Genomic DNA, 495310 nt, shown 5'->3' with positions numbered 1-495310 from the left:
AAAGCAGTATATAACATGCACTGGATAGCTAAACTTGGAGAAGCTTGTTGGCAAATATTTAACTATCTGCCCTCTGGCTTTTCCTGTCTCTCATCTGTGTTTCATAATGCAAAACTAAGGAGGGTTTTCACTTTAGTGAAATCTCGTTACTAAATGACGCTTGCAAATAACACGTTCATCAATTAGCATTTGGTATTTTGATTAAACCATTTTGCAAGAAAATTCACTTCAGTGGCTGTTAAAAGAGTATATTTTGAAAGGAAAATATGTTTTGGCATTGAGGACTTTGAGGTTCTTCTTCAGTTTATCAAAATCTATGCAAATTGTAAAGTGGCTTTTTAATGTGTAGGTGAACTGCTTTTATGCCAGCAGTTACCACCATAGGTTACATAAAATAATGCCTATGTTGAACATTGACAATAAAATGTCAAAGTGAGACTGACACTGTTGAGTTTATCACTTTTATTGGCCTACTAGCCCTAATTGGATAATTGTCTCCCTTTTTCCATTTCTCCTTAAAACCATTTACCCCATTGATTTATTCATGCTTTTGTCACGTCTTTGTCAGTAGTTACATTTATCTGATTACTCATCTTCTGTGGTGGTTGTTCATCTTTTTTTTTCATTTAGCCTCCTTACTTTGGAAATCCCTGCATCTCATCATAAAAAAATGATTTCATATTTTGCCACTTATGTTTTCTAATGTTGTACTTGAGTCATACTGCCTTAGTCACAGTTTAATAGGTTGTTGGAAATTGTTTTAAACTGAAAAAAGAAAATCCAACTCCACTTAGGTTGTCTTTCTTTTGTAAATATTATTTGAAATTTGGGTTAAAAATCATATACCTTGGAATGAAACAGTCTTAATAAAATGAAGTCATTGGTATATTAAAAACTTCCTACTTCTGGAGGATAGTTTATTTTAAGTATAGTTTATGAAAAATACCATAGTCAATGACTCTAAGGTAACCATGAAAGTGTTTTCATTCATTTTATTCCACTGGAAAAAAGCAGTTAAAATAATTGTATAGATTTTTACCTTATGCTTTTGTGTCCTGTGTAACTAATTCTTTGCTCTATGTACAAATGCCCTGGTTCCTAAAGGCTGTTAATTTTCTTCTGGAATAAAATACCTTTTGAATTTAGTAACAAACTTCAGATCAACATCTATTTATTTGAGAGAGAAAGTAAGTATTAGTAATTTAATTCATTATGGATAGTTTTTTTTCCTCTAAGCTGCTTTATTCATTTATAGATATCATGTCTTTAATCACTTTCACTAGAAAAGATCTCTTCTCCTGATAGTCTTTTCTTAAGTAAATCCTGGCTATTCCTTAAGGTACTTTAGCTTAGAATTTTTTTTTTTTTTTAAGGAACATTTTTCTCAAATAAGAAGTCCCGACATTATTGGATGGCAGAGTTGGTTCAATGATTCAATGATATCAGGTCTGACATTTTTGCAAATCTCTGAGCTTTTTCCATGCAGTCACAAGATGCTTGCCATCAATTCAGCCATCATATGTATCTACCTTCAAGGCAGGAAGAAAGCGAAAGGACCTGCTTTTAGCTTATAATTTAAGAAGTAGTTACAAAACTATTCTCAAGGGGGGGGGGGTCTGTAACCTGAAAATGGAAATGTAACTTTTCTATTTAGAATAATAGTTTACCTTTCAAACTGGTTATGTGAAAGACTTTAACTTGTATCTTTATTACATTATTATGCAGCATATATTCATTTAAGAAATCCTGAGCAGCAACTATATGCCGGGCAGTATTTTAAAAGTTAAGACTACAAACTCTAATAATAAATCAGAGATCTTGCCTTCAAGTACCTTCTGGACTCATCAGGAAGAAATGCAAGAAAACTGACTCCCATAATAAAAAGAAAAGCGATGATCAGTGTACTTCACTCATTTTAATGATAAACAAGGAGCTTCTCAGAGGGACAAAGTGACGAATTAGTATCAGAGAAAAGACATGAAACACTAGCTGCCTAGACTCTCAACCCAATGACCCTTCCATTATGCCCGTGGTGTCACCTCGGAGACAATGTTTGGCGCTCTCGTGGGTTTTCCTGAAAAGCTGTTTGTTTTGCTGTTTTTAAAGGAAGCTAGAGAAAACCCCTTTCTCCTGTGTCCTTTAACGCTTATTTACCTTGTGGGTCAAATAGGGAAATGTCAGTAAGTTGTCATCTTGGATGGGTTAGGGGGTCAATAGGAATTCTGGTGAGATTTGGTTTTTCAGTGGTTGGAGGAAACAGGAGCAGTATTGCTTTATTGCCTCAAATATTCTGGAAAGCAAAATCCCGAGCATGTCTCTTGCTCTTTTGGCTGTTGACAATATAGGTCTTCAATCTTCCAAAAGGATCTTCACAACTGACAATCTGGCATGATTTTCACCCTAACACTACTGGAAGTGAGTAAGATTGTGTATTACCTCTAAGAAATGTTTTCTGTCTAAAAATTTTTGGTAGCATGTCTATGAACAATAGGTTCACATTTGAAATTTTAAAAATGATAATTCAAAACAACATTGTTAGTTTAATATGTTCTTGTTAGAAACAATACACTTTGCTGTAAGAGGAAAAGGGGCCCCCTAATATGTTGGCTTTAAATCCTTTGATAATGCGAGAATTGCACTGTTATTATACTTTTATAAATTATTGCTATAAATTATAACATTTATAAGTAATTATATTTCTATTGTCAGCTCATGTTAACTCTAAAATGAATTCCTTATATTTGTTTAGTGAATTGCCAAGTCTTCATATTTTTTTTTTCTGTCTTCTCACTTTTTTTCCCTCTTCAACAGACATATCTTTCATGGACTTCTACAATATAGCTTCTTAACTGATTGTCCTGTAATCACTCTTTGCTTTGAACTGTGCCTGTTGATGGTCTGGTTAAGCCTGGAATGTTGGTCAAGAGAGGAACGAGTGGAAATACAGAAATGGAAGCCTACCAGATTCAGAGACAAACAGACGCAGAAGAATGAATAGATGTCTGGTGGGTGCCAGCTTGGCCTCACTGTCCTCACGTGGTGGCCCTCTCATCTTTCTGGCCACTGGACCTGCTGACCAGCTGTGGCCCCTGGCCCACCATCAGATATTTGGCTCCAGACATGCAGGGCAGTGACTGCCAGAGGCCACTGCGCTCCTAAGACCCCACGGTTCCTCTCACAGCCCTGCTTCAGGGGCTGGCTGTGCTTGACCTCTCAGGTGTTTCTGCAAGCTTTGCCTTTTCCACTGGAGTCAGTGCTTCCTGAGAGCTGGTTAATGGCTCTGTTGTCCTCAGACTGTCTCTCCTAGACCTTTCCTTTCCCTAATTCCTGCACAATTATGTAAACTCCAATTCCTATTGTACACCCTTATTCCCATTACATGCATAATGGCTCTGCTTCTCCAACTAAAGCCAGCCTGATACACTCCTGGGCTCATCCCTTTCCCAGGACAAAATTCTTATAGTGAAGATGATCATGTAGTGACTGAGCCCTCCCTTTCCCTGTTAATCCTTGATCCTCATCAACTCTCGTTCAAAACTTCCACTTTGCACAATTTTGGACTCTCTCTGGGTCCTGTCTGCTGTGGGCCTGGTTTGGCCACACCTGTATACACACCTGTATACTTCTGAGTGTGAGGCCTCTGCCCTGACACACTCTAACACAGCAGACTAGAGTTGAGGGTAGAGCAGATCTTAATTCAAATTTTTGTTTTGCCCCTTTCTGTCTGAGACCTTGGGCAAGTCATTGACATTTGCAGGTACAGATTCCTCACTGGCGAAAGCTGCCTTATGGAAGGAGCTGGTGTGAGAAGTCAATGCAAAGCCGTCCACAAGTTCACTTGCATCCTCCTCCTCTTCTTTGTTTTGTCACCAGCCCTCTGCTGCCCTCCAAGAAGAAGAAGGATGTGGCCTCAGGGTCTAGGCATTTCATTGCCTCTAGCCCCGTAATCCCAGTGGGAAGGGCCATGTGTGAACCGTGGGCTGAAGCACTGAGCGCCGGACATAGGGGCATCTCGATTCAGAGGCAGAGGAATGCTCGACTGTTCAATGTGGGTTATTTTTCCTTGGAGTGATGATATGAAGCCACATTTATAAACATTGTTGACATTGATGCTGATTACAGATTTGAAGAATGGGCGAAATGAGAGACGTTTTAAGAAGGACTTGACAATAAAAGCAATACTAATTATAGATGCTTATATCCATGGCTTATTATTGATGCCTAATAATTAGCATGCCACACAATGGCAATGATGTGAGTTGTTAAATAGAACACACCACTAGCTCGTTCCGTTCAGTTGCAACAAAGTTCTCTCCATGAATACTTGGCTATTAAAATTTGTTGTTGAGGTGGCATTACTGTTCTGTAGTGATCCTTTTTTACATTTTATCCCATAAACAGTACTATGGGACAGTTGTTTCCATTTTTCTGGTAAGAAACTAATGCCCAGGGACTATAAATAAATGCTGACATCGTAAAGATATAAAGTGGACTGAAATAATACTCCATTCCAAGCCCTTACTTGCACCTATGCGGCAAAGCTGATCTGTTTGAAGAAGTTTAGTGACACACAAATATGCCTTAATTAACAGCATGAAAATGCGAAGAGAGATGGATTTGCCTCGTTAGTATTTGCAGTCTAAGTGACTGCTCACTTGCCACTGGGGTCTGATTTCCTCAGATGTCTTTGTCTTTTGACATTTATGTACACCTGCACTTTGAAATCTGTAGGCTTCCTAAGAGCTCCAAAATTTTAAAAGCAATTCTTTGGTCTCCCCAGCATGTTCTAGCCTCTTCGAGCTACCTGAATGGTATGGCACTGTGTTTTTAATATTTCACAGATCCCGTACTCTGTTCCAAACAAACAGCAGTGCCCCCTGTCTAGTGTGATTCTCTGTCCAGGTGGACGTGAGGGTTCTTATACTTGATAGCGCTAGAGAAGAGGAGGATACAATTGGTTAGAATTCTTGAATTAGACTAATAAGTACTCCATGTTAATCAGCCTGATGGTTTTGAAGTTCCTCTGAAAGCTATGGCAGAGAATGGAAGTCCATTTGTCACGTTTGAAGAAATGGAAAATGGAATCAAAGAGACTTTTACAGTGTTTGGCAATCTTGAGAAAGCAGGATTTTATTCATTATAAAGGTGTTTAAGTCACACCCTTTACTTCCAGGTTTGGCAGTTATTTTATGTCCCCTAAAAAACAATGTATCAATTATCTAGTGAAGAGTGTACCAATTAATTTATGGACATGTAGATTAACATGCAATCCACTAATGTGTTAATGAGTTTAAGATTTTCATGAAATACATAGACCAGTTTTGAGTTTTGTCAACCTCAGTGGTTGAAATTAAAATGGAAATCGCAACATTTGTTTTTTGTTCTCACTATAAAGCAACTAATTATTTTTCTCTTGGTAATGATAATTAACACAATTCCTCTCCCGTTCCTGATCAGTGCACAGCTGGTACTCGGATAATCACAAAGACTTGGTTTTATGTGGTGACATTAAAGCCCTGTCTAACTTGGGAAGTGAATTAATTGTGTACTGTTGCCTCAGTTTATTAATTCTACATTATGCCTCAGTGAACTTCTCAAATTGGGAGCAGCATTTATAGTAAAATTGTAGTCAGGGAAAAAGAGAGCTCCTGTTAGCATGAGCACCTATTATTGACTGTAGATTTTGTCTGCTTCAGATGACATAGTTTGCTCACAATTTTGATACGTCTGAATAAGGCCCAAAGAAACATTTCATCCATGCATATTTTGAGGCATTCTTCTTTCAGTTAGGTAGGGGTGTGCTTGGTAGCTTAGGTTTTGGGCTGGAATGTGTTCAGAGCGCTACTCATGGCCATTCCATGGGCTTTCCTGGAGGACGGGTTTGGACCAGAGCTGACCACTGGTCCCATCGTCTGTGTATCACTGTGGCGTCCCCGAGCATGGTGGGGCAGCCCTGAAGAATACAGTGGTTCTCTGTGTCCACTCTGCGAGGACTGTTACCCTTCTCATCCTTTGTGTAACAATCCCTTAGGGACAGTGATCCAAAATATTTTTCATTCAAGTATAGATGATATACAGTATTGGTTTCAGAAGTACAACATAGTGAATCAACAATTATATTCATTAGCAATGCTCACCATGCCACATGTAATTATTAACTGTCACCATACAAAGATATTACAATATTATTGACTATATTCCCTATGATGTACTTTTCATTCCTGTGAATTATTTATTTTATAACTGGTTTATTCTATAACATCTCTATCCCCTTCTCTTATTTTGTCCACCCAGTCCCTACCAGGCCCTTATGGCAGCCACCATTTTGTTCTCTGCATTTATGAGTGTATTTCTGTTTTTTTTGTTTGTTCATTTGTTTTTTATTTTTTTATTTTTAGATTCCACATGTAAGTGAAATCATATGGTATTTGTCTGTCTTTGTCTTATTTCACTTATCATAATATCCTCTAGGTCCATCCATGTTGTAAATGGCAAGAATTCAGTGCTTAAAAGCTAAGAGGTGCTCAGTCAGTGTTTGATGGGTGAATGAAGGGTGGTCAAAAGAAGAATGGCAGGTTTGAGCCCAGCTACCAGATGAGGCTTGATGCTAATTGGCTAGTGCATGGTAATGGTGTCCCAGTAATCATATAGAAGGCATGTTCACACTTACACTGCCCCAAGAACACCAGTAAATATTATGCCTATCCTAAGTTTCCATTATGGCAGATTTGAAAATATGATAATACTTTGTGCTGGTGAAGTGAAGGTATGTTAAAGGTACACTTGTGCAGCCCTTTAGGAAGGGAATCTAGCAATATCTGTCAAGAGCTTGGATAATGTTTGTTTTCTTTAGTCTGGCAACATTTAGCATCTGGAATTCAATTTTAATGAAACAATTCAAAATAGGGAAATAGCTTTCTGCACACTGGGATGTTCATCTAAGATTTGTTTGAATCATGGAAAACCAGAAACAACCTAAGTTTCCAGCAATAGGGGGGGTGGTTAGTCAAATGTGGCACATTCACTAATGGAGCTTTATTTGCTGTTACAAATGTTTTCCAAGATTTCACAGTAAGATAAAAAATTCTTATACAGAGGGATAAAACTTACACGTCATTATCACAACTAAAATACACCGTATGTAGAAAAAGCCCGGAAGGGTTTTATTTTAAATTTAGATTTATTTAAAATTTAGACTTATTTTAAATCTAAAAATTGAAAAAAGACTGGGAAGAAATCCACCAAAATATTAACATTGGTTGTATTTTTAAAATTTGTTTTTGTTTTCCCAATTTTGAGTAGGCCCTTTTGAGTGTGTCTCCTCTACTCTTTTGTGTGGAAAGCAGATACACAAAGAAAGAAGACAAGCGATCTTAGAACCTCAAAGAAGAACTGGTTTCTTATGACCCCCTAGTTCCTGGTTCTAGCCCTCAGGAGTCCTAGCTGAGTGCACTGAAATATTCTTTCATCCGTATTACTCTTACTCTTATTAGTAGTAATTATTATTATTTTCTTGAATCAGTTTTTGTTACCTGTACTCAAGTATAAGTAAATAATGCTCATCTACTTTTGGATATTTAAAAAATACTATAGTAAACATAGTAATTGATGTATTCTTAAGAAACAGCAGTTATACTATCAAGAGCTCTTGTTAATATATTGTTTATAGTAAGTAAGAGGCGTAGCATTTATGGCCAAAGAATTAAAGTGTTTTCTTCTAGTCTTGTTTTTCTGATTTTGGGGAGGTTTGATAATTTAATTTGACCCTAACATATAGTTACTTGCTATTTTAAGCAAACTTAATATGACTAATTTCAATTTTAAAATGATAAAGAGGGACCTATCCATTTAGGTTACATCCAGTCTGTCCTTCAGATGACATAGTCTGACCTCTGTCCCGACTCTCGGCCAGGCCACCCAAAAATTGTTTGCCATCACCCCCCATTAAAGATGCTCATGGATAAAAGATGCTAATAACAGGAGACAATGTTCATAATGTATTATTCAATAAAAAATGCAGGTTACAATCCTAATTGCATTAACAATGACAAATGTATGAAAAAACTGGAAAGAAACATACCTTCATGTTGACTATGGTTAATCTGAGTTGTGATTTTACAGAGATTTTAAATTCTCCTTTTTGTACTTTTTTATATCTTCCAAACTTTCTGCAATGTGTATGAATTTAGTTGGTAATAACATTTTTCCAAAGTTACATTTTTTTCTTTTTATTGGCAAATAAAATATACATGTTTAATGTATACAACAAAGTTACATTTTTAATGAAGAAATAATTACCTTAGTCACCAAAACAATCTTTTCTCCTGATTCTATCAGGTACAAGAGTTGGAGAAAGAAGGTAGCAAGGAGCAGCGGTTCGGCTGCCTTGGATGGACGCTCCTCCTGTGGGAATTCCGGCCCTCTGATTGCCTTCCCGGGAGCGTTTACCAGGAGGAAGGCCTGGGATTTGTTTCCAGTCCAGAGAATCCAGGGCTTACAGCAGGTGGTGGCTGAGAGCTCTGGCTTAGGAGGAAGCCTGGTCTTGCTGTTTTCTATCTGTGTGGACTTGAAAAGGCACCTAACCTCCGTAAGGCTCAGCTTTCTCATGTGGGTGCAACATCGGCATGAAATCTCTTCCAGGGTCCTCAGCCAGAGAGGTCCTGTCAAAGCACATCATTTATATTCCTAATTTGGCACTTACTACATCCAGCCGGCTTTTGTGTATTATTGAATGTGATTCTATTCGTTCCTAAGCTCTTGATGGTAGGGTGCGTATCGTTCAACCTTGAGAGCTGCCAGCATCGGCACAGTGATGTGTGTGTGGTATGCAACCAGGACGTGTATGATTGAACTGGATAAAAAAAGAAGGAGTATTTACTTATTGTCAATGTAAATCAATTTAGTTAGTGCCCCGAGTGGCAGAGAGGAGTGATGTGAGTAATTCCTAATGGGAGATATATGATTGTGGTATTTTTTTTTCTTTTTAAAATACATTAAGCATTATAAAATTCATGGCGGGATGATATACTGGATGGGATGACAAAGCCAACTTGGGATGATATATTTTCCACAGATAATCAAATAATGGTTAATAATTTGTTTTTCAAATTCTGTGTCTCTTGGGCCGTGGTTTAAAAGCAGCCTCCAAATGGGCCAGGGGCCAAAGTTGGGTAACCCTGCGTATAGGCTAGATGTGTCTTTGGTGGTCTTTGGGGTAATAAGGACTTACTTCTATTGAAAGTAATTAGGAAAGAAAATTTATGGGAAATGAGGATAGTGCCTTTGGAGGTCTGTGTTGGAGGAGGTCATCGAGAGGTCATGACCAGTTGACCTGTGAGGGGCAACTGGGATTTTAGAGACTCCTCGCCCCTGCCCCCATCCTTGGAATGTACATTCCACCCACTGTTCCCACAGTGGGAGCCATTTCAAGGGTGCAGCCTGGAGCGAGAAAGGTGTTGTTGAGACCATCAGGATAGTGTACATGACTGACCCAGTTAAAACCTCTATGTAAACTTTGAAGATTCTGGCATCTGGGTGCAAAGATCTCATCTTGCAGCTGCCCAAGACAGGCCTTGCGTGTAAGTCCCCTTACTTATTAAACCACTGACCAGTTCGGAGTCATCTGCCCCTTTCTTCAGTCTCCCTTGCCCTCTGTACATGGGGCCACTTTGTGAACTGACAGTCTGCCCTCTCTGGGTATCCCTGCTGGCTGGGTAGCCAGTTCCCCTGACCGTGGAGTTTGCTCAGCAGTGCCATGGGCCACCGATTACAAATCTGATTTTCCTTCTCAGGTAATTGACATTTCATTCAGGAAGACTTCCAATTTTATTAAAAAAATCCAATCAATATAAAAAGAAGAGAAACTCCATTTTCAGTAACTTTTTACTCATCTCCCACTTATACCCTTAAGGAAGCTTAAAGAACTTCCATCAGTTCACCAAAAAATAAATAGTTGGATATATTACAAAATTTTTTCGACACTTGACTCAAATCCCCACTTCAGCCAAGACATTCTTACAAAGAAATCATTTTGGGAAATTAAGAAACTACTGTTTTCATGAGGTCCCTGTGGGGGTGAGTTTATGCCTAACCCTTTTAATTTAGGTTCTGTATCTTGTGCCTGGTATCCAGCGTTAGTTACAGAGTAAACAGTATTTCCCAAAGACTGACAGGGTCAGCTGCTCCAGGAATGTGACCGGTGACGTCCCTGATGGATTACCGTCCTGCAGGCTGCTTCCAAGTCAGTTGAAAGGTAGGCATTCTTTCTGTATAAGGGCAGACTGCTATGGAGCATGTTTCAATTGCAACTGATAAAACTGAAAGCGTATCTTGGGCATGCTGTCTCCAAGGGCACCGAGCTGTTACTTTGCGGCAGAGTGATTTGTCATGTCAACACTGCCACTACAGCTCAACTGCTGGGTTTAGGGGGTTGTGAACCACAGTGTTGAATCTGTTGCCTTGATTAAGCTGTAAAGACACAGGGAAACTTAAATCCAGAACTCCTTTCTGAATAGAAACACACACTGTAATTCCAGTATTCAAATGGTAGAACCTTCCATCTCTGAGTTTTGTTAGCTGAAAAAGTTCCATCCTTTTTCCTGAAGTTTTGTTAGCTGAAGCTAGCTGTTGTCTTCCCTTCTGAAACAGCAATGGTATATATGTGTGTGTGTGCATGTGTGCGTGCATGCATGTGTGTGAGAAAAAGAGAGAGAGACTGACAGACTATTAGGAAGTGGATTTACCATTCAAAGGGCCTGGAAATACATTGACTGTTGCCAATACAAGAGCAAAAACCTGTTTACCCCAGCATCTGTGTGACTGTCACCATGAACAGGAGAAAATACATCCTAAGTCGCTTGAAAGCTGTACATGTGGAGTATAGAATAGTTGAGAAAATGGAATATGCTTCACTTGGATCCCCGACTGGTTTTAATCATCTTGTATATTATGGCTCTGGAGGTATGGATTTAGTTTCATATCAAAATCAGTTATTTATAAATGATCATCAATGTTGATACTATTTGTTCTATTAAAAACTTCACATTTAATTTTTCATTTTGATAGAATTACATTTTTCAGATGCACACATTCAAAAAGATAACATTAGTTCTCACAGTCCTCCCTTGATCGAAGTATTTTCTAGTGCTCCAAAACAAATGCTCTGCCATCAAAAAAGTGATTTTCTGAAGAAAATGTCCCTTTCCTTGCATTATTTTCTACAATTGTTTAAAAAATATGGCCCAGGATCAAAATAAGGTGATAAATAGTATCAGAAGAAGGATAAAAATATCATATTCCAGTAGAAAAGGTCTATATTTCATTGAAAAATGGTAATACAAAGGTACAAATTTATTAAGCTGTCATTATCGTAATTATCATATAACTGATATTTTGGAGTTTCTTTTGTGTCCACTTAGCTTCAGCTTTACAACAAATGTTTATTATATAGAGACAAATTCAGCTTTAAGAAATTGTTTTGAACTTGATCTTTTTACAAGCTGTGGTCATGTACAACTCTTAGCACCCTGTACCTCTGCCCTGCAGAAGCCACAGGAATGCTTCAGAACGGTGGTGGTGGGAAGTTAGAAACTTTTCTGTATTTGCCTATTTGCCAGATGTAAAGACAGACAAGAAGGTAAAAGAGGGAATTTCCAGAAGAGTCCATGGCTGCCGCTTGAGAGTTTACAGTTGCCAAAGCTGATGTACAGACTCAGGTAGGGATACTGGGAAAACCAGAACATTCTGGGAATCATTCTCTGCATTTTGTTCTTCCCTGCCACCCTCCCCTCTCCCCACCCGACTTGACGATATATTAAACAGAGTCTTCCAGAGACATAGGCGTACATTTTGAATGAAGAGCCACACCAGCAGGTCAAAAGTTTGCTTTTTGAGGGAGGTCAGTTCGTAAGGTCAGCGAGGTCTGAACTAGGTTTGCACTTGGTTCTCGGGTATCACAGGAAATGTTCCTGGTGTGGTTCTTGGGACAGACTGTGTACCTGGAAGCATGTGCTGAGTGCAGTGTCCTGGTCACTACTGAATGGATTCGGGGTTATCTGGGCTCTGACTTAACTGTGGAGAACATACAGGGCCCAGGCCCTGCAGTCGCTATGTGGAATGACAAGAAACCCATATAAAAGGCATTCATTGTCTCTGAAGAGGATCCTGGTCTTAATAAAAAGATACTTATCCTTGGAGCATACAGTGTGGAAAATCTTTAGTTGGTTGGTTGCACCAAGCTTTGCAGACTATCTTTGTTTCAAAAGAAAATAGTTTTGTTTTTCCTGTCTTGTGGGTGTCTGTCTACCTTATTTGAGGTTTCAGCAGTAGAGCGTTTATCTGTACTTTTGTGGTAGAGATGAAAGTTCTTTAAATGGCGGGTGTGGGGTAATTACCCCCTATTACAAACAAAACGAAACAACTATTTTTAACTCTCTGACCCAGTAGATAAACAAGTAATTTTAATAGTTGTAAACTCCACTTTCCCCCAGTTTTTGAATATAGGCACAAAATCTGAGGAGCTGAGATTTTACCATTTGCACAAGGTATTTGGTAATGATTCAAAGGAATGGATTGAGGTGGCTCTCTCAGAGCAAATAACATTTGCTGAGGGTCATTTGTTTCACTTGTAAGTGGAATTCTTGCTTGCCTACTGTAGCGTAGATTTTAATTTCCTGTTTGGAGTGACCTGTTGCTCAGATATTCCTGGAAAAAAAAATCATACACTTCCATCTTACAAAGGAATTACAGATCTTCCTGTTTTTAAAAAATAACAGCTTTGCTGAGATGTAATTCATGTACCATAACATTCACTCTTTTAAAGTGTACACGCAATTCAGTGGTTTTTACCTTGTTCAGAGTTATGCAGTCATCATTATTATCTAATTTCAGAATATTTTCCTCATCCCAAAGAGAGAGCCCATTCCCATAAAAAATCACTCCTCTTTCTGCCCACCCCATCAACTCCTGGCAACTATCGATTATCTTTCTGTTTCTGTGGATTTGCATATCTATTCCGGACATTTCATATAAATGGGTCATACAGTCTGTGGCTTTTTGTGATCAGTTTCTTTCCCTTATTCTGTTTCCACAGTTCATCCCTATTGTATGGATTAATACTTCATTCATTTTTATTTCTGAATAATATGCCAATTTATGATATATCAAGTTGTTTCACCATTCATGTGTTGATAGGCATTTATATTTCCAGTCTTTGACTATTATGAATAATGCTATCATGAACATTTGTATACAAGTTTTTGTGTGGACATATGTTTCACGTCTCATGTGTATATACCTAGAAGTGGAATTGTTGGATCACACGGTAATTCTACATATAAAATTTTGAGGAACAGCCACACTGGTGTCAAAAGTGGTTTTTCTACTTTATAATCCTACCAGGTATGTGTAGGGGTTTTTCCACATCCTTCTCAATCCTTGTTATTATTGTCTGTTTTTTTTTAATATTTTAATTTTTGGCATTCTGGTGGGTGTGAAGTGTTATCTCATTGTGGTTTTGATTTGCAGTCCCTAATCACAATTTTGTTGAACATCTTTCCTTCTGCTTCTTGGCCATTTTTGGAAAAATGTCTATTCAATCCTTTGCCCATTTTTAATTGGGTTAGTTGTCTTTCTCATTGTTGAGTTGTAAGAATTGTTCATATATTCTGTGTACAAGTACCTTATAAGATAAATGATTTGCAAATATTTTCTCTCATTTCCTCTGTTAACTTTTGTGGCACATTTGTTAGGACTTTGATTCCATCTTTTAAAAAAAAGTATTTATTTATTTATTTTTATTTCAGTATCATTAATATACACTTACATGAGCAACATTGTGGTTACTAGATGCCCCCCATTATCAAGTCCCCGCCACATACCCCATTGCAGTCACTGTGGTATTATAGAATCACTACTTGTCTTCTCTGTGCTATCCTGCCTTCCTGATTCTATCTTTGAAGTCACTTTTTTTCTAGATAACTTCACAAAGCCGAGGGAAATAATGACACTATTATTGAGAATCTGCTTGATCCGGACACTTTGAACACATCACATTTAATTTTTGTAATAACCTTAAGAGGTTGATGTCATCCTTTTTTTAAGGGAAAGGGAACTGAAACTAAGAATTAATTTGCTCGAAGTGACCCACCAGAACTGTGGCAGAATCTGCAGACGAATCCAGTTCTTCCTGCTTTGTAGGTCTATTTATTTTTCTTCTACCCTAATAGTTCATTGTTTGAGTAAGATCACCGAACAGTCAATATTGTATTCATCTGTAGAATGACTTGTACTAGATAAATAGGCATTTTATTCCTCAGTGTCCTATCAAAATTCTTACAAGTTATAATGTATTAAATGTCTTCAGTCACATCCATTGAATACATGTCCTTCCTTTCCTACCTTCCCTCCCTTTCTCTTTCCTTCCTCTCCCTCTTGCCCTCTTTTTGTCCCAAGAATTTGCTAGTCCTTACTATGTTCTAAGTGCCTAGAAAAAGTGAGTGAAGCAACGTCTGGTGCTCACACTCTAGTAGGAAAGACAAACTGCAAATAAATAGGGGTAGACGAAGAACTCTGAAGAAGCAGAAAGCAAAGGAGTGGACAGAGGGTTTACTATTTCAGACGAGGTCATTGGGGAAGACCTGGATGAAGTGAGGGAGCCATGTGACTCTTTAGGGGGTGCGCATTCCTTGCAGAGGAGGTTAATATATTTGCTGTGATCGACTGTCAGAAAGGATCCCAGTGTGGCCCAGTCTTCTGTTTGCCAGCAAGTGGATGAAGTCTCTCATTTGCATGGGCATAATTTTACTGACGAAAAGCTCCTGCCCCTGAAACTTTTCCAACATACGTTTCAGCGTATGTCTGTAAGTAGATAGGATGGAGTAGATAGTATTCAGCGTAGAGTGCTGGCACCATTTACCCACTCTCCCACTTATGTCTATGAGATTATTCAGAGGTACTAAAGTGCACAGTGGTTAGGAGCTTGGGCTGGGGGACTTGAGTGCCATCTATTAATTGTGTCCTTGTGTTTTATTTTTTCAGCTCTAAAATGAGCATATTGATTTGCCAGGGCTGTGGTAACAAATACTACAGATGAACTTAAACAGCAGAAATTTGTTTCCTCACAGTTCTGAAGGCTGGAAGTCCAAGTGCAAGTGTCAGCACGGTTGGTTTCCTCTGAGGGCTTCTCTCCATAGCTTTTACGTGGCCACCTTCTCCCTGGGTTCCCATGGTCTTCCCCTCTGCGTGTATCTCATCCTAATTTCCTTTTCTTATAAAGACACCAGCACATTGGATTAGGGCCCCCCAATGACCTCAAGTTGCCTTAATTACCTCTTTAAAGACCCTATCTCCAAATACAGTCTTCTTCTGAGATACTGGGGGGTTAGAACTTCGAATATGAATTTTGGGGGAGCACAATTCAGCCCAAAGCAGTGGAGAAAATAGTATTATCTACCTTCTAGAGTGCTTTTGAGAATTAATTGAGATAATAACATATGAACACCTTAAAGCAGTTCCTGGCACCTGCTGAATGCTACTGACCTGTGCTATATAGAGTGTTATTACCTACTTATATCCAGTCATACCTGCATTGGGAGTTTGCTGAGGGAAGAAATGTAGAGATTGTATCTTTTAATTTTATTATTCTTTAAAAAAATCTGCCTGCACCTAGGAAAAGCTTCACCCATTATAGGTACTCAGTATATGTTTGTTGAATTAAGACTTTTCATCCCTCCCATTATCACTTCAACTTCTTCCCCACTCGCTGTATTACCCACCAGTCCTCTACTCCTGACTGGACCCTGAATTTCATCTTCAGGCACTAAATTAGCAGTAATCCATTTCCTTTTTGCAGCCATGGCAGGCATTCTTTTCTTTTTCCTAGAGAGATTTTGGAATTGCCGTTCACATAAAATTTCAACTATTGGCTTGCTTTTGACACATACCAATTTTGCATGATAATGAACCTGTAAGCCTTCAATTTTCAAACTTTTTAGGGCAACAGCTAGCATCCCTTTCTGTAAAAGGAGTTGATGAGCCAAAGAGGGAAGCCCCTTTTGCCCATGAGTCTAATGTAGTGTTCCTGCATTCATCATTCTGAAGCAGGGCTAGCTAGGTTTATTTCCTACTTAAATGTTTCCCTTCTGAAATGCCCGGCTTTCCGTCATGATGCAGAATAAGCTCTAGAGCAATCCTGTCTCTACCAGAGAACCAGCTATAATTGCTCAAAAGGACAGAGCCTCACAACGTGTTTTCTAAAATGTTTTCTTAAGAAGTGATGGAAACACTAATAGGAAATTTGAGTTAAGGTCAGAAACAGGTGTTTAAAAGGATGCTTTAAACAGGCTGAGGGATTAGACCACCACAGAGATCAGTTTTATCTTACTCTGAGAACCTTTTTATTTCCATTCACCATTCACATATCTGGTTTGCTGCCAAAAAAAAAAAAAAAAAAAACTCAAGAAAACCAGGGAGAGCTCATTACCAATGAGCTACACAACTTATTTTCTTTAAGGGATGTAACAATTTCTAAAGAATTCTGAAAACATTTACTTCGCTGGGAAAAATAAATTTCATCCCTTATTTCATAACTTTGTTCCCAGTAGAAAAGCCAGGTTAATGAAGGACGAAGTCAGCTTTTCTGAAGGGAAACACCACGTTTATTTCATGGTGTTTGCAAACATCACTTGCCAACTTTTCATGGACTACAACTGACAATATTCCTTGAATATATGTGTTCTGTCTCTTAACAGTTTTAATTAGTTATCCTTTGCTCTTTTCCTTCAAGTAACTTAAAAAATTTTTGAGCTCTACAAAATAATGCAAAAATATCTGGACTACCAGGACACAAATTGGATTTTGGAAGAATTAGACTAGCTGATTCATATTTGCCATATGATTATCACATTTGTTCCTTTAAAACTGATTTATTAGGTCTATATTCTACAGTATATTTTATTCTGCTCCAAAGGCTATTAATGAATTCTTTGACAGTGTTTTTTTTGTCACATATATCTTTCTTGGTTCAGGGAACCTAACCTGTTGGAATAGTCTCCTTGTTGAAGAGTTTGCTTTTATATCTAGTGACATTTATCATTATCTGAGGCCAGCTGCCTGACTTCTCTTCAGAGCTCTGTTTATGGGGTTTGAACATCTATAAATGGAAACACTAGCTAACCAGAAATTATCGCCAGGGCTTTCTGATAGTGTCCTGGGCTCTCACAACTTGGAACATCCTGCAACATCTAACATGTAAGCACGTCAACTCATTTTCTAGACGGAATCTAGAAGACTGAGTCTTTCTTTTTCTGTTTTTCTCTTTCTCTGTCTCTCATTCTCTTTCAACATGGAACTTGAAAAGCATGAAAAAGGAAGCTTATTACATGAGAATTTAGAGAAGCTGACGGTAAGACTTGTCAGATTTGGCATACACAGATTTATCATGTAATTGACAGAGTAAAAATGTAGCTGTCATAGACTGGAAAACTTGTACTAGCCAGCTTATATTTCCATGCTCTTCTGGTCAGTGACCTTGAAATTAATGAGTTCCATGGGCTTTCCTGACAGCAATGTTTTTGTTTTGAATTATAATAAAATAATAAAATTTCAAACAATAAAATTTTATTATTAGAATGTGAGCTAATTTGATTTAGTTAAATGATAGTTAAATGTATTTCCATTTTAAAAACCAGAATCTGTTTATTTTGAGCCCTTGTTGTGATTGCCTCAATATTGGGTAATAACTTAATTGATTGATATGAAGCTTAACAGTTGTTCAAAGTACAGTTTCTCTTAGAGATATCAGGAGTATGTGTGGAGGGAAATATATAAGAATATTTTAATGTTTTATGGAGTAAGTTAATGAACTTCTGGTGTAAGAATATAGTTTACTATTAAGAAAGTTTTATTTATTTTTTTCTATAAAAGGTGCGATGAAATTAAGTTGTTAGTGAATAATAGTGATCACCTCTATTTGCTCAAACATAATACATACTATACCCTTAAGTAGAATGTGCTGTCCAGGGTTCACCTGACAGATATAGGAGGCTAATTATGTTTCTAACTGTGGCTACAGACAACATTAGAACAGGGCATGGGTAATTTTAATAGCAGCTAAAAGTAAAACTGTACCAGTTATAAGACTGTGACTTCTTAAACTCATAAGAGTGCATTGTTCCGGATAGCTGAAGTTGAGATTTATGTACTATCATGATATAAAAACTTGAAAGATTTAAAAAGACCCATATTGGGCTGAAAACTCCTTAAGCATTATTATAATTTCAAGGTCTTGGAGAAGTATATCGGATCAAATATAACCTTTTCTTAGATGATTCCAGTCTTTATGTTGAATACCAACTGTGGGCCCCTGTTTTAGGTGGTTTCCAGAACATGTACAGGCCATGGACTATTTTGCTTTTTGATTGTGAAAAGCTATGTATTATTGTAGAACTAACCAGGGGCTTTGGGTCAGAAAGGCCTGGGTAAGAATTCTTGCTCCACGGCTTCTAAATGTAGGACTAAGGGGTTTTGTTTAAACTTTCTGAGTCTCTGATAACTCACTTGTAAGATGGGGAACAGTAATATGAATTTGAAAGCTGTCGTGAGGATTAAAAACTGTATGTATGTATGAAGCCCTGGCTGAGCTTGCATATTTCAAACTATGGTTAGAAAGTACATAACCAAAGTTTATTAATATAGAAAGAGAAAGCCAAAATGCATTTCAAAGTAAAAGGAAAACTCAGATATGCTAATCATAGGGCTTAGTTATAAAACCTTTGTGGAACTAAATAGGGAATAACTAAATACATGGATATAGAGTTGCTATGAATTAGTGTGAAATTGGACCCCAAGCTTCCAGCCAATCTTTTATAGGAAGTTTTGCAAATAAGCATAGTGGACAAGGGGCAAGTGAGCAAAAGGGAAAATTGTCTCTTATTATTTAAAATGATTTGATGTATAAACATTTAACTTTCTGGAAGGTCAGCCATTCTGCATGCCCAGCCCTTCCTTGAACACAGCTGTAAATCTAGAATTGAGCAAAAACCTCTCCTTCGAAGAGGTAGCTGTTATAAAATTCAAGAACAGTACTTTTGAGGAGAAAGGCTTAAATCTAGCCTCTGATTAAATTCTAAAAGATTAGAGGAAAATATGGGACAGATCAGAAGGCATGAGTACATCTAATCTACTGAGAAGAGATGGTTCTCAGGGAGGGAGGAAATACATTAAAGTTGAGTATGGAGGGCAATTGCCTGTATAGGTAAATGGAGTCATGTACCACACTGAAGCACCTTTCAGATATAAGAATTCTGATGACACTGTGTTATCAAAGAAAGGTTAACTTTATTTTAGAGAGCTGGAATATGTATATCTTTAAGAGTTTCTAATAGAAATTATTTTAGTTAAATACTTAGGCTGCTTCTGTGGGTAGACATCCAAAAATTCTGACTCATGGAGCATTATGTTCTTTGATAATACCAAGGTAATACAGTATGACTTGCTAGGTTGCTGAATATAATTTAAAATGTATTTTTGTGGAGTTTACTAAGTTCTGAAAATTATACTTAGTACAGTTTGTAAAAATACAGTTTTTAAAAGGAAAGAATATTTTGCAATTAAAATATTTAAATATGTGTATATTATAATACTGTTGAGTTATAGTATATATCTTGCTTAAAATTAAAGATGTACTCATAAAGATCTTTCTCATGGACAGTGTTATAGCATAATATATCACACAAGAAATAGGCATGGTCAGCTTTATTTGGAAAAAGTCTCTAAGGTCACATCTATAGCAAATAAGTAACAAAATCAACAGTCTACAGATTTTTAAAATTCATCAGTTCATTCTAACCAAACAGATAGACAAAAGTAAAATAGAATTCATTACTACGCATACAATACAAATCTTACCAAACATGGGAGAGCGAATCACTACATTTAGCTATTGACATTTTTGCCCTGAATTTGTTGTTCTTTGGTGATTTAAAGTAAATATTCCTGGGTGCTTGACAATAGAAGATGCCTCTTTTAAACCCATTTATCAATAGATGATGAAAAAAAAAAGAGTGATACTGGAATCCTTCACAATGTCTTCAGTTTACCAATGCCAATCAGAATTTCTTGCAAATCTGTTGCTATTACCCCAATTTTTCAAACACGAAAAAAAATCAATTAGCTTGGACTAGGAAGGATATTTCTACCCTTCGGAAAACCAGCATGTTAAAGCTGTGTTGAATATTTTAGTCATTCCTGATCCTTCATAATTAGATTGCAACTAAAGGTAATTTTTGTGGAGGGTGGAGGAAGGGAGAGAACTATTTGGTAACAATACAGTTCAGTTTGGTTGGTTCCACAATAACTGGTGTTGGGACTGAATTGATCTTTTGTTTTTTCTGGTCAGGCTTGAATAACCACTGTATTGTATGTTTCCCAAAATAATATTCCTTAGAACTCTGATTTTTGAAACTGCTCTCCATGAAAAGAGCATTTTGGTCTATGCTCAAGAGTATCTCAGAAATGTTATGTAGGGAATGCACGTTGTATATTTTGTCTCGGAGACTCATGTTATATTTTAACTCACTAATAGCTATGAGACTCTCTGGAGGTTAATCTACTATTTCTTAAACTCCCTGCCAATGGGACACATTTTAATGTGTGTTTGCGAAGACAGTGAATATTCTAAATAGTGTTCTTTGAAACACACTTCAGGAAGAGGTGTGTCAATATATTAAATTGTCTGATTGTATTTATGAGCTGCATTTTCAGAATGATACACGAAACAATAAATTCAAACTGGGTGCCATTCATATTCTATAACATGAAGTTATTTCTGGGATAGTTTTAAAAACAAGTACATTTCTATTTAGTATGTTTTTATAAGTAAGTAGATTAAGGCACGACATCCTGACTATGCTACAAACTTTCTTTTAGATTATTAAACGCTTCAACAAAAAATTTCATGTATCTTCAGCTGAAATTTCCTAATGAAAAGGAACAATTCATGTATAAACATAGTAAAATTAAAAATGGTCATGCACCTCAGGGCATTCTGACATAATAATAAGGGTTTCTTTCTCCAAGAGATGATAAGAACAAACAAGTACTTTGCATAAATCGGGTAACTTCTATCACATTAGTGTAATAGGTCTCAAGAGATATTTCTATCTTCCCAAGTAATAAATATTCAATGAATATCACACAAATAATGTTAATGAGGACAGTATATCATCAAACTCCTTTTATAGGAGCCTCCTTGTAGCAAATCAACATAGTATTAAATTTCTGAATATCATAAATATTGCTTCTTTGAGTAAAAGTAACTCTGAGACTGAAAAGGAAATTTTTTCATCTGACAGTTTTTAAACAGGGTGTATCTAATATAAGGAGCTGAAAACTTGCATTTTAAATAATTGAAATTTTACTTTTTATATTTAAAATTGTTTGACTTATTTTGAATATAAGGGTGAAAGGATATGTGAATTATGATCTCACCCAAAAAGTTAATCATTTTCAGGAAAAAAGGGATCATACCACTTCTTTTTTAATATAATGAAAGAGAAAAGAATGGAAGATAAAGGTGAGGGCAAAATATAAAAATACAGAAAAACTGCATTTTAAAATTCTGTGATAATTCAGTTAAGGGTAGTTTTTAAATAAGGCTAAATTAGTTGTTAATTCATAGCTTCATTCATACAAACAAAATTAATTGCTTTCTAAGAACAAATCTGTTAGCAAACAAAAAATATGGGACTAGAACTTTTGTTATAATTCCTGGAGTTATTATCAGAGGTATAACCTAGTATTTATTAGGTAGAAATGTCCTAAGGAAAAACAAAAATAATTATTTCAAATTAATACACACTTTGAATGCTTATTTTGAACAAGACAGGGTAGTGAGGGCTACAGTGGAAGTACACATGATAGAGAAATTCTTGGCCATCAGGAAGATTATTGTGTTTTGATTATTTTTTAGTAGATTATGAAATAATACAACTAAATAATACTACCAGATGTATTATTTACTAATGGTAATCTACTAATAATGGTAGATTAATAATGAAATAATTATGGTAATTTTTAGTGGCTTAGAAATATTCTAAGTGTACAAACATAAACACCCCAAATTCTTTTCAAACCGAGTCTTACATTGATGGTGACAGCCAAGTCTATAATTATTTATGAGGGTGTCTTAACAATGGGAGCCACTGTAAAGTATTTTTTGCAATAACGTATTTTATTCCAATATAAAATCTACTATTGAAAGAGGTCGTTGAAGAGATGTGACCGCTGGTTGTCTTGCGAGCTGGACGCAGGCAATGGGAAGCTCCTCATCCCCTCCTTGTCGTCCTTGGAATGTTATGTTCTGCCCGCCATTCCCACAGTAGGAGGTATTCCAGGGGCCACCTTGGAGAGTAAGGTATTATTGAGACCATCAGGACTGTATAATGTGACTGCACTCTGTTAAGGCCTCTGTATAAACTTTAAAGATTCTGGAAGGTGGGTGCAGAGATCTCTTGCGACCACCTAAGACAAGCCTTATATGTAAGTTCCCTTGCTGATTAAACCTACCGCCTACGAATCTGGGGTAATCTGCCTGTTTGGTCTCTCCTCACCTTTTATATATGGGAACCAATTTCAAATTTCACCTGGGAAGCTCCCAAGTTTTCAAACCGGCATCTAAAAATGTATTTATTTTTCTAACTGTCTTTAACTAGAATCATTGGTAACAGGCACTCAGTAGGGGTTGACATACCTGAAAAAAAAGCTTACACTGCTGATGTTTCTGATATATCATCTAGAAGTTATTTGCATGGCTTGAGTGTTGTTTCTGATTCACACGTAATTCCTGACAAAACAACATCACGTAATAAAATAAGTGGTTGTAAATCTAAAATAAAAGTAGGACTATAAATCTCTGGGGGTAAGGTGCTGGACCTATGCATCTTTGTATCATAAATGACTGGTCTGGATCTTTAATAAACTACTTTTGGTGATGACTTAAATGAAGGCAAGATGAAAGCAAATGAATGGTGATAGTTCCTTTTTGGCATTTGAAGATTTGTTTTGCAAACGTCCTTCTATTGTCTGCTACTTCTAAGAGGGGGCCAATGACTCTTGCTATGTTCTGGATTTAAAGTTGCCTTGGATGGCTGTTTTATCAGAGTGATCATTTTGATGGTAGAGGATGTGAGTTAATTTGTCCCTAGACCTTAACTTCCCTGTGTTGTGGGTTCATACTTGTTTTTATGAGTGACACCATCACGGAGAATGGGAGACATTTGGGTGTCTCTAAGAATGCCACTGGGCCCTCTAACATGTGTGGTGCCTACCATGCATTCTACATCTCTGTTTGTCCCATCTCCCAGAATGACCCATTCCTCATCAGTATATTTTGAATTCATTATTCCTTTTTCTCCAGAGAGGTCCAGAGCTCTGTAATAAGTTGACATCCACAATATTCTTGGAAATAATTATTTTCAAAAAAACAGATGGGCAGTAACACATTTTTATGGTTAAGTGCATCACTAAATGTCTCTCAACTGGAAGGCAAATGGAGGAAATTCAGAACCAAGAGTCTCTGAATTTCTGAATTCAGTGTTGCTTCTGAATTTTTAGTAAGATCAATTAATGTATTCCTCTTTCTTAGGGGGATAAGAACTCTCTGGGAAGTCAACAAAGGGGTTATAGGATTGATCAGCCTGCACTGGGTTTCAGAGAGTTCATTGATTAAAATAATGTTCTCCAAAGAACTAAGACAACCCTTAAGCATTATGAGTAATAAGAAATGTCTGATTTTAACCCAGGTGAAGATGTATAGTGTCCAAGAGTAATCATGAACCCTGGTCATTTGGCAGATTAAAGTCAAAAGCAAAATAATTGCTCCTAAATCTCTTTTGTGTAAGAAATAATCCCACCCTAACCTCTGTCTGGCCTCCTTTCCAAAGAGCCAGTGACAAATTTTTAAAAATAGCTGAAGAATCTACAGCGTGAAATAAAAAAAAAGTCAGGGGGTCGGGGAGGAGATGAGACTCCAGAATAGTGGTGGCCCATGGGGATAAATAGAAAATTACGTGGGAACTGAAGTCTTAATGAGCATAACTGCAGAATGAGGTGAGACTGGAAAAATGGTGAGTTAGGGTAGGTCAGTGCATGCAGATGTTCTGAAAATCATCTAACCTAACCTATGAATACGGAAACAAAGAACCTGTGCCTTTGGGGTAAGGTGCGTGCACTTACGTGCATGTGTGAGTGCGTGCATGTGTGTGTGTATGTGTGTGTATGATGATGAATTCTTATTCCAAAAAAGAGGCCTTGTCTCTCTTCCTCAGTGCCGTCTAGTGTAGTGAAAAGCATATTGCATCTGAGTCTGGGAGACCAGTATTGGTGATTGTGTACCACTGACAAATCACTTAACCTTTGGTTTCCTTCCCCACAAAGTGAGAAGTTGGGTCAAATTTGCAAGGATTACTATGCTCTCTGGCATTTTGTAAGTCTGTAGCAAATGTCCTTTGGCTGTGTACTTATTAAATCCTTTCTATACCAAACATTTCCAGTTTATACAAACATTAGAAACCTTGAGGTAGTTTATATTTTTATGTCTTTGTTGACCAAATATAAAAGAGAAGTCCTTGTTACTAGATTAAACCTTTGTTGTATAGAAAATTCACCCTTCACTACTCATGAATGAATTGTATATATTTTCTCTTTTTGCTGAGAAACAGAAGATTTGAGAACTGGATCATGGGTGAGAATTATGGAACACATGAAGAAAGTAACGTGTCAAGACCTCAATATTAATGTTGAAATAATATCAAAAATCAAACATTCTATTTTCTCAAAATATTACATAAAACAAAGTAGATACTGTGACTTCACCAGGACTAAAAGTTTAGAAAATATAAGGTCTGTGTTTCAAATGTTATTTCTAAAATGGTTAATTTAGCTTACTCATTCTCTTTTGCAGTTCTTTCTGCTCTCTGCCCTGTACTTGACACAGATATCTTAGTCCCTGTGCAACTCTAATTTTAGTCCCTTTGCATTGCTGGAGGTTGAGGAAAATGTGGATTGCACACAAGTAGCAAAATCCTAGCCACCATTTCCATTTTTCTTTTTTCTTTGAGAAAAATCAGGACTGTGTCTATTAGAACTCAGGGAGGGGAGAGGAAAGTAAAGTGAAACTTATAAGGATCCAGATTTCTACTTACGGTTCCAATGAAGTTCTTGAAGCCCTCCAGTCCTTTGAAAACCACTGCTAATTAAAGCAGTGTCTGCTGATAATGTAAGTCTGAGATGTACTGTTTGAATGATCTTTTGATACAGCTCTGTGTGATGGTGAATAACAAGGTTGATGGATTGCCGGCTTTAGCCAAGCTGTGCTTTCACAGTGACATTTATAACACACTGTATGTGCAGTGAACTATTTTCTAAGGTTCTCATTGTGGGAATTACAATTACTTACATATCTAGTTGTTCTGTCCCAAGTATGGCTCCCCTCAGGGAATGGCAAATAGACTGTAGTATTCGTTATGTAATTGCATCAGAGAGTCACGGGCTGTATTTTGCTGTGATCTTCATAAAAACAAGGATATGATTTTTTTAAATGGTGAGGTGATGTCTGTGGTTTAACTGCTGGTCTTTCTCTTTTATTTACAACCTAAAAATTTCTCAAATGTGCTTCCGTCAATTTTCTTCTCAGTTAATGGGCATTTTCTTGCATGTGTAGCCCCTGGGGAAGATGTCACCCCCAGCTTGTTCTCTAAAATAGGCCTGGTGCCCTTATGAATGTCAGAAGGTAGCAATTCAGAGACCACCTTGTGCTTTTAAATACTAACTTGATGACATTCGTCTCAGGAGCAAATGAGGGAGCTCATAGAATTGCTTTCCTGAACCTGCTATAATTTCTCTGGGATATCATGTCGTCATGGGAGACTGAAGGAGAAAAATGTCAGCATGAATTAATAAGCTAATCAGAGGGAGTGAGGAGTTCTTTTAGAATGTGTGCAAGAAATATGAGAAAGAAAACCTTTTCATACCTATTTTGTTTTTCTAGCTGAGCTCAGCTTTCAATCTGGGAATGTCTACATATTCCATGCTCTTCTTCTTCCTTCCTTCCTTCCTTCCTTCCTTCCTTCCTTCCTTCCTTCCTTCCTTCCTTCCTTCCTTCCTTCCTTCCTTCCTTCCTTCCTTCCTTCCTTCCTTCCTTCCTTCCTTCCTTCCTTCCTTCCTTCCTTCCTTCCTTCCTTCCTTCCTTCCTTCCTTCCTTCCTTCCTTCCTTCCTTCCTTCCTTCCTTCCTTCCTTCCTTCCTTCCTTCCTTCCTTCCTTCCTTCCTTCCTTCCTTCCTTCCTTCCTTCCTTCCTTCCTTCCTTCCTTCCTTCCTTCCTTCCTTCCTTCCTTCCTTCCTTCCTTCCTTCCTTCCTTCCTTCCTTCCTTCCTTCCTTCCTTCCTTCCTTCCTTCCTTCCTTCCTTCCTTCCTTCCTTCCTCCATCCTCCTTTGTGTGGGTTTCAGAAGAAGAAGGGGGTGTTGGTCGTAGAGATTTGCAATGAATATCTTCTTTGCAACTGCACTGTAGTCACACCCCCATGGCATTCGCCTTCCTTGACTCTTGCATGCCCTCCAGGGTTTGGGAAAGGCATTTGTTAGGGTCCCTTTCTGGCTGTAGCTCTGATTCACCCAGCAATAGACCTCCATATCCTCTTCATCCTCCAGAAATTCACAAGAGGTCTTTTTCATGCTGTTTCCCCTCCCCTGCTAGACGTTTTACTGTTGTGGGTTTATTTTTAAAACTTCCTTTACTTTCATTTTAATGAGGTCAGAAGAAGGATGCAAGAAAAATGTATGTGTGTTCCATCCACCATCTTAAACCAGAAGCCCCTCAATTTATTTTTAAAACACTTCAAGACTTTGTATTTACAGTAGGTGATACTGTAGTGTATACAGTAGGTGATACTGATGTGGTGAAACATCCTAATTCTTAACTGAGATAAATGGCATTATGTGAAGCTGTTGCACAGGCTATGTTAAATGGCATGCCAAAAATTCTAAGCATGTAAAAAAAATTTAATGCCATTTTCAAAAGTTTAAAACTGAACATTAACGGTTACAGATTTTACTCTACTTCTTTGTGCCATAGTGACTTTGGTGGTTAAATGCAAAGACTCCAGGGTGAGGGTTCAAATCTGAACTCTTGTTTGATCAAACTATGTAAGCTACAGTTTCCTCATCTGTAAAGTGGGATATGACTTGCCTCCCAGGGCTGTTATATGGACTGAAAGTGAAGAAATATTAAAAAGTGCCTGTGTATAATAAGCACTCAGTAAATAGTGGTCATTAGAGAAATGAGCATCACAGTGGTGTAAAGATAATTTCTTGTGTCTGGAGAAACCCTGGACTTGTGAGTGGGGTTTGTTCTCTTCAGACAGACCACATGTGGTTCCAGACTGTTAGACCAGAGGCCATACTTTCCCACTAGGAAGTCTGCCCTCACCAAACTTTGTTAGGTTTTAATTTTATGTCTGTCCTCTGAAGACTGACGAAGATTAAAAAATAACAGTCTTTAAACATGGTGCCTATTTTGAAAGATATCATGGTCTTGTCTGAGGGGAGAATGTATGACACGAATGTGAGTACTATATAGAGGTAGGAATGAATGGCTGAATTGTGAGGTATAAGTTAGGACCATACCTAATATGTGGCTCATACAGTTAATAAAATGTATAGCAATAACTGCTAGATTGATCAAAGCAGAATGTTTGTAGGAGGGGAACTAGAAAGAGAGTTAAGGAGGGTGTTCTGGGGCATGTGTATAAAATGTTCAAAAGAAGACTGTAAATATGGTTAACAGCACTGTCTGATTCAAAACGTTTTAAATACAGAAACTGTTTATTCTGTTCAGGATATCATAATTTATGTCTCTTACTTTCATCTGACATTTTTCTCCCCTGCACATATTTTCCTGGGAAAGCAATACTTCCAATAGTTAATTTTTTCATTTAAGAATTTTTCTATAAAACAGATAGTTTCATGTGCTTGTTTTTTTATGTTGTTTTATGTGTATATATATATATACATAAAATTTTATATTGTATTTATAATTTATAATTTATATATTGTATATATATATATAAATCCACATGTATTTGTTTATATTGTTTATAAAAGTAAAAATAATGGCACAGTAGGGGAATTAATTACTAATCTATGATAACATATAAGGATATTTAAGGGCACTGGTATAGTGGACAGTATATCCATTTTTTTCTACAAAAATACAGATGTTACGCAAAGTGAAACAACTCTTTCATGAACCCTGCATCTTAGTAGACCATGAACATGCAAATCAGTGAATACATTTGTGTGGCACATCTCTCGTGGTTAAATCAAAGCATATGAATAGTCCAAATAAAGGCAATAATACCATGGATTGAATTGTATTTTTTAGTTTTACTAAAATTTCAAAGAGCGCACAGTGATTTTTTTTTTATAACAACCTCACATTTTTATGATCCTGCTGAATGATGAGATTGTATCAGATAAGAATGCAAGGGAAACTGATATTTAGAGCTCTATTCTTCATCAGAAAGCAGATTTATAGAAACCTTGAATGCTTTCATTCTTTTGTCCAAACAGCCTTGGCCACCAGCAGACTGCAAATTCCCCAAGGTGAGGATTTTTATCTTCCAGCTCCCGGGGCTGTGTGGGATACATGCAAGTGGTACTCAATAGTTTGTGGATGAGCTGCACAGGCATGACTTTGATATTGTGTGTGTGCAGTGCACTTTATCTGATTTGATAAATGATAAGGATCCCACACTGATCAATCAAATCAAACCCTTCTGATGGCTTCTAACAGCTTTTGATTTTGCATAAAAATGGAAAGAGTTGTCTTCCACAAAATCTTTGTGCGATGTTAAGGGTACTAAATACTGGCATGTTTAGAGCTGGTGGCTTCAGCAGGGCGTCAGCATCCTTTACTCAGAGGCCTGGCCACCTTGGTGCAGCCATCAGCAGGCAGCCATGGGCTTGGTGGCAGAATTTTAGATTTTGGCAATGGCCACGGCATTGCTACAGTGTGACAATAAGCCAGAATGCAGGAGGAAATGCCCAACTCCATATAGTAGTGAAAGCAATTGTTCCCAGAGCAAGTACAAAGGTGTGGAACTTTCTTAGACTGGGTAGAAGTACAGCCATTGAAAGATGAGTTTTAATACCATTTTTCATGATTAATTTGACCTCATTTTTGCCCCACAAGTAGGTTATATTTACAATTCCCTTGTGAAAGTTAAGTACTATGGGAACAACAGTATTCAGTATTAGCTCTTTTCAGGTAACCTGGAAACTGTAGCCCCTGGCAGTTGCGATTAAGGAAATACTTAGGAAATCAGTAAACTTTGCATTGTCCTTTGAGGATTTTCATGTTTATTTTTGAGGAGTTTATATTTTGGCTAAATTCTTTTTCTTATCCTGCCAAATTTCAGTGCTGACAGGCAGAATCTCCTCGATCATGCTCCGCAATACCAACTATACAGTACGGATGAGGGAGGGCAGAGTACTGCCAGATAACCGGAACATCTGTGCATTTGGTTTTGGTTTATTTTTATAATACTCGAGACATAAAAGGGCCAATTTTTTGGTTCCCGTGTATTTTAAGTCCTAGTTACAATTTAAGTTGCTATTTATCCATAACTGTAGGAAGGGATGAGTCTGTTGTCATTCTAAAGGCACCAAACATGCTGACATTTTTTCTCATTTCTCTGTTTTTGGTGTTTTACCATTAGCAATGGGACAGCGTTTGGTGTTTTAATCCATTAGTCTAACTATTTTAGGACATTATTCCTACAAAACATTTTTTAATTGAAATTGTAATGTAGCAGCAGGACTGAAAACTAAATTTCTACTGATCAATTGTTTAAGATAAAGCTGAATAATTTTGCCTAGGTGATGATGATATTGATAATAATAACTAGAGCATGTTTCATGGCCTGAGATGTAGGTAAAGCACTTCATTGGTAATCCTCACCACAATCTAAGAATTAGATGATCCTAATCCCATTTTACAGTCAAAATTACCAAGTGTTAGGCTAGTTGCCCAGGATACATAGCAAGTAAGTGGAAGAGTTTTGAGCTCAGGAAAATCTGAGTATAGAAACTGCTCCCCCAACAACACATACCCTTCTCATGACAGGCCCAGAACGTCAGCTCCCCCTTTGTGGTGGTGTCCTGTTTTCTGCAGAGCAAATACGTAGTTTGTGTTTACTCCAGTATATGACAGTAAAATAATCAAAGTTGATATTTACCTTTAAGGGACTTTATTATTCTTTGTTCTTAAAAGATTAGTATGGAATGGAGTAAAATGTTATTATACAGAGTCTAAATAAGTAACATTATCTCAACATTTCTTCTTCTAAATTCATTTAACATCCTTTAAAGCAATTTCCCTTTAAATAGGGAAGGATATTTTGATGACATACTGGATTTTCACTGAAAGTATAGTTAGATGACTGATAAGGAGCTATCTTTCAAAGTCTTGACTGCTATTTGGGGACTTTAATTTGTCAATCCGCTATTATTGTTTGGTCTTAAGATGCTAAAGATTCTAATTCCAATATGAGGGTGGGGGATAGTTTCCCCCACTACCAAGCAAATTTTAGACACCACTGGGTATCCTATAGTTCAACTCAATTCTGACACTACTGGAGAAAGCATCAGACTCCACAGGTTAAGGGCTGAGTCCCACAAGACTGCCCTTCACTTGAGATGCCATTCACAGGCTCAAGCGCTTCTGTACCAGTGCCTCTGCCTGACTGGGTAAAATCAGAGGTTCCCATGACCCTCTCCTTGGGTTTTTTAATTTGTTCCAGTAGCTCAAAGAACTCAGGAAACTTGTTTATGCACTAGATTATCAGTTTATTACGAAGGGCATTAAACAGCCAGATAAAGAAATGCATAGGGCAAGGCATGGGGAAAGGGCACGGAGCTTCCATGCCCTCTCTAGTCAAGCCCCTCTTCCGCATGTTCACTGACCTGGAAACTCTTAGAGCTCCGTCCTTTGGGTTCTTATGAAGGCTTTGTTACATAGGCAGGATCGACTAAATCATTAACCATTGGCGACTGAACTCCATCTTCAGCCCTTCTGTCCCCAGAAGTCTTGGGGTTGGGAGTGAAAATTCTAACTGTCGAATCACATGGTCCTCCTGGCGAGTAACCTTCATCCTTAGGTTACCTGGGGGCTTTCTAAAAAGTCACCTTGTTAACATAACGAAAGAAATCTTTATTGCTGCTCTCATCACTTAGGAAATTCCAATGGTTTAGGAGCTTTGTGCCAAAATGGGATGAAGACCAAATAATTATTTTTTATTATAAATTGCTGTATCACAATATCAATCAAAAACAAAAGAAAGAATATATTTAATATAATTTTTCTTCAACTAATGTAAAATTATGCCTCCAGATTTCTATTCATATGTAAGCTTAGAGAATTATTTTTAAGTTTCTTTAAAACACAAAATCCCTGGCAATCACTAATCTTCACCTCTCTTTAATTTCACTACTGTGAAACAAATGGATTTTGCCAATATGTAATCTTTTGAGGTTGGTTTTTTTCACTAAGCATAACTTCCTTGAGGCTCATTCAAATTATTCATGTCCATTATTTGTTACTTTTTATTGCTTAGTAGTATTCCATAGTATGGATATACCCAGTTGAACCATTCACATGTGGGTGGCTTCCAATTTCTTCCAATTTTTAGCTACTGTAAATCTGCTGTGAATATTTGTATACATGTGTCTGTGTAAAAATAGGCTTTAATTTCTCTGGGATAAGTCCTGAAGAGTGTAATTGCTGGGTCATATGGTAAGTCAAATTTTTGTTTTGAAAAGAAATGCCAAACTGTTTTCCAGAGTGGCTGTATCATTTCACATACCCACCAGGAATGTATGAAAGTTCCATATTCTCCAAATCCTTGCCAGCATTTCGTGGTAAAATTGTATTTTATTTTAGTTATTCTAATGGGTATATAGTGGTATCTCATTGTAGTTTTAATTTGCATTTTCTTGATAGCTAATGATGTTGAACATCTTTTCATGTGCTTATTTGCCATCTATATATCTTTTGGTGAAGTGTCTGGTTAGATCTTTTACCCATGTGTTAACTGGGTTGTTTTCTTATTGCTGAGTTTGAGAGTTCTTTATATATTCTAGATACATGTCCTTTGTTGGCTACATGGTTTGCAGATATTTTCTGTCAGTTTGTAGCTTGTCTTTTCATTCTATTAGCAGGGTCTTTTGCAGAGCAAACACTTTTAACTTGGTGATGTCCAATTTATTGTTTTTCCTTTTATGAGACATATTCTTGGTATCAAGTATAACAGCTCTTTCCCTAGTCCTAGGTCTTAAAGATATTCTACTTTTTAAAGTTTTATTGTCATTATATATTTAAGTTTATGATCCATTTTGAGTTAATTTTTGCATAAGGTTTAGGTCAAGGTTCTTCTCCTCTTCCTCTCCCCTCTTCCTTTTTGTCTATGGATGTTAGCATGTTCTGGCCCCATTTGTTGGAAAGGCATATGTACTATGTTCATCAACAAGAGAAAGAATTCCATGTATTAAAGATTTGTTTTAACACCATAGTTTCATCATCTCAGTAAGAGCCACCCAGACTACTAAAACTTATGTGATTATGTCCCAGGCAGTAGTCTAATTTCTTTATTTACATAAAATGATTGGCACAATAATCCCCAAAGTTGATATTATTTATGTTCTAGTTTTTATTTGGGGAAACCAAGGTAAAAGAAATTAAATAACTTGTCCAAAGTTACACAATTTATAAATGGTAGAGCTGGTTTCAAATCCAGGCCAATAAGTCTCGAGAGTCCATGCTCTTAACCACCACACATACCACATGGCTTCTAAGCTCAGTTTTCTTTATGGTTAAATTTACACAAGAGTATATTTTGGGATACATTTTATATGACAACTTATCTGCCTTCTCATTAGTATTTGGGTCCAAATAACAAATAATGCTCATAGAGAAACACTGACTGAAGCAGTAGGTTTATTTAAGATTTAGATGGACAAGATTACTATCACAGAAGGAATACAGCAAATGTTTCCTGAATGAGGAATTTGTGATATTTTACAAACCTGAACTTTATAAGAACTTAGTTGGAGATACCTTCGAGCTAAAATTTTGTAACTTTAAAGAATGAAAAAATAGTATTGGAATAGTTTCAGAGGAATTTATCTTGTTTTTGTGCCCAATCATTTAAATTTTCTCTATAGTACTATTGACATTTATTTGTAAGTGTCAGAATTCTTTACATGGTCAGCAGATATTTTATTCTTATTTAACCAAGTTATTATGTAACTTAGTGTTCAAACATGGCCACTTTTTATAGTGAAAGGGCACCCTACTAAAATTTATTCAGGACAACAGGCATTAAACAAGATTAGCCTTGACAAGTCATAGCACATGGGCACCCACTATTTTAATTTACCCATGAATGGAGACCAGGGAATAATCAATGATCCCAGGGGTCATGGATGGCTTCTGGACTCTCTAAAAGGTAAAAGAATTCTATCGCGGATGTCATTTGCTTCTGTTCATAGCAAAAGGGATGGAGGATATTAAAAGGCAACTTGAATCTACTTACATTCTTTTTATGAGCTTAAACTTAATTTCCCTTTGTGTATCATGTTATATATTATGATAGAGAGAGGGATACTCTTGCACATCATTTCTTCAGCGGTGCAGCCAGTGCCCTTGACCACGAAGAGAGAGGGAAAACTCAGCCGTTTTCCTAAATGTTGGTTAATTTCACTTGCGGAATGTGGAAGAGAAAGAGAAGGGCATAGACAATAGCTGCATTTCTGTCACTTCCCAGAGGACAGAATATTTTATTACTTTGTTCAAAGGTATGGGAATATTTTGTTGAAAGGTATAAATGGTATTCTTCCCTCCCCCGCCCCCGTGACCTCAGGAATCCTGTCACCAGGTTACTAGGGAATATTAAATGTTGCTCTTATCCTTGGCTCATCAAGGTTGTCATTCTCTGAGTGAAGCAGTGTGCTACTGTGGAAACAACAAGGAAATCTGGGCTATCAGTTTAAATGTGGCTCAGACAAGTCCCTTAATCTCCCTGGGTCTTGATTTCCCCATTGATAAAAAGAAAATAATAAATGATAATATGAGATTCCTCCCAGTTTCAATTTATATAATTCTATAACCTAGGAGGGTGGAACTTAGATTCTGATGGGCGATCTCAGGCCTAGATTTCATGCTTAATTTATGAAAGAGGCAAATCTAAATCACTTCTGGAGTTTCCAAACCCTTGAACAAGGGCATTTAGTCATTGAAGGTGTACCTTTCAGAGTATAGGTGTGTACGTAGTAAGGGAGCCATTATCACGGAGGCCCCGAAATTGAGGTTCACAAAAAAAGACAATACAGAATAAGTACTAAGCAAATATTTTAAATTTAAAAAGGAACAACTTGTTAATGTAAAGAATGCCAGTTTCTCTGTTTGAGTTGGCTTAGCCCAGCATACCTAAGGACACAGGAATTATACAGCGGTGAAGAACACTGGCGTTACAGTCACGCTGTGCACGATTCCTGGTTCTCTTCATTCACCAGCTATGGAGCCTTGGCAAATTTAACTTCTCTAAATATCAGAATCTTTGTCTATGAAATAAAAATAATAGTACCCATATCAAAAGGTTATTTTGGGAAAGAACCCATATGAAAATCTTGACAATTTATTTCCCTGTAATTCCAGCCAGTCACCAAAGTTTCAATGGGAAAATTGATAGTCTAATTCACTTGTATTTGTAGGGAAATCTAAACAGCTGTCACAAATGAACCCACATATTTGATTTAACATAATAAAATTTTATTTTTCTCTCATCTAGTAGCTCTGGGAGGTTCCAGGCCAGCCCTGGAAGGAGGGGTGAAAGAAGTATATTCTCAAGTATGTTGTACTCAGTGACTATAGGGTAGAAATCAATACTTTGTTATTGGGGTGTTTGAAATGGAGGAGAAACACATAGACATTCTTGGGAACTTGTGGACAATGCCAGGACTTAAAAATTGTTCTTTTTTTAAAAAATTTTTTTATTAAGGTATGATTGATAAACACTCTTATGAAGGTTTCACATGAAGAAACAATGTGGTTACTACATTTACCCATATTATCAAGTCCCCACCCATACCCCAATGCAGTCACTGTCCATCAGTGCAGCAAGATGCTACAGATTCACTATGCCTTCTCTGTAAAAACTGTTCTTTTAAGAGAGTAGAAAAAGTAGTTACCAGGGGCTGGAGAGCAGGTGAAATAGAGACAGGTTGGTGGAAGGGTATAAACTTTCAGAATGAGATGAGTAAGTTCTGAGGATCTAATGTATAACATAGTGGCTATAGTTGATAACCCTGTATTATACTGAAATTTACAAAGAGAGTAGAACTGAAATGTTCTCACCAAAACAAAAGGTAAATATGTGAGATGATGGGTGTGTTAACTTGATGGGGGAAATCCTTCCATAGGGTATACGTATATCAAATTAGAGATTTGATACGTAGACTTTAAATATCTTACAATATTATTTGTCAATCATACATCAATAAAGCTAAAAAGATATTCCTTTACTACTACCTTTGAGAGTCACAGGGCCATAGTAAGTGCTTGTAGTATTATGGATCTTGTTGGTTGATACATGGAACTATGAGTAATCAAAGGGTTTGGACAGCCAAAGGGGGTCACTATTGGATTGCATTTTCCCCCCAATTCATATTCTGCTTTTGTTCTTATTTGATAATTCAGTGTGTGCTCGCCAAAGAACTACATATATTTTATTAATATATGATAACATTTTTAAGATTCAGTGTTTCTATGATCCTAAAAGTCAGGGGCATGTCATATAGCTGTAGTTCCACCAGCATCAATTCCATGCGTTTGGTGTGTCTGGAATCTTGCCAATCTTCCATAGCTTTCCTGGATTAACTATGTAACCCCAAACAAGTAAGCAAGTCCGTATAGGGGATTCTTCTCAGAGGACACTTGTAAGCCACTAAAACTGAGTAGATGATTTTACGTGGTGTGTGTGTGTGTGTGTGTGTGTGTGTATGTGTGTGTGTGAGAGAGAGAAATGGATTTAAAAAACAGTGGAAGAGGTCTGGATAAATGTCACCAAAGAGTAATATTGTTCTCCATCATGATTTTGGATAAAAGCCATGCTATGAAGTGGAGACATCTGTTGAAAGGGAAGGAAGAGTCTGATGGTCTTCGGATGTTTCAGAAATGGAATCACAGTTCTCATGCCTTCTAGTTGCGGAGTTGTTTTTGTCAACTTGCCTTCAGTGGACCTCAGTTCACTCTTCTTGAATGTTTTTATTAATATATGGTAACATTTTTAAGATTTAGTGTGAGATTAAATAATGTTGCCACTTAGATCCACACATACGGTGCTCACAGAGTGCTTGTTCACACTTCGCCCCGCTCTTCCGTTCCCTCCGAGTACTATCAGGGTCAGCTCGCATCTTTTATCCATGAGTTGGGAACACCCATAAAATGAGCCGGAGTAAAAGAACCCCCTAGACTATTGAATATACTCTCTGATAACTCCTGAGTAGACAGTTTTTTTCTCTTTCTTATGTGACTCCAGTCTAACTTTAGGTTATTTGCTTCATCATGAGGTTTTCTCGTAGGCGTGGTCTGAATAGTAGATGCTCCTTGAAAAGAGGAGGGGGGGCATGCCGATCTCAGAAGTGCCTCATTCAGACGTCGTGTTCCCTGGAAGACTGAATGCAAACATTATTTGTGGAATAGTGCTTCTAGAGTAGGTTTTACCTAGTCTGGAGTAAGTAAAGTAACCCTTACCTTACAAGTAAATGAGGAAAACAAGAACAATGTAAGCTCCATGAAATAACTTTTTGCTAAATATATTTAATGGAGTGTCCTATTTTGGGGGAAATTAAACCTTCATTTTTATGGTTTTTAATTTTTCTTTATATTTATGAAATGATGATGAATGCTTAAAAACAATTACTGATCCATGAAATCCAAAATCTTGGAAAACCACTCTTTCTGACATTTTGGTCTCTGCTTTCAGATGTGCTTATAAAGGTCTACTGGATTTAAAAAAATTTTTTGTCATTACCAAATGGTAACTTTTTAGCATGTATCATATCCCATTTTCTTTAGCTTCTTTTAGAATCCTAATTTTCTCATCTAGCAAACATAAATGTCTTTGCCTATATACAAACACTACAATGAATTTTTTTTCTATTTTACCATTCTTATGCTTACATGCTAACACTAAAATTAACTTTTTTCCATTTTATCATTGTATTAAATGTGTAAATAGGCAAATTTACTTTTCACACCAGGAAGTTAAATTCAAAGCTAACAAAGGTTTTGAGCACATATCATGAAGTATATATATATATATATATGTATCTGACCATATGTATAGTGACCATATATAGTGAGTTCTGTGTTGATGGTATATGTTCCATGTTATAGTGAGCTATATGCTTGAGATTTTTATAAGCTTTGTCTCATTTTTACCTTATCACAACCTTGCTTTATTTTCCCAAGGAAATAATACTTCTCTTTTTCTTATAGAGCTGGATGTTGTGTGGGTGGTAACTGAGAAGTTGTAATATATTAGGTGTTCAGAATATTCTTTTGGAGGGATTTTTATTAATGAAACCCCTGGTTAAAGTTAAAATGGGTGTTTTATCAGAACTCAACTCAGAGAGAATCTTAACACCATATAGTCCTGTCATTTATGTTAATAGATGTAGAATTACTATTTGAAAATTTATATCTGGTTGGATTGGAAGATGCATACTAATCATAAAAACCTATAAAACTAATTTAAATAATTTTCTAAGATTGATATGCTTTTGATATTTGAATGACGAAAGTTTCACTAATAAAGGCTGTGAGGGAAATTGTGTGAGATCTTTGGAAACTGGTGTTTCTAGTAAGTTTAGATCATGTTATGTAAAAAGTTTAAGTGGTTTAAGGTTGACTTTTATCTTAGTTTCTGAGTAATTTGTTAGAGAAAGTGGTACTGTGTGATGACATTTTATGAACTTTAAATCATTCTCCTCTGAAAATCATACTGGGAGCTGCCATTTAAAAACAAACACACAAATAAAATAACTCAAGAGGAATAAATATGTTGGATCTAAAATAGGTGAATGCTATTGAAGTGTGTTAATGGCTAAGACTTATCTTAAAGCCAGGGCTTACCTAGCTTTCAAAATGCGAAGTCCTTTGGCATGGTGGAGGGTAGGAAATTGTGTCTCTCAGGCTTAAAGAAAGAAAGAAATGAATATTCATAATGAAAATACAAATTAGAAAATTTTCTTGGGCATGGTGTTGAACTGTGTGTCTTTGGTTTCAAATGAATGAATGGATGCTTGGCCCATGTGTGAAAATGCATGATGTTGGTTTACTTAGTGACCTGAACAAGCAAGATACGATAATTAAGAGCACTGTATTTTAATTCTGCTGTTAAATCTTCCAGTCTCTTTTGTTTTTTAATAGTCACCATGCTGTATATCACCTCCTCTGGACTTACTAATCTTTTAACTGGAAGTTTCTATCTTTGACTGTCTTCACTCATTTCCCCCAACCCTACTCTATAAAATGAATTATAAAATAAAGTTGAAAAGAGTAGAGGTAATGTAAGATAGATAGTATGTGTTCTGGGTTTTAGTGAGTTATATGCTAAACTGGTCAGCCATGCTAAAATGTTAACTATTGTTAGACCAAAACCAAATAACTACAGAGCCCCTCACTTTAAGATAGAACATATCAATGTGAGAAAGTACCTGTTCAGGAGATGGTAACTATGACCCAGCAAGCACAGTACACTTGACCTGAAGGAGGATTTGACAGCACAGGAACTTGCTAACAAGTTACATTTTTGTGTTAAGCATAGTATGTTTTAAAAGATCAACTGAGGCATGTTAAAAATGTTAAACATTTATTTGAGCAGACATCAATTTGAAATGGGTGGTGCTAAGCCAGAAGTGGTTAGTAGTGCTCCAAAGACGGGAACCAGGGGACAGACTTTGACAGAGAAGGGGCAGAAGCAAGCAAGGGAATCACTTGATTGGCTGTAGCTTAAGCAGTTGCCTTATTTGGGGAAGTTCAGTTGGCTGTTTGTGATTGGTTGTCCTTAGATTTTGATTTCTTCCCCCACGCATTGTAGGCTCAGATTTGGGTTTGCTTACATGGGTTCCTAAGGCACTGAAGCTACCCCAGTTTGATGGCTTCCTTGTGAATTACTTTAATTATAATTTTTATAATTATGTTTTTTTGTCATTTTTGAGCATTTACTCTGTATCAGGCTACTTACTTTCATTTGCTAGTAATTCATTCACCTATTTAAAAATATCTTTTGAGCATTTGCTATGTATCAGGCATCATGTAGGTGCTGAGGATATAAGGTGTGGACGTGACCGCTAGAGCATAGCGTTCATGGGACCAGCATTACTGTGGAGGGTGGTGAGAGAGCTGGCGGCAATTGGTTAAGCAAATAAATAAAGTAATTTCAAGTAACAATATATGAAAAGGGCAAATAAAGAGAGATGAAGGAGTAGAGATTGAGGGAGATGAAAGCATAGATGATGGCTGCTCAGGAATTTTTAGGAAAGCTTCTCAGAAGCTGACTTGAAGGACATTCTCACAGAAATAGAGGTGCAAATGGTTTTCAGCATCTTATTTTTATATATTTCTCATTTTGCAAATGAGGAAACGAATTGTGTAAGGTCGAGTTGTCCAAAGTAGCACAGTGAGGATCTTGGCACATTTCTTTCTTGAAGGCATAGTTGACTCAAGCCTATGTTTTTAGCTGTTATGTATTACTGCTTAGTGGAGATGAGCCACTGGTTAGAGCCCTGATGGAGCAGAACAACAAAGCCACCCAATGAACTAACCAACAAACCTCAGTTCTGGTGACTAGAAGTCTGCTGTGGGGTCCCACAGTGGGCAGCCATAGCTCCTCACCCAAAGTCCAGGCCTAAATTGTCCACACTTGGCCTCCAGAAGGAAGGAGAAGCCAATTTTAGAAATACTCACTTCCTGGGGGCAGAGGGCAAATATATTCACTTCTTTCTATTTCTATGTCTAAGTCCTGTCACGTAAGAACAGTTGCAAATCAATGATAAAAATGAGTAAAACTGAAGAAAGAATCACACCAAAGAAATAAACAAAGGGCATGAACCAGATGAAGAAACAGAAAATGCCATTGAGGATATTTAATTAATTCTCATTAATTCTCAAAGAAGTAAAAATGAGAACAAGGCACCATTTTAACCTTTTTTTATTAGCAAAGATGAAAGAGACCTATAATATCCAGACTTCGTGAAGTATCTGTCAGTTTGGCTATAAACACCTTAGAGTCTAGTTAGCCTACTTTTAACACAATCTTACAGATTCCTTGTTGATACGTTGTGAGGGGCAGTGAGTTCAGTATCGCCTCATATTCCCAAAAGATCTGACCAGCCAGAAGCTGTGAATGTGACCTTTTGGGGGTGTGATGAAGTTAAGACTCTTAAGATAAGATCTTAAGATGGGTTAGGTTGGACTCTATGTCCAAAGAGGTGTCCTAAGAGAAAAGGAGAGAAAGCAGTTACTGGAGAAAGCTTTCTTTCTTGCCTGAAAGTGGAGGCAGGGACTGGGTCTATGCTGCCACCTGGAGCCACCAGAAGCCATAAGAGGCAGTTTCTCCCCCCAAGAGCCTTCACAGGATCCTGGCTTGCCAACAGCTTGATTTTGGACTTCCTGGCCTCCACTGTGAGGGAATATATTCCTGTGGTTTTAAGCCACAAGTTTGTGGTAATTTATCAGAGCAGCCCTAGGAAACTAATACACAAGATATATAAACCTATCATGTAACAATATATGTTTTTAAATATAAAGTTTATTTCCATTTATATTGAAAAACATTAAAAACAACATGCAATGAATCTGGCCTTCCTTACTAAATGGGTTACAAGAGCTTACTTGGGGAAAAGGGCCAAGGAGAAAAATTAATTAATTACCCTGTGTTATCACCTTTGAAACAATGTATTTTTTTTTTGCTTATTTTTTTAAATTGAAATATCATTGGTATACAATCATATATTGGTTTCAGAGGCACAACACTTATGTATCAATGTTTTGTAATGGTAGAAACAGGAAACACTTGTGACAAAAAACACAAATGGCAAACACACTTGTCAACTGCTGGTTAACTCAATTGTAAGTCATTAAAGAAATAAGACAGATATAGTTACACTGACAAGGAAAAGATGTCAAAAAACCCCAGATCTTGTGAATATTCCAGTTTTATTAAAAAAATAAAACTCCAAACACACATTTAAATATATATTTAACATAAAGTAATATTGATAGGAAGTGATTCTCCATTTTTCTGATAGGACACCAAAAGGTTTTTTTAAGGCTAATTTGAATATGTTAATTTTAGGACCATAGATAAAATAATCAGAATCTAGTACTCATAAATGATTAATTTAGCTAAACATGAATATTTGACATCACTTACTTAAGATAATATTAACCTAGACAGATTGTCTTTTTTCCTACTCCTGTATTTTTCATAATTTTATTCAAATTCTTGGCATGTTAGGTATTACTTGAGATCATTTCAGGCTAATACTTCTCCCCCCAAAGAACCATACTGCACTCAATAAACTTAGTTTTACTGGCTGACGGGCACCACAAAGCTATGGAACCTTCTCACATTGTTTCTAAGGGGTGATATGGAGAAATGTGAAAGAGCACAGTTACAGACATTGGAGAACAATAATTTCACTTCTGTAAAATAAATAAAATAACTTCCACAGAGTACAGCCTAGTCAATACATTGTATATATCCTGCATTTGTAGATACATAGAAAAATATTTAGGAGGATATAAACCAAGCTCTGAGTTAGCAGTGGTTACCCTGGGGAGTGGGATTAGTAGTGATCGGGGTGTGTGTGTGTACATGGCTTTCACCATTTAGTTTTATACTTCTCTATTGTAGGACTGTGTTACATGGGCAAGTATTACTTTTTTAGTACAAATGTTAATTAAAAATACTTAAAAAAATCTTTGAATCTACCAATCCTTGAAGATCCAAGCTACATTTTACCTGTGTCCTTATTCTTATCCAGAAATTATTACACCCCCCTCACATTTCCCAGTGGATTTTTCTCTCTCTTTTCTGCTCTATTGCTTTCTAATGTATGCATTTATTCTTTACTACATAATGTTAGTTGTTCCTGAGAACCCTTTTGCTATGTGAAAAAGCTATTGAATGAATACATCTGATAATTATTTTTATTTTCAATTTCATTTTGAATTAGCATACAGTATAATTTTTTTTTGTTCAGTTCAATAGATTTTAACACATGCATAGATTCATATAATCTACCATCAGAATGTAGAATAGTTCAATCACCTTAAATAACTTCCTTGTGTGGCCTATTAACAAGAGAAATGACAAGTCCAGATGGAGTCTGGGCGTCAGACCCTGTTTGTCAATTTGCTTCTTCAAACCAAGAGTTTATTACAGTTTTAGCCTATTACAGGAATGTAATCATTTAATAGTCAATCAGGAATTTTCTGGTCAGCACCAATGAGGTAATCTGTCACATGACCCTTCTCCATCTTCCCCTTTCCCCCCCAAAAATAAGGTGAGGTCATCTGCATCAGACTTCCTGCTCTTACCCCTCAAGGGAGGGTGACCTTGCCTGAAACAATCCCTTCTTTTCTTTTGCTAATAACTTCTTGCCCTACCCTTCTTCCTAATAAAAACCTTCCATTTTTATACAGTTTCTCAGAACTTCTCTCAACTTGCTAGATGGGGTGCTGTCTGATACATGAATTGCTTAATAAAGCCAGTTAGATCTCAGATTTACTTGACTGAATTTTGTTTTTTAGCAGGACACAATATGAAATTTGAAAATTTCCCTTCCATAGTTACTATCTTTCTATTCCTCTTAACCCCTGGCCACCACTGATCCATTCTCCAAAACTACAGTTATGACTTTCTGAGATTGTCATATCAATAGAATCATATAATATGTAAACTTTTGAGATTGGCTTCTTTCACTCAAAATAATGCCTTTGAGGTCTGTCCAAGTTGTTGCATGTTTCAGTAGAACAATACTTTTGTCCTTTATTGTTGAGTAAGAGTCCATTATGCAGGTGTTTCATGGTGTTTGACCATTCACCTCCTGAGCATTTGGGTTATTTCCAGTTTTGGACTATTACGAATAAAGCTATTGTAAACAATAGTGTACCATTTTTGTGTGAACATAAGCCCTCAGTTCTCTATATTAAATAACTCTGTGGTCATGTAAGTGTATGTTCACATTTATAAGAAGTTGCCAAAGTGTTTCCTCATAGTGGAAGAACCATTTGCATTCCCACCAGCAGTGTGCGAGAGTTCCAGTTGCTCTGTGTCCTTACTTGCACATGATATTTTCAGTATTTTTTTTGATAGTCATTCTAGTAAGTTGTGGGCTGGTATCTCATCCTGGTTCTAACTTGCATCCCTAATAGCTAATGATGTTGGCCATCTTCTCATGTGCAGATATGAATCTGTGTGTCATCAGTGAAGGGTCTATTCAAGTATTTTTGCCATTGCTGAAGTATTTGGTCATTGATTAGTTTAGACTAGTGAATTTCAAAAGGCCCACTGTTGACATTTTGGATGGTATAATAATTCTTGGTTTTATGGGCTATCCTGTTCACTGGAGCTCATTTATATTCCTTGGATTTCAGGCACAAAATGTCTAAAGCATTTGCCACTGTGATGACCAAAAAATGCTCACATACATACCCAAAACACTAAGAGAATGGTGCCACTTCACGAAAAGTACTGAATTAGAAATTAAGATTTTTTTTCTCCTGTTTTTGGAATCAGGTCAATTTTCTTCTGTTCACATAGGGATTGTGGAGAAATAGTGGGTTCCTTAAAAATATTAGGGTTCTTTTAGGGTAGAAAGTGAATGAATGTTGATCAAACAACTAACAGTGTCCACTGAAATTCAGCCCACCTTTTTTCTCAATAGTTTGTGTGTTTTTAGTCCTAGGCTTTCCTTGAGTGAAGAACTGACAACAGCCTCCCCAGATATAAAATACAGTGTCTGGACCAAACCTTCCATTGCCTAAGGCTTTCCTGATGATTTTCTGGTTAGGTGAGATAATGAGAAGGAGGATCAGCCCCTATCTGCCTCCCCCTCCTTTTTTTCTTGATTTCAATAAATAGAGTTATAGATATGTGTCTGAATTTTTAGCTTGTTTTCCTAGCAACTAATTTAAGGATCCCAAGCAAATTATTTTTTTAAGTCATTACGATAACAGTAGCCAGAAAATTGAACAATATAATAACTGAGATTATCATCAGCAAGTCACAATTTAGTTGGGTACAAAATGTGTAATTACATAAGAACATTTACAAAATATCTACAAACTAGTGCTCTGTGGTATAAGGAAAACATGTTGAAACAAAAAACAGAGGAGTCGTAGACAATTCTTAGAGTGCAAAGACAGCCAATCTAGTCACAGGACTCCTGACCAGGGACCGCTTACCAAGCCTCTCCCTCCCTCAGTTTCCTCATTTATAAGTTAGGAATAAAATTCCTTCTCTATAAACCTGACATGGCATTTTCTAAGATATCATAGTAATATATATGTAATGTATGACTATAGGTCATGTATGTATATTTTTGTGCATGTGTGTGTAATAAGGTATATATGTATATAGTATTTGAATGCATATATATATGTATAATGTAATATATTGCCTATGTATAAATAGATATATACCTATATATAAATAGGTAATGTATATCACAATGCCTTGAAATCTGGAAAGGTAGGAATCTCTCCATTACCATCATAATCATAATAATTATATTAGAGTCCTATAGAGAAATAGAACCAATAGGATTATCTATCTATCTATCTATCTATCTATCTATCTATCTATCTATCTATCTATCTATCTATCTATCTGTCTGTCTGTCTGTCTATCCATCCATCCATCCAGATTTAGATATATAAAAGGAGATTTATATTGGCTCACGTGATTATGGAGGCTGAGGTATGCCACAACATGCTGTTTACAAGCTGGAGAATGAGGAAAGCCCACTGTATAATTCAGCCCATGTCTGAAGGCCCAAGAACTAGGAGCTTGAGTGTCTAAGGGCAGGAGAAGGTGGGTGTCCTAGCCATCCTCTACCTTTTAGTCCTGTTTGGGCCCTCACGGGATTTAGTGATGACCACCGCGCTGCTCAGGGCACATCTTCGTCCTTCAGGCTCCTGATTCAAATGCTAACCTCCTCCAGAAACACTCTCACAGACACCCTAAGAGATAATGTTTTATCATCTACCTGGGCGTTGGTAAGCCCAGCTAAGCTGATACATAATTAACCATTACAATCATCCTTGATTCCATCCTCCATTAGGAAAGAATTTTTAGCTGGCTTGGGAGGTAGTGAAGCAGCCATGACTAGGAGAGGAGACATAAAACATAATGGAGAACAAGGTTTCATCTGGAAAGACTGAAAGCCAGCTATGTGTGTTCTCTGTAAACTGTAGGCAAAGTCTCAAGACCTCAAGAGATTTCCCAGCAGTGTGCTCTGAGATGTCTGCCGGGGTAGCACCTTGCCTCACTCCTTTTCCTACACACCCCAAAACCTTTATTAGACCCAATGCTGCTTCCTTTGAGGTAGCCTCAAGTCAGAGCACTTGGGGGGAACAAGTACCCCCAAATATACCCTATAGTCTAATGCTGTCTCCTATAAGTTGGACATTTGTACAAAATGTTTTAATTTTACCTTAAAGAAGGAATGTGAATTTTGCATTTTACTCCATGATATGTATTTGTTTTAAAGTAAAAATTATGTTTTAAATTAATTGGAAGAGTTTTTACCTAGTTCTCTTGTGGTTAAACTGTAATGAATTGAGTAGATCAATTTTGAAAAACTGAGCTGAATTGAAAGAGCTTAGCGCAGCATGCCAGGGTCAACATCTACATAATATCTCTCCTTGGTGTTTGGGTTTATTTCAGATAGGTTTTTTTCTTGTCTACCCTCAACTGTCTCAAAGAAAACCTGCTGCCCCCACAGTCCTATGACTTTAATGTTTCATGCTAAGCTATATTCTCCACCAATCTCTATGTAAAGCTGACTGCGCCAGGGGACCCAGCCAACTCAGAGCCAGGACAGAGAAAACGGTATTTGGCACAAAGATGGGCTGTGATCCCTCTTAGAATTAGAGACTAGGATGCCAGTTAGTGATAAGTTATGATGTAGAAAGAAGTGAAGGACTTACATGGGGAGCCAACCTTGAGTACACAGGGGAAATCCACTTTTAACTAATTTAAGGGAAAGTTAAGTGACCAAATGCTGAAGATGTCATTACAGGAAACTTAGTTTGGCAGCAGTGTGTAAAATAGACGAGAATGAAGAGAAGTTAGAAGCAGGGAGCAAGGCAGAGCCTCACTTAGCTCAAAATCGTGAAGTGAAGGTGGACTGGAATGGGGTATTGGCTGTAGAATCAAGGAGATTCAGATCTTTGAGAAGTTGTGTGTTTTGCCACTTTATTTTGAAGAAATTACCAAAGAGATGATGACTTTAGTGTTTCTTTCTTCCTTTGCAAGTAGAGTAGAAGCCATATTTCTGGGACTTTTAATAAGGAACACTTACATTATCATTCCATTGCTAGTACAAATTCAGTGATTCACAGAAACGCACTAAATAGTCTGGTCGCTTTAAGTGTTTAGTCCTTAAATTTGACAAATATGCCAATTACCTTGGTCTGTGGTTCCTGGTTCAAAAAGCCACAATCAATTTAAAAAGCTGCCGCAATTCTTTAGGAGTGATGAAAACAGAATGCCAAGCAGCCATCCTCCACTGCGTCACCTTCAGTCGTTGTCTGTAGACAAGCTGTGTGCTACTGGTGCAATGAGGAATTATGCTCTTTTCCCTGGTAAGTCTGATCACTTTGGTCCAAATGGGATACTGTGTATTCCAGGGTCTCTTAATATAGTTTAAAATATATACCTCGTTTTTTTTCTGATAAAAAAGTGCAATGTTTAGGAAATATGTCAACCACTTGGGTCCTTGTTCACTTTTGCACAAATATATAGGTCAAACACACAGTTGCTTTTGCCAATTTTTCAGTGCTTGAAAGTAGTCTTTTCCATTAGTGGCAGGCTTTTCTTCCAAATAACATCTTTTCAAAATACGGCATTAAGTTTCATTTAAAAATTGTTCATTTTACTTCATTTTGATGCCTTTAAGGGCTACTGAGCCAATTAAATTAATGCCACATGTATTAGAGAGAGATTGCCAGAGCCAACCAACAGAGAGGATTCAAGGAACGAAGTATTCCTATTTGAAAAGGACCTTTTAAAGTTCTTCTTTAGCCCTGCTTAGGTGCAGCAGTGTTCTTTCAAACTTTAACAGGCTGCTCTTGCAAAAAATAGAAAGTAGCATAAAATTTCATAGTGAGGCTGTGTAACAGGAAATAGTTTGTGGGATTATACACAGTGTTTGACAGGTAGGGAATTCAAGATTTTATTGTAAAATGTTTTATTATTTGAAATAGAGTTATTTGAAAGTTGGCTTCAGATTGTTGAATTATATTTCCCTCATCGGTAATTCATGAGGCACGATGGCACATTGAGTATGACCAAATTTTCAAAGCTTTAAATGTCTCGAGGAATATGCTGGTGGCAACAATATAGATTTGATTTCTGTGTGAATCATCATGACCTATTTTATGCAGGTAGAGTTGCCATGGCTTTTGAGAGAATAAGGGCATATTTGGCAGAGACCTCTGATTTTGCATTTCTTTAAGGTCATCTGTTTTTGGTGGCAAGCTCTCTCTAGGCAAGATTATTAAGTGGGAAAGCTGATATTTTTTTTTTTTTTTTTTTTTTTTTGAGAGGGCATCTCTCATATTTATTGATCAAATGGTTGTTAACAACAATAAAATTCAGTATAGGGGGGTCAATGCTCAATGTACAATCATTAATCCATCTCAAGCCTAATTCTCGTCAGTCTCCAATCTTCTGAAGCATAATGAACAAGTTCTTACATGGTGAACGAATTCTTACAGAGTGAATAAATTCTTACATGGTGAACAGTACAAGGGCAGTCATCACAGAAACTTTCGGTTTTGATCATGCAATATGACCTATAAACCATCAGGTCAAATATGAATATTCATTTGATTTTTGTACTTGATTTATATGTTGATCCCACATTTCTCCTATTATTATTATTATTTTTATTTTTAATAAAATGCTGAAGTGGTAGGTAGATGCAAGATAAAGGTAGAAAACATAGTTTAGTGCTGTAAGAAGGCAAATGTAGATGATCAGATGATCAGGTGTGTGCCTATGGACTAAGTATTAATCCAGGCTAGACAAGGGCAGCAAAACATCCACGGATGCAGAAGATTTCTCTCAAAGCAGGGGGGGTGAGGTTCTGAGCCTCACCTCTGTTGATCCCCAAATTCTCACCTGATGGCCCCCCTGCGACTGTGCCTGTCTTAGGTTGTTCCTCCCTTGAGGAATCTTACCCGTCTCTGGCTAACCAGTCATCTTCCGGGGCCATACAGGGAAATGTAAAGTTGGTAAGTGAGAGAGAAGCCATATTGTTTGCAAAGGTTAGCTTTTTACTTCTTTGCAGATTTATGCCCTGTGGCTTCTATGCCCAGCACTTGTCTCGAGGTATCTTTACCACCTGGAGGAATTATGATACTCGGTAAATTCGATATGAGGCACGAATTCTATTTAAAGTTTGTAATTAGGAAGGAAGAAGAAAAGCTATAGATGTAGCATATGAAGGAAACTTGGGAGGATTGATTATTTCTTTGACATATCTTCTTGTATAGTACCTTAAGTATGTATAGGTTTTAAACTACTAACTAATTTGCACACACATATTGACATAATAGGAATACGGTGACCTAAACAAAGCAAATCTATAATTACCATCCATCTCCAGTGAAGCCAAGAAAACCATTTAGGCACCCTAGGCATTTGTGAAAATTTATCTATGATATGATGGATATTTTCCAACTGTACTTGAACCATCAGACAAATTAAAGCAGCCCATTTCTGGGATCTGTTCACATCCCATATGTTCTTTTAACCATAGATAGTCTATAGTCATGAGATTTTGGGGTGCTACAACTTGCACCCCTCCCAACTCCTGGTTGAGTTCCAACAGTACAGATCCAGTCAAATTCGTTGTCTCACTGTATGCACATGCCAGCCTAGACATCTCCCTCCTCCTTCTCATGGCAAGTCCAGGAGATGGTGGGCTGGATGCAGCCACAACCGCAGCATCGTCCGGATCCCTGTGGAGGCTTTTTGATGATCATCCCCCGGCACGAGTCCTCCAGAGAGTGCTGATGCCGGAAGCTCCTCCTCATATCGTATCTTAGTTCATTTTCTGGGTATCCAAGCTAGGCCTTGATCTTCTGCGTAGAAACAAACAGACCCTTTGCCCACACTTTGACATGCCCTCTATACCACTGTGCAGAACTCATTGGAGGTCAGCACACAGTAACTGCTTTTTTTTTTTTTTTTTTTTAATTAAGAGAAAGGAATATTATCAGAAAAGAGTACCTCCATAGCTGATCATCTGACACCCTTTAAGTGATCAACATTAAGGATATTTAAAGCATGCGTTGATCTTTGATTTACCAATAGTTTTATCCTGTTAAGGAGTAATCCCCCTTTTCTTTCTTTCTTTCTTTTTTTTTTTTTTAAATTTTTAATCTACACTTACCTGAAGAATACTATGTTTACTATGCTCTCCCCTATATCAGGTCCCCCCTAACAACCACATTACGGTTACTGTCCATCAGCTTAGCAAAATGTTGTAGAGTCACTACTTGTCCTCTCTGTGTTGTGCAGCCCACCCTCCCCTGTCTCCCTCCCCCCCATGCATGCTAATCTTAATACCCCCCTTCTTCTTCCCCCCCCTTATCCCTCCCTGCCCACCCATCCTCCCCAGTTCCTTTCCCTTTGGTACCTGTTAGTCCATTTTTGGGTTCTGTAATTCTGCTGCTGTTTTGTTCCTTCAGTTTTTCCTTTGTTCCTATACTCCTCAGATGAGTGAAATCATTTGGTATTTCTCTTTCTCCGCTTGGCTTATTTCACTGAGCATAATACTCTCCAGCTCCATCCATGTTGCTGCAAATGGTTGGATTTTTCCACTTCTTATGGCTGAGTAGTATTCCATTGTGTATATGTACCACATCTTCTTTATCCATTCATCTACAGATGGACATTTAGGTTGCTTCCAATTCTTGGCTATTGTAAATAGTGCTGCGATAAACATAGGAGTGCATCTGTCTTTCTCAAACTTGATTGCTGCGTTCTTAGGGTAAATTCCTAGGAGTGGAATTCCTGGGTCAAATGGTAGGTCTGTTTTGAGCATTTTGATGCACCTCCATACTGCTTTCCACAATGGTTGAACTAATTTACATTCCCACCAGCAGTGTAGGAGGGTTCCCCTTTCTCCACAGCCTCGCCAACATTTGTTGTTGTTTGTCTTTTGGATGGCAGCTATCCTTACTGGTGTGAGGTGATACCTCATTGTAGTTTTAATTTGCATTTCTCTGATAATTAGCGATGTGGAGCATCTTTTCATGTGTCTCTTGGCCATCTGTATTTCTTTTTTGGAGAACTGTCTGTTCAGTTCCTCTGCCCATTTTTTAATTGGGTTATTTGTTTTTTGTTTGTTGAGGCGTGTGAGCTCTTTATATATTCTGGACGTCAAGCCTTTATCAGATCTGTCATTTTCAAATATATTCTCCCATACTGTAGGGTTCCTTTTTGTTCTATTGATGGTGTCTTTCGCTGTACAGAAGCTTTTCAGCTTAATGTAGTCCCACTTGCTCATTTTTGCTGTTGTTTTCCTTGCCCGGGGAGATATGTTCAAGAAGAGATCACTCATGTTTATGTCTAAGAGGTTTTTGCCTATGTTTTTTTCCAAGAGTTTAATGGTTTCGTGACTTACATTCAGGTCTTTGATCCATTTTGAGTTTACCTTTGTATATGGGGTTAGACAATGGTCCAGTTTCATTCTCCTACATGTAGCTGTCCAGTTTTGCCAGCACCATCTGTTGAAGAGACTGTCATTTTGCCATTGTATGTCCATGGCTCCTTTATCAAATATTAATTGACCATATATGTTTGGGTTAATTTCTGGGGTCTCTAATCTGTTCCACTGGTCTGTGGCTCTGTTCTTGTGCCAGTACCAAATTGTCTTGATTACTATGGCTTTGTAGTAGAGCTTGAAGTTGGGGAGTGAGATCCCCCCTACTTTATTCTTCTTTTTCAGGATTGCTTTGGCTATTCGGGGTCTTTGGTGTTTCCATATGAATTTTTGAATTATTTGTTCCAATTCATTGAAGAATGTTGCTGGTAATTTGAGAGGGATTGCATCAAATTTGTATATTGCTTTCGGCAGGATGGCCATTTTGACGATATTAATTCTTCCTAGCCATGAGCATGGGATGAGTTTCCATTTATTAGTGTCCCCTTTAATTTCTCTTAAGAGTGACTTGTAGTTTTCAGAGTATAAGTCTTTCACTTCCTTGGTTAGGTTTATTCCTAGGTATTTTATTCTTTTTGATGCAATGGTGAATGGAATTGTTTTCCTGATTTCTCTTTCTATTGATTCGTTGTTAGTGTATAGGAAAGCTACAGATTTCTGTGTGTTGATTTTGTATCCTGCAACTTTGCTGTATTCCGATATCAGTTCTAGTAGTTTTGGAGTGGAGTCTTTAGGGTTTTTTATGTACAGTATCATATCATCTGCAAATAGTGACAGTTTAACTTCTTCTTTACCAATCTGGATTCCTTGTATTTCTTTGTTTTGTCTGATTGCCGTGGCTAGGACCTCCAGTACTATGTTAAATAACAGTGGGGAGAGTGGGCATCCCTGTCTGGTTCCCGATCTCAGTGGAAATGCTTTCAGCTTCTCGCTGTTCAGTAAAATGCTGGCTGTGGGTTTATCATATATGGCCTTTATTATGTTGAGGTACTTGCCCTCTATTCCCATTTTGCTGAGAGTTTTTATCATGAATGGATGTTGAATTTTGTCAAATGCTTTTTCAGCATCTATGGAGATGATCATGTGGTTTTTGTCTTTCTTTTTGTTGATGTGGTGGATGATGTTGATGGATTTTCGAATGTTGTACCATCCTTGCATCCCTGGGATGAACCCCACTTGGTCATGGTGTATGATCCTTTTGATATACTGTTGAATTCTGTTTGCTAATATTTTATTGAGTATTTTTGCATCTACGTTCATCAGGGATATTGGTCTGTAATTTTCTTTTTTGGTGGGGTCTTTGCCTGGTTTTGGTATTAGGGTGATGTTGGCTTCATAGAATGAGTTTGGGAGTATTCCCTCTTCTTCTATTTTGTGGAACACTTTAAGGAGAATGGGTATTATGTCTTCTCTGTGTGTCTGATAAAATTCCGAGGTAAATCCGTCCGGCCCCGGGGTTTTGTTCTTGGGTAGTTTTTTGATTACTGTTTCAATTTCTTTGCTTGTAATTGGTTTGTTTAACTTTTGTGTTTCTTCCTTGGTCAGTCTTGGGAGGTTGTATTTTTCTAGGAAGTTGTCCATTTCTTCTAGGTTTTCCAGCTTGTTGGCATATAGGTTTTCATAGTAGTCTTTAATAATTCTTTGTATTTCTGTGGAGTCTGTCGTGATTTTTCCATTCTCATTTCTGATTATGTTGATTTGTGTTGACTCTCTTTTTCTCTTAATAAGTTGGGCTAGAGGCTTATCTATTTTGTTTATTTTCTCAAAGAACCAGCTCTTGGTTTCGTTGATTTTTGCTATTGTTTTATTCTTCTCAATTTTGTTTATTTCTTCTCTGATCTTTATTATGTCCCTCCTTCTGCTGACTTTAGGCCTCATTTGTTCTTCTTTTTCCAGTTTTAATAATTGTGATGTTAGACTATTCATTTGGGATTGTTCTTCCTTCTTCAAGTGTGCCTGGATTGCTATATACTTTCCTCTTAAGACTGCTTTCGCTGCATCCCACAGAAGTTGGGGCTTAGTGTTGTTGTTGTCATTTGTTTCTATATATTCCTTGATCTCTATTTTGATTTGTTCATTGATCCATTGATTATTTAGTAGCATGTTGTTAAGCCTCCATGTGTTTGTGAGCCTTTTTGTTTTCTTTGTAGAATTTATTTCTACTTTCATACCTTTGTGGTCTGAAAAATTGGTTGGTAGAATTTCAATATTGTGGAATTTACTGAGGCTCTTTTTGTGAGCTAGTATGTGGTCTATTCTAGAGAATGTTCCATGTGCACTTGAGAAGAATGTATATCCTGTTGCTTTTGGATGTAAAGTTCTATAGATGTCTATTAGGTCCATCTGTTCTAGTGTGTTGTTCAGTGCCTGTGTGTCTTTACTTATTTTCTGCCCGGTGGATCTATCCTTTGGGGTGAGTGGTGTGTTGAAGTCTCCTACAATGAATGCATTGCAGTCTATTTCCCTCTTTAGTTCTGTTAGTATTTGCTTCACATATGCTGGTGCTCCTGTATTGGGTGCATATATATTTAGAATGGTTATATCCTCTTGTTGGACTAAGCCCTTTATCATTATGTAGTGGCCTTCTTTATCTCTTGTTACTTTCTTTGTTTTGAAGTCTATTTTGTCTGATATTAGTACTGCAACCCCTGCTTTCTTCTCACTGTTGTTTGCCTGAAATATGTTTTTCCATCCCTTGACTTTTAGTCTATGCTTATCTTTGGGTTTAAGGTGAGTTTCTTGTAAGCAGCATATAGATGGGTCTTGCTTTTTTATCCATTCTATTACTCTATGTCTTTTGATTGGTGCATTAAGTCCATTTACATTTAGGGTGACTATTGAAAGATATGTACTTATTGCCATTGCAGGCTTTAGATTCGTGGTTACCAAAGGTTCAAGGTTAGCTTCTTTAGTATCTTACTGCCTAACTTAGCTCGCTTATTGAGCTGTTATATACACTGTCTGGAGAGTCTTTTCTTCTCTCCCTTCTTATTCCTCCTCCTCCCTTCTTCATATGTTGTGTGTTTTGTTCTGTGCTCTTTTTAGGGGTGCTCCCATCTAGAGCAGTCCCTGTAGGATGCCCTGTAGAGGTGGTTTGTGGGAAGCAAATTCCCTCAGCTTTTGCTTGTCTGGGAATTGTTTAATCCCACCATCATATTTAAATGATAGTCGTGCTGGATACAGTATCCTTGGTTCAAGGCCCTTCTGTTTCATTGCATTAAGTATATCATGCCATTCTCTTCTGGCCTGTAGGGTTTCTGTTGAGAAGTCTGATGTTAGCCTGATTGGTTTTCCTTTATAGGTGACCTTTTTCTCTCTAGCTGCCTTTAAAACTCTTTCCTTGTCCTTGATCCTTGCCATTTTAATTATTATGTGTCTTGGTGTTGTCCTCCTTGGATCCTTTCTGTTGGGGGTTCTGTATAATTCCATGGTCTGTTCGATTATTTCCTCCCCCAGTTTGGGGAAGTTTTCAGCAATTATTTCTTCAAAGACCCTTTCTATCCCTTTTCCTCTTTCTTCCTCTTCTGGTATCCCTATAATACGAATGTTTTTCCTTTTGTATTGGTCACATATTTCTCTTAGTGTTGTTTCATTCCTGGAGATCCTTTTATCTCTCTCTATGTCAGCTTCTATACGTTCCTGTTCTCTGGCTTCTATTCCTTCAATGGCCTCTTGCATCTTATCCATTCTGCTTATAAATCCTTCCAGGGATTGTTTCACTTCTGTGATCTCTTTCCTGACATCTGTGATCTCCTTCCGGACTTCATCCCACTGCTCTTGCATTTTTCTCTGCATCTCATCCCACTGCTCTTGCATTTTTCTCTGCATCTCATCCCATTGCTCTTGCATTTTTTTCTGCATCTCTGTCAGCATGTTCATGATTTTTATTTTGAATTCTTTTTCAGGAGGACTAGTTAGGTCTGTCTCCTTCTCAGGTGTTGTCTCTGTGATCTTTGTCTGCCTGTAGTTTTGCCTTTTCATGGTGATAGAGATAGTCTGCAGAGCTGGTACAAGTGACCGCTGGAAGAGCTTCCCTTCTTGTTGGTTTGTAGCCTTTTCCTGGGAGAATAGCGACCTCTAGTGGCTTGTGCTGGGCAGCTGTGCGCAGACAGGGCTTCTGCTTCCTGCCCAGTTGCTTTGGGGTTTATCTCCACTGTTGCTGTGGGCTTGGCCTGGCTGGGGCTGTTCCTCCAAAATGGTGGAGCCCCGTTAGAGGGGGAGCAGCCAGGAGACTATTTATCTCCGTAAGGGGCCTCTGTGCTCCCTGCTGCCCAGGGGGTTAGAGTGCCCAGAGATCCCCAGATTCCCTGCTTCTGGTCTAAGTGACCTGTCCTGCCCCTTTAAGATTTCCAAAAAGCACTCTCCAAACCAAAACAACAACAGCAACAATGAGAGAGGGAACAGAAAGGAAAAAAAAAAGAAAAAACACGCGATTTTTTTTTTTTTTTCCTCAGGTGCCGGTCCCAGGCACCCGCGCACTGGTCCTGCTGCCCTGTCTCCCTAGCACCAGGGTCCCTGTCCTTTCAAGGCTTCCAAAAAGCACCCACCCACCGGTCCCGCAGGGAAGGAACGCTCAATATTCTTGGTCCTCAGGCACTGGTCCCACGCACCCGCTCACCAGTCCCGCCGCCCTGCCTCCCTAGCACCGGGGTCCCTGTCCCTTCAAGGCTTCCAAAAAGCACTTGGCAAAAAGAGAGAAAAAAAAGGGGAAAAACGCGCGATTTCTTCCGTCCTCAGGTGCTGGTCTCAGGCACCCACCCACCGGTCCCACAGGGAAAAATGCGGGATATTCTTTGTCCTCAGGTGCCGGTCCCAGGCACCCGCTCACCAGTCCCGCCGCCCTGCCTCCCTAGCACCGGGGTCCCTGTCCCTTTTAGGCTTCCAAAAAGCACTCGCAGAAAAGAGAAAAAAAAAAGGGGAAAAACGCGCGATTTCCTCTGTCCTCAAGTGCCGGTCTCAGGCACCCGCCCACCGGTCCCGCAGGGAAAAACGGGGGATATTCTTTGTCCTCAGGCGCCGGTCCCAGCCACCCGCTCACCAGTCCCGCCACCGTGCCTCCCTAGCACTGGGGTCCCCGTCCCTTCAAGGCTTCCAAAAAGCGCTTGCCAAAAAGAGAAAAAAAAAAAGGGGAAAAACGCGCGACCTCCTCCGTCCTCAGGCACCGGTCTCAGGCACCCGCCCCCAGGTCTCGCAGGGAGAAACGCGGGATATTCTTTGTCCTCCGGCGCTGTTCCCAGGCACCTCCTCACCGGTCCCGCCACCCTGCCTCCCCAGCAACGGGGGCCCGTCCCTCTAAGGCTTCCAAAAAGCGCTCGCCAAAAAAAAAAACTGCTCCGGTTTCTCTCCACCCGCCGGGAGCCGGGGGGAGGGGCGCTCGGGTCCCGCCGGGCTGGGGCTTGTATCTTACCCCCTTCACAAGGCGCTGGGTTCTTGCAGGTGTGGATGTGGTCTGGATGTTGTCCTGTGTCCTGTGGTCTCTATTTTAGGAAGATTTTTCTTTGTTATATTTTCATAGCTCTATGTGTTTTTGGGAGGAGATTTCCACTGCTCTACTCACGCCGCCATCTTGGCTCCCGCCCCGGAAAGCTGATATTTTTATCCTCCTCTTTCTTTGACCGTCCTAGTCATTGGTGGCTATATTTCCCTTACTCCTAGTGTCTTCAGAAACTCCTATCATCTTTTTCTCAAGAGTGCATCAAAGTATGCTTTCCACAAACATTGGATAACCAAATTTATATTACCTTTAAATGCTGTTATTTTTAATAAAAAGACTCTTGGTTTTTCCACCCTATAATTTAATACATTTTCACTGAGGAACACACAGAAAATACAGTCAAACAAAAAGAGAAAAATTCCCAGGATCCCATCTGTCTGAGACTACCTCAGCTAATGTTATATGTTCTTCGTATAAGAAGTTGGAATCATCTTATGTGAAAGTTTTAAACTGTGCCTTTTCTCTTAATTTGTGATATTAGTTTCTGTATCTTTAAATATGTTGATAACTATATTTAATATTTCAGTGGATTTGTATTACAGGACTGTACCCTTAGTTATTTAGACAATCCACTATTATTTGACATGAAGATTGTGCCCATTATTTCACTATTGAAATTAATATTCTTTTGTCTATTTCTTCCAATACAATCATGATCATATGGGGAAAAACCTTGGATATGATGCCTCACTGACAATGGGTCAAGAACAGAGAAATGTCTTGCCCCTTGAAATCGTATCTAGTTACTCAGTCATTTTCTCTGCTTCCTGCTGAGAATAGCTTTGTTTTTCCGCTCTCGAACACTAAAACTGAGCTAATTTGGCACTCATTGAGGGAGAAAAATAATAGCAAATACTTGAAAGTTTGGAAGTGCCTACTGTTAAGGTGAAAACAAAAAAGTGAATTATCTGACCCACGTTCAACTCAGATAAGTATGATGTTCAGAAATACTGTAATAAAACTGAGTTGACACAATATGGAATTAGTCATTATGTGAAATTTACTCATGGTTGAAATACTTATGATTCTAGAGTGGTTTCTTTGACGTTATAATTTCTGGTCAGTGTCAAAGTTACATGGTAGGCGGATCAAAAGCTTTACTTGAGATAGGTGCTAGGGAACAAGAGAAATGGTCGGTGAATAGAAAGGGAATGGGGGTTACAGAGGCAAGACTTGTGGGCTTTGACACCTCCTTGGCTACTGGGGGAAGCCTAGTTGAGGATGGATGATACGAGCATGGATGTAGGAGGCTAGTTCTGTTTGCTGAGGGGAGTGCATTGTGTGGAGATGGCACAAATTCTGTCGTAAAGCCTGAGCTTCTGCCAAATTAACCATGTGAAGATATCCCATCAGGGAGTTGGAAATGCAAAATTAGAGCTAGAACAATAAGTGCATACAAGCAGTAGTTTAAGCCAATAGAGGGAATTAGTACTCCTACCAAATAAGAATGTCTACACTTGAAGGTTGATGTGAAGAATATGATGGCAGAGTTAGTAGGGAGGACGTAAGAGTGTGCATTGTCAGGAGGAGCCCGAGTAGGAAGGCGTTTTGGAGATGGATGAAGATTGAAACCTGCTGACTGTTGACTAGTTGTCACTGTTGGCCTTCACCTAGGACGCTCCTAGTGAATGTGGGTACAGAAGTGAGGGACTAATGGAAAAATAATACCAACAACAAGAAGAAAATGTAACGTGTTAAGAGTTTACTGTGTGGCAGTTATTATGCTGAGCATGTTAATTGCATTAGATGATAGAATCCTCTCAGCAATAGCTGTGAATACAGATTTTCATTGTTCCCCTTTTTATAGAGGGAAGCCAAAGTCTACAGAAGTGACATATTTTTCCCAAGATCACACCATGTGCCATATATAGGACACAAACTCAGGAATATGCTCTTAAATTCTCTACCAACTGTTTCAATGACTATACAGCTTCCAAGGGATTGTGTAGTACATAGTTGGTGGAGAAGATTGGACTTCTTTTGAAGAAGCTTAGCTCATTATTGAAGAAAAGCATGAGGTCTCTGTAGGAAGAAGGGGACATAGAAAAGCCTGGATTGAAGACACTAAAATCATCAAGGATGATGGCAATGGCCCTGCAGTCAGAATGTGACAGACCTCTATCATCTGTCATGGGCTGGGAAGAGGTGGTGCCTGTGAATGTGGATTTTGAGTGAACAGAGGTTATCAGCAGATGGCAGAGAGCAATGATTGGAAATCAGGAACGGAGGAGTGTCTTGACATGTTTCCAGTTTCTAGGAGGTGTGTGCTCATGAAGGAGGGCGATGGCAAAAAGTGAGAGCCACTCTCTTCCACCCCTCTGTTAGAAAGATGTTGGGGGAAAGGGGGCCTTGAGGGAAGTGGCAGGTTCTGGTTTCTCAGGAGGGAATAAGAGGAATGATCAAGTCACAAGCTGACTTGTGTTTCCCCTCAAGAGATGAGTGTTTCCACAGGACACAGGTGAAGATGCCAGGCCGAGCCTCTGGTGGCACTGGTATGCGTCAAGCATTTGTGTTAGGAAGCTGAGACTAGACTGGTGATACAGTAAGTCCCCCCTTGGGTGCGGTTTCACTTTCTGTGGTTTGAGTTACTCGCAGTCAGCTGCAGGCCAGATGCAGGTGATTTGTCAGAAAAGGTCGATAGTTGACACAAATGCTGGATTATGCTGATGGTATTTGTTTTACAATCAATATTACTCTACGCCTCATCTCCCACAAAGATAAATAGTGGGTGAAGGGAGCAAATTGGGAAACACCCTATTTACTGTGGGGAGAAGCTAAGGCATCATTAAGATACAGGCTTAGCAAGTGGAGAAGCCTTCTTGCCTACGAGACAGAGGCTGTAGTGCTCAGCTAAATACCACCACCCACTCCCAACCCTGATTATTTTAAATTATTATGCAAAAGTGTATAAATGTATCTCTTATGTCAGTTATATCTTGCATACAATTAGTAACCTGATGTAAATTAGTTGTAGTTTCAATAAAGTAATCATTAAACAGTTCTGAAGTATTACCTTCTGAGGTGATGTCCAAAGGTAATTAGTTTATTCCCTTTCTTCCAGTTATTTCAAATACACATTATGTGAAATTTTATTACACTAAAGTTCATTTCATGTATTCTGACTGAAATGTTGATGATAGCTCAAAAATTGTCCCAGAATTAAACAAATGAATTTGACTATTGGTTTGTGAAGGATTTGACTAAATTGTATAGTAGTTTTAGAAATGGGAGCTCTCGTTTCAGAGAAGGATAGTTTTTATTCATTAATTTACTCGTTTTCTTCCTGAATAAACACCTGGATCCCAGTGTCTAATTTAAATTCACTTTCTCCTGGGTAAAGAATTAAGCCTTGCACATTCTTAAGTATATACATATATTTTTACTTTACAAAAGTAATATATATTCTCTGCACTAAAGGTTTAAAGCACAAATAAGCAAAAGGAAGAAAATAAAAACACTTATAAATATTTTTTTTTACCTCACCATCTGGCTATAACTATTGTTAATATCTTGTAGTATAATCTTGTTTTATACACATGCATACAGAGATTAATTCTCTACATAGTTTTTAGTAACCTTTTTTCCCACTTAACAATGTATTTGAACATCATTTTCCTCATTAAGTATTCTTCTATAATGTGAATTTGTCTTTGTATTCCATGCTTTGGATATTATAATTAATTTGACAATGTGCTGCTTGACATTTAGATTGTTTATAACTTTGCTTGTTTTGATTTTTGCTGATGTAAACTATGCTGGATTGAATGTCTTTATAATTGAGTTCAAAGTTTTAGATGTGAAAACACAACATGATGGAAGCTGTGTTTTGACCCAAATGGTCACATGGACAATAGAGTGCATTTTTATATTCTGATGTGTTGTATGGGAGTCATTGTATTAATCCCCTAAACTCCTTGAGATTTTGAGAAATCTGAGAGCATATTGAAGACAGTAAGATCTTCTCTTGGTATCCTTCACCTAGCACTATTTTTATCCACTTGTTCTTCATGTGAACTTTCAATGGATCCATGACCGCTGTGTTTATGAACATGAACTTTTGAGTTTCTGTAGTCATACCGTTGATTACATCTGCAAGTTTTTGTTCTACCATGTTTCCAACTCAGGCTTTTGAAATTCAACCTTCAGTAAAGCCAGCTCAAAGGCCTCTTTTTCAGGAAAGCCTCCCCAGGTACTTCAGAGTTATTTATCTTCATCTCCTTTGTGCTCCCTGCCCCACACCTCTTTCCCCCACACTCATACCGAGCTCCTTCTTGGACCTAGCCCGGTCCAGTATTAATATGCAGTGTTAACATTTGAAGAGCTAGGTCCTCCAGTTCCTATGGTTTAGTCATCTTTCTTCTGTTTGTGATATATTGTATAGTTCTTTCTGGGTGCTTGGGGTCAATGCACATTCTTTGTATTCAGTTATTGAATAATTTAAATTTAAATAAGCCACTTCAAATATTAAGTCTTTTCTTTTTCACTATAACACAAAAGGAGGGAATGGGTAGTAATAACAGGAATGGAAAAAATTCTGATTTTCTGATTATCTTAATGTTGTCTAAGAAAAGTACAAAAAATAAAACATACAAAACACCCCATACTCAATTTGAAAGCAGGTCGTTCATTTCTTTTTTTCTGTTTACCTTTCCCTGAAACCTTCTAATGTTCCTTTTAGGCCTTAATGATTCCTGATAGTGTCACTTATATTGTAGATAACTTTTTTGGGAATATAACATGTAGGAGGAAGAAAATCCGGATTTTGTTTTCAGATATGCAAATGAAGAACAGTTTGACTGTGAGAAACACATTACCCTGAGACTCAGTTTTTTCAGAAAGTGAAGGAACAAGAATAGATCTTTATGTTCTCATCTTACTATACCAGTCTATATTTAAAAATGGTTGTTGATATATATACAGCTAAAATTTAATGAGCACTTATTATGGACTCATTATGCCAAGAATTTTACATTTTTTTTCATTGCTGGTAACAGAAATCCAACCCAGCATGCTTTTGATAAAAAGGAATTTATTGGTTAGTATAATGGCAAGACCACAGGCATGTGGACTTCAGGCACAGCTGAATCCAGGATTTCAAATGGTGTGTTCAGTGTTCCGACTCTCTGCATCTCATTGCTGTTCTGACCTTCTTTCTCATCATCTTCCAGCTTCTCTGTGTTGACTTTGCTCTTAGTGGGCTCATGGGTTATGGTGCAAAAGATGGTGATGTCTCAAGCTAGAAAATTATAGCTTTTATAGTAAAGTGAAAACTCTAACTTATCTTGGTAAGTTACCTTTAGATCATAGGCATAGCCCTTTGCCCAAACACTGGGTCCTGGGAAAGAAATATATGTTCATCCTATATTAGGCTGTGATGAATGTCAAACTGAGTGGTCATGTGACAACTGTGATAAATAACATACCTAAGCCAAAAAGTGGAATAAGAGGTAAGGTAGCAATGGAGTCAGGGAAGTATATTAAGCTCCTTTCAAAATCATGACATTCCCAAGGCAGAAGAAAACTTAAAGTTCACCCATCTATTTTTCAACCATTCATTAAAACATTTATATTCTTTCTGCAACTCTGGCTAAAAAAAGGACTTAGGCTATGTTTAATAACACTGATTTTAGAGAATTAATTAGCTTTTTGTTTTTAAAAAACACAGATATCTATTTTTCTTTTACAGAAAATAACTGAAACCGTAAATAATTACATAAAATGGATAAACATTGTCAGAAATGTTTATGTAATGTGTTAAAAATCCCTTGAGCTGTAATCGCTAGTCTTACCACACATTCAAAGATGTTCCTCTCTTGCTGTTTTACAGAGAAATTATAAGGAAAAAAATTATTCTTCTTGAAAAGGGGACAGTGATGGTTCAAGGTAGATAAATGAGAAAACATTGTGACTAATTTTAAGTATATAATTCTAGAATGAGAAGAGTGCACAAACGAATCTTTATTGGGTTCTAAAGTGAATCTGACATTTATTTCACAGACAAAGGGATAGAGTTGCCAATGAGAGCTCATATAAATATGTGGATGTACTTTGACTCAAGAGATCATTTAAGAGGAAGGGATGTGGGCTGGGGGCTTGTTGGCTTAGTTAGAAAGTAAATGAATGCCTATGCAATGGTCAGAGCGTGGTGGACTGCTGACTGTGGCATGGGTGGTTAGCTTCTCACAAAGGTGGGCACTTTCATTAGCCCCATTTTACATCGAAAGGACCTATGAGCCAGAGCAGAGTAATAATAATGGTGTGCCAAGGTCCCAAAGCTAGAAAGGGGCTGTACTAGGACTTGAACATAGGTCTGCCTGGCTCTACTGTGTTGTCTAGTGGGTTGAATCATGCACAATTCCCACTTTTGTGGTTCAAAACTGTCATGTGTCAAGCTATTTCATAAGATGAAAGAATACATATGGCACTGTACCTTTTGAATGTTGAAGAGACGATCTTTATATTTTTCTGCCTGTTGCGCCTCATGTGAGAGCGGTGAGCATTCATGATGCTCTTCTTTCATGGTTTAGACAAAAAAAAAATCTTTCCTCCTAATTCTCATTCTAGATCAGTGCAATAAAAAAGTTTGAATTAATAGTCTCTTTTTACCATTAGCAGGGACTTGCACAAAATCTCATTAAAAAGTTCAAGTGACATGACATTAATTTCTTGATTTACCATAGCAGGTGGTCGTGAAATTAAAATGCAAAAAGGTAATGCCAAATTGCAGGATGCTCTCATGATGCCTAGTTTTCTAACTGTGGGCAAGTTACTGAGCTTAATTCCATCCTAACAACCTAATATACTTTATAGAGTTATTATGAAAATTAAATTAGAAAAATGCCAGTAAAGGGCTTAGCAGAGTACCTACATTTTCCCTATGATTATTATTATTTTCATTTTATTTCCAGATTTTTAAGTGTGTATTTGAGAATTGTATCCATCTGGGATATCCTGAGATGGCTTGCCGATACAAGTGTCTGAGTGACTAATATAATAAATAATACAGGGATGGCTTGAGATGAAGGCTGTGCAAACCGTCCCAGGCTGGTTAAGCCTTGGCTCTGCTTAAGCCTGTGGTGCTGTTTATGACCAAAGCTTATTTCAGAATTTAAATTTTATTTAATGGAAAGCATACAGCTCTGTAAGAGAGAAATTTCACTCTGTGCCATTTACTGATGCTCTGGAGTGTTGCCTGTCTACAAGTTTGCTCTTTCTCACAAAAATACCAAAGTAGTGGAAGCTCTTAGCAGTCATAGTGACTTGTTAAGCAGCCCTCTCTCCTTCCCTTGCTGAAAGGCTCTTTATCAGCGTTCTCACAAGAATTTACATCGGCAGTGAGTCACGCAGGGGTTCAGGGCTTCCCGGCAAACAGCTTAGAGTCAAGTTCTGTAGCTATACTTAGCTGTGCCCCACCCTGTAAGGGAAGATACGAGATGAACTGGCAAATGACAACTTTGTGCTGCTGACAGATGGGGTGAATTATGTCTGATTGAGTTTCTAAGTCTCTGTTTTCTTTGGTGTACGAAGGACATGGAGAAAAAAGACAAAAAAAAAAAATGTCTTGAGATTTCAGTACAGTAGCAGATAGAGCACCATGTAAGGGAGTATGCACCGGAAGCAGAGAACACACTTCTTTGCAATTCTCTGGCTTTCCACCCTGCAGTCAGGGTTCCCCATCTGCAGTCAGGACTGAATTTAAGATACCAATGCAGTTCCACTAAAAAGTCAGTGTGCATGCCTTTTCTTGCAGGAGATAACTGTTCCTACTTTCTCTACTTATTTTCTCAAGACTCCAGACATCTCCTAAAGTAGACGGAATGCACATATATTCGTTACTTGTCAAATAGTGGCATCATTATCCTTTTATATGTGTATTTTCTGAGTACATTGTTTTCATCTATGTGGCCCGAGAATGTAACATGATGCCAGACATAGAGCAGGTATCATGTATCAACATGAATATACAAATATGTGCATGAATATTGAAATGGGATCATATTATATATATTCTTTCATAATCTGACTTCCAAAATCTAATAAACTTATTACATGCTATTAAATACAGAGATACATATTTTTAGCTTATTTTATAGAGGAATCATAATTTATTTACTGAGTTATTGGCCAGATTTATGTTTATTAGAAAAAGGTACATTGCAGTGTGTTTTTATTTAATCCCTCTTTTCTCATTAATTCAGTCAGCAAATATTTACTGGTTGGCTTTTTTCTCTGGGTCAGGCACTATTTAAAATCTGGCAATATCATAGCAAACCTGTGAGAATAGATTATAAATATAAAATAAATAAAAAATATGTCATATGGAATCAGTCTAATCACTTATGATCTGAGACACATGAATAAATATGATTAGTAAGTAAAGATATAATATGTTCAAACATGATCAGTACTACAGAGAAAAGTTGAATAGGAAGTGCTGGCGGGAAATTTAGAGTGATTAGGGACTGAGTAAAGACCTGAAGGAGCGCAGCCCCCCCTAAGCTCCTTACCTGCGTGGGTCATGTCTCTTTGCTCCTCATGTGGAGAGCCCTGCCCTCGTGGAGCTTAGAGTCTAAGGTCTAATGTTATCTGGGTTATTTCCAAGTTTTGAGACTTATTGTGTGTGTGTGTGTGTGTGTGTGTTTGTGTGTGTGTTATGTGTATGTATATAATATATACAATGTGAATATGCATGATGTATATAATATATGTGTATATTTCTCTACATATATATGTAGAGAAAAATATATATGAAATATATATATTTTCAAATTTTTCAACAACTATATGCCACTTTTACGATGAGAAAAATGACAATTTAAAAAAGGCTTGCTTAAATAATTTTATCAGTGTATTACAATGTGGACACACTGCATGGCTGTAAGCCGCCTGCCTCATTAGCCTTATCACTTGAACTGCTCTTGAGCTAAGACTTATCTGTCATGCACATAGACAATCCTTTCTTTGCTCTAGAAGGGCAAAGAATTTGTATTTAAAGTTTTGGCCCTACGTTGACCAAGTGTGGGAAATTGTAAAGATTTTATTGAAAAGTCCAAAGAGGAAGCGCGTAAAGCAGCTTGAACATTGAAGGTCAAGCCGACCTTCGGGAGCAATTTGGCGTGGCTTTGCTCATCTCTTCTATGTTTTCTCCCCCATCTTGGGAAGATGCTGCTCTCTGCTATTGTCGGAGGTCATTCTGCTCTCTGCATCTTTGATAGACTGCTCTATCAATTGATGCCCTAGAGAGTACTTGCAGAAGTAAAAAGTAGGGGACCCAGGAGTAAGAGACCTGCTCTGCTTCTGAGAGAAGGCTTTTATATACATGTAGCATGTTTTTAGTTCATTCTCTGATACTGAAAAAGCCTCAGTCTTCCATATGTAGAAAAATGCTAACTATCTCTGGAAGCTTACCAGCAAGAACGCCTTTATTTCTACAGCTATTATCTAATTTGATATAAAATTCCTAGCTCTTTTTTAGTGACATGTTTTTCTTACAGAGTGAAGACAAAAGTTCAGAAAAGTACTTTCAAACTGAAAGAAGGAAGGAAAGAATTTGCTTAACAGTTCATGATATGTATTAGTTTTATTCACTCCTGGCATTTGCATGTAAGCTGATAGATTCTGAGATTTTCACAAGAGTCTAAAGCTGTAGTGTTATTTTTATACATGCTTTATAAATGAGAAAACTAAGGCACAGGAAAGGTAAGATAATTACCCAAGGCTATCAGGTTAGCATTTAGTGAGTGCATACCTGTACCCGACAGGATTCTAAGTGGTTTGCATGTATTCATTCATTTACTCCTCACATTAGCCCAGATGACTTTGGTATTATTTCTATCCTAATTTTTCAGATCAGGACATGAAACACTGAGAAACTCAATGACTTGCTCAAATCCATGTATAGCTCGTAAGTGACAGGGATGGCATTTCACCCCTGCAGAACTTTGATTCTAACCTGTACACAGAAAACACTATTCAGTACGGTTGTTCCATACTGAATTATTGAGTACGATGGGAGAGTAGATGGGAGTGAGTAGATGGGAGACTGGGGCTGGGATCATGGTAGCTGAGTCCTGGAAGGTTTCTAAGGTCAGAAGCTGCAACCCTGTATGATATTGCCTTAGGATACAGAAGGAAGCCAAACTAATCTCGAGGTTTTCATAACTATTCTAGTCAAGTCACAACAAAATGCATTCTTAGCAATTCTATTATATGATGTTGCCCATAAAGGACAATAAATTAGTAAACCCCACAAATTTGCATTCCTGGAGACAGTAGTCCTTTTTTGGTAGCAGGACCTAAGTTCTTAAGAAATATTGAGAATACAAAACTACTCAAAGTTTCCTCCTTCCTGCAGAAATCTCTTTCTCACATCCGTGATAAATACTAACCTATTTCTAGCTGATCATGCCTGGGCATGACAAGTTCCTTAATGTTTTTTTAATTGAGGTATAGTTGATAGACAATCTTATATTAGCTTCAAGAATATAACACATTGGTTCAACAGTTACCCATATTATTAACTGCTCCCCGCCACCCCCCACAATAGTACAGCTACTATTTGTGAGCATAGGAAGATGTCCCAGGATCACTGACTTCTCCACATTGTACTACTCTCCCCATGACAAGACCTGCAATTTTTTGAGGCAGTTTGTTCTCTTTGGTGATAACTATTTGCTGGGAATTTCTTTTTTCATATGTATATATTTGGGTCCAATATCTATGTCCTGAATGCAGTAAAATATTTTACTTTAAGGATTACAGGGTATAGGTGAAATCTCTGCAGTTAAATAAAACCCAAGTTTTACAAAGAGAATACAGGTGATCTTTACAAACTGTTCGGGAAAGGGAGGTAAAAATAGAGACTAAATGTTCAAAAAATATATTAATGATTATTAACAGGAGAGAAAAATCTGACCTGTATTAATATACTGTTCATATCCATTGTTTCTTCCACTTTCTCTCTACTAGTTCCAATGTAAGGCTAGGTTTTAGTAGGCAAATAATTTTCCATTATAGGCTTGGAACAAAAAAGACTTTACACTGTATGTGAAGATGTGTGTGTGTATTTTAAGGGGGATGGAAAGAGAAAGATGTGGGGAAATTAATTGGGCAAATTAACTGAAAGGTTATAGTTATGATTAGATCTTTCCTTTCAAGTATTAAACTTCCAAGTATTAAAATTCAATCTGATAAGTAATTATCAAACATCTTCTAGATGCTGGACTTCATGTTAGGTACTGGGGATGCCATGGTGAAAACACAGATATTTCCCTGTCTTTGGGGCATTGTGTGTGTTTGTGCGTTTTCCTGCCAACGGTGTCAGTGGGACTGAATGCAGGCAGCTTTCCACTCGACAGGCCTGTGCCTTGGCACGGGGCTGCATCTGCCTGGGGAAAGCGGGACCTTTATCTAACCAGCACAGATGTGCGGCGTGGGCTTATGGCCATCTGCCTGCCTTTATAGGGCTTACATTCTAGCAAGACAGGCAGTCTTTCAATAAATAACTCTGTGATTAATAGTACAAAAGGGAAGCATAAGACACAAAGCTATTTAATTTAGGTCAAAAGACCAGGAAGAGCCTCCTTGAGAAAGTGACATTTAAGATGAACACTATAAAGAATATGAACTAGGATTTGAAGCCACATTGGCTTAGATGAAAAAAATGAGCTTCCTCCTCTGAGCCTCAGACAAAAGTTGTTGGTGACATTGGCTGCTCAAACAAATATCGAATATTGGCTCAAAGACTATTGTAATTCACAGTTAGTTGGGATTGGAATCAAATAGCTAGGGGAGGGTAGAGACAGAAAGAGAAAAATCAGGGTATATGGAGAAAGTTACATGGGGATTGACTTCCTTCTTCCACTGCAATGAATCAGAGCTTCAAGCTCTGTAGTTGAACCTGGATGATTTCAACAACAAAGCGAAGTCCTACAAGTTGAAAATAATAATAATGATACATTATCATTCAGAGACTGATGCATTGGTTGGGTATAGTTTTTCAAGGCAGAGAGAAATGAAAGAGACAGAGAGAGGCAGGAACTGTACTGAGTACTGTATCTTCAAAGAGATGCATCAGTGTATTCAGACAACTTTCTCTAGGAACCCAGCTTGCTGTCTCTCCTTCCATCCCTCTGTTCCTTTCAACCTGAATGTGCTGGTGCTCCTTTTTTGGACAGAGTAACATTATGTTTAGGTCTCAAATCAGTTCAGACTTTTAATAGAAGCCTTTCACAGAGAAATCTTGGACTTTGACAGGTTTTAATGAGATGTTATTTTGGTCTGTCTTTTTGCATGTGACTCCCTTGGAGTGGAGGTGACTGACAGAACTCGGGCATCTCTGTGTGTCTTGCCAAATTACTGTTAAAATACTGCTCCTAATTCCCATGAGCATCTCTCTTTATACTAAAAATTGAAATGAGACTAATATTTGAGGAGGGAAAATGAGCAAATAGGAAAGTAATTACAATGTGATGGAAATTAATACAATTTTGGAATATGAGTGTAGAGAAATAATCACTTGCAAATTTCTCATTTTCTGGAAATGATATAGAGTTAAAGGATAAAGTTTGCATAATTAGTGAGTGAATGACCCTGGATTCACCAGTGACTATTGTTTGAAATATCTTGCTGACCATAAATAACTGATTGGTATTAGGGGCATGTTTAAAGGCTAGCATTTCTTTATAGTGATTGGTTATGTTATTTAGAGAGAAAAAAAGAGTAGATTCTAACTTTGCTATCTATTACTTTGGTTTATGAATGAAATAATCACACAATTAGACTGGTCAAATTTATGTTATTCTCTCCAGAGGGTATTTCCTTGTCTAGTTCTCAATATTTTGAACCTTTATTGAATTTGGAATCTATTTCTTTCATAATGTGTGTGTATTGAATTCTCCCCCAAAATTAACTTTCCTTGAAAGAGATTTGAAATAGTATTTTTAATGCTCTTGTATAATGCTGATAGACTCTATAAATGTACAGAATTAGTGAAAATGTTTAAATGACATATTTAATTGCAATGTGTCTGGAAAAATGTAATGTAGTTTCAAATATTCTCCTAGAAATGCCCAAATACCTCCAGAGTCACTGAAAGCTATAGTTATCTATTCTACTTTTTAAAGATGACAATATTATATCTTAAATGCATGGCATTTTGCCAAAATTCTAAAGTGCTTCACACTAAAATGACATTTTCCTGAATTGTAGTTATTTTAGCAACTCTTTCTTCTTAACAAGTTCAGCTGAGATATAAGAAATCTTTGGAGAGAAGTTATTTACTTGTGTTGTAATTTGACCTTTCGTTATTAAAACTAATTCCTAAATGTCTCCAAAGGGCCAGGTCAGATGGGTGAGAATGTTTGTTGATTATGTGTTTAGTGTTTATGTGTGGTGGTCAAAATTGTGAGATGTGACTCCTACTTAGTATTCTGACCTAAGGCAGGCTATCTCATTCATGATGCCTTCAGTCATTCAACTAATGCATATTTTAAAACCACTTAGGTATCTTTACCTGGAAATGGAATCTTTTGAACAGGGGTAGGAACCATTTCTACTATCCAGGGCTATACATTAGTCAAGGGCTGTATAAGTACCAATTGTTCAAACTTCTTATATTTGGAACTAGATAGCTGCAAAAGAGAATAGAGAACAAAAAATGATAATTAGTAAGGAAACTAAATTAGCAGGAAGGGAGTTAGTAAAGAGGAAAGGAAAAAAGGGAGGATAGATCACAGCATGAGAATAGATATAGACAAATAGAGAAAAAATACATATGCTTGCTGGAGAAAGAAGACACACAACCCAATGCATATTAGTATTGATGCTCTGGGGAAGAAATAGGATGGGAGCAAAGAGGCGACAGGTCTAGGGATGTTCATGGTCTGAAGCTCTAGGAACATGGACTGAGATTTAGACTTTTATCAGTTCTTTCGGTTGAGATTAGATCTGTGTTGCATTTTGCAACTATAGCCATAGTTGATGAGGACAGTGGTGGAAAGTTTACGAAAGATCCAATGGATTTGAGATGTCTGGGACAAGTTTCTGGGACATTTGAAGTAGTCACTTACAATGTGTTAATTTCATTCACCTAGGCAGTTTCCCCAGCTTGCCTTTGTTTTGCAAATATCTCACCTTATTAGTAAAAAAAAAAAACAGCTGGTTCAGGAAGAAGTTGGAGGCAAGAAAATGGAGATGGTCCAGTTAATTGACTTGTCTTGAAGAGAAGACCAGATCAGCGGTCGACAAACTGTATCAGGAAAGAGCTGAGTTCTGGATTAAACCCGTCAGCTCTGTAGTTCTGAGATGATTATTTAAATTGTGAGCTTGTTTCCTTATCCATAAATGGAAATAAAACCTTCACTTATTGGGTTGCCTTGAACGTCCAGTGCAGTAGCATATGTTTTTTCTTAACTGTAAAGTGGAGAAAATAAGAAAGTAACCGTTGTCACTATTATCCCATGTGCTCAAGTCCTTATACAGGGGCACCAGGCTCCAACCTTTAAAGAATGTATGTAATTCCAGAGCAAGACATACAAACTGAATTTAAATGGCAATGAATAAATGAGACCTTTTATATATTAAACGGTGTAATAGTGTCACTGTACAAAATGAATAAGATATCACCCCGGCTCACAGAGAGTGTACACTGGGGAATTCATGTGAAACATGATTGCAAATTGTATTATAATAATATTAACAACACAGATGTGAAAGATGAAAGAGAAGTCATCAGATTGTTACTGGGTTAATTGGGAAAATGTTAAAAGGGGTGGGAAGATAAAGCAAAGGCCAGCTGAGAAGTGCTTGGTGGGTTGAAGCACAAGGATTGCCTAGGGATTTGTGACAATCTCATTACTTTTTTAAGTTGGTTATATCTGTTGTTCCGACCACTGTCTTTTAAAAATCTTTGCTTTGAAACATACTTACTTTGGCTCTACACATTTTAAACATTACATTTTAGGAGATTTCTGAAATCTTTTCCAGCTGACCTGCTTTTACATTAGACACCTTTGTGATAAAAAAGGTAATAGCATCTGGAGACATTCATTCCAGTCCTTCCGCAGCTGAATGACAGAAGCAAATGAACCAAAGCAGAGAACAAATTACTTTCAATATGAGAACCGGGTAGACTTTTTGCTTATGTTCCTTCCTTGCAATCCAAATACTCTCCTAGTGTGTTAGCTCTCCCCAGCAAGCTCTTCTTCCTCACTCTCTTTTTCTAGTAATGATACTCTTTTATACCCAATCCCAATTTTCCCTTTTCCCTACCCCTCACTCCCCTTTGTTGTCAACTGCTGACAAAGCTTTCTATATAATGTTGTTTGATGCAATCACCTATTCACCACAGCTAATATCTTGGGATATTTTAAGGGACTTGTGCAAGTCTCTCTGTCCATTCCACTGTGCATGTCACCACCAGGTCAGGAGCTGCAAAAGCACCTTTACAATAAATCAGGCTATTTCCTTATTTTAAAACTTCATGGTCCTCCCTCCAGTGATTAAATCAAAACTGCTTTAGACTCTTAAGACATTCTGTGGTCTAGGCTGGTTTCTAATTGCTCACCTTTCTGAAGCCTTTATTGTAATCTGATTTATACACCTTTTCCTGAAACTAGAGGCCCTTTCATTTTCTGTCCCCAGGAATGTCATAGGATGAAGGGGAAAGAAGAGAGAAGTGAGGGATGGAAATATTGAGGTGGTGTTTACTCATCCCTCAACAGAATTCTGCTCTAAGCCTCTGTGAATTCTGGTATAGCTTTAATATCTATTTCTCAAATTTTTGAAGTGGAAAGAATAAAGGGAATTATCCATGGCCATTGGAAAACAAATGAAAATAAGGAAAAAGTCAAGTTTAAAATAGCTTCCTCATATATCCTTGTACAGAGGTCAGCTCTTGTGCCTGCCACATAGTAGGTGCTCAGCAATGTTTATTGAGTGAATAAATGAATGCTCAGGGTCAGAATTAAAATAGGTCAAATTGTGAAGCCTTTTTTCCATCACCTTGTTTCTCTTTTAACCTGAGGACTCCTAGTAGTCTATTGTCAATGTGTATGCACATGTGATTATGTGCATTTAAAAAGTAATTGAAGAAAAAAATTACATTTGAAGCTTATTGTATAATATAGGAAATATTTTTCATATGATAAAGATATTATGACTGGCATATTTAATAATGGTGTATTAACTATGTCTATATGTGAGTTTTTATAATTTAATGGTCAGTGTACTGCAAATAAGTATTAAGCAGTTTCAACTATTTGGGTTTCTCTAATCAAATATTGTTATGGTATAAATTTGCTCAAGATAGATTTACCCTGAAAAGTCAAAGCTTTTTAAAAATAGACATGATCAGATAGGCAGGGGGAGGCAAAGCTAGGGTAGATAGATGTGTGTGCATGTAGGTGTGTGTCTGTGTGAGCTTACTTAGCACAGAGAATGAAAATATTGTTGCAAAATGTATTGCAGATATTTGTAATTTAGAGAATCCATTGTATACTTTTAGAATTCTACACTGAACTGAACTGGCACACAGTTAGAAAGGACACTTAGAGATTTAAATTAAGTAACTTGTTTAATCAGAACTTCCAACAGTGTTTCATTGGAAAAAAAGTTAAGCCTACTTTAGAAATTGTCCCTAGTTTGGACTTCCCTTGCTTGAGATGACAATATTGATAAATTCTGGTTTTTTTCTACTAAAAACTACTGGCTTTATGTTGGAAATAATTGATATACAGGGGGGTAAGTTTGACTTCAAAGAAAGTCATATAAACAAGCGACAGAACTGTGGTGGACCCTGCCTAATTTTTGCTCATATTTTTTTGTGTGTTAGCTCTGGTCAGTCTCTAAGGTCGAGAATTAATAACAAAATATTTATTTATTTATAGTCTAGTGCATATGATTAAATTTATTCACTTCTGGGGAAAGTAGCATGAAGTTTGAAGATTTTCCATAGTGCCAGGCCACAGGCTGCTGGTGGCTACAGTATAGCAGCCGAGAGGTTTGCCCCCTTTTAGCTTGTTTCCCTGTACCATCCATGCCCAGCATCCTATGGATACTTAATTTATCAGCATCATAAGAAACTGTGATATAAGAATCTTGAGACTCAAAGTTTCTTTCAAAAGCCTCTCAAGCTTCAGTAACTACAACATTTCATTCTCCCCTTGTGTGAGTCAGAATCAGTTTGTAGGTTTGGGGGACTATAAAGAAAGAAATCCCCAGAGACAAAGGTATTAATTTACACTAAACCAAATAACTCATGTTCAGCAAGTGATCCTTTTTGAAGCATTCTGGAGCCTAACTGTATATACACTATGCTGTTGTAATCACCTCTGAGTTCAGGTTTGGGAGAATCTGGAATTAGACGCAGCTGCCTAGCAGAGGATCTCCACTACTATAGTTTTTCCATGCTGCTAAGACTTGTGATTTCTATCAGGAGAGAGTTAATGGCTGAAAAGAGGTAGTTTTGAAAGTGATGGAGGGGCTCTTCATTAGATGCTTGGTATATAAATCCTAGTTCCGCTCAAACTAGTGCTAAAATCTTGGAAAATGAACTACTTTGTCTTTTGGTTTTCCTATCTGGAGGATAGAAATGTACTCACATCATATGATTGTTGTGTAGCTAAAATGAATTGATCCATATACTAAACACCCAGAATGGTGCCCTATAAATACTCATTGTGTGTTTACTATTTTATGAGGACTAAATTGTAGCGAATCATTTTGTATTACATCAGAACTACTTCTAGTTCAAAACAATCAAGGATGGAGTTCTCCTGTTCTGTTAAAGAAGATTTAGATGCCTATTCAGAGGTAACTACTAAACGTATAAAGGGAATTGCACGAAGGATGAATGCTAACTAAATCATTTTTTCATGCCAGGAAAAAACAATCATAGACGTCTTAAACTAGAGCACACAGGCATTGGAGAAACTGTCAGGAAGAATATTCAGTGAGATTCATGATTAATTCTAAGTGAGGTTATAAATCTAGGGTGCTTCAGGCAGGTCAATCTTAGACAGCTTCTTGAAAGAGTTGAGTTAGATCTCGGTGCCCTCCCTCCTCATGGACTTGCAGCATTCTTCCTAGATGGCCCAGATGCTCCCTACGACTTCCGGTGTGGACCACCTCTGCTTTGCCTAATCAGTATAATTTTTTCACCCCTTCTCATCCTCATGTCAAACTTTTGAAGATCTAATCTCTTTACTTACTGAAATAATCTTTTCAATAGTAACAAAATGGATTTCTGACTCTGATAACTGTATATGTAATCATTGATGATCTCTTCCAATTTTCATACAAATGAAATCTATATAGTTTTATGCAAATGGTATATATCATTTTGTATTTTATTTTGTCTACTCAACATCATTTCTATATTTATCTTAGCTTTAGAATAAGTCATCAAATTTCTATGTAAATCTCAATCTTATTATTGTTGATTTGGGTAGCTTTTAAAAATTTCCTCTTTAAATGCTCATTATAAATATCTTTGCTCATTTATTTCCTGTTTAAATTATGTACTTAGCACACATTCCAAAAGTTGGATTATTAGGTCAAAGGCATAAACATTTTTATGTATCAGGTTGAAGGCCTAAACATTTTTATATATCAGCATACATGTACACACACAAAGCCAGGTGTCCCTCTAAAAGTAATAAGTATATTACTATTTCTATCAGCATTAAATATGTGCAATATATTTGGTTCATAAACCCTTGTTATCCTGATACCTGAGGTTTTAGGAAATAAATAATTTACTAACTCGAATCGATGAATGAATGATGAATGAACTTTTCTTTCCTCATTTTAGAAAGAAATTCTAATAAGTATGAGTGTATGTGCGTGCATGTGTATGTGCAACCTTTTGAATATTTGGAGACAAGAGGGCTTTTCCTGGTATTTAGAATACACCATATAACAGAGTGCCAAATTTGCTTACTTTAGGGAGGCCAGCTTAAGTAGAGTTTAGGTAGGTACAGACTGAAGGTAAGGCAACAGATGATTCTTCTGGCATTATATTATTGCAATTTAATGAGAAATAGATTGGTTTTGCAGGTGATTCATTACTTCAGCAAACACTTACAGAGCCTCTTCTACGTCCAAAGCACTAAGTCAGGTGCTATGATAGCTACAAAGATGTAAAAGCCACACTTGCAGCCGTCAACCACTTTTCCTTCAATTTAGGGAGATAACACATGACCACAGATCAATATAATACTAATTGGAAAGTGGTGTCTCATCCAAAAAACAATGTGGGAGTAAGTGGAGAAGGTGATTACTTTGATGAAGTGGTGATTGATCTTAAATCGAAATAATCAACATGGTGATACTCAGAGCGAAAAATTCTATTTTCATTTCTACTTTAAGACCAATGAGACTTATTTTCCAAACTACTTATGCAGGCGTTTTTGTCTTTATCAGTGGCATTGACACATGAAAATATTTGGGAGATCTTGCAAGATTCCAACATCCTCGTGGAAAGCAAACACACTGTAATTTTCCAAAGGCATTTATTTATCAAGGCATAATCTCTTCTAGGGAAGAGGGAGGTTGAGATTAATGGGAGAACCACTGGGGTATTTTAAAATTCATGAGTTGGCATTTGATCTTTAGCATGACATTTAGATTAATTTAGTATATAGTATGTATTTGTAGATGAATTAATCAAATATAATGAAATTGATAAGAAGAAAGGGATTGATTGTGACATATTATTTGATAGTTGTCAATACATTAAATGTCCAGCAAGTCCAATAAAGACACAGTTAGTTCAGAAATAAACAAAGAGGAGAATCTGAAATTGGTACTTTAATTCTTTTAGAACTGTACCCAATTAACCTTCAACATCTGCAGAATCCTTCCAAGAACAGATTATTTAGAAAAAGGCATAAAAACTTCCCTTCTTTAAAATCACCTGCTCATTCCAATTTACTTTGTAGAATTAAATTTGATTACTTTTTCCAAGTTAAAGCTAAATGTAACTATTCTTTTGTAAATAGGCAATGAGTTTGTTGAGATTCTCTTAAGTAACAGGGCTCATTGCTTTATGTGAATTCTGTATCTTAATATTCAAGACACAAAGTTAAAAGCTGTCCTACACATAAACTATACCTTGAAACTTGTAGGTGGAGACGGAGCAAACCTAGGGTGCCACAAAACCTGGAATAATTTCACTGTAGTAATTAGGACTGTCGTAAATGATAGGAATCAAATTTTATATAGGTTAGGCCAAAACAGTATCTTTTTTTAATTCTTTACAAAATGTTTATTTTTATTATTTATTTATTTAAAATTTTTTTACTTTAATTTTTTTTGAAAATATAGTTGATATTCAATATTATACTGGTTTCAGAAGTACAACGTAGTTATTTGACAATTATATACATTACTAAATGCTTACTGTGTAAGAGTAGTTATCATCTGTCACCATAGAAAGATATTATAATAATATTGGCTACATTCCCTATGCTGTACTTCCATCCCTGTGACTAAGTTATTTTATAATTTAGAGTTTGTACTTCTTTATCCCCTTCACCTATTTCACCCATCCCCTCCCCTCTTCCCCTTCGTTCTCTGTCAAAACAGTATTTGTTGACTTACATACCCAAGGCAAGTTTGAAAACCCAGATTTCAGCTGAAATTATGATACACAAGACCCCTGGGATTCGAGGCTGGGATTTATAGCTGCTAGGTTACTCCCTGGGCATCCGTCTCTGCTTCTTTCTTCCTGTCAACTTTTTTTTTTTTTACCACTGTTACCGGGGTTACCGTTTGGCTGGCAAACGTCACCAGGGTCTCTTGTATTTTGTGTCGTAAAACTGCCATCCAAGTGGGTGATGGGTTTCAACAATCTATTCCTCAGTTTTAAAAATACAGAACAAAGTTCTTCTTGATGTAGTTCAGTTCAGATGTTAATACTGAACATACTGTAATAATTAATGGAGCACTTTCTCTGAGAAGCATCCTAAACACTAAACACATTAAATGAATTTTTAATTTTGTTTCTCCCAACAACTTTATGCAATGGAATTATTAAAAATTTTATTTGATATGTGATATAACTGAGGCTTGAAGAGTTAGGTAACTTGCCTAAATTTGCCAATTAGTAAATTGCACAGCCAGGATTTGGGCCCAGGATTTACTTTGGGGTCTGTCTTCTTCCAGAGCCCAAACTGTCCTTCACTGTCTGTCTCTGTGATTAAGAGTGTCAGGTGTGCTCCTCCGAGTCCATTAGCAGGTGGAAGGGTCATGAATGAACAAAAAACTTCCAGCATAGTCAAGGTGGAAGTGGAGGTTGGAGGTGAAGAAACACCCTAGAGAAGAACATAATATTAAGATATCCACCGTCTTTCTATGATCACTCATGGAGATTTTGGTGATGTTTGTTACCTCAGCTAGTGTACATTGTCCTGACTAATACAGACACAACTGATAAGTCACTGCATATTCAACAGTGTTCCAAGTGTGCTAAGAATCCTTACTATGTTTCCAAGTCTGTAGCCCTTAGGTAAGAATTTCACTTAAGGTTTATTTTGTTTTTTCATGATTCTTTTTATTTACTCATTAGAACTAGGAGATATATTTGTTTCTTCTTGAGATAATTTCAAGATTACTCAGTGAATGCTCTTCTTTCCTTCCCAATGAAGTAGATTAATCTTTCTTATTAGGATGTTTACAGATAACAAGTAGAACAAATATATTTATATATACATGTTCAGGTAGAGACCTTTACAACTGACTGATAATAAAAATAATGCTTTATATTTCAGAATTTATTAAAATATTCAAAAATTTCAGAAAGTATGTCTTTTTGAAAAAAGACTCAAACCCACTGCATTCTTATTTCAAACATAATAGACTGGACCACAGAGCTAGCTTAAGCTGTATCTTATTATTCTTTGGTACTGTGATGTTTCATCAATAAAATTCTTTGGAAAATTATTATTAAAAAATCACTGGCAAAATGTAAAGTGGTTGTGTTCAAGGTTTTGGCCTACTCAAAAATCTTTTTTTTGCTAAGTTTTTTTTTTTTTTAATCTTTGTCACAATATGTCCACTACATAGTTCTACATTTTATTCCATTTTTTCCCCCCTTTCTCTTCCTTTTGGAGATTATTAAACCATGCCAAATGGGCTGTTCTTGACACATACGCACATATGCTTTACTGTTTTACCAAAGACAGTTATCCAATTTATCCCCCCAATCAGTCTCGCTGCCTCATTCATCATTTTTTGTTTGTTTGTTTCTCCTTCAGTTTTCTCAGTTACTTAGTATCATGTTGGGACTAGCTTGGCCTGATAATGTCAGATTTGCCATTTCTTTCTTTCTCCACCTTCTCCACAGCTAATCCTAGATAATGGTAAGCTTAAGCTGCAGTGCTGTAGCAGAGATTCTCTGCTAACGTTTTGGTCACAGAGACATAGGAGGTTGTATCCAGCCAATGATCTCCAAACTGACAGCTCATGTTATGTGCCTCTAGGATCGTGTTGCTGCTGTTGCTCCTGGAAGAGGTCGGGCACATCAGATTTATTACATGCAAAATTTGCCCTGTATCTTTTGTTGCCTGGTCGAAGAGAAAATAATAATATAATAAATGAACTCATTATATAAGGGAGGGATTCCAAAACTTTTTTGAGCCATGCATGCTTCTGTCAGTTTGAGGAATCTGATGATCCCCTTTTTAATATTTTGCTTTTACATGCATACTATAAAATACATGCAATGAAGGAAACCACTTATATTGAAATATGGGCATAAACTTATTTTTAAAAATTGTTATATAGTAATATGTGCCTTATTCATTGCACAATAAGATTTGGAGGTAGGTCTAAAGTAACTTTTGTAATTTTTAAAGTAGTAATCAGTGATATTTTACTGTATCTGTAAAACTAGTAATATATAAAATACCTATTTTTATCGATATTGAAGTCACAGTGCTAAGTGTACAGTGGTTGATTGATCATGTTTGTAATTGAAGGAAATGTAAAATTCCACTTAGAAATTAATGGTAACAAAATGTAGTATTTTCCCCATAATGGATTCATTGAATTCTAACCATGGACCTCTTGGATAGAATTAAGATGAGGACTTTGGATAATGTTAAGAACCAATGCTATAAATCACAGGTGATCTAATATATTATTTCTTTCCTAGATATTTACATTTAAAAATAAGAACTTCAGGGAGAGAGAAATGGTTTGCAAAAAATAAGTTTATAATAACTGGCTTTCAAGCCCTGTATGGTCCTCTTTTATGGGGAGGTATATACTTTGCTGTAATAGTGACATGTTTTGACAAACATGACAAGCTTAGACATGCATGAATGCTGTCTCTGTCAAAGTTGTTACCTCCATACATATAATCACATTTGCATAATATTTCTAATTCCAGAAACTTCCTGGGAAACAATTCTTCCTCAATTTTCTTCATAGGTACAGTCCTAATCTTTTGAGACCATGAGATAAAACATTATCTTTCAATAGCAGATTTTATTCTTAGAGTCAAATGAAAGTCATGTGATGAGATAAACTGTTTAAGATTTTTTAAAAAGGTGTAACTTTAAGGCAGTAAAATCTGTTTTTTTTTGTTTTACAAATTAGTTTTTAAATTAATTCTAAGAGAGATGTCAAAATTTTTGAGGGATGTCAGAAACATTAAATAAACATATGGACTCCTGGGGGCAGCTTCTTTGTAGATAACATTCATACAGAGATACATAGTTAAAGATCAGACTTCATGAGCTACTTGTTCTAACTTGAGAGAAGAGACTGCGCATTGAACTTTAAATTCCATGATTCAGGCATGCGTCTTTTCTGCTTTAGCAGGAAACTAGTTCTGGCTGCTTAGGCTCTGCCATGTTCCAAATGAAGTGTGCTGCTTCTGGTACTGTCCAATATTAGTGATCATGTGCCAGAGTTTCCTAGGAGTCTGCTGTCTGAAGCATCCTGTGGTTTACATTGACACACCCCCGTGATACTTTCTGAGAAGTCTTAAGCAGAACAGAAACAAAGTTTTGTCTGAATCTGTCCCCAGAAGTAATTGTGTTCTCTTTCCCTCTGGGAATATTTTGTGTTAGCGTATTCAGTGATTGATTTCATTGTCTCTGCTTGCAAATGCCTGAGTCACAAATAGCCGTAGATGCAAACAGATGCTTTCCGAGCATTCCTCCTTTCCTTCTGCCTCAGGGGTTGCTGTTGACTTTGTCAGCTTCCTGTGGGCACCAGTAGCCTTGAAACCTCTGGAGATTTTTGCCATCCCTCCCTCAACCTGGCTGCACATCAGCGGAGGTCCAGTGGCGGAAGTGATCACTCACTCTCTTCACCTGCCGGGGGGAACTCAAGTCTCTGCAACTGCTTTCCTGTGACCTTGCCTGACTTCCAAACTCTGTCTTCTTCTTCCAGTGGGGTTGGCGCAGGAGCGGGGGTAGGAGGGCTATGGGATACTTATTCAATTATATTTTTTAGTATAATAGCTATAAATTGTGGAAGTTAAATTGGCTTTGTGGTTTGACCAAGCATTTTAGTACATTTTACTGTGTTCTTACAGAAAAACAACCACAAAGCAAGTTCATAAGTAAACTTTTAGTTTCTGCAAGTTAAACATTGCTGTAATTCACTTTTCCTTTGGTTAGTCTTAAAAGCACATAGTTTAAACAATTCTTATAAACCAAAACACTGAACTCATGGACCTGAGAAGACTGATTCTCAAATTTTAGGATTTCCTAAAGATTAGTTAAATCATGGATTGCTGGGCTCCATGCCTAGAGTTTCTGATTTAGCAACTCAGGGGTGGGGTCTAAGGATTTGCTTTTCTAACCGATTCCCAGGTGATGCCAAGCTGCTGGTCCCCAAGCAGACTTTGAGAACTGTTGGCCTAGAGGACAGGCCATGGATCTAAAATTACTGTTAATCTCTGTTGTTCTTAGTATAACTTGAATCTCAAGTTTTCATGAGAGTGTGAATTTCAAATTCCTCTAGAAGAGACGAGACCAAATGAAGGTGCACCCAGGTTGACTTACCTCCTATATTTAATTGCTTATTCTCGGGCTTGCTATCAGATATTAACCCCACGAGTTATAATGAAAAGTATTTAGAAGCTGGCAGTAAATGGGCTAGTATTCCTGAATTCACATTTTTAACCTGGGCCAAGCTAACCTAAGTTTACTTTTTTGTCATCAATTATCCTCCCTGACATTTCTTTCGCTTTTGAGGCACATCTTCTTAGGTAATGCTTTTCAAGGGTTTGAAAAACTAAATTTCCACCAAGTGTGTGATCTTGTGAGTCTGAAGTTCAGAAGTTTTATTTATTTATTTATTTAGTAAATTGCCCCCAGGGTGTACCTGCTGTGATAGCCGGATAAATGTAATTGATTTTAGATTAGCGCTGAGCGCTCAGCTTTGGGACCTGCCTACGTCCCTCCGCAGACGTGTGAATTGAATCCAAACGGGTGAATTCTGTTGCTAATCACCACAAGCCACCACACTTAGTTAGGGAGGTGAATGGGCATGGGATTGCTTTTCTTTTCTTGAAGAAAAAGTGAAATCAAAGCCATAACGTGTTTTTTTTTTCTCACCTGTTGGTTCTCATGTTCTCACGTTAGAAAACAAATACCTTTTGATCACAGTGCAGGTTTCTTAGTTCAGTTGTCTTCCTGAAAGATGAATAGTTTTGGTATTTTGGGCTGAGGAAAGTTATACATAAGTGAAAGTAGCCTGGGTTTGTCCTAATTTATGCAAACTAATGGGTGTACCTCTCTGTGCCAGTGTTCAGGCTGGGAACTCCTGCCTACTGGTAAAGCATTTGTGTAGCTGGGGGGCGGGGGGTAAAATGACATCAAAGAATGAGAGCAAACTTGGGGACATCAGTCCTGAGTCAGAGCCCAACTGTGTCATTTGTTAGTTGTCTTACATTGGTCAAGCATTCAGTTTCCTTGTCTGTAAAATAATAGAGACCTCTCAGCGCTTTGAAGGATTAGAAACATTAGATGCAAAACACCTGGTGTGCAGTAAACGGACAATAATGGAAGTTATTATTATAGTCAGAAATTCTTAAATTTGCTCAGAAATTTCAAATTTTCTAATTCATTTGCAAAAGCACAGCTGCTGTATTCATTTGAGAAAAAATAGTTTCTAAGTTCCTGAATAATAATCAGAGAAATGCCTATGTGCGTCTTACTGAATTTTTTCTCAAAGTGATTGACTCTTATTTGTCCTCCCTTTTGTCTACCATGTGGAGGTGGATTTCTGATTGGTTTGTTGAATTTTAATAGCTGCAGTTTGATCAAATTCTTTAAATCAACTTTTAAGTATGCAGTAGTCATAAATAGGATTCCTATTGTGAGTCTGGTAAATGTTGAAAATCCCTACCACGTTGCTTAGCACATACTATTTACTCAATAAATAGTATTGATTACGATTAGTAACTGTAATATTTATAGAGATTCCATCATACATGCTTCCAGGCTGTAAATGTTTTAAAAAGTGAAAGTCCTGTTTTCTGACCACTACTTATATAGATCCATAGTCAGGATGCAAGTGAAAATCCCACTTCAGAGATATTTCACAAGAGCTGTTTTCTCTCTAATTCCATAGGGCCTCCAGGTCTCTCAGGCCATTAAGTCGGTTTCCCCAGTGACTGAGCACGCAGCACCAAAGGGGCTGCCTTACAGGTACTTCTCCAGCCTGCTGGGTAATATCTCCAGAGGTCAGTCCTTAAAGCCAACCAAGACTTGCCTTGGTCATCCAAGTTGCGCTATACTTAAAAGGGGGGGTTTGAATATGTATATTTCATCATTACAAAGCCATTTCATATGGTTGACAAATGGTACAACGGTCAGGAAGGAATTAAGCTCGATACCAATTAAGAATGTTGTTCAATAATAGGGTGAGTTATTTCACTAGCTTTTAACCTGTACCAAAGCCTCCTGCTCTGGTGAGCATGAGAATGATACATTTCTGACCTCTCTGGAGAAGCATTTACCTTTCTGCCACCACCCATTGTTTCCTCCCTCCAAGAGCTTGAAATGAGTGGATGCACCACGGAGTGGCTTGGGCTAGAGAAACCCAAGGCCCCTCATTATCTCTGTTAGCCTTCCTAAAGCCACTCTGACAAGCATGAAGGTAACTGAAAATCATGACCTGAATGTGCAGTCATCAGCAATGTGTGGACAATGGTTTCTTCCACCAAATCCAAATCAGGTTGGTGCCTCTGGGCTTTGCCTAACCAACATTTGGTGCCTTTCCCAGTTCCTTCTTCCACGAGTATAGTGGAGAGAGTGTGAACCTACTTGGAAAGGCCACTGGGCCAGGTTTCTGGAGGAAGGCATCTTAGGGTTCTGCAAGTAGGATTTAATTAGTAGAAATTCAATGTAACACATACATTTTCTGAAATGAAGCATGTCTATGGCCAACGTTTGCAAGATTTCCTATAGGAAACCCAGAAGAGCCCAGTAGATTATCTGGGTGGCTTTTTCCAGGTTTCAAAGAATACATTTTGCACAGCGTCCTAGAGGCACTGCCAAGATTGAAGTCGGAGTGTAATTTCATCCCTGCATGAAAAATATGTATCTCCTCTATTCCCCAAATGAAAGTATACAAACAGAGCATGGGGATGGTTGGTATTGTTTCCAAGCTTGATTCAGGCCAGTGTCTTCTGGGGGTGAGGGTGGGATTTGCCAGAGGCTAGAACTTTAATAGCTTTTTTTAGTTTTAAAAAGATAAAAGGAGAAGAAAATCAAACAATCATTAACGTGGTTCTTGATGCCACTGGGTGACTATTTCCTAACTCTAATATCTGCCAGGAGCAAAGGACTAAGATGAATAATCGCTGGGACTGCTTTTCACATTAGACGAGTGAGAAGAGGGCCCCTTTCATCAGATTTACTCCTCATGTTGCTTTGGTGGCATTTGTACATTAACAGTCATTTAGGCTTTGTGTCCCTCTGCTCTGCAAAACCTGAGTTATCAAAGCTGCTGTACTAGCTTGAATATATCCAACTCAGCCCCAGGGGAAGATCGTTCCTCTGGACCGTTGGTAAATGTCTGTTTAGACCAAGGTTGGCATATCTTTTGTGTGAAGGGCCAGATAGTATTTTAGGCTTTGTAGGTTGTAACCACTCAACACGATGGTTGTAGTAAAAGAATATGTAAATAATGTGTATGGCTGACTTCCAATAAAACTTCATTTTCTGAAGTAGGCAGCAAGCTGGGATTGGTCTGTGGACCTTGTATAGGCACCTTTGATTTGGACCTTTATGAGGGAGTGAATCTATATGAAGTAGACCATGTTAAAAACTTCAATATTCAAAATAACTATTAGGTGTGATCTTGCTTGAGAAACATACCAAACTCAACTTTTCCTTAAAGAACTATAAAGTGCAAAGAGGCTTTTCAAACCACACTGACTGTAGCAGTCAGCGACTGTGTGTCTTACTAATGTTAGGAAAAGGCAAACGCTGGATGAAACAGGTGGGACTGATAGTTGCCTAAACTTAGAACACTGAGCTTGGCACAGCATTTATAAAGTTTGCAAGCAAGCAAATGCTTTAAAAACCAGATGGATAAGCTCAGTCAAGAGCATTTTTCTTCAAAATATATGGCTCAGGACATGTGTTTTCTTGCTAGACATGCAATTAGATTATTTAAACTATTATGGAGACTCATAGAACATTTTTTCATGAATGAGAAAATAGCTTTATGTGCAGGTCAAAATTGAGTTTCTATATCTAGAATCCACTTTGCTGTGGTCCTGGTTGCTCTCATTTTCGTGCAGCAGTTTAACAGAAAAATGGAATAATGACCTGAATAGGTTGTATGCCCACATGATCTACTGTCATTTTGGCAGAACTGCTTCTCCAGTCTCCACTTACTGCAGTTCTTTTTTTTGTATCAAAGCTGCTGCCTTTGAGACACCCACTCTTTCTGACTTTCACAGATGAGGCTAACAGTGTTTGAAAATGGATTTGTAATCAATTCATTTTCTCAATTTTCTCCCTAGAAACTTGTGGTCATAAAATACCACCCAGGTAGTAAGCAGTCCAAGTAGTTTTCTAGCACTTGCTACAGCTTTGGCACAAGGCATGGATATAGTCTTGCCAGGCTTTGCAAATAGAAATACAGGGAAATTCAGATAAGTGGCAAATAATTTTTTTAGTATAAGTATGTTGCATGAAATATTTGGGACATATGCTAAAAAATTATCCATTCTGCATATTTGTTGGCTTATAATTTATGAAAAACTTATTTGGTGTTGATCTGAAATTCAAATTTAATTGGGCATCCTAACATACTGAAGCATATTCTAATAAACAGAGTTTGAGCTCCATTCTCTGTGTTATATTGGGTACTACTAAAACCGGGAACACAAATGCTTCTAGCAGACAATTTTAATGTCTTGTTGGTGGACCTATCTTGCTGGAGTGTTCTTTAATGCAAATATAGGAAGAATGCTTTCACTGCGGGGAGGCTGTGGGGAGGTATGTTTTCCTCAATTTGTGATGGGCAAGGAAAGTTTAAAATGATTGTTGGAGTTTACTCCCATTTTATTCATATATTTGTATTTGTTGTTTCATTCTAAGCTTTATGACATATTATTTGGAAATTAGAGATAAGCAGAGAAGAAAACAGAAAGAAAGAAAATAGAAAGATACTAATACTCACTCGTACACACTCATTATCCAGAGAAAACTACTGTAAGCATTTTGGCGTTGATCCATCTAACCTTTTATACACACACACACACACACACATTATAAAAAGGAGAACAAGTAAGATACCTTGAAGATTCAAAAGCATTTCAACTCTGACATGTTACCTTTATCTTTAATTTCCAAACAAACTGGCTTGATTCCCTGTTCCCCGCACTGTGGGAAGTCAGGGAGCCCAGAATATGTGAAGAGATTCACCAGAAGCGTGTGGCCACCGGCTCACATGGCCTCTGGCTCTCCATTCCCCTTTCTGTGGATTCTCGGCCATCCCTCTACCTGTTACACTTCCTCTTTTCATGTTGTTTAATCTCATATTAGAAATTGTCCCCCTTACTGCATTCCTCCAAATGCCAATAGCACAAAGCTGTGAATGGAGATGACTTTTACTGAAGATCAGAAAGCTAGTGGGGGTGGATGATACAGCATAACGCAGGATGGAAGTAACCGCCTATTGAGTACCAGACATCCTGTTCTTAGACGTTTCTCTGCCATCACCAGCTGTGGGGCTTTGTCCCAGGGCTCTGGCACCTGCCTTGTTGTGATTCCTAACCCAGCACCCCTTCCCCAAGGCTACTGCTTGGTCCCTCTCCTTCTCATTCTAGAACCCTGACTTCCCCTTCCCCTAATCGTCTGCTTCCTTCAGCTTCTTCGGACTCTAACCTTAAGACTTCTCAAGTCACTTCATCACGCGGAGCATGTACTAGACTCACTGCTTAACCCTCTCTCCGCCCTGGCCTTTCCCAGGGCTGTTAGACTTTCTCACATAAAAATTTATGGGTTTTTTTTACATATTTTTATTTTGACTTTTTATTAACCTTTAAAAATCTATCATCTATCTCTCTCTCTAGATAGATATATAAATTTCATCTGAGAAAAAATTATATAAATGTTTATACATTTTATATGATTTTATATATTTAAAAATTTGTATATAAATATGTTTACATATACACATATACAAATGGATTAAAAATACATAAGTGTGTATGCTAACTACTCAAAGAACTGGAAGAAACATTGAAAGTAAACTTTTTCTTTAATTTGAACCAGACCAATTAATATTGAACAAGACTTTCCTTTGGGTGAAAGGACATTTATTTTCCTCCTTTCATGCCTTGATTTCTTCAGTCTTCCTCAGCCTGGCCTCACAGAATTTGTGCACCTCTAAGATCCTGATTTTGTGATTCTGCCTGCTGCATCCTTCAGGACTCAAGAGAAGGGATGTTTAATTTTGTTTTGTTTTTCGGATCAGCCTCCCCACCTCCCTGGTCCCTTCTGGCACTGATTTATCAGCCTGAGGTATATTTGTTTATTCACTAGTCTCTTTGGAAGCCTCCTGCAAGCAATAGATATTTCTAATTCATTTTCCGTCCATTTGCTCACCACAGCACCTAGAACACAGTAGCTGCTCAATAAATGTATTTATGTATAAATATATATATAAATACAAATTATATATACATATGTGTGTGTATTTATTTATAAATACACACAAATATATAAATACAAGTAAATAAGCTCAAAACTACTGCTTGGAGGAGTCAATGGGCAGACAAAAATCTCTTTTTCTTTTAACCTCTCTCCTCGACTCCCTCTGGTGTGATCAGCATTACTTAGTATCACAGAAAAGATTTTACCCTGAAAGTGAACTGCGGTGAAGTAGTTGAATTTTGGCATAGAGCCAGATCTTGGAGGTGCTACCTTTGTAACCCTAAAACACCCCCCGACCTTCACTGGCAGCAGTGAAAAGGAGCTCCTTCAATGCCTGTGCAAATTACATATTTGATATTAGCAACTTTTGATATTAGCAACTGTGTTCAGAGTTTCAGTTGCAAGCAAATGAGCAGAAAGTGATGGAACCTCTAAATTAGGATTTGGGTTGAAATGTTTATATCAGAAAATTTTAAGACACTGACTTTTGCATGGCAGATTTTTCTGATACCCGTGATCATGCACAATTATTTTAGTCATTTCAATTGCAGTGTTATTTATCTTGAAGCAGAACCAATTCTTCTTTTACCTGTGTTTTTGTTGCACTTTGAGCTTATTATTAGTATTTTAATGGAGTTCAGACATATGACAAAGAGAAATAATGAACTTTTTAACTCAAGTGTAGTTGATATACAATATTATCTTAGTTTCAGTTATACAACATAGGGATTTGACAGGTAAGTACATTACGAAATGCTCACCATGGTAAGTATAGCTACCATCTGTCACTGGGAACTTTCAATATTAATTGAAACTTCTTGTCTACCCCTCCCTGTAGATTCTTCTCAGTCTTGCCCAGTTTATTATCCTGGACTTAGTACCTATAATCCTCATGAGCATTTTATACTAATACTGCATATAATCTATATATTACATATAGATGGTTTTGCATTAAAAAATACACAAATATATCATGGTAGTTACTCCTTTGTAATTTGCTTGTTTTCACCATGTTTATAAGATATAGGTATGTTGATATATATAATTCTAGGTAATTAATTTTATTGCTTTGTACTATTTCAGTGGATACATTTATTTGTCTATTGTTAAATTGGTAGGCTTTATATTGTTTTCTTCTTCTTTTCCTCTAAGGTTAAAGCCTTAATCAAATACTCAGGTACATGATTTCTTGGGCCAGGTCCTGGAGTTTTTCTAGGGTATATTCCTAGAGATGGATTACTGGGTTATAAAGTATACCCATCTCCTCCTTTTCTGAGATATTGCCAAATTGTTCTCCAAGAAATTTACCTATATTCTCTCCCTTTAGCTATACGTGACTTTACCTGCTGCTCCACTTCCTTTCTGGCATTTAATGTTGATAATTTGGTGGGTAGGAAATGATATTTCATTATGGTTTTAATTTGCATTTTCTTGACTACTAATAAAATTGAATGTATTTTCATGTTTTCTTTTTGTCATTCACATTTGTTATTATGTGAATTTCCTCCTCCTATAATTTGCTAATCATTCACTTTTTTAAAAAGCCAATTGCAAGAACACTTAAAATGTATTTTGACTTTTAAATCCTTTTTTGGTTTTATGTACTGCCGGTATCTTCTCCTCATCTGTCGATTCGCATAGCATTCTTTCCATTTACAGATTAACATAGCAGTTAACTCATTGTGTAACATTCTGTGTTTTTCTGTCTCTTTCTCTCATAAGCCTATGAATTCAAGAGAGAGCAGGGTGAGACTTTTTAACTGTTTTTATTGTGTCCCTGGCTCATAGATGACACCCAGAGAAATTGCTTCAGTTGGCTTGAGAGTGGCACTTAATTTAATGTAGATGCTATTGTAAATTGGAATTTTTTACTTAAGGCTTTCAATTTGAGGGCATGTCTGTCAGTCTTAGTCATGTGATATATATACATTATGTATGTTCATATATATACACACATATACACACACACACACAGATACATATATACCTATAACTGGAAGGAGTGACAATTTTGCATCAGAGTTATCTTAGGCTCTTTAATTAATCTTTAAAATAGGGCTTCCCTCAATTTCCAGGCAAAGAGTTTCTCACAGAACACTGCTAAGGTGTAGATAGGTTAATATATTCAGATGGGATTGATAGAGCAGATGCATTGCTATTTCTAGTGCAGAGTTGTTGGGGAAGCAAGGAATAAGGAAAGCGTAATTATACAATGCTTTGTCATCTTTGCAGCTCATCCATATCAGCAGCTGACACAGGCAAGTGTTTGTCAATGAGTTCTATTGGCTGACACTGACCTTGTCGTTATAACCACTGCTTTCTTGACATCTGCTAGTTTGACATGTGGCACTAGGCTCCGTGTGCAGCTGGTACCTTGGACGTGAATATACTGTGAGTTCCCTGGCATTGTTAGTATGATTCCTTGTTACTGTCACTGTGTCATATCTTTGACATCAAGGATAGGTGCATACCGTCTTTGTGTTTCTTATTGCAGGAGTTATGTTTTTGTTGATGTGACTATTTATAACAGTGACAGACAACAGATGTTAAATTATCTATGGACTTATGCATGCTCAAGTTTGGAATTGATCTGGGAAAAGTTGGTTTTACTTGTAACTTTATATAATGAGAAATTATTTAAAATTGTGGGTTGGAGTTAGCATCCTGGTTTGAAGAATTGCTTTAAAGCTGTAACTGTTTCTTGAGACTACATTTGAGATTATAAAACTTTTAAAACTTTTAAACATTTTACGTGGAAAGAACTTGAGAGTGTAAAAATGTATCACAATCTGATCTTGAAGTATGTTTCAAAATGCAGCTCTGATGTCTTAATGTATTCTTCATTATGCATCAGAATTGCAAAATACAGAAGCCACAGTTCTTATTTCCCCCCCTTTGTCCTTCCTTGAACTTCCTTCTCTCTCTCCCTTTCCTTCTTTTCTTTCTTTCCTAACCTGGCATCCATACATTCCTACACTCTCAGGTGGAACTTAGCATTTCACTTAGGAAATGTCATTACTTTTTTTTTTTTTTTTTTTTTCACCAATAGTGTCAGTTGAAACTAAGAATTATCCACAGCAGTCACTGGAGATAACATTGTTGCTTATGGTGCTGTACATAATTACAGTTACTGTTGGGTGTGTCAGGCCTATGATGATGGAATAATAAATGGGTACTGAATGTTCCTGCAGCTTTTTTTTTTTTTTGTGAGGCATTGCTCATGCAGTCAGGGTCACATTACCTAGATGTAAGTGAAATAAGACAGGGAGAAGAGGATTTATCTAATCCACCCTGAATGCAGTCCCAAGTGATTTGATTGCTTTTCTCTACCTTGTAGCAGGTAGATATGTGTACAGGTATAAAGCTTTTTTGTTTGGGTTCATAAGGACAGAAAAGTGCTCTTTGCCTTGCAATTCCAGAAACTTTTTTCTTGTAGAATTCTTCAAATTGGGAAGACTAGCACACTTTCATGGTCTTTTCAGTTTTTTGCCCCAGGGCAGCACAGCTATAACTGTTTCAAAATATCCTGGTTCTTCTAAAGTCTGAGATTAACTCTGGTTAATCTCAGAGTCGAGGGAGCAGTTGAATAGTGAATTTTAATTCCAGAAATTCACCTATTGTGAATTTCTACAAAATGTTGTATCTGCCTCATTTATTTTCTGTCTAAAAGATTCTTTGAGATGATGTCAGACGCTACTCTAGAAATGAGTTCAGATTTTGGTAGCAAACACCCATTTCTTGGAAGACCCAACAGCATGGATAGATCTGATTTGAAATCCACTGTGTTTATCCTATAGATAGATATTTTCACTAGGAATTGCATCCATGCATCCACTTTTCATCTTCAATGTATCCTGGGCTTCAAGTGGGAGTTCCTTAAATGGATAGCTGAGGGCGTGACCAGGTTAACTGAGGGACATCAGCCCACTTCTCTCCTGACTCCAAAACCACAAATTTTAACTGGCTGCTGTCTCAAGTGGCACCTCTGAGCGGCATGTCTCTGAGGAGCATTGTAGCATAATGGTTAAGATTGCAGTGCCATGGAGTCAAAAAGACCTGGGTTTGAGTTCTAGAACTATCATTTACTTGATGTATGACCTTGTAAGCGGTTATTCAACCATTTAAAAAATTAACACAGCAAAAGTGAGGGGAAGGTACAGGGTGATTATGATGTCTCTATATAGGTTCATCAACTGCAAAAAATGTACTACTCCGGTGGGGAATGTTGATAATGGGATGGGCTGTGGATGTGTCAGGGCGAAGTGTGTATAGGAATCCCTGTACCTTCCCCTCACTTTTGCTGTGTTAATTTTTTAAATGGTTGAAGGTACAGGGATTCCTATACACACTTCGCCCTGACACATCCACAGCCCATCCCATTATCAACATTCCCCACCGGAGTGGTACATTTTTTGCAGTTGATGAACCTATATAGAGACATCATAATCACCCAAAGTTTATGTAAGGGTCCACTCTTGTGCTGTACATTCTAGGGGGCTGGACAAATATATATTGACATGTACCAATTATTATTGTATCATAAGGAGTATTTCATTGCCCTAAAAAGCCTTTGTGCTCCATCTATTCATCACTTCCACCACACCTCTAATTCTTGGCAACCACCTATCTTTGTACTGTCTTGATAGTTTTACTTTTTCCATAATGTCATATTGTTGGAATCATACAGTATGTAACTTTTTCAGATTGGCTTCTTTCATTTTGTAATATGCATTTAAGTTTCCTCCATATCTTCATGGCTTGACAGCTCATTTCTTTTAAGCACTGAATAATATTGTACTATTTGGATATACCACAGTTTATTCACCTTCTGAAGGACATCTTGGTTGTTTCAAGTTTTGGCAATTATAAATATGCTGCTATAAACATCTATGTGCAGGTTTTTGAGTAGACATAACTTTTCAAATCCTTTGGCCAAATACCAAGGAGCATGACTGCTGGATCAGCTGGTGAGAATATGTTTAGTTTTATAAGAAGCCAGTAGATTGTCTTACAAAGTGGCTATACCATTTTGCATTACCACCAACAACGAATGAGAGTTCCTGTTGCTCCACATCCTTGTCAGCATTTAATGTTGCCAGTGTTCTGAAATTTGGCCATTGTAATAGGTATGTAGTAGTATTTCATTGTTGTCTTAACTTGCATTTCCCTGATGACATAGGGTGTAGAGTATCTTTTCATATGCTTATTTGCCATCTATATATCTTCTTTGGTGAGGAGATGTCTGCTCAGGTGTTTGACCCATTTCTTAATCAAGTTGTTTTCTTATTGTTAAGTTCTAGGTATTCTTTGTATATTTTGAATAACAGCCCTTTATTAGCTGTGTCGTTTGCAAATATTTTCTCACAGTCAGTGGCTTGTCTTCTCATTGTCTTGAAATTGTTATTTGCAAAGCAGTTATTAATTGTAATTGTTAGGATTATAAACTATATGTTTCATGAATCATGCCTGTGGTATTGTATCTAAGTAAGTAAGTGTCCCCTAGGTAGGTAAGTGTCATCACCACACTTGAGTTCATATAGATTTTCCCCTATGTTATCTTCTAGGATTTTATAGTTTTGAGTTTTACATTTAGATCTGTGATCTATTTTTTTTTTATTTTTTTATTTTTTATTTTTTATTTTTATTTTTTTTTTTGAGAGGGCATCTCTCATATTTATTGATCAAATGGTTGTTAACAACAATAAAATTCAGTATAGGGGGGTCAATGCTCAATGTACAATCATTAATCCATCTCAAGCCTAATTCTCGTCAGTCTCCAATCTTCTGAAGCATAACGAACAAGTTCTTACATGGTGAACGAATTCTTACAGAGTGAATAAATTCTTACATGGTGAACAGTACAAGGGCAGTCATCACAGAAACTTTCGGTTTTGATCATGCAATATGACCTATAAACCATCAGGTCAAATATGAATATTCATTTGATTTTTGTACTTGATTTATATGTTGATCCCACATTTCTCCTATTATTATTATTATTTTTATTTTTAATAAAATGCTGAAGTGGTAGGTAGATGCAAGATAAAGGTAGAAAACATAGTTTAGTGCTGTAAGAAGGCAAATGTAGATGATCAGATGATCAGGTGTGTGCCTATGGACTAAGTATTAATCCAGGCTAGACAAGGGCAGCAAGACATCCACGGATGCAGAAGATTTCTCTCAAAGCAGGGGGGGTGAGGTTCTGAGCCTCACCTCTGTTGATCCCCAAATTCTCACCTGATGGCCCCCCTGCGACTGTGCCTGTCTTAGGTTGTTCCTCCCTTGAGGAATCTTACCCGTCTCTGGCTAACCAGTCATCTTCCGGGGCCATACAGGGAAATGTAAAGTTGGTAAGTGAGAGAGAAGCCATATTGTTTGCAAAGGTTAGCTTTTTACTTCTTTGCAGATTTTTGCCCTGTGGCTTCTATGCCCAGCACTTGTCTCGAGGTATCTTTACCACCTGGAGGAATTATGATACTCGGTAAATTCGATATGAGGCACGAATTCTATTTAAAGTTTGTAATTAGGAAGGAAGAAGAAAAGCTATAGATGTAGCATATGAAGGAAACTTGGGAGGATTGATTATTTCTTTGACATATCTTCTTGTATAGTACCTTAAGTATGTATAGGTTTTAAACTACTAACTAATTTGCACACACATATTGACATAATAGGAATACGGTGACATAAACAAAGCAAATCTATAATTACCAGCCATCTCCAGTGAAGCCAAGAAAACCATTTAGGCACCCTAGGCATTTGTGAAAATTTGTCTATGATATGATGGATATTTTCCAACTGTACTTGAACCATCAGACAAATTAAAGCAGCCCATTTCTGGGATCTGTTCACATCCCATATGTTCTTTTAACCATAGATAGTCTATAGTCATGAGATTTTGGGGTGCTACAACTTGCACCCCTCCCAACTCCTGGTTGAGTTCCAACAGTACAGATCCAGTCAAATTCGTTGTCTCACTGTATGCACATGCCAGCCTAGACATCTCCCTCCTCCTTCTTATGGCAAGTCCAGGAGATGGTGGGGTGGATGCAGCCACAACCGCAGCATCGTCCGGATCCCTGTGGAGGCTTTTTGATGATCATCCCCCGGCACGAGTCCTCCAGAGAGTGCTGATGCCGGAAGCTCCTCCTCATATCGTATCTTAGTTCATTTTCTGGGTATCCAAGCTAGGCCTTGATCTTCTGCGTAGAAACAAACAGACCCTTTGCCCACACTTTGACATGCCCTCTATACCACTGTGCAGAACTCATTGGAGGTCAGCACACAGTAACTGCTTTTTTTTTTTTTTTTTTTTAATTAAGAGAAAGGAATATTATCAGAAAAGAGTACCTCCATAGCTGATCATCTGACACCCTTTAAGTGATCAACATTAAGGATATTTAAAGCATGCGTTGATCTTTGATTTACCAATAGTTTTATCCTGTTAAGGAGTAATCCCCCTTTTCTTTCTTTCTTTCTTTTTTTTTTTTTTAAATTTTTAATCTACACTTACCTGAAGAATACTATGTTTACTATGCTCTCCCCTATATCAGGTCCCCCCTAACAACCACATTACGGTTACTGTCCATCAGCTTAGCAAAATGTTGTAGAGTCACTACTTGTCCTCTCTGTGTTGTGCAGCCCACCCTCCCCTTTCTCCCTCCCCTCCTGCCTGCTAATCTTAATCCCCCCCCTCTTCCTCCCCCCCCTTCTCCCTTCCTGCACCTCCATGCTCCCCAGTTCCTTTCCCTTTGGTACCTGTTAGTCCATTTTTGGGTTCTGTAATTCTGCTGCTGTTTTGTTCCTTCAGTTTTTCCTTTGTTCCTATACTCCTCAGATGAGTGAAATCATTTGGTATTTCTCTTTCTCTGCTTGGCTTATTTCACTGAGCATAATACTCTCCAGCTCCATCCATGTTGCTGCAAATGGTTGGATTTTTCCACTTCTTATGGCTGAGTAGTATTCCATTGTGTATATGTACCACATCTTCTTTATCCATTCATCTACAGATGGACATTTAGGTTGCTTCCAATTCTTGGCTATTGTAAATAGTGCTGCGATAAACATAGGAGTGCATCTGTCTTTCTCAAACTTGATTGCTGCGTTCTTAGGGTAAATTCCTAGGAGTGGAATTCCTGGGTCAAATGGTAGGTCTGTTTTGAGCATTTTGATGCACCTCCATACTGCTTTCCACAATGGTTGAACTAATTTACATTCCCACCAGCAGTGTAGGAGAGTTCCCCTTTCTCCACAGCCTCGCCAACATTTGTTGTTGTTTGTCTTTTGGATGGCAGCTATCCTTACTGGTGTGAGGTGATACCTCATTGTAGTTTTAATTTGCATTTCTCTGATAATTAGCGATGTGGAGCATCTTTTCATGTGTCTCTTGGCCATCTGTATTTCTTTTTTGGAGAACTTTCTGTTCAGTTCCTCTGCCCATTTTTTAATTGGGTTATTTGTTTTTTGTTTGTTGAGGCGTGTGAGCTCTTTATATATTCTGGATGTCAAGCCTTTATCAGATCTGTCATTTTCAAATATATTCTCCCATACTGTAGGGTTCCTTTTTGTTCTATTGATGGTGTCTTTCGCTGTACAGAAGCTTTTCAGCTTAATGTAGTCCCACTTGCTCATTTTTGCTGTTGTTTTCCTTGCCCGGGGAGATATGTTCAAGAAGAGATCACTCATGTTTATGTCTAAGAGGTTTTTGCCTATGTTTTTTTCCAAGAGTTTAATGGTTTCGTGACTTACATTCAGGTCTTTGATCCATTTTGAGTTTACCTTTGTATATGGGGTTAGACAATGGTCCAGTTTCATTCTCCTACATGTAGCTGTCCAGTTTTGCCAGCACCATCTGTTGAAGAGACTGTCATTTTGCCATTGTATGTCCATGGCTCCTTTATCAAATATTAATTGACCATATATGTTTGGGTTAATTTCTGGGGTCTCTAATCTGTTCCACTGGTCTGTGGCTCTGTTCTTGTGCCAGTACCAAATTGTCTTGATTACTATGGCTTTGTAGTAGAGCTTGAAGTTGGGGAGTGAGATCCCCCCTACTTTATTCTTCTTTTTCAGGATTGCTTTGGCTATTCGGGGTCTTTGGTGTTTCCATATGAATTTTTGAATTATTTGTTCCAATTCATTGAAGAATGTTGCTGGTAATTTGAGAGGGATTGCATCAAATTTGTATATTGCTTTCGGCAGGATGGCCATTTTGACAATATTAATTCTTCCTAGCCATGAGCATGGGATGAGTTTCCATTTATTAGTGTCCCCTTTAATTTCTCTTAAGAGTGACTTGTAGTTTTCAGAGTATAAGTCTTTCACTTCCTTGGTTAGGTTTATTCCTAGGTATTTTATTCTTTTTGATGCAATGGTGAATGGAATTGTTTTCCTGATTTCTCTTTCTATTGATTCGTTGTTAGTGTATAGGAAAGCTACAGATTTCTGTGTGTTGATTTTGTATCCTGCAACTTTGCTGTATTCCGATATCAGTTCTAGTAGTTTTGGAGTGGAGTCTTTAGGGTTTTTTATGTACAGTATCATATCATCTGCAAATAGTGACAGTTTAACTTCTTCTTTACCAATCTGGATTCCTTGTATTTCTTTGTTTTGTCTGATTGCCGTGGCTAGGACCTCCAGTACTATGTTAAATAACAGTGGGGAGAGTGGGCATCCCTGTCTGGTTCCCGATCTCAGTGGAAATGCTTTCAGCTTCTCGCTGTTCAGTATAATGCTGGCTGTGGGTTTATCATAGATGGCCTTTATTATGTTGAGGTACTTGCCCTCTATTCCCATTTTGCTGAGAGTTTTTATCATGAATGGATGTTGAATTTTGTCAAATGCTTTTTCAGCATCTATGGAGATGATCATGTGGTTTTTGTCTTTCTTTTTGTTGATGTGGTGGATGATGTTGATGGATTTTCGAATGTTGTACCATCCTTGCATCCCTGGGATGAACCCCACTTGGTCATGGTGTATGATCCTTTTGATATACTGTTGAATTCTGTTTGCTAATATTTTATTGAGTATTTTTGCATCTACGTTCATCAGGGATATTGGTCTGTAATTTTCTTTTTTGGTGGGGTCTTTGCCTGGTTTTGGTATTAGGGTGATGTTGGCTTCATAGAATGAGTTTGGGAGTATTCCCTCTTCTTCTATTTTGTGGAACACTTTAAGGAGAATGGGTATTATGTCTTCTCTGTGTGTCTGATAAAATTCCGAGGTAAATCCGTCCGGCCCCGGGGTTTTGTTCTTGGGTAGTTTTTTGATTACTGTTTCAATTTCTTTGCTTGTAATTGGTTTGTTTAACTTTTGTGTTTCTCCCTTGGTCAGTCTTGGGAGGTTGTATTTTTCTAGGAAGTTGTCCATTTCTTCTAGGTTTTCCAGCTTGTTGGCATATAGGTTTTCATAGTAGTCTTTAATAATTCTTTGTATTTCTGTGGAGTCTGTCGTGATTTTTCCATTCTCATTTCTGATTATGTTGATTTGTGTTGACTCTCTTTTTCTCTTAATAAGTTGGGCTAGAGGCTTATCTATTTTGTTTATTTTCTCAAAGAACCAGCTCTTGGTTTCGTTGATTTTTGCTATTGTTTTATTCTTCTCAATTTTGTTTATTTCTTCTCTGATCTTTATTATGTCCCTCCTTCTGCTGACTTTAGGCCTCATTTGTTCTTCTTTTTCCAGTTTTAATAATTGTGATGTTAGACTATTCATTTGGGATTGTTCTTCCTTCTTCAAGTGTGCCTGGATTGCTATATACTTTCCTCTTAAGACTGCTTTCGCTGCATCCCACAGAAGTTGGGGCTTAGTGTTGTTGTTGTCATTTGTTTCTATATATTCCTTGATCTCTATTTTGATTTGTTCATTGATCCATTGATTATTTAGTAGCATGTTGTTAAGCCTCCATGTGTTTGTGAGCCTTTTTGTTTTCTTTGTAGAATTTATTTCTACTTTCATACCTTTGTGGTCTGAAAAATTGGTTGGTAGAATTTCAATATTGTGGAATTTACTGAGGCTCTTTTTGTGAGCTAGTATGTGGTCTATTCTGGAGAATGTTCCATGTGCACTTGAGAAGAATGTATATCCTGTTGCTTTTGGATGTAAAGTTCTATAGATGTCTATTAGGTCCATCTGTTCTAGTGTGTTGTTCAGTGCCTGTGTGTCTTTACTTATTTTCTGCCCGGTGGATCTATCCTTTGGGGTGAGTGGTGTGTTGAAGTCTCCTACAATGAATGCATTGCAGTCTATTTCCCTCTTTAGTTCTGTTAGTATTTGCTTCACATATGCTGGTGCTCCTGTATTGGGTGCATATATATTTAGAATGGTTATATCCTCTTGTTGGACTAAGCCCTTTATCATTATGTAGTGGCCTTCTTTATCTCTTGTTACTTTCTTTGTTTTGAAGTCTATTTTGTCTGATATTAGTACTGCAACCCCTGCTTTCTTCTCACTGTTGTTTGCCTGAAATATGTTTTTCCATCCCTTGACTTTTAGTCTATGCTTATCTTTGGGTTTAAGGTGAGTTTCTTGTAAGCAGCATATAGATGGGTCTTGCTTTTTTTATCCATTCTATTACTCTATGTCTTTTGATTGGTGCATTAAGTCCATTTACATTTAGGGTGACTATTGAAAGATATGTACTTATTGCCATTGCAGGCTTTAGATTCGTGGTTACCAAAGGTTCAAGGTTAGCTTCTTTAGTATCTTACTGCCTAACTTAGCTCGCTTATTGAGCTGTTATATACACTGTCTGGAGAGTCTTTTCTTCTCTCCCTTCTTATTCCTCCTCCTCCCTTCTTCATATGTTGTGTGTTTTGTTCTGTGCTCTTTTTAGGGGTGCTCCCATCTAGAGCAGTCCCTGTAGGATGCCCTGTAGAGGTGGTTTGTGGGAAGCAAATTCCCTCAGCTTTTGCTTATCTGGGAATTGTTTGATCCCACCATCATATTTAAATGATAGTCGTGCTGGATACAGTATCCTTGGTTCAAGGCCCTTCTGTTTCATTGCATTAAGTATATCATGCCATTCTCTTCTGGCCTGTAGGGTTTCTGTTGAGAAGTCTGATGATAGCCTGATGGGTTTTCCTTTATAGGTGACCTTTTTCTCTCTAGCTGCCTTTAAAACTCTTTCCTTGTCCTTGATCCTTGCCATTTTAATTATTATGTGTCTTGGTGTTGTCCTCCTTGGATCCTTTCTGTTGGGGGTTCTGTATAATTCCATGGTCTGTTCGATTATTTCCTCCCCCAGTTTGGGGAAGTTTTCAGCAATTATTTCTTCAAAGACACTTTCTATCCCTTTTCCTCTTTCTTCCTCTTCTGGTATCCCTATAATACGAATGTTTTTCCTTTTGTATTGGTCACATATTTCTCTTAGTGTTGTTTCATTCCTGGAGATCCTTTTATCTCTCTCTATGTCAGCTTCTATACGTTCCTGTTCTCTGGCTTCTATTCCTTCAATGGCCTCTTGCATCTTATCCATTCTGCTTATAAATCCTTCCAGGGATTGTTTCACTTCTGTGATCTCTTTCCTGACATCTGTGATCTCCTTCCGGACTTCATCCCACTGCTCTTGCATTTTTCTCTGCATCTCATCCCACTGCTCTTGCATTTTTCTCTGCATCTCATCCCATTGCTCTTGCATTTTTTTCTGCATCTCTGTCAGCATGTTCATGATTTTTATTTTGAATTCTTTTTCAGGAGGACTAGTTAGGTCTGTCTCCTTCTCAGGTGTTGTCTCTGTGATCTTTGTCTGCCTGTAGTTTTGCCTTTTCATGGTGATAGAAATAGTCTGCAGAGCTGGTACAAGTGACCGCTGGAAGAGCTTCCCTTCTTGTTGGTTTGTAGCCTTTTCCTGGGAGAATAGCGACCTCTAGTGGCTTGTGCTGGGCAGCTGTGCGCAGACAGGGCTTCTGCTTCCTGCCCAGTTGCTTTGGGGTTTATCTCCACTGTTGCTGTGGGCTTGGCCTGGCTGGGGCTGTTCCTCCAAAATGGTGGAGCCCCGTTAGAGGGGGAGCAGCCAGGAGACTATTTATCTCTGTAAGGGGCCTCTGTGCTCCCTGCTGCCCAGGGGGTTAGAGTGCCCAGAGATCCCCAGATTCCCTGCTTCTGGTCTAAGTGACCTGTCCTGCCCCTTTAAGATTTCCAAAAAGCACTCTCCAAACCAAAACAACAACAGCAACAATGAGAGAGGGAACAGAAAGGAAAAAAAAAAGAAAAAACACGCGATTTTTTTTTTTTTTCCTCAGGTGCCGGTCCCAGGCACCCGCGCACTGGTCCTGCTGCCCTGTCTCCCTAGCACCAGGGTCCCTGTCCTTTCAAGGCTTCCAAAAAGCACCCACCCACCGGTCCCGCAGGGAAGGAACGCTCAATATTCTTGGTCCTCAGGCACTGGTCCCACGCACCCGCTCACCAGTCCCGCCGCCCTGCCTCCCTAGCACCGGGGTCCCTGTCCCTTCAAGGCTTCCAAAAAGCACTTGGCAAAAAGAGAGATAAAAAAAGGGGAAAAACGCGCGATTTCTTCCGTCCTCAGGTGCTGGTCTCAGGCACCCACCCACCGGTCCCACAGGGAAAAATGCGGGATATTCTTTGTCCTCAGGTGCCGGTCCCAGGCACCCGCTCACCAGTCCCGCCGCCCTGCCTCCCTAGCACCGGGGTCCCTGTCCCTTTTAGGCTTCCAAAAAGCACTCGCAGAAAAGAGAGAAAAAAAAGGGGAAAAACGCGCGATTTCCTCTGTCCTCAAGTGCCGGTCTCAGGCACCCGCCCACCGGTCCCGCAGGGAAAAACGGGGGATATTCTTTGTCCTCAGGCGCCGGTCCCAGCCACCCGCTCACCAGTCCCGCCACCGTGCCTCCCTAGCACTGGGGTCCCCGTCCCTTCAAGGCTTCCAAAAAGCGCTTGCCAAAAAGAGAAAAAAAAAAAAGGGGAAAAACGCGCGACCTCCTCCGTCCTCAGGCACCGGTCTCAGGCACCCGCCCCCAGGTCTCGCAGGGAGAAACGCGGGATATTCTTTGTCCTCCGGCGCCGTTCCCAGGCACCTCCTCACCGGTCCCGCCACCCTGCCTCCCCAGCAACGGGGGCCCGTCCCTCTAAGGCTTCCAAAAAGCGCTCGCCAAAAAAAAAAACTGCTCCGGTTTCTCTCCACCCGCCGGGAGCCGGGGGGAGGGGCGCTCGGGTCCTGCCGGGCTGGGGCTTGTATCTTACCCCCTTCACAAGGCGCTGGGTTCTTGCAGGTGTGGATGTGGTCTGGATGTTGTCCTGTGTCCTGTGGTCTCTATTTTAGGAAGATTTTTCTTTGTTATATTTTCATAGCTCTATGTGTTTTTGGGAGGAGATTTCCACTGCTCTACTCACGCCGCCATCTTGGCTCCCCGAGATCTGTGATCTATTTTGAGTTCATTTTTGTGAAAAATATAAGGCCTGTGTCCAGATTCATTTTTTTGTATGTGGATGTCCACTTGTTTTAACACCACTTGTTGAAAAGACTATCTGTGCTCTATTACATTGTCTGTATTACTTTGTCAAAGATCATTTGGTTGTATTTGTGTGGGTCTATTTCTAGGCTCTCTATTCTATGAATCTATTTCCTTATTCTTTTGCCAAGACAGACTACCCTGATGACTATACCATTGAAATAAGTTCTTGAAGTCGGTAGTGTCAGTCCTTCCACTGTGTTTTTCTCCTTCAATGTTGTACTGGCCAATTTGGGTCTTTTGACTCTCCATAGGAACTTTACTATAATTTTGACAATGTCCACAAAATAACATGCCGAAATTTTGATTAGGATTGCACTGAATCTGTAGATCAGTTTGGGAAGAACTGATATCTTGACGAAACTGAGTCATCCTATCCATGATCATGGAATGTCTCTCCATTTATTTAGCACTTTGAGTTCATTTATTAGAGATTGTAGTTTTTCTCATATAGATTTCATATACATTTTGTTAGATTTATACCTAATTACTTTATTTTTTGGTGTGCTAACCTAAATGGTATTGTGTTTTCAATGTCAAATTCCACTTGTTCATTGCTGGTACCTAGGAAAGTGATTGACTTTTGTATATTAGTCTCATATCCCGACAGCTTGCTATAATTGCATGAGTTTTTTGGTTGATTCTTTCTGGTTTTCTGTGTAGATAATCATGCTATCTGTGAACAAAGTTCTATTTCTTCCTCTCCAAACTGTATGCTTTTAATTTCCTTTTGTTTTCTGGTTACATTACTAGAACTTGCAGCACAGTGTTGAAAAGATGAGGTGAGAGAGGACACCCTTACTTTGTACCTTGTTCTCTGTGGGAAAGCTTAGGGTTTCTTACCATTAAGTATGATGTTAGTTGTACGACTTTTTTTTTTTTGTAGATACTCTTTATCAAGTGTAGGAAATTCTACTCTATAACTAGTTTACTGAGAGTTTTTGTCATGAGTAGGCATTCAATTTTGTAAAATGCTTTTTTGCTCTTGTTGATACGATCATGTGATTTTTCTTTTACAGTTTATTGATGTGATGGATTAATTGATTTTTGGATATCGAACAAGCCTTGCATACCTGTGATAAATCCCACTTGGTCATGGAATATAAATCATTTTATACACTGTTAGATTCAATTTGCTAATATTTCATTGAGGATTTCTGCATCCATATTCACGCATGATAATGATCTATAGTTTTCTTGTAATGTCTTTGTCTGGTTTTGGTGTTAACATAATACTGGCCTCATAGAATGAGTCGGGAAGTATTTCCTCTGCTTCTATCCTCCAAAAGAGATTGTAGAGCGCTGACATGACTTCTCCCTTAAATGTTTGATAGAATTAATCAGTTAACCAATCTGAACCTGGTACTTTCTATTTTGGAAGTTTATTATTGATTCCATTTTCTAATAGATATAAGCCTATTCAGATTATCTATTTCTTCTTATGTAAGTTTTGGAAAATTGTATCTTTCTAGGAAGTAGTCCATTTCATCTAGATTATAAATTTTGTGAGCATGTAGTTGTTCACAGTATCCTTTTGTTATTCCTTTAAGTCTATAGGATCTATAGGGATGTCACCGTATAACCATCTCCCAGATCAAGAAATAGAACCTCACCAACACCCCAAAAGTCCCTCATCCTTCCTTCCTTTGAGGAGATCATTGGATGTGGAAGTGCCTACTATTGTTTATACTCCACTAAAACATCTATCATGCTTATTTTCTTATTTAGGTCCATAACTTTGGAATGACCACTGACTCTTCTCTATCACTCCACTCCACACCTACTCTATAAGCCTCAGTGTCACTGTACCCTCAAAATATATTCAGAGGCTCCCTATTGCTCACTTCCTCTACAGCTACTACTCTGGTCCCAAACTCATGCTTTCTTGCCTGGATTGGTGCAAAATTAGCACTTCCTTTCCATTTTCCTTGCTTCCACCCACATTCCCTATAATCTATTGTCTTTTTTTTTTTAAGTGTAAACTTTTCTTCTTTTGCAAAGTTTTCAGTCCCCCAACCCCTGCCCCACTTATATTTTCCCAGGACATGTTTTCATAACAAATCAGTTTAAGTAAGCCAATATGATTAGTGTCTTTTGCCAAATAACTACATTCAAAATAAGAAAGTAGTGATGATTATGTTGTATTTTTGCTTCAGGCTCACAAAAAATTCATTACAGCACATTGATAATTGATATTTGTGATTTCTTAGAACTAAGATAAGCATATTCTGTACTAAAACGTTTTAATATACATATTCTTTTTATATTTTTTACCTTTTTAATTAAAAAAATATCAAAGTTACAGAAAAGTCCAAGAAAAATACAATGAACACCCTTCACTTAGATTTACCGATTATTTAACATTTTGCTACATTTGCCTTTATATCTCTATTACCTGTCTATCTATATTATTTTCTTGTGCATTTTTTTGTTGAAGGAATGACAGTAAGCTGTGGACATCATGGTATTTCATCCCTAAATATTTCAGCATGGATGTATTAATGATAAGAAAATTTTCTTATATAGCCCCATTACAGTTATCAAATTTAGGAAATTAGCATAGACACAATACTGTTTTCTAACTTGTATTCTATATTGACTGTCTCCACAACTAGTACCCGGGTCCTCAACTCATCCTTTCTTGCTTGGATTAATGCAGAATTAGTTCACTGTCCTTCATAACATTGTCCTCCATGGTATTGCTTCTTTCCAATTCAGAATGCAATCCAGAGTCCTGTGTTAGATATTGTATCTTCTTGGTTTCCTTTATATAGGATGCTTTCTCAGCTTTTCTTTGTCTTTCCTGACATTGACATTTTGAAGAGTGAAGAATATTTATCTTGTAGCCCTTTAATTTGGGTGTTTTTTTGGCATGTTTCCTCATGATTGCATTCAGGTTACTGTTTTGGGGCAGGATAAAATATAAGTGAAAGCTTGTTCTTATATCAGAAGACACATGATCTGTTTGTTTATTTGTTGTTGATGTTAACATTGATCACTTAGTTAAGGTGGTGTCTATCACGTTTATCTATTGTGAAGGTTTTTTTTTTGTTTCCTTTGCAATTAATATGTAATCTATGGGGAGATACTTCAAGACTGTATATACCCTGTTCCCAAACAAATGTTAGCCTGAAGGCTTTGGCATTCATTGAAGATGCTTTCCTGAATTATTTATTATAGTGTTCATGCCACAACTGATTTTCCAATGTTCATATTTCTTCTATTTTTAGTTGGTACTCTACTGCTAGGAAGAACCTTCTCTTCTACCCAGCTATTTATGTGTGTATGTGTAATTTTTAGTATCATCTTATGCTTCTCTTGATTCAACTTTGGCACCAGTCAGCTCTCTTGCTCTGGTCCATTTTAGCAGGGCATGGCATGTAAGAGTCAGGACTTGGGTGCCTGATGTCCTTATTGCTTCTGGGGTGTCATTGCTTCTGGGTCCCTTCAGCAGACAAAGCTAGGAAAAACAAATGTTTTTATTGTTATCCCTAATATCCAACAGATCTGGGTTCTTCCCTATCTTCCTCCTTCCTCTTTGTATCCCCTCCCTCCCAGAGTGAGGGATCTACAACTGCACCCAGCACTACAAATTAATCTTACAAATATAATACTGAAAGAAACAAGCCAGAGTCAAAAGAATTATTATAGTCTGAGTCAATTTATATAGAGTTAAAGAACCAAACAAAACGGGTGACACTAATCTATGCTGCTAGAAATCAAGATAGCGATTATCCTTGGCAAGGAGATGAGAGTGAATAGAAGGGGGGATGAGGGGTTTCTGGGTGCTGGTGAGGTTCTGTTTTTTGATCTGAGAGATGGTTGTAAGGGTATATTCAATTTTATAAAATCTTTGAGCTTTATAATTTTTTGAGCACTGAGTTTTCATGCTTTTTTCAGTATGTTTTATACACACACACACCCATATAATATATATTGTATACATTAAACCTCAAAAGTTACTTGGATTAATTTATTTCCTTTACTTTTGTGGATTATATTGTTAAATTTATATCTGGTTAGGGTAATTTGTTTTTGTTTATATTCACTTTTAGGTCCTTCCCCCATTCTTTTGTATGTACCTTTATAATTCTGAATATGTAAAAGATTAGCATAGTTTTGAAAGTCAAAACTATACAGCAAAGTATACTTGGAGAAGGTCCTCTTTATCCCTCCTGCTTTTCCCCTCCCTCCCCACTATAAGTAATTGATTTATTCATTTGTGTTTTATCATTTCCCATTTTCTAATTCTAATACAGCAGCCAGAACGATCCTTTCAAAGAACAATGAGGTCATGTTACAGTTTTGTTCCAAATATTCCAATAGTTTCCCATCTCACAGAAGAAAAACCTAGGTCCTTATAGTGGCTGACAAGACCCTAGCAGGCTGGGCCCTTTCTCAGGCTTTCTTGCTTCATCTCCGGTGGCTCTTGCCCGGGACCTGCTCATCCTCAGCCACACCAGCCTGTGTTCCTTAAACTTGCCAGATATCCTGCCCGTCCTTGGGTCTTGGCTTTTGCTGTTCCCTCTCCCTGAAGTATTTCCCTCTGAATAGCTGCATGGCTTGTTTCCTTACTTCCTTGAATCCTCCCCTTAAAAGTCATCTTCAGGGAAGGCTTTTCTGTCCAGTTACTGAAATCTGCTGTGCTCCCAGCTCCACTTCCTGCCATTCTATCCATCTCTCATGATTATGTTTTCTCAGCACTATCACATTCTAATACATAACTACTTTATATTCTTTACTGTCTGTCTCTTTCCTCTAGAGTAGAGGGTCCAAGAAAGCAGGGACTTTTGAGAGTTTTGCTCACGGTTGTGAACAAGGACCTAGAATAATGCTTGGCACCTAGCTAGTGCTCAGATCAGGTTTTATGAACAAACGTGAAATGAATGAACACAATCGAGGAGACGGTGATAGAGAATAGCCTTTGAAAAGTCCATACCGACACAGCACCAAAGCAATATACTGTAGCTGCAGCTCGTAGCCGTGCAGGTGGGCAGGGAGGAGGATATGTTCAAAATCTGCCTTAGGTGCCTAAACCGCTGAGGAGATGTAAATTTCACACTTAAAGCAAATAAATGTGGGCTTTAGATAGTTTATTAGTAAGAATTGAACTGAATGGCTAAATTGAGGTGGGTAGTTTCATGGAGGGAAAGTGTTTCCAGAAAAGGAAGTATTATTTGAAGAAAAAAAGAAATGGGAAAAAGGAAACCAGGAAGAAAAAATAAGGACCAAGGGGAATGAATGCAACAAATTTCAGAGGGGTAAAAGCACCCTTGAAGCTGCGGGTGGCCTGTCCTGAGGGCTCCTTTCGCCATGAGGCACCTGTCTCTGAAGTGTGTAACGGTGAGAAGGGAGAGTCCAAGCCTTCAGCTCATATGGGAATGTTTATTGAGAGAACTTTGCCTAAATAAAAGAAAGCCGATTTGCCCTGGGTAATGCTGTCATTTACTGAACTGATTATGAAAGTTTAATGAAAGCCCAAGATATATACAGATACTTAAGAAGGAAATTCCTTTTTTGGACTTCTTTGCAGCATGAGATCCTTGCCCTTTGCAGGAGAGTCCTTCTGCCGGTCAGCCTGTAAAGCCTGAAGCTCTGCTTGGGGAATGTGTCCAAAGGGAAAACACCTGAGTGGGCTGAACTTACTCTTTATTGAACTGAATGGCTTCCTGAGCTGAGCAGCTCTCTTTGGGAGTCTTCAAAAGGGGCCGCGGTATTATTTTTGCTTTTAGCTCTTGTTCCGAAGAAAGAATGTACATATTCTTATGCTAATGTGTTTTCCAACTTCACACAAACATTTAGTTTAATCCAGGTGGGTTGAGAATTGAGGTGTGGGTAAAATTGCAGTATTTCCAGAATCTCCCGCCTGGCCTTAGTGCATCTCCATACAAGAGGTGTCTAAGGGGTGGAGAGAAGTAGCCCATCTCGGAATCAGTAGGCAATTACAGGGGCCGGTGAGTGCAGATCTGGAGAGGAGAGGTCGGGTGGGGCCCCTTCTTCTGCTGCTGGGTCATAAGAGACCAGGGGAAGCAAAAGTGGACTGCTTGTAAGAAATAAATGGGTTTCTCCCACTTTATTTCTCCCTCTGAGTGATTACGGTTTCAAAGGTATTTTGCCCCCGGATTTCCCCTCAGGAGTTACATGAGGTAAAATACCTTGTCTTTTCTGAAGAATATCTGACTAAAGGAGAAAATTCTGTGACGTGTCTGAGGTATTAAGCTTCCTGAGTGTGTCAAAGGCCAGATGCTGTAAGGAAGACATGAGCATATGACCTACCGGGGAGATCTGAAGGACAGGGCAACGCAAAAAATAGAGGACTGGCCAAGGAATGATTTCTTTTTTACCCTTTTTTGCTTTCCCTGGGCTTTTTTGGCAGATGAGGCCATCTTGAAGCTGGAACTGAGAGGCCAGAGAGTATGACCAGCCATTACTTAACCTTATACATGAAGATAAATGCCACTTACACAACCTCACCATCTCTTTAGCTCCTTCTTTAAATTGCCAGGGCATCACAGAATGCCTCACAAATGTGAAGCACATTTGTCTCTTGCATATTAGGGCAAACTGGCTTCTTAATTTTGGTGGGTATTATTTACCAGTTCCTATTGAGGCAGCTGGTAATGGGAGGCAGGCAGATAGAGCTCAAGACCCCTCTAAGTTTCAAGGCCCCTCAGCCGGTAACACTGTTAAGATCAAAAACCTTTTAGCATGTCATAAAAATAAACTACCATGCTTGAATAGGTTAAATTATACCTATTTCAGATGTTTCAAAGTGGGTAAGCACATCTCAGTGATTGTGCCATGCAGTCCATTAGGGCATCACGAGAAATTATTAATCTGTGTCAATTTTTATTTTCACCATTTTAATATCCATTTAGGTGCATGTGTTACATAATGTATCTGTATAGGAATGCATGCGCAAGATAAATATATGAATCTTCATATAGTGGTAGTGTGTGCTCAGATTATTTCATTGATGGGTCATACTCCAGAAACATTGAAAACCACTGCCTCAGTGTGACCTTTGATGAGCAATCTTTGTGTGCTAACCCCTGAGACAGAGACTTTCTTCATCAGTGTTTAATAAACATGTAAGTGTGTCCTATATACTCAACATAATTGAGGGTACTGGCTTACAGGAAGGGATTTTCTTCATTTTTTTTTTAATAGTCTTGCTCACACTTTTGGATGATAACCCAGTAAATTTTCTTAAAAGATTTTTTAAATTAAAATATTTCCCCACCCAATTAAACACTTTTTGAGGCCAATTAGCAAAGAATTTGAACTGAAAATTCAAATAAAAGAAAAGATAAAATATTTAGACAAAATTATGTTGGCTTTTTAAGAAAAAAAACTGTGTTCCCATAACAAAAGTACATTCAAAAGTACAAAAAGAAAAGCATCTTTCCTTTCAAAGAAACCTAATTTTTCTCTAATGATTTTAGTTGAATTAATAATAAATTAACTCAGGATTTAACAGACATATGTGAATCTGTGGATATTCTCTACACTTTTAGCCATGCTGAGTTACATAACTGTGATTATTGAAAAGAGGAGTTCTCTAACACTAACATTTCAACAGGGCTAAAATATCTATTTTCAGAATGTAAATACTTTTGGGAATTACTTTAGCTGAGCTTGAATTAAGGGCTGCTTGGTATTTTATATTACCTGATTAGTTTTGTATCCCAAGGTCACAAGATAATTTTATTTCCAGGATTCAAAGCCTTACTTTTTTTTTCCTAATGTAGTGCAGAATGTGACTGAATGCATATTTCAGTTCTGGGCAATGAAAGATTAGCCGAAGGACCTGGATTTCAGGACAGCCGGATTTCTGGTGGACAGCTCACAGAACATAGTTCTAATTCTTAGACTGTCCCTCCTGTGAAATGTTCATCCCTGACCATCTGAGCGTTCAGAAGCCAGAGTCAGAATCCCCTCGAAACAGCATCTCAAAAAACAAAACACTATGTCCCATAACACCAAATATACTTGAAGAATTTCCTAAAAACCTGACTGAAACCGAAATAATGGAGTTTATTTTTTAAAGTAAAATTTGTATTGAGCAAACATTTTTTAAGTATTTGGGGTGCACTGCTTGCCAAACTTGAATATTGTCAGAAACTATGGGACTATAACAGAACGAGGCCATCACTATATTCTCTGAGTGAAACTGGACTTGATCCAGCACATTTGTCTTAAGTCTTGGATTGAACCTCCTCACAGCAGTAGGGTCCACATGAGGCCCATACTGCATACAATTTTCTCATCAATCTTTACTGATAGTGCTTTTCCCCCTTTTAAGTAACCTTGTCTCTAGTTTGGAGGCATCATTCATAGAGAGATGAAAAAGAGTTGAATGATCTTAGTTTCTATTTATTTTCTGATTAAAAAAATTTTTTTTGTACTGTTGCATATTAAAATTGTGAAGAAATATGACCAGCAGTTCTCAAATTTCTCCTTTCCTTCATCAGAGGGAATATGATCTTTGAGGGATTTAAATTTTCTCATCAACTCTTCTATAGGTGATAATCCCCACCAGGTAGGTCTCTTCCAGCGGAGAATGCTCAGACAGCTATACAAAGTGTACCAGTCAGTTTACAAAGATATCTTGAGATATAAAAGTTATGCATAATAATTACATTGAAGATATTTATTCTTTGTTAGAATCAACTCGACTTAAAAATTGCTCAATCTCTCTCAAGAAGATGCTCCTACTTCCATATTTAGCACATTTGATAGCTTTAATCTGTTTTCACTTTAATTCATTTTTTTTTAGGATTCTTTTTCATTTCGGTATAGTTGATATAGAATATTATATTGGTTTCAAGTATACAACACAGTGGTTCAACTTTAATTCATTTTTATTTTTTGCTTTCTACCCAGAGGAACTTCCTTTGACCATTAGAATATTAATCCTGACTCCAAGACAGTCATTTAACTCTAGCTGAGCAACTGGTTGGTATGGCAACCAGTCTTCACAATGTAGTAAGCACCAGCTGTGTGCAGACTTTGTCTGTGTTAGACCTGGGTGTATGAGAAAGAAAAAGAGAGAGAGAAGGGAACACACGCATAAGACATTATTGCAGATTTTGGCATGCATGATGTTAAAATTCTTGAGCAGTCTTGAACTTGCTGAGTCATGGAATAATGAAGTGATGTGCAATTTTGCTAAGCATGAATTTGAATCGCATCTATTTGAGGTTAATATAGGGAAGCAAATCACTTGACTAATGATTAAGCCAAAACTAATGATTATAGACCAAAATGCAGTATTGTTTCAATCATTTTTTTTGGTCGGGGGGACAGGGTTGTGGAATATTAAAGAACAGGGTTTCTCAACCTCAGCATCGTTGACATTTTGAGCCAGATGGATCTTTGTTTTTGGGCTGACTTCGGCTTTGTAGGATGTTCAGAAACATTCCAAGCCTTTGGGATAACCAAAAATGTCTCCAGATATGTTTCCAGGGGGACAAAATAACTTAGGGTTGGAAACCACTTCGACATTGATGAGTGAAAGTTGAGCCATTGATATTTTATTCTTGAGAACACATTCCATTCATAAAATTACACAATTGACTTGAGTTTTTCTGTTTTCTTAAGGGCATTAAATATGGAAAAATAAATACTATATAATCTATAGTCCTCTTAAAGAAGATGTCTGAGAGTTCATCCTCTTGAGATATTATTCAGTGAAGTTTGAACTAAATACTGTCCTCTTTTTCTATTATCAACGTATCTAATACAGGCCTTCTTCTTTGACAGTATTTGAAATAAATTATCAATTGAATGTAAGATAAAATGGAGAGTGGGAAAGATTTTATTCAAAACATCTGCCCAGGAGCTTGTCCATAATATAGGCATAATGGTATATTTTCAAGATCTTGTGGGAGAAAATAGTGAGTTCCAAATAAATGGTAATTTTTACTACTGCCAATGAAACCTAACCATTTCTTCACTGCGGGGAGTAACAGGGGATGACTTGGCCCATAGTAGGTGGGTACAACTCAGTGAACTAGGTCAGTGCCCTCTGAATCAGCCTGTGATCCTTCTAAACCCCAGGCCTCCACTTACAGGTCTTTTGAAATTATACCTACGTTTGTTGTTGAGAATGTGTAAATATTCAGCACATTCAAAAATTCTTATTTACTCTTGACTTCTTTGTACTTACCTGATTTCATGATTTCTAACTTTTAATTCTTCAGTTTTCAGTCATCTCTCTATTCAGCAAAACTGACACTAAACTGAGCTTGTATTTTTGAATACTAATCCAGGAAGATCGTTTTTCAGAAGGGAAACTGCAGCTAAGTGAAGCACTGATAATTTGTCAACTTGGATACTTCTTATAACATGACTTGACTGGGATCTGGAATGAAATTCCCCAGGAGAGAGGATTAAAAATAGAATGGGTTTCAATTTCAGAAAGTAAATTCTTGAAGTGTCTTTCCTGCCCTTTTCATTCAATTTATCACACATCCTGGCACTACCATTTCTGCAAATGAGGCGGTGTTTCCTCTGGGGCTTCCAGATTGAAATGGCACCAAAAGGGCTGAATTATTTTGTCTGGATTTTTCTATAGATTAGTGAATTGCCATTTCAATGCAAATCATAACATATTGGCCTTCACTAGTATGCAGTGTACCCTTCAAATGAGAATAAGAGTGGAAAGTTTTGCCCTTTTTATGTATCTTGGTACATGTTTGACTCACTTCCAAATGTTCCCATACTAGACAGGCTATGGAGCATCTTATTTTTTTATATGTAGGCAAATAGTCATGTTTTATTTATATGTTGGCAAATAGTACCACCAAATTCAGGCAGTATTTGGAAATATTGGAAAATCGATCAATAAAGTAAGTTCTGAAAAACTTACTTTATTGATCGATTTTCCAATATTTCCAAATTTTCCATATGTTCCAATCACAGTATTTTTCAATATAGGTATAATTACATTGTGCCTACAATGCAGCAAAAGTGTCATGATTATTAACCTACTAATAATGTTATAATAATATAAATAGCATTATAGTAAAATTCATAATGTAATAGAGCAGAATTCATGATATAATAACAATAGAATGTTTATAAACAGTTTCTCAATACATGCAAGACTTTGAGGTGCTGAGAGGATTTGTGAGAATTGCACTTTTATTGACTTTCTATCACTTCCATGTATAGTTTGAGTGGTTCCATTGGAATGAGAACAGGTTATAGAATTATTGAATCTTCAAACTGCACAAAATTCTCAGATCGTTTGGTCTACTGGCTTTTAAACTGGTGAACCACAAATCCAGTGTGTGTGTGTGTTCATGTAAATCTGAAACAAAGTCTCTGAAATAGCATTTATTGGAATATTTTGTATTACATTAGATTGTTTCATCCTCCTCTTTTCTAATTCATTTAAAAATGCCGACTAGGACTCCTTCATTCTCATAACTTGTGGTTTGAAAAACACTGATCTAGTCCAGCAGCTGTGTTTTTACCCATGAGGAATCTGGATTCCTCAAACATGCAGTGACTTGTCTAAGGTCAAATAACTTGTTAGCAGCTAAAGTGAGTGTTCTTTTGAAAACACATACGGAATTTCAGATTCAAGTCATTTAGCTTTTGGTGCTTACAAAATGATTTATGGCTGATCCAGAAAGGACTTGCAAATGTCTATGGTAGAAATCAGGAGGGAAGCATTACCTGCTACGGCTGCACATGCACCACATATTTGCTAATCTCTGTTACTGGCCCTGTGACATGCCAGGCCCAAGAAACCTGATTCATGTTGGCTTTTAGTCCTTCATACCTGGCATGGTTGTGGGAGAAACAAGAAATTCCCGAGTTTGACTATTTACAACTCTGAGACTTGGTGACCTATCGTGGACCACACCGTAGGAGAAAATTCAGGAGCAGGCACCGAGTGCAATGCATGCCCTGCCCCAGGCCACCATCAAAGGGCATGACTTTGGGCAAGTCGTTTAATTTTTTTACCTTAGTTTTTCTCATATGCAACATGAGGATAATAATATCACACTACCCTTCCTCCCTAGGCTTTTGTGGGGATCAAATGAGAGGAAAGAACAAAAGCTTTGGAAAGCCCAAAGAGATAATGTATGTAAGAGTACTTAAAATTTTCTTGCCAAAAATCAGATGTAATTTTTCCTTTATTTAAAAAAAAATGATAAGGCATAAAGTGAATGTTGGATTTTCTGGCTATATTTTTTCACATATGTTAAAATAAATGGAACTATTAAAATATCTATTTTTTTTTCTTTTTACTTTATTGCAAGCATTGTAAGGCTATTATGAGAGAATGAAGGGGTTGGTAAACTAGTACTAGAAGACCACACCTGGCCCACCATCTGATTTTGTACATAAAATTGGATGGGAACACTAGCTTGACAACTTATTTGCATATTTCTGTGACTGCTTTTATGCAAGAATGGCTGAGTTGAGTAGTTGAGACAGAGACATTATAATCCAAAAAAATATGAGATATTTACTATCTGGTCCTTTACATAAAAAGTATGGCAATTCCTGAGGATTATCTGATAATGTACATAAGACACAATTTCTGGCATATGGTAAATACACAGAAAAGAGTGGCAATTTTCATTATATAGTGGTAATGAAGATTCAGATGACAGGAGTTTTGACAATATTGGTGATGATAATAACATGATAATGTTAATAGTCATGCTGCTGCTGATTAATAATACTAGTAGTCTTCTGTTTGACTACCCAGCTTCAAATTCTTTTATTCCATTTCTCATGTTGCCCAGATGTCTAACGCTGAAGGTTTCTTCCTTTCCCTTGGTATCAAAATTAATTTTCAGGAAAGAATCTGAAGCTTGCAGTAAGGTAAAAAAAAAAAAAAATGAGGCTCCAGATGTTTTAGGTTTAATCAAGCGGGTGTGGGGAAATCCAGGGATGTTCCTTGTCCATTTCGGCAAAAAGTGGCTACTAATCTCTTCATATTGATTGATTTATTTTTGTTCTGGACAACTCCTTTGAAAATACCTGTGGAGAGTTCACGAGGGGTGTTTGTTTTTTCTTGTCACCTTGTCACCGTGTGCCAGAGGCCTTCACTTGTGCCAGGTTCTGTGGTGAACCCTGGTCATTTTCCTGGATATCATGAGTTTCCTGGGAAAAATATGTTTGCCTTGTCTGGACCTTTTTTTGAGGGGAGGGATTTGCAAAGCTAAGAAAAGGAGAAGAAAGAATTTGTTTTTACTCATAATTTGTGGGCTATAATAAGGTTTCCTATAAAGTAGATAATTTTGCTCTGTCTATGATCTAAAAAATGTAACCCATTTTTAGCACGCAGGGACCCCAGATAGATCTCCAAGTAAATTAGACTCCCTCAGAAACTTAGCATCTGTTTCTTCTCCCAGTTATAAATTCACAAATAGGATCTGTTTCCTCTCTTTAAAGCAGTTTCCCTGGCAACTAAACCACCCTTATATGATCAGAGCATTTTGTCACTTTTGAAGTTTGACTTTCTGACAAGGCCTTCTGGCTCAGAGGGACGAAGAAAACAACATCCAAATACAAACCTTTCAAAAACATGCAAGTGGTGAATTACAAATGGAAACTCTAGGTAGGTGACTTCTCTGCAGACTGCATGTCAGTTTCCATCGCCACCTGCCCAAGACAGTGATCTGTAGAAGTAGCTATCTTTGTAACAGAGAACAGACGGAGGGATTCTTAAAGTGGCTAAATTACCATAAAGATAGATTCTGGAAAGCAGCAGGTAGAGAGAGAGAGAGAGAGGAAGATTTGCAGCAGGCAACCACAGAAAGTGAACTCCCCTTGTGGTTGTTCAATCTTGCTTATTTCTAGGCTATAATAAAAGTATTGGTCGCAACTCAGATATATTGTTGGACTACAGACTTTTGCTCCTTCTATTCATAAAGGGCAAAGTGAGAGGATGGTGAGTCTTAGCTAATCTTTAGACTGGCTTTTTATTCTATTATTATTATTATCATTTAGCACTGGCACCTTTCCTCCCTGCTACTGTCCTGTTTTCCGATGACTAGAGTCAGAACCTCACTCAATTCTGGGTCTTCTTTCCCTCCACAGTCCTGTCCAGCTCCTGCTGTAATAAGAGTGCATTGGGGGCAGATAGGGTGTTTGTGGTAGGAAAGAAGGGTAAACAAGAAAGCTGCCTTCTTTCTTATGGCATTTATACACACCCCTTCACAAAGGGGAGAGAGAACTTTATGAGACCTGTAGAGACCCCCAGATGAGCTTTGCATGAAGGAGAATTACAGCACAAGAGAGAAGAGTAGAAACAACCCCAGTGGAAGCTTAGAGCATTCTCCGAATGAATTTGCTTTCATGATCTCAAAATGAATGGCAAGTTTTCTTCTTTGGAAGACTTTCTCCAAGAGCATAGTGCTCCACATAAGAAGCAAGTCAAACGGGCATCTCTCTCCCACTTGCTGGCACCTTAGACTATGTCTGGAGGCCCTGGCAGCATCTAGCATGCTGGTAGGTGTTGTATGGAGTGAAGTGAAAAAAGCATGCTTGACAAAACAAGGGACTTAAATTTTTTGATTTTGCAAAGTCTGTGCTGATTTCAGGAGGCAGAAGGAAAACGTTTTGAAAAGATTTTTTTTATGTAAAGGAAATTTTAAATACCTTTTCTAGGGCATGTGGGGATTCATGTCAGGAACTTCATACAAAGCATATCTCTTAAGCCAGGTATAGAGTTAGTTTTAATACAGTACTCTGTCAATATTTATCGTGCATGTATTATAGGTTTAATATTAAAATGGTGTTTTGCAAAGAGAACCATACCATCTAGCCACAGTGTAGTAGACACAGAGGTGCGGTGCCCACCTCCCTCTTTGAGGACGGTCTTGCTGCCAAGCTGTGGGAAGTGTGGTTGACAGCCTCCAACAATGGCAGAAACCTCCTTCAGAGCCTGCCTCATCTGCAGAGAGATGCTTCAGTGAGGACACACATTCCCAGAGCAGCCCACATCAGGGGGAAGGCCTGGCCATTTTAGCTGGATATGGGGTGCTCTGCTGGTAACATTCATTCCCAAGCTCCCTACACATTTAGCCCAGGCTCTATGGTGTCTGCATTCTATTTCAACTTTTCCCTCTGCTTAGTCCTACATGTGCCTCTTTCCTCTTACCTGTGTGGAACCTTCCTAAATACCTGGCACCCTGAATTTTGTCTAGGGATTTGTTTCTGGACAATCCAACCTGCGTCACCAGCTTATTAATGATATTACAAATAATTCAGGAGATAAGGTTATCCTATAGGGATACTTGATGTGGAACAGACTATAAATTCTTCAACATTTAGATAAGAGTAAGAGAGTTAAGCACTTAAAAAATCTGATACAGCCTCCCAATAGATCAGAAACTTTGTGGTTTAGCAAACCCAAGATGCTGGGTGAGAAGAGAGGACAGGCAGATGAATAATCTGAGCCAAAGCAACTTTGGAGACTGAAGCAGGTAGGCTGTCTAGAATGAAGGGTGCATGTTAGAGAAGAGTTAGAAATCAAAATGCTGTTAATTCACTTAAGATTATATCTAGCTGTAGACAAGAGACCAACCTCTTGATAGATATTTACTTGTCTCTCACATTAAAATAAAGTCCAGAGGTTGTCAGTCCTGACCTGGGGGCATCTTTTGTCAATTCATACATTATTGTATCATCTGCAAAGTGAAGCTTTTGTCATTAGGGTCTAATATGGCTGCTAGAGATCTAGCCATCACATCCACATTCTAGACAGCAGGATAGAGAATTACATAAAGAAGGGCATGCCACACCATTTTAAGGAGACTTACTTCTAATTACATCTCATTGGTCATGGCTTAATCACATGGCCACACTTACCGATAAGGAAGGCTGCAGAATATGACCTTTAATTTAGGCAGCAATGTACATAGCTGAAAATTTTTTTAATTAAAATTGAAGAATATTTAATCTTATTTTATTTCAGATGATGGTAACATCTGCAATGATAGTAGTTAATAATAATCTTCAAACATTGAGTGTTTTTCTATATACCAGGAACTATAAAAATGCTTTATATCTGTTGTATTATTTAATAGAGGATATGAGGTAATGTTTTCTAAATGATCTATTACAGAGGAAGAAATGGAGATTTTGAGAAATTAAGAACACTGATAAGGTCATGCAACTTGTAAACGACTGAGCCAGGTCTCAAATCTGTGTTTGGCCATTTCCCCGATCTAAACACTTTCACCGGGGCGCTTGTAATACAGCCAGTAAATGCTCATCAGACGGGAGCAGCTGGAGCTTGGGGGAGAGGGCAGAGGCGGAGGGGTACTTGGAAAGGCAGCCAACTCTCATGAGTGTTGGAGCCATGCGAGTGGAGGATACCCAGTAGGCAGGGGGAAGAGGAGCTACCAGGTCCTGCGTCCTTGGAGTCTTTCTCTTGGAAGAGGAGAAAAAGCCGAGGAGTGATTCGGGAAGAACCAGGGGGGAGAGTGTTGAGAGAGGACCCGCAGAAAGACTCCCATGCTGATGAAAGGAGACAACAATGTCCATAACACAGACGTTCAGAAAAATAAATGATTTGTGCAGTAAGAGGCTATTCATTTTCTTTAAGAGTGTTGAAAGTGGCATGTGGGTAGAGGAAGATCGGACATAACAGATGAACTATTTAAACATACACGGTCTTCCTGTTGTAACAGCTGATAATAACAGTATTTATTGAATTCTTTATGTCAAATACTGTTCCCATGGCTTATGTGTTCTAATTCACATAAACACAACCTTATGAGGTAGCTACTCTTATAATCCTATTTAGAGATGGGAATATTGAGGAAGTGAGAAGTTAAGTCATCTGTCTGAAACAGCTATTAAGTGGCAGAGTTGGGTTTCAGGTCCATCAGTCTAGCTGCTGAGCTCATGGTTAGTTGGGCAGAAAAGCCAAAGGTTTCTTTAAAAAGTAATGAACTGGCAAAAGTCCACAGAATTTTTTTTTCTATGATTAAAAAAGTCTCATGTACATTTTCATAGGAAATGTTGAGTCCTTTGTAATTATTTATTCCTTTCTCCTAAAAAACTGTTTTTGAAGACAGATTTGTTTTATTTTTTCCTGTCAGTTTTAAAAGGAAAAATATTTAAAAAATAATTTAAATGAAATTTGAAATCTTGAGGGAAAAATATATTGCATGTTTACCAGTAAGCTTATTGAAAGAATTGAAATGATGCATTATGGACCTCAGCAAATGTCTCCAGAAAGAAAGGGGGCATTCTATCTTCACAGCAAAACAGTTTAATAACTATGCACTGGAACAATGATTTGTGTGTGTGTCTCACATTCCTTTATGCCTACAGACTGCTCAGCTGAATGTCATTAGAACCTCTAGAACTTATTTTTGCATAGTTTGAAGGCTCACCCATCTCCTACATAGTCACATGTTGATTTGAAAAAAAAAAGTATATATACATAGCTGCACATGATACAGCAAGGGCAGCAATATCGGAACCTAAGATTTACGGATTGCCAGCCTGCTCAGCGTCCCTAACCCTTTCCAGGTAACCAGATTTATTAATGTCAATACATGCTTTTGAAAGACACAGTTGGTTCTTAAAATATTCCTCCAGGAATATAGTTAGATTTTCAAATAAAATAATACTGTGATACTCAAAAGCAAAGGCTCTTGAAAAGTGTTTCTGTTTAGAATTTGCTAGTAGGTAGAACAGGCTGATTTGAAGGGCATATGTTTTCTTTCCCATGTTGACTTACCAATTAACAAAATCGTAAGTGAGAATGGAGTTTCATTATCTAGAGATGTAAAATGTAAAGGTAAGAAAAAAATAGTAAAAGTTAATCAGGAAAAAAATCAAAATATTTAATTTTTAAATAAAGTACGTTGGTTTATATATTCAGTAATAACATGTTTATGAAATTATAAAGTGATTGTGTAATTGGCATTTATTAGTTTTAAATGTATGCTTAATGTTAACTTGCTAGTTACTTTTGGCAACTCAATATTATACCATAGAGCTACAACGATAACAATGTATCATTTTTGAAAGCTTATTGTCAGGTAGGCATCCTGTTGGGAACGGGCCATGTATAATTTTATTTAATTACCACAATATCCCTGTGAGTTAGATAATATAGTTTCTTTATGGAAATGAGGGAGTCATTCATCATTGTAAAATTTTAATAGACTCTTTATTTTAATCTGTGGGCAATTTGATAAGTAGGTAAAGTGCTTTTTTCAGGTAAGGTGGTTGCTATTTCAGTTACCCTTTCATGATGTACAAAATACCTTTAAATGACCTATTTCACTAACTTGAAAAGTTTCCTTCTTTCGACCTGCACATTACTTCCTAACACAGTATGAGAGGAAAATAAAAATCCTCATCACCTTTTATGTTGCTCCTTTATATGTAACCTTTGAAACAGTAGCCATTTCTGTCCTAGGAAGCTTTCTATCATCTAATGTGATTTAGTCAGAGAAATGCCTGTGGAAGGTTAAATTCCAGTTGCAGCTATTGATTTATCACTAACTAAGGTGAATTGTGGGGAGAAAAGCTTTGTGTTTTACCTTCTATTTCTTTACATTTGGCCCACAGCGCCTTTGCTTCTTACCTGTTATTTTCTCCAGGATAGGCATACATTATTAATTCATTCATTCAATAAATATGCATTTAGTATCTACTAAATGTTAAACACCAGAGATGCAGCAGTGATCTGGAAAGGCATCATTCCTTCCTGGATGTCTGCGTGGTAGTGATCCCAGGACACCACTGCTCATCCTGTGGAAACACACTGCATACTGTAGCCATCAACCAGCTCTTCCCTGCATGCACATTACTAAGTGTCAAACCTAAGATCAAAAGGAAAGACCAGCCCGATGAAATATGGTTCATCTGCAAGTCTTCACCCACTCAGTCTGTTACAAATGCATATGCACCTGTCTTCAAGGCACCACTTCTAGTCCAAGTGGTGGCTGATTCTGGAGTAGATGGAGCAAATGCGGTCTGTTAACTTGCTGCTGGGTTTTGGTGTAACCCCCAGGGGATCTGGTTTTTAGCAGTTGTGGGCAAGGCACCAGGTTTGTAAGGGATCTCCAGCATGATGGTCAACAAGGGTCAAGATGATTAACATCTGACTTTTTGTTTTGTTTTGAAGTGAAACGGAAGAAAAAGGAGGAGACACACGTAAACATGGCAGTATTTTGCTACTTGTATCATTAGAGATTTTCGTGATACCTCAAACATTTCATCTCCTAAAAAGAAAAGGAACAGCATATTTATTGCGTGCCCTCTATGCTTTGGGCCTTATGCTAGGCATCTTATATGTCATGTCATTAAATTTTCACTTTTACACTATGAGATTTGGATGCTTTTATTATGCCCATTTTATCAATGAGGAAACTGAAGCTCATAAAACTTAAGTAGTTACACAATTTTGTCAATTATATGTAGATTTATGATTTGAATCTGATTCTGACTATAAATTCCATGGTTTCCATTAGTGGAATTAATAATTCGATGGCATAAAACAAGAGTTAGAACCCACACATTACTTTAGATGTTTTTGAAGATATATGTTGTATACTGAATATAATGAAATATGTATCATAAACATATTTAGTCACTCAACATTTTTGTGTCTATGTTGTAACATCCATATTGAAATTTATGTAGCTTCAGCATTCATACCAGCATTTTTGGTGACATCTCATTCCCATTTTAAAGTTATATTGCAAAATAACCATTCATTGCTTTCATAGTTAGAACAGACATAGAGACTGTAAGGGAAAAGCAGGAACAGTAGAAAAGTCAGAGTGTGCAGCCACATTTTGAGAAAGAATACTGAGACTTGGGAAAAATCTTCATCAGAGCCCAATACTCCTGGGTAGGAACCATGTTAAAAACAGAATCCTTATTGGCTATTGCATTGTAATGTACCCTGTGCTACCTACCACCTTTCTCATCACTTTCCATAAATGAGCATTTATTTCTAAGGTCAGGCTGGTGGATACAGCCAGCAAATGAGTCAACATTAACCTGGGTTCTAGCCAAGGAGAACTGAGTTCAAATCCAAATTGCATCATGTGCTGGTTAAGCAAGTAGTTTAATGTCCTTGAATCTCATTTTTCTTCACTGTCTAGTAGACATAATTCTTTTGCCAGCTTTTGTGGAATACAAGACATGATGTATATTAAGTATCAAGAGCAGCATCACTTAAAAATTGTCAAATGGGATTTATGTGTAATATATTATATGTAGGATAAAATCTGTTCTTAGGATGAGTGGGTGAAGTGTCTTAGGTAGCCACGGTAACAGGCCATGGCTGCCAAGACTGGGAGGAGAGATCTAGACAAGAGATGCTTTTCCATCTTCATGCACCCCAGCCCCTCTCACACACCCTTTTGATGTTGACTGCTTACATACACTCCTAAAACATTCACAGCTTTAGCAATCAGTGCAAGTTGCTATTTTTATATGTGCTGTATCTTCAAAATAAAAAAACTATACAGTGATTAAATCTCTTATTTCTCTATGGACCCTGATACTGTATGTTCCTTGAAGACAAAAATCTCTCTTGCCATTTCTGAATTTCCATGCAACTATCATGAATGCATGCATTCATCTATTTAATGAAAATTTATTTGCCTCCCATCACCCTCCCCACTATGTGATAGGCACTATACTAGGTGCTGGGGTTACAGCAGGGAAAAGAATAGGAATTTCTTATTGTCCTGGTGCTTATGTTCCAACTGGTGAGCCAGGAACAAGCATATGATACACTCCCAAGGTACTAGGGGAGTGTATAAGAGCACGTTGTATCTACCCTGTGGAGTCAGGGAAGGAGTCTTTGGGGAGTGAGTTTATGAAGTACATCGTGTGTCAGAAACCATGTTACCCTCATGATGCAGATTAAACTGATTCATCCTGGAGTCTCTGAGGTTCCTAGAACCCAGCAGGTGGAGAGGAGTGAACTTGGGAGAGGGTTGCTGGAGCGTGTTCCTAACAGAGTCAGGACCTTGTCAGTCATTGGTCTTGCTCTGCGTTTCAAAAGATAACACAATAAACTGCTTCTGTCATCCCCATCCCGAACTGATATCCAATTTCTATTTATGAGAAGGGAGAAATAACTGTTATTGAATACATGTATCTTCTTCCTACATAGCATATTGTATTATGCCGTTTTAACCTCACAACAGTATTCAGATACTGTTATCTCAATATTGCAAATAAGTAGGCTCATTATGTCTTAGTTTGCTCAAGATAGTCCCACTCTATGCATTTGTCCTAAAGTAATTACTAACAATCCTCCTCTCATCCCTTTCACACTTGGGAGTTTCCAAGTTTGTGTGATAAATTCTATGGTCATAAATAAGTGAGGCTCAGAGAGATCAAGAGTCTGCCTGGGTCCCAGAGCTCACAGTTGGCAGAGAGTGTGGGATTCCGGGACTCACTTACCTAAGGTACTTGCCATGTTCCCTCTACTGTATTGCAAACACCATTCTTTTGTTCTACTCTTATATTACTCTCTATTCTTCCAATCAAGGTTAGCCCAAGACTAAACTGCCAAAAACCTGGCTCTCTAATATTTGCCTTCAGCTATTTGCTAAGAGTCATTTTGCTAAGAGTCTTTCTGTAGAATGTAAGTGAAAAGAAATGATGGATTAATATAAAATATAAAATATGTATAGTAATAGTTATTTTCTTGACATGCATGTCCTGACACACATTAAGCGTATTCTATGAGGAAGTTAATTTAAAATGCTGTTGCTTCTAAAAGTCCAGATGTGACTCTAATGACAAAACATTGGTTATTGATCTTTTCTATGACAAGATGCCCTGTGGGCAGGGGGCATGGTTCATGACTTGCCCTGGCAGGCAGAGCCTGAATGTAAGGAGCTTAGAGCTTTTAGAGCTTTTTAAAATCATCAGTTAAACCCTTTTCTCATTGAGTCATTTTAAGAACACTTTTTGAACACAGCTTTCATCATTGTCAAAACTGAGTAATACAGATACAATTTCTATCTATAGACTATGATGAAGGTGTTTTGAAAGCAATTCTTCATATGTAAATATCTCTGGAATATACAAGAGGGTGCTACTGCCTCCCCTTTTACTATAGAGAAAAATGCATATTCCCATATTATATCAATAGTCACGAGTAGAGGGGAAGTGATATGTCTGACTTCTGTTTTAAAGACTCAGTCTTGCTACTGTGTGGAAAATAACTGTAGGGAGGTGTGACAGGTCAGGTTCCCAGGAAGCAGAGTCTGAGCCGGAGATAGTAATGCGGGAAGGTTGGCCTCATGGAAGTGCTTTCAGGGACAACCCCTGTGGGAGATGGAAAGGAAGCAAGATTGGGCAGAGGGAGAATTGGGCTGCACTAGTATCAACAAGAGCCCAATGACCCCATGAAGAGCTCTGAAACTGGAACTGTCCTTTAGAGTTGTTCCGAATTGAAACGAGAGTAGCAGGCCTTCATATGGGTGCATTGAGTAGCCGCTGGATGCAGGCTGCCCCTGAGTGGGGAGGCGGGACTTCGGGCAAGGAGCTTTGCCCAGCTGAGGGCAGTTCTTTGGAGAGCGGCAGCTGGGGAGTCATCCTTCAGCCTGGAGAGAGAGGGATGCTTTACCAGAGCATCCTCTCCAGAAGGTGAAGTGGAGCAGAGAGCCTAGTTTAGGAGGAAGTGATTCAGAGAGATGGTGGTAGGTCTGTTGGGACATGTGAGCTATCTTCATTTTCTGGATTTATTTTAGAGGGAGATATACTAGTATATTGATGAGGGTTGTAAGAACCAAGAATATCAGTAGACTGATCAATACTGATATATTGATGGGGTTTATGGGAAACAAGGAAAATCCATATGAGCCCATAAGTTTGGGCCTAAGCAAGGAGGAAGAGGTATAGCAACATGCCGAAGTGGGGGAAAATTTAGAGATTGGGGAACAGTTTCAAGAGAAAGACCAATCATTCAGTTTCAGATATATTAAGTTTCAGATGTCTATGAGAAATTCAAGTGAAGATATTGGTTGGGTATATGAGTGTATTATCCAGGAAAGCCATCTGAGCTGGGGAAATAAGTTTGGGTTACATTGGTTTATAAACACTATTTTAAAGGTATTGAACTGGCTGAGATAATCCAAGGAGTGACTTCAAAACTGAAGGGTGAGATGGTACAATGCTAAGAAAGAATGCCCAGGGAGTGGGTAGGGGACCCACTGAAGGAAATGAGCCAGAAGTCAAACCAGGAAAGTGATTCTGCTTTTAAGAGGAGGTTGACCATCAGACACTTATTCCTACTGGGTAAAAGTTTTTTTAAAATCATTGTATCTGTTCCTCTTTCAAATTCTATCCTCTATAAAGCCTGTTCATTTCTTCTGAATATCTAATGTCAAACAGTCTCACTTAGGTGCTAGATTTTCTTCAATACTTGGGAGCCCCTGGTTTATTTGAATTAAAAAGTGTTACTAGTATCCTTTTAACTAGGAGGATTTACCCCATAGAGAAGAAAATCTACCAGCAGTAATAACAGGAGTCCAAGCAATCCAGATGAGGCCAATACAGATGCCCAAGACAGATGAGGCCAAACTTAGGCTGTGTCCCAGTACCCTGGGGACAGGGCTCCAGACTCCCAGGGATTCCCATCTTCAGAGGAAAAATGCCCAGTGCTAAAGCAGTAAGTGTCCCAATTTGGTCACTGGGAACAGGATCTAAGAGTGCAAAAGCTAAGAGTGAAATCCCCCCGGGGATGGCCTGAGCCCACTTCCTCATGTAGCCTGTACTAGGCATGTCACCTTGCGCACTCCCGTAACTTCACTCACTGCAGCTGTAACTTGTGACACTTATGAGAATAGGGTGAGAACAGGGTCCCAGTCTTTATCCTGATGTCTCTCAGAGCTTACAGTAGTGCCTGGCACTCATCAGGTGTTTATTAAGAAAAATAAAGGGGGTCCCTATTACCTTCTTTTATCAAACACAAAGCATTGAGAACAGACAAACAGGTTGTCTGAATAGCCTTGGCTGTTAGATCTGTTTAATCACATGCTTCTGGGCAAACTTTTGTGGACTAATCTATTTTTTTTCCTTAAATTTGTTTCCCATGTCAGAAAGAGAAGCTATTTATTCTACATTATTTATTCTAAAAGCAGTATGTGAAGGGTCTTTCAGCTGGAAGGTATTACAGTAATATCTGTTTAGTAAGAAGGGTGAAGGATGTCCTACTTCAGCCGTTGAAAATGCTAGATTTTAAAGAGTATTTTAGATTGTATTTCTCTGTTGTAAACTTTGACAAACTTTATTTTCTTTTGGAAAAAGATTACACAACAGAGCATTTTGTGTTCCTTTGTGAAGGCAGATCATTAAGTGTTTGTGTTTATAAAATGCCTCAAAGTCTTGGGCAGATCCTATGTGATCTTCTTACCTATAGGGAAAGCATTTTTAATCGAATGATCGGCTCTCTCCACCTCCCTCTCCTGTGTAAGTAACTTACTTTTTCTTTGTCATCCAAGAGTGGAGCTTTTTTTTTTTGACCAGGTGCCATCAGTATCTATTCAAATGAGATTGGTTTCTATAGAAATTGTCCTACATAATATGCTCTTTGAGACTATATATAGTTACTAACCAGATGGCTGAAGCATGCTGTTATAATGCATGGCTATTATGTTTCTTCTTTTCAAGTAAAAATTATGACTTCTATCCATATAAGGAATAGTTTATAACACCAACAATTATTAATAAGAGAAAGGAAATAAAATGGCTAAAGATAAGTTGCCAGTGAGACTACAGAGCAAAATAATGTATTACTTTAATTGGTTCTCATGTTGTAAAATGATACAAGGAAGAATTCAAGTGGGGCAAAAGATAGGAGTGGAAGTATTTCCTCTCCCAAATTTGGGTGTGTCAGCATGGCTAGGTACTGCTTTATGTCTGGGGACAGGCATGAGAGAAATAATGGATCAGAGGGAGAAGGACAGAAGGTGATATAGGAGAAGAGCTACACTGTTTGCATCCACTTAGAATAAACTGATGGAACCATTGACAAAAGGCTGGGCTGTTCCTTCCCTTTGGGGAGTCACACTACAGCTTTGAGATGGGTGTGGCCTTTTGGATTTACTAATGCTACCCTCTGATGTTTGGACGTGTACTTTTATCCCTACTCCCCACCAAATGACACTAATACACCTTAGCTCAAGAGCTTTGATGATGTAGTCCTACTCTGCCTTTCTAGTCTTATTTCTTTTATTCTCTGTTATTTACCAACTTGGATAGTAACAGTCCTCAGAGGAGTGACGTATATTAAGTATTTGCCTAGCACACAGCTAAGGTTTCATGTGCTGGTTTTTGTTGTAATCCTCACAGGAGCCCTGTGAAATAGGTACCATTCTTATCCACACTCATAGGTGAGAGGACTGAGTCCGCAGAGGTTCGGTAACTTCCCCGTGTCCCACAGCCAGGAATGATCTGACTCCAGGGTCCTGTTCTTTCAGATGATATCTGCTGCTTCTGCTGTTCTGGCAGGTGCCTTTGCTCATGCCTTTTTCTGTTTGGAATAGGTGTTATGCTTTTCCACCTTCATGGGTCCCCTGTCCCCTCTCCTTCTCCGTGAAGCCCAAATGCCATGTCCTCTTTGAATTACTCCAGTCGTTGTGATCCAGAAATTCCTCGAAGTTTTTGCTACTCAGGTATCGCAGAGCAGCATCAGGGCATTGACTGGGAGCTCGTTGGAAATGCAGAATCTGAGACCCCACCCCAAACCTCTTCAGTCAGAAGCTGCATTTTCCTGAGATCTCATGGTGGTTTATGGGTAAACTTTCAGATCTGCAGTATGGGCTTTTTTTCTCTTTTGCTTTATATCTGTTATCTGTATACCTGTTTTATGTTCTCTATTGGACTATAAGCTTTTTAAGGGCAGAAGGCTATTATGTTCTCTTCTGTATACATAGCATAGAAAAAAGCACATAATTTGTTTAGTGATATAACTCAGCACTTACATTCAAAAATTGAGATGATTTTCTAGATCAAAAAGTACTGTGTTATTTGGAATAGTTTTTGCCAGTGTACTAATAGCATCACTTTGGACAATTAATTTACTTATAATGTTTCCACAAATTCAGACTTCTGAAAACGTTAAGAGGTATCATCTAGATCCCTAAAATAAAACCTTCATCCCTTTCCTCAGCCTTTGGTCTACAGCCAGTCCTTGGGACACAGCATCTTTTATTGCCAAAGCACAAATGTAGATATTACAGATTTGGAGAAAAATCAATACTTAGAAAATGGAAATAGTGAAAGGTGAAGACTCTGATCAGTTTCATGTGTGAAGTGTTGAGGTTTGTCGTCAGTGGTGAGGGAGCTCACTGTCTTGCAGGAACCTGGGAATGGAATTCTGTTTTGACAAATATTTGATTTCAAGCCTTATTTTAGAGCTAATTTGATTAATAGCCAAACTTCATTCACTACAGATGCTCCTGTGTATCGTTGCTAGCTATTTCTATGCCAAGGGCCGATAAAGTTATTGATTTTTTGCAGTGATGACTGTGTGTTTTCGTGTTCTTTATTTAGACAGTGTCTGCATGTGTTTGTACCTCTAAACGTTCTCAGTGAGCGTGGCCAACTGATAACTGAGATTGGCAGGTGCTCGGGCCCTTCAGTCAGCTTCTTGTTGCTGTACAATCTGGCTTTTCTCTTCCTTTTGCAGAATATGTAATTGGAATACACACATGAAAGGAAAAGAGGGCAAACACATAGAAGTGGCAGGTTTTTTTTTTTACTTCTTTTGGCTCCATTTCAGCAGTCAATATATGATCTCTCACAAAGTTCCAAATGTAAAAATTGTCTCACCATTTATCTACTCTTTGGAGCTGACAAAATTCATCGACCCAGGGAGGGTTCCACTCTACCTTTTTTGAGAATTCTTTTTGCCATGTGAGTGTGTGTGTGTGAGGGAGAGGCTCCGTTCCCACCTCAGTCATTGCTCTGCTCACTCCCTTATGTGATGAATCAATGCTTCCAGGAGAGGGGCGTCGGAGTGACTGCGGGGAACAGTGACTGCCCAGTGAACTCGTGCATCTTAGCAGGGAGCATTCAGACCACACCCCAGGTAAAAGGAGGTCTTTCCTTAATGCTTGCAAGAACTTTTAAAGGCTGTGCTCTGTGGTATTTGTTGAGGGAGAGCTGCCCGGGTGTAGATCAATTCAACTGTATAGCAAAATGAAATGTAATCTACAGTTAGTGGAAAGACTAAGCAGATAAATTAAAACTGTTCACTGGGCAACCCAAGCCACGGCTCAGGCTGCCCTTGGTGTAGTGCTGATGCTAAAACACCCTGTAATGCCTCTTCTCAACAGGAGGCTAGTGGCCATCTGTGAGTGTGGGTGTCAACACTGGAAGAGAAGTTTTAGGGAAGAAGAAGGGAAGGCATTGCAGCCTGAAACTGAGAAAAGAAGCAGTCAGCCTGCAAGGCATGGGAGAAAATAATTTCTTAAATTATTATTCGGCTGTGTGGTGAGAAGGTGAAAGACTCAGAGATTTTGAGCACTTTGAACCCATTTAGGCTTTTAATCTTTCAGATCTAATTTCTATTATTAAAAGAGTTTCCCAAGGATAGGAAGTAAGATGTGCTTTTAAATGGCATCGGCAACTGAAAGTGTTAATTGGCATTTAACCAGTGCAATGGTATTAACATGCATCTGTTTCTGCTTTGTGTAGAAAATGATTTTTCATCACCATAGCAATTCATTTCTGGGCTCCATTGGAACTTGGCCATGGGCTTCAGTAAATAGCAAATATATATGTTTTTCTCTTCTGAGTAAGGGATTCAGCAGTCTACCAGCTAACACATGGCTCTTCATTTAAATGTTACATAATGGAGCCGGTGTAATTTCAAATCCTTTCCAGCTGAAATTCTGTACACACAAAAAAATTTGTACATCCTTGGTAAGATAAGAGGAAGATGCTAGGTAAAGGCACTGAAAAGAGCCCCAGGATAGCATTGTACTCCCAGCTTAAAAGTGAATACTAAACTGTTGTCCTTTCTATGCTTGTTCTTCTGTGGATTTATGTCTGTACAGGAATTTATCTCTGATCTTGTTCTCTAATAGTCACCTAGGAAGATGAATAAATACTTTAGACCTATTAGATTTCCTAATTTTTATGTTATTCTTGAATAACACCATGTATTCAACTAAAATAAAAAAATTGTTCTTCACTGGTAAAGAAATTTTACATAGGATACGGATGTTTCTGTAGGAAAATGAAACAATAAAGTAGAGGGAAATACTTTTACTTCTTTTTGGTGGCCTTCTGTGTCAACATGTGGTTAATGTTCTTGGAATTTCTTTGAGGGCATTGTTATAAAAGCACACCTTATTCATTGAAGCATCAGTTTTCACTGATACTCTCCATTTTATTTGCCAAAACTATAGCTCTTAACTTTTAAAAGGTCTATAGTTTATGATGGATCAGTAGTGGAGATCTATGCATATTTTAGAGATTTACATAGCATTGAATTATACAAACTGCACAAGCCTCCTTAGGTGAAGTAAATTTTTGTCATTGTATGTGCTTTAGAAGGCAAAGCCACTTACTCAGAACCATGCAGCTTATACTGAAGCCTTTCATACATCAGTATTTAAATTTCATTTGAATAGAACCTGATACAGACCTATAGTCATCACGTGAGGAAATGAGGGCATGCCTAAAAAATCTGAAGACAAGGTCATAATTTCACTTCTTCTTTGACTTCTAGAGGACTGTCTTTACTTCCTACATAAATGAAATTCTATGATGAATTATCTGAACTGCCCTCAGTGAGTTTTGTTGCTAAAACCAGTCTCCATTCATCATTATAGTGGTAAAGCTAGTCATGTAAAGAAAACTTTCTAGAAAATAATGTAGCTAGGAAGTGTGTTGTGTTGTTTATTGGTGATAAGACTGGCGGGATTCTCACATCCCACAAGGGATCTAATGTTCTTTTCTATAAAGGAAAGCATTAAGTTATTATTTTCTGGTGATAAGCTGCAACCTGGGAATTGTGACATGACCACAATGAGGGAATAGTGACGAATATCTTTAAAGGCAGAAAATAATATTAAAACATGAAAATCGGCTAGGAAGGATTTGTCTGTGTATTTTACACCCCCTAAAGAACATGTATTTTTTCTAGAAGGCATGGGTGTTTTCATTTTTAGTTACCAGTTTTTTCCTATGATAAGTGGTCCTGAGTTAGTTCGTTAGGCCTGTAAATTGGGTGAAACCTGCAAGAATATCCATTTCTCTGATTGCATGCTCACAAAGAAAATATCCAATTGATAATCTAGTGCCCCAGGTACTTGCCTGTCCCAGGGACCCCCTGTTCCCAGCCTCACCATGCTAACAGTCTCTCTCCAGCCCAGTCTTGCTGTCATCAAGCATGGCTTTCATCTTCACAAGGATGGCCTTGTCAACACTCTTGTCTCATGGTTCCTTGACCTTCACAAGCTCAGTGACTTTTCTGTTTTTTTAATCTTCGATACTCAGCCTCAAGGCCAGAGGCAAGACCATATAATTATCTAGAATTACCATATTTCTAAATCACGAATCCTCAAATACCATACTAAAACCCCAAGACATCTTCCCAAACTCTGACCATGCTCTCAGATCTGTTTTCTGGGCCATGGAGATAATTTAGTTCTTGCATCTGAGGGTCCCTCATCTTTACCTATCTAAACTCAGCTCCACGGTTCATCACTTTATGTCTTCTCATCAGTACCCTCGGTTTCCTTATACTCACAACATCCTTCTGCCCAAACTATCTCCAAACATCAGTTCTGTAAGTGCTGTAATTCACTCTCTCTCTTCCTATGATAGGCACTTGAGGAGAATATCAAACAGCCAAGCAAATTGTTCCGCTGCACATGCATGGATTTACGTTTGAGCTGGGCCCTCAGCATAGCCTGTCAGTCCTTTTGCTTATGGTCAGGCCTCCTCCTATTGCTGTCAATGATGTTTCAAGCTTTTCTATTTCCCTTAAAACATCATATCACCTTTACTAGTTCTTCCTCAGCTGCTGGTTCATGTGGTGTTAGAGTTCTGGAGTGTTCAACCTTGGACCTCTTTTTCTTTTTGTGTTTACTCCCTCCTGGTATCATCTAGTCTCATCATTTGTAAATACCATGTATATGGGTGAACAGCCCTAATAATTTTATCTCTAGTACAGACTTTCCTCTAAACTTGACTTCCATACTCACATTTCAACTTGGATTTATACTTGGCATATTGAATTTGATCTTTGTTTTAGACCAGAATTTTTTATTTTTTTAAATTAAGGTATCATTGGTATATACTCTTATGAAGGTTTTGCATGAAAAACATTGTAGTTACTACATTCACCAATATTATCGAGTTCCCCCCAAACCCCCTTGAAGTCACTGTCCATCAGTGTGGTAAGATGCCACAGAGTCACTACTTGTTTAGACCAGCTTTTACCTGTTGTTTTCTCCATTTCAGGGAATAAAATCTCATTTCTTTTAGTTATTCAGGTTAAAAATTTGTACTTGTCTTAACTCTTGTCTATTTCTTATATCACACAACTAATTTTAAGCAAATTCTACTTTTTCCTTAGAATACAGCCATAGTGTAACACTTTTTATCACTGTTACTACAGCAACGGAAGTTCAGTCTACTGTTTTCTCTCCCATGGGTTATTGCAATAGCCTTACAGTCAGTCTTCATAGCCTGTAACTATTCAAAATACTAAATATGTTATATATATATTTTTGTTTACTTCTTCCTCCACTAGAATATAAATTCCATCGGGGTAGAGATCTTTGTGTACTGTTATATCACAACCCCTAGAGCAGTGCCTAGCATGTAGTAGGCATTTAATAAGACTTTGTTGAAATGTTGAATAAATGAGAGTAAGTATACAGCAAAATGCTCAAGTAATGGTTGGTTTTAGTGGTAGTGTAGTGACAGGACTGAAGTTCCCATAAAAGGATAGCGATGAACGTGGCTGAGTAGATATGGTGATGGGGACCTTGGAAGTTCTTTTCTGATTGCTGTAACTATCTCAGTGAAATGAGAAAGTCATCAGCTCAGAGTAAGACTAGAAAAGAAGATGTTGGGGGTTTGAAAAAAGAGGAAAATATGTGAGTTTTCTAGGGGACTAAGAAAGTGATGGGGTTATAGAAGTATAGTGTGGTTACAGAGTGGCCTTGAAAGGTCTGTTTGAGACACACAGTCATAAATCCGGAGCAAAACCATGAAGCATGGTTGTATGATTTTCCCCAAACACGGACCTGTGTGGTGTAGGAGTAGAGTAGGTGGGGGTTAGGATTGTGATTTACCCAAATGGGGATGATGACGTGAGAGAGGGCAAAGCATTTGAAAGGTATGCACTGGAGCAATTACTGGAAATGCGGCCATTGAGGTTAGTTAAAAAAACAAAAAGAAAGAATGGAAAATAAAATGTTGGAAGGATCAATAGACTGATTCTGGTGGGATCTGAGAAATGTCGGAGTTGGAGTACTAGTGGGAGAGGTATGGGAAGCAAAGACGTGGTGGTCAGAGAATGAAATGAAATTATGGACAGGTTGTGACTGTTTGTCTAGGCTGGGGATGTGAGAGGCAAGGGAAAGAAAAGGTCAAGGCAACACAGTATTAGAAAAATTACCCATGGGATATAATATTGGGTATTATACAAAGCACAGTGTTAAAGAGAGTAGAAATGAGTCCGGAACTACATCTTCCAAGAAATAAGGGTGTGACTTGGTGTGGGCAGATGACTGCAGCATGGGGTGCTGTAGTGAGTGGCGGAGACTGAGGACATGAGGTTTCAGTGCTGGAAGATTTCAGGTAAGAGAAAAGAAGACCCGTGGTGTGGAAACAGTAAAGAGGAGCACGGAGGACACTTATTCTACCTCCAGTCCCAGTGTGACAGGAAACAGCCACCACTGAGAGAAAACTGCTCTGGAGAAAGCAGAGGCCTTCAGAGGGAACCTTGGTTTAGTTAGAGCCAGAATATTGCTTCTCATCCAAACTTCTTGAAAGAGAAATCTACAGGACCATCTTTTCTTTCCCCCTTTCCGTTTAATCCTCAATCTGTCGCTCTTGGCTTTCTGTCCCTGTCACTAAGCCTTGAGTCTTTTAAAACCAGAATTATCTATCTAAACTTCTAATGGGACCATGGTATTTCCCCATCTGCAATACTTCAATGGTTCTCTGTTATCGATGGGACAAAATCCAAGCTTGATCTACGTACCAGTGCTGCTGTTTTCCAGGCTGGCTCTCATCTGGTTTCCTCTGCCTGGGGAATCCTTCTTTTCCTCTTCACTGGAACTTAGAGTTCAGGTGTTGCTGCTGACAGAGCTTCCCAGGCTGGGTAGCAGGTACCCCTTGTCGCTTCTCCCTTAGTATTCTGTGTGTACCCTCTTGCTCCCTGTGAGAGACCTATGGACTATTTCCTTTTTACTGTGTATCTCTAGCTTCAGAGTGCCTGCCACAGAGCAAATACTTAACACAGTGTTTTGAATGAAAGAAGAGTGAATGAAAAAGCAGGCATATCCTCAAGAGCAGGCATTGCTTTTCCAATGCCCAGCAAAACATACTTTCAGTTTTAAATCTATATCAGCTTTCTCATTAATGGTGGCTGTAGGAAGCTTCTTGTATGCTTGGTGATTATTAGTCAAATTGAACCTGATAACCCTGGGTTAAATGGATAAGAGCCAGTTTTGAAACAGACCAGATGCTGTGCTTGTGATGAGTCCACTGACGTCAAGATGCCCTGTAATATTCCAGCAGATCAACTAGCCAATCTATGTTTTATTGCTATCCCTTACAACAGGATCTTTCTGGGGTTGTATTGCTTTCACTGATAAATGGTATCATAAAAAAAGGGTCTGATACACAATGACTATTTTTATAGCTGCTGTCATTGGCAACCACACACACCATCACAGGGCAATAGGCAATTTATCAAAATAAGTGAGATAAATATCATGGTTTGTAGAAAAGAAAGTCAAGATACACTTCCAATAAGACTGAAAATCTAATTTATTACATGTCTCATAGGTCTCTTCTGGTGATTCTGAAGCCAAACCTCTGATCTTCACATTTGTCCCCACTGTCAGAAGACTACCAACCCACTCTCAGTTGGCTGATGCCTCTAAATTCCTTGTTAAAATTCCTGAGGAATCAAGTGATAAGAATCCAGAAACTGTAAATAGGGTAGGATTACTTTTATTCTTTTCTATATTAAGCAATTAACATTAAATTGTCCATAATAATAGCTTAGAAATTTGTATGAATGTTTATTTTCTCTGCTTAAGGTGAGATGACTGTGAAATCTAAGGTTGACTAAAAATATAGCAATGTAATGGGAACCTAAGTGTTACCAAATCCCAGCTTCTCTCTAGTACATTATTCTCAACACTTCTGAGTTGATATTCTGTTATTTGCTATTCACATGACACATTCTACCTTCTGGCACCTCACCTTTCCCAAATGAATCTTAAAATAATAAAAACAAAATTAAAATAAAAGTTTAAATTTACCTTGAATGAAAATACAAGATGAAACAGTAAGGTGTTATTGTTTCACATGTAATAAATTAGTAACATTAAAAAAATGTAATCCCAGTGTCAGGCAGTTGTAAAGATATTGGCATACTCACAATCTGCTGCTAGTTTTGTGAATTTATATGATTTTGGTGGAAAACCTTATTCCCAGTGATAAAACTGTGTACAACCTTTCAATAACCTAACTCTTGGAAATGTATTTCAAGGAAAATGTGTAAATGAAGAAAATTGTTACATAGGGAAAAATAAAAACACCTTAATATCTAACAATCAGAAGTTAAGAATATGATAATCCATCACCTTGACAAAGTTATAATTATAGTGATTATATAATTCCATGGAAAACATTAACTTTATAATATTAAGTGACAAAACAGGTTATAAAATTATATTTAAACCCTGATTATACCTATGTAAGAAAAGACCAAGTTTGGAAATGAAATTAACAAAAAATTTGAAAGTGACTTCTGTCAGAAAATGATATTTTGAGTAAAAAAATATTCTCTTAAAATGCATTTTAATAGTATCTTATTGTAAGTAAAATGGGACTGGGGAGCTTTATGGTATTTTTGAGCCACTGAAAGGGTATAAAATAGTCTTTCACTTTGTATGAAAATGTTTTAACTAGAGAGTAGTAACTGTTTATGGTTTTGGGATTTTCAATACTACAATTTTATTTCAAAGACTATTGAAGCCAAATTATTTCAGAGAAATCCTGAGGACCACAATAGGCATTTCTGGGAAGTTTCTCCCTAACAGTGTTCAACTACACATAATATATTCATGGGGTCCTTTGTTATTAGGTGACTATGTAAGCCTATAGATAGATGAATCAATAATCTTGGTTACAAATTCCCAAAATTTCCTAAGATGTTGATACTCACCTGCTGTTTGCAATGATAAACACACAACTACCTCTTTAAAAGAATTAGGATTTTTTTCCTATTTTTTAAACAGTTCAATATTATAATAGAACAGGGTATACTATCTCTTATTTATTTATATATTTAACAACTATTTACTGAACATACTATGTGCTTGGTGCTGTGGATTCTGAGTCATCTCACGTAAGTTATTATTAGGAAGGCAGACAATAAAAAAGACAGAAGTGTCTAATAGAATCCCAGGTAGTGATAAGTGCTGTAAAGAAACCCACGTCAGACTAAAGGAATAGAGAATGATGGGCTGGGGAGGAAGGGAATTATTTGAGGTCATTAATAATATTTAATAATTATTAACCAGTAATTGCTATATTACAAAGTATATTATTACATATATTATGTGTTAATAATCCTTAATAATTATTTAGTAATTAATAATCATTATAATGATTTAGAAACTAGTTCAATTTTTTGCCAAGTTTTTAGTTATTCTATAACTTTCCAAAACAGTCTCTCTGTCTTTGATTCTTTCTATTTTTAATTTAAATTTCTTTCCAATTTGGGTTTTTGTTCTCTATAGTATTATAATTTAATATGTGAAATGACCATTGTCAGAGAAATCCTAACCAGAGGCAATGGGAATTTCATCTTGACTGTATCATCATCAACTAAAAAATGTGGAATGTTTATATAAAATGAACTCCTCAGTTTAGTTGTATTTAATCAATTATTTGACTTCTATTTTCACACGTATTAGTATGCATTAATTTGATCACCAAAGTTGAAATTTAAATTGGTTTATTTAGTGAATTTTTTAAATTTCAATTTTAAAGGAATTTTAGACCTAAATGAAAGTTGCAAAGAAAAGAATAGTAACCATAGTGTGGTTATCAAAGCCAAGAGGCATTGGGTCTTTCAAACACAATCTTAGTGTATACTGACACTATAATTTTATAAAAAACATGTTTTGGAAACTTGATAAAGCTTACCCCTGGTCTTTTAAACCTTCTATATATTCACAGAAAACTGGATGGGGAAAGATTTAGAATTACAAACCCAATATAAAATAGCAGTGAAAGATACTTTGTACTAAAAATATCAACTTTTTTTTTGGTGTCTTACTGAGTTCTTCCCAATTAGTTTGGATTGTTTTGTCTTAATATGTATGCGTTTTGTTCAGTTTTATTTTTCCTCTCAGATATTTGGGAGATGCATATTATTTTAGAAACTGTCTAAAATGGGATTTCCTTCCTTCTTTGGCTTATATAGAAAGTAAACCCTTGAACAATCCCCATTTGTTTCATGAATGTCTTCATGGAAAACATTGCTGTTGTCTGCTCTTTCAAAAAAAATCATATCATGATTTATTTGAAAACAGGTTAACTTATTGATTTTGATTCTGTGCCCTAAATTGTTTGGGCTTTGACCAAGACAAACAGGTGGGCCAGTAAATGTAAACCCTTAACTCCAATCCAATCTCTTCTACTAGGCTGATTTATATATATATATATATTTTAAAACTCTTATCCTTGGAGATTATGAACAGGTTTAACGTTTAAAAATGCATGCAAAAAAAAGGTGCATTTATCGAACCAATGGCAATGCTTTTATGTCTCTACATATATTGCAGTCTAATTCCAGTGAGTACTTGACCTTGAATGCTGGGAGCCAACGGGAGAGAGACCGAGGGACAGTGATTTATCCTTCAGAGGTCGGTGGAAAGATTTCACAAGGAAGGGGATTTAAAACAAACAAACCTCAAGGGATGCAGCAAAGTGACCTCTTCAAAGCTGAATATGTCTTCATTGTGGACTCAGAGGGGGAGGATGAAGCTACAAGCAGAAAAGTTGAACAAGGCTCCCAAGGGGAAACGGGCACCACCGCTACCCGGCCCAAATCTCTAGCCATCTCCTCCAGCCTGGTGTCCGATGTGGTGCGTCCCAAAACCCGGGCCACAGACCTCCAGGCCCCGCCACATCCTGCAATGCCTCATGGGACGGCCCCTCAGCAAAAGCACGGGCAGGTAGGTTTTTCTTTTTGAAATAAGAAAAACAAACTTGTTCACATACCCCTTGTCCTAAGCTGTCTGCAGAGGCCTTCCTGTTCAAGGCATATAAAACTTTAAGGAAAAAAAACGTTGTTAGATAACCAAATCCTGTGTTCATAAATCACCACAGTGTAAATACAGGTAATAATTCATAAGACAAAAAGGATCATACAATCATACTGCGAACTGGCTGGTGGGAAAATGTAAAACATTTAGCTGGAGTGGATTTGGGGGAATATTATCTCTTCCCTTTGAACAACTCTTAGAGAAGGTTTGATATTGGGAGCTTCTTAGAGGGTGCTTGGTGACTTGGATGCTTCAAGAAGCACACTTCAGATATGAGAAAAATCCAGTGAGAAGATGTCAATTGGATATTAGATGTGGACACATTCCTTTTAAACCACTATAAGAGTAGGAAAGGGATACACTAGGAAATTAGAGTGTGTAGAAAAATAATTCTTCCCTCTGGGTCTAAAGGAAAATATCTTCTGTGGTTTTGGAGGCCACTAAGATGGAGCTGGCTCATTGAAAAGGGGGGAAAGACCCCACCCCAAAACTTAGCAGCAAGATTGAACGGTTCCTTTAAGATAGAGAACCTGTGGTGCACTCGGGGAAGACTCATGTTTGTGGATGGCAGGAAACAAAGGTGGTGCGAAGGGAGGGATTTTGAAGAAGGAAAAATAAGATGTTGCCTTCAAGTGGGGAAAATGACTTTGATGACACATAGGTAGCAGGTCAGGAATGCAGAGGCTGGCTTTGGGCGTAGGAAGCGGAGGTGGAGCTCTTGAGTGAGTCAGTAACAGGACGTTGTGTTTGGGATCTGCCAGGCCAGGCGTTTGCGAACATCCCAAAATAGTTGGGAGAACATTTTTATTGGTGAGTTAGCTGTTTGGTGCTACAAGGACTTACGCAAAACTGTGGAATACGGATCTTATTTTTGGTGCCACCCCATCTTTATTTCGGCAGCCTTCGCTGACTTCCTTATGCTGAATTTATATCACCTTCAAGCATCGAGCATCCTCATGCCTCTTTTGGTGATAGAAGACTCTCCCTGAGCTATCCCCCCTCCCAGGTTTACTGGACTAAAATGTTTATTTCTTCTTGAGGTTTATTCTCATCTAGTTATTCTAATCATATAATTGAATGCATAGGCTTAAACATTTCTCTCTTGCCTCAGGAAAGATGATGGAATAACTAAGTTGGAGACATAGGGTTTCCATAGTCAGGAGAAAGTAGTTTGATGTGGCCGCTTTGAAGAATACCTTGGAGGTGTGATGATACCAAATATTAATGAACAAAGCAAAATATCCTTAACAAAACAAGTTTTGGATTTTTTATTTACTCTTTTACCCAATTCATAGATTTATTCCCTTGAGCTGGCCATTGATTTTGTTTTCATGAGACCAAATATATAGAGGTCAAACTAGAGACTAAACATGCACTTTGGAATCTGTTTTCCAGAATTGGTTATTTAGGAGTAGATTATAGTTTGTGTTATCAAAGCTCCTAATAAGAAGCTGAAGTTCAATCTAATTCATTAGTAATGGCTAAAAATTCTGATTGCTGCTAATGGAGGAATATTGGATCCTGAAATGTCCAGAAATTGCTATTGTTCCTGCTTCATTTTCTATAATAATCCATTTGAGTGCTAAATAGTAGACATCTTGAAATAAAAATAAGAATGGCTGTTATCTGCAAATGTGAACTAAAGAGAAGTGACCAGATCACCAAAGAAGGCACGCTGAGAAGTTTCACATAGTAGTAAAAAGCCTACAGAATATCCCATGATTGGGTTACTTTATGCCAACAACAGTGGTTCAATCAGAAATGCAGTTAATTAAATGAATGTCTGGTCTCTCTGGTAAAAATGAATCCATATATAAAATTGCCTATATATTAGCACCATCAGTTAGTCAGCAATAACTAATTAAGCTATTCCTAATAAGCATCTTTAGTTAGTCTGGCCTTCAACCTTTCAATAAATTAGCCTAGATGTGCTTTTCTACCCACTTCTTGTGCCTCTCTTCTTCAGCTCTTCTGAAGTATTACAGAAGTACACGCTTCACACCTTTAGGTCCCTGAGTCTTGGTTCAAGTGTGTAATGATTCTTTCTTCCCTAGACCCATCTCCATTTTGGCCCAGGCTGCTTGATAATCTAGACTCAGCTCAGCAGTACCTCTTCCTAAAGACATTCCCTTAGAAGAGGAGTTCGTTTTCCTCCTCCTTATTTATCAGTTTCCTTAAAATTTTGTAGCTTTTCTAGACAATCTCCTTTATATTTCCTTTCACTTTGTTGTAATAATCCATTTTATCTTTCTTCCTCACTTGACAGAGAACAACTTGAAGTCAAGGTCTGTCTCTTGTTTATTTCTGTATCCCTAAAACTTAGTACAGAGTCTTGCATATAGGTGAGGTTCAATAAGGTATGTAAAAAGGATAAGTATTTAATAATTCACACCATTGAAGTCCTTGTTCAGATACTGACTCCTTCATAAAGTCAGCTTTGGTTCCCTCAGTCAAAACAAACTCTCCCTCAATCCTGATAGCTTTTTCCTGTGCATCTTTTATAGCAATTATCCTATTTCAGCATGTATTATAATTATTTAGCTTCATGCCACATCTCTGCTAGTGGATTATAAAATCCCTAAAGGTAAAGTTCATGTTAATTCCATTTGTATTAAACATTTGTTCCCTACATTGGTTACTATATTATCTTGAATATAGTCTGTATAAATATTGGGTTGAACATACTTACATTCCAAATGCTTTCTTTAAAGTTGCATGTTTACATAAATGCACATTCGTTAAAAATCACAAAACAATTCTCAATCTTAAAATGTAAGTCAACAGTAAAAATTATATATAAAATAAGCAATTGAACCAAACACCTCTCAAAGAAAATTCTGGGAAAAAGAGAAATGTATTTGAATGTGTAGTAAATACTATCTTGTAGTAGATCTCTTGAATGTTGATGTAAAAGTCTAAGAGTTGTCTGACTTAGGCATAGAGTTAAAAGAGAGGTGAATATATACATATAAACAGAATGGCTTGTCTGAAAGACCTGTTATAGAGCCTGGAGCAGAGGCAGTGAGAGTGGGAATAAAAAGGACTTATGGGGTAGAAATTAACTGGATTTGTTCATTGATAATATATGGAAAAAATCAAGAATGAATGAAATTTATAACCAAGGAAATTGGATGAAATGTTGATATCATTAATTGAGGGATGAATAATAAGTCTTGCGAAGGGATAGGAAGAGATAATATAATAAATGATGCGTTTGAGATGCCTTAGTGGTAGAGTATCATATTATCTAGAAAAGGAGCTGAAAGTATGAAACTGGGACACAGGAGAGATGGGAGACTGGAGATATTTGCCACATAAGATGACGTGATGAGAGTGGTGATATTTACTCCTGGAAAGAATGTAGAACAAGAGGACATAAGATACAAGCCAGGAAACAGCAAAATACAAAGGGCCTGTCAAAGAAGAGGGGCCAGTGAAAGACGCTGAGAGGGAGCCAGAGAAGTTGGAAAGAGGGGTTTCAACTTCTTTCCAGTGGGAGACCCATTTATTGTTTACAAGCAGTCATCTGTTTCTGCTCACCCATGTCTCTTGTGACCAGCTGCAGAAGGGGCTCACCAAACCTCTCCGGTCCAGGTGCGTGCTCACTCTCCACCCCCTTTGTCATCACCTATTGATTCAGAGACAGACTACTTCTTTCCACCCTTGGAAACACCTATTGACATGGAGATGCACTAAGGCCAGGCGAGAGATTCTAGAAATACTTCAGTTTTACCCACAGAAGGCCGCAAGTTGTTTCCGATAAATGGCATGTTTATATTAAGATACCAAGAGGTGATCGGTACATGAGCATCAGCCGGATGGCTTTCTAACTGCATATAGAGCAGAGCGATGGCAAAGAAAACAAAAAGAATCTGCTCTGCAAAAGTAGGTGACAGATGATTCAAGTAGTACCTCAGATTCTGGGTGGGCCTCTTTATGTAACTGCTTGAGGCAGTTGGGATGATTAAAAATTTAGAGGCCCTCATTCTTTTAGTTGATATACATATCTCTGGCCAAGCGATTTTATTTTCTTTAACCACCCTTTTGTAGTGATCTTCCCATTGCCACCTTCTATTTGTCTTCTCACTTAGGGTGAGTATATAACTCATTAACTTTCTTTGTCACCTTCCATGGTAAGTTAGACTGGATACATTTAGAATTTGGGGGGAATCAGTGGGAGGCCCCAGGTTCTGCTCTGATGCTGAAAGAATCCTGTGACCCCTAAATGATGGCCTCTGATTTCCTCTGAGTGAGATCTACTGTACCATTAGCCCAAGGAGCAGAGGAAATACCTTTATGGAAAATCAAGTTGCTTTGACAAATCCAGCAGAAAGATGATGGAGCCTTTTAAAAGGAGGCTCTCCTGATTTGTTGATGTCAGAAGTCAAATTATTTTCTTGCTTGTGAGGTAAAGACTAAATTGGATATCAGAGTCATTGTTCTCCCCTCCCCTGCTCATGCTTACTGCTCAGAGTGGAGACTGGAACAGAATGAAAGAGGACAGTCGCTGAGGGAGGTTAAGAGACTTTCTTTAGGTAGACACCAGGTGACTGCTCCTTGTCCTGTTCCTACATCCACTAGATACTTTATTTCTTCGTTCTGGCATGAAGGTAATATGCCAGGCACCAGGAAGTAAGGGAATGAGCTTTAAAAGATGTAGTACCTGCCTTCAAGGAACTTGAAACCAGATGCACCAAAAAACAGTGACAATGAATGGTGACACGTTCCAGGAACAATGGGAAGTCTAGGGGAAGAATCTAAACCATGTGGATCATCAGCAGGTTTCACACTGTATGAGCTGAATCTGGAAGGTGAGTCAAAGTTCTCTTGGCAGACAACCAGGGCCTGGGCATTTCCGACAGAGGGGCAGCCGGGGAAGTACTGACATACAAGAAGAAGGTGAAAGAAGGAAAGACTATGAAGAGGACTCATCAAAAGACAGGAAGTAACCTAGGAGACAGTGATGAAATAGAGGCCATAGATAAATAAGTTTTGAAACAAAGGAAGAGATTGGAAGTTAGATTCTATAGAGAAATCAGAAAAGAGAAGGGATTCAAGAGCCTGTTGGGCTTAGGCAACAATAAGTCATAGTAGACACTGGTGATAACGGTTTTTATGGAAGAGTGGGGGGTAAAAGCTGTTTAAAAAGTCAGTGGGAAGTGTATTAGTTTTCTGTTGCTGCATAACTAATTACTTTAAGTATAGTGGCTTTAGAAAAACACCTGCTTATTTTCCCTGAGTCTCTGCAGGGCAGAATTTGGGGCACAGCTGAACTGGGTGCTCTGTACAGGGTCTCACAAGATGTCAGGTTGCAGATTCAACTGAGGCTATCTTAGGGAAGAAGGATCTGCTTCCGAGCAATCTCATGTTACTGGCAGAATGCATTTCCTTGAGGCTGTGGAATTCATGGCAGCTTGCTTCTTAAAGCTGAAAATAAAGAGAGAGAGTCTCTGCTACTTTGGTCGCCAATCTTTGACCCTCCTTTAAAGAGCTCACTTGATTAGGTCATGCCTACTCAGGATAATCTTGGGTTTCGTTACTTAAAGTCACATGATTAGGGACTTTAATTACATATGCAAAATCCCTTCATCTTTGCCCCAGGTTCTGTTAGTTGGAAGCAAGTCACACTTTCACTCATACTCAAGAGGTGGGGATTATCAAAGAGTGGGACTCTTTGGGAAGCCACTTTAGGGTGTATTGGCCACAAGAGGTAAGGAAGTCAATACAGTGATTGTAAAGTACACATGAGAAGTAAACAACATGGGCCTGTAACTCTGGGAAATAGCTGAATCCACAAAGATCTTGGTGAACCTTCGTGTGTTAGTTTTTATCAGTTAGCTTTTGCTGCATGTCAAACCATGCCAGATTTAGTTTTTCAAGTGGCAACCATTCATTTAGCTCAAAAATATGCATGTCAACCATTTACTATGTTTAGCTGGTGGTTCTGCAGATCTGGGTCAGGTTCAGCTGATCTTTGCTGTGATTTACTTATGAGTCTGCAGATGGCTCACTGGGTCAGCTGGTGGCTGCTTAGCTGTCTGACAGCTCCCTAGCTGAAATGGGGTCCTGCATCCTCCAGTGGACTCACCTGGGCTCATTTCCATCATGGCGATATTTCGCCCTCCATGAATGGGTGGACTCCAAAGCACAAGGCTTTTCAAGCCACTGCCTCTTCTCTCACATTTGCTAATGTCCCACTGGCCAATATAAGGTGTTTGACGGGCTGAGATTTGAGCCAAAGAAAAGGACTTTGACTTTTCTATGAAAATAGTAGAGAATTGTGGGCATTTTTACAATCTTCTACATAATATTTATTATTATGTTCTGAAGACTGGAAGGATTCTCTGCTCTATATTTATGTTAGGATGAGAGAGCTAGTAAAAAAGAAAAAGGATAGATATGGGTGATAACTGATGAGATGAGATCCCTTGAGAAGGGCTGCGGTGATTTTGAGTACATGGCAAAAATTTACCTTTTAAGAAGTGAAAAGTCATCATTTTTCCTTATAAAAAAGGAAAGGGACTAAAGGTAGATCTAAAAATATTTGATTTTCCTGGCAATCTCAACTTTCCTTGGAGAAAAGGAATCTAGGTCATTTGCTGAGTACAATTAGGAAAGAGGGGGGAAAAGGATTTGTGGAGAGTGTTAACTCTCAGGAAGGTCTGTTGTTCAAAACAGGATAGGCAGTTGAGGCCGAAATAAAAGAAAAAGAAACAACCAACAAAAAAAGTAAGAGATGCATGGCCCAGCTGAGATTATAGACCTCAAATTTATGACGACAGCCATCCGCAGTGCCTTACTCAGCCTGCATGTGGGTTGGAGAAACGGCCTCCTCTGCACAGGTACAGGAAGAGTTCAGCCCCGTCTCAGCTGGTGCCCTTGTCCAGGACAAGTTCATAAACCAAGCAAAGTGGCCCTGCCAATCAACAGAGCTTTGTTAATTTTTTTTTAATAGCGGCTTTAAGTAGACTCGGTCTAGGAGCATAATGGCAGTGGTGGGATTGATGTAAGAATGAAGAATTGCCAAGTGGATTGGTAAGAGGAAAACTAGAATGTTTGTAATACTGACAAGAAGGCTGAGATTGAACAAAGTATTTCTAAAACCCCAAATGCAAAATAGGAGGGATGATGGGGTGGTAAGAGAGGGCTTCTGTCATGAAGGAAAGATTTTTAGTTCATGGCGGACATGGAGAAAGTAATGATGACATCTTGAGCATAGGTGTACTTTTATTTAGATTTTAAAAGGTCAATCTCAGGTTAAATGGGGTACAACTAGAGGTAGGAAAACCAGAAAGGCTATTTGAATTGTTCAGGTAATAAAGGCTGATAATTTGCTTAGTGACATTATGAGTGTTTATTGGTAAGGAGAAGACTGGTTAATAGTAAATTTGGGGCGCCAAACTGCTGTAATGATTGTAAGTGAGGACAAAGGGGGATCTAGAGTTTCTGCCTTGCATGGCTGTATAGATTGAGGAGAAACAGCACAGTTATGTGGAAGAACATCTGGTGCTATCCAATCTGAGGAAATATTCAGAACGTCAAGTAGGCAGATCAATCACTTCGGCTTTTATTCAGATGCTTTGGATTCCCATAGACACATTTGGAAAACTGAATATATTCAGGAGCAGTTAATTTTAGACTGACTAAAATTACAAGGCAGCTTCTACAACAGAGATTGGTTGTTAAAAAACTGATGCCTGCTGTTATATAGGATCCAAGGGTGGATTTATGATTAAGATCATCTACCTGACAAGAGCAGTACCTTGCAAGTATCCTCCATTACTGAGATCATTGTGAAGGTATTGCAGAGTTCAGGACAGTCTTTCTAGAAGTGAGTTTTGAGAATGACTTTGGAGGAAGTGTGGTAAGGAACTCAACGGATCTGAAGAGTGCTGGAGATTAGGGAACAGCTCAGGAGTAGCTCTAGAGAGGTGTTTGAAGCAAAGCAATCAACAGAGATCAGGAGAAATAAATGATGAAGAAGGCAGAGAGCAGGCTCTGGGGAGAGGGAATTAGATCATCAATAACAATCCTAGAAAATGCAACAAGGGGTTATTAATGGGAGAGGATGAGGGGATGGAAATAATTTCTAAAAATCAATAGAGAAGTTTATTTTCACCACCAAGGGATTTACAGGGAAGAGATAAAATGAAGGACCTATTCTGAGCCACTTGACTGGACATTTGAGAGGTATCCATTCTTTCTCTCTACATAAAATTATTCATTATCTTTTCCCCCTCTTCTTTTTAAACTGATTAATGAGAGGAACTCAGGAAAATAAATCTTTTTCATTAAAAAATGCATTCCTTACTTCTGGGAATTTTACAAAAATGTGCAACATTCTTATATTAGTATATTTTAGGATGATATCAGGATGTATTTTCAAATTAGAAACAAATATATTACAAATATATATTCAGATATTGAATAGGAAAATATAAAAAAACTATATTTAGGTTAATATCAACAAAATAAACATTCTTAGACTGTTTTCAGAGTCGTTCTCTTAGAATTCTTCAATGATCACCTATTAAAATCTACACATGTGAATTTACACATGAAAAGAAAGGAAACTTTAAATTAGGGAAAATATTTTTTATAAGCTAAAACTCCTCTATTTGGGACTCTGTTTTCACTCAATAAAATTCTGAGTTCTATTTAATAAAATATAACTTAATGTAGTAAAATGTTTGGTAATTAGAAGCCATAGTCTTGAGGAATTTGGAGGGAGCAGTCTTTTCCTGTGAATGAGAACCATCAAAAATTATGGCCCTTTAATTTTAACATGATAATTTGGTGGCTAGTCAGGATGAGTTAGTAAGTTTGTCATATAAACTGAAGTCTTTGGGAAACATAACTGAAAAGGTGGTAGGATTTTTGTGGCTCTTGGTATAATTTACAAAATTCTTTACTAAAAGCTATGGCATAACATGCAGACACCTATGCACAGTTTTGAATTTTTTTATTTCTTCTGTGAAAAGAGATACTGATTGGAAATAATTAGAGAAGACCCTTCAATCATGGCTAATCTCATGAATCATTATATAAACACTGGCTAAGCAGGAGTGTTTCTAAGTAAAACTTGTGTGAAGGGATTGTTAAATTTTCTTTTGCAAGTTGATTGAATTCTGCTTGATTTTCAGTTATCCATGATTTTTGGATATTCTGGGTTATGCCAATGTATTTAAATACTATTTATGTGGCAGGAATTCTGTGCCAAAAATACACATGTGAAATTTACACATAAAAAGAAAAGAAACTAATTAGGGAAAATATTTTTCATAAGCTGAAACTCCTCTATTTTGGACTCTGTTTTCACTCTCTCAATTTATATTGATATTGGGTGCTACATCTTTTTAATTCTGGGCATTTTTTTCAAGTTCACAATATGTAGTTCAAGTTTTAAGAATTTGAAACTCTTGAAATGTGTAATCTTTTTAAGGATTGTAGTCATTATCATTATATTATGGTTTCTATTCTTACAATGGAAGAAAATCAATTTCATTTTCCAAAGTGAATTTTGAAATTGATATTCATGGTTATTTAAATCTTTTCAAATCACACAATTCCAAATTAAGATAGCTATTTTAGATTTTGTCAGTGAATTATTTTCCCAATGGACACATGCAAATACAATTTTATATTGGATGTTCATGCTGGGGGAATAAATGAGATAATACATAATGCTTCACAGTATTTCTATTTTATTTCAAATTTAAAGCAATGCCTCATTAGCACAACAGAATTTCTTCCATTTTTATGGAGGTTTAAGGTGCCTCCTTCTGTGTAAACTAATAGGACTGTTTGCATAAATATGCAAGTGACAAGAATATTTTGGTAATTTCACACATAACGTCCCATTACAATCTGTCTGTTTCTCTTTCCTCCAGTCAACTTCTTCTCCCACTGCCTCTGAGCAGCTTGCCTGTAAACCACCTGCTTTCTCCTTTGTTTCTCCAACTAATCAGAGAACACCACCTGACCCAGGTAACCTCGAGGGAGCCTCTGTCCTAGAGGAGTTCCACACTAGGAGGCTGGATGTCGGTGGGGCCCTGGTGGAAGAAACAACTACGTATTTTCAAACTGCTGCTCACTCTTCACCCTGTTTTACATCGAAGGGCACCTCATCGACGTTACAGTTTCCCCACCCCACTCAGTTATCAGGTTCTCATTTATCCAGTCCAAGTGCAGCAGATCAAAAACCTGGACTGAGCTCTGAAGTTCTGAAGAAGACGACAGCTTTCACGTCGCATGTCCTTAACCCCAGAGAAAGCCCAAGCGCCACTTCTCCTCCGTCCTCTGGTGCTTCTCTCAAGTCAAATGCATCCTCATACATACCGGTCCGTATCGTCACGCATTCACTCTCTCCAAGTCCCAAACCATTCAGCTCCTCTTTCCACGGCTCGTCTTCCAGTGTGTGTAGCCGAGTGTCCTCTAGCGGAAGCCTCCCCAAGCCCAGGGTGAAATCCCCGGCGCCCTCCCGTCTCTCCCTTCTCACTGCCATCCTCAAGTCAGACCCTTCTCACCGGAGACCCTTCTCCCCGGCGTCCTGTCCCACGTTCTCTCCCAACTCCCTGGCTTCTTCTACACTCACACTTGATCAAAAAGTGAAACAAACCCCACCCACGCCTAAAAAATCTCTCTCCAGTTGCTCGCTTAGAGCAGGGTCCCCAGAGCAAAGGGAACAGCAGGTCTCAGAACTTAGCCAACAATCCTTCCGCTTACCTTCGCCTGTCAAATCTGCCCCCCTTGCTCAGGCATCCCCCCTGTCTCCCACAAAACATGCCAGGGGCAGCCTGGCTTCTTCGAATGTGGAGAGAGCATCACCAGCCACTTCTTTGAAGAGCAATGCGGTGCTCTCCCCGCCGCAGACCAGTACGCTGAGCCCCACGGGTCTTCCTCCTGTTCCACCAAGCTTTTCTCCCCTTTATTCGAAGGGCAAACAGGATGCTGACCTCAGGGGTCCAGAAAAGCCCAGGCACATGCCTACACCTCCTTCGATGTCAGCCTCCTCTGCATTAGCTTCTGCATCTCCTCCCACTAACCAAAAAGCCACACTCTCCTCTCCAGAGAAATGTTTCCGGCCTTCCCCAGCTCTTTCAAAGCTGATAAACCGATCCCACAGAGCCTCACCACAGCCATCTGACCAGGGGCAGAACCCTGCAGCAGCACTTTCACCCCAAGGCTCCACTGCAAGCTCTTCCTCTTTTCCGACATTAGGGTCCTCCTCTCTCCCTCATGCTTACCTGCCCACCCAGGCACTGCCCCTTAGTCCCTCGGCACTGCACCCAAGCGGTGGCCGTGGTGCCTTGCCTTCAAGACTTGGGAAATCTGAAAGCTCAGTGTCCGACCATTGGTCATCTGTTTCCGCCCCATCACCTCCCGTCTCTCTAACAAGAACCAAGGAGCTGATTTCACCTTGTGCATTGTCCATGTCAACAGGCCCTGAAAATAAGAAGCCCAAGGTATTTCTTTTTTTTGTGCACGTTGCATGGTGCATGCTTATTTTAAAATATGAAAGAATTTTCCATGGGAAAAAGTGTGTAATTGTGATATTCATTCTCCTCCTACAAGGAGGTGGAGAAGGTGCAAAGAGGGCTAATATTTGGTATATTTGAATGTGGAGATGAATTATAATCTGTCTAAAATTGTGTGTGGTTCTGAAAACTTTGTGCAAATCCACCTCTTATGGTAACTGCTTATATATGGCTCCATGGGCAAATTTTTAGGCATGATTATTAGTTATATCAATGATCGCAAAGATGGAATTTCAAGCAGCTAGTTGAGATTTGGGGATATGATACATTTCTAATTAAATGGACCCTATCATCCATCAAAATATTCTATACTAATAGAATAGTAGACAGGATTAGTGTAAAGTAGAATATTATCTTAGATCTAGGCCCATAGTGTTACCAAGCCAGTTTGAAAACTTCCTATTTCCTTTGATAGCATTTGTTTATTATTGCCAATTGTCCTTTGCCTTTCACCAAGTTGATTACTTTATTGCTTCCCATACCTCAAACTAAATCAATACGGATTTAGTTGTGTACTTGTAGAGTAAAAGGGAATAGAAATTTTATATGAAAATTATTTGATTTATTATAAACACTAAATACTTAGTGATTATGTAATACAGAAAGGTTGGACATAGAATTGAGAGGATAAACATTGGCTTTTAAATGCTCTGAAGCAATGAAATGAAAAAAAAAACTGGCATTTATTTTAATATGAGAGGGGAAACAGTTGAAGGAGTGGCTCATAGACTTCATTTCTCCTGGTGGAAGGCAGCTTTGCTGTAGAGCATGCCAACTTCCAATCTCTGCTCAAATAATTTAGGACGTGGACCTTGCACATCTGGAATTTGGTCATCATTATCCAAATGAAGTAAAACTGAAAAAGTGCCTATATTAGAAGGAGATTGGGATTTTCAGTTCATGTCATCAAAACAACACAATTTTAGAGTTTGCAGATTCCATAGAGATTCTGTCAAGGTTTGGAAGATGAATTTAAGATGAGAAAGAGAAAAAAAACCCATATGATCTTAATGATGTTACAATACAATTCAATTTAAAAAAAATCCATAAAACAGTTGCTGTACGCCCACCACTATACTAGCTCTTCTATGGTATGTGTGTGTGTATGTGTTTAAGTGTGTTTAAGGAAAGGAAGAGACAATTTTTTTGTCTTAAAAAATAAATTATATCCTGCAGAAAAAATATACAATAATGTAGAGAAATTATGTAGATTTATTTTAGAATTTTTAAATTGAAATATAGTTAATAAGTGATATATTGGTTTCAGATGTGCAATATAGTGATTCAGCAGTTATATACTCTATTAAATGCTCACCACGATAGGTGTAGTTACCATCTGTCACCATATAAAGATGTGACAATATTACTGGCTATATTCCCTGTGCTGTACTCCCATCTCTGTGACCAATTTATTTTATAATTTGAAGTTACTGCTCATTAATCCCCTTAACATATTTCACCCATCCCCCTGTTCCATTCCCCTATGGTAACTACCAGCCTGTTGCCTGTATTTAAGAGTCTATTTCTGTTTTGTTTGTTCTGTTTTTTAGATTCCTCATATGAGTGAAATCATACGGTATTTGTCTTTCTGTCTGACTTATTTCACGTACTATTTAGTTATTAAATCTGCAGTTAAGCTAGAAAATAGGTATGAGGCACTATTAACATAGTGTAATAGAGATACATAGTTGTTCACTGAACTCAATATGTTAGAAATATTATAGGATATGACTAGTGAGGGAAATTATAAATGTCAGGCCCGTCAGAAATGTTTAGGATTTAGCTTAATGAAGAGGAAATGAGTTGGCATTTCAACTGGTTTAAATGGTAAATAACCTGACCAAATATACAGAAAATGGTCCCAGAGGAGTATATGTGATGACATGGAAATTTTTTATCGAATAGTGATAATAGTAATGACAATTATAATAACTGATATCACATGCTTTCTATGAGTCAAGAACTATCATAGTAGCTATATAAAATTGTTAAAAATTAATTAAAACCAGCTGTATCTGTTCATTTTTATGACCCTCTGAGGGTAATATTGTTTTCTCCATGTTATACACCAAAAACTGAAGTTCAGTGAATAAATTGTCCAGGTCACATATCTTGTACTGGCAGAACTGACATTTATATTAATTTGAGTCTACTGATTTTTAAAGCCATATTCTTATTACTATAATTTATTGTTACAAAGCAATAACTCATTAATTATCATTTAAGCCTGATTTGATAATTCTTATGAAGGAAATCATCATTATTATGGAATAATGATCAGAGTTATCAATTCCCATAATATTTTGGTCATTTAAAAATATATTTTTAGAGATTATTAAGTCCTTCTATTTTAAACTTTCAAAGCAAATGGGATGGAAAAATCTTATTTTTTCAATAATTCTAAATTTGAAAAATCTTATTTATCTGAGGTAAAAAATGGCCTGCCTGTTGATTATCTTTTCAGTACATATGTGCGGTTATGGAATTTGTTTGTGGTAGATTTAAAAAAAACCAAGTGATCAAATATTACCATTTCCTGAATTTATTAACACATTTCTTAGCATACTGTTACATACTTAAATTATTCATTACCTCTGTGAAAAGTGCTTTTACTCCAGAAGCTTTTTAAAAGTGTTTCTATCTGTGGTTCACTCTGCTTTGTTCATGTTTTGTCCTGTTTTTGGAGAGCTGGAAGATGAGCTCAGAAGAGCTTTTGAAAAGCCAAGTCCTTTTTTTGTCCTGAAGTCAAATTTGTTGAAGAACTGGTCTCGCCCAGCTCACTTGCTACTCCCGATATTGAAGAATTTTCAGCATTTGCTTTATTTTCCTGTTTTATTTTCTTTATTTCCAGGTTAATACAATTCAAGCTTATAGAAATGCATGACAAATTTGATGAAACTTGAAAATATGAAGGATGATTGTAATTTATCTATTTTTATATATTCCTTTGAATAGAAAAAAATGTTTCTTTTCATGGGTAAAATTTATAACTTCTGCAAAAATAGTTGCTCTGAGACATGCTGTTCTTCGTCATATTTATTTCCTTCTTGCTTCTTGCTTTTATCTCTCCAGGTAAAAAATCAGCCTACATTTTTTTTTATTGCCAACTATTATTTGTAGGAATTGTAACTTGAGTATAAAACATTCATTAAAATGGATGCTGGGAATAGATAAATTTTATCCCTGTTTCTTTTGATGTTTGACTAGTTTTGCTTAAATTGCTAAGATTACTTTATAGATTGATAGGAGGAAATGGACAAAAGCTGTGGGGTATCAAAGAACTTATATGCTTTTTATAGATTGTTTCTTGTCTTACTCCTTCCACTGTGGTGCTAATCCGAGCACAGGGCTCTCTTTGAAGTCAAAGAGCTTCAGATTTAGATCAGCTTCACTCAGTGCCAGATCCCTGAAGGAAAGAGGTCCTGGAATACAGATGGCCATCAAATTAAAACATGAATACTTGAAGGATATTAGTTCAAAGTTTGGGCCCTACTGTCCTTTGATATTAAAATAAATGGAACATCTACAGTATGCTGGGGTTGAATTCAGGTATAGGACATGTTTGATGTTCCTTTTTCATAGGTAAAATCTTAAGGTTCTGAATCTGTTTGCATTAGTATGATTTAATTGACAAATTTTAATTCCAGGTATAGTTTCAAAATATTATTTCATATTACAATCGTGGTCCTAGACAGGATGGGCATTACCCTAAATGTTGTGCAGGGTACTCTTTGATCAACATCTATATTGCCTGAAATGTTTTTTTCCCTTGGGAAAGACTGAATATCAGAAAAACTAATCCACAGTGTTGTATTTGGGCTCCCAATATATGTTGCCTTCACTTGTAAAATAGTTAAAAAATTTTCTCCTAGTCAGGTATCATGGTGTTCTCTATGGGAATTTGGGGTGGCCATTACATCAAAACCTCATATATTTTCACTTACTGAAGGTGGTCTGAAACTCTTTTTTGACTATGAGGCCTCCAGTGACGTGCCTGCTCTGCCCTTAAAGCTATATGGACATATAGCTTGTTTAGGGAATCAGGTGGGAGCTTTTTGATTTCTCATGCACTTTGATAGCTGGCATTTTATTTATAAACTCTCATCCCTTTAAAACTTCCAAGTGTGTCACATTGGAAACTTGATGGCAATAGTCTCTATGTGATTTTCTCCATTTCTGCTGATACACATGTAATCTGGGAAATGAACAGTAAGGGATGTACCTCCATGAGCTAAAATAGTTCATCTGAATACAAGTAAATCACTCATTCATTCACTAAGTATATGTTGAGCACTAATGATGTGCAAGGCACTTCTCAAAGTTGTGTGACTACTGCAACACATGAAATTGTAAAAATGCACAGAGAGAGTTGATATTTTAGGGTGGAAGAGTAACAATACTGACCCCCTCCAAATAAGGAAATTTTCTTGTGTGATTGGAGGTCATAAATGGTATGGAGTGAAGTACTGCAGAGTAAGGGATGGTGTCACAAATGTATTCTGGGCAGTCTAGATAGGTTTCTTTGAGAAAGTGATGTCTCTTTTGATGATCCTTCAGAGAGCATAGTCAGGACATACCTCTGAGTCAGGAGAGTGCCTGGCAGGTACAGAGAACAGACAGGGGAGCTGGGGTGGCCAGAGGAGTGACTGAGGGGAAGCTGAGGTTATCAGAGGGAGATGTTGTGGGAGGTCTTGTTGGCCACTGCTAAGTCTTTGATTTTTAATACGAGTAAGACAGGAAGCCATTGGAGGATTTGAGTAGATACTTGACACAATCTTATCTATCCGGTTGCTGTGTTAAGAATAGTCTGCAAGAGGGTGTGGGGGAAGTAAAGATACCTTAGGAGACCCCTGCAACAATCTAGGCAAGTGGTGAAGGTGGCTCTGCTGAGTGAAGGTGATGATAGTATTTCCATTTATATTTTGTAGATAGTAACAAACATTCAGCAGTCATTGAGACCAGCTGTATGTGAAATGATAAAATAGGTGTGACTAGACACACATCTTCTTGTTTCCTTTTTGTCTTTTACTCCTATGGTCTTTTACTCTACCTCCTCTCCAAGTTCTTGGCATCTTTCTTGGGAGTCTAGATTTTTCTGAGATTCTCCCAACCCTACTATCCATGACTTCCAACTCTGTACTGGCCAATTTTGTGTTCTATCCCCATTGCTTCTCTCCAGCTAGCCTGTCCAAATTATCTTAGTAATGATTGACACTTAAGTGTCAGCAATGGACAAAAGCTTCTTTTTTCCCTTTGGAGAGTATTTGCATTTTCATTGTTGAGCTAGATGGTCCCCCATATCAATTTGGATTCTAAGATTTTATGACATTATGTGTGCAATAATAAGATCTCTCTACAGGCTTCTCCAACTGTATTCTTTAGGGCAGTTGAGAATAGGAGAACAAAGTTTAAAAATAATTATGCATCCCGATATGAAGAGTCAAGAGCATATGGCAGATGACCATACAGTTGTTGAGCTGGAATGCCTGCATCCAAATCCCAGCTGTGACGTACTAGCTAGTGACCTCAGAAAAGTTACTTAATATCTCTGTGCTTTAGTCTCTCTCTATAAAATGGATATAATATGATATTGACCTAATATGGTATCTACCTCAGTTTGTTGTGAAAATTAAATGAGATAATACACAAAAACTTTTAGAGTGGTACCTGGCCCATAGTGATTGGGAGCTCTTGTTACTATTATTGCAACTATTATTAAAATGAAATATTCATAAGACCATCATAGAGTATCAATGATACATTTCATTAAATGTTATTTGTGTGTTTAGATATTCTTTGGGAAGAAATATTATGTTATAGAGAAGGCATGGGTACTGAACTCAGGCAGGTGTATGTTCCAAACCCGTGCCTGCTCTTTATAGGCTGCATAATCTTGGACAAGTCACCTGATCTCACCACATCTCCTTTCCTAATGACTCTTCAGTTATAGGCCTTCTGTGAAATGAAATGAGGCAATGTTTCTAATTTTTCTAGTCATAAGGGTCAGTGCTTTTTCCCCATGAAGATATAGCATTTCATTTTTGAGTCCTTATCCAAATATTGTTGTTGTCTGGGGACCATACCAGTCAGCATAGGGTCAATATAGAAACTCAGAACTTGAAGAGACCTGAGACATCTCCAGGCCTGACATTTTGTTTTCTCTCTACTTCAACCTCTTTCTGAGTAAAATGAATGCTTGCCTTACCTTGTGCACAACAGTTTAACGAAGGTTCCATTGCATCCATAAAATTCAGGGTTTTATTTTATTTGATTACCCTGTCTTCTTCCATAGACCCTTTGGTCTGCTTTCCAGGGGACTAAGATAGCTTGGAGCTCTGTGCCAATTTCCTGCTGGCTCTGGGCCACTGGAAAACCACCTGAAATAGGGGCTTTTGAAGTGAGAAGAGCCTTAAACAGATAGGGATACAGAGCAATATCAAAAGGGAATTTTTGTTCATGCATATATCCTGATTTCTACAACTTTCTCATGCTCAACTTTCTACCCCAAATACTTCACGACACTACTCTGGGTTTTACTTAAAACTCAGAATATTTTATCGCTTGATTCATTAATATCACTGTATTAGAAAGCGCAGGAGATGCTGAAGTTTAAAAAATAAATTCAAGATCAAGAGCTTGGCCTTCTAGTTTTTCCATTATGGAGTTAAGTTGCTGATATTAATTTTATTCAAAATATGCTGCTAAATTTTATGTATTCTGATTTGTTTTTATGAATGATGCAAAAGACTGTATCAAGAGTTCAATTACATTTATTTGTTAATTATGACACTAAAAAAGAACCATTTTCCTTTGAGAATCATGCAAAAAAAATCCTACATTTATAGAATAGTACTCCTAATAGGGAATGCTGTTCAAAGTTATATACAGAAATTTGTATATAACTTTGTGAAAATGGTGTTTTTGAGTTCTGCAATTGGATCGCACATAATTGCCCGTAATCCCTCAGCTGACATTTTACCATGATATTTCTTTGCTTCTCATTCTAATACATTAACATGATGAGCTAATTTTTTCTGCCAAAAACGAGTTGTTCAAGCATAATAGCTGTTTTCTTCATTTGACAACATGTCATTTAACTTGGTAGAACTAGTCTAAAATTATATTATATTCTTTTCCCTTTTCATCTTCACTCTTGCTTTCTGGTTACCCATTCTAGCAATACAAGACCAAGTCAAGCTACAAGGCTTTTGCTGCAATCCCTACAAACACATTGCTTTTGGAACAGAAGGTCAGTGTTGGCTCAAAAGTAGAGGGAATGTTACGTTTCTAATGCCGTTTTGGTTTTGTTTTCTAAAATGTCTGTTTTTAAAGTTCTGCCTTTTCTAAAGTAAAATGATGCTCTTAGTTTAGGATGCATAATGTAAATCTGACGAAAGCATCTTGGTAAATGGATTTGGAGACATTATTGATTTATCACAAGGGCCTAGATAGGAGCTAGGGTTGTCCAGTCCACTCTCAAGCAGCCCTGGGAAACTTGATTCAGGTTTGGGTAGAACCCTGTCCTTTGGAAGTTTAAATGGTTGTTACATGCAGGAGCTTCTACCTCTTCACATTGACCAAAGGAGTAGAGACGAAATGAGTTTACATGTGGGCAGCTGACCACTGTTGGTAAAGACTTGGTGATTAATAGTGGCTTCCATAGGGGTAAAAACCTATTAGCTGGGTTTCCAATTTAGCCCCTTAGATTCCACCATGAACTCAACTTTCTATGCCATTATCTGATCCAGCCACTGGTCCTACCTCCAGAATGGAGGGGAGGATTGACACCAGTTCCAACACCCAGCTGCTTTCACATGAGGTCACTCTTGGTCATTTTTGATTGGCTATTAAGAGTCATTAATTATAAAATGACAGGATTCTGCTTTAGTAGGTGAATTAAATTAAAGCCTCTTGTTTAAAAAGCACATTACATATGCTCAGATGAAGGCCGAGAGGAGGATCATATCAGAATTGAAGTGAAATTAATTACAGTCTATGTAAAGATTCATTTCATATCTTATTTTTAAGATATTTATTTAGGCAATGTATCTCTTAGTGCATTAAGCCCATTTTTTTTCTGTGTAATTATAGTGTTTCAAATACTGTTATTATCATTTGTCAAAATGTCAGTATTTGTCAGCCAGGTGGTATTTTGGCTACCTGTTCATGAATCTACATTCATGTTATTTTAGACTGATCTGGGGTATAAAATCTTTTATGATCTCTTACCTAAAAACTAGACATTGCTTGTGGGAAATGCTGAGGAACCTATAGGCAAACATTAGTGGGCAGTATCTCTTACATCATATATCTCTGATAATTAATTTCATGTTATCTGCATGTGGTCCAGAATTTATGATCTATATGTCTGCGTGTTTTGAACTGGGGGCAGGGAGTGTCATTTGGCTGCATGGAGATCTGCAGCTTTTTCTGTAGGTTCTGTTCTAAATCTCTACCTTTTGTAGCTCGTTAAAAGATGAGATGGACCCAAAACACAGATTTCAGGAACCACTTTTGTCAGTCGCACCTCATGCTGTTGTCTAGGGTTATTCATTGAGTCACAGGGGAATGTTGTCTCCCCATAGACCCTCTGCCTATTTTAGATGGACATTTCTGAAGTCTGGACACAAGTGTCCACCTTTGCAGAAATGGGAAAAACTCCCCTCAGCAGCCAGAGCAGAGATGGGGTGCTTTCTGTGTCATGGCGTCTTTCTGTCATGCGTCTCTCACCTAACCTAGCATATTCTCCTGCACCTGTGTGGCACCACTATATTAATTATCTCTTTATAAAACACAAGTTTTTGAAAGACATTTGTAAGATAAGGCTAGATGCCATTGGTCCCAGAATCTTTGTTTTCCAGCTCTCTTCTTATGCAATTAAATGGATTTTAGAGCTTGAAATCTAGTAGGGATGCAAAATGAAAAAGCAGTAGCTTTATTTCCGGTTTCATCACAAGGCCATTTGATGAGCGTGATGGTGGCATCACTTGTGTTGAGCCCAATGCAAGTTTATATGAGAGAGGTTTTGTGTTTTTAATTTTGGATAAAACATACTCTATAGGAAAATTATCATTTTTATTTTTAGTACAACAAAATGGAAATATGATGATGCAATTCAAAACAATGTTATTCTAGGGAGGATTGAATATTATATAAACACTGGAGTAGGTGTCTCTTGGTTTATCTCTTGGTTAAGATAAGCTGTTTTTAGACTGTAAGTATTCAAATTGTTTGAAGGTCACAAGATACGATGTGATCTTTTTTCTTTTTAGAGCCTTTGTACAATGCACATGTTTTTTTTTGGCTGCCTGTCCCATTATGCATTCCTCAATAAGGAATTTTACTTTGTAAGATTTTTTTAAATAACAAAAGCTGGATCCCAAGATTTTATGAGTTTATTTCCATTTTCACTAATTTTTCTCAAATGGTGATTGCGCTTCTCCTTTCATGGTTGTAGTAAAAAAAAAAAACCAAAAAACCTGATAATTGAGGCCTTCTTATTCATCTGTTTATTCCATAGACCTCATTCTATGCCACTGAAATCACAGGGATTTATTTCTGAAATGAGTGGGAAAATTAAGACTATAATCATCAGAAACTCATCTCTTTTGGGAAGAATTAACATTTTGGAATATTTAACATCAAAGAAGCTTTTCTGAGAACCCTTTCATGTCACACAGAACAGCACAATTGAGGGGTAGGCCGACACATTCTCCTGATAACATCCTTCTGGGGTCTATGCCATGGACTGTGTCACAGACCAAACTGATACATTTAATCCAAATCTTTGTAAACTCAAAGATTAATTCTCTCCCCCATCCAGATTAAACTCATGGTTGATAATGTTTTATACCACATTATGTTTTTTTAGCATATAGTATAATTAATGAGAAAGCAGAATCACTTAAAAAAATAATAGGATTTTTTAAAAGCACGATTTTCTCCACGATTTTTAAAAGGGATTTTCTACAGGCATCCCTTCCAATCAGACATTAAGCTATCATTGAATCACTGGATTGGTTTCAGCCTTAATCACCTCTAGATGAAGCCCATAATTTTCAAAAGAGTACTTTTTTCTGGCAGAGGACTCGAGGTGTCTGGTATTTTGTTCTGTAATTTATTGTCTGCGTCAAAACTTAAATTTATAGTTTATTCTGTATTCTATCATTTCTTCCCCCTATGAATGCTTGAGAGGGAAGCCTTTTTAGCTTTAGTCTTAACTAAGGCTATATAGGAAAAGAGCAATATGAGACATCACATTTTAATGTGTTTCCTTCAGGGTTTTTGGCTTAATCTCCTGCTAATCATCATGTTCCTCAAGATAGAGATGAGGGTGAAATACAAGTGATTATAAAACAGGAACAAAGTAATCAGATCAACTCACATTTGTCACTGCCCATGGACCTTATTACAGTATGTCCAACAATAAGTTGAACTTTGTAGGGGAAATATTTGTGATATGGACATTTTTTCTTATTTTTGATGTGTGTACTGCCGTGCTTTTCAGAGTGTTAAAGGTCTCTTTCTACTTTTTCTTATTATTATCTGAGTCTGATTGCAATAGGTAAAAAGTTAAAATTAAATTGAAGGGTGCATATTAGCATTGTAAATAAATGGATTATTTTTATTGTGCAATTATATTAAGGGAAAGGCAGATGAAGGGAGAAATATTTCCACAAACTCAAACAGTAAGTGTCTTTATTGTCTCTCAAGTGATTACTATTTCTTTCTCCATGAAAGTATACATTTTTTTCCTCTTGGAAGGAATTTCACTTTTCTGTTCCTTTCCTCACAAATACTCCTCAGGATAAAATCAAGGCCAGGGCTAGGTACTGTTTTCCAACAAATGGCATTACACCAAATGGCATTATTATATGCCATTTAAATCACATTTAATTCAGAAGCTATGTGTATTCAAAAGAGGAATTCTAGAGTTGCTCAATTTTATAAATAGCACACATAAATTATAGGATTAATTACTTAAGTGAAAGTTTTGGGATAAAAATTATTTTATTGTTCCTGGTGGAAGATAAAGAATAGCCATTTTGAAGATAATAGTAAAAAGTGTGCTACAAAAATAGAAAGCGGAAGATTTGATGTGTCTTGTCAGTTGTCAAATCAATTTATTCTAAATTGCTAGCTTTATTTTTTAAAACATGAGTTGGTAAACCCCAATCTGATTAAACATATGTCTTTAGGTGAGAATAGTTTAAGATCTCTGCATGTCTCAAAATTTTAACAAAATCTGGTTGCTAACTTAGCATATGGCCTATTCTAGAGAGACATCTCTTAATTTAGATTAGTACAAGAAATGAATGTGTTCCCAATTTCTTTAGCAATGGAAAAGTGCCCAGGACCCAAATCTATAGTAATTGGATCTCAGGGAGCTGTCTACTTGCACATTTCTTTTAAAGGACTTGCCAAACCATATTTAATTATACATATTAATTAAATGTATATAACTATATATAATTAAAAATTATCTTTTTAATCTTACCATGAGAAAAGATATAATCTTTTTGTTCAATGTTCATTAAATGGATTAATTTAGTTTGAAACGGGTAGGTTTCAAGAATTTCCAATTTTATTCCATAGGACTTTATGGCAAATTTTTGTTTATAGGATTATAAAAATAAGGGGCCCTAGCATTTGAAAACTGGGACAATGATAATTAAAAGTCTTCCTTTAGGGTAGAATAAGTCTCCTAATTCTATTTCCATGGAAAGATATAAAGGGCACTGTGGTATAAGAGAAGTAATTTGGTTTTAGACTTGTTACTTTTAATAATTAGAGAATAAAATCACAATGCTGCTGTATTGAGTTCTCCAGTGTATCAGACACAGCTAAATGCTTTACTATCCTTACAACTTTGTGTAGATTGTGGTGCTCAAAGATTCCAAGTAAATTCCCCATAACAGTAGAGATAGTAAATATCCCTAAGTGAGATCTGATTATTCCCCAGCCTTCGCCTGCTTACTACGCAACTATGACATCCGCTAGCTAAAGGTAAATATTGAGCAAGAGATGATTTTGGATCCCTGTAAACAATGCTTTTCTCATTACTTGCTAAAATATTTAAATCCTCATTAAATTAGAGCAATACAAGTATTTTTTCTTAGAAAAAAATAAGGACCAATTAAAGGGTGTTGGAAATGAGTTAGTCTGAGAAGACTTGAGTGAGTGAGGGATTAGAATGGAGAAGGTGCTGGCTGGAAATCATGGACACCCTTCTGACATCCTTGGTTAAATGAAGGAAACATATGGAATCTTCTGTCATTAAGTCCTGATGAATGAGTTTGAAAATATTTGTAATGGGTTGCAAAAACTCCCTTTCTTTGTGTGGGATGAGCAGATGTTTCACCTTCCAGAGACTTGGGGATTAGAAAGACCAAGTAGATTTCCTCAATTCTTGAAAACTTTTAAACCAATGATGTGAAAATAATCTAATGATAAATATTCCTATATCTCTAAAGAAGCTATATTTTAATATATTTGGACTCCCCTTTGACTTAGTGTACATACTCCCTTTTACTTCTGATCTGAATTCTTTTCAAATCTGAATCTCCAACTAGATAATCAAAATGAGATTTATTTTGCTGAGACTATCTCCAATTCTTCATATGGTTTTGTATTAAAGCCTGAAAAACGAGCTAGGTTTTGTAGTCCTCAGAGGATTTATTCTACCAAACAGCTGGTCAGATTAACAAAGTACAGGGACATTTAGGTTTAGCATGAATCATTTGATGGTGGTGATGGGGGGGCGGGGGGAGTGTGTGGTTAATTTGATCATTACTAAAATACAATAGCTCACCCATGACATTTTTGAAATCCAATCGAGTTATATAGTCTAGGCATCACAAAATGTTTACAAGCTCTTGTAGATTATTCTTCCTTTCAAAGCAGTTTAGTTTCTAACTCTAGAGTACGACTAATTCAGTCTGTCTTCAGATTTCTAGAACTTAATCCTTTTTCCAAAGAGAGCAGGTTAGGCCAATTCAGTATATCTGATGTAAAAGTGTTTGCAGTTCCATCAAAGACTTCCTTTTGGATAGAGAGCACCTATTACAATTTATTGGCATATATTCCTGTGAGGATTCGGATTTACAATGCTTGATCATAATCCTTTGATTCTAAACTATAATACAGTGCTGATTTCAGATTTACTCTATCTCTTTTCAAAAACTGGGCTTCAAAATTACCTGTTCTGAGCAAAATACAACCACTTTTGATAATATTGCTGATATATTAGTTAATACTCTTTAAAATGTGGGATTCAAAGCATGTCCCATTTATGCCTCACTTGGCTATAGTCCAGCTTGGTAGAAAATACATTTTTAGTAAAAATCTTTTATTGAAAAATATTCTGAAAGCACTTCACTCAAAATGAGTAAATCTAAAGAAACATCAATACAATCCTGCTGGCTAAATTGTCAAAAAGCAATCTATGGTCAGACTACTTGTTCATGGAGATGTAGTATATTTTCTTTTAATATATTTTTGTACTACAGAGAAAAAACCCCATATTTTTATGGCTGCTAGAAGGACTGGATCAAGATGATACATCTGACAAATAACTAGTCAGTAAAAAAAATAATAATAATTCTATTAAATTTCAAGGCTATTTAAACTCAGAATAATCTCTCTTCCAAATTTAATTTAAATGTAGTCTAAGTATTGCCCCAATTTCACAGTTTCAGCATTACTGACCTAATACCAGTTATCTTCCTTAATTTTCCAAAGGGTTTGAGTAAATAGATTTTTCAGTCTTTGAGCAAATTTCAATATTTAAAATATCCTAATGAAAGTTGTGCTTGCCTGTAATAAACTCCCACAGAGTAACAAAGATATTAACCATATTTGATTTTGGCTGAAAAATATCCATGCTCAGATCTTTGATAGTAAATAAATTTAATTGAAATATGGGAAATAATTTGTTAATTTAAAACATATTCAGAGTTTATATAACTTCTCTATTCTATTGAAGAGTATTAAAATCATATTTCTATAATGCATTTATTCATTTAACTTCATTTATTTATAAATCAACCCTTTCAATTCATCCTAAGACCTTTACTAAGCACACATTATATTCTTTGTCCTGGGGCTACAAAGATTAAAACCATGTTTTTCTGATAATAATAGGACAACTATACAGATGTAGTTGAAACATGATTATGATACAATATGCTCAGTATATACAAAGTAATATGGTGCCCCAGGAAGAAGTGACAGACTGCCTGGTAAGGGCCAAAAAAATTAAACATTATAAGGGAGTTTGGTTATGATCTTTAAGATGAGGAGGAATTCTCTAAGTGAGCTCCAAGTAGTGGAAGGGTCATCTAGGCAGAGTTAATAACATGTAGTTAAGAGGTCACCACAAGTTCAAAAAACTCACATAGTTCTTTGTGGTTGAAGAACAGGTGCACGTACAGAGCAGACAGAAGATATGGTCGGAGAGGTAAAGATGGGCTGGACCAAATGTCTCTCCTCAGGAGGTTGTTCTTAGTCTTGGTCATCAATTTCTGACCTTATTCTTCTCTATAATTATTATTATAGTTAGAGGCCATGTGGTGTAAAGCTTAAAATGAAGGCCCAGTATTTTATGCTGCCTTGAATCTGGTGCAGTTGGATGGGGCTCTAATGGCCTAACTGAGTCCTCCTCCCGCTCTCCTCCCACAAAAACGGTCCCCTTGCCCTCCTTATCAAAGTGACCAGGTGCAGTTCCTGCTTATCCAAAAAGCCAATCACATCCTCCTGTGGAACCAGAGGCTGCCTCATGCTGCATCCCTACACCCCTGGTTCTGCATGCTGGTCCTGGGCACAGCCCTTCGGAGGCCCTGCACGGCACGCAGTGTTCTCTTCCCCTGGGCTGTGACTAATAAACTGGCATTGGTTTCTTCTGCCAAATGTCAGGTGTCGTGTTTTTTGCCATCCCCATAATGGTAGAGTGGGAACCCTCCTGCTTGCCTTCACCAACAGGGTAAAAGGGAGGCAATTAAGACACCATGCCAGGGAGAAAATTAAACTGTCTGAACACCAGGATAACCCGAATTATTTTTATGGAATGTTCTAGTCCTTCCTATCCATTACTCACAATTAATTGTAAGTTTAGAAGATAAAGGAAGAAAGCAAAAGAGATTTTTTTTTTATGGTAAGAAAGAAGCAATCTCAAGTGTTTCTATTAGGCTATCATAGCCAATGTTTTATATTTTGTTACTCAATACACAGAAGTGGATTTTTGGGGCAAAAAATTTCCAGACAATATATTCCTTCGTGAATTATCGAAATTAGAGGATGGTAGAGTTTTGTTTTTTGGACATCACTTTTCTGAATACTTAGGGCTATATCCCATGACAATATGACAACTCCAGCATCCGGACATGGTGCCTGTTGGTGAAAGTTAGTGGTTCTGGAACTTATATATCACAGCTCTGTAAAAGGAGGAAAATTGAGTCTGGTGAACAATCGATTCCATGGTTCCATTGCTGGTGTGACAACTTTGGTCAGTATATAATTATATCACAGTGATAACAAAGAAATGAGGAATAGAAGGTAAATATGAATAAGAGAATAGGGTAGCCTATAATTCTAAAAAGTTATGTATAAGATACGGTAATAGAGAACTGAATCTTTTTTAGTATGTTTGTTTATAAACCTACCGGAACTTATACACTGAAGTGATCATTTTTTCTCCTGAAGTAACTAAATTTAGGGACTAGCCACTTATTCCACTTAGTCTGAAATCATTTGTCCCATGTCTAGGGATCTCTTTTGTAATTGATTTTGGAACTCATGATACACAGTTTGTGAAAACCTTAATGTGGTAGATAGCTAAACTCTGAAATTCGATGGGAATTGGATATCTTGCAACACACCCTGCCTTAAAATGCCTAGAACTGAAGATCTAAATTAAACAAACATGTTTAGGAAAGGTTGAATCACACAGATATGCTATATTTCTAAGTATGTTTTGGTTTCATACAGAAATTGCATGTGGTTCAGCCAAAATATAAAACTGAACTCATAAAAAAGGAGGGGACATCTTCAAGGGCCAAATGCCAAAAGCAAGCTGAAATCCAGAATGCTTGGTTGTTCTGAAGGAATTACACTCACTAATCATGGAGACTTACTGTCAACTTGGTGAAGGGAAGAGAACTGAGTGAGATGAAGAACTAGAATTTCCTCCCCATCATAAAGACAGGAGCTTATAAGGATTACATACTCGATTACAAGATGATAGGGAAAAAATTGTAAAGGGAAAATCACAACCAAATTTTTTTGTGTCAGTCTGGGCTCAGGCAAACAAAAAAGACAAGCTTTAACCAAAAACCTACCCTGAAGTGGGTTTGAGATTTGAATTTACACCATCTTCTGAAATTTTATACTGAAAAATGAAAATGAAATGAGTTTGCATCACTCTGCTTCTAGAAATAGTGGAGTGGCTTTTATTGGGGCAACTCGTTTGCAGATAACAATGATAAACTCTGGGCAAAATGTAAATATTAATCGTCTAAATGTACTGGAGAATGACCAAGAGCAGCTAGAAAATGTTGCAGAGTCGATATTTATAAAAAGAAAGAAAATGACATTGAGTGTTTTTCTAGGTTTTGTGGACTTTTTATCTAAGGGTAACCCCTTGTCTGTTTGCTGTGGAGCAGCTACAACTCAGAAAGGAAACCCTGCAGGTTTACTGGATGAAGAATCAAAGCATAGAATGTAAAGTCACACAGGACCTGGAGAAGGAGAGGAGAATCCAGGAATCCAGGAAAGGAGAGAGTGAGAGCAGGGGAGCCCCAATGCTGCATGTAAACTCTGCCAAATGTCTGGATGACCATCAGATTACACATGTGCCTATTAAGCTCAGCTAAGAATAAAATCACTGAATAGAGATTTCAGCATCTGCTGACCATCAGGGAGACAAAGGAACTGCTGCTAACACTAAACACTAATGACAACAACAACAAAAATACTCTTCAGGGACCATAACAGAATTTGGAGTCTTTAAACATATTCAAAATATCCAGGCTACAATTAAGAATTTCTAGACATACAAAAAAACAGGATACTCTAAACCATAGGTGGAGAGAAAATATAATTCACAGAAATGGACTCAAAGACATTCCAGATATTGTAATTATGTAGGAAGGATTTTAAAGCTGTTGTTATAACTATGCTCAAGACTGTAAAGGAAAATATGCTCATAATGAACTAACAGATAGGAATTCTCAGCACAAAAATAGAAACTATAGCATAAAATCAAATGGAAATTCTAGAGTCCAAAAATAAAATATTGGAGTTAGAACATTCACTGGATTGATTTAAGATAAAATTTAAGATGCAGATGAATCAGTGAACTTGAAGATAGAATGTTAGATATTACCTCATCTGAAAAATAGGAGAAAAATGGCTAAAAAGAACAGAGCTCCAGTGACCTGTGGGATAATGTAAGAATGTAATTGGAGTTTCAGAAGAGGAGGAGGAGAGAGAATGGAGCAGAAAAATATTTGAAGAACTAATAACCAAAAAGTTTTCAGATTTGGTGGAAGTTATAAATGTATACTTTCAAGAAGCTCAGATAGTCCCAAAAATGTTTAATTTATGGAAAATCATGCCTAGGCACATTATAATCAAACTTTTAAAAATCAAACTTGAAGAGAAAATACTGAAAGCAGAGAAAAATCATACATTACATACAGAGGAACAATACCATGATAGCAAGTTCTCATCAGAAACAGTGGGGGCTGGAAGACAATAGATGTTTAAACATGAATGGGATGTTTACAAAAACCGATTATGTCTTGTGCCATAAAACTCCAGCTACATAGGAAATTACTGTTATGATGAAGAAGAGGTTCTCTGCCCATAATATAGCCAAATTAGTAATTAAAAATTGGGAAAAAATCCTCATATTTTTAAAAATTTGAAAGAAAAACTACTTTTAAATAACCCATGGATCTAAGAAAGCTCCATGGAAAATTTTAAAGATGTATTTAGAATTGAGGGACAATGACCTCAAAGTCATAACTTGTAGAACACAATGAAAGGGGTACTTTGAGGAAAAATAGGGTGACACAAATGTAGAAGGAAAGGCAACTGTCAAGCTGTAAACAGAAATTACTGAAATGGAATGTGGATATACCAAAGAAGATCAAATTAAGAGATTGGAAAATGATCATTCTCTAGAGAAATGTACTTTTTAAAAAGTAGTTAGACACAAATAAGTACTAGAAATGATAAAGGAAAGGGACCAAGCTGGTGACAAAGAGACTCCTGAACTTCTGTCTTCCCAGGGACACGCCCAGTGTGCAGCTGTTCCCACTAAGAGAAATCCAGAACTATCCGAGTGACTTCTATACATTGGGTGAATGAGGAAATCAAACTGCGGGGGAGGCTGACACACTCTCCCCATGAACTCTGCCCCTGGCAGAGCACCATGCAATTGGGAGAGAACCCCACATTCCTTCTTCTCCGTAAGGCATGAAAGGTTGAGACCACGTCCAGCACCCAACTTTTAAGACTCCCTAAAATATACCTGAAATACATCATAATCAGTGAGTGTTTCAAAATAGTTAAATGTCGTCTGAGGCTGTCTGATGAATAGATAGCCAAGGGGATGACTTTTTCTTCTTCTTCTTTTTTTTTTTTTAACAACATGATGACTTCTTAGTTTAAGGAAAAATGCTGCAATGAAAACTTCTCTGTGTTATCAGAAGACATCATCATAATCATGAAAAGGGAAGCCAAGACTGGGAGAAATTTGTATCACATGTAATTGACAAGTCCTTGGTATCCACATAATATGAAGATTTCCAACAAGTAAATAAAAACAGACTACTCAATAGAAAAATGAGTGAATACGTGAAAGAAAACATGAATAACCAGTAAATGTATGGAAGATGTCCAACTTCAAAAGTTATTAGGGAAATGTGACCTAAAGCCAAAGTGAGACATTTCAGGATGCTGTATCTGAAAGCGGTGTATCAGGATGTTAACATTTTTTAAAGGCTGGAAAAATAAATTTTCATTTATTGCTATTGTGAGTGTGATATTATACAAGTGTTTTAAAGAACAATATCTGATAAAGTGACTATCCACAATTATACTAGTAGGTAGTTCTTTAATCTCAAAGTATAAATAAGTGTGTATAAAGAACCACATGCAAGGATGATAGCTGTTACAGTTTTTAATAGTGAAAATAAGGGAACCCTAAATATCCACACATAGAAGAAACTATTTTGTTGTGGAATACGCATACTGTGGGATGTAATGTAGAGGCGAAATGACTGAATAAATAGCTATGGAAGAAAATAAAGAGGGCGGGAGGAAACTTTCTGAGATGAACAGATATGCTTATGGCACAGATTGTGGAGGTCGTTTTATGGATATGTACTTATTTCCAAGCTCATGAATTGTATACATTAAATAAGTACAGGTATTTGTACATCAATCATTCCTTGATAAAGTGGTTTAAAACAAACTACAAAAACCAAGTATAGTAAGTTCCAGAATCATACATTATACTTGCATGAAATTAGAAGAACTGTAGAAAATAAATTTACATATTGTTTAGTGATATATATATATATATATATATATAAAATTAAAGATATGGTAATAAACATAAAATTAATCAGAAGGGTTACTTGTCATGTGGAGGGAGAAAAAAGAAGCAAAGGAGGAATAGATATTGGCTTCTATTATTTTGTAATCCTTCTTATTCTCAATAGATTTCAAGGGTGTTATTTTGTTTTCTCCATTTATATACCTGAAATACATCATAATCAATGAGTGTTTCAAAATAGTTAAATGTCGTCTGAGGCTAAGTCTGATGAATAGATAGCCAAGACTTTTTGTATATAAATTATTAAAAGTGAAGCAAGACTTTTTCTTGTGTGTGCATGTTTCTTGTAAACTGATCCTGAAGTATTTCCTCAAAGAGTTTTGTACTGTTTTGAGAAATGGCTATATCATTGTTATTTCTGTGTGTCGCTTCCCAAAGTGACTTCTTTGAAGGGCACAAGGCTCCTCTGGATATGTATGTCCAAGTTCGAGTTTTTGATGTTCAAAAGCTCAATCTCCTTTCTTTATTCCAATACCTTATATTGGAGATACTAATTCCATAGCAGAAACTCGACAAATGTAGAAAATGCCTCCATGTCAGAGACCAGCTCATCAAATCTTTCAAAGACTTTTTTTTTCCCTTCAAAATATTGAGATAGACAGGGCTTCCCTTGAAGAGACTTTTCTAGTACATTTATATTTGACTAACAGCTTTACATGAGAGCTATTTCATTTACCACTTAGGCACTTGATGGACCCGCCAAGACTGAATGTTTCTCCAGGGACAGCACATTAGACCCACCGCTTGAGGTAATGACTTGAGATCACCCCTGCTTTGGAAATGTAATGCCAAAACTCATTGCTAACTCAGTACCTGGTTTCAATTCTTCCAGTTGTGTTTCCCTGCACAGCTCAGGCAGCAAACTGAAGAGCTCTGTGCTACCATTGATAAGGTCTTACAGGATTCCTTGTCTATGGTAATGCCTTAGACTAGAACATGCAATTCAAACATTTGCTTCGCTTCTCTTCATTTCCCTCTGCCTGAGTATGGTGTATCACAGACTTGTCCTTTTTTTTTCCCTCCCCAGCATTCTTCTGATTCTCCTTCAAGTTCCCCACAGACACTGTTGGGTTCTGACACAGTCAAAGTATGTATATATTTAATATAATTTACTGAATCTTAAGAGTTACTCAATCAATGATTTTTAAACTCCAGGTCAAGGCTCAATAGTGAATTAGGAAATTAATTCAGTGATAGCAACCAGCAATATTTTTTTGTTACAAACAACATTTTAAAAATAGAATAGTAAGAATGTAAAATGTTAGGCTCTATTCCAGTTAGGGAGTAAGTATTGCTGACATTTGTGTTCCAGTGTTTGCATGTACATAAACAGGTATGTGTGGACAGGGCTGCAAATAAAATCTATTTCTGTGGGTCAAGTTCAAAACAGTTTGAAAGCCAGTGTATTAGATTATGTTGTTATATGTGGGCATTTTAAGAAGCTATATGGTATTGCATGTAGACTTTATGGCTTAGTCTCATCTCAACACATAGCTTCAGTAGTTAGGTAATTCACAGCCACTTTGAATTGCAGAAGTGGAAAATGAAGTGAACTGAAGTAGCATTAGTCTAAGAGCTTTAGTATAAGTATTAGTTCTGGAAGGTTTTTTTGTTTTTGTTTGGATTGTTTTTCATTGTTCTGTGACTTAGACAGAAACCTGGATATTTTAGATGTTAGGGTACTAATGAAGTATTTATTATTGGCTATATTTAAATATATCCTTCTGATAACATAGCCACTTTCATTTGTTGGGATAAAATACTACATTTCTCCAAATCATTTTTTCTGATGCTTAAGACAGATTTACTCATCAAAATGTCAAAATGTTGTGGTTTTTCCTTTATCTATAACTGTTAGGTATTTTTGTTAGCCTATTTTCTCAGAATCAGTAGGAATACTTTTTGCATGTCCTTTTAAAAAATTGGACATTGTGTGTATGAAGTAGGTTTTAAAATGTGCAGAATCACTTATAACTAGATGAGTAATCCTAATTTTCAGTTGGAGCATTATAGTTTTGTCCATTAAAAATGACACTGGAACCCAGTGACCAATAAGTGTCAATATTAAGAAATATTTTAGAGAGGACATGCAAATGGATAATTGTAGTTTCTATATTTGTTATCTATTTGCATATTCTTTAAGTCTTTTAATTTAAAAATATAAAACTGTTTGATTTGCCAGATACTGTATATATTTTTTAATGTTTTTTTCTTATTTAAATTTTTTGGCATATAAAAATACCATATATTACATTAGATATAATAGGAATAGGACTTAAGTAGTAATATGTGAATAATAATCTATGTTATTGATTTGTTTAACAAATATTTCATGCTAATAGTGCTAAAAAATATTATTCTAGGTCACTAAATTTAAGGTAATTATTTCATTCAACAACTATGTATTTAGTGCCTACTGTGGGCGGGGTCTGTGAGGCAGCAGGGGGATAACTGTGAGCAGACCGAGCAACCTAATGGGCACATCTTGGATGAAGTGACCAGAGAGTAGAATTCAAATGAAGACCAAAGATGGAAAGGCTCAGACTCCAGGAAGATCAGCAGAATAGCTTTCAGACAGAGGAGCAGGCAAATGCGGCTTTGTCTGTAGGAAGACGAGGGTCAGTGTGGTTGCAGTCTGATGAGGCAGGGGTGGAGGGTACAAAGCAAGGTCGAGAAGGTGCACGAAGAGCAATGATTTAGATACTTCTCTGCCATGGCATGAAGCTTGGATTCCAAGGAAAATGGGACGATATCAGAGGGGGGTTGTGATAACAGGAAACTGTCGAAAAGATCGTGATGGTTGAAAAGATCGGGAGGCGGGAGTGCATGCTGTGTCAGAGGGGCCTTCAGGGACGGTGGCCTGTACAGGATGGTTTCAGAGTTGCTCGCCAGAAGCAGGTGAGTTTGAACGAGATTTCAGGCTTGCTGTGGGTATGGATGTAAGTAGTACGGGAGAGAAGAGTCCTGGATGAGCTCCAGATCTCTGCCTTGAGCACAGACAACCGCGAAGGAGGTGCAGTGTGGTGGAGGGAAGAGGGTAATGTTAGCTTTGGACAAAGTATGTGAGTTCTGAATCTGGGGGGCCTTAAGCCTGTTTGTCTGGAGCTAGTAGGAGAGATGTGGGGATGAGCAGCACACTGATGTCATCAGCACCCTGTGCAGAGCTCCAAGGGACAAAACACTGCTGGTCTAACAAAGGAGGTACAAGGGGAGCCGGCAGAGCAGGACGGAAAGCCCACTGAGTGGGGCAACTGTGAGAGCCGTGTAGCAGCGTGGAGGCTCCAAGAAGAGAGAACTCAGGAGAATGCAGTCAGGTGATTGCTGTCAGGAAGAGGAGAAAGAGAAGGTTAGACTATTTATTAGGTTTATTAGGTGTTTTTTATGTTTTGTTTGTTCAATTTTCAAACTATATTGCTGTTGCTTATATACTGGTATTCATTCTAATATTTTTGATTTTTAAAGCTTTTATTAGCCTATATAGTCTTTTGAACCTAAGGTGGTTCTTTTTAGTCCAGTATGAAAATAGTGACCTTAAATAAGTAATATTTATATATAATTCTTAATTCATGTTTTCCTCAGTTTATCTTATATTACCTTTTTCTTTGAACTGATTTTCTATTACTTTCTAATTATTCTTATTACTTTAAAAAATATTTTTGTACCCTTTTGCCTAATTATCTTCAGAACAACATATCTCTGGACATAACTCTTATATTCAAGCAGGGATTCTGTTTATCTGGGGCCTTAAGCCATTTACATTTACTGTAATTCTTGTATTAGGACTGATTTCTGCTATCTTATTTTATATTTTATATTGAAAATGTTTTCTTTTTGGGCTTTCCTGCTTTCCTTTCAGTATTTTTACATATACTGGTTTGAAATTTTTGAAAAGTTTGTAAATTTTACTTTTTTTTGTTACTACTATGGTTACACATAAATTATTAGACAAAATAATTATTTTTATTTTCTATCAATTTTAAAGCTTACAAATACCTTTGTCTAAATTAGGTAAAGATATAGCACTTTATAGCTTTCACTTGTTTTTAATTAATATAGACTTACATATACATAGATATAATTCTTTTACTTTCATATCTGAATATTTATGGTTATATTTTTATTGATCTCTTTTTCACTTAGATATTTGTTCTTTATTTAGATCTTTATTTCTCGTACATTCGTAACTTTCTCCTGGATTTATTTTTCTTCTTGTTGGTATCTTACTGAATATTATATTCAACAAGTTCTTTGTGTATTGATTCTATGGCCTGTGTCCCTGAGACTATCTCTATTTTTCCCTTTCATCCAAATTATAGTTTTGCTGGACATAAAATTATACGTCCTCTCTCTTTAACAAATTTTTCCTCTATGCTTTTTTACTTCAACAATATATTTATGAAGTATTTTGTCTGCATGCTATTTACTCGTCTTCTACACTGATCGTTTATGAAGTGGCTCTGTAACCGTTTAGAATTTTATCTCTATCTTTGGTGTTACTGCTTTTTACTATAATGTGTCAAGTTGTGCATTTTTTTCACGTACATGTCTGGATTGGTACTCTCTGTGACCTTTCATCTGAAGTCTTCAAACTATTTTCCCTTTACATTTAAGATAACTTTTCAGTCATTTTTTCAAACATTTCTTTTCTCCCAGGATTCTTGTAATAGTGATTTTATCACTTTGGCTTCTATATTCCATGTCTTTTGATCTTTATGTCTTTTTTCTATTTATTGCTGCCTATTTCCTTAGAGAGAGCTCCTTAATCTAATATTTCAGTTCGAGACTTTTAGTATCTATTCTCTTCAATATCTATGTTAAGTTCTTTATTGTAGTTTACATAGTTCTTTTTTTTTTGAAAGTCAGATTATTGAAGTATCTGATCATTTTAGTGTATATTTTTTTGGGTTTTGACAAAGCATACATTTGTATCGCCACCACCACACCCAAGATACAAAATTCTTCCCCCAAGTGAAAAAGTTTTCTTGCTCCTTTGTAGCACAGCCTTCCCTCCAACCCCACTGTTGGGCAACTCCTGATATTTTCTCTGTCTCTATACATTTGCCTTTTCAAGAATGTCAAGAATAGGACCATCCAGGGTACAGTCTTTTGAGTCTGACTTTTGTACTTAGTATAGGCTTTTGTGATTTATCCATATTTTTGTATATATATTCAATGGTTCATTTCTTTTTAGTGCTGAGTAGGATTCCATTGTATGGCTGTACCAGATGTCAGCCACTCACCAGTTGGTGGCCAGTTGGGTTATTTCTAATTTGGGACTATTACTAATAGAGCTGCTAAGAATATTTGTAAATAAGACTTTGTATGGACATATGCTTTCATTTCTTTTATGTAGAAATCTAAGAAAGGAATAGCTGAAACAGTGTTTTCTTTTACAGTATTTGCCTTTTCAGATTTCTTATTATTTTTCCATGGAATCTCAAAATTCTCTGGGCCTATCAATGAACTTGGCTGTATGTACGAGGCATGCACGGAGTGGCAGACACCAAAACCTAGTTCCTAGGATTTTCCAGTTCTGGTTAGTTTTGTCATTTTTGTTTGTTTTTTAAGAGTAAGAGGAGCATGTGCCTCGGAATGTAGAAACTCCATAATATCAACCATTTCCCAATTGCTGCTTCCTCCCTACCCGAGGGACAGAGTCCCTCACCTGTCCCTCCCTACACCTCTGCTTGCGACAGTCCATATTCCTCTTTTCCAATAGGTATCTCAGTTGTCATCACTGAGGAAGGGACTGAGAGCTGGCCAGTTGTCCAAACCTAGACTTAACTGTTTCCTTCTCCCCAGCCGGGCTGAAGGAACACCTTCATATCACCCTCACAGGTACTTCTTTTACCATCTTTGGGTTTACTTCCTTGCATGACCCCTTTGCTCTCACCTCTGATGTTGAAAGTGTTGTGAGGTGAGAAAGTAGAGACAGACTATATAAAACAAACAAACACAGCTACTTTGAAATGTGCTGTAGAGAAGGAAATGGGGTCAGTAGTGGGGTCAAGGAAGACTTTTGTCTGTTTTATAAAGATGAAAATGACGGGCAAATTGGTATGCTAGTGGGGATTCAGTAGAGAGGAAGGTACTGATTATTACAAAAGAAAGGGGAATACTAAAAGGCAAAAATCCTTTAGAGAGGCATACAACCAAAAGCCTAACTCAAATAAGTATCCTGAGATAAGAAGCTGAAAATGTCCTCAGGAATGTAGAGATGACAGGTTGTAACTCTGGGAGAAAAATATTTTCCCAGCCCAGGGCAAAGTACCTTTAAAACCAAAATCAGTCAAAGGGAGAAATAAAGTGAGAGATACCTGTTTATTGCCTATAAGCAGTCGTCCACTTATGCTCACCCTTGTGTCTTGCAACCCAGATGCAAAAAGGAACCCCACCCAACCTCTCCCATCCAGATAAGCCTTCTCTCCCCCTTGTAATTACCTATTGATATGGGGATGGACTACTTCTCTCCACCCCTTGGAAAAACCTATTGATATGGAGATGCACTAAGGCCATGCAAGAGATTCTGGAAATATTACAATTTTACCCACAGTGCCCCCCTCCAGAAATCTCACCTCACAATCTACTTGCTCCCGATCTTCTGCAAGGGTCCTTTGTGAGAAAACTGCAGCCCTGTAACCAGACTACAATAGTGACATACAATAGTGACAGCAATAAAATCATGATACCCCTCAAGCTGGAGGATTCAGCTAGGTTCAAAGTCCTATGCAGATTTGGTCCATAGCGCACCTGTTCCACAGGTGGTCAGTAGCTGAATGCATAGGGAGTTCAGAGCAATCACCATACAGCTGCAGCCAGAGGGTGGGTCCAGGCCACAGAGGTTGTAGAAGAAAATAACCTTAAGGGCGATAAGATACATGTTTTAATGATACCAGCACAGGTAAATCTTGTCTATCAGGTAGGGTGCATGCAAGAGAGTGGTCCTGTGATAGGACAGTGGCAGGAATGGAATCTCGTTGTGGTCTAGTATACCAGACTTTCACCCCACTCTCTGTGGGAGTTACAGGTGGGTCAATATATAAGGCTACAGGAGGTACATGCACTGGCCATAAAGATGAAACAAAACTTCCCCACAAGATGCTCTTACCTTCTGGACATTTTGGGTACACTACCATGATCTCTGGGGACCACTCTGCTGTTACTTTAGGAACACACAGGAGGCCAGCTTCCAGGCCTTTTTCCCCAAGGTGCCAGAAGGACCAGCCATCACTGGACCATGTGTTGAAATGTCCAGGACCACGTCCACTCAACAGTGTCTCCAGGGTTTAATGCAGTTGGGGCTGGCAGCAGGATGTCGATCTGCCCACCATATCCTGGCTTCAGTAATTCTTCTTTGGTTTGCACATACAGCTGTGTAGGAGAGACAGTGATGCGTGTTAGCATATCCACAGGGCTCAAGGCTCCTTTTCGGGGCTTCTCATTCAGACCTTGTAGCACTGTCCATAATAAGCAAACTGACCAGCCCCATAGACTACTGGTGTCCAATTTCAGGCCAGATTTCAACAAACCATTGTACAAATCTGTCATGCCTGCCCTGGTAGGGTTATATGGTACATGAAACTTCCACTTTATTCCTAATTGCTGCACTCATTCTTGTAATGCATGTCCAGTAAAGTGGGTGCCTTGATCTCTCTCAATCACCTGCCCCTGGCCAAAGGCTGCAAAGAGATGCTCCAGGCCCCTCTTGGTGGTTTGCTGATCTGCACGACATGCAGGAAAGGCAACCAGTAGTCCAGTACCTGTGTCCACACAAGTCATGGCATACTGGTAACCTTCGGATATGGGCAGAGGCCCAATGTAGTCTATCTGCCACCTGACAAGGGGTATCAGCCCCTCTGCTATTGTCCCATGTTGCTGCAGGACATGATGTAAGTCCCTCTTAGAGCACACAAGGCACTCCTCCCAGGCTCTTCTGACTTCTTCAAAGGTCAGTGGCAACCCCCACCAACAGGCTACAGCCCACATTGTCTTCTGCCCTGCATGCAACAAATGGTGATATAACCATAGGGCAACATCAGAGGCAGACTTTCCTTCCAGCCAACGCACCTGGGCCAATGTGTCTGCTTCATCATTCCCTGGGGATGCCAAAGGCCAGTCACATGATATATGGTAACTGTCTTCGTCTGACGAGAGGCCCATATGTCTTGTCACAACTCTTGCCCTCAAAGGGGCTGGTGACCAGCCATCCAGCTGGCAGGGTACCATGTCGATAGCCACAGGGTCAAGCCCTGATAGATGGCTCAGCTGTCAGTACAGACAACTACAGGGGAGGGCTCCTGGGTGATCATGAGCCATACTGCCTGCAACTCATACCATTGACTTCTATTCGCCTCTCCATCCACCAGCCACATTGTCTCAGTCTGAGGATGGAAAGCCACAGCCCTCCACTTCAGGGGACTGCCCATGACTGGAGCCATCTGTATACCAAGCAACTTCTTGTATAGGGGCTTTTCCCTCCTGATAAAGACTATTGACTACAAGTGGCTCAAAGCAAGTTCTTCCTGATTTCCACTGGTATATGTCACTGACCCCAATAAACATTGTAGTTCTCCACTTAGGGGGCTGTAGGGGGGGGCTATGCTGCTGTAAATGTGCACCCCATTTGGTCAGTGTAGGTGTCTGTGCCATGCCACTCCATGGCCTTTGGGTTCAGTTTTGCACCCACCCTGTGATGGGGTAGGTGCTCATTACCTTCATTGGAGCTGTTCTGGTGATGGGCTCCATAGCCAGCAAAACCAGTTGCTTCTCTGTCAAGGTGTACCGGACCTCTGCTCCTTTCCATATTTGTGACCAGAATCCAATAGGTTGGTGTGTCCATTCAAGCCGCTGCCAAAGACCCCATCCATAACCATCTTCAGTTACATGAACATCTAGCTCAGAGGGCCTTGATGAGTCCATTACACCCAAGACCTGTACGGCCTTGACTGTCCGCTCGGCAGCAGTAAAAGCAGCTGAACGTTTCATCCCAGTCTCACCTGATGCCCTTTCATACTAACCAATAGAAGGTCTTCAGAATTTGTGCCGAGTGTGGGATAAACACTCTCCAGTAGCCTGAAAGACCCAAAAACTCTTGTAGTACTGCCACTGTCATAGGGGTAGGGAAAGCCTGGACCTGTAGATGATGCAGCAGTCTAGGAATTGCCCCTTCTAAATCTGTAAGAGAATCAGGCATGAGCATGATATCATCAGTGTAGTGATACAACCACACTGTTTGCTGTTTCTTCCATGTGGCCAAGTCCTGGGCTACAAGTCTATGACAAATGGTGGGACTGTGGAGGTATCCCTATGGAAGGAGAGTGAACGTCCACTTCTGGCCTTCCCACATGAAAGCAAACTGTTCCTGACTTTCCTGTGCTATGTCAATAGAGAAGAAAGCATTAGCAAGGTCCACAACATAATGATACATCCCTAGTTCATGACTGAGTGTGTCCATAAGGGCTGCTATAGAGGGGACAGCAGCATGTAAAAGGGGTGTGACTTTATTCAATTCCCTGTCATCTACGGTCATACACCAGGAGTCATCTGGCTTCTTCACTGGCCACACTGGGGAATTAAAAGGACCATGAGTGGGTTTTATGATGTCCACCTTCTCCAACTCCTGTAGAGTTTCCGCAATTTCGTTGTGTCCCCCAGGCAATTTAAACTGCTTAGTATTTGTCACCCACTGAGGTACAGGAAGAGCTACAGGTGGGTCCTTAGCATGTCCCCTCAGAGCTGCCTTTACCACACATACCCTCAGTCTGAACTCATCTGTGGTGGTCTGTAACCACAGGCTCTGCAGGATATTGACTCCCAAAATATATTCAGGGATGGGAGAAATGTACACAGTGTACTCCTTTCAGGGTAAATGCCCTAATTCCAGTGGGATTTGGGCTCCCTTCACTCTAACTGCCTTACCCCCATAACCATCTATCACAGCCGGGGTTCCCAGGAAAATGCTCAGGGTTGCCATAATCAGAGAACAATAAGCTCCTGTGTCCACCAGTGCCAAGACATGTTATACATTCACAGGGGACCAATTAATTGCTAATTCTACATGTGGCCTCTGGTCCCTACCATGTGCCCCAAGATAGGGGCCTTGACTTTCCTCTCAGTTGAATTGCAACACCCAATTGTCATCCTGTGGGGGTGAGGGCCCAGGGAGAGCCTGAGTTCTGTCCCCAAGGAAGTCTTGCAGGGACACAGGCTAAGCATGGGGCTTTGCCTCTGGCTTCCGTGTCCTGGACCTCAGCAGCTGGAACTGCTGCTCTGACTTTAATTGGTGCCACAGTTCTAACAAGATCCTATTGGGTTGCCCATGACATTTTTCTTTCACTACCCTGGCCTTTATCAAATCAACCCACATCTGGGTCCTCGAGACCTTCATGGGGGCCCTTTGCACCTCTCCTTTCAGTTACAGCCTTTACTTATTGTTTCAACTTTCCCCAGGTCTGCCAAAGTATGAGTAGCCTCACTTATGGGTTGCCCTATGTGTTGGGCAAGAATAGTCACCAGGGTGCCAAAGAGAGATGGGAGAGCTGTATAAAGCACCAAGTTTCTCATTCCTACAGTGAGCAACTCCTCATCGGAGCCCTGTGGGTCCATATTATAGATGACATTGTTCATGCTCAGGTCCCGTAACAGCTGCTGGAGCTCTGTATATGTTTTCCAGCTAGTGGGTAAGTATGGTAAATCACCCTGATTAGGCCAAACTGCCCTGATGGCCGCGGTCAGCCAATCCAGAAGGGCCTGATTCCCCGAGGTGTGACAGGCACTTTGTAACTGCTGCCGGAGGGCAGGGTGAGTCATCATGGAAGCCAGTCTATCCATTTCAGAACGTGACATAACAGTGTTTTCCACCCCCATATTCCAGACATGCAAAAGCCACATAAGCAGAGGTTCCGACGGCTTCTGCCGAAGCAGTTTGCTCATGTCCACCAGCTCTTCCTGGGTATAGGGGCAGAGCATGGAGTGCTCCTCAACCTGGGGAGGGGGCTGCTCCTCCTCCTGAGGGACCCACTGTTGTTGCATTTTTATTTTCTTAATTAGAACCAGGTGGGCCTTTAATATGGGAGAGGCTGGTGCCTTGGGTGGTGGCCTTGGCAACAGATCGGCCCTTGGCCCTACCCCCTCATCCTCTCCCGGTATCTCCTCTACCCTCTCTTGGACTGAAGGCACCACTCTTTCTTCTCCCTCCTCCATGGCCTCCTGCAATGTGGACTCTCCTGCTGCCTCCCCCTCTTGCTGCTGCCAACTTATGTTCCAGGAGCAGGACCCGTCTTCTCAATAACTGTTTCTTTGGTAAGGGCGTCTCACAGGTCATTGCCCAGCTTCTCCAAGCAATGCTGAAGTGTGTTTCTCTACTGCCAAAGTCTCTCTCTCTCTCTCTCTCCTCTATAACCTTTTCCACTATCTTGAGAAACAGATATCGCACAATCCCAGCTGCTGCATGGACACTCAGGGCCTCTAAGCAGTCTTTTATCATGGAGGGCTAATTCCACAGGTTCTGGTGTCTCCACCCTTCCCCAATTCTGGGGAAGACCCCACCCCTCTAGGAGGTGCTTTACCCTAGAATTCCCCACTAGGGACTCTCCATCTGGAAGCTGCACAGATAGGGGGCTTCAAGGTAAACTGCATCCTGCACTGCTGCAGCTACTGGGCCTCGCCACCATCTACAGTGGGGGTTAAAGGTATTTCCCCGCCATTTCTATGGACAGCCTACCCAATGGTCGCACCCATGAAGACAGTTTTCAGGTTCAGAGGTCCTGCTGACTACTGCCAGATGTATCTCCAGGGGGAAAATATTCTCACAGCCTGGTGCAAAATACCTTTGAAACTGAAATCAGTCAAAGAAGAAATAAAGTGGGAGAAACCTGTTTATTGCCTACAAGCAGTCGTCCACTTATGCTTACCTGTGTCTCTTGCAATCTAGCTGCAAAAAGGGACCCTATGCAACCTCTCTGGTCCGGATAAGCCATCTCTTCCCCTTGTAATTACCTATTGATATGGAGATGCACCAAGGCCAGGTGAGAGTTTTGGAAAATATTGCAGTTTTACCCACACAGATACAGATATAAATATGTTTCTAGGTCAATGTTGGGAAAATGAAGAATTTTATAATTAATAACTCTAGTTATTTCATAACTAAATCTTTCAGTGAAGAAAGTTTTAAGATTATTAACTGAGCCTGAGGAGGGGCAGTGTGATGGGGAAGAGTTTGAAAAGTTGAAGAAATATGTATTTTGCTTTAAATTCTTCTCCCATGTTTTTTAAATCCCTTACATTCAGGCTTTAGCCACTGTGCTGTCCAAACTGCTTTCCACAAGGTTCCTGAACTCTTCCCCTTTGCTATAAGCACAGCTCTGATCTGAATTGACATATTAACAGAATTGGGGACATTTTATCACTCCTTCCTGTTTCCTGTATGTTCCTCTGATGCTTTCCTGGACACCATGTTCTCTGTTTTTCTTCTACCTCATTTGTCATTATTATTTCTTTGTCCCCTTTCCTGATGAATCCTCTTCTTCCCAAACTATTAATCCTGGAGTTTCTAGGGCTCTGTCCTTGAGCTTCTCATTCCTCTTTAAATTCATTCTTTGGTGCTCTCACTACATTTCATGTTTTGAAAACCAAGAATATAGGGACATCTCTTAAATTTACATCTCCAGTCTAGGATTCTCTCTCAAACTCCAATCTCCCAATTACTTACTCTTCATTTACATTTAGATTTCTAAAACATGAAATCTAGATTTCCTCCCACAAAAATCATTTCCATATCCTGCCTTCCCATCTCCTTGGATAGAATTTCAATCTTTTATTTGCTCCAGGCCAGAAACTTTGGTGTCAAGTTTTATTCTTCTCTTTCTCTCTCATTCTACATCTTTTCCACTAAAAATCCTGCTGCTGTAGATTCAAAATACATGTAGAGTGTGATTATTCCATACCATCCATACTACTGAGCCATCCTGTTTTGCTGGAAAGTACAATAGCCTTTTTCCTATATCCTAGCCTCACTGTAATCCATTCTCAACATATCAAGCAGAGAGATCCTTTCAAAGCATAAGTCAGATTATGACTCTCTTCCACTTAAAACCAGCAGTGCCTATGCATCCCTCATGTATAAGCCAAAGTCCCTACAGGACCCTTATGTGGCCTCTCAGATCTGGACTCACAACAGTTCCATAAACTGCTCTCGTTTCTCCTCTTTGGTCTGTTCTGGCCCTGCTCGCTGAGGTTCTGTGCCTCAAATATGCCAGGCATATTCCTGCCTTAACACATTGAGTTTTCTTCAAATCACTTGTATCATTTTTTATAGTTTCTTGTTCCCTGTGAAAATTTGAAAGCTTAACTTTTGTCTCAAAAATATGGTTAAGTATGGTTGTTTTTCAGTCTGGTTCTAAGAAAACAAATTTCTGCATTTTGGGGGAGTCTTTTTGGTGGTTCATTATTTCTGCTTGTTCTTACCCACCTGGTCTTCCCTTCTTGTATATCTGAATCTTACTGTGTGCTTAAAATTTATTTTTGAAAATGTATTTCTAGAATTTATTTGAGGTTTCAGATAATACTATCTTCCTAAAGAGAGTTATTTCTTTGCTTCTGTCAGCCACCATCAGTACTAGCAAAGGATCACTTAATTTAAACTTTTGAGATGATTTTTTCTAAACAGTCATTTTCAGTGACTTGAGGCCAAGCAGATACCATACGACTCCTAGATCAATCTTGTCTGGGCAGGTCCTGGATTCTTACTTCTCTCCCTCTACACCTCTGAGACTGTCAAAAGTTAGGATCAGCTTCTCAAGTGACTCATTTGCAAACATCCTCAGGTCACAAGCAGGTTTCAAATGCTTGACTCCTCTCTTCACATTCACATCTATTCCTGATCTTGTCCACAAATTCTTCAATCGCTTATTTGCGCATCAGTGTTTTTAAGAAAACAATATTTTAACTTTGTTTTCAATATTTCATTCATCTTTTTTATTTTCTATTACGGAAGGATTGCTCTGAGTCCTCTAGACACCATTCACAGACGTGGAAATCTACTTTAAGAACTTCAAGCTTGTTCTATCTTGTTGAAATGCTTTTTATCTAGATACCCACATAGCCAACTCCCTCACTTCCTTCAAATCTTTGCTCAAAGCTCACCTTCTCTAGACTGACCATCCCTTTTAAAATTGGAAGATCTCAGCGTTCCTGACCTCTTTCTTTAACATCTAGGTTGTCCAAAAAAAAGCATAACATATTTGGTAGAAGCAAAGTTTTCTTTGAAAGATTGTATTACTCTGGCTTCAAATTATTTCTTCTCTTCTTTTTCACTGCATTTATCATCTTTTAACATTTGGTGTAATTTACTTATGTATTATTTTATTCTTTATCTTGTCTCCTGCTGTAAGCTCGGCAGGGTATCTTTGTCTGTTTGCTGCTAAGTCTGAAGAATGTACAACAGTTTCTTGCACACAGTAAATGAATGAATCAGATAGCCATCTCATCTGAGAAAGTGGGAAAGTGCACCTACAAGAGAAAACTGGGGCTTACTGGGCAGTATTGAATGCCCATTTGAAGTTGATAATCATTTGTCTATAATGAAATAAATGTGGTTGAGAGAGAGTTTCCTGAGCAATGCTTTGCTCCTCAGCTAAAGAAAATGGATGATTAGGTCCATCCAGGTTCGTTTGTTTGTTTGTTTGTTATTTTTTTGTTTTGTTTGTTTGTGTGTTTAGAGGAGTTTGTTACAAGGAGAAAGAGAGGTAAGTGAAATTAAGGTATTAAAATGACAGAATATGAAATACATGTAAGTGAAGAGGTAATAAAATAAGAATGGAGTTGGTAAGGCTCATTGATTTTGCAGTCTCAACGATGCCAAAGAAATAATGCACTGAGGATGTTTGAGAGAAAAAGATGGTTGATAGGAGGTAGACTTCTGATACTAAGATGTTAAGAATTGAAATTCCAGAAATTTCCCATTTTATTTGTGAAGGCAAAGTGTAGGAATGTTGGAGGGGATGATTGAAATGGAATGGTTAAGAATATCTTTGGAGTTGAGCAGCTCAGATTATTGAGAGGATAGAGATTTCTGTGAGAATTTTGAAATAGCCAAAAATTCTGTGAGGATCTATTGTGATCCATGAATCAACATCATCAATTAATAAGGCAAATATTACCCTAAAAGCCGATAGATAACAGCAAGGGAAAGAATATTAAAGTGATATAGTTTAATGAAATAGTTTTCAAAAGAACAGGGAGTTTTATATAGAAAAAAGGGTATAATGGTTACAAAGTCTTACTAGGAAAAAAGGTGAACACATCCCAGAAATTGAATCTTTTAGTGTTTTCTTGCTTTCTTCAGTAGTATAATTATTTTTTATTTTCATATAGATGCCTACAACTCTTCCAAGAGCAGCTGGTCGAGAAACCAAATATGTAAGTCCCTTCATAATTATCCATCCTGCTTTTTTAATGGGTGCATGTGTATGCTTTGGAGGGAACTCAATTAAACAGTCATTTAAAATGAATTAGTTCATTTTTTCATAAGTGGAAAGGGATAGGGTGGTCTGATTGGTCCAGATGTGGAAAATTAGGTTATACCAGGTAAGTTTATTGAGTAAATTCCTTCTTAAGTGAGGTCTAATTTGATTAGTTTGGCTAAATAAAGTGGAACTCCAGCACCTGCTTTCTGTCTTTCTAATTATCAAAGCTTAGATGACATTTTCATTTTTGTAATGCTGTATTGTGTTTATCATAAAACAGTAACTCACATACTTAAACCATTAAGATTTGTCTATTTCTATAGGATTTCCAGTTTAGTTGATTTTGATTAGTTTGTTGCTTTCCTGCATTTAAATTATTATCAAATTAACCAGTTTCATTTATGAGCAAAAACAGATTAATAAGGGATATGTAGGTACAGACTCACACACTTGATTCAGTTAACTATGGGGCTGGCTCTAACTATCTCAGACGTACATGTACTCCATTCCTACTCTTTTTTCACCCATAATCCATCACGTGGCCAACTTTTGCTTCTGACCAAAGATATTCTAGTAGAAATAAAATTGTCTCCTAAGCCAGCAAACTATTCCTTTCAAATTATCTTATGTTTTCTAATATGTAGTATTCATTGTCATAATCAAAAAATAAATAGTTCTTAGGTGTATATTTTGTGATATCTTCTTTGCAATTTATACATTTCTGTCTTCATCCAAATCTCCCTAAGGCAAAAAATAAGCTGGGTGAAATGACTGAATTTTATCCCATTCAGGAAACAATGTTTAGATGGTACAGGTAGGAACACCGCTTAGAGAATTACCTAGATGCTTTCAGTGCAATTTTTTGTTATTATTGGAAGCCATTTGGAGTAGTTCTTCAAAGAATGGAGGCATTTCATAGGTTTATCCAAGTTTAAATCACAGTTTTGCTGCTTGCTAACTGTCTGATCCTAGAAAATCACTTAATCTTTTTATGCCTGAGTTTTTTCATCTATAAAACCAGGATACTTGCATATGATATATCTGATATGGCACTAATGCCTGAAATATATAAAGAACTCATACAGCTCAACACTAAAAAAAACCAAATAACCCCATTAAAAAAATGGGCAAAGGACCTGAATAGACTTGCTTCCAAAGAAGATTAATGGATGGTCAATAGGTGCATGAAAAGATGTTTCTAATCATCGCTAATTATCAGGGAAATGCAAGTCAAAACCACACTGAGATGTCACCTCACACCAGTAAGAATGGCCACTATCCAAAGACAAAAAATAACAACTGTTGGTGAGGATGTGGAGAAAAGGGAACCCTCCTACACTGTTTTTAGGAATATGAATTGGTCCAGCCACTGTGGAGAGCAGTATGGAGGTTCCTTAAAAAACTGAAAAATAGAAATACTGTATTACCCAACAATTCCACTTCTGGGAATTTTACCGAAGAAAACAAAGTCACTGATTCAAAAAGACATATGCACCCTTATGTTTATTGCTGCCTTATTTACAGTGGTCAAGATATAGAAGCAACTGAAGTGTCCATCGATAAATTAATGTATAAAGAAGATGTGGTACATATATAAAATGGGATATAATTTAGATCATAAAAAGAGAAATCCTGCCATTTGCAACAACATGGATGGACCTAGAGGGCATTATGCTAAGTGAAATAAGCCAGACAGAGAAAAACTACTATATGATTTCACTTATTTGTGGAATCTAAAAAAACAAAACAAAACAAAACACAGCAGAAACAGACTCAGACATAGAGAAGAGACTGGTGGTTGCCATAGGGAAGGGGTTGGGGTGGGTTGGTGAAATAGGTGAAGGGGATAAAGAGGCACATAATTTCCATTATAGTATAAATTAATCACAGAGATGAAAGTACAGCACAGGGAATATAGTCAATAATACTGTAATATCTTTCTATGTTGACAGATAGTCAGTGTATTTATTATGGTGAACAGTTAATGTAGATAACTGTTAAATTGCTATGTTGCATGCTTATAACCAATATAATATTATACATCAACTATACTTCAATTTAAAAAAAATCTGGGATACTAGTATTTGGTTGGCATAGATTTATTTTGGTAAGTGTATGAAAAGCCCTTCCTGCAGTTCTGATACTCAGGAATTGCTCAATAAATAATTGCTCTTCCCTTTTTTCCTTTGCTACTACTCCATCTATGCTTCTCCTCTTTTTTTTCCCTCCTACCTATGTTGGAAATACTAGAAGCACCATGATTTAGCTGAGTTTCCTTAATTTTTTCAGTTAAATACAAGAAAAGAAAATTTGCTAAAGATGTTTTTAGTCTTTCTGTGACTAACACCTTCTACAAGAGCCAGACCAAAGAAAAAGTAGCTGGAGTTTTTTGCTCTCTTATCTTCCTTTCCCATCGATTCCTACCTTTCAACAAAATGCCTCTAAATTTAGACTCACTTTCAATGAGGTGGGGAAGGCTGTTGTTTTTCTCTCCTCTCCCCTCCACTTCTCCTGTACTTCATTTGATAGCAATTGGAGTAATTCTGGAGGGGTTGATTCAATCCCGTAAGTTTATTTCAAGTTATTTTTCAATCAGTTATCAGACTGAATTAAAGTAGGTTAACATTTGCCCCAAACTTTGTGAGAGCATTGAATCCTTCAAAGCTAATATTGAATCATCAGGTAGATTTAGAACAACTAGAACAAATACAAACTCTGATTCACAGAAGATTCTTGACTTTGATTAAATTTGGTTCCTTGGCTAAGAAGCTATTTTTTTTTTTTTTTTACTTTTTCACTCTCTTGCAACATGACATTTGAATTGTTTTTTGTGACACCTCAAAAATGTCCTTGTGTTTTGGAAGACTGTAAGGGAATTTGATGGTGGAATGTAAAAATCAGTTCTTTGGTGCCAAATCATAGGGAAGTCACACTTGTAAATATTTGGCTGCAGTTTGACATTTACCAAGTGATGTCTGATACATTTATTTTGAGGATAAAAAGTGAAATTTTAGAGCAGAAGTCCTCCTTAGCTGTAAGCCTTGATCTTATGTGAACAATGTATCTTAAATACTGTATGTTCTGATTTTCAGAGAAGAATGACATTCTGGTATTTTTTTCTAGGAATTCTGGTATTCCTACTGACTGAGTTATGAGAAGCCTCACATTAAATATGACTTGAATAGCTTTCATTCAATTAATTAATCTCTCACTATATTTCTCTCCTTTTCCCATGGAAACTGAGAATAAAACTGAGAAGTCCATAGACTTGAACAATTTAATATTCCACTATCGCTCTTCAAAACTTTGAAGAAAGGCTTCTCCACAGTCTATACCTGTTGGGACTCTGTGTGTTACTGACTTGGTACATTCTTAGACCCAAAAGTAAGAATCACACCGTTTACCAACTACTGAGCCACAGAGGAAAAAAGGGGAGGCTTAAATTAGAGCCAAGAAAAAGAATTTTCTTTCACTTGAGTGTATCTTCAGAAAATTAGCATAGGCCACTCAAATTCCCTTTTTCTGGGGGGCTCTTTCACATATTATAGTACATAGTCTATGAATCAGGACTAGTAGAAAATGTAGTCAGTATCTTCTAGCTCTATTATTCAATTTTCCACTGTTGTTCATTGGTTCAACAAATATTTATTGAGTGCTCACTGGGGAGTCCCTGGGATGAGACAGATGAACAGAACAGCAGGCTCCTATTTCTGAAGCATGCAAGAGGGGAGATAGTAAACAATCGCAATGGTAAATGAGCAAGATACTTCACTGTAGAAATAAGCGGATTGCTAGCAGGACAACTGGTTGATGTTAAAACAAATATATGAAGTTGCCAGTTTTCAATGTGTCAGTGTGTCCATTGGATTTCCAGTTTTCCTGGCTTGGTCATAATGTTTTTATTAAATAACAAGAAATTGTATAGCTAATTCTTCTTTATGGGGCCTTTAGTAAAAGGCTGACTTTTCTTCATTAAAAAGAAAACAATCAATCCAAAAGAATTAGTTTCCTTTCCTTATTCTTTAGCACGTATTGTCACATTTCACACAGTCCATTTTTTAGGGTGATCCAGATGCAGTAAAAGTACCATCAATTCGGACTGATTTAAGTCAAGGTTTTCTTTAATTCATGGTGTGCTTGATTTGCAGGTTATTTTAAAGTAACTTAATTAAAGTTCCCTTAAGTGTAATAGAATTTAAACTAGGCCAACAACATGTAGAGTAGTGGTGATCTTCATAAGTCACTGGTGAGATTGATTAATTTATCAATATTTCACTTGATCATTTTTAACAGATGCCAAATTCAACAATAATAATAGCTAACGGTTTGAGCTCTTACCTGGCAAATAAGGTGTAACTATCCCATTTAACCTATATCAGTCCTATGAGGTGGGTATTATTATTTCAAAATCTCCATTTGACACAGGAGAAAACTGTCTCAGAAGTCACAGAGTAGGCAAAATCCAGCCCAGGTCTTCCTCAAGTCAAAGGCCCTGCCATTTATATTTATGCAAACTTTAAAGAAACTGGGAATTGTTTGTCTTCCTTGAATATTTTATCCATTAGGATTTATATTTTGGTCCCAATTATTTCTTCATGCCCAATAACCTTCAGTTTAAGCTTTGAATGAATAATTTCGTATTTGGTGACAACATCAAAAATGGCAATGTTTACTATATTTCGAATGTTTTACATCACTTGCTTATATGTATTAACTCACAATTTATCAGATAATGTGTCCTGGTGATTGTTTCTCATGACACTCATTTTTAAAGAGTTTCTTTCTCTGAATGTAAAGGAATGAATTTTCTATTTAAATTTCTATTTCATTCTCTTTTCACTCTGTCGTCATTGGAGGGGGTCACTTTTTTCTTTGCATTATGCTTGTCTTTGTAAATATTTATTACTTTTATTATCTACTACCAGTAAAATTCACTTTATTCATGTTCAAAATCACAGTATACTTTCTTAATAAAGAACAATCTCAGAAAAGATGTCAAGTATTTGAAACTTTTGCTAAGTTATCAAAAAATCCTTATTTGGAATCATATTCTATTGACAGAATATTATTTCATAAGCTGTCTACATTTCACAAGTTACTTTAAGTGCCAGAGAAATAACAGAGACAGGCTTATTGAATATTGTATAGTATACAAGTAAGATCTCTTTTTAATGAGCTTGAGGGACAGAAAAATGTCATTACAATGGAAGCATATTGCTTTCAAAATATCACAATATATTAAAAAATGTGCCAAACTTTATTAAGACTATTCCCCTTTATACATACAGATATTCAAATAAAGGTCACCATCTCCCATTAGGCAGCTCACACCCTCTCCTTGTTGCTCTGCTTGGAGGTGTTGCTATGCGGGCATTTCAGCATGATGTGCGTGGATGTAGTCATAGCTCTTGGGTGAGAGATGACTTCAATCTAATCCACTTAAATGCGAACCTGGCTTCAGATATGCTTCCATAGGATGTGACCAGATGACTTATAGGAAGAGTTTGTGAACAATTTAAGAAATTCCACTCTATTGATCATCCTCATTTATTTCATCTTTCTGTTGTCCAGAAATAGTTCCCAAGTATGTTCGTATGAAAGGGGATGAGGAAGGAATGGAGATAATTATCTGGGTTCGGCTAAATGAGGAGGAAGAGAATAGAGCTAATGAAATGCCTTTATGACCTGTATCTTTATCATCATTATTTTAGACTTTACCAAACACAAAGTTGCCATATTTCAGCCAAGCGTCCCCCTGACTTGATCTTTTATCTCCCCATTTGCACAGATAAACTATGGCTACCAACAGTCACTATGCTCACTTGCTCTGCCTACCAATTATGTTCTTGACAAGATGAAATCATCATTCTATAGCTTAGAGGGTCAACCTTTAAATACCTGCAGATCTACTTTTTATATTTAGTTCGTTTGGAGATACATTGCTAACTTACAAAATGGCTTTTAATAAGATACTCATACAGGGTAAGGTTTAAAGAGTGTAGAGTCAACGGTGTTAAGCAAGAAGCATGAGACCTCATAATGTATCTCTATGGCTTTAGTGCCTAATATTCTTACCTTGGATCAGTTCTTTCAAGTAGTGCCTTAGTGTACAAATAACAAGAATGCTCTTTAGGTTAAGGGTAAGATAGTGTTTTATCATTTTATCATTTTGTATTTCCTCAATGCCAAGCTCAGCAATGATTATTAGGTGCTCGGTTACTATTTTAAGTTTTGTCGTCCTGCCTACCTGAAGATCGGTCTTGTCTGAGAGAAATAAGGTGCTTCAATTAACACTATCACTAATTAGAGTTCTTTGGGGCTTAAGAAAAGGAAACTCAGGGACAATTAGAGTCAACAGAGAAAAGGTGGAAGGGAAACATTTTAGTGATTTTGAACTGAATGTTATGTTCAGGTGGGAGGGAGGTGACTGCTGAGAGGGAAAAATAAAATGCCAGAGTGGAAGTGTGGAGGGCAGAAGGCAGAAGCGATCATTCAACACTTTTTATCTGTACAGTCTGATGTTGTCCCAGTTGCCCAGGAGGGTATCTGCTAGTGTGATACCAGCGAAAAAGACATGCGTCAAAAATGGGGAAAAGCTGCTGATGGCAGGGAAATGTTTTCTCCAAAGCTGGACTGGTGCAAGTGGTGGCCTTATGTAACAATTTATTTCTCCAGTGGACTTCAAATCCTCATTTCTTTCCTTAGTCTTTCACCCTTTTACTTTCTATATAACCTAACCCTTTAATAGAATAAGAAATTTCGACTTTCACAATTTTTGGACTGCTCTGTTTGTTTTTAAGGTTTTTTTTTTCTCCCTATGATAATATACTAGTTAAAATGCCCCCCTCCTGTTCTCTTACTTTCCAGTCTTTTATAAGTAAAATCATGTCCAGGGTTGTAGAATATAGATGATGGGATTTTGTTTCACACGAGCCATTATTACACTCATCTTTAATGCTGTTCTTCAGCAAGAATCAAAAAGCAGAAAACAAACAATGTCAGATACAGCCTGAAAAGGGCTGCAGGGTCCTCACCGTTACGTTTGGTGAGTCACAATCCTATATGCTTGACACCTTAGAACCACCAAATTTTCAGTTTTCAGTCATCTTTCATCTCTCAGAGAGTAAAAACAATACTGACACATCTAAAACAGCCCTGAAGATATTTTCAATTTTAAATATAATAGAATTATCTTAGCAACACAATTTCATCATGTTTTAGCCAAGTGTATTTGTAATCAAGCATCTGTTTGTTGACCACTTTCCCATCAAAATTGAAAGCTGGATGGTGTGGAAGTTCAGCCTCCCATTAAGATGCAGAAATTCTTGATAAAATATAACTATGAAAAATATATATGTAACCCGACCTAAGAATGTAAGAGAAGCGTCTGAGTGACAGAAGTGAAATGGAAGCTCTAAGTAGGGGAGTGTTAAAAAGCTACTGCTCTGGTAGAACACAGATACATGAGAACTTAGGTGCTAGCAGCCAGGAGCTTAGATTTTAACTTTCACTATATAATAAGTCTAAGACCTGTGAATGCATCCTTTGTGTCCATCTGGGACCTAGAAGGCCGCATTGTCCATGAAGCACCGAATAGAAGAAGAAATCCTTCCACCGTCTATACTCATGATGATGAATCCACAAGAAAGTGGGTTCTAAACCTGTGAAACTTGAAGATGTGGAGATCTGCCACCATTTAGGTTAGGAATATCAGGGTGATGAAATAAAATGGAAACTGGTTTGGAACCAGTGAAAGAAACACCTCTGGTCCCCACAAGGGCAAATGTTAAACATATTGTGGGGATGGTTTTCTAACCCGGGGCATCTCAGACCACTGCAGAAATCATCACCAAAGTTACCCTGACTGAAGCTGAGCTCAAAATAAAAAATAAAAGCCATAAAATGAGTAAAGAACATCACAGGGGAGAGGCGTGAGGAAGAGTCAGCAGATAGAGGAAACTGGAGATTTAGCAATGTGGAATTACAGTAAAATCTGGAATGAATTTATAAATATATTAAAAATGTTGAAATAGCCAAATGGGATTTAAGACACCATTAAAAAGATATGAAAGAAAAACAAACAGAATTTCTGAAAGTTAAAATCAAGTCATTAAAATATAAAATTCAATTGTCATGTTAATCATATTAATGTACATTTGAAGAAAATGAAGATAACTGTCAGGCTTATGTGCAGAAACCATCCAGAATGCAACAAAAAGAGATAGAAAATACAAAGGGAATTTTATAGAAATTGAGAATGGATTGAGAAGACCCAACATGTATTTAACAGAAGCTCCATAAAAAGAGATCAGATACAATAGGAGAAAGGCAATATTTGAAGAGCTATTCATGGAGAGGTTTTCAGAGTTGAAGCAAGATACGCATACTCAAAATGAAGGAATATACCAAGCCCCCCAAAAACGATACATAAAAAAACATCCTAGACACATCATAGAGAAATAACAGAATGTCATGGAGAAAACTCTTAAATGCTAATCAAAGGATAGAGAATCCAGTAAGTCATGATGTTTAGACTGACAGCAATAACAGAAGCTAGAGCAATAATATCTTCAAAATGCTTTTTTAAAATTGAAGTATATTTTCTATACAATATTATATTGGTTTCAAGTATACAACACAGTGATTAAATAGTTACACACATTATCAAAATCCTAATGCTGAGAGATAATAACTTACTACTCTAGAATTCTATGCCCAGTTAAGCTTTCATTCAGAAATGAGGAAAAAATATTTTTTTCAGACAAAGTCTAAGACATGAGATCTGGAAAAACTACCAAAGCATTTATTTCAGTAAGAAGGAAGCTAAATCCAGATAAAAGGGGGGGAAATTCAGGAACCAAGCCTGAAGAAACAACATTAGCCTCCCCTTTAATTTAAAACAATTTTAAAAATCAAATCACTTTCCCAAATCATGAAAACTCTGTTATATTTTTCTTTATATAAAGATAGTTTAAGGAAACATTTGTTTGTTTGTTTCAACTTGCTGTAAACAAATATAAAAATCCAACAATACTGGTACATTTAAGTAAAATGTGGAGTATATAGAAAATGAAATATTATATCACCTTGAGGAATTTTTGATGTCTTGTGATACTGCTTATGCTAATATGGTAAGGAAAGGCAACATACAAAAACATATTCGCTATTAGGGGAGCTGAATAAAAATGCATAGGTAAATATTGTAAGGTAATGCCCCTAAAGGTTCAAATCATTTTTTGATGGTATAATGATATTTTTCCTCTTGCTTTATAGTTTAAAAAATCCTGCAATGGACATGTGTTCTTTAATAGTAAAAGAAATTCACAATACTGAAAAACAAAGATACGTTATTTTAGTAAGTTGTGAATTTCATTAAATAACCACCGTCTTCATTATTTTGCAGGCAAACCTCTCCTCACCATCTTCTGCAGTATCTGAGAGTCAGCTGGTACGTATGCTCTTAGTCATAGACCTTCTTTAGAAATTTCTGGTCTAAGACAGCTTTATCTGAGCCAAGTGAACTGCGAATAAGTTTATTCCATATAAGTTTATTTGCTACTTGTCTAATGAAAGTTTGCTAATGCTTTACTACAGCTAATGATGGTTGTTTTGGAGGTTACAAAAATGCAGAAAACCATATATAGATTCTCTTCTCCAGTAACTAGTATCCTAGTAGTGTTGTGAGAATAGAATGAGTGGGGTCAGAAGCAAGAAACTATTGGAATTTAGAGAAAGAGGGTGCTCACTTCCTGATGGAACAGATCAGAAAAGGGTTCAAGGAAACGGTCATGTTTGATAATGTAGAGTAGGTTCTGCACTTTAGGAAATGGGAAGTGAGACATTTCAGACAGGAGGGTTAGGGTTAGCATGTAAATGATCTAGATTAGTGATAAGCAATAGAAACATCATGTGAACTACAATGCAAACCACATATGTAATTTTAAATTTTCTAGGGGCCACATTAAAAGAGTGAAAAGACATAGGTCACATTAACTTCAAGAATATCTAGTATTTAATGATATATAAATATTATCATTTCAACATATAATCATTATAAATGAGATATTTCATATTCCTGTTTTGGGGGAAGTCTTTGAAGTCTGCTGTGCATTTTATGTTTTATATTTAAGTTTCAGTTCAAAGTAGCCACATTTCAGGGACTCAACAGGGAGGCTAGTGGGTACTGTGCTGGACAGCTCAAATCTAAACTCTAGAATAAAAATTTGATTATATATAAATATATAATATGTAAATGTATTACATATAAATATATAAATATATAATAGATTTGATTATATATACATATTAATATATATTATATATAAATATAGAATAGATAAAAATTTGATTAAATAGAATTTCTTTTAGTGTTTTCTATTTCTTATTCTTACAGTGGTTAGCAAACTGAGACCATGAAATAAGTCACCTAGGCAGTACTAGTTAAAATTTTTCTTTATGTCTATATCTTAATTTTTGTCGTTTATAATAATAAACTCCTGAACAATAGGCCCCTTCAGTAAAATTAATAAACATTTCTAGTAAAGCAATTTGAGATGTTAAGAAGACAAAAATCACTGTTTAATGTTGATTTTTTTCTGCTTTTTAAGTAATTGTTTTGGTGTCCTACATCTGTAGCCCACAAGTCATCTTGTCCTTATCATGCTGACAACAATATTTTTATTTATAATTCTAAAAAAGTGTAGGTTGACTCTTAAAATAGCCTGATTCAAGCAAACTGCTTGGGTATGTTGGTGTTTATACAAACAGTATACAAGTGTGTGTCATTCTAGTGTCAATGGCTTTAGAACAGCGGCTGCCGTTTAGTGTAGTTGAAAGAATGCTGGGCTGGGAGCCAGAAGAACCACCTTCTTCCTGCTCTGACACTAACTACTGGGCTGACGATGGCAGATAAGTTACCAGTCTGGGAGTCTGGGCCTCAGTCTCCTAAACGAACAATGAAGGCAAATCCATTACATACTTTCCAGGCCCCTCTAGTGCCTTGAGTCGATGATTCCTAACAGTCAGGTGAAGGAATTCCCGTGGAAACCAACACAGCAGGAACATAATGACGCCGAAAGGTTTACCACTTTAGACATGGAAATATTATTACAACAACTTCTTGAGAGTAACGTGCTAAAATCCAGAATATTTTTGATATCTTCATCTGTAATTTCACTCAGCGTAGTATACAAAATACAGATTTTAGATGTTGAATGTGTGTGGGTATGTATTATCAGACTGACATATGTATATATATATATATATATTCAGTTCTGGGCTTAATAGTTTAAGATGCTGTTTCAAGGAGGCAGATATATACACAATGACTTCATAAAATGAGATATAGTAAAAAGAGCTCATTTGTAAATATAATAAATAAGCCACAATGCCTAATAAAACAATTCTATGAGCTCTGTGTTCTCCCGGGGGGGAAAATAGAAAGCATTACTTTGACTGACCTTGATGATAATTTATTTGCATTTTCTTTAGACTTTTTCTCTAAAGAGTTGAAGGAATTTTTTGACCAAGTTTTAAATTAAGTTTTAATCCAAGAATGCCTCTGAGATACAGGCTAGGTTTGTGCAGGGATTATTATAAAGCAAGCTTATCACCCAAAAAAAGAATATCTCTTAGATTGATTCAATTCAATTCAATCACTTCAACTTCTGTTTCATAACCTTGACCCTGTATTTACATTACCCAGGAATGGAATAGCATGGATATAATTGTATACAAGGGAATGTTTATGGCATTTGCTTCCTTAAGGATTTATTATAAATCCTTAGATTTATTTTATATCCTTATATTTACTTATATATATTATATTAATATATTATTATAATAATATTATTAATTTATTATGAATATTTAAAGAGTAATAGTTTTACTCTTAGGTAATGTAATTTATGAATAAAATTTTATATATTTTTTTCATTTTTATGAATGAATCTCCAATATTCACCATTGCAAACTTTCTTCAGGATTAAGTTCTGAGTAATTTATGTAAATAGGAATGACTTTGAAAAACAAAACTATGTATGTATATATATATATATATATATACACACACACACACATACACATATGCACACACACACATATATATGTGCATGTGTTTATAATAGGTACATATATACATATATAGAAACCATATGACAGGTAATTCCAATATATTGCTTTATATATGTATGTGTGTGTATGTGTATATAGTACATAAAAATCAAAATTATTGGGAACATGATTGATTATAGTTAAATTATGTAAGTAAATATTGTATGTTTTATATAAAATAAGCAGTAAAATTACTTGACTCCTATTTTAGGGGAGAAATATAATAAAGCGATTGAAGTAAAAATATATGATAAAATCACTGTGGTAGCACAAGCTCAATACAGAAGCCAGTTGCTTTTGAGATTTGGCTTTTTAAGGATAGATCACTTTTTCATACCTTTTCTTTCTAACTTGGCTAACCTATTTATTTACATTGCCACTGTGCCAATGCCACATTGGAAGGAAGAAAAGAAACAGGACTGTGTCCCTTACTTTTAAGATATTTCCATTGTTTAAAAACTTTCCATGGTCTAGAAGCCAAATTATTTAGTATTAATAGGTTCAGGGAGACTTTATGAAACTAGTTCACCAATCCAAGCTTCAGTTTCTCTTCTTCTATTAAAGAACATCACAGTACATCAAAACTGCGCAGGAGCTTGCAGATGAGGGCATTGGAAACACCCATCTGTGACATGGAGTTTGGAATAACTCCTTTGTCAGCCTGAGGGGCTTGTCGTATGTGAACTTGTAGCCCTATGTATATGGGAGATGTTATTATTGCACACACAATGTCCAAAACATTATCTCTGAGATAATGTAAGTGGCCATTCTTACAGATAAAGAAACAGAGGCTCACAAAATTTAAACAGATGATCTAAGATCACAGTTAGTGGTCATTCTGTGTGAATTTCAAAAGGAATCCTTCTGGATTTTAGATAATTCAAGGAGAATACGAAAAGACTGGAGAATTTGGAAAGTCTATGCAAGTGTGGTCTTCACTGGGCGCTTCCCATAAGGCCCCCGTGCTGTTGCTGGCGTTTTTTGCATTGCCTGCCAAATACGAAGGGGAGGAGACTGGGTGGAGGTCAGTTAGGGTGTTAAAGTTTTATGTCTGTGAAAATGCTTCCCCTTTGGTAATAAAGGAAGCAAAGGAAAGGAAGGACCTAGGATCTAGGTTGAACCTTCACTGAACTTTCCTAATTCCTAAAATGAGTTATGACAATGTTAACAGAGGATGCTGCCATCTTTTTCTCTGAATAAGAAAACAGGTTGGGCCCCATAAAATAATAAGTGCCAATCTTCCTTGGCAGTATTTGGGGAACCTGGTTTAGAAGACATTTGGCTTTTGCTTTTAAAATTTTCATGCCATTACAAAATGTTCATTGTTGTCTAAGATGGAATACTGAATCTGGAGAGTACAAAACAATAGATTTAAAAAATAATCCACATGGCTGTATATAAGTAAAAGCTGAATGCTGCTTACTGGAATTCTATAAAGAAGAGTACTTAAACTTGCAGATAGATACTTTGTTTCCATTTCTGAAAGGCAGTTGATGTGTCCTGCTTTTGTGGTGTGTGAGTCATCTTTCTGAGGGCCCTTGAGGTCTCCGTTGTTCAGAAAATGCAGCCCTGAAAGCTTTTGTGTAGAACCGAAGTCTCCTTCAACTTTAAAGGTGGTTCGTCCTTGATCAGTTTTTCTTGACTCAACCCTACGTAAGCGCTACAGCATTTGTTATATGCACGTCCTCAGGTTTGAATCATGCCATTATCTTTTCTTTAACCCTTGAAATATTTCAATCCAGCCAATCTGTGTTCTGTACCTTCCACAAAATGTTTCTTGAGTTATGGGTGTGGTTTATAATTATTGAAATCTTACATATATTTATTTTTACACAACTATTATAATAATTATACATTATATTTTGGAAAAAGCACACAAGGTGGGTACCTTTCTGGATAGTCTAGATTATTTAGTCTCAACACTTTGTATTATAAATACAAAAATGCGTAAATGGAAAGGGTTTTCCCTTTTAAGTTCCTTTTATGCTGTTTTTTCTTTCTCAAGTCCTGTCACGCATATTATGTCATTAGATTCTCAGAAGCCCCTTGTGAGTTAGTATGGTAGGAATTGTTATTTCCATTACTCTGATGAAAAAAAAAATGAAGTCCAAATATCTACAATGCTGTATCAACAATCCTATAGTTAATGGGTGGTATAAAAATCTGTGTTTTTTCTTCCAATCTTGGAAGATTTAGTCTACACTCTAGTGTTTGGAAATTTGAGATATTTTTTGAGGTGGAAAAAGTGCTTAAACATTTGCTTCACGCATATAGCATTGTTTATTTAAAAGAGAATTAGAGCTAATAAACATTAATTGAATGAGTGAATTAGCTAAACGAGTTATAGAATATTGCTTTTGTCAAGTCTCGGCTAGTAGAACGTTTTTGAGCTTCTATGTTTTAAATTTGTTGCCATAAAACTCTAGAAAAAGAAGCAAATGGATAAAGGAAACAATGCCATTTTCACCAACTCTTTGGATCCGTTAAATGTGTAGGGTTTCTAGACAGGCTTGCAGAGTTCTCTGTGTGCTGGGTTTTATTACTTTCTTGCTGTTTTATTGCACATCTTACTTCTTCAGAAAGATAAACATAAACTCTTGAAAACTGGGACCCTATCCATCACTTCTTTTGCTCCCCTCACACCTCCCTAGAGCTTGCGACTGTACTCAGAAGCAATTAAAAACATCAATCCACCAGCTGACGTTACTAATTTGAGAAAGATGGTGCTCTAAGAAGCCATTATTTTAAAATACTAAGAATGGATTCTCTAGGTCAGTGCTGGCAGTTTAATTTTCAACTTTGGTCTGTAGCCAGAGGCAGTACCAATTTGTTGTTATAGAATTATGATTAGAAGTTCCAAAGGACAGAAACAATGTCTATTTTTACAGTGCCCCGGAGTAGCAATGTTCAAAGAAAGTGGGTACTTGATGACTTATAAACACAAGTGACTCGCAGCCTCACACCAGGGTCTCAGAGGGCCTTAAAGCCTGCTGTCAGCCTTCAGGACTCCACATACCCTTGGATTTTTTTTTTTTTCTCAAGACTAATAGAGTTAGATAGAGTCTCTTTTTTTCTACCCTTTCCTCAAATTTTCCAAAAAAGGTGACATCATTGTCTTTGGGTGTTAACAGTTTTATTGCTTATCACCATAAGCAAAGAGGGGGATAACAACTATTTCTTTTTAAATGGAGAGGCTTGTTCAGTCCCTAAGGAAGTGATCACTGGCCTTGACTTCTTATATCTGTGAGAGATGATAGTTTTAGATTCTACTTACTTCTGAGGATGTAGTTCACTAACACACTTTCCTACTTCTGATCCCCTGTTGGAGAAAGGCCATGTGGGTCTTCCATCCTACAAAGTTCCCTCTTTCTCTGTGATACTGTAATCAAAAAGTCAATCCAAGAAAAAGAGTGGGATACCCTAAGCTGGCAGTCGGTACCCCTTAAAGCCTCCATATTGGATTATAGCCAGCATATTGTGTTTCTGCCTGTGAGTTAATTTATTCACTCTTCAGATATTTACTTATGTCTACCAGGTTTCAGGCACAGTTCTGGTTGTTGGGGTGCCACAGTGAACAAAATAACAATCTCTGGCCTCAGTGAGCTTACATTCTAAAGAAAGCATAAACTGCTGTCAGATTGCATAAGTGCTATGGAGAAAAACAAGGCAGGTAAGGAGAGGTGGTGATTGATATTTCATGTGGGTCCGTAGGGAAGACCTCGCTGTTAATGTGGCACTGAACAGAGACTTGAGGAGGGGAAAGAGAGAGTCCTGGAAGGGGAGGAAAAGAATTGCAGATGAAGCAAAGAACAAATGCAAACTCCCCGAGGAGGGAGTGCCATAGTGTGTGTGCAAGAATGGAGAGACCGAGCGGGTGAAAGGGACACTAGCAGAAGATAAGCTTGGAAAGGGAGAGGCTGGTTGGACATAGAAAAGATGAGGCCATACAGCACCTTGTAGGGATTACCTTGCAGGCATTGCAAGAGTTTTGGCTTTTACTCTAAGTGAGAAGGCAAAGTACTGGGAGCTCTGAGAGAGGCTGAGTGACGTGACTTACACAGTGACTGTCCTCTGGCTTCCTTAGCTGGATTGCCAGTCCTCTGAGAGCAACGACTCATCTCTGTAGACAGCACAGTTCCTGACATAGGCTAGGTCTGCTTTGGCAAAATGGGTCCAGACAGCATCTGACAGAGGTGTGCCTTAGAGCTCCAAAAAAATTTGTTTTGTCTTGAGGCACATCAAAAATATCAGATGCAACGTAGTTCTCAGTAGGTTCATCCCAGTGAACTGAAATGTGCTGTTTGGAGAACCTTCTCGGTGTTTTTCTGTGTCTTTTGTGCTGACCATGGGAATCATTACCCCTTTTAATATCTCCACTTAGGCTGGGAGGAAAATTATGGAGTTGCTTTTCCTGGCATCATAAGAATAACATTTATTTAACTCACGAATCTAGCTGGATGTATGGATTCTTGAGCAGATAAAAATGGACAAAGGGCCTCTTTGGGCTAGTTTAGTTAAAATATTGCTCACAATGACAATCTTGCCAGCATTAGCTCACATTTACAGGCTCTTCTAATTTGATTAATTCCTTTATTGTTGTTTTGACACACATTTGGCAGAATTAGACTGTTGGAATTAGAGAACCAAAGTGGGCTTGTGCACACTTTGCATCCTATATCTGCAGTCTGAAGATACCAGGAGACCCTGAGCAAGGAATAAAGAACAGTCTGTTCTAACGTGTTTCCTCTGGTCTGGAGGCAGAAGCTTGAGGCTAAATAGATGTCTTTGGGATGGCAGATCAAGGAAGATCTGTCTTTAGGTGAGCAGCATGACATTTTAATGAGATGAGTTCTAACTGAGTACCTTTCAGTTTTTAATGTGTATGTGAATCACCAAGGTATCTGGTTAAAAAGAAGATTCTAATTCAGTTGGTTGAAGGCAGGGTCTGAGATTTGGCATTTATAACAGGTTCCAAAGGATGCTGCTGGTTTACAAACCTTATTTTGATTGGCAAGGTGCTAGCAGGTATCTTCTTACTTGAAAAGAGCTATTTACTTTGTGTTGTGATTTAGTCTTTAGCAAACATACATTACATAACCATTTGGTATCAAGGAACAAGTATTAGGAAGAGCAGAGAGGAGGTGCTAACTAACATGCCGAGAAAGCTTTATATGTGTCTGCAACAGCACCAGTTGCTTCACATGTGCTATTTTATAGATGTTTTAAAAGGCACCTTGAGACTCTTGTTTGAATGATGTATTTGAATATACAAGCCTTATGCAATAATTCTGTGCAGCATAATTCCTGAGGGGGTCAGGAATGTAAATAATAAAATGTGCCATTACCCATTATTAAGGGACCTAATCATAGATTAGAATTATAATCTTTTAGAAGAAGGTCCAGTCAGTTTGACTGGCTTTCTCAAGGTCATACAGTGTTGACCTTATGGCAGAAATGAAAAATTTGTGTGCTTATGCTTTCCTCCCACCAATACCATGCTGCTTCTTGGAGTGGATGTTTAACCAAGTTCAGAGAGACATCAGTATAAATTTTGATGTCTTGGCCGTGCAAATTGCAGAGTCCTTTAGGAGGTGGAGTGGTTGTGTATGTGTGTGTGTGTGTGTGTGTGTAGGTGAAGGGAGAATGTGTGGATGTGGATGGTGAGCAGGAAAACATCAGGTCCTGCAGGATTCCAGGAATGCTTTTTTCACAGGGACATTTGTGCCATACTTAAGGAAAGAAAAACTGGATTTAGTAAGACTAGTGAAGAAAGAAAAGTAAAATGACACAGTATGAGGTGCCAGTGGCCAAAATCAAGGATGTGGCAATTGGCAGTGAAAAAAAAATCCAATTAATTTAAAAGAAATAAAAAATACAAATATATTAGGACTTTTTTATTGACTGGGCAGAGGATTTGATAGAGAGGTAGATGTTTATGAGTTTTAGTTTCTATCTGTGCTGTTTCTCTGTGTCTGTCTGTCTGTCTGTCTCTGCAGTGGTTGTAGGAGTAATTAATAGCGTGGGCTTGATGATCAGACTGGTCCTGGATTTAAATCTTGACTTCTTCACATACTAACTATGTGACTTAAGCATGCGAATTATTCTCTCTAAGCCTCTCAACACAGTTGTTTATAAGGAATTGATGAGATAATCTAACTAAAATATTGAATATGGGGCCTGATCCCACATAGGTAAGATAAGGAATCTGGGTCTATGGGAGAATGCTGGTGTCATTATCTGCAATGAGTCCTCAAGGGTTAAAACTCATTTTGAAGTATGTGGATTGGGACGAACAAGGTGCAGTGGCTTCTACAGACATGATTTGTCAGTGTACCAGGGTTTATGGAGACTGCGTGGGGGTTAGAGCTGGGCTACCACGGTTTAATTTCCAATTTGACCAAACACTGAAAGACAGGGATGGAGGGTATGGTTAAAGGTGATAGGATGCAAAGTGTGCGCACAGTCAGAAGCAAAACTATGTCTAGTTTTCTTTTACCTAGAATTGACTTCCATGTGTATGGAATACTGACTACTGAGTGACAGCAGGTTAAGGTGCAGGAGAAAAAACAGGACTCAGGAAAGAGGTGATGAATATAATGTAAGAATCCGGGCTACTGTACCAAGACCAAGTAAACAAACTAGAAGGAGGAGGTCTCAGAGACTTCAGGTGGACTGAGCCTAGGATACAGAGTCTAAGGTGAGAGTGTAGAAAATCTGCTAGAGTGGAAGAAATAGAGAAAGAATCGTCATCAGATTGACAACCATTAAATCCAGGAAATTCATAGGAACTAAAGAGCATGAAGTCTGCTGGGGAAACAGATAGGAAGCATCAGGGTTTTGATTCTGATACTGAAGCTACTTGATATCCAAGCAACTGGAAGAGCCTTTTTTCTGGTCTTGAGAGAGATGATGTGAGTGAAAGGCCTCCAGACCAGGGAAACCCCAAACACCTGCCTGCTAGCAGTACAGGGACCAGGTAGTCACGTTTCTCTGGCAGAGGGATTCTCTTAGCCTACTAAGTGCTCCTGGCCAGAGTTCTTTTCTCTGCCTTCATCTTTCTGCCTACTGTCACCAAGCTTAGTCCCTGAGCACTGGAGTTGCTGTACTGATTGCCTACCTCACAAAGGAGCAGGAGAGAAAGAAAAAGTACAGTAGTAAGAGCAGAAGGGAGGAGAAATACAACAGGAAGTCAAAGAGAAAAGAGAGACAGGAAATCTGGACAACTTAGGATCAAGACCCAAATATGAGGCATCTCTTTCATTACGAAGCTATAGAAATCAGTCACCACCTGGGCTTTGTTTTTATGTTGAATTTCCTGGAGGCATATGGCTCTCATATGTACGTTCAGCTGTGTAACTTCATGTATCATTTGATGCTACTTGCTCATTTTTCCCCTTGAGAGAAATCAGAACTTCTTAAGTTGGGAGATATTTCCTTAGCCTGGGGAAGATAGAGACTTTTCTCAATCTGTATTTCCCCAGTTGGCATAAATGTGAAAGATAACTGGAAACATATCGATTGAAAAGAGTATTGCAGAGTATCACTTATTCAAGACTCAGAATGAATCAGGTGGTTTACAGAGCCGAGAGAGAGATGTGATCCCTTATGGCTTAACTTGTGAGCAGTGGCACTGACGGAGGAAAGCTAATTCACTTTTTCTGAAAGGAATGGAGTAGAGAAGAATGATTACAGCAAAATGCTTAAACAGGAAAAGTGTCACAACGTTTTATTGAATTCTTGTTTGCGCTGTTTTGGTAAACCTATCAATCATTTTGTGACATTTTACAATGTAACAAGATTTTGGTGTTTGTGAGACATCATTTTGGAACTGCCACAAAGTAGAATGCTCTCTCTCCCGCTCCCATTAAACTGACATTGGGTGTGTGTTTATGAAGCTTGAATGGGCTAGTCTGTTAGCTGAAATTCTTGATTGTAGGTAGCAGAAGTAAACTTGAGTTTGAAAAAAAGGAGAATATTGCATAAAAGCGAAGTCTTGGGGTTCCTCAGGACACAAAATCCAGTTGGGCCCCAGGAGTGTTTTGAAATTCAGTTCTGGAAAGCCCTTAAGTGTCCTTTTTTTCTGGGCTGTCTCTGTGTGAACTTGGCTCTGTCTTTCTTGATCTCATCATACCTGCTTCTATGGCAGAGTAAAGCCTCCCCATACAGCTCCCAAACTGACATATAATTTCAACCCCCTCAAAGTGACTGCAGAGTAATTTAAATTCCTGTTCCACATTCTTGGAAGAAATCCTTTATGCTATCTACCCCTACAGCCTCTTAGGTTGGAAGGCCACCCTTGTTTTCATCATATGTAGTATGAACATGTTTTCTACACAGGCCCAGCCCTGTGGATTTTGGGGCATGGGAGGCAGTTTCCAGAAAAATAAGTGCTTATGGATTTGGTGGCTTGTACCAAATCCATATATCCTACCATATCCAGAAGAAGAATGCTGTCTCCTAGTCAATATTTATTGACTGAAAGCACTGAATGTAAGAATGCATTTGTCTACATAATGCATTTTTTTTTATTTTGAAAGTCATGGTAGTAGAGATCTTGATGAGTTAATTGTTGTAACAGTTAACTTAAAACAAGTTACATTAATTCAAGTCATTTGATTTCTGGACTATTTTTATTTGAAAAACTATTCGAAAATTTTAAAAAGCTATAAATTTTTGTGAGAGCATTGTTAGTGACTTAACAGTACTCACATTCCTTCTGTTTCATGGTATTTCTTTCTTTATCTTTTAAAATATTTATTTGACATTCATGAAGACTAAGCCTGGAGTCATTCGCCCAGTACCTGTAAAATCCAAAATTTTACTGAAAAAAGAGGAGGAAGTCTATGAACCCAATCCTTTCAGTAAATACCTGGAAGATAACAGTGACTTCTCTGAGCAGGTGAGCATGCACATGAGAAAATCTTTGATATTTTGATAAATAACTCTATGAAATGTACAGGTTACTCTGTGAATATATGATGTGCAAGAAAATGTTCATTTGATTAAGGTATGCTTAATAAAAAAACATCCATTTTTTTACATAATATAAAGGAACTCATTATATTTCTAAGGTAATATTTTGAAATATTTCAGTTTTTTCTAAAATTTTTCTACTTAGTTCTGGTATTATTTTGGGGACCAAGACATTCATCTCTATAAAGACATCATGAAGTCATTAGCTGCAGGGGCATATAGGTCTTGCATTCTTATTTTTAAAATCCTGCTTCCTTTTGTAGAGACTCAGTATTTTAGATTTGATATAGTAGCTTTGACAAGAGCTTTGTTGATCAGATTCATATTAACATAGTAGAGATGTGATCCCCCAGATTGGGCAGCACTAGTTAGGTGATAGGGGTTTAAGTTGTTTTAAGGTGTTGTTCATTTGGTTCATGTGTGAAAACAGGTATACCATCATCCCCTTATATAGTCAGTGAAAGGCTGTTGACGGTGCTTTCTATTTGGGAAAAATACCAAAATATACATTCATGCAATGCAAAATTCATAAGTTATTTCAAAGAGAAATTTTATATCATGATTTGCCTTATTAAAAATGCAACAAATATGCATGGGTTATATATTTTATATCTCAAGCCTTATTACATGGATAAGCAATGTAAGCAATCTAGAAACCTTTCTGGATATAACCAGGACACGTGAGATCACCATATTTGGTAATCTATAAAAAAATCAATTTATAAAGGAATGTAAGGGATATGCTTTTTTAAACTTTAAGTTTGAAAATGATAATTAACAATATTCCTCATAATATAAATTACATTTGTATGTATAAAATATAAAGAATGTCTTACCTGCTACATATTAGTTATGTTATACTAAACAAGTCATTTTCTCTCTCTGTGCTTCAGTTTGTTGATGTATAAAATGAGGCCTTCAGATCAGGTACATTTTAAGGATCCTTCAAATTCTAAAATTTGGGTAACTTAAAATCTAAAATTAACTCTGACAAGGTCACAAGTCACTATGTAGCCTTGAAAAGTTCATAAGTACTTTCTCATGATCAGAGTTTTTATTTATAAAATGGGCACTATAATATTTTCTGTTTGTTTATACATGCTGTGTAAGGACTGATATGATTTTGTAAGTTAAAAAATTTTAGTAGGTACTAATATCATTGAAAATGATAGAGATAATTATTTTCATAATTTAGAATAAAATGTAGTCTTAAATTAGAGAAATTTTATTGATATATATATAGAGAGTTGTTTTCACTAATTGTATGTAAAACAGAAATGGAACTTCCTGACAGGAAAGCATATTTCCTTCATCAACAAAAACACTTATTAAATATCTATTGCTTGCATGATGCTAATATTTTAGAGGCTTAATGTGTCATTTTAGGCAGTATGGAATCATTATAAAAATTTAGAAAATTAATAGTCTTCTATGACAAAAATGCCAACAGTTAAAATAAATTTCACGTATTATCCATGTAATTAATTTTATTCAAAATATGATTTAATAATACTGTAAAATAATAATTTTTTTCTTTTGTATAGGTATAATTTAAAATTTATGTATTTTATTTTAAATGATATCCTTCATAGAAAATTAAGTTTATCTATAATTTACCATAACTTACTGTCCTCAGAAATGATAAATTCCACTTTCAAGTGTAGTAGAAGTCATTAAAAAGAATTGCCACTTCCTTACTATCCCCAGATAATTTGTGGAAAATTTGAGCTTGTTTGTAAATATTAAGGTGCTACAGCCATAATCTTATTTATATTTTCTTTCAATCAATTTATTCTTATGTGTATTCCAACTTTCTGTCTGGAACATGGAAAGTGATAGGAATCTGTGGACTGTCAGAGTTGACAGAATTCTAGCATAGCACTTCTAAGTGAATTCCAAATGCTCTCTGGGCTTATTTGTTGACCTTGTATGAGGGGGGAGATATAATAGAACCTCAGAGTTACTGCACAGTGGGACACTGCACATGCTATCAACTGGCCTTTTAATATTGAGCTCTACTTACCATCTCATGGTGTCCAGAATCTATGATGGAAGCAGATACCAAAGACAACTCATAAGTGTAGACGCTTAGCTCCACTTAAAAAGTAAATTGAGTGACAAAAATTTATAATCTCAGCGTTGTTACTTAATCAGAACTTCAATAAAAGAGAGTGTACTCAAATTCAGTTCCAGTCCCTGTTGTAGTCTTTTCTACTGGTGCGACGGACTAAATTGAATGGTTCCAAACTCTGTAGATCTCACCCAGCCATGTAATGGAAAATTCTTTAGCCAGACAGTTGGGCCAAATTGAAGCAGCTCACATTCACTAATCTGCTTGTACCAGGGACAGTTCCACATGACAGGAGATGCTGGATGGGATTGTTAAGTCAATAAATTTCCCTTAGCAGCTTCACTGCCATAAAATATGATTTCAAAACTCTCTGTTACAAAATGTCAGACACAAAGATGATGAGACCAGACAGAAATGTATTTACTGGAGCTTAAGAAGGTACAACCAGGCAGCCTTTTGAACTGATAGTGAACTGAAAATTTGCCTGGAGATAGCCTCTTGAGTACTAAAGTGAAAGTTTGAAGCCAAATGCATGATCAAGTAATTAAGATTATTAATCAGCAAATTTTACAACAAAATGGCACAGGCCAGGAAGTGTAATTCTATATTAGATGGGTTTCTTAACAAAGATTCTTCAGGATGAAGTTTACGCTTTTCTGAAATTACCTTTAAGCCCACATTTTGTATCTATTTGTGATCCTTTTGAGTTATTACAAAATATTCTCACACCCCACAAATGGACTTAAAACTCAAGTGATGTGCTTTGAAACATAGTTCCATTGATAATTTAAAGGCAGAGTTGGAAAATAATTAACAGAATTGATTGGACGAACGAGTAGCCAGAAGACAGAGAAGCTTAACAAATCAATTCACTGATGAGAATGAAGATGCTAACGAGCTGAGCTTAATGTTTTTAGTTTGTCTGACTACTTGTAAGTTTGCAAAATATACTGATTGCTTTCTGGTCAGTTAATGTACCTAATTAAACAAAGGTGATTTTTTTCACTGATGATTCTTAATTGAATATGAAAAGCAATTGCTAACCTAAGTTATATAAAATAGTATGTAATTCTTTTTTGTTCTTTATAAATTAGTAATTAAACCCATGATATTAGATACATCATTTTCTTAGAGAAATGTATAAAAATGTTTTAGACAGAATTAAAGGGGAAATAGCCATTTCATCTGAGTTTCTTGAAATATATATATATTTAATGAGAAATAATGCCTCCCAGCATGTATGCCCCTTAAATTTTATTTTCTTTCTAATTTGCTTCAATAAGGAAAAGAATATGTTTTTGTGTGAAAATGACCATTTAGCGAATTTCCTCCATACCACTTCATAGAGAACATAAAAGGATAATTAAAGTGAATTTTCTTTGTTGAAGTATTTCCATTCTTTCTTTTAGTCTGACTTTTCCTGGATATCTGACTGCTACCAAACTCTCTGTGTCTGACATTCAGCTCTGATGGCTATTTGGGTGACTTTCAGATTTCTCTCTATTCATCAGGTTGTATTTCTACTGCCGCCCTCACCTGCACTTCCCGGGTCACCCACAGTATTAGTATTGTAGAACAAACAGTCATCTTTGCTACAAGGGGAAACTCACAATACTGCCTGTTACTGGGAATGACTTCTGGCTTTGCCACAAACTGCTACTTTTTCAACATTTGTTTCTCGATCAAGATGGCTCACTCTCTTTGTCATAAAGTTATCTTTTGTCACTGCTAACCTTTTATTAAGAAGTATTTTTCAGATCAAAATATTTAGCCTTTTTAGATCTAGAAATGATTACTTGGTTTGTGAATTTTTTAGTGGGAGAGAAATGAAATTCCTTGTATTCCATTTCATTAGAGGTGTTAAGATCAGAGATTTGGCTTCTCCAAGTTTTACCAGGTTTGTTTTTGTTTATCCAAGTAATGAAATTCTTGTGAGATTTTCTCTTCTTTTCCTTTGTCTTCCTTTCTTCCTTCCTTCCTTCCTTCAAGTGTAATGGGTAATATATAATTTCTCATATAATGTTGGGTACTCTATGTTTTTAATAATGTATCAACACAATAAACTATGTTTTTAATATTAAAAAAATGTCCTATACAGATAGATACTTGCTTTTTCCTTCAAAATATAGTCAGACAGGATCACCTCTTCACACTTGAAATTTCATCTCTCTGCTGCCTGTTTTTTTTTTTTGGCTTCAGCTTTCTCTTGACCTTGTATTGGGTGTTCAGGTTGGAAGATTGGAACTGAAGGGTTATGATTTTCAGTTGCAGTTGTCTACATTGCTAAGGGAGACTTCTTTTCCAGTTCTCTCCCCTTGTATGTAAGGTTAAGAATCTTAAAGAGATTTTTATTTGCTTTAAAATAAATACACAAAGAAGACCTATTTGCCACTTCCATCATAATAGATAGAATTATTCTAATAATTCTAATAATTAGTTAAGCAACGGAACTCTGATAGTTAAGCTCTGAAGTATTGGATGTTTCAGAAATACTTGGTGTGTGTCTAGTGTCTGACTGTACCCCAATCTACTGGGGAACAATATAGAAATTTGACAGCTTTATGCAAATGTGTTCTATGTTTTGTTAACCCACGAAGCTCCTGTTTATCTTTATTTAAGAGAACTGGTCATTGCCTTATTTAGAATCTCTTATGTAAAGAATACTCCAGTTTTAAAATAAGGCCTGTTAGTTGGACAATATCCATCATATCATAGACAAATTCTCACAAATGCCTAGGGTGCCTAACTGGTTTTCTTGGCTTCACTGGAGATGGCTGGTAATTATAGATTTGCTTAGTTTATGTCACCGTATTCCTATTATGTTAATAGGTGTGCTCAAGTTAGTTAGTAGTTTAAAACCTATACATGCTTAAGTTACTCTACAAGAAGATATGGCAAAGAAATAATCAATCCTCCCAAGTTTCCTTCATATGCTACATCTATAGCTTTTCTTCTTCCTTCCTAATTACAACACTTAAATAGAATTCGTGCCTCATATCGAATTTATCGAGCATCATAATTCCTCCAGGTGGTAAAGATACCTCGAGACAAGTGCTGATCATAGAAGCCACAGGGCATAAATTTGCAAAGAAGTAAAAAGCTAACCTTTTCAAACAATATGGCTTCTCTCTCACTTACCAACTTTACATCTCGCTGTATGGCCCCGGAAGATGACTGGTTAGCCAGAGACGGGTAAGATTCCTCAAGGGAGGAACAACCTAAGACAGGCACAGTTGCAGGGGGGCCATCAGGTGAGAAATTGGGGATCAACAATGGTGAAGCTTAGAACCTCACCCCCCTGTTTTGAGAGAAATCTGCATCCGTGGATGTTTTAAGGCCCTTGTCTAGCTTGGATTAACACATAGTCTACAGGCACACACCTGATCATCTACAATTGCTCTCTTACAACACTAAACTATGTTTTCTACCTTTATCTTGCATCTACCTACCACTTTAGCATTTTATTAAAAATAAAAATAATAATAATAATAAAGGGAGAAATGTGGGATCCACATATAAATCAAGTATAAAAATCAAACGAATATTCGTATTTGAACTGATTGTTTATAATTCATAATGCGTGATCAAAACCGAAAGTTTCTGTGATGAATGCCCTTGTACTGTTCACCATGTAAGAACTTATTCACTATGTAAGAATTCGTTCACCATGTAAGAACTTGTTCGTTATGCTTCAGAAGATTGGAGACTGACGAGAATTAGGCTTGAGATGGATTAATGATTGTGCATTGAGCATTGACCCCCCTATACAGAATTTTATTGTTGTTAACAACCATTTGATCAATAAATATGAGAGATGCCCTCTCAAAAAAAAATAAGGCCTGTTAAAATAGAATTAAATTGTCTATATTGACTTCATCTGAAGGTATTAAACAACAGAATGTCCAAAGAGAAAAGGTAGCTGTATAAAAATAATTTTAAGTAATATCCAAAGTGATATTCAGAGATTAAGAAGTTAGTTTTGTCGGCAAGATAAAGGATGCATTCTTATGTTTTACTTAACAGGAATCTCTATCCCAAAACTTCTTGAACTTTCAGTCAAGGTCATCCTGTGACTAGCACTATAGATGGTCACAGTACCATGCATACATACTTACATACAAAGAAGTAAAAAGCTAACCTTTTCAAACAATATGGCTTCTCTTTCACTTACCAACTTTACATTTCCCTGTATGGCCCCGGAAGATGACTGGTTAGCCAGAGACGGGTAAGATTCCTCAAGGGAGGAACAACCTAAGACAGGCACAGTTGCAGGGGGGCATGTAAGTATGTAAGTTGGGCATGTAAGACAATTTTGGTAAAATCAGTCTCTCTCTCCTGGGACACAGTCTGCAGTTGTCTCCTCCTTTCCTCCCTACACAGTTTCAGTTCCACAACTGCCTTAGCATGATTTGGGTGATAGTTATTAATAAGGATCCTTAGCAAATGCAATCAGAGTGAGAGGCTTGTCATTTTCTTTTCACTACTGAACATTTTTTTTGACCCATGAGAAGTGAACTCAAGGAAGAATGCATAGAGTAGGACATAGTAAAAATGGGAGATATTATTTTTATATAAATGATAAGATTAATGTGCTTGAAACACATTATAATCTCCAAACCTTGGAGAGATTGTTACATATTTTAAAGCATGGGTGAGATTAGACAGACTTTGAATAACGGCAAATGTAAAGGTCACAGCAAGATATAAAAGTTTAAAGATGAGTTATGTGAAGAAAGTTGGGATCTCTCTCTTCCTCTCTGGGATCCAAGATAAAATAACTTCAAGTGGGTAATTTAGGCAGAGAAAACAATAAATCCGAAAGAGAAAAGCAACCAAAAGAACGCCCAGGAGAGGATGAAGCAGACAGCTGAAATTGGTAAAGAAAACTGTGTTTTTGAATTCCATTAAAAAGCCAAAGACAGCATGAGAAGTCCAGCCGAGGAAAAGCTGAAATCAGGCAGGAGAAGCAGTTCATTTAAGAAATGTATGTGGAAAAAGGAAATGGGATTTAAAAAAGGATTCTTCTGTATTTCAAAGGCTGCATGGGAAGGAAGATTTGTAATCATTTCTAAATTCAAAATTGGCTATTCCATAGGGATGGGAGAGCTGGTAGGTTTTTAGAGTTTTTCATAATAATGTCCTAGTTTCCGCATATGGAGATCTAAAGTAGCCCAGCCATCCGACTGTCAGTTTGTCTCATGGACCTCTAGATCTTTAATGTGTTCTTACTTCACTTTTTCCTTGACAAGAGAAAACTACATTTGGTAAGAAAATAAACAACTCACCAAGAACTGGATTGTCAGTTATGTTTATCTAGTGGAGTTGAGAGGTTTAGCATATTTTACCTGCTCAAAGAAAAGCAAGTACCCTTTATTCCATGGGGTAAGGTCAGAAAAACAGGCATTTTTCTCAAGTCTTTGGCTAAACTGTTTCCAGGTAGCATTAGGCCCTCACGAATTGCATTTGGTTGAAGGACTGGTCCTTTGCAGGGTGGGTTCACCTCCCAGTTTTAGAATCCACACCCAGGCAAGATCTAAGGACCTTATTCATTTTGATGTATTGTTGAACCAATGGGAAATCAAGGCAGCATGGTTTTGTGGGAAGAGCTCTGAAGTGTGGGATCTAGTCGTGACTGTGTGGTTAACCAGTTCTATCCAGTGCGCTTGTGAAACCTGAACCTCACTGATGAAATGTGGGGATTGGACCAGATCAGTGTTTCTCAACTGGGGTGACTTTGCCCCACACGTTAATGGTTGTCACGACTGTAGATGCCACTGGCGTCTTAGTAGGTAGAGGCCATGGGTGTTGATAAACATCTTACAATGTACAGGATAAGCTCCCACCACAAAGAATTAACCTGCCCCAAATGTCAGTAGTTTAGGAGTTAGAACACCTAGACCATCTTGTGGCTCCCTTCTAGCCACAAGAAACTGATGACTAAATGAAGTTCAATAGTACCCCTGCCAAGGGCATTTCAGTTCAACCATTGATTAGGTTTCTTCTTTTCATGTTGTAACTAAGATCTTTTCCCTATTGCATGAAGGAGGTTAGTTAGCCTGTTTATAGAATTTCCCAGATTCCATGTGCCTCTACTCAGAAGGATAGCCCTGTTAGATGAAGGACATACATTTTCATTGGCTCTCAGTATTTTCAGCAAAATTATGACTTCCCCATCTTTCTAGATATTTCTCCTTCCTTGTATTTCTCTAATTGTTAGGTTTCAGGGCAACAGCTAACAGAGACATTTTTGAAAGTCAGGCAGTCTGAATGATAAATGCCTGCTGTTGGTGAGGTCATCCCCAATACCGGACTTGAGTACATACATCTGCAAAACCCAAAATTCTGTGTTTATGTCTTTAAATATTGTTGGAAGCCTCCTGGTACTTCTCATCTTCAGATGATAACCAAAAGGAAAAAAAGAGAGCAAGTTTTACTTATTACTCAGGTTGTGTGTTTAGAGAGATAGAAAGTTTCACAATGTACTGTTTAGGTCCAAAACATAACAAATAGTACTCTTTCCATGGTGAGTGGTCCAAGCCGTGCTGAGGGGTGCTGTGGTTTCCTGAGGGACAGTATCGCCTCTTCTCTCCACGGTCACTCTTTTTCCCTCTGCTCTTAGTGTTCAGCCATTCAGTATTTGTGCCAGGCTCTGCGACAGCTACGGGTGACTCCACAGGAAATAGAGCAGACAGTGTGACTGTGTGGTTAGCCAGCCCTACCCAGTGCGCTGTGAAACCTGAACCTCACAGTGCAGTGGAGCTTAGATTCTAGTGGGTTCTAAATATTCTGAACCTTGGTCTCTCTCTCCTTTCTACTGTTAACCTTTTCTGACACCCTCTGTCCTTCCTCATTCTAAACTGCCCACTTCACACTCAGGCTGCACACTTCATGGCCGGGCCCTCTGGTCCTCTAATCCAGTACGGGAGCCTTTAACTTTCTGCTTCTTAAAGAGGAAAGAACGATTATGACAGAATGCATTGGAAAAAAGGGTTCTGTGTGATCTTGGGAAGATCAGATGACCGTGAACTTCCATTTCATCCTAGAAAAATGGAGCTACTAAACCTATTTCTAATGGTACCCATGTTGATACCCATTCATGATTAAATGAAATAGTCACTATGAAAGGCTCTGGACACAGTATGGGTGATGAATAGTTTAAATGTTTATTGTCATTACTGTTTGCTTTAGAATCACTATAATTTTGGAGTCAAGGGTTGACCTCTTGTTAATCCGTCACCAAATATGTTCTGCTTCTTCCCCCCCCAACATTATGAAAAATCACAGAAACTCTTTTCTGACTTTTTAAATATCAATTGTTTCAAACACATCTAAGTTGGCAATGCGGACCAGAATTAAAGTATATGTGTAGAAAAATGTAACACTTAGCATCTTAACTCTCCAGTGGCCCTGTGATTGATTATGAAGTATCTCCTTTTTTTCCCCTTGAGCACATGCCTGTCAAGTATCTTCACACTTATCTCTATCACCTGGTCTTCTGAGACAACCACACACTTTAAGCCCTAAATAATCCAAAGCCTCTCTTCAAAATTACATTTTAATAAAATGTAAAAACTTTTTTTGTAAAGAGGATTTGAAATAGCTAAGCATATGCTATCTTTTTTCCTACTTCACAAGTTCAAATGTTTTGGTTCAAATCAGGATTTTAAAATAGATAAGTGTTGCTTTAAGTATGTCTGTTTTAAAAATGCATGCGAATGCTTCAAAATTAGGGTTGATAAGCAAGAAGTTATGCCATATGCTCAGAATTAAGAGACCTAATTTATCTTGGCTTAATCTCAGTGAAATGTAGATGATTAGGGTCTCTTATAATTTGGGGCTTCTGCCATAGTATCTGTAAAAGGTTGCTATGTCTTTGGCTGAAGGAGTCACTCTAAGGAATACATTGTAACTGTTCTTGACTTTATGAACAAGGTGTTGCTTAAAACTGAAACTAGAGCAGAAATGCTATGATTCTGATTTTAAATTGTTATCAACTCCAGCCAGGAAAGGAAAGCTGAAAAATAAGTGCTGCATTTAAAAAATAAGTGTTGTTTTACCAAAGAGGTGGGAAGAAAGGAGAGAGGACGGAGTTAGAGGCTCCAGCATATTTCTCTCAGTGCTGCTCAGAGTTCCCGAAGGCACAGACCACTGTGTGTGGTGTGAAGAGGGGACAGACAGAGGAAAAAGGAAGTGGATGTTCACCCTTCACTTCTAAACCACAGGAAAGGAGGTAACTTTAAAATACCAGGGCGGAACAAAAGAGTCTCAGATGTGCTCTTTAATGAAAAGAGCCCATAGTGCCTTAAAACGCTCTTTGGTGTTGCAATGAAAACATTTTTTGAAGTTAAAGCAGTTTGATTTGATGGCCGGGTAGAAAGTGGGCTTTTTCTAGAATGGTGAAAGCAGTCAGTATGGCTATAGGATTAATTTTCTGATATCTCTGTCAACTCTAAATTCTGAAGCATCTATAATTCTCTTAATAAACAGAGCTAAATTAATTTACCCCTTGCCTATTTCTCTGCTACTTTTTCTCTAAAGAACAAGGATATTATTTGTTTCATAAGTTCTTGTGTTCATGAAGTTTTGTAGGATATGAGACTATCATCAACCCAGATAATATATTTCTTTTAAAAAATCCAGCTTCTAAGTAAAGCTTATTTGATTCTGAAAATTTTGTTTTAAGTATTTTTGTATTTCAGAAGACCATTCTCATGTAAGTGGAAAGCAGTTTGAAAGCATTTTACCAGAATTTACAACATCACATAGCTCACTGAAGGAAAGTTTCACACAAGGCAGTGTTATAATCCTTGTCCTTCCCTCAAAAAACCAGAACATTAAAATATTCATCTTTTGAATGAAAAGGCAGGGCAAAATGATCCTTTTTAGGAATCATAGTGATCTCCAAAATAAGATGTTCTATTCTCAAGATAATTTATCAGTGTGGAGGTGGGGCACAGGTCAAATATGATAAAGATTTTATTAATGTGTTTTGTTTAAAACCTAAAACAAGGATCACAAACTATGGAGTGTGGGCCAGATCTGGTTCTCTACTGGGTCCCATAAATAAAGTTTTATTGGGACTCAGTGGCATCTTACTATGCTGATAGACAGTGACTGTAATGGGAATGTGGTGGGAAATAAATAAATAAATCACCAAATGAGGGGAATCTAGCATAATGTGGCTCATGTAATTGTATATTAATGATACCAAAATAAAAAAATAAAATAATAAATAAATAAATAAATAAATCCCCAACTCCAAAAAAACCCCATTTTATTGGCACACAGTGGTGCCTACGCATTTATGTATTTTCCAAAGCTGCTTTCATGCTACTATAGGGCGTAATTGTGACAGGATGTATGGTTCACAAAGCCTACCATGTATACTAACTGAGCCTTTACAGAAAAAGCTAGCCAACTCCTGACCTAAAATAATAGGAAGGGTTGTAAGCTTTGCTGATCAGTTTGGTTTACGCTGGTCTCCTCTGAAGGTTTGGGAGCTATGCAGATGGAACTTGTGTGTGTTCTAAGTGAGATTTCTTGGGAAAGGGTCAGGGCTCTCAACTTAGTGCAATGGACAGGGAGCCCTCAGTTGGCTATTTTTAAGCCTGCTGCCCCTTATTGCAGTTCACATGCCCAGCGAGACATATGGTTTAGCATTTTAACTATTTTTAATTAAAATAATCCCGATAAAATGAGCGAGTGGCTCTATTTTTAAAAATCTAATGCAAAATAATCTAGATTGGCTATACCAGTACTAATATAGACATAAATAACAAGAAAACGCTGAGGTGACTCAGTACCTGTGTCTGGTAAAACTTGTTATCAGCCATAAGTATGAGGTATAAATGCTGGTAATCTACTTGAATTTGAAAAGAAGTAGGCCAATTTTTGGAAATTATTAGAATTATTTTAAATAAGATTTTATATGTACTTTCATTATTAATATACCTAGCCCTAAGTTTATATTTTTGCTTTGAGTTTTAACTAGTAATAGTATTATGGCACCATAATTAGGAGGACATTTACAGAGTGGGCATCCAAGACATGGCGATGCTGTGCAAAGACATGGGCTACTCAATATCAGGATGTTTAAAATTTTTCTGAAGGAAATGAGAAAAGTCTTTTTTGATGAATCTTCATAAAGGACAAATTAAAAACTCAGGTTAATTGAGGATATGCTTATTCTTCCTGCTGCACTAGACATTGTAAAGCAACACATAGAAAACAAAATGAACAGAAATTCTTTCCTTTATATCGAATACCATTAGAAAATGCATAGAAAGCACCTCTGAAGATTTGAAACAGTGAGTAATGAGCAAATTATACTATATCAGACTTTGGTTATGCAATTGGGTTGAGGTATAGATTTAAATATATTCTCAGGTTATAGCATTTGTAGTCTAAATATGAACTATGAAAAGTTACATTTTGGGGGCTTAAAGGGAAAGTAAATCAGAGAAATTTCATCTCTGAAGTAAGTGCCTTCTTTAATAAAAATCACTGTTCTAAAATGGCAGCAGACTCAGGGACTCCAAGAAGGGGCTAGTGGTTACCAAAGGGGAGGGGTGGGGGAGGGTGGGTGGGGAGGGAGGGAGAAGGGGACTGAGGGATATTATGCTTAGTACACATGGTGTGGGGATCACGGGGAAAACAGTGTAGCACAGAGAAGGGACATAGTGAATCTGTGGCATCTTGCTGTACTGATGGACAGTGACTGCACTGGGGTATGGGTGGGAACTTGATGATATGGGTAAATGTAGTAACCACATTGTTTTTTCATGTGAAACCTTCATAAGAGTGTATATCAATCATACTTTAATAAAAAATTTAAAAAAATAACTGTTCCATGCAAAAACTGGGTGGGGGTATAATCAGCAATGGAGTATATGTATAAAAAAGGGTTGTGGTGTGAGGCTGTAGTTATATCAACATGCATACATAAGTATGATGATAAAGATGATGTAGATATACACACGCGCTCCATATAGAAATATATATTACATTTATCTGTAATTATATATATAATAAAAATTCCTATATATATGAATAGGAAAATATGTGTGTGTGTATATATACATATCCTTATTTTATGTATATATAATATGCATGTACATATATATATTTACAATAATGAGATGGAGAAGGACAAAGAAGATCTTCTGGATCATTCAGAAGTTCTCAAGTTATCTCATGGAAAAGCAACATGTTTTAAAAAGTGACAGACTTCAAGATGTGTTATGAATATTTGTTTTTCAAAAATGCAAATGAGGTTCCTGGTTTGAATATAACAAATATAAAGTCGGCAGTGACTTACATTTTATCATCCTGATGTCATCCAAAGCAAAAAGGAGGAAAAACAGAAGCACAAACTCTTCTCAAGCACAAGCACACCACCAGGTGACCCCTGCAGGACGGGAAGCCCAGTGGAGAGAATGAGGAAATGTGCCGTGGGGAGGAAAGGGAGCATGAGTTCAGTGACTGCAGCGTGCAGAGCCAGCAGACACACCTCTGGATGTGTGCGATACACCTTAATAAGCAAACCCAGATCCCTTGTCTTTGCACAGGGCATATGTTTGCAACAGAAGATCCCCTGACCTGGTTTTGTTCCGAGAAGCAGAGGAGCTGAGACTGTACACTGAGTCACACAGCAAATCATATTTGTGGGAGGCTCTTTGTTTTTGTAGCTGTCTGGATACAGACAAGTCATGTAAAGTACTGTACAGCTGACAGTCTTCATTATTTGAGGAATAAACTCTAAACAAACTGTTGCCCCAAAGTCTGTATAACTGGAGCACAAAGACAGTCCCATGTAGTGGTTCCTTCCTTATATGAACCTCTTGCAAAAACATCTGGTCCGGGAAAGATTCATTTACTTGGAGACAAAAAAAAATTTTTTTTTAAAGGGGAAAGGAAAGCTTCCTGGTTTGGACAGCAAACGAAATCAACCTGAGATTGTAAAACAAAGTGACTGTGAACACTTGAAAATAACAAAGTATTCTAGGTCCTACAAACAAAAAGAAAGGAGAAGTTACAATGTTTACAATGGGTAGGTTGAATTCAGTCCAAAATTTTCTTAAGCAAGACAAGTAAGACCTTATATGTTAAAGGACAAATTGTGTAGGGAAAGTTCAATTGTTAAGAGTATCTAACTATCAGAGAGTATAACATCAACACTAATAAGACAAAAGTAAGAGATAGGATGTGATGTGAAAATGTATTAGTGGTAAAATACTTTAACTCATTTTTCAGCTCATGATAGATTATGTGGAAAAATAGGTAAAGATCATCTAAATTGAACTTATACGTAGTTAGATTTTGAAACCTTCAATAAAATAAAACAAAAACCATTTTTTAAAATATCTGTAGAATTCTCACAAAAACCAACCATATATTAGGCCAAAAAGATAAACTCATTAATTGCCAAGATAAAGAATACACAGAAGTGTCTCTGATCACAAAAATTTATAAATTAGTAACAAATTTAAAATACATAAAAAGTCTCTGCCATCTGTATATTGAAAAATTTGCTTTTAAATAAAACTTTGATTAAACTAGAAGTTCAAAATATGATCTCTACTGGGAAAAAAAAGGTAATGAAAATTATTGTCTATTAGAACTTATTAGAACTCTATTAGATACATTAAAATAGTCCTTGGAATAAAATTTATAACTCTAAATACACTTAGTGAGTAAATAAGAAAATAAAAAATCAAATAGCCAATTTGGAAAATTTAAGAACAATAAAATATACTGCGCAGAATAAAAGCAAGAGAAAGGAATTTGTAAGAGTTGACAAAAGATAAATGGAAAGCAGAAAAGCTGTAGGCGTCATAAATATAAAATAAGTTTTTGAAAATTACATCTAAAACAGTAACAGTGTAGTAACACTATTACAGTGTAACAATACTTTCAAAATTCTTTAGGAAATTATTTTGCAACTTAGGGTTCTATATCCTGCACTTCCCAGGGATCAATACAGTCTTGCTTCCTGAGATTCTCACAATGGGTTCCTGAGCCGTCCGCAGAGACCTGAAGCCAGAATATGAACCAGAGGCTCTCTGTTCATGTCCTTTACTTATGTGTGTTTCACTGTCAATAACAATGCTGCCTTTTCCTAACACAGCTAGTCTTGTGCTTGCTACTCAGTTTGAATAGGAATCATGTTTCACACTAAGAAATGTAATTATTTGATAAACCCATGAAATACTTGGTTGAGAAATAAAACAAAATTAGAATGTATTTCAATGGAAAACCATCTTTAGTGAGCAAATACTACAAGCAGTACATTAAAGTTGCATGTTAATATGACTATTATTTAATAATGTTAGAGGTATTAACTGATGGAATTAGACAAAAGAAAGGAATGAACATTATAACAACTGGCAAAGAGGAAGTAAATTTATCACTATGTTAGGTGATTGTATATTTTAGGTGATATATTTAGAGCTTCCAAGAGATTCAACTGAATGACACCTACAGTCAGTGAGATAATCAGTGTCATGGTAGCAAATCCAAAGCTTTCATGTACTGCCAGAATATTCCAAAACTGTTGTCAAGTAAAAAAATAACAAATGAATATGATTTAGAATATTATATGTAGGATGCTCTTTTTAGAATGGTGAATGTTGTGTTGTGGATGTGTGAAATTATTTGTATTTACTTGATGTATAAAATAAACACTTGTAGCTCAAACAAGAAACTAATACAAATACATTTAATCATCCTTTGAAGGTACCGAGGGATAAAACTCATTTCTTCAAACTGAAAAACCCTACAATTATAACTCTCTAACCTTCTTAAAATTTGCCAGATTTTTTAAAGTAACTTTTGACTGTATTGCATAAAAAAGAAAATACTAATAGAGAAAACACACAGCATAAATTTTAGAAAACCAGTGACTTAAAAATACATTGTTTTGACAAGACGAATTCAGCTTACATGAAAAAAATATTAATTTCACAGTTTAAAAGTTGAATTTACCTATTAGATGGATGCAATTTTGAGCAATGCATATTATTTTATACTAAATTTCCATTTCACACCAAGTCAAAGGTATTCATTCATTACTTATGGAGAAGGGCAATAATAAAATATATTATTGAACTCAGAAAATATCATATTCCTTTGAAAATTTAATCATGGATACATTAAGCCTCTATAATATAGGCATTGTGCTCAATTCTGAGGTCTCAAAGGTGAATAAAGCAGAGTTCATTCTATAAGGTTCATGTCCTAAGGGGTTTTACCACAGGATATATCACTGTCGGTGTATTTCTTTGCATGAAAAATTTCAAAAATATGAGAGGTGATTATGATATCTGCAAACAAGTAGCCCTGTGCATTCATTCATAGGTATATGTACATGTAGGCCTGTTTGGCAACATTTTGTAGGCTGAAGAGTCCCACTCCTTTTGTCTCCTTGCTCCATTGACGTAATTCGTGGCCTCATCTGGTATTTCCTCAAAGGCTTGCACATATCATCCCCTTTCCAGATCGAGACCCTCTCTAGGGAAGGCCTCATTCCCTCCTCTTTACAGATGAACTCATCTGTTTGCTCCGTCTCCAGTTTCCCTCTGGAGTAACACACTGCCTGGGGTGGGACACCTCGTTTACTCTTTCCAGAATCACCACTCCTGGATCCTTAGCGGGACGCAGCCCAGCTCCCCAGCTTACTGCACCAGGAACTACACCCATGCTTTCGCCCTGCTGCTCATACGTTGATATCCTCTAGGATGCCCTTCCCTTCCTTCCCCATTTCTTCCAGACCAAACAAGCTCCCTTAAATTAATTTCCACTGTGTCCTCTCTCTTCAGTGAAGCCTTTTCCTATCCCATCGTATTCCCTTTGGGAGGCTCTGTCTCCTTCCTTAAACGTTTCTCCCTTCGATTCGTTAAAAACTAACAAAGTTGGCACCCTTCAAGGGACACTGAGGGCACTTATTTTGTCCTGCAAAGGAGGCTGGAGGTGGGAGACAGGAATTATTGAAAGAAACCAACAATACACGATGAAATCGGGTGTCTTGTGAGAGACCTGAGCCTGAGGAGAGGTTTTCTTCCGACGAGCAAGAGATTCTGACACAACATCTATAATACTTAGACTTACTTCCAAGGGAGCTTGACTTTTGTCCACTAACTTGCTCTTTATACCTTTCTTCTTCCCAGGGAGTGACAGTTCCTCACAAGCCTGTTTCTCTCCACCCTTTATATCAGACTAGACTCTATCCTCCTGCTAAGTCCCCGCTGCATCCACAGACCCTCTCCCATGCTGACTGTCTAACCCCAGGACCCTTCAGTCACGTGTCCTCCCTCTCACTGAGTGACGAGCAGAACTCCCACACCCTGTTCAGTCACAACGCGTTTAACAAGGTGAGCATTGCCTGCTGAACTGCGAAGTGTTCTGTGCTCTGAACCTTCTTTCTGCTCAGTTAAAACTGAAATCTAGAGGGAGCATGTATTAAGAATATTAAAATATTTAGTATTTAAGTATATTAAGAATATTAAATAGTTGTGTTAGAGCAAATGACCTTACGAAAAGATAATGACTAACCGTGAGAATTATTTTACATTTATTGTTGCTGTCAAAGTCATTTCCTGATTTGCATTCTTCATTGTTTTGTGTTCTAACCCTGAGGTGGAAATTGCAAGGAATTTTCTCAAACTTTATTAGATGCCATTATTAATTTATCTTCTAGTGTTGGTTCAGTGTTTTTAAAAAGCTTCTTTGAATTACAGTGCCTTAATGAGGAGGAACTCATTCCAGTCAATGGGCAAAGGAATACTTAGAATTTCTGAATTATCTGTAAAATAATATTAACATTTTATTTTTAAATGTGTCTATCTGCATCATAATGTGTAGTAATGGGATGTGTAAAATATCCTGAGGTGTTCAGTATCTAAATATATATATATATATATATATATATATATATATATATATATATATACACAAACATAATTTTTAAGTGAAAATGTATTTATAGTTGGCTTTGGAATGCAGCCATAAATGTTCTATTAGAAGGAAGAAGTCAATACTACATGAGGCTTATGCCCTTTGCTCTTCTGGGCATTATCATAAGTACATCCTGGTTAGTACAGACTCTCAGACTGAAAATTTCCTTAAAGAATTGACTAGTTAAGCTCAATCTGCAATTAAATCTTCCCGTAAAATTCGAAGTCTTGTTAAAGTCATTTATTTTTCAAATTATCTATGTCTAACGAGATGCAATTGGAAGTCAATAAATCAAGTCATTCAGTCAAATCAATTGGCTCTCAATCAAGGCCACATAATATTCCTTGAACCCTGACATGTTTGTTTGAAAAAAACACTCATAAATTCAGTCTGAAGACCAGTTTCATCTAAAAAGTGAACAGTATTATATGAAAACAATTGCTTTTTTTATTTAAAAGATTCTATCATGACTGATCAACCCTGAATTAAATTTTAAAATATCCACTTTATGCAAACCAGATGTTTTTGGGCAAAGTTCAGGATGTCATTTTTGTGACCTTTGTTTCTTATTCTTGGTCTAGAAAAAAAGAAGTTTTGAAAGTATATTTTTAAATGATTTAAAATTCTCCCCAATGTGAAGCCTGTCAATATCTATGAAATCCACTTAGCTATCAAATAGAATTGAAAATTCTGATAATAACACAACCGTGTTCTTACAAGTCACCTATGATAGGGTTATAATTGTATTTTACAGATATCAATTGCACTAAATAGCTCATTCTGTTGATGTTTTGGTGGTTTTCTGAACCATTCAGCAAGGATAGAATCAGTATGTCATCCATATTTTAGCCTGTGATTGGTCAGGATGTAAAGAAAAACGTGAAAGTTATTTGAAGTTTGTTAACTATTTTCAGTCTGTACAGTCTTCACAATAGATTTTTGTTTTTCAGAGTCTGGGATTTACTGATAATTAAGAAATATTCACATCTGAAATAATAATAATAAATAATATACTTAGACAGTATTTCTTAATGGAAAATTCAATTGCTTAATCTTTTACTTCAATTACTCCTATTGAAATATATGGATTACCCAATTTGATATCTATGTTTACAAAGTTATTTTGTAAATATTAGGCCAATAGCATATTTAGTTATCAAGATTTGACTCTTTTACTTGACATAGTTTCTTGCCTGAAATTGTAAAACATAATCCACTACCTAAACTAACTTCTCCCCAGTATGCAATGTCATTCTCAGGCCTGATTTTATAGCTTCACCTGTTAGGATCATCTCCAAGACTACATCTTTCTACCCTTCCCCCTGGAGAGTCACACTGAACTTGACTTAACTATCTTTGATGGTCTGTCATGAAATGGGGTTATAGCAGGTGTTTAAAAGGTTTTATTCTCCCACTAAATCTATTATGTATTCCTCTTTTCTAAGTCCTCGGCAGGCCCAATATTTCCTAAATCCTACCCTAATCCCTACCCTCTTCTCTTACTTCCAAGGTAGAGGTCTGCCATATGATGTCATGTCATGTATATGGTGGTACTCAGGTACTTTGCTCCTCATCTTGAAACAAACCAATATACCTTCTCTTTGCCCTAGTCTCATGAAGCGGGTCATTACTCTTAATTTGTTTTTTTAATCCTTGAAAGTAATAAAGCCCAGTAGATAAGAGCATAATTTTCTAGGCAGTCTGTCTTAGTTCATTTTTGACTTCACTCCTTCCAGATGGTGATATTGGGTAGAAAAAGTCTCTGCATACCTCCCATTGCTCATCTGTAAAATGAGCATGATAGTAGTTGCCACCTATGAGATTAAGATGTACTAATATGTTCTAGGTACTACTAAGTAACATAACAAGAACCATTTAAGAGTGTCAGATCTTATTATTAACAAACCTTCCTGGAATGTCATTCCCATCGCTCTCCTAAATTTTCATTTAATCTTTTTCCACTGGGCTTCTCCTCTTTGAACCCCCCAAACAAAAACATCCCTTGGTGATGTTGCAAACCTAGTAATTTCCAGACTTGCTTTCTCTCAAGTGATCAAAGGCATTATTTCCATTCTCCTTCTATAAACTCAGTCTTTAACCCATTCTTAGATGCATTCTGTTTTCATTCAACCACTCTCTTGAAATTGCTCTCTCAAGGGTAAACTGCTTGTCAGCAAACGCAGTGGAACTTCCTCAGTCCTCTGTTTTATCCCTTGTAGCGATTGACATGGCTGATCATTCATCTTGAATCTCTCTCTTGACTCTGTTCTTGGGATAATATGTGCATTCCAACTCTCCACTGCTCCTTCTTATCTTTGCGTACACTTCCTTCTCTACGTCTTCTCCCTAATTGCTTCACTCAGATATTCACCCACTCACAGGCTTCAGTGATTATCTTTGTACTGATAATTCACAAATCCACATTTCCGATTCTCCTCTCCTCTGAGATCCAGCTTTATGTGGATGGTCATTCACCAAGTTGAATGGATTCTTCTCTTGTTATGCTATCCAATTCTGCTTTACTTAAACCAATCTACTTATTTTCTGCCGGGCATGCCTTGGGAATTTCTTAGTGTTCAGCTTGCTCACGCATTTTCCCCATATCAAATACCTGTCTGATTTTCACCTTACTTATGCAAACTATTCTCATATTCTCATATTTTTTCACCTAATCAGGTTATCCTCCACCTCTCTGAAGTTTCCTCAGGCATCCACATTCAACGTGACATTTTTCTTTCAATTTCTGTGACTGCCTGTGCCAGGGTATCGATCTTATACATCTTACAGGTTACATTGCATTTATTTGTGGTGATTGGCTTCGGGTCCATCTAGGCCATGACATGCTTAATATATTTTTCACATGACAGGAATATAACAATAAATAAATATTAATGATGAACAAATTCTAAAATTTCCCAACTTATTTACTAGTTTGAATATTTAGGATTCTTTCTATTTTAAACAGAAATGAAATCTGAGCCAATTTATCAATTCATCTGTATATTCAGTAAAATTTCAGTTTACTGAAGATCTCATTTTGTATGAGCTACATCAAAACTCTGGTGAGCTTATGGGGTACCTCAGCATCAGAGCAAAGGTGGGGTAGAGGTGGGGAGGCAAGCGATAGCTGCTCTCCCTTTACTATATGTGGACTCTGGCGTCCACAGGGGTGTCCTTAGTTAGCCCTGTCTGCTGCACCCTCCTTCACCTGCCCAGCAGGCCCTCATTGGCTCTAGCTTAACTGCATCTTAGCTCCCCTAGCAGGACATGCATGGGTATACGTTGTTCCCTGCATTCTGGGAGCAGGTAAATTCTGTGAGGCTATCTCAGAACTATCAGCTTAGATACTCAACAGATCTTGCTCTACTTTTCTCTTCCTGCCCTCTTTGCAGTAGGGAACTCCAAAGAAGTCCATTATTTGTGTATTTGCCTACTCACTGAAATTTCTGCAAAACCCCCAAATCATTATTAGCTCTACTTTTGGGATCATTTGTGGACATGTGAAGAACAGTGAAAACTTTGATTGGCCTGTGCACATGTTCCCAGCCTAGGGAACAAGGGGACACTCTGCTTTTGGGTTTCAGCTCTTGTGCTGAAAGCAAGTGTTCTGTTAATGGTCTACCTACTACCACATGTTTTGAATTTTTATGTTTTGAATTTTGTTGGTGATTTGACCCCGTCAGCACAGCGCTGAGGTGTTGTCTACTGTTCTAAGGACAAGAAGGCTGGGATGTGCCTCAGAGAAAATAGGCATGTCAGGTAAACTTCCTTTAGGCATGAGCGATAGTGCTGTTGACTGTGAGTTCAACGTTACTGAATCAGTAATATATATTAAATAAGGCACTTTTAAACAGAAACACACATGTATGATTGGTTAATGGAAGTAAAATAAAAAACTAACAGGAACTTAATCCTGCATTTAATCTTGGAGCAGTGGTTGAGATTTGCTGATTCCTTGTTTGGAGTGACTTTATAATAAGTAACTACTGCAAATAACAAGAACCCACTGTCTCTTTGGGTTTCCCTGAGAAGAGGATTCATATACAAGTAGTAGTTAATTTGGGAAGTGTCTCCAGACCAGTTAAGGGAGTGGGGAACAGAACCAGGAGGAGAAAACATCTAAGAAAAACACCTAAAGCATTAGGGCAGGGGTTAAAAAAAAAAGGTGCATAATGAAGCATATTACCACTATTGGTAACTGGATCTTGAGTTTCCTAGGGAATTCTGGGAGCCAGTACAGAAAGAACAACTCAGAGTTATGCAATCAGGGATTTGGGGGGTGGAGAATCCTGCTAGTCATTATTTGGGGACCATACCTAGAGAAAGGGAGCATTAATCCCCAGAAAGAGCCCTCAGGAACCAAGAAATAGAGACACTCATTTTTAAGTTCAGAGGCTGGTGCTAAAAATGTCAAGGCCTAAGATGACATAGACAGGTCAGTGAATTATATTATATTTATTCACAAATCTTATTATCTAAATTTGAAGTTCAGGATCCTGTCAATCAAAACTTTGGCTATCAAAACTCAAGAGAATTTTCTTCATTGTAGATATATTATGCATTGAGTTTGTTGACCTTAAAAATAAAACTGCCAGTTATTTTACTAGCAAAAATGGGTTTATTCGGGAATAGCAGCGGATTGCAGTACAGGATGATAAAGCTGTGGCGAAACCATGGACAAGGGCAGAGAACAAAGGAGAGGAACGCTCTTTTATGGAGCAAAGCGGGACGTTGGGAAGGCTCTTAGGAGCACAAAGTAGGTTCCTCTCTTCCAGCTGGGTCTGCAATTGAGGTGTGGTAGGCCTGGGAGGGTCTCCTGCTGGAGCCCAGATTCCATTTTAGTGTGGTTTCCCTTTATTAATTTTCACAGGCTACATATAGCCATTAAAACAATAAAAGGAACACAGGTATTACGGGGTCAGGGTGTGTAAGCTTATTACTATCTTAAAAGTGTGTTTCATTCAGTTATTTTGCCGATTTTTCCTCCATTTTGCAATGCATTTAAAACTTATCAAAACTAATAATGTAGCACATACAGCAGGTCTGTTTATGTCTAGGTCAAAGCCTAGGCGAGTCCGCCTTCTCCTGATGAGAATTCAGTTCGTTTAGAAAGAGGAGTCCTCTCTGCACCGCTAGCACATTGCCACGTGCACTCAGGGGAGAAAACTAATGTGCAATAATGTGCATAAGCAGAAAGTGTATTGCTCTCCATGACTTTATTCCTTTCTCTATCCTCCGCCTCATTTCTTATCTCCTACTCTCCTAATCTCTGAGGCACAGCTGCCTCTGAAGTCACCCCCAAATTCCAGTTCTTCTGGCCTGCTTTCACATTCCAACTGAAGTTTGGATGCACTCAGCTTTATGCACTTTTTCCTCTTTTCTTATCCCAACGACATTTTCTACATTTTGTTGAACACAACCACAGCCATGTGTTATCTCCTACTGTTGTCTCCCCTGAGTCTTTACTCTGCCAAGTCACACCAGTAACGAACAAGAAAACACACGGCCAGCCTCTGAAGAGAGCTGCCTGGCGTGAGAGCTAAGCCTTCACCGTCAGAGTGGCTTTTCTGATCTGCTGGCAGGAGAAAGGCTGGGAGTTCCTCCTCAGGAAGGCTTTATTGGCAGCGAAAGCTTGAGAGGTTTTACAAATAAGAATAGGATCTTTATAGACAGAAAGACAGCTTTGAAACCCCAGGAGAAAAATTCCCAGCCATTCTCACGATATGTTTTCTTTCAGTTTTCAAAAGTTATATTATTTGGGGGCTTAGTTTGTGACTGTGCAGCCATTTTATTTCACTTTCAGTTTTCTAAAAACGCATGATCCCTGTGCCTTGTCTGCGGCCATTAACCGTTCTATTTCTCGTCCGATTCTCTCTCATGGAGGAGCTAAGTATGGCTGGTTTCTTTCCGTAATGTCTCATTGGTTCCACTGCTATTAAATGCTGTTGTATCTTTTCTATACAAGGACAGCTTCCTGCTTGTTCTCTTTCAGTTTGAGTATTTCACTGCTTCTCTCTGGAGTAACCTCTTGAAAAATTCCTTCCACTAGAGCTTTCACTTCAGAGAAGAGAATTAGTTGTTCATATCCCGCCTCTATTCTTCCTGCCCAGAACCTCTCTGAGCCCTGACTGCTTCCAATTGCAGACCCGCAGGCTGCTGCCATCATTGCTTGAAGTCAGGCCAAGACCTTAAGGAATCTCATGAAAGAGAAAAATATATATTCCTATGTAGAATAACCTTCTATCCTGACATGTCCTGGATATATATATATATTTTTAAGTATACCAATATATGTTTTTCTATTTTTTTCAAGTAATTTTATTTTTAAAAATTGTGTTTTTTTTGAAAAAAAAAGTGTTTTATAGGACTACCAATATAACAAACCATTTGGCAATAAATAAATATAAAAAATTACAGTTGACCCTTGAGCAATGCAGGAGCTAGGCATGTCAAACCCTCTCCCCCATAGTTGAACATCTGGTATAACTTTTGACTCCCCCAAGACTTAACTACTAATAACCTACTGTGGACTGGTCGATCAACACCTATGTGGTACATTATATATTATATTCTGAAAATAAAGTAAGCTAGAGAAAAGAAAATGTTTCAAATTATTGGAGCTCGCCAAAATTTTTTCCAGTACAGTTACTGAAAAAAAATCATATGTAACCGGATCTGCACAGTTCAAACCCATGTTGTTCAAGAGTCAAGTGTATAGGATTTCAATTATTTTTATGCCTGATCTTATCAGAAGCATTGGGTTTGTTTGGAAGCATACCTGTACTTATTCTACCTATAGTGAATTGCAACTAAAAGTTCATAGGTAGATTCTATTTCTTTCTTTCTTTTTCTTTTTCTTTTTATTTTGTTATCATCAGTCTACAATTACATGAAGAACATTATGTTTACTAGGCTCCCCCCTTAATCAAGTACCCCCCCACACCCCATTACAGTCACTGTCAATCAGCATAGTAAGATGCTGTAGAATCACTACTTGTCTTCACTGTGTTGCACAGCCTCCCCCATGCCCCCCCACATGCTAATTATACATGTTAATCGTAATACCCCCTTTCTTCCCCCCACCCCCTTATCCCTCCCTTCCCTCCCATCCTCCCCAGTCCCTTTCCCTTTGGTAACTGTTAGTCCATTCTTGAGTTCTGTGATTCTGCTGCTGTTTTGTTCCTTCAGTTTTTCTTTATTCTTATACTCCACATACGAGGGAAATAATTTGATACTTGTCTTTCTCCAACTGGCTTATTTCACTGAGGATAATACCCTCTAGCTCCATCCATGTTGTTGCAAATGGTAGGATTTGTTTTCTTCTTATGACTGAATAATATTCCATTGTGTATATGTACCACATCTTCTTTATCCTGATGGACATTTAGGTTGCTTCCATTTCTTGGCTATTGTAAATAGTGCTCGTTAAACATAGGGGTGCATCTGTCTTTTTCAAATGGCTGCTGCATTCTTAGGGTGAATTCCTAGAAGTGGAATTCCTGGGTCAAATGGTATTTCTATTTCGAGCTTTTTGAGGTACCTCCATACTGCTTTCCACAATGGTTGAACTAATTTACATTCCCACCAGCAGTGTAGGAGGGTTCCCCTTTCTCCACAACCTTGCCAACATTTGTTGTTGTTTTTCTTTTGGATGGTAGCGATCCTTATTTACTGTGAGGTGATATCTCATTGTGGTTTTAATTTGCATTTCTCTGATGACTAGCGATGTGGAGCATCCTTTCATGTGCCTGTTGGCCATCTGAATTTCTTCTTTGGATAACTGTTCAGCTCCTCGCCCTTTTTTAAATTGGATCATTTACTTTTTGTTTGTTGAGGTGCATGAGCTCTTTATATATTTTGGATGTCAAGCCTTTATCAGATCTGTCATTTATGAATATATTCTCCCATACTGTAGGATACCTTTCTGTTCTATTGATGGTATCCTTTGCTGTACAGAAGCTTTTCAGCTTGATATAGTCCCATTTGTTCATTTTTGCTTTTATTTCCCTTGCCCAAGGAGATATGTTCATGAAGAAGTTGCTCATGTTTATGACCAAGAGATTTTTGTCTATGTTTTTTTCTAGGAGTTTTATGGTTTCATGACTTACATTCAGTTCTTTGATCCATTTCGAATTTACTTTTGTGTATGGGGTTAGACAGTGATCCAGTTTCATTCTCTTACATGTAGCTGTCCAGTTTTGCCAACACCAGCTGTTGAAGAGACTGTCATTTCCCCATTGTATGTCCATGGCTCCTTTATCGTATATTAATTGACCATACATACTTGGGTTAATGTCTGGAGTCTCTATTCTGTTTCACTGGTCTGTGGCTCTGTTCTTGTGCCAGTACCAAACTGTCTTGATTACTGTGGCTTTGTAGTAGAGCTTGAAGTTGGGGAGCAAGATCCCCCCCACTTTATTCTTCCTTCTCAGGATTACTTTGGCTATTCAGGGTCTTTGGTGGTTCCATATGAATTTTAGAACTATTTGTTCCAGTTCGTTGAAGAATGTTGTTGGTAATTTGATAGGGCTTACATCAAATCTGTATATTGCTTTGGACAGGATGGACATTTTGATGATATTAGTTCTTCCTAACCAAGAGCATGGGATGAGTTTCCATTTGCTAGTGTCCTCTTTAATTTCTCTTAAGAGTGTCTTATAGTTTTCAGGGTATAGGTCTTTCACTTCCTTGGTTAGGTTTATTCCTAGGTATTTTTTTTTTTGATGCAGTTGTGATTGGAATTGTTTTCCTGATTTTATTTTCTATTAGTTCATTGTTAGTGTATAGGAAAGCCACAGATTTCTGTGTGTTAATTTTGTATCCTGCAACTTTGCTCTATTCTGATATCAGTTCTAGTAGTTTTGGAGTGGAGTCTTTAGGGTTTTTTTTTTAGGGCATCTCTCATATTTATTGATCATATGATTGTTAACAACAATAAAATTCTGTATAGGGGACTCAATGCACAATCATTAATCAACCCCAAGCCTAATACTCAACAGTCTTGAATCTTCTGAAGCAAAATGAACAAGTTTTTACATGGTGAACAAGTTCTTACATAGTGAATAAGTTCTTACATGGTGAATAGTGGAAGGGCAGTCATCACAGAAACTTTTGGTTTTGATCACACATCATGAACTATAAACAATCAGGTCAATCATGATTATTCATTTGATTTTTATACTTGATTTATATGTAAATCCCATATTTCTCCCTTATTATTATTATTATTTTTAATAAAATGCTAAAGTGGTAGGTAGATGCAAGATAAAGGTAGAAAACATAGTTTAGTGCTATAAGAGGGCAAATGTAGAGGATAAGGTGTGTGCCTATGGACTAAGTATTAATCCAAGCTAGACAAGGGCGACAAAACATCCACAGATGCAGAAGATTTCTCTCAAAACAGGGGGGAGAATGAGGTTCTAAGTCTCACCTCTGTTGATCCCCAATTTCTCACCTGATGGCCCCCTGCAACTGTGCCTGTCTTAGGTTGTTCCTCCCTTGAGGAATCTTACCTGTCTCTGGCTAACCAGTCATCTTCCGGGGCCATACAGGGAGATGTAAAGTTGGTAAGTGAGAGAGAAGCAATATTGTTTGAAAAGGTTAGCTTTTCACCTTTTTGCAGATTTATGCCCTGTGGCTTCTATGCCCAGCATTTGTCTTGAGGTATCTTTACCACTTGGAAGAATTATGATACTCGGTAATTTTGATATGAGGCATGAATTCTACTTAGGGGTTGTAATTATGAAGGAAGAAGAGAAGCTATAGAAGTAGCAGACAGAAGAAAACATGGGAAGATTGATTATTTCTTTGACATATCTTCTTGTAGTGTAACATAAGCATGTATAGGTTTTAAATTACTAATTAAATTGCATGCACACATTAACATAATAGGAATACAGCTACATAACCAAAGCAGACCTACAATTACCAGCCATACCCAGTGAAACCAAGAAAACCAGTTAGGCACCCTAGGCATTTGTGAAAACTTATCAATTATATGATGGATATTGTCTAACTGAATTTGAATATTTTGAGAAAAATCAGACAAATTAAAACAACACATTCCTGGGAACTGTTCACATCCCATATGTTCTTTTAACAGTAGATAGTCTATAGTTGCAAGATTTTGGAGCACTGCAACTTGCACTTCTAATTCTTGGTTGAGTTCTGACAGTATAGATCCAGTCAACTTTGTTGTTTTACTGTATGCACAGGCCAGCTTAGATATCTCCTTCTTCATTCCAATGGCAAGTCCAGGAACCGGTGGGATGAATGCAGCTACAACTGCAGCAGCACCAGGATCTTTGTTGAAGTTTTTTGATGATCATCTTCTGGAATGACTCTTTCAGAGAATGTTGATGTTGGAAGTTCTTCATATCGTATCTTAATTCATTTTCTGTGTAGCCAAATTAGGCTTTGATCCTCTGTATAAACACAAACAAACCCTTTGCCCACTCTTTGGTATGCCCTTTATACCATTGTGAAGAACTTATTGGAGATCACCACACAGGAACTGCTTTTTTTTTTAAGAGAAAGGAATATTATCAGAAAAATGTACTTCCATAACTGATCATCTGACACCCTTTAAATGATCAAAATTAAGGGTATTTAAAGCATGCATTAATCGGTGATTTGCAGTTAGTTTTATCCTATCAGGGAGTAATCCCCCTTTTGTTTCTTTTTTTTTGTTATCATTAATCTACAATTATATGAAGAACATTATGTTTACTAGGCTCTCCCCTATACCAGGTCCTCCCCCACAAACCCCCTTACAGGCACTGTCCATCAGCATAGCAAAATGTTGTAGAATCACTACTTGTCTTCTCGTGTTGTACAGCCCTCCCCTTTTTCCCACCCCCCCATTATGCATGCTAATCATAATACCCCCTATCTTCTTCCCCCCATCCCTCCCTACACACCCATCCTCCCCTGTTCCTTTCCCTTTGGTACCTGTTAGTCCATTCTTGGGTTCTGTGAGTCTGCTGCTGTTTTGTTCCTTCAGTTTTTCCTTTGTTCTTATACTCAACAGATGAGTGAAATTATTTGGTATTTCTCTTTCTCCGCTTGGCTTATTTCACTGAGCATAATACCCTCTAGCTCCATCCATGTTGTTGCAAATGGTAGGATTTGTTTTCTTCTTATGGCTGAGTAATATTCCATGTGTATATGTACCACATCTTCTTTATTCATTCATCTGCTGATGGACATTTAGGTTGCTTCCAATTCTTGGCTATTGTAAATAGTGCTGTGATAAACATAGGGGTGCATCTTTCTTTTTCAAATTTGAGTGCTGCATTCTTAGGGTAAATTCCTAGGAGTGGAATTCCTGGGTCAAATGGTAAGTCTATTTTGAGCATTTTGATGAACCTCCATACTGCTTTCCACAATGGTTGAACTAATTTACATTCCCACCAGCAGTGCAGGAGGGTTACCCTTTCTCCACAACCTTGCCAACATTTTTTGTTGTTTGTCTTTTGGATGGTAGCCATCCTTACTGGTGTGAGGTGATATCTCATTGTAGTTTTAATTTGCATTTCCCTATAATTAGCGACATGGAGCATCTTTTCATGTGTCTGTTGGCCATCTGTATTTCTTTTCTGGAGAAATTTCTGTTCAGTTCCTCTGCCCATTTTTTAATTGGATTATTTGTCTTTTGTTTGTTGAGGCAGGTGAGCTCTTCATATATTTTGGACGTCAAGCCTTTATCGCATCTGTCATTTACAAATATATTCTCCCATACTGTTGGGTACCTTTTTGTTCTATTGATGGTATCTTTTGCTGTACAGAAGCTTTTCACCCTAATATAGTCCCACTTGTTCATTTTTGCTGTTGTTTTCCTTGCCTGGGGAGATATGTTCAAGAAGAGGTCACTCATGTTTATGTCTAAGAGGTTTTTGCTTATTTTTTTTTCTAAGAGTTTTATGGTTTCATGACTTACATTCAGGTCTTTGATCCATTTTGAATTTACTTTTGTGTATGGGGTTAGACAATGGTCCAGTTTCATTCTCCTACATGTAGCTGTCCAATTTTGACAGCACCATCTGTTGAAGAAACTGTCATTTCGCCATTGTATGTCCATGGCTCCTTTATCAAATATTAATTGACCATATATGTTTGGGTTAATGTCTGGAGTCTCTAATCTGTTCCACTGGTCTGTGGCTCTGTTCTTGTGCCAGTACCAAATTGTCTTGATTACTATGGCTTTGTAGTAGAGCTTGAAGTTGGGGAGTGAGATCCCCCTACCTTATTCTTCTTTTTCAGGATTGCTTTGGCTATTCGGGGTCTTTGGTGTTTCCATATGAATTTTTGAACTATTTGTTCCAGTTCATTGAAGAATGTTGATGGTAATTTGATAGGGACTGCATCAAATCTGTATATTGCTTTGGGCAGGATGGCGATTTTGATAATATTAATTCTTCCTAGCCACAAGCATGGGATGAGCTTCCATTTGTTAGTGTCCTCTTTAATTTCTTTTAAGAGTGACTTGTAGTTTTCAGGGTATAGGTCTTTCACTTCTTTGGTTTGGTTTATTCCTAGGTATTTTATTCTTTTTGATGCAATTGTGAATGGAGTTGTTTTCCTGATTTCTCTTTCTATTGGTTCATTGTTAGTGTATAGGAAAGCCACAGATTCCTGTGTGTTAATTTTGTATCCTGCAACTTTGCTGTATTCCGATATCAGTTCTAGTAGTTTTGGAGTGGAGTCTTTAGGGTTTTTTATGTACAATATCATGTTATCTGCAAATAGTGATAGTTTAACTTCTTCTTTACCAATCTGGATTCCTTGTATTTCTTTGTTTTGTCTGATTGCTGTGGCTAGGACCTCCAGTACTATGTTGAATAACAGTGGGGTGAGTGGGCATCCCTGTCTTGTTCCCGATCTCGGAGGAAAAGCTTTCAGCTTCTCGCTGTTCAGTATGATGTGGGCTTCTCATATACGGCCTTTATTATGTTGAGGTACTTGCTCTGTATACCCATTTTGCTGAGACTTTTTATCATGAATGGACGTTGAATTTTGTCAAATCCTTTTTCAGCATCTATGGAGATGGTCATGTGGTTTTTGTCTTTCTTTTTGTTTATGTGGTGGATGATGTTGATGGATTTTTGAATGTTGCACCATCCTTGCATCCCTGGGATGAATCCCACTTGGTCATGGTATATAATCCTTTTGATGTATTTTTGAATTCGGTTTGCTAATATTTTGTTGAGTATTTTTGCACCTATGTTCATCAGGGATATTGGTCTGTAATTTTCTTTTTTGGTGGGGTCCTCGCCTGTTTTGGTATTAGGGTAATGTTGGCTTCAAAGAATGAGTTTGGAAGTATTCCCTCCTCTTCTATCTTTTGGAAAACTTTAAGGCGAATGGGTATTATGTCTTCTCTGTATGTCTGATAAAATTCTGAGGTAAATCCATCTGGCCCGGGGGTTTTGTTCCAGGGTAGTTTTTTGATTACCACTTCAATTTCTTTGCTGGTAATTGGTTTGTTTAGATTTTGTGTTTCTTCCTTGGTCAGTCTTGGAGAGTTGTCTTTTTCTAAGAAGTTGTCCATTTCTTCTAGGTTTTCCAGCTTCTTAGCATATAGGTTTTCATAGTATTCTCTAATAATTCTTTGTATTTCTATGGGGTCCGTCATGATTTTTCCTTTCTCGTTTCTGATTCTGCTGATGTATGTTGATTCTCTTTTTCTCTTAATAAGTCTGGCTAGAGGCTTAACTATTTTGTTTATTTGCTCAAAGAACCAGTTCTTGGTTTCATTGATTTTTTCTATTGTTTTATTCTTCTCAATTTTAATTATTTCTTCTCTGATCTTTATTATGTCCCCCCATCTGCTGACTTTAGGCCTCATTTGTTCTTCTTTTTTCAATTTCAATAATTGTGATGTTAGACTATTCATTTGGGATTGTTCTTCCTTCTTTAAATATGCTTGGATTGCTATATACTTTCCTCTTAAGATTGCTTTCACTGCATCCCACAGAAGTTGGGGCTTTGTGTGGTTTTTGCCATTTGTTTCCATATATTGCTGGATCTCCATTTTAATTTGATCATTGATCCATTGATTTTTTAGGAGCATGTTGTTAAGCCTCCATGTGTTTGTGAGCCTTTTTGCTTTCTTTGCACAATTTATTTCTAGTTTCATACCTTTGTAGTCTGAAAAGATGATTGGTATGATTTCAATCTTTTTGAATTTACTGAGGCTCTTTTTGTGGCCTATTATGTGGTCTATTCTGGAAAATGTTCCATGTGCACTTGAGAAGAATGTGTACCCTGTTGCTTTTGGATGTAGAGTTCTAGAGATGTCTATTAGGTCCAACTCTTCTAGTGTGTTGTTCATTGCCTCTGTGTCCTTACTTATTTTCTGTCTGGTGGATCTATCCATTGGAGTGAGAGGTTTGTTGAAGTCTCCCCACATGAATGCATTGCATTCTATTTCCTCTTTTAGTTCTGTTAGTATTTGTTTCACATATGTTGGTGCTCTTGTGTTGGGTGCATATATATTTATAATGGTTATATTATCTTCTTGCTGGATTGAGCCCTTTATCATTATGTAATATCCTTCTTTATCTCTTATTACTTTATTTGTTTTGAAGTCTATCTTGTCTGATACTAGTACTGCAACACCTGCTTTTTTCTCCCTGTTGTTTGCATGGAATATCTTTTTCCATTCTTTGACTTTTAGTCTGTGCATGTTTTGGGTTTGAGGTGGGTCTCTTGTAAGCAGCATATAGAGGGGTTCTTGCATTTTTATCCATTCTATTATGCTGTGTCTTTTGATTGGTGCATTCAGTTCATTTACATTTAGGGTGATTATTGAAAGATGACTACTTATTGCCATTGCAGGCTTTAGATTGGTGGTTACTAAAGGTTCAAGGTTAGCTTCTTTAGTATCTTACTGTCTAACTTAACTCACTTATTGAGCTATTATAAACACTGTCTGATGATTATTTCTCTCCCTTCTTATTCCTCCTCCCCCATTCTTTATATGTTGGTTGTTTTATTCTGTGCTCTTTTGTGTTTCCTTTAACTGCTTTTGTGGGTAGTTGATTTTATTTTTTTGCCTTTTGTTAGTGTTTGGTTGATCTACTTTCTTTGCTATGATTTCATTTTCTCTGCTCACATCTGTTTAGCCTTAGGAGTGCTCCCATCTAGAGCAGTCCCTCTGAAATACCCTGTAGAGGTGGTTTGTGGGAGGCAAATTCCCTCAACTTTTGCTTGTCTGGGAATTGTTTAATCCCTCCTTCAAATTTAAATGATAATCGTGCTGGATACAGTATTCTTGGTTCGAGGCCCTTCTGTTTCATTGCATTAAATATATCATTCCATTCTCTTCTGGCCTGTAAGGTTTCTGTTGAGAAATCTGATGCTAGCCTGATGGGTTTTCCTTTGTAGGTGACCTTTTTCCTCTCTCTAGCTGCCTTTAAAACTCTGTCCTTGTCCTTGATCTTTGCCATTTTTATTATTATGTGTCTTGGTGTTGTCCTCCTTGGGTCCCTTCTGTTGGGAGTTCTGTACACTTCCATGGTCTGAACAATTATTTCCTCCCCCAGTTTGGGAAGTTTTCAGCAATTATTTCTTCAAATACACTTTCTATCCCTTTTTCTCTCTCTTCTTCTCCTGGTACCCCTATAATGCGAATATTGTTCCATTTGTATTGGTCACACTTCTCTTAATATTGATTCATTCCTGGAGATCCTTTTATCTCTCTCTGCATCAGCTTCTATGCATTCCTATTCTCTGGTTTCTATTCCATTAATGGCCTCTTGCATATTATCCATTCTGCTTATAAATCCTTCCAGAGATTGTTTCATTTCTGTAATCTCCTTCTGGACGTCATCCCTTAGCTCTTGCATATTTCTCTGCAGCTCCATCAGCATGGTTATGACCTTTATTTTGAATTATGTTTCAGGGACATTGGTTAGGTCTATCTCCCTAGATTCCTTCTCAGGGGAGGATGTCTTGGTTAGTCTGGTCTGTATCAAATTCTTCTGCCTTTTCATGGCAATAGAGGTAATTGTGGGGAGCTGGTGGGTGTGTTGACTGGGAGAATGTCCCTTCTTGCTAGTTGTGGCCTTCCTCTCCTGGGAAAATGGTGACCTCTAGCGGCTTGTGCTGGGCAGTGGTGCACAGATGGGGTTTCTAATTCTTGCCCGGCTGCTGTGGAAGAATCTCTGCCCTGCTGCTGTGAGCATGGCCAGCCTCAGGCTGCTGCTCCACTATGGCAGAGCTGTGTCAGAGGGGGAACAGGTGGGAGGCTGTTTATCTCCATGAGGAGGTCTCCGAGATGTGCTGCCACCCAGGGGGTTAGGGCACCCAGAGTTCCCCGGGATTCCCAGCTGCTGGGCTAAGTGTCCTGGGACATTTCCATCCAGTTGTGGAGTCCCTGTCCCTTTAAGTCTTTCAAAAAGCACTTGCTTTTCTTTGTCCCAGGGGCACCGGCTGAGCGGACCCACTTGCAGGTTTTGTTTTCCTGTTTCCCTTGTATCCAGCACCCCACACACTGTGTGTCTGCGTTCCCAGTGCAGATGGCTAGGGTTCGGTGTTTAGCAGTACTGGGCTCCCTCTCCCTCCCCGCTCCAACTCCTCTCCTCCTACTGGGAGTTGGGGTGGTGGGGAACTCGGGTCCTGCCGGGCTGGGGCTTGTATCTTACCCCCTTCGTGAGGTGCTGGGTTCTCACAGGTGTGGATGTAGCCTGGCTTTTGTCCTGTATCTTCTGATCCCTCTTTTAGGGAGAGTTGTATTTGTTGTATTTTCAAAAATATATATGGTTTTGGGAGGAGATTTCTGCTGCTCTACTCACGCTGCCATCTTGGCTCCTCTTTGTCTCTCTTTTTTTTAATGTATTTTTTATTGTTGATATGGTTGATATGGAATATTTTATTGGTTTCACATATACAACTTAGTGATTCAACAGTTACCCACATTATTAAATCTTCACCCCAACTAGTAAGGTTACCATCTGTCAACATGGAAAGATGTTACTATTGACTATATTCTTTACACTATGCAGACTCTATTTAAAATAAGACATCAGTTGCTGGATTTTTTTGAATAAAGGAATTGTTTTATGCCTATATTTGGAAAAGTAAATCAAATTGTTGCTTTTGTAGTTTTCCTCACCTACAAAATAGTAATAAAAATAGAATCACTATCCGGATTGTTTCCAGAATCAAGTGATACATTCAAGTAAAACTTAAACATTCAGTTTTATACATTTACACATGCTACTTATTATTTGTAATTTCTGTGCTAACGTGGAGAAACAATCCATCAGCATAAATAGTAGGACATGATTCTCACCTAAAATGCTTTTCTCCTTTTGTTACAACCTATTTCATTCCTTACATGCTTTCATATTTTTTCATACATGTATTCTCTTTAATTCTGATGTCTCACTCCCCTTTCCTTTCTCTCCATTGTCTACTATACTAAAAGAATTTTTCTTTTTCCTTTTTTGTATATATTTTTTCAAAGGTTGCATTATTATTTTGTGTGCATATCATTTATGTTAATGCTGTTGTATCACATACTTCTTTCTTTTTCCTCATCTGTATAGTAGGATGTTGATTTGGTTCCAGAACTCTTAACTCCAGGATGTAAACAGGGTTGATTGCATCAGAATTATATGGGGAGCTTTAGAAAAAGGCACATTCCTGAGACTCACTTAAGATCTCTAAACTCAAGACTTCCACTGGACTTGGTGATCTTAGAGATTTTACTTCATCACAAATTCTATGCTTCCCCTATAAGAGCAAACTTTTTCTGTTTGCCTTTAAAATTCTCTAATGATTCAGCAAGAAAATGAGTTTCATTCATTTTCTTTACATGAAAAGCTATATATTTTTACAAAGAAAATGTATACTGATGTAGTCATAAATGCTTAATTATAATTGATATTTGTCCCTCATAAACCCCTAGTAAATAAGTAAATAAAAGGAAACACAACTGGTAAATGTATATATGTGTGTATATATATGTGTGTGTGTGTATATATATTAGCTTAGGTTACAGGATTTAAAAAAAAATTAGAGTAAGTTACAAAATGTTATGGTGAAATCTTAATCAAAATTGTCCCATGTACTTGTAACATTTACATCTGAGCTGAATGTTGATATATCCAGTATTCATGCACTGATTGAATCAGAAGGTAGATATTTTTTTCCAGTACACAACTTCAATTATTAAAAGTCATTTCTCTGAAAAAATACCGTAACTGCCAACATGTACTTTCTTATGATTTACTTTTCAAGAAATTAAAGCGCCTTTTTCACAGAAAGGATTTTAAAATTCACCAATTCTTTATATTCCACTGACATTTTTGCTAAGAAAGATGAAGTATTTTACTTGAAATGTATTTTATCTTTATGACATGTCAATAAAATATTGACCCATCAACTTTCATTAGCCTCTTTTCCAAGCAGCTGCTCTTGAGGTTGTAGATTCAGAATAAAGAGGAAATATAACTTGTATGCAATGAAAAGTGAGAGGCAAGTGAAATGGGGCTGTTTTCTGTCAAATTCCACCCTTTATTTGTCTCTTCTATATTTGCTATCATACTAAGCCCAGGGTGAAACATCTACTAGAATAGTGAGGGAAACGACCTAGCAAAATATATTAGGAATGAGAAATACATGGTTTAGGGATCAGGAAGAAAAAAAAAAAACCAATTGTAACAGACAGTTAACTCGGAGGGAGATGAGCCCTATTCTTTGTTTTCACATCACAGAATTAGAATATTAGGGGTTGTCACACTGACTTCGGAGCCTCGGATGAGTTTCGTGGTGGGATGCTGCTGGGTAGTGAGGTAGGAAGGCAGGAAAAAGGGCTGAGACTGTTACGTCCAGGCTGGGTCGGTGGGAAAGGTCCCTCCATAAACTGGCTCCAGCCTGCTTCCTAGATCATGAGCATCCTTTCTTTCAACCTTTTGGATAATTTGCTCTATAAATGCTCACTGTTCTCACTCACTTTCCTTTTCTCCATTTTTCCCTCCTAATTATTTTCAAATCCAGACCATTTGTAAAGTTCATATTGATTCCATTATTGAAATATCTTCATTGCATAGCTACTCAGAAAATTAACTCTATGAATCTATAGAAACCCAGGAAATTAATTAAAATACTAATATTACAGGCATATTTCCAAAATGGGTAAAACTTTTTAGTAGCTCCTCTGGAAGGAGATTTCTTTTCTGAGGTTTCTTCTGATATTTTCACAGAGCTCAGTCAACAGAAGTTAAAGCAGATTATGATTTATCTGGAGAAAGGAAAATCTAAAGTAAGTCAACCTTCACCTGGTGCTTCAAAGGCTGAGGGTCTTTGAAATAAAATTTGCTTTTCTAATATAAGCTGTAAATATTTAGATCTAAAGGTGAAAAATCTTTTATAAACATATTTCAAGAATAAAGCAACATCCCTTTGAAATAATTGTACATAGCTTCAAAATCAGAAAATGAGCACAAAGTGATTACATTCAAGGTTACGAAAACTTTGTCTAACTAACAGCCTGATTCTCTACCAATAAAAAGGAGCATGGACTGCAAATCTTTTTTTACCCCAACATGAAGTCTAGGAATCCTGGAGCCTGGGACTTGACACAGCACAATTATTTATTCATTCCACAAAGATTAAGTGTCCTTTAGGCGTTAAATCTGTGTCTGTGCTGGCCATGCATTGGAAAGCAAGTACACAGAAATGTGAGGGCCCTTAGCAGGTACTTATTCTCTATTTGGGAAAAACAAGTTAAATACACACACACAAAATCATTACTTAATGATAACTGTGATACCTGCAATGTAGAAGACAAGTATTATGAGTACCTCTAACAGAGGTCCTGATCTAATCTGATGAATCAGGGAAGACTTAATGTGGGAGTGGTGTCTGAACTAAGGTCTGAAAAGCAGCTAAGTTTGGGGACCAGCTGAGCATTCCAGTTAGAGGGAACGTGCCAGGAAGGCTTCCAGGCAGGAAAGAAAAGGGACAGGGCAAGGTTGGGAAAATGAAAGGAGGCCAGATTATTGAGGAAACAACTGGAATCAGAAACTACAGTTTGAAGTTAGCAAGAAGTAAGACTGCCGGACAGTTGCTGCACCCTGGGGGTGGTGACTTACCTGAATTTGTAAGAAGAAAGGAGGGAGTGAGTTGAGGGTTCACTGAAATTTTGTAAGGAAGAAATACATATTTACAAAAGTAAACAACATACCACTTACTTTACAGACCGTATTTTATATAAGTTTCCAAACGATAAAGTAGGTTTTATCCCCTTTATTTTTTGGATGAAGAAGTTGAAGCTCAGAAAATGTAAATAGTTTATACAAGATTCCACGAAATTAGCTTAAAAGCTGGCACTTGGCTGATTTTTCTTAAGAGATTCTCCCTGCCAAAAAAATTGATTAATTAATCTGTGAATGAAATAGCATCACCAGCTTTGCTAACACCACCGCTTAGGAAATACAGGCTTCTATGTGGTCTGAGTACAGTGCCATACACTTCAGAACCGGAACTAACCACTGACAAATCCGACTTCCTTCAGTCTACAGATAAAGACAGTGAAGCCCACAGATGCAAAATGACACACCGGGGGCCCAGTGTGAGTTACTGGCAGGACCAGGGTTTGTCATGACACCCACCATGCTTTTCATGTTTATCCCCCAGGCTGCAACCTTCTTTTGAAAGCCACAGTCCCAAAGGTGAGTGGCTGAGAGCCACTGTGCATCTAATATTCTGGCAAAAATGTACTGCGGCAGCCACATTAATGACAAAAAGTCACCTTGGGTTTTGGAGGCAAGAGCCTCCTTTTAACGTCCTCATAAATAATGTCTGTTTATGTCCTCTGTCTACATAATTAGAAATCCTGTGTAAAGAAACCAAGGCAATTTATTTTCTATCATCCCTGTGATAAACTGGCTGGCTCTCAATTCTAAGTTTTCTGACAACTTTTGGAGGTAACAGGAATCGGGTAACTGTTAAGATGCTGTAGACTAGAAGACATTAGCAGAAGAAACTGAGGAGGGTGGAATAGGAGAAAAAGCTTGTAAACTCAGAAAAAATTGTGAGATTTTTTTTGGTAAACCAAACGCGGGTACTGTTTGCCTATTCCAAATTGTTTTTGAAATGGATGAATCTGTATAAAGTGTTCACAAAAAACGTTCTGTTCAAAATGGATACATGTAATTTAATTGAACTTCTAGCATTAAAAAAAAAACAACAACAAATGCCAGCCAGCAGGTATTTTAAGAGAAACAGTTCCGAAAAGTGCAGTATCAGTCACCTTTAGTTAGGTTCTCCACTAGAGGGCAAAAAGAACATTTCAACACAATAGATGCCTTCATGACAGGCTGGCATTGGAAACCAGGCATGTGTCACATTATCTAATTTCCGGTCATCATTCTTAAAATGTGCTTAACTTAATCACAAACAGTTGACTTTGAAATTTCTTCCAGGAAACTGAGAACAATCACTTTCTTATAGATCTATCCCCGGGCTCATTTGTTGTCACTCGTTGAAATTTTTCTTCGTAACACTTTTGATAAAATCATTAAAAAAATTAATGATTTGCTAGTTTAAAAGAGGTGTGTGGTAGGAGGCCCGCTAGATGGTATTTTTAGTGAGGAAAGGTACACTTGGGGAAGGATGATTTTTAAAACTCTCATAAAATAACAGTCTGGCCCCATAGAATTTATTGACCGTGCTTGTGATTTATAGGCGTAGAGAAAATAAATTGCTATCAGTTTGCACGTTGTTCAGATGGAGGCACGAAGGAAAAATGAGCTCCTTGTATTTCACAGCACTCAGCTGCCACCTGCCCCTTCTCTGCTCTGTGGTATCTTAGATCAGATTTCTCAGAAGCACAGCCTGAGACAAGGGTCCAGGTGTTTCTGATTTATTAAGGGTGTGCTCTTCAGGAAAACATCCTCTAAGGGAAGAAGTGAATCCTAATTAGCGGGGGCTAAGAGGGGAGCAAATGGGGTCTCAGGCAAAGGCCAGCCTTGGCCTAATTCACGGGGAGAGGCTGTGGAACATAAATTGCAGTTATCTACGCTGGACGCAAAGGGGCTGAGCTTTGACACCCCTGATTAGTCAATCATTGGCCTGTGGGCCACAGTGTGGGGACAGGTCAAGTACCTGAACCACAGGATGCTCTTCTCAGCAGAGGGCAATGGTCTGTAGAAGGAGGAAGCTGTAGGCCTGGAGGTATAATGGAACCCTGATGGAAGCATTAATCTTTGCAAATTGAGTCTTTGAAATATATGTTTTGTTTTTCTTTAAGCACCTTTGCTTGTCTAAACTTCTTTGAATGCCGTTACTTATTTTTTAAGATCTTTTATATGAGGTTGATCCACATGAAATTGCCATTAGTCAACAGTTGTTGATCCACAGAAACATCAATTTTACCAGTTTCATATAGTTCAGCCTAACTGTTGTCTCATTGCTTTATTTTGTTACCGTTTTACATACTCCATGCAACAAAAGCCGTATGTACCACATCACATGGTCAGGGAGTCTCTTAGTTTTGAAACTTCAGGGCAGAATTTTCCTCTGTTGCTTTATTTTGTGTAGTGTTGCCACTGTTTGACACCTTTCACTAAAATAGGAACATAAAATTCAGATTGCAAAAGTTGTTATAGTTTCCTCAAGTGTGTCAGGTTAAATACAACTCAGACATTGCATTTTACAGCTATCAAATAATGATCCCCATTTTCCCTCAGCAAGCCATGTGTTCATTTGTTCTGTGAATCAAATTGCAATCTGTTTGTGAAGAAAGCTATGACTGTGGGGTTGGACCTTGACTCAGGTTGTTTAAAAGTATTAATCTTTTATTGGACACAGAACCAGTTTCTTAACTCTTGATGCATTCAAAGGAAGTGTAAGGATCACCCACTGGAAAAATCTTAATACTTGAGACTCTCTTATTAGGAATATATGTTTATGATGGTCATATCTTCTTGTTCATTGATTTTTTTTACCAGTGTGTCATGTCTTTTTTTGCCCCATATATACATACATACATATATATATATATATATTTTGGATTTCATTTTAAAGATAGTAAGATTGCTCTTCTAGTTTTATTCTGGCTCATATTGGACAGATAAATCTTTTCCTCTTTTTATTTTCAACTTTCACATGCCTTCTTATTTGTGTATGTTTCTTTTTGACCATATAGTCTCTGATCTTGATTTTTTAGGTTATCTTGAAAGACCTCTTAATGTTCGAGGTTATCTTGTTACATGACCTGAATTCTGCCATGATTTTTTACATTTTCCATTACTACAATTTCTTACCTATTCTTTCCAGTTTTCATCCTAGGATATAATTTTAATTTACTAGTTTAAAATTTATTCATTCTACTTTGTTGTTATGATTGCCCTTAGAGTCCACATTCATGTTTATACACCCCGATCAATATAGTTATCTTCATCTAGTGAGACAATTCCATTAGCACCTTCTGTTAATACTGTCTAATTCTAGATTTTTATTTCTGGCATGCAATGACAATCATTTCTCTTTTCCATGGTCTTTCATGGCTTTTTAAAAAATTAAGGTATCATTAATATACACTATTATGAAGGTTTCACATGAAAAACAATGTGGTCACTACATTCACCTATATTATCAGGTCCCTCCTGTACCCCATTTCAGTCCCTGTCCATCAGTGTAGTAAGATGCCCCAGAGTCATTACTTGTCTTCTCTGTTTTACACTGTCTTCCCCATGAACCCCCTACATCATGTGTACTAATCATAATATCCCTCAATCCCCTTCTCCCTCCCTCCCCACCCACCCTCCCCCACCCCTCCCCTTTGGTAACCGCTAGTCCCTTCTTGGAGTCTGTGAGTCTGCTGATGTTTCGTTGCTTCAGTTTTGCTGCATCATTATACTCCACAAATGAGGAAAATCATCTGGTGCTTGTCTTTATATGCCTGGCTTATTTCACTGAGCATAATACCCTCCAGCTCCATCCATGTTATTGCAAATGGTAGGATTTGTTTTCTTCTTATGACTGAATAATATTCCACTGTGTATATGTACCACATCTTCTTTATCCATTCATCTACTGATGGAGACTTAGGTTGGTTCCATTTCTTGGCTATTGTTAATAGTGCTGCATTAAACATACGGGTGCATCTGTCTTTTTTAAATGGCTGCTGCATTCTTAGGGTAAATTCCTAGAAGTGGGATTCCTGGGTCAAATGGTATTTCTATTTTGAGCTTTTTGAGGTACCTCCATACTGCTTTCCACAATGGTTGAACTAATTTACATTCCCACCAGCAGTGTAGGAAGGTTCCCCTTTCTACACAACCTTGCCAACATTTGTTGTTGTTTTTCTTTTGGATGGTAGCGATCCTTACTTACTGTGAGGTGATATCTCATTGTGGTTTTAATTTGCATTTCTCTGATGACTAGTGATGTGGAGCATCTTTTCATGTGCCTGTTAGCCATCTGAATTTCTTCATTAGAGAAGTGTCTGTTCAGATCCTCTGCCCATTTTATAATTGGATAATTTGCTTTTGTTGGTTGAGGCATGTGAACTCTTTATATGTTTTGGAAGTCAATCCCTTATCGGATATGTCATTTATGAATATATTCTCCCATACTGTAGGATGCCTTTTTGTTCTCCTGATGGTGTCCTTTGCTGTACAGAAGCTTTTTAGCTTGATATAGTTCCACTTGTTCATTTTGCTTTTATTTCCCTTGCCCAGGGAAATATATTCATGAAATTGCTCATGTTTATATTCAAGAGATTTTTGCCTAAGTTTTCTTCTAAGAGTTTTATGGTTTCATTACTTACATTCAGGTCTTTGATCCATTTTGAGTTTACTTTTGTGTATGGAGTTGGACAGTAATCCAGTTTTATTCTCTTACATGTAGCTGTCCAGTTTTGCCAACACCAGCTGTTGAAGAGGCTGTCATTTCCCCAACATATATCCATGGCTTCTTTATCATATATTAATTGACCATACATGCTTGGGTTAATATCTGGACTCTCTGTTATGCTCCACTGGTCTATGGGTCTGTTCTTGTGCCAGTACCAAATTGTCTTGATTATTGTGGCTTTGTAGTAGAGCTTGAAGTTGGGAAGTGATATCCTCCCCGCTTTATTCTGCTTTCTCAGGATTGCTTTGGCTATTCAGGGTCTTTTGTGGTTCCATATGAATTTTAGAACTATTTGTTACAGTTCATTAAAGAATGCTGTTGGTATTTTGATAGGGATTGCATTGAATCTGTAGATTGCTTTAGGCAGGATGGCCAATTTGACAATATTAATTCTTCCTACCCAAGAACATGGGATGAATTTCCATTTATTAGTGTCCTCTTTAATTTCTCTTAAGACTGTCTTGTTGTTTTCAGAGTATAGGTCTTTCACTTCCTTGGTTAGGTTTATTCCTAGGTATTCTTTTCTTTTTGATGCAATTGTGAATGGACTTCTTTTCCTGATTTCTCTTTCTGCTAGTTCACCATTAGTGTATAGGAATGCAACAGACTTCTGTGTATTAATTTTGTATCCTGCAACTTTGCTGAATTCAGATATTAGTTCTAGTAGTTTTGGCCTGGATTCTTTAGGATTTTTTATGTACAATATGTCATTTGCAAACAGTGACAGTTTGACTTCTTTTTTACCAATCTGGATACCTTTTATTTCTTTGTGTTGTCTGATTGCCATGGCTAGGACCTCTAGGACTATGTTTAATAAAAGTGAGGAGAGTGGGCTTCCTTGTCTTGTTCCTTATCTTAGAGGAAAAGCTTTCAGCTTCTTGCTGTTAAGTATGATGATGGCTGTGGGTTTATCATATATGGCCTTTATTATGTTGAGGTACTTGCCCTCTATATCCATTTTGTTGAGAGTTTTTATCATGAATGGATGTTGAATTTTGTCAAATGCCTTTTCATCATCTATGAAGATGATCATGTGGTTCTTGTCCTTCTTTTTTTGATGTGGTGGATGATGTTGATGGATTTTTGAATATTGTACCAACCTTGCATCCCTGGAATAAATTCCACTTGATCATGATGAATGAACCTTTTGATGTATTTTTGAATTCAATTTGCTAGTATTTTGTTAAGGATTTTTGCATCTATGTTCATCAGGGATATTGGTCTGTAAATTTCCTTTTTGTGGTGTCTTTGCCTGGTTTTGTTATTAGAGTGATGCTGGTCCCATAGAATGAGTTTGGGAGTATTCTCTCTTCTACTTTCTGGAAAAATTTAAGGAGGATGGGTATTAGGTCTTCAGTAAATGTTTGATAAAATTCAGCAGTGAAACCATCTGGTTCAGGAGTTTTGTTCTTAGGAAGTTTTTTGCTATCGATTCAATTTCATTGCTGGTAATTGGTCTGTTCAGATTTTCTGTTTCTTCCTTGGACAGCCTTTGAACGTTACATTTTTCTAAAAAGTTGTCCATTTCTTCTAGGTTATCCAGTTTGTTAGCATATAGATTTTCATAGTATTCTCTAATAATTCTTTGTATTTCTGTAGTGTCTCCTTTCTCATTTCTCATTTTGTTTATTGCATAGACCCTCTTTTTTCTTGATAAGTCTGGCTGGGGGTTTATTTATTTTGTTTATTTTCTCAAAGAACCAGCTCCTGCTTTGAGTGATTATTTCTATTGTTTTATTCTTCTTGATTTTATTTATTTCTGCTCTAATCTTTATTATGTCCCTCCTTCTAGTGACTTTAGGCCTCATTTGTTCTTCTTTTTCTAGTTTCATTAATTGTGAGTTTAGACTGTTCATATGGGATTGTTCTTCTTTCCTGAGGTAGTCCTGTATTGCAATATACTTCCTTCTTAGCATGGCCTTTGTGTGTCCCACAGATTTTGTGGTGTTGAATTATTGTTGTCATCTGTCTACATATATTGCTTGATCTCTGTTTTTATTTGGTTATTGATCCACTGATTAATTAGGAGCATGTTATGAAGCCTCCATGTGTTTATGGGCCTTTTGTTTTCTTTGTGTAATTTATTTATAGTTTCACACCTTTGTGGTCTGAGAAAATGGTTAGTACAATTTCAACCTTTTTGGATTTACTGAGGCTCTTTCTGTGGCCTAGTATATGATATGTTCTTGAAAATGTTCCATGTGCACTTGAGAAGAATGTGTATCCTGCTGCTTCTGGGTGGAGTGTTTGTAGATATATGTTAGGTCCATCTGTTCTAATGTGCTGCCTCTGTGTCCTTACTTATTTTCTGTCTGGTTGATCTGTCCTTTAGAGTGAGTGAAGTGTTGAAGTCTCCTAAAATGAATGCATTGCATTCAATTTCCCCCTTTAATTCTGTTAGTATTTGGTTTACATTTGTAGGTGATCCTGTGTTGGGTGCATTGATATTTATAATAGTTAATCCTCTTGTTGGACTGACCCCTTTATCATTAAGTAATGTCCTTTTTTGTCTCTTGTGATTTTCTTTGTTTTGAAGTTTATTTTGTCTGATACAAGTACTGCAACTCCTGCTTTTTTTCTACCTATTTGTTGCATGAAATATCTTTTTCCATCCCTTTGCTTTTAGTCTGTGTATGTCTTTGGGCTTGAAGTGAGTCTCTTATAGGCAGCATATAGATGGGTCTTGTTTTTTTATCCATTCCATGACTTTTGATTGGTGCATTCAGACCATTTACATTTAGGATGATTATTGATAGGTATGTACTTATTGCCATTGCAGGCTTTAGATTCGTGGTTATCAAAGGTTCAAGGGTAACTTCCTTACTATCCAACAGTCTAATTTAACTCAGTATGCTATTACAAACAGAATCTAAAGGTACTTTTTTTCCTCTTCCTCCATTCTTTATTTATTAGTTGCCATATTCTCTACTGTTTGTCTGATCCTTGACTGACTTTGGGGGTAGGTGATTAGATTTTGCATCTGCTTAGTAATTAATTTTTCTACTTTCCTTACTGTGGTTTTATTTCCTCTGGTGACAGCTATTTAGCCTTAGGAACACTTCCATCTATAACAGTCCCTCCAAAATATACTGTAGAGATGGTTTTTGGGAGGTAAATCCTCTCAGCTTTTGCTTATCTGGAAATTGTTTAATACCTCTTTCAAATTTAAATGATAATCTTGCCAGGTAGGGTATTATTGGTTCAAGGCCCTTCTGCTGCATTGCATTAAATATATCATGCCACTCCCTTTGGGCCTTTAAGGTTTCTTTTGAGAAGTCTGATGATAGCCTGATGGGTTTTCCTTTAAAGGTGATCTTTTTTCTCTCTCTGGTGCTTTTAATACTCTATCCTTATCCTTGATCTTTATCATTTTAATTACTATATGTCTTGGTGTTGTCTTCCTTGAGTCCCTTGCATTTGGAGATCTGTGCACCTCCATGACCTGAGAGACTACTTCCCCAGAGTGGGGAAGTTTTCAGATATTACCTCAAAGACACTTTCCATCCCTTTTTCTCTCTCTTATTCTTCTGGTACCCCTATAATGCAAATATTGTTCCATTTGGATTTATCACACAGTTCTCTCAATATTCTTTCATTTCTAGAGAACCTTTTTTCTCTTTGTGCCTTAGCTTCTTTGTATTCCTCTTCTCTAATTTCTGTTTCATTTATCATCTCCTCTATTTCATCTAATCTGCTTTCAAATCCCTCTACTGTATGTTTCATTTCAGATACTATATTCTTTAATGATTGAATCTTATTCCTGAAGTCTTCCCTGAGTTCTTGAATATTTTTCTGTGCCACTGTGGCATTTTTATGATTTTTATTTTGAAATCTCTTTCAGGATAATTGATGATTTCAGTTTCAACTGGCCCTCTTTCTGGTTGTGGGATTTTGGTTTGAACAAGCTTCCTTTGATGTTTTATAGTTGTATGTGGTGCCCTCTAATTCCCAGAAACTCTACTCTCTGGAACTGCTAAGCCCCTGGAGCAATGGCAGGGGTTGTAGGAAAGCAGCATTGGTGTCTATTGGGAGGAAAGAGCTGTTTTTTGCTTCTCGGCTGCAGTGCCTATCTCCACTGTCAGGGCCAGTGGGCCAATCACACAGGTATAAGCCTCTATGCTTTGCACTTTTAGCTGCCATTGGTGAGGCCTACCTCTGGCTTGCCTGGTGCAATGGCAAGGGTAGCCATTTTTCCAGCTGGTGCCAGCTCAGAGAAAGGTGCAGCAGGCCACTTATCACAGTGGGTACCTTGGAGCTGCATAGCCTGCCAGGGGGATGGAGCACCTGAAGCTCCTGAAAGTTCCCAACCTGCTGTGAGGAGTGCACCTGAACAATTTTGTCTACCTGTCCTTTCTCCTGAGCAGCAAGTTCTGTGCAATCTTTGCGCCTTAGCAGCCCTCTCACTGTTAGGAAGTCTCTTAGACTGCCCACCTTTATTTTGTTCCTGAGTGGCCAGATGTGGATCCCTGTTTTCCGCAAGTGGCTGGAATCTCAGTCTCTCCAAGTATGCTGCCTGTCTTAGCTTTCCAAGCCCACTAATCTCCAGAGCACCTTGCAATGTAGGTTTGTGCTCCCAGAGCAGATCTCTTGGGCTGGGTGTTCAACAGTCCTAGGCTTCCACCCCCTCCCCACTCCATTTCTTTTTCTCCCTCTGGTGAGCTGGGGTGGGGGAAGGGCTTGAGTCCCACCCCATCATGACTTTGATATGTTATCCTGTTCCGTGATGTCTATTCTTTTCTCCAAGTGTATGCAGTCTGGCACAGCCTTCTTTCCTCTTGCATTTGGAGATACGAACTAATCCTCTTTCAGGATTAGTTGTATTAACTATTTTTTCATATTATAAGTGGTTTTGGGAGGAGGATTCTGTCTCACCTGTCACGTGGCCCTCTTTAATCCTTAAGACCTCATGGCTATTTTTTATGGCAACAACTCTCTTACTTAGGGTGTGTATTTACCCTACCTTGTGATATTTCTTGCTACATCCTCCTATATTTGTTTCTCTTCTTATTTGAACCCTTGATTAAGAAAGTTTTTAATGTGGGTCCTTATTTGGCAAATATTCTGAGGCCTGTGTGTCTGAGAATATTTTATGCCTCTACATTTGAATGTCATCTCAACAGTTTGTCAAAATCTAGGTGATAAAAATTATAGACAGCTTTGGTAGTATTACAAGCATGTGTATCCTAATTTTCAGAAGATCTCACTCTTTTAAATACCTAAAACCTACTAACAAGACACAACTAAATACATAGATTTTCTCTGGGCTTCTTATCAATCAGTAAGTGCCCCACTTATTTTATGGTTTGAAATTTGAATAAAAACTGCCATAACTGTTAGGATGTGCTTCTGGCAGAAACATCACAGTAAGTAAAAGAATAGTCAAAAAAGCTTCCTGATAGGGGAAGTATGAGACTGTACAAGCCTCAGGAAAACAAGGCCATCTGGATCCCTCAGCAATGGCCACACTCTGATGCACAGCCAAGTTGCAAAACCTGGCAGGACTATCTGGTTGGAGCAAGGTGGAGGGATGGGAAATGGGGGGCATCCTGACAGTTTCAGGGTGGGTAACAGACCTGGTCAGAGTGTCAGGCAGATATCACATTATCCCTGGATTTGGGCCTGAGAAACAATGTATAGGGAGGTGGAGGAATGGAAAGGAGATGGAGGAATTTGGGAACACCTTTCCTGATTTTTGTGATACATCAGCTGGCACCTGTTGACACACTCGTGGGTTCTGAGAAAGGTCTCTTGTAACTTGGAATAACTAGTTGCAGTTTAGGAACAGTTGGGATGGGACTAAAGAAGGGGGCAGGAATTGAAAAATATTTATGAGATTGAAAGTCTTAATACAGAGCTGTTTATATCCTATTATATGTCCGTTGGAATGAAATGGTTAATGCCCCTGATGTTCTATAGAAGAGAAAGAGCAGGGGAAGAAAAATCCCACCAGCATTATCTTTTGTAAAGAAAGAGATATTTGATTGTACTAGAGTTAGTATGATATTGAAAACAATTGAAAATGATGTTTGCCTGCAGTACCAAGCAACTAATTGTGCCCTTAAAAATAGAGGAATGAAAGAGAACAAATATGCTTCCTTGTCATTTCCAATTTCAGTTTCATAAATTTATTTTGGGTCCTAAAATAGTGTCAGAATATAGATTTTGATCCATTTTCATTACAACCTGGGGGCCATGCAATGAAAAAAAGGGAATGAATGGGTATAGTTAATCCCTTTAGGGAAGTGGTTTTCTAGTTGAGAAAGAAGCAACTCTAGATGAAAAATGTGAGTAAACACAGGAATGTGGTATTTGTTTTCAAAACAGGCTGGACATGTTGTAGATGGAAAAAAATTCCACTATACTGTCTTTAAGAATGTGGTCTTTGAGGAAGGGAATTTTAACATGCCCCAAGTAAACATGCCTCTTGGGATGAGAGAGGAAAGGCCAAGAATAAAAAAAAGTATAGTTGGGGAAATTTCAGCTGTATCTCAAAAGACCGACTACAAAGATTAGAGCAGAAAACTCCTGTTTTCTTACTTGTATTAGACTTAGTGATACTTAGAATCTAATATGATGATGTTGTTCATGAGCACTGAACAGTGAGTTTTCTGTGGGTTTATAAAACAATGAACATGCTCCAAATTCCAGCTGAGTTTATGATAATACTCAGGGCATATACAAAGGGTTGTTGTGAAACTTAATAGTGTTTTCAAGGAGCAAGTGTCCCAGACAGGAACTGATTTTAATAAGCATCTCAGGCTAGGATCTATGGAGAGTTCATTTTTACCAGAGCTATAGGCCTAACTTCCACCACAGTCATGACTCAGGCAGGAGATTCCAAAAAAGAAGAACTTTTTTTGTGACAGTATCATTTGCCAATCAATAGATGTTTGCTTAGATATCACTGGCTCATTGGCTTATCCAAGTAGAAGACGATGTGGAACTCATCTATTTAAGATTCAGATTTTAAGGGGAGGAAACTGAGACCCAGAGACAGAGTGATGTCCCCAGGCCACACTAACTTGTAAACCTTTGGGCATCACCAAAAAGACATGTCGCACTTTTAAGTTCTTAAAGTAAATATTTAAGCTACTGATGTCCTGTAAGTTAAAAAATATATATCTTAGTGCAATGCAGATGATATCTTTAAGACATATGGATGGGGGTGGCATGTTTCCACCTGTCCTTGAAGGCAGCCATCCCCTTATCTCACATACCAGGAGCTGCCCTCATTAAGGAAAAACTTGGAGCACTGCCCATGTTTTGCTCCAAGACACAGAATCTTGAGCCATAGAATCGACCACATGGTGTTTGGCCCACAGCTGTTGGGATGTGACAGGCCCTGTCTCCCAGCAGCTTGCAGTCTTCCTGGGGAATGAGACAATGTCCTATTTAACAGTCTTATCCATTTAATGAGCATTTTCAAGGGCCTAAGCAGAGTTGATGCGCACAAAATCCTGCGTGGCGATTCCTGAGACGCTGCTGACGTTCACTCTCTCACCGTTTTTGCCCATCTGCTCTGAATATGCTCCTTATTGGCCCATCAGCCTACCTGTGAGGGGTTTCTTTTCAGCTGCTGCACACAGGTGGACTCTCCACACCCTTCACCTCACAGGAGACGTCCTTTAGATTTCAGCCTCCTGGGAAGCGATTCCTTCATCCTTCTAGACTAGGTCAGATTTTTGACCCCTCACAACACTCTGAATTTTTGCTTCCTAATGCATTACTTTGTGTGTGCTTCTATCTAGTCCTGATTATATAATTAACATCTGTCTCTCCCACCACCGTGTGGTCTTCACAGACACAGGGCGATGTCTGTGCAGAGCGTCTGGTACACCAGCTGGTACTTAATTAAAAAGGTCTGTGGTAAATGATGTCATTATACAACTGCAGTACAACTTAATTGATTAGGACATTTTGAATATAGTTCATCTCGGTTGTGAATAGATAAATATTTGAAAAACATAAATTTTATCAGTTCATACACAATGTTGGCGATGGCCTCACTACTCCACCTGTGATAACATTCTTATCAGCTGAGAGCCCCTTAGAAATGCGGAACCTCAGGCTCTTCTCCAGACCTGCTGTGTCAGAATCTGAAATTTCCAAGAATTCCCCAGGTACTTCCTGTGCACTGGATGTTGTAAGGCAGGGATTACTAACTCAAATGCTTTGTTTGGCCAAGCAGATCCCCTAAATGAGAGAAGCAAACTAGATATCCATGTATCAGCATGATATACGTCACTTATAACCCTTGCCTTTTTAGAAGGATGATGGGGACTGTGTGGATATGGAGAGTTTAGCTTTATCTAAAAGGGCAGGCTGCTGGACACATTCAGATGGTTTCAGGCTGGTGTTCCAAGCCCTTTAAACAGTCCAAGAGAAACAAGAAATACAAACCTGCATGTAGAACCTGTGGACTCGAACACTGAACTGACAATGAAATTCAGTTCTTTCTCAAGCAAAAAATAGCAAGGACAAGCAGAACACACCTGGGTGATAGTTCTAGCTCAAAGGTCTCTAGTTCACAAAGTTTCATTTACATGAGTCTTTTAGGAATGCAGTAAACCCGTCCTGATTCTTCACTAATTCAGAATTCTTTGATTTTGCAAGTCAGAACTCCCTCTTGCTTTTCTCTAATCATTTCATTCATTCTTTCTTCATTAATTTGTTTGCTCAGTACTCATTGTGTACTCTGTGCTGAGGGGCCCTGTGCCGGGTGCAGAAGACCTAAAGATGAGGCTTACAGCCCCATGGTGACATTATACTTGAGACACATGGTATTTTATGTAGGTATTGCTACAATAATTTGTCATGTTTATTTTTTAGAAATGTTCTTAAGAAGATTACACTGCTTGAGTAGATCACAAATCTAGGTGGGGAGACAGAAGTAGAAGGTACAGTTTATGGCAGACAGATGGAGTTAAAGGGAGTTTACAAGAGGTTGTGGTAGCAACTGCCACTTGCTAGTTCTAGACCTTGAATAAGCAATCCCAAAGAACTGAATTCTGAGTAGCCTTAGTACCCTGGGTGATTTTAAAAACGTTGCTTGTAACACTTCCTCAGCTTTATAATTTCTGGCGGACAAGAAAAAGAAAATCTACTTCTTCTTCATGCAGGAGGGAGAGGTGTTTCACAAAAGCCAGAGTTTGAATTCCATTTCTCAGGTGGATAAAAGACTTAATTAAGTGATTTACCACATTTTGCATATTTTCTTTTCTTCTAGTTGTAGGGTTCTCATTTCTCCAATTGGTTCAAGGGAATTTTATCTGTCTTTGTTAGAGAAGTTCCCGTTACCTCTGGAGAAGCAGTGCCATTCATGAGAAAGCCCACACTGGTAACAAACACTTTATAAGGCTTTATATTAGTTTGGTGGCAGCTCTGATCAAGAGTGTAATAAAAATCAACTGAAGATTTTATTCAAATACCACTTGTTGATTACCCCACAGTGTGGGTGAGCCAAGGTCTAATTAATCTGTTGACACAATATCTAGGATTGGAGTTTCGATCTAGGATAAAAGTATCTTTTGTCTCATTTCACTTGCACTTTCTATTTTATTGATCCTTCTAGGTTGAATAATGCTCTGATGATAAAATTAGTAACTTCTCAGAGTTGTCTTTCTTTTTAACAGCATAATAGTAATTTGTTCTCCAGGACACTTGCCAGCAAATAAATAGGCTTGGATGATTCTGTGCTTCAGTGTTCACCTATTCTTTGCAGAGCAAGCGGTTCACCTACGTAGAATTTGTTTTAATGTTTTAGTTTCATTGTTTCCATTTCTACTGTGAGAGGATTTTCACATTTTCATTGCCCTCCCCACCTGGCATCTCTAGCCCTCATGCATTACAAAACCTCTCTCTAATTTAGTTTCCCAATGTTTCTTCCCTAGTCAACAAAATATCAACATGTCTACCTGACATTTCTTCACTCATCCTAGGGAGCAGAGGGCCCTACGGTCACCCAGAAAACTTGTCTTCTACTCTACACTCTAAGGCAATGCTTAATTTAAACCTTTTTTATTCTGTCTCTGATTACTTAAATATCTTCTAGTCCCCTCCATCCATATTTTGCATATCGGCCATAGTGACAGTTTGGAACTGAAAATGTGATGACACATGCCCCTTTCTGGTTTAAAGTAGTTCAGTGACTTCTCACTGCCTGGGCAGTGAAGCCTAGACTCCTCATCTGACAGGGGCTCCATTGTATTGTGTCTCCTGCATGGCCTTATATAGGTGCACCCCAGCCACTCCTGCACTCCTTTTGATCTCTGAATGGGACACTCTTGATTTTAGTATGTGGCTTTTCCTTTTGCAAAGTGGCACACACCACTGGCTTCCCCTGTCTCCCCATCTCCCATTTCCTGAGCATCTTCCCAATGGCATAATTACATTTCACACTTGGCTTTGAGGCAGTCTCTGGAGACGGTCACCCTGGACTCCAGTCATGGTGCTGCCACTTGCTAGTTCTAGACCTTGAATAAGTTACCCTGCTTCTCAGTGTTTTACTGTCATCATCTGTGAAACAGGGTAATATTAGTGCTCACCTCACTTTGTTGTGAAAACCAATTATGCAAATACATGTAATAAATTTGTTATGCGAGTGCATAAATTATTATGACTAAATCCATTAACTTTTACAAGATAATATCACATTTTATATTTTTAGTCAACTTAGGGATAATAAAAAGGGAAACCTACTGTGATAAAAAGAAGTCATAAATAGAAGAAAGCATTCCAAAGCCAAATATAAATGATTTGGGAATTACCAATTAATTAGCATTTTCTTTTGTTGATTAGGATAATTAACACAAAGTGTTTGAAATTCAAGATTGCAATGAAATGGATTTCAGTGAATAGTTATATTGGAAAATTGCACAATTATTCAATTTTCCAATATCAATTGAATAATTTACTGGGAATTATCCAACATTTTCAAATTTCAGGATATTCATCCTACACTACTGTAGATTAGGAGAATGGAAGTTTGATATTGTAGAAATTCTGATGATTCATATAATCACCACACTGCTTAGCTTAGGTGTGCTAAAGGTTCTGCTATCTCCAGGACCAATTACCCAGGTCTGAGTTTGAAATGGTACCATAGGGTTGAGTCTTAAGCCAGGCTCAGGATCTCAGGAGACCCTGATAAACAGGAGAAAGTTAAGAACTTTTAGCTGATTTCTGGAATGCTATTTATGTCTCTAGTTGGCTCTGGGGCCAGATCATGCTTCTATTTAAAGCAGTGGTCTCAGGCAGCTGGGAGTCCCGACGTTATGATACCCAGAGGATTTCACCATTGGGAACAGAGTGTAATGGCTAGGATTTCGTGAAGCCATAGCTTTGAATAAAAGCAGACTCCATTCTTAAAAATCTTCTGGAACAGAGGGAAGCATGAGGAAATGTAAAGCAGGACCTCCTTGACCTCCCCTGTCCCCTAGTGTTGGTGTCCTTCTGGGACCAAATTGCTGGGCTCCTTTGAATTGCCCTGGAGAATTAGGAGCTAGTCACTGTTTCACTGATTTATTGACCAAATCAGGGTCCTATTAGGAACAAAAGGGGGCCAGTTGTTCCCATAGCTCTGATTTAGCCAACATAATAGCAGAAACAAGGAATGTCCTTGACAAACCAGTTACTGTGTTACCCTAAAGTTGGAGCGAGGAGATATGGTGGGGTCAAAAAGGGGTGAACAGATTTATTACAAATGATAGCCCTTCCCTTCTCTCTGTGTTTTTGTGTGTCCCTCTGCCTCTTTTCCTTGCACTATCTATGACTGTTTTCTATTTCAACAGCTTTAAGTGTACATATAGTGCTGAGAAGACCGAAGCTATAATAAAAATTCCTACATAAGAAAAAGAACTCCCCTCCTGTTAAAGTGCCTCTGTGTTATAAACTACATTCTAATAGCATCATCCAGTTAGACCGCAATGTTTATGAAGTCCCTGCGTATTGAGTTTATTAATATTTACAAAAATGTACAGCGCTTTACATTCCAAGTAAGCATTCACTCTCTATGGACACATCGGCATTTTCTGTGGGTCTGAGCAGTTCTCTTCTCGCTTTAGAGCTTTTCAATTTGAGGCCTATTGTGAGTGCTGAAACAAATATAACTGGATTTCCTCTCTATGAAATCTGTCAGTGTGTTTTAATAATTCATTCATTCAATAAACATTTAACAACTGTCTGTGCTATACACCAAGCACTGTTAAGAGTTTATGTAGGACACAAAGATAAGTAAGATGTGGACTTAGCTCAAGTACTTACCATCTACTAATTTTTTTTCTATGTTAAGAATATCTTCCTTTGTTTTTAATAACAACTAAAAAATGAAATCAAAGGTTTACACTTGGTAGAATCTACTGTGATCAGCAATAATATGCTTAGGACATTGCTTACTTATCTATTTTAAGGATTTTAAACATTTATTTCTCCTTACTTCTACCCCTGATCACATCCTGGGCATCTTTTCTGTGAAGCTGAGTCATCCAATGGTGGCTATTCCTGAACATGAAACCTTTGAATCCAAAGAGGTAAATGAAAGGTACACTTAGAGATCTAGTTATCCATGTCCCTGTGATCCTAGGCTGTAGAAATAAAGCAATCTTTTTTAAAAATTCATAAAATCATGCTGTTTTTTAAAAGAAAGAACTAACTCACCCATTCTGTGTTGTTCAGAAGCAACTGATAGTCGAGTAAGTAAATTCTTGATGCTCTTCAGTGTGGAAGGTGGGAGAAGAGGTCCCCGTGTTTGCAAGGTCCCCATTACAAACCAATTCGTTCTCTCCCGAGTATCTGTAGTTTTTCTCTTTGGAGTCGTATGTGAAACCACTGCTGTCTCCTTTCTCTGGAGGGGCAAAGGATGTCCCATAATACTTATGGTGGGCCTTCTGAGTCAGTCCCAGCATCTCATGGTAGGTCAGTTTCAGCTCATTGGAGGATATCTGCTTAGCTCTCTGAGCACTCCCTCAACCCCCAAGTGAATTTTGCACATGGCAGGTAACATACAGGCAAAAACATAGCAGTTAAAACATAGCTTCTCAATGTCATGCAAATGTTTAGCCACTTTCACAGTTTGAGCTGACAAAAAATAGATTTCAAAAATCCTTTTTATTTTTTATAAATGATATAAAAAACCAAGAAAATATTCTGTAAAAACTGTTTAAATTTTGTGTTAAGAGCAAGCGTATATAATAAGGATAAGCTGAAATAACATTTTCTTCTATATCCTCTCAGACATGAAATGGTAAATGTGTGAAAAAAAGTGATTTTTAGGGGATTTATCTTTTAAAGGGAATAAATGAGCTCATGAATTCATTTTAGGTATCCTCACAAATGAGGCATCCTCAATTTTGCAGCCTCTAAGTTTAGGAAAAATAAGCATAATACAAAAGAGAAGTGGGAATAACAAAATTCCAAATAAAATCTAAATTTTCTCAAAGCCTTTTTTCCACAACATAGAGCATATTATTTACTTCTCATACACTGACATCCCTGTTTCTGCACATTTAAAACTTCCGTCATACAAGACCATATAGCTCTCTGCTGTAACATTAGTCGTTAAAATAAATATGAATGTGTGTTATGAACAGGTGTGGATTTCTATCCCTGACCATATTTCTGGTTATTTTTAAATAGGATTATTGGTTCAATGAGTATGGACATATGGAAGACTTTTCATACATATAGCCAAATTGTAATCCTGAAAAATTATAGTCATTTATCCTACCAGGTCTCATTATGTATGTGTTATATATAGTGTTTCCATGTATTCTTGCCAGTGATGAGAATTATCGTAATTGCCAAGTTATTGAGAACTGTATGTTAGAAAGTGTTATGCCTTTTATATGCCTTATTTTACTTAATCTTCACAAAACTAAGCTAGGTACAATTATTCCCATTTTATAGATGAGGAAACTGAGGCTGAAGGAAATCAGCCTAAAGCCAGACAGCTGGCAAGTGTCTACACAGTAAGGAACTGAATCCATATCTGACTGCCTGGACCCTGTGCTCTTAAGGCCTCTACTATACTCTGTCCAGCTCTTTGTCTAAAACTATCTAAACATTTGTCTCTATGCTATCAAATTCTTTCTCCCTTTTAAAGTATTTTAAATTATTTTAGAATAACTTTAAAATATTTGACAGTTTACTTTAGTCTATTTTGTTTTTGTATTATGCATTCAACTACTAGTATGGTAATGTTTTTCTTATTGAGTTGTAAACTCCCTTTATATATTAAAGATATTAACTCTGTCTATTGTGCTAGCCTTTTCAGTGTGATGGTGGCAAATTGAAAAGTTGGAGAAATGTATTATCCAAAAATAGGATTGTTGAATAGATTTTATACATTTCAGATGAATGCAAAAAATAAGCCAAATGTTTTTCTTTCAAACACACTTCTGGCTCAAATTCACAGAGACTGTATCTACACAAAAAGAGTGTTTCTACCCAACAATAGAAAATCAGTTGGTTATTTAAATAACAAAAGCATCCAGTTCAGATAATAAATGTTGAATTGTGAACTTCTGAATGTTAGGTTTGGAATATATGAAAAACACCATAAAAGAAACTGAAGTTGAAAATTTGTGATAGATAGGGAGTAATTATTATCATTAAAAGAAATGTAAATAATTAAAAGGCCATTTTATGCTTCCAGTCTGTTGGATTTTATGTCTTAGTAAAATTGGCACATTTTAGAGCAGTTTAACAATTTTTTACTTCTCCTCATGACATGTGGTCAGACTATAATATTGACCTACTTTCCCCAAATCCTCCCTTTGTTATTTATTTACCTGCAAAGCACCAACCAAGCAAAATATATTTTTATAAAGCAAACCTATTCTTATGACTATATAGCCTGAAGATTAAACCATTCCAGTTATGAACCCAGTGCGAATAAAGAATTATGGAAGAACCCTTGCCTGGATCCCAGAATTTCCCCCTTGGTTTTTCTTGCTTCTCCTGAAGATAGCAGTTTCTTTCTTACTGCCAGAGTCCCATCTTTTGTATGCAATCATGCTATTGTAGAAATACTGGTTTGTAAAAATGAGCTCGTAATTCATTAAAAAAAAATAAATCTCAGATTTATCTGATTTGACTTGCTCATCATTTTTATTAGTCATCCAACTTATAAAATACATTTAAAGAGAACTAAAAGTCAAAACAACAATTCAATTTATCATCTAGTTCAGTTGCACACACCTTTGGCTGAACATTAGAATCTCCTAAGAGTTTCAAAAAGCCCAGGTAGTGGGGTTCTGCTCCAGGCAAATCAAATCAAGACGATCCGGAGGTGGGCAAAGGAACTGAATGTTGATTCAAACGTACAACCAAGAGTTGAAATCTTCAAGTTCTAGCTTTCTTTGGAAGTCTAGGAAAGCCAGTCAAATCAGTTATTCAATTTTGGAAACAGAAATTTGAAAGTAAAAGCTGGAGAATCATAAAAAAAAATTTGTTTCAGGGAGTGCTTTGACTTAATAAAAATTTGGGTCACATAATCCTGTCCAATGTCACAAAGATTTAACATGTGCTTTAACCTGTGGCAGATTAATTTTGAGAGATCTGTTGAGACTCCCTGTAATTTCCTTAGTAATATCTAATTCTTTATTTCTGTTTGTTTTTTGATATTCCACATAAGGTCTAGAAAATACTTAGGGTGTGTCTGGGCATACCATTTGGTGCAGGCTGAGTCTGTAGGCTAGTACATTTCAAAGAATTGTTTGATTTAGCATTTTATATGGCACTTAAAAAAATACTTGGCTGTTGATGAACCCTCATACAAGCTAGTGAGATCCCTAAACAATCCATTTGACCATTGTAGCCATCTGGCTGATCAATTTTCAAAGGTCACTTTTATAGATTTCAATTGTCCACACCAATGCAGTAATCTCCAGCTAACTGTAACTGTATGTATATATATATATATATATATATAGCTCCATCAACTTTAGAACAAACTCCCTGCCTGAGATAAATGATTTCTGAGAAGACTTAGAAGAAGTTAAACTCTAGTAACAGCAATTATTTTTTATTGTATTCATCATGTCTTGTGAATTCATCAACTCTGATCCACAACTAGTCTATAACCCACTTCTCTTTCTACAGGTTTAATTAGGAAAGTCATCCTGGGGAATGACGTATAAACAGACTTGTCACCCTTCACATTACCTGCTACATGCAGCCCCAGGTCCACTGCATTTTTAGCATGAGGGTCAGTTGATTTCTGAAAATATGATTAGATGCATTTGATTCTGAATTTTCAGATACACTTGTTATGAACACAACTTGAGAGCTAATCAGTCACTAGCTGCTCATAAAACACATACTAGGCAAATTCTTCTCCTTTCTTATTCCTTTTCTTTGCTGATATTTGTAAAGCAGTTAAGAGTTGGCAAGATAACAATTCTGCTAGCAAGGTGACTATGATTGATCTGCTGTTGATGTGTATATGAGCTTTTGGTGTTCATTTTATTTTGAATCCTAACCTCCATTGATGTCTAAAGTTCTAATTTTACGGGACAAGCATCTCATTTCTTTATCTTTATTCTCCAGATGAGAACATGGAAAAGAGAAAATAAGTGATTTGTTCGTAGAAGGCAGTCTCATTTTCTGGGTTAGTTCAGGGTAAAAATGAAATTATCAAGAGGAATAGGCCCACTGTAGTCCCTCCAGGCAATTTCCCATAAACATTATTTCTCAAAATCAAGTTTTGATAAATCTTGGATTGCAGAGTTCAAGGTTGCAATCTCAGGCAGTAACTTGAAATCTGGAAATTATTAACTGCTGATTGAAAAATTGGAAGATTCATATACTTTGATAGATAACTATCTAAAGGGCCAGGGTATATTTGTCTAATAAAGACACTTCATGTGAACACCAGGATGGATAGCCACCTTGCCCAGGTATCCAAGTAAGCAAGGAAATAATAAAATAAAGGACATTCCTGCCACAAGATTTGGCAGCAGTGGGCCCATCAAAATGACTTTATTGTGTTGTAAGCCTCCATCCTGTGTTGGGGAAACACAATTTAAAAAAATCTTCCTCCCAACTCAGTTCTTTTCACAAAGATAGTAGAGAGAGAAAATAATTTATTATTGAGTAAGCATTAAACCAGAAGGTGATGTGCACCACAGACAATAACTAAGCGGTTGCAGAGGGAGGAAGAAGTCTTACCCTTCATATGGACAGGCAGGTACGACTCATAATGTAGACGTTCCCAAGATTAACCATAATTTAGCTCATCCTCAAGGAAGAGAACTTGACAATAACATTTATTACACACAGTTTATCCTAAATCACCGATGATTGGGGTGACTGTGTGTATCAGGTAATTGGCTTTACACAAAGGAAAAACAAACTCATATCTTTATGATAGGATGTAGTTTTACAACTTGAAACTAAATATCAGCTAAACTTGGGCACCTACCCTCCCTCCAAAACTAGAATAGTGTCCTATCTCACTTGGATGTTTACATGGTTCTCAAATCTTTGAGAAAGAGTTCCTGGTCTTAAAGCTGAAAAAATGCCAATCTAGTTTTTGAAAGGACTTTACACATTGCAAAGAGGAAAATATTATTACAATGACAAGTTTGCTAAAGTAAATGTTCTAAGAACAAGGGAGAGAAATCTCTTCCCTGATTTTCAGCAAGGGGAATTAAGCCTCTTATTTCTAATTTCTAATTTCTAATTTCTATTTCTTGTTTCTAATTTGCCCTGGCTGACAAGGGGCAGAACTGAAATTTGAGTTTTGTTCTGAAGTATACAATAAGAAGAAAGAAGTACCTTTTATTTTTCTTTTCTAGGGACTCAGTTGAATCTACTATAGGAAAAGTGAGGGTCTGATAATTTTGTGATCTCTCCTTCCAAGTCACCTCAATAGATTAATGTTGGAGTTTGTACTGCGGTGAGTTATGGTAAATATGAGCAGAAGTCAGGAGCTAGAAGGACTTACATTCCTCTGTGTGTTAGTTTCTCAAGATAAACAAGCACAATAAGATCAGGGTTAATAACTATTTGGAGTTCAGGTCCATAACACTTGCTTTCTCTATTTATCATGAGACCTTTAGAAGACTTTAATTAATAAACATTTTATAGCTTCTGTTATGGATAATAAATTATGATACTAGATTTTGTGTCTTTTCAGCAAAGTTAGTAGTTAGGTAAATGTCCAAAATACAGTTAAAATCTTTCGGAAAAAAATGAATATACAGCTATTAATAATTTTATGATATACATTTTCTGGAAGTGGCTTTTTGTTCCGCATATGTGCAGTCTGATTTCATGTTTACACGAAACCATTTACAGATCATTTGCTTTCAATTGGCAGAGAAGAGTATACATAAATGGTTTTGTATTAAAAGGGAATGAAAAATCAATTTACACAGCACATTCTGAGGAAAAGTGCTTTCTTATAACATTGGCTTAAAGTTTCACAACACTGCATCACTTATTACTCAAAGTTAAGTCTAAATTTAAAAAAATGGGGATTTGACTGCCTTTAAATTTATGATTTTCTAAATGTCTTAAGTTCTTATTTATATTTGCTTGTAAGTGTGTTGTTCAACTAGCAATACAATAAAATACTGGGCCTTAACTGCCAGGGTGCTCATCAGAAAATAAAGACTTCTTTATTTTTCATTAATGATCTTGATCTTTCTTAAATGTTAACCTTTGTTTATCTCAAGTTATTTAGTTCTCTGCCTACACTGAGATTGGCAAAGGAAAGTAAAAGCTTCATAAAAATATCTAAAATCATGACTCTGCCTGCCATAACATAACACATTCTTTCAAACCAGTGGCTTATGGGGCTAACCATTACTTTGATCTGCCGGTGGATCCCGGAAGGGCTGAGAAATACTGCCGAGTTGGCCAGCATGGCCTCAGAGCACGAACTACACCTCTTCCTCTGCGACCTGATTTAATTGTTCATATAATTATAAAGTCTTATATTTGAAAGAGAATTTAGAGGGCATTTAGTCCAATACTTTATTTAATGTTATAATCCAGTCTACAGGTATATATAAATATATCTTCTGCTTAACCCCTTCTGGTGACAGTTTATCATTTATAAGCCAGACACAATGTGTGTTTTAATATGGCTGAGATGCACTTAATGGTTATGCTAACAACAAAAACAAATAGAAAACATTGAACAAACTCGAGTTTAATTTCAAGTACTGTGGCCTTCGGCATAATATTTACTCTTTTTGAGCCTCACTTTCATTCTCTGTAAAATGAGATCAAAGGATTAGGTGAAGATCTGCATTAATGCACATAAAGTGCTTCACGTATAAAATGCATCTTACTTAATAAGTGCTATCTAAATAATAATGATTTCTTTAAATCTCTTGTAGTATTAGCTACCAAATGTTGGCATTTTGAGGGGAATCAAATAAATGATAGTTTTTATTTTTTAAAAAGGAAAGGCGGAGACGACATAATTTAGTCATTTGTTCTTTTCATTCTGAAGCGTTAGAGAATCCCAGACGTGAAAGCTACAGCTCACTTCATGATTTGCTATGGCCGAGCAAATCTGTGCCACAAGGAGCTACCCCCTTGCTTTGGCGGCTTTTTCTCTACCTCCTCCTTCTAGTCTAACAAATGCACTTTTTCCTGAACAATGCAAAATGTAATCATGTTTCACAATCCTGCTCAACCTTGGCCGTGTTACACCCAGGTTTCCTGTCTGCTTTATTTACCCTTTGCATATAAGCCACGTTCCACCCTCGCCAGCTCTAAGCCACAGCTCTCTCAGACCACTGCTTCTTTACCTATGATGCAGCCCAGGACAAAGCAGGGAGATTTGCCTCCAGAACAGCAAGGGGACGCGTGATTCCCCACCAGCCATTTTGGAGCGCTCCATTGCCTCCATGAATTGATGCCTGGAAATGCAAAGTTATGATTATTTCTTTTCTCTGGTGTCCTTCCATCGCATTGTTCTATCAGAGTAACATTTTAGAACTCAATTTCTTTTCTGCCTTCACCTCTGATAATTTCTTTTCTTTCTTAGCTTGTGTAATCTGCTCATACCCCTCTGCATTCAACTAAGTTTACCTTGTCTGTTCCAGACAGTCTAACCCTATCACATAGGAACCCAGAGATTGATGGGTAAAGGAAATACTGGACTCATTCCTATACCACACAGCAATGTTATAAAGCCAGTCAAACCAAACATGAAAAAAGGCAAGAGGTTCATTTGCTTCTCTGCCCTTTATAATATTCCGTTTAGCAAAAGCTGACACTTAATCCAACCGCAGTTCACCCTAGTTGGAGAGAGTACCTTTAGGGAATGATGCGTTCAATGTTAAAGGAAACGGGGAAAGCAGAAACCAAGTGATTGAAGGGTGAGAGCTGGGAGTGACAAGGCCATGTGGTTCCACGCCGCTGCACGGGTCCCTCACGCCCTCATAGCCCTCCAGGGAGGCCAGAACTGCTGAGCTCTCCAGAGATCAGAGTCTGATGTGAGGGTTCGGCTGCGTGTCTTTAGTATGCCATTTAATTGTGTAACAAGAAAACAGCTCCTGAGAGCAAAAAAAAAGAAAACTTTTCTTACTAGAAACCATTTTTTATATGAGCTGCTATGCCCAAATGTTAATGTATAAATGTTGGAGCACATTTTAAAAAGTTATTTATCTCCATCAACCTGACTACTGTTTTCTCTTATTTTACAGCAATGAAGTTGGAGCAGAAGCTGAAAACACAGGCCGCGCTGAAGGGATTTGGGATGCTGGTGCTAATCACTTGCTAGATAGGACTCCTTTTTCAGTATGCGTGCTCGCTTTAGGAACTACAGTGCAGAAGGGGAGCTAAAGAAACGTTCCTGCAGGCAGATAACACCACAGTCTCTACTAACACCCAGCACGGGAGAGATTGAACTGCCGCTTCTCACGCCGCTGTTGGAGCCTTTAATGCCTTCTATTAAGCTGACAGCAATACTAACGCGCCCCTATATTTAACAGCCAAATAAAGAAGAATCATGGGTGAACAGAAGAATGGTTGTGACTGTTTTTCAACACCAGTCTTATTTAATGCATACATTACTTACTGAATCAGGTTTTCTTCCCGTTTTGCTTCACTTATTTTTTTTTTTTTTACATATAAAGAAAAAGAAGAATTAAAAAAAAATGAGCTCCTGCCTGTTTTCAGGGGATGTTAATATTGAGGGGGAGAACTCGAACGTGAGAAAGTTGGTATTTCCCATAACACACACAGTGTTCGTGCTCTGGGCTCTGTGCTGCCAGGACAGACTGTGTGCACAGGGGTGGGGGCGGGGGGGGGGTGAGCAGCAGGGGAGGGCAGTTCAGTGTCATGGAGCGTCGTGCGCCTGGACTCTCTCTGACATACTGTGTCTCTGCTTGTTGCCACGTGGTTCTTGTGGGGCTTCTTCAGAATCAGTTCGTACTCCGGGGAGCAGCAAAGGCCGCAGAGCAAGCCTGCACTGTGATGACAGCCGTGGGGCGCCCCCCTCCGGGACACCCAGTGCCCACCCTACCGGTGTGGTCAGTTTCTGTCCCAGTTGCTGTCCCCAGCAGTCTGCCCACTCTTCTCTAAGTGGTTTTCTTTTTCTAGCCTCTGCCCAGCTGGGAAGCCTACAGCGATACACGTTAATGAAGAAACCGTGGCGAGGAAGGACAGGGAGCCCCCGGTATCAGAGCAGGTTCTGTACTGGCTACTTTACTTACCCCTGGCAAAGTGCCCACGTTCCCCGGGAGCCAGCCCTGTGCGAGCCACAGACCTCAGACGGCTGCTTCGTCACCCCGTCATCCTGCCCGGGGCAACGCCGGGAGAGTCGTCTCCACCGGAGCGGGGCCCCGTCGTTCCCCACTAGCCTGTTCGGGATGCTCCACTGTCAGTCATCTGTTGGCGCCTGGAAACCTCCCCTATCAGTGAATGAGAAACAGGAGAGCTTCAGCTAAGATCGCTGCTCCTCTCTCCTCCCCCCAAAAAACTACTTCTCCATCAACCTGCTTAACTGTGTGTGGCATCACTTTACATCATTCATAGTAATCTCCAGTGGTCACCCTGCTGGTAGCATGTGCCAGGCCCCACACCCAGGGCTTCATATGAATTTAAGTCACCCCTCACAATGAGCCTGTGAGGCAGGTGATATTATTATTCACAGTTTATGTTTGTGGGAACAGGAATCAAAAGTTTAAGTCAAGCTAGTAAGTGGCAGAGGCAGAATTCAAATCTAAACAGCCTGATTCTAAGACCAGCCATTTTTCAATCATTCATTCATTCATTCATTCATTCATTCATTCATTTTTTTTATCTTGAGTTGCTCAAACTCCCTGGTTCATGGAAGATTACTATTTTAAGTTTGAGCAAAGCCTCTCTCCTATATATTTGTTGATTGGATAATTGATTAATTATCTTTTATAACAATTTCCACCTTCCCTTCCCCTGCTATAGATAGGTACACATTCTTATGTGTCATTAATGTATGTTTTTACTTGTATCTTTTGAAGATGTGTATTTTTGTCTGCATATATGTTTAAGAAATGTAAATGGTATTGCTCATATGTTTATTTTGATCTTCACTCAGCACTATGGTTTTGAAGTTCTATTCACATTGCTCTGCAAATGTCTACTGGGATTTTTTCCTTACAGCCCCATGGTGTGCCTTCATCACATTTTTCCCACCCTCCTGCCCTGTGGTGGCCCCTCAGGCTGCTTCACTCCCAGAAGTGGTTGCAGTGCACACCGTGGCATGAGCCTCCTTGTAGGTCTATGTGAATGTTTCTCTGGAATATATACCCAGGATTACAATTCATTGTAAATGTGCACATACTTAATTTGATTCTAAATCCTCCCAGATGACTGCTCTCTAGCGTGGATATCCCCATTTTTACCCCACCAGCAATGGATTTGGGCTCTTAAGTCCCTGGGTTCTTCTCTACCTTTGAAGGGCTGAGCTTTGAAACATTAGGCTATACTATCATGAAAGGCACCTTCAAGATGGGAGATTGGTTTGAACATGGTGTCCTATGCATCCTGAATTTTCCAGTTCTCAAGACTTTATCCCTATTTCTTGTCATGAGTCAGGTATCGACTTCACTTCATTGCTGAAATATTTGAACCTGGAGGGTTATTGGACTGAGTCACCAAAGTATGAATGATGAATCTCATGTGAGGTCTTTTGCTTTTCCTACTGCATTATTTATACCAAAACAAGCTGCTGCATCTGAATGTCCCAGTGTAAACTATTTGTTTGGTTTATCAGCAATAATCAGTCTTACGAGCATGAATAAAAGAGGGACCAGAGTTGGTTGTGGGGAGAACATGGAGTACTATATGCTTTTCTGATTGGTCAGTAATAGCGCTTATGCCAGGAGTGGTTTAGGAGCACAGTGGGTATTTGTCAGGCGGAAGGGTGTGGGAACAGTTATATGGACTAGAGAGATACTGAGGTTGTGTCTTTATGTTTTCCCCCAGAAGCAGCTTCTGAGACAAAGATTTAGTGTGAATAGTTTCTTTGGGAGATGATCACAGGGAACACCGAAGAGGGGCTGAGGAAGTGAGCTAAGGAAGGGAAAAAACCGGAATCCATTGTAAAGCCAGTTACTGCAATGGACAATGAGCTCATTCCCACTGGGGAGTTCTAGGATACAAGGTGGGACATGTCTCAGAGTTCATTCAACTTACAGGAAAGGAGGCTGGGTAGTTATTTTAAAGCTTGACTATCAAACTTTGCAAAGCTGTGACTTCTGTCTTTGTAAAGCTTTCTTTTTTCTTTTCTTTTTTGACTTTCATTATGCATATCCAGTAGGGCCCATTCTTTTCTTGTGGTATTTTAATTTGGAAAAAATGGGAAGTCTATTCAATATTCTTCTTTGTAATACAGTGTGAGAAGAAAGTTAATTGAAAGCTCAGGTAATAAAGAAATATTATCAGAATTTTATTTATGGATAAGCAGAAAATTCTGCAATTAGGACTGGGAACAAAAAATCTTTAACTGCCAGGATTGCCATGTTTGAAACAACCTTTATTTATTAGAAATTAAATCAGTGGTGTGAGAGGATAACTTGGTTTGTAAGAAGGAAAGATTGCTTTGCTTAGCACAAGCTGAGAGGCCTTAGAAGAATCAAATAGCAACTAGGAAATATTACTCAATTTGTTTAAGATATTTATTGTATTTTGGAGACTTGTGTGTATTTCTGTGGTATGTTTTAAAATTAAACATTATATTCCTCTCATGTTTTAGAACATACTGTTCTCAACTTACTTGAACAGATAACAATTTTTCTTTATTTTATGCTTTAATGAGCACAATTTAATTCTTATAAGGGTTTCTAATGGATTTATTTGGAATTGTTTAGCATCAGTTAAACATCTGAATCCAGATTTTTCCTGACTGGAAACTCTGGGAATACATTAAAAAAAAAAAATAACTGTGCAACAGACAGAGCAAACTTAGTAAATCATGTAAAAGAAAAAAAAATTTTCCAGGAGGCTACAGATGGTGACTCGAAATACTGAACAGAATCTCTAAAATAAGAACAGTGGAAGATTCAACTTAAAAAGAAAAAAAAAATTCCTGTGGACTGTTTAGCCAAGAATATGCTTTACGGTACTACTAGTAAAGAGACAGAAAGTGGGGATGGTAATGGAATGGGACTGGAAAAGACTTAGGAGGCATTTTTAAATACATTGTATTTAAATAAATACAAATTAATTGAATTAATTCACTCAAGAGTTTAAGAATTCCAGTGATTTGCCAACTCTGTTTTTGGTTCACAGTTCAGTCTTTTTTTTTTTAATTTTTAAAATCAATATTAGTTGTTAGATAACAATTATAGAAATCATGGAGAAATTAAGGATAGCAGCATAAGCTTTTTTCCTGATGAACAAAGTATATGGAAGACTTTTTCCTTGAGTCATTGAAGATTAGACAAAGAAGTAGATTTTGAAGGTTGTCTGGTCATGCTCCGAACTTTCTTAAGTTTGTGTTCAGTTATCAAACATTAGATAGGATCAACAGGATTTGGGAAAGTACACACTAAGAATTCAAGCTCTTATTAATTATTGTATTGTGGGTTAGTGATCCTAGGGGAGAATTTCTTTCCCAGCATTTCCCTTTGTATGAAACTGATGACTTTTCCTAAGAGGGAGAAAATTAAAATGTGTATGTTTCCCTCCAACTTTCCAGTCCTATTACTAATCACAGAATTCACTTGCAGAAAAAAAGCTGAATCTCTAAACAGAAATATGTGGAACTGTTTGAGGAATTTTTGATCAAGGACCTGCCCTGAATGAGGATGAATGGGAGTTTGAGACCATCACATCTCCAATGTTTCTATAAATAAAAGTTAAAAATCATAGTTCCATTTGGCTTTATCTTCTCCCAGAGAAGCACCCCCCTCCAATTTAATTTATCATGTTGATAAAACAATGAAAATGCATGTGAAATACATTAAAGCAACATTTAGCTCAGAGAAGCATATTTTTATAGTATTAGAATATCTTAAATTGAAAATATTTATTTTTAAGGTTTTGATCTTGTCTAGAGAAGGTTTCATCTTTGACACACACATAGACACATGCACACAGTTACTAAGACTGCGTTTATTGGGAACATGGATGTTGAGATGTGCCGTGTTCATGCAGGAAAGAAAATGGAGCAGTCCTAGGTGAAGACTTTCAAGATAAACAGGCTGTGACATCTTGGGTACTTATTAGTCTACCTTTATGAGGCTCAGTATTTTTTATCTGCAAACTATCTATCAGTCTAGATTTTCCATTTCTTTTTTCCTTCCAACTAAAATAATTATGTGAATTTATTACTCAGTTTTAGGAAATTTGAGTTTACATCCTGAAATTGAGGATCAGAATAATTTGGGGTACATGGGACTTGTTTCAGCCCTGTGGGTCTCTCACAGTCCTAGCTATCCATTTCAGAGTGACCAAGACCACTTGTATTGGAATGATTGAGGGTGCTTTTTAAAACCATTATCTTCTGGTCCTTTCCCATACCTACTGAATCAGGATATATAAAGTAGCGCCTGGAAATCTGCTTTTTAAGTAAGGTCTCTGGGTAATTGTGCAGAGAGACTTTTGATAACCACAGTGTTTTTACATCAATCAAGGGTGGATAATGCAATTAAACTGAATACAGTTAAGCTAAATATATGTTAGCAATAATAAGTGATCTAGAACTGGCAATATATTGCTGACTTTTGCAGAAGAGGAAAGGACTCACATTTATTTGGTTGAAAGCATTCACAATTTAGAATGGATCTCAAGTCAAATATATAGGACAGAAAATTGGGATGATTAAAGGAACAGTTTATATTCTTTATTTTCTTTGCCTTCTATATGTCAGTTGAGACTAGGGGATAAAAGAGCTAGCATCTATTATAAACTCCTGAAAAGCCCAATCATCTACATATATTAACCTCAGTTTAATTTACTCCTACCCAAAGTCATACAAGGTGAGCATTTTGCCCCAGTGATACTGAGAAGTAAGGTGAAGCCGAGGAAGATTAAATCCAAAGTCTAGGATGTGGCAGGATTGGAATTCAATTTTGGTCTCTTTTTGCTCCAAAATTCTTTATCCTCTCTAGGTGTTTTCCCGTTTTTCTCCTGCCACATGCAAAACAGATAACTCTTGCTTGGGAAACACATTCCTTCTGTAGGGGCACATCACCAGGAGCTACTGCAAAGAGGTCATAACAGGTAGGAGCCTCTCCCCCAGCTTGGACTGCTGAAGTCTTCAAGCCTTTGATTTTCCGGATGAATGGCTGAAGTCTCCACTTGCCCCCATGTGGAGGAAGTCTGAACAGCCCGTCTTCACCCTGTGCTGTGGTTCCAGGTGCCGAAGACCCCTCTGCACGGGATGAACTCCCTTTGGGGGACTCAGGTCCCACTTCTCTCATCCAATCTTGACGGGCAGCATATACAGCTCAAGCAGTTCTTCCCCACGTAACAAAATCTGCCTGAAGGTGACTTGTTTCTTGAACTATAGGGAAGGACTAACATATTTTTTTCGTTTTTCTCTTTTAAAAAAATTCTGCCTAGCTTAGCACTCCATCGCGACGAAGGAGGGTTAGCGATTCTCTGCGTTTCAGTGGGGTCATAGCTGTCCTTCACCCTTTTTTCTCAGCACTTTGCCAGTCTGATGTTGAAAACCGCTGTTAACACCATGCCATGCTCTGAAGAGTCAAGAAAGCCTATTCACCATTTCAGAATGCATTTCCTAAATCAATCTCAATAACATTTGTAGAGTGCTGCCTCTAGTTAGGACTGGCTTGAGCACATACCTACTTGCTAAGAGAAAGCTAAGATTTCTGTGGCTTCTCATGGACTGATAATTTTCCTAACCTTCTCTAGAACAAACTCCAGCCCTGTCGGAATAGTCATGACCTACTTTTCATCTTGCTGCTAGGCTCTTAGGGTGTCTTCAGTGTAGGTCACAATGTTTACTTTTTTGTAAAGCACAGTTGGTGTCCTGGAGACACAAGTGTAATAGAGGGGGCCAGGGTCAGAGTGGGTACAACTTGTGGGTTGGGAGGAGGGGGATGTGGACAACCATGCCACCTGTAGCCTGTGAGACAGGAGGCCGGGGGGCTGCAGCAGGGAGAGCCTCAGGTCATCGGGCAAGCAGGTGGGTTTCTCTTAAGCCTAGGTGTCAGCAGATAGGGAATGGACGGAGCTTCAGGAAGATATCTGCCCATAAGTCCCCTCCTACAAGGCAGGGGATGGATAATTTTTACTGGAGACCTGTGGGTAATGGTGAGAGTTGGAAGAGACAAGGATTTACATAGTGTGGCATCAAATGGGAGACTAAACTGGAGTTTAGACTTTCCTGTTCTTAAAAGAGAATGAACCATTTGGTCTTCAGTTTCCGCCTTGGGGCTTGGGGTGCTTCTCCCATTTTCTATCTGCTTACCTCCATTCCATGCCCAGATTAGGTCTTTATGTTTATGCAACTATTTTAATGCCTCTTTTTCTGATCTTCTCTCCACCAGTCAAATGGCTTATTGGCTTTTCTCAATGACAATAGTTTTTCTTCAGAGCCCTTCCTAAGAGATAAATAAGCTTATACCATACATCTGCAGAAATAGTGTTCAAAAATGTCAACTAAAAATACACAGCAGCTATTCCCTTCCTTCTTACCTACTCCCCCTATTACACAGGTGAAAATATCACAAAACCTAAGCAAATTGGAATCATCACAGTAAACAAACAAACAAACAAAAACTACTGAGATGTTGGGGCTTTCCCTCATTGCCAGACCCCTTCAGCTGAGCAACTTGAATTTGAACTACATCCTCGGCTCTGATCTGACACGTCCCTCAGGTGTTAATCTCTTAACACTGTGGACCTGCTTTCCAGAATATTTGCTCTATTTGGGTCTCTGGTGCAGCTGTGAAAATTTAAAGCCCCAAAGACTATACAGGAAAGGGGTAAGGGCTTATTAGACTTGAGCCATTTAGGCATCTCAACTGGTGCTTATATTTTGAATAATAGGCTATGGTGAAGGTGACGTATACTTTTCACTTTACCTTAGAGGTAGATGGTGATTTTGAGAGAAGCAGTGAAAAGTACTGTTGATTGAAAATACACTTGACATTCTGGAAAAATGCCCAGAACACTTTTCAGTTTTCGTTGACTGGCTACTTGAGAGTTGTGCTTATTTTAGAGGATTTAAATGGATCAGAATATGTGAGGCTAAGGTCTGTGTATCAACTCTGAAACCTAAAGTTTCAGGAGACAACTTTTTAGGCTTATTAAAAATATTACATGTCAAACCATTTCCTTAGTAAGTGCTTTATCTCTATAATTAATAGAAAATATAAATGGAAACCTGCAGATGACTGAATGTCCTTTCAGTTTGCCTCCTGCTTCCGTTACGCTTACTGCCAGCACTTAACTAAGAAAATAGGCTTTGTTTGCTTGATAAGCTTCTGCTCTGTTGAGCTGCCCTGGGGAATGAGTTTCAGATATTTCCTACAAAGAGAACTTCCCTTTCTTGTCAGGGCCAGTCCAGACACAACCTCAGTGAAGGTTTTCCTGGCAAACATTCCACAGTGAATTCTCAGGGCATGAAAGTTGGTCAGGCAGGCAGCTCAGGCCTTTGGCTCTCTGGCACTGTCACACCTGTTAGCACCTGCACCAGATTCAGGATGAGAGTTGGGTGGGCAAGGGAACAAAAGCAGACAGGTTGTGAAAATCAATCTTTCAATTGATTTTAATCCAGAGCCATTTCCTGTCTCCAAGTGCTTCCCGGCTGACATCTCAACACACACATGCACACACACACACTTTCCCACACATACATACACACTGGCAGGGATAGACATATTCCTATGTTTTAACAGTTGAATTTTAAGCATTCTTGTTTCATTTTGATGGCTCTAAAATAATCTAAACTTTCTTTTAAATATTTCATTGTAGACCTGTGAATACCAATGTGATGACATATGTAAGCCTTTTTACAGATCCAAAGTTTAAAGTGTTGAGAAAACTTTTCCAGCCATAATGGCAAATATCTAACATCAGTCTCCCCTATGCCCCATCCTGTACTCATGGAAGAATCCTCTCCTGATCAGGGTCTTGAGTTTTGGAGCCTAGGTTTGGCTTCTGAATCATCTGGCCAATAGGATTTAAGATGTGGCTCCAGGAGGAAGGGGGCTCCGATTGCAGGGCAAGTTACCTGTGAATCTAATAAGACTGAAGGAAGACAAGGGTGAGAGTTTGGGGAAAGGGCCTTATTTTTCACAGCTCAGTCACCCTCTCCTGCAGCACTCTGTGCCCCCTCTTGCTTGGTTCTACTAATAAGCAAACTTCATGCCTCCATCCTCTCTGGACCTGCTAGCAAGCCAGCTCCATCCTCCCTGTAGCCATAGTGCAGTGCTCCCCTTCCTACTACCTTTCTGGGGGGAACTCCCTGGGTGGGTCCATGGTAACTGGTGGGTGCCTGACCAGTTATGCACCAGCAATGGAGGGGAGGAGAGAATGGCCATTTTCTGTCCACCCCTTGCCACTGACTAGCTTGTAACTGATCAGTGGCTGTAAACATCACACCGATGTGCAAGTAGGCCCTTATATGCGTACCACTATGCAAGGCCAGGCAGGAAATTCTGGTTGAAAACTTCCATTTACCTCACAAAGAGGAAGTCTACTTGGGGTCTTCTAGGAAGGATTTCTTAGCTCTTAAAAAGACACAACTTAGAACTTCTACTGTAATTTGAAAATACATTTAATGCACTTAACCTACCAAACATCATAGCTTAGCCTAGCCTACCTTAGTCATGCTCAGAATACTTAACATTAGCCAAAAGTTGGGCATAGGTGTCTAACACAGAGTTTATTTTATATAATAAGGTATTGAATATTTCCTGTAGCTTATTGAATATAGTACTGAAAGTGAAAAACAGAATGGTTATATGATACAGGCATACTTTATTTAACTGTATGTAGCAGATACTGCACTTTTTACAAAATGGTTTGTGGCAACTCTGTGTTGAGCACATCCATCAGTACTATTTTTCCAACAGCGTTTGCTCAGTTTGTGTCTCTGTGTTACATTTTGGTAATTCTCACAGTATTTCAAAGTTTTTCATTATTATTGTATTTGCTATGGTGATTTGTGATCAATGATCTTTGATGTTACTAGAGTAATTATTTTGGGACACCATGAGCTGCACCAGATAAGAGAGTGAACTTAACTGGTAAATGTGTATATTCTATCTTTTCACATTTCCTGTTCTTTCTCCCTCTGGATGGTCCTCTCTAATCCTGAGACATAACAATATTGAAATTAGGCCAATTAATTACTTATCCCACAATGTCCTCTAAGGGTTCAGATGAAAGGAATATTTGCACATCTCTCACTTTAATTCAAAAGCTGGAAATGATTAAGCAGAGTGAGGAAGGCATGTTGAAAACCATGACATGACAGGCTGAAAGTTAGGCATCTTGCAACAAATAGTTGTCCAAGTTGTGAATTCAAAGGAAAAGTTCGTGAAGAAGATTAAAAATGCATCTCCAATGAACACACAAATGATAAGAAAGAACAGCCTTATTGCTGATATGGAGAAAGTTTTACTGGTCTGGATAGAAGATCAAACCAGCCACAACATTCCCTTAAGCCAAAGTTTAATCAGAGCAAGGTCCTAACTCTCTTCAGTTCTGTGAGGGCTGAGAGATGTGAGGAAGCTGCAGAAGAAAAGTCTGAAGCCAGCAGAGGTTTGTTCATGAGGTTTAAGGAAAGAAGCCATCTTCATAACATAAAAGGTCAAGGTGAAGCAGCAAGTGCTGTATAGAAGGTGCACCAAGTTATCCAGAAGATCTAGCTGAGATAATTAATGAAGGTGGTTACACTAAACAACAAATTTTCAATGCAGATAAAGCAGCCTTAAAGCATCTTGGTAGAAGAAGATGCCATCTGGGACTTTCATAGCTAAAGAGAAGAAGTCAATGTTTGACTTCAAAGCTTCAAAGTACAGATTAACTTTATTGTTAGGAGTTAATGAAGCTGGTGACTTTAAATTGAAGCCAGTACTCATTTGCCATTCTGAAAATCCTAGGGCCCTTAAGAATTATGCTAAATCTACTCTGCCTGTGTTCTATAAATAGAACAACAAAGCCTGGATTACAGCCTTTTTATAACATGTCTTAATGAATATTTTTTTTTGAGAGGGCATCTCTCATATTTATTGATCAAATGGTTGTTAACAACAATAAAATTCAGTATGGGGGGGTCAATGCTCAATGTACAATCATTAATCCATCTCAAGCCTAATTCTCGTCAGTCTCCAATCTTCTGAAGCATAACGAACAAGTTCTTACATGGTGAACGAATTCTTACATAGTGAATAAATTCTTACATGGTGAACAGTACAAGGGCAGTCATCACAGAAACTTTCGGTTTTGATCACGCATTATGAACTATAAACAATCAGGTCAAATATGAATATTCGTTTGATTTTTATACTTGATTTATATGTGGATCCCACATTTCTCCCTTTATTATTATTATTATTTTTATTTTTAATAAAATGCTGAAGTGGTAGGTAGATGCAAGATAAAGGTAGAAAACATAGTTTAGTGCTGTAAGAGGGCAAATGTAGATGATCAGGTGTGTGCCTATGGACTAAGTATTAATCCAAGCTAGACAAGGGCAACAAAACATCCACGGATGCAGAAGATTTCTCTCAAAGCAGGGGGGGGTGAGATTCTGAGCCTCACCTCTGTTGATCCCCAATTTCTCACCTGATGGCCCCCCTGCGACTGTGCCTGTCTTAGGTTGTTCCTCCCTTGAGGAATCTTACCCGTCTCTGGCTAACCAGTCATCTTCCGGGGCCATACAGCGAGATGTAAAGTTGGTAAGTGAGAGAGAAGCCATATTGTTTGAAAAGGTTAGCTTTTTACTTCTTTGCAGATTTATGCCCTGTGGCTTCTATGCCCAGCACTTTTCTTGAGGTATCTTTACCACCTGGAGGAATTATGATACTCGGTAAATTCGATATGAGGCACGAATTCTATTTAAGGGTTGTAGTTAGGAAGGAAGAAGAAAAGCTATAGAGGTAGCATATGGAAGAAAACATGGGAGGATTGATTATTTCTTTGACATATCTTCTTGTAGAGTACCTTAAGTATGTATAGGTTTTAAACTACTAACTAATTTGCACACACATATTAACATAATAGGAATATGGTGACATAAACAAAGCAAATCTATAATTACCATCCATCTCCAGTGAAGCCAAGAAAACCATTTAGGCACCCTAGGCATTTGTGAAAATTTGTCTATGATATGATGGATATTGTCCAACTGTACTTGAACAGTCTGAGAGAAATCAGACAAATTAAAGCAGCCCATTTCTGGGATCTGTTCACATCCCATATGTTCTTTTAACCGTAGATAGTCTATAGTCATAAGATTTTGGAGTGCTACAACTTGCACCCCTCCCAACTCCTGGTTGAGTTCCAACAGTACAGATCCGGTCAAATTCGTTGTCTCACTGTATGCACATGCCAGCCTAGACATCTCCCTCCTCATTCCAATGGCAAGTCCAGGAAACGGTGGGGTGGACGCAGCCACAACCGCAGCATCGCCCAGATCCCTGCGGAGGCTTTTTGATGATCATCCCCCTGGCACAAGTCCTCCAGAGAGTGCTGATGCCGGAAGCTCCTCCTCATATCGTATCTTAGTTCATTTTCTGGGTATCCAAGCTAGGCCTTGATCTTCTGCATAGAAACAAACAGACCCTTTGCCCACACTTTGACATGCCCTCTATACCACTGTGCAGAACTCATTGGAGGTCAGCACACAGGAACTGCTTTTTTTTTTTTTTTTATTAAGAGAAAGGAATATTATCAGAAAAGAGTACCTCCATAGCTGATCATCTGACACCTTTTAAGTGATCAACATTAAGGATATTTAAAGCATGCAATGATCTTTGATTTACCAACAGTTTTATCCTATCAAGGAGTAATCCCCCTTTTCTTTCTTTCTTTCTTTCTTTCTTTTTTTTAATCTTTAATCTACACTTACATGAAGAATACTATGTTTACTATGCTCTCCCCTATATCAGGTCCCCCCTATCAACCACATTACAGTTACTGTCCATCAGCTTAACAAAATGTTGTAGAATCACTACTTGTCCTCTCTGTGTTGTGCAGCCCACCCTCCCCTTTCTCCCTCCCCCCATGCATGCTAATCTTAATACCCCCCTTCTTCTCCCCCCCCTTATCCCCCCTGCCCACCCATCCTCCCCAGTTCCTTTCCCTTTGGTATATGTTAGTCCATTTTTGGGTTCTGTAATTCCGGTGCTGTTTTATTCCTTCAGTTTTTCCTTTGTTCTTATACTCCTCAGATGAGTGAAATCATTTGGTATTTTTCTTTCTCTGCTTGGCTTATTTCACTGAGCATAATACTCTTCAGCTCCATCCATGTTGCTGCAAATGGTTGGATTTTTCCACTTCTTATGGCTGAGTAGTATTCCATTGTGTATATGTACCACATCTTCTTTATCCATTCATCTACTGATGGACATTTAGGTTGCTTCCAATTCTTGGCTATTGTAAATAGTGCTGTGATAAACATAGGGGTGCATCTGTCTTTCTCAAACTTGATTGCTTCATTCTTAGGGTAAATTCCTAGGAGTGGAATTCCTGGGTCAAATGGTAGGTCTGTTTTGAGCATTTTGATGAACCTCCATACTGCTTTCCACAATGGTTGAACTAATTTACATTCCCACCAACAGTGTAGGAGTGTTCCCCTTTCTCCACAGCCTTGCCAACATTTGTTGTTGTTTGTCTTTTGGATGGCAGCTATCCTTACTGGTGTAAGGTGATACCTCATTGTAGTTTTAATTTGCATTTCTCTTTTAGAGAACTTTTTTTTTTAGAGAACTGTCTGTTCAGTTCCTCTGCCCATTTTTTAATTGGGTTATTTGTTTTTTGTTTGTTGAGGCATGTGAGCTCTTTATATATTCTGGACGTCAAGCCTTTATCGGATCTGTCATTTTCAAATATATTCTCCCATACTGTAGGCTTCCTTTTTGTTCTATTGATGGTGTCTTTCGCTGTACAGAAGCTTTTCAGCTTAATGTAGTCCCACTTGCTCATTTTTGCTGTTGTTTTCCTTGTCCGGGGAGATCTGTTCAAGAAGAGGTCACTCATGTTTATGTCTAAGAGGTTTTTGCCTATGTTTTTTTCCAAGAGTTTAATGTTTTCATGACTTACATTCAGGTCTTTGATCCATTTTGAGTTTACCTTTGTATATGGGGTTAGACAATGGTCCAGTTTCATTCTCCTACATGTAGCTGTCCAGTTTTGCCAGCACCATCTGTTGAAGAGACTGTCATTTTGCCATTGTATGTCCATGGCTCCTTTATCAAATATTAATTGACCATATATGTTTGGGTTAATGTCTGGAGTCTCTAATCTGTTCCACTGGTCTGTGGCTCTGTTCTTGTGCCAGTACCAAATTGTCTTGATTACTATGGCTTTGTAGTAAAGCTTGAAGTTGGGGAGTGAGATCCCCCCTACTTTATTCTTCTTTTTCAGGATTGCTTTGGCTATTCGGGGTGCCTTAATGAATATTTTAAGCCTGCTGTTGAGACATACTTCTCAGAAAATAAAGATTCCTTTCAAAATATTACTGTTCATTGACAATGCATCTGTTCACTCAAGAGCTCTAAGCTATACAATGAAATTCATGCTGTTTTCATGCCTGCAAACAACAACATCCATTCCATAGCCCAAAGATCAAGTAATAATTTCAACTTTCAAGATGAAATGCATTTTGTAAGACTACCGCTGCCATAGATAGTAATTCCTGTAATGGGTCTAGGCGAAGTAAATAAAGAACCTTCTAGAAAGGATTCACCATTCTGGATGTCATTAGAAACATTCATGATTCATGAGAAGAGGTCAAAGTATCAACATTAACAGGAATTTGGAAAAAGTTGATCCCAGCCCTCAGGATGACTTTGAGGTGTTCAAGACATCAGTGGAGGAAGTGACAGCAGATGTGGTGGAAACACCAAGAGAACTAGAATAGAAGTGGAGCCTGAAGATGTGACTGAACTGCCGCCATCTCACGTTAAAACTTTTTAACGGATAAGGTGTTGCTTCTTGTGGGTGGCAAAGAAAGTGGTTTCGAGATGGCATCTATTCCTGCTAAAGATGCGGTGAAGATATTGAAATGACAACATAGGAGCTAGAATATTACATAAACTTAGTTGATGGAGCGGCAGGAGGGCATGAGAGGATTGATTTCAATTTTCAAAGAAGTTCTGCTGTGGCTAAAATGCTATCAAACAGCATTGCATGACAGGGAATGACAGGGAAGTCATTCGTGAAAAGAAAAGTCTGAATGTGGCAAACTTCACTGGCATCTAACTCGGAAACGGCCGCAGACTTCAGTTTCACCACCCTGATCAGTCGGCAGGCATCAGCAGCAAGGTGAGACTTTCCCCAGCAAAAAGTTCATGACTCCCTGAAATCTCAGATAATGGTTAGCATTTATTAGCAATAAGGTATTGTTTAAATTTAAGTGTGTACTTTTTTAAGACATAATGCTATTGCATACTTACTAAAGTATAGTGTGAACATGATTTTCGTATGCACTGGGAAACCTAAACATTAATTTGACTTGCCTTATGGCCATATTCAGTGTTGTGGTGCTTTGCAAGGGAACCTATCGTACCTCTGAGGTGTGATTGTATAGCTAGGTTTGTTCAGTGTGAAACTAGAGGATTGGATGGGGGCCGATGTGAGGGAGTTCATGGCCTTGTATTTTATTGTATTATTAAAAGTTTTAGAAAAAATGGGTAACATGTTTCCATCCTGGGAAGGATGTGAGGCCCAAGGTCACCACATGGTGACGATCCCAGCATCGAGGAGATCAGCCTCGGAACACTGCAAGGTTCTTTTTGTTTTCCCTAAAATAAGATCAGACTTATTCGCAGAACTGAACAACAGTGGAACATGACTGTTTTCATCAAGTCTGAGTCCAGCTGGAAGCTCTGAGCTCTGTTTTGGTAACGTGATTAAACTTGGAGCAGCTAATTTGAGGAACGTCCCCTCCGACCACATGAAGATCCACCCTCCGCTGCTGGCGCAGGTTTGTCCTCCACTTGGGAACACTCTAGCCTGCCTTAGGCTCAGCCTGACTCCTGGCACCTGACGGCCTCATTCTCTTCTCTGACACAGACTTGTTTGTATATGGACTGGATAGAAATGAGGACACTGGCTCTGCCACTGATTCCTGGTATGAGTGCTTGGGCCTCACCTTCCTCATGTGTAAGGTGAGTATTCCGGCCCCTCTCCCTCCAGCGAGGTCTCAGAACCTTCCTGGAATTCATACTCTGAGAGTCTCTGATTAATATACACCAACCAATATGTCACTAAACAAAAATGATTGAATGAAGTTGTTAACCCTGGCCAGTAGGCCCAGGGAACAGTGGTCAGAGCTTCAAAGGTCACTGGCAAACTATTTATTAACCAAGCTGTCCAAGTCCTGAGGTATATGATACTATTTTCCTAGACAATGGTCAGTGGAATTTCTGAACAAGTGTGTCCTGTGGATTTCATCACTACACACATTTACCTCTGTGCTCAAATTTGCTTTTGCACCCCTACTTCAGGAGCCTTATTTCCCAGGGCTTTCCTTCTGTGCCCTGATGTTACTATTGTCTTCACATATATGGCTTACTATATTATTTATATTTTATGTTTTTCCACCAAACTTCCGCAGCGCTTGGGGTTTTTGCTTTGTTTGGCCTTTTGTATTCTAAAATGCATTTCTGTGATAAAAACAGAGCATGGTCTTTGGACTAAGACAGGCCTGGGTTTAAATTCTCTTATTATACTTGTTAGAATTGATTTTGAGAAAGTTATGATCTCTCTAAGTCTCTGTTTTCACACCTGCTAAATGGAGATGCTCTAGAATAGTTTATAGTGTTGCTGCGAGGATTAAATGAGATCATAAGTGAAAGGAGCTGATACAGAATGCCCCACAATAAAGACTAGTTTTCTGTGCCTTCCTTCATGTGATCTAGAATGAGCCCCGATAAGGGTCTTTATTGTTTATTTGTCTTTTAATCTTACTCATTCCCAGCCAAACCCTGTGTCCAGAGCAGCCTGAGTGAAGGAAGAGGTGCACCATGTATGCACTCATGCTCAGGGAAACTGGGTAATCTGGATTATGATTTAGAGTACTGCTGTATTAGGCCTTCGGTGTCTATGACATACCCAGGCCTATTAGAAAATTATTGCTCTGCTTTCCTTCTTCCCTGCTGTAGGTGAACACCTATTAATTTATCTATCTCATATTCTTTTCTAGGAACCCCCCAATCCTCTCCCTACACATTGGCCGCCATCTACACAGTCACTGTGGGAGCTGTAGTGCACGTACAGCTGTTATGATTGGTGATGCCCTCAGGTCACTATTCTATTGTACAGAAATGAAATCCTGGCTCAAGAACCTAGGCTCAATTCACATTTAACTGGTCATGATGGCTACATGTCTCAGCTGGACCATAAACTTCTTCCCCACAAATTTGGATTTTGATTTGAGAGACTCAATTCCATCTCCCAAATAGTTGGCTAGATATTGAACAATTTCAGAAGCTTTCAGAACTATTTCCACAGTTGATATAGGTAAATACAGAAATGTGATTTGCAGTGAGAGTCAAAAGAAGGAAATTCATGGAGGGAAATAAAGATGAAAGGGTCTAATCTGAATTGCTTCTGGCCTTGCAGCCACTGGTTCCATGGATTCCTCCCTCCCTGCCTACATAAGCATGCCTTTCATCTCTCCAATGAATGTCCTTCTTTTTGCTTAAACTAGTTCAAGTTAGATCCTGTTACCTGTAACCCAAAGAGGTTTAGCTGACTGATAGTGATATTATGCACACAGCCTGCTAGCACGGATGCCCACTGTACCACTTAGAGACAAATGACTTCTTTGCAAAGATTTCATTGTGTATTTCTTCCAGCAGCTTTCTTCCCATGTACTAGTGATGCTCAGATACAGGTTTCCAGTGCATTTTTGGCTTAGTTTAGACTTGTTACACAGTGTGGTTCACTGGAGCATTTTGTGAAAACATCAGTCAAAGGAGACCCTAAAAAGAGTTGGACTGGGTTAAAAGCAGAAGACTCCAAAGGGGAGTTTGTGTACTATACTGTCTGGATGCACTTAAGCAGCTTCAGTATGTGACAAACAGCAGCCCTTCTATCATGTTAGAAAAAGTGTGTATAGTAGACAGAGTGTTTTAGAGTAATAACAAAAAGATCACTCTATGTGTGTTAGGCAGGGTGTAGTCAGTGTTTACTGCAGTAAAAGCATGACTTGTAGACTAAACTGTCATAGTTTGCATTATGATTTCAACACAGCAATTATGTGACTTTGGTCAAGTTATTCAAATTTCTACAAAATGGAAATATTTACAGTGGTAATATTCTGAGATGCTGTGAAGTAGTATATGTAAAATTCTTAATAGGTGGTCTGGCTCAGAATAATAACTTAGTAAGTGTTAGCTATGATTTTTATTAATATAGCCATGTAGTCTTAGCCAGGGTTAGAAATTTTAGTGTGCCTCAATCCTTAATTGGAATCAATATCTGGAAATTACTTGTAATTCTGAAGCGTAATTCCTTTCCTTATATATTTGTGCGTGCTGATTAACATTTTTAAATTATATGCAGAAAAAAATGGTACCAAAGACAAGTGATAAAAAGTTATTTTTAGTAGTTTGGAGTATAATGTAACATTTGAAGATGGAAAAATAATTAGTAAACATCAAAAATAAATACATAGACTATACACCACAAGTGCACACCAATGCAGAAAAATAGCAGTATGTTTACCATACGTACAAAGATTTAGCCTATTTTCCTTAAACTGTGTACTCAAATGTGTGGATGATTGGAGAAAACAGAGAAGAGTCTCTCAGAGGATGAATTTTATCTGCAATAAAAGAGAGTAAAGGCAAGAGTTTCAAGGGATAAACAGATGCAGCTCTTCAGGACAGAAGAATCATCAAAATAGACCTGAAGTCAGGGGTAGAGATATTCTGAATGTCTTTCAAGAAATAATGTTTGAGCTTCTGCCATGTGCTATCCACTCTATCAGCCACTGAATTTGCAAAGACGAATAAAAAAACTTTACTGACAGGCCACTTACACTCTGGAGTGGCAGACACACAGTCAAGGGTAATGGGGGATAAATTCTTTGCAAATGTTAAACTCAGACATTTTTGCATCCTTCCTAAACATGTTCCCTTGCAACCTTCTCCCAGCTCAAGCTGAGCCACCAAGCTTCCTATTCCGGGGAAGGAGGAGGAATGCATTGCTTAGAAAAGAGGCCACAGATTAGTCTTAAATTTTAAAGCTGCCTTCCTTGACCTTTTTAGGAAGTCAGCAGCTCTGTAACAGAGTTAAAAAAAGGCAAAGCATTTCTAAATTACTTTATCCTCTCTTAGGATACCAAAAAATAAGTGAAAGACTGGATTGGTTAGGTAGACTCTCTATGCCAAGGGTAGAGAAGCCTTGGGATATTTGGGAGAATATAGAAAGTCATCTGCTGTCCTTGAGGTTGGTGAGAGAAGAGGAGGGAAAGATGGACCATGGGAGAAGCTGAAGATTCCTGGGAGAATGTAGCCTTCAGCTTGTTGCCTCACGTGAACGGTCTGTGAGTGACTGGGTGGATGTGCAGCCAGACTCCCAGTAGTGCTTTGTCTCCCCAGGGTCCATGTGCAGAGTTCAAGGGACCCAGTGGTTCCCAGGTCAATAGGATGTGCTAATGAACCCAAAGAGCTGGCAAAGGCTATGTTTAGATTTAAAAAATGAAAACAAGTTCTGTGTATTCTGGGCTTCAAGTCTAGAGCCAAATAACAGGGATCACAGATTTTAACAGTAGGTCCCCCATGTCACCCAAAATGCATTTTCGTTGCATATGTGAGTGTCTTGCCAATGGGTTTCAGCCCCGGGCAAGTTCACTATGGATTCAGTGTGACCAAAGAAAATGACAGCACAATGTTCTTGGGGCAAAAGGGTTATACCCAACTTTATTTCCAGGTGGCAGGTCAGTCACTCAAATCCCGTTCACTCAGAGCGAGTCTGTATGCAGCAAGCCAGTCTCTGCCTCCGGGCCCCTCTGTCCTCACTGCCGTCCTCCGGGCCTCTCTGCACAGTCGTCCCACACAGCCAGCCTCTGGGCCTCTGTCCTCAGTGCTGCCACCACTCCAACCTCTGCTCTGCTCTCCTGCAGTCTTGCAGCCCTGCCACCGTGTCACACCCAGAGAACTGGGTGGAGCTCTTTATAAAGTCAACAGCCATGTATTGCCCACAGGTGTGCAGTGAGCTAGTTAACCACAGCCAGGTGAGAATCCTGGCCACAGGAACTCTCATTTTATCCACAGTGAGAGTACTCAGGACTGCATTTCACAGGTAAATTGCATTGCTCAGAGTCTGGGTAGGTTTTGAGGGAGGGAAGATACATATGCAGTACCTAAGATGGCCTGGTGAGAGGCCCTCTTTGCAAAGGTGATGTTCAAGTCCTTCAGGATAAGTAGGAATTAGACCAAATTAGGGGTAGGCATTTCAGGCCTCAGACACCACAGGAGCAAAGGTCTAGAAGGAAGAAAGAACCCTTTTTGGGTGCTGTATTTCAAATGACTGCAGCACAGATTTTGAAACATAGTTTAGGCTGCCCAGGAGACAGACTCTAGGACCGACGTTAGTGCAGGAGGTTAATGGGACATGCTCTCAGTTGACAACACCTACCAGGAAGTAGGGCAGTGGGATTGAGTAGCAGGAGAAGTCAGACTGTGATGCAGTTACAACAGAGATCTCAGGCCGTCCCCTGGTGAGTTCTGGAGCTGCTATGGCTCTTTAAATTCATCACAAATGGAAGCAAGGGGAGGTTCTTTCTATTGGCCTCTAACTTTGGACAAAGATTGCCCCATGGGTGAAGGAGAGGGTGAGGCAGCTTGCTTTGGTTGAAGGCAATTCCTGGAAAAGAGTTTCATCTGTGAACTCTTAGTTGCAAATATACCAACAGCTGGAGAAACAAGTTCCTGGGACTTGAAGGAGGATTTGGGCAGCACACACCACTGTCTACCAGAAGGTGTAAATTTGCAAAAGATGAAGTTAGAGAAGTAAGCACATACCAGGTAATACAGGGCCTTATAAATCATACTGACAGGCTTGGACATTGTTTTAAAAAGCAATGGGGAGCAGCTAAAAGGTCTTAAGCAGGAGGAGGTTAAATCAACACAATCATGTTTGTATTTTAAAGAGATCATTAAGTGTAGAGAATTGGTTTGAGAGGGAATCACTGGAGACAGAATGCTAGGGACACCTGCCGGGAGGTGGTCGCTGTTATCAAAGAGAGATGTGATGAGAGTTTGAATTTATTAAATGGAGGTGGGAATAAACAAAAGGTGGGAATAAACAAAAGAACTGGTTAAGGAGACAGAGAGAAAGCAGATTTAATGGTATCCACTATTGACTGATGGAATGTGTGGGTGATGGAGAAAGATGGAAAAAGCCCCTGTTTCTGGCCTGGAAATCTGATACAGGAAATTTGGCCAAAGACAGTGCTGTGCGGTTTTGACTTCCTAGTCCTTCTGTGGGGAAAGTGAAGGTTCCCACGGCCAGGATTCTCACCTGCCCCTGGTCGGCTTGCTCATGGCACACATGGGGGCAATACATTATTATTGACTTTATATAAAGAGCTATGCCCAGGGCTCTGGGCTCTATGGCTGCAGGAGAGCAGAGACTGGAGTGGTGGCAGCTCCGGGGACAGAGACTGAGTCGGCTGCAGGGGCAGAGAGGCCCAGAGGTAGAGACCGGCTTGCTGCATGAAGACTCGCTCTGAGGTGGACCGGATTATAGCGCCTGACCTGCCACGGTGGGAATAAAGAGGTATAAACCCTTTCACCCCAGAACGTTCCATTGTCATTTCTCAGTCTCACCAAATCAAGAGTGAACTTGCCTGAGGCTGAAACCCACTGGCAAGGCACCTTCCTTGCACACGGACAACTAACTCGGCAGCTCTGTTGCACTTTGGAGGGATCAGGTAACTCCCACTAATGAAATGTGAATGGAAGTGATGCATACCACTTCTGGGGTGAAGCAAAGAAACTCTCAAGTCTTTTTCTTCCTCTTCAGCAAGAAGCAGGGTGGCCATATGTCCAGATGGTAAAGCCACAGAATCAGAGCAGCTGAGAACCCTGGGTCACCCTGTGAAGGAGGAGCTGTTTTGGATTGTTGCGCAGTGAAGAGAGGAGGACGTTGTTGAGCTGGGAATAAACTTCATATATTAGCTTTTGAGATTTGGGAGTTGTCTGTTCTCACAGAATAAGGCTAGCCTTTTCTGACAAATATTGGCACATAGAATTTGTGTGTGTGTGTTTGTGTGTGTGTGTGGCTTGGGGCACAAAGAGAGGGAAGTGGAAAAGGCAGCATGTGAATTTAGATTTAGAAATGTTGAGTTTAAAATAACAGAGAAATATTTAAGTGGCCATGTCCGGTAGGCAATTAAAATGTGGGCAAGGAATTTGAAGTGAAGTCTAGATGAGATACAGATTTTGAAAGGCAAAATAGCCAGAAAATGAAGCCTTGTAAGGGAGGAGATTCCTAAACACAGTGATCTAAAATAATCTGAACATATTGTTTTCCTAGTAATGGTCTTTTGGGGTCCTTTTTAGAAAGCAATGGACTTCCAGCAAACTTTACTCTTTACTGTTAGAATTGCATTTCCTATATAAGTCAATCTCAATATCACCATACATTAAAAAGCTACCCTCTTTTTTCCCTACTTCATGGTACTGAAGGCATCAGGGTGCCTTGCTTGAACATTAAATTAGAAGAAGCCAACTTTAACTTCACAGAAGACTGGACAATGCCAGGCAATTGTCACTAAAAAATCTACAACCATTTCTATCTTCCTTGAAGTGATATCTCACACTCAAATTAGGAGTTGTTGGGGAAAAAAAATCTAAAGGGATTCCCTGGTTATAATAATAAAAATAAGTATCAATACACTATTGTTGACAGCTATAAGGTCATCTGGGTGTTACTATTTTAGACACAAGCTATGAGAGGTTTTTGGTAATGGAATTTTATATGATAGAACTAAACTTCATAACACTGCAGATTTTGTTGCTTTTTGAGGGTAGAAATATAAGATGAGATTTGATATGAATTCAGTCTGCGCTGCACTTGGAAATGCTGCCTTTTCTTGCTAGGCTGTGTGTCGGTGTTCCTGCTTAACTGTTAGTCATCAATGCCTAAACGGGCTGAGCTCAGGGGCAAAAATGTGCAGGCATGAGATGTGCACCATGCTGGGGGCAGACACAAGGAAGTAGTTTCAGCTTGGCTCAGCCTAAAGTGGACTAAACTGTTCATGTCCCCCACCGAGATAACCCACATGTGAGAAAATAGGCTGAAGTAATATATGTATTATCATTTCACTCATACACTGAGCCCCAGAAGGATTAAGTGACCTCTGAAAGGAATACACCAAAAACCAGGGCCAAAGCCGGAACCCAAGTTTGGTTGTCCTTGATCCCAAATCCCAAACATTTTTTTCCTTGACCTTGCTGCTTTAAATGAGATCACTGCAGGTTTGTTATTTATACCCCTGTATAATATATAAAGATGTTTTCTTTCTTTCCTTCCTTCCTTCCACCTTCCCTCTTTCTCTTTCCATCTCCTCCCCCACCCGCTGTCCCTTTCCTTCTCTCTTTCTGGAGCTTTGAAACATTTTGGGCAGAGCTGTTAGTCTCCCCTCCCTTTTGTTTGTTTGTGATAGTGCCAACGCCCCCTTCCCTCCCCTCCGGTGTTCCCTAGAGCAGCTGCTGACAGAGGCTAAGCTTTCCCAGTCAGCTGTGGTTCCTGCCTCCTGGCAGGGAGGAAGGGACCCACAACATACCGTCCCTGTAATAACATGCCAAGAGGTGCTATTTATGGTGAGAAACAAGGAGACCTGACCTTTTCTGGAACTATCATCCTTCCCTCCACCAGCACGCAATCCATCTTACCCAGTGTTTCATCTCATTTTCCTCATTCTGTTCTGATGGAACATCATCATTTATGAATGGGCTGTTATCACTGTCTCTGTGAATAAATGGGATGTGAATACCCCTGAGGATCCCACTCATTAACACAAACTTTCTTCTATGCTATAAAAGGAAGAAACATGATTGCTGAATATTAATAGCCCACTAGAGATTAGAATTTAAGATTAGACAAGATCTGCCTAATGCATTTATTATTCAAAGGTGAATGAAGGAGAGGGGTAGAGCAAGGAAATAATTTCGAGGGGAAACTATTATACATTTAGTGCTTATTATATATCTGGTAGAGAAGATTTTCTACTCATGAATTTCAATTTATGGACTCTTACTATGAGAACGAATTATGCTGCAATTAAAAATGCCTACCACTGATAGATGGGGTTAGTAGTAATGTTAGGTCATTTTAGTCATTGTATTTCTTGAGTCATAGATAAGAAGTCTGCCATGCATGTGTTAGTGTTGAAATAATTTATGATCATGATTAATCCCATTATTGCAGATAAGTGTAAAATAAGTGCCAAAAAGAAAAGACATGATGGGATGGAAAGTTGAGATAATTTTTATAAATTAAAACTAATAAAGAAATGGATGAGGATTGTACAACTGTATGGAATGACTCATTTTTCATTAATAATGAATCCAAAGGACTTATCACAGATCATGAAATACTTGAAGGCCCTATGTCTATACCATTGAAATGCATAGGCAAGAGATGAGGAAAAGTGTTGGAAAAAACAGTTTTTGAGTGTGTGACCCCTGCAGTTGCTTTTCAGCCTGACCCTATCTCATTCCATACCAATGGAATCATAATTTCTTGGGACAAGATCTAGAGACAGGCTTACTTTTATGTTTTTATAATTTTTACTTTCAGGCGATTCTAATCTGAAGCCCCGTGTGTGAAACACTGGGTTAGGAGTTCAGAAGTAAGGCTATGGGTCTGTAAATCAAGGGGCTTTTAACCATTGACTGTATTGTAGATTTAGGATGAGTGCCCCAAGCTAGTGGAGATTCCACCTGCTCAAAGCTCCTTGGAATTTTGCATATTAAAACCAGTGATGATGCTGTAAATGTTATTGCCCTGTGCTAAGAAGTCCGCTTTCACCTGCATAGAGATAATTGAGAAAGTGGTTAATTTATTCACACATTTTTAATACAGATAAAACAGTCATGTTTTGAAAAAGATTCCTAATTGAATATAAATCAGCAAAGAGGACAAGATTATGATTAGTTTTAAGTGATATTAGGGGAAATGAATCCAGGACCACAAACTGAAGCCTAGGGAGTCCTTTTAGATTTTAAACACACTGATTTAAGAGTGGTCTTTTGCAAACTAATCCTTTGCAAGTAAGGGACTTTTTGCATGGTTCCAGTACTTTTTCCTAGATTTCTTTATTTAATCCTCAAAGCAGCTCTGTAAATTGTTTTACTTCTTATTTTGGTATTTGAGCTAACCAAATTATAAGAAGATAAATAACTTGACCAATGTCACATGGTTAGTAAGGAGTTTTGGTCTGATTTTGATTTGAATTCAAAACTGAGAATCATTCTGATATAACATGATGTCTCTCATAAAACAACACAAGGAACATTTGGAATTTTCATACAGGTTATGAAAAAAATGATTTAAAAAACTTTGAATAAGACATGTGAGGTTCTAGGATAAAATATTATTTATTTATTTATTTATTTTGTTGTCATTAATCTACAATTACATGAAGAATATTATGTTTACTAGGGTCCCCCTTCACCAAATCCCCCCCACAAACTCCATTACAGTACTGTCCGTCAATGTAGTAAGATGCTACAGAATCACTACTTGTCTTCTCTGTGTTGCACAGCCCTCCCCCTGCCCCCCCCCACATTATACATGTTAATCGTAAGGCCCCCTTTCTTTTTCTCCACCTTTATCCCTCCCCTTCCCTCCCTTTCTCCCCAGTCCCTTTCCCTTTGGTAACTGTTAGTCCATTCTTACGTTCTATGATTCTGCTGCTGTTTTGTTCCTTCAGTCTTTGTTCCTATAGTCTTTGGGTTTGAGGTGAGTCTCTTGTAAGCAGCATAGAGATGGGTCTTGCTTTTTTATCCATTCTATTATTCTGTGTCTTTTGATTGGTGCATTCAGTCTATTTACATTTAGGGTGATTATTGAAAGATATGTATTTATTGCCATTGCAGGCTTTAGATTCATGGTTGCCAAAGGTTCAAGGTTAGCTTCTTTAGTATCTTACTGTCTAACTTAACTCACTTATTGTGCTATTTTAAACACTGTCTGGTCATTCTTTATTTTTCTCCCTTCTTATTCCTCCTCCTCTGTTCTTTATATGTTGGTTGTTTTATTCTGTGCTCTTTTGTGCTTCCTTTAACTGCTTTTGTGGGTAGTTGATTTTAGTTTTTGCCTTTAGTTAGTATTTGGTTGGTCTGCTTTCTTTGCTGTGATTTTATTTTCTCTGGTGACATCTATTTAGTCTTAGGAGTGCTCCCATCTAGAGCAGTCCCTTTAAAATACCCTGTAGAGGTGATTTGTGGGAGGCAAATTTCCTCACCTTTTGCTTGTCTGGGAATTGTTTAATCCCTCCATCATATTTAAATGATAATCGTGCTGGATACAGTATTCTTGTTGGATACAGTATTCTTCGGTCAAGGCCCTTCTGTTTCATTGCATTAATATATCATGCCATTCTCTTCTGGCCTGTAAGGTTTCTGTTGAGAAGTCTGATGATAGCCTGATGGGTCTTCCTTTGCAGGTAACCTTTTTCCTCTCTCTCGCTGCCTTTAAAACTCTTTCCTTGTCCTTGATCTTTGCCATTTTAATTATTATGTGTCTTGGTGTTGTCCTCCTTGGGTCCTTTCTGTTGGGAGTTTTGTACACTTCCATGGTCTGATCGATTATTTCCTCCCCCAGTTTGGGGAAGTTTTCAGCAATTATTTCTTCAAAGACACTTTCTATCCCTTTTTCTTTCTCTTCTTCTTCTGGTACCCCTATAATGTGGATATTGTTCCTTTTGGATTGGTCACACAGTTCTCTTAATATTGTTTCATTCCTGGAGATCCTTTTATCTCTCTCTGTGTCAGCTTCTATGCGTTCCTGTTCTTTGGTTTCTATTCCATCAATGGCCTCTTGCATCTTATCCATTCTGTTTATAAATCCTTTCAGAGATTGTTTCATTTCTGTAATGCTCTTCCAGACATCATCCCTTAGCTCTTGCATATTTCTCTGCAGCTCTGTCAGCATGGTTATGAGCTTTATTTTTAATTCTCTTTCAGGAAGACTGGTTAGGTCTATCTCCTTCTCAGTGTTTGCCTCTGTGATCTTGGTCTGTATCAATTTCTTCTGCCTTTTCATGTCGATAGATATATTTGTGGGGAGCTGGTGCGTGTGTTGGGTAAGAGAAAGTCCCTTCTTGCCAGTTTGTGGCCTTCCTGTTCTGGGAGAACAGCGGCCTCTAGCGGCTTGTGCTGGGCAGCTGCGTGCAGACGGAGCTTCCAATCTTGCCAGGCCGCAATGGAGCTTATTTAGCTCTGCAGTTGCTGTGGGCATGGCCTGCCTCAGGCTGCTGCTCCAATATGGTGGAACCGCGTTGGAGGGGAACAGGTGGGAGGCTGTTTATCGCGGTGAGGGGCCTCTGAGCTGTGCTGTGGGGGTTCAGGCACCCAGAGTTCCCCAGGATTCCCACCTACTGGGCTAAGTGTCCTGGGGCACTTCCGTCCAGCTGTGGGGTCCCTGTCCCTTTAAGACTTTCAAAGAGCACTCACTTTTCTTTGCTCCCAGGGTACTGGCTGCGGGGACATGCTCACAGGTCTTGCTGCCCTGTTTCCCTAGTATCCAGGACCCCACGCATGCACTGTGTCTGTGCTCTGGTCCGGATGGCTGGGGCTGGGTGTTCAGCAGTCCTGGGCTCCCTCTCCCTCCCCGCTCCGACTCCTCTCCTCCCGCCGGGAGCTAGGGTGAGGGGCGCTCGGATCCCGCCAGGCCGGGGCTTGTATCTTACTCCCTTTGCGAGGTGCTGGGTTCTCGTGGGTGTGGATGTAGTCTGGCTGTTGTCCTGTGTCTTCTGGTCTCTCTTTTAGGATTAGTTGTATTTGTTGTATTGTCAAAAATATATATGGTTTTGGGAGGAGATTCCCCCTGCTCTACTCATGCCGCCATCTTGGTTCTGTCTATCAAAATATTTTGCAAAAATATTCACAAACACATTTAGACTATTCAGATATCTTATAGCATCATGCTTCAGCCCGAACTGATGATGGGTGGATAATGTTATCTACATTCATGGCTTTATCACCAACTGTATATTGATGGCTTCCAAATCTATACAAGATGGAAGCCAGTTTCTTACTAGACATCTCCATCTATCTGGACAACCCACCAGAAAACCAAACCATAGATTCCAAACTGAATGAATTTTTGCCTTCTTTGTAGGCAAAGAGCTCTGTTAGTTCTCCTAGAGCTAATGCCAGTATCTGGTCATTCATGCAATATCATCTACAACTTGCCCAAGGCAATCCCTATTTCTGTATCCCCACATCCAGTTAAACATGTTACAAGTATTACCTCCTTATATCTCTATAATTTAGCTATTTCAGAACTACTTCTCAAGGGCAAGTTCTCATCATCTTTTGCCTAGACAACTGTCATAGTTTCCTGAATGATCTCCCAGTCTCCAATCTCATCTTTATCCAGTTTATCCTCTATTTGCTAACATAATGATCTATCAAAAAATGCAATCCTGACCACAGCCTTGTCTTGTTATGACTATGGAATAGCTTCCTGCTTCAAGGATTCTTTAGTTACAGATGACAGTCGCTAACACTGGTGAATTTAAAATTCTTCCAAAAGGATATTTGTAGGATGTAAGTATTCACAGAAATTCAGGAAAAACTAGACTGTCAGGGATCTTGGTCAGTTCTGGGAAGAACAGTATCTGAATGATTCACCTTTGTCTCTTTTGTATACCAGTCACTCCACTCAAGATCCAAATTCCGAGGCAGGAGTGACTGGCTCAGCTTATGCCATCTGAGACCTCCTGGAAGTGGTGAAGGTGAAGACTGGACTGATGCTTTCACAGGACTGCACGGAATGGGGAAGAGCAGATCCCCGAAGGAAAGATTCTGCTCTTAAAGAATTGTTGGGTGAGTGAAACCAACAAATGACTCCCATTCCTTTTTATTTTTGAAGTGAAGTCTATGCTTAGTATATTCTTGTCATTCAAGGTCCAAAATATTCTGGCCTCTACCAGTTTTTCAGATAGGTTATATGTTACATTCTCTTTCGCAGTTTAGAAAGTCTACTTTCTGTGGCAAATACACCGCTTTTTCTTTAAGACTCATCGGAAATGTCATTTCCTTAATGCTGTCTTCCCTAAGTCCACCAGAAACGATTGACTCCTACGTCCTCTGTGCTCTCATTACAGCCTCTGCATTTCCTTGTAATAACATTTATCAAGGCTAATGGCAGTGGTTTCTTTATAAATTGGCTTCCCTGCTATACTAAATAGTTCCTTAAGGATTAGGATTAGGGTTAGGTTTTATTAATCTGAGCATTCCCAGAATATAGCAGTGCCTGGAATGCATTTGTAGTTCAGCACATATTTTTTTGAGTAAAATAATGAGTGATTAAAACCGCTTTCATCAACATCTTGTGCTGCTAGAAGCATATTAATAGAAAGATGGCAGGCCAACTTCTTATTTTCAAGTGCCTCATGTGAAATAAAGCATTAAAAATTTTTTATAGGCTCTAGAGGTAATGCTTTGCATTCCCCATTGTTTCTTGTTGTGGATAAAATGAGAGTTTCTGTGGCCAGGATTCTCACCTGGCCATGGTTGACTAGCTCACTGCACACCTGTGGGCAATACATGGCTGTTGACTCTATAAAAAGAGCTCGGCCCAGTGCTCTGGGCACAACACAGTGGCACGGTTGCAAGGCTGCAGGAGAGCAGAGCAGAGGCCGGAGTGGTGGCAACACTGAGGACGGAGGCCCAGATGACAGCTGTGTGGGACGACTGTGTGGACAGAGGGGCCCAGGGGCAGAGACCAGCTTGCTGCACACAGACTCGCTCTGAGTGAACGGGATTTTAGTGACTGACCTGCCACCTGGAAATAAAGTTGGGTATAACCCTTTCACTCCAAGAATGTTTTGCTGTCAACTTCTTTGGTCACACTGAATCCATAGCGAACTTGCCTGAAACCCATTGGCAAGACACTTGTTTAAATATATTGAACTTAGAATTTTGATGGGAAAGGAAATTTTTGTTTCTCATATGTACAACTGTTTCCTCTAATGATTCTTTTCCCTTTAGCTTTTTTTCCATTGTAGTCTTTTACTGCTCATTTGACCTTCATGTGTTTTCCTTCATTTTTTTCTTTTTAGGTCTTGTCTTTGTAAGGTTTGAATGGCTTCCTCCCCTGTCCACATCAAGGTAAAGAATTGTCAACATGACTTCTGCAGGAGGCCCTTGAGCCAGAGATGTGGTGGGGGGTGGAGGGGGGGCAAACTGGGGCCTTTGTTAGGACTTCCTTCTTCCTTCCTTCTGGGCCCAGATGGATGCATGGTCCTGGCCCATCAGAAGCTTTTCTCAGTGCCTCATGGTCTAAACCTCCATCTGCAAGTGCACACAACCTGAAGCACTGGACCACACAGTCTAAAGTTGGAAAATAAAAAATGGAAAGGGATGTGGAAATAGCTATTTCAAAAAAGTAAAAAATAAGGGGAAAGTAAACCCAAAGTACCGCTTAATTATCATGAGAAGTTAAAAGGTTTTGAGCAAAACTGCTAAAGGCCTGGACCTGAGCCCAGCCTCCTAAGTATTGTCAGCTGGGGAGCTGTTGCGAGATCCTCTTCTGTTTCATGGATCTACTAAGGCTTTTATTTATTTATTTATTTTCAGTTTTCTCAGCATTGTATGATTAGAGAGCAAATCAGCTTTAACTGCAAAATGTCCACAGAGGAGGGAAGCTCCACTTGAGTGTTTTACAAGGTACAACCAATTAGTGGAGAACCCGCTGGTCCTCCCCTGGATCTTTCCTCCCTGCCATCCTCTCTGTGACTCAGGAGGCACTGGGTTGGCAAGGAGCTGGAAAGATTATCAGTCTGGCTAAGGCTAGACTTTAGTCAAGATGGCCAGGTGAATGTTCAGACAGAAAGGCTGGATGCGGAAGGGGAGATGCGTACTGAGCTTGGGGTCCGGGTCTCCATCCCTGGCTGTGTGATCTTGTGCAGTCACTTGAGTGTCAGTCCATCTATAAAAACTAAAATAGGGATAATAATGATAATTTCTGGCACCACAGATGGTTGCAAGGGTCAGAAGAGATATGCACACATACTGACACACAATATATCTTGTATATTATACAGACATACCTATGTATATATACAGATGTACATTGTAATTATGTGTACAATCAACCAGCTCCCTCTATGACCTAATGCAAAGACAGCTGCCCTTTATAGTCAGAATTCTCATTGAAATCCTTCATTCAAAAATTTCAACTAACTCAGTGGCATAGAAATAAGAAGAAAACTTCAAATAATTGATTGCTGGCCTAAGTGTGAAGAACACTTCTTTTTCAGCAAGTCTCTTCCCTCCCCTTCTCTCTCTGTCCCCACCAGTCCTCACCACCTTGGGAGACCATCCCAGACCTCTTGTCAAGGTGAAGGAATCAAGCCCTGAGCTCTCAAAGGAGAGTTAGTATTATGTAATTTCCCTCACCAAAGAGCACCTAACTACCGCAGGACATCTTTGCAGCCTCCAAGATTCAAAGAGGTAAATCCCCTAATGGTAGCATTGAATCCAATAAGATGGATTGCTTTTGGCAAGCCCACCTTCCTGTTTTCTCTCTGTCTCCTGCTTTCAAGTTTATGTTTTGCCTATTTGAATGTACCTGAAAACTTTCCATTAAAAACATGCATACAATTTCCAATGTTCAAACCGTTTTCACAACATCTAGCCAAGATCTTGTGTTAAGAAAGTTAATTATGAATTTCACTCTTCCCAAGGAAAAATCAGAAGGTGCTGACTCCCTCTAAAGTACCTTGTGTCAACGAGGTTGTAAAAATCACAAGAAGAGGGACTGTGGCATTTTTCTTATCTAAAGTGTAGCTCATCCAAGGAGAATGGTCAGGTTGGAAGAGGGCATGTGTGCATCCAACCTTTCTAATTATACATAAACTGCACCCAAAATTTTTGAAATAACAGCCCCAGTGTATGTGTGTGATTGCCATTAGCTATTATCTCAAAGCAACCATTCATTGGAGGCCCATATGATCAACCTTTATATAAATCCAAATCACCAGTAATTGTGATAATTCCATTTTTTTTGCCTTTTATTCCTTTAAAAATGTTTGTAACATGTAAATCAGGATTTATTAATGATGTTATTATTGACACTTTTGGCCAGATAATTCTTTGTTGGTCTCTGTCCTGTACATTCTAGGATGTTTAACAGCCTCCTTAGCTTCTATCCACTAGATGTTGTGGCACCTCCCAGGCAGAACAATGAAAACTGTCTCCAGACATTGCTTCAGTTTCTCCTGGGAGGCAGAGTCATGCCTGTTGAAAACTGTCCATCTCAATATACTAGTACATTCGTAGTAGAACTTGCATCAAATATTTTACTTTCAGTGTGAGATTTCTTTGCAGAGATATTGCAAAGCTTTTGTCAATTTAGAGAGGGTGAATTAGTAAATCAAGATATTATAATCAGGGTTTACACTTACCAGACAGTGGCAAACCCTAGAATTAAACTGTGTGCTGTAAACAAGTAAGTCAGAGAACCACTGTTGGTGGCTTCTGATATGAAACTCCTCGTCTTACCTCAGGATGACAGCTACGTGTGCATGGATATCAGAGATGACCCAGCCAAGAGTAAGGAGAGTGAGGTATTTATACACCAACTCCTCTAGGCATTAGAGGCTGCTTCAGGGATGATGTTAATTCTTTATCGCTTCTGACTTGTTATGGAGTGGGGCCAGAGGAGTAGTGGGTTCCGGTCAGTAACTCATAGAGCTGGAATTTCAACCAGCTTGTGGAAAATGCTAGGGATGGTGGACATGTGGGCAGGGTGGTGACAGTGTCTGCTATGATCCTAAGAGCCTGCGGGAATGAGATGAGAGAGAGAGATGAAACCAAGAGACACGTGAAGGAATATGGTCCATGGTGGCAGGCTGAAAGCCGTAGGTGGAGGGATTGCCTGGGGGCAGGATGCTACCTCATCTTCTGAGTCTCGAAGGAAGCTGGGAAGGAAGGCTGCAAATGTAGGCAGGTTAATGTGTTTTATGGGAAGGTGTGGGGTTGACATTTGCTGTCATTGTTTTCTTGCTAACCCAAGAGAGGTTCATCCCTAGAAAGGGATGATCTCTATTAAGTTCGAAAAGCAAGGTTTGTAATAGCTGCAAAGGGAAATGGGAGACAAAGTGAAGAAATAGGAGCAGCAGTTAAGAGTTTGGTTGAGACAAAAATCAATAACTTGGTGGTGGCACCAATTTTATGGGCTGGCAGAACATTGCCAGCAGTGCTTCGTAGATGTGACACAGGGGCAGAGAGAGCAAATTGTGGGACTCATTTACTTACTGAGCAAATATTTATTGAGTGTCTAATATGTTTCAGGCACTAACTGCTAGAGATAAGATAGTTAATAGACACATTGTAAATAGACAAAGATTCTATGATTTTATAGAGCTTAGATAGAAGAAACAGTAGAGAGGAGACAGAAATTAAGATCAATGAGTAAGATTAGAATATATTGACAATAAGCAGAGAATGGAGATACAGAGTGTGTGGCTGGAAGGTGACATTTTACACTGGGAACATGAGAAGGTGTCATTTGAAAAAAGACTTGTAAGAGGTGAGAGATGGATCCAGATGGGTGTCTGGGAGACTTGTTGCAGACAGAGGGAACAGTGAAGGACGAAGGTCCTAAGGCAGAAGTGTGCCTGGCATGTGGGGGAATGCCAACATTACAGTGAGGACCAGACCAACATGATGTGCAAGGGGAAAAGGGTTTAAACTGAGGAGAGAGAGAACAAAGTTGGACGGCCACCTTGCATAAAGTCTTGTAATCCATGGCTTTTAGGTTGATTCAGTGCTGGAAGTTTTAAGGGAAGATGAAGGGTGAGGACAAGGGATGGAAATGACTGAGAACATTGATGACAACATATTTTAAATGACCCCTGAGAAGGGAAGGAAGTGAGTCTGAGAGCAAGCAGATAAACTGAGAGCCCTATGATGAATGGGAAGAGAAGCAACAGAGAATAAATTCATAAAAGGTAAAGGAGAAAGAGCATACTTATTAACGACAGCTAGCAGTTCTATTCACCTGTGAGAAGTGCTCGTTTCTCTATTACCTCATTTAAATGTCCCACCCACCGGATGTGGTAGTAAATATTATTCAAGTTGTGCAGCTGAGGAAATTAAGGCATAGAGACTGATGGCTCTTTCCTAAAGACATGCTGCTGGGCAGTTGTAAAATTGGGATTTAAACTCTATCAGTCTAATTCTGAGGCTCCTGTTCTTAACCAATTTATTTTACAATGCCAAATAATGCAGATGATTCATGAGTGCTGAAGACTAGACACAGGTCCATGGCAATTGAATATTAGGAGATCATTGGCGACAGTAGGTGGGAGTGTAGGTGCCCTTTGCAGTCCTCTAGTGACTCCGTGGTGGGAAAGAAGGAGAGGCTGGGAAGGACTGGAGAGGCAGGGAGATTATGAGAGTGACACCAAGTTCACATAAAATTAAAACAGAAAAAAGATCAAAGAGGTTTGCACTACTTCATAGCCTGAGAGGAAGGTGTCAGAAGGAAGTGAAACAAAGGAGATAAAGTGTGAGTTGATTAATTTATGGAGCACAGTTATGGAACAAGTTTGAAGGGTTGGAATTATAAATTTGCCTTGGAAAGGAAGATCCTCCTTTTGAAGGAAAATAACTGAGGACCGGAGAAGTAAACTGTGAAGCCAAGCCAATTAAACAATAGCTCAGGGACCAGAGTCCAGGTCTTCTGATTGTCAAGACAAGTCCATTCCACTAGGTCACCCAACTACTCTCGCTGAATCATCGTCTGCCAGTCACTTATCCCTGACCCAAAGGGCGCTGTTATAGTTAATGAATAAATACGGTACAGCAAAATCCCCTGTGAATGCACAGCTCCACAGAAAAGCTAAAGACGTCTTGACCTTTGAGTTTCCTTCACAGCTCCCTCCCTCTGCAGCTCTTCAGCACAGCGTACTGGCTTTTCTTGACTATAAATGGACTTGCAGTTACTGCAGGTTCCGTCTACATTGATGCCAAACAGGGACTCAGGTGGAGAGAACTAAGGTCACCCTCAGGGAATTTTCTAGCTGAACTGGGCTTCTCCAAGTCTTGAAATCAGAATGCTTCTGTACGTAAATGGAGTACAAATGGGAAATCAAGCCAGTGGGTGACTGGGCATAATTTAGAGCAACAGTTTCTGATATGACAGATCCTAGCAGGCAACCTCAAGAGAGCCTCAAATTTAGTTGTAGTGTAAGTAGGTGGAATGAATAATTGTGGTTTTGACTTTTGAATTTCCTACATTTGGCTGGTGGTTATTGTAGCCGTAATTTGGGTCATATGTATTCTAGTAGGTTTTTGCTTTAAGAATCTACATTGTTTTTTTTTTCTTGGAAGCAGGCAGTACATCCACACATAAGATTTTATGTATTTATTTTTATAGCAATGAACTTTTTTACATGATAGGAAATATTATAAATTTTTAACTTTGGAGGAATGACAATGGTCTTATTTTTAACCACTTGTATTATCTAGGGCAAACATTGAAATTCCTGGTTAATGTTTAACTACAAGTATGCTGAGTTCAAGTAAAGGATAAGTTTCAAGATTCAGGCCACATTGTCTTGTTTGGAATTCTGTCACCAAGAAGAAGCCCCAGGGCCCAGGATATTGGATATAACAGAAAGTAGGAGGCATACCTGACGTCTAGAAAATGTGGACCGGATATAAGATCTTAATCTTCTCTTACCTTACCACAGAAATTTGGATGGAGAAACAGCGTTTATCTCAAAGGGAAGTGCAACCAGGAGCTGATTTCACCAGGAATCATGTCATTTTGGAAGGTACTCGATTCAAAAGAGCCGTTTTCAAAGGGCAATACTGTAGACATTTTGGTTGTTGTGAAGACAGAGATGATGGCTGTACCACTCAGTTCTATGAGGCAAATGCCCTGTGTTACTGTGATACATTCTGTGAAAGGGAGAATTCTGATTGCTGTCCTGATTACAAGTCATTTTGCCTTGAAGAGAAAGAATGGCCTCCTCACACAAAGCCTGGGTATCCCGAAGGTAGGCTTTGGAAAAGCGTTCACATAGAACTTGTTCCTAACAAGATCTGTCAAACTTTCTCTTCTCTTTCCTTCTTTCCTTCCAAAATGAAATGAAAAACGAATGAATATGATGCTCACCTAACTAAATTTCCTTGGATTCTTAAAGGGCTTTGGTTTAGTTGCAAGTTACCTACATCATGCTCGCACCTTCAGGAAAGTTCTGGTGTGATGGCCATGAGTGGTGGGCTGGATTTCATTTTGAAGACTCGCTCAACTTACATAAGGTTCACTAAAAGCTCTCTCTTTCTTTGTAAAATGTACACACAACAGGATTCTCAAGCTTTTTGAGTGCGATCTCCCAGGACTCTCATCAAAGTCACAGGCCTGATCATCTGAAGATTTATGTAACATTTTAGTTATTGTTTTATGGGATCTCCTGACATTAGAACCTGAGGCATAGCAATGTCATTAAAACTAGTACAAAAGCAAAATAAAGCCATCTACCCTTCCTGCCTTAGTAATAACAGATTGATTCTTTATGTGGATTTTTGTTTTGTTTTGCTAGTATGGGACTTGTAAATTATTAAAAACAAAGGATGGCTTCATGTAGACTAATTGTAAAAGTCTAAGATGGAGCAGATAAATACAAATAATTCATAAGGAGAATGGTGGAGTTTACTATATTGATCTGATTATAGGAAAATGACTATAGATTCTGAGCCATCAGTATATCCAAGTTTTACAACAAAACATACAACGAAACTCCACTGCTACGCTTAGATGAGGCCCTATTTTTCTGTCAGCCCTCATGTCAAATCTCCTCAGCAAACATGCAGGTTTGATTGGAGATTTGTCACACAAGTATAAATGGGTGATGGTGATTAGAAATTACACTTAGAAGACAAGATAGGATAAACTAGGATTTGGTATCCTTATTTTAAAATCCAAATCCTGTTTCAAAAATCCTGTATTCTCTATTGCCTCTATTCTCAATAATAATATCTTTGTAAATTTGGGGAAATGCTTCTTAAAACACATACGTATTACCGTATACACCAACTCCACAGAATTAAAATTTCCACAGAATTGTCATTTATCCCAGGCTTTTGCTTTTACCAAAAAACACAGCTCAGCAAATATTGATTTCATCCAAAAAAGTGGCAGATTCTCTACTAGGAATGGGAGACCTGGTTATTTAATCAAAAATTATTTACTGAATAGCACCACTACACCAGGCATTGTGATCAGTGCTGGGGTAACAATGGGGAAGAAAAAAAGATAAGATCTTATCCTCATTGAAGTGACAGTCAAGCTGGGGGTGGTTAAGATACAATGTTAATGGTGAGGGGGCAGCATCAGTGAGGGAAGCCACCTAAACTGAGATTGAGGAGTGGGGAGAAGTGAGCTGATCTGAAGAACTGTTGACAGAAAGGTGTGGAGCTGAGGGTAAGGAGCTTGGCTGGTCCAGGATCTGGGAGGAGGTCACCGGAGGGCAGTGATGAGTGGAGGGTTGGTGGCCTGAGATGAGGTTTGAGAGGTGAGTGGCGGTCAGATTATGCCAGGATTTTCAGGTCATAGTAAGGATTTGAGATTTTATTCTGTTACGAGAACTCATCAAAAGATGTTCAGTAGGGATAGGGTTGGATTCATGGGGGTTGAGTCTCGATATTATGTATAAACTGCGGTGGGTTTGATATGCTAAAATGTATTTGAGCTTTTCTTTTTAAGACAAACGGCCCATTTAGACAATGTAGTTGCCACTTCTTCAACATCCATTTTTGCATGAGGTAGAATATTTTTAAGACTTTAATTTAGGATTGTATTTTATAGGTAAAATGTATATCTTTATTCCATTTATTATGGAGGGAGGCAATTAATCATTTTATTTAGTAGCAAAAAGTTCACAGTAGGCTATAATTGCTCTCAGAGGTAATTATTTTTCTTTTGTTTTATCTTGCTTATGAAAGAAGCTGGTTGAAAGAAAATAGCACTACACAATATTGAAAAACTGTGCAAAATTAATTAAAATAAAAAGACAATGGTATTTTATTTATACTAATTTTTTAAATATGAAGTGACTTTTCTCTGAGATGCTGTTTTTCATTCACTGAACTAGTAAGCATTATTTTTCACTTATCTATATATGTGGTGTTATCTAGTTCCTTAAACTGCAACTGTCCCAAGAACCCTTTTTAAACCAGTGACTTAAAACTATGTACATTATTTTAGGATTAAATGAAAAGGTATGTCCCATTTGTATAACTTGGAAGTAGGGCATAATTGTATCTCCCATTTCTGATGGAAACTTCCAGGAATTGGAGGATTTCAAATGTCACATACAGAAAACAAGTGATAGAGTTGGAAACAGAACCGAGATGGATTTTCCAGACAGAATCCTTTGGTGTAGCTGATCTTAAGGAAAGAGTCTAGTATACCATCTGTTGTGAACAGACCTAAGTGTATTTGATTCTGCACAACTCTTATGTTTGTGTTCGTAGAAAATGTAGGTGAGCCACTGAAACATCTGAATTGCATGATGGTTATTTCCTCTGTCATTACATCCTCAACCACATTGCAAGGAAGACAAGTCATAGTCCAAATTCCGCCGCACATACTGACAGTTACAAAAATAAATATCGGTAAGGAGACATAAACCAATTCATACAACCTCTGTAAGCTTCATGAAGTCACAAGTCCCTATCCTTTCAGATGTCCCCACATCTATCCTGCATGAAAAACTTGCTGGAGGCACGTGTGATAATATTACAGAGGTAGAACTCTGTTACATTTACAGTGGGTGTCAGGGTATGAGAAATCCTCCTACCCACCGGCTGAGCACAGGACCTCCTAGTGGTCAATCGAGGACACCAGGTCTAAGAGTAAAAAAACTTTTGACCCTAAGAAATACATATAAACTGTGGGATAAAGAGTGGCATGAAATTTTAAAATATTTTAGCTTATCTACAAAAATTGGATAATATTAATTTAACCAGTAAGAACTGATTGCTTATATCCATTATGCTGATTAACAAGCCACTAATTTTACCAGTGAAGGCCCATTTCTGACATTTTTACTGATGCTCAAGTGCTCATCAAAAGACAGATAATGGGGACCCTTGTAGCTGCTGTCTTGCCTTTCAGAGTGGGTGCTGCTGACTAGCCCTGGGATGTGGATTCCTGATTAGAGCAAGTAATTGCCTTTTCTAAAGTGAAGTTTAGACCGGTGCAGATATTACCACACATTATGATGAAGTGTTTAAAATAAATTACATTATATTATCATCTCTCTTCATATCAATAGACTATTTCACTCTCCAAATATCTGATTTGCCTAATTTTGTATTAATGGCTATTAAAGTTGCAAAGCTCCCTTAATTTCAAGAGCCATTACTCGTTTTTGTTTATCAAGATGCTATATGTGTAACTGATTTACTCACTCTGAGGTGCTTCACACACATATTTCACTGAGAAAAATTAAGCCACCGGGAATTGTCCCATCTCTCCATCATCATCATTTTCAACCTGCCTTCATTTGGTTTGTGATTACATTAAATCAGTCCCTCATCTTCAGCACTGAATCCCAGCCTCTCTGTCTTTCCAAAAATGCCTTTACTATTGTATCTCTCCTTCCTTCCCTCCCTTCCTCTTTCTCCTTCTCTCTCTTCCTCTCTCTTTCTCTTTTTCTCTAAAGCATTGTTTCGCAGCCCCCTAATTTCTTGGATCAACTATCAATTTACAAAATTTGTTTTTGTAGCTCCCAGCTTTGACAAAGCCCTCCCTTGACAACTTGTCCTTAACCAGCTACTATTAGATTTCCTTCTTCTCCTAAATGGCAAAATACCTGAAAGACTCAAACATATGAGGAAGAAACGTTTTGCTTCCAGACTTCCAAGTCTCCCACCGACCCATCCCTGCAGGGTGTCATTCCTGCTACCTCACTGCAGCCTCCCTTGGCGTGGCTATTGACCTCTTCCAGAATACAAACTGCATTAGCCAGAGGTTTGCTCTCCTTTCTCTGACCTCTCAGCAGGGCTCTACACAGTTGGCCAAGTCCACTGATATGAAATACTTCCTTCTCTGGCTTTCTAAGGCTCTACCTTCTCCTGAATTCCCCACTTCCCCAAAGGCCGCTCTTTCCCAGTTTCCTCTTCTGAATGTTGCCTGGAGTGTTTTGAGCTCAATTCTGGACCTCTTTCCCTTACTGTGTACACTCTCTCAAATGCACTCTTTAGTTTCAAGGCTTTAAAAATTATGTATGTTGCTGGCTCTCAACTTCAGCCTTGACCTAACTGTGGACTTCCACACTACCCTACGTGACCTTCTCCATTAGAATGTCTAGATTAGATTTAATCTAAATCTGAAATATGCAGAGCAGAACTCTTGATTTCTTGCCCCAAGCTGGTTCCTTATTTCTCTAATAGCTTCACTGCCCCTCTGTTGCTCAAGCCAAATTCCTAGTGAGACATCCTTGAGTCCTTGTTTTCCTTATTCCCCAAACTCAATCCATGAGCAAGTTTCACTTGCTTTACCTCCAAATGTTGTCCCTCTTTCTCTCTCTTCATCCTTACAGCTATCACACAAATCCTTCATTCCCCCAGAAGCCCCGCATAGTCAGCACAACAGGAGTGATCAGTGCAGAGACTGGGGCAGAGCAGAGACATTTGGAGTATGGCCTTGTAGGTCACCATAAGAGGTCTGGGTTTATTCTAAACTGGATGGAGAATAACTTGATGTGAAGCAGGGAGTGACACAATGCAGATTTTAAAAGATCTGTCTGAATGCTCTGTAGGGAATGAGGGGTGCCCCGGAGTTGGGAAGGAATGTAGGAAAGGAGTGGGCTGTGGCTCTGTGGTTTGCAGAAGCCAATGTTCCCCTTTGTTCGTCCCTTGACCAGGCTTGGGTGAACTGATTGCGGTCTTTGTTCAAGAGGCCAGCTCTCAAGTGAGATTACAGCAAATTTCTTTTTTCACGGTCAACTCTGACTTGATATTAAGGAAGGATGACTGAGAAATGGAGCTTTTGCTAACACTAGATTAGTACTAATGATTTGGGGGTAGTTCTGGTAATAGCATAGCATTCTCATGTCTTCAAAATTTTTAGCTAGAGTACAGGTCAGAGAAAGAATAGTATTTTTCCCTTTAGACCCTTTGTGATTTCTGCCCCCTTTATGTATGTAACTGGTATGTTGGACAGACAAAATTAAAGGGGTATGATTAAAAATCAGCTTTGATCTTGTGTCCCCCCACCTCCCTGCCTCCCCATCAACTCTCTAATTAAAACTCGCCGGGGAAGTACTACCCTTGATTTGAATGAAAACTTGAACTGTTGCAGGAGATTTCTGTTGCTCCTAGGTAATAAAAACAATTCCAGCCTTGCTTTAAGGTACACAAACACAGTGCACATTTATTTTTCAAAAGTCCTGGGCAGTAATTAAAGCTCTGAACTTTATTTAAAGTTATATCTTTCCCCTTCCCTGAGTTTGCTACACAAAGAGGCCCATGGTCCAGGAGAGGAGTCATTTCCTTCTCTCTTCTCATGATTGAGGAATGTCAAAAAGCCTTGAGAAAAAGGCTGAATACATGCAACTACATAGAAATTTTAGATTCATTAAACAAAATATTGAATTTAGGAAACAGCACATGCTGACAAAGGGTAGTTGTTAAATGTTTCCTATGGCACAATTTTTTGAAAAACCAGAGGGATGCTAATTCCACAAGTGACTTTTTGACATTGCAGCTAGTAGTTAAACCGGCTCTTTGGAATGCTTTCTAAACAAGTAGATTTTCTCCTATGATTATATGAATAAAAAGAGCACGTTTTTGTTTTATTACGGTCTATTGACATATTCTATCAATTACATGCTGCTCTCAAAAAAGTTTTCACATGACAAAGCCGTGAACTTTGCTGCTTTTGCTAATTCAGCATGAATTGTATAAATTGTATTTTCGAAAGGGATTTAATTCATAGCCAGGGTATGATTTTCACAATATCTTACTGATGGTTTTCATATGATGATAATTCATCATTGATCTCCCTTGAATAGTTTTTAGAATCTGGTAAACTCATTAACTAGTTTCAGTTAATAGTTGAGGAACATTTGGATTTGAGACTCAAATGACTATAGTCTTATTGGTTTCCTGAATTTTTTTACTGATCCAAATCCTAAAGAAAATAATAAAATTTTTCTTTATAAATGAATATGGTGAAATAGCTTCATATTCATATTTTGGTCTAAAAACTCCTTTCTCTAGTCATATGCAATTAATCATATTCACTTATGAGACGTGATTAGAGTTTTTAAAAAGAGAAATGCCATATATTTATTCAAACACTGTTTTATTGCTTACCTGTTTAAACACATTTATTATTTTTAGAGTGTGCTTAGTGATTAATTCCTTGGTAATATAGTTTTCATGCTTTGCAAATCTTCTCTGTTGGAACATAATATGCAATTTAAAGATGAAAGCTTGTGGAACAATCCCAGAAGCAGTTGATATATCAACCCTGACACAAACCAGATGTGAATTTCCATCAAATTGGCACCAAATATTTTTGCATATTTGAAAAACTAAGCACAGTTTTAAATTACTTATTACATTAATGCACTTTATTACCTGATTTAGAATTCTCATTTATTTGCATGTTGACAGGTTGCCTCCGAGATGGTCAACATTATGAAGAAGGATCTGTAATTAAAGAAAACTGCAACTCCTGGTAATGAACTTAAGTGACAGCTGAATTCTACTGTCTGTGTATGTTTTCTTCAAATAAAAGGGATATTTGTGAAACAAAGCATCTATTAAAACACAGGTTGAATGATAAGTCAAAAGATAGCTCAATCGGTAGCTTTTTATCAGCATATTTAATTTTAGTAAATGTTGAAGTATCTAATCATGAATATATCTTTTAATGCTTGAATTTGATGTTCCCAACAGTTGGCCTTCACCATACAGCAGGCCTGTATTAAATATACCTCTTAATTATAAACACTGTTCTATACTACAGGCAAATCAAGTTTCTTTGGACACAGAAACTATATATAAACACAGGCTGCCTTAAAAGGATTAGAAAGTTTCTAAATACAAATACATTGACTCTGTCTAAATTGTCTTCTGTTTTCCAGCTTCAGAGAATGTGTGGATGTTTCATTAGTTAATTGCACTGAGTGGAAGATAAGAGCATATTGAGTGGCAGTGAATGCAAGTGGTATGGTTTATTTTTGCCAAGAATAAAATAGGCATGTGGCTTATTATTAATCAAAAATGTCTTATGCATTGACAAAGTGCACCTCTGGTTACTCTGGTTACATTTCGGTAAATGTCCTCCATAAAGGCCAGGCCACTTTTGTAATTTGTATATCTTTGCAGCACATGCTCAGGCCAGCAATGGAAATGTTCCCAGGATGTGTGCCTTATTCAACCAGAATTAATTGAACGTGTCAATAAAGGAGACTATGGGTGAGAGAAATCTTGCTTTACAGACTTTTTGGCACTTCCAGTTACTCCTCAGGTTTCCAACAATGTGTTTCCTATCATTTACTTCTAAAAATGGTCATTATTTCAAAAGAAAGAATGGGAGAGACATGGGAAGGGAGGTAGAGAGGCAGATAAAACGAATACAGAGCTAAACATTAGTTAAGAAATAAAATGCATTAAGAAGAAATATAAAGCACTGTCTTGCATTGTCTAGGAAGAGCAGTGTGAGGGTGTGAGCTCGGAGAGCAGAGGAGCTTTAGTTTGGGTAAGTATTCAGGCGACATCAGGGTGCAGGCAAGATTGATTTACCCGTGTCAATCGTCTTCTCCCCACTGCTGCTACCCTGACCCAGCCAATTACATGTTTAGCTACTCTGGGTAGAACCTGATCTTAAGAGGGTGGTATTTTATCTTGATGAACCCCCAAAGAAACCAGTCCATCTAGACAATTTCACTGACATGACTGATACTTAACCAATTTCACTTACAATTGAGTCAAAAGGTTGAACCACTTTGCTAATAAAGATAGGGCTGATTGACAGTTAAACATATGAAATAACTGTTTGATGCTCTCCACCAGGTTAATAAATCTCCATTCACATACAGAGAATTGAGAAGTAGATGCAAACAGTGGCTTTCTTAAGGAAGAGGGGTAGGCTGGCTGGTACCTGCCTCAGGATTTCTCTACTGCCAATGATCAAATCTCTATATACCTTTGATAACATTTTCTACATTCTGGAAAAGATTTCACGTAAGAAGATCTATTCTCAAGCAACTATAAAAGTGAAATGTATTTTTAAAAATTAGAAATATAATTTCCTTTTACATATAAGATATATGTTTCCCAGCACAATGAGGACAGTGAATTTCAATATACCCGAAGGATTTCCTTGGAAGACATGAAATACAGAAAGTCACACTGCTGACATTAATATTCTTAAACCATTCTCAACTCCTGTGTGTGTGTTTAACCAATACTTCAGGTGATAATATAATGGTATTATAACTATTTCTAGGGAAAGCCAGTTACAGTTTTTGTGAATGATATGTGTCATCACAAGAAATTATCTGAATCAGGCTCCTAAAAGGATTCAAATGTTTGACGTAGTAAGCACACTCTTCCAAGAAGCCCTAATAAACAGCCTGCTTTTCCATAGTCTCAGAACCCCCTGAGAAATCCCAGTCAATGGGGAGGAAAGCACAGGTATGAGCATAGAGACTGTTGGGAGTGCTACGTTCCTTGGAAAGGACAATTTTCTTTCCACGATTTGTTTATTGTGTGCACCCTCTAGTCTTTAAAAAGGCATGAGCTTTGCCTTTAAGTAGCAAACAGATGACTCTAAAAGAATACAAAGTGAAGTGTAACTGGAACAAAAGAAAACATATACAGATCCAGGGGGAAAAAAGGTATAACAGACATGCTTTGAAGAAAAGGAGGAAAATTAAAAATTATTTACCAGGGGGAAAAGGGCAGAGAACATCCTTGAATTTAAAAGAAAGTTCCAATTCTCAGATACTTTCTGTTCTGATGTTCAAATTGTTTTCAATTTGTGTGAAAGCAGAATCATATTATATCATTCAGTATTTATTAAGTGCTTTTTAAAAAAAGCTCACATACAAATAAATACAACCATTGCTTTGAAATATTCATTTCTCATATCTTGGCAGTCTTTTAGATCCAAGCCTTTATTTATTCTGTATAACTTCGTTCAGTGCTTATTTATTCCCTGTAATATTTTTAATGCATACAGTATTAACAAAACATGTACTTCCCTTGTGGCACTGCTGAGGATACAAATAAATAATTTATGTCTTAAAGAAATTTACAACCTAGCTAAGAAGTCAACATGTCCTAACTTTGTAAAAGGATTTCTAATGATAGAACAGTATATAAATGCCAAATTAGTAGCATGAGTAACAGTAAGCGAGTTAGGGGAACAAAGAGAGATAATTGTTTCAGTTATCTGATGCGGTGCAATGAGCCACTGTGGAATTTACCAGCTCAAAACCACAAGCTTTTCATTTGTTCACATCCGCAATTGGTGATGGCCTTAGCTGAGGCTCTTTTGCTGGTCTCTCCGGGGGTTACTTATGTGTCTCTGGACATCTGAATCCTCAAATGGGGCTGAATTGTCTGACAGGGCTTCACTCCTGTGTCTGCTGGTCGTTGCTGGTGACTGGTGGGCCCACGTACCTCCAGAGGGTGGCCTTAGCTTCTCCACATCCTGACAATGATCTAATGGGATGTGAATGGAAGCTGCACAGAGCCCCTCTTGCGGCCTCAGCTTGAAAGTTGCACCCATCAAGTCTCCTTTCTGTTGGGCAAAGCAAGTCACTAGGCCAGCTCACATTCAAAGGGTGGGGAAATAGACACCACCTCTTGATGGAAAGAGCCATCAATGACTTGTGGCCCTTTAAGTCTGTCACATGCCTAAACTTGATTTTTCTTATGAACTCAAAATCTAGTCTATTGGATAAACTGGTCTTGATTTTTCCCTGGTTTCTTAAAATCAGCGTACCCCAAGTGGAAAGGACTAACTGTTTGACCTGTCCTTGGTTACGGATGTCCCCTCTGCCTTGTCGACCAAGCAGAACATGTGTAGTTTGATTTTTGTTTCCTCTTCACCCTCAGTCACTAGGCTCTTCTAATCCCCACACGGAACATTTCTTTTAGATATTATTTCCTCTGTTCCTAGCTATATACCAGTACATTTCTTTAGCAAGCTTAGTTTGAAGTGGCCTGACTTTTCTCTCTTTTTCCAGCATGAACAAACTCCAGCCAATCTTCATACTTTCCTGGTTATCCTTCTAACACAAAGCTTTGCTTCTGCCACTCAAAGTCTTAAAAATTCCCAATGACATTCCATTGTGTATAGGATATAATTAGATTCCTTGGCACAAAAAGAAATCTGCCCCCAATGCTTCCTTACGGCCTCATCTTTTGCACTCTTGACAGTGTCTGTGTCCCTAGCCCCTCTCACAGTTTAAGGATTTAACTTATCTCCTTCTCTCTAAGTGTGCTTCCCAATTTTAGGCCAGATGTTTTGTTCCAGAGTTGCCTTCGTTTAAGATAAATCTCTTCTTTCTTATCTGGCCACCAAACTAATTCTCATCCTTCCAGACTGAGCACTAAAGTCTTTTTCTGTAAAAAAAATTGTACCAACTTCTTCAGGCAGAGTTCTTTGAATTCTCTGCTCTGATCCTACTTTGACCTACTGCTAATAAATGACACATACTGAAGTCACACCTACTTTTGTAGTCTTTCTAGGGTGTAAGCCCCTTGAGGGTAGGGAAATTTACTTCTATAGCCTCAGTGTTTATGACAGAATATAATGGATAAACTGAGAATGTTCAGTAAATGCTAAACTGGATAAAAAACTGGTGATGACTAGATTAAAGAGGCTCGTGTAAGTGCCTTTCACACCTTCTTGAGCATAAGTCACAGTAAAACATACATTTAACATTTAGTATGCACACACAAATGTACACACACACACACTATTTATACATATAAACACATATAACTAGATATATATATAGTATAACTAGATATATAGTATAACTATATATAGATATATATAGTATAACATATAACTAGATATATATAAATAGTATTTACTCTCACTATATGATTAAACTCTTGTATTTCCTATTATTTCTCATTTGTACTATTTTATTTGTTAAATCACTGATACCTGCTCACTAAATTGAGAGATTAATTACATGATCCATGAATGTCTCTGAACTCTGAAAATAACTAGTGTAGGGAAACAAAAGCATACTTTACTGATGTCATGATTTTGCCTAAGGCTGATCTTATTAATCTCTTTAATAATGTAATATCTAATATATTCAGAGGTTTCTATATTGAAATTCCTTGAGTGATTGAGATTGTACTTAAAAATTGTGGCTCAAAGTTGTTTAAGGTTTTATGAACTAACAGATCCTATAAAAGAAATGCATTCACTCGCTAGGGATGTTATTAAAAATTGAGTTGTATCGTCGGTAATTCATAAGAGCTTATCATGTTATAAACAGTTTTGGTGATAAACACAATAGGAGTAAATTTATATTTGACTTAAGTATTAAAAATATATTGCCTTCAAGCTGTAGATAAGCTAAACAAATAATGATTAAATTATTTTCATCTTCCTCATATTTCATCTCCTATCATCTCTTAAGGAATTTTTGTTGTCTTCAAATTTCAATATTAGATTTTGAAAACAAAGCTTCTTTTTCTATGTAAGAGCACAAAGTATGTCTCTAGAAAGTATGTGCTTCTTGTGATCTAATAATAATATGACTAATTGAGCACTTAACACAAATTACCTCCTTAAATACATATATTCCAATTGAATATTCTATTGGATAGAATATTCCAATATTTAAATAAAATATTTCAATTGAATTTCAACAAAATCAATTAGTCCTGATGTCATCTTTTAAAGTGTAACTACCCTCAATTTTTCATGGGTACTTCTTTTATGTCATCAACTTCTGTTTCAATGTAAATTATAAATAAAACATACCCTGTTTAATCTACAAGTACATTTCCACATTTAATTACATTTAAAAGGAACTGCATATGATGGAGAATATAACCAATTGTTCTGTAACATCTTTCTATGTTGACCAATAGTAACCATACTAGTAGGGGCAAGGATTCAATAATGTGGGTAACTGTTGAATCACTGTGTTGTACATTGTTTCAACCAATATGATTTGTATATCAGCTATACTTTAATTTAAAAAAAATTATTCAGTGAAAAAAGAAGCTGTGTATATTGGCTTTACAACCACCTAATCCCTTTACAGTCTGTAAAGATAACATATTCTTAAATTTAGTCTATATTGATATAGCTTTAGGTTCATCATATGAGTCATTAAAATAATTGCAGTAGATCTAATTTAGGAAGAGTCTCTTATATGCCTCACTACTGAAGTAATCAATAATGAATGTGTCATTTATATAAAGAATATCTAGCTTACAATAATAGTTTCAATTTTGTAAGATTTGCTTCTGAATAGTTTCAGAAATATCAATGAACATGCATTTCTAAAAGTGATATTACAGAGCTTGTACATATTTTTCTCTTTCCTCTGTAAGGCAGATGGACGGCCCAAAACTACAGCCAGTTCTGGGGAATGACTCTAGAAGAAGGTTTCAAATATCGTCTTGGCACCTTGCCACCGAGCCCCATGCTTCTGAGTATGAATGAAGTGACAGTAAGTGTTCTCTGATGCATGTATGACCGTGGGATTGTGTGGGTGTGTTCATATGTGCACTCAAAGCAGTTTTACTTAAATAACTAAAATAATGAGTTTTGAACTTTCAGGGTTATAATTTTGTCGTATAAATAAAAACACCTTTCCAAAATGGTTGTTCATCTTCAAAAGTTTTATGACTTGGAAAATTCACTAATACCCATTAGATACAGTTTCCTATCTTCAGGAATAACTGTGTGTTCATTTACATTGCTAATCATTTCATAGAAATTCAGGTTTCTAATGATTGGTTCAGGGACCCAATGCTTAAGCAAGTCACTAGTTGGTCTTTTTTTTTTTAAGTAAACACAGTTATTTTGTGAATTCATCAAAACAGAGTTTTGAGGTCACTTGGGCTATCTCTTATCCCAGGAGGATAAAAATAAATGCTAGCAACTGGAGACATGTATGCTATGATGATTAATAAAGGTTTATACTCAAAAATCCTCAAAATTTCCAGTAAAATAAACACCTTTATATTTTGTGTTCCCTTTGTGAAATTTCCATGTTTCCTCACACTCTTATGCTTATTGTATTGGTTTCCCTTCCCTTTCTAAGAGGGGTTATCCTCTGATTGTAGGCATATTGCATAAAGGGGTTTCCACCCCTCCAGTTCTCCCAGACCTCTAACTCATAGGGCTGAAATTGACTCATGTGTGGTGATTCTCAGGAACACACTTGCCAGTTGAGATGTTGACTGTCTTCAAGGCCCATTGGCAATGCCAGGGCTCCCAGCAGGCTGCTGGGGTCCAGGGTCTTCACTCTGCAAATGAAAGCAGGTCCTGGCTGCCTGGAAGCTTGTGGTGTCTTGGAGCCAGCAGGGCTGTTTGCTGTTGCAAGACTTGTAAATCCCCAGGTTTCTCATTAAATGTTTAGTGTGCTTTGCTTTCAAGAGATGTGATCCCCTGAGTTATTATTCCAATTCAGATTCCAGTATCAAGGCCTGCTAAATTATAACTAGTATCAGAAAAGATCATAATAGCTGCCATTTGCTGAGTAGTTGCATGCTAAGCCCTCTTGAAAGCACTTTAATGCATTATCTCATCTAATTCCCACAGCAGCTTGATGGAGTGAGTACTGTAATTATCCACATTTTAAAGACAAGAAAATTGAGATGGAGAGAGGTTAAGTCACACTGAGATCCAGAGAAGTGAAAAGTCACCACAGAATTACTGAAATTGCAGAGCCTGGACATCTTATAAGAGTCTCCAGAATTCCAGTAGAATCAGTTAACTTTGGCCAGGTCAGGTTCAAAATGGCAAAGAGCAGAGTTAACTCTATTAAATTACCAGTTTAGATATGTTTTTGCATCTTTCCCACATCAGTAAGATACAAAATCTTTACAGACATGGCTCAGATTCATGGTTTTTAGTGACTCGACTCTATGATCAATTAGAAAAGAGTTATATATTTTTTAATGGCTATTTTATTTTTTCATTTTTGCCCACCTGGAAAAAAAGAAACAAAATTGCTTAAGAAAATAATAAATTCACCCTCTCTCTAAGGATCGCTCTTTCCCTTGAGGGCCTCAGACAGCCAGATACTCATTTGTGTGTCTATATACATTTGCTCCAGATTATTTCTAACATTTCCTTTTTAAGCTTTAATTTCTGCAACTTAGAATATTTTCTATTCTAGAGAAAGCAAGCTAAATGTCTTTCCCAAGTTGCCAATCACCATAGCATAGGAAAAGAAATTGAATTCTAAATCATTTATGGCTGCTGAGGATTTGTTTGCATAAAAGGCACTGTGGTGATGTTTAGATGAAAAATCTTAATGATTAGTATTTTGAGAAAATCTAAATGACCTAGTGCTCTGAATTAATGTAATCCAGTTGCCAAATAATTCCAGGAAAGCAATAAGGAAGATTCAGCTGATCTGTAAGACTTCCATTACCCACTCATGATGTAAGGCAAGGAAATAGCTTATTTCTAAGGCACTCTAGCTTGCACAACTGAGGACCTTTCAAAAAGTTTATAGTATTGAAGCTGTCCTGATATCCGGAGATAAAAGAAAATCAGAAGTATAACAAGTATTTCTAGGAAGAACATTAGGGCACTGTGAATGAGAACTGGTAGCTACTAGAAGAGCTAAACAATAGGTTAATTTCTAACCTGGTGAACTACATATAAAATACCCCAATACATCAAATTGCCTTGAGTACAGTGAAAATGAATTACTTTTTCTGTGGGTATGTCTCTGGATAAGTTCCCACATACACTTTTTCCCAAATTCTTTTTTTGTACCATTTTCAACATAGGATGGTTTTATGTACAGTTAGGATAGGCCGTTGCTATCAGCGGTAATAGTTTTTGAGATAAAATACATTGCACCGCCACCCCCAAACATCTCCCTTTCTTTGATCGCATTACTTGGAGGAGAGTTGATGTTCATAAAATTCTTTTTCCTGGTTGGGAAAGGTGAGCTCTGAGTCACCCTGGTTCCCAGGAAAGCTCTTCTCTTTCCTAACTGGTTTCTTGGCTTCATTCCTTAAGCATCATGGATGTCATTATGAGGACATCATTAAGCCGTCATCCCCATAATGTGTCTGCTGAAAGTGAGTTAAAGGAATATCAGTAGATGTACAAAAGTTCCATTTCATATAAATGTGAAACATCTGTTCAATCTATATGAATTAGGTGAATTGAAATTAATTTTTGTAGCATGTGCTTAGTAACAGTGAAGAAGAGAAATATGTTGATAGCAGAGGATTGGATAAAGGTAACTTAAGGATTTTGGGGGCCCTTCCTGGATGGCAATCCTAGGTGGGGGCAGACAAAAGACAACTTAAATGTATTGTTTTCTCTGGGCACAAGCAAAGTAGATGAGAGGAAGCAAAAAAAACAAAAGGAGGTGGCGTGAAGAAAGTCGGCTGAGAAGGGCCCTGTGCAGACCATGCAACGCCTTGCTGTATACCAAGACTCTACCCACCTTGTCCAGTGTCAGGTCAACGAATGCCAATGAATTCATACCTGTTTTTTCTGGTGTAGTATATTGAGACTGTTCAAAGTATTGTCTTGAGTGGACAGCTCTGTCCCAAAATGTTCTACGCTGAAAGTGTTAGGAACAACTGGTTGAATCAACCATTCTCTGTCCGTCCACTTGAACTTTGTATGTTGTATAGTCTCACAGTGCGACTGATTGGGAGCCGGCCTTAGGAAGGACTGGAGCTCCCCACAAGCACGTTAATTCTGCTCCGTGAATCTTTTGTCTCCCTATTGTGCCAAACAGATTATGACACAGTTTAAAACTTCTATCAATATTTTCCAACATTTCTTTCATGGACCACTGATCTTGCAACATTGGGGATAAAGGTGTCCCACCTGGGGTCAAATGAATTTGTGAAATGGGACATTATATTTTCTTTCTGAAGATTCACACCATTCATTAGCATATTGAAGACACTGAGATTAACTTTATTCCATTTGTCTTTATTTTCACCCAGTGTTTCCTAAATTCAAGTGATCAGAGAACATGTCTTTTTGTTTATTTATAATAATTATTAATAGTCCCCAGGATGTAGGCCCCACAGAACACACTTTAGGAAATGCTAACTTAAGCTATAATATTGAAATAAAAGTGCTGGAGGGGACAGAAGTATATTTAGAGAAAACAGAGCTTCCTCAGTGTCTCAGACACAAAGTAATAAAGACAACCACATATTATGACTGTGCACAAAACAGGCATTGACCAACGTCCTTCTGAGCCAGCAGAAACACCACATTGGAGTCTATTAATAGTATTAAATAGTTATTAATAAATATTAAAATATAGGTCAGTGAATGTATCCATGTGGCACCATTCCATATGCTGTGATGGAGATGTCCTCTGGGGCTGGTGTGCTTGGGTGTCAGTCCAGCTCCTCTACTTCCTGCCTCAGTTTTCTCCTCTATGAAGGGGTGGCAGGTAGTACCTAGCTCATAGGGTTGTAAGAAGCCCATAAAATGATGGCTGAGAAGTGCTTAGCACAGTACTTAGACTATACATAGAACAGCATTAAATAAATATTATTATAAAATATATAAAATTGTTCTTTTTCGCTTGGATTAACCTTGGGAGAATAGCAGGGTACTGAAATAGGACAATCATGTAAGGACTAAATTAAAAGCTTCATTATTTGTAGCCTGTTATTTCATAAAGCAAGGTGTAGTTCTGGATTTATTGGCCTTGGTGGAGTTTATATATTTCTGGTGAACCTGAAAGCTTCTCTACTATGTGTCTACATCAAATATCAAATCAAATCAAATCAAGTCTAATCAAATCAACAAGGTACCTGATTGTTTTTCCAGACATAAAGTTCAAGAGCTTTTTGAATTTGGAAGATAACTTCACTGTGTGATATCCTATTATAAATATTGCCAATATTTTGAATGAAAAATCCTATTTTCAAGGAGAAATGGGGAAATTAAGAGCTCATTTCGGTGATTAGCTCAGTCAAAAAGTTTTGTTTATATGACTTTGTTATCAGTGATTCCCTGGGGAAAACAATAAAGTTAACAAAACTATTGCAGATAAGTATCACATCTAAGAGAGAGCTGTTTGGAAACTACTAAAACATTAAGAAGTCTGGTATAATATTTAAAACCTGTAGCTTTCCTATATTATATGATATGAGATTGATGTATGTGAAAACGTAAATTTTGTTGCCAGCCTTGTAGTTTACTAGTGCATCTTTTCTCAGTTACCCAATATAAATGGCCTTTGTGCATTTTAGTTGCCATTACTAACAAAGAAAAATAACTCCTTTTTATTGGTTTGTTGGAAGTTAAAATAATATTTTATGCACTTTATAGTAACTTTTAAAGCCTCTGGTCACTGAGGTGAGAAATGAAATTTATTTAATCATCCGGATATCTTGTTATCATCTAGATAACACCCAATATTTGATTGACTGGATTTATTACTCTGGTCTTCAGTTATAGTAGGAGAAATTTGTTTTTTCCCTCTCAAAATATATTCCAGTGATAAGAAGTCCTAAGGGGTAAGAAGCACCTTTGCAAGAAATCGGAGCAAATATTACCAAGTTTAGTTCCTGCCCATCTCAGGTTATTGAAATTTTGATTTGCTGAGGAATAATCCTGCCTGAATAAGGTTCCTCCCCTTGACTCCAGTGACATTTGTCACCTGTGTAAATAGAAGCCTCTATAAAATCCAAAACACTATTATATTAAAGTGAAAAACATATATTTAGCTTTTTTATATAATATTGAACAAAAATGTTATTTTTCCTGTAAAATTGATGTTTAGCTCCCATATACATGAACATAAGGCCAATGGCAGTAGGCTTTTGTTATTTTATAAAATACGGTAGGTATCAATCATGGTGCAAAAAATGCTGCAAGAGGGGCCCGGGCACGGCCAGATGTGGTGGTGGGGTCTGTTTAAGTCTGTCTTTCCCTCAGCTCATCTCAGAATTTTCTCATCGATGCAGGCAAAGAGCTAGGGACAAAGTAGGACATCGGCTTCTCTTGCTGTCTCTGAATTAAGAGTTTTAAAATTCAAAGAACATCAGAGCACCTACTTGGGTCTCCTCAAGTCTCTCTCTTTTCTCCTTTTCCCTCCTTCAGAATGGAATCCCAAATCGTTCAGTAAACATTAGAAAATATACGTCCTGCCTCAGTCCTTACACAGCTAAACTTGGGGCAGAATGGATGTCTTCCCTCTCAAATCAGTTTCCAAGTTTTATTTTTCTGTGCTAGTCATAATCTGATGCATAACACTGTGATATAATTGACTATGACTTAAACAGCACCAAAGGGCTGGATTGATCACCACAAGACAGATCTTAAAGAAATGTAAAAGACCATTTTTTTCCCCTTTCAAAGAAGAAATATTTGGGGCTGTTATAAGTAGATTCCTAAGGAGAGTTGAAAAAACAAATAGGTACCTAGGTACCTGCTCTTGGGCCTCCCCAAACCTGGGTCTACCTAGTCTGGGCCATGATTTCTCCCAGTAGATGTTCCATGAAACACTAGTCCTTTGATCTGCTTCATAATAAAACTGATGTGAAATGAAATGAAATAAAATGAAGTACTTTGCATTGAGTCATGTACTTTTAAAATCATGAACATTATTTCTGTTTTTTAGAGTCTCCCAACACTTAGATGTTTATAAAAAATATTGTACAGAGGACAAAATCTTCTTGATTTTCAAAACCAGTGTTTCTCAGAACTGTTTGATTAATCATCTCCTTTTATAATTATTATAATTCCTCAGAACTAGTGTTCTGCAGAACTCTTATCGTGAACTATCATAGCTCATTGATTTCCAGATGCACATTTTCTTCACTTTTTGACACCTCTGAAATGGGGATGCATCTTATGTTTGATGATGTCCTGGGTTCAAGGATATACGGTATTTCCCTTGTAACTTCAATGTCAGTTATGTGTGTTACTTAGTTATGATTAGGCTCATTTGAGAGTGACAACAGTCCAAAATGATCGTGGCTTCAATAATGTAGACACTGATCTCTCACCACCAAATCTAGAGGAGGGTGGTTCTCCCCTCCAGGTGCCCTCCATGGTATGGGTACCTGAGCTTCTTTCTACTTGTGAGTCTGTTTTCCAGAACCTTTATATATAATGGTTTAAGCAGGCTGCTCCATGTCTACTATATCCAAATGGCTGTCAGCAGGAAAGGAAGAAAAAAATCAATAAAAAGGAGCAAAGTCAAGTGCTAGATGTCTCTTAAGGAAAGTTCTCAGAAACTGCCAATGACACTTCTGTTTATACCCCATAGGCCAGGACTTGGTAATGTGACCACACCTGGTAGCCAAGGGGGTTTAGGGAATGTACTCATTTTTTTGAGCTTGCATGTGCTGAGCTAAAACTGTTACAGTTTTCTTCCCTATGAATAAAAGGGAAGCCTATGAAAAGGGGGCTTAGCTCTCTGCCACGATGCCATAACTGAATATTAATATTTACAAGAAGTAGATCAATTAATAATACTCTTTATATAGAAATTGGAGAGAGATCAAAACATAACTCTTTCAACATTAAGACATGAAGGCAAATACTGTTGATAATGAAAAATTCATTTTGCCTTTAGCAACCAAAAAATTAGCTCTTTCCCCTCCAGTATCAAATAGTTTAGAAGACATTTCTTGCTATTCTTAGCGTTGTATTATGAAGATTAAAGCAGTTGATATTCTCTGTTGCCCTCTTTTGATTCTCAGGTTGCCTTTATTCTGCTCCAACTCTAAGTTTCTGCAGTGTGGTCAGTCTAATGGTGTAAGAATCTAACATCGCCTGGATTTCTGATGCTGGTCTTTTAAGTTCTCATGCAGACATTCTAACGTGATCTGCTTGACATTTTCCACACTTTTCTTCCATCATCTAAAAGGCAGTGCTTTTAGTAATGGAACTCAGGGTTTGTTAACTTTTCCTATCAGATGATAATAGCTCTTTAAATAAAAAAATGGACTCTCTCATTAAAATTCAAATGTATAAATATTTTGGATGGATACATTTTCAAGCAGACATGTAAATTATAAATTTTCCTTTAAACTTTGAAGCTGTTATATACTTGTCAGAAGTCATTTTTTTTGCAAGATATGGGTTCAGTAGCCTGACTGGTTCAACACACAATCATAAAACTTTTAAATAGGTAAAATTTTAGCTTTTGCAGACATTTTACTTCTGTTGTAAAATATCTATATATTTCTGATAAAATAGAAAAATGACGAAGAGAGCATAGTGTTAAGGGTTATAAACACCTGGGTCTCATTTCAGGGGTATTTCTCATTACCTGAGAGATCTTAGTATGTCATTTAACTTTTAAAAGTTTATATCCTCATTCATAAAATAGAGTGAATAATATTGCCCTGATTATATTACACAGAGCTAGTAAGAAGATAAAAGAAAATAATGAGTATTAAAACACATCAAAAACTTTAAAGCACTCTCAAAAATAATGTGTGTGTATGTGAATGTGTGTGTATACATAAGTGATAAAAATTGATACAGAAACCCTTATTTGGTTGGAGTCCTGATTATGGAAGTAGAAGTTATCACTGTTTAGGAAAGTTTGGAAAAACAAGGATATTGTTTTTCAGATTTTCTTTGAGTGATATGAACAGAAGAAGTTTATTAACATTTAGTTTGCTTTCGCAGAAGGACAGCAGCTGAAATGGACTCTCAGGACTTTAACATGGGATTTTAAGACATAATATTATTGTACATTTGGCATTACAAACTTCCTGAAGTCCTTTTTAATATTCCAGCATTTTATCACTATCAACTAATTGATCCTGGTTTTATTTCCCGGTGGCTGGTATACAATGGGTGTTCCTTGGGGCTGCAAGCATGTTAATGCAAAGTTGCCTTCAATGCATTATTTCAAAATTAATTTCACATGGAATCACATCCACACTCCAACAGAGGAGGGACGTACAAGTAAGTATTTATGAGGTCAAATTTAAATAACCTCATGCAGTCTTTGATGTGGTGACCAAAAGTCTGACCCAAGGTGGCGGAGCCTTTGATTGAAACTATTGCGCTCTCCTGTGACCCAGCAAAAGCATTCTGTGCGTGGTTCTAATGATTTTGCACTCTGCTATGGTTCCTTGCATTCAATTGCCATTTAAAACATATATGAGATAGAAATCCTACATCCCTAGTACTTTACAGAGATGCCATTCAGGAAACATGAGTGTACAAAATAAAAAAATGATGATCAATGTTATGCAAGGGTTTCGCATTTTCTTATAAAGGGTACAGGGATGCGTTGGAAGCGATCCAACCTGTCTGTCTCTTCTCCCTTAGGCTTCTCTACCTGCAACACGTGATCTTCCCGAGTTCTTTGTTGCCTCTTATAAATGGCCTGGCTGGACTCACGGCCCCTTGGATCAAAAAAACTGCGCCGCGTCATGGGCCTTTTCCACTGCAAGTAATAGTCACTTTGATTACTTCCTTATGATTTTCCCTTTGACTCTAGACCCCGGGAAGTAATTGGAAGGTTTTAAAATTTAGAATATTTAAAAGTGATTGTTGGGTCAGTTAAAATAAAATCTTCTTCTGACTATAGAAAGCAACCTGAAGATCATACAAAAAATCCATTTTTACTCTATTTCTAGGGCCCAGTTTTAAATAGAGAATAAAGCAGAAGAGCAACAAAGAAAAGTTGCCAAAATCAGTTCATGCTCTGAGAGTTAAGATCAGGTAATAAGAAGGATATAAGATTGCTTTTTGTCTATAATATTATCTATAATACTGATATGCATACCCATGGAATTCTTATATTCTTTTCTCCTTAAAAGATTTGAAAAATATACTTAAATATTAAAGTAATGTGAATGTAAAGTAAGATTTCAGAACTAAATGATAAGGGATGAAATGGATTTTATCTCATTTTAAATGAAAGCACATATGGAAGTTTTGACTCTAAGTGATATAACTGGGCTTTCAATCAGAGTAGCTTCCTAATGTGCTGCTGTTGTTTCAAAAGCATAAAGAACACCTATTTTTAGCTACTTTTCTATAAATTTGCAAGTCCAGTAGGTCACTACTCAAGCTAATCCCAAGATCTGGCCTCCAAATTACCTCAAAGGATTATTGGTTGTATCCCAGCAATTAAATTAAACCTAACATGATGTTAATTGGCTACAAAGATCTTTGTAAAACTAAGCTCTAGGTTTGAAGATAATTCCAAAAGAGTCTAAAACAGTCTGGCTACTGGACGCATTGTGAAATAAGTGCATAGTCTCTTAGAGAAGCCAGCTCTGAGGGGTGACACTCCTTGGGACAGAAAAGGATATAGTTTAAGTAGATTAGGACAGGTGAGGATCCTGTCCAAAGATACTGATATATTTGTTTAAATATCATTACTTCATAGTATCAGCTAATTTGCACTAGAAATAATACCTTTGGTCAAGCTTACCTCTGGAAAGGTCCCATCTGTGAGCTCTATGCTTCTGCCTCCTTGTTCCCCTGCAGAAATGGTGTCTAGTTGTCAGATGTTTGACGTCGCTGCACTGGGAATGCATATGGAGACCTCTTTGAGCCCTGTTTCAGATGAGTGGGAAGAGATTTAATCAGATAAATCTTTTGTCATTTGTATTCATGTGGTTAATATATCCTACTTCCTTCGTGATATATATGAGAATCTTGCTTGAAGTTCAAATTAGACCAGTATTTCTGAAAATGTCTTAGGAAAGATATTGGTGGTGAAATAGTAAGAGTAACTTGCTAAGCTAATTTGATAGTGGATTTTGGTGTCCCCATGTTACATCCCCACAGATGGCCTCAGCAAAGGGCTAAATCTGGATTTTGCCCCCTACGTAATTCACCAGAGAGAGTTTTTTTAAAATACTTTTGTGGTTTTAGAGGGCACAGTTTTATATTCTGTGTATTCAGTGTGGCAAATCAGGCTGGTGGTGTTTGTTTTAAGTAAAGAATAGATTAGGTTCTCTTAAAGATCTAGAAAATTATGTCAGGATGTATGGTTAAGATAAAAAAAAATTGTCTACAAGTAACCTAACAGCTATAAAATGGAATAAATAAGATATTTAAAAATATATACATATATAAAAGATTACAGCCAAATAAAATTCAAGCAAGATGTCAGACACTGAGGAGGTGAAGGAGTTTGGAATGGTGAGAGTGATTCGTGCTGCAGAGCAAGTTTGCGGTAATTACGTAAGCAAGTAAAACAATAGAGTGTACCTCAGAGGTACAGCCCCATAAACGTTTTCAAAAAAAAGAGTGCCAACAATTTGCGAAACTGAGTCATCCATAAACCTTCTGGCTTTTTCTAAGTATTTCAGATGAATTTGGGTTAAATATTCACTGATTTAGAAATGTTTACATAAGAAAAACACATTGCATACCATTAGAATTGAAAACATTGACCCTTTTGTTTGGTATCTACAGATTCATGAATCTGGAAGAGATTTTAGAGGTCACTTTTTTCAAGTGTTTGGTTTTATATAACAGACACAAATAGGTGAAGGGACTCACCCAAAGCCAAAAGCTGAGAAGTCTCAAAAAATGGGCCTGGAAGCCAGGTTTCTGACTTGACTACTGTGTTGCCTGCATTGTAAAAGTATTTTCTGAACCAAAGAACAATTACACTAACGTTTTAAACATTTGTACTTGATTCTGAACCCTTGTACTAAAAGTCAAAGTATCAAAGAATTTCTCTTTTTTTTATGAAATAGGAGATAATTTTCTTGAGAATAGCAGAGGTGGTAGTATAATGTCATTTGCTCCTGTGAAACATATCCTAGCATAGCAATAGTTGGGAATTGAGAGAAAGTAGGAAGTTGCAGATTCAACACCTACCGAGTGTCTGAAACGTGCCAGCAATTGCACCACTGAATTGTACATATGCTTAGTTATATAAAATCCATGTATATACAGAAATACATATGCAAATGAATTATTTTAAAATGGATTATTTTAGAATAATTCTAAATTCCAAAATGAATTATTCTGGAATAATTATAAATCTTGAGGGATTCCAGTACACAGACAATTTTGATGAGCAAAAGCTATAATTTCTGAGAAAATTGGATGGATAGAAGAAAGGTTATGACTTTGTTGTCTTTAATTAAGAGATTAAACCTTAAGAACAAGACTGTTTGAGGCATCCAACAACCACAGAAAATCTGTACCAAAATGGTAACCCCCAATTTTCTCATGACCTCATCACTCTGATTAGCCTATCATGGGAGTGTGATCAAAATGATAACAATGTGTAGTTTTCTGCTGCTGGTTGGTTAGTTTCTCTAGTCTATTATTCTATGAGGGCAGAATTATGACTCTCATTTCTTGTTCCTCATGGCAATTTCTAGTGCTTAGTACAATGACTGTCACCTAGTAGGTGGCTGATAAATAGGGGAAAGGAATGAACTTATTAATAATAAACATACTAGGGGAAAAATATACATATAAATAACAAGGTGAATTCTATGTCTACTGTAATAAGATTAGGGTCATGATTTTCAAGAATATTGTGAGCACAAAAGTGGGTTATGTAGCTTTTAGGTATTTTATAAGAGAGATTCTATTGGTCTGAAGTCTTAATAATGGTCTACTGGGTAATTAAATGGTCTCCTAGATATTAGCTTAAAAGCCAAGGATCTGAGTTATTACCATATATCATATTAAAATGGATATGTTTCCAATTAATATTTCTGTGGTCATCTTTTTTGATCTCATCAGTTATATTCATTTAAAATATATATATATTTATCCATGACTATAGGTAAAATATGTTCTAGGTGCAAGAGATACAAACGTAAGTAAGATATGGCTCTTGACCTCAAGGAGTTTCACTTGACAGATTTCTTAATGAAGAATTTGGAAGTATTTAGAGTATGAAAGGAACAAGGAACTGGAAAAGTCTTTGAAGTTGATAAAAAAATGGAGCAATGCCAAAACTGGACAAAAGTTATGATGGAAATTATGACACAATTGAACGTGCTGGAATACACAGATATATTAATGACCTTTTAATTTTAAATTACACGAAGTTTTGAAGACTAGTGTTGAATTCAAACAGAGTAGATTATTAGAAATACCATGTGCCATTTGAATATTAATCAACATTCTATTTAAAACAGGTGTGGCAGCTGACCGAATAGCAATTCAGTCTAAGGGGCGATACACAGACAATCTATCGCCTCAGAATTTGATCTCTTGCTGTGTCAAAAACCATCACGGATGCAACAGTGGAAGCATCGATAGGGCTTGGTGGTACCTGAGAAAACGTGGGTAAATAGCTGCCCAACATGTGTTTCTAGGATTCTTATGAGGGCTGCTTGGGGTTAGAATAAGAAAAAAAATATTTCAAGGTCTTTAACCAAAAGATCTATAAATATATATGTTACTTCTGTATAAATATGTGTACTGTATTTGAATATACATTGTATTTAGTGACTACTGAGGCTATCAGATATTGGAAACAATTCTTTGAAGAATGTATACATTCTTAGCTAAATTCATAGGAAGACACAAGTAAGCTTGTCTTCTTGTTGCTCTAGGCCAAACTGGTTCTACTGAGTCCCCATGGATACAGAGTAGTTGATGTTACTAGTACCTCAGTTGAGACTTTCAGTTACCCAAGTAGATGAATAGATAACTCCAGGTTAAATTAGATTATGATCAGATGAATAAAAAAAGGAAGAAATTTGTAGTGGTCTCAACTCATCAACAACATTGTCACTGTCTTTATGAGAAAAGGCACCTTGCATATCCTTGCTCTCATGTAGTCTGATAAACCTGCACAGCATCTCTGTGTCTACTCGAAGAGCTAATGTACTTAAATACTGAGTCATTCGGCTAAGAAAACTGCAACAGATAGCTAGCAGTGTATATAGTTACTGCTCACCTGCTCTTTCCTCCTTCACTGAGTGTGTTGTGTCTGCTATAGAACAGTTAGGTCCTATGGGAGTGGGGTATTAGGTATTGACGGGTGTCAATAAGTTTCTTAAATCTGTTATCATATATTTTGCTTAATAGATGATGTTTAAAATGGATAAACTGGGCTGATGCCTTCCTAGTAGTGTTTTGCTGGCTTCTGTTTTGCACTATGATAACAATTAAAACTGTTTAGGAGCTTAAAAATATAAATTCACATTGAGACCCAACTAAATCTCATCATACTAGTCTTTTCAGATTAACATAACAAAATACCATAAACTGGTTGGCTTAGATAACAGGCATTTATTTCTCATAGTTCTGGAGGCTGAGAAGCCCAACAATAAGCTTTGGCTGATTCATTTCCTGCTGAGAGCCCTCTTTCCTGGCTTATCCTTTCCTTGTGTCTTCATATGGCAGACAGACAGCTCTAGGGTCCCTTCCTTGTTTAATAGGGACATTCATACATGATGAAGGCTCCACCTTCATGATCTCATTCAAAACTAATTATCTTTTAAAGACCCCCATCTCCACATACCATCACATTGGGGTTAGGGCTTCAAACACATGAATTTGGGGTGACAATCCAATCCATAGCACTCGTTATTCCACAGTAACACATTTAATGCAAGATTTTTTTGGAAGTGTTTAGTATTTTTAATGACTTTGCTTTTATCACGTTCAGATTTTCTTACTCTATTGATATTTGTATTTTCTTGAAGCAATTCTATTGGGTATGTCTATGTCCAGTTCAACATTGAATATATAAAAAACAAATTTCATTCTTTATTTTTCTTACCATCTTCTTCTATATTCAATGACTTATGTTAGAGTTGTTGCCAAATGATTTGTACTTTCCTATATTCAGTTTCAAAATCAGAAATCAAAATTATTTTATCTTTTGTATAATATATATATCTAGTAACATTTCACTTTATTTACTTTTAATATTATATTAGTTTATACTATTTCTCCCAAAGTATCATGAACTATAGACCCAAAATAATTGAAGTCTTATGAGAAAGTATCTGTAACTTAATACAAATGTTAAACAAAATCCTTAATTCAGAAACTTCCATAATTTTAAAGGTTTTTAAAGTATAATGAAGAAATAAGAGGGGGCAGGCAATAGTGTTGTGTCATTGAACTGCTGTGTTGGGATTATCAACATTTTGAAAGTTATACATATAAGTAGCCATAATGATTTATGAATGCTTAATTCAATAAAATTGCATATATAAGATATCATGGTATTTTCCTAAGTATTGCATTTATTTTCTTTGCTTATTCCTCGTAGGCTGGTATCCCATGCCTGCTATCCACTTTTCAAGGACCAAAATGCTACCAATAGTGGCTGCGCCATGGCAAGTAGGTCTGACGGCCGGGGAAAACGGCATGCCACGAAACCATGTCCCAACATCATCGAGAAATCTAATAGGATCTACCAATGTTCTCCTCCCTATAGAGTCTCTTCCAACGTAAGTCTAAATGGCAACAATCAACAATGGTTGACTTTCTCAAATACATATATATAACTCTTATGACTAAAACGACTTAAAAACTATTATTTTCTAAAATAACGCTCTATTTTCAGGCATAATTTTTGGCATTCTTTAAGTGTTCATTAAAAACTTCCAGTTTGGGTGTGATTTTGATTTTTGTAATATCAGCAGTATAAATGACTGGTTTAAATTTTAAAAAGGCAAAGGAAATAGAATTTTAAAATTATGTTTTATATATATTTATATACTTGAGAAATAAAAGCTAAATCAAATCCTTTTTTTCATTAACTTTTTTGTGACAGTGGCTCATTTTATTAATTCTTTCCCCTACTCAACAAAACAATTGAAGAGGACATAGGTGTAATGGAGAAAAGACCCTCTCAGATTCCAGTTTGTTGTGTTAAAAGCCTGTGCAAAGTTTTTTCCAGCATATCAGAGTTACCCGGACCATCTCACTTTCAGAATATCCGAACCTTTAGTGGCTTCCAATTACCTGCAGAAAACAAATCGGTATTCTTACCATGACATACATGACTTCTCATGATTTGGTGCTCACCTATGCTTGTACAGCGTCATGCTGGCTAGCACCTACCCTTCTACTGTCCATAATTCTCCTGATAAATAGGACTACTGTCTGTTCTCTAGATATACCAGTTTCTTCCATGCATCTCTACTTAGCCAAGCAGTGATTCCTCTGACCCAAATTGCTATCCCACCTATTTGCATCTGGCCAAATGCCACACGTGTGTCAAGGCCCAGGTCGAAACTTCATTTTCTCTGTGAAGTTTTCTTGACTCCTAGGTAGCATGAATTTCCCTTTCTTTTCTGCATCCCTGGCACTTTGTGCTTATCTCTATAATAGAACTTAGAGCAACATCCAGTTAGTTGCATTATTGTCTCTCTACTCCACCAAAATGTAAATACCTTGAGGTTAGGTGCAGGATCAGTATTAGCTTCTGTCCTAGTTTCCTGTATGTACTCTGTGATCAGTGTATGTAAGTGAATGAATGAATGACCCACCTTTTTTCTAAGGTCTGTATCACACAGTGGGTGATAACAGAAAATAGAAATATTTTATGCTAAAGCTACACTGAGGGACCTTACTAAACAATCATCTGGCATCATTCTTGTGATCAGAGAATGGAAATGACACTAATCTCCATTGATAAAACATGGTTTTAACTTAATTTCTTTGTGACCATGAAAAGTTATTACTACATTTTCTCTTCATTTAAAAGTTATTATCAGTGGTAAAAGTCAATGAAACAAATGGTGCATCTTGTCATAAGCAATTTCATCAATGTGGCATTTCACACGTGAGTATTTTAAGGCATGGTTAAAAGTAAATTACAAGTGGTCAAGGCACATTGGATTGATTGTGTAACTCCTAAATTGACTGTAGAATACCTAACATTATATACTTAACAATACACTTATTATGCTCTGATAAAAATAATGATGCTTAATATTTTTCCTTCCAGGAAACTGAGATAATGAAAGAAATCATGCACAATGGACCAGTTCAAGGTAATCTTAAATGAAATGAAGTTGTATCTTATTTATATCTTTAATAAACAACATTAAATTTTAACTCATGTAAAAGGAGCTTAAAAAAGACAGAAAATTTTTACTTTTTGAGTGTTGATGAGGGTTTGGCAGTTCTCAGATCAATGCAATTATAGGAGATATGCTCACCCAATAACTTCATTAGCTGTCATTTTATTTTAAGAAGGTAGACTCACTCAAATTCTTAAATATTAAAGATATATTGGACAAAATATTCTGCCAGGTTTTTTCCAAGTGATCATGGGCCAGACAGTCTTACATAAAATGCTAAGTGATGGAGCTCATTTAAACTTTCAGTTATGTTTAAGAATCATATATAAAGTTAGAAATTTTCTAAGCTTCATTTTAAATGGATTAGATAATAGATTGAAAAAATATCAAGGTTTCGCAGTAGAAAAGAGTAGTTTTTCTTTTTCTATAAGCTCAACATAAACCAAATTAGCTAGTATGATTTTATGTTTTATGAAAGGCTTTTTTATTTTGATCAATTTTACAAATGTGTTGTGGGAGTAAAATAATAGTAAATAAGAAAATAATATGCTGATTTACTATATATTGACTTATTTTTAATATACAATTTCTGATACAGAGTTCCTATGCTTACTTTATGAATTTTATTTTGCAACAATGCAAGAATAAAGATGAGTGCATAGTGTACATTCCTTGTATTAAATATTGCCTTGATGGAAATTCAGGCTGTGAATACTAAGTAAATTTAAATTAACCAAATACATTTAAATAAACCAAAATTAAATTCAAAACATTTGATATATACCTAAGGAACTATTGGCCTGTATTTATTTTTGTTTTTCTGAATGCTGACCTAATTAGTATTGCTTCCACAACTAACAGGAACCATGGTTCTAAAATTACGTCAGAAGAATTTTCAGTGATTATTTATCACTGCTTAACATTTATTGAAAAAATGAAGCTTACATTAAATGTGTCCTGAATTTAATTTTAAAACTTAACACAAAACCTAAAACAAATGAAGAAAACATGTTTTTCTCCTTAGAGTTATGCAATGTTTGTTGGCTGTGATAAGAGCTGGAGAATTCACGTGCAATTTAAATGTACACCTCAGTAAGTGGAGTTTGTGTGAGAAACTTAAAGGAACAAAAGCATTTGAACTCAAGGCTGAATTCGAAATCCCAATTTTGACATTTGCTACTGCAATTAATTTGGACACATTATTTAACTTCTCTGATTCTTCAAATCATTGTACTGCTGCTTCAAGTTTCTTTCCATCAGTCAAAAGAATTTGGACAGTCATTGTTTAAGATGGAGAAACACTTCAGGTTTGTTTGATGGTCAGATATTTAAATGGTCATGCATGTCACATCAAGAATCAAAAATAAAGAGATACTATTGGAAAATAATGAAGTTGAAATCCAAATTACTCCACATCCGTTTAACAAATGTTTGTTGAGAACTTGCCTCCTGCCAGCCTGAGCCAGGAGCAGGGATAGATCTGCCATCAGGGTGGGCTCCCCGCTGCCCTCAGGTGTGTTCTCATCTGTGTAATAAGTTTACTGCAGTTTCTGAAAGTAAAATTACTCTTTAGTAGCTTATATTCATAGCTATATGTTTATAGGTTCATCAAGTCTGTTTTGATGCCACCTGAACAAAGGAGCCACCTTCAAGTTATTTGGGATGGCCTCTCACCCAAATTCAGGTGGCAATGTTTTTCAGCAATGAAGAGCATTTTATTCATAGTGTTTAGAGAGTTGAGAAGAGCTAAAGGAGTCAGTGGTTCAATAGAAGAGAAAAAAACACTAGCAATACCTGCACATATTTATAAATGCTAGTTGACTCATCTTGCTATAGATGCAACATGATTGTCTGGACATTGAGTGCCTGGGCTAATGTAAAACATTTTCCTCTTAGTATTAAAGAATTTAAAAGGCAATGGAATGACAAATAAATAACACTATGGGCATAAATCATTAGGATTAAAATTATGTTTAGGCATTGGAAAGAGAACAAAAGTAAAGATCTGCATGGAGCACAGTTACAAAAATTCTTAGAATCCTATGGAATGTGTTTTAAAGCAGATAAAGATGATTTAAGCTCTGAGAATATTTGAATAGCATTAGAAAAGGCATGGAACATTAAAAAAAACTGGAACACTGAAAAGCTATGTTTGGAGTAGAAGCTTCATTTTTGAATATCTATTGAATGCTAGTGACCTTAGTTCTTATTTTATTTAAAACACATGTCAAACTAAGATAGACAAGCATTGCACACAGTTATCAAGGTGTACTTCTCTAGTCCCAACTAAAAATATTTTCAATTCACATCTCCTAGAAGAGAAGTTTAAAGTCTTCACTGTGAATTGCCTAAGCCCTTGAACAAAGCAGTACACAATACAGAGAAGAAGTAATCTAGGCTGGGGAATGAAGGAGAGCTTTATAAAGTGAAAGCTCTTACTTTCTAAAGAATACAACATTGGCTTAGCTCTCCAGAGATGCAAGGATGAAAGCTTGTCAGCGTATTGTTTTGCCAAGGATTTGATTTTTATTCAAATTCACCAAGGAAGAGTTTGTATATACTTCTAAGGATTAAGGACAATTACTTTAAGCCCTGTTTACTAGGTTCACCCTTCACTGCTGGCTTAATTGGAATTTTAGAGACTCGTGGTGAAGGCCAAGGTTAATGGAATAATAGCAATCACTAGCCAAGCATCATGGGCCTTTGCTGCAAGGGGCTCAGTTCCTGGATATAGTGCTTCTGTCAATTAAGAATAGATGGTGTTCTAAAAGTATAATGTGTAATTAAGTAATATTCCAGAAAGCTAAAAGTTGTTTTATAAGAGAACAAGAAAATATTTCAGCCAATTAAAAATTAAGTAGGAAAGAAAATGAAGCTGGATTGCAAAATCCCTTGTTAGATTCTATTCTTGGCGATTTTTCCATTGATTGTTCTGTGAGAATTTCTAGGGGTTTTACAAATAATTGTTTAAAACCACCTCACTTATCTTGTTGGGTTTTATTTCAGCTATAATGAGAGTCCATGAGGATTTCTTCCATTATAAGACAGGGATATATAGACATGTTACCGGCACAAATGAAGAATCAGAAAAATATCAAAAACTTCAGACACATGCAGTCAAACTCACTGGGTAAGGCCATTTCTTAAAATCTTCATTGAATGTTTTTGTAAAATGATCTGAAAATGTGCTTTCACAGTGCTTCAGAATTTCCCTTGGTATAAAGGTTCTGATGTGTATTAAAAATTATCTAAGCCTTGACACTGTTTATTCACTATTTAAAAGTCCTGTTAAAAGGTAATACAATATTCTGAGAGTATGACCATTTCCTTTCTTTCACACACTTGTGAATGTGCCCTAAAAATCTGTTCTAAGGGCAAGAGAAATATACCATTGGAATAATTCTACATACGGCATAATCAAAGGAAGGGTACAAATCCAAGATGCATTAGGATTTGGGGAGAAGGTTTTAGATGGAATTACAAGTGGTAGAGATCAAGCAGGAAGAGAGGGAAGGGTCACCTTTAATCCAATGTAAGATTATTTTTTTATATTCTTGTGAGAACTGTGAAAATTACATTTATCATATTTGTGAGTAAAATATATTAATCTCTGCAAGGGGAAGAAACAGTTTCAAAAGTTGGTTGCATTTCAAGAGTAAGTCAGGTCACAAGCAGACCCTACTTAAAAAAGAAGTGTGGTTATCTGAAACCTGTCTCCTTAGCAAACTCATTCTGACTGTGCCCAGTTTTCAAACTCTTCCTCAAAATGTCTCACTCCAATTCAAATGAAATGCTGCAGAAAAGGTTTGGGACTTTTTGTTTATTTCCATTCCGATCTTCACTTTTCTCCTCATGCCTACTATGGTAAATAACTTCATTCCTATTGAACACGTCCTTCTTGTCTGAATTTGATTGAACCTGTACCAAACAACCTCAGCTACCACCGAATTGTTACCTTCTGCTCAGCGATCTTAGAGGCCTGAGATAGTTTCCTGTTACTTTACTTTTTTAGATCATATGGTGCAAGGTGCTTGCCTTAATTTTTGAAAATAGTGTCACTTCTTATTTTTTATTTTTATTTTATTTTATTTTTTATTTTTTATTAATTTTATTTTGGTATCATTAATCTACAATTACATGAAGGACATTATGTTTACTAGGTTCCCCCCTTCACCAAGTCCCCCCAACATACCCGTTCACAGTCACTGTCCATCAACATAGTAAGATGCTGTAAAATCCCTACTTGTCTTCTCTGTGTTGCACAGCCCTCCCCGTGCCCCACCACACACACTGTACATGTTAATCGTAATGCCCCCTTTCTTTTTTCCCGCCCTTATCCCTCCCTTCCCACCCATCCTCCCCAGTCCCTTTCCCTTTGGTAACTGTTAGTCCATTCTTGGGTTCTGTGCTTCTGCTGCTATTTTGTTCCTTCAGTTTTCTTTTGTTCTTATGCTCCACATATGAGTGAAATCATTTGGTATTTGACCTTCTCCGCCTGGCTTATTTCACTGAGCATAATACCCTCTAGCTCCATCCATGTTGTTGCAAATGGTAGGATCTGTTTTTTTCTTATAGCTGAGTAATTTCCATTGTGTATATGTACCACATCTTCTTTTTCCATTCATCTACTGATGGACACTTAGGTTGCTTCCATACCTTGGCTATTGTAAATAGTGCAGCGATAAACATAGCGGTGCATCTGTCCTTTTCAAACTGGAGTGCTGCATTCTTGGGGTAAATTCCTAGAAGTGGAATTCCTGGGTCAAATGGTATTTCTATTTTGAGCTTTTTGAGGAACCTCCATACTGCTTTCCACAATGGTTGAACTAATTTACATTCCCACCAGCAGTGTAGGAGGGTTCCCCTTTCTCCACAACCTCGCCAACATTTGTTGTTGTTTGTTTTTTGGATGGTGGCCATCCTTACTGGTGTGAGGTGATATCTCATTGTGGTTTTAATTTGCATTTCTCTGATGACAAGCGATGTGGGGCATCTTTACATGTGTCTGTTGGCCATCTGAATTTCTTCTTTAGAGAACTGTCTATTCAGCTCCTCTGCCCATTTTTTAATTGGATTATTTGCTTTTTGTTTGTTTGTTGAGGAGCGTGAGCTCTTTATATATGTCAACCCTTTATTGGATCTGTCATTTATGAATGTATTCTCCCATACTGTAGGGTACCTTTTTGTTCTATTGATGGTGTCCTTTGCTGTACAGAAGCTTTTCAGCTTGATATAGTCCCATTTGTTCATTTTTGCTTTTGTTTTCCTTGCTCGGGGAGATATGTTCAAGAAGAGGTCACTCACATTTACATCTAAGAGATTTTTGCCTATGTTTTTTTCTAAGAGTTTAATGGTTTCATGACTTACATTCAAGTCTTTGATCCTTTTTGAATTTACTTTTGTGTATGGGGTTAGATGGTGATCCAGTTTCATTCTCTTATATGTAGCTGTCCAGTTTTGCCAGCACCATCTGTTGAAGAGACTGTTATTTCCCCATTGTATGTCCATGGCCCCTTTATCAAATATTAGTTGACCATATATGTTTGGGTTAATGTTTGGAGTCTCTATTCTGTTCCATTGGTCTGTGGCTCTGTTCTTATGCCAGTACCAAATTGTCTTGATTACTGTAGCTTTGTAGTAGAGCTTGAAATTGGGGAGTGAGATCCCCCCCACTTTATTCTTCCTTCTCAGGATTGCTTTAGCTATTTGGGGTCTTTGGTGTTTCCATATGAGTTTTTGAACTATTTGTTCCAGTTCATTGAAGAATGCTGTTGGTAATTTGATAGGGATTGCATCAAATCTGTATATTGCTTTGGGCAGGATGGCCATTTTGACAATATTAATTATTCCTAGCCAGTAGCATGGGATGAGTTTCTATTTCTTAGTGACCTCTTTAATTTCTCTTAAGAGTGTCTTATAGTTTTCAGGGTATAGGTCTTTCACTTCCTTGGTTAGGATTATTCCTAGGTATTTTATTCTTTTTGATGCTATTGTGAATGGAATTATCTTCCTGATTTCTCTTTCTATTTATTGTTAGTGTATAGGAAAGCCACAGATTTCTATGTGTTAATTTTGTATCCTGCAACTTTGCTGTATTCCGATATCAGTTCTAGTAGTTTTGAAGTGGAGTCTTTAGGGTTTTTTATGTACAATATCATGTTATCTGCAAATAGTGATAGTTTAACTTCTTCTTTACCAATCTGGATTCCTTGTATTTCTTTGTTTTCTCTGATTGCTGTAGCTAGGACCTCCAGTACTATGTTGAATAACAGTGGGGAGAGTGGGCATCCCTGTCTTGTTCCTGATCTTAAAGGAAAAGCTTTCAGCTTATCACTGTTAAGTATGATGTTGTCTGTGTGTTTATCATATATGGCCTTTATTATGTTGAGGTACTTGCCCTCTATACCCATTTTGTTGAGAGTTTTTATCATGAGTGGATGTTGAATTTTGTCGAATGCTTTTTCAGCATCTATGGAGATGATCATGTGGTTTTTGTCTTTCTTTTTGTTGATGTGGTGGATGATGTTGATGGATTTTCGAATGTTGTACCATCCTTGCATCCCTGGAATGAATCCCACTTGGTCATGGTGTACAATCCTTCTGATGTATTTTTGAATTCGGTTTGCTAATATTTTGTTGAGTATTTTTGCATCTACATTCATCAGGGATATTGGTATGTAGTTTTCTTTTTTGGTGGGGTCTTTGCCTGGTTTTGATATTACGGTGATGTTGGCTTCATAAAATGAGTTTGGGAGTATTCCCTCCTCTTCTACTTTTTGGAAAACTTTAAGGAGAATGGGTATTATGTCTTCTCTGTATGTCTGATAAAATTCCGAGGTAAATCCATCTGCCCGGGGGTTTTGTTCTTTGGTAGTGTTTTGATTACCGCTTCAATTTCGTTGCTGGTAATTGGTCTGTTTAGATTTTCTGTTTCTTTGGAAGGTTGTATTTTTCTAGGAAGTTTTCCATTTCTCCTAGGTTTCCCAGCTTGTTAGCATATAGGTTTTCATAGTACTCCCTAATAATTCTTTGTATTTCTGTGGGGTCCGTAGTGATTTTTCCTTTCTCGTTTCTGATTCTGTTGATTTGTATTGACTCTCTTTTCCTCTTAATAAGTCTGGCTAGAGGCTTATCTATTTTGTTTATTTTTTCGAAGAACCAGCTCTTGGTTTCATTAATTTTTTCTTGTTTTATTTTTCTCAATTTTATTTATTTCTTCTCTGATCTTTATTATGTCCCTCCGTCTGCTGACCTTAGGCCTCCTTTGTTCTTCTTTTTCCAATTTCGATAATTGTGACATTAGACCATTCATTTGGAATTGTTCTTCCTTCTTTAAATATGCCTGGATTGCTATATACTTTCCTCTTAAGACTGCTTTTGCTGTGTCCCACAGTAGTTGGGGCTTTGTGTTGTTGTTGTTGTTTGTTTCCATATATTGCTGGATCTCCATTTTAATTTGGTCATTGATCCATTGATTATTTAGGAGTGTGTTGTTAAGCTTCCATGTGTTTGTGAGCCTTTTTGCTTTCTTTGCACAATTTATTTCTAGTTTTATGCCTTTGTGGTCTGAAAAGTTGGTTTGTAGGATTTCAATCTTTTAGAATTTACTGAGGCTCTTTTTGTGGCCTATTATGTGGTGTATTCTGGAGAATGTTCCATGTGCACTTGAGAAGAATGTGTATCCTGTTGCTTTTGGATGTAGAGTTCTGTAGATGTCTATTAGGTCCATCTCTTCTAGTGTGTTGTTCAGTGCCCCTGTGTCCTTACTAATTTTCTGTCTGGTGGATCTGTCCTTTGGAGTGAGTAGTGTGTTGAAGTCTCCCCACATGAATGCATTGCATTCTATTTCCTCCTTTAATTCTGTTAGTATTTGTTTCACATATGCTGGTGCTCCTGTGTTGGGTGCATATATATTTAGAATGGTTATATCCTCTTGTTGGACTGAGCCCTTTATCATTATGTAATGTCCTTCTTTATCTTTTGTTGCTTTCTTTATTTTGAAGTCTGTTTTGTCTGATGCCAGAATTGCAACACCTACTTTCTTCTATTTGTTGTTTGCCTGAAATATCTTTTTCCATCTCTTGACTTTAAGTCTGTGCATGTCTTTGAGTTTGAGGTGAGTCTCTTGTAAGCAGCATATGGATGGGTCTTGCTTTTTTATCCATTCTATTACTCTGTGTCTTTTGATTGGTGAATTCAGTCCATTTACATTTAGGGTGATTATTGAAAGGTATGTACTTATTGCCATTGCAGGCTTTAAGTTTGTGGCTACCAAAGGTTCTAGGTTGGCTTCTTTACTATCTTACTGTCTAACTTAACTCGCTTATTGAGCTATTATAAACACGGTCTGATGATTCTTTATTTCTCTCCCTTCTTATTCCTCCTCCTCCCTTCTTCATATGTTGTGTGTTTTGTTCTGTGCTCTCTTTAGGAGTGCTCCCATCTAGAGCAGTCCCTGTAAGATCCTGTAGAGGTGGTTTGTGGGAGGCAAATTCCCTCAACTTTTGCTTGTCTGGGAATTGTTTAATCCCTCCTTCATATTTAAATGATAGTCGTGCTGGATACAGTAGTCTTGGTTCGAGGCCCTTCTGTTTCATTGCATTAAGTATATCATGCCATTCTCTTCTGGCCTGTAGGGTTTCTGTTGAGAAGTCTGATGATAGCCTGATGGGTTTTCCTTTGTAGGTGACCTTTTTTTTCTCTCTGGCTGCCTTTAATACTTTGTCCTTGTCTTTGATCTTTGCCATTTTAATTACTGTGTGTCTTGGTGTTGCCCTCCTTGGATCCCTTGTCATGGGAGTTCTGTGTACCTCTGTGGTCTGAGCGGCCATTTCCTCCCCTAGTTTGGGGAAGTTTTCAGCAATTATTTCTTCAAAGATACTTTCTATCCCTTTTTCTCTTTCTTCTTCTTCTGGTACCCCTATAATGCGGATATGTTCCATTTCCATTGGTCACTCAGCTCTCTTAGAATTCTTTCATTCCTGGAGATCCTTTTATCTCTCTCTGCATCAGCTTCTCTGCGTTCCTGTTCTCTGTTTTCTAGTCCATTAATGGTCTCTTGCATCTCATCCATTCTGCTTTGAAGTCCTTCCAGAGCTTGTTTTATTTCTGTATTCTCCCTCCTTAGTTTTTGCGTATTTCTCTGCAAGTCCATCAGCATGGTTATGACTTTTGTTTTGAATTCTTTTTCAGGAAGACTGGTTAAATCTATCTCCCCAGGTTCCTTCTCAGGGGAAGATGTAACAGATGTCGAAGCTGTCTGGGTTAGTCTTGTCTGGATCAGATTTTTTTGCCTTTTCATGTTGATAGGTGCAGTGGTATTCTATTGACATGTCTGTCAGCTGGGAGAGCCTAGACTTTTTCCAATTGCTCCTGGCCTTTCTTTACTGGGACAACTGCGACCCGTAGTGGCTTGTGCTGGGCAGTTGCGTGTAGACTGGGTCTCTGTATCTTGCCCGGCTGGTATGGAGGAAGCTCCCTTGCTGTGGGCCTGGCCAGCGTCAGGCTGCTGCTCTGCTATGGCGTGGCCCCAGAGGGGTAGTGGATGGGGAGCTGTTTGGCTATTTACCTCTGTGAGGGGTCTCAGAGCTGTTGCCCAGGGGGTTAGTGTGCCCGGAGTTCCCTGGAATTTCCAGCTGCTGGACTGTGACCCGGGGTGCTTCCATCCAGCAGTGGAGTCTCTGTCACTTTAAGACTTTCAAAAAGCACTCGCTTTTCTTTGTCCCAGAGGCGCTGGCTGTGGGACCTGCTCACAGGTCTTACTGTCCTGCTTCCCTAGTTTCCAGCACCCCACGCATGCACTGTGTGTCTGCGCTCTGGTGCGGATGGCTAGGGCTGGGTGTTCAGCAGTCCTGGGCTCCCTCTCCCTCCCCACTCCAACACCTCTCCTCCCGCCGGGAGCTGGGGTGAGGGGCACTCAGGTCTCGCAGGGCCGGAGCTTGTATCTTACACCTTTCACCAGGCACTGGGTTCTCGCAGGTGTGGATGTAGTCTAGCTGTTGTTCTGTGTCTTCTGGTCTCTCTTTTAGGGACAGTTGTATTTGTTGTATTTTCAAAAATATATGTGTTTTTGGGAGGAGATTCCCACTGTCCTACTCATGCCACCATCTTGGCTCCGCCCCTCACTTTTTAAATAAAATGCATATATATATATATATAATGTATGCCTGCTCACAGAAATTCATGACCTAAAAAGAGGATAGAAAAAAAACAAACCCAAATCATATTAACCTCCCAAAATCATTATTAAAATTTGGTGAAAAACATGTCAGATACATCTCTCTGTTTCACTCTGATGATTAAAAACTGAGAGAGACAAACAAAAAGAAACACAAGATAGGATAATGGCATTTGAAAATACTAACCTTCAGGTTAATTTTACATTAATTTAATGAAATGAAATGATATAAAATGAGATATTTTTGGTTCAACATAAGAGATGCTACTTCCCAAAGAATCCTTTGCAGTTAAGAAAAAAAAAAATAGGTTAAAAGAGGTTGGAGTACTAATACTTTTTTTTTTTTTTTGTGAGGGCATCTCTCATATTTATTGATCAAATGATTGTTAACCACAATAAAATTCTGTATAGGGGGATCAATGCTCAATGCACAATCATTAATCCACCCCAAGCCTAATTCTCGTCAGTCTCCAATCTTCTGAAGCATAACGAACAATTTCTTACATGGAGAACAAATTCTTACATAGTGAATAAGTTACATGGTGAACATTACAAGGGCAGTCATCACAGAGGCTTTTGGTTTTGATCATGCATTATGAACTATAAACAGTCAGTTCAAATATGAATATTCATTTGATTTTTATACTTGATTTATATGTGGATACCACATTTCTCTCTTTATTATTATTATTTTTAATAAAATGCTGAAGTGGTAGGTAGATACAAGATAAAGGTAGAAAACATAGTTTAGTGTTGTAAGAGAGCAAATGTAGATGATCAGGTGTGTGCCTGTAGACTGTGTGTTAATCCAAGCTAGACAAGGACAATAAAACATCCACGTGTGCAGAAGATTTCTCTCAGAACAGGGGAGGGAGGTTCTAAGCCTCACCTCTGTTGATCCCCATTTTCTCATCTGATGGCCCCCCTGCGACTGTGCATGTCTTAGGTTGTTCCCCCCTTGAGGAATCTTACCCGTCTCTGGCTAACCAGTCATCTTCCGGGGCCATACAGGGAAATGTTAAGTTGGTAAGTGAGAGAGAAGCCTTATTGTTTGAAAAGGTTAGCTTTTTACTTCTTTGCGTATTTTATGCCCTGTGGCTTCTATGCCCAGCATTTGTCTTGAGGTATCTTTACCACTTGGAAGAATTATGATACTCGGTAAATTCGATATGAGGCACGAATTCTACTTAAGGGTTATAATTAGGAAGGAAGAAGAAAAGCTATAGAAGTAGCAGGTGGAAGAAAACCTGGGAAGATTGATTACTTCCTTGACATACCTTCTTGTAGAGTAACTTCAGCATGTATAGGTTTTAAACTACTAATTAAATTGCACACACACATTAACATAATAGGAGTACAGTTACATAACCAAAGCATACCTGTAATTACCAGCCATCTCCAGTGAAACCAAGAAAACCAGTTAGGCACCTTAGGCATTTGTGAAAACTTATCTATAATATGGTGAATATTGTCCAGCTGAACTTGAACAGTCTGAGAGAAATCAGACAAATTAAAACAACCCATTCCTGGGAACTGTTCACATCCCATATGTTCTTTTAACAGTAAATAGTCTGTAGTTGTAAGATTTTGGAGCGCTACAACTTGCACTTCTCCTAATTCTTGGTTGAGTTCCAACAGTTTAGATCCAGTCAAATTTGTTGTTTTGCTGTATGCACAGGCCAGCTTAGATATCTCCTTCTTCATTCCCATGGCAAGTCCAGGAACTGGTGGGATGAGTGCATCTACACCTGTAGCAGTGCATGGATCTTTGTTGGGGTTTTTTGATGGTCATCTTCTGGCATGAGTCTTCCTGAAGTGCTGATGTTGGAAGTTCTTTTTCATATCATATCTTAGTTCATTTTCAGGGTAGCCAAATTAGGCTTTGATCCTCTGTATAAACACAAACAGACCCTATGCCTACACTTTTATATGCCCTTTATATCATTGTGTAGAACTCATTGGAGGTCACCACACAGGAACTGCTTTTTTTTTAAATCATTAATCTACACTTACATGATGAATATTTTGTTTACTAGGCTCTCCCCTATACCAGGTCCCCCCTATATACCCTTTTACAGTCACTGTCCATCAGCATAGCAAAATGTTGTAGAATCACTACTTGTCTTCTCTGTGTTGTACAGCCCTCCCCTTTCTCCCACCCCCGCATGCATGCTAATCTTAATACCCCCCTTTTCCCCTTTTTCTCCCCCTCCCTTATCCCTCCCTACCCACCCATACTAATACATTTTTAACCACATATTTCATTTGCATGTCATATCTATTGATTCATGAAGACAAATTGAGGAAATTTATCCTTCTTCCCAGCTCTTAAAATTCTCATCTCTCCTCCTTGCATACATCTTATATTTGTTAGTAATATTATTGTTTGTACATATTAAAGGATTACAAACTTTGTATTCTGTTCTGAAACCATAATATCCATAGTTGTTTATACTTTATTGTTTATGGATGGAGTCAATGAAAAGCAAATATCTTTTGATGGTGGCTTCTTGGTCCTTGAGTTTAATTTTTATTAATTATTTTATTGGGTGAAATTTATTTTCCACTAACTATACATTAAAAAATTAATCAAGAAGTGCTCTTAATGTCTATGGTCCATAATTTCTTGCACATCTGAGGAAGTGTTTGTTTCCTTTCAATTCACTAAAACTTTATTAGGTATAAATAGTGGGACTACTGAACTTTCACAACTTTACAGATGTTGCTCTAGGTTGCTAGCATTGAGTTTTACTGCAGAAAAATCTCTGATCAACCAGATGTTTTTGTCTCCCTATAAGTGATATGACTTTTCCTACTTGAATAGTCATATTAATCTTCTTTTTTCCTTGAATTAAATATATTTACTTTTTAAAAGTACATATTGTACATATGCTGGATATTCTACATCTTCTATATCATTTTTTGAAATATTTATGTCATAAGTTTTTATAATTTCATTGTGTATGATTTCCTCTACTTTGTTCCATCTGTCTCTGAACATTGATTGTATTTGGTGTTCATTCTCTAAATGGCTCTTGCCCCTGAAATGTTGTTTTTCTCCTCTTTTTCATTTGACTTTCAAGGTCTCCTTTCAGCAATATTTAGAGAATTCATGTCTGTAATTTCTTTGAATCTATGTCTGACTTCTCCAGTTCCCTTGAATAATTCCTTTTGAACTGTTTATTCTTCATGTGTCTTTTGCCTGCCTATTTAAAAAAATTTAATCTCAAATCTATGCATTACACTATCACTTTGACATTTTCCAGTCCACTTATTCCACTTCTCTGACCTCAATATCCCTTCGGCACCACACATACTAGAAATGAATCATGCCACTCAGCCTGACCACGATTTAACTGTTCTTCTTCCCCTTGATGCCCACACTCCCTTCCTTATTTTATTAAAATTCCATGGTGAATCATGATCACTTACACACATCCTGGACTCCTCTGCTCTGCTTGCTTCTTCATATTAGGGTAGCAAAATCTCAGTTCTGGTTAAATTCACATCAGCCTATTTTGTGCCTTCAGCCATACATCTCTGAACACAACTGGAAAAAGCTCATACCCATGCCATTTTTGCTTTAATTTATAACCACAAATTTCAAATAGTTATTTAATACTACCAGTCATATTCCGAACTGAATTATATACTGTCTCACCCTTCAGGTGATTAACTCAAAACTTTTCTTCAACCCCAGTACATCTAGCCTCATGCACATAGTTGATAATCTAGAATTCTGTTACACCAAAGCGATGAAAGCGATCCAAAACAACTCCCAGCATCACAAATGTGTCAAGATGAAGCATTCATGTTCCTATGTAAATCTCTTTTGCTATGGTGTCCACCCCAACCCCTCTCCACTATTTAAGAATATTTTTCCCTTTCTTATTCTTTGCCGTCAATTTTATTCTTACCACCCACAAGTATGCCATTATTCCTCAGATATTATGCAGAGAAAAAAGAACAACACAGTTCTCCCAACTCCACTGCCTCCACATTCCATTTATGTTCTTTCCATACAGTAAATTCCTCAAAAAATTTGTCTGTCTTTATTGTCTTCAGTTCTTCTTTGCCCATTTTTTTCTTAAACTTCTCCAATGACTTGTTCCTTTCTCCACTTCCCTTCACAAGAATATCTATTTCAAGGTCATCAATGACCTCCTTACTGCCGTATCCATCGGTCAGTATCCAGTGTTGCTCCTCTCCTCCTTCTGTTTTTTCTTTCCTGTCTGTGAATTTTCAGTATTCTTGACTAACTTTTTTTTTATTGTCCTTCTACATGTCTTAGTGTTGGAGTGCCCCAGCTTAATTCTTGGTCCTTTTCTTCTTTTGTTCTCACTCATTCTTCCAGCAGTCTCGGAGCTCATCCTGGCTTTGAATACCATCTCAATCTGACAACAACTAAATTTCTATCTCCAGCCCAGATCAATCTCCATTGCCTACTTGACATCCCCACCTGGATATCTAATCCATACCTCAAGTTCAGCACTCCCAGATCTGAACTCCTTATCTCTCCCTCCGTACTTGCTGAACAACATCAATCTTTCTCATTTTAGTTGTTGAAAACACTGTCTTTCCATATGCTCTGGCTGGAAACCTTGGAATTCTTTTGTTCCTTTCCTTGCAACTCATTTTCTCTATCAGAAGCTCTGTTGGTGCTTTCAACTTATATTCAGAATCCAACCACTTTTAACCATTTCAACCACCAGCACCCTTGCCTGCACCACCATATCCGTTATTTTGTACATGGGTTACTGAAGTAATGCAGAACGTTCTTCCTGTATGTACCTTGCCCTTGACAGTCTAATCTTAACAGAGGAATGATCCCTTTAGAGCATTAGTCGGATCTTGTCACTCCTTGTTCAGAACCCTACAATAGTTACCCATTTCCCTCTGAGTAAAAGCCAAGGACTTTACAATGGCTTGCAAAGCCCTACATGATCTGAGGACTCCCTCTCCACCAGCCCACATCCCACCAACCTGCTTATATTGTTTTCCATTCATCTGTACCTTGTTCTTCCCACCCTAGTGGTCCTTTAATGTTTCAAGAATTCACAACTCAGAGTCTTTCCCTCTCCCTAAAATGCTCTTTTATTAGATATCCAATTTCTTAGTTTCTGTGCCTTCATCTAATCTTTGTTTAGATCTCCCTTCTCGAGTGTGGCTTCCCTGCCTGTCTCGGTTAATGCTGCTGCCTGCTCTCCCCTCCAGCACCTCTGATCCCCCTTACCTGATCTGTTGCTAATTTTTTTTTGTCATAACAATAATCACTTACTAACATACTGTTTAATCGAGTTAGTCTTTTTATGTTGATTGTGTACTATCTGTTTACCTTACTAGAATGAAGCTCTATGAGAACAGGCGTCCGTATTATTCACTGATAGAGCCAAACCACCTAATTACACTGCTGGTCCATAATACACTTGATGCTTTTTCTGTTCAAGAAGTGAATGCTTTTTTAGCTTATGCTTAATACTAGTTCTTGTTTAGTACTCCTATTTAAATGGAACAGCTATTTGTTGAAAATGGAGTGAGGAGAAGATGAGGAGAGTGCTGAGGCTTTGACTGGTGTGATTCTTGGACACAGGCTCTCCAAATCAACTCTGCCCCTAGTTCATAGCCCAGAGAGTCTGACGGGACTCCCAGTTACTCCCTTGCAAGTATCTTTGCTGCCCTGTGCTACTCCTTGCCTTTCTTTTTTGCTTCTTCTGGCTCCATCTATCAACCACTGCCCCTGTGGGTCAGCAGGACTTCAGCAGCCCAGTGGGCTTCAAGTGTAATTTCTTCTTCAGCTGTCCTCCCATATCATCCGATTGCCATGGGCTGCTCATGGCCCTCGTTACAAAGATCTTAAGGGCTATTTCTGGGCGGTCTTATATACTTTTAAAGAGAAAATTTTCTTATTCAGGTTTGGAGGTGTAGGGGGAAGGTTGTGGTGAGGGGTGTTTCTCAGCATATACTCTTGCTTTGGCACAGAACAAAGTGTGTTTCCTTTTATTCCTCAAATTGTTATTTGGGATTGTGGCTGTTTCATTCCGTAGAGAGAGTAAGAAGATACTGAGGTTTTAAAATTTGTTTTATTTTTCCATTCTTATTGTTTATTAGATTTTCAGGAAGGTAAATGAAATAAAAATGCCTCTATACTGTCATTAGAACTGGAAATTCATCTCTACTGAGTTTCATGTTCCTTCGGTCTGAAAGTCCCATGCCTTCCAAACCTCTCCTTCTTATATATAGGTTTCATTATCAGTTTTTGTCTTCTCTAGTGATGTCTTTAATTTGGAAACATTTTCCCACCACACACTTGGTGACTGGAATACTTTTTCCTATCATTCAGAAAACTAAAAATACTAAGAGTGATGGGGAACCTTCCTTGATTTATTAGAACTGATCATTTATCATTTCTACCGCCCATTTATCCATGCTGGCCATGTCCTCTTCACTCCATTCCCAAATTCATTCATGCTGAGGTTGAACAAGATGTAAATGTGTTCATTAAATGACTTTGAAATGGTGTGTGTATTTTCCATGTTTCAAGTGTTGGTTGCAGTAGTGTGTTCACATTCATAAACATTTAGAAAACGGAGACTTTTATAAAGTTATTTCACATGTGTGGCAATTAACAAGGCTAAGTGCTAGTAGGAAAATTATGTTTTGGAGAACATGTTTATATTTCACAAATATATGAAGTCCCTTCAGCATTGTTTTTTTCCCTGGAACAGTAGATTTTAATTTATTCCTCTGCTGGTAATTCCTGCTTTGGTTAATATTGCATCCAGAAAATTAAGGCAACAGTGAATTAGAGAGTAATCAAATAGGTCAAATAAATTAATGTTCTGTACCAGGGAGCTTAATATACTCCTATGAAGTACCTTAACAAATTTATCACAACAAATTCTATTTGCTGCCCTTCCTGTAGAAGATGAAGCTGTTAGATTTAACTTACTTGAGCAAATGAATTTAAACTTTTATCAAGTGCCCAGCACTGGGGAATACATAGAAGATTAATACATTCTCCTGCTCTTAGGAAGGTTAGGGAATAAGGCAGACATATTTGCAACTGATTCTAAAATAAGGTGATAAAAGCTGTATATTTCCATATATAAGCACAGGTTTATGGTAGGTAAACACTTGTAATGTTTCTTTTTGCCCCTAATAATCTTATTTTATTCTTCTTGCTTCTTTTCAAAGCCTCTGTCCATCGATACTGTAGTTATAAAAACATCTAATTGAATAAAAAACACTATTTGAGACATACAAATTATTTTATGTACCTATAAGAAGAAAATACTACCAATTAAACCAAGAAACTACACTGGTTGTTAGATGGATCTCAATTTTAGGGATATTAAAATGTGGGGGAAAACACATCTTACTAAAAAAAATTGGTCTTTGAGATCGTCATCCTGGCTAATGTTCTCTGCATTACATTCCCACTCCACATCTCCACATCCATCATGGTCTATCCTAAGTCCTTTCATTGAAGCTTATGAGCTTTCTCTACTCCCTAAGTCAGAGGTTGACAAAATAGTACATTAATGTCATTTACTTCTACATATGATTCTTTGGAATCACTAATAGAACTCTTAAGAAAAAAAAGTCTAGCAGTTATAAATTTTGGAAAATAAAGGGAAATAATTGGGATGAGCATTTATTTTTCTTCATACTGCTTATGTGACAGAATTTTATAGAGGATATAGTCTACCTATCAACAAAAGAGAATAATTAAGTGTAGGATATATTTTTGCCATTGTTCAATAACATTTTATGTGAAAGTTCATTTATTAGCACATATGTATTGAGTATATGTGTCAGGTGTTGTTTTAGGTTCTAAGGATTCTCAGTGAACAAAACAGACCAATCCTGTTCTCATTCAGCTTATGTTCTGCGATTGACGTTAGCTGCAATGGCTGTATAGCTGTTAGGCAAATAAACTTGTGTTTTATGAGGGGCCAAAGTTTGGTGCTAAAATGTGTTTGTGTGTGTATTTGGGGTCAACAGTATCAACTTTTTAACTTATAAATATTGAGGAGTAACTGAGAGAGAGACAAGCCATTGTGAAATGGAGGCTGAAAGGAAAGCAAACATCAGAATAGTCCAGGAAGAACAGATTAAAGAATAACAAAGATATTTTTCAAGTAGATAATGAATGATGATTTTCAGGTTTTTAAATTAAATTGAGCATACCAAAATACATAAGAAATGCTGCAAAGTAATAGAATTAGGCATGCTTCCAGAAAGTGACTGTGAAGACATCTGGTTGGAGAGAAACATCAAAAAATCAAGTCAGAGATTTCTGTAAACTTGGATAAGTTAAAGTTGGGACCAAATAGAATGATTTCTAAGTTTCTATTTTCTATATATCAAATACTAGAATAGGAGCCCATTTTGCTTCTGGTATTGTGCTTAGTGGTAGGTATGGTAGGAAAAACATAAAACAGTCCTTACTTTCACAGTGCAACCAGATATTAAACATAAAGATGTAAAGTTATGATACATTTCACAAAGGCAGGGTAGAAAGCAAGAAGACATACAATAGCTGATCTAGACGTGCAGATCGGAGAAATGTCCTTCAGGAAGAAAGTCTGAGCTGAGATTTATGGGTTGTTTAGGAACCGGCAAAAGGAATAGCTGGCTGGAGACCTTATGGTTAGAAGGATAAAAAATATTGTATAAACTCAAAGAAGGTTATGTTTGCTGAATGTCAGATGGCAAAGACTTACGGGCCATTTTACAGAATATAGTCAAGTATGTTAAGTATTGGGTAAGAATCTTAAAAGCAATGGGAAATCACTAAAGGATTTTAAATAGGGAGGTGCCATGATCTTTTGTTATATGTTTTAAAGACTGCTTTGACTATAAAGAATGTGATATAAAAAGGCAAACTGTTGTAATTCAAATAAAAAATAATAGTCTGGACTTGGTAAGGTGGTAGAAGAGTTGGGCAGACATGAATAGATCAAGAATATTTAGGGAGAAAATATGGTCGATGTGTTGTGGATTTGGGTAGGGCATGAACAGTGAGATGAGAGGAGGAGCTCACTACTGGGCGTGAGGATTCTGAGGGTCTTTGAGATATAAAAATGTAGACACATGTCAGGGAAGACAGGTAGATATACTGATCTGAAGATCAGAAGAGATAAGGGTTGAGGATGAATGAAACTGAACAGAATAAGAAAAAAAGAAAGGTGAATTGAGCTTAAGCCATGGGAAAATTCAATATTTAATGTCTGGCTAGAAAATGATGTGTCTACAAGGAAAGAGAAGAGGCCAGAGAGGTTTAAGGATAAAGGTGCTAGTGGAATAGATTTCTGAGAAAGCTGTAAAGCTGTAATAGTTGGGATCCAGAGTTTACATGAGACTGTTTTAGCCTTTAAGATAGTGGTAAATTAGGGAAAATTCCTATCAGATTGCTTCATTTTTTAATCTCCAGGAAGTAGAAGAAAAGGTTATCTGTAGTGGCAAGAGGTCATGGATGGAATGCATCATGAGAAATTCAGGAATCGTGATGGTTTGCAAGGGTCATCTAGATAGGAGGAGAGGGAGTTGCCCAGAGCATCCTGGAAGCCTTGCTATGCATTGCCAGTGGTACCATTCTGCCCTCTTGTGTGCACTTTCTGCAGCTGTAGGCAGCAGCTTGGGTGCACGCAAAGAGAAATGGATAGTTGGGTGCATCCAAGACTGCCAGTGTTCCGGATGGGTGCAATGAAGAGTTAGAAAAACAAGGGGTTTCAGAGATGAGTACTAATATACATATTGCTAAAATGGCAGAAATCTTAATGAGACTGATGAAAAGAGAGGGTTGATGGATTTGGAGAAAATAGTCAAGTCACTGGAGGATGTGATAATTCTAATCTCAGTTATTTTATGATTTTCTAATTTATTTTTCTTACCGTTTAGATTTTTAAAAATCATTTATGAGAAAAAAGTAATCACATAATAATAAAGAAGAATTTTACAGATTGTGAATACAGTTATAGAATAACTAAAAGCCTAATGTTTTACGGTAGCACCGAATTAGGTTGTAGTACTGCTTGCCTATTTTTGTAGTCATAAACCTTTGATTACCTGTCTATCTACCTATCTGTCCAGTTGAAGATAACTCCTCTAAGAGAGTATAAAAATAATGCTTAAGAGTTAAATCTCTACTTTCCCATATTTCCTATACATATCATAAATAGCAAGGATTCTGGGTGCATAAATCATTACTTAGTGCCATTACAGATTATTTAACATTGCTTTATTGGGACCACCACTTGTTTTTCCCCATTCAGCTTTTTTTCCTTTTCCGTTCTGATTAACAGCTGAAGGTTAAGCCTGAATTTTCATGCTATGTTATGTTTCACCCCTGGCAAATTGATAAATTCTGAGCAGATGTTTTAATTAGAGGTTTTTAATGCATGGCAAGGTCTAAGACAGTTGAATGAACATTTCAACTACAGTTATTTAGAAATGCAAATAAATGTGTGATAATTAATATAGACAATCTAAAAACATTCAATTTATGTGTTAGGACATCTTTCGACTTCACAATACTTAGTTCTTTCTTCCTTGGGGGTGGGAAGCCCTGGTTTAACAACAACTGCTACAACAAATAGACTCAACAATTTAACTGTTTAAATATGTTAATTCAAGTTTATTTCTTGTTCGCATCATCATTCAAGATGTGCAATCCTAGATTTTGGGTCGCTCACCTCCACATGGTTTCAGGGACCCCAAGCTCTTTCTCCCTTGTTGCTCGGCTATCTCTTAGGATCTCTTGTGATCTCATTCAGCCTATCAAAAACGAGGAAGAACATGAAGAGGGCTTCTTAAATTCACTTCTTTTAAAGCTTTGACTTGGAAATAGCCGTTATGACTCCATTCATATTCCTTTGGCTAGAACTCATTCAGGTGGCTCTACCCAACTGAAAAGGTAGCTGGGGAAATGTTAGTAATTTAAAAGGAGCGTTTGAATATAAGATCAAACCGAGTTACATTTTGAAGGAGAATTCCAAATTTGCCTACATTATAAAGGAAAAACCAGGACTCAGATTTTGAGTGTATGGAGAGCTGACTTGGTCTATGTCTTCTAGGCTCTCCATGATTATATGTTCTGTTTTAGAGAACATTTGTCTTAGAGAACATTTGCTCTACAAGACTGAATAAGTGAATAAATGTATTTGGTACCAACTACATCCATAATCACAGAAGTACCACAGTGGCGCAATCTTCATAAAAAGCCTTCGGAGATGGTTAATCTCCCATTTTACCAGAAATAAGAGAATGAGAGTGTTTTGGAAAACTTTTCAAGTCCATCTGACTTCAAAACTAATATTCTACCAATATGTATATATGAACAAGGAAGGTCTAGTGTCAAGATTCACTCGATGTCTGTTTACCACCTGTTTTCTCAAGCCTTATTGTTTTTTTTTATTCAAAGTTTCCTTAGGGCAAAAGTAGATACATCCTATTTTTCCTATCTAAAATTTTATTCTCACTTGCTTTGACCACACATCTTTAACCTGTACATAAAGACTTTTGCTTAATTTTCAACAAGGAGCTTTTTAAATGTACATAATATTGGTCAAATACTGTGCTAGGCACTAAAAGTACAGATAATAGTATATTGTCCCTATTCTCAAGCACGTCAAGAGGGAGATGGACAGGGGTAGGGGTAGCAGGGAGTGGGAGAGAGGAGTAAACGGATGTTAACACAATGTCTCAAGTGTGGTGAAAATGGGATGTGAGTTTATACTGAGCAATGAAGATGTGCATCATATAGGAAAGCATGTGACCCCCACGCTGGGGCTGGAGAAGGCTCCTGGGAAGAAGTGGTACCTCTGTGGAGTTGAGGAGAATTACTAAACTGTACTTTTTAAATTCTAAATTCTAATTTAGTAGAACTTTAAATTATTAAAATCTAGTATGAATTATTAAAAGTATATGGGAAGAGAAGAGCATGGGAAGAAAAGTGAGCAGCAAATGCACAATCTCATAGTGAGAGAGAATTCTTAAGAAATTGGAAAGAACTTAATATGGGTTAAGTGTAGAGCAGAGAGGAATCCAGTGAAAAATGAGACTAAGAGGTGGGAGCCCAGTCAGACAGACATTCTTCTATTTAATGATAATTTACTTATCCTGGAGCCTAGCCTGGCTCTTACTGCCTCACTGTCTCTGAGTGTGTTTCACATTCTTCCATTATCTCTCTATTAAATTACATACCCTTGTAGCAACATTGTTTGGTTTACAGTGAAAGTTCCAAGATGTATCCACGTGACACCCTTCTCCCCATATCCTGTGAACTCATGTTCCTAATAAAGAGACCAATTCAAGTCTTTTACATCTACAAGAAATTTAGTTCAGCACCATAGTTGAGTTGTTCTCCTTTGAGGTAAGGTGAATCTGAGATAAAAAACTGCCACTAAAGTAAAGAAATGGGATTTCAATAAACTGGATTCTGTTACTCAGTTTTTGCTACAAGGCAAGTAGCAGAAACTGAACAACGTTCAAAAAGGAAAAGGAATCTTTCTTTTCCTGACACACTGGCAGAGCTGAGCTCTGGTAAATGCATACCTACACTTGGTCTTGAAGTACTTACAATATTTTAGTGGAGATAGCCCTGTAAATATATCATGTAAGTGCATTGATTTTGAAACAGACAGAATGAAAGCACATGAGCATGGCAGGGGGGAACCTCACATAAGGATGTGCAGGTGCATTAGAGGTAGTCCAAGGGAGGAGAAAAGAGGAAATGACCCTAGGAAAAAGGCGACTGTATTAATTATTCTTCTGTGTTTCCTTTACTGTGAACTCTTTTTATTATTTCCCTTTAATCATTTCTCTAATAAAGCCTTAGTTTTTAAGATTCTTGATGTGTATAAGCTCATAAGATATTAGAAACATTAACTTTTTATAATATTAACTAAACCCTGTTTTCTTGCTGGCTTTTACTAATTTATTTTTAATAGTTTTGACCTGGACAATACTTTAACTTTTATTCTAGATTTTCTAAGTTCTATTTTTAAAGTAATTAAGTAAAACAGTCTACCTGGAAGATATTTGGGTGAGTGATATGTGATGACTCTCAGTTTTTTTCCTCCAAAGTCCAAGCTAAAAGCCACAAGGTCACATAATGAACAATCTACTCCTTCATTACTTTTTGTAATGTACTTTTATTGCTTTCTAAATTCTTATATGTATTTAGTATAGTTTGATTCTGAGGTGTATTTTTCAAAATGCTTATTGTCTAATATTCAGCTTCTCTCACTTTAATACCAGGTGGTGTTTGTATTAATTCATTGACCATATATTTTCAGTATTTATCCAGATATTTTTTTCAAAAACTCAGAGCAACTTAAATTGGAGCTTATGTTTTATTTATGAAGAAGATAACATACACTGTTACTTTTTAAAGACTAGTAAGTCCCTGTATTTATTTTTCTTTAGAGAAATGCTATTTTTCAAGGACTTTTTTTAATACTCTTTTTTGTTCCTTTTCTATGCCCTAACATCTTTATATCTTTCTTAAATGTAACTTTCAAAGATGAAGCTATTTGGCTGTTAAACTGTTATTTCATTTTACTTTTGTTACCAGACTGAATTATTTCAATAGGAAATAACGTTAAACAGAAAACAAGTGTTAAAATGGTAATTTAGTTAAATTGGTTAAAGAACTTATACTAACTTTCCAACTTTAGCTATTTTATCCATCTAAGATATGTAAAGGACTGTGGATTTTTATCTACCCAATAACTTAATGTAAAAAAAGAGGAAATAATGATAGAGATTTTTCAGAGATTACCTGCTGGTTAGTTGCAGAACCGAAACTCAGATCAAACTACTCCAATAGTAATGTAGTTTCATAAACCAACAGTTTTATAAACCACAACAGTGTTAACAGATGTGTGTTGAAGTCTTTTCCTGCTATTTGTTTTAACTATGTTTAGCTTTTGTAAGCTGGAGATAAAAGGGTGTTTGTGAGTAATTAATGAGATCATGTAGACATAGTACTTGTATGCTTAATATATGGGAGCATTCAATAAATGTTAACTGTTATTAGAAATAATATCAAAAGTCAGAAATAAATTGGGCTCTATTTGCAATTAGATACTTTAATAACTTTAAAATTTTGCTATACTTCCCTTCAAATTTGTAACATTTAGAAATAGGTTAAGAATATTAAATGACATTCTCAAATTGTGTTATTCATGTTCTTTCTGTGAGTGAAAGCTGGACTTCTGATCTGAGAAAATTGATAATGTTGGAAATAAAACCATCATGGGTATAATAAACAAGTGGCATCATCTAAATAAACCTGAAAAAAATGGACACCATGTTTCTTTTCTAATACTTTCAAAGATTTTAAATTTATACATGATGTTATAGTTATAACACTGTCCAATTTTATTTCACAATTGCTGAAGCAAAGCTATTGCTGTAGGTAATTGACTTCAGAATGATTTTTGCCGAGGGATGGAATGCAGAATTACATTATATAATTCAATTCTTCCTCAGTTTGGGTGACTTTAATTGAAAATTTTAGCTTCAGTGATACCATCCAGGTTCTTTAAATGCTGACACTTTCCTAAAGTACTTAAAAGTGGGTCAAGGCAAGATTTAGTCCAGAGTTTAGAGAAAATTAGGTAATAGAAAATATCTTTTACGTGTCAGAAATGTAATCAAAAGAGGTTCTTGGGTTGCTATTGAAAACATCTAATTAAACTATTCCTTGACTCTCTTGGGGAAAAACCTAGGCAAAGTATAGATTTAAAACTTTTGACTGAAATGCAAAAAAACCACCTTGACTTCTATGTGAAAAAGATGTCATTATGTGATAGAAGAAATTAGTGAAAGTTGAAATGGCAATTAACTTTGGTGTATTGATATGTACAGAAAATTCTATCATAGACATCAAAATAACTCAAGAGAAAACTGAAAGTTTATTTCATGTGAATTAAATTGTCCAGGATATCTGAAACATACCAGTAGGATAGAGAATTAATTGTTTAAGTTGAATGCCTCTAGGACTTAATCTTTAACTATGTATTGATTCTTGAATCAAGACAAAATTGTTTTGTTCATAGTCAGGACACATCCTTCTAATGGTTTTTTAAAAGTTTTGATCATAGTGAGTTTGAACATTTATTAGAAATTTGTATTGTATGTTGTGATGAGCGCTTTACAATGGATCTGCTAATGTTATATTTTCTTAGTGGATTTTCTGAATAAGCTATTTATATTTCTAGAATTAACTCAATTTTGTGAGGGCTCATAGACTTCATACACCAATGCACATGATTTATTAGTCATTTATTTCAAGTTTTACAACTCTACTTAGAAAGCAAACTAGCTTAAAGTTTGCTTTATAGTATTGCCTTTTCAGATTTTGATAAATAATGATAATCTCATAAAATAAATTGGGTAATTCTCAGTAATTTTAAAACTTCTGGAGTTATCTATGAGGTAACTTCTCCTAAAAAATCACATTAAATTATCTGACCTTAAAGCAATTTGGGGATGATAGTTTAATTGTATTCATTTATTTAATCTGGCTTTCACTCTTTGATTAAGCTGATATTTTTCCAGAAAGTTTGCTCATCCAGGTTGTTGAGGTTGTTGTTAAAATAATGTTTTAATGATGATAATGATGATAAAGGTGATAACTACTTCCTCTGTATAGTGTTTAAAGTGCTTGGCACTGTTCTAAGTGCTTCATACACATGAACTCAACACCAAACCTCTGATCATGATACAGTTACAAATATTCTTAAAAAATATAAACTTGAAAAACCATTTTAATAACAAGATTTTGACATTTTGGCTCAAAAACACTGAATTATATTTATTTTTACATTTATGTTCATATTTACTTATCTCAACTCATTATTATTTAGATTTTTTTGACCCACTTTACTCTGTGAATAAATAGATGAATAAGGATGAGAAAGGAAAGAGACATGTGACTATAGGAGAAAATGATTAATTTTTTGAGTATATGTGATTAAATTTTCATGAACTTAGATGATCTGATCCTGTTTGTACAAAGAAAGCCGTATACACAGTAGGTATTTAGTCATATACACTTTAAGCCTACTGGATTGTGTAAAATCAGTGTGTTTGGACTGAATAATTTCCTGGTTGGCAAACATCAAGGACAGACGTAGTATGTGAATAAATGGTTTGATTGAGACAGTGATTATAGGAAATTCCCTTGACTTATAGAATCTGATGGGTAAAAGCAATGGGTAAAAATGGCTTTCAGTTACTAGGAAAGTATACTTTCCTTGCTGCTGAGATGAGTTTTGCTGTCTGTGGGCACTTCAGATTTTGGGAGCCTGTGTGATGGAATTGTATTATCCCCTGGTACAGGGCTATCTTGCAGATTTAACTTAAATTCTTTTGGTGGTTTTGTTTTATAATCTAATACCTCCCATGGTAGCTATTGCCCTCAAAATTCCAAACATGACAGAACTCACACGGAGGTTAGGTAAAGTGTGTGTTTGTGAATTTCCGTGGGTGTGTGGTGGGGGCAGATATCAGAAGTGGGAAGTGTAGTGGCTCCTGACTTCTTTCTGTCAACAGGATTTTGGAGTGGCTATGCCATAAAAAAGAGAGCATTTTCAGGCTAACCACTATGCCTTTTTGAGAAAGCATATAATACAAACTTACCATTTCAGAATCTAGGATCATAAAATTATCCTATTCTTCAGGAAGATGATATATGTAACCATCCTGATGAATGATGAGCTGAGAGATCTTATTAGAAGGTGTGTGTGCTGCTCTGGCAATTTGCAGTGTCTCTGAACAGAAACACATAGGCTATTCCTGAGTATTTCAGTAAGACCAAAGAGAAGGCTGGCCAAGTCTGTTATAATAAAAAGGAAAAATTTTCAGAAACATGAATTTTGCAAATGAAGAATGAGTACTACTTATGACGGGGGACAATTTTGATTTATTCTGGCCCTCAAAATAAATGCATTAAATATTATTATTTCCCACCCTTATCATTGTAATAATTATATTCATTAAATTTCTAGATACAAATGACATCATTGGATGTGATGAATGCAACCTTGATTGGAATATTCTTATCATGGACCAACTGTTCTTCCTGCTTCCAACCCCACATCTTCCCATTTTAGCCCACTTTGTTCGCCATCACCAGCTTTATCTTTCTGTGGCTGCCTGCAATCCTCCTTCCAAACTTTTCATGATTTTGCTGTACATGCACAAAGAATAGCTCCTTGTATTATTATTTCATGCTCTTCTCTCAGGTATGCCCTCATTTCCTCTTGGCATCTTCTACAAATTTTTCAAGGCCCATCATACCTGCCTTTTTCACAGCTGGGAATGATTCCATCCACTTCCGCCTTCTCCTAGTCCTCCTTTTTATTACTGGTGTTATTCATTGCTCCTGGGAAACTAGTACAAATTAAGTCACTTAACCATGTAATTTCGAAATGTTACTTAACCTCTTTGGTCCTCAATTGCCTTATCTGTGAAACAAAGAAAGTGGATTAGAGTCAGATTACTTTTTGGGTCTGTAGGGTCTTGACTACTCAACTTTGCCTTTAGCTGACATGGATAAAATATAAATGAGTGAGCTTGATTCTTTATTTACAAAAACTTTATTTACAAAAACAGACAACAGGCCAGATGTATCCTGAGTCATAGTTGGCCAAACCCTTGAGTATACTATAATCTCTGAGACTCCTCGCAGTGCTAATATTTTACGAGAAGGTAAAAAGCCATTGATTTTTATAACATCAGGGCCGAAGTTTTCCTTCAAAGTGTACTTTAGAAGATACTATCCTAGTTGATCGTCATTGATGATGGTGGATGGTTTTGGTCTTCCTCTCTCTCTCTCTCCGGTACATTTCACATAGTTGTGGACATCTTGATGTATATTCTGTCTCTATAGTAAATGCAGAGTGATAGATGTCTCAGTTCCCCAGCCGTTCATTCTGACCAGAGCATAACTGGGCACATCTCACCATCATGTCCTTTGTACTTCTTTTTTATAGGTCAAATAACATGTGATATTATGCTTACAATCTTTTGTTTACTGACATATTAGGGGAGGGGCAGATAACTGATACATGAGCAACTCAATGAACAGTGTTGGTTGGATGGTCAATTAATCTTAGGAGCATGCAATAATTTCTGACATTTTTATACAAAAAAAGATCTTCCAGAAATCTCCATCTGCTTCTCTGATCTATGACAATATTTGTAGCTCCATGGCAGAATCTATCAATAAAATACCTGATTTTAGATTCATTGAACCCAGGCTTAATATACGTTTTGCTTCAGTAGAAAATGAAGGGGGTGTTGGGAATGCCCTCACTTTGTTTTGCTTTTTCATGCAGTCTATTTTCATTCATCTTTGATCTAGCATTAATTAGCACTTTGTGATAGCTCTCTTTTGCATTTAACAGAGCCACACGTAGTAGGCCTTAGTATTTTTTGGAAATGAAGTTGCTAAGTGTCTCTGGCAAAACAGTCATAAGGCAACAAAAGCCTGCAAATCTTGACCTCCTTCGTAACTGCAGTTACTTTTCAAATCTTTGTGTAAAGGGAGCTGAGAGTCTATCCACAGTCACACCTTTAAAAGCAAAATCCTGTATTCAGAGTGGTCATGACATTGTTATTGGCTGGATCTGCCAGCTTCTTTATACTTGTATCCTATCTGTCTTTCATTTCCTTAATAAGGGCTGGAGGTCCATATCAGGCTGTCTTATGTGTTTGTCCCTCTTTTCCTCCAAAATTTCCTGTTCCAGCAGCAGTACCGCATAACATTTCTTTACATGTCCTCTGCTTAGAACCTTTTTATCTGTCTGGATCTATATTCACTAATGCAGAATCAGTCTGCCCAGAAAATATGAGTGTGAATACCTGTGGTCAGTCTCTTGGGGGTATGCTGGGGTCCCCTAAGTGGTGAGTCATCAGAAGCATTGCAACATTTTGGTCTAGATGATTCTGCTACCATTATATAAAATATATATTTTTTCTCCTTGTAAAGCCAGATTCATAGATGGATATGAGATATGCTTTAAAGGACTTGGTACCTAAGCAAATGTGATCATGACATGTGAGTTAGGAAATAATTATTCTCATCACAGAAGCATTCCTCACTCTGCAGAAAGGCTCTTTCACAGTTTCTTTTAAGAATCAGGTTTCCTTGGATTTTAGTGTTTCACCTGTCAGGAAGCCTAAAAGGCCATGAATTTAAAGGTTAATATGCAAAACCACTCTCAGTAAAGAAAACTCAAATGAAGATGAAGAAGCCGTGTAATTACAGGCTGAGGCAATGATAAGTCAACCTGACTGTCAGGAATACACCTCTCATCTCTGGGTACTATGAAGCACACCTCAAGTAAGGCCACATTTGATGTGCCTATTCATCCAACATTTAAATCCCAGAGTTAACCTTTACTCTTTCTTCTTCCTTTTTGTCAGTGTCGATTGGTCAACAAATTCCATCGCCTGTATTTCCTAAATAGCTCTTGAATCTGTGTCCTCCTTTCTTCTCCACTGACAGTATATTTCAATTCACTTGCTCAACAAACATCTATGTAGGGTCAACTATATGATAGTCACTATTCTAGGTATTGGAGAAACAGATGTTAAAAGCATAAACAATATTTGCTTGAGGGGTCTTACGTTCTTATTCAGAATTTTGGTTTTTCTTGCTTAACTATAACATTCATCCTGTGCTTCCAACCTCCTCCTTCTGGAATCTATCGTCCACGCCAACCTCAGAGTTGTCCCTCTGAAGACTGTTGTCCCTCTGAAGATGTGACTCATGTCATATGCCATATGTGGGTCACTCTTTACCACCAACTTTGTAAATGCCAAGTTCGGTGGCCATAAGTGCTTTACGGCTTGAGACAAATCTGCTTAGCTAACTCTTCTCTGGTCACCTTGGGCCAAGAGCTGCTCTTAGAATAGGTTGGGGTGATGAGCTTTTCACGGCTCTCCTGTGTCTTTGCATTTACTTATGCCTAAAATTTTGTATTCCCATTTCTACTTGAGTAATTCCTACTCATTTCTGTAAGGGAGTCATTTTTGCACTCTGCAGACAAGCTAATTTCTTCATCTGTAGCTCACAGAAATTTTTAAAACATGCTTTTATAAAAGCAACAATTATAGATTCGAATTATTTTTATAGTTGTTTTTCATTTCCAACATCAGTCTCATTAGATTGTCAGCTTCTTGAAGGCAAAAGGTACATCTTTTTTGTACTACAGAGTAGTTTACTGAACAAAGGCATAAATAAGTGGATGAAGTACACAGAGATTCTGTGCTTTACTTTTCAAAGGGATATTTGTGAGAATATAAATATTACTTTAAGCAAGTTGTATCTTCATTTCTCTCCTATTTACCATATCTAATATGACCACCACTGAATGAATGGACCTCAATGGCAAAATTATTTAAAACCAAGAGAGAGAAAAAAACGTCATCATTTAAAATCTTATACAAAGTAGTTATTTGGCTCCAAGAATTTTACTATCTAGACATAGCTTAAAGTATAATTTTAAGAAGTCTAGTATTGTCTAGCACAGTTATCTGAAAATAACGATATCCTTTTTAATGGGAACATGCATAAAGATATTAATAACCTTAGCAATACAAAATCTTACATCATTCTTTGGTGGGTTTTATGCTTTACTCTGCAGAATTTATGGTCTCTCCAAAAATATTTTTAGTATTATGCAAAAGAGTAGTATTTCTAGAACTACCTAAAAGTGAGAATAAAATAAATCTGCAGGGAAGAACTTTAATCATCGCGCTTGAGGTGAGAACATATAAAATGAATCCGGAAGGAAGAGCTTTAATGATCATCTGGGCGTGAGGGCTCTAACCATAGACTTGATGCAGGGAACCATTAGTTCTCAGGCATCTTCAGGAAATATTGTACATGGGCTAAGAGATGCCTCGATTTTTAAAATACCAACATTTTCTAAAATGTCACTAAATTTGAGACAAAAGAAGCATTAACAGGTCTCAACAAATAATTGAAACAGTTTAACTTAATGAGGTAGAAAAAAATTCAAAAGAACAGTATAAAGTTCATATGAAGCAATATCCCTTGAGGCAAGAAAAGCCGCTATTAAGATCTCTCAAGCTTGTGGTCCTTTCATTCAGTTTGTTTTAGATTAACAAGGTTAAGGAGACAATCTTAGCAGAGTAAGTTAAGGTTCTGGTCTGGCTAAACAAATGTTTGTGAATAGTCTTTAACATGAAAAGACGTAAGTGAAGGAAAGAAGAGTATAGTTATGTTTACAGCAAATATGAATGAAATGAAGAACTGAAGATCCTCATGCCCTCAAAGACAGCCATTGACTTACAAAGGGATATTCTTGCAAATGCATAGGTATTTTTGGAACTTTCAGTGTGCACGTATAATGGCAAACAAAAGTCCAGCACCACAATTCTGGAACATATATGTATTAGGGAATGTGCCCTTTGTAGGTCAAGAAGAGAGGAACTCTCTCCTGCACATGAATATTAGTAGTCATCTTGCTTGGTACTAGATAACCTCTATTTTTGTTTCGATAAAGGTTTCGATTCCATGAGTCTGCTGTGGTACTAACGGGAAATCACCGAGGGCAAATGATGTTTTCCAGTCTTTTTGAGCATGCAGTAGTTTGGGAACAACCCATACATCTATTTCTACAACAACCCATTGCGACTCTGTAGGATATTTGATTACCATCTTGGGAACTGTCTGGAGAAGATAGAGGAGAGAAAGCATGACTGAAGGTCACAGTGCAAACATTAGATCCTGTGATGGATGGGCCTTGCTTGTCATTTGACACAGAGGCTATAACATAAAGGAATTGCCTGAGTTTCTGTGTTGAGGTGTGATAATTTCTTTTCATCTGAATTTTACATAAAGGTTAACATCCTTTGTTTATAGTTTTCTTTCACAAGCATCCTAGTCTCTGAAACTGTCAGACTCAGTGGGTTTACTCTTCTTTTCCTCTCTAATTTCTGTTAAGACTTCATTTGTTCATCTGTCCGTTTTGAGAGCTTTTATAATGATCTTAATGCTGGTATTCTCTTTGGGTTAAAAATGACTGGCATCTTAAATAATGCATCTGAAAGTGATAATAAACAGCAGTACTTCTTGAAAAGAAATTTACAGCAACTCCAAAATGTTGATACATTTGCCAGATAAGAATTAATGCTGTCAGTTGTATCATTGAAAATACTATTCACATAATCATAACAAAATATATAGGAACATATGAAATACATAGGCAATTGAACAAAAATAAAATCTCCAGTTAGAAAAAGTTAGACATCTCCAAACTAGTTTATTTTACTTTTAATTTATTTGGTACTGGCAGAATAAGAAAAATTATACAACTACATTCTGAAGTGCCTCTTCTTTTTTAAGAAATGTTCTGTTTCTTTAGGATAATCTCTGATCTATGGGGAATGGAATTATTTTGCTAAATCTTAACCCCATATGCAATTGTGGATCTTCATGCTACAAAACAGTGTCTCGATATTTCTGAGCGTGCCTAAGGGCTAAACTAGGCTTATTCATAAATGCAACACATATTTCATTGTGTATTTTTCTTGTATGTCTTCTCAATTCCCTCTGTGGAATTCTTTTATATCTCCATACACCATCCTCAATGTAGGGGAGCCCAACAAGTTAAGAAGAGCTTACAAAGTGGGAAAGGAACCTTTATCTACTTTTGGTATTACTCTCTATTTGAGTGTTATTAAAGTGTTTTATCAAATACACAGAGCTTTTAGTGAAATAGCTCTTTCAGGTTCTAATAACAAGTCTGACTTGCCCCATCCCTACTCTAGACTTTGCTGAGTGCAGTGTGAGAGCTGAGCTCCGTCAGATCTGAGAGCAGGGCACAAACCACACTCTCAATTGCTCCTCCTTTCTTTGATCAAATCTTAATTACTGAATCAAGCTTGTCATATCTGGATACCTCCTTCTTGATTGGGACTGCTTTCTTAGGATTCTTAGTCCTTCAAGCAAGACTGCCTTCAACTATTTATAATTCAGTTGGGATCTCAGATTGGGGTTCCTCTTCTCCCTGTATAATTTTGGAGTTGAGTAGTTCCTTAGATTCTTCTGATTAGCCTTGTATGTTAAACAGCTGAAGTAACTAGTAGCCAGACCACCTAAAATAAGTTTGATCAAATGGTAAAGGCTTTCCGAAATTGTTCTGATAGCCGTTATAAATTAGTAGAAAATGAACTCAAGGTTTCAGTAAGGGTCTACTACTTGAAGTACATCATGACCTTTGAAGATTTGGGGGCACATATTATGACTGGTAAATTTTTTCAGTAGCAATAGCTTTTTTAGAAAAGCTATGAGGATGTAAATACAATTATAAAACTGCAGTATGGTGTTGAAAATTGAACCAGCCTGAACACATTAAGCAATATTTGAAACCTTAAAGTTTTCCAGTCTATCCCTGCATGCAGCAGAGAACTAAAAGAGACATGGCAATCTGTGCAATTACCACTCTTAGCCTCCGTCAGGAAAAAAGAGAAATATAAATAGCTTTTTAGTGTTTTCTCACCTTTCAAATCACTTTTTTCTTCCTTCACTCTGGTGCCCAAAGGTTGCAAATGCATTGGTTTACTTGAATTCCCCCAGACCTGTACCATAAATCCATCCTATTTAGGCAACACCTCTAGGCTATGGTGCCATCATTCTATGTCATACTCTATTAAAATCAGCTTTCCGGTAAATGATGTGTTGAAAAATATTTGAACAACAAATTTGTGTCTCTTCCAGGAACGTTTGTTATATAATGGCCTACTATGATTTAGCTTGAAGGAACTCTGAGGTTGAGATTTGAGATATTAGGGATGAGTTGATGGATGATACATGAGCAGAATTGTATCTTCACAATCCAACAAAGCACATGGAAGTGGTAGTCAACACACCTTTTCCGCACAAAACTTAGGTTGTTCAGGACACACTGCAGTGAGGACTGTATGTTTTATAGAAAAGCATTATGATATATTAGGAAGAACATGGGCTTTGGAGTCCTGGCTCAACATCTCCCAGTCTATGATCTTAGATAAGTCTTGTTATTTCATTAGTAATAGAGCATGTTAGCGATACTTACATCACTGGGTTTAGTGCAAAGAAAGAAATGAGATGTTGTAAGTTTGGATTCTTAATGGATTGTTACATGGTACATTAAAATGGATCAGCTCTGGGAATATAGGATTTGATTTCTACACAAAATGTGCACACAGAAATTCCACATTAGGCACATAGCCATTTTATAAATTAATAAAGGCATGTGAATACTTTCACATAAACTCTCTTATCTACAACAACCATCTGTATTTACATTATGGATTTTATCAGTAGTCTTGGAGATTGTTAGTTTATGCCAGTTAGGGTAGAGTTTCAGAGGGCTAGGTGAAAAGAGGGGAGGCATCATTAAGTATGATAAAACACCGTGACCCAGTTGCCCTAGATTTATCTCCTTTGATAAATGAGTTTGATTTCTAGCCATTTGGACATAGATGAGTATATTATGAGCAAGTAAATAATGTTATGGCTAAAAAGAAAACTATACAAATACATTTTTGAAGGGCAATGATGACCGTTCTATAGTAAAATCAGGGTGGGGCAAAAAGACCTTATAATCCTGACAATAATTTATATCTTATCAAGATGTACATTGAATATTTTTAACTATACCAATATATTTGTAGATGGGGCACACTGAGAGGAGCAAAGGGACAGAAAGAAAAATTCTGGGTAAGTAACTTCCCTGTGGAATTTCTACTGTGAAGTGAATATTAGAATCATCTGTCTCTGCTTGTATCATTTAGTCCTATTTTAAGTCACTTTAATATTTATAATATCAGTATTATCTCCCATAGAAAACCCACTACAATCATTTATATTATAGTAACACTTTTCTTCAACTCATCTTATTTCAAATTATAAAAATAATCAATATTTTTTTCAAAAGAAGAATGATCAGAAAAAATTTTGTTCTATTATTATCTATATTGAATTTAAACTAATGCTTAAACTTCTTATATATCTCAATCAACTTTGTATTCTTACATTATTTTTGCTATGGGTGATGCCTTTGTAATTTAATATGATTATATATTATCTATGAAAATATATAATGTATATTACGTAAGGATTGTTTAATTTCTGTTTTTACCAATTTTAACTTGTACATGTTTCTTTATGGACGAAGAACCAATGTCAAGTCTAAAAAATAATAGAATAAAAAATGATAGTTACCTAAGAAATGGTTTGAAGACAGAACATTATTACCTCAAATATTCAGTTGTTATAAACTTTGATGAATTGTCCCAGGTCTTGTATTATATACTTTTTTTTTCAGAAATAGAATAAAGCCCAAGTAATGATATTCATCACACAATATGCATTTGAAAATGTGAAGTAAAGGGCATATTATAACTTATAAAACACTAAATATTAGGACTTGTATTCATCAGACTCTTGCTAATTAGATTTCTCCAGAAGGCACTCACAAAAATCTATCACCTAAATATGTGGTCATGTTGATATATGGAGGTATTAGGCTTTAAAGCAGAATGATGTTTCTTTGTATTTAAACTGAGATTTCTTAAATATAATTTTCCCTATTAAAATAAAGCCTGAAGTAGCCAATAAACATTGATATTTAATAGTTAAAATTTATAATATGTGAAAAAGGCATGTCATTTAAATTCCTACAATTAAGCTTCTGTATGGTATTTTCATTAAATCTAAACAGTTATTCAGTCTCATTATAATATAATACTTAGAGACAAAAACAAATTCTTTGATTGATATATTTAACTTACAACAATTCTTAGTATACAACATCTGACAACTAGTTGTTGAATGATAATGAATGAAAGTGTGATATAAAACTTTCTGTAGCCCTTTTACCCTCAACTTCGTTTACATTCTAAAGCCCCATGGGTGGTACACACACAAATGAACACACACACACACACACACACACACACACACACACACACACACACAAACAAACAAACATACACATACATGCATATATACATTCATTCTCATAAATTCAAACTATACATGCATGCTGCCCTCTTAAAATAATTTTCTTGTAATACTATCAATTCTGAACTACTTATTAAAAATTTCAAGGAGAACTTCATTTCATGGGCAAAGGGACATGATTCCTTTCTGTTTTGACCTTTTTGGACAAATTGTTTAATGGAAGTGGTAGGAATACAAAAATAAACCTGAAAATTTATCATATTTGATTGAAGTTCGTATTTTCATTGGTTTTTTTTCTGACACTAGGCTGTCTACTCTTCTTGGGCTAGTATCATACCTGCCTTATTTACCAATGTGTTCCAAAAACAAAGCAAAGTGACTGGTACACATAGGAATGTAAATGATGTTTATTGAATGAGTAAATGGATTCTATTAATCTGTTAATTTCAGGAAAAATTAGTTATGTCACCAAAATAGTTACTGTATGTAAAACAATAATAGTTTAATTAAAATATGAAATCTATTGTACTGCTTTGTCAAGAATTGCGAAGGGGCTGGGATGTTATCTCACTTGCATTAAGGTACCTGGGTCAGAAGACAAGAATTCCTAATTGATACTCAACACCAGTTTAATAGCCAGATGTCACAACATTGGACCCCCACCTAGTCTTGCAGGGGATATGGTAAGAGGCAGTGGGACTTTTCTATATAGGTAGCAGTTTACACCCTATAAATGAGGGACAGAGAACAATGGATTTCTCCATTTACGTATAGGAAAGGGACAGGCAACCTCTTCCTTCCTGGAAGGAGAGAAAAAAAATGTTATTCCATTAAGATGAGATGGAAAGGGTCCTATGCTCTTGCCCTAACCCTCAGGCATACAAATATGTCTTTCCAAGGGTCAGATAAACACCAGACAATGTCTCCTAATGCTGGGATTCATCCCTTCTAACATAAATACCAAGGGAGATAAGGCCCCAGTACTCCTGGCACCCTGGGATTTAATTTAGGACCTTGTCTGCTCTCTGACTCTTTGGCCCCCTTGGGAAGATAGGGAAAAGTTTTATTATTCTTTGGAAGAGGTCAGTGAACTAGAAAGTGGCTACAGACCCAATTCTCATGGTATGTGAAGATAAAATATTTCTGGGAGAAGTGAATGCAAATACTCCCTATCTTTAAATCATATACATTTTTTTGTGTGTCAGGAGACTGGAATTTTTCACAAGGGCACTCAGAACTTCAGGGAAGTTTTATTTCCCCACTATTATATGTGAGTGCTTCAAATATTTACAAATAGGCCTACACTAACTTATAATAAAAAGTAAATTACACTACTGAATACAATATAATAGAGAGCAGCAAGCCATAAATTGCTCTAAATAAAAACAAAATAATAACAAAACCAATCTTCCAATCTTTTATTTTTAAAGAAACAAGAAAGATTTCTGTCCTGGGAGAATTTGGTAGATCTGTGTATAACTGAAGATTGCATTTGCCATAAGCAGAGAGAGACCTCTAGGAGAAAGAATTCAGTTGGATTGGAATTTAGAGGAACTCTAAACACATAATAGCCATTTCTACCCATGAAATATTTACTGAGTGCTAGAGTAGTAAGAGTAGCTAAGGAGGGGGTAGAAAGGCAGAGTGATATCTTTTGTAAGCTTGCAGAACCTGGGAAAGGAGGACAACTGGGAAACAACCTGAAACACACACATGTTCGGTATAGCCCCTAATTATTTAAAGCCAGGTATGGACTGTGTTTAACAAAACTTCTCTCCAGCACTGACCTAACTCAGTACCTGATTAAATTGAGGTTATTAGCCCTTCACTTTGTAGCAGAACAAAAGGGCTAAACTTCTTTGGAAAATAATCACAATCTCAATCTCTATTATTATTATTATTATAAAATATGCAAGACACATTTACATATTATGAGATATATGAAGAAGAAAAATGTGATAACCAAGGTAAAAAAAATATTAATAGAAGCAATAGATGATACTTTAGATGTAGGCTTTAAAATGGCCATTGTAAAATAATTTTAAAATTAAGGATGAAAAGACGGAGAATTGCAACAAAGGATTTCTATATAGAAAAAAATGAATTATTGAATTTGTGAGTGCAATTTTTGAAATTAAGAACTCATTTTATGGATTAAATGGCAGACAGAGCTAGTGATCTTAAATAAAATTCAATAAAGTATATCCAAATTGTAGTGCACAGAAAAAAATATAATGAAAAAACAAAAACAAAACCAAAGCAATGTGAAGAGACAGGTAGGTCACACTCAAATGATATAATGTACATTTAATTGTATTCTCAGAAGAATAAGAGAGAGAGAGAATGAGGGAAATCAGCATTTGAAGACATGATGACCAAAGGTTTTCCAAACTGAAAGACATCAACCCAAAGATCAAAGAAGCTCAATAAACTCCAAGTAGAAGAAATCAAGAAAACTATACCCAAGTGTTTCATAATAAAACATTTGTAAATAAAAGAGAGAACAATTTAAAAACAGGCAGGGTTTAAAAAAAATGATATACTACCCTTAGAAAAGTGGCATTAACTGATGGCTGGCTGGAAAAGGGTAGACTCTTCAATAAATGGTGTTGAGAAAACTAGATATTCATATGCGAAAGAATGACATTGAATCTCTATCTCACACCATTCTCAAAAATTAGATAAAGATTTAAGTATAAGACCTGATATTGTGAGACTCCTAGAAGAAAACAGGGAAAAATCTCCTTGCCATTATTCCTTGTAATGATGTTTTGGATATAAAACCAAAACCATAAGTGGGACTATGTCAAACTAAAAGGATTCTGCACAGCAAAATAAACAATTAACAAAATGAAAGCCAACCTATGGGATGAAGAAAATATTTGTAAACCATATATCTAAGAAGTGGTAATTTCTAGAATATAAGGAACTCATACAACTCAGTAGCAAAACAAACAAACAAACAAAAACCCAAATAACCAAAATAACACAACTCAACAGTGGACAAAAGACCTGAATAGGCTATTTTCCAAAGAAGACATAAAAATGGCCAACAGATACATGAAAATGTGCGCAACATCACTAGTCATTAAGGAAATGTAAATGGAAATCATAATGAGATATTACCTCATGTCTGTTAGAATGGTCATCATTAAAGGGTATAATAAAAGCTAGTGAAGCTGTGGAGGAAAGGGAACCCTTAGGCACTCATACAGGCACTGTGAAAAACAGTATGGATGATCCTTTAAAAATTAAAAATAGGAGTACCTTATGATCTAGCAATTCTACTTCTGGGAATATATCCAAAGGAAATGAAAACATTACCTTAAAAAGATATTTTTACCTCCATGTTAACAGCAGCATTATTTTAAATAACAAGGTGTGGAAACAACCTAAGTATCCATCAGTGGATAAATATATAAAGAAGTTGTGATATATACATACACTGGAATATTACTTGACCACAAAAAAAATGAGGAAATCCTACTGTTTGCAACAACATGAGTGGACCTTGAGGGCATTATGCTAAAGGAAATAAGTCAGGAGGAGGACAACAAATACTGTATGATCTCACTTATATGTGGATTCTAAAACACAAAAAACCCAATTCGTAGAAAAAAAGATCAGATTTATGGTTACCAGAGGTGGGGGTGTGGGAAAAGGGGTATTGGGGTAAGGTGGTAAAAAGATCCAAACTTCCAGTTATAAGATAAATAAGTAATGAAGATGTAAAGTACAACATGATAACTATAGTTAACACTGCTTACATGATACATATGAAGGTTGTAAAATGAGTAAATCCTAAGAATTCTCATCACAAAGCAAAAATGTTTCTCTTTTTGCTTTTTCTCATTATTTTATCTATATAAGGTGATGGATACTAAATAAATGTATTATGGTAATCATTTCTCAATATATCTAAGTCAAACCATTATGGTGTACTCCTTAAACTTATACAGAGGTGTCAATCATATCTCAATAAAACTGGAAAAAAAGGTGGCATTTTATTAACACCAGAATAGAGAAATGGGCTATCACAAAATACATAAACCAGACTTAGTGCACATAATATAGTTTGTTTTACAACAGAGAGACCACTGAATTTTTAAAAATAAAATAAAATATATTTATATTGCAATACATACCATAAAATGCACAAATCTTTGTGAATGGCTTGATGAATTTTGACGTGTGTATATGCTTATGGACCCATCCAGATAAAGATATCAAACATTCTCATTAATTTTTTTCTCTTTCATCTATTTCACCCATCCCTCCACCACCCTCTCCACAGCAACCACCAGTCTGTCCTGTGTTTATGAGTCTATTTCTGTTTTGTTTGTTCGTTTTGTTTTTTAGATACTACATATAAATGAAATCATATGGTATTTTCCTTTCTCTGACTTATTTCACTTAACATAATACCTTATAAGTCCATCCATGTTGTTACAAAAGGGAAATTTTCATAATGACTGAATGAAGTTCCATTGTGTATATTTACCACGTCATTTTTATCCATTTATTTATCAATGGACTTTTAGGTTGCTTCCATATTTTGACTATTTATATCATGCTGCAATAAACATGGGAGTGTATATGTCCTTTTGTTAGTGATTTTGTTTTCTTTGGATAAATTCCCAGAAATGGAATTGCTGGATAGTATGGTATTTTTGTTTCAACTGAGAAAGGGGAGCCTTTTTACTAAACTGTTTCAGGAGGGGTTAACATTAATTTTCTGTACAGGGCCCGATAGTAAATATTTTAGATTTTGAGGGTTGTATAAAGTCTCTATCATATATTCTATTTAAACCTTCTTTTTACAACTTAGGAAAAACAAACTCACCTGAAGAACTGTACCAAAATGCTGCTTTCTAGATTTGTCCATGAACCTTAGTTTGCCAATGTCTAAGCTACATTGATTTTATATCCAAAAAAAAAACAACCCTTGAATTTTGATCCCAACTCTTAGAATACATGCAAAAATAATTTGTTTTTTGGAAAATGGCCAAAAAACACATGGAAAGGTAGTCAACAGGATTAGTTGGACACAAATGCAAATTAAAACCACAGTAAGATACCACTACATATTCACTAGATTGGCTAAAACTAAAAATATTGAAAATACAATGTAGAACATAAGCCCATGTGTAAATTTACTAAACTGTGTACTTAAGATTAATATATGTTATACATGTGACTATATTATATATCTCAATTCAAAGGATAAAAAATATTCAAGTTGTAAAGTGAAGCCACAAGGTTAGAGAGTTTTGAAAATGTTCCTTTAAGGTGTCAGGGCTAATTAAGAGGGCACAGAGTCAATATGTAAAGAAGTGAATTTCAACATTAAAAAGTAGGGGGATGAAAAGATGGAGTTTTGTGTGATCAAAGTTAAGTTGTTATCAACATAAAACAGACTTACATCTGTAATGTGTTTTAGGTAACCCCCATGATAACCACAAAGAAAAAAACCTATAGTAGATTTTTAAAAGATAAAGAGAAGGAAATCCAAGCATACCGCTGTGGAAAATAATCACCCACAAAGAAAGACAACAAAAGATGAAAAAAGAAATAGGTCACTGAAAAAACTCCAGAATATAATAAGATGACCTTAGTGAGTTACTATCTATAATTACTCCAAATGTAAATGGACTAAATTCTTCAATCAAAGGGCATAGAGTAGCTGAATGGATTAAAAACCTGACCCAATTATATGCTGCCTACAAGAGACAGCTTTACTCTAACTTTAAGGACACATGCAGGCTCAAACTGAAGGGATGGAGAAAGATATTTCATGCAAATGGAAAACAAAAGAGAGCAGGGTAACTGTACTTCTATCAGACAAAAGAGACTTTAAGTAAAAAAAATTGTAACAAGAGAAAAAGATCATTATATAATGAAAAAGGGTCAATTAATCAAGAGGATTTAACAATTGTGTGTGTGTGTATATATACATATATATGTGTGTGTATATATATATACACCTACATGTATTAAGCAAATACTAGCAGATCTGAAGGAAGAAATAGAAACAGCACAGTAACAAAGCACAGTAACAATAGGGGACTTTAATACCCCATTATCAACAATGGATAGATCATTCAGACAGAAATTTAATAAGGAAAATCTGGACTTGAATATACATTATACCAAATGGACCTAACAGACTTATACAGAATATTCTACCCAAGAGCAGCAGACTACACATTCTTCTCAAGCACCCATGGAGCATTCTCCAGGATGATCATATATTAAGTCACAAAACAAGCCTTAACAAATATAAGAACACTGAAATCATACCTCGTATCTCTTCTGGCAACAGTGGTATGACACTAAAAATCAATAATAGCAAGAGGAAAACTTGAAAATTCAAAAATGTGTAGAACTGAAACAACACACTCCTGAATAACCAATGAATAAAATAAGTCAAAAAGGAAATCAGTAAATTTCTTGAAACAAATGAAAATGTAAACAACCTGTCAAAACTTAAGAGATGTAGTAAAATCAGTTTTAAGAGGGAACTTTATATTAATTAATATATAATTAATATATTAAAGAAAGATCACAAATTAATAACCTAATGTTATACCTGAAGGAACTATCAAAAGAAGAATAAACTAAGCCCAAAGCTAGCAGAGGAAGGAAATAATATAGATCAGAATAGTAAAAATTAAATAGAGGCCAGAAAAATGATAGAAAATATGAACAAAACTAAGAGCTGCTTTTTGGAAAGGATTAAAAAAATTGGCAAACCCTTGGCTGAAGAAAAAAGAGAAGACACAAATAAATAAAAATCAGAAATTTAAGAGGAGCTTACAAGTGATACAAGAGAAATACAAAACCCATAAGAGACTACTATGAATACTTATATGCAAAGCTAGAGACATCACAATTCCTGATTTCAAACTTTATTACAGAGCTACAGCAATCAAAACCATATGGTACTAGTATAAAAATAGACATACATATCAATAGAACATAACTGAAAGCCCATATATATACCCAGTCATATTCAGTCAACTAATATGTGACAAGGGAGCCAAGAAGGTGCAATGGAGAAAGGACAGTCTTTTCAATAATGTTGAAAACAACTGTAAAACTACATGCAGAAGAATAAAATTGGATTCCTATCTTACACCACTCACAAAAATTAACTCAAAATGGATTAAAGACTTAAATGGAAGACTGGAAATTTTAAAGGTATTGGAAGAAAACAGGGGAAAATCTCCTTATAATTGGTCTTGGCAAAAATCATTTGGATCTGACGCCAAAAATACAAGGAACAAAAGCAAAAATCAACAAGTGGGACTACATCAGACTAAAGGCTTCCGCACAGCAAGAAAAGCAGCAAAATAAGAAGGCAACCATGGAACAGGAGAAAATATTTCCAAAACATATATGTGATAAGGGGCTAATACCCAAAATATATAAAGAACTCATGCAACTTAACAGCAAAAAAACCTCCAAACAATCCAATTAAAAACTGGGCAAAGGACTTGAATAAACATTTTCACAAAGAAATAATACAAATGACCAACAGATAGATGCGAAGGTGCTCAACATCACTAATCATCAGGTAAATAGAAATCAAAACCACAAAGAGATTTACCTCCCACCTGTTATAATGGCTATTATGAAAAATACAAGAAACAAGTCTTGGTGAGTCTGTAGAGAAAAGGGAACCCTTAGGCACTGCTGGTGGGAGTGTAAAATGTTGCAGCTACTATGGGAAACAGTATAGAGGTCTCTCAGAGAATTAAAATAGAGCTGCCATATTATCTAGCAAATATATCTCTGGGTATATATTCTGTTGCATTTAACTGTAGTGAACTAACTCCCTTCTGTGCATCTTTTGGCCTTCATAATATTTCCTATATATACCAGTACTGTTTTTGTTCCCTATATATTCACTCAAGCTCTAAATCTAGGAGATATTCTGGACCTATCCCAACTTTTTAATCATCCTTATATTTTAAGAAAAAAATTTCTGATTCCTACTGGTTTTCCTTTCTAAATTTTTTCTCACATAATTTCTCTCCCTGGTTTCCCTGCCCCCATTGTCGTTCAACTCGATTATTATAAGTTTACTAGGTAGTTTCCCTGCCTATTATGCCTACTCTCTGAAATCTATCCATCTCATTTCATACAGAATAATGTAATTAAAATATAAACTTGACCACCTTGCTCTCCTGCTAGAACAACTCAACAATTTGTCATTTTCACCATTATTTTCTCAGTGTATATTTCCTTACCACCCCTTTCAGCCTCATAACCTACCTACTTGCTTCTGTTTTATGATCTAATTATAACAATTTCATTGTTTCATTTCACTGCTTCAGACTGGTACATGCTTTGGTGTTTATGTTTTTATAGTTTCCCTTCACCTGAATCTCCTTTTCTCTTTTTTTATCTGATTAATTTATTCCCAGGCTTACTGTGTATCTCAAGTGGCACTTTCTCCATGGCATCTTCCCTGAATCATCCAACTAAGAGATGCCCCTCCGCTGACCTCAGTAGCACCCTGTGCCTATTTACACCTTAGCACTTGCCTTACATTGGTCATGTTTCAGTGGACCAAAAGATTCCAAACACAGGGTAATAAATGTGTAATTTTTGCTCTTCCAGTGTCTAACATAGGTCCAGGCATGTGGTGGACACTCCATAACTGCAGCTTCTGTGTCATCCCCTGATGTGACTTTTCAAACTGTCATGCATATGTTGCCACTGTATGTTGGGGGACTCAAAGGTGTCCCACCAATTCTTGTTATTGCAAACATAAGTACATGCATGTTTATGAAACTGATTAATACAACTTGTGTTCTTTTTAGAAAATGTTTAGGTTCTTAGTAATTACAGTCTATAAACCAAAGGCATTTAAAGCTGTATATGACTTCCCTGTGTTTTCACAGGCAGAATTAAAAAATATCCAAGTGTGATACACAGCTTTTCTCATTTTTTATTCCCTTGCAGATTGCTGCCAATTCCTGGGGAAAGTCCTGGGGAGAGAACGGCTATTTCAGGATTCTTCGAGGAGTAAATGAATCTGACATTGAAAAGTTGATTATTGCAGTTTGGGGCCAACTGACAAGTTCAGATGAATCATAACATATCATTACATTTCCATAGGTCATGCATTTAAGTAACCCCTTAAATTGAAATTAAGCAACGTGAGGGTCTCTGTGACAGCGGAATCTTTTTCTCTTCACCTTGTTATTATAATGTGCCTATTTTCTGGTTTCACCCCAGGTTCTATGCCTCTGCTTCCTTAATAATTTTCTGAGTCTATAAAAACACTATTTAATAGAGGACAGCAGAGTGGCCAAATGCCTTTAAAGGTCCCTGGTTGTCTTTATTTTTCCCTCATGACAATGTCCTTTTGACTTTGATAACTCACAGACGGTGTGTCGGTACTTGTCTTCAAGTCCATGGCACGCATGTAAAGAAATGATGTAGTTTCTCCCTTTGAACAATGAGGATTTCAGACAACGAAAGCTATGGAAACACCAATTTACCATCTTTGCAATTTTTTTCAACCAAATAATGCTTTCCTAATTCAGAGCTTTCTTACATTTTGCCAAAAGTAAGGGAAATTGATTATTAACTGTTTCTCTCAATAAGTTCACATTTTATTTCTTTTTAGTTGCCTAAACTTAGTACAATCTGAACTCAAAAGGAAAGTAGTTTATTTACAAGACGTCACTAGTCTTTATGGTACTGCATTATGGCCTGTCATATGAAGATGGTGTCAGGGAGAGGAAAATTTCCTTCTACCCCTCTTGGTTCTTTTGGGTGGTCTAATAAGTAAATTAACATAGGGCAGATTAACAGGAGAAAACCAAATTTAATTTGTATGTACAGAGGGCCCCATAAGAATTTGAGACCCAAAGAAATGACCCAAGCAGGCAGATTTTATACCTTTAAGACAAATAAACTATACATTTGTGAAGAAATGATATGACAAAGAAACTTAGGCTTGAATACAAATTAGTGAAGAAACTAAGCAAAGTTTGTTTATGTACGCTTCACGGCCCTGAATTTCCTATTTCTGGTGATTAAGTTGTCTCTTTACCTCCTGGTGCAGAGAGGGTATCTTTCACATGGGAGACTTATTTCCTGCTTTAAGGGGAAAAGAGGAGGGTCAGAGTGTCTTTCTTGCACCAGCTGTTTCTCAAGTAACTTTAATTCAAAATAATCAATATGCCAAAGTGCCATATTCTGTGGTGACCCACCTTGAACTCCATCAGTGGCAGTAAGTAATGGAAAAAGGTAGAGGCTAACAATGGAAGTAGTCTAGACACACACACACACCTATTTTTGGAAGCCAGTATACTTTGTGTAAAGTCTATTAAAATCAGCAGCAAAACTGTATTTGGAAGGATAACATATTTACCCCTGAAAACAGCAACATGATGCCATGAGTCAGAAAGAATAAATAAGCTTTTATCACAACCATTTCACTGCTCACTACTTGAGATTCTAAAACGTAAGCTAAATTGGCACGCATTTGCATATAATTTTTACTTTAGTTCTCTATAGTCAGAGAAACAGAAATAGCATCATCATAGTGGATGGGAAAGGACATAATCTTTTAATAATTCTCTGGCATCTTAAAAGGCAAACTAATAAATGAAGAAGCAAAGCGTATCAGTAAGTGAGCAAGGCCGGTTATAATTACAATGGGGGGATATCCATGGCCCTAATTTCTGGGTACTCTCTCATCTTAATTTTAAGCGTGCAGCTTTTTTACGTCGCTGCACCCAAACGTGCCTTGATTCGGTAAGTCAGGCATGCTGAAATGCGGGGAAGCAGAGCTCTGAAAGGTGAAGTGTTGCTGTGATTGTTTCTCCATGAGTCACTGCAGCTTTATCGGAAGAAGCATCTGTTCCTTGGTTCTCCCCTAGAAAATGTGCAGGAGGCTGTTTCGCCTTGGTGGGATTGGCTGATTTCCCCCAGAGGGTTGAGAAATAATTTGGTTTTGTCTCAGTTTGGATGCCTCTAGAAGCAGCCCTTGAGACGAGGTTTTGAGTGTGAACAGTCGTTTGTGCGTTAAGGGAGCACTGGGGGGCGGGGTGTGGTGTGGGCAGTGACACAGGCTGATGGCCGCAGACACTGGAGCGCGTGCTCTGCCACGCAAAGCGCCGCCAGAGCCGGCTAGTTCTGAGCCCATCGGGGGCTTTACATGCACTTCTCAGAGAGACGCCACCCCAGAAAGACGGTGAGGACGGTTCTTGGAGGCTGTGAATTCCCTGGTTGTTCTGACATTCTGTGAATGTCCCTGGCATAAGGGTGGGAAAAGCAGGTTCAGGGTTAAAAAACAAAAACAAAAACCCACAGGCAGAAAAAGGCAAGTTCCAATAGTTGATGTTGGGCTGATGTCCGCTGAAATGGCCCAGATGTGGTGATGTGGACAGGGCATGAACAGTGTCTCTGCTATAGATGTTGAAATACTTTTTTAACATTCCTTAGAAGCTGAAGACAGAGGATGAGTATAAATGATAATGTATGAAAATGCCAGATGACTCTCATCACTCTCAAAACACTTAGGGGATTATGTGGAACCAACCTCATTCTTGTTATATAAATGGGTAAAAACTGATGACATTAATTTTCACACTAGGGTTTATAGGCCTAGATACTGCTGTTTTAAAATGTCCTACTTACCTTTCTAAAGATCCCAACTATTGAGGAGACTGATCCTAAAGACTTGAAGAAAAGGGGAAGAAAATGTCATAATACTAAGCCCCCTAGGAAGGCATAAGATATATTTGCCCAGCAATTATTGGCCTGAAGCTAAAGGAAAGATAAAGGCTAGTTGGGCAGGACTGTATCAATGGGGTGAAGAAAACAGGCTTGTTGAGTCAGTGTCTTCCTTTCAATGACATTGTCATTTTTACAACTATAAGTAGCATGTTTGATTCTGTTTATTATCCAAAGGCCCTGAGTCAACCTTCAGATAATAGTGACTGGTTTATTCCTTTACTCACTCTAGGGATCAAGTCACTCTTTGTAGAGTTGATTTGTCTTATGCCTCTGCAGTCTCCTCCCACACTGTGGCTTTCTTGGCCTGCAGGTGTGCCCGGCTCACCTCAGCTTGGACAGAGCGTTGGGAAGAACCACACATTTAGTGCATGTGACTTTAGAGTTCCAGTCTCTGTTTGCATAGATGAGGTCTTACTATTTTTGTTAGTATATGAGGGTAACACCGTCCATAAAGATCATCAACTCATCCAAGACTGTGTGTCTCAGGTAGGAAACTGCTGTGCGCGCTAAGACCTGGTTTTCTTCAATTTCAGTCAGGAAGTATGTGCCATTTATGTGCTTTTCCTGGGTTTCAATTGAAACTGGTTCTGAGTATAGCTTTTCCTGGAAAAAAAGCAAATAATCCCAAAGTAGCACATTGAATGAAAAGCACAGCCACTCCTCTCAGTTAAAGAATCCTCTTTCCTTGGTTGTCATCAGGAAATATACATTAGAAAGGAATAGGAAACAGCTTGAAGACTGAGCTCCTGTCTTTCCTGATTCACAGTGTTTGAGTCTTCTCTCTCGTTCTGTTCTAAACAATGAGAAGTCTTCCCTAGGTTTTTAAAATGCATTTTCGCACATTCTCTTAAACTGCATAAAATAGAATTACGTTTCTTCATTGGTATTTAACTAAAAAAAAGGAAACTTCTCTGTTTCCAACAGAAGGATATAATGAAAGAAATTGGCTACATAGGTGATGAAGAAGCAGAGAAGGCAACAGACCAGTGGGGGAGGGACCAGTGCAGAGACGAGCAATAGGAGGAAGGTGCCCTCATCCTTAGGACTGAAGGGCCAAAGTGAAGACGTGGGTTACTGGGTTCCTAAAATCTAGGTGCTGGTGTTTTCCTGGTGGTGGCTGCAAGCATGACTGGCCTGTCTGGTGGAAACTGGAATCATGGAAAGACATGGTGTTGCCAAATTTGCCACCCGAGGCAGAGAGGGAGGGAGATGAACACTGAGGCTTCTCCTTGCCTCCTGCCTTCCAAATTCTCATCAATGCCTCTCATTGGCTGATCTTGCTGGAAATAACTAACTGATGGAGGAGGTTATGAAATCAAGCTGTCAGGGTCTGCTTCTACTCTCTACCAGATGCTGAGTTAAATACAATAAGGGTAAGGAATGAATAAGAGCATAGACATAGAGAATTTTGGGTGGTCCCATATAGATACTGGAAATTAAGATTACATAAACGGATAGTTTCTCAATGACTGATTAGCTCATGAACTCAGCTCCTTGATTACTTCCTTGGCTACGTCTGAAGTACTACAGATAATGCTTGCCATTACATGCCTTTATTTTTTGGTTAAACTCTTTTGACCTATGAGACTATATTGTAATCTATGTAGGGAAAGATTTTTTCCCATTTTCTTGGTACTTTCTTCTAAGGACCTTGTATGACGCTTTACCATAATTGCCTATTGAAAAGATCACAATGATCTGATCTCAGGACACTGTTTTTTCTTTGGAAGGAAGGTGCTTGCATTTTCAGATGAAAAAATGAAGGGAACAGAGAGTATTATCTTCCAAAGTACGGTTTTATGAATTGTTTCAAGAAAGAAAAGCAACAGCCCATCAGACGCCATTGTATCAGAAAGGGGACGCTTGAAGAACACACCGACAGCCCTTCCCCAGGAAAGTCAAGGAAGGAGGGAGAAAAATCAAATACTGCCAAGGGTGAGGTGATGGAGTGAAGGGAACAAGCTTCTCTATCTTAGGTTGTGAGAACTACGGTACATTATTTTGCCATCATATCTGATAGAAGTGTTAAAAAAGCCATTGTCAGGTAAATGCAATAAAGTGGAATTTCTCCCGAAACCCTGCCAGGAAGAGCATTACTTAGAAAAAGAATGGCTGATAATACCTCTTCCCTCCATTATCCTTCCCCTCTGTAGCCTCCACCCCTGAAAAGCAAGCTATTGAGTTCTATGTTTCTTTTGAAATTATAAGGAGGAAAAATTGTCTAGTTACATAGAATTTAAGGTATATGTTATATTATCCACCACTTTAAAGATGTACAACTGACAGGACTGAGAGGTTCTCAGGTAAAGTCTGACAAAACGCTGCCTGGATTCGGTCCTCACTCGCCTTGGCCATGTACTCTTCTGATCAACATGCACAGTTATAGGTAGTGGTTCCACATATGACCGTAGACAACTTTCTCCTAAAAATTCCCATTAAATCATGCATTATCTGTTCAATATTTATTATATGCCTGCAAGGTGCTAGCTACTATGCCAGGTTCTAGATAGACAGCTGGGGGACCTGCAAGAGAGAGAGAGTCCCTGCCATCCCATCTCACAAATTACTCTTTTGTAAACATGCTTTGGCAGATACTGGCCTAGAAGTAGTTTTGAATAATGAGGCCCATAATTAGCTTTTAGGGAGAAATTGAGATACTCTAACCTCTGAGTTTTGATATAGCTGAGAGCATTTATCTTTACAAATGAGCTGTGATGCCACTCTTAGAATGCAGCCATGGGCTGGCTGTACCTTAGGCCTGAGCCAATCTGAAATGCCTATGACAGTGCACTAGAATTTTAACAAAATCGAAGACTGTGGTGTATTGGTGCCTTTCAAGTATGTGAAAGATCTGTGCTTCCATGAAGTGTTTTTAGGACATTCCAAGGTGCCAGTGATGCATTGTCAAAGATGTTGTGAACTTATTCAGTGAAGGACAAAAATTATCCTCTGTGTGGGACACATCTCAAGAGTGTTGTGGGTGTCCAACCATTTGTACGATGCCTCGTACGATAGTATGGTATAAAACATCAAGTCCAACTAACTTAAGCCAGAAAGTAATGACACTGAGCCATCAAGCGGCCGTGATCAAGAGGGCACATCTAGCTTTAGGCCTGGTTGGTTCTAGGGGTTTAAATGATCCCATCAAGTAGTCTGCCTTTTTCTCAAGGTTTCAGCTCTGATTCTGTAGGTCCTCTTTCCAGGTACATTTTCTCTATATGGTGGCAAGATGGTGGCTGGACGTCCCATGTCAACAAATTATAGTCATTGAGACTCAGTTTCTGAATCTGCAAGATGGAGTTATAAATACAACCCTTGGTAGTATGACTAGTCATTGAGAGAGTGCATGCAAAACATTGTGTGTGATTCTTGGCATAGAATAAACTGTGAATAGGTGACAGATGTTATCATCACCAGTATGATCATCGCTTTCATGATCATTCATGGTGGAAGGATTCTTATCCTGGATCTAAGCTGTGGATAATGCCACCCCTCTGCTGTGTAAGTGATAAACAGCTTTTGATTGATGGTTAAGAGCTGTCATCTTTCTAGACTGTTCACTTTTTCTTCAAGTCTGTCATATCTCAGAAATCCAGATCTTTCCTCTTGGCCAGCATTTATAGGTCAGTATTAGGAGGTGGCTTTCTTTCAGTACATCAGTGAGATGCCCCCACAGCAGGTTCATAGTTTGCAGTATCTCTGCATCAGGGATTGAAAACTGTATAAGGCATTGACCTAAAATCTCTATTGGGTACCAAAATCACAAATGTCGAATCTTTCGATTTCAAGGGCATACAGTAAGTTGATAATCATTAGGGCTTGGAAAAATGAAATCTGGTAAACTCAAAGTGGTTTTAAGGTAAAGGCTATGTCTTATTACTCAGTATTTCTACCCTTATTAGCAAATATTGTTTATAAAAAACAAGTATCTATAAATGAATTATTAAGTTAGTCAACATCAAACATGTCATCTCAGAACCAAACTGCTTTTGGACTTACCGTACTGTGCTCTCATTACCACGTTGCTGCTCTGTGGCCTCCACGGCCGTGTCATCTCCTGAAGGGCGCAGAACATGGTCATGTAAAGGCCAAGTCTAGCATGGCATCTGGAATATATTATTTTGACTGACAAACTTTAAGGAAGCTTTATTTTTTAATTATTAAAAGCATTAAAAATTTTCTCATCACAAGTGCATAGTTTTCTTTTGATGAGCTACAAATGGTTTGCTAGTTATTAAATATAGAAAATCTTTTTGAATTCAATGGGATGTAGTTCCTATGTACTCAGGTTTATTTTATTATTTTCCCTTTTCTTTTCACTTTCCTTATTCTGTCTTTTGGTGAGCAATGTTCTAAATTTCATGTAGCTAAACTTAGCAAAGTTATTTATTTCATGGTCAATACTTGCTGTGTCTTACCATCTATTTATTCTTGACTCACTTTGTTTTATATGTATATGCATAGGTTTATATATATTGCTGTCACATTCATATAGTCATCATATATAATATATAAATATGTTATTTATAACACGTTATGGTAAGTTATATGCTGTATAAATATATAATTACATATGAATTATGTAATTATATAATATGAAAGTTACATAATTATATAAACATATATGGGTATACATGCATATATTCCAGAACATTACTCACCAAAAGACACAAATAAGGAAAGTGAACAAAGACAAATGAGGAAATATGGTAGTCTACATATAAGCAATAAATGTATTTATAAATATATTTTTTGAATTTTTTTTATTAAGGTATCACTGATATACAATCTTATGAAGGTTTCACATGAGCAACATTGTGGTTATTACATTCATCCATATTATTAAGTCTACCCCACACACCATTGCAGTCACTGCCCATCAGCATAGTAATGTGCTACAGAGTCACTACTTGTCTTCTCTGTGCTATACTGCTTTCCCTGTGACACCCCTACATTATGTGTGCTAATCATAATGCCCCTTAATCCCCTTCTCCCTCCCAACCCCCTCCCCTTTGGTAACCGCTAGTCGTTTCTTGGAGTCTGTGCATCTGCTGCTGTTTTGTTTCTTCAGTTTTGCCTTGTCATTATACTCCACAAATGAGTGAAATCATTTGGTACTTGTCTTTCTCCACCTGGCTTATTTCACTCAGCATAATACCCTCTAGCCCCATCCATATTGTTGCAAATAGTAGGATTTGTTCTCTTCTTATGGCTGAATAATATTCCACTGTGTATAGGTACCACATCTTCTTTATCCATTCATCTACTGATGGATACTTAGGTTGCTTCCATGTCTTGGCTATTGTAAATAGCGTTGCAATAAACATAGGGGTGCATATGTCTTTTTGAATCAGAGATCTTCTTTCCTTTGGGTAAATTCCTAAGAGTGGAGTTCCCAGGTCAAATGGTATTTCTATTTTTAATTTTTTGAGGAACCTCCATATTGCTTTCCACAGTGGTTGAACTAATTTACATTCCCACCAGCAGGGTAGGAGGGTTCCCCTTTCTCCGCATCCTTGCCAGCATTTGTTGTTTCTAGTTTTTTCGATGTTGGCCATCCTAAGTGGTGTGAGGTGATATGTCATTGTGATTTTAATTTGCATTTCCCTGATAATTAGTGATGTGGAGAATCTTTTCATGTGCCTGTTGGCCATTTGAATTTCTTCTTTGGAGAAGTGTCTGTTCATATCTTCCACCCATTTTTTATTCGGGTTATTTGCTTTTTTGGGTGTTGAGGTGTGTGAGTCCTTTATGAATTTGAATGTTAACCCCTTATCAGATATGTTGTTTATGAATATTCTCCTATACTGTAGGATGCCTTTTTGTTCTACTGATGGTGCTTTTTGCTGTACAGAAGTTTTTAGTTTGATGTAGTTCCATTTGTTTATTTTTGCTTTTGTTTCCCTTGCCCAAGGAGATGTGTTAAGGAAAAAATTGCTCATGTTTATATTCAAGAGATTTTTGCCTATGTTGTCCTCTAAGAGTTTTATGGTTGCAGGACTTACATTCAGGTCTTTGATCCATTTCAAGTTTACTTTTGTGTATAACGTTAGACAATAATCCAGTTTCATTCTCTTACATGTAGCTGCCCAGTTTTGCCAACCCCAGTTGTTGAAGAGGCTGTCATTTCCCCATTGTATATCCATGGCTCCTTTATCATATATTAATTGACCATATATGCTTGGGTTAATATCTGGATTCTCTATTCTGTTTCACTGGTCTATGGGTCTGTTCTTGTGCCAGTACCAAATTGTCTTGATTACTGTGGCTCTGTAGTAGAGCTTGAAGTTGGGGAGCATAATTCCCCCAGCTTTATTCTTCCTTCTCAGGATTGGTTTGGTTATTCCAGGTATTCTGTGGTACCAAATGAATTTTAGAACTATTTGTTCTAGTTTGTTGAAAAATGCTATTGGTATTTTGATAGGGATTGCAATGAATGTGTGGATTGCTTTAGGCAGGATGGCCATTTTGACAATATTAATTCTTTCTGTCCATGAGCATGGGATGTATATCCATTTATTGGTGTGTTCTTTAATTTATCTCATGAGTGTCTTGTAGTTTTCAGGGTATAGGTCTTTCAACTCCTTGGTAAGGTTTATCCCAAGTTATTTTATTCTCTTTGATGCAATTGTAAATGGCATTGCTTTCCTGATTTCTCTTTCTGCTAGTTCATCATTAGTATATAGGAATGCAACAGATTTCTGTGCATTAATTTTGTATCCTGAAACTTTGCTGAATTTACTTATTAGTTCTGGTAGTTTTGGGGTGGATTCATTAAGGCATTTCATGTACAACATCATGTCATCTGCAAATATTGACAGTTTAACTTCCTCACCAATATGGATGCCTTTTATTTGTTTGTGTTGTCTGATTGCCATGGCTAGGACCTCTAACACTATGTTGAATGAAAGTGGTGAGAGTGGGCATCTTTGTCTTGTTCCCAATCTTAGAAGAAAAGAATTCAGCTTTTTGCTGTTATGTATGATGTTGGCTGTGGGTTTTTCATATATGGTCTTTACTATGTTGAGGTACTTGCCCTCTATACCCATATTGTTGAGAATTTTTATCACGAATGGATGTTGAATTTTGTCAAATGCTTTTTCAGCATCTATTGAGATGATCATGTTATTTTTGTCCTTCTTTTTGTTAATGTGGCATATGATGTTGATGGATTTTTGAATATTACACCATCCTTGCATCCCTGGAATAAATCCTACTTGATCATGATGGATGATCTTTTTGATGTATTTTTGAATCTAGTTTGCTAACAACTGTTGAGTATTTTTGCAGCTATGTTCGTCAGGAATATTGGTATTAATTTTCTTTTTTTGTGTTGTCTTTGCCTGGTTTTGGTATTAGAATAATGCTGGCCTCACAGAATAATTGCAAGTATTCCCTCTTCTATTTTTGGAAAACTTTAAGAAGGATGGGTATTAGGTCTTCTCTAATGTTTGATAAACTTCAGTGGTGAAGTCATCTGGTCCAGGGATTTGTTCTTATGTAGTTTTTTGATTACTAGTTCAATTTCATTGCTGGTAATTGGTCTATTCAGATTTTCTGTTTCTTTCTGGTTCTGTCTTGGAAGGTTATATTTTTCTAGAATATTGTCCATTACTTCTAGATTATCCAATTTGTTCACATATAATTTTTCATAGTATTCTCTAATAATTTTTTGTATTTCTGTGGTGATTTTTCCTTTCTCATATCTGAGTCTGTTTATGTTTGTGGACTCTCTTTTTTTCTTGATAAGTCTGGCTGAGGGTTTATCTATTTTGTTTATTTTCTTGGAGAACCAGTTTCTGGTTTCATTGATTCTTTCTCTTGTTTTATTCTTCTCAGTTTACTTATTTCTGGTTTGATCTCTATTATGTCCCTCCTTCTACAGACTTTGGGCCTCATTTGTTCTTCTTTTTCTAGTTTCATTAATTGTGAATTTAGACTATTCATTTGGGATTGTTTTTGTTTCCTGAGGTAAGCCTGTGTTGTTACATACTTTCCTCTTAGAACTGCCTTCTCTGTATCCCACAGATTTTGGGGTGTTGAGTTGTTGCTTTCATTTGTCTCCATCTATTGTTTGATTTCTGTTTTTATTTGGTCATTGACCCATTGATTATTTAGGAGCATGTTGTTGAGCCTCCATGTGTTTTGGGCTTTTTTCTTTTCTTTGCATAGTTTATTTCTAGTTTCATGCCTTTCTGGTCTGAGAAGCCAGTTGGTACAATTTCAATCCTTCTGAATTTACTGAGGCTCTTTTTTGTCCTAGTGTGTGATCTAGTCTTGAATTTTTGAAAATGTTCCATATGCACTTGAGAAGAATGTGTATCCTGCTGTTTTGGGGTGAGTGTAGTGTAGATGTCTGTTAGTACCGTCTGTGTGTTTGTATTTATATATATAAATTTTCCCATTCCATATGTTTTCAGTTTATTGGAATATGTTAGTTTATATTATTCCTATTATTCCTAATATTGTTCTAATCTTTCTGAATCTGTATTATTTTTTACTTTTCCTTCCTATTATTATTTATTCTTTAATTCATGAATTCTTTTACTTACTTTCTTTAACAAATTTATCAGAGATTTTTCTATATGATTTTCCTCTTCAAAAATGAGTTTTGGTTTTGTGGTATTCTCTTCTCTACTTTTGTTTTCTGTTTAATTCATGAGTGTTCTTAGCTTTATTATTTTTCCTTCCTAATTTCTTCACATTTAGTCTGATAACTTTGTTCTCACTTCTTCAACTGGACCTGTAATTCATTAGTTTTGAGCTTTTTTGGGGTTCTAATTTAAGCATTTATGTAGTGTGCTCTCTAGATGATGCTTCTCACTGTAATCATTGCTTTCTTTAGCTCTTAATTACAATTACCTAATTGTTCTAAAGGAAACCATGTTTTCTAAATAGTTAAACCTTGAGAACATTGATATCAATTGTAGTTATATTTTTTTCTCATGTACTGTCTTAGAGCCTCTCTATGCAGAAAGTTTACAAATACAATGTAGAAATAACATAATAGCATAATATGTAAATGACATTCTTGATGACTAGCTGCACTGTGTACTCTGTTTGCAAGGAACATGCTTTAGTCACTTAGGCCTCTAAGATATGTTTGAAACTGGGAAATTCACAACAGACTAATTTGCAGATACAATTACTCATGAAGGCCATGTTTCAAAGGAGAGCTACTCTCTGTGGCCAGTCAGTAAAGTGTTAATTCTTTAATTTCACGTGAGTGATTACATTCTCTTTTTCAAAAACTGCAAGGGATAATCATATCTCTCCTAGCCCACTAGTTTCTTACAGAGACAAAGAAAGTAAACCAGCAAAAAAGTCAGCCAAGATGTAAATGAGCTTGGCATTTAAAAATCTGCTTCAGATTTTGTAGTATGTTACATTTTTCTCTCATGTATTTTAGTATTTGGTATGTCGAATTCACAAATACATGCCTAGTTAAGAAAAGAGATATTTGCTTAAAGGACGTAAGCTTTATTCTTAATATTGCAATTACCATTGAAAATAGTCATTTACAATCTCTTTAGTATTTAACCAGTTATGAATAATTTATGCTTTTGATTCATGAATTAATATGGCATGAGATGTCTTTCCTTGGAAATAAATATTAGTTTAAGACTGAAATGACTCCATGGTAGAAAAAGCACCATATTGATTATACATCAGAATATTTTACATATTGACATGCATATGAACAGTGCTTAAAAGGATTATTAGATGATTTAAGATAATGATTAAGATGATAACATAGTTAAAGTAGTAAGAATAGCCTTTTGTTCTTTTAGTATAGTGTTGAAAGACACCTGTGAAATATGGTAAAACTAGGCTTCAATCCTTCTTATGAATATTAAATTATCAGGTAAAGTAGCATAAAGACCTCTGGGAAATTATTAAACCTCTATTGTTTTATTTGTTCATGTTCAATTAAGTTAACACACGAGTCATATTAACACTGAGCTTTTGCTGTACTGAGACACAAACACTGGTCACACAGTCTCACCCGTATGAGTAGGTTGTCCATGCAGCTCAAGAAGACACTGTTTAAAGGGGGGGCACAAGCTATAGCTCCTTTAGTGGCAGAGAACCTTTCTCCCCATCCTAACATGCTGCCAGTAACGGCAGAGGGAGGAGAAACAGATCTTTCAAACAAGCCACTGAAGCTCTTTTCTCACTCCTGATGATCCAATCCTGCAGGCCCCTGAGTAAGCAGCTTGCACTCAGATTAGTTCTGTGGAAGGTCAGTGTCCATATATTCTGAACCAACCACTGAGATGCCTGTCAATAATTGCAGGTGTTCTTAAGGAGCTAATGAGATATTCCATTAGACAGTATGACTGCTCTGGAAAAGTCTAGGAGCCATGTGTGTATAAAGGCATCTAAATAGACAAAACTGACTCTCCTCTAGTTTTCAGGTTATTCTCCATGGACTGCCAGGGGCAAGGGTTCCCAACTGCCAGGTGGAATCTGGAAGTAAATACATGAAAATCCATTTTAGGAGATGCAAATGGAAGTATCCAACATTCTCATCTCAAAGAGGTCGTGTAGATATTCTTTTGTGAGTGAGAGAGACTGGAAGGGAGCAAGTAGATGGTAAAGGGCGGTACAAGTGATACTAAGGAGTTTTGGTTTTATCTCCAAAACAATGGGGGATATTAAAAAATTAGAGAAGTCATGCTGGTGCTGGTTGGTGGGTGCATTTGAGGAGGGCAGGACTAGAGACAAGGATCCCGTCAGCAGCATGTTGTGAAACTTGAAGCCAGAGATAGTTATTCAGATGAGGGAGCTCGAAAAGAGAAATGTCCAGCTTTGAGGAATGTTAGGTCATAAGATTATCAGGACTGGATTTGGGACCAACGGTAATGAGTTGGGGAGAGATGGGGTTCTAGAATGACTGCAGAGTTTTGGGTAACTCAATAAAGTTAAAGCTCAGCAATTTTCAGAGTGAAGACTCAGAATATCTTGAATTTGCCCTAGAAATACTGTTTTGAAGGAGAATGCTAACTTACTATGTGTAATTTTTTCTGCATCACGCATCTGGTATCTAATTCAACAGATACTTTTGAGTACCTACTCTTTTGCAGAACAGTTTTAGTCATATAGGGATGAAATAAATGGACATTTATTTCTATTATCCTTCTAGTGGGAAGGCAAGCAAACAACCAAAACCCAAATGTATTTAGCATTTGAGGGCTGTAAAAATAAATCAAACAGGCTAGAGTGAAGGAGAATAATAGAGATGGAGAAAGAGAATCCATCCAGGAAGCATGGACATGCATGAAATGCTTTTTTTGGAGAAGTTGAATTAAAGGTATTAAGAAATCGTCCAGGTGCACAAATCAAGCAGTAAAGAGAATTTCAGGAAAAGGAAATTGCCTACACCCAGGGGAAGCAGGAATATTCTTGATATGATAAAATAGTTAAAAGAAGGATAAATTGGCCAGAGCACAGTGGAGAGAGCAAGAATGTGATGGGGGGGAAGGGCCAAGGCAGTTTTGGAGACGTAGTGGAGGACAGATCCGGGTGGACTGTGGAGGCCACGTTTGGGAGCTTGGATTTTATTCTCAGTGCAGTAGGAAGCCACTGAGTAACTAATATCACCTGCTGTGTGGAAAATGGGTTGGAGAGAATTAAAGATGAAAAGAGATCCAGTAACTCGCGATTGCAGTAGTCCAGGGGAGGCGGTGGAGGCTCAGATCAGGGCAGTAACTAGGGGCTGGGAGGTAAGCGGAAGTAGGAAGAAAAAGGACTTGGGTATGTAATCAGGGAAGCCTTTTAGGTTTCCTCTTGGCTGACTGGACTGACAGTACTGCCTTTCCCTGGGATGTGGGAGAATGGGGAAAAGCAGGCAATGAGCTAAAACCAAGAGTTCACTTTTGGACACGCTGAATTGGTATGACTCCTAGTCTTCCATGGTCCTAAAGTGACACAAGAGAGACTGAAAGTCTCCCATTTACCAGACAGAGAAAAAGCAAGAGCAGCCTCTAAACTGGATGAACCAGGCAAAATGAGATTCGAGATTGGAGACTGAGATTGGACTGAGAAGGGCATCTCAGGGCATTGAGGGGCGATCCTGCCCAAGATCAGTCAGGAGAATGAGCCTCAGGTCAGCACATGCCCATACGGACAGATGCGGGTCATGAGGCCCGAATGCGTGTTTCCCTGCTCCAGTGACTGCCAAGGAAGTCCTAGGAGTTACCTGCCTTCCAGAAAGCCATCAGGTTAGAGATAAATTCTTACTTAATTAACTTTGAAATAGAAGTGCCTGTGTGTACCAAGAATGGACTAATATTGCATTATCTACCTATAATATTGGATGAGCAATTAAAATAGAAATTAGAAGGTGTTATAAAAAATACTAAAAAAGTGTCATGTAAATGTACATGTGTGTGTGTGTGTGTGTGTGGTGTGTGTATACACAGAGAGAGGGGGTCTGTGTATGTCTGGGTGTAAAATGTATGTTGTCTTCATAGTTGATGGGAATTTTCTTGAGAGGAGAACTTTTGTATCCTCTTTGTTTTTAATGTTTATTCCAATCATATTAATATATGTTTGCTGATGAATAGCTAGCATTTTAAAGTACAGACAATATAAATGAACTGATGCAAAGTTTTAGAAAGTATTCCAGCATTGGCCAAGTTTCATAGCACCATGTCTGAAGAATGAGATAAATCTGAATAATTGAAAACCCAAGCCAAGAATAGACCAATAAAAATTGGGTTTTAATAGCACCATGAAATTGAGTTTGATAGAGCCTCATATGATACAAATACTATGCTGCCAACAAAAGAATTTTTTTACTAAAATCTTGATGGTGCTTTCCTTGGCTACATATACATACGTTCTCTATTGATTGAAATGCTATGTATCCTTTTGAAATCTGGGCAAGAATACAGTCTAATGATAGAGATCATCAAAACTGACCACTTCTGCTATTTTTGGTCTAACACATGCTAAGGTCAACTACAAAAATTTGATTTAAAAAAAGAAAAGAAAAAAATATAAACTTCTGAAACTCTGTGCTTCTTCATTCACGTAAACATGAAGCAAAATAGAACAGCATGAATTCTGCCTTTTGACTTTGTAATGCTCTGTATGGAACCTAATTTAGACTTGGGAAAAATTATATCATTACCAGAGCTAGCTTTGTACTTAAAGCATTAATGAGAAATGAAGGACTTTTCAGTGAAGTGTAAAGAAAAGATCCTTAGAAATGGGGGTGAAATAAAAGATGAAAAGACTTTGATTTGGGCTCTGTGGGGGAATTCAGAGCTCATGCAAAGGAGGCATTACTTATTGTGTTAATTACCTAGCAGGAGCATTAAAATTCTTCCCCTGCACCTTCCCAGTATCATTCTTTTATGTGTTTCCACTTTTATTTTTAGAAATGAATTTGAACTTCTGATTAAGTTCTGTGGTTGGAGTCACTCTAGAATTAGTAAAACAGCGCAAATATGTAAACATGGACAGATATCCCCCTCATATTGGGTATTTTCCAATCCAGAACACTGGATGTGTGTTTTTAAGTAAGTGAAATATTATGATCCCACTATAATATTACAGTTTGAACTCTGTTGATTAACTATTTTAGAACTCAATTGAGAATGAGAAGCAGAGAAAAGGCTATGCTGAAATTAAATATCATCTTTAATGGTAATTCAAAATAATTATGTGTACTATTTCTTAGGAAACCAATCAGCAATGCACTGATCCTCTGTATTACCTAATATATTCCAGTGCATGACACATAAAAATGGTAAACTTCTCTGAAAAACTTTGGTACAAAGCATTGTTATCTATAATGATGCCGGGCATCTTCTTCCTACAGAATCAAACATGGCCACCATACCATACATTTTTCTGGAACCTTTCTTAAATAAAAACTTAGATCATTATATGACCCTACCATTAATTTCAGTTTATTTTTTGGAAACTGAGTGAATATGAATTTTTGTTTTCAAAAAATAGAATGCCACCTCAAATTAGAATAAGCAAGTAGAGATGGAGATAGGCAGAGGGTCAACTGGTTCCAGACCTCCCCATGCTCTCTCTCACGTCTCCATTGCTCTCGTTTTCTCCACCCCTTTGAACTTTGGCCTTTTCATACAATATTAATAAAATGAGCAGACTTTATCCACACTGCAGGGGAATGGTCACTGTTGGTGTTGGGCTTGCTTTACTTCATTTAGTGATCCCACAGGAGTGGTTCTCAAAGTGATTTCCCTGGACCAACAGCATTAGCAACACCTGGAAACTTGTTATAAATCCAAATGCTAGGGCCACATCCAGGACTTACTGACTCAGAAACTCCGGACCTAAGCTGCTCTCTTCAATTTGTGTCCTATCCTGCCCTCTAGGTGATTCTATAGTGTGCTAAAATTTGAGAGCACCGTTGCCCTGGAGAAAAGGGACTTGTGTCTTTCAGCCTCCGTGAATCTCAGGGAGGGGCTCGTGTTGGATCCTAAACCCTTGGATGGTTGACAAGAGGCAGGAAGTAGAAGGCTGCAATGGGTTTGGCCTGAAGTACGTGTTCCTACCTCTGGCCAGGGGAGTGAGATTCTGTGTTTGGCCTCCCCTTCAGAATCACACAGGTGAAGAGTGGGGAGAGGATATCCCCCAAGACAAGAAGAGTGTTTTTATTTAGTAAAGGCAGAAAGAATGCAGTGTCAATGGAAACCCAGCAGAATGGACTTTCTCCAACTGAAAGGTGACTATGGTTTAATATTCATCTACATTTCTCGAAAGAAATACAGAACATGTACAGATGCTAATTCCATCTCACCAACACTCTCAGGAAGCAAAAGTCAGGTATTATCAGCTTTCGCCTTTACTGCTGCGGAAAAATGCAGTGTATAGAGTTTAAGTGATTTGTTCAAGGCTGTTCGTTGAATGGTGGATCAAAACTAGACTACAAGTGTACAAATGAGTAAGTCAGGAAGTACACTTTGAGAGTCAGGTGTGGCAGACCTAGTAAAACAAAATTTTCCTGGTATGATCCCATGGTTGACAATACTTAGATGATAATGTCACCCTCTTCCCTGGTTGGTTATGTGTTCAAACCAACATGTAGATAGCCAAGAAAAGAGAATAGATCGTAGGTTAAATTAACTAGCCAAGACAAAATGGCATCACTTTATTAATGAAAAATACCTTCTGAAACAGGCAACCTAGAAATAATAGCATTTGTAAAGTTTCGCCAAAATAACATGAAAGGTCGAGAGTCTATATTAAAGGAAAGCAGACAAGGTTTAGCATTTGTACCTTAAGACAAAAGTTTAACTCTAGAAATGTAGAAAGTGGTAGGCTTCATTAACTGTATCCCTGTCAAACAGATTTGTTTCAGCTAATCCTAGAGATGCTTTGACTCTTTGAAGACCACTTTGCTTTTCCCAAAACTACAACAAAAATATGTGTACACCTTTAACTTTCTAATTTTACAAATAAAGCTTGCTTCAGAACTTCTTCCTAAGAAAATACCTGAGAACCAATTAGCTAGGATAATCTGCATGAAAAATTTTAGTGGACAGTTAGTATTTACTTTTTTCTTCCTCTTCTACATACATCTACAAATAAAAGCAATATTTTTGCACAGGTGTACATGACCGTTTGTCTTTAACAGATGTCCAAAATCTTTTGATCATTCTCTTCACATTGTGATAGTCTTGATGAATCCTGCCTTCCCACAATAGAATGTATAAAATTGTATTTTTCATTTTCCTTTCCCATTAGGGTCAGACAGATGGTTTATGTTCCTCCAAAGAGACAAAACCTCCCTGAACTTTGGTTTGTCATTGAGCTGGATGAAAAACAATCTCAACATGGAAAATGCACTCTACTGGGTTGGGTATACTTGTGTTCTGGGGTTGACAGCAGCAACCAATTGCTAACGAAGCCAGTTCAACATGGTGTTTCTGGGGCTGGCGAGGGTAATGTGACAGCATCTCAAATTAAGAATCTCAAATGTGGAAGATTCAAAGTTTTCTGATATCATTAGGGTCTGAAGCCATCTTCTCAGGCCAGTTCTACAGTAGATGCTCCTGACGCTCCTAAGGATTCTTTGAGCTTCCAATATGGCCTCACGAATCCCTTTCTGCTTAAACTAGCTAAAGTGGATTCTATTGTCAGAATCTAAGAACTCTGAACACTACATAGAAGTAAGGCATCTGAAAGATGGTTGCATGTTTAACTGTACTGTAATATAATTATTTTTACTTTTTCCAATATGTGAAATACCTATGTTCTGATTAATTCTGTTGACTTTATAAGCTGAGTATCAACAAAGTTGCCAAGGTGATTTCTATGTTTTCCAGTGTATCCTACTACAGGGGACATACTTCCCTGTGCCAAGAGATCCATTCTGTGTATTTCATTTGCCTCTTTTATTTGACTCATGTAATATGATGTCCTCTAATATTTATGTGGGTATGGATCAAAAGGAACCATATGGAAGGAAAGAAAAATCCCAGAATTGTAATGCTGTAAGTTTAATATTGCCTTTAAGAGTTAAGAGGAAATGAGTTTTCATAAAATACTTACTTAGAAATTGTAAATTTCTGTATTCTACTCCCTGCTACATGCCTTTGTACAAGTCACTTAGCCTTCTTGGAACTTATAAAAATGTGGTCTTCTATAAGATGAGGAAAATTACTCATTTTTTCCTATCATATAGGGGAATTGTGAGGCAAAGTGGATTTCAAAGCAATGGTGTCAAAAAGTAGTGCAAATTACTTGTAGTTTGAGAAATTCATCCTCCATAGACAAAAATCTATTTCTTAAAGAAAAAAAAACAAGAAAATAGACTATTATAACAGAAAACTGCAGGTAAATACACAATATTATGTGTTGAAATGCAAATAACTTTCAGGAAGACAAGGAAACATCTATTTCAACTAGAAAAACAGAATTATTTTGAAATGTACTTGGTTGTAAGAACTCATTAAAAAAAAATTAGCTGATGAGGCAAAAAAAGCCCCTGTGAGTTCTTTAAATACTCCTATTTTATTTCAATTTTCAGTTCTTGAACTAAAAAGTAAAAACTCCCAATCAACAATCTTCCATTGATTGATCTAATTTTTCTGTCATAAAAATGAAAAATGTTTAGGATGATACTTGGCTTTAGGTAACTTCGTCTATTTATAGATACAATTAATCTATAATGAGAATTCCCTAGACTAAATGAGAGCATTCATAGATCCCAACAATAAGCAATCTTGGGTACCAAGCAGAAGAAATCTGTTTTATCTTAACTGACAAATCAAAAATAATATTCGTTACACTTAAAAACAAAATAACTTTAATTAGACCTTTTTACATACTTCTTGGGGCATCAGGGAGAGTTGGTATGGAGAAGAGAGAAATACAAAACATTCATTCCTCTATGTTCCTTGAAGTTTTAAGATCTAAAAGAAAGTTCTACTACATAAATTAAAAATTAAATGTTAAATTTTATTAATAGCAAATTTAAAACTCAGGTTTCTTAGATCTTGTTAAAAAATGAAAAACTCTAGAAAAGCAGAGAAAAAGAGAAAAGAAAATGACATGAGATAAGGAAGGAAAAAGAAAGGTACCAGATGAAAGAAAGAAAAGAAAGGAATAAAGGAATAGTAATGAAGAAAAGGGGGCCAAGGGAGAGTGGAAAGGAAGAGAAATACAGTGAGTGGTTGGGGAGAGATGGGGAATTACTCAAATTTTCAGTTGCTCAGCCGCAAAACTTTCCTTCGGTTTTCATTCATTCTATTCGATGAACATTTATTGAGTGACTATTCTATGTTGAGTACTGGATATGTAAAGATCCAGTAATGGTGAAGATGGGTGAAGACTTCATCCAAGTAAGTCTTTGGGACGTAAGCAAAATCACGTGGGTCCACAATGAAAGAAATGATTCCCCTTTAGGCTGGCATGGGTTTGCAGGTCAGACTCACCAAGGAGGAACCACGTAAATGGGGCATTAATAAAAACATAGGAGTTCCTCAGATTGAGAAAGGGATGTCGGAGGACTAGGTAATAAAGAATGTGGCAGAGAGGAAAGTTAAAAGAACAACAGTTCTTTTAACTATTTGTTATAGTAAAAGAATAAACTATTTGGCTGTTCTTGCCTCTACCCTCTCCTTCCTCTGGCCATTTCTGTGTTTTTGACTCATTGGACCAACTACAGTTCTTCCTTGACTTACGAATGGGTTCTGTCCCAATAACCCATCGTAAACTGAAAATATCGTGGGTCAAAAATGCATCGAATACACCTAACCCACCAAACACCATCGCTTAGCCTAGTCTGCCTTAAACATGCTCAGAACACTTTCATTAGCCTATATAGTTGGGCAAAATCATCTCACCCTAAGCCTATTTTATAATAAAGTGTTGAATATCTCACATAATTTGATGAATACTGTACTCAGTGAAAAACAGAATAGTTGTGAGTGCATTACTTGCTCACCCTCACACTCACGTGGCTGACTGGAGCTGTGGCTCACTGCTGCTGCCCTGCCGTCACAAGAGAATATTGAACGGTCTACCACTAGTCCAGGAAAAGATCGAAATTCAAAATTTGACATGTGTTATCACTTTTGCACCATCATAAAATCAAAAAAATTGTAAGTTGAACTACTATAAATTGGGGACCATCTGTGTATTTTACTGATTCAAATTGAAATTCATGGGGTGCCTACAGGATTAAATATTTTAAAGTGAGCCTGTTTCAAACAAGTGAGCCTATCCCCAGAATGCATTAATTCTCCTCATTCCCTAGCCCCTAAGGACTTCATTTGAATACTTGTATACATAATTTCTTAGAGAGGCAATATGGGGGTAGGATGGATAGGAACTCTGTCAACAAACAGTGGAAAATTAATTTCAGTAAGTATCCATGACCCAAGTGAAATTGATCTGGGCTGTTCTTATGGAAATATACTTACTGAAAAACTATGGTAGTGCAATGGGTTTCTTCAATAACTTGTTGTATGTCTATTGATTATTGAGATAACCTATATTGATGTATAGGTTGTAGAACTTCACCTATTCCCACTTCACATCTCTTGTTTGTTCACATGAAAACATGAATACTTAATGGAACAGCATGTAGAGGGATATGTGAACTCACAACCTAAAATCAATTTCTCCTATTTTTAGCATTAGTCAGATTTCTTCTCATATTCTCTATAGTCCCTCCCTCAAATCTTGTTCTGGATCTTTCTACCTTTGAATCTGCCCTCTTTCACCAAGTGCTTATTTGATGTAAGAATGTGGGCTAGAAAAAAACCAAATTCAATGTTGTTCCTACTAGGAAAAGAAAAACAGAGGTCTCCCCTTGCAGATATATCATTAATAAGGAGCAGCTGGCTATATGCTTTTCGTCTACCTTCCAAATACAGTTTCTTTCCTATCTTTCATCTCCTCAATGCTCAACTTTGATACAGTGATTTCCTGGGGACTTGACACACTTATGGATATATTTATTTAGAAATATAGGCTTTTTATATGTTCCTGATAGGAGAGGAATTGTATATATTGGCAGTTACAAATTTCTTCTCTTTGTGTGTTTCAAAATTACCTTTCTTGCTTTATGAAATCAGAAACAATTTAATAAATGCTATTAACATACATACAAAATATTCATTTTAGGTAACAGGACAGACACCACGCATTAGAGAACACAACTAAATGGGCGTTGATTACCCATAAATGTGAGACAAAAGAACAGCATGGGATCCTGTCTGCCCTTTGATGAAGTTCTGTTCCTCACAGGACTCAGGATTTATATAGAGCTAGAAGGTCCACACAGTTGCTGATGGGCCTTTAGTACAAAGGGACAAAGTGGAGGTAGTTAGCACCCCGTAGACCAGAGGAACCTCAGTCAGGCCCACGGATACTATTCACCATGGCTTTGTAAATCACAAACACATAGAAAAGATGACAGAGTCCCACTTAAAATTCACACAGCAATGCTCAAAGTCAGTGTTAGTGTTTGGATAGCACATTATCAAAGCCCAACCCACTCACTGAATTACGTCTTTTCGTGTATAGTCTTAAGAAAATTCCCACATTTTTCTGATATATTTTTAAGACATTTAAATGAATCAGTGAAATAATTTGTCTATCCATTTTCCCACTGGTAGGCAGTGAAAGCTACAATGAACTATACAACCAGCTCCCCTTCACAGTTTAGAGTAAAATACATAAAAGTGTGCCATGGAGTGGATTACATGAGGACTAATCTGACAACTTTTTGCTAATAACACAGTGAAATACTTTGCCTTTTTCTTTTAATCTCATTGAACTACAATTGACTCATATGGCTTAGTTTGTACTTCTTGAACACAGCTGAAAATATTTGGAATGAGGTACAATTTCAAAATTTCATTTGTCTGCAAAGATTACAAGAAGGATTAACAAATTCTACAAGCTGAAGCTAAAGAAAGTATCATATTAGTGCACAGCACATTCCTTATCATGAAATGGCTCAGCTATTGTTAGTTCTTTTTAATAATAGACATAGCAATTATTATAAGTAGCTTATCATATTTCCTAATTATTTCATCAACATAACATTGAAGAGCTAGAGGCTTTTTATTTGCTATCTCTTTCTCAATTCTCATAGCACCTCTTCAATGATAACTATTTTCCTGGTAAGAAAAATGGCGCTAAGTAACTTATCAAAGTTACACGGCTGGTATGTGACAGTTTCTTTGTTCTAAATCCCGTATCTGTATCTGTACTACATAAAGTAAGGAACTCTATTTTGACTCTTTGTATTATAAGAGTTTAGTATGATTTTACAACTTCATTATTTCTCCTAATGGCTCACTATAAATATTTGCCATTTAAATATATTCACTTATGGAGTAATCTCACTGAGGAGTTCATACAGACCACATCACATAGCATATGAATCATTGAACCTTGCCCCAACCCCCAAACTACTGCTCATATAGACCACTGATCAAGCAGTATATACAGAGAATATGCAATATTGCAAAATCCTTTCTTCTTATTCATCCTTTACCATTCATTCATTACCTCCTCCAGAAATATTATGTGTAAAGCACCTTTGTATGAAGTGAGAAGCTTGCATGTTACAAAGTCCTGGAGTATCTCTTCAAGGAGCTCAGACCACTGTGAGAAAGAAAGGTGGTCTACCAAACCACTGACTTGCAGGTGTGACAGAGGGACATGTTATTTATAATCAAAACTTGACCTCTGGCTGCCTTCTTAGATGGGTGGCAAAATTTGCATCAATGAGAAAATAAATCCACCTGTTCTCTTTCCTAAAGAGGGCCTGGTGGAGGAAGCAGACCAGAAATGCCTCTGACAATTTTTCTTTGCTGTTAAAGGGAGAGATGATCTTTTGCTACAGGAGACATTGAGCCTTTGTCTGCAAAAGCAGACTGCACACATTAGGTGGTGAAAGCTAAATTACTGAGACTGGTAACAGGGAAGGAGATGAGTTTTCCATACCCTTGGAATGAGCAGAGCTCAAAAGTGCTAAGGTCTGGGGAAACAGCCAGGAGGAGAGGATCGAGAGGGAGAGGGAGCTAACACACAGCTGTGCAGCCCTCATTGCCCGACAGCATCCTTCGGGTCTGCCTGCAGAAGGCCCTGTGCACTGTGGTCATCCTACCAGAGGAGGGAAAGCAACAGACAGGGATCGTGGGGAAGTGACAAAGTTCTCCATGCGGGTTGGCGCAGAAAAGAAGGAAAGAGGATGAGTCTAAAAGTTTACCAAAACAGAGACCGGGCAGAAGGACCTGTGAGAGAATGTCCCCTAGGTAAGTACGCAGAAGTTCCTGCAGAGGGGTTCTGAGACCACACGTCGAATGTGGGTGACAGACGTAACAGCTTTACATTTAAAGGACAAGGTGACTTCTAAATACATAAGTCAGTCATAGAAGGAAGTGTTGAAGGAGAGATGCCGATGAAGTATTGTGTTAGGGAAGCAAAAAAGAAAGTAATGTCTTCAGACTGTAGCTGGCATAGTTCCGGAAGTTGTCGGGGTTCACATTCGAGAGCTGAGACATCCTGGCAGACCCCTGGGCTACGCCCAGGAGCTGGCTTCACCGGGTGGGGACAGGGAACAAGCAACCAGTGGGTGACAAGCCCTTTCCTCAGTAGCACTGCAAAGAAGTTTTTATTGTTTGAGCCTCACAGGAAAGTGGGCTGGAAATTTAAATACCTTGTTCAGAGTAGGGGACTAGGTGAGTGGAATATCCTGGACTGAAATTTGGGTCTCACTGATTATGACACATATTCTTCACAGGACTCTGTGTTGCTTTTCACCTGTTGCCCAAATTCCTCATTTTCTATCATTAAAGCAAGGGTTAGTGTGGGGTGCATGGACAGGATTAAGGGAATTCAGGAACTTGGGTGAACAAAAAAACTGCATCTTTACTTTGATAAGCATCTCCTCAAATTTGACAGTTGCATTAATTTTGAGTTTAGGCAACAAACCACAGGAGAATTCGCAATCCCTGTGGCTTTATCACAAGAACCAGTGTAGCTATTTGTATGGCATATTCAAGTTATTGCACTATTTCAAAAATACCATTTACACTCATCCTGGCTTTAAAAAGTTGATATGACTAGGTCCCCCTAGATACTGTCATTTAATAGGTTAATAAACATATATATCACATTTAAATTTTAATAATACAATTCCACTGTAACTAGCTTCCTTGCCATACTGTGAATTGTTATTCTGTACATTTAAAGACATTATTCTGGTAAGGGGATCACAGACTTTATCAGAATGCCTCAGGGGTCTATTGCACAAAAAGTTGATTTTGAGGTCTTCATGCATTTTTATTTAGACTGAATAACTCAGGAGAGTGAAGGCTGTGTAATAACCCTCAGTACTGTTTTCTTCCAGTAGGGAAAGGGAGAGAGGGTGAATGGGGGGTGTCGAGTCTTTAGGAAAGGAGGCTGGGTTCATGACCCTGAGGATAAAGGAGGGGCATGGAGCCAGAGAAGCCTGGGTGGGGTCTCCAGCTGCTTCCCACTCTGTGTGGGGAAGGCACGCTTCCGAGTAAGGGGGGACCAAAGCAATTGCACAGAGTTATCCTACCTCAGCTAGCTTATGTTCACTTCTTGGCCTAGAAATGGTCCCTGACAATTATTTTATTTTCCTTTAATGTCAAAGTGTAAAATGAGTATTTATTTTTGCCATAAAAAATGGCTGCAAAGTTTGATTCTTTTTAACCAAGATAAATATGTGTTGTTTTGTGGAGTTTGAAGATAGAATGTATCTTGATTCACATTCATTTATCCTTGATAAAATTGCGGCCTTCTTTGAGATGCTTCTAATTTGAGCACATTTATAAAGAATTGGGAAGCTTTCACAGTTTGAAAATACTTTATATGCCTGTCAGGAATGCAGCGTTCGTAGACAGCCAGTAGTTTGACACATCTGATTGCTGATACATCCATCAATGCTGATCACATGATATTTCAGTACAACTTTGTAATTCAAACTATAATTATACTTTTCAGGTACATATTTAATTGCCCTGCTCATAAACATATTATTGGGTCAGGATATTAGTTTAAATTAGGAAAACATGCCAAAAAATCATTATGTTTAAATTGAAATTAATCAATCATAATCACATAATTTAATTATTCTATATTATGTAATGTAGTTATTATCTCATGAAGAATGGTCCAGGCCATATTATGCTGAGCATTCTTCCAAAATACCTTACGTTGTTCACCTTTTTCAGGCCATCCTCTTATTTTTTAATGCCATTCCCTGGATTCCCTTCTATTTTTACCTAGTGAAATCTGCTTATGCTGCAAGACCCAGTGTAGGGCAGGTATAGCAAACATGGCTGGGATGTGTAGAGGTATAAGATACAATCCCTAAGCTGGATATGAAAAGATTCCATCCATAATTAATCATCTTTTGATCTGAGTAGGATCCACTATGGCACTTCAGCCAGAGCGAGTTCTAAAGGATGATGATAGAGACATCCCTGTGGGTTCATGGGTCACAGCATATCACACTACGTGTCCTTTGTATGAAAATACACAGCTATAAAATAGAGCAAAGAAAACATCAAGAGGTTGCTTTGAAGCAGAAAGAAAACCTCTGAAGGGGAGCATGCCTATAGCCTTATCCACACTCCATGGGACTTTCTGGCCCTTGACCTTCGTGTCTCCCCTACCGTGCATGACACCCAACTTGAGTGCAGATGTTGGATAAAAAAATAATTTTAATGGAGGAGAAAGAAAGCTGGGAGATGTGATCATATTAATACATATACAGCCCCTCATAAAATAAGGAGTCAAAGTTTTTGAATAAAATATCTTGGACCTAAAATGGGAGTCCAGTGAGTTACAGCTCCAGATGGAAGTTTGGCTGCTGTTGAAAGCACAAGTATGGCAGCCTGTTTTAGGAGTTTTTGCTTTCTTCTGATGCCAAACTATCTGACTCTTGCTGGAATCAGCATGGTGCATGAAATAGAGCAATGCTCTAATCCGGCATGACCAATCCTATTTTCCTATGTGGAGGCTGATTTGAACAGAAAATATGGGTCATTCTGGGCAAAAATACAGATGGGTAATTTTTAATAAAGACTTGGCTTTTTATCTCCCTTCCATCTTTTTAATGTGCACAGAGTGTATCGTCCTGTAATAACTTACTCACTACCACTTTCAGTCACATCCAGTGAGTGCTTACCAATGCAATGAAGTCTGCCTTAAAAAACAGATCCTGAACTTTCCCTATTACATAACACAAATATGTCTTTTCAATTACCTTTGTTTCCTTTGAGTTTTATGACCCTCGTTTGTGTGCTTTGTTTTTTCTAAACCTTTCTTTACAAAAATGTTTTCAGCTCATAGGAAATGCTGGTTTAATGTTTAAAGTTTAAAATTTCACAAAGAATTTTACACATGATCCCCTCCTGAGAGACGTCGACCCTGACCCTACTCTATTCATGGTAGGCTCTCGCTCTCTGGTCTAGTCTAATAAAAATGTTACCCAGCTTTATTTCCTTCATAGACCTTATCACAGTCTAAATTTTTTAATTAATGTATGTTTATTGGCTTTTTCTCTCACAAGAATGTGAATTCCTTGAGATTAAGAACATTGGTTTTCTTGTTTATTCTATACCAATAGAACCACAAACAAAACCTGACACATACTGGGTTTTCAACAAATATAGGAAGAATGAAAAAGTATTTATTTGTTCTACCAATACATTACAGAATAATTAGTATCATTGCATATAAATGTGCTACTTAAAATTATGCTTGTGGAGCAACATGTTATGAAATTCAGATGACGGCTCCTAAAATCATAAGGTGTAATATATTTCAATTAGATCAGCTGGTATCAATCTTCTTAGAATTTATAGAAATATAGCTTGCTTGTAAGGATGTCAGTATTGGTCTAGTTTAGTAGTTCTTTGCTGACAGTATCAAGGAATAGGCCTTGATGTGAAGTGGTTTGGTCCACCTTCTAATAGTACATTATCTAGCTGGTGCTTGGAATTTAGAAACTTCTCAACCACTGTCCTTTTGTGTTCTCAGAAGTAGGTGGAAAAACTAAACAGGTAGCTGTCATATAACCCCTGAAGCTTATTTTGCAGGGAAAATGTGAATTTATTTGAGGGTCTTGCCTGAAATGTTTGAATTACAATTCTACATTAACTAAAGTTGTTGATTTATCTGGTGGGAGTTGGGGGCTAGGTTGAGATAAGAAGGCACTTATGCAAGATGAGAATATGCCTGATAATGAAGAAATGTCTGATACTGTTGACAAAAAGAGATACTGAAGAAAAATTAAGAGTGTATATGTATTCAAAAGTAGACTAGTGCAAAATTAGGAAGGATTTTTGTTTAACTTGTACTAGTATTCTCTCTCTATAGTCATGACCATTTAAGTTTCTAGAGTAGGATGCAAATGAGGTACCTCTAAATTTTAGGGTTATGGACATTGTTATCCTAAGGAAGTCCAGCTATACCAGAAGAATAGATTCTACTGTTTTGAGACTAATCTTTTAAGTAATTCAAGGGAATAATCTTTCACAAAGAATTTTACACATGATCCTCTTTCTCTATAAAAGTTTTTCTGTGTTGTTTCACATAAATAATCATATCCCCAAATTTGAGTAGATGTATTGGGACAAGAAATCATAGGGGAAGCTTCTAATGTTGTCCCTTGTGCCTACCTGTTTTTTTGACATTTCAAGACCTAGCATAACAAGGAAGCCATGTAGATTATATACAGAGGTCTTTCAGTGTTCCGAGCTTTTCCTACTTCATAATTTAACTTCATGTGTGTCCTCCCAAAACCCAGGAGCCATTCATTAAAAATACTAGGGAAAAACTAGATTCCTTCTCCAGAGAGCAGTAAATATTGTAGACAAGAAGAAATGCAGAAGGTGGTGAAACCGAAGGAGGAAATCATGCCCGTGATGGGTCACCCTGGTGTCATTCAGCTTCCTGTAGATTCTTGTGAAGACACAGAAATAAAGGAAACTTTTTTGAGAAGATTAAATCTTCTGCCTTACCAAAATGAACAATTACATATCTCCTTGAGTATGTGAACTCCATATACTAATACTACGCCGCCCTAATGTTAATACTTTTCACAGTGAAGAGACCTGAGACATTTCGGGCAGCTTCTATTTAATGAGGCTGCAGTATGTGCAGTATAAATCTCTTTATTTAATAAGAGGACGCCCTGAACTGTGAAGACATATGGGTAGAGGTTTATATTGTTCAGTTTCTGTTAGAAAGCTGTGTGATGCTGTACAAGTTATTAAGTAAAGAGAAGATGCCTATGATGGATAATGCTGAGAGGGCTCAATATAATGTACATGTAGCCACAGAACAGTGACATACATAGTAGGCATAACTATGTAGTAGTAATAACCTCCATGATCAAACTTACCAATTTCCATGCTTTTGTTAGTATATAACCACTTAAATTTTTTGCAATTAGTTGTTCAATGTTTTGCTTATTCATTAGCAGTAAATCCATTATCTCCCTTGAGATATCTGCTCACCGACCTCCATTGTTCAACATATCTAGGAGTTTACTCTATTCCAAAGGAGGTTAGTACTATTTTCAGATCTAAGCAGACAGAAAAAAAATTGATTCATTGTTGCTATCAGTTCCTTTTCCTCCAATCGCATGAAAGCTGGCAGATGACAGAGGATGTGGGGTGAAGCTTTTTCATGGCAGCAGGGATGTTCCTGTTGGTCCAGGCCCCTGCTAGCACCATAGTGGTTTCCCACAATGAGTAGCAAAGTTAAAACTCTTTTTCTTCGTTCTCCCATGCTAAGTTATTACTCTGCAACACACAGCCTCTGTGCCAGGGAGGCTGTTGTGCTAACACCATCTCTCATGTGTATTTTGGTCCTTAGAATGTCAGACTTGCTGCCATTCAAGTTCATTCTTGGAGTCCTCCTGGGCCAGCAGACTTGGCCAGGAGCCAAGAACAGGAACATTGTTAACCACTGTGTGCCTAGAATCTACATCTGTGTTTGGTCTTTAATAAGTGGATGAATGAATGAATGCATGCATGTACTCAGCTCTCACTGTTATTGAATCGTAATGGACCAGGACTGAAGGTCTTCTGCTTTTCTCTCCCCAGATGCCTTAAGCACATTGGTTCCTCTTCCCCCAAGATCAGCTTTGCCCACCAAAGGCTTTGTGTAAGAGGCCTGCTCAATTTGGGCTATACGAGTTGGCACTACAGTGTTCCCGGGGTTATTACTAACAGGGGAATTTTTATTTATCTGGAAATTTCATATATGACTAATATCCCATGTTTAGTGATGCCATATGACTGCTGCACTACAATAGGATTTCAAGAAAGGGAATGTTAGTGTCAGGAGGTTTATTAGAGCCTCCAAAGTACCTCAAGCAGCCATATATACACCCACGTATCTGGGGTCATGTGCCTACCTCTGTACCAGTTGTGGGGTCACTGTGGGCAAGAGAATGCCAGAGACTCATTTATGCTATTGAGTCATCCATCTGAGAGTCCATACCAGGAGGTGAGCTGGGGAGACCCCCAATGAGTCATACCCAAAAGCTATGACCATCTGTGATTAAGTCACATGAAAGTAAAGTGAATCATGGCAGTGGGACACATGCAAACAGAACCTTTGTTTTAATGCCATCATCTAGAAAATTCCACTTGTGACCAGGCTTTGAGAATGGGGGAGTTATTGCAGACAAAATAATATATCAAGCAGCTTCATCAGCTTAATTCTTTTTCTGATCATTAGTCTTATTCAAAATATCTCTTTCCCTATAAATATTCAACCAGAGGCCCAAGGGTTCTTACTACAGATGCTGGAAAAGGGGTTTCTGCATTGGCTGAGAACTTAGAATCCATGACCATTAGTATCCCTCCTAATACAAAGAGACTGTGGTTAGTATTCACTTTCTAGTAAAAATCACCTGTAGGTGCTTCAAATATATTTCTTCCTAAAATTAAAAACAAAACATGCTAATAAATGCACATTTGAATCATCACACAATGTGGGCATCTGTGTGGCAACCGCATTGCCACATGTGTTCAGGATCGGCAGTAATGCTGGTTTCTAATGAAGAAAAAAATATTCCCGGGAGAAAGCCATTTTTTCCTTCCCTTCGTAAGGAACCCCATCCATCTTATTCTTTGTCTTATTTTATTATTTCACTTTTTTTTTCATTTGTCAATGCCCAGGGATATTTGCCATAATAGTGATAAACTTTTCTCTATCTTTTCTTCCGTGATCAGTATGTGCTCCGAAAAGCTCTATCTGGAGTTGTCAGAGGGAAGGCCTCAGTGACTCCAGCGGACAGGAAGCTGGGCTGAGGCAGCGGTGGGCTTAAACCTGAGCGTAAATCCGAATTCCCTGGGCGGGTGGGCGTGGGTGTTGAACTACAGGACACTGAGCCCCCTCCCTGGAGGTCCTGCTTCAGGAGATTGGCAGGTATAACAAGCTGCCAAGCGGTGGTGGTGCCGCTCTTCTGGGATACACTTGAGAAGCTTGAGAACTACTTGGTAAGGACTTTATCTCACAATTTTGCCTGAGTCTAGCTTTGACCTGTCGCTGTGGGCAAGTGGAGTCTCTAGGTTCCCTCTATGTAGCAATACCTTTAACGTATTCACTCCTTAATTGCACATACATTTACAGGAAGTTTGGGTCTAGGTCTTTATTATTTATTGTGAAGCAAGCAGATAATAACAAACATGTTCTCTTTTGGGTGGGACGGGGCAGGTGGGAGGGAAGCAGGGAAACGCAACGTGCATCTCGTGCTTTGATTGCTCTCAGGGATTCAGTTGCAGGTCATAGAGAATTACCATTTCATCAATAGAGAGTGTTTTTCTACATGAAGATATTCTTCCTTTCAAAGTAATGCTGCCTTGGGGATTTGAAGGTCTGCTGAATTCAGAATGTATTACTTGGCCTGGATACATAACTGAATATTTTATTCTGTCAAGCCTACCGGTGCCTGTTCAGTGCCTTCAGCCGTCCCCTCTCCCTCACAGCGACTCCAGAGGTGACCTCTTCAAAGCCCCGCAACTCCTCTGAGGTCACTTGGCGCCGCCAAGTCTGGACCTTTTAATACCAGTTTTTCACCATCTTCACTGCTTTGGGATCTTTGTGGTCTTTGCCTCCTGTTTGTGATCTGACTGACCGACCGGCCTCTGCCTCCTGACGCTTCCGTTTGCCCAACTCGACTCTGACCTTCATGGTCTCTCCTCGGGTCTGTGACTCTCAGCCCATCAGCCTCGTTCATTCCACCTGCGTCCTGCTCAGGCCCTGGCGCTCCGCCCGAAGCTCAGGTCTCTGCGCCCCGATTCCTCTGTGTGTTTGGATAGAGCTTGCTAATTGTATTTTATGAATGTTCATATGTAGTTCATTCACTCGGTGAGAAGACATGATGCCTCCTATTTAGGAGAACAAAATTCTAATATCTAGTGATACATAGTATTGAATTTAGCACGCATATACATTTCAAGGTCATCTGGGCTCGCATACCCTTTACCACCTTTTTACTTTCAGTGACAGAAAGCCCAGCCCACTCTAGCTTAAGGGAAATTTGTTTGATGGCTCACATAGATGGAGAGATTGAGAGGAAGACTGACTTGAGGGGTAACGTCAGGCAAAGTTTCCAGTAATAAGACCAGAGTCTGATTTTTCTCTGAGTTTTTCTGTTCCTTCTTCTGGGTCAGTTCTTTTCTCAAAGAGACTCTGCCATATTGCAGCAAGACTAGTCACACCAACTCACACTTCCATGTCCAGTGGGAAGAGTGGACTTCCTTTCTCTCTGCTTCCCATAATCCCTGAGATCTGCTCTGACTGTCTTATCCAGGATCATGTGTCCACCTCTGTACCAGGCCTGGGGTCACTATGGGCTGGAGAATGCCAAAGACTCATTTATTTATGCTATTGAGTCATGCATCCGAGACTCCATCCCAGGAGGTGAGCTGGGGAGACCCCCAGTGAGACTACCTGGGGGACTGATTGCTGAAGAGTCAATTGCAGCAGAAAATGCAGGGGTGCTCCCATGTATACTCATCAGAGAGAGGATGGCTGAAGGTTTTAAAAAGTATATCCTCTTTGCTTTTTGATTCTTTATTCTTTCCCTCTCAGACCACAGGTCATCAATATTTCTGATGACTGTTTTAGCTGAATGCCAAGAAAATGCTCCCTTGTAGCCATCAAGATTTATGAGGTGTGTAATATTTAGAAAGAAATTTTTCACACAGAATCACTTAGTTATTTTTTTTTCCAACTATGCTTACTTAAAATCGAATCAGAAATAGAGTTTGAATACAAGAATTTGGAGATGGTAAAAAAGAATTACAGTGGCAGATTGAAAAACACTTTATTGTTGGCATTAATAAAATATCATGAAAGCTTTGGGATCCTTTCTATCAAAAATCTATGAAAAAGAGACCAAAAAAATTAAATAATCAGAAATAAGGATAACTCACTATTCTTCCATCTTTTTTTAAAAAAATTGAGATATAATTCACATATAACACTGTAAGTTGAAGGTATATAAAGTGTTGACTTGTTATATATATATATTGCAATATGATAACCACCATAGATTTAGCTAACAGCTTCACTGCATCATATAACTACCATTTGTGTTTGTGGTGAAAACATTTAAGATCTAGTTTCTTAGCGACTTTGACTTGTATAATATAGTATTGTTGACTATAATCACAATGCTGTGCTTCAGGTCTATGACCCATGCCTCCCCGATTCCCCTGCTACCCAGCCCCTGTGACTACCACTCTACTCTGTTTCTGTAAGTTAGACTTTTTCAGATATTCCACATGTAAGTGATATCATACAATATTTATGATTTTATTATATCTTAAGGGATCTTTCACATCCCTGTTCAGAGACATCAGTGGTCTTGCTTAAAATAAAGTCAGAATTTTCTTACCCACCTCTTGATAATCTCCTGTCTTCCACCTTACTTGGAGTGAACCCTACGTCTTTACGGCGGCCTGTGCAGCACTGCATGTCTGGCCCTGTCACTTTGTCAGCTGATGCTTCCGCATCCCTCCTGCTCAAGCCCCTCCCTCTGCCGGCTTTAACCTCCACCAGTCTTGGGGCTGCCATGGGGTTTTCCCATGTCTGCCCTCTGCTCCCCGTAGGGTCCCCTAGGTTCGCTTCCTGGCCTCTTGCATTGCCTGAATCTGCTCCAGGTGCATCTCCTCTGAGGCATCTTTCCTATCCACTCTGTCCAACATGGCTTTCCCACCCCATGGCTCCTCATCTTTGAAGCCTACTTTACTTTTCCCCCCTCAGACCTAAATATATGACATTATAATCTATATGTTTTCTTTTTCCTTTGATAACTCTTCTCCCAAAGATTGTCAGCCACAGGGAAGCAATGGATTGGTCCAAAATCTTGGTCCAAAATCATTCAGCTAGCAGGGCTGACACTCAGCCAGTGGGACTGACACTCAGCCAGAGGGACTGACACTCAGCCAGTGGGACTGACACTCACCCAGTGGGACTGACACTCAGCCAGTGGGACTGACACTTACCCAGTGGAACTGACTTTCAGCCAGTGGGACTGACACTCAGACAGTGGGACTGACACTCAGCTAGCAGGGCTGACACTCAGCCAATGGGACTGACACTCAGCCACTGGGACTGACACTCAGCTAGCAGGGCTGACACTCAGCCAGTGGGACTGACACTCACCCAGCGGGACTGACACTCACCCAGCGGGACTGACACTCAGCCAGTGGGACTGACACTCAGCCACTGGGACTGACACTCACCCAGTGGGACTGACACTCAGCCACTGGGACTGACACTCAGCAGGACTGTCCTAGCTTGTTGTTGACTCTATAATTATTGTTTAGTAAATCCATGAATTATCTTTGCATTTTTTTTAGTAGCTTGTGAAGTTTTCAAAGTAATATTTTATCACAAGGTGAAAACTTGATAACTGTGATGGAACATTTTCGGCAGCTAAAGAGTGCTTCAATTCTGCTTCACGTAGGTTTCCTAGGAGACTAATATTTTCTTCAGCAATATGGTTGAGTCAGTTTGAGCCTCTGCTGTCATTTTGACATCTGGATGTGGGAAATGCTTGTTTTCCCCTTTTAAGGGTTTGGTAGTCAATCCTTCTTTACAGTGAGGAGCCAAGTGATACTAATACTAATAAAACCATTATACTGGTGTTGATTATCTTTTTTTCAATCTTCACCTTCATAAAGCCCATGACTCTTAAAATCTGAGAGAGATGATTATGAGCTCAGCAAGGGAGAGAGTTTTATAAATTCAATCGTGACACAACAACAAAAAAAGATAGGTATTAAAAGATCGCCTTTCCAAAATTCATTTGTAAATTATTTTTGTTTCAAAATTGGAATATTTTCCCTCATACCGACAAGATACATATGCTCATTAGGTGCCCAGCCCTGTCTCCAGAAAATCCTACCCCTTATGCACCCGGAGCACTATTGCTGAGATTTAATTTATCCTTGGCCCCATTCATTATATTCCTTTGGTGAGATATTTTATTGCTAATTATGGACTTCAGGGTCACACTCTTGGGCTTCCCCCATTTGGGCTTCAGGGGGCTGGAATTAGAAACACTTGCATAAAACACTTTAGGTGTCTATCCCTTATATCTGTGTAAAGGACGCTGAATGTTCTGAATTAATCAATCAACCAACTACCTTTTTTTTCCCCCAACTGGAAGATTGGATGAGAGATGGCTTCAGAAGGCAGTTTCTCTCATGGGAAAGTCTATATAGGTAAGGGTCACTTGTTTGTATAATATTGGAGGATTCATCTGTGCATAGAAAATTAGAAGCAAAAACTTGTCACAGATCCAAGAGGAATAGCCCTGACTGGTATGAATTTTAATTCTGTCATTCAAGTCAAACAGAAGCGTGGCACTGGAAGGGGGCGTGGAGTAGGCATGACGGGGGTTAAGCCCACTAACAGTGGGGAGCTGAGAAATTAAATGGAGGTTTAGCTGCCTTTCAGACTTCCCAAACTTTTACGATGTGTCTATTATTAGATAGTATCTCCAACCCTGCTGCTGACCTAAATTCCTAAGGAAACATACATTTCAGAAATTTAATCATTTGTCTAGAGTTCAGATCTTGGCAAAAGCATGCCAGTAACTTTCTTACACCCTTACCTCCCAGTCTACAAGGACCAAGATGTTTGCTCGTTTTGTTCACTACGGTATTCCAGTGCCTAGAACGGGCACAAAGTATATTCTCAACAAATACTTGTTGAATTTTTGGTGAGACACAATGTCTTCCCCTTACTAAGGAAAGCAAAGAGGGGTGATAGTTTCTATGTTCATACTTGACATAAGGATATGAGCAAATGATCTAAGTACAGTCAGAGAATGTTCCCAGTAGGAAATTTTGAACTCGGTGGGAAAGATACTGATCACTTAAGATACTATCCACAGTGGCAATAGTAGCATCCAGTGTCTGGAGTCTGGCTTCAGGTCTCTGCTTTGATGGCTGTGAAGTCTTGCAGGATGACAGTGGCAGGACCAGAGGCCGAGGCTTAACTGACCATTCCTTGGTGTCTGTTGTGACTCTCACTACCTGGCCTTCCTTGGAGCTGGACACTTGTATAAACCTGGTTTTCTAGCTTTTTTGTTGGGTCTTTACGGTATCTATTAGACTTACTTGACTAAGTTAGCCAGGGTTGCTTTCTGTTGTCTGCTTTCTAGAATCTTGATATCAGACAGGACATTAGAGATCCATAGAAATGAGGAGTTAGGATTAGGGGATTAGTAGGTAGCATCTCAGTCCTTGGAATTGGAAAAAAAATAATCTAATCTGGGTCACATATGGGTACTTGGTAATAGGATCAGTTGGGTAAAAGTTTGATTACAGAATCCAGATACTAGGTCAAGGCAGGACTAGGAAGAAGTTTTGTTTTAAGATTGACTCATTAGATTCCTACACCGTTTGCAACTCTAAGGTAGAGGTCTGGGTCTGGAGACAGTTCAAATCAATGTACAGACAAACCTCCACTTTCTCTTTCACTCCCTGCAATAAGTAGTACCATTATCACCCCCTAGTTACCCCAAAACGAAACCCTAGCAACTTGGACAGCCTTCAGCCTCTACCTTCTTGGTCTTATCCAATGAATCATCTCTCTATCCTCACTCTAACTGCCCAAGATGGAGCCATTATCACCTCCCCTTTAAACTATTACAATATCTCCTTGGCAAGAATCTCCACACCTTCCAGAGACAATTCCCAAACATACCATTCATTCTCATTAACTCCAGAGCCATTATTCTAAAGCATTAATGGGATCTTTTTCTCACCGGCTAAAAATTTTTCAAAGGGTGCTAGTTTTTTTGTGTGTGTGTGTAGAAAGAAATAGGGATTCTTTATTATATAATTAAAAATTAAAGTTCTCATCATTTTCAGGTTAAGAGTTGGGGAGAGTGTATGAAAGATCAGGATAGTTTAATTTTTGATATTGATAGAAAAATACATGGTCAAATATATTTAAATATCTTCAGTGTTCATAATGCATGTTTCTAAAGTGAAATAACCAAACTGTTGAAAATCATGAGGTGGCAAAAGCCCTACAAAGATAAATTTACAGAAATGCAGACTAGAGGTGACCTTACTAGTATTAAAGTAGAATTTAATATACCATGATTAAAAAGGGACAAAAAGAGTACATATTGGAAAAAAGGCACAATAAACCATGAAGAAATGATAGATAAAACTTTATACAGCAAAGAAAATAGGATCGGAATAGCCAAAGCAAATTGTTAGATACACAAGGAGAAACTGACAATATGAAAATCCTAGGGGAGAGCTTTAACACTACCGCAGAATTTACAGTTAATGGAGAAAAATAAAGAATCTCTTGCTCCATTTTCTCCAAGCTTCTGATGTGGCTGAGAAGTCATCAGCCATTCTGGTATAAAGTACTTCAAATGTGAACTCATTTTTTTTTCTCTCTCTGGAAGTATTTGAATTTTCTTTGTGCCTGGTTTTGTTAATTTTAATAGTAATGTTTTTTGATGTGGGTCTTTTTTAATTCAATGTGCTGGTCACCAGTGGGCCCTGGTGACTTTGGAAGTTTCTGTCCTGAAGTTCTGAAAATGTCTCTTACGTTAATTATTTGATACTTTCGGGAACTTCTAACACATACTGAGGTTTTAAATCTTCTCATATTGTTTCCATTTTCTATTATTGTCATTTATTTTTACTGCTCTATTGAACTTGGGTGCTATCATATTTTTATATTCTAAAACCTATTTCTGGTGCTTTGAATGTCCTTTAAAAAATTAGCATCCTATTTTTATTTCATAGATAAGACATCTTTTCTTATTTTTCCAAGATAGCATTTATAGGTAATTTAAAAAGTTTCTTACTTTATGTTTGCTTGTTTTCATATTAGAGTATTTCCTTAAATGACAAATATTTCCTGGATATCTGATCATAGTTAAGAGTAAGGAACTTTAAAATGAAAGTTTCACTTGTGTAAGTATTGTTTTCTGACTGTCAGGTTAGTAGGGTGATTAAGCAAAGACCCTGTAGTTATTTTCTATATAGCCTTGAATAAGTGACTTAACTTTTCTGCTCCTCGTCTGTAAAAAGAGGTGGATCACACAGCTCGGTTTAAAAGGTTTCTTGGAGGTTAAATGGAACCATAGGAATAAAGTTGTTGCCAACCGCAACCACTACACAGAGGCATATGATGCTATGCTTTATCTGCAACGCTGTCTAGAAGGTTGCTGCAGGGTTGAACAGAGGGTGGATCTTCTATATTCCTTTATTTCCCTCCCTAGTCCATGGGGTTGTACAGTGAACACAGTGGTTTAGAATATGAGTGTAGAGTTGAATAGATGTGTTTCCAACTCCTGTCTTGCCTATTCCTAAGTGTGTAACTTAAGGGCAAGTTTCTTAAGAAGCACTCTGCTCTGCAGTTTCATCATTTCAAAAATTGAGATTCCAATAGTATCTGCCTCACAAGGTTATTTGTGTGGATCGAAAGAGATGCAATAGATAAAGTGCTTGGCACATCAGAAATGCTCAGTAACTTTCACCAGCAATAATAAGTGGGAATTACAACAGCACCTGTGTGTGATTGCTAAGATTTACTGGTTAACTCATTGCAAACATGCTTTTTCAGTCCCATCGTCCTTTTTGCTGATCCTTCAAATCCATTGACAAGAATTAGAGATGGCATGTGTTCATCAGGTAAACCTGAGATGAAGAATTGTACACAACAGACTAGAGTTCAGCAAACCTTTTCCATAAAAGACCAGACAGCAAAATTTTTTATGTTGTAGTCCATATGGCATCTGTTGCAGCTACTCAGCTCTGTTTCTGCATCCTGAACGCAGGCCAGGACAGTATGAAAATGAATGGATGTGTCTGTGTTCTGATAAAATAAAACTATTTACAAAGGCAGTAAGAGTGGAAGGATGCCCACGGTCCTCAGTTTGCCAACCCCTGTTTTATACCACAAAGCTCAAGGTTAGAATGGAAACATAAGCGACAAAGTCCTGTTTCTAGTACAACCAAAAAAGTAGATGTTCAGGACAATATTTTGCATAGGGAAGTAGTTGGTTATTGTTAGATACTTCGTGTAAAGAACTTCAACTCTTCCCTTTCTGAGAAGCTCTAGAGCATTTTTCTGTTAAAGGACATCTTTAGAACCTGATTTCATTAGAACCCAGTAAGTGGCACCAATAGGTACATGGCAGGACCGTTAGTACACCTGAGTTTTTGTATTGTTTTCTCTTCATCCTTCCATCCCTAGGGATGAGGTCAAACCCACATTATCTCCACAACCACCTTGAATTTATTTACAATGAATGAGAAATGCACCAAAGTGTTTCTCTCCCTCAGAATTGTTCTTATAAAAGAGATTTTGATTTTAAAGGACTCTTTAAAAGATTATGAATCATTATGAAAAAAATGGATCACCTAGGAGGAAAGGAAATACTTTGTAAAGATACAACTTGGGAAAACACTTTTTTAAGTTTATAAAAGCTTGTTAAGTGTTTTGTGCATATGTAAAGGATATAATTTATATAACATAAGTGAAATATTTGCCCAGTCAATGTATATATATTGGCTGACTATCTTTTAACAAATAATTTTAAGTTCATTTGGTATCTTTGAAGGAAAACTAAGGATTTTGACTGCTACTATTAATACCCAACTTATTTTGCAACATTTTTTAAAACCTCTAAGGAAATAACAAAAGCTGATTGAAAGGGGTTAAGTATCATTGGTATACAATCTTATATTGGTTTCAAATATACAACACATTGGTTCAACAGTTACTCATATGATTAAATCCTCACCCCCTCTAGTGCGGTTGCTATCTGTCAACATAGAAAGATGTTATGGGATCAATAAATTTTAAAATCTGGAAATACAAGTACATATACTTTTATCATACATAATTGCAATAAGAAAAAAATTATGCATTTAAAGGATGAAGTTGGAACAGCTGACATCAGAAATATATCCCCTCTGTACAGGTAGAACATCTTCTCTCTGTTTATGCGCTATTGTTAAACATCAATGAGCTAACCAACTAATATGCATAAAGTGCAGAAAGGAATAAAGAGAAGACACATCTTCTCCTGTCATCAGGAAGCTAAAATTCTGGCTGGAGAGACAAACTCCAAACTGTATATTCTCAGACCATGGGCAACAAAGTAGATAATCTGATAAGTCAAATAAATGACACAGAAAGTACCTTATGTCTTACATGATTACAGAGAAGTAAGAACTCATTCACTGTAAAATAGATAAGCCTTCAAGAGGGAGGTAGAATGAAAGCATGACCTGGAAGAATGGTTAGAATTTGATGATTTAAAAGGATGGACAGTCACTATACATTGTTACAGTGTTATAACTATGTAGGGAAAGTAACCGAGACGTAAGTGTGCTCAGTGAATTTATAGGACTGCAAATAGATCTGGCCCTGGGGGGCAACCTGAATTTTAGAAACTAAAATTGGCTATCATTTATTGAGCAGTTACCATAGTTACTATATATTAGGTATGTACTTTATCTCATTAATCCATCCATCCATCCATCCATCCATCCATCCATCCATCCATCCATATTTCCCTTTTTTAAAGATGAACACACTAAGGCTTAGAGAAATGAATCCATGTTCTGAAGTTCACACCAGTAGGTGACATTTGGCATAAGGCAGTCAGTCTTCAGAGCTGAGATTCTCACTGCTGCGCAGTAACTGTCAATAGGCTGTGATAAGCCTGCTTTGTGTGGCAGGCACAGCAATGTGGATGTAAGCTCGTATCAACGTATAAACCATTGAAGAGTTGACCGAAGTTTCTAAGAAGGTTGTACAGAGCAGAGTTGTAGGATTCAGTAAGGTCACACTCAGAGGTTAAGGCATGAACAAGTGCTGTATGTCCCAGATTGAGTAAAGCAGGAATGTTGACCGATATAGGAAAGAGTTGGGGTTATTGGTAAATGGAAATGAAAAGAAATGAGAGAATTAAGTTAGGTTTAATAGGAGTCTAGGATATTCAAGTAAAAAGATCTTTATGTCACTATAAATATATAATCGAATTTTGACATGAGTTGTGCTTTGAAAATATAAATGGGAATCTTTCCATCAAAAAACTTGAAGTTATGAAATGCGATGAAAGCAGCTTGAGGTCTGAGTTTTGGGAAAAGTTTATAGTTAAGGGAGAAGTGTTAAATGGTGGGAGAGCAAGAGGGTGGGTGGCTGGAGAGGGGGGAGGAGTATGATCTTCAACAGCAAGAAGAACAGTATTTTAGGAAGGAACCGTGCATAATAAAACTAAGCTGAATTCAAAGGAAACACACAAACAACAACATACATGCGTTAAACCACTAGGCAACTTGGGTGGGGGGGGTGCCACCACCATGTTGGACATGAAAGCCAAAGCATAGGAATTAAAAGGAAACTTTCAGCAAATTGAGATTGAGATATAATTTAGAAAAACACCAGGTCAACTGAAATTCCTTCTTACTGCTTTCAACTCTCTCACATTACAGGAGACCTTGCTTGTTCATGCACAGGGGAAAAGGAGTATGTGAAGGTAAAATAGAATAGTTGTAGTAGTAGTAGTAATAGTATAATAGAAATAATAAATTGGGTAAGACCGACTTTCCAGGTCGGGAATAAAGGGCATCTATGTGAGAATCGGCTGTCTGATTTACAAGTTTGAGATACTGAACAACCTCTCTGATTACCTTTGTCTCTTAATTTCCTCATATAAAATGAAATTTAAAATATCCATTCATTCATTTGCTTATGAAATATTAATGAAGCAGCCACAGTACATCACACACTAGGATAAGTAAGGTTCAAGATACGGTCTTCAGGGGATTAATGGTTTAGGGAAGAAGACCAATGAATCAACCATTTCAATTACCGAGTTAAGGTAACAATATAGCTGTGAACAGTGTTATGAGAATACAGAAGCATGGCATTAAAAATATAGTAGCAGTAATTAGAAAAAGGAAAAACAGAAATGTGCACCCTTGATAACATTCTTCCACCCCTCATTTTTCCTACTTCCTTATTTGTGCCTTCTGGGGTAACTTCCCAAATAAACCATTTGCACCTGAGTCTTTGTCTCAGGGTGTCTGATTTGGGCTTTTGAAAACCTCATACTGGATGTAATTGAAGGGTGACCAGGCAGAAGCCAGTGAAACTGGGTGTGCAGAAATCAGAGCAATCAGAGTGAAAAGTAATGAGAACCGGTAATAAGAGAGGGCAGTAGGAATACAAAGGCAGAAAGTAATTTAAAGTCTATTCAGGAGGTAAGGCTCAATGGGAAATTGTGAAATATTAAAATATTAACAGGGAAGAAGGAATCAGGAATGCTTCGGGGTTTTATGGCTAAGGCAATCAGTGGATGATAATGGAGAGACTAAGGAAGGAGCTGGCAGGGGTGTGTGTGCCTGTACATGATTACAAGTCGGTTTTTCGAAATGCTGAGTTTCAAATGGCTATGGACATTTTATGAGGAGGTGCTCAGTAGACTACTGCCCGTTCAGTCTGACACTCTGCAGAACTTCTAGAGATGTAGGTTTGTTAGGTGGGTGATGCCTGGGGTTACCCTTGCCCATCTGGTGATGGGAGTTGACCCATAATTTAAAAAAATTTTTGTCCCCTCCTGGATGGATATTTCTTGTGTTTCTTAAGGCTTCTGAGAAAATTGCTTACAAACAAGAAACAGTTGTTTGTCAGAGTGGCCGACTCAAGCTTATCCTCGCATTTGTTTGCCCTTACTTCCTGTTTCATTCCCCCTGATCTCCACATCCTTTCTCTGGGATCACATTCCCAATAAGCTGCTTGCACACAAGCCTTTTGTCTCTTCGTGATAATTGTGATTTGTAATAAGAAATACAAAGTATTTAGTCTTTGTTCCCATTTCTGGCACAGAGGTCCTAAAATCCTTGGCATTTCCTAAGTAATGAGAACAATAAAGGTGTCTTTTGTTATGTTAATAAGGTGAGTTTTGGACCCCGCTTAAGGATGGGTGCTAGGTACCAGGAGGCCCAACGATGTGGTGAGAGGGTTGAAACTCTCAGTCCCACCCTCTGACATCCAGGGAGGGGGCTGGAGGTTGACAGATTGCCAATAGCCGCTTATTTAATCAATTATGCCTGTGTAGGGAAGCCTAGGTAAAACCCAAAAGGGTGGGACTTGGGGAGGTTCTGGGCTGGTGAACACATGGAGACACAGGGAGAGTGACGCTCTCAGAGAGGATGTGGAAGCCCTGTGCCCTTTCCCTGGGCCTTGCCCTGTGCATCTCTTCCAACTGGCTTTTCCTGAGTTATATCCTTTTGTAATAAATTGACCATCTAGTAAATAAAATGTTTCTCTGAGTTCTGTGAGCCACTGTAGCAAATTAATGGAACATGAGGAGGAGGTTGTGGGAACCTCCAATCTATAGCAAGTCAGTCAGAAGCACAGGTGACAACCTGGACGTGCTATCCGTGTCCAGAGTTGGGGAAGGGCAGTCTTGTGGACTGAGTTCTTAACCTCTAAGATCTGGTGGTCTCCCCATGGAGACAGTGAAAGAATTGAGTTGAACTGTAGGACACCCAGTTGGTGTCTGAGAACTGCTGGCTGATACAGGGAACACCCCATTCCCTACATAGGAACTTCTATTCACGCTCTGCTTTGGGGAACACCTAGGTCATGAGCAAAGATTGTCTAATGAAAAGATGGGATTGGAAATGTGAGTCTGAAGAATAGCTTGAAGCAGGAGCAAAGGAGACCTCCAATACTGTGAAATAAAAGAAAATACCTATGTATATTTGTCTTTGTTCAGCTCCTGATACAAAGCTCCTAAAACTTTCATAATTTCCTAAGTGGTAAGAATGCTAAGAGCAACTTTGGTTCTAATATTTGGTCTTTGACCCCCATTCCTGACACAGAGCTCCTAAATGCCCTGAAATCTGGGTGACAGTAGTGTCTTTTGTTATAATGAGTTGGCTTCAAGCACTCCTGGGTGAAGGCTGGTCATACAAAGAACAAGCCCTGATTAGAAGCTTTTGATTATTAGCCCCACCTCCCATTCTCCAGAGAGGGAAAAGGGGCTGGAACCGGAGCTAATTAGTGATCATGCCCATGATGAAGTAAATACAAATCTTTATTTTTTTGATAAAGCCTTCATAAAAATCCCCACAGTACAAAGTCTGAAGAGTTTCTGAGTTGGTGAACATGTGGAGGTGCCGGGAGAGTGGCCCACATAGGGTGGGCACAGAAACTCAGCATCTTTTCCCTATACATCTATTCCATCAGAATATTTATCAGTATCCTTCATTATATCTTTATATGCAAAAAGTAAACTGTCTTCCTCCATTCTCTGAGATACTCTAGCGAATTAATTGAACCAGACAAGGAGGTCAGGGAGCCTCCAATTTTTAGCTGATAGGTCAGCAGCACAAGTGGCAAGCTGGACTTGCTACTGGCATCTGAAGGGGGCTGTCATGTGGGACTGAATCCTTAACTTGTGGGGTCTGATGCTATCTCCAGATAGATCATGTCAGAATTGAGTTAAACTGTAGGGCACCTCGCTGGTGTCATAGGATTACTTGGTGTGTGGGGGGAAAAAACTCACATCTGGTGTCAGAATGCTGTGAGTGTGGTAGTGGTGTGTCAGTAAAGGAGAGACACAGCAGGAGTGCAGGTTTTTCTAAGAAACAGACGTAGATGAAAAGGAGGGGTATAGACATGGGTAATTTTGTAAAGGAGAAAATGTTCATTGTTTTAGCTGAAATGTTCTTGGTTACATATAAAGTGAGTTGACCTGCTGAGGTTGAGGAAGGATGTGGCTGAGTCCCGGTCTTCTGACAAATACAGAAGTTGGGAACAGCGCTGAGGAGAGTGGAGTAGATGGTACCAGTGATGCTTAGAAGGTTGTCCAGAAGGTTTTCAAGATCCAGCTGAGGTAGAAACCATGAATTTCTTGTGGCATCAATCCTCCCACAAGGTGATTTTTAGCAGAAAAATGAGTAACCAGGACATAGCTTGCTCTTGGACGGGATTTTGCAAGGTTGGTATGATTGGTGGAAAGTGATGCAGAAGAGGAGACTGTTATGGAGCTTATTGATCTGGATCTTGGGTAAAGGTTGAATAGGAAAGGGAGTGAATCCAGAAAAGAGCTGATAGATTTGGAATAAATGATATCATTGAGAGACTGCAGGCTCTGATATGGCTGTGAGTAGAACAACTTAGAAAGAAGGGAGGCTGTAGATAGACAGGCAAATATGAGTAAAATATTTCAGAAGTAGAGCAGATCTGAGTTGTGATAAAGTCCAGGGTATGACTGTAGAAGTGAATTGAAAGCAAAGTCATTGGAGATGAAGGTGGGCTGCTGAATAAGCCCTCATCATAGACTTTGACATCATCTGGGAACACCACGGGATCAGACAGGAGTGGATGACTCCAGGCCACATGCAGATCATAGGCTCTGGTGGTGTGAGCAGAAGCCTGGTAGATGCTGGCAACAAAAAATGGGACAGCAGTGAATTCTGTAAGACAGGAGTCTTACAGAGCGTTTAGAAATGGTAATAGGGGGTGAGATGAAGCCTGGATTTCCATTTTGTTGGCTTTTGGTCTTTGCAGAGCTTGAGTGATAGGAAATATAAAGCATGCCTGATTGAGAATATAGGAGGCTAGTATTATTTCTATCTTTAGAATTGTTATGAGAGCTCCATGAGTGTGAAAACATTTTGTGAACAGTAGACTACTACCCTTATGTAAGTTAATAAAAGGCAGTGAGGAAGAAATTGAGAAAATGAGGTTAAAAGAGATACTGGATGAGATCACCCAACACCAGTAGAAGCTGAGACCAGCTTACTATGTCTTTATCTCTGGGACTGGAGGGCAGTTTATGAATGTAAGAGTAGAAATAAAGATACCACTATCCTCATTCACCCTAGAACACCTTTCAGGTTAATTCGGTAGAATTTGGACATACCTGTCAAAGTGATTGGTTTATGAAATTAGGAGTCTAGGGGACTGGTTTAGAATTTAAGGCCACTTAGCTTTTGCATTCATCTTTAATAGGGCATTTCTTCTTAGGAGAGTAATAAACCAGCCTTAACATGCAGCCGTCAGATATTTAGGAAACTAATATTTAAACATGTTTTGTTTTGTTTTATGTTGTTACTGTAGTCATAAGTTTTACTGCAGCTGATCAGTAAACACTAATAGGACTGTAACAATAAGATGGAAATTTGTGCTCTTGGCTGATGCTGAGAGGCAGGGAAAAATTGGTCCTTTGCAGAACTGTAGTCTTGACTCATTGCATATCCTTTTTCACCTGTTTGTAACTGTAAAAAAACATTTAAATGGAGAGAGAGTTGAATTTTGGAAAAAACATTACATGATTGGAAACTACCTGTGTCTCTGTATTTCTTGATATTTCGTATGAAAGTAAAAACATTTTTTAATGTGTCAAAATGATTTTGAACTTGAAATGTTATTTCATACATCATTACTGTCATTCAAAACGTAAATTATGGGATTGAGCAAACACTTTTTCTTCAGAGACTTCCTTCCAAAATTTTGAATTTTAACTGAAGTCTTGCTTCATTGCTGTCAGCGGAGTGAGACACAAAGAGAGAGTGAGTATCTTACAAGATGGTCCATTGGTCACTTGTATAAATGCTCTACCTTGAGGCGGACTGACCAAGAGGCAGTGTGTATAGATTCAGCTCTACAGAGAAGAATTCACACTCAACTCAGATGTAACAGTGACTCAGTGCTGTTCATTGCCTGTAGGTATGACAGGTGCAAGCCCCTTGTTACCCAACAAGGGAACAACTTACTTATCATTTGGGTCTGGAGTTTCCTTATCTGTAAAATACAATACTCTAAAACTCACAGGGCTGAGATAAAGTTAAACTGAGAAAGAAAAACACGATAAGGCACTGGAAACAGTATGTAGCACATTTAAGCACTCAGCAGGTGTTCTTATTAACTTTAAGGCCCAGTAAGTCTCATGAATGGAGAGAGAAGTTTAAAACAATTTGTAATTTACTTAATGTTCAATGTTTTAATGTTGTGCACCTATTAATATTATTCTGAATGCTTACATATTTAGAAGGCTAATCTAGGTTGAAAAACAGCAAAAATTTCCAGTTATTTAAGTATTGATTACATTTATTGAATCAGATTTCCCAAACATGTAATTAGAATCTGAAGTATACTATAACAGATTAATTGTATTAGTCACTTAAAAAAGCAGACAAAACACACTTTAAAGGTATAAAAAATTACTTAATCTGGTTACAAAATTCCAGTTAGCAGGATTTGTGCATAATTGCCTGCCAAATATCAAATAGGAATTCTCACCTGGGACCTGCTTTCAATGGAATCGATCATTGAAGCTAAAAATCTGAGACTCTGAATATATGATTTTACATGTAAAAGAATGGATGGGAAGTTGTACATGGGGTATGGGGTGGCTTCAAAAGACCTGAAAACAACAGACCAGTTTCTCTTTGTCACTTTAATCAACATATTTGCCTGTTTTGCAATTTAAAAACTGAACCTTTTAATATTTTTGCCTGGATTATGAAACTGATCAATTGCTTTGGCAGCATATGCAAACAAGTTATTACTGAAGAAATCTTAGGAAAAGAAGCCTTGTGGCAAATGTAAAAGAGGAGTAATATGTTACTTATATACCAGAGGAAGGGCATAAAATGAGTTGCTTTAGTGTTGCATATTTCAGTGAGAATGCTTTTGCAGTTTCCATAAAACATTTAGTAAATTAAGCTAAAATGTCAAAGCCTTATCAGAACAACAACAAAAAAGATGTATTTTCTATCTAATTACATTTGGAATCATTAAACTCTCTGCAATTTGTTTTTAAAATTACTTTTTATCCACTGGGGTTTTATGAGAATCGAGAAAAGCTGTTGAAGGTCTTTTGGTGCCTTTATTAAAAAATAATAGAGGGTGTAGTTTTGTGTACCCCTAGTTTCTTCTGAGCTCTTTTGGGATTGAATAGAGAGCTGGGCCAAGTGGAGGGAAATAAGGGAAAGTTTTGTTTTCAAGCATGTTCAGAAAAATTAAAATTTATTCACCCTAAATTCATGTAGCACTAGAATGTCATCTGTCACCCTTCCTCTCTCTCCTCCTCACCCCAATCAGAGGTTTCAAGTGAAGAAAAGAGCTTTTATTTTTATCAAAGCATAAAAAAGAATACTACAGTAGCTTGTTGTTCTATTCCAGTTAGATGAAGCATTTCTATGGATGATTAGATTTTTCTGTGGCATGTGGAGGGTAGGAAAAAAGGTTAATAAATCACAGGTATTTTTAAAAATGTGGAGTACTGTTTGCTATTTATATGAGCAGAACTTATTTCCTCAGAGGGAATTTCTGAATCCTATATTAAAGCAATGAGGGGATTAAAAATGTGGAGACTGTAGAATACCCATATAATAATAACACCTACCTTCCTCTCTACTTCAGTTAGCATCTCAATATCCAGGAGGAAAAATCCTTAATATTTGAAATATGATAGACTGTGAGGCAGTATAGGATGTGGTTATAGTCCTATGGAACTTTGGTTCCAGTAGTTCTACATGCAAGCTAACAGAACACACTTACCGCCAAGCATAAATGAAGTACAGGGCCATGAGGCTGTCTTACGGCCTACCACTTCTATGTCAGTTTATATTCTTCCCCAGTAATGCTAGTATTTTAGCCAAAGTTCCACAAAAAATGACTACCAAGCTAAATAATAATAATAATACTTACTGTGTTATATAATATTCTAAATAATATATACAAAGAGCAACCCAAAGAGTTATGTACTGTTATTATTCCAAAGCCATAGGAAGAATTATACAATGCTCCCTGCAATTCCCTTGCCCTGGTATCCATATCTTTATGTAATTCCCTCTTATTGAGTATAGTTGGAGCCTGTGGCTTGCTGCTAACTGATAGAATATGGAAAATATGAAGGGATTTTGCAGCTGAAGTTAAGGTCCCTAATCAGTTGACGCTGAGTGAATCCAGTGGGAGAATATCCTCAGTAGGCCTGGTCTTACCAGGTGAGCTGTTTAAAAGGCCCATGCTTTGCCTCAGAGAAGAGACTGAAAGTAAGAGAGATACCCTCCGGCTTGCCATGGAGCAAACATTTGTGCCCTGTCTGTGGAGGGAGGCAGTCTTGAAAACAGAGTTTCAGCCTTACAACCTCAAGAAATGGAATTCTGCCAACAACTTGAATAAGCTTTGAAGAGGACTCCAAACTCCAGAAGAGAATGGAGCTGGATTGACCCCACTAGGTTTGCAGTAAGTTGTTACAGAGCAATAGATAATTAATACCTCTCTTTTTAGACATAAGGAAACTAAAGAAATAACTTGCCTTCTGTTACAGCTGGTTCAGTGGGAAACAACACTCAATCCCAGGCAGCCTGAATCGAGAGCTGTATGGATAATCACTTTGCTATTATTTAAAAAAAAACTGATTGCAGACTCACAGGCAACATGAGCAGCAACATCAAATATGTAGCATTGAATGTGTAATGTATACTAAAAACTGCCTATCAAGCAGGAAAGCCTTCCGATAAAACCGTTATTTCGAGGACAAGTTGGGTGCATTTTATAAAAATTTGATTTGGACAGTAAATATTTCTCTGATTGCAGACTATTATGATTTAAGATGGAATATTCTGCAAATTATTGATTGCTGATTAAATTATACTAGTAAACTTTTTCCTCAGTGCTTTTACTTTGTGTATATATATACAATCTCATTTGACAGTTTCAATTAAATTGAACATTCTGCTTAAAATTACATTTTACATAATAAAATGGAAGTCCAGTTTTCCAAAATAGAAGTATATATGGGAGAATCTGCCATGTTGAGGAATAAAGTGGTTTCTTTGGGCATGAAAGACTTAACCATTATAGAAGTATTTTTAAATAGTAAAACTTTCAAAAAGAACTTGAGTTTCACAAACGGTTGTTCTTATTTAAGATTCCTTCATATTTAAAAATTGGAAGACCTATTTTTAAGTCCTTTGGTATATTACTAAAAGTTTTAGTTAATTAACATTAAATGATATATTGTAAACTGGTAGGCTGTGAGCAGTTTTACTCCAACTATAAATTGCTTTCCTGTGAGTTAATATAAAAATAGTGTTTTTTTTGTGTTAAGCTGATAATTAAAGCAAGCTATTTTGATTTACATGTGACAACTGTGGTTAGTGAATCTTACTGAATAAATCGAATGTTTTAAGGACTGGGCTTTAGTATTAGGATGATTAGGATGATAAGTCCACTAGCATGACAAAATCCAACTGGTAAGAATGTTTTAATATAATGCTGTATTTTTAGTTAACATCTGACACTACACCTTTGATTAAACTACTACCCTCAGTTCTAGTGCAATACTATGCCAGTTAAACACTTGTGGACTACCACATCACCTATACAAATGAGGTGGTCCCTATAAAGGAGTCCCCCTGAAAAATAGTAGTAATTAGAGACTCAGAGTGTAGGAAACCTTGTGCAATACTACAGGAACATCATTAGATGCCCTGAGACACCAGTGAGTAGGGAATATAATGCTGAAGAGTGTTTGCCTTGCTTCCCAGCTTATCAAATTATAATCAAGTCCTTCTTGAATACTCATTCGCCACATAGCATTATATTTGGCTTCACTTTTTACTATTTCATTGGATGGGTAGAAATTACATATACTAGTTGTTCAATTACTTTATGGCTTAAAGATTCTATCACAAGTATACAAAATAAATAATTCTCATGGATTCTTGAATATTAAGGATGGTTGGTGCTAATGTTTTCCACTCACTTTCATACTTTCTTTCTCAACTTTTCATCTGTCCCCCACCCCTAATTTCTGGGAGAAAGTTCTTTTGCTACCATGGTCCTAGGTTAGGTATAATAGTGAATAAGGAACTAAATTCTGAAGCTGAATTAATGGTGAGGAATTTTGTCCAGTACAATGAGGCCCCATGATATGCTGGCTGTGGGAAGGCTTTCTGATGAATAACTGTGTAGGACCAACATGTACAATGAACCACTTCTTTTTGACTTTTGTGTTCAATTGTGGAAAATCACAGGTAACTGAAATTTTTTATCCATTTTGTCTCCTCATCTGTGAAACCGACTTGTGACCTTGACTTCTTACTCATTTTTAATGCCTTAGAGATGTGCATGATAACTTGGACTCTAGCCAGATCTTTCTCATTTAATACTTGCAGTCAATCAAAATTAACTCTCCAACTGAAAAATGACATAATGCCATTTTAAAATAAAGTGAAGTTCTTTTGCAAAGCCAAATGCAGAGATAAAATAAGGTTATGTAAGAGTGGTTTCTAGTTCTCAAGCAAATACTTTTCCCAATTGTGTTATCAAATGAGGCCACTATTAAGTGAGGGTTTGGCCTAGAAACATAAATGGCTTGCATAAATCCTGGAGTAGTACAGTTCCTATATGACATTTCCTCTTTTAGAAAAAGAAAAATGCTGGAGATTCTGGGGAGATACCAAAAGTCATATTATTGTCTCTGAAGTGGATTTAATTTAAAAGCCTTTGTGCTAAATATACTCACTGTATGGTATTTGACTATAGATGTCTATGTTTCTCCTGTTGTTCATCACTGGCATAAAATTACGTGCCAATTCCTTTATAGCTTATCATTTTTGTATTTACTAAAAAGAGATCCATTTTCATTGTGGAATTCATCCATTTGTGGAAAAAATGCTATTTTATTTAATAAATCAGATTACTAAGTAACAGAAGGCTCCATGTTCCATGCTAAGGATTCACCAAAGAGCGTCTCTTTATAAAGGTTGCCTCCTTCATGAAGCTGCCTTATATTTTCTGCAGTGATTCTTAAACATCAGCATGCAGACAAATTACCTGAAGTCTTGTTCAAACACTGATTACTGAGCCTCACCTCCAGAGAGTTGCTTTATTTGATCTGTGTTGGGTCTCAAGAATTTGCATTTTATAACAAATTTCCAGATGCTGCTGAAGCTATGGGTCTGACATGAAAATGAGACACTGCTACATTAGCTTCACTGCATTTCTACAAGATAACATTTTAAAAACAAATTCTCAACAGTATATTGACTAATCAAATCTATTTTTAAAAAGATTATCCTGTGCAGTAGAGAATATCTTGTAATAACAATAATAGCTAGTATTTATGTTTCCCATCTATTTCCAAAAAAATGGCTATACCCTCCATATTCATTGTAGCATTGTTTACAATGGCCAAGAAATGTATATACACACACACACACACACACACACATATATATATATATATATATATATATATACACACACACACATACACATTATGCATTCCTAATGTATATTCATGTATGTGTGTATACATATGTGTGCATGTATATACGTGTAGGTATGTATAGTATGTTCATGGGGGTACAGATAATCCTGTCTCATGTCCTTTGGATATATACCCAGAAATGGGATCACTGGATCACATGGTAGTCTATTTTTAATTTCTTGAGGAATTTCCTTATAGTTTTCCATAGTAGCTGTACCACTTTACATACCATCGAGAGTGCACAAGAGTTCCCTTTCCTTTACATTCTCATCTGGTTATCGCTTACTTTTTTGATGATAGTCATTCAAATAAGCATGAAGTGATATCTTATTGTGGCATTGATTTGCATTTCCCTATTGATTAGTGATGTTGAACACCTTTTCGTATACCTGTTGGTCATTCATATGTCATCTGTGGAAAAAAAATGTCTTCAGGTTCTCTGCCCATTTTTTTAATTCAATGGTTTGTGTTTTGCTGTTATTGCTATTGATTTGTATGAGTTTCTATTTTGGGTATTAACTTCTTTCCCACTGTATCATTTGCATATACCTTCTCCCACTCAGGAAGTTGCCTTTTCATTTTGTTGTTCATTTCCCTCATTGTGCAGAAGATTTTTAATTTGATGCAGCCCCAGTTGTTTGACTTTTGCATTCGTTACCCTTGCATTCGGATATCTTGCCTTATCCAAAAAAAATATCGCTAAGACCAATGTCCAAGAGTTTACTACCTATGTTTTCTTTTAAAGATTTTATGGTTTAGTCCTTATGTTTAGGTCTGTAATCCATTTTGAAGTAATTTTTGTATATGGTAAGAAAGTGGTCCAGTTTCAGTCCCTTGCGTATAGTTGTCCAGTTTTCCTAGCACCATTTATTGAAGAGACTGTCTTTTCCCTATTGTATATTTTTGCCTCATTGTAGATCAACTGACCATATAAATGTGGGTTTATTTTTAGGTTCTCTGTTCTGTTCTATTGCTCCATGTGTCTTTTTTTTTTGGCCAGTAGTATACTGTTTTGGTTACTATACTTTGGGATTGTGATAACTTCAGCTTTGTTCTTTCTCCAGCTTTGTGCTTTGGCTGTTTGGGATCTTTTGTGGTTCAACAAATTTTAGAATTATTTTAGTTTTGTGGAAAAAAATGCTATTACTTGATAGGGATTGCATTAACTCTGTAGATTTCTTTGGGTAGTATGGACATTTTAAGAATGTGCTTAAAATATTTTATTGTTTCTTAAGTTACTGTAAATGGGATATTCTTTTTAGGTATTTTGTTATTAGTGGATGGAAATGCAAGCAACTCTTTTTCTATGTCTCTTCAATAAATAGTGTTGGGGAAAAGTGCATTTTCATATGAAAAAAAATGAAATTGAAATTGGACCCCTATCGTAAACCATCCATAAAAATTAACTTGAAAAGGATTAAGGACTTTAGTAGCTACTTAACTCCTTAACAATGACATTTTTATTCTGACATTTATCAAATTTCCCTCATGTTGACTACATTATTTAGAAGGAAATGACTGGACATCTATAGCTGTTTTTTATGATGGAGCAGTTTTGATATTTGATATTGCTTAATTTTACGTGTGTTTTATGAAACCATGGGCCCTACAACACTCTTTTACCTCAGTCATGGGGTAATGCCGATTATATTCTTATCTCTCATGCTATACACCCACATGCTTTCATTCATTTGGCTCTGGTGAGCCAGGCACTATTCAAGGCAGTGGAGTTTCAACAACAGTGGATAAAAAGATGTACTGAACTCGTGAAACTTACATCTTAGTGGGAGGAGACAGACAATCAACACACATGAAAAAATAGTATTTTAGATAAATGATAAATATTTTATATTAATAATAAGTGCTAGGGAGAACAATATAATAGAAAAACAGGAAAGGAAAAAAGGAGAGGAGAGAGAAAGAGAGAAAAGATGACTATTTCTTATCTATTGGGAAGGCCACCCTAATAAAATATCTGAACCAGAGCCTCAATAAAAAGCCTTGCAAGTCTCTTGGCAGGTGGGGGATGGTGGGTGGGTCTGATGTAGGCAGAGGAAACGTCAAAGAGCCTATTAACAGGGTTTGTCTGGGGGGCTGCAGAGAGGGCAGAGATGGGAGGCATATGGGGTCAGAATAGTAGCTAGTGACCAGATCACAGGGGCCATTGTAGGGTTTTGCATTTCACTACAAGTGGAATGATATTTCAGCTGGAATTATATTTTGCTCCAAGTGATACAAATCTAAATATCTATGACTCACACAAGTAAAAGTTCATTTTTCTCTCACATAGAAGTCCATGGGTATATAATCCAAGGCTGAAAGTTTTGCTCTGACTTGCAAAGTCCTCTGGAACTTGCAAGTTTACGACACAGATAATACAACAACACACATTTTCTCTATAAAGAGATGACTTAAATGTGTTCATAGAGCTGACTCTCAGAGCAATATGTAGTATTTTTACCCCCTCTTACCAGAGTTTTGAATTTACTTGCAGTTCATTCTCAGCATGAGCATTTTCTTACATGGATAGATCAGGCAATCTGCAGGTCTTCCCTGACCTCATCTACTATCTGAATCTAGGCTGGAAAAAGTGTTGGCTTTGTTGGGAATAACTGTACCTATCATTGGATCATAATAGTTCTCTTGGGAACTCAGTGAGGTGGAATATTGAACTGGTTCATTGGAAAGTATAAACACATCAATTAGCAACAGACTAGGGGAAACATACATTAATTAGGTAGAATTGGGGAATATCTCCTATTCTTGGGGAGAGTGGCTGTTTGGTTAGAAAAACACTCACATACTTTCACACACATAAACACATCCTTCCCATGAATTTCTAAGCTGTTTCCAATTAAAAATTTAGTGGCAGTATTATAATATATGGGAGATGAATGATAAACATTTTTTACAATTATATTTTATTTAACTATGGAGGATATACAATATTATACTGGCTTCCAGTATACAACATAGTGATTCAACAGTTAACTACATCGTTAAATGCTCACTCCTACTAGTATAGTTACTGTCAACACAGAAAAATGTTACAAAATTATTGACTATTTTCTCTATGCTGTACTTGCATCCTCATGACTAATTTATATTATGATCGAGATTTTGTATCTCTTTATCGCCTTCACATATTTTATCCACCCACCCCATTCCTCCCCCATGGTAACCACCAGTCCCTTTTCAGTTTCTATGACTGTATTTCTGTTTTGTTTTTTTTAGATTCCACATGTAAGTGAAATCATTTGGTTTTTGTCTTCTCTGCCTAGATTTTTTATTTAGCATAATACCTTCTAGGTCCATCCATGTTGTTTCAAATAGCAAGATTTCTTTCTCTTTTTATGGCTAAATAATATTCCATTGTGGGTTTGTGTGTGTGTGTGTGTGTGTGTGTGTGTACAATTGATTGATAAACTGTATCATTTCAGAGTTTACCTGAATCCTTAAAAAATAATGTATATCACTATCCAAATATTTCTAATTATAGGAACATGAAAAAACATATTAATACATGTTATATATTTTTAATATCTGTGATTATATACAAATTATGTCTGATATATATATATCATATATATATATATATATACTATTGTGATACACAGAGTAACGATAGATACATAGATACAGATCTTCCTCAATTTAGAACAGGGTTACATTGTAATAAATCCATTATAAGTTGAAAATATTATGAGTTGAAAATGCATTTAACACACCTAACCCCCTGAACATCATAGCTTAGCCTAGCCTACGTTAAACATGTTCAGAAAATTTACATTAGCCTATAGTTGGGCAAAATCATCTCCTATAAAACCTATTTTATAATAAAGAATTGAATATCTCATGTAACTTATTGAATACTGTACTGCGAGTGAAAAACAGAATGGTCGTAAGAGTACAGGACGGTTGTAAGGGTCTGGGCGGTTTGCTCGTGATTGCGTGGCTGACGGGCTGCGGCTCCCGCTGGCCAGCGTCATGACAGAGTATCGAATCTCATATTGCCGACCTGCAGAAAGATCAAAATTTAAAATTTTAAGTATAGTTTCTATTGAATGTGTATCATTTTTGTCACCATAGTTAAACTGAAAATCCTAAGCTGAACCACCGTACGTTGGGGACTGCCTTTCTAAATGTACACACACCAGGAGTCTTTCCAGTTCCAATTGCTTTCTCTGGGCTGCTCTCTGTGACAGCTTAACATGCAGAAATTGATTAAATGCACAGGATTGACTTCCTTCTGAAAAAGGCAACCTTCTTTAACCTTGAACTGGCTCTAGATGCTGTGGCTCAGTAAAAACTTACATGTCATCCTTGTACGGTGAGAGTGTGTTAGCACGGCAAGTAAAGAAAACCATGGCTAAAGGACCCAGAGGACCTCATTTAAATTGCTTTTGTAATAATTAAAAACTTTCATTTTAACACGAGGCAGACATGTCAAAGCAACGTCAGATAATCAGTGTTTTGATATTTTGTATATTGACCTTTCTGTTTCAATTAACTTGCTGAAGTGAAACATACTTCAATAGGTATGTGTATCCTTATAGAAGTACTATGATTTTCAGTTTGGTATCTTTGGGTTTTTGGAAGTTTTGCTTTTAATAATTTTGACAACATCTAATAACCCTCAGGTTAAGGAGTCCGCATCTTTTTGCCAACTTTCCATACAAAGGAAGGCCGCTCCTAGGTTTCTCAGCTTGTTGACAATGAGGCAGTATTATTTCAGATTTCACAAAGATTTCAAGGAACAGTGGCAAACTAGAAGGAACCAGTTAAGGAGACTCTTGAGTTCCATTTAGAATTAGTTCACCAGTAAGACTGTGGGGTCAAGGTATTCATCAGCTAAATGCCTTACCTTTACCAAGACGGTGTTCTGTTCCATGTCAAGTGTTCCAGCATGACTCAGAAAATAAATGTAGAGCTTTGGTTAGAATTTTCTTCCCATTTTTTGTGTGTTCTGTTTTTGTGAACCATCAAGAGACATTAAAAACTATAATTCTGAAACTTAACACCACACGGTGTAACTGCAGTACATTCTTGTTCATTTATCTATGTATTAATACAGGACATAATTATTGAATGTCTCCTATATGCTGGACACTATGCTTGGCAGTTCCCTCCTGCCTCTTATAGTTTCTGGGAAGGTAGAAAACTTGCAAGGTTAAAAAAAGAACTAAAAACCCAGAGTGCATCAGTGCCAGGAAAGATAGGGTCCTAGGGCAAGCCAAGGGGGATTCTATTTTAGGTTGCTTGTTAGGAACAAAATGCTTTTATGAGGTGGCATGTGATTAATACTCCAAGGACTTCATTAATAAAATACGCAAAGATGAAAGTATGGCCCATAGAATCTTCTATGTATACGGAGGGAGAATTTGTTGGTGGAAATGAAAAAAGAAAACATGGAATCAATGATTTGTTTACAATCTAACAATGAAATAGTGACATTTCATTATGGTTGTATGAAGGCAGCCATAATTATGTTGAGAAAAAGGGATATGGGGCAAAGAAGCAAACAAATCAAATTTGAGAATCATGTCTAAGAAAAATATTTTCAATGTACCTACTGGTACCATAAACTGGAAGCAAACAGAACAAAACCCTACTAATTAAATTTTTTTAGGGAACTGGTTTGCTAAAGAAATCACAAGCCTAAGCAAAACAACAAAACCTTTAACTATTCTACCATCAAAACAACTGCAGGGCCCCCACTTTTGCATGATCAAGATAAATGCTCTGAAAGTTCTAGAAGCTCAAAAATATCACAACCTCAACAATCACTGAAATTGTGGTCAAGGAGGAAAACAGGTAAGAAAAAACCTTCCAGAAGGTAAAATTATAGCGAACGAAGAGAACAGATTACTAATGAGGGCCTTGTTAAAGCTATTTGCAGTTGATTAATGATTGTATGTCTCTTTCTACCCTAGTGAAAATTCTCATTGAAAATAATATGTCCCTGTCATTCCATAGCATATGAACGATTGATAGCTTGTGGAAAAGTAGAGAAAACTTAGACCCAAATGCCTGTCAACTCATGAATAGATAAATGGGCATGTCAATACAATAGAATGTTATTCAACAATAAAATGAAGTACTGATACATGCTGCAACATAGATGAACCTTGAAAACATTACACTAAGTGAAAGAAGCCAGTCACAAAGGGCCATATATTCTACGATTCTGTTTATATAAAATTTCCAAAACAGATAAACCTACAGAAACAGAATATAGTTTAGTGATTGCTTGGACCTGGTGAGATAGGAAGCTGATGGCTAAGGTGTGCAGCATTTTGTATTGGGTAATGAAAATGTTCCAAAATGGATTGTGATGATGGATGGACAGCTCTGGGAATTCAATAAAAGCCACTAAATGGTATACTTCACATGGGTGAACTGCATGGTATGTGGGTACTATCTCAAAGCTGTTCCCAACAAGTTTTAGAAGAAAAGCAGGAAACAAGAGAATGAAAAATGAGATATGGAAAGAAGTAAAAAGATTAGAGAAAAAGTCAAAACAGAAGACAGCAAAAAAAAAAAAACCACTTAAATATATATGTGCAGTTTCTTAAAAGGAGTAACAAATAATGGATTTTAAAAATCCATTTGAAAATTTTAAAAGTTAATATTTGAAACAAGATTTAAATTGAATCAAAAACAATTCTGAAAAAAGAGCTGACCTAAATCTACATATTGAAATGGTTTACTGGGGACTGGGGAAAATTGACACAAGGTAATCTACTCTGAGACATATTCTCGCAAATAATTAGACCTTACTAGGTTGAAAGTTTGTGGAATAATAAGATATTTGGGTAATCTCAAAGTCCTGCCTTAGAAGATACTTATTTGTTACAAAAGGAAGAGTTGTCCTGTTATAGTGGGAACACCTAGCGAACACCACCTAGTCAGGTGATCAAAGTTAGCATCCCCAGTAATGGGACCAGTTGGCATCACGCACCCAGTGATAGAATGAGCTGAGAACCCCATGTGGCTTCTGTGGGACACTGGCCACATACCTGACTCTACTCCCGAGGAAACATCAGATAAACTCCATTTGAAGTACATTCTGCAAAATGATTGGCCAGTGTCTTGAAACACACTGAATGTCTGAGGAACCAGTCAAGAGTAATTTAGAAGAATAAAGAAACATGACAACTAAATGCAGTGTGACTTGGGACATTCTTTTGCTATAAAGGATGCCATTGGGACAATTAGCAAAGTTTGGCCAAGGTCTGTGGAGTAGGTGCTGTATCAATATTATCCTGATTTTGAAAATAATACTGAAGTTATATAAGAGTACAGACTTGTTTAGGAAATAGACACTAAGACATTTAAGAATACACTAAGGCATTTAAGGATAAAGAGTCATGCTGACTGCAAATTATTCTCAAATAGTTCAGGAAAAGTTACATTAAAGTAGAATAAAACAGATATGGTGAAATATTCATTTTAGCATTTGTAAATTCTGAGTGAAGGGCATTAGGGAATCTTTCATATTGTGTTTCTCTAAGTCTGATATGGTGCCCCCAAAAATTAGAAAAAGGAGAGCAAATATAGTCTACTCCCCAATCCTCTCCTGAAGGCAGGCAGCCTGTCTACTGCAGGCCCTTGCTATGGGGGTGGATAAAGTTCATTCTTTGAATGCAGTTTGAAATATTATTTAACATTAGTCTTGACAATATAATTTCTGGCTCAAGATTGTTTACAACTTAAAGTTACCATAGTGTATTCCATTACTTCCAAGTCACCAGAAAAGTCATAGATTTTTCTGGGTTTTTCCTCTAGCTGGGAAAACTTTCTTCACTAACTGCATTTTAAATAGATGGTAGAAAACAAAAATAGTTGCAGTTAGATTACAGAAAAACTCTTAAAATATTGATATCAGGTACATGTTATTTCCAAGTTCTGTCACAAATTTGTATACAAGTTGATTAACTGTTCAAAAATAATAGTTATGCCTGTAACAGTTATCCACAGTTTTTATTTATATCAAATAATATAGATTCATTACTTTTTTCTTCTCTGTAGAAAAATCAAATCCATACTGTGGAAATTTAACATCTTATTAAAATTAAGATGTACAAGTCATCAAGGCTGCATCTTCTAAGATGTGTTCAGTCACATATATGCAATCATGTATGTGACTACTTAAACTGTACTTATAGTTCCCATTTCTACAGGAGGCTTGCCAAAGAAACAAACAAAAAAGCCTCTTTTCTCAAAAACACTCTCTCTGAAATAGTAGTTCCTATTCATTTTACTCATTAAATAGCATAAGGGAAATTTTACTTTTCCAAGAGTGGGTAAAGCTGGTATTAAATCTCTTGTTTCTTTGTTCTTGTTCTGAGAGTAAGCATTGTTTCATTTCAGTGTCCTATTTTGAATATAACGATCTATATCCCAGTTGGACTTATCTACTTTTAATATGTTTACATTCTGATTTACTTAAAATCAATATTGAAGCTGGGAAGAAAGTTGGAAAGATGCAGGTATTTTCAAGTGAAAAGGGATTATTTTTGGATATTGTTTATCTAAATGCAAAAACACAGAGCTATGTTTCAGTTAATTACTACATTAGCCATCTGCCGTTGTCTTGACTAAAAGCATTCGTTTTCATATTATATAAAAAAGTCTTAATCAGTTTGCATTCTAATTTTATTTGATCATTTTAAAGACTGAGGCAGTTGGTGCATCAAAAAGTCTTAAAATATGAAATGGACATAACAGGGCTAACCCACAGATAATTTTACATATACTTTGTTCTTATTCACACTATTTTGAAGAATGCCATTTTAAAAATCTCATCTGAAAAATTGGATAACAAGTAACAAAATTTGGTATGACATTGATAATAAAATTTAGTTTTAAGTTAAAAAAGCATTCTGCAATTCAAATCTCTCTCTTTTTTAAGTTTTTAGTAGGCTTTTCTTAACAATATGCTTAAATTCTTATATTCTATCTTAATACTGAGGTTAGGACCATGCTATTTATTAATGTGTATTATATTTGATGCCCAAAAACAATGAAAGTATTTATATTGAAAAAATTACTAAGAATAATTTAATAAAATTTCTAAAAGGAAAAATTCTTGGAGAATAAATGTGCCACTCTTTCCAAAATAATGTGTATATTCACCTTATAGCAATAGAATTATTTTCCTAATGAGCTATTTCATGGAACCCATCAATAAAAGAAACCATATAACTAGTATAGTTTTATTTTATAAATTCAAATTTGGAATTGTCACTTTTGAAGTTAGTCAGTAGAAAAAGTAATAAAGATTTTTGGATATACTTAAAACTTTGTACTTAGGACCTTGGATAACAGTGCATTCATTGTTACACCATCTCAAACATCTTCATTTTATGCCGGTTGTTCTGCTTGTAAAGCATAATTCGTCATGTCATTCAATTAAGATGATCATGGTAGAAACAGGTAATTAAAAATAAGTATACAGCAACTAGGGCAAGGTGTTGATTGACTGAATCCTACCAGTGAGTAGCACAGTCTGTCTACGTGAGGCCAAGAAAAATATGTCCTTCAGCGTCAAAAATGAATGAAGGAAGGAAGGAATGAACAAGTAGGAGCATTTTATTACAAGGAGATGTTCTATTCTTTCTCCTCAGAATAGGTCTCTCATGAGCTAGATTGGATGCTAATGAAAACTTCTTTAGTTTAACTTTCATACTCTTTCTACACTTAAACTAAAATTGTTTTCAGTGCAATCACTTTGATGCCTTTCTGCCTCTGGAACACTCCACACTCTGATTCTCTCTTCCATACTTCCCTCCAAACACCCACACACTCCACTGCATATTTCTCAGTCATCTTTGCTGATTCCTCTTTCTCTATTCAATTTCTAAATGATCAGTCTCCCATCTTTGAAGGACTGGGCTCTGGATATTTTTTCATTTAAATCCTTGCTTTCTTCTAAAGTTACCCTTTATCTAGTTGTTGATATTAAACAAACAAGTTCTGTGCCAAAGAGGGAACTTTAACTCCACCTGTCAAAAAGGAATTCTTGATATTTTCCTCCTTCATACTCTTCTCTACCATACGGGTTTTCCTTTCTCTATGTGACTCCACAATCCAGCCAAAAGCTCAAACTTAAACATAGGGGCTCTTATTTATTCTTTTTTCTTACCTCCTAGTGACAGTCCAACCATAAAGGCCTCTGATTCTATGCCCAAAATATAGCTCGCAACTCTTTATTTCTGCAGCTAGTCTAAGCCACCTCTCTTCTTCCCCATCACAATTCCTTTCTAACTCATTCTTGACTTACCTGCTGTCAGGATCCTAGCAGGAAAAAAGGTGGTATGCAACAGGGTGTGAATGTTGTTAAGGAATTGTTAAGAGCTGCAAAAGCATCTGGGCCAGCCCAGGGACTTAAGGAGCAAGACAAGGGTGTGGTTACTTGCACCTGGTGTGGGCGGTGACTGTAGGAGGGATCGTCCCTGCCCAGAAGTTGAGGCCTTTGGAAGAGAAACACGAGGCTGCCAAACCTCAGCTAGGCAAGTATGCTGCTGGAGGGAAAAGTTTCCCCAATTTCTCTTTCCTTCTACCCTTTAAATTCATCCATTGGCTTAATCTAATGGGAATTCAGAAGGCCAAAGCGTCTGATTGATACTGTCTATAAACACCAGCCTCCCAGGACAGACAAAGGAATAAAGTAGATAGGGAGTGCCAGAAAATGCTCTTCCAGAACCCTTTAGTAAAGTGAGTTTCAGTAATACCATTCATATCTTGTGAATAAGATATGTAAAACACCCAATGCAGTTAGAATGAAATTCAAACTTCTTACCATGCCTCCTCCTGTGAGTTTTTCCACTTAAAGCCCTCCGCCTTCCCTCCGCTAATTCTCCATCCCACCCCAATCTCTCCATTTCCATCTTTTTGCAAGCCATAGAGAAGTAAAAAAGAATCAATATCTAGTGCCACCAATGGTGATTAATTTCTATAAAGAACAATAAGCAGGGTAAGGTGGAAAGAGGCAGAGATATATTATTATTTTACATATAGTAGTCAGTGACAAAGTTTCTAATAAGCTGATATTTAAGCAGACACCTGAAAGAAAGTTAGAAAGGGAGACATTCAGACATGCTCATTGAATGGCATTCAAGGTGGAGGCAACAATAAATATAAAATCTTTGAGGTAAGAGTAGGTTTGCTACCCTTGAAAAGTACAGTGTCCTAAATGACCGGCCCAATGGAAGTAGAGAGAGCCAAAAAGACAAGTCAAATAGGTGGCCCAGGCCAAACCAGGTTGAGCTTTGTAGGCTGTTGTAAAGATGTTGGCTTTTATTGTGAATGAAATGGGAGATTGTTCACAGGGAGTTGTAAGACATGATGTAAATGTTAGGCAGCTCACGCTCATACCTATGTCAAGAATAGGTTATAAGAAGGCCAGTATAGAAGCTGGTTGACAACATAGGTGCCTACTACTGTACTCAGGCTAGAGATGGTGGTGGCTCAGACAAGAGAGGTCATGAGAGAGATTGGATATTTTGAAGGAGGAACATATGGGATTTCCTGATGCATCAGATATGGAATGTGAGCAAAGATGTCAAGAATTGCATCAACATTAAAGCACCAGATTAGAAAATGTATTTGGTTATATGCCCTCTTTTATAGTTTTCAAATAATTTCACATGAATGGATTTTTTTTACCTCTAGTATCATAGCCAGCATCTTGAAACAGAGGACTTAACAGAGTTGTCTCAATTGCCTATCAAAATGTATGGCACCTCATAGCACTCTAATTATTTGTTAAATGGGTGAATACACCTTATTCTTTCTTATGGATGTTAGCCTTGATGATGTTTTTGTCCTGACTTTATCAGTAGAGCTTTCTCAGATTACAAACTAGCAAAATAACAAACACAAATTTCCAGTTGGCATGCAAGAGAATTTTTGCTAAGCGAGTTTTCCAGTAGGGGACCCTGAAAGTTCTTAAAACGATGACTTTCGTTTGTCCTAAAGGATCTAGGGAGATCTAGCAAAGTTCAAGATTGAGAGAAGGCATTTAATTACTATTTGATTACATTTAAAAGAAGTACTTGAATTAAGAAATTTTAAAATGCCTTTGACATATATTTTAGTGAGTTTCTTTGAAATACATATCTTAGTTTCTTTCTGGGTCTCTACCTGTGACTCATACTTGATTTTTAAAGGCTTAAAGCACAACTGCATTTGTCACCCTGATCTGGTTATATAAAATTAGCATTATGAGTGGATGTGATTGTAATAGATCTAGAAAAATGTATTTATAAAAAGACACATGGATACACTTTTGGAAACAAAAGATTCTAATAATTTTTATCTGAGAAACTTCTTGTAGCCTTTAGTGAAACACATGTGTGCATTTAAGATTATTTTGAAACATTTCCATGTCTACTTGAGGTTGTTAAAAAATGTACTTTCTGCTTGGTATGATTGAGTATAGACAACTTAACTAAAAAACTCTGTCCTATCTTTTTAAAAAGCTATAGCTTTAAAATTACCTATAGTTTTTTAAAATTATAATTATTGATATACATGTACAAATAAACTTTACCCAAATATAAATGTATATAGTAAAATAGTAAAGACATATTGGGTATATAATAGTGTTAATGGTTTTATTTTATTATAAACAGTTAATTCAAGAATTATGTAGATGGCATTTTAATTTTAGTTTTAATAATTGAACTGTTTAACCAAAAAAAAATCTAGTGTGTAAATGAGTTTGAATTTAGTCCTGTCAAATAGAAATCAATGATTAATGATACATATTTTTTTTGCTCAACATCTCCAGATTTTTAGTCTAATCAAACAATCACACAATGGTTGTTACTAAAATTACATATGGAACCATTGCTTATATTTAAAATGAATAATCATTTAAATCCTAGCTTTTCACTATTTTATGAACTATTTTTTTCTGACAATATACTTAAAACTAATTTTTGAAGTTCTTAGCACATAATATAATATTTTTCCTTTTTGAAAATGTATTTATTTTCATTATGTAACTTATTTGTTCAATGTCATACAGGCATGAGGTGAATGAATTTAGTTTAGTTCACTGTTTACTAATGATTAAAGGCCTGAGACTTAGTGAAGTTACATGTTAACTTCAAGATTTTTATCCTATACAGATGCAGATAATTCCTGCCTGTAGAATAGAAGATCCCAAAGGTTAGAGTTTACGGCCCTTTGAAATTTAGCCAGTTCTGTATCTAATTCAGCAATGCTGTCCTAATATTGCCTGTAATAACATTAAGCTTTCAAATGCTCTTTGAACCAGTTGTTTGGGTATGTGTGCACATGTGTGCCTGCATGCACGTTTGTTCTAGTAAAATTTTATTTATGAAGGCAGGTAGTAGGCTTGATGTGGCCCATGGGCTGTAATTTGCCAACCCTTGCTGCATAGGATTTCATTGTAGCACACATTTTTAGCAGCCATTTGAAAATAATCCAGTCCCTTTCAACAGTCAGGTGGGGTAATTTGGCTCTCTCCTAAATTCAGGGGCTCAGCACTGAGGAGCTTGGAATTGTGGGAAAGACATAATCCAGTTCTGGTTCATCAGTGACGTTTAGAGACCAAGTCTCCAGAATACCTTGGGGTTGATGTCTGTGTTTTGTCTGCTCTTCTCTCCCTGCATCAGCCATGCTGAAGGCAGTGTCACCTGTACTGAAACTTGGAAGTATCTTTGAACTAGTTTTAAAACCTTTACTGCTTCATCATTAAATGAGTTAAATAAAATAGTTGATGTTTTTATAGTGTATTTACATAAGACTTAGGATCTTATCTATTAAAAATTATTGTGACAGTATTAAGAAAATTGCAAACTTTGAGTTAATAGGAAGAAGCTGTGTGAAATGTATCACAAATCATCTCGTAACACAAAGAAGCCACATTTTTTATTATGACTTTTTTTTTTCTTCTTCTTCCGGTCATGGGTTGAAAAGTGTACTACCACTGTCCACCCAGAACCTCTGAATAACTTTACTTGGAAATAGGGTCTGTGCAGATATAATTAGTTAAGAATCTTGAGATGAAATTATGAAGGATTTAGAAATGAGGTCTAGATCCACTGAATGGTTTCCTTGTAAGAAGAGATGAAGACAGAGAGACACAGAGGGGAGCACCATCTGAAGGCATAGGGCAGTCATGCTGCTACAAGCCAGCAAAGCTGGGGGTGCGTTAGTTTGCCGGGGCTGCCCTAACAGAGTACCATAGGCTGGGTGCCTTTAGCAGCAGCAAAGATTGGTGCACGGTTTTGGAAGCTACAAGTCCAAGATCAAACTGGTAGGGTTGGTTCCTTCTGAGGACTTGAAGGAGAATTTGTTCCGTGCCTGTCCTCTTGCTCTGGGTGGTTTGCTCCGAGTCTGTGGAGTTCCTTGGCTTGTCGACCCATCACTCCGAGCTGCGCTGACATGCTCATAGGCACTTGTTTCCATGCATGTCTGTGTCTGTGCCCAAATTTCCCCTTTTTATAAGGACAACAGCAATCTTGGATTAGCGCCCTAATGATCTTGTTTTAACTTGATTACCTCTGCAAAGACCCCATGTCCAAATAAAGTTACATTATGAATTAATAGGGGTTAGGGCTTCAACAGTCTTCTTTTGAGAGATCATTGATACACAATCTTATGAAAGTTTCACATGAGCAACATTGTAGTTTCAACATTCACGCATATTATCAAGTCCCCCTGACATCCCATTGCAGTCACTGTCCATCAGCATGGTAAGATGCCACAGTCACTACTTGTCTTCTCTCAGTCTTTTTTAGGGAGATGTAATTCAACTCAGAACAGAGTCTCAGTACTTCCCTTTTTTATAAATATTAAGGATTTTTAGTATCTGTAATATTCTTACAAATATATTTTCCAGGGTTGTTGGTTGATTTTTAATTCTGTTTGTGACTGGAGATTATTTCATTTGCATTGTTACTTCTGCAGTGTATTGTTTGTATGCATTTTAATCAAAGATAATTTAATATTTTTATGTGGTCAAATTATTTTTTTTCTTTCTTGTTTTATCAGTTGGTCTTGAAGTTAGAAAGTCCTACTTTATATAGAGATTTAAATATTACTTTCTGTTTTCTACCTTTTAAATGAAATTTTAATTTTTTTACAGTTAGAATTTACTCTCTGTTCACCTAGAAATTTTTTGAGATGCTTTTTAAAGACGATTTTCCTGAGCATATTTTAACATATGAACACTTGTACAAAGCAATATTTTTTCTTCACATGCTATACAAAATCTTAATTGTTTTTGAGTTAAAACGTTTGCTTTACCCAGTGACAAATACAAGCTTCTTTCCCTTACCCTAGATCATATTTTTTTAGTCCATATTTCAATCAATCTTATGTATAATGTAGGCATCTTGGATTTGTCACCATTTAAGTAGGTGAGGTTGAGTAAGATATTTAACTTTTCTGGATTTTAGTTTCTTGTAAAATAAAAATATTGAACAGTATTTTCATTGATGTACCCCTCAAGACCTAAAATTCTATGGTTCTACCATATCTGCCTCATGTAAAGTGGAGACAGTGTAATTGTTTGTAGCCAAATACAGAAGGCAGGTTATTGGTATCATATAGACTGAGAGTCAGTTTCAGCTGTCTTGTGCCAGTTTTCAGAAAATAGGCTTATTCCTTTTAAAGCCTCACTTTCTTCCAATTTAAAAGTAAGTGGGGTTGTTTAAAATAAGATTTAAGCAGATTAGCAATACTATTGGAAAATGCAGGGGAAAGGAGATGCAGGCAGCGTTGAGTGCTTCAGTGATCACTGTGGACTTGTTGATGGAAAAATGAAATAGGTAGACGTGGGAAAAACATCTTATCATTTTAAGTGTTAAAGTTTGTATTTCAACTAACAATTTACAATTGGCGCTGCACTTCAGGTGGGCATATTTATCATAAATATATTTCTCCTGCCGTTTGACACAGTTGGCCAAATATAAGCAAGAATAAATGAAATTCAGTGGTCGGTCAGATTATACCACATCTATCAGAAAAGCTATTAGCAATTATGAAATAATAAAATCATATTGCATTCATTTCCTTCAGTTACTGAAGGGAAAAGATACAAATGCAGATAAGATAAAGTTACCTAAATGGAAGTTCATTCTGTTTTTTGCCTTGTAACCATTAAACATAGAATCCCAGCCTGGAGGAGCATCCTCTCGGAGTGGGATCTTGGCGTCACAGCTGTATCACAGGATGGCATCCTCAGTCACCTCCGGGGGTGGAGCTGGCTCTATGCGTTTCCGTCTTCTTTCCTTCATGAAAAGAGTGACTCAGTGAAAAGCCCTTAAAACCGAGGAAACACGATCAGATGAAAATTTTGTGCTTACCATTTGTTATGTTTTCTCCTTTTCCATTTCCAATCAGCCACGAAATATTACTTCTGAAATTATTTTTCTTATTTTTAACCTGCCTATGTGAAGTGAGGGGGAGGAAAAGACTGGACAAATCAAGTCATACCTGTTTGCTCCATTATTTCCCTGCGTACATGACCTTTCCCTTATTCAGCATGAGATCCATTATTCTTCATATCTTGTGGGTTGGGGGTAGATTAGGATTTATTACAGCAAAAAGTGAAAAGAGGAAAAGAGGAGGAAATAATTCATATTCAGTTTCAGACACCCAAGATAAAATTTTCAGAACATCAGTGAGAAAATCATCTTGGATTCTATGGTGTGTGAGTGTGACTTCTCCTGCTTAAATCAGGAAATAGAATATAGAATTTTATGTAAGGAAGGTTATAGTCAGACAGAAAATAAAATCATGATTGAAACTGATGGAGGAATTGGGAACTAGGTTAAATGTAGGTATTATCCATACGGCTAGAAACCTATAGATTTGTAGGGGTGTTTTTGAGAAGCACACTTCTCTGAAGCACTGATCCAGTACCCCTGTGGCTGGCATGCAGTGAGAAAAGGGAACCCGGAAGCAACTGCATATCCCCCAATAGACATGGAGGAACTCAGAGATGGCTGATGGAACCCAAGAGGATCAGGGTTGAAGCAAAGAGAACAAAGTGGCCACAGTCTTTGCAACCAAGAACTCCTGCCTTGGGGCCAGCAGGTTGTCCCCTAAACCAGGTGGGACCATTCACAGTTCACATTAGTCCATATTCAGGAGCTCTGCGGTGAAGACCCTGTGGACATGTGAGGCCTCCACCCTGTCTAGAACTGCAGTTCACATTAGCCACACCCAGGGGAGGAGCCAGGCTTTGTGCTGCCTGAAGTAAAGGATTTTTGGAGCTTTACTTGGGGGTGCAGGGTGGTGGGGAGCTAATTACAAGTTAAACATTAGGAATGAAAATGAAGATGTATATTCAGAATGGAAAAGAGTTTACAAAAGAAAATTTAAGTTTTCAAAAGCAATGAAATGTTCTAAGAAGTTCAGAAGAAAAAGGATATAACTGATTGTTATTAATTAGCTTACCTGACTCACCTCTATAGCGCTGTGGATTTCATCCCTATGTTATCGATTGCTTTTGCTTTAATTGCTTCTTCATATGATGAATTCACATTATACCTCCACAGAGAGATTTGAAAAGTAACTGTACTTTCTTCTGGCTTGGTAAATGACATTGTCCTTTAAAAAATTATCAATTGAAAATTAATTTCTTAAAAAATAGTATCAGTTTAAGAAGAGTTCCTTTTGGCTTCAAAACTTATAATTAGTAATGTCATGAAGATTTTTCCCGCTGTCAGTTCCGGGAAGCCCTCTGTCAAGCTTCTGTCATATCGTGTGTTTTAAAATTTCAGGACATTTCAAGTCTCCTTAAATACTTAAATACTCTTTAAACTGACTACATTACTCCCAGAAGCCTTTCAAGGCTGCTAGACCTAATTTAACTTACACTGAAATGACTGCAAACGACAAAAATATATTACTCTAAATTTAGACTATGTATATTCTCAGCTAAATGTCAGCATAAGCCAATTCCAAAATTTCCTATGGTCATGCCAGTGCTACCAACCAAGAGGGGATCTGTGATGGAGGAAATCAGAGTGGAAACAGCCAGTGGTCTTCATCAATTGTGGCTAATAAGCATTAACTTTGCAGTTTTCATAAAAATGCATCCCTTTATGAGATTCCAGGATTTGGGAAGGGACCTGCATAAGTAAGAGGCTCTGAAGCTTAAACTTTGTGGCTTTCACAGTTCCTCCAGATCTGGCTTGGAGAAGAGCCTTCAAATTCACAGAAGGTCAAAGGAGAAGGCAGAGGAGAACTGAAAGATCTGAAGGAGAACATGGAGGTTTAAAATCCTTTTTTAAAGTGGGTTATAATGGACCAGTGTTATCATACTGGGATAAATTTACAGTTCTCTACTTTCCTGCACCACTTTCCCATCCCCCGCTACCCAGGAGAGGGGAGTTCAGGTGAACATCAAATCTGTGAATTGAAGAAAAAGAAGCTGTGTTTTCTTTGTGCTTCTGAATATTATATGAATAAATGTGTGACATTATTACACATTTTTAAAGTTAATATTTATTTACTTATAATGTGATCATAATATTTAATTATACTATCCAAAATATGTTTGCATTTTATAATTGTGTTTGTTATTATTAGAACTCTAGGAGAAAGGCTTTAAATTGTTCAATGGGAATTTCTTAATATTGTTCTAAGGTCAGTGTCAAGGGCTGGTGCTAGTTAACATACCAGAAGTGTGATGGGAACTGACCTATAAGATTCCAGGAGCAGAAATCCAATAGTCCGTCGTCCTTTGCAGCTACTCAGGCCACGGTCTTTTTCACCCAAGCTTATGATAAGGCCTAGATAAATGTAGACCAAATTGTTTTTTCAACTTGTCTCTTTGCTACTCTGAACCTATTTGTCCCCATGGACTTGGCAGGTAGGTTAGACTCCCAAACACACAGATGTGCTACCAAAATAACATTGATTAATCCTCAGTAGTCTTCAAACTGGGTTGTTGACTCAGCACATTCCCTTAGATGGTATTGGACAGGAGGATAGGGAAGAGGACAACAGTGCCATGGCGATAGGTTCAGTGAACAAGCAGAGAGTACCTCTTACACACTTCCTTTGATTGAGCATCTACTCTCCCCAGCGTAAGGGAGTGGAGGATAGCATTGCAATTGTATTTTGTTTGAGGAGGGAACCATGTTCTAGGACATATATTGCCTGTGTTAGATGTGAAGTGAAGGAATTAGTCAGGTAACAGGAGAATTGGTTTTTGAGGCAAAGGGAATTGCATGGCAAAAGTGTCGGGGTGAGGACATGGTACATCTGCATTTGAGAAAGAAAACTTAGACTGCGAGGCGACATCGGATTGGAGGTAAGGACCGGAGAATACCCAGTAATGGATGTTAGTCAGGAAGGAGAGAGTGCCCTGAGTGGCTGCTGGAAAGCCCTTCTACCCCTAGGGACTTACAAACTCTATTAAGTAATTAGGGATAAAGCAGACTAATGATTATATCTTACCACTTAATTGCCACAGTCCTCCTTTACTTTGAATTCCAACATTTTTACACATAGGGAGTGAAAAGAAAATGGTTAGGGTATATTTTTCTCATGAAGTCTAATTTCCCTTGAGCTTGGTGCTTTAGGTAGCTTGTGCTAGCATTTAGACAGGTTAACACTTTGCAGAAATGAAATGTGAAAATATTTACCAAAAGCCTATGTTGGACTAGGCACTTCCACATATGTTATCCCAAAATCCTCACAGAAAACATAATGAATTATGATGGGATTTTCTAGCTTCAAAGAGACTTAAAGAACTTAGGAGGAGAATTTGAACTCAGGTCATTGGTGTTTACCTAACAAAAATGTGAATTTTGAATATAGTTTAATTTAGACTAAAACCATAAAGCAAGTCCCTAATGCTTGACTTCCTGGGTTTTTTAAATGCATGTGTTTATGAAGTGCAGAATGACCATAATAATAAATTGTCAGTGTAACAACTTTCAAAATGTTTGCATTTTGACTGCACGACTTCAAATTAAAAAAAAAAAACTTAACTAGGGAAAAATGCATTATGTATACAACGCTGAGTCACAAATTTCCAATTATGTTGATGCAGTATGCACTCTGTCTTCAGAACAATCAATTAGACTCTAGCTCCTGATGTGAATATCTGAATACAAATTAAAAATGAGGGCCATGTACACAACATCAGAATATAGATAAAAATCATTACCCAGGTTAGTTTCTAATGTTCCACTTAAGGCATACTTACAATCAGGGAAAAAAAATTATATGTACTCATGGTAACAATGACAAATACCTGTAATCACTTTTGGGAAACCATCATTTATAAATCTGGAGTTATTTCAGAGATGGCTTAAGGTTCTCAGGTAAAAGATATCATTTAATACTTAAATGTATATATTGAGAAAACTTCACAAGAGAGAAGTTATTCTAACCTATTTCTTTAATCAATGGAGAACTACATATTTCAAATGAGAGAAATGTAAAACTATTAATAAAATTAAGTGCCCCATTGCATAAAGCACCTGACCTCGTGCCTGGCATGCAGTAATCACAATAGAGTTAGTTTCCTTGTAGTTTAACAGATGGAGAAAGCAACACTTAAAAAATCATCAAAAAACAAAATCAGCTACAGAATGTGTTTAAGAAGTTGAGTATCTAAGTAGAAATCTATTAGAATGAAGATGATTACTTGAAGGTCAGACATATCTGGCACTCACTTTATTTTACTTAATAATTAAAGATTGCTTTGAAAGAATATTAGAAACACTGAAGACCTGGTTAATACTTTGCTGTCTCCTTATGTTTATTTTTTTTATATGTCCCTGATTTGAAGGGTGACCAAATTTAAAATGGCTTTTGTTATTTTTTTAATTAACTTTTCACTGTCTTCTTTCCAACTATTCAAAGTCAAGTAATTCTGTGAGTATGGATGGGCTTTCCTCTTCTGTGACACTGGGAAAGTGACTTCCTCTGATCGTGTTTCCTCATCTGTACAATGCAGGTAGTACCACCTCTGTGCGGGTTAAATATCCAACCCACAGCCCACAAGTGATGGGATCAGGGATTATGATACCTGACTGAAAGGTGTCCATTGGCATTTGCTCTTGAAAAAGGCCAGTTCCTTCTGAGGTAGCCAAGATGACACTCTGCTTAGGTATATGCTCCATACTGGATGGTGACAAAACGATCATTCTTACGATATACAGCTGCGAGGTAAAGCTGGTAGGAAAAACACAATCAGAGGTAAAGAGAAGGCAAGCCAAAAGATCCCACTCTGAAGAGTCTGGTGTACATCTTACTCTTGTGAAAACTGAGACCAAACCCAGAATAATAGCAAAGCTAAAGAGACATGTGAACATCTTTGAGAACTATTATAATAAATGTCCCATACCAAAGGCACCCAGATTTTGTCTCTTTCTTTTAGCAACATATTGGTACCTGGGAGTGAGGTTTTTAGGGAATAGATCCTAGATTTGAAATGGAGTTGGGCTGAAAAAAATGGGGAGCAAGATGTGCTCCTATTCAATAATGGGAACTAACAATTTGGGGAGTAAATCAGAAATTAAGGTATCAGCCCATTATGCTGTTGTTTTAGGATGACATATCCCAAAAAAGTCAAGGCTCCAGGATGTATAATAGGCACCATATTAAAGTAGCTTGGAATGATTATGATGAGGAAGAATAACAGGATAAACAGGTAATTCTTGTGACCCTATGTTTTCTAGATAGAGAAAACAATACACTGGTATACACTGATATTCTGATTGTAGACAACTAACAAAACCGAGTTCCAGTATTGTGTCAAATATGCTAGACTGCTTACCCAACTGACAACCTCTCCCTTTCTGCATTTTTAAGGACGTTTTGGTCAAAGATTAAAATGGCAGATATTCATTTTGCCTGCTTTGTCAGTGGCGCAATCATGGCCAGTCATTTTAGCTCATTGTAGCTGGACCTAGTTGGGGACCTGAAGGGCAATCTTCTTGGCTATGGGAAAGATTTTTATCTGTAATAATAGAAATTTTGAATAAGTACCCCTTTCCTTTAACTGGATGCCATACTGGCTGTGGTGATGCTTAGAACTGCAGTTGCCTTCTTCTAACCATGAGCAGCGAAGGCAAGTCTAAAGTAGAGCCCATCTGCAGAATGTGGTAGAAAAGGAAGGCACAAAGAACCTCAGTCCTTAAGGATGCAAATAAGTTCTTGGAACAACACTGGAACTCATTAGCTAGGTCTATTGTCCTCTGTATTCCAAGGTATCCTAATGGGTACAACCTCGTGACTGTGTAGGAAGAAATACTTCCAGCTCAAATTCCGTGTTTCCCAGACAGTGCAGAGGCATAAGGTGCATAGACATGTAAGGGAATGCTGACTTCCCAGTTGTTTAACTTTGAAGGGTTAAAGTCAAGATTCTGGTTAGTAAAGATTAGGATTATTTTCATTGAAGTGCAGACTTTTTCAAGGATTAAATGAGATTTTAGAGTTGAATATCTGACACACCAAGACATTTCTAATCATTTCCCTACCACCCAAACCTTTCCCACCATCTTTTTCTGCAGTTAGGATGATCTTCCCATTTGTGAGACAAATCCAGTTATCAAAGTTGGAATTTGTCACTGACCTTAGCCTCACTATGGAAAACCATACTAGGGAGTGAAGTGTACTCAGGATGAAGTGCGCAAGCTGTCAGAGTTCTGGCAGAAGGTAGAAGTGATGAGGTGATCTTCGATTTTAAAATACTTTGTCCAGGAGACAAGAGCACATACTTGAAATACGCTTCATTTGCTTTTGTGGAGCCATCAGGAATACACATTAAAGCATAATCATGGATGGCTCTCAAGAGTTTTAACAGCTTGCTGTTTTAACTGATATGCAATTATGCTAAACCCTGGTTCATGATGAGTGCTATTTATAGCTGGCATTTGAGATAACTTAGGCAAAGAAAGTCAATGGTTTAGGGAGAAAAGACTTATACAGTAGATCTGTCATCTATCTGGCCTATGGGGCCTACATTGTTCCCTATACAATGCTTCCTCCCTGTTAGTGGGGCCAACAGGACCTCTGGTCCTTTCTCCACTGGTAGGAGAGGTTGTAACCGTAAGAGAATTGTGGATTGTAATAGGAATGGTCAGAGTTGGTAGGTACAGGTGGTGACTGCCCACAAAAAGAAGTAGGTGTAGCACTCTAGCTTTAGGGGATGATAACACTGGAGATACTTGGTTATGACTTAGAAAGTACAGGATGAAAGTTACAAGTATTTCCTAAGATTTTACTTGATCTGTATACCAAGGAAATTGCACCAGCCTGATAAACATGGGAGCTGTGCTTTTTTCTTACCAACAAGATATTGTATTAACAGTGTAGGGCAAACAGGCTGGCTCAAATATTTGGTCCCCCTTATACTTGCTGTATTATTTTGGGCCTCAGGTTCTTCAAAATAAATGTAAAATGGGAATAAGAATACCACTCAAAAGGGTTCTTGTGGTAATAAAGATAGTGACTATAAAATCCTCAGGAAAGTTATGGAAATAGTAGATTTTAAATTTTGTTAATAAGACAAGGATCCTTGGTCTCCTTGGCTATAGCAAGACTGGAAACAATTAGAAACCAGAAAATAATGAATGAAGCCTCTAGTAAAGGCTGCTATAATTGTTATTATACATACTATGCCACCTTACTCTTTTTCAAAAACTCAAAAACTATGTAACAATTATTTACCCTCACTGGAAAACACTATTGAGAATCTAAATTTGTCTTTGGCATCTTGCTTTTATCTATGACATGGATTTACTGAACATTTCATGTACCACCAAGATCTTCCATCAGTATTACCTCTGTCCATGACATTCACTTCCTAGAAATAGAAGTAATATGCTAAAGCCCATGAAAAGAACTGCTCTTATCATGTTCAAACCATGCATAAATTTCTGGCCTTATAGAATGATACTTGAGTCTATTGAGAACTCCTTCACAGTGTCTCTTCATTGGCCGTAGTGGGCTGAAGATCTGCCTTGCCCTTTGTCGGGTAGAACATGATTTGAGACAACTTAAATACAGTCTGCCTCTCCCATAGCTAAATACAATAGGTCTAGGAATTGAGTAGTAGTAGTATCTTTTAAAATCTTACCTGATGTCTTATTTTAAAAATATTCTTCTTCTAATGTCTGCATTATAAGCGTATAGCTGTGAATAATATCCAAGAGAAGCACATATTTTTATTTTATGTAAAACATAAAAATGGTTCCACTAAATTATAAGCTGTGGTTGGCACCTGACAATCTTGCACAATTCATGTTCTGGTAAAAATAGTAAAAAGGCCCATCGTTGGGTTGGTGGGAGCAATAAATCTGCTACCCAAAAATGGAATTTGGAAAAATTATAGATGAACTAGAGAATTTTGGGAGCACCTCTTTTCATATTTCTTCTTTTGAATATCATTGAGAAAATATGGCATCTCTAGGCCTTTTAAAAAATTATGGTTTAGGGATCCCAGGTCAACTGAGAAACTAGCTAAAGGAAAAGGAAAAGGAATAAAAGTCTAATACTGAAAGTGGCCTGTAGTAATTTGCATAAATAAGGTATCTAAAAATTTAGAAAGTAAATGAAAATCACTAGAGAGTGTGATCTTAGAAATTAGCTTCAAAAATTATTTGAAGATATCATTTCTGGCTGCAGAAGTAAGTCACAGTTTTGACTACTTTGCATTTGGGGAGAGGATTGGCATGATCTTGGCATATACTATGTTATAATAAATTGATATTATCTTTGGAGGTGTAGACTTAGAAAGATGCTCAGTCTAACAAGTAAAGTCTTTAATGTAGAAGACAAATTAATTATCTGCCAATTAGTTGCTCCACTTTAGGAAACTTCAATATGGAGCTCCTCTGCTAAGTAGCTATGATTCCCGTCGTGCGTGTGTTGAATGAACCCAAATCCATTCTCCTAGGCAAAAATGATTTAGGGAGGGTCAGAGTGAGAATGAAAGCCAAACAAATTTCATTTAACAGTTTCTCTGCATTGCTTGGTTTCAATGTCATATAGGTTCTCTTCGCCCAAGTAAGGTGGCTACGAGTGACCCCCACCTTCCTCCACGATGCGCTTTCCCGATTTGACTCCTACCTCACTGGAGGCTCCTTCCTTGCCATTTACATTTTTCTTTCATGACTCTTCAACCTCATATTGTTGAAGAACCAAAGGCTTAGTTCTCTTTCCTTTCCTCTTCATTTCATAATGTTATTCAGTCTCATAGCTGCCAACACTTTATACCCAGATATCTGCGTGGCTAACTCCTTCCCTTTGCTCAAGTCATTGCTCACACATCATCTTCATAATAAGCTCTGTCCTCACCAGCCTACTTAATATTGCATCCTATTAACCATATTGCATCCTATCAGCCCCAGCACTTTCAGTCCCACTTGTTTCATTTTTCCCTTATTCCCATGACTTTTATTCCTTTCTAACATACCACATGTTACTCATACATTTTATTTACTGTGTATTGTCCATCTTCTTATGAAGTTATAATGTAAATTCCATAAAGCAAGAAATATTTGCCTTGTTCAGTTTCATTGATTTATTTCAACAGAACACACCAGAGCCTGGCACATAATGATATTCATTAATAGTTGTTTAATGAATGAACTAATTAATGAAGACCCTGAAATCCAAAAGAAAAAGATTGTGCTTTTCCAACAGAGAAATTCCTGTGAAAGATTTTAACTCCTAGGATAGGGCCACATGGTCATCTCTGAACTAACTGAGGGCCAGGGATAGTGGCCAGGCCTGTATCTCATGACTTCTTTTGGCATTGCAATAACAGTCAATTCTGATAAAACCGAGTACCTGGAATGGATGTTACTTTGGAAAAAGGAAGGAATGGTGTCCCCAAGAATGAAAGCTGGACAATGTAGCATTTATATAATCTGTGAAGGTTAACTATCCCTAGGGTGGCTTGAGTGAAACTTTACTCCATATTGGCTGGTGAAAAAACTGATCCATTCATCTCCCCTGAAAGTAAAAGTGGTAGAAGACCAGAGAAAATGAAAGTTTCTGGTGGTAACCTAAATATCCATGAGTTACTTTTTTTTGTCATCCATGGAGCTTGTTAATATACCCCAGACTCAAAAACAGAGTTTATAATATTACCAGAAAGAAATGCTAAATATATGAATTTACTGCCCTTCACATGTATCTTGGTAATAAATACCCAATACTGACAGGTTATACCCCAAAGTGTTCCTTCAAAATTTAAAGGAAGATATTCTCAAGATAGTGTGCAGATTATGGTTAAGCAGAGTTTAAAATGATTGCTAATTTTTATGCATTCCTTCTTTATCACACCAAAATATCCCATAATGTTTAAAAGTTAAAGAGATTTATTAAAGTTCTGTTGGTGGTGATCTTGCCTAGAGACGTGAAGAAGTGGAAACAGAACATTTGTTCCTATATTGTGAGCACTGGGAATAAAAAGATGAAAACATCAATGACTGCCAACAATAACCAGGGCATCTAAGATTATGTCATTAATTAAGGTTAATCAGTGAGACAATAAGAAATAGTTCTTAGCCTCTAATGAGTCAGCCTTAAAGATAAATTGACCAATTGAAAAGAGGATTTTTACAAAACTGGTATTCTACTGATTATCTCACCTCAGGAGAAAGTAAATGATGCTTATGGTTATAGGATATAACCTTTTGAATAAAGGCAGTGGATGAAATGTACTCTACTGCAGATACCTCTATGTCTGTTTTAGTTTTGTGAATTTTGCTTTATTATTCATGATATAGAAGCTGAACAAATAAAAAAATAGGCCTCCAATTATAATAAATTAGTCTTAGGTTAATTGGGCCAAATTAATCCCATTCCAAATATCAGCCTCAGAGGAGATGGGCCAGCAAGCACCAGTCCTTGATACTGATATCAGAGGTGGGTGGAAAAGTTTAAACCAAGGGTCAGCAAACATTTTCTGTAAACTAGAGAGTAAGAACTTTAGATTTTGCAGGCTGTTCAGTTTCTGTCTAAACTACTTAACTCTGTGTAACATGAAAGCAGCCAGATACTATATAAATGAATGGGTTCGGCTGTTTCAATAAAGCTTTACTTAGGGAACTGCAATTTGGATCTTATATAATTTTCATATATTATAAAATAGTATTCTTCTTTTGATTTTTTTCCAACCATGTAAAAATTTAAAAACCATGTTTAGCTCACAGGTAATAAAGAAATGGTAGGCTGAATGTGGTGCATAGGCTGTTTTACCAACCCCTGGATTGAACCATGGATAGTGTCAGGCTGAAAAATGATTGCACACACTACTTGTTTGGATGACTTTCCTAACTTGAAAAGATTACGGAACCAGGATGGGACATTGAAGGGGGCAGTAGTCCGTACCACCACTTACTACTCATCCCCTCCATCCAAAGTAGAGTCTGGGTATTTGAGTGTTTATTTCATCAGCTGTACAGGAGGCTTTTCCAGGCCTCTACTCCTCAGGCTTACTCAGAACACTGACAAAAATAGAGCTCATTTTTGACTATTTGTATGACCAAATCATGTAATTCTTTGCTTTTGAATATAGTAAACATATTATGGATAATGACTACAACAAAAATGTAAGCAGTTGCTATCTTTGACTACTGGGATTATGGTTCTGAGTTTCCTTTTGTTTTCTTTATCTGTATTATTTTTTATGCGGTCAGTATATATCGTCTAGTAACAAATAACTCATTAAATTAAAAAATTCATTAACCAGATTTGTTATATTCCAAATATACCACTTTTCTTTTGAAATTTTCAAAAGTTAGACATCTGTCACATATTTCTGACAAAGTAAATCTTTGCTTAAAAGAGAAAAGGAAGAAAGACCCTTATTCAGAGGAACTGGAGAAAGCCCCAGAAGTTGACATAAAGTACAATACAGAATGAGAAAGAATGTAGCACTGGACTATCGGGGCATTGCCATACCTTTAGGCTTTCACTCTGACCAAACCTACATTTTATTTTGACTTGCAAATCTGCATCATATCTCATATCTTAGTCTAAATTGAAATTGATCTCAGCAAGGGGAAAAAATAGCTGAATGAAAAAGTATACTAAGTTTTTTCAGAGGTATTGTTTTCCAGATATTTAATATCCTTTCTGTAAGTATCAAATATGTTTCTGTGTCTGCTTCTCTCTTTCAGTATGTGTGCATAGAGCCTAGCCACCATGTTTTAAGGCAATGCAGAGCGCAGATAGATGTCTGAAGTCCAGCTCACAACTATTCTTAGCTACCAGGCATGTCCATGAAGGGACCTTTAGAAGGTTCCAGCCTCCAGACTTTAAGTTTTCCAACTGAGGTGAAACAACAGGAGCGCTCCCTTTCTGGGCATGTCTGGATTCCTAATCCTCAGAAACTGTGAAAGATGGTGAATGATTGTTGTTGTTTAAACTGTAGAGTGGAATTCTGTGATGTAGCAATAGAAAAAAAGCTATACGCTGCTTTACTTGAAGTAGCAGATGCTTCTCTGCATGATGCCGCGTTGAAGGCCCCGTCTTGCCAGAGCCCCGGGCAGCTCCTGATCAGTCAGCCATGTTTGGGCTCCTGTGGGTCCCGCAGACACCTTCTGAGACCTGGCTGTGACTTCCATTCAGCTCTGACCTTAGAGAAAATCTCTGATATATATTTCTAAGAGCTCCATGTACTGAGTTTCATATTGATCCTTAAAACAAGCATGAGAGGTTGCTGTGACAGGTATTATTAATCCAACTTTAAAGATGATGAAATAGGTTGCTAGAGATCAATATATTACCTGAGAGACTCTCGTATAGGTGACATTGTGGGAAGGTGATCTGGATCTTCTGCCCTTATATTTACTACTTCCTCATCTGTTGTCACGTGATATTAAAATAGCATACATATTAAAACAGCATTTTGTGAAATAGTTAAGTCACTGCCACTTGCCTTTCTTTTATTCACATATACAATTTCTTACATTTCTTCATTAATAAATTCCTACCAGTGAGACTTTAACTGCTTACATGATGAGAAAAAAAACTTAAAAATGTGGATAGCCTTGGACCCAGAATTTGTACTCATAGGAGTTTATCTGAAGAAAATAATTAGTAGGGATGGAAATATAGCTGTAAGAATGTTTTGGGATTAAAACATTAACATCTTAACAATAGTTCAGTAAACCAATTATGATTCAGTCCAGTCTCTATGCAGACATAAAAAATGATTATTGAAGATTTTTGAGAAACATTAATATATAAAGTTTAAAAGGTTGTAAACATATACTGTATTGTACCAATCTTGTTATGTATTTATATCGATATCCACATACACAATGTCTGGAGGTCTTCATGCTAAACTATTAGCAAATGTTTTATTTGGTGTTGAGAGCTGCCTTGTCCAAACTCATCTCTCATTTTTGCTGCCTTTACTACTGATCTTGTTGAAAACATAAAATTAAACCAGAAATAAATTATACTGGCTAGATCTACTGCTCATTCTATTAGAAATATGTCCTAGCATCCTAGCCTATCCTATGTCATATATTATAGTTGCATCTGAACTTGTAGTTTGCCAGCAGGTCCTTGGAGATGGACTGAGCAACCTATGTGAGCTCAATCCTGTCTGACTTTTTCTAATTCCTTGTTTTATTGCCTCAAACTAGATATGTCCCAAGGTCTCAAATAGAGGATCACAAATGCACATAGCTAAATTGATTTTTAAAGTCTGTCTTTCTTTCCCTTAAGTATGGGAGTTGGAGGTTGAGTCAAAACGTTTTAAGGGTTTTGACCTTTAGCCATATACTACCAAGAATGGATGTAAATGCCCCTGTCCAGTTTTTCAAGCCCAGTGTCTTTTCTTCCTCACAGTCTAATTTAAAAGGCCTTCTGGCCAAAATTAAAATAATTGTATTTTTATTGTTATGGGGCAACGCTAGGCATATTCTGGATTTTCGCCCTCCTTTCTGGACTCTCATGGCATCCTACTCCGTCCATCAGAGTTACCCCTCTTTCTCTATTACACGAGTCCCTTAAAAATCCAAGCTTGCCAGTAACAAATACCCCTATTGGCCTGCTGGATATTTACCCAAGTGTTTCTTTCTCTTGGACCATTTTTTACTGATTCCGTTTTTTGTCTGAATTCCATTTTTGTTTGATAGGCTCTTAATCTTGAATATTTTCCCTTTTGGAACCACTGTTCATGGGCTCAGGCATATATTCTCATTATTTTTGAAATTTGTGTCTCAAATCTGGCATATGCTTAGAATTTAGAGTAATAGGTTATTTCTGCGTAAAATAAAAAGAAACAGGACATTTCAAAGGAGAAGTAAAAATGTCATAACTGCCATAGGTAGTGTTTTCCTAATGGGTTTAGTACATAAATTAATACATGGATGCGAACAGCAACATAATAACCCCTAATAAAGAAAACAGGGACTTTGGATGCCTGGGAGTTGTGTGGTACTTGGACAGTTTAAGGTTTTCAGGAGAAAGTGCAACTTAGACAATTTTGACAGCTGATCCAGGTGAAGGGGTTAAACTAGGATGTTCTGGGGTATCAAAGTTGGCAGCATTGCAAGAGTTCACCCAAGAACACCATCATTGGTGGACAGGAGAAACCAAGTTGCAAAATCCCAGATTAATTCAAGTGGCCAGTCTGTCCCTAGGTGTTTTATGCCTTTCCATCAAGCTCCGTATTTTATTTGTATAAAATGTAGTGATTGTTCTTAAACTGTAATTTCTGCAATTGGGTGGTGCAACCGATTTAACTGTGACTTCCAAGTTGCCCGAAATATCTGTGGATCTGGCCAAGCTAAGTTTATTAGGCAGACTGGCATTAGTGAGAACACTTTGTCAGTCTTAGCTGTTTCTCAAAGAGAGGGAGTCAAGGAGTCAGTACCTTGTATTTAGAAGGTCTTAGGGCCTGGGCTGGGAAATTTAAAGGTCAGTTTACAAGGCAAGAACTATTCAGGACTTAGCAGATTTTATCACATAATCCTTTGGACTGTGGGCACAATGAGGCAGGGGCCTTGAAGTCAGTTTTGATGAATAACTTGTTAGACTTGATAAATAAGCTTTTTGACTTGGTTTACAGACGTATCTTCTAAGAGCAAATATTCCCTGGGGCGAGTAGCTAAATTATTTTTGCTTAATGTCAGTATTCTTGAACATAGGGATAGGAAAGCGTGCCTGATCCCAATCTAAATTAATACAGGGAGAGAAAATTATGTTGGTTTTAGTTTTCACTTGTTTTCTTGAGTAGGAGGGTTTGTTTACACCAATAGTTCTCAATCTGGACTACGCACCAGAGTCACCTGTGCCACTCTATAGGTGTAAAGGGCTTTCATCTGAAGATTATGATTCAGTAAGTCTAGAGAAGGTGTGTATGCTTAAAAATCTCCTTACTTAATTCTGATGAACAACCAGAATTGAGAGCACCCAGAAATGCAGAAACCTCAGGCGTGGCCCAGTGTCTCAGTCCCTTTGGCTGCTGTAACGTAATACCATAGACCAGGTGGCTTACAAACAGCAGGAATTTCTTGCTCAGGCCTCCAGAAGCTGGGAAGTCCAAGATGAAAGCTCCAGAAAATATGCCGTCTGATGAGACCTCATTTCCTAGTTCATGGATGGCCATCTATTTGCTGTGCCCTCACATGGTAGAAGGGGCAAGGGAGTTCTCTGGGCCTCTTTTATAAAGGCACTGATCTTATTCACAACAGCTTGACCTTCAAGACCTAATCAGATCCTAAGGGTCCCTTCAAATGTCATCACATTGGGTGGGCATTAGGATTTTACATACGAATTTTGGAGGCATACAAACATTGGGTCTACTATCACCTGGTGTCACCCAAGTCACATGCAAACAGGGAAACAAAATAGCCTCTAGGGGGCAGGGAGGGATCTACCATGGCCAAATATGTGAGGAGTTAAGTAAAGCTGAAGAAAGATAAATTTGCAAGTAATAAAAGAAGTATTCAATGCTTATCACAGGAGATATTTTGCTTCCAGTAATGTATGCCATTACTGGTGTTCTTAGAAAACTTATTTTTAGTATGAATGAAATATAAGTGATAGATGGTGCTTTCTATAATTTATTTTCCAGTAAGCATTACAGACTTATTATTAATTCAAACATTCCTCTTCAATTATCATTTTACCCTTTTATAATATTCATCCAATTTTATTATCTTTATCCACTTCTGAAATGGTAATTCTGTTTTTCTTCTTTTAGAATCTGATTTTATTCCCCCATTCTAGAAGATCACCTACCTGAAAACAGATAATCAATGAATACAGATTTTCAGAAAAGATGCATATATTGTGGTCAGATGTCTTCTTCATTATGTTATTCATAAAAATCTATTAAAAATGAAGTGTTCACTTTAATCCCTAGAATTCTCTTCTGCTAATGTTTCCCATTCTTTATAATATGTAATACAATAGCTAAGCTTAATTTGCTGCTTATAGCAACTATTTTATAACATCTGTTCACAAACCTTATCCAAATTGTAAAATGTTATACTCTTGGAAGGTATAGTCGTTTCAGAGCTATCGAGCCCAGTACTGAGGTTTAATTCGGTGAATGAGAGTTGCTAAGGGCCCATTCAGTTCAAATTATTTAGCAGGCATCTAGCGTATCTGCTGGGAGAGGAGCTTAAGGCAATTAGAACTGCCTGCCAGAGAACTTGCGGTTGGAAAAAGACAATCACAGAGTTTTCATTCAGACCAGAGGCTTCATGCTGCTGCCTAATTCTTGTCTCTTTTCTGTTTTGCCAAGAGGAGAGGGAGAGAAACAAGACCATCAGAAGGAACACAGCAGGAATGCTTCTTGTCAGCAATCTAATTGAGAATGCTAAAAAGACAACCTTATGCCCGCTCTCTGTATCAGACAGAACTGATTAGTTCTCTCCCTTAGACTGATGAGTTAAGAAGGAAGGGAAGCTACTTTTAGGAAGTTGAAAAGAGGTTCTGGACACCTGGAAAAAGTCAGGCACAGAAAATATTATGAAGCAAAAAATGAATTTTAAAAGGCAAAGCACTTAAGCATAAAAAGAAATAAAAATACAGTTTAAAAATAAATGAACAAAATTTAAAGAGTAGTTCCAAATGTATATATTTTTACAAAACAGTTAAATTGTTACATTATAAGTTTAAAATATGAGTAATTATTCTAGTTTATGTCTAACTGTTGTAATAAAAACAAAACAAAAACTACCTTTGCTACAGGCAAAAAAATGATTTACTAAAGCTTCAGATATCTTGGTTAATTAGACATTCAAACCATGTTTTAACAAATAGCATCATATCCTTATTTTAATTGACATCTTACTGTTCTTTGAGTCCCCTACAATATTCATGATAGTGTCTACATTTAGCAGAGGCTCAAACACATTCTTTCTTATGTATGTATGTGTGTATATATGTATACCTTACATACAGTGACATATCAGATCTTCAACATATAATTCAATGAGTTCTGACAGATGTATACACCCATGTAACCAGTACTCCAGGTCAAGATTAGAAAAGTTTTGTCACCAACCAAGTCCCTTCCTGTCCCCTGCTAACCAAGCCTCACCATCCATAGGCAACAACCACTGCTCTGATTTCTATGGTCATAGATAAATTTTGCCTGCTTTTGAACATTGTCTAGATGGAGTATTTTGTCTAGATGCAATAACCTATTACATTTATTAGTTTATTATACTTTATAGTTGAATAGTATTTTGTTGCATGAATATGCCCCAATTTGTTTTTTCATTTGCTGTTGATGCACATCAATTCAGCAGGTTCTCTCCCGATTGGACTTATTTTAAATAAAGCTGCTATAAATATTCTTTTTTTTAATTGAAGTATAGTTGATATACAATCTTATATTAGTTTCAAGTATACAACATAGTAGTTCAACAGTTACCCACATTATTAAATCTTCACTCCAACTAGTCCAGTTACTGTCAATATAGAAAGATGCTACAGAATTATTGATTATATTCTCCATGTTGTAGCACCACACCCATGATCAACTTATATTATGACTGAGATTTTTCTGCCTCTTTATCCCCCTCAACCTCACACCCACCTATCCCAACCCCTCCCCCATGTTAACAGCCAGTTGGTTTTCAGTGTCTATGAGTCTACAGCTACTTTATTCATTTTGTTTTGTTTTGTTTTTAGATTTAAGTGAAATCATGTGGTATTTGTCTTTCTCCACTTGGATTATTTCACTTAGCATAATACCCATTAGGTCCATCCATGCTGTTTTTTGTGGCTGAATAATATTCCATTGTATATATACACCACATCTTCTTTATCCATTCATCTACTGATGGACACTCTAGTTGCGTCTATATCTTGGCTATTGTTAAAAATGTGGCAATAAGCATAGGGGTAACATACATCTTTTCAAATCAGAAATTTTGTTTTCCTCAGGTAAATTCCTAGAAGTGGAATGACTGGGTCATATGTTATTTCTACTTTGAGTTTTCTGAGGAACCTCCATACTGGTTTCCATTACACATTCCATTTCACACCAGTTTACAATCCTATCAACAGTGAGGAGGGTTCCCTTTTTTCCACATTCTCACCAACACTGTTATTTCTTGTCTTTTGGATAGTGGCCATTTTGACTTGCATGAGGTGATATCTCAGTGTGTTTTGATTTCCATTTCCCTGATGATTAAAAATGTGGAGCATTTTTCATGTGTCTGTTGGCCATCTGTATTTCTTTGAAAAAATGTTCGGGTCCTCTGCCCATTTTTTAATTGAGTTATTTGTTTATTTGGTGTTGAGGTGTATAAGTTCTTTATACATCTTAGATGTTAACCCCTTATCAGATAAATCATTTATGAATATATTCTCCCATACTGTAGGTTGCCTTTTTGTTCTGCTGTTGGCATCTTTTGCTGTACAGATTTTTAGTTTGATGTAGTCCCACTCATTCATTTTTTATTTTGTTTCCCTTGTCCGGGGAGATGTGTCCAGAAAAAAATTGCTGATGCTCATATTCAAGAGATTTTTGCATATGTTTTCTTCTAAGAGTTTTATGATTTCATGTCTTAGATTTAGGTCTTGAATTAATTTTGAGTTTACTGTTGTGTATGGAACTAGACAGTAATCCTCAGGAAGAAAGCTTCAGTGAATGTAGGACTTATTTCTTTCATTTCCATTCTCGCAGAAAGTCCCGAACTGCTTATATGCAATGCCTGAAAACAAATGCCTCAAATACTTGGTCTCATATACTTTTATGCTTTTTAACACTGGAATAATAAGTCCTTTACCAGTTACTTCATCCTGGTGAGAAACATTAAGTTGATAAATATTTTTTAACATTTTAAGTGAATAAATGCTATAAATACAAGTGGAGATTCTGAAGAAAGTAACAAGGCTTCTGGGAGCACCCATCATAAGCACATTTATAAAGTAGCTCAGTGTCCGTTGGATTAGTCTCGCTCACTACAGCCGTGGTTCTCCAGAATATATTGTACATTCATCTAGAAGCTTAATTTATAATGAAAATTTACTTTTGCCTTAAACACACAAAGCTGAAATCTCATCTTCTCCACAAAGATTCACAATACTACTGACTTATCTTGCATGACTTTTTTTCCCTTCCCTGTAAGTCAAAGGACTGCTTTTGATTTCTTTGCTTTATATATAGGTTATTCCAATTTTTCAACTGTTGTACAAAGTCCAAAAGATAAAATCATTTTGTTTTTTGCACTTATCCATTCAAATAGGGCCGCCATAGATAATATCTGTTAAAACGGTAGTTCTAACTCTTTTCATTCCCATGAACAGTGCAATAATTTTGGATGCTTCACTTGGCTAGAAGCAAATAGAACAAATTCTATGTTTTTAACTATTAGTGATAATTGGAAAATTCACAGGTTTTCATCTCTAGATTTCACCTTTCTCTATTGCTAAAGACTGGGATTTCTAAAAACTATTATTTACAGAAACTCTAACTGGATGTTCTACTGGCACATTTAACTCAGAAACCCCAAACCAAAATTTCTCCTTTCTACTCTCCAAAATGGATTTTCCTCTTACGATTTCTATTACCTCCCCCTCAAAACTCAAATTAGAAATCACAGCATCTTGTTCTTTTCTATCTTCTCACTTACTCTCCACTTGCAGTATGATTTATTCATTGTGTTTTGGAATCATTTTTCTTATCCATTCTCTTTCCATTCCTCCTGTCATAATTCTATCTGAAGTATTAGCACTACTATCAGCAGGTTCATAGCAATAATTTCTTAAATAAATTTGGACCTTCATCTTCCACATGCTGCCAGAGTTTAGCTTCTAAAATAGATTTATAATATCATCTCCTTACACAAAAATCTTTGCTAGCTCTCTGTTTATGGAAAGAAGACCAAGATTCTGAGCATGCATTTAAAGTCCTTTATCGTCTGACTTACACCTTGTTTTGAGGCTTACCTGCCACCTGGTGTGTTGTGCTCTCACTTTGGGATGGGACATCCTTGGCATGCCTGTCATTGGTTCTAATTTTCACTACCCAGAGCATGTTATCACCTGTCACAACACACTCTTCTGCATTCTGGAAGTCTGCCTTCAGTGAGTTCACTTGCCACTTCTCATTTTGTTATGAGCTGCTAACCAGGGCCTTCACCCATCTCTTCACCCTGGTTAAACCGATCAAATTGACGATGTACATGTTCTGAATTTTGGCCATTGTACTTCTCCTTCTGCTGTTCCTTGCATGTGTTCTTCATCTAAAACACTCCATAGTATTTTTTCATGTAACTTGCTTATAGCTTTCCTTTGTTTTTTAAAAAAATAATAATCACAATATTTATTAAGCTTCATTTGTATGTCAGGTAATATATTAAATACTTCACATATTTTTATTGTTTCATTAATTTCTCAAGAGAATATAAGGTTCTCTAATTGCTTTTTACATCAGATTTTAGTTATTTAAGTAAATTCCATATTTATTCTCATGTTGTCCTTTATTATTCTCTGTAAAGTTTTTAGGGGCACCTTTCCACTAGGGATACTTCCAAAAACGTTTCCTGACTCTACTCAAGTCACACTACTTGTGCCAACATAAAGCTTTCTGGGTCCTTCAATGTACTGAAGCTAAATGGTGTTCTGAGAAGATGAGTGGAGAATTTGCTCTCTTCTACCTGATGACCCACTGGTCACTTGACACAAAAAACACAGTTTTTACTTCTAAGAAAGTATCTTATGAGAGTAACTATGTCACTGTCTATTACTTCTTCTTCATAATGTATTATTTATAGACAATTACTATTATCTTCCTAAGCTTCTCTTCTCCAGGTCTACCAATAACCCCAGTTTTTAGATGAAGATCAATGCCTCAAAAAACCTTTCAGTGTTTTCTGTGTAGGGCTCCAATCCTCTGCTCCATGGTTGAGCACTTGACTCAAGCCTATGTCAAGCTAAACCACCACATTGTCTGAGCCAAACTATTTATTTCACATCCTGACTTCTGACTTAAATCAATCTAATCAGAATGAACATTTAGATTTCCATGAGTATTACTTTAAAAGAAGCTCATTACTTCCAGTGGACTTCACCCTAAAAAGATAAAGCTCCTACAGTGACTTTGGCAACACTATGGAAGTTTTTATTTAAGAAAGAAGAGGCCAAGGCGGAGCCAAGATGGTGGCGTGAGTAGGACAGTGGGAATATCCTCCCAAAAATATATATATTTTTGAAAATACAACAAATACAACTAATCCTAAAAGAGAGACAAGAAGACACAGGACAACAGCCAGACAACATCCACACCTGCGAGAACCCAGTGCCTGGTGTAAGGGGTAATACACAAGCCCCAGCCTGGTGGGACCAGAGAGCCCCTCACCCCAGCTCCTGGCGGGAGGAGAGGAGTCAGCAGGGAGGGAGAGGGAGCCCAGGACTGCTAATCACCCAGCCCTAGCCATCCGCACCAGAGCACAGACACAGTGCATGCGTGGGGTCCTGGATACTAGGGAAACAGGGCAGCAAGATCTTTGAGCAGGTCCCAAAGCTGGCGCCCCTGTGATAAAGAAAAGCGAGTGCTTTTCGAAAGTCTTAAAAGGACAGGGATGCCACAACTGGACGGAAGCATTCTGGGTCACAGTCCAGCAGCTGGAAATTCCAGGGAACTCCGGGCGCACTAACCCCCTGGGCAACAGCTCTGAGACCCCTCACGGAGATAAACAGCCAAACAGCTCCCCGTCCATTACTCCTCCAGGACCCCGCCATAGCAGAGCAGCAGCCTGAGACTGGCCAGGCCCACAGAAAGGGACCTTCCTCCATACCGGCTGGGCAAGATACAGAGACCTAGTCTACATGCAATTGCCCAACACAAGCCACTAGGGGTCGCAGTTGTTCTAGTAAAGAGGCCAGGACCAAGTGGAAAGCCTTAGCTCTCCCAGATGACAGAAAGCCAATAGCTCACCACTGCACCTATCAACATGAAAAGGCAAAAAAATTTGATCCAGACAAGACTAACCCAGACAGCTTCGACATATGCTACATCTTCCCCTGAAAAGGAAGCCGGGAAGATAGATTTAACCAGTCTTCCTGAAAAAGAATTCAAAACAAAAGTCATAACCATGCTGATGGACTCACAGAAAAATATTCAAGAACTAAGGAGGGAGAATACAGAAATAAAACAAGCTCTGGAAGGACTTCAAAGCAGAATGGACGAGATACAAGAGACCATTAATGGACTAGAAAACAGAGAACAGGAACGCAGAGAAGCTGATGCAGAGAGAGATAAAAGGATCTCCAGGAATGAAAGAATTCTAAGAGAGCTGAGTGACCAATCAAAAAGGAACAATATACACATTATAGGAATACCAGAAGAAGAGAGAGAAAAAGGGATAGAAAGTGTCTTTGAAGAAATAATTGCCGAAAACTTCCCCAAACTAGGGGAAGAAATGGCCTCTCAGACCACAGAGGTACACAGAACTCCCATGACAAGGGATCCAAGGAGGGCAACACCAAGACACATAATAATTAAAATGGCAAAGATCAAAGACAAGGACAAAGTATTAAAGGCAGCCAGAGAGAAAAAAAAGGTCACCTACAAAGGAAAACCCATCAGGCTATCATCAGACTTCTCAACAGAAACCCTACAGGCCAGAAGAGAATGGCATGATATACTTAATGCAATGAAACAGAAGGGCCTCGAACCAAGATTATGGTATCCAGCACAATTATCATTTAAATATGAAGGAGGGATTAAACAATTCCCAGACAAGCAAAAGTTGAGGGAATTTGCCTTCCACAAACCACCTCTAAAGGACATCTTACAGGGACTGTGCTAGATGGGAGCACTCCTAAAAAGAGCACAGAACAAAACACCCAACATATGAAGAAGGGAGGAGGAGGAATAAGAAGGGGGAGAAATAAAGAATCATCAGACTATGTTTATAATAGCTCAATAAGCGAGTTAAGTTAGACAGTAAGATAGTAAAGAAGCTAACCCTGAACCTTTGGTAACCACAAACTTAAAGCCTGCAATGGCAATAAGTATATACCTTTCAATAATCACCCTAAATGTAAATGGACTGAATTCACCAATCAAAAGACACAGAGTAATAGAATGGATAAAAAAGCAAGACCCATCCATATGCTGCTTACAAGAGACTCAACTCAAACCCAAAGACATGCACAGACTTAAAGTCAAGGGATGGAGAAAGATATTTCATGCAAACAACAGAGAGAAAAAAGCAGGTGTTGCAATACTAGTATCAGACAAAATAGACTTCAAAATAAAGACAGTAAAAAAAGACAAAGAAGGACAGTACATAATGATAAAGGGCTCAGTCCAACAAGAGGATATAACTATTATAAATATATATGCACCCAATACAGAGGCACCAACATATGTGAAACAAATACTAACAGAATTAAAGGAGGAAATAGAATGCAATGCATTCATTCTGGGAGACTTTAACACACCACTCACTCCAAAGGACAGATCCACCAGACAGAAAATAAGTAAGGACACAGAGGCACTGAACAACACACTAGAACAGATGGACCTAATAGACATATACAGAACTCTACATCCAAAAGCAACATGATACACATTCTTCTCAAGTGCACATGGAACATTCTCCAGAATAGACCACATTCTAGGGCACAAAAAGAGCCTCAGTAAATTCCAAAGATTGAAATCCTGCCAAGCAACTTTTCAGACCACAAAGACATAAAACTAGAAACAGACTGTACAAAGAAAGCAAAAAGGCTCACAAACACATGGAGGCTTAACAACATGCTCCTAAATAATCAATGGATCAATGACCAAATCAAAATGGTGATCCAGCAATACATGGAAACAAAGGACAACAATAACACAAAGCCCTAACTACTCTGGGATGCAGCAAAAGCAGTCTTAAGAGGAAAGTATATAGCAATCCAGGCATATTTAAAGAAGGAAGAACACTCCCAAATGAATGGTCTAATGTCACAATCATCGAAATTGGAAAAAGAAGAACAAAAGAGGCCTAAGGTCAGCAGAAGGAGGGACATAATGAAGATCAGAGAACAAATAAATAAAATTGAGAAGAATAAAACAATAGAAAAAATCAATGAAACCAAGAGCTGGCTCTTCGAGAAAATAAACAAAATAGATAAGCCTCTAGCCAGACTTATTAAGAGGAAAAGAGAGTCAACACACATCAACAGAATCAGAAATGAGAAAGGAAAAATCACGACGGACCCCACAGAAATACAAAGAATTATTAGAGAGTACTATGAAAACCTAAATGCTAACAAGCTGGGAAACCTAGGAGAAATGGACAACTTCCTAGAAAAATACAACCTTCCAAGACTGACCCAGAAAGAAACAAAAAATCTAAACAGACCAATTACCAGCAATGAAATTGAAGCAGTAATCAAAAAACTACCAAAGAACAAAACCCCCGGGTCAGATGGATTTACCTCAGAATTTTACCAGACATACAGAGAAGACATAATACCCATTCTCCTTAAAGTTTTCCAAAAAATAGAAGAGGAGGGAATACTCCCAAACTTATTCTATGAAGCCAACATCACCCTAATACCAAAACCAGGCAAAGACCCCACCAAAAAAGAAAACTACAGACCAATATTCCTGATGAACGTAGATGCAAAAATACTCAACAAATATTAGCAAACCGAATTCAAAAATACATAAAAAAGGATCGTACACCATGACCAAGTGGGATTCATTCCAGGGATGCAAGGATGGTACAACATTCAAAAATCCATCAACATCATCCACCACATCAACAAAAAGAAAGACAAAAACCACATGATCATCTCCATAGATGTTGAAAAAGCATTCAACAAAATTCAACATCCACTCATGATAAAAACTCTCAACAAAATGGGTATAGAGGGCAAGTACCTCAACATAATAAAGGCCATATATGATAAACACACAGACAACATCATACTGAACATTGAGAAGCTGAAAGCTTTTCCTCTGAGATTGGGAACAAGACAGGGATGCCCACTCTCCCCACTGTTATTCAACATAGTACTGGGGGTCCCAGCCACGGCAATTAGACAAAACAAAGAAATACAAGGAATCCAGATTGGTAAAGAAGAAGTTAAACTGTCACTATTTGCAGATGACATGATATTGTACATAAAAAAAAACCCCTAAAGACTCCACTCCAAAACTACTAGAACTGATATCGGAATACAACAAAGTTACAGGATACAAAATTAACACACAGAAATCTGTGGCTTTCCTATACACTAACAATAAACTAATAGAAAGAGAAATTAGGAAGATAATTCCATTCACAATAGCATCAAAAAGAATAAAATACCTAGGAATAATCCTAACCAAGGAAGTGAAAGACCTATACCCTGAAAACTATAAGACACTCTTAAGAGAAATTAAAGAGGTCACTAAGAAATAGAAACTCATCCCATGCTACTGGCTAGGAATAATTAATATCATCAAAATGGCCATCCTACCCAAAGCAATATACAGATTCGATGCAATCCCTATCAAACTACCAACAGCATTCTTCAATAAACTGGAATAAATAGTTCAAAAACTCATATGGAAACACCAAAGACCCCAAATAGCTAAAGCAATCCTGAGAAAGAAGAATAAAGTGGGGGGGGATCTCACTCCCCAACTTCAAGCTCTATTACAAACCTACAGTAATCAAGACAATTTGGTACTGGCATAAGAACAGAGCCACAGACCAATGGAACAGAATAGAGACTCCAAACATTAACCCAAACATATATGGTCAACTAATATTCGATAAAGGGGCCATGGACATACAATGGGGAAATGGCAGTCTCTTCAACAGATGGTGCTGGCAAAACTAGACAGCTACATGTAAGAGAATGAAACTGGATCACTGTCTAACCCCATACACAAAAGTAAATTTGAAAAGGATCAAAGACTTGAATATAAGTCATGAAACCATAAAACTCTTAGAAAAAAACATAGGTAAAAATCTCTTAGATGTAAACATGAGTGACCTCTTCTTGAACATATCTCCCTGGGCAAGGAAAACAAAAGCAAAAATGAACAAATGGGACTATATCAAGCTGAAAAGCTTCTGTACAGCAAAGGACACCATCAATAGAACAAAAAGGTATCCTACAGTATGGGAGAATACATTCATAAATGACAGATCCGATAAAGGGTTGACATATATAAAGAGCTCACGCTCCTCAACAAACAAACAAAAAGCAAATAATCCAATTAAAAAATGGGCAGAGGAGCTGCATAGACAGTTCTCTAAAGAATAAATTCAGATGGCCAACAGACACTTGAAAAGATGCTCCACATCGCTTGTCATCAGAGAAATGCAAATTAAAACCACAATGAGATTATATCTCACACCAGTAAGGATGGCTACCATCCAAAAGACAAACAACAAGAAATGTTGGCGAGGTTGTGGAGAAAGGGGAACCCTCCAACACTGCTGGTGGGAATGTAATTCAGTTCAACCATTATGGAAAGCAGTATAGAGGTTCCTCAAACTGCTCAAAATAGATATAGCATTTGACCCAGGAATTCTACTTCTAGGAATTTACCCTAAGAATGCAGCACTCCAGTTTGAAAAAGACAGATGCACCCCTATGTTTATCGCAGCACTATTTACAATAGCCAAGATATGGAAGCAACCTAAATGTCCATCAGTAGATGAATGGATAAAGAAAATGTGGTACATATACACAATGAAATATTATTCAGTCATAAGAAGAAAACAAATCCTACCATTTGCAACAACATGGATGGAGCTAGAGGGTATTATGCTCAGTGAAATAAGCCAGGTGGAGAAAGACAAGTACCGAATGATTTCACTCATATGTGAAGTATAAAAACAAAAGGAAACTGAAGGAACCAAACAGCAGTGGAAGCACAGAACCCAAGAATGGACTAATAGTTACCAAAGGGAAAGGGACTGGGGAGGACAGGTGGGAAGGGAGGGATAAGGGCAGGAAGAAAAGAAAGGGGCCATTACAATTAGCATGTATAGTGTTGGGGGGCATGGGGAGGGCTGTGCAACACAGAGAAGACAAGTAGTGATTTTACAACATGTTACTATGTTGAAGGACAGTGACTGTGAACTTGGTGACAAGTAGTGATTTTATAGCATCTTACTATGTTGATGGACAGTGACTGTGAATGGGGATGTGGGGGGGACTTGGTGAAGGGGGGAGCCTAGTAAACATAATGTTCTTCATATAACTGTAGATAAATGATACCAAAATAAAATAAAAAATAAAAATTAAAGAAAGAAGAGGCCAATAACAACAACAAAAATGTGAAAGCAAGAGGTAGAGGGAGAGAAACTGAGAACTGATGATATCACGTTAATATTTTGTGCAGCTGAGCCTAAAGCCTGGTGATTGCTGGACTTCTCAGTTACATCAGACAATAAATACCTTTTTTGCTTAAATCAGTTTGGGTTTGCAGTCATCTCATTATAAAGGATGCAACTGAAATGTATTGAGGCATGAATCCTGGGACAGTTTCTGTAACTGAAGTCATTGTAACCAAGAGGTGCAAATTGAAAATGCCACATTCTTTTTCTTTAACTGCACATAGTTCAATTATTTTTTTCTTATAGTGAAAACTTTTAAGATTTAGTCTCAACAATTTTTGAATATGCAATACAGTATTATTAACTATAGTCACTGTAGTACATTACATCCCAGGACTTGTTATTTTATAACTGAAAGTTTGTACTTAGGACTCCCTTCACCCATTTTGCCTACCCTCTACCCCTCCCATCTGGCATCCACCAAGTCTGTTCTCTATATCTATGAGCTTGGTTTTTTGTTTTCTGTTCCACATAGAAGAGAGATCACATGGTATTTGTCTTCTCTGACTTGTTTCACTTAGCATAATGGAGATATTTCCTTTTTTCTTATGGCTGAATAATATTCCATTGTACATATGTATCCACATTTTCTTAATGCATTTATCTACATCCACTGATGAACACTTAGGTTGCTTCCATGTCTTTGCTATTATAAATAATGCTGCAATGAACATGGGGGTGCCTATATCTTTTCAAGTTAGGGTTTTTATTTTCTTTGGATAAATATCCAGAAGTAGAATTACTAGATCATATGGAGTTTTATGTGTAATGTTTTGAGGAACCTTGTGGGGTAAATTGCAGAATTTCCAGAATCTCCCACCTAGTCTTAGTTCATTTACATATCAGTAGGTATTTACCACTGCAGAGCCCCACGTTGATCCGGGGCAAGGGGTGGAGAGGCCATTCTCTTCTTCCCTTGATACCTGGTTCAGAATTGGTCTGGCATCTGCCAGTCACAAGGACCCACTAAAGGAGTTCCTTCAGAAGGGGTGGGCAGGAAGTAGAAAGCTTGCTGTGGTGGCAGAGCATGAGTTGTGGCTGGAAGAGACGGATGGGCCTGGGCCTAGCTAGTGGATATGAGCAAGCTGTGAGCAATAAAAAATAGTTTCTCCCAACTTACCCTTTCCCTTGACTTATTTCAGTTTCACCAGTTTCATGGGGGATTCATCTCTGGCCGGGAACACCCTTCCCCCTGGCAGTGTGAACTTTCATGTGGTTTTCCATAGTCGCTGCACCAATTTATATTTCCATCAACATTACATAAGGATTCCTCTTTCTCTTCATCCTCACCAACACTTAATTCTTGTCTTTTTGATATCTAGCCATTCTGATTAGTGTAAGGTGTTGTCTCATTGTGGTTTTGATTTGCATTTTCCTGATGGTTAGAGATATTGAGCATCTTTTCATGTTGGTTGGCCATCTGTATATCTTCTTTGGAAAGATATCTATTCAGGTCCTTTGCTTTTTTTATTTTAACTGGATTTTTAAAATTTTTCTATTGGATTGTATGAGGTTTTTAAAAAATACATTTTGTATATTAACCCCTTATCAGATATGTGATTTGCACATATTACCTCCCATTCCATAAATTGCCTTTTCATATTACTGATGTTTTCCTTTGCTCTGCAGAAGGTTTTTAGTTTAATGTAGTCCCACTTATTTTGCTTTCCTTGCCTTTGCTTTTGATGTTGAATCTAAAAAAAATTAGTGCCAAGACCCATGTCCCGGAGATTACCACCTGTTTCCTTCTGTGAGTTTTATAATTTCATGTCTTTATGTTCAAGTCTTTAAATCCATTTTAAGTTAGTTTTTGTGTACAGTGAAAATAGTGGTCCTGTTTCATTCTTTTGCATGTGGCTGTCCAGTTTTCCTAATACCATTTACTGAAGAAACTGTCCAATTCCCATTGTATAGTCCTGACTCCTTTTTGAAAATTAATTGACCATATATGCATGACCTTTCCATTCTGTTCCATTGCTATATGAATCTGTTTTTATGCCAGTACCATACCATTTTTATTATTTATAGTCTGTAATATAGTTTGAATTCAGTAAGCATCATACCTCTACTTTCTCTCTTCTTTATCAAGATTGCTTTGACTATTTGTGGTCTTTTGTGTTTCTACACAAATTTTAGGATCATTTGTTCTATTTCTGTGAAAAATGCATTGGAATTTTGGTACAGATTGCAAAAATACCATATTCTTATAAATACCCTACCCTACTCTCCCACCTTCTACTCCCAGACACAAATTTTTATCTATGAGATCAGTACTTAAGATCAAACAACGATAAATCCTTTCTGAGGATTTTAAATTGGGGACCAGAGATAATGAAGAAACATGATGCCTAGTAGCAATGTTTTTAGCCATGTGGCACCAGCCATTGTAACTCAATGAAACCTAGACATCAATGAGAAGCCACTCCAGTAGTATGTGGACTTTCCAATTAATTCCTCCTTTTGCTAAGATGGCTTGAGTACAAATTAAGATAAACAACATGGAAATGATCAACACAGAATTAAATCCAGGTCTGTTGGACTCCAGAGAACATTCACACCATCCTGTAATATATTTGATACTTTTTTCTGTTCCCTTTGTGTTTGTTACTGTGTTTGGCACAGTGAATGCATTTTTGTTGGTTATTATACGATAACTTTATATTTGATAAATGCTTTTTGAAAAATTTTATTTAAAATTGAGGAGAAATCCCTAGAGCCAATGTCACTTTAGTTGTTGTTTCCTTTGACCCACTTAATTTGAGAATGAGCCTGGCTATAAGGACAGTATTTGTGTCTGGACTCTGCTAGGAAAGCTGTGTTTGGTCATTTTGCTCCCCTGAACTACATGTGAGATTCTGCTCGCAGGTAAAATTTCATCTACTGGATAGTACCAAATACATCTACACTGAGATGCAAATGAATGATAACATGAAAAAAAGTGGGCGAATGAGAGAGATCTCTGTACCTTTTTGCTGAAAGGCCATGACTTTCAAGAGAACAATATTCTTCACAAATACTTTTTCTCCTCTATAAATAATTACAAGGGGGTCTTCAACCTGAACTTCCAACAGTGGCAGACTCAGCACAGTTATGCATCATTTTTATGCCCATGTCTAAGTCCAGTGATAAGTACAATATAATTTCTGAAGGTCGTTTCTTTTGCTGTTTCAGTCTATAATGATTTGGTGAGGAGAATTAACAAGTCCATTCACTTTAGACTTCTAACCTACACACCCCTTTTAAGTTCCCTGGGGTAAGAAAGAAAATCCCTGAAAATGACAGTGATTAATGCTTCCAAGAAAGGCGTATTGAAATAGTAGTACAACAACAAGCAATTTTATAGGGTGGGTCTAAATGCATTTTCAGAACCTCCTCCTGTCTTAGATTAACATCACCAAGGGGGTTAGGTAATATGTTTAGTCCAAGCTGGGTAGGCTTCGTCTGCCTTTGTAGCAACCTGTAAAGGGCTGTGAAGATGAACAGAACTAAATATAAGTTCCGTATCTCCTGCAGTTCTAATCAGTAATCCTCACACATTCTTACCTAATAGGTGGGGGTATTTTCTAAGCAAATCCTATTTCCCTTTTCCTCTCTAAAACGATTAGCAATCAGAGTGCAGAGTCTCTGGGGGAAAACAGGGTAAAGCAGAAAATCTGATGGGAATCCTCAGAATGGAGTCTTTTTCTTGGTGGGCTTATCAAGCAATCATTATGTTTGGTTGATAATGTGGATATAGTATTTGATGATGGGGGGGAATTTATCAGGGGGAGTATTACCAATGAACTTCAAAAGATAAGACTTCTGTTTTCTATCATATTTTTTTTTTCTACCAAATTAACTTTCAGCAGGCATGATGCAAGAGATGACACAAATCAAAGGAATGGCTGACTTTACTTCACAGAAACCAGGGTTATATGCACAGCTTCAGGGGAATATTTCCCATTTCTCATTTTTGACTAAATTAAGTTAGCTACATATTTCACATCCTCTTTATTTGAGTCTTAACTCTAAATGTCTCTATTAGTTATGACTGAAATGAAATGATAAAAAAGGAAACATTAGAAACACATTTGAATACGTTGCAGAAGCTTTTTTCATTGGCAGGCTTTCAGAAGGGAGCAGAAAAACAATGATGAGAGGGGCATCTCTTCCTTTCAGAATCCTTAACATCTGTATCTCAGAGCAATTAATTTTCACCTAGTGGAAGTTAATTCTGGTCTAATAAAGGCCAGGAGAAACATTACAATTCACCTGTAAGTGAAGGTTTCTCCTTAGTTTATAACTATATACCTCCCTCGCAACAGTCTGTGTTGCAGTACACCGGCTCAGCCCTGATGTCTGCTATTAGAATGTGAGAACAATATAGTCTTGGCAGGAAAGTTAGGATGACATGCAAAAACAGGCATTGGACTGACTCCTCTTTCACAATTCCCACCTCCACCTCTCAGTGGAGGATGGAAGCTGTGTCTGTCTTTGGAGATGGAAAGTTACAGGAACATACATTAAATGCCTTCTTTTTCACAATGGTCTTTAAGGGCACTCGGTTGCCCTTTATCTCAACACTGCAAAACACAGAGGACCAAAGGGCTTCCCTGGAGCCAGAGCAGGTGAGGCATGCAGAGCTCAGCTGCCTTCTCACTGCTCACCTGGGGTTTGTTATGACTCTCCACTAGCACTAGAAAGTGGGGACATGTCGGCTCCACCTGCTGACCATCTCTTCCAGGACCCAGTGACCCTTTAGGGGTTTACAAAGACCTAAAGATGTGCTTAAGGAACTCACAAGAGTTAATGGTAAAAATTCATATAGTTTTATTCCACCAGGGGATGTTCTATATAATAACAACAATAATATAGCTAACACTTATGTAGCTATTACTATAAGTAAGGCAGTGTTAGCACAAAAATAAAATGACAGATTTTTAAACAAAGTGTATGGATTATAAGTAATCATATAGCATGATTAAGATTGATTTGCTCAGCATATATCCACTCTTTTGTTTTTCCATACTACAGAGCCAGAAAGCTAAGAATTACATTTCCCGTACACTTAGATGAGAACTGTTTGTCACTAATTAGAGGCATTTATAAGAGATTTGGAAGACATGCATGAGACTGAAGCCCTGTTCCTGCTGCCACTACTCTAAGCAGCCCAGGCCTTGGCAATAGGGATACTGGTAACAGTTGTTTCTTTGGTATCTGCAGTGTTACCGGGGTATACCCCTGAATTCTGTAATTGCAGTGGTCACTTCCTGATTCCTACTCCAGTAGTTCTGCAGATGAAAGCACCTTATTCTCTGTACTAAATTCCTTTCTAATAAAAATTTCAAGTAGCTTTTTTTCTTGAACTGGAACTTGACTGATACCATGTGTGAAACCGTAAATGCCTGCATGCGATAAACTGACAAGGAGGCAAATCTCTAATGGTCATCTTACCTGGAAGGCTCTGAAGACAATGACGATCTGCTTATGATTGGAAAATGAAGCATTGGCAGCCCATAGACGGAAAAGGCAGGGGAGGATATGGATGAATAGGCAGAACAAAAGGCATTTTTAGAGTAGTGAAGCTGCTCTGTATGACATTGTAATGATGGATTCACATCATTATGCATTTGTCCAAGAGTCTACTCTAATGTATCAATGTTGGTTGATCGATTGTAAGAAGTGAGCCAGTCTGGGGCAGGATATTCATAGTCGGGTATGATGTGCATGTATGGGAGCAGGGGGCATATGGAAAGTGTGTACATTCTGTTTAATTTTGCTGTGAACCTAAAACTGGTCTAAAAATAACGTATGTTAAAAAATAAAACAAATAAATGAATAAACAAATAAATAACTTTAAATTTTAACCTATAGGCATGAACAGAAGACTAAAGAGTTTCTATCACTGGCCTAAAAGAATTTCGGAGCTAAAATTTCTGAAAAGGAGATACAGGGGCTGATCCTATAGGTTAATGAAACACAATATCAGTTGAATTTAAAGTTCTACTAGATTTTTTTATGTGAAAGTTGGGATATCAGTTGGGAAGAATAGAAATACTGAGTAATGGAATTGGATTATTTTTATAAATGTAAATAAATCTGACTACTGTGAATTCAAAAACACTAGAGTCATCCTTGCTAACAAGAGAAATTTTGTTTTGTTTTTCTCCATTGTCTTAGCATGCTAGTCCTACTTTGAAGTCCCTTCAATAACATTATTGGCTGTATTTATTTCACAAGGCATGAATTTTCCTCATGCCCGTTCCTTACAAATCATTGCCTTAAACTAGCCCCCACATCCCCATACCAGAGGCCAAAGTTTGACCCAGAAAGAATTGCAAGATTTTGTTGATTTGTATCACTAGAAACATAGACAAATATGAGTGAGAATAGATTCTAACAGTTCTAGACCTAAGGGAGAAGAAGATAATTTCAGATTAAGTTGAATTTGTTGATATAGGAGAACAAGCCAAATTTATTTAGATTTATTTTGCTAGTGAAAGGGCTGAGAGTGTCTCTGTGCGCCTGGTTGGTTGATTGAAGACTGCAGTCAGTGGTGCTTACACAAAATGTAGCTCAACCATGACATGCTCCGCTAGAATTGCAAGGCAGACCCCAGGGTTATGGAAAAAGCCAAGACTTCTTCGCAGATGACTGTTTTGCTTTGAGAAATAGCTCCTGGCTTGTTACTGAGCTGCAACGAAGCCAAGTGCTTGGCCATAAGACACTGTGGCCATGTGACTGAATGGAACCACTGTCTGACCCACAAAGTCATACAGTTAGGTGTCAGCAGCAATAGTCCATTGTTATGTGGAAATTCAATAAAACATGGCCAAGTGCAAGGTTGGGAAGCCACAAAACATTACCAACAATAACCAATTAGGAGATACAATAGAAAAAACTCCTAATTATAAAAACAGAAAACAATAAAAAGAAAAGCAATAGTCGATGCCTAGGGATAAAGATAACAAGAAATGAGCTAAAAATCAAATTTTCTGAAAAAGAATACAGGTTGTAGACAGACAAGAATTAAAGGAGATTCAGCATTGCATAAGATATCAATTTTCCCCAAATTAAGCTATAATTTTAATACAATGCTAGTGTGAATGCAGTAAAGAAGAGACAAGAAGTGGGAAAGACAACAAATAAAGCCATGAAAGATGGACTTAATGCTGCAGAATGGGAAGTTTTGAGGCTGTAAACATGCTCATTGTTTCCGAAATATAAGTTAATTCAAATTTCCTCCAAATGACAGTAAAGGTTAGTTCCTTTTTTATTTTTCAGCTTTATTTTTCTCTTTTCCTTTATTATTTTGAGGTGAGGGACTTGGCAAAACAATGATTCAGAACACCTTTGTTGAATATGAATAACCAAGGTGATTTTGAGAAAGATATCATTTTGAAGTGCTAGTAAGTAAATAATTATGTCACACTGACATGAAATAGAAAAAAATTAAGAAGAAAAGATATAAAGTTCAGAAACATCCAGTGTAAGTATGGGAATTTAATAATGGATGTATGTGGCATTACAAGTCAGTGGGGTACAGAGGGATTACTGAATAAGTGGTACTGGGATATTTGACCAACCACTAAGGGAAAAAGAAATCAGCCAAATACAACAGAGAAATATGAATTTCAGACCAATTAAATATTTTTGAAAGTATAGCTGTAAATATAAAAAATGTTTAAGGATATTTTTATAATCCAACATTAGAAAAGGCCATTTTTTTACCATGACTTTGAGGTAGGTGAGCATTAAAAAAAGCAGTGCTGTATTTAGCTTCACATTTTTAAATTATATTATTCAGAAAACAATGAAGTTGAAAAACCAGTGATGTGGGCAGAAGTTTGATCTACGTATGACAGAATGTAGCTTTCCTTAGAGAATAAGGAGTCTCTGAAAATTTATAAAGGAATGATAAACAGCCCCAAAGCAAAATGGACAAAGAATTTTACCTTTGGGATATTTGTACCTATTTTTACAAATGAGTAAAAATAACAAAAAGTGAATATAGATAGCAAGTATTCAGACATAAAGAAGAAAGAAATCCTGCCATTTGCAAAAACATGGATGGACCTAGAGGGTATTATGCTCAGTGAAATAAGCCGGGTGGAGAAAGACAAATATTATATCATTTCACTTGTTTGTGGAATCTAAAAATAAAACAAACAGAATGAAACAATAGCAGTAGCTTCATAGACACTGAGAAGTGACTGGTGGTTACCATGGAGGAGGGTTTGGGAGGGAGGGTGGGTTGGGAGGGTGAAGGGGACAAAAATTTCAATCATAATATAAATTGCTCATGTGGATGGTATGCAGCATGGAGCATATAGTCAATGATTCTGTAGGAAGATGGTAAATGATAGTAACTTCACTAGTGGTGATGAGAATTTATTAATATGGGTAGCTGTTGAACCAGTGTATTATGTACATATCCTTAATACAGATTAAACTACAAATATGAAAAAAGGTATATATAAGCTGTATGTACATAAATAGATGTGCACAACAAATAAGACAAAAAGTAAGGTGCAGGATAGTATATGTGAATACATGTATATAGGTAAATCCATATATATACATCACATAAAATTCTAGCATGATTATTCTGGAAATGATTTCTGATGGGATTTGGGGACACATGCTTAGTATTTACTTTTTAAATTATTTTTTCAATTTATAAAAGAAAATGAGAACAATTAAAAATTTAACTTTTGGGAAATGGGCCTCATTTATAAATAAAGAATTGTTGAGAATGTTAGTTAACATATAATGATATTTAATTGCCAAGCACTCATCTCAAATGTTTTACATGCTTAATCTCATTTACTCTTACAATCACACTATGAGTAAACGTTCCAGATTTCAGATGAGGAAACTACATCAGAGTCCAAAAGCTTGCTTAGTCAACAAGTAAAAAGTTATGGAAGCTGGGATTCAAAACCAGGCAGTTTGAACTGAGAGTTCTTATATTAATATCTAAAAATGATACTATGATAGTACTGAAAATGAATAGAAAACAAAGTCATTTTTTATTCTATAAAAGGGAATTAAGAAAAAAAAAAGAATTAAGAGGTATCCTGTTCACACCCCAGAGAAGGATGATTGCACAGCCTTTTTTAGATAATTTTCAGGAAACTACCTACCTAGTCACACGATAAGACTGGTAGGCTTAACTATAGCATTAAGCTAAATCCCCCTTTAATTCCCATCTGTTCATTTAAGCTCTGAAACAACAATGAATAGAAAAATACTCCCTCTTTTACATGAGAATCTTTCAAGCTCTAAAGAATTTTTAAATTGTTTCTTCTTAGTCTTAAGTGCAATTTAAATAAACACAGATTCTTCAATTATTTCTCATATAATGTGTTTACAACATCTTTTAACAATACAGTGTCCTTCTTGGATATGCCAGGTTGTCAAATAACTTTGGAGAGGGGAGCGATCCCTTTCCTTCCACTCCTGTCTTTAGACTGAACAAAACAAGTGGGGTGGTGAGCAGACAGAAACAAGAAACAGGCTCTCAGAGTCAAATGAAAATGCTGTTGACAGCACCACCCTGTTCCAAAATACGCAGACACAGAAGTTCCCTCACTCATAATCTTAACATGTGACGGCCATTGGTGCGTATTAAGAATTGCAATAGACCTTTCCTGGAGTAAAGAGAGCAAAGTCTGAAGAAATTCATTCATCTTAAAGCAAGTGAGGAATCTCTACATGGTGCAGTGGCAGTGAGATATATGGGAAATCAGAAGCGATACAGAAGATAGTTTGGACAACCCTGATGCTAAATATTCTTGTTGGAGGTTTGTGGGTAAAATTTTAACTTTTCCAGAATATCTCGCCTGGCTTTAGTATAGCTGCATATCAATAGGTGTTGAGAAGTGGAAAGAAGTATGGCTTTAGTGCATTTGCATCTTTCCTCAGGGGTGGAGAAGTTCATCTCCATATCAGTAGCTGATTACCTGGGCAACAGAGGGCTTATCTGTACCTGAGAGGTGAGGGGGAGGGCCGGGTGTGGTTGCTGCTGGAGGAGAGAAGAAAGACAGACTGGGACTGCAGTTTGTGAGAAATAAACGGATTTTAAACTTTATTTCTCCGTTTGACTGATTTTAGTTTTTAGAGGTATTTTGTCCCAGGATTTCCTTTCCCCAGTCTGACAATTGGCGTAGTCGGCAGAATTCTTCTGAACCCGAAGTCTGTTATAATGGGTGCGACCTTTGGAAGGGCCGCCCCTAGAAATGATGCGGAGAAGCGGTGCTCATGCCAAGGGACATGTGTCTACACTCGTGTGGTCGTGGAGGTGCCACCACCGCTGCTGGCCATGCCGACCCCGGCTGGTGGCCTGAGCCTAAGGCTACTGCTTCTGCCACTGCTGCTGCTCTTGCTGCTGGCTGGAGCCTGGCCACAACCATGGAAAGGAGCAGAGGTCTGGGTCACCTTGACAGAGACGCAACTGGCTGCTGTGTACCACGCCTTGCTGGCTACAGAGCCCATCACCGGAACAGCTCCGACCAAGGTAATAGCGTCCTATCCCATCGCGGGTGGGTGCGAGACTGGACCCAAAGGCCATGGAGTGGCGTGGCACAAACACCTACTGTATATCATGTGACTGGTCACTTGCCTTTGGCATCCCCAGGGAATGATGAAGCAGACACATTGGCCCAGATGCGCTGGCTGGAAAGAAAGCCTGCCTCTGATGTGGCCCAATAGCTACATCAGCGTTTGTTGCACGAGGGGCAAAAGACAATGTGGGCTTGTCGGTGGGGCTTGCCTTTCACCTTTGGAGAAGTCAGCCGAGCCAGGAAGGAGTGCCCTGCACGTTGTGCAGATCAGCAAACCACCAAGAGGAGCCTAGAGCGTCTCTCTGCAGCCTATGGTCGGTCATCGGTTACTGAGAGCGATCAAAGGCACCCACTTCATTGGACATGTGTTGCAAGGATGGGTGCAACAATCAGAAGTGAAATGGACGTGGCCCTGGACATTTCAACACATAGATTGGCAATGGCTGGCTCTTCTGGCACCTTGGGGAAAAGGCCTGGAAGCTGGCCTTATTTGCTTCTAGGTCTTTGTGTCCTGGATGCGCCCCCTGGCTGCAGCTGCCATGTGATGACTGGAATAGAGGAGCTTTGAACTTAATCTGCATGGGACTTTGAACCTAGTTGAATCCTCTGGCTTGAGAATTATGATCGTGTTGCTGTTGTTAAGAAAATAATGTTTAAAGAGAGGCTTGACTTTGTCTAATGTTTGGTAAAAGTTTTGTGAGCGATCTAGCATGATTGTTAGGAGTGAGTAAACAAGTGTAGAAACGTATTTTTGTGCTTAGTGAGAGATTGTGCTGTAAAGTAACCTAGCTGAATCCTCTGGTTTGAGAATTATGATTGTGTTGCTGTTGTCAAGAAAATAATGTTTAAAGAGAGGCTTGACTTTGTCTAATTTTTGGTAAAAGTTTTGTGAGTGATCTAGCATGATTGTTAAGAATGAATAAACAAGTGTAGAAACGTATTTTGTGCTTAGTGAAAGATTGTGCTGTACATTTGCTTAATCTGCATAGGCTGAATCCTCTGGTTTGAGGATTATCAAGATTTTATTGCTGTTGCTATTGCATGTTATTAGATTGGTCGGAAGAGGGAGATAGAGGAAATTGTAAGGTGAGATTTCTGTAGGGGTGGATTGTGGGTAAAATTGTAACTTTTCCAGAATATCTCGCCTGGCTTTAGTATATCTGCATATCAGTAGGCGTTCAGAGGTGAAAAGAAGTATGGCTTTAGTGCATTTGCATCTTTCCTCAGGGGTGGAGAAGTTCATCTCCATATCAGTAGCTGATTACCTGGGCAACAGAGGGCTTATCTGTACCTGAGAGGTGAGGGGGAGGGCCGGGTGTGGTTGCTGCTGGAGGAGAGAAGAAAGACAGACTGGGACTGCAGTTTGTGAGAAATAAATGGGTTTTAGACTTTATTTCTCCTTTTGACTGATTACAGTTTTTAGAGGTATTTTGCCCTGGGATTTCCTTTCCCCGGACTGACAAGGTTATTCATATGTTTACTAAGAGTCCACTGATTGATTTCTGTGTTGTATACAATATGCTGACCTCCCAAAGAGCTGAGGTCCAGTAGAGCCGACAGGTGTTACAACTAAAGCAAAGTGCAATGAAGGTTGGGGCCCTGAAAAGTCGAGAAATTAATTTTCCTAAGAGATTGGGTTTTGTGGGTAGTGGGATGAGAACCCATAATCAAGGATTATGATTAGGTTGACAAGTTGAAAAGTCAACAGAGTTGTGAGAAAAGTGATGAAAGTAAAATTGCCATTGGCAAAAGGAAAAAAGGCTCACTTGGTATTCAACTGGCATTGTGTAAATTGGAGAAAAGAAAAGTTGAGAGTCAAGGGTCAGAGTTAGGAAAACAAAGTATATTTACACTTATTTAAATTAAGTAGAATTTACATCTAAACATTTATACATATGGCCATAGTACCAATTGTATTAGTTTTCTATTGCTGCTGTAATAAATCACTGCATATTTATTGGTTTAAAACACAATTTTATTGTCTTAAATAAAATTGATTTGTAGATCAAAAATCTGATGTGGCTCTCAGCAGGTTAAGGTCATGATGTCGGTCAGGCTGTGCTCTGTTCCGGAGGCCCTATGGGAGAATCCATTTCTTTGCTTTTTCCAGCTTTTCGAGGCTACCCGCATGCCTGGCTCATGGCCCCCTCTCTCCGTCAACATGGAGTTGAATCCTCACCCTGTTATATTCTGACTGTCCCTCTTTTGACTCTCTCTTCCATTTGGATCACTTTGTGATTACATTGGCTGCACCTGGATAATCCAAAATAATTTTGATATTTTAACATCACCTGATGAACGACTTCAATTTTATCTGCAGGCATTTCCCTTTGCCAAGTAACCAGTATGTTCACAAGACCAGGGATTAGAATATGTATGTCACTGGGGACAGTTATATTGCCTCTCATACCAACAGACTAATAGATTTTGATAACTCTTATCTAGACTAAATATACAAACATTGATATTAAAAAAAATCTTGACTTCCTCCTTACAAAACTGAAATACAGCAATATTTGAAATATGTACATAATAGCAATAATAAATAATGTAAAAGAATAATTGTGCAGAATGCATTAAATTTATATGCAAAGGAAATCACATGGGTTTTGAATTTCTGCAAGATGTTTGAAGTTCCAATATCTTTATTAACCAAGCTGATTTTATTCCACAGTTCTAAGAATCTCGCCCTGAGGCTGCTTACAAAGAAATGAGAACAGCCTATGAGTTCAGGAAGAAAGAACTTTATAAAGTTCTATCTATTTCTCCACCAGCTTTGACAGATCTCAGTTATTAGGATACAAACCACAAAGGTTAAAGAAAACATATTTCAACATCCCAATAATTGTCAGGATTTGTTTGATGTATCTTCTGGTTAATCCATCCTGTTTAAATGTCACATCAGTATATTTACATGAGGAGCAGGTAATCAGATAAATTTAGCCCATCCAGTGCATAGTAGAGCCGTTTTAACAACTTTGTTACCAAATGGCATGTAATATCAAGCCTTTATATTTATATATCTTTGAAAATAAAATAATTATGCAGCTTTTATAATTTGCAGTTCTACCCCAAAGAACTCATTTCCAAGTCGCGGTCAAAGAATTTAAATTTTTCCAGAAGTCTCTTCCAAGGAAAATTAAGCCATAAAAGCATAATAGCATGAATTTCAAATGCTTAAATGTTGGGAGGCATAGAATGGAAAGCTGTAGGATTAATAGGTAAATAATTTGTGGATTAAAAAGAATTTAACCTAAAATAGATGTGATAACTACATTTGAAAATTGGTTAGGAGAAGAAAGAAGTGCAATGTGTTCAAGAGAGGGAAGATAATTTTGGTTCAGGGAGTTCCTAAGCAGAGTACAGAGGTTGGTTTGAGTTTTGGGTCATTGGAGGAAGTAGTTTCTATTTGAGTCTAAGAATTGTACTCAAATCTCAGTACAAAAGAGTAAAAGGAGACAGTTCTCTCTATAAGAATGAAAGACAGTGGAGCATTCTCTCTTTTGCCTCTTTTTTTCTCTCCATATGAACAATGCTCTCAACCAGCGCCCAATAGTTGAGCAGTAGGTGGCTGTGTTTTTGTAAATTATCTAATCTTTATTCTGTGAATTATTTTGCCGTCTAGTAATAATAGACTAAATGCACTATGTTCTGCTATGGACGTGTGAGAGGAGAGGTAATTTCAAGAAACCAAATGGGAAATACATTATGAATTATTTGTAATGTTAATTATGTTTGCATAGATTTTTTCATAGTTTTAAAGTGTTTCTACAGGCTCTTGGGAGAGCAAATCAAATCATCTCTAAACCCCTAAAATTGTGCTAACAGGAAGTTCTCCTAGAGACCCAGTGATGGGAAATCTTCTGGGGGTCCTAAAGGAGACTTTTAGGGGCACCTGTAGCTAAACGATGTTGGAAATGGGTCTTTCAAAGGAACACGCTTCCTGCTTGGCAGTGATTTCAGAGCTGTGGCCTATCGAGTTATGGAAGTCGTGGCATCGTGTTCCCCCTATTTCTACTCCCTGCCCCCACTGATCATGTGTTTTCCCGTCCATTTCTATTTTACACACAGGAGAACATAGCAGATGGTAGGGGTGATGAAGGTTCAAGATGAAGAGGACCCTTAAATATACCTGGTGAAAGTATAAATTTGTACTGCTTTGCTGAAGGGCAGTTTGTCTCTATGTATTGAAAATCTTTAAAGTGCTCTTATACATGATCCAGGAATTACTGTTCTGGGAATTTTATCATCAAGATAATCAGTAATGTGGTCAAAGTTTAGCAATAATGATGTTATTCACAAAATTGTTTATAAAGTAAAAAACTGGAAAAAACTAATTGTCTAATAGAAATTGATAGACCTTAACAGGACAATAACAAACTATGGTACATCCATACAATTAATACCATGTAGCCATTAAAATTACATTGTGATAGAATAGATAGAAAAATAAAAAAAATTCAAGGTCTTACAGTGGAAAAGTAAGCTTACAAAATAATACGGAGAATCAATTCCTTAAAAAAATCAACCATAGTATGTAATACACAAAAAAATAATAATACTTAAAGGAAATAGAGCAAAAGAAATAAGAGTTCTCTCAGGGTGTTTTATTTTTTTCTCCATTTACTTCATTTTGATGAACATTTTCTAAATTTGATCAGCATTTTCTAAATTGCTTTTCTAAAATGTATAGTATTTTTATTTACAAAGATCTGAATTCCTTATGGATAACAAAAATGTATTTTAAAGAGAACATATAAAAAGTGAATATTGAAAAGGAACATGGTACAGAGAAAGCCAATTTGCAAATAACCTTGATGATACCAACTAATAATTGAATTAACAAGTTCTTGTACACCTGCCAGGTGTGGCAAAACTGTTTTTCTGTGGAAGTACTGTGGCAATTATTCATCAGTTCCCAGAAGCAGGCTGCCAAATAAATCTTATAAATAGAATCCAAGTAGCAAAGCCGTGCCCAGGTGTCTCAGAGCATTCTCTCCTGCCAATAAGTGGTGGCGGGGATGTTGAAGATTGGGACATGGGTCTCGCACGGATTAAAACATAAAGTGGCACTTTTAGTAACTGATACACCTGATTCAGTAACAGCTACCTAGAATCAATCAAGAAGAAATGTGTGATTACCACATTTATCAGCACTGACATAAAATTTAAAGAGGTGGTTCTTGGTTATTCTTTCCATTAGAAAGAACTTCAAAACAAATCTTAGCATACACTGAGCCTAAATTAGCACTGTGATCTTAAGAAAAAGAAAACGAACTTTCTTTTTACCAGGTTTCTCAATTGTGGTTCATAGATGTTCAGACTAAATGAAAAATGAGTTTTGATTATCTTGCTATCTCAACTCGTTGCCACTGAGGTTTAGTAATGAGAGAGCCATAGTTAAGATATATCCTCCAGATATCCCTAAAAATAGTATTATTAAGGTAAATATCGATAGATCTAGTATACTACAACCACTAAAAGGTTGGTAAGTAAAATAGAAATATGAATAGAGGCGAAATATATTACTAGGAGACAGTGATAACAAGGTTTTTTATTATTAACATTAAAGACATTAATGAGTATTTCTACGTGTTAAGGAATTTTTGTGGCTATGAAAATGTGATTACATCACTTTCTCCTACTGTAATGGGGAACTTCAGTGAGACATAGTATCCAAGGAGGTCTATGTGTGACATATTAAGATAAACAAGTCTGTCTGCTCAGAATAATGGGGAATAAATAATTCATCGGGCTGTTCTTTGGAGGAACTGCCATTGATTTTCTTTTTTTTTTTTAAGCTGGTTGTGAAGACAGATCAATGCCAGGAAGAATAAATCTTACCTTGGTATAGTGCAGAAAATGATAGTCCTGAAATTGATAGACCTTATAAACAATGCTAATACCCATAGGTACTTTTTATTAATATAGGACTAATGTATAAGCAAACCTACCCGTAGTAATGCTAATACTTGCTTTGTCAGCCAAGGCCTCAGTGTTAAGTTCCTGGTTTTTCTGAAATTCTTACAGTACCTTTATCCCAGATGGTTTGTTCTTCTCTGTTTCTGCTATCGATTTACTTTTTGGCTCAGTATTAAAATAGGTTTTTGGCTTTTCTTAGATGCTAGTCCCTTTAACATAAAACATTGGCAAAGGACACTTATGGGATAGGTGTCAGTCCATTCTAATTTATGTCTGGAGACTTAGATTTAAGGGGTTAATTCACCCATCAGTCCAAGTTCATAGTACCATTAAATGATGTATCCATACTTATCTAACTTTAAGGACTTTTTTAATATAATTCTTTTTATTTTACTTTTGGCATCAGTGGCTCTTATACATTTAAGTTTACTTGGCATTTGCCTAGTGTTTGTATAAATACCCCTTTTGTGGGTGTCAGCTCTCCCTCCCTGTCTGCCAAGTAGGATGGGTGTTCGTTGACTTAGAACATTAAAACCCTGGTGATTAGGCTGCTGGCCAGGTTCCCCCGGTCGGGTATTTATCCTGCAGTGAGTGTCTCCCGAGCACTGCCCCTCCACTCCACCCGCCGCCCCTGCCTGCCTCTAGAGGGAGCTGCATGCCTAGCTCCTGCTCAAGGAAGATGTGCACAAAGTAAGGTTACCTCCAGGCCAAGAGAGTTAAAAACAAAGTTTGCGTTCTCCACACATTTTTTTCACTATTTTTCCTGGATCCTTACAGGTGTATACAGCAAACCTGTAAGCTGCATGGAAAACATGGCAATCACAAAAGTCAAGGAAAACTGGCCCTAAAAAACCATTTGGAGGGGAGCTAAGCTACCAATTCAGAAGAGCCGTTTTGAATTTTCCATTAATGAGAAACAAACTTCTCTTCTGTTTAAGCCACTGTGCATCCGGGGGGCTGTTTGTTATCGCAGCTGTTACCACACTGACTTGGCCGTCAAAATATTGTCATGCTCTGAACACTTTGGTATGCTTTGGTGGGTGTTCCTCAGTAGCATGTTCTCTCCGCTCACTTTTCACAGGCCTGGATAGAGGGCCCTTTGCTCGGTTTCTTACTTGCTTAGGAGTGATAGCTGTGTGAGGCAATGTGGGGGTACTGTTTTTACCTCAGCTGCATGGACACAAAGCCTCCTTAATTCCAACTGAGAAGGACAGGTTGCCAGAAGCTCCACCTGACACTGGACAAAAGAAACATGATGCTTCCATTCATTTATGCATATGCTCCATTCCACAGATAGGAACTCAGTGCCTGTTGTATGCCAATATTATATTATACCCTAAACTCAGACAATAGGTAAGACACTGTCCCTCTCTCAAAGAGCCTACAACCTAGTAATTGAAGTAAAAATTATAACGGAATTCTGGAGCCCAGCCCTGGGAGTTCTCTAGTCAGAATGACTGGGTTTTAATTTTGGCTTCTTGACATATTCAATAATCTGAGTAAAAATTATGTAACTTCTATGTGCCTTTACTTCCTTATATGTAGG

At 37.5% G+C, this 495310-nt stretch overlaps 2 protein-coding genes and 1 long non-coding RNA gene across 30 annotated transcripts in view; all 3 read left to right on the top strand.

Moving 5' to 3' along the window:
- Positions 1 to 4711, top strand: part of LOC118969208 (uncharacterized) — a 34460-nt gene extending 29749 nt beyond the window's left edge. Inside the window, exon 8 of the long non-coding RNA XR_012126303.1 lies at positions 2812 to 4711. This is a non-coding gene — a long non-coding RNA (uncharacterized lncRNA). The remainder of the gene's footprint in view (positions 1 to 2811) is intronic.
- A 12428-nt stretch (positions 4712 to 17139) lies between these two features.
- MLIP (muscular LMNA interacting protein) lies at positions 17140 to 270392 on the top strand. 25 transcript variants are annotated; one of them, XM_073225194.1, is made up of 15 exons: positions 17281 to 17401; positions 46877 to 46989; positions 135191 to 135346; positions 138208 to 138600; positions 148581 to 150155; positions 157405 to 157476; positions 170532 to 170597; positions 170681 to 170764; positions 170876 to 170935; positions 185221 to 185265; positions 194716 to 194760; positions 206197 to 206322; positions 223632 to 223835; positions 261762 to 261826; positions 269952 to 270379. In XM_073225194.1, the coding sequence occupies exons 2-15, from the start codon at positions 46975 to 46977 to the stop codon at positions 270088 to 270090; spliced, it is 3045 nt and encodes a 1014-aa protein (XP_073081295.1). In that variant the 5' UTR covers positions 17281 to 17401; positions 46877 to 46974; the 3' UTR covers positions 270091 to 270379. The 25 variants fall into 25 exon arrangements, with proteins under 25 accessions (XP_073081310.1, XP_073081290.1, XP_073081303.1 ...); XM_073225189.1 differs by lacking the exon at positions 46877 to 46989 and having other exon boundaries at positions 17254 to 17401; positions 269952 to 270376; XM_073225195.1 differs by lacking the exons at positions 17281 to 17401; positions 46877 to 46989 and adding an exon at positions 129075 to 129242 and having other exon boundaries at positions 261762 to 261815; positions 269952 to 270093.
- A 35279-nt stretch (positions 270393 to 305671) lies between these two features.
- On the top strand, positions 305672 to 387759 carry TINAG (tubulointerstitial nephritis antigen). Of its 4 annotated transcripts, none has more exons than XM_073224165.1 (11): positions 305673 to 305911; positions 312768 to 312831; positions 313485 to 313574; positions 318703 to 318817; positions 327619 to 327742; positions 331419 to 331569; positions 333512 to 333692; positions 335198 to 335243; positions 338280 to 338403; positions 370156 to 370201; positions 380417 to 387759. In XM_073224165.1, exons 1-11 carry the CDS (start codon positions 305782 to 305784, stop codon positions 380549 to 380551), a joined length of 1206 nt encoding a protein of 401 aa, XP_073080266.1. In that variant the 5' UTR covers positions 305673 to 305781; the 3' UTR covers positions 380552 to 387759. The 4 variants fall into 4 exon arrangements, with proteins under 4 accessions (XP_073080265.1, XP_036858399.2, XP_073080266.1 ...); XM_073224163.1 differs by having other exon boundaries at positions 305673 to 306136; positions 380417 to 387754; XM_073224164.1 differs by lacking the exons at positions 370156 to 370201; positions 380417 to 387759 and adding an exon at positions 367002 to 367269 and having other exon boundaries at positions 305672 to 306136.
- The last annotated feature ends 107551 nt before the right edge of the window (positions 387760 to 495310 follow it).

Source organism: Manis javanica, chromosome 16 (genome assembly GCF_040802235.1).
Source record: "Manis javanica isolate MJ-LG chromosome 16, MJ_LKY, whole genome shotgun sequence".
Classification (NCBI taxonomy): domain Eukaryota; kingdom Metazoa; phylum Chordata; class Mammalia; order Pholidota; family Manidae; genus Manis; species Manis javanica.
Note: the sequence above shows the minus strand (reverse complement) of the source record. Positions and strands in the feature narration are given on the sequence as shown.

Coding starts and splice junctions, on each gene's coding strand:
- MLIP (XM_073225188.1), top strand. CDS start 129,138: ATGAATCAATGCTTCCAGGAGAGGGGCGTCGGAGTGACTGCGGGGAAC. Junction 135,347..138,207: donor ATCCAGAAACTGTAAATAGG/GTAGGATTACTT, acceptor CATATATTGCAG/TCTAATTCCAGTGAGTACTT. Junction 223,836..261,761: donor GTCACAACGCGTTTAACAAG/GTGAGCATTGCC, acceptor TTTTCTGTGAAG/CTGAGTCATCCAATGGTGGC.
- TINAG (XM_073224163.1), top strand. CDS start 305,782: ATGTGGACCGGATATAAGATCTTAATCTTCTCTTACCTTACCACAGAA. Junction 327,743..331,418: donor ATGGGCCTTTTCCACTGCAA/GTAATAGTCACT, acceptor TATTTAAAACAG/GTGTGGCAGCTGACCGAATA. Junction 338,404..370,155: donor CATGCAGTCAAACTCACTGG/GTAAGGCCATTT, acceptor ATATATTTGTAG/ATGGGGCACACTGAGAGGAG.